The sequence below is a fragment of the Lonchura striata genome, chromosome 1 (assembly GCF_046129695.1).
Source record: "Lonchura striata isolate bLonStr1 chromosome 1, bLonStr1.mat, whole genome shotgun sequence".
NCBI classification, from domain to species: domain Eukaryota; kingdom Metazoa; phylum Chordata; class Aves; order Passeriformes; family Estrildidae; genus Lonchura; species Lonchura striata.
Genome location: NC_134603.1, coordinates 73,512,105 through 74,030,336, shown reverse-complemented (window position 1 = coordinate 74,030,336; position 518,232 = coordinate 73,512,105). Strand labels below are relative to the sequence as shown.

The 518,232-nt window shown below is 38.8% G+C and overlaps 3 protein-coding genes across 10 annotated transcripts; 1 reads left to right on the top strand and 2 right to left on the bottom strand.

The window, feature by feature from the left end:
• Nucleotides 1-9,407: 9,407 nt before the first annotated feature.
• Nucleotides 9,408-33,679, bottom strand: OTULINL (OTU deubiquitinase with linear linkage specificity like). 6 transcript variants are annotated; one of them, XM_021528946.2, is made up of 8 exons: nucleotides 33,469-33,679; nucleotides 18,696-18,852; nucleotides 18,570-18,601; nucleotides 18,374-18,465; nucleotides 16,069-16,218; nucleotides 15,165-15,293; nucleotides 12,758-13,030; nucleotides 9,408-11,130 (listed from the first exon to the last, which is right to left on the bottom strand). In XM_021528946.2, exons 1-8 carry the CDS (start codon nucleotides 33,560-33,562, stop codon nucleotides 10,951-10,953), a joined length of 1,107 nt encoding a protein of 368 aa, XP_021384621.1. In that variant the 5' UTR covers nucleotides 33,563-33,679; the 3' UTR covers nucleotides 9,408-10,950. The 6 variants fall into 6 exon arrangements, with proteins under 6 accessions (XP_021384621.1, XP_021384619.2, XP_021384620.2 ...); XM_021528944.2 differs by lacking the exon at nucleotides 33,469-33,679 and adding an exon at nucleotides 30,115-30,369; XM_021528945.2 differs by lacking the exon at nucleotides 33,469-33,679 and adding an exon at nucleotides 30,172-30,369.
• An 18,327-nt stretch (nucleotides 33,680-52,006) lies between these two features.
• Nucleotides 52,007-299,547, bottom strand: TRIO (trio Rho guanine nucleotide exchange factor). Of its 3 annotated transcripts, XM_021528950.2 has the most exons (57): nucleotides 299,025-299,547; nucleotides 228,955-229,029; nucleotides 222,350-222,464; nucleotides 218,840-219,032; nucleotides 217,696-218,208; nucleotides 214,516-214,638; nucleotides 206,302-206,493; nucleotides 202,917-203,048; nucleotides 198,308-198,538; nucleotides 190,508-190,630; nucleotides 184,289-184,480; nucleotides 174,358-174,527; nucleotides 173,284-173,458; nucleotides 165,807-166,002; nucleotides 165,043-165,209; nucleotides 158,169-158,288; nucleotides 156,569-156,760; nucleotides 155,954-156,103; nucleotides 154,343-154,457; nucleotides 149,143-149,258; nucleotides 145,743-145,865; nucleotides 142,837-143,031; nucleotides 142,614-142,729; nucleotides 142,006-142,072; nucleotides 141,120-141,229; nucleotides 139,983-140,052; nucleotides 139,452-139,541; nucleotides 137,568-137,660; nucleotides 135,304-135,415; nucleotides 133,147-133,337; nucleotides 130,061-130,162; nucleotides 127,793-127,935; nucleotides 127,094-127,193; nucleotides 118,717-118,960; nucleotides 86,606-86,898; nucleotides 84,835-85,005; nucleotides 79,782-79,877; nucleotides 77,413-77,561; nucleotides 76,681-76,747; nucleotides 75,177-75,280; nucleotides 74,498-74,567; nucleotides 72,969-73,058; nucleotides 72,272-72,364; nucleotides 71,647-71,697; nucleotides 71,349-71,426; nucleotides 70,262-70,453; nucleotides 69,172-69,349; nucleotides 67,581-68,350; nucleotides 63,199-63,446; nucleotides 62,264-62,402; nucleotides 61,885-61,912; nucleotides 61,296-61,458; nucleotides 59,278-59,399; nucleotides 57,631-57,709; nucleotides 56,844-57,044; nucleotides 56,289-56,427; nucleotides 52,007-54,757 (listed from the first exon to the last, which is right to left on the bottom strand). In XM_021528950.2, exons 1-57 carry the CDS (start codon nucleotides 299,137-299,139, stop codon nucleotides 54,215-54,217), a joined length of 9,225 nt encoding a protein of 3,074 aa, XP_021384625.2. In that variant the 5' UTR covers nucleotides 299,140-299,547; the 3' UTR covers nucleotides 52,007-54,214. The 3 variants fall into 3 exon arrangements, with proteins under 3 accessions (XP_021384625.2, XP_021384627.1, XP_021384628.1); XM_021528952.2 differs by lacking the exons at nucleotides 52,007-54,757; nucleotides 56,289-56,427; nucleotides 56,844-57,044; ... (3 more) ...; nucleotides 61,885-61,912; nucleotides 62,264-62,402 and having other exon boundaries at nucleotides 63,336-63,446; nucleotides 68,135-68,350; XM_021528953.2 differs by lacking the exons at nucleotides 52,007-54,757; nucleotides 56,289-56,427; nucleotides 56,844-57,044; ... (4 more) ...; nucleotides 62,264-62,402; nucleotides 67,581-68,350 and having other exon boundaries at nucleotides 63,336-63,446.
• A 90,482-nt stretch (nucleotides 299,548-390,029) lies between these two features.
• DNAH5 (dynein axonemal heavy chain 5) lies at nucleotides 390,030-517,840 on the top strand. Its single transcript, XM_077788575.1, is given in 87 exon segments — nucleotides 390,030-390,098; nucleotides 394,419-394,547; nucleotides 395,186-395,261; nucleotides 396,769-396,956; nucleotides 397,399-397,611; nucleotides 398,160-398,297; nucleotides 398,906-399,082; nucleotides 399,834-399,947; nucleotides 401,191-401,298; nucleotides 402,000-402,122; nucleotides 411,853-412,068; nucleotides 414,310-414,401; nucleotides 414,403-414,415; nucleotides 415,099-415,184; nucleotides 415,979-416,037; nucleotides 416,040-416,299; nucleotides 421,683-421,889; nucleotides 423,517-423,625; nucleotides 423,628-423,668; nucleotides 424,984-425,160; nucleotides 427,179-427,341; nucleotides 427,817-428,059; nucleotides 429,506-429,696; nucleotides 429,775-429,874; nucleotides 431,117-431,250; nucleotides 432,585-432,789; nucleotides 435,098-435,333; nucleotides 436,523-436,739; nucleotides 437,439-437,503; nucleotides 438,416-438,461; nucleotides 438,464-438,666; nucleotides 440,100-440,339; nucleotides 440,793-440,992; nucleotides 441,788-441,941; nucleotides 442,594-442,756; nucleotides 443,404-443,565; nucleotides 444,581-444,792; nucleotides 445,567-445,642; nucleotides 445,645-445,790; nucleotides 447,335-447,490; nucleotides 448,563-448,853; nucleotides 449,486-449,561; nucleotides 449,564-449,682; nucleotides 450,353-450,487; nucleotides 451,203-451,310; nucleotides 451,990-452,143; nucleotides 453,735-453,881; nucleotides 456,216-456,457; nucleotides 461,135-461,311; nucleotides 461,721-461,895; nucleotides 461,898-461,921; nucleotides 462,387-462,529; nucleotides 463,259-463,393; nucleotides 464,899-465,021; nucleotides 466,058-466,271; nucleotides 466,893-467,116; nucleotides 469,090-469,285; nucleotides 473,373-473,545; nucleotides 476,095-476,225; nucleotides 477,082-477,235; nucleotides 478,547-478,814; nucleotides 479,393-479,624; nucleotides 481,139-481,253; nucleotides 481,465-481,642; nucleotides 486,096-486,298; nucleotides 487,650-487,829; nucleotides 488,694-488,830; nucleotides 489,419-489,555; nucleotides 491,017-491,333; nucleotides 492,618-492,773; nucleotides 493,169-493,351; nucleotides 498,043-498,286; nucleotides 499,288-499,402; nucleotides 499,865-500,055; nucleotides 500,890-501,021; nucleotides 501,776-501,915; nucleotides 503,875-504,120; nucleotides 506,027-506,236; nucleotides 506,519-506,579; nucleotides 506,844-507,049; nucleotides 507,803-508,006; nucleotides 511,617-511,832; nucleotides 512,647-512,859; nucleotides 514,257-514,409; nucleotides 516,033-516,076; nucleotides 516,078-516,262; nucleotides 517,648-517,840. Coding segments are annotated over 87 exon segments (13,854 nt in total). The 5' UTR covers nucleotides 390,030-390,041; the 3' UTR covers nucleotides 517,800-517,840.
• Nucleotides 517,841-518,232: the final 392 nt, after the last annotated feature.

The following is a 518,232-nucleotide window of genomic DNA, read 5'->3' as shown; positions in this document are numbered from 1 at the left end:
TCATAAGGAGCTTGCCAGAGGCTGGAAGGCTCTTCTGGGAGCAAAGAGATGCATCACCACATTGCTGATACATCTTTATGAAACTCCAGGCAGAAGAGAAGCGCACACAGAGAGTAGATGAAAAGCTTTTAAAAATTCCATTATACTGAAATATGCCCCTTATTAAAAAAAAAAAAAAAAAAAACAAACACCAAAAAAAACCCCAAAAAAAACCCCACCACAACAACAACCCAAAAACCCCACCCAAAACAAACAAAAACCAAAACAACAAAACCCAAACAAGTAAAATACAACAACCCAAAACTCAGAATAGTAGAATCTGTAGTGTGATAGGAAAGTCCACTGCATTTGGGGGGGGCTTCACATTGAAATTGGGCCTGAAAATGAAGTATTTGTCTTCTTTCTAAACTTTCATAAGAATGTGTTTTCTCTGATTATGACAAGTGATGCTGAGACTGGAGGCAAATAGCTACTACAAATATACTTTTCAGCAAAGTTAAAATAGTTTCAACACGTATTTAGAGTATCAAATGTTATTTGGGAGAACATTTTAAAGCTGAAGGTCAGGTAGTAAAACGTCTAAAAGGTTAAAATGGCAATGATATGTATTTTGCAACATCATGAAACTTAATATGAAACTGACAGACGTTTTTGTAAACAAACCTTTTCCGTTTATCCTTGAGACATGTGGAAGTATGAATGTTTGAAGAAAAGCAAAAGCAAAAAAAAAACCAAAACATTATCTTAGGTCTCTCTTAATCACTGAATCACTGCTCTTCTTATGGATCAACTTCATGTTGAATTGTTCTTGACAATGACAGATTGGATACTTTGTTATTTATCTACCTTTGCTGTTCTCTCAGCAGCTTTAGGGCAGAGATGTTTCGGCTGATCTACTAGTATAAGTTCGCTTTTACTAACTGTAAGGTGCAACCAACCACTAAGCTAATCAACAAAGTTAATGAAAATACACAACAAAGACATTCAGTGCAATACAGGAGATCATATTTTGTAAGTCTGAAATATTTCTGTACTTGGTACTTTCTGGTAAAGGACACTAGATTTTGATACAAGAAGAACCCATCAAACAACATGAGATTTTTTTTTTTTACCTTATTTAATGTATCTTAGTGCTTGCCAGCAGTTGTTATTTCTTTGCTAAGTTAGTTACATTGCACTACTTGAAAATTGCTCTACATTTTTCAGGATTATGATTTGGGTGATCAGTCCTTGTGACTGTAGGGGAATACTGTTCAGAAGAAAAAAGGATGAGGAAATCCCACCAGTAGAGTCAAATGGGCAATACAATATCCATTATATACTTGTGTAATTACGTATTACCCATGAGTGTTTTCTTTCCTTCATCATCCCTAAATTTGTTAGAGGTTTTGGACATATATTCCTAATAACATACATCTCCTCCCTGGTACATAAAGACAGGTATATCGGGATGCTGCTTTCCACTTTTATAGTTTACAGTTTTATTTGTCCCTAGAGTGAGCTCTAAATTGGCGTGCTGCTGTCCATCAACCAGAAAGATGTTTCCAGAACTCTGTGTTCCTTTTTTAAATGACTGAGAAAAATATGTAGGTTGTGGCTTTGGTGCAGTGACTGGGTTTTTTTCAGTCCCTCAAACAGAAAATGGAGACTGTGTGAGTGATATCAGTATAAACTATATATCACTGCTAAAAATTACATCTGTTTGCAAGTTAAAAACCTGACATTATTTTTTCACATGCACCAGTCTAAACAATTAAAGTTAAAAGCTTTAACAAAAAGAAAAAACACATTTAAAAAGCACATTTTAAAATCTGCTTGATTTCTTCTTTTTAACAAGCTTAGTTTGCACATTTGAAAAAACATTCTTAAAATGGGCAAATTGCCTATGAACTTGATAAAAATATTTATTAAAAGAGGTTACAGTATGATGTAACTTTTTTTTTATTATTAAACTATGAATACCTCATGTGCTCTAATTGGAAAATAATTACAGAAAGTTTTTTTTTGGGTGCTCTCAGTAAACCAACATTCTCTGAAATTGTTATGTCAGAGTAAGCCAGAAGTATGTCCTGACTGTTGCCCAGACCAAGGACACTCTTAGTTGTTCAATTAACTAAACCTAAACCTAAGTACATTTTGAGTATTTTATACCTTTTTTTTCCTTTCCAGTTTCTGCATTAAAAAAAAAAAAAAGACTTTTAAAAAAGAGAGGATATATACTATTGTCTTGGTTTGACAAGACAGGAGTCTGTGAAGGAGGGCAAAAGCCTCCTGTGCAATGGAGAAGGTAAACCCCCTCCCTCCGAATTACCAGGATTTTTAAATTAAAAGGCTATCAGGCAAAGATATGGGAATGGGAGTAACAATTCTTTACTAGGAGAAAACTAGATAACAACTTAAAAAGGCAAATGCAATTGGTACAAACAAAACTAGTGATAAAGTCCACAACCTGAGGATTCGGGGTGTTGGTAGCAGTCCGGTTGAAAAGACAGCTGCTCCTCTTGCAGTGGCTGATGAACTGCAGCTGCAGTGGTGATCTTTAGAAGGGTATAGTTTTCTCTGAAGATCTGGTGGCAGTGGGGCCGGTCTTCCTCTGCACCGGGGCTGCCTCCGAGCTCCGCCGCCGCCGCCTCACCGCGCTCCAGCCGCTTCTCTGGGAATCTCGCCGAAGGAGCCGCTTCTCTCGGGAGTCCTGCCGAAGGAGCTGCTTCTCTGGAAAATCCCACAAAGAAAGAGCTGCTCTGTCTCCCAAAAGGTACCCCTTTATACAATGAAAGAGTGCTTGGCTTCCCCCTCTGGGTGGAGCATCTCACAATGGGATGATGTTACGTTACCAGCCCTGCAGTGAGTCAGTCAGTGGCCCATTAACAAACCATTACCTCTTCGGAGCAAACCATTGTTCTTGGAAGAGATAACAAACCTGCCCAACCTCCAACAGATGGCAAATAGAATACAAGCTTATCTTACAAACCAGGACAACTATGCAGAAGGCAAATAGTGATACTACATGCAAAATTCTAGCAGGCTTTATGAGAAAAAAGCTTAAGAAACATAGAAATGCAGGTTGGTTCATCTTCTCCACCCATAGTATCAAGCATGTATTTCCTTTATTGATTGATTGAATATTCATTCTTTAAGTTTAAAGATAAATTTTAGAATTAGAGTTACTGTTCCATTTTTTACATTAAGTCTGAAAAAGTTGCTTGCATTTTTATGGTCATTAATGTACCCTAATCTAATCTAGTAACTGTTATAAATTGTGACACGACAATTTGAAGTGTCTTAATTCAATAAAGCAATTTTATTTAAAATAGCAAGCGAGTAAGGCAGGCAAAGCACAGCGCTGGGCGGCCGGGGAGTCTCCTGCTCCACCAACGGCGTGCAAAAATGTTCTGTCCCAACCTTCCTTTTATCCCCCCGCTTCTCCTTGCAGGCATGACTCTCCAGATGTAGTCTGAGTCTGGTCGTTGTGATAGCTTCTAAGTCTCTTCTTTTGAGATACAGCAAGCAGACCAGATACACACACCCAGGACTTTAATCTCAACCTCCTTATCACCTTGTAAGCAAATAAGCATTTCAAAGACACACCAGTACATTCTTATGCAAACCAAGGTAAGCAAGCATACCACAGTCTTCCACTTATCTCAGTAACAAAGAAAATGAAAGATGAGTTGTAATAAGCAAACCCACCATATGGCCTGACTGGAGAAGAGATCAAGGTGAAGTCAAGTGGTGAGTGAGTTGTCACATTTTGCCCAAGGACTCTGACATGTCTGCATCCATCACATTTGCCATGTCATGTAATAAAAGCTCATCTGCACACTTACCAAGGAGCACAGAGAGACAGCTCTCATCAGTTATGCAGGTGGAAAGCCTGACTGAAAATCTAATGAGAGGTGTCCCTTGCAGTCAGATGTACTAAGTGAAGTAGTGTGCCATTAAGGTCAAGACATTGAGAGAAGCAACATTATGTTGGGTTACTGAACTAATGAAACATCTCAAAGAAATCTCAGAGCATGATAAAATTGTATTTTAGTATCAAAAATCAAGGAGTTGAGGATTTTTTATTACACTGCTTAAATTAATTTGTCCATGTCACTGTTTTCTAAAAGGGAATAGAACTGGTATTTTGCTCTAATAAGTCAACAGATCAGCCTCATGATCTTTTTCAGTTCATTAATCAAGTGAACTCAATCCACTCATTTGGAACAAATCCATCCCAGCTGATGTTCATAAGTCTACTTAATGAACAAGCCTCTGGAGTTGCTTGGATGTGGCTGCCCTTGCACATACCTGCTTGGAACAAGGAATGTATTTATTCCTGCTGTGCAGCTACTCTCCAGCTGACCAGCTCCTTAGTCTCTCACTTGTTTATGGTGGCTCCTGTAAGCTGCCTTTGGTCCTTGCTCCCTGATGAGAAGCAGATCTCCATTTCCAGCTTGATCTTGCACCAGCCTTCCTCAACAGGCAAGACCAGGCTACTGAAGCTCTCACTCATTAGTCTTCTGCTAGCTGTGGCACTTCACTTGGTTTTGGGGATGGTGTAAGCTGCTGCCTTCTCAGTGCAGCTGGCACTGGGTTCCACCAAGGAGACCTTCAGTCTCAGCCACAGCATAAACTCTTATCATGGTACTGTTCTTAAACCTTCCCAATACATACAGAAAATTTGCAGCTTAAAAAAAAAAGTATCAATAGGAAGCTGAACTGATCCATAAGATATATTGAACTAGAATAGAGCAGAGAGGTCCCTAAAGCAGAGATCCTTTGGCGGGCTGTAGCACTAAATCCTAGTGTCTGGGCAGCAGCTTACTTCCTTAAAAGAAACAAATTTGAAAATAAAGTACATATAGCTCCCATTACTAAAGTATGTGCTCCAGGGGATTCATGTAGTGCCTGAACAAAGATTTTATTTACAGACACAATTTGCTGTGGGCAGTGAAACTCACTTGTTCCGAATTTGACATTTTCTGAAGGCCTTATCATTCATCACATTAAACCAAAACATTCTACAAGCCTGTCTCAAACATTAATGCTTTTTCTGCTATTTGTTTCTCTACAGTTACAGTTTTCTGGGCTTATCATTCTCATTTAAAAGATAATGAGCATATATATTTACCTAGCAAATAGTTACTGTACCCTGTCCCATCTCTCGCTTCAGGTTTAGTAGTTGCTGTGTACTTTTATGGGTAGAAGAGAGGCAGCTACCATGCTCAAATAGTAAGGAAACATTCCCTTTGGGACAGATTTAATTTAAAAGCTGTTGGGATATTGGGATGAGCCACATCTAACACAGAAATTATGTCAAAATAAAAATTAAAAAATAATATAAGTATTACAGTTCCACAGGTACTTTTCCAAGTGGTGTTCAGTTTGGGTTTTTGTACATCATGTGAATAAATGTGTGGACAATATCTAAAGATAAAATCCTGATTGCTACATGCAGCTAATATTTCTATAACCATCTGAAACAAATGTCCAAAGCCTGTTCAGACAGGATAATTTTATGAAAGGAAGAAGTTTCAGTATGTTTCTGCCATTTTTAACTGTCATCATCTGCAAACGTTTGGAGCTGGCAGACTCAGATGCTCTTATCTGATCCTCTGTTCCTAGTTCTTAACTGCCTACTCCTTGCTGAACACCATCTCATGACAAGGAGTTCAGTCTGGTTACAGGGCTATCTTCACCTCACATCTACAGTGTTCACTACTGACAAATTGCTCTGGAATAAGGTTTGCAGAGTCTTGTAGAAAGACTTGGAAAACTTTTTGATCTTTATGCTTCCTGAGGAGCGTTTCCACTTTAAAGATTTTTATTTCTTAAATCTTCCCAGTAAGAAGTCTCTTTGTAACTTGAGAATGATTCACCAGACTGAGCCTGAAGAGTGTAGCAGTCCAGGAGCCTGCAGTATTTGAAATGTAGGGAGAGCAAAGACATAAAAAATGCTGGTAATTCTGTAACATTGGAGCAAATCCTTTTAATCCCTCGTCATTTTACTTTTTTTAGGCCTAGGATGAGTGGTACAGTTATAGTGGGCTTTTGTTTCTCTTTGCCTTTGGGAAAACTAGTCATCTGTGGTGATTCTCTATTCTGGCAATAAGTAACTGACCTGTTATTTTTTGCATTATTCTTCTGATGTTTATTGGTTTTGGGTTCTTTTGCTGCAGCTTTGGGGGTATTTTTGTGTTTGTGTGTTTAGTTTTTATGTTTTTTTCCCCCCTCTGGATTCTTCCTCTTCTTTCTCTCTCTGAATTTTCAGGTATTTCTTTTTTGATACCAGTGTCAGATAATTTTTTTATCTAACACTTATCTTTATTGGAATCAATCAATTAATCATAAAAACCCAGATCCAAACCTAATCTGTGATCTCCTTACTCAGATCATAGAATAAGCTAAACAACACTTATCATCCTGATTTGTGGTATCACATCAAGGACATGCAAATGTGGTTGTCATTAGCTGATACTAATGTACCCTTTCCAAGTTTCTGCAGGTATTTACATGGAAGGTCCTGTGGTAACACAAATCATCTGAAGATACAAAACACACCAAATACATAAGGTGACTGCGTATGTACTGCTCTCAGGCCTAAGAACAGCCACAGACCCTGATGGTTTGTAGCCAGACGTGTGTAGAGAAGTGGCCATAGGTTTGGGGCATCCCAGACCTAAAATACTGTCAGTTTTTGGTGCTCCCCTACCCATCTTACTGGCTGACAACACTGCCTGTCAAATCTGTCTTTGGCATCTCAGACCAACCTTGCACTTAGGGATAGATTTTGCCTTGGAGTGTGGAAAATGCTCATTTATATTTCATCTAAAACCCAGGAATTTTGAGAATAAACAGATAGATCTTGTTGCAGTTGTTGGGTGTAGAGACAGGAATGCTAGACAGAAATGAAGTATTTTATAATTTTCTCTTTACAAAGTGCTCTTGCAAGACTCATGCAAGTGCTAAGCCTTATGCTAATATTTGTAAACAAGGAGGAATTGATAATCACACTGTGGGAGAAATTTGAAGACTGAAGATGAACCTTAAAATGAATGAGTGCTACCTGTTCAGTTTACCCAGGGAAAAGTTGAGGGTGATTTGATCATGTTCTGTTAGGAAAATCAATACATGTTATCTAGCCTTTTAGTCAAACAGAAAAAGGTGTATCAGGATTCACTGACAGGTAGAAGTAGCCAGACAGCTGAAAAAAGGCATATGCTTTTAAAAGTATAGATATAGATAGTAACCTAAAATCTTCCCTTTCAGTTTCCCCAAAAAATGTTAAAGAAAAAAAAATTTAAAGGGTCAACGCTATAGCCTTGACTGAAATTAGAAGTGCAGGAGGAGAAGGGACTCCACTCAAAGGCTGCAGGTTTTAATGCTTGTCAAGAAACTGGGAATTTCTAATTGCTGGCAGCATTTCAGAGGAAACATTTGCTTTGTTACTAAATTACAAGCATCTAGGGCACTAAAATTATCTACAACTATAATTCCCTTTGCATTTCAGAATTATGCAAAACTGGGGTATGTCAGAAGATGAAAGCATCTGGGACCCTTTATATTTCTTTCATGCTTTTCATTTTTCCCTCTCAGCGGCACTGTTCAGCACACACAGCTTCCAGCAATGCTCCAGCCATCCTCCTCACTCATTGGCCATGGCTGACACAGAGCTGACCCAAAGCTCGGTGGTTCATCAAGAGAGATGAAAATCAGCCAAGCCCTAGGGAGAGAAGTTTTCTGCATTTGTCTCCTGTCCCTTCCAGGTACATCACCTCCTGCCTCTTAGGCATGTGGGTCTCCTTGGATATTTTCTGACAAATTTTTCAAAAGCCTCTGCAAGGCTTCCTGCTCCATCCCTGGCCAAAATCAGGGTTGGACTAACACCACAAGGGATACTGTGAACACAAATGTCACTTAGTGAGAAGAAGCAATTTCAGTGTTAGAGCTGAAGAATGAGGACTGACAGTATTTCTTTTGGAGTTAAAATGAAATACTGAATATGGTTCATACATTTTTTGAGATGCAGTTTTTTTAAAAAGATGACATTCAAACTGCAAGACTTTTTACTCCATCACAGTAAAAGATAGACTTTTCTTCAGCTGCTCTGTTGAACTCTTAACACACATTTTCAAGTTTGGGGGAAAATCCAAATCCAACTCTGAGGCTTCAGTATGGTTTCTTCTTCTTGCTAAACTAAAAGTAGTAAATAAGAAATACATCCTGACTTTAGCCGCCTACAACACTGCTTTTGAAAATATTCATAATGACTGTGTGCTTCTAAATTTGAACAGAAAATTTGTCTCTGCCACTGACTGGAAAATATCCTGCAGCACCTGTCACTTGCATAGGTAACAGTTTGTTTCAGATGCACTTTATTGAGAATCATTTTCTTTTTAATGTATTTTTCTTATATACACACATCCCCATGCACATATATATATATACACACACACACACACGTATTTATTTACATGTAAACAGATATTTATTTTTGCTTTATACATATGTAAAATATATTATCAGAGAACTGGTTAAAACTCAGTGCAGCCTCAAACCTGTCTCAGTGTTTCTTAGGAGCCTCTCTATATTTATCTCTAAGACTTGTGATTATCCTCACCTGAAGCTCCTCTGTTTTCACCTCCCATTTCTGTTCCTGGCATGACTTGGCTGGCATCTCTGACACCTGATAAGCCAGCAGATCTGTTTCTGTATGTCCTTTCCGGATTCTTGGGACAACATTAATCTCACCTAACTTCAAATATCTAGGGCAGAGAGAGTTATGCTGATCACTGCCAGCTCCCACTCCAGTCAGTGAAGAGAACCAGTCCCTTCTAGAGACCCATCCCTCTGTCTGCCTTCCACTGACAAGGCAGAAAGCCCTGGCTCAGGTGACCAGGTTCAGATGCAAATATGCAAATTGGCAAGGTAAATTCCACTGTCTGTTTTAGATTTTTCATTAAGTCCCTGCTATTACTATACTCAAGATCACAAAAATGTACATTTTCACAATTACCACTTTCTGCTGGAATGCTTTTGTATTCCTAAACACAAATAATATGCAAATCATTAAAAAGCCCACTACAAAAATACATACTTATTTATGGTATGTCTGTTTGTTCCAAAACAAGAATAAAATACAGACAAATTTATTGATAACTGTAAATGTTACTGTTGATGCAAAACAGATAACAATACTCTACACTTAAGTATTATAACTTTCTCCCATGCAGAGCAGAACCAAATCTAAAATAAGAAAATTATTTCACTCAGTGAAAAAACTTTATTTTAATAAATAAAAGTACTTGCTATGCTAGTTTTGATGAGTTGAAATTATTACAGCTATCAAGCCTTCTTAATTAAAATCTACAAATCATTCAATAGAAGTGAACTCAAACTTTCAGGAAACAAAACAGCTACAATACAGAACTAAGGTGTTTTTATTTATAAGTACATATATACATATATACACACAAATAAAAGGAGCATAAAGGGCAAAATAGCTTTTCTTTACACAAAGGAACTGAGTACACTCCACCAACCCCAAGCATTACCATGAAGATACCTCATGCAACTACTTTGGCTCCTGCAGGCCCTCTTCCCATTTGTGCTACTGGCTTGCATTTTATCCTGCAGATTTAATAAAACAAATCTGCCTGTCCCTCTATACCTATAGGATAAGGAAAGGAGAGGCTTTGTTTCTTAATAAATCTCACCCTCTTCAATACAAGCATTAGCCTGTGGCATTGTAAGCTTTTCACAAATATTTGGCGAGATCTAATACTTTGTCAAGTTAAGGTCCCTTATTTTGAAATAATCAAAACATATTGATTCTTTTGGAAAACAGAATTGAGCAAAATGTTCCATGTAGGAAGGTAAATCTCATTTTCCTTCCTGGACTGACTTCTTCAAATACAGAGGTCTAAATTAAAGACAGCAATCTTAGGCAAGGAGATTAATACATAATCAGAGGATAAAATATATATGCAACACTGCTGAATTCATATAATGCATAAAAATTTAGTATTTTCTGAAAATGCAGTGGTTTTGGCCTGTATTCCATGCACAGCTTCTCAGATGAATTGCAAAGGAAATCTTGGCAGGTAATGTTGAAATCAGCCCTTAAAGGATTTACAAGTTGACCAAAGCCATATGCAGCCACTGGGTGTGACTCTGTTATGTGTTACCTGTTAACACTGCCCTTTTTACCCTGGAGAAAGTGATGTGCTTTATTCACTTACACAGGAGAACTTCCATTCATCTGTCACAGTATTCCTGTGTTGATTTTTCCCCCTGTGTGAACAGTTCTTTCCCTTCAGGGATCACCACTGGGTACAGACAGCTCCATTTCCCATGTCTAAAGTTAACGCACAACCTGCCACTGCTTGCTCTGTCCATCCCTGGAGAGAGGTGCTCTGGCAACAAGGGAAGCCAAGTAGATTTCAAGCAACCATTGCAGAGGCCCCAGGTTATATCCTCCATTCCCCAGTCAATCCAAGTTAAATACCACAGAATAGAAACTGCAGGAGCCCAGGATTTCGTTCCTCTGTGATTCATCCTCCCTAGCTAGTGACAGACAGGAGTAGGGAAGGGCAGTCATTGCTTTAGGCACTTGAGTTTAACCCATCCATGGATGTCAGAGTAAACCCTTAGGCTAGCAACAGAAAACCCAGCACAACATTTGCCTTTGTTGTCAGGCAGTCCAATTTTTTTTGTCTGACAACCCTCAAACATCACCTTCTTTTGCCTCAGACAGTATAGCAATATATTTTATAATTTTTATGGCTGACTGATGGTGAACTGAGCTGCAATGGGAAAGCAAAATGTTTACACAATAAACCCATAAACCATTTTGTAATCATTAATGAGCATTCTTAGGAATTTACTGCTGCTGATTAGAAACCTAATTCACTGGAACTGGTCATTCACTATACTATACAAAGGGAAAAATAAGTCACTGGTCCTTCACATTCTGAAAAGGGGGATGTGATAGTAGCGGTCATCCTCAGTCAGGAGAGAAATCTCATTCCATTCCCTTCGGTATTCATCCGGATAGTTTATTTGAAATTCCTCAGTATTAAATCTATGCAGTCTGTAAACTCTTATCTTTACTTGTAGTAAGTATCCAAGAAGAAACAGTTCAACCTAAAAATGAAAGAAATCAGTTTATTTATTTATTTAGCTCTAGGCTTCGAAAACTAACTGAAGATAATCCAAGTTAAGGCAAGTCATTTAGCTTCAAAACAGTAGACAAAGAATAAAAGGGGCCCTTTTGCTAGTGGAGTAAGAACATTAAAAGTTTGAAGGCATTCCCACCAGCCCTTCTACTTACCTTTTGCGTATAGAAACATTCCTCCTCTGCCTGACACCATACATAAACCGCTCCCAAGCCAGCTCACACAGCTGATTGGAGAGCAAGAAAGGAATAGCTGTTACCAAGACTGATACATCTTGAAAAAATGGGAAGCCTGCCACCTTGTGATCACTATGGAAAACATTACAGAGAAAGGAAAAAAAATCTTGGTACGTCAGATAGATGAAACTGAAGAACTGGCATCTTCATTGATACTTCTTGAAATAGATTGCTTAATCAGGAAAAAAGAAGGTTTGGGAAAAGTTCATATCCTTAGGCATAGCCAGACATAGCAGAACTTGGTCCTGTTATAATCAAACTGCTCCTAAATCTGACTGCATCACATAACAATTGGTGTGATAACTGAAATTGATTATAAAAAATAATTTCAGCCATCAGAAAGTGAAACCATTTGCAGAGTTACAGTGTGGAGTTTTTATGTCAGCAATAAACTTCTCACTAATTATAAAACAGGAAACAAAAACCTTAAGATATAAAGGTGATTAGTAGAGTTCTCATTACCTACTCATAATAGACATTATATCTCATGAGAACCAAAGGGTGGGAAGAAAAGGGAGTGATGCTATAGGATTTGGCAATAGATAGGAAAAGCAAAACAACTGGACAAAACAGCATCATCTAAAACTATTACATATCAAAAATATTCTTGTTCTAAACTATGTCTTATTGATAACCTGTAGCATTTATTTTTGGTCCACTCTTACTACAGTTTGTTTTTTTTCCTGGAAGATAAATGGCTATCTGTTGCAGAAGATAGATAAATATGATTATCCATAAATAATACAACTAGGATGAGAACAGTTCTCCCAGCTAGCCGGACAACGCCCCTGCCTACGGATGGGTCCTGGGGTCAAGTGGACTGTTCCATCCCACCCCCCAAAAGATGTATGGTTCTCCCCACACCTCTGTCCCTCCCCTAAAACATCAAGTGCCTGTAACCCCATTGGCCCGAGCCTTGTTCCAACCCACCTTGAAGCCCCTTGAAAAGGGGCTTCGAGGGGCCACAGGTCTCTTGGAACTTCCTCTCCTCTCTTGGAACTTCCTCCCCTCTCTTGGAACTCCCTCCCCTCTCTTAGTACTTCCCCTCTCCTAGAGCATCCTTTTGTCTCTCCCCTCCCCCACCCTCTCAAGCCCTGCCACGTGCTGCGTCTGGCAGCATGAGGCAGAACCTTCATCCCCAATAAACCTCTTTCCCCAAGAGCAGCCTTGAAAGATCTCTCATCTTCATTCACCCAAACCGTCCAGGAGAGGCAGCAATCTTCTACAGCTATCCTCAGTCCACTTCCCCACATCTCAGAAAAAAATAAGTGGGCCAGCTATCATGGATGATGTATAATATAATCACCTAATCACTACAGAGATGGAGTAAGTTTGGTGATTTTTCATCTATATCCTTACCTGGTCTAAGCAAATAGAGTCACCTATGGAGTTCAGATGATTCATCATGAAACTCAAAGGGTCAGATGAAGAGTCACGAGCAAAGAGAAGGCTAAAAAGGTTGTGTACAGGTTCATCCCTGCTCTTTATCTGCTCATAGGCTTCGACAGCTTCATAGAGCATGATGAATTTTATGGCCTCATATAGTTTGTATTCCTTGCTTTCATCAGAAAACAGGGTATTACACATGCTTCCTCTTTCTTCATGATCTCTTGTAGTACTTATTTCAGCCCACTGGAATGCACACAGAAGAAGAATATTATTAAAATTATTAAGAATTCTGTTTAACACAAAAGGCTGCAAAACAGGAACAGAAGCCTGGTCAAAGTGTAAAGCAGCTATTAATTGACAGAGCCCAGCCACAACAGCATTTTCAGGCAGCAGCCCCCATTCTAATCAAGGCCAATGGTTTGAGGTACAACAAGGCCAAGGGCCAGGTCCTGCCTGGGTAACAGGCTGGGGGCAAAGTGGCTGGAAAGTGGCTCCATGGAAAAGAGTGGAGAAGTAGGAGTGCTGGTCAACAGCAGCTGAACATGATCTACCATGTGCCCAGCTGGCCAAGAAGGTCAAGGGCATTTTGGCCTGTACCAGCAGTATTGTGGCCAGCAGGAGCAAGGCAATGATTGCCCCCTGTACTCAGCACTGGTGAGATCACACCTCAGATCCTGTCTTCAGTTTCTGTCCCTCACTATGAGAAGGACATTGAAGGGCTGGAGTGTGTCCACAGAAGGGCAGTGTAGCTGGTGAAGGATCTGCAGCACAAATCTGATGAGGAGCAGCTGAGGGAGCTGGGGGTGTTTAGCCTGGAGAAAACAAGGCTGAAGGGGAAATCTTATCACACTCCACAACTACCTAAAAGGAGGGTGTAGCCAGGTGCGGAGTTGGTCTTTTCTCCCAACTATCACGTCACAGAACAAGAGGAAAAGGCCTGAAGTTTTGCAAGGGGAGATTTTGATTGGATACTAGAAGAAAATTCTTCATCAAAAGTGTTGTCAAGCATTGGAACAGGCAGTCCAGGGAAGTGGTTGGAGTCACTGTCCCTGGAGATACTTAAAAGTGTAAACTTGTGGACACAGTTTAGTGCTGGGTTAATGGTTGGACTTGATGATCTTAAAGGTCTTTCCAAACTAAATGATTCTATGATTCTATGACAATGAGCTGGGAAAGGCAGCAAAGAAGCCTGTTAGTAAAAATAGGCAAAAATCCATCTCACTGGCCAATCATCTTTATAAGAAGAAAAAAAAAAAAAAAAAAAAAAAAAAGAAGCTGGGAGCTATACCTTATGCCCAGTAATTGCATAAGACATCACAGAGTTGCTTTGAAACAATTTCTTAATTGTAAGGACTTATTCATTCTTTTAACTTGAATTTTTTTCTTAAAAATGCAGATTAAATGCTTTGTGCACTAACATCAGCTAAAAGAACTACACAAAGCTAAAATTGAAAGCCAAATAACCCAACACTGGGAAATGTAAAGAGCAACCAGAACAAAATGATAACTGCACATAACTACCAGGCTCATCTTAAGAAGACGTAACTGTCACTTTGGCACAGCAAGAGTGCAGACAAGGGACCAAATAATCTATTTTAATCCCTTATTTTTCTTTCTAAAAGGTTTTTTGATTGTTGTTTTTTGGGGTTTTTGTTTTGTTTTGTTTTTAAATTAACAATTACTATCACTGCAGATGTGCAGAAACCCCAGAGGAGCTCAAGTTGTCCTGGTCTTGACAGGCCAACTCCATCTCTCTTTCAGAAGGCTTTGGGGCTACTAAATCTCCCCAGGTTTTAAGTATGAATTATATTAAATAAGAATACTATAATATAATTCTTATATTAAACAAGAATTATAGTCCTGGGTTGGGAATTATGGCAATCTGGCAATGCTAAGCAGAGTGGGCAGTGAGGCTCACAGGTCTTTGCAATCAAGTGAAAGCTTACAGAGAGAAATTATAGGAAAAATGGATAATTAAAACATTTAATGGGGATAGAAGTATAAAAAATACTATTGTTTTAGAATGAAATGCACTGCTTGTTTGCTCCATTCCAGCCGGGGAGGAATCCAGAAGCATCTCATAGAGCATGTTTATTTTTAATCAAAATTATGAGATACTTCAGGAGCCACTTGATGGCAAGGACTAGCTGTGGGGACAGTGGCCTCCCTAACTTGCAGGGAACTCCTTGGCCTAGTAGATCACCAAAATCTGGATTGCCCTGCAGGAGAGGTGATGGCCTTCCCAGCAACTCAGCAGTCTGAACCTGGAAGGAAGGCTGGCTGCCCCACAGATACACAACCAGGAGAAATTCCTTAACTCTGTCTGAACCCATTTCTCAAGGCTTTTATTCCTCCCAACCATTTCCCAGATACTCACATTTGTCTTTAAGGCCTCCATACATTTGCGCAACTTCCCAAAGGCATTGGGACCCGTGTATCTTTCTGGCCCAAAACTGTATTGTTGAATCCAGTTACAACCTTGAGAATACAAAAGCTTTTCAGGGAGCTGGGAAAAAAACAAAAGGCAAGCTAATCATAAGCGTAACAAGAAGCAGAGTATAAAGTTATATAAACTTGTCTACATACAATTTATGATGTGGTTCTATCAGCTGTTTGTACAGTTCAAACAACAAAGTAAATGGACCTCACAATTCAAATGCTAATGAAGGAGAATCCACTTAACTGCCAAGTCCTTAAGAAACTTTTAAAACAGGGCCAGCCAAAAAAAAAATTAAAAAAATGAAGATATGCTCTCAGCAAAATATATAACCCACACTCTGGAAAAGCTGGATACTTCCAAATTCAGTGAGGTATATAGGATTACAGACACCTTCCAGTCTGTACATGCTCCTCTACAGGCAGGCGCTATAGATCCCACCTCCCTGCAACTATGTCCTGCCAAAGCTCCTGGAGTTCAGGGCAGGATACCTGCTGCTCCAGCAACACAGCAGCTCCCAAGTGAACCACTGAACTCTGCATGGATGTGGATGGGGAGGATGCAAATAACCTGTTGTGTTAAGGGAATGACATCTAGCAGGATGGCAGTAACATTCATCCATCCACTTTTTTTTTTTACATAATTTAGACTCATGTTCACATCGGTATGTGGGACAGTTTTTCAATTAAATTAAATGTAGTTCAAGGAGTTTGAAAAACTTATCTTTAAATTCCAATAATGATTCTTCACTTCAACAGTCAACATATCCCTTTTCACACCGAACAAAGATTCCTTCTGCTGTGCATGGACAGCTACAATGTGTTCATTTATGAAATGAATTTACCTTCAATATATCTCTTTCCTTCATCCACAAAGGAAAAGGAATGCCTTGGCTGAATATCTGAAAAAGCACCGCTCTTACTACACTGTAGTTGTCTCTCCTGACTTGTCTCAGGTATTTGATATGACAGCTCCTGAACAATTCTTCATATGCCTAGAAAGAGAACAAGAAAAATTAGCAATAAAAAATATTAAACTTTGGAAAAAACACCCATATTGTTTAAAGTCCAATTCCAAATTATTCATAAGAGGGAGCTAGGAGAACAAGAGAGTATATTTTTTAAGATTTATATACACAGAAATGTTAAACAGCATGGTTTTTGTAAACACCTTATACTGGTGCTGCCCATTAAGAGTGATGCTGCATTCCTTCCAAACCCAGCAACTCGTTCAAGTCTCTGCACTGTTGCTACTGTAAACATCCACATGATCAACAAAACTAGAGCAGATCAGCACAGATTTCTGTGTGTAACAGCATTAACCTCAACCGTTTTACAGTTTGCACTAATATGTGAGATGCAGCATCAAAAGGGAAGGAACCAGTATCTGGAGAAAACTCCTTTTGGCAAACACCATCTCCTTACATTGACCTGAATCTATTGTGCAACACTGACCTGAGGCAGAGCAGATCTGGCAGCACTGTGCTGAAGCGGACAGCCCTTGGTCCAGCCACACACTCTGCATTACCACTGGCTGTCATCTGAGCCCTTGTTGAGACAATTCTGAGCAATAAACTGGCAGAGAATTAGGGAGAGGACTCTACAGTCCCACAGGCTACTCCATCACTTCCAGTTTGCTTCCTGAAGGGGGCAGCAGGATGGTCTCAATTCTTCATCCTCTGTCTTGGTTACTCCCTCACCCCATCCCACCACCACTTCTCAGCTGTACTCTGCCTCCTTACCCTTATTGCATCAGCTGAGATAGCAAGCCTTAAACTCTTTCTGCTGAGGGTGTTTCCTGCTGCTTCAGCAAGCTTGAGGACCTCAGAGAAGCCTCTTTCTAGATGACCTGCTTTATCAGCTCACCATCTAAGTGCACCACATCCAAAAGAGGACAGGAGCCAGCACAGAAGAGGGAGAGGGACTGCTTAGCTAGGACAAGGTGAGAAAGAGGAATAGACATGACAAACATGGAATTGTTCCTTTTGAGGACAGCAAGCATGATATGCTGGATCTCACAAGACCTCATCCTGAAATATACTCCTTACCATGGCAACTTCTACATGATGCAACCAGACAGCCACTGACTGCTCCATATACAGGAGTCTCCTTTTCAGCTCTGGTCATCCAGAAGGCTCATAGATTTTCTGAAATGCTTTTTGCCCAGTATGGGCTTGCAAATTTTTTAGAAGTTTTGTTATCTTTTGTTACTTGTTCCTCCAAATAGTTTTTGGCCTTGTTTGTTGTTCTGTGAACTCTTCGTACTGCTGTGTTCCTGCATTTAACGTGGCAAAACTGAATCTTTTCTCTGTTCATCACTTGAATGCTTGCATTCCAGCTTTCTGAAAACTATCTTATTTTTTCTACAACCTGTTTATGCTACTGTTTATCCATACCAGCTTCTTTTTACCCTTTAAGTCCTTCTTGTTATGCATTTGCTCTAAGGATTCCGATACCGTGACCTAAAGACAATGCATGTCAAATACACCAGAGCAGCTGAACTGCCTGTCTTGCTAGCTGCGCCCTGTCCAGGAGAAGACACCAGCACCAGACAGAAGCAGCTGGGCTGGGATCCAGAGCTGGAGCAGAGGGACTGTGCCCAAAGGCATGAGATGGCCACCATCCAGCACCCCAGCTCCCTGCCTGCTGAGCAGCACCCAAGCTGCCACAGGTTAGATGCCAGCTCCTGCCCTGCCTGCTGCCAGCTGCAGTTGATGATGCTGGAGAGGGGAAGGCTGCCAAGCATGGACCTTCAGAGCTTGGAAGAAAAATAGATATGGTGCTTCCTTCCTCCCTGAAGTAAGAGTTTTTACCTTAAATCAAAGGCTGGACAAGTGACAACACCTAAGACCATATTATTTGGGCTTTAGCACTGGGGACGACTTTTCCTGTTAAGGTCACTGTGTGGGCTGCTGATGCTAGAAGAGGGAATTTAGAATATATACAAGACTAAAACCTGATCTACATTTTAACCTGCACTGCTGCACTCTATTTAGACCCCTGTTCATGTTCTCCCCTTTGCTTTTCATTTGATTAGCCAGTGCAGCGGGCTTTGATAGCTGCTGCAGCTGTTTGCACTGAAAGTGTTACTCCTTTCCTGGATGGTGGTTCTCCCCTGTCCTCATGCTGAGATTAAAATTTAACTCTTACCTCCCTCATCTGTTTGGCCTGCTGTGTTTCTCCTTTCCATTCTCTTGCACTATAACCAAGTAGATCAACTTCTGGCAGCACACTGAGATTCCCTAAATTGAGATTGATTCACAGATTAGTTACATTCTGCTGTTCTGCTACTAAAGGGAAGCTATGAGGGTCATTAATGAATGTGGAGTGACAACAAAAAGCTTACTTATGAGTTGCCTCTGAAGGTAGTTGCTCCACCTGAAACATAAATGATAGAACAGATGTTCAAGGTCAGTATTTACTGAAATAAGCAACAGTATTGAAGACTGAAGTCCGCATAATAAAAACCTACCGTTTCAGCAGCTGTGCCAAAAAGCTGTACAGCCTTCTACAATACCAAAAAAGAGCAGTGAGGAATGACATGCTTAACATTAGCTGCACTTTCACTTTTTGCCACACGAGACACAGGGATTCCTTGCTGGCTGTTTTCCAGGACACCTCATGCCTTCCTAAAAAAGGGATCAAAAGAGAGAGGGAAAAATCTTATCACTATTATAAAGTACTTGTTTCTGTTGCTTTTCTTGCAAAAAGAAAGATCATCCAAACATGATTATCACTTCATATGAAACACAAAACATTACATGCAAAAGATTAATATATTTTACTTAATGCACATAATTTATGTACTTAGTTTTTTCAAGATTCTAGGGACTTGGGCGCACACAGTTCACATTTCCACTTTATCTTGCACACAGTGAAGGCTACATATTTAATTACAATGGAGTCACAGGAAGACTAGTATCAAATGTACTGCTCAACAACACAAAAAACCCTTTTTTTTTTTTTTAATTTCAGGATGTGCTGATCTAGAGACCTGTACTGTCATTATTTTGTCTCTAAGTCATGGCTTTAAAGACCAGAGGTTCATAGGACTTACTTGTAGTCAACAAATGGGCCATATAAGGCAATATTAGCTGACTAAGCATGACTGCATGGGGAATTAAAGGAATGTTCCTGCCTCAGTCTGGGTAAGTTTAGGATCAATTTAAAACTCCAGAGAAAGATACCCCCCAGGGATTAGGTAGAAAGCTCAGGTCATCATCACACGCTTACTTCACAGACATTAACAAGGACAAGATTCTGTGCTCCCCTGGCATTACAGATAAGATTAGGGAAGGTTATTGTTGTCTGTTGATAAGAAGACCTACAAGTGAGGAGGCGGCCTGGAGACTGAACAGTTGACGAAGGCAGTATCTGCTCCCTAAGTGAGAAATTTGTCTTCTGGAAGAAATTTGAATATAGGAAATTCCCAGAGCTCATGATGAACAGCTGCTCTGTTATTAACTTATTTATTGATTTAGTACAAACCTTTAAAAGAACACAACTTTTTATAGAGGCATCCACAGAGAAGGCTGAAAAGATCCTTCTCCAGGGAGTCTGCAGAGGGGATTACACATTCCACATAATTTTATGTCAGCTGAACTTCTGCCCCTCCTGGCTTTAACAGGAAATTTAAGAGGGGCTTAAGTTTTCCAAGTAAATTAAGCCCATGCACTGTGGACAACAATCCAGTCAAAGAATTACGTATCAATTTTAACCTTAGCAACAAGATAAACAGTGATGCACTCACTTTTACGAGCACTGCTGCATGTATACAGAGCACTGGTGATACCTGGCCTTTCCCAGTGTTCTGTTGTTTGAAGAAGTTTTATTACAAGATTTTGTATGGAAGTCATCTGGTGGTGAGACCCAGACTTTGTCTCTCCTGTGAACTAAGGGCAGGTTAAGAGCTGTAAATGAAAAGGTGTCCATAAATTTTAAGTAATCAGAGGTGGGGTTGGGGTGCTAGTTCTGAAGGTGCAGAAAACATTTATTACTGATGCCAAGTAACAGACAACAAAACATCAGCTGTAAGGTTTGGAAATGGAAAACTTCATAGGAAAACCAGACATTCCCACTTACAGCTCACACACACATATAAACACACTCCCACTTCCTCCTGGGGAACACTGGTAGGCACATTCTCAATAAGCACACAAACTTCTACCTAGAGAAATCACAATCCCAGCAGAATCAAGTAACTGCAATTTTTTTTCTCTCTCTTCTTTAGGATAAAGGCATCAACATTGGAAAAAAAAAAACCTCAGTGGACTTTGAATAACTGAATCTTCTGTCCACTAGAATGGAACCTGATGTCTCACAGATGTATCAGTGGGTATTCTGGATTTACACCGTTGTATGCAAACCAATGATGATTGAAATTAACACTAATTTAAATATAAAGTATCGAAGGAAAGTTGCAGCAGACTTCAATTTCATTACTTAAAAGAACTGTATGGTCCACTCCCACATTCGATTTTGAACAAACAGGCTTTATAAAAAAATCAAGAGCTGTTCCATCTGTTAAAATGACATACTCTGCATTATGAAGAACCAGAAATACACGTGAATGTAAAATTTCTTCCCTTACCCCTTTTTACATGCAGAAAGATGAGAGCTCCACATCACTTTTAAAACTGAATCAAGCAATCTTTTGAAAAAGTTTTTGACGGTAATAACCCTGAAAAAACCTCAGGCAACTGGAGTTCAACAATCTCTCTTTCAATGCATATGGTTAAGAGGTGCTTGAGCAACTGTTCTTCAAGGAGTGCTGGGAAGCATAGGCTTACTGGTTTCCATCAGAAACACAGATCAGTGTCAGAGAACATGAGATAACCAAATAGTGTTCGCCTGTTTATATTCAATATGGGTATTTCCCTAGTAGAAAGTCTAATGGGTGATGGGAAAAACCTGCAAACAGGTGATTTTGAGTATTTTTGCTACACTTGTATTGCAGCATACTTCATGAACTTTCCCTTCTGTCAAGGGAAAGCTGCTGTTCGAACAGCACTTTGTGATTCAGTTAATACTTTCGGTGCTTATGTCACACTTAGGAATTCATTACATTTTTTATTCAAGTAAATGACATTTAAAAGTAGCAATTGGATCACAAAGTGCTGCTGGTAAAAATGCATCATGAGCATAAATTAAAGAAGGCAGCATCTTAAAATAGATCTTGCCACCCCCCTACCTGCACCTTTCAGAAGTCTTCAGAAACCAACGAGCAATTAAATTAATAACACATTAGTGGGGGGAGTAAAACAAACCCACAGATTTTTAAACCAAATCCATTCCCTGGGATATGGGCACTTTTCATCCTGCTCCTCAAGAGGCAGTGACAGGAGCAGTTGGTGCTGTGACCAGCTGCTGGGCTCCCATCTTCTTGAAGACTGACTGTGAGCATCAGCATGACAGGGAGGCCTGACTCTTTGCCATGCAGAAATTTGGAAGAACAAAGGCTGAACAGTGCTGGAGTAGATCAGGAACTGATAGCAGAGCTTACAGAGCAAGTAGTACACCATGTTTTCTTTTCATGCCACATCAGCTTCCTGCTAGTCAGCAGGAGAGACACACAGAAGAAAAAAGAAACAACAAAAAGGGCCAGAAAAAAAGATAAGTAAGGGACGTCTGCAGCATCTGTTTCATTCTCAAGTAACTCAGGAAGAATCTCTAAAGGATTTGTGTCACATTTGACTCCCTCACAATCTTTTTGGAGGCTGCCACCCTAAATATGCATAATCGATGAAATGCAAAATGTCAGAGAACAGCTTGGTAACTAGCAGACAGCACTGTATATGCATTACTGAATATTCCAGCATGCCTGATCGTGCAATCACCCTTTACTGTTTTTCTCCATACCATTAACAAAGCCATTAGAAAGATAACAGAATGTCTTCCCAAATTAAAACCTGACAGAATTATTTCTTTTTGGGACATTCCTCTTCACTATCTTTTTGGTACTGAAAGCAGGACATAGCACTTGTCACCATAAAGTGGTCAGGTTTCATACTCCCATCACACAAAATTATGTTCCTTGTTCCCAAAAAGCAGGTATACCCTCATTCAAAGAGGGAGGCAGAATGTGGGACTCCACTGTGCCAGTCCTTATGGTGTCCCACCTGAACCACTCCTTCTTCCTCCTCTGTTGGATGCAGAGCTAGGAAGGGAGACCCCTCAACTGAAACATGCAAAGCTTGGCATGGAGGTCCAAGTCTGCCTGTGTTCAAGGTGTGCATGCAGTTCTCTTCATGTTGTTGCACATTGCTATTTTTCAGATTATACACCATCAGCACAAAGGTATGTTACAGAAAAGGCAAAACCCCTCTTTTAAGGGAAAACAAACTTACCCTTAAAGAGCAGACTCAAGCATGATGCACGTGTACATAGACCTCAATTGAATGAACCAAGAGGGAGACACAGAAAAATGATTAAATATATAAATTCAATACCTACACAAGCTTGCATCCCATTAGTGTTTAGAGGAGGGAAATACGCCTTTTTAAGTGATGCCAAGAGATCACAAATTCTTTGATTTCCCAGTTTATTATCAGCACCACACAAAAAAAAATACTGAAAACAGATCAAACACATACCAAGATATGTGAAAAGCACTGCTTAATAATTAGTTCATTACAAACCCCTTCCTTTACAGAGTAAAGCAATGTCAGCTTGTTAAGCAACATTCATGTTCTAACAAATAGGAGATGAGGATCTCTCCTTGGTTTAATAAGAAAAAGAAATTAATTTCCAGACAAAGAAGGTAATGGTAAGTGACTTACCAAAAGTTCAACCATGTCTGCTGATCAGATATCCTCTACTCAAAAAACCCAAAAAACAAATGAGAATGCCAGCCCCAAACCACAAGTAGAATCACACAATTATCTAGAAAACAGAATAGTTTTGGTAATACTGAGGCCCATCAGTTGCAAGAAAGGTTTTATTTACACAACTCTTCCACACAGGGCTGTCCCAAGTGCCCTCTTAGCTCCCTCAGTCTTTTTTCAGAAAATGTGGAGACTATAGAGCTGGCAGTCTTCTTGACTCCCTGATCATCAACAGGAACTGCTGATGTTAATGTATCTATCCATTTGTGACACGAGTTATTCTTACTGTGCAGCAACAACCATAATGTATTCTTACCTACTGGGTGATTATCTAAAATATACCCTACTAGAATTACCTTTACAAAACCAATTTCAGCTATATAATCAAGATATGAATGCATTCCTTAGCCTGCACATGCCATTTTCTCTCTACAAATGCCTACAAGAACAAAAGGAAAGTTCAGTTCTTCATTTCCTGTATAATCCAGCTTCCTTTTTAAGGCACAGGGTGCTTCATCCACAATGAATAATGCTTAGCCCCACTTCCATTTAAGTAAGAAAAAACATGACAGAAACCTTCTGAGAATTTACAGTCCAGAATACTGGACAAGAAACATATGAAAAGCATTTCATGCCATTAATGAAATATGAATGTCCCTAAAACTCTTATTCCAATAAAAAAAAAAAAACAAAAAAAAAACCAAACCTTAAATTAACCTTCATTTAAAGAAGCAGCCTCTGAAATCTCTGCTGTTTTTTTCTTAATGTGGAAAAAATTCTGTTCCCATTCAGAATTGCTATTTAATGCCTGTACACTTCAAACAGAACTTATGTAAATGCACTAAATCTATTATTTGAAAGAAGCCCATTCTAAGAATTCTTATTCTGCCTGCTGCAGAGCTGCATGTTGAGTCACCCCTAATGCCACTCATGGTTATTTCACAATTGTCAAAATGCTTTTCTTTTTTTTTTTGCCATGCTGAATCCAAATGGACAGATTAAAGGAAATACTTTCCTCCTGAACATCTTAAATGTAGCTGACAAGTACAAATACCTTGGGTTTTTATGCTGATATGTGAAGATAACTGAAACCTAGTTAGGGGGGAAAAAGAAGTCTTACTTAGCAATAACAATCATTTTCCTTCTCCTGATTTTTAAATCTTGTTTACTAAACAGAACAAGACTTGCACCAAGCACCCCACCCTCCAAGGATGCACAGTCATTAGGTGGCTGGGAATATCACAAGCAGCATCCCCCCTGCTCTCTCCAGGCAGAGGTCCAGTGGCAGCTGCCTCACTCCTGGGGTTCCCCGCTTCAGGAAGTGCCCCTGGCTCTGCCTGGATGCTTTGTAAGCACGCAATGCAGGACAGTCCAATGAATTTTAAGCCATCTCTTGATAAAAAGTTACCCCAACTGATATCCAGGACAACAGCAGGATCAAATAACCCAAGACAAACAGAAAAATCAAGCAAGGAGAAAGCCAGCCCTGTCTCACCAAACTACATCCGTGTAACTTATCGTTCCCAACTCTGTATATGTCTGGCTGACACCCCACACAGATTATATTTCTATCTTCAGAGCATGGCCCTCTCCTGAGTGTACCTGATTCTGTGTGCAGATGATGCAGAGCTGTGTATTTTTCACATGGGTTATTAATTACATATAATTTATTATTAATAATCCCAAATGATTCATATCTCCTGGTGGTGCACCAGATCACAAAGCCTGTGCTTCCTCAGCAGGTATGTGCAGAGGTTAGTCCAGCAGTGTTTTACTTGCGTCTTGCCCTCTTTTCAAGATTGATTAGAAGCACAAAGCAACGCCAAAGAAAGCAAAATATCAAAGCCATCGCTCTGAATGCAAATGGCAGAAACTGGTCTTGCAACTCTTCCCTTCTGTCTCTCAGTGTCTAGTCAAAGCCAAAACTTCAGATTTACTCTGCAGAGCTCATGGTATTTGTATGGAAGTAGTTGGAGTGTTTAAACTCTGCTCTAAACTGGCATATTTTAGTTAGCTCAAGCACACAGGAGTCCTCTGCCTTTTATGAAAGTGCATTACCAGGCACTTCTGGCCTAAAATATTACACACAAAAAAAGCATACTGAAAGGTAAAATTGACTGCATCAAGATAGTAACTGAAATTTTAGTTATCGCTCAGTGTAATACCAAAGTCAGAGCTAACAGAAACATTTCAGAAAAATGTGATTCAAGAACCCAGAATATTCTGTGCAAGAGCTTTCCACTTGTAAAAGCACATTGTTATTATTAGTAGTAGAATTATGCATAATAATATCACTGTCATTATTGTCATTGCTAATGCACAGTTGGTATTTTTACAGACATTTGGATGCAAGAGAAGTTTCACATGAAGCACTCCAGACATCAGTTGCAGGGATCAAGAGACCACAGCTCCCTGACACTTCTGCATTTGCTCAAACTGCCAAAACCAGACAATTATGTGGCAAGGACTAAACAAAAATACAAACCATGCACTCCTGTAAAATGCACTTAAGTGTGACCTTGCATATTGAGCACTTTTTGAGGGGCTAGCACTTGGCAGAGGCAAGACTTACTTTCACTTGTAAAGTAAGAAAATGAAATACAGGGTCCTGGATACTTTCTGACATAGAACCCAGCACTATAATTTTTAAAGTTCTTCATTTCTATGAAAACCCGTTTTTAAGGCTTTGGCCTTTGGCATGAACGTCACAGCTGAAATTCATGAGCAGGAAATGACCCAAAATGAAACCACAATTGAAGGACGATAAACATATCTCCAAGCTGCTCACAAACAAGCCCCTGGCATGGTGCTGTGCTCAGAGCAAAACTGGGGAAAACAGGTAGGGCTTATCTTTGTCATACAAACAAACTTGAGCCAAGTATTTAAGTTTGCAAAAGACTGATTTTGCACAAACATGGCAATTAAAACCTTGCTGATCATTCGAGGGAGGCAATTCCAGTACCTAAAGGGGCCTACAGGAAAGATGGACAGGGACTTTTTACAAAGGCATTCAGTAACATTTCAAGGGGCGATGACTAAAAGAGGGCATGCTTAGGTTAGATATTAGGTAGAAATTCTTCACTGTGAGGCTGGTGAGGCACTGGAAAAGGCTGCCCAAAGAAGCTGTAGATGTCCCAGCTCGTAAAATGTTTAAGACCAGGTTGGATAGAGTTTTGAGCAACCTGGTCTAGTGAAAGGTGTATGGCAGGGGGTTGGAACCAGATGGACTGCAAGGTCCATTCCAACCCAAACCATTCTTTGGTTTCCTGGTGGCAGCTGACCTTCAGGCAGTGACAAGCACCTTGCCTTGATGTTGCTTTGCTGCACAGATTCAAAGGCAGACTTGATGTTGGCCAAAGCCTCAGGGACACCACATCAGATTAAGGCACTAGTTTAATGCTAAGGCACACATTTCTCACTTTCATAGCATCATTTACTCAACATGACTACCCTGCCCTGGAAACATAAATGATGAACACTTCAAATATGTGGAAAACCTCAGTAACATATTATGTATGGACAAGGCACCTGAGATGGGGTCCTGCTGAAGTAAAACTAGTGAAAGGACCACACACTGAACATATACAGCCACATCTTGCCATGCCTTTAACCCTGCACCATCACAGAATATGGCTCAAGTAAGACAAATCACATCTTCTGCTCACTCTACAGCAATGTTTGTTGAAAGAAAAGTGTGGGCAGTACAAGTTGCCTTGCTTGACACATCTCTCTGCACAGGTGCATAGTGGCATCTGTCCTCACTGGTGACATGGGGACAGGAGCTAGAGACACACACTTCCTCTCTCTGTTGAGAGCTTCCAGCATGTCCCTATAGGCTGCAGAGAAATCTCAAGCACTCGGGTCTGGATCTTAAGGATGACAAAAATGCATAGTATGCAGAGCAGAGAAAAAATAGGAAGAAACTACAAGCCCACCATAAGGCTGAAAAGAAACAAAGAGATGCTGACTTCAAAATTTCTCAGAAAATTAATGAAAAAAGCTGTAGAAGTTTTGAAGTATTTTACATTTGCCTTCGCTGGAGCCCTCTCAAGAAGTGGACAGTAGTCCCCTTATTTCCTTTTTGTCCTCATTTATGCTGGGACATTTACAGGTTTTTTGTTATGCTTTTATGTTATCAGGCAACAGGTAGTCCAATCATGAGTTATATTGTTTTTGGGAAAAAATCAAACTTTTCATCAAATCAAATTTTGTAATATACAAACCAAACTCTAACACCTCAGAATTAGTACAAGATCCCTAGCAACAAACTCCCCTCTTAAAACTGCCAGTGACTGCTTTTACATTGCTGCAGCTGCAGAAGTGGAACTCGTGTTTTCTATCTATGAAACTCTGACCTTTCCACTAATTAGTAGCTGTTTCTCTGTCTTTCTGAAAGGTACAGCATTGTTTTCTGATCCAGAGCACTGCAACCATGCACTGAGGAACTGGCATCTGCTATGCTGGGAATCCCAGCAATGGAGCACATGGGCACAGTTCCTTGTTGCTGCTACATGCTGGCACCAGGCCAGCTGCATCAGCCCAAAGTAAGGAAAGGATGTCCTGTGTTCACCGGGCCTTCCCAAATTCCATCTTAGCAGAAAACAGATCCTGAAGTGATTCAGGGTCAGATGTCAGACAGCAACTCAGATTAGTGTTTCACTTTAAAGAGTACTATAACTCTTTAAGTAGTCAGACTGCCATCGAAATGCCATTAGAATATGACTTAGGCAGCCCAAAGGTAATTAAAAAAAATAATTTCACAGCCTAAAACAAGAAGAGATTAAGAAGCTCCTTAAGGTAAACTTTATACCATTCTAATCACACCCAAATTTAGTTATGCAAGTGTAATTAAAGCAGTGTAATTATATTACATTTTGATTCCTGAGCACTGGTTATTCCCTATGTTTTTAGAACAAGTAAATTATAACCATAATCATCTCTCCTAGGACAGTTTGGCGCCGTGACTCCACACTTCAGCTGTGTGGGGTCAGGAGGTTCAGCAGAAGTATTTCTGAAATCTCAAACTCATTTGCCTGGGTAGTCATGCAAGATCAAACCTTTTTTCTTAAGCATTAAGCTTAAGAAAAACTGCATACATTTTTGAAAAACCCTTTCACGTTTGTTGTCTGATCCTTGGTAGATAAGATGTGAAGACTCAACTGTAAACTGTGTCTAAGAAACAAAGTGGACAGAAAGTCTTGATGCAGAGTGGGAAATGAACACCACCTAGGCAGGCAACACATTCCAAACAGTTAAAGTGTAAAAACCTTTTATATAAAAATGGCATAAAGTCTCAAATTACAAGAACTATTTTTTTTTATTCCAAATACAGATACTTATCCATAAAAGCACTTAGATTTAAATGCTGATCAGCATTTTCACACTGTTTCTCCCCTCCAAAATCAATTCTAGCACCCTTCACCTGGTAGTGTTTTATAGCAATAGGAAAATGGCATCTTTTCTTCCTACCATAACGAGACCCCTCAGTTTCTAATCAAATTATTTGTCCACTAGCAAAGAAATTAAATTCTTAAAGAAGCACACTTCAGTGACTACAAAGATGCTTTCTTAGCATGTCATTACTTCCTGATTCACATATTTTGCCTCTTTGTTTCACCACTTGCTGAAACTGGAGCAGGTCAGAGGACAGAAGTGGGAATAACGGTACTTGCACGTATTAGCAATGGAGCAGGTAGCACTGTGCTAGCTTAAACTCACTCACTAAATACCACAGAAATCTGGTTCTTTCTCTGCTGCAAAAATGAAAGTATAATCTGCATGCAATTTGCACGGCTCCTCCAAAGAGAAAACAAGCTGGTTCAGTAAGTAAGGCAGTGCAAAATGAGAACAGGATGATCAAAGCAGAAATGTACCACAGAATGTACAGCAGAAAAGCAAGTCGGTAGGGTACGGTATCCTCAGTCTAAATGACCACTTCTCAGTGACATAAGAGATCACAGGATCATTTAGGTTGAAAAAGGCCTTTAAAATCTAGCCTGTTAACCCAGCACTACCAAGCCCACCACTAACCATGTCCCCAAGTGCCACATCCACATATCTAATAAATGTCTTTAGGGATGGTGACTCAACCACTTCCCTGGGCAGCCTGTTCTGATGCCTGAACGCCATTTCAGTGAAGAATTTTTCCCTGATATCTAATCTAAATCTCTTCTGGTATGACTTGTTACTTGAGAGAACAGCCCTACCTGGCTATAGCCTCCTTTAGGCAATTGTAGAGAGCAAAAATGTCAACCCTGACCCTCCGTTTCTGCAGGCTAAACAACCCCAGTTCCCTCTGCTGCTCCTCATGGAACTTGTGCTCCAGACCCTTCACAAGCTCTGCTGCCCTTCTCTGGACACACTCCAGCCCCTCGATGTCTTTACTGTAGAGAGGGACCCAGAACTGGACACAGGACTTTAGGTGCGCCCTCAGCAGTGCCAAGTGCAGCAGGACAATCACTGCCAGGTCCTGCTGGCCACACTGTTGCTGATACAGGCCAGGATGCTCTTCGCTTTCTTGGCCACCTGGGCACAAGCTGGATGATGTTCAGCCATTCCTGACACCGAGGACCACCCTCCCTGGGTCCTCCTGAATCACACCTGCATTTATGAGCCCCTTTTTCCTAAACCTTCACCTTTCTGATGGGAATACAAGCCAGTCTGCAACACGTAAATTCATACTGCACACAGTAAGTAAAAGAGAAACCAAGAAAATTACCTCCCCCGAACCAAAGAGCCAAAGCCCGGCCGAACACCCGAGCTGAAAGCGGCGCACGCTGCTGTTCTACAGCCGCGATCTCTACGCGGGTCGGCGCTAACTCCGCACTCAGGACACAGCAGATCCCCCGGGAAGCTCAGCCCTGGCGCTCCCGGCACTGCCCGGCGCCTCTCCGCAGGCGGTGCCCGCAGCCCCCGGCCCCGCACGGGGGGCGGCACAGCCGGGCGGTCCCGCCGAGGCGGCCCCAGGAGCAACTTTCCCTACCGCCACTTCTGCCAAGCGGCTCCCAAAAAGCCAAGTGGAAAACAAAACGGGAAAAAAAAATAAAGAAACGGCAAATAAAGCCAAACCCTCGCCGTGACTTCGGGCACGCTCCGAGCCCGCCCAGCAGCCGCGCCGCGCCTCACCCGCTCCGCGCTCTCCTCCTGCGCCTCCCCGGGATCCAGCCCGGCGACAAAGGCACCGCCCGGGGCGGGGATCCGCGGGGCCGCCCCGCTCCCGATCCCGATCCCGCTCCCCATCCCGCCTGGGAGCCGGGAAGGAGGGATAACCCCTGGCACCGTCTCTCGGCCTGTCCCCAGCGGAGTTCGCCATTTCCCCAGCAACCCTTGCCGCTCCTCCGCCACTGAGACACAGCTTGTGCTTGGTGTCACACCGCGCTCTTTTTCATTTTATAGCAGCATGGAATCATGCCATGGTTTGGCCTGGAAGAAGCTTTAAAGATCATCTAGTTCCAACCCTCTGCCGTAGGCAGGGACGCTTCCCACTAGACCAGGTTGCTGAAAGATCCATCCAGCCTGGCATTGAACTCTTTCAGGGATGGGGTTGCCTGAAACACTTCTAGGCATTCCAACTCCCTGAATGGAGATCAGCACCATCATCATCTGTTTGAAATATAGTCATTAAATGTAAACACAACTTAATAACTTTGAAGTTATTGGTTGTTTTTTTTTTTGTTGTTTTTTCCCTGTCATTAAATGTTGATTTCCTCACCAATTCACTCTTTGACAAGATGGTGTGCATTCATCCAGAATGAAATTTCTCTTTGCCAAGTACCTTCCCCTCCAATAGACTTTTATGTGTCATTTCTCCCAGAGGTGTGTGGAGAATTTGCATAGGCTGGTATATTTTCTTTTCTGGTTACACATTAAAGAATAGTTTTCTTCTATCTTGTTAAGGTCTTAGGAGGAAAAACAGAAAGGAATTGTGTTGGTCCCAACAAAGACATAAATCTTTTACAGAATTACAAGCAGTTTGCTCCAGTACAGAGCCAAGACAAACTTACACAGCCTTCTGTTATTGGATTTTGTTTGGGTTTTTTTCCTAAAATATCACAAGATCAAGATTTTTCATGAAACACTGAAGAGATTTGTATTGCCTGATGAACATGAGATTATTTGTCCCTCCATATCAGCTAATCTGGGCAAGGAACAAAATAGGCAAAACCTGCTAAATATTGGTGTGCCAAGTATTCATTTAGTTGCACTTGCAGAAAGCCATAGACACATTTTTACAAGTAAAAGAAAATCTAGGTTTAAAATCCAGCTAAAAATAGCAAAAGTAAACAATTGACTTAAGAGGCCTGAAGCTGTCAGTCGTGTAAGTAGCACTGTGTGCTGCTCCATCAAAAAATCTATTTGGAAAAAAAATTTCATAAGTGCCACCTCTGTGCCTCTCCACAGCATTGGTTACCTGGCGCTTTCCATCTGGACTCCCAGATTGTGTTTAATGTGGCTGTGTCTCAGGAGCTGCAGCTGAGAGAGATGCTGCCAGGATATAGCTCACATGATATCCACCTGCAAAGGCTTGAAGGTGACTGGAACTTATTTACTTTATTTCCACATGTTGTCTGCTGTTATCACAAACTTCAGCTTCCCTTTCCAGCTTTTTTCTTGCCTTGGCCAGGCCAGTGTTGGGGGCAGAAGATGGTTTAGCATTGCAGCTAAATCCAAGTCTGCATCTTTCTGCTTTCTGTTAACCTGTGTTAAGATCTTAGGATTTAATTGGTGATTTATTTGTGCAGGCAGGCATGAAAGTGAATGTTTATTTGGCTGCTGACTCATCAGAGGAGAGGGATGAAATGTATAGTATAATGTCTACAGATCAAGCTCTGTATCGGTGAGTCCTTCCCACTTCACAGCTCTCTGCTCTCTCCTCCGTGCATTTGCAATCTGGAGCATGGCCTTGTGCCTCTATGCATGGGAATGAGCCCTGGGACAATCAATCAATCAATCAATCAATCAATCAAAGATCACTTCCTGAAACCCCTTGAGAGACTTTTTAAAATTAATACTGTCCATAGTGCCTTTTCTTTCTCCTTAAGCTCTTTCTGAATCTTTCTCTGAGCCAAGAAAAACTCTCAAGGACCTTTTTCCATTCGCAGACTTTGGCAGGAAAATGTTGTCTCTCCTCCTTGTGAGCGAGATGGGACAGCCTCTACCTGCGTCCCTCCTTGGTGCTGGATACATACATCACTGTAAGACTGAGCCAGGTAACACACAACCCTCCTGCAATGTTGGACTGGTCTGTGTGTGCTGTTTCTGTTAGATTAATGTGGGTTAAGATAATCCTGGAGACAAGCATGCAAGATCCAGATCTGAGCTGGGATCAACAGCAGAAATGGAAACAGAAGCTAACTGGAAGGCAGTTTCTTTCACAGATTCTGCAGAATTTGAAACATACTGCTACAAAGATTCAGAAAGCTTCAGAAAATGTCAACTTCTCCAAAATATTTCAGAGAATCATAGAATGTTAAGGGTTGGAAGGGGCCTTGAAAATTATCTCGTCCCACTCCCCCTGCCAGTGCTGTTATCAACTTCATGGTCCTTCTCTGGACCTGCTCCAACAGAACAATGCAGGGAGACAGAGAAGGCCTCATACAGCCCATGCATTCAGTAGGTTTCAGCAGAAATAATGCATTCTCTGCTCTGCCTCTGTGTAGACAGCAGTTCTGCAGGGACAAGGGCACAGCTCCAGAGAGCTCCAACTGGAAGCAGCATAAATTGGATTCTCTTCCTCCAGACTTCCTGGTCATGGCATTTTGCATATGTTTCTGATACTCAGACAAGGCTATATGCTGATGGCAAAGTCCAACAGCTTTGGGATATTTATAGCATTTTCTTCCTTTAGGGGAGTATTATGAATAATTTTCCCACAACATGAACCTCCAGGTTCTTCTGCAGGTCATGATATTTCCAAGCTTCAGCCATGACCGTGACTACCTCCCTCTGCTTGTACCCATGTGAGAGTTCACAGCAGTTACAGCAAAAATTTATACTGAAAGCCATTGCTAAACAAGTGTGAAGACATTTTAACTGTGTCTGTTTAAACCCACCAACCAGCAGCCAAAGAAACTGCTGTGCTCATCTGCATGTGAGCAGCAGGATTATAATCATGGCACAAAGAATGTAAGCAATTCCAAATGAGTGCTGAGACAAAGGCAACAGCATCCAACCCAGCAAAAGTAGGAAGCCTAGGTGCAGAACTGGTGTCAGCTTCCTCCTTCAGTTTTTCAAGACCATTTTTAACAGTCATGAACCATTTCCTTGTTTGTTGTAACTTATTTCTACTATCAAGGGCAGGTAGTCTGACACATAGGTAAAAAGTAGCACTCATGCAGCTGTAATCAGCAGCACAGGATTTTCTCTAGCTGATCACTAGCTTGTTGACATGCCAAAATTCATAGCACAGCAGTATGAACTTACCAACACTTCTCTCTGAGCTAATTCTGTTTCGCTTTTCATGTTCAGTGATGTGATCTCTGTTCTTGTTGGCCCTTCTGTCATGTTGCCTCTGCATGTCCTCTCCAGAGTATCACTCCCAGTTGGATTTCTTTCCCCTGGCTGCTTTTTTTCTGGGGTTAGAAAAGGAGTCTCTACAGACTCAGCTCGTCTTCACAGATCAACAAGCTGTAAAAGGATCTGGCTTCCTGTTTCATTTCCGTTAAAGTCTTCAGAGTCACACAGGCTGTCTATACTTCTCCATATCCAAGCCACAAGAAAAAAAATTGAGCATAACTCAGCTATTTATAAAGGTCACATTGCTATCTCCTCCTGCATCTCCCAAGTTGTTGGAGGGATGGAGATTGCAGGGTGCTTTTCAGACTGTGATGTAGCTGGTCTCTATCTCATTGTACATGGTCTCTATCTCAGTGGTAATCCACAGAGTCACAGCTTCTCATTTTCAGCTCCAGTGATACATTTCATTGCTAAGCTCTTAACATTACTTATCCTGCAATCAATGTGACTCCTGTAGAAACAGTTGGACTATGAAGAGGAAACAAGTGGTCCACACAAACACCCTTTCCTATGGTTATGGACGATGCTATGTAAAAGCAAAGTTTACACAGGATATGGTTAAATCACTTCACAGGTATGGGATTTTTATCTGGAGTAAGCAAAGGGTCCTTCAAGACAGCCTTTACTTTTCCCTCTTAACTCATTGTTCTAAGTTAAATGAGAAAAAAGGTTTCTTACAGTCTAAGACTATTAATTGCTTCTTAATTATGCTGTCTTGGTGGTATCATAATACCACAGCTTACAAGTTCACTAAATCTAGTCTCACAGTCTGAAAATACCCACAAGTTCTTGTTTCAGAGGGAGAAGCAGCCACTTGCCATTGCCTTCCAGAGATTCCTATTTTGTCAAGTTGCTTCACATTTCACATGCATTTAAAAAAAACAGTACAATTACTGACTCACATTTTCCCTTTCATTAGAATGTCAGCTTCCCTTTCTACCCCTTTTATTACAGTATTTTTGTCAATTTAGTTCTAAAATGCTATTTTTCTGTAATCATCTAGGATCAGGAGTGTATATTAAAAAAAAAAAAAAAAAAAAAAAAGAAAGTTTGTGTTGGGTATATAACTATTACCTATATTACATTAATCATTTTTGCTTGTTGGCACCCCAGGAGCTGAAGGTGCAATCTGCTCTTCCTGCTACAATCCAAGCCTTGGGCCCCATGACTTCAGGCCTGCTAACACTTCTTATTTCACCATTTGCTGTGGAGGAAGGAGGAGAGGAATGACAAAGAATTTTCTTTCCTAAAGTGTTCACTTGCTAACTTTGAATGCTCTTATGCTGTTCATGCTCTATGCTAGTGAGCATCCAAAGGCACCAAGTGAACTCTTAAAAACAGTATTTAAATGTGTGTATATATACACACACACGTTTATATAGGTGTAATTTTTTTTGTTTGTTTGTGTTCTGTTCCCATTAGCAGAACAAGATATTTCTGAGAGCAGAAAAACTGTGGGCTGGCTATAGGACCAGTGCATCTCCAAGGGAAGACCTGGAAAGGAAATTAGTAGGATGGAAGAAAGAAACACTGCACATGCCCTTTTCTGCCTTCCTTGCTCAGCACTGGGTATTTGGTTTATTGGGGTTTTGTTTGTAGGGGATTTTCTGTTTGTTTATTTTGGTTTTTTGGGGTTTTTTTTTTAATAAAGAAAAAAACCAGAAGCTGTTTAGTTTAAATTTTACAGTGAAAATTAACTTTCCTTTCTGCATTGAATTCCCTTTAGTCACCTAAAATTCCTCTATTGTACTTCTTAATTTTGGTTGGGTAGTTTGGTTTGCTCTGGCTATAAACACTTCCAGATATTTAGCACTTCCTACTCTTCATCTCTTCTTGCTGTTTCCACATTCTTTAACCCACGTACCATAATTCCCAACCAAGGCATAACTGGTTCACCTGGATAACTCTTTAATATCTCCTTGGGCTTTTTCCAAGTAGGAAGATTACCTCCCTTTCCTGCTGTGCTGTGATAGAAATATTTGCACAAGTTCTGAATTTCTTCCATACCCCAGTGAGCATCTTTAGGGCATGGTGAAAACGCTGGGACATCTCTGTGTGGCAGAGAACTTGAGGGAGTTTTGGAAAATTGTAATGTCTTTGCTCCAACAGGATTAGGTGGCAGGCAAATAAAGGCTCCAGAAGGGAGAAGAGGGAAAAAACAAGACTTTCTGCACCCTTTCCCTGTAGGAAAGCCCCAGCTAAGATTTGGATTTGCACTAAATTACAAGAAATACAAGACAAATTCCCCATATATACCATGAATCTTTTTTCTTAAATTAGGAACAGCTAAGAGATCTGTGCAAGGTTATGGGGAAAAGAGAAAGACAGACCTGAAGCGGAGATGATGGGTTTGGTATGCTGGAGGCACCTGGGCTGACAGAATCCACAAACTAAGAATAGCTGTTTTACTAAATAGTTGGTGTTTGTTTTCATGCCTGCCTATTTGCACACTTTATCACATTCACAAGCTGACAAGGAAATTTCCTTTGTCCACTTCTGCGGTGGGTGTTATCAGACAGCCTCTCCTACCCACGACATTCCCTTGTGTTTCTGTGAGATGCAGCAAAAGAGCTTTGCACTTGACTTCACCACAGCTCAGCGTGGTTGTTCCCTGCTCACCAGTGATAGGAGAGCTCTTGGTTTTCAGCAGTTGGGAAACCCAAACATTATGTGGCACAACATCACCCAGCTCTCTGAAAGATGTAAACACAAGATGGTCACTGCCAAGCCCTGGAGCCAACGTCCCACTTTTTTCCTGCTTTCTCTCTCTCTATGGAAGCAGATTAAGGTTACAGAGACAAATATCCCCAGTCTCCAATTGCATGGAGTTATTCACCCTGTACTGCTGTAACAGGTTGTCCTAACATCTCATCTGCTACCTGGAAGAAAAATCACCCTTTTCAGAACAACTATTATTATCCTTATTATTGACAGTATATTCTTGTTGCTGACAACTTTCTGCTGCAGCTGGATAGGTGGATAGCTGATAGTAATCAACTGAGCACCTCTCCTGCTATCCAGCTGCTGATAGCTGGATAGCAGGACAGGTGCTCAGTTGATTACTTAGTGGTTCAACAGGTACACTTCTCTTTCTGAAGACTAGTAAGGGGAACAGCATCAATACAATCTACTTTCTGAATTTTGGAAGCATGAAATACACTGTGAGTGCAGAATTGCCTCCTAGTGCCTGGGCTTGGGCATAGAAAATCAACTTCCTGGAGAAGAAGAATTCTTATTACAAAATCTGTGATGGACCTTGCTTTTTAACAATTCTTTTAAAATCAAACACTTTTTACTTGGAATAAGAGTCCATATTATGATTTACCTTTATTAGAAGTCAACATGCAAAGGCTCAGCTGTTTCTCATTCATTACTGCCAGAAGAAACAACATACAGCCTATTCGTAGGCACTTTGGCACTTTTCTTTTCTTTTCTTTTCTTTTCTTTTCTTTTCTTTTCTTTTCTTTTCTTTTCTTTTCTTTTCTTTTCTTTTCTTTTCTTTTCTTCTCTTCTCTTCTCTTCTCTTCTCTTCTCTTCTCTTCTCTTCTCTTCTCTTCTCTTCTCTTCTCTTCTCTTCTCTTTTCTTTTCTTTTCTTTTTTTTTTTTTTGTGTCAAGTGTCAATCCTTGGCTTTGCAACAGCGACTAAATATTTATGTTTCACTGCCAAAAGTACATAGCAGCAAACCAAAGCAAGCATTTTAAGACCTGTGTGCTATGAATGACTCACTGGGACTAAAAATGTGAGCACCCCTTCCCTGGGGTTCTCCTCTAAAGCACGAGGAGCAGCAGCTGCCACCCCCTAAGAACCACAGCAGCCACCAGCGATGGCTTGTTTTGTACTGGAACAGCAAAAAAGGGTCACTGAGGGGAAGAAAGGAGCTCATTCTTTTCAGAGGAAGGAGTCACTCCAATGAAAAACATCAAATGCCAACAGTGAGAAGAACAAACTTTCTTCAGATGGAGACTTAGTAACAAACAAGAAAATAAAATACACATAAAAACATGTAAAAACTAAGGCAAAGCAGTAGCTTCTATACATAGAAACAACAATGGAAAAGTCATGTAGAGAAAAGGGCTTGAACATACACATGCTTCCCTTCATAATTCAGCTTATTGACCTAAATGTCTTTTTGATTAGCAGAAACAGCAACAGAAGATGTTCCTTTCTGACACTTTGTGCAGCTGGTTGCTTATTCAGAATTGTAAAGGGAAACATCCTGGTTCTATTCACCATTTTCTTTCCCCCATCCCCCAACTATCCCCATCTATGCTGACAGCTGAAATTAATATATGTACTTCATTTATCAAAAAAACAACCTGCTGCTAAACTAATACAGGCTATACTTAACTATGTATTTCACAACACAGAAGGAAGGATGACATCAATTTCTTTTAATTAGGATACGGGACAGGAATTCAGAGGATGAACATCTATTTTTGCAGTTGCCAGAATCTTACATATCTTCAGCAAATCCTTTTAACCACCTTTTAAAAAGGGGCAAGGGAACTAAAAAGCTTTCCCCATCTGTAAAGTGAAGCTTGATGATTAAAACTGAGAGCTGCTGGAAATACCATGGTGATGGAGACTTTTCAGCTGAATATACAGCCCCCCGCTGTGATCTCCCTCTGCAGTCACTGACAATAAAGACAGAATTCTACTTGCAAGAGATGTCAGTACCTTCCTGACAAAGGATTCAACTACTTCTCTTTCTGTAATTTTTTAAGGATCTTAACCTTTTTGACATTTTGCTATTAAGACAGCAACTAGGATTTCTATTTTTCTGGCAAATAAATTACACACATATTTTTTTTTTTTTTTTAATTCCCTGTGTTGAGAATGTAAGAATGAAATTTCCTGGCTGTTCCCATATGGCTTATTCTCAAATATATATGTACATGCAAATTTCCCTGGACCCACCTTCCACCACAGAAATTTTGTCTCAGTGAAATTTGCCTTTAGATGCTTATAGGATATCTGTGGAGCTCAGGGCCCTGCACGAATTGCTCTCTCATAATATCAGGCATGCAGAGATCCCAGATGCCACCCATGGGTGTGCACTAAGCAGACAGCATGTTGGACTCCAAGTGTGATCCATACAGGTGAGAGGAGTCAGGAGCTGGTGCTTCATTTCGTCTTCTTGCATCCATTTACACAAGGCAGGTGGGGCTTTTGAGTAGTTGCAGGGGAACAAAGCAAAGGTCTTTCTACTATGATTAGGAGAACTGTGTCTTGGATTCTGCTTTTATTTCCTCAAAATTACTTCTAGATTTAATCATCTCTTATGAACAACCTGGACTTACATTACAGCAGAAAAATGCTACTTTCTGTAGCAATTCCAGAAGACAGTTTGAAGACACTTAAAGCTGCCAGTAAATTTTTGTAGGGAGTTTTACATTTTGAAGGATCATTAACTATACAATCCCATAATTGGATCCTTATGTTACAGGTTTTGTTTGAAAGCTCAAATGGTGTCTACGTATGTTAATAAACTTATTTTAGCACTGAGAGCAAAAATGTGTGACAAATTGCCTTGGATGAGAAATGAAAAGGAGACGATCTAAACTTTCATTTTTGTGAGGGAAGGAATCTGACATGTTGGGGGCACAGCAGGAAACCAATGAGGAACAGAATGTACAGCCATCGCTGATGTTAATTATAGATCCTCAGCTCTGAGGCAATGCAAGACTTGTTCTTGGGGTCTTTTCAGCTAACAGGTGTCTAATGTTCTTCAAACACCTCATATCCAGGACAAAAATTGAATCAGATGAGGGTATTCTGCCTTTTTCTTCATCTTCTGTAAGTTGTTCCAGAAGGTGTTGGAGCACTTTTCTACACGTGATAGAAGCATAATTGTTGCGGAAGATAGATAAATATGATTATCAATAGGTAATGCAGCCAGGATGAGAACAGTTCTCCCAGCTAGCCGGATGACACCCCTGCCTTTGGATGGGTCCTGGGGTGAAATGGACTGTTCCATCCCACCCCCCAAAAGATGTATGGCTCACCCCGCACCTCTGTACCCTCCCCTAAAACATTAGTGCATGTAACCCCATTGGCCTGAGCCTTGTTCCAACCCACCTTGAAGCCCCTTTATAAGGAGGCTTCGAAGGGCCACGCGGTCTCTTGGAACTCCCTCCCCTCTTGGAACCTCCTCCCCTCCTGGGGCTTCCCCTCTCCTAAACCCTCCTTTTGTCTCTCCCCTCTCCCACCCTCTCAGGCCCGGCCACGTGCTGCATCTGGGAGCACGAGGCAGAACCTTCTGCACCCCCAATAAACCTCTTTTCCCAAGAGCAAACTTCAGAGATCTCTGCCTCCATTCATCCACACCGTGCTGGAGCCTGATATTTTCTACACATAATGTTGCTGGATTTTATTTATTTATTTTTTTAATTAGGTCTAATGTTACTCTGAAATGGTTCCATTCTGCCATCAGTTGTGTATTACAAGTGAAAAACGCCCAAGCAGACGATTCTTTGTGTTTTGCTCCATTTGTTTTTTTTTCCAAGTGAGTGTAGGAACAGTCCTTCCTCCACTGACATTCACGTATTACTCTAACACAGAATGTAATAGCATAAGTCAAATAGTATGACTGCAACAGTGTCATGGTAAGGTAAATACCATATAGTTATATTTCCTTCCTCTGGCAGTATCTCCAGGAGACAGGCTTCATAAAGAGCTACACCCAGTAGTAAAATAATTTGTGCTGAATAAACAAATACAGAGAGAAGTTATAAAGTCCAACATGGAGCTCAGCCAGAGCTGAGCCACTACTTTTAAGTGGCAATATGTCAGCTGCAAATGAGCAATATGAGGGAAGCCGAGACATTTGTATAGACAAACTAGCAGGAGCCTAAAATGCCAAAGTTAAGGCTGCAGATGTTAGTAAGTTTTGCAAACTGAACACGCTGGGTCTCCATGCGTGGACCTACAGCTTCTGAGAGCTTTCTTCCCTCCTTCCCCTCCCCATGCCTAAATGTAACATTAGATTTGCCCTATTTAGGGAATAAATCAAAACATTTCAAAAAAGCAGGTTAAGTGTGGCCGAGGGAATGGCCAGTACATGCTAGACAGGTGCCATACCTTGTATTTTTTTAATCAGAACCAAAGATAGGACTTCACAGTGTAGCCCAAGCTAAGATCTCTGCTACCACCCTGCCTCCATTGCCTGACTGCTGTGATAAGTTTGCTATGCAAAGCGCCACTGCCACAAACAGCTAAAGCAGTTTTGACTTTTACATAGGATCATAGTGTCAGCTGCCTTGCTGGGAGCAGGGAGCTGAGGTGTGCCCATCACAGTGACAGGTTTAGGATGTAACTCCTCCTCCTCAAAGGGAGCCCAGGACATACAGTGTGCATCAAAACACTGCAAGGCAACAACGTTGGTACATACATATTTCTATAGCTAACTTAAGTGCTTGATCTCTCATATATATCTGTATAGATTCTTCCCAACAAAACCATTTTACACCCGAGTTCTTTGTTTCTAGGACAGGGTACTTTGGGCATAAAGCTGTGTCCCCGTGGCATGTGTTTCCATGTGTCCCTCTGGGTTATGCACGCCTCCTGTCTGCTGGATGTTCACCACCATAAAATGTAGATAACAAGTCAGCAGAAGAGCAGGAATTGCCACACAAGCTGTCATGATTTGCCATTTGTAACTCTTCATTTTCCCCCCCCGAAACAAGTATTTCTAAACCCCCTCTGCCAAGAGCAGTTCAGAAAGACATTTTTAACTTTTCCATAATCAGCAAAGAGCCCTTTCACTTTCCCTCTCACAAAGTGCTGGATTTAGCAAATCCATAAGTATGGACAGAAGGGAAGAAGCTGAAGAAATACAAGACAACTTTGGAGAGCAGCTTGAGCAGAATTCCCTAGGTACAAAGTTCTGGGAATTATGTTCTCCTGCAGAAATGTTAGAATAGCAGCTCCTGATAAAGGTAACACTTCTCTACAATGAAATAATATCATTTTCACTTCAATTGCCTGAAGAAATGCAGAAATGTACAAGCAAAAAAAAACCAAACCACCTTGTTGACAAGAAATAGCTGCAATGAGGCAGGATGGCAGATGCCTCATGACAGCACTACAGCATAGAAGTACAACAGTTGTTGATAGCTAAGACAATCCACCCTTTTACTTCTTTGTTGTAGAAGACCTCCAATATTTATACAGAGACTAATGCTCTTTTATCCAATGGGAAAGCTTTTCCCTTGCACCTCTAAAACACAACAGAGGGGGAGGCTCAAGTAACATAGTAAAAGTTGGTATTTCTCTGACTTGGGCATAAAGTCAGTGTTTGACACCAAGCAAATTTAACTGTGGAAAATAAAACCCTGCTTTACACAGGACAGTAATACCAAGGCTCTGGAAAACTTGACAACTTTGGCTGCAGCTGTATATATGTATGCAGCAGTATATACTACAGCAGTATATATGTATATACTATTAGACTCCACAGTATATACATATAGTTTCCAACTTTTTTTTTATCATAATGGTTACTTGCTAATATAGGGACTGATGTGGGATAGAAATTATAAACTAGAAAAGTGAGATTGTTAGGAAAAAAATACTCAAGTTATATTTGGGAATAGATTTCTAAAGATAAAGAACTTGTGTGAAGCACTTGAGTACTGAAACAGTTGACATCTGAACTAATGGAAAAGAACATTACTGTTGCCTCATAATTATTTTTTCAAACCAACAGATGGAGTTTAGGCCTTGTAAAATGTTACTCTTCTCAACCCTTGCAACTGACTAACAGAGAAAAGTACATTTCTTGATTATTTGTCAAACCAAACATTACCAACGCAAGGGAAGATTCAACTTTGATCAAGTACTTGTACTACTCACCTAATCACACAATCTTGTACTGTATCACATATCAAATTACTTATACTATACACAGACTTCATTAAGTAGAGAATATCATACTTACATTTTAAAAAATAATAGACTATTAAACAGGTAGAGGTCTTGGAAAGGAAATGGATGGATATTAAGTGAAAAATCAAGTCCCCTTACAAAAATCAGTACTTAATCCAAAGAGACAAATAATGAGACTCACTTTAGACTGGAGAACCATTACCCACCTGAGCTGAGGGATGAAGTACAGTAATAAGCTTTGTGTTCTTTGCAAGCAGGTCTGAAAAGCAATGTACTGAGCTGTCACTCACAATCAACAGCCAGGGTAAAGACAGTAATCACCATCAATTTACACCCTGCCTTTCGTTGGGAAAGATCCTTGGGAAAAATGAGTTTAGGCCTCCATGAAACTCCACAAGCAATGAGAAATTTTGACATTCAGGCACTTTTTGGTGGTGATCATGTTGCCTTCAGGATGCCCCATCCTAAAAGCTTCCCCTTAATATTTCATCATATATCATGACATTCTTTTTCCATGCGTGAATCAGCCAGGGCTGTCCACTAGCATCTAAAACTCCCAACAACAGCAAAAAAATCAGAACACACCAATGACTGCATTAACTGCACTAACTGGGATGAGCATGGATTCCCAGATTTGAGTTCTCCTGGCAAGCAAAGAGCCCAGAACCCTTCAAAACCCAGGAGAACACTCCAGCACCAAAGAAGGAAGCACTCTTTCACCACCAGTCTTGAGAAATAGCAAATTAAATGACATCATTCTGCAAATACTCAGTGGATCTTGGCATCACTGAAGGGAAAGTCTGAGAGCTTGAGGAACCATCCATCTCAAGGGATCACATGATCTTCGGCAACACACAGGCAAGACATATAAAAACAGAGAGAATGCATGATGTAAATTGACCAAAAGTGATTACACAGATTCCCAGTGGTACAAGGCAAGCTTTCAGCTGCTGCCAGCTCTTCCTCAGACTTGGGAATAACCCTTAGGATTGCAAGCCCTCACAGAGGCTGAGTCCAGGATGTGCCAAGTGAATTCCTGGTGCTGACTACTGCTAGTGGAGTCTTCAAGAAGCTTAATGTGAAATTTCTGCAAGTAATATTGTAGATACTCCTGATGTGTGAGTTCACTGGAGAAACAAGCCTCCTGCTTGAGACCCAAATGAATACTTCTGTTGAACTGAGGTGCAAGTGTCATTAAATCAGTGTTTGACATTTAATGTGAAAGGGGCAGAATTTCAGATTAATCAAGTCCAAGGCAGGTTACATTTCCCTCTCTCAGGACAAGAAAAAATGGCTCCAGGAGCTGGCAAGAAAAGTCCTGCAAAAAGAGTACTTGGAAAAAGTCAGGGGTGCTAGGCTGGGTATCCGAATAGTAAAAAGAAAGCCAGTAGTAGTCGGCTTCTATTTGCTTAATATAAGAGATCTCTATACTCAGTTCCATCAGAACAGCTGCTCCCAAGGCAATTGTAGCACCCCAGCTTTGTCTAGGAAATAAAGTGGCTCAACAAAAGAAAATCACTATTCATGGGGGATGTAATGCTGACGGGGTAATTCAAGATTTACAAGTATGAACATGGACTCTAAATGAAACACTGAAGCTCAACTTGGCAATATGATCTCAGAATTTATTATTCTACATAGTATCAGCTCAAAATAAGTCAAACACTTGGAATTTTTAGAAGAGGAATGGAGAACAAAATGCCATTTTCCAGCTATGTAAGTTAAGATTAAACTCTATCATAAATATTGTACAAGGTTTGCCTCCTCCCATAATGGAAAATATGCAACTTGGAACTAGGGAAGGTTCAGAGAAGGGCAATTAAGATGAGAAACAATTTCCCCATGAGGAACAAACAGACTGGTACTCTTCAGCTTGGTAAACAGATAACCAAATGAAAAGTAAGTAGCAGACATAAAAATAAAGGTAGGACACAAAAGCTGGGGGGATGAATTGTCCATTGAAAGCTTCAGAGATATCAAAGGAAGATGCCAGTGGGTTATTGGCACAATATATAGTTCAATTTCATAACCTGTTGCTACACAAAGTTGTGGCTACCACTGGTTTACTGCTATCCTAAACCAACAATTATGTGTTAAGTAAATATCAATGGACTTTTCTTCCATGAGATACAAAGTTATAATTTTGTAGGATGACCATTGCATATGATAGACAAGAACACACTAGGGTGGTGTCATGGTTTGACACTGGCACAATGCCAGTGCCCCCATGAAAATGTGATCCCTCCCTTGAATGCTGTGAAGTGGAATCTAGAACAGAGCAAAGCAGGCTCAAGCTTAATAACAGGAAAAAAAAACTTTATTAAGCTACTACTACAAAAGGAAAAAGAAAGGAAAAAAAGGAAAAAAAGACCACACAAAGATCAAATGAAAACCTTGCAAAGCATTCCTCCCCCTCACCACCCAACTCCAACAAACCACAGTGAGACACAATCTGGACCCCAATCAGGTTTCCACCCTCCAAACAATCGATACTCAGTCCATCGAGGGAACAGAGTCTCTCCTGTGCCACAGACCCCCCAAGAAACACAGCTCCACATCCTGTGTTTCCATGTCACACATGGCACTGCCCGGAGAAAAGTTTGCCATGGTGACCCTTCTCCTTTCCATGCACAGTGCTCTCACCACAAATGCATGGATGGACAGACTGCTTTTAGGATTTTTCTTTTCAAGGATGTCCTGCCAAGAGGGGAGAAAACAACAGTTCAGTTTTTCATTGTTTGGGACCACAGTCCCCCCCATTTTCCCCTGGGGCCGAGGGCTCAAGAACAGAGATCTTCTTCTCTTCTCTTTCCTTTCCAGGACAGGGGGATGCCACCACAAACCCCCTAACCTTTTCTCCGTTCACTCCACTTTTGTCTTTTTCCCAGATGAAGCAGGTCTCTTGACTCACTGGTATCCTCCCAAAACACAGTCCCTCTTGAAGGAGAAGATTGGTTCAGGTTGTGGCTAACATGGAAAAGTCCAGCCAAAAGCCACTCCTTGTCCGCCTCCCATCTAGAATTCCTCCTTCTAACATCCCAGGGTCCAAGGTGTCCCTCTTCCTCTCTTTCAAACCGAGGAGGGGAAAGGAAAATTCACAAAGCTTTCATTTCTCAAGGAAGGGTTAAAAGTCCGAACTCCCAGGATGGATCGATGCCCGGACATCCAGCAACTCCCACGCACTGGGCACCTTGCAGCTCCCCTTGCTCCTCCTTCCTCGCAGTGGAATTGCTGACAGAACTGCCGCTGTCTCTTTCTCTCTCCCTCTCGGGAGAGAAACTCTGGGGGGGGGGAATGGACATCCCAGATTTCTTCCACCCTTCCATCTGCAGGGGCCAGCCCGGTTCCAGTCCTTCCACCACCCTTGGGACCTACCTTTATCAGGCCATGGGGCTTCCCCTCCCCCACTCAGCTCGTTGCTGGGCAGGGGAGAGTTCTGCACTGCATGCTGACCAGAACCAAAAGAGAGACTTCCCCTGGGAATTATGCTTTTAACCCCTCTGTGTTCTCAGAGGCGTGTCTACTTTCAATTGGTCAATATATAATTGACCTCTTCCTTCCAGAAAAAATTCTCTTTCTGTGTCAAATCACGACAGGTGGTAATGGGCAGAATGTCTTTTGCGAGCTGAAAATTCAGCCTGGAGAGATATGTTGCCTTCATGGGAGGCAACGACGACCTGGTTGCAAGGAAGAGCACGGCAGCCCAGCCTAGTCTGGGCTACCAACGACACACGCAGACACCAGTGTGATGGACGGTCAAAAGCATTTATTATCTTATCTCATGGGTTTAAATAGTCTTGGGGGACTTTGCTACGTCAGGGGGGTTGGTAGGGTCTCTAGGGTTAGTCAGGAGTGGAAAACTACTGGGTTAGGTGTGGCTACATTCTTTGGGGTAAATGGATAACGTGCTGCAGGGGGAGAGGGGGAAGGGGGTCTTTCTTTCCATCACATCCCGAGATCTTCCGATCGCCTGTCCCTATCTACTACATCTCCCCCCTCCTTTTCATAAATAAAATTAGGTAGTCATAGATATAGGCAGTGGAGTGAGGTACAAACTTGTAACTTGGTAAGGAAAAAGGGGTTTGGTAAACCTGAGTAATTCTCGCAAGGTGAGTTTCGAAGGCTTTTGCAACTGATTGTGTTCGCTGTGGTGACCTCTTTGAACACCTTGTCACTTGAAAGATGTTGCATGACCCACCTAAATGGCTGATGAGGATAGTGGCCTGGGTTGGCTTGCCCCCCAGCCACAAGCCCCAACAGCAAAATCGCACAAAGACACTGTGCATGTCTGGGTCTCACTGGTGTGGGACTCTTGGGTTTTGTCTGGCGGCTTGGTGGTTCATCATCTCCTCTGGAACAGGGGTGTACGTGTCACGGGGACGATCCACGAGCATGTCCTGCAAACAGAAACTCACAGTTTTTCATTAGTTTCATTCTGAAGGTCAGGTTTGATTGACCTGAGCGGACACCACCTGATTCTGCCCTCTTTTTTGACTGCCGCATACCCTCGTCCCGTAAGCACCTGTCTCCAGCCCCGTTCCCATTCACCTAGCCCGTTTTTGATCATGACCTGCGGGCCCTCCTCTAGTGTCCGGGTGGCCCAGTGCTTTTGAATGGGACTGTTTGTCTCATCCCCCCTAGGGAATTGGTTCAGTGCTAGCAATGCATGCACGTTTGGTCTCCTGAGGGAATGGAATTGGCAAAGCCCTCTGCCTTTGCCAATACTTCCAACTTGGCTTTTAGGGTCTGATTTGCTCGCTCAACAATGGCCTGTCCAGAGCTGTTATATGGGATCCCCTGTACTAAGGTGATGCCCCACACCGAGCCAAATTCCTGCACTTATTTGGAGATAAAATTGGAAGCATTGTCAGTTTTAACTTGCTTGGGGATACTAAGCCATGCCATAACTGTCAGCCAGTGCTGGATTGTGGCTTTAGAGTTGGATTTACGGTGCTGTGTTGCCACGATCACTCTGCTGTAAGTGTCCACTGTCACTGCAAGCCATGCCTGGGATGGCCCTCCCACTCCGTTCACTGGGGGGACTTCTTTGCATTTCCAGTGTTGGGGCCACAGTGTTTGGGGAAAAATTGAGCAGTCTGCTCCTGTGTCTGCCCAAAACTGAAGCCCTATGATGTGGGGGTCGTGACTGCCATAAAGATGGCATGTCCCCCACACCTTCGGGGGCTCCTTCCCTATTTTCATGGCCAGGGCCACCCAGGGGTCTTGCTCTGGGGCGCCCCCTACTGGCCCTGCGGCACAGGTGCTGCTTGTGGTGGTAGTGGGTACAAAGGTACCGCAGGCTGTGTTGTGAAATTCTGCAGTTATGTCCTTGGCTGCCAGCGCCATTTTCAACGGAGTAGGGTGGCGGCGTGGATTTTCCTGAGCTGCGGTTTCTGCGTTTCTGGCTTCCTTTGCCAGTCCCTGCCAAAAGAACTCTGCGCGTTGCTACACCTCTGGCAACGGGTCACCAATCGGCGGCGGGATGGATGGGGAAGCCGCGGATTTTTGGGAAGGTTCCGCAGGGGGTTTTGGGCTCTGGCCCAGGGAGGGGGGTGATGCGCCGGGCCACCCCGGATCCCCGCTCCAGGGCGGATCGCCCTCAGGGGCGGTTTGCGTTCCCGCTCCTACCCCTAGCTTGGGTGTAACCAATAAACACGTACGCGCTACACTCTATGTCTCTTGCTCTTCTAATGCTTTGTGTAGGGCTTTTTCTACTTTGCCCCATGCCTTAAGGCTTCTGCCACTGCCTGAGGGTTTCGTGTCCTCGGCCAGCGTGGCTGTGCATTTCTCCCATATCTCCGGATGCAAAACATCCACGGGGCGTTTAACTGCCCCAAGCTCAAGCAGCCTTGCTATAGCAAGATAAAAGTCTTTGAGCCTACACTCGATACCCCACTGCTTATGCGTCGCACTTACGACCCTGGCGATGGCGTCCATGATGATCGCGGGTCCTGGGACGTCTCCCTCGCCGAGAGTATGGTTTCACCGCTCCGGCCGCTGTTCTTGTCCAGGCAACACCCACTACCCGAGCGAATCTTTCCCGGGTTTTGGCACCAGATATGTTGCCTTCAGATGGAAGGCAAGGCGACCTGGTTGCAAGGGACAGTACAGCAGCCCAGCCTAGTCCGGGCTACTCGGGCCAACGACACACGCAGACACCAGTGTGGTGGACGGTCGAAAGCGTTTATTATCTTATCTCATGGGTTTAAATAGTCTTGGGGGACCCTGCTACGTCAGGGGGGGTTGGCAGGGTCTCTAGGGTTAGTCAGGAGTGGAAAACTACTGGGTTAGGTGTGGTTACATTCTTTGGGGTAATGGATAACGTGCTGCAGGAGGAGAGGGGGAAGGGGGTCTTTCTTTCCGTCACATCCCGAAATCTTCCGATCGCCTGTCCCTATCTACTACAGAGATGGAAGTGTTGCTCTGGTGTTAAGACTTCATCCTTCCTATAACTATTTGTCCTTTTTGGATAGAAGGTATTTTCCTTCAGAAAATTTGAACCTTGAGAACCAATATATTACCACAGGAATAATGATGGAATCTGAAGCTTCAGCAGCAGCAACTAATGCAGTCTCAAGTACCTCATCTTCACATTTCCTTGAACAACAAAGACAAAAAGTCCCTCCAGCTGTCAAGATAATCCACAGGTTAAAAATGAGTTAAAAACTCATTTAAAAAGCAGCATTCAGATTAATGGTCATGGCAATTAGACAATGAAAGGAACTTTCCAGTACAGAGCTCAAAGAATCTATGTATTAAACCTCCAATGTATCTCTAGCCTGTTTCATCATTTTAACCTATCTAAACCATCATTTTAACTGCTGAAGAAAACTGGAAGTTTGTGCTCTCCTCTCATACTAGGGTTGGTTGATAATGGCTTTGTCTTTTATTGGAGGACACAGATTGGCAGGAGGGAATTTATGATTAGCAGGCCTGGTGCTTGCTCTCCTGAGGGGGAGAGCAGACTGCTCTACTCAATGTCTGCAGCTGCCCCTCCAGCCCCATTCCCCCAGACTTCTGGACAGGGCTAAGGGCAGTGACTTAGGAGATGAAAAGCATTCTTGTTTTGAGGACAACATCATGAGAGAAGTGTGTTTTCCTGCTCCTACACTTCAGGCTTCTAGTCCCTGTGGCAGGTTAGTGGAATGGGAGATGCCATTCCTGTGCTGATGTTCAGTGTTACGGCGTGGCACTGAAGACCACTGAGTGCAGTTACCTGGGAAATACTGAGGTGACCACCAGGTATGAGAAGCAGGGTGTTGGGTATCTACTTGCCAGGAAGGAGAGAGAACACAGAGATCATCCTGCATTACAACACATTCTGAAAGAGCCTTTTGTCTTTTGCCAGCATGAGGTGATTTGAATGTGCAAAAAATACTGGAACCAGAAACTCTACAGATGGAAAACCTGTCTGTTACTCTCCAATATAACCTTCATCAAGATTTAATTTTAGGAAAGGAAGAAACTCAGAAGTTGTTTGCCTGAGGGATAAAGCAGTGGTTCTGACAAAACCAACACAATACCTGGAGCTCATTTAACAAATACAGTAACTTGGTCTTCCTTGGTTCTTCCTACCTCCACATGCACCTGAATGCCTATTGCAGAGACATTAGTAACACTGCCTATTCATACATGAAAAAGGTACATAAAGTTTAACTCATTTTCTGGACTGGAGCTGACACGGTAACACTTCCTACATTAATCCCTAGCACATGGAGACACTGCTGTATGCAGCAAAGATTGCCTGAACAAATACTTCACCAAATACCAACTACTCAGAGATTTCACTACCCACAGCTGGCAGTTCAGTATATTCCTGTCTTCATTTCTCCTAATATCTTTGGGAACCATGGAGCTTAACCTCAAGTCAGCCATCCTTGCTAACATTAATTTTTACTCACCAGCCCCCTTTGAAATGACACCCTCTGTGGTGGGGTTTTAATGATTCCTGGCAATGTCAAGCAGTGTGTTACACACAAAGAACATCTCATTGTACTTTCAGGCATCTTCTACTACTACTTCTAGGTTTGCATAGTAACTGGAACATTTTCAAGAAGCCAGATACTTTTGCTATGTCATTCTTAAGAATCTCTGTTGCACCCTTGTCTGACCATAATTTTGGATTTGGAATAAGAAAAAATGAATTGCTTCTTCTATTCATCAACACATTAATAGTCCCATCTGAGAACAACTTACAGTCAACAGGAGCATAGGCAGGTATGTGTTAGGCTTTTGCTCACTAGGAAGAAAATGTAGGTTGCTTCCCTGATCATGGAAATATCATATACTCAGGCTTTATACTTAGCAGTTGCACAATGTCCTTCAAGTTAATCAGTGTTCATTACACATGCAACAAAGAACAGGGTTCCCAAACTCAACTTTTAAAGTCCCATCTCATGCACTAACTTTAAAGTCTGGCAACCTCTTCTCTTCCTAAACTATCAGTAAGACATGATTAGGGTATGTTATCAAGAAGAAACACTGAAGAGTCTTCTCTTGAATCTCCCTGGCTATTCCCCCACTTTCAGCTGTGACATTGCCATTCCCTATGCTCTACAATATTCCCACATCGGGGCCTCACACCAGCTGCTGTGACCCATGTTTTTGGTCTCCCCTATCAGCCTTCAGTGCTGCTTTGTGGTGTGCAGGACAGTCAACAACAACTGTACCAAGTCCAAGTGGCATTTGCAGCCTCAACTACACAATCTAACAAAACAAAAGGACCTTATATTATCTCTTCAAAGCATGTCAATGGATTTGCAATTAGAAGATCGGAAGTTCAAGATCATCATTCAGGTTTTGTGCAGCTGGAAGCTCTTGCATCAAACTTCAGGTTTTTGTGCAAAACACCATTCTGTTGAAATATAGTGGCTGTTCCAATTAAGGGGCTCATGGAAAAGACCAGAAAGAGTACACTTCTGTTTACATGTGAGCCAAAGAATCCATCTCTGCTACTTGAAACACCTACAAGTGCATTATCTGTCTGTAAAGCACTTGGGTAACTTATCCCTAAATTAGTACATCTTCAGGCAAGATTCCACAAAGCCATCTACTTCCCTGGCATGGGAAAAGCTTCCTGTGGCTCATCCTTGTGAACAGGTCCTTTCTGAATATCCTCTTTCTATATGTAAAACATCTCTCTTAGTTGTCTCTCCCAGTAAGTAATAAAGGGACTGTTTTATAACCTGACAGGGAATAGTGGAAAAGAGCAGGGAAAAAAATAATTCTGTATACAATGCAGCAACAAACATAAGCACTCTGTATTCTTCCCTGACCTTTCATTTAATTTTGAATTGTAAACAGTTACTGATAGCAGAAAAGGGAGGAAGATAAATATACACAATAAGAAACTTTTCTGCTTTATGAGTTTAGTTGCAAATCCCAAAGTAACTTTTCTTCATAATGAATCTGGAATGCCTAAAAGTTGTGGGAAATCTGTTCCCCAGCTTAATACTAAACTGAAATACGATCCTGTGGTCTTTAACTGGGAACATCTGGTAGAAAACTCTGCTGGTCAAAATTTACTAGCTAATAAAGACCAGAATACATTTCCACAGTTTGGGAGTTATGCATATTTTATATAAAAGCATTCATGAGACTACAAAGCACTCAACATTTAAAGCAAAGGCAAATATTATTTTGTAAGGCATGAAGGAAAGATACATTGTTGCAATTTAAATTTGGATTTTATGGCAATAAAGTAACATACTTTTTTTAAAAATACAGAGCCAAATTAAAATATAGCCAAACCTAAACTGACAAAATTCTTAAAGCAAGAGATCAGACAATTATGTCAAATATGTTTAATTTTTTTCAAAATAACTGGTGGCAAAATAAAATATATACATCATGTCATACTGTGTAAATATGTAACATCACTGTACAAAGAAATATACATGCAAAATAAAGCAAAAAATTTCACTAAAACAATAAAGGAAAATAATACACAAACATAATGATATGAGGTTGGTACGAATACACATCCAGTTTCAAAATCAGTTGTTTTCTTTAAAAAGTTTCTGTACAACTTTACAAAAAAAAAAAAACCAAACAAAAAAACCCCAAAAACCAAAACAAACATAAAAAAGAATAAATAGGATACAGTGGAAGCCACAAAGCTCAAAACTAACTCAAGCTGGGTTATGGCTTAACACCCATATATCTAACTCTTGTGGGATGTCGGCTTGGTTTTCTTAAACATGGCATTTCACACAAACATAGATGACAATACACCCACATGAACTCAGTGATGCACAGAAAACCATTTCTGTCTTTTTAAATATCTCACGCTAATATTACTTCAACCTTAAAAACAGTTACGAAGACAATTACGTTACATGTCCAATTCTCATCTGACTGCTACTTGCCAAATGTATTCTTCACCAAAGACCACAAGATTAATTTGTTCATTTCACAGAAAGAAGTAAAAAAGCAGATTTGAAAATTCTAAGAAGTAGTTAAGTGTTGAGACTGATTTGGGGAAAGTCAGACTTTGGCATTTTAAACATAATAATAACAATTTTGAAAAGTGTCACTCTACTTCTTAACCAGTTTGACATTTGGGATACTAATCTCTCTCTCTCTCTCTCTCTCTCTCTCTCCGTTTTTTTTCTTTTTAACAATCCTTAAAACTGACTAGTCTCGACTAAAATCTATGCTAATCCTCATCTTAAACTAATAATGACAGTGTGGTATAACACACCTGCCCATGCCCACCCAGAACCCCCAGTCACACAAACAAAACCATAAAGCTCGCCGTACTAAGTATGTGCTTTTTCCATATATTTATTACAGTTACAACAGAGGTCCTCATAAATAGTTGCATAAAATGTTAAAGCCACAACATTGCACGTGATATGAAAGAAAACAAAATCCCAAATGAGTGCATTTACAGTATTTCATCCTGCTGTATACTGCTTGACAAATGGGTCAGCAAGCTGGGCACCAACCCAAAGTTCTTTTCTAGGGGGACAGTGACTACTGACCCAAACTGAAGACCCGCACAGTGGTATACCACCATTTAGGAAGGAAGGGGAAAAAAGGATAGGAGGAAAGGGAAAAAAATTACAGACCAAAGGCAGGTAACAGTCTATATACAAGTAAGGCCTACATTTTATCAGAGCAAAACAATTAATTCTATTTTTATGCAAAATCTTTTGAGGTTGGATGCACTTAAAAGCAGAGTCTGATCTCAGTGCACTGCTACGTGAGATATATACAGGCGAGGCAACTGGAAAGCTCTAGGACCAAGTGAAAACCAGATGTTATAAATCAAGGCCGTACCAATGGGCAGCCTTTTGGTGAGTCTTCTCCAGGCATGATCTGATTTTTGTTTAACACCAGTGCTTTAAACATAGGCATTTCTTCCTTGAATAAATCTTGAAAACAGTAGCTAAGTTCACTTGCAAAATTCAACTCTTGTTTATTAAAAAAACTATTTTTTTTTTTGCAGAAACCTGAATAAAATACTGTTGCTGTATCGCTTGTGACTGCTTTTTGCAGAGTACAGTGCTATTGTCCTCCACCCCCGTGAAGTCTGCATCTCCAGTCCCTCGCACCACCCTGTGCGGGTCCCTGTGGAATGCATTTGCACACGAACATTCACTAGCAGCTGGTTGGCTTGGGGTTTGCTTTCCTCAAAATTCAAGTCAACCGCTGATTGGCAGGAGGAGTCTATCTCCAGTCTGATTGATTGGCAGGAGGAGTCCATCTCCAGTCTGATTGATTGGCAAGTGAAAGAGAATGAGAGACAACTTCAAGCAAGGTCAAACTCTTGGCAAGAGCCTGCTCTGTAAGAAGTTTTTAATGCTATGGATGGGTCGAACATCATTCTGGTGTTTTCGCCGCTCAATGAACGAAGTCAGTCTGGATATATCAATGCTGTCACCATTTCTGCTATTGCCCAGCTGCAGCCATTGCTCCTGGAGGGCCAGTGCAGCCGAGGGACGCTTAGCTGGGTCATCCTGAAGCAGGAAGCATACAAAATCTTTGGCCTTCTGGCTAACTCCTTTGAAGTAGTCATCTGGGAAACTAAAGTCTAAGCGGCAAATATTCAGGCAAGTTTCCTCTACACTTTCATCCAGGAAAGGAGAGACGCCACTAAGAAGGACATAAGTGAGCACTCCAATGCTCCAAACATCTGAAGTGAGTGAAACAGGATTTCCAAGAATAATTTCAGGAGCTGCAAACTCTGGGTTTCCAAGTAACTGGTGGATATAATACGTGGTACTGAGCTGGACTGCATCTCCAAAGTCAGCCAGTTTTATTGTTGGCTTAGTGGAATTCTGGTCCACCAAAATATTTTCAGGCTAGAAAACATAAAAGCAAAAATTAAAATGCCTTCTTTCAAGTCAGTCTAACACACATTTAATGCTCCAACTTAACTGCTTCGCAGCCAATGTGGTCAGTTCTAGAACATAAATAGCTGCACTCCATAATCATCACTGCAGAAGGCCAGCTCTGCAAAGCTCTGAGGCAGTCTTAACAAGGCTTCCCCAGACCAACCAGCAGGTGGGTTCTTGCCTATTGCAACGTGCAATGAATGTGCTATAGCTGCTGGCACTATATTTTTTTGCAGGAAATATAATTCGGCCAGTGAATACTTCAGTTGTTCATGACAGCAGCTTTGCAAAACTTCACAGGAACTGTGTTTCAAAACTTAAGCTAATGAACAGCAATTACGAATAGAGGGTGAATAAAGCAACTGGCTCTATTTGTTTTACCACAGAGACAACAAAACCCCTGCATTTAAAGACTGGAAGACTTTATAGATATTTGCATGATGCTTTCAACAGAATCCAGCTTTATTTGGCAACTCTTTCATTTAATGCAGCTGTACAGATGGAAGACAAGCCCTCTTAGGAGACTATGGCAGCAGAAGATCTTGTTGGATGCACATGACTTCAAGAGAACTGCCCCATTATTCGTGAACTGAAAGTGGAATTATTTCTACAGTTTTATTTATAAAGCTACTGCTGCTGTAGCTGTAATCTCTGCAAAGTAAGAGCAATTTACCTACAACTAGTTTTTAATTAGTTCATCTGTATGTAAGACCATAAAGTACTGGTGAACTCTCTATAGCACAATAGAAAAAATTTAATGGTATGAAGACCCAAAAATGGTTCTGCTTGGAAAACAGAAGTACATGGAGGGAAAAGACTCAATCTTTTTGCTTTTTCTCATCATGACCCTATCTGGCTAAAGAGACCCTGCCTACAAAGATGACTTGTCAATGCTAAAATCATTATTCATATATAAAGGTGAAAAAAAAAGTGTAAATAATAAGTCTTTAATTAGTATTTACATTAAGACCTTCTCACATAGTTTTTTTTTCTTACTAGAATCCACCAAACCCTTGTGGCTCAACTAATCCACAAAGGGAAGAATAAAGGCTCAAAGAGGCACCATTCATTTAGGTATCACAGCCCTCAAAGTGTACAGATGAGAAACGTTTTTGCAGCAAAAGAGGAAAAGCAGACTCTTTCACAATAAACTCTACATTTCTTGAGAAAGGAATGGATTTCTGCTACAAGCTATCCAGAAAGTAAATAAATAAATAAATAAATAAATATGTAATCAAGCAAAACTTCCTGTTAGCAATTATTTCCAGCACAAAGGGCCACACAGGGCAAGCAAGCTATAAGGAGAAAGCATAAGGAATTGAAAGTTTCTGCTTTGCGGGCTCTGAGGATCTAAAGCATTTGGGAACGGAGTCCCAAGACATATCCTTTATGACTCTCAAAGCATTTCACAGTTCTTCTCAGCTGCAAGTTTTCTAGAAGAGGGAAATTTTTATGCCCTGAATGATGCATACTGCCCAGAATCCCATTAACACCTCACCTTTAGGTCCAAATGTGCTATTCTGCAGTTATGAAGATACTGCACAGCTTCCAGAATCTCTCCCAGGTAGAGTCTGATCTTCCCTTCTGTGAGGTTTCCCCATCGCACGATGTAGTCCAGAAGGTGACCCTGGTCAGCCCTGTTAGAATTACAAGGGTTGTATTTTGGATTAATTCATGCATCAGAACTGAAAAAAAACTTAAGAAGCTATAGACTACAGCAGTAACTGTAGCCTACAGAACTTACAACACAGAGGACTGGGGTATGAAGAGGAGCCTTCACATCAAACCACCAAATCACAACATTCCTAATTCACTTTTGTGGCCATTTGATACAAAAATACTGTTGAACCTTCAGACTAAGATATGTCAATTTAATATCTCTACTTGTTCCCTTCTAAATATTAAACTCAACATTTTAGTCAACTGCAGTATTTTACTTAGGTACTTTCAAACTGCTATGAAATTTTTGAGTTCCTTATTCATTAACCACCATAAGTGCCCCAGAAAGTCAGCTGTAAAATTGCACTTTGCAGATAATTTAGAGTCCACACACATTTCTAACACTAGTATGTAGTTGGTGGAGGTCTCAAAGGTATCGAGAAGGCCAATGAGCTGGGGATGCTGGAGATTCTGCATGACTCCAAGTTCATGGGTAACCTGGTCTCGCTTCATCAACTTCTTATTCACAAACTTAGTGGCTACTGCTCGTTTGGTTCCCTTCTGGTCACACTTCTTAACGACAGAAAATCTGCCCCTGGAACACAACAACGAAAGGAAAGATTTAACCAAGAAATACAATAAGGACATATATTTACTTGAAACATATACTCCAAGAGACCTAATTTTAATCTCTAGTAAGTTACCCTTACAGAGAAGGTCCTGGGCATGAGGATTTTCAGTGCATGCATCTACTATAAATTGTGTCTGCAGAAACTTGACAGAGATCTGTTATATCTCACTTGCAGACAACCTGTCAGAGTAATAACCAGCTTTCAAAAGTCATAATTAAGTTGGCCAAATGTATATTCTACATGAGTTATTTTGCCCGTTTTTAGACTTCTTCTGTCTGTAGTTTTCATTCCCTAAATAAGAAGGTTGAAGAGAACTTCACTACAGAAGCAGCGTCAGTCCCTGTAAGGGATGCTTAAAAAAAATAAATCTCTTCATCCACAATACCACTTCAACCTAATTGAATTCTGTTTCTGCAGTGCCATCTAGTGCTGGTAAAAGTTTCACTTCCTGACTATTTATCAAGGTATTTATCAAGGAGAATTTAATTTTTGAAAGAGAAGTCGGTACTTTGACACAGACAGCTTTGGAGATCAGCATACAGAACGCACCTGCCAAGCTCAGCCACTTCACTATAGTGGAAATCAAAGTTGTCTTTCCAGATTACCATGATCCCATTGCTTCCAGGACCTAAACAAACAACAAAAAAGAGAAGGACAGTATGACCAAGATTTAATACACTCAGATCCTTTGGCTCTGAGGGGAATCACCCCATTTTATTAATCCCCGTATGACACAGGGTGGCAGCAGGACAAACTGGATTATACAGAAAGGCAGCCCAGCCAATGCAGTGGAACTAATTCTATAGTGGAAACAATTCAGGTTACAGTGAGAACTGTCTGAACAGGAATGAGTAACCTTAGCAAGCTGAAGGAAACAGTAAAAAGAAAAGACAACTTACATTATATCTCATAATCCATAATACACCTGCCACTGGAAAAAGAAGTGGCCATGCAGTGTAGCAGCTACCTTAGAGAGCAACTCTTATTTTTCAGGAAACACTAGTGTAAAGGCCAAAATTTCCCTTTCAGCCTCTTTTATATATTTCAACACACTCATCCAAGGGCTTAGCTAGTGTCTGTCTTGGGTCAGTGAGCAGGAAGTGCCTGAAATAATCACCACAACAATACATTGTCAGTAAGGCACTTACTGTGGCTACCAACAGGCAGAGCTCTAAGTGGCACCACTGAATATTAACACCCAAAAATTTCAGATGAGATTTGGAAGGGACACATGTTTCACAGTCTGGGTTAAAATTCCAGGAGAACAATAAAACTCTTTGAAAAAAAGGGAAGAAAGACTATATTTTGAAGAGGTTTGGGACAGGTCTCCATATCAGTTGAGACGCTTCATATCTTGGGGTTTTTTATGAGTCAGTTTGAGACAGAGCCACTGTGCTAAAATCTATTAATTGATTCTTACCAGTGGAAAAATATATGGGCCTCACAATAGATTAAAGGACAGAGATGGCATCAATTGTTATGAGCTGCTTTGTAAGAAAATCTGCGATCCTAGTGTCTATATTTTCCCTATTTCTAAAAATGAAGAATTATGAACACTTAAGAATAAGTGAATGTATGAACACACCTCAAAACTTATCACTATGTCATCAAACACATCAAGTAAAAATCTTTTTTGCCCTTTGATGTCTGCCCCCAGAACACAGGCATTTTTTATCCTTGCATGTTTCCTTTTCATTCCTCACAAACATTCAGGTTGTCTTGCTTCAGGTACTGAAATAGTTCAATTGTAGATCAATGATGCAAAGACAAGAACTAGCTGTACGTTCTAAAACTTGTGGCTTTACACTTCAAGCTAAGGAGAAAAATAAACTACAAAGTAATGCTACTCTTTTCTTATATGTACACTTAAGAAATTACGTTAGCATTGTAACATTCACTGAGACTAAACTAAGAATGGTAATGACAAAATATGATTTTATCAGTGTGTTTGAACTAGTAGCGGCAAAGCAAATGCATGTTGACATTACCGTGGATGAACTGTGCATGAATCTCTAACTCGTTACATCCTAAAACTGCATCTGTTCCTGATGAAACAGGCACTAAATTACAGCTTAAAAGGTTCATTATCAATACTCCTTTAACAGAGGGGTACCCAGGAGCTGAGCTTTTCTTTTTACTGTTCTATGAGTACCAGGCACTTTGACTGTACCTAAAGCAAGGCAGAGACAGGCCTACCTAAAACTCGTAGACTGGCGGAGGATGAAACTGAACCCATGTCGTTTGCAGCTATGCACGTGTAGATACCATCGTCTTCCGCAGTGACGCCAACGATTTTCAGCGACGCCTCTCCCAGGTCACTGCGAAACACAACAGCAACTGTTAACTTTACACTAACCTTGCAGATCTTAAGCTGTGAAAATCAGACAAAGTTAGATTGATATTCTTTATACTTCTTATTCTCCAGTTCTTATTTCTCTCTGGATGAACATAGTAAAACCCCGCCCTGCCATATCAGAAGCATTCACCAGGGCCTGAGCACTTTGTGTTCATCCATTAACTCAGAAAGTCCTACAAATAACTAGAAAAACATCCTGACACTCTGTCTCACCACATCTCAGGCTCTACTGTTGGAAAAATCAAGTGCTTCCCCTCTTTCTTCCTGCTTCCTTTACCAACATCAAGTTTTCAGAAGCCATATTGAAACAAATATCCATCCTTGCTCTTTCTGAAAGGTTCGTTTCCATCAGTGACTCCTAGGAGGTGTCAGCTGATCTGTCATTTGTGCTTTCAGAGCATTCACCCCTTGTAAGAGAGAGTTTGCCTTCAAAAGGCCCACTTCACCACAACTCTGGTGACCTCATTTACTCTCTGCTCCAGGGCAGTGACAGTATTAAGCTAGATAATACCACAGCAGAAAGACTCTGCAGGCTCTTCCTTAATCTTTCTCATTGTTCAACCACCCTTTTTGTTTGATGCTTTGTCTTGAAAAGTCTGCTTAAATTTTCCTCTGTACAATGAATTTCTAGTAGTCTTTTTACTATCTGCCATGGACATGAGCAACAGATAATTTGCATGTCTCTTACAAATGTGAATACTTGGTAAATCCTCCCTACACATTTCACCTCTAAGCTCAAAGCAATCCTAACACTGTGTTCTTCACAATATAATGCATATTTTCAAGATATTTTATCAGACTTTCCTTTGGATTCATCTTAGCTGCTACAAGTTATTTTACTGACTGACCTATTTGCAATGGTCTTCACCACAAAATTTCAGGGTAAAAAAAAAAGGTAAATTTTAGGAACATAGGAAGATGACACCCTTCCCCGACTCAAAGAACATTTCAGGATTATATCTAAAAATCTGTCAGCCAGAGACAAGATTATTCACTGGATATAATTCTATAATGAGTAACAGTGAATTAAACCTAGCAAATTTAACTCTTACCCATCTCCAACAGCCCTGGATGCAATAGTAAAGCTACCACACTGCCTTTGTCTTCTCATTAAAAAGAAACAAAAAACCCAATGAAAATAAAAAGCAGGAGCACCAGGAAGTAAAGAACAGTATAATATGCCATCAACTTTTCACAATAGCTCTTCATTCTGAATTAAGAGTATAATTCAGAAATAAGACATTTCTTCACACTGAAGTTACTCATTAAACTACATTTTCTGCATGTAAAAGATGCCTTTCAGAAAAAAAAAATTCTTTTTTTAACAGCAGCTTCCTATTCCAAAACAACAATTTCCCCTGGTGTTTTGAGTTACCAGTTATTCTACTATGTTCTATCATAGCAAAGCTAAAACCAGAGAAAAATGTTAATATCCATGCTTCAACATTGAAGAATGATGTCACATCAATAGGAAGCAGAGGCTTCTCTGCAAAACACAGTGGTGTGATCTGAAAGTCACTAATGGAAATAAGGGACTGGCAGGGCTTGTCACAGTACTGGCAATGCACTGGTCTGTTTCAAGGACCAGGTCAGTGTGACAGACCACAATGGTTTCTGCAATAGCTAATGAGAAAAAGCAGATTTATTTTGTTTTTAAAAATTAACTGATTATAACATTTTGTTACCCTAGCCACATGCAGAAGTTACACACCACTTCTGGAAAATCTCAGTGATGATATATCTCTGTCTGAGAGCAACCCTATCCTCATGCCTCAAAGCCTCAAGCTGTCCCACACCAGGGGTGCAAATTAAAAATGTAACAGTTCCAGCAGTTCCTCCTGAATGTGACACAAATTACCTGTAGGAAATGCTGTGATGACCGTCATTGCTCAGTGTATTATGATCAGGACCTTTCCAAGTAACTGAAGCCTTGGGGCGACCACAGACTTTACACCTAAGCACGATGGTCTCTCCTGTCTCACATGTTACCTCACTCAATGGAATTATAAACTCTGGGGGAACTGGAAAAAGAGAATTAATGGCATTAGGTAAACTGAAGCAAATACATTTAATTTCTACTCCTTGCATTGTTTTCCATTAGATAAAGTAGTACTTTAGATTCCCAAGGTGTATATAGGCCCTGCCCTTGGAGCAGTTCCAACTCCTGGCCTCTGCAAATTCAGCAAGGCCCCACTTCCACACAGAACACATCACATGGTCCTTGTGTTTTATTGTGGTCCTTGTGTCCAATTGTTTTGGACTTGTGAACAAAAAAGTGTTTCTTGCATCTTAAAAAAGAAATATGACATATTTCATTCTACCTTATCTAAAAAGAGCCCATCTATATTTTTGTAGAAAGTACTCAGTTCTTGACATAATTCATATCAAGCAAATAATGTTTTAATCAAATTTATTGACTGAAACTTTTAAAAATTAAAGCAACTTACCATCATAAATGTAATTGGGGTTAAGAAGCTGGAAAGGAGAAATTAAAGAATTAATGTCCTGATAATCTTATAATAACTTAAAGAATGGTAGAAAACCAAGCAAAGAGATGGATCAAAGTTAGCTATATCCACAAAATCCAAGAAACATATGAATACCGCAATTTCTACACCACTCTATTCTTTTTGCAGTATCTTTTTTTTTTTTTTTGTATGATGCTTTCAGGTTTGAAGGTTCTAACTTCCTCTTCTCAGATTTGGCAGAAACTGTCCACTAAAGCCACTGCTACCTTTGATTCCTTCTTGTGAAGTCCTGACAGAAGCTACTTTTAAAGAAATCCCAACCCAACTTCTTTTGGAAACGACATCTTGGAACACTTACTTTTACAGAAACCTTGTTGGCAAGTCCTTCTCGGGATTTGCGATAACCATTTTCTAGCTTGCCTTCCCTTTTGCCGTCTTTATCTTTTTTCTCAGATTTCTTCCTTAATCGGAGTGCTGTGTGCCAAGATGTTGACTTCCTGAACACAGAATATGAAACTCTGATCAACTATATTCAACTCCCTGTTATGGCCTATACTATCTAATTTCATGTGGCATTGGAAAAGCATGTCAAAATGTTATTTCTATGTACTATAGTATAGTAAAATGAAATACATTCTGTATTCCATAAGGGATGCCACCCTTGACTAAAACTGTGAACAAACTAGCAATGTAGTCTGAAGTTCAGTATTCCTTGAAATCATTGCTCAAATGATAAACTCTCTATATGAAAAAGCAAACTGTCAATCAAACTGAGTAACAACCAGTATGAAGCCCATACCAAATGCAGCCCTACAAAAGCTTTACACAAAATTCAAACTTTGATACAATTTCTTCCATGGCAAATATTGGAGTCATTCCTAGGATACAGTCATTTTCAATAGGTTTGTGGCTTAAAGCAGGTATCTAGGAACTCTAAAATCTTGTTTTATTTTAACAAACATTCCCTGTTTTCCTAGACAGAGGTGTCTAGACTGGCAACTCATTCTATTAAATAAACAAGTTGAAACAAATTATTTCTGGTCTTAGATAAGGCATTCTTTTCCCAGAAGATTAGGCTATTGCAACTTTTTAATAAAGAATATGTGCTTCTGGGATCTTTTTTACTAGTTTGTATTTTGACAGTTGCTAAGGGACCTCTCAAGTACTCATTCTGCTTGTCGTTCATTTATTTCTCCATGATCACATCAACTTTTGGCCTTAAAGGTTTCAAAGCCTTCTGTAAATTAGAAGATTTCTTCCTTCCTCCCCTTCTACACACATCCAGGCACTCACTTGATGGTTCCATCAGGGTTGTCAATGATGACTGCACTGGTATGCCCCAAGACATAGCCGGGAATCCAGCCCTCGGCTGCGGGGCACTGATCAGTGGCGGCTCTGAACACCAAAAACATGTTCTGTTGGTTGCTGGCTAGAATCTGCACGACCTCTCCTTGGTAGACATTTATCTCATCCTCCTTCACTGCCGTGTAATCGTGTGTCACCAGCATGGTGGAGATATTGCTACTGCTGCTACTTTCACTCTGCAAGTGTCAATCAGAAGCAGAGAGAACAGGGAAAAAAAAAAAAAGGAATAAAATTTAAAATTCATGAAGAGAACAGGCTGTTCTTGGCCTGCTAAATTACCTACCTAATCCACCTGGTTTAAACTGCAGTCAAAGCAAAAAGCAATGTTTTCTCTTTTACAGCTGCCTGTGTCTGTTTATCTTGTGCATTTGTCTGATATTTGAACATCTTTATGGACTGCTGCTGCACAAATTTATTCCAAATACAGTTAATATAATTTTTGTTAACTGGGAGTCAGTTTATTCACAAATCTCAACTTGTCTTTCTTTCAAACTCAGACACTGAACCTTGCATCTTCATCAGGCATGAAAACTACAGTACAGTAAGACAGTTTTTCATGGTCTTGTAAGTTCAGTTTCAAAATCAGTCATTAGCTCATAATCACTGGAAACTCCAGCAATGAAAAATACACGTAGTCTTTCCTAGCCTACTTGCCAGATCTCAGACACTGGCCTTCTGCACACAAAGCATGACAAGCTGTGAAAGAACAGAACAGGGTTTTGACAGCATCTCTTAAAACCACAAGACTCATCTCTGGTTGCATCTGTATGATGAGGTTATTCTTTTAAATGCAGAAGATGAATTAAATTACTGAAATAAGAAATTATTAATTTGATGGTCAAATAGACCCCCTAAACTGTAAGAATCCCTTCTAAATTATTAGTGACTAAGATAGCTGAGTGTTGTTACCTATTTATCATACACTTTCAACTACTGTTGATTGAAAAAATGATTTTGTTCATTTCCCCAGCAAGCATTTGTGGAAAGCTAATTATGGCTGAGAACGTGTACGTTCAAAATCATACTACTTTCAGAACAAAAAGCCTACTTCTGACAATGAACCTACTGGAAATTAGTATTTTTTAGAAGTATGTCTTACTTTGTCCATTTTCATCTATTCCTTATACAAGGTTTAATAAATCTAAGTGTGAAAACTATTATCAGATGACACAACCTACTCCCTCAGTAATTATTTCTTTCTTGGAACAAGTTAAAACCAAGGTGAATGGCCTATTAATGAAGTAGCATGAAGTGTGTGTGCTCCTGTCTATTGTCTCTGTTCTTACTTCAAACTGTTTCAGGTCACTCAGTGCCAGTGAGGGCTCACTATGGCTCAGCAGAAGCCAAGCTGAAGAAGGAAATGAGTACCCATGTCCTGGGTACTTCTATTGCTTATAGAGCAGAACCCCAGTAGTACCACTCATGCTAGTTGCCAGTGGAAGGCTTGGCATACAGGATTAAAACAGCATCTTTTTATTTTTTTCTCAAAACTGTCAAATATTTCTCAAATATTGAGGAGATACAGGGGGATTCAGTTAACAGCATGGTGCACTGGGAGCCCCAAACACTGTGTTCTCTTGCAATCTGCTAAAGGCCTTGAATAAGTCACTCCACCCCTCTGTGCCTGTGTTTCCCTGAGGACTCTGGCTGAGAAACCAAGACATTTGGAATGGAACAGTCTCAGAATACTAATTTCATAGCATGTTTAACACCCTGATGCTTGGAATGCCAGTGACTCTGTACATGTTATTCTAGCTGGACTGTTATATTCAAAGGAGTGACTCAAATCTTCTTTTTTTGCCATATTAAAATCATGAAGCATATGCCACCTCAGTGAGAAAGATCTCAATGTGGATTTTAACTCTACTAAAGGCTATTTGTATTAATTTCAGATGCTGTATTTCTAGTGGGAGAGCTAATTTTTTCTCATTTAGAGGACAGCCCGCATGGCCTTTTGAATTAACAAGTCCTTTCTATGATTCAGGCAAACTGGAACAGCTGAACAAAATAAATTAAGTCTCATTTTCAGTCATTATTTAAATTAGGGTGACAACTTGCTACATTCTTTTACCTAGATGAAAAACAACTCTCTTCAAGAAAGCAGCTTTTGTTGACTCCTCCTGTTGGACTTACAGGGAAAGATGAAGGAAAAGTTGCAACATCAAACTAAGCCTCAAACCTTACCCTACACACTATTCCTGAACATACTGTTTCTTAGGATACAGTAGAATTTGTGTAACTGCAAGACTGACCTTTCTATAACAACATTTCTTTCTGACATTTAAGTCTTGAAGGATCACAATAAACTCTGAATATTTCTTATGTTCAAAAGGGACAGTTAAATCTGTTAAATAAACAACTGTCTGGTAATTACTAAGTGACAAATGCTCCTGAGAATGTGTTTACACCAGAATTCATTCTCATCATGGAAAGATAGCCTTTCCTTTTGCATTTCAAGGAAGTAATTATTCTTGCACAGTAATGTTGTCTTACTGAAAGTACTTCTGGTCGTCACTGACCTCAACTATGGGATTAGAGGAGGATCTACAAAAAAAATATAAAATCCTCCCATATTTCTCAGCTACCAAAACTTACTCCTTTTTCTTCTTAGATGTAATTTTTCCTTAAGTAATTGACCACAGCCATATGTGCATGTGTATATACATACAAAAATGGTTAAATTAAAATAAATCTTCACAACCCATTTTCTCCAACTTGTTCAATGTGGTGTGGAATCCTGATGACTGGCATAGAAATGAGGTTATAAATGAGGACTTATGGCCCATCTCAATTACCAAATAAAAAAGCTATGTAGCTGTGAAGCAGAATGCATGCATTCTAACATTACATTTTACAGTGAGATAAAAACAAGCAATGGTGTCTTTGCTGAGATTGTGTCAAAATCCAAATGTTTTGAAAACTCAGTGCCATCTCATCTTTCTCCTTCTCTTTTTTTGATGCAGCAACCTGAATTAGTATTATGCAAGTACCACCATCTTGATTCACATACTATGCAGTGAATGCAAAATATTCAAATTACCACAGATTTTGCATTGCATTACATCACATCACATTTTGCTAGACTGAAGATAAACATAAGACAGAGCTAAACCACATAAAAAGCTGAAGGAAGATCAGAATAAAAATACAAAACATGCAAAGCATAACTTTTTTCTTCTGAAGCTATTATAAAAATAAGTGTAAGAACTAAGAAGTCAAGAAAGCTTTGTGTGTTAAACAGTTCTATAAAGAAACACATGCATTTAAACGAGGTCCAGCAAGTTAGGTGATTTGCAAAACTGGTATTGCATACCATTTGTGAGAGAGTAGAAAAACAAACATTCATGAACACAATGCTTAGTGAGAGAAAAATCAAATGTGAGTTTAAAAAGAAAGGCACCATAACCTGTCTACCACCTCCATGGCAAATGCCTCAACATTTTTGCTTTCTATTTGCACATGCCCCTGTGATGGCTGTGTTGCTTTCATGGTGGATGTTATTAGAGATAATGTAGATTCTGTTGACAGCCCGGATTTCTGCACAAACACACCAAGAGGCTGAATCTCCAGAAAACCGAAACCAGTTCTTCTTACAGAGGAGAAAAGACAAGTGGAGTGGGTAATTGTTTTGGTTGTAGTAGAAGTAGGATTATTGTCGCTAGGTTTTGTTGGCCTATTTTGAGTGGATTGCAGAAAGCTTCCTTGATCAAACACAGGATTTAAAAAGAGATTGATGTGTAACAACTATGCCTGAAAGGAGAGGGGCGGAAAAATAAATTAATAAAAAAATAAAACTCAAGCAGCCCAGGGAACGTAGATGTCTCCACAAAGTTAAAACTCAAGAGGACAATGGCGGCAAATTTCTGCGTGAAAGGGAAAAGAGCCCCAAGGCAATCTGCCAAAATCCTGAAGTCAGATTTAAGTGCTGGCACAATGCATATCCCAAGGTGCTCTGGCTGCCACGCTTCAGCATGTTAATTATGTGCCTTCAAATTAGAGATGAAAAAAGCAAGGACAGCAAGTTAGTAGATATCAGCCTAGTGATCTATATTTTCAGCAGAGGCAGAAATTGCATCTAATGTTAGCAGTTGCTTTTGTGTCTGTACACATAGCCATGTTCGCATGTATACACACACAGAGGTAGATGCTCTTGGCTTTTTAATGCGCAGGAGATACTGGAACGGTTGATTATTTCAGAGCAGTACAGCACCAGAGAGCCAGAAGTTAGTACGGAGAATGATGGCAACGCACAGAAAGGGAGCAAGGAAGATTTTAGAAGAGGTCGCAGGACAGAGGTGCTCCGCTCTTACCCCATTACTCTGGGTGGAGTGAACTGACTGCTCGCTGGTCGAGGAGCATGTGCTCATGCGGTCTGTGTCCTTGGTGTGTGAGGAATGGCGGTGGACCTGCCGCTGCAGGGAGTCATTGTCCCCGGGGAAAGTGAAGGAGCCAGGGCGGCTGGCAGGGGATGCTGGGATGGAGCTCCAAAAGGAGCCCTTCTGCAGGGGGCTGCTGGGTGGAAAGGTTTCCTTGCCAAAAGGAGAAGGGAAAGTCGTAGACAGAGGAGAGTTCATTGGAGAGATGGCTCCTGGCCTTGGCTTCCCAAGCGTCAGTGATCCTATGCTGTTTCTTGTTCGACTGTCCTCTGAGAGTCCACGTGAGTCTTTCTGGGCTCCATCAGCTGAGCCAGAAATGTTTCCTGCTGTCTTCCTGGGACTTTCAATAACTTTCATCTTGGGAATCTGTTCAGCTTCTCTCTGAGGACCATCCGGCTCTGCACTGGGAGGGTGCCTGTCTGGCTGGCTCAGGCCAGATTCTAAAGAGGTGTTGTAGTGTGGCAGGGAGTGATTGTGAAAGGACATACCTGACATCTTGTCTGCCTCTGCTTGGGCCGAGACTGCAGAGGAGACCAGGACTGGGGAATGGTGTCTGACAGGCTGGGGGATCCGGGATGGCCGGCTACGGCTGGAACTGGGGATGCCACTACAGCTGCTGGGGCCGCCGCTGTTACCGCTGCTGCTCCCGCCGCTGCCTCCACCACTGCTGTGGTTCCTCTGGTACTCGATCGGGGACGTCAAGGCTGCAGTGGGGGTGAGGGGAGAGGCGATCAGGGGAAAGGGGGCAGGAAAGGGAACAGGAACAGTTTAAAACAGACATGTCTACTGGCAAAAAGGGGAGTGCTGTTCAAATAAATTTCCTTAGCAGTGGAAAGATGCCACAGACTTCAAGTCACTTTTCTGTATCGAACCTTCATGACCTGCTCTATCTACCTATATTAAAGATTAAAAATCTGAAAAGAAGATGTTTTCCTCTAGGATCACACTGTCAGCCAGCAGTCAAGTTGAGAAAAAACAGGTGTCACTCCATATTCTCTGCTTGTTACTCATTACAACTGTTTAAAAAAATCTAGGTTGGGACAACAACTGATAGATATAAAAATAGAGCAAGAACCTTTTAGTGTAACAACAGACAATACAACCTTCTACTTTTCTCCTGCAGAATCTGAATGTTGCTGCCACAGTAAGATGCAACAACGGCCACCAAAATAATAGAAGCAAAACATATTCTGAATAGATGCTTAAAATTCCACTTGGGTTTAGCCTTTAAAGGCTTGCAGTTGCTTAAAAGCGGTACACAAGCTCTCAATGGACGGCACTTATCTTGATTCACTCCTACAAAACATTTGGAAAATTTCACCAAGAGAACACCATGTAAATTCAGACTACCACTCTTATAATAAATGCAAGCATCTGTTCTGAAGCAGAAATGTGGCATATATCCCCCAACTTTTCTGTATTAGCTGAGGAAAAAGGCAACTTGCAAAACATTTCAAAGCCAAGAAAAAAGGGATAAGAGAAAAGTCATCCAATTACGAACATTCAGTAAAAGAAAATAATTTACCATTTAAGAAGTTGCGCTGGTTTTCCAAAATTTGGTTAATTTCATGGATCCATAACTGGCGAACTCCCGGACTGGCAGAATGCAAAATAAAGGTCTCTGTGACATCACCTGTTCTTGATGTTAGTGCAAATTTGCATGGATCACTGTCCACATTTTCCTCCAGAGAAAGGCAACTCACCTTCATGAAAAAACCAAACAAACATGTATTTCATGGGAAACATACCTTCGAAATCTCTTCCTTAGGAGTTTAGAGTCAGATCTTTAAATGATAACCACTTGTTCCTGTAGTAAAATAATACCATGAAATGAAGTGACTTCATTCCAGTAAACTAAGAATTAGTGTACAGCTTACTGACACACTGTGCCTGAACCAACTCCATCAGGTCAGCATGGCACAATATTCTCCATCCCTCACTTTCCTTTCAGAATAGTTAAAATGCTGTGGAGCGCTCTCTACCACTGGCCCCCACTAAAGGCTTAAGCTGCAGTTACAGCAATGCCTTGGACCTGGCTGTTGAGCCAGAGTTATAAACAGGTTCAAGTGGCAGGCAGAGCACTAAGGTGAATTAGGGGAAGCAGGGTCCACCCAAGACACCTTGTGAGGGCTGCTGAGTCCTAATATTATCAGGTTTTCTAAGGAAAACCTAAAGTGGGGAAACACTTCCTTTTGTTTGAGGAAGAACTGACATATCTAAAAAAGTCGCACTACTTACATGTTATCTACATATTTGGGTATTGGAAAGGATACAAGAAGTTATTATCTCTACTTGCAATGACTTTGCAATGTGGTGTATACACAGCACAGAGCTGAAAACTAAACTTTGTGAATACCTCTCCAGCACTTTGTGCCAGAACATCTGCTTTGATATGCTTTATGCAGGAGGCATCAGAGTACTGGGATCCGAAGATCTCCACTTAACATTAAAGTGAGAACAGATTGGGTAGGAATTAATTTCAGGAAATGACTGACATATCATTGTGCTCTATGGTTGCACACCTAGATGTCACTCCTGACTGCCCACAGAATGAGAAACTGTTACCTTAGCAGAGTTTGTGCAGGAGACACAAAAGACTCACACACAACAGTTACCTTGATACTGTTTTTAAACAAGAATCCGGGCATGGAGAAACCTTTCTTTTTATCTAGCAGCTCACTGAAAATGACAATCTGCTCAAACAGGAAGACCCGTCTCTCCTTGCAGCGTGGTAGAAGTCCTGCATCCTGGTCTGTAACCAAGAATGTGTCCTGGAGCAGGAGCTTACCCTGGGCTACAATTTTACCCTAAACACAGAGGCAAAAAAACCCACATTTAGTGAAGTTCTTTGTTTCTTTTCCCAATCAACCTTTTTGAGCACATGTTCATGACAAATAGATTTGTGTATTTCCCACTTTGCAACTGTCATTGACCACTATATATTCACTTCTCCTATACACAAGATATTCTTGTGTGCTTTCTCAAAAAAAACCCCAAACATCAAAAAGAAAAAAGAACTACACACAAAAAACCCCCAAACCAAACCAAACAAAAAAACCCCAGACCAAACCCCAAAAATCCACTCTACCCTTTTCAATTCATTCTGCATTTTGAGGCTTGGAACACTAAGGCTTTCATTTCTCTATTCTGAATAACTCCATCAGTTACTCATATAATCTTCCAGGATGCTGAGTGGGGGCAGATTTCAAGTTCATGTCTGCATCACAGAATATAAAGAGCTTGGCAAGTAGAACATGTGACTATGGCCTGGCTGATGCATCTTGCTTCAGTAGCTGATTTTCATCTCTTCTAGACTTAGCAAAACAGGGAGGGCTACAGTTGCCTCAAGCACAGGATTGACCTTAGTGACTCCTCCTTTGTCTACACTACTGAAGTCAGATCTGCTCACCTGCTGATAACTGATTATTTCACTATTTTGCAAGCCTTTATCCAACAAGGAACTGTAGTAAGACTGGCCCTTTCTTGACTTTGCAGAAGGGCTTTACCTAATGTGATTGACACAGCAGGTACACTACCTGGAAAAGGTCCTTGGCAGGGCAAAAACTTGATTTTTGATTTACTGCTTTTTGCACCAGCTATCCAGACAGTGAAGAAACACTGTACACATTGCTCCCCACAATATTAGTGATTAATTTCTAGAGAACCTGATAAAATCTCTAAGCAAAACTCCAGCCAACTTACATCAAATCCTTGCAGGCGGCCAACATTCATCATGTCATTACACCGTTTTGGTACTATACACATGACCTCTACAGCTTTCTGTTCAAGACAAATAAAAAGTCTTTCCATTATTTTCCAAATGAATTAGCAGCATAAAATTTTGTTTTATTTTATATGGCTGCTTTAGAACAGAAATGCAAGAAGTAAACACTTATAATCACTTTCTCAGGAAGATCAGAAAAGGAAAGTGACTCTGCCAAAACAAGAGAAGTTCTGAGCTAAAATAACTCATATCACTAAGAGAAAATGTCTCAAGTACCTCTAGTTCTGTTGTGTCAAGATTAGCTTTTTTAGAATACTTGAGGAAGTCCTGAAAAAGAAAAAAATTTGAGTAATATTTCTTTTCTCATTAATCATCAACAAGAAATCTTAGAAAATCTGAATTGATGTTATCAGAATATAACAGACTGCAGAATACACTGAACTTGATTTAACTCATACAAAAACATATGCTAAGGCAATGACCTCTGTGGTACACAGTGTTGCTCTTCAGCAAACACTTATGTGATACCAAAGTAGTTGCAGGTATAGCTGGAAAAGCTGTGATGAGTGCCAACAACTTGTATCATGTTTACATCTAAACACATTTGAGAGTTCCTTCTCCCATTCCTATGACATTGGTACAGATTTTAAACATTTCCATGCCTAAACATTTGGTCTTTAACTGTTAAAAGAAAAAATAAATTTCTGCCAAAGCCATCTACTGCAATTTTTATAACTATCGCAATGTGCTCAGAAAATAATCATATGTCATTGCTTACAAATCTGGGTTGCTAGGCAAAGGCATAGAAAAACATCAGCATTAATTAGAAACGAAAACCTATCTGTTAACACATCTATAACATATCTATTAACACAACTCATTCATCTCAACATCACTTTACCTTTAGTAACAGCTGGTATTTCATAATTCTCTGCACAGGTTTTATTAGCAAGTCTGTGAGCTGAAGTCTGTGGCCCAGGCGTTGCTTTAGATCCTTAGAGTTGTAAAACAAACATTTTTGTTTGTTCTGTTAGAAGAACTTTTGTTTTGTTGAGTTAGAAACACAGCATATGTATCAGTATATGGAGATAAATATATATTTATAAAACAAGGATATATCAGTATTAATTGCTATCACATCAGAAATTGGCAAAAGTCAGAAAATAATCTAATCTTCAGTTAGCAAAAGCTGGACTCCTTCCCCTAATCACTGTTGCTCCCAAGGTATTCCCTTCTGCAAGCATCTTTCATGTTTTTCTTGACAAGGCTTCCCAGCGAAATGTAATTTTTGAGTCATACGCTGTATATAGCTTATTTTCAACAGTGACCTCTGCTTATCCAGAACTGCCATTCCATTAAAATGCACTGGTCGCTTAAGCCTACTAAGGATAAGACTACTGATTAATTTATTATACCTAACCCTTAGTTTTCATCTCTAGGAGTCTATATCAGATTTGAGAAATCAAAACAGAAATGGCAAAAAATTGTAATTTAAAACATTAACAACAATATCTGCTGCATTTTTTTGGGGCTTTTTTCTGGGTTGATCAACAGATTTGATAATCCTTCACCTCCGATATCCTCTCTCATGAACTTACCTCAAAAAACGTATCAATGTATTCTGAGACAATGTGCTCAGACTTTGGTTTGTTTTGGCAGTAAACTATGTACATGTGCAACCTTCTCTCCTAGAGGAACAAAGACACAAAATGATACATCACTATCAAGAAAAACACATGCCAGATTAAAATGAAGTATTACTTTAAGAAGTACAGCAGTTCATATGTATTAACTTGAAAAGATCCCTTTAAGGAAAAAAAGCAGTTACATATGCAGAACTTACAGATCTGAAAACACATTTATTTGGTAACATCATTATGATTTTACAAAGGCAAAAAAAGTGAAAAAAATTCCCACAGCTGTAAATCGTCCTGAATTGACAGGAGTTCAGAGATGATAGCTCAGCAGGTTCCACAATAAAGTTAAGCATAATAATGGTTCTATTTTTCTTTTTACCAAGAGCCATGGAAGGTTCGACAAGATGACCCCACAGTGATCCCTTCCAACCTTAACCATTCAGTGATGCTGTAATGGAGCCTTTGAAAGATAGTATTTTTTATTCCATTTTAATAATGTGATTATTATTGGAATTTATTAGAATAATTACCTCCTCCTGTTCACATGTACAGAACAGTTAGGAGAAAACTTTCATGTCTTTTATTTAGTATTGGGCGTCCTACTGGAGTTTGGATGGGGATGTAGGTGATGAAGCCTAGAAATGAAGGCACTAGCATTTTTTAACTCTGATCCTTTATCTTGTGCATGTGCTTTTAACACCAAAGCAACAGAAAAAAGAGAGAGGAAATAACCTCTGCCTTTAAGATTTATTCTTGATTACTGACATTGCTGGGTAAGAAGTACTCCAAAATCTTTCCCATCACCGTGCTATGATTTGTTTGGGGTTAAAGGCTTTGCTTCTCAGAGGCTTACAGAATACTGACCAGTGAAGATAAATGGTAAGGAAGAAATGAAAAAATAAGATGGAGATTGGAAAGGACACAGATTAAGAACAGGAACTGAATCATTGTGTTCTAGCTGACAGGGTTTTGCTAGAGGATGCTGTAATAGCATCACAGCTTGCCTTTCCATCTGAAGTGGTAAAGGTGCCTTTCAAAGACAACTCAATTACAAATACCAGGAGAAAGTAAAACAGCAATCAGCAACAGGGACAGCTACTCCCTACAGGTTTCCCACTTTGCCGGCAACAAATGCTCAGAAGGGGAAAGGATATAGAACTAGAACACGTTCAAACCGGTAGAAGAATGAGCCTCTTTCCTATTTTTATTTCTTATATTCTATGCTATTGCATGGATACCTGGGATTAGAAGGCAGGCGTCATATGAAATTATGATTCCCTTGCACTGAAGTGTAACTGAATAGAGAAATGGGGCCTAGAGAAAGACTAAAACATTTACTTCTTCTATTTGTAAGCTCTTAAAAGCTATCTCTCCACCTCTTACAGGTGAAAAACACTGTACAGCACTTTCCTAATTGTGTTGTACTTAATAGTCAATCATGTTGGCCAGTAGCAGCAATAGAGTTTGCCAAAAAAGACATTTGCACTTACATGTTTAACAAACAGGGATCCCAGCTTTTCTGGATCTTCAAGGCACTTCTCCAACTCTCCTAAAAAGAAGCTGAACATAAACAGAATAAATACTTTTTTTCTGACACTACGCATTATAGCAACAGGTAATTGCAAAGCAGACTGGCCTTACTGCAAGGCAAGACACTTTTGTGTCCCCTATTAGCAGCATTGGATATTAAACTATGTCCAAACTGACAATGGTAACAGTATAATATTTCAATATAGATTTTTAAAAGGATGTGCCAAATCCATGCCAAGATTAAAAAAAACCCTGGCATTCACTAAAAAAAAATATTAAATTTCATATATATTGATGCTTGAGATGCTAATATTGTCTTGCTAACCACCCCTAACAAATTCTTAAGGCTGTATTGTTAGAGAGAAAGCAATGTACAAAGTTCTGTCAATATTAGAGATCCTCAGTTGAAGTACTTGCTATATATATATATATATATATATATATATATATATATATATATATATATATATATGCATCCTTCTTTAGAGCAAATCATCACACCAACATACAAACATTTGTAAGCTGAAGTTACATTTTCTACAACTCAAAGCACAAAACCAACTGCATTTACCTTGTATCTGAATATCTGAGGAAATAATTCCTAAAGTCAGTCTAATATTTTTTAGGTACAATACGTACTCTCTGTGCCAATCATAAATCTGGTGAATGTTTCCAAATACAATCTTGTCTTTGCCTTTCATATCATCAGGTACACCATCTTCCTTCATAAGTGCCATATAACCCTGCAACAGCCCAAGTGAAATTGCTGTGAACATTCTTAGTTAAAAAAAAAAGCAAGTTGTCTTTTAATCCCCCTTTTCCCAGAAGATGTCCAATGGCATCAAGCACTTGAGACACAAAGCGAAATCAGAAAACGGTTCTAAAACACAGCATAACATAAAGCACAGACACAAAGTATCACAAACAGAGGTGAGGCTGTCTACACAACAGTGCTAGCAAAATTAATTCATTCTAATTTAGCCTGTGTGAACAGGCTTGGAGCATGAAGGAAACTTCCACAGCCCTTCTCCTTACAGCCTGAAATGTCAGAACCTTTTATGCTGCAGCTTCTATGCTGCTTTGCTCTGTGTCTCATATTTCACTCACACTAACCCCACACCAAAGTGCACTGAGGAGGAAACTGCCCATGGGACTGCATTACATGGACTACTGCTTGCAGTATGAGCAAGCCAAACACATAAAAATTAAAAATCAATTCTGTTAGCAATCATTCTTGCTGCAATAAAGTTCCTCTTACATTTGCCCATAGTTTCATCTTAGTTTTGGTGTCTACACAGCTGTCTCACTGAGCAGATTTGGAGTGTTTTTAAATTTTGTAATATTCATGCAATTCTATTCCTTCTTTTCTACCCCCCAATAGTTCTATGCCTATATAGCCAGGCCTAGTTTTGGTATTCCAAGTGTATGTTTTGATGTCCAGCATTTTCACCAAAAATTATATTATTATTTACAAAAACATGTCTATTCACAAACTCCTAATGCACCCTTTAAATATTGTTAAAACACTATCACAATGCTGATCTTTCTTTCCCTCCCTGCCTCCAAGATAGAGCATAAGAATTAAAATTTATTAGGCTAAAATTCACTGTCATGCTCATTCTTTCTACTGTTCCAAATACATTTTGTTGGTAGCTGAAGACTGAGGGGAGATGTGTGATGTTACCTCATTTTACAGCAGGGGAAGCTAGGCAGTCTAAGAGAAGCCTAGTGGTAGAAGAGGAAGGAGGACTTTCAAATCTTGGATAACTGCTCTGTATGCTGAGGTACAATGTTTTTTTTTTTAAATTTAGATGTGCTAAATAAACAACTATTTACTAGGATAATAATAATAACAATAACAATAACAATAACAATAATAATAATAATAGTAATATATTAGGCCAGAAGTAGTGATTAAAAAAAAAATGGCAAAGAACTACACTCCTCAAAAGAACAACAAGGTGAACACAGTAACAGGAAAAAAGGAGTAAAATGTGATGCAGCATTTTACATATTAAAAGCTTACAGGAAGGAAAACTCTTCCTGCATATCATTTTGAAAAACAGTGAGGTTCAAGCAGCATAGCTAGTTAGTAAGACATTAAAAAAAAAAGACGAAATTAAGATAATTAAAAACATCATACCTCAACTACATAGCCCAGATCACGCACATAATCTCGCTCTGTCTCCACTAATTCCTGTAAAACATAGCTACAGTGGGAGGAAAAAGGTGGACAAATATAAAAAAATTAAACAGATTTTTCAAGAGGATTAATGGCATACACCTTTTTTGATATTTGCAGTCACATATGTTTGATAGAACTGAAATGGAAGAATTAATGTACATTGGTTCTTAGCAAGATACTGCTTTGACTTTGAAACTGGACAAGGCTTGCTTCTGTTTATCTAAAGTTAAATCTTTTCTTAAACATGACATTAAAATTAAAATTTAACTGTTGTTTAAAATAAAATGCTATTATGTCTCTGGTCTGGAGACTCTTAGCTGTATGGATGGCTATTTCCACACACAAGTTTAAAAAATTTGAAACAAGGCATGTTTTTATCCTACCATGGTAACAGTTTACTACTACATAGAGAAATTAAGCATGGACTGGAATAGGAGGGGAATGACAATTTTTTTCAAGCCTAATAAACCTTTGGACATTTAAAGATCAGCATCTTCCCAAATAAATGAGAGTGACATGCAGCAGAAGTCAAACACAGTTATGACTAGAATTAAAAATCATAGATTGAATGTCACAGAGAAATGTGACCATGTTTGACATCTAATACAAGTCCTCCCATTTTCAGACTAATAGCTTCTGCTGCCATTGTAAAAAAAAAAAAAAAGGATAATTGTAAAAAATTGGTCTTACTGTCGTCTTTTTAAGGAGCTGGATTTCCTTTCCTCCATCTCATCTATGGGTGATGAGGAGGATAGAAGGGAGTTATCTGAAGGGTTGAAGGATGGACTGCTGCTGTCACCTTGATCTACCAACAAGGAACTTGGACGGTCCTCCAGAGCCTGAGAAGGTATTCAAGACAGTCAGCAACAATGATTTAGTTCTCCTTTATTCATAAAACACATTACAAACTGCTGTATATAGCAATCTATGGGAGATCAACAATGTATGTTGGCAAAGCAAGTCACAAGCCTCCAGGAAACCAGGCAACAACATGTCTTTCCATGACAACTGAGCCTTTGAAGCACATTTGAGATGACAGCATTCCCTTCACAGGAAAAAAAAGGAGCTGAACTGCTTTGAGCAGTGGTGGCTGGAAGTCGGACCCTCCTGCTCAGGAAGCAAGTACTTCTGTGGTGGGAGGGGCACAAATGTGTCCTCACAGCCAGGGATTAAATTATATTTGTCATATTTGACTTCTGGCCTATACAAGTTAGTTTCAACAATAAATTGGACATCTTTAAAAGAGATTTTTATGATGTTACATTTTTAACTCAAGAGAAGTGGCATTCTCTGTCAGACATTTTGGTTATCTTAATAAAAAGCCAAAATAGCATCTCAGTGAAGAAAATAATGACTTCTACACAGCCAGTGTTGTTTTTGTGCTTGTTCAGATCCTAGGAAAAAAGTCCCTGTATCCTCTTCCAGATACACTCTCTCCCCTGCATGGACTCCACAGGCTTCTGTTTGTATATATCTTTGTATAAGAAGATAAAGCAACAGGACAAACTAATACGAACATCTTTAATTAAGTATTCATTGTATTTCTTTAATTCAAGCCATAATCTTGGATCAAGCTACAGCTGTGTATCACATTTTCCTTGCATGTGATACAGCCTTATAGCAAGACACATTTACTTCACCAGGGTGGGGTTTAGCTATAATCTATTTTCTTTCCTCACAAAAAGTAAAAACCAATAATGATATGACCAGCCCTAAACCCACGGGAAGATGAACCTTGGCTAAAATTGTGAAATGAGAACAACTCCCACAAGGACTTTATGCATAGATCATTAACTTATATCCACTGCTAGGCAGCCTGAAAGACACGTGGACTACCAAACTTTCCATTTGCAAAAGACTGTTGAATTTTCCCACAGATTACTTTGTATTCACCCTGCTGGTGTAAAAGAAGTAAAAAACAAAGTTAATATCCAAGAGAGTACAATAATTATTTTATGCAATAATGGCATTTTCTCTGAATGAGAAAACAGAAAATAAAATTTCTAGTTCTGAAAGTTAAAGCTGCTTCAATTTAGAATAACCTGTAAAATATCAACCTCTGATAACATGGGGCTGCCATGCTGCAATTCTTTGCAGTTTGCAAAAAGGCACTTCCTATTGAGCCCAAGAGGGGGCTATCTATAAAAGCTGTATTTAAAGATTTGGAGGAAATCCAGAATTGCTGAAGGACCTCTTGAGACTATATAGTCCAATCTCAAAAAGGGTCAGCCAAAGAAGTTTTTCCCAGACTAGGTCAAGCTGGATTTTGATTACAAAGGCCTTCCTGGAATTATGCATATAATGAGAATCTTCAGAAACATGAACACTTTAAAACATGCCAATGACAATCTTCAGAAACATGGAAAATTTAAAACATAGAAAACTAAAAAAAAGCTGACACAAATTCCTCCTACTTAATTTGTTAGCAAGGATTGAGGCACTAACATGCAAAATGATCCCTTTACTCTCTTAGTTATTTCTTCATTATCATGCTGTTCAAAGAGCAACTAGGTAACATAAATATTTCTGTTATTAGGGTTACCTGCTTTACTGCTAACCTCATAAGATTTGCAATAAATTTAGTTTCAGGGATTCTTCTCATAAAGGTCTATTAGTCTAAGACCCTAGGTCTTTGCATTCATTTTACTAATAGGATATTTTCTTTTGACTAACAGGACATACTTAGTAGATTTTCCACCATCTCATCTCATCATCTCATCTCATCTCATCTCATCTCATCTCATCTCATCTCATCTCATCTCATCATCTCATCTCATCTCATCTCATCTCATCTCATCTCAACATCTCATCATCTCATCTCACTCTTCCTCTTAGTTATTGCTTTTTTCTCCTCTACATTGCCATTTACCTAAAAAAAAAATGCTCTTTTACAAGAGGATCTGTACAAAATGACCCCATACATCAATGCACAAAGTGATTTCTGTAACAGACAGTAAATTTTACAAGTCAACATAAAATGTGCAGGTTTTCTTTGAATAGCAAGCTTGGACTTGAAGACACAAGTTCTTTAGACATGTGCACTTGCTGGTCAGTCTCACCATTTTACTTTTGACGAGCTCTTCAATTGCACTGACAAGTTCTGCAGCACTGGGCGTCTCAGAGCTTGTCGGCCGCACCAACAATCGAGAAGATGTCTGTGCAAGGACACAAAGGGAGGAGAATCCCAGCGTTAGTCTGGTATTTGCTAAAGGATCAAGAGACTTCCTTCACTTCTCTGTCAGACAAAGGTACCTGACAGGTACTGTCAGTGTCATATTACACTAAGATCATCCCTTCCAACCTGAGCAGCTGGAGTTGGAAGTTTCAAGTAAACCCCATAGAAGTTAAATGCTGGGATATAAATTCCTGTTCCTACATGCAATAGAAGTTGAGGAAATATAATTGCTGATAATTCTTGGCAAATATCTATGAAAATTGCCTGAGCTGACCCAATGGACAACCTATTTGTTAACCTATTTTATTGCTGCTTAAACAAAGCAACAATGGAAGAACACTAAGAGAAATCAAGAAGACTTGAAATAAAGGAGGAAGCATTATTATGTTAAGAAAATATACACCAATAACTCAGGGGCATTTACTTTTCTAAAAGAACTGGAGTATATTGCCCAGATTCAGATGGGAAATTGAGCTCACCATTCCTTGTGCCATCCATTTTTCCCAATGGTATGTGTAGAGCACAGAAGATCTCTGGCCTCATAAGCTACAAAATGCCAGTTTATAGATACAACTGAAGGTAAAAGGTGTTCACAGTAAAGGATTCTAGGAGAAGGCCATTAAATTCAGCCTCAGTAATCTGCAAACAGAGTTGTTTGCATATTACATTTATCATTTAGTAACTGGAAAGTGGAAACAGGGTGTAATATGAACTGTACTTCATATTATGAACAGTGAGCATCATGAAGCACAGGGCAAGCTGTCCTGCAAACATTTCCAACAAACCAGACAAAGAAACAGCACAAATAATGACTCAATACAAGAGATTCTGCTCAAATCAAGCATGGGAAGCATAAGTAAACACAAAAAAAAAAAAAAAAAAAACCAAAAAACAAACAAAAAAAACCCACCAGATTTTATGTAGTTTGCCTTGTATTTGCCTTACTTAGAAAGGAAAATAAGGAAAATGGGCTGGGTAAGCAAAGGAAATACAGATAACTTTAAACAGAAAGATACAGGAACTGAGCCAAAGCAGAGACAGAACACAAGTCAACATAATGCTGCATCAGAATTTACAAAAAGAGAAAACAAAAAGCAAAAATAATTAGTTTCATATTAACACAACTGATCTTGAAACTTTCTTTTAATACTGCTTATCCAAAAATAAGATGCAAACAACTTTTAAACTGCCACCAAATGTAAATCCATGACGTGCACAATGATTTTGCTGAATGAAAGAATGCATATAATGTGCAGATAAGCTCTTAGGGGAGAAAATGGTTGTGTTATTTAGTGCTATTAAGACAAATCAGCATAGCCTAACACATGATGTTTGCATAGACACCAAAAAATGAGCAATCCTACAAGCTGGCCTGTCTTTTAGGCAATTTACATGCTCTTGACATCTGACTGTTGACCAGGTTTTCCACAGCTGTGCCTGCATGTGGGTTTCCACTTTGGATGCAGAGCTCAGCTTACTCTTAAAAAACACTGTCAGTGTTGAAATCAGGTTCTGGTTATGGCCTCTTTTATTGCTCTGTTGGGGTATGTGGGATGTGAGGTAAAACTTCAGAACTGTGATTTCCACTGCCTGGTTATATCCCATATGATCTGAAAAAGAAGGAGATGCATAGATAAAATTCCTTGCTGACTTTCCTGTTGATGTATTCTGGGAACAGAACACATCCCTTGCCTGAAAAAGAAAAGATGGAAAGAGCATCTGGGCTCATGCAGGTATGAGATGCTGCTAGGGACCCAGAGCAGGCTGGCAAGGGAAGGAGAAACCCAGCAAACTCCAAAGGGAGTTTCCAGCACTGAGCAGGAGCTCTGGAGAGGATTCTTGCAGGGCGGCAGAGAGGAATGCTAAATCTCTAAGGTCACAGAAAGGAGGAGACATTCCTTGTGATCAGGAGTAGCTGAGCAACCCAAGAAACCACCCAGCAAGGAAGGAATGTGAAGAAGGACTCCACCCAGAAAACAGACAACTGGGAACTTGTTTGCAAGCCTTTTATTAATCAGTACTCTATCAAGAGAGCCAACTACCTTCTCCTGGGTAAAACTTTGCTCTGGCTTCTCACTTCTGTGTTCCAATAAAGCATTTACTTTAGGTGCTAGAACTTGGTGTGTGAACTTCAGGGAGGCACACACAACCTCCCAGGATGCCCCATGAGAGGACCTTTTGCCTCCCACCATGAAGGATAAATATTGCATAATAACAACACATTGCAGAAGAATCACTATTTACATGCTTTGAAAAATTATGGTATAATATTAACTTTACCAAGTTTTAACTTCTCTGAAATCTTCTCCAAATGTAGTTTCAGCTACTTTGAAAACTGTCCCAACATGCATTTACTGATGTGGATGCATGTTAACCTTTTAAGAAGTTTTGCTGGTTTTGGCTAGGGTAGACTTAATTTTCTTCACAGTGGCTGTTATGGGGCAGCATTTTGGATTTGTGCTAAAAAAAGTGTTGATAATGTGGGCATTAGCAAGGTTATTGTTATTGCTGAGCAGGGCTCACACAGAGCCAAGGCCTTTTCTGCTTTTTTTGCACTGCCCTGCTGGCAAGGAAGCTGGGGCTGCTTCTGAGGAGACACCAAGGGGGTCTCACCAGAACAGGTGACCCAAACAGAGCAAAGGGATATTCCAGACTATGTGACATCATGATCAGTATATAAAGTGGGGGGGGAGAAGGAGGAAGGGGGGGACATTTGGAGTAATGGCATTTGTCTTCCCAAGTCACCATTACACACTGGGGCCTGCTCTCCTGGAGATAGCTGAACACCTGTCTGACCATGCAAAGCAGTGAATTAATTCCTTGTTTAGCTTTGCTTGTGTGCATGGCTTTTGTTTAATCTCAATCCACATGTTTTCTGTCTTTTACATGACTCATTCTCTCCCTGATCCCACTGGCAGGGGACTAAGCAAGCAGCTGGGTGGTACTTGGTAGCTGGTTGGGTTTAAATCACAACGTGAAAATAAAATTTCCTGGAGATGGAAAGCTACTTAAAGAGTCTTTCTCTACTGTGCTACAGGTCTGACTTTGCACCAGAAATATAGAAGAGACTAACTCACAAGGATATCCCTTCATGTAAGTGTTCTTGCTATGTAAAAAGTCTATAATGAAATTAATTTTTCTGTGTAGAACTTTTTAAAATATTTGTATATCAGTTGTTTTCTGTCACTGAAGGAACACACAAATATGGCAGCTCATCAGCAAGAGCTTAAACATATTTTCACCAACATTATTTTCATCTTATTTCTACATCTAAAATTGAGACTGGTCTAGCAAGAAAACATTCTCTCAGCTCTGAAGGCTGGCTTATTTTTGCTTGTTTTGTTTCAGGAATATTTCCCAATATATTAATTCTTCAACTTGTATGTTACACTTTGTCAATTCAGAAGACATGATGTAGGAATTGAATACAAACAGAGTATAAGAACCAGCCATTTGACCCTACAAACGACAGCTTTAGGAATGAGTGAGATTCCCACTGAAAGGCAGTGTTTTTAAAAGAAAAAAAAAAGAAAAAGAAAAATAAATAACATCCATTAAAGTTATGAATAACATCTGCACCATGGAGAACAGACAGCAAGCAATCACAAAATTCACTAAGAATATTCAGTGCTGTACATTACAAGGGTTAAAAATTTTAAGGAGCAAAATGGCAAGAAAACAATGTGCGTATTTGCTGCACAAGTCCAGATTATTTCCATTTTAAACGCCTCTATTTCAAGACTTGATACTTGTCCCTTAAATGTCTGATCCAGGTTCAAAATTTAAATAAACTCTCTCAATGTATGATCAACATAACATTAAAGTAAAACAGATCATATGCAAGTAAGATTTTCTTCATGCAGTTACTACCTACATCCAAAGTTTTATTACTGGTGTGAAATTTTTACCATCAATTTTAATGCGCCTTTGTTTGTGAAAAACAGATGGATTATGTGCTGGTTTTGGTTGGGATGGGGTTAAATTTCTTCACAGTAGCTGGTATGGGGCCATGTTTTGGATTTGTGCTGGAAGCAGTGTTGATATCTCAGGGTTGTTTTTGCTATTGCCGAGCAGAGCTCACACAGCACAGAGGCCTTTTTTGTTTCTCACCCCACCCCACCAGCAACAAGAATGGGAAGGCATAAAGAGGTGGAAAGGCACACAGTCAGGACCGCTGACCCTAACTGACCACAGGGATGTTCCAGACCATATGCCATCATCCTCAACATATAAAGCTGGGGGAAGAAAAAGGAAGGGGGGGACATTTAGAACAATGGCATTTATCTTCCCAAGTCACCACTACACGTGATGAAGCCCTGCTCTCCTGGGGACAGCTGAACACCTGCCTGTCTATGGGAACTGGTGAATTAACTCCTTGTTCTGCCTTGCTTTATCTATTAAACTACCTTTATTTCAACCCAAGAGTTTTTTCACTCTTTCCCTTCAGTTCCCAGGGACAGTGGAAAAGTGACTGTGTGGGGCTTAGCTGCTGGCTGGGGTTAAACCAAGACAATTATTACCCTTATTTGGTAATTCATTTCTATTAGGCATCCCTCCCTGCCCTCACCTGACCCCCTCTCCAAAAAACCCAACAAAAACCAAGAAAAACAAAAGGTATGATTATAAAACAATTAGACTCTAATCACTAAATATGGCCAAAGTGATGGAAATCATCCTGTAAGCACATAAAGCAGCTCATTTCCACATTTAAAGTCCTAGCAGAAAAATTTCTACACTTGTGCTTTTAAAATAGAGAAGGAATTAATTAATGCTCTCATCACAGAACACCCTTTTAAAGTTGTCTAGAGGGAAAAAGTGATTACTTCTGTCTACCATGAAGCTGTATTATGTACATTTTCGAGACCTTTGGAAGCAGAAGAAAAATTTGTGCAGGGGTTGTCTCATGATGTGAAGCCTCCCCCATGTCCTGCTCCTACCTTGTCATCCTGTGAATCGGGCTGGAGAAGACTGTGTTGCTGGATTGCCATAGGCGGAGGAAGCGGCACAGCATCTGCTCCCTCTTCGCCTTCCTCCTCTCCGCAGCTCTGCATGCCTGAAGAGGATGACTTGGAGAGAGTGCCACTGCTCAGCCCCTCATTCCGACCTCTCTGTAAATAACATCAAGATGTTCAATCTCTGTTGTCTCACCAACATGAATCTTGTTATCACGTGCTTGTTTTAAGTCTATTCTGTAGTTTCAGCCCTCTCCCAACAAGTGAAGATGCTCCTTAACAGAGGGTGAAAATGCAGATGACAAAGACAGTTTTCAATGTCTGGTAAAAACGAAAGAATTCAAATACTAAGACATTCAGCTGAAATTTACTACAGCAAAGTGTTATGAAAGCCATGCTTGCTTTCCAAGTTCAGTTCTGCAAAGAGAAATCTCTATCTCTCTGAAATATGTATCTTGCTCTGTATCACAGCAAAACTTCTAGAGGACATAAAAAAACCCTTTTATAACATGAAGTATTTTGTCAATTATCTTTTTTGTCCCCTCCAAGGAACTCTGATTTCATGTACCCAAAGTTTAATGTACTGATCTCACAGGATAATTTATCTACCTTTACAGGAAGACAACACAGATGGCTATTTTTTTCCTAACTTTAAGGCACTGGCCTTTAAATTTTTCCCTTCACTCACAGAACTGCAGAGTAACAGATACTGCCAAAACGATGTTACAACTGCAGCACAGAGGGCCTCTTTCTACAGCCTGACATTCAAGGTCAGAGGCCAGTATTCATTCCTAATCAACATCTCTCAATTCATCATGCTGCCTAGTCTTCAGTCTTTCCTTTTCCCTACACTTAACTGTAGAACTTCACTAGTGTTCCAAGTGTGAAGAAAAATATGTTGGGAGGAAGAAAGAAAAAAAAGCAGCAATAAATAAAAAATTGGGCAACCGAGACCACTTTTCTGTATGGCTAAGTACCAAAACCAACAGTTAGAGTCAATCTAATAAAAGGGAATAACACACACCCAGCTGTGCCCTTGGAAGGAGTAACATCACATTCATTTAAGCCTGAACCATAGGTTTGTAACAGAGAATTTGGTTCTTGTCTGCACCTAACTGGAGGCCAGCTTTGTTCATACAAGGGTCCCAGACTTTGAAGGAGAGGCATATGTTTGTGGGAAGAAGGGAAGCCCGCAGTAGACATCCTTGGTGGTAAAACTTGGAACAGTTCACAATTTCCTTCTCTCCAATGGAAACTGCCATGCATATTATTTGACTAGTGGTAACTGGCCTGCATTGAAGAGTGAATAATTTTTCTGTGCTCTGACTCTTACGCAAGGTGCAATTAGAGCTTTAAGCAGTTAAGCAGCTCTCCCTACACTTTCCCTGAATCATCAACAAAAAAAGCAAAGGAAATACAAAATGACCTGATTATTCCCAGACCTTGAAGCACCTTTATACACAAAGCCACTTTCCTAATTAGCATAAGAGAGTAAAGCCAAAGGACAACTTTTTATTCTCCCATTTCTTTTTAAATTACAGGTGCTTCACAGAGCTTCACACACACTCTCAGAGGGCATAAACTGTCCCTGGCACGGGACTGACGCAGAATACAGGGATCAAGGATGAGCACAGGGCACCTAACACTTTGCTACCGACTGCTGGACAGTCAGATGAGAAGACAACCTTCACCTGACAACGTTTAGTACTTTGAAAGACATACACACAAGTCTTGGGGAGCTGCCTTGAGCACTTACCTCTTCAACAGTTTCATCTTGTGGGGTCGCTGCACTGTCGTCTGAGTCTTTCTGAGAGCCTGCGTCAGCACTCTTACGCACCTCTCTGCTTTTCTTATGCTTGTGGGCCAGTTTTTTGACGTGCCCATCTGCTTTCCCACTGCTCAGGCGCCTCACAGGACTGGTGAGCCATTTCCTCAAGGTGTTGCCAGGGCGCTTGGGGCCTGGGGAGCTTTGAGCACCAATCATGTGGGGCTGAAGTGATGTTACGGAAGCAGGAGGACTGGCATCATTGCTGGAGACTGAAAGGGAGTCTGGAAAAAAGAACAAAGAGAGCACTTTAAAGCTGAAACCACTGAGAAACAAGACAAATGTATGTATCTAATAATGGACATGGACCTGAATTTAGGGACAAATCAATGAGATTTTTTTGAGGTAACCTGGCCTTTAATGACACCGCAGCTATGAGTGTTCATGATGCACATAGCCATTCACGCATAAGCATCATTGATATGTTCAGAACAGTCAAGCTTCATTAAGCTGTTCCCACCTCAATTATAATTTCTACTTCCCAATGCTGATACTTATTTGATAGTGAATTATACTTTCCATATATCATGTAACTTTATGGAAGGATATGCTTGTTTTATCTTTTAATGTTTATTGCTTTGAGCAAAGATGAAGGGTAACAATAATTGCCTCAATGAGATAAGCAAATAATTTTTCAAACACCAAATTTAATTACAAATGCTCCAATTACTTCCATTATTTATATATTTCTCCTACCCTTGAGATAAGAGGCAAGAAGAAACCAGAAGACAGTTAAATGTTTGTCTTTTGCTTCAATTTTCTCTGAGTTTGGCTTTATTTTGTTTGTTTCTAAAAAAGCACAAAGCAATGTTTAAAAGCCCACTTGTTGAAATCTCAGGATCAGCAGCAGTTCTCAGCATGACAAGCTTGAAGTTCCGCCATGAAACAAAGGATACACTTTTCTCAAGCCATGGTTAAATGTGCATGAGGTCAAAAACACTTTCTCACCAAGGTTCCTGTCACTTGTCCAGGACTGTATGCTTACGATGAACACCCACTGGTTAGCTATTGTGAGACTAGATTTCTTTTCTTCCCCATGCAGTACAATGTTGTTTCCGCTAGCAATTCTCTTTTCATAAAAATACACATTTTCGGGGAAGTGAAGTGGGGGCCTGGAAACATTCTTGTAATACCACTCTTATAAATATTGTCTACTACTCGTGTATTAGCAAGACTACCCTAAGTTGTTAAATATGGGGTTTTTTTCCCCCTGTGTATGTGCTTTTGCAGACAGATAGTTTACATAAGGATGACATAAATAATGTTTTGTTGACTGTTTCTACTGCTGGGAGTTTAATGCAGTGCTTGTGCTCCTTCTTGAAGCTTGACACAGATGTTCAGGTCAACTCTTCTGGCAGCTTTTCCCTAAGAGGTGTATTGCCAGTCTGACCAGCGATAGTTTGAATTTTGTGGAATAATATTGCTAATTGATGTAGCAATACACTTAATCATAAACATCCAAATGCTTGGATCCACACAAAAATATGTGAGGTTGTTCTGTTTCCAAGGAGCACTAAATGTAAATTATGGTTTTGAATGGAGAGACATAAAATGTGGATATAAAAAGATAGGACGTTTTATTTTTCCTTCATGTTCAACCTGGTTCACAAAGGTCACCCTTTCCTTGGAATCCAAAATGTGATCTTTCATGCTGTTTATGAAAATGTTTCTCTGTTCCAACAAAACCCATGGCATGTCACCATTAAGATACATAAGCTCTACCACCAAGAACATTTGTAGCTTATACTGTATGAACACACACATAAGTGCTGTTAACCACCACTTTCACCATGTTTCCACAAAGCTGATGATAAACAAACTTTATAGAACATACTTTCAGTCTGTCAAGCTAGCTGCTAATTCCTTAAACCCAGGCACACCTGCAGAATTATCTTCTAGCAACAGCTGTAGCTGTTGTGTAGATAAGGAGAGTTCACATGGTGCCAATAACCTGGCCTCAATGGCTATCAGCAAAAAAGCAGATGGAAAGCAACACTAGGTGTCTTTAAATCTTGGGAGAGCAGTGCTAAGAATTGCTATACTATTTTCTTGCTGAAGTGGAAAGCATAAGGAAGAAATTAATTATCTAAAACAATGGTTTTCAACTTTCAATCTCAGTATGCCTCAAGGCACTGGGATTACTGCTTAAGGGTTCTCAGCACATATTCAAGAAAAGCAAGCCTACTTGCCATCAGCATCCACATCATGACAAATTTTTGACTTTATTAAAAAAACCCTGATCTGCTTATTAAAAAAATTCCAAACAAAACTTGCAACCATCTGCAATCTCTCCACAGAAATCCAAACAATCTCATATAAAACCTCTGTAAGAATTTAGTTTGACTGCTCTTTCACCAAACTTATCTTTACCTTTTCTGCATCATGCATTTTAATTATCAGATGCCTTATTTCAGAAATCACAGCAAACATCAGCTGATGGGTATTTCAACCTTCTGCTACTCTGCTAGTGGACTACAGAAGATGAGAAAAGATAAAACAGTGATGGTGTTCTTGTAAGTAAGTTTCTTAATGCACAAACTAAATGCCTTGTTTCCAGAACACCAAGCTTGAAGCTGTTATAACTAATCAGCCAAATTTTCTTTAATTTATATATAGTTTTCCTCTCAATAACAGTTCATGCAAGGTTCCTTCCACACAAATAAAATAAGAGAACATTCACTCGTTTACATAAGAAGAAAAAATTGAGTCTTTGCAGAAGTCCACCATGTACTGTTTTGTGTTTTTATATTGGTTGCATTTCTTTCCTTTGCAATTACTTCTTTGTAACAAAAAGGCAGCATGGTAGTGCAGTAACTGATTGCATACAACTGACTTTTACATAAACATGCCTATTCCTAAGCATGTAATTAACATACCTGCAGTTAATAAACCCCTTCTTTTTATAAAGTGTGTTCCACGTCCTCAGATTTTCACACATCCTTTTGACAAGCTACACTTAACAACTACTGAATTTCTTGTAAAACAAAGCAGTACAGGACAGAGGCCCTGAAACTGTGGAAAGCAAGTATTTTTGTCTGACTGTATTTCCATTGGACCACTTCTAACTCTTAACCCAAGTCAGCCAAGAGTTTGTGGGCAGGAGGGAGAAGAGCACAAAGAAATAAGTAGACTGTGCTCAAGCAGAGAGGATCTAAGAGACAAAACAATGTAATCCAGACATGTTCTGAAGCCCATACTTCAGCCATATCCTCCCACACAACATTATTTTTCATTTGGCATGCAGCATGTAACTGCTTCTTATCTTCCCTTCTGCATGAATTAATATTAAATCCTTACTGAAGTATTATTAGGGCTTCAGGGAATCACAAAAGTGGACATCATGTAATTAGTACTCTGAAATGATAGCACTGATCCACTTTGATCTTTAAAGCTTGAGATCACTCAGAGAGAAGGAAAATCAAAAAGGTTGGGGACTTTTGGAGATCAGCTAGACCACACCCACTGCAGGGTTTACAGGATTGCATCCAGGCAGGTTTTAAGTATCTCCTGAGAAGGAGACTCCACTCCAGCCTCAAGCTTTTTCTCATATTCAGATGGACATTTCTATATTTCAGTTTGTGCCCATTGCCCCCTGTCCTGTCACTGGACACTAAAAAGAGCCTGGACCTACCTACATGAAACTCACCCTTAAGATACTTTGTATGCATTGATAACACCTGTTTTTTAAAAAAATAAAAATACTTCACTGCTATAAAAGCATCAGCCTAGAGATCAAATTTTATTAAATAGGGCATTAAAAAATAGAGATTTAAAATCATCAGTGTTAACCTGAAAATAATACCAGCCCACTACCTGAAAAGAATACCAGCCCACTAGGTCCCTCCAGAGATCAGATGTGACTTTTTGCTCTTCCTTAAATTTGCAGAAAATGTTTCTAAAACTTCATAGCTGAGTTAACACTCACTAGAAATATTCCATGTCAGTGTTTTCCAGTGAGACCCTATATCATCTATTTTCCCAGCCCAGCCAACAGGCATCCAGATTTTCCACTTACTCCCATCTGTTTCCTCTGGATCCCAGTAACAATACTAAAGTACAGTAATGTACAAAACCTGGGTGCCCATGTTCATGTATTTATGTAGAGGCATTGCCAGATTGAAACATTAGGGAATATCAATATCCAATACAAGCATTTTCAAGAGCACAGAAAGACCTTTCACCTTCACTGTGAGACGAGCCCCACGGGAGTCTCTCATTTCTCCCTGTCCCACCACTACATACTACTTCTATCTATATAATTAGGGATACAGACTTGGTTTGATGGATTACCATGCTTGGGATTGTTTACACTAAATCAGCTTTGTTTCCTTTATGACTGCATACAAAATTGTTTTTCTAATGTTGCTCAAGAATATTTTATCTCTAAGACATGCTAAGAGGAAAAAAAGAGTATTCAAAATTGAACTGAGAATAACATGCAATTTTAAAACCAAAACAGATGGAATAAATTTGGGGTATGCTAATCCCAAATGTGTTTCAAGTACAGTAAACTTTCTAGTGAGAATCATACTCCCTTTTAGAAAAAGATAAATGAAACAGATGGACATCTTGGAGAGAAGAAAAACCCAACACACATATAACAGTCACACACAGCAATACCAAACCAACAAGGAACCACTGAATTTAATAAAACCACTACTTGTTCAAGTAGAGAAAGTTTCACAATTCAATAAAGTTCAATAAAGTAAAGCCCTAAATGGAAGGGCTTTGTTTTATAATTCATAGCCACAATAAGAAAAGAAGACATTTAACTGCCATTTCCCTGAAAGTAAAAACCACATATGTTGCTCTGGTAGTGAGGTCAGAGAGCTCACTCAGAGTCCATAAATATATTTTTGAAGCTAAAGGGCAGGCAGCATGGGTTCTGACCCCCTCAAACTAGAAGATAAAGTTACCTCCAACAAACAGGCAAATTTTTGAAATGGGAAGGGAAATGGGAATTCTCATTCTAGTCCCAGCTTTCTTAACACTAGAAACATGCACATCTGTGATTAATAAACTGCTTTTTTCCCTAAAAAATAAATCAGCCATGTTAAACTAGTTGATGACTTGAAAGACTCTGCTTCATATTAACTATTTCCATATTGCTGTTTTTTTGAGTTTTACTGCAAGGGGCTACAGAACCCCTGGCTCCTTTACCTATGGAATCAAACTAAATATGCATAATGCTCTGCACTTCTAAACACAAAATGTTCCAAAATCAAAAAGAAGAACATTTCACATTCTCTAGACTCTGAAACGGTGATGAGCAAAGACTGAAAAATGGAGCAAAGCAAACTTAGTAACCCTGACTGGGATGTCATTCTGTCTCTGCAGATCTGCCACCCATCATGGACTTTAGGGAACAAAAATCGCAACCAACCAACCAGCTGATCAATAAGATCTGCAGCAGGTACATTACCAGTGTTTGGGGAAAAGGCTGTTTGTTGGTACAAAACACAGAGATCACAAATCTATGGTGATGCAATTTAAGATTTAATATGCAAGGTGGAGTTGACAAGCATCTAATGACAGAAGTTCATAAAAGCCTGCCTGCATACACAGTGATCACTTATTATTAGATGAGATGAAGAAGGCGTGGAAAAGAACGAGTGCAAGGATTATTTTAGTCATGAGCACACATGCAGTTTCTGCCTGAGAACTGCTTTTGAGTAAGAGGGCACCAATCTCCATGTACAAGACCATTCAGATAATTTTGTATAAGTTGGGAATTCCACTTCTCTCCTACTGGGAATTCTCTTGAAAATATCCCTGCTGCCTATTTTTCTCAAACCAGTACTGGAATGTACATCAAAAGGCATTAGATGTGTTTCAACTTTTACAAAACCCTCATAACAGCAGTTACCATTTAAAGACAATGCAGCTTAAGCATTATCAGGCTTGCAAATAGGGCATTTCCGATCCATGCCCTTTGGGAAGCATGGATTTAACTTGTGAGGTAAAGTGATATAACTTGCATAAAGCTAGTCATTAAAAAAAAAAAAAATTAAAAATCACAAAATGCAGAAAGCTGGTACTCAATACATCAAAGAAAATCCTCAATCATATTTGTGTCTGGAGTGGAACAACAAAGCCTTCATTTCTGGTCAGCAGACCTTTCTTGTCATTTATTTCAAGTTATGCATGATGCTGAAATACCAGTTAGTAATCTTTTAAGTATGTGAATAGACAAAGAGTTCAACTCCATAGCACCTTCCCTGATTAATAAATTATCTATATAAATTTTGACTAATACAGGCACTAGTCCAGAGCACTTAGATTTACATGCATGTAATAATTAAGTCTTACACATCATCAAAAGCTGATTATCTTAACATCAAATCGACTGGAATTCTAAGCTTGAGGTGAAATAGTCTTCAGTTTCTCTTAATGAGATACTAAACTGCCCAAAAGCAATTAAAAAAATGCCCAACCCTGCCCCTAAGACTATCATCTTAATGATTTCCAAAGGTCTTTCTGATATTGAGAAGTCATTCAACAGACATATTTGCAACTGCTCTAGAGAAGAGAACCAAGACAACCTCTGAGTAAGAGCAAAAAAAACCACCACTGTTAATTTGAATTTAAAAGATTAGTGGCATATCCCTCAAAGGTTTAACACACTTATATTATTGCCATGTTTTTATTTTTTTCTTAATATCTTCTCCTGCCTTCCTACCCCATGAATTTAAAACTAAGTTTTTGTAAACCAAGGTTTTCCAAGATTTTACATTCAAGGTTTTCCAAGGTTTTCCATTAATTTTAACTAGTTTCACATGCATTAGAGAGTGTACACAGAGTGCTGAAAATACAACTGCTATCTATGAGCTAAACACCATCAAAATTCAGATGGGAAAGAACCTCCTCTTTGAACTGCTGGACAACTTGGCATCCCACACTTGTTGTTTTTTGGGCTTTTAAGCAGGAAGAAGGCATGATAGTGTGCCAGAAAAAAAACCCTCCCAGGTTAACAAAAGTAGTTCTGTTTGTACTTTCTGGAATTCAGACTACAGGGAAATAAAACCTAAAATTTAAATCTTGTAGACTGCTATAAGCACAAGGCAGCACTACAGAACAGCAGAGAGGACTTTCTGTGGCATTTCATTCTTTGCAGTAAGTTGCTATTCTCTCTTATTTGTGGAGAGAAATAAATTTTGTGTCACAAGTAGGAAGTATTAAGACTTCAACTGCTGATAGTTAGTTTCACAGTTTGTGGAAACCACAAGCTTTTAACAGATTAAATCTCAGCTTCCCTCTATGCAGCTTATATTTTAATAGGCAGTTTTGGATTTCAACTCTATTTTTTTGGTCACTTGTTTGTTCATATTTAAAGACAGATATCCATGTGCCTGGCAGGACACACCAAGGACAGATTTATATAATTTAGCAATGTTTCTTAGTCAAGTTCTCACTCTATGTCTGTGTACTGAGGCATCCTCTTTACAGATCAAAGCAAGCAGCCTGATTATTTTAATATGACTGTCTCCCAAGGGAAGAGAGGGTGCATTTCCCCTAAACACTAACTGCATGGGCACTTCAATGCTTTTATATAATAACTAATGAACAGAAACATGTTCTGATTTTCAGGCAAAGGTTTCTCATTTTCATGCACAACCTCCAGTGAGTTCCTCAGGCCAGCTGGGGCCATCATCTAGTTACTTATCTCTTGCACTTCATCTTATAGGACATCATTTTACATCAATGTGAAGGAGCACAGAAGTTATTAATTGCTCTTCAGACCTACAATAGGCAAGATTTTCAGTGACAGATTTACATTACATATTAACAACTCCTTCATAGGTGCGGACACATACTATGGAATGTAAGAAAATTAAGGTGATGCTCTTCTTTCATTAAACAGTTGAGGAAGTTCTTCAGAGTAAATAGTGAAATAGAATTATAGAAATACTTATTTTCTATATTAGCAAGCATGTTTCCCCACAGTACCAATGTATTTTTCCAATTTTGCTTTAAGTACAGTAGCTTGTAAGATCAAATTTATAAGTCTCACAAAGACTCTACTACATTACTCTTTTTCCAAAGCATAGACATTTTTGAGCTTTACTACAGACACAAATATTTTAAACTGTCTGTATGTGCTATTTTACCTAGATTCCAGTATCAGGTATATATACAGCTATTACAGGAAAACTGAAGTAGAAGATCTGATGAAGGCAAGGCCCAGCCACTCCTCCCTCTAGAAGAACAGATGCAGCAGGAATGACTGTTCCAGGCCCAGGGCTGCTGCCTCCTCAGCACCCTGAGCTGAGAGGAGCAGTGTACAGCTGCTCCCCCTGCTCCCCAGCACTGCTGCTGCAGGAGAGCTGAAGATCTCAGCACAGGAAGCTGCAGAGGGCACAGGACAGTCACTAAAGCAGTGGGAGCTGGCAGCACTCACTCCCTTCAAACTGCTCCATGGCACAGCACTCCCTACCTTTGACAAAAAAAAGCAGCCACCCAGTGCGGAGAAATTACATCTGAGGCAAAGAATGGAAAAGAAGGAAGCAGAAACTTTGGACCTGGGCCTCATAGGCAACGCTGGTGCTTAAGACAATAGATAGAGTTTAGCTGACTGCTGACAATCCATTGCCCTTGTGCTTGCCACATACAATCCAAGAGCCACGCTAAGGGATGCCAGCAGCAAAGCTGCAGCTCTGCTCGTGGCAGAGAGCTGTATGTCACACACTACGAATGGGAACCACTCCTGACAGGATTCATGATGAGCAGTTTCAGATTTTAATTGGGGCAACTGCACAATTAATTCTGCTCATCTGTTACTAAGCTGTAGGGGGTTTATTGTCTGCTCTCTAATTCTTGCTGTAAAGTAAATTTTTGCTCAGAAACAGATAAAAATAAACTCCGGTCCTAGAAATACAGCTCTGAAGCAGCAGAGAAGCTCATATGATATGCCTTGTGCATCAGTCCGGAAGAGGAAGATTATGAGCAGACATGAAACAAAAATGTTCATATCAATACAGATAACAGAACAGCCAACCAAAAGGGGTGGAAAAGGATGCATTCAGGAAACCCTTGGCTCTGCTGAAAGCAGAGAAAGTTGTAGAGGAAGGGAGGGAGAGAAGCAAGTCTGTAGAAATTGTATGAGGAAGAATTATGATCTCAGATGTTATTTAAAGCAACACATGCCATGCTTCCCTGTGCAAAAGCCCAGCAATATAGGGCATCCCAATGGAAGGAACTTATCCTACGCAGATTTTAAAACAGCCCCCACTACATCAAGAAAAAGGTTGTATACTGCTAATATATTGCAAAAGCAAGTTTCAGCAAGTCTGATCTCCAAAGGAAATAGCAAGACACAATTCAGCTGTACTACTGAAATTGAGAATAAACATACAGATAGTGAGGAAATTAGTTTCCACTGCTTTATGTAGTCAATATAAACAAGTTCCACAATTACACAGGCAAAAACTAATTCCACACAAAATCTGCATAAATGCTGAGCCAAAAGTATTTTTTCCTTTTGTCCAGAAGTTTGAAAAAAAATGGAGCAAGTATAACCTCTGATATGTATTTACAGATGCATGAAGTCTAGAGAATGAAAGTAGATGCATTTTATTCTCTCTCGAAATGCCTCAAAAGATTCCAACACATGAGAAAGCCTCCAAAAATTCTCTAGTAAAATTGACAGAATATATGATGAGTAAATAAATACTGTAAAATACAAACTGTAGATACTATTAACAATTGCTAGCATAACTTCAAGTGTACTAGTAAAATAAAGAGAAGGTACAGTGTAAGCGTTAAGTTACAAAAATAAAAGAACTTAAAGAAATAATGTCTATAAAATTTCATTTGGTTTAAACCCCTTAGTTATTAGACTATTTGTACTAAAATGTACCTGTTTCCTGTTCGTCTACTACAGTCACACATTAACCTAAATACACATAATAATCCAACAGCAATTTTAACAGTCTTTTTTTTCCTTTTCCCCCCATCCTCTTGATTCAAAGCAGAAGAGCTCATTAGAACAACTAGCAATTGTTTGGAGCCACAGCTTTAGCAACAGCTGTACAAACACATCAATCTCAAGTTAGGAACTCTGCCATAAGCTCAAAAATAATAATATACTGTTTAGCTTTGGGGATATTACAGTAACTTTGGTAGTTTTCTTTTTCCAAATGTTATACTGTTGTAGCCCTCAAAAAACACATTGAGAAAGAAGTTTAGGGAATTAGGAGCCAAGATGGAATTGCTAAAATAATGAAAAAAATGGGTCCTCTAAAATTCCTATAGATAAAAAATGATGTTTTCTCCTTATCCAATTAATTGAGATTCATTTTACAATGATGTTTGCTCCTTACCCAATTAATTGATAATAGTGATCGAAATTCACTGTACAAACATTACTTTGCATCGTAAAATGTTAACTTTTTTGGTGCACACACTGGAGCCCTTGTGGCCATGCCACTGCTTTCAGCCTCCCCACTGTGTAATGAAATGACTGTAGGTGATGACAGACAACTTCCTCCCAGTGCAATCCCAACTCAATACCTACATTACCAAGAGCAGACTTAGATGACAGTGATTAGAAACTGAACTGGTTTTATACTTGTCTTCAGATGGGAATGCAACCTGAGCAATACAATGAGAGCACATGTGATTTTAATAAAGGTCAGTCACACTGGAAATACAAGGGTTTTTTTTAAGCAGACTCACCATCAAGGTTGACTAACAGAGAGCTATTGCAAGTCATAATGCCTATCTGCTGCAGAGACGCCTTTTCAGAATGAAGTATTTTAAGGGGAAGATACTGCTTGACAAATTCATCAATTTTGAATACAGACTGAGTTAAAAGGGGAAAGATAATGCCTTGGTATAGAGAATTTAAAAAATATATAGTTATAAAGTATATAAAATATATGGTATATACAGTATAAAGTGTATTATAAAATATTTTAAAACTATAAATTAATGGAAGAGGTGACATTTTATCTCAGTGCGCAATTCAAATACACTGAATACTGAAAACAGAATCACTGCCATGTTCATTAACTTGATTACAGTTTCTTCAGAAATAACATATGCACTGCTGATTTTTCTTTGGCATGACCAAGCCCGTACCATGCACATAAAAAAGTTACATTTTGTCATACAAATTTTCCATTGTTTTAGTTTCCTTGAATTTTCCCAATAAAGCCTCAGGAGGAAGGCGATGCTGTGAACTGCCTTGTCACCAAGTCATCTAAATTCCAATTCCTCACATAATTCCCCAGCTCCCATCCATCTAATATTACTTAAGTGGCTATAGGAAAATTATGTGATAAGATCATAGGAGAGCTGTCTGGTTTGGATGTAGGAAACAAAAGAAAAAAAAAATGGTTAAAAAAAAAATAAACTTCTTTAGAGAGGCAATTAAAATGCAATAATCCGTAATTCTTACTACTTTCTTTAATTACACACAAAACAGAGGAAGGGAAGGAAAGGTGTAACAACTTCTACTAAACAATAATTACTGTTTTTTTAAGCTATAGACTCAACTGTAAGCCTAAATTTAGGGGCAAATAAGTTATCTGGTGGAAACTAAGAAATTTATTTAGCTTCTATTATTTTTTCTATTGGAAAAAACATTTCTTCTTTTCATCAAGTCCCCAGCATTTCTTACAGTGTCTCTAGACAGCTGATCTCTGTGAAAGTCTTCCTATGGCAAACTACTCCACATAATCTATAAATTGGATGGTGTCTTTTTGTAACCACTCACTCAAGATTGACTGGAGGTGTCCAGTCCCACGTTCAAATGCAAGGAAACAAAAAAATAGGTTAAATGATTTAGCAACCATACTTACTTATTTCCTATGAGGAAAACCAACCTTCACAGAGGAGGATTGTTAATGTTACTGATGTTGTCTTTTCAAAGCAGGATGGATATACTTCTATCACCTAAATTCTGTTCCTCTCATTACCTTCCCTAAAGGAGAGCCAGCACAAATCCAGATGATGAAATTCAATGGATTGTTACAGCTGCTTGTAGCTCTTCAAAAGTAGATTATGAACATATTGCTCATTACTAGTCTTGCAATGAGCACCTAGAGGAAACTTTCATTATGTAAGGTGATAGACCATTCTTATGCTGCTGCTTCACTGAAGTAATTTGTTTGAAAGAGAGCTGTAACACAGCAAGAGGGCAATTAAGTTGAACTACAAATTGGAACATTTCTTCTTTGCTCAGTTTAAGCCTATCAATTCAATTCAGACTTTTCCCATGATACAAAACCATATGCATCAGATGTTTAGATACAAGTATTCTCTGAGACAGCTGGCAAGGAGGTAAAGATGCAAATGTATTTCTGATATGAAATCAAACTCCACCCTTCTTTCCGAAGTTTTAATAATATTCCTTCTGGTCTCTCTCTGGGAAATACTGAATCTCTTGGTATTGACTGCTCATATGATGTTCCATCACAGATTTGAAGAAAAATCTAGAAATTCTTTACTAAGTATTTTGATTATCCTTCAGTAGCAATACACAGGAATACAGACATCTTAGCAAAATCAAAAAATGCTTATATAAAAACATTTTTTTCTTAATACAAAAATGGAGTTACAAGTCCTTAATACATGACTACTGTATTATAACCCTAAATAATACATTTTCCTTTTATATCTTTAAAATAAAGTTAAAACTCAGAACTGAGTAGCTGTTTTGAGAATGAGCTGGGGCTAAAAGAACCATTTTAAATTACTCTATTTTCATGCAGTACTTATACAAAGTCTGAGTAGAAAGTGATGCAGTAGAGGGAGCAGACTTTTAAGGATTAGAGGCAGAAGGCTGCCTGGGGTTAACTCCATACACACCTCTGATCCACAATGCTGCTCAGTCTTGTCTTATTTCAAAGAGCAAGTAATCTACCTAAGAGCTACAAACATGGCCTTTTCAACAGACTGAAAAGTCCAGTCCAGTTGAAAAGTCCAGTCCAATATGTCCAAATTAAAGGTGAAAAAAGTCAGGAGTAGGTGAAAAGTGGATAATGTGGATAGCTGTGGATCTTACCTGCTCACTCAGAGCAAAAAACCTGAGTCTGTAATCTTTAGGTTCACAAGCAAGGATGGCAATTATGAAAGGACATCAGTATTTTTCTTGCATAAAAACCTATACCACATAACATTTTGCTGTTCTTGTTATTGTTTTTGTTGTTTATAGTTTTTTAAGGGGGATCTTGGGGTGTGGGAGGAGGGAATGGTGTAGCGTTTTCTACAGGATCTTACTCCCAGGTCTGGCTGTCTGCGTGACTGCTGGTGTAGATGCACAAGAAGCAGCTGGATCATACGTGCAAGCACAGGGTAAATAAACTAGCAGTATCTCACATGTAGCTGATTTTTAACTAACCATGAAACAGCACCTCCAGCTAACTCTCTGGCAAGTCCTGCAGCTTAATGATTTGGAAAAGCCAAGAACAAGTGAGTAAGGACACAGAGGTCAGGAAAGCAGCACCTTTGCATGTGTAACTTTATAGCTGCTACATGAGCTCAGTTTAAGGAGGATTTTTGTTGCATGCTCTATGTGGAGATAGAAAGGCACATTTGTATGTGCCTTCCATCTGTATTCTAAAAGAACAGACTTTCAAAGTGTATATGTGAATCTATGCCAAGAATTACACCAACCCATTAGTAATAACTGGACTCTCCCACTGCATCCTCTCTGAGTTCAGTCCTCAGAGATTCTTATCCTCTCTTGGACGCCATTTGCTAACAATTACTTTACAGTAAAAGCATCCTGTTTTATGGATGAATTATTTCTGAAGCTTGAAATATGATAAAATGTTATGAAAGAGGAAAAAAGAAAGATATTTTGACTCACATCCATTGTACTTACAATAAATGTATTTCTTCAAAGCTAATTCTCTATTCTTTCTCTACTCCTATAGCCACTTTTGCTCCTTTGAAAGTCAGCTCCCAGATGGTTAACAATTTCTGGCTAAATCTGGGGTTTGTAGATTTATTCCCTGGATTTTATCGATGAGATTTGCCTCTCAAATTTCCCAAGTGAAATACAGACTCACATGGTCTACTTAGGGACTAAAACACATGCATGCTATTGTTTCTTCCAGCTCATAAGGTAACTGAAAAAATATGTTATTTTCAATATTCAGTTCCAGATTGAAATGATCTCTCCAGCTAGATAACCATAAACAACTTTAGTATTTATCTTGTCTCTCTTGTCTCATATGCAAAGCATTTTTATGTTACAGAAATGGGTGGAATTACCATGAGAACTGGTTTCCTCCAACACCACTGCTTTCTCCAACTTATATCAGATAAAGGGAAAATAAAATACTTACATATTAGTTTTAGTAGTTTCTTGCCAATTTATCACTCAAAGCCCTATTTTCTTTCTCCCTACATCTGAACAAGTTTTTCTTCCTTCAGACTTGACGTGTAAGTGGGGCAAAAACTCATTTAATTAGGTAGGAATACATCATTATTAATTGTACATGTATTCTAATATTTTAATGAAAAATGTACCAAAATTTGTAATTCCTTAAAAAAATCTTTAAGCAATGTAGAAGTCTTCTACAAATAAAATCATTCACTAGAGTATATTCTAAATATTAAGCCTAAATCCCACATTACCATTTTAATTTTTCAGTGGCCAATGATACTACAGATAAAATTTTTACTTGCTCTACTTCAAGAGATGGCATAGCTACAGTTATGCTGGTATGCAAGTAAGCTTTATTCCCCTATTATGAAAGGCTACTGAGCCTCCTTACGGCATGGTCTGTGTGCATGGACATCTGTTTTTAAGACACAGAAAAGGACCAATGAAGAATGTTTGTGAAACCATGTATGTTTGCCAAGCAAGACCTCATATGTGTCTATGATCTTAATTTATGGAAAGCATCTCACTGATAGGGACAGACTACAACCAGCACTTTAAAAAATGTGTTTTGTAAAAATTATTTGGAAGTAAACTAACCACTGCAACACCAAGAGTTTAAAAGTGAAGCAAGAGAACTACAGCAAAGACAGGAGAATGTAAAGCAACATGAAGGGGAGAAGTCTGCTGCCGCGCCATAAGCAGACCTCCAGCAGACTATACACTCACAGCTCTGGGTGAGCATTTGTTCTAAAATATTTTTCTGCAGAACATTCTGCCTATCAACTACTATTTATAATTGACTCCTTTCACTCCCACCTTCCTGCAACAAGTACTGTAAACCTGTACTTGCTTACTTCTAAAAACTGGAATAATTGCTGCTAAAGGAAGCGATTGTGTAGCACTTGGGGGCTACAGAGCAGCCTTCTGAGAACACAGCTCTATTGCTGGAACAGAGATGACAGCCTGCTAACATTAACTCCCACTGGCTGGAACTCCAACATCCCGCTACCTTTTGAGGATCTGCTGAGAGGTATGACCATCCACTGACACACGACCCTATTTCAGAGGTCTCTGATATGATTAATTCCCATTACATCCTTGATTTCATGTTTGCAAGTCTTCTACCACCTTCCTTCTCCTCTCATCCATCCGTAACTGCAGTTTGGGTATTATCAAATAACAATGATTATAACTTGCCTTTTGCTGATTTTTTTTGAGTATATGCACACAGCATACAGCAAGAGGTATGTAAGAAGGCATCCCAACAGGTGCATCAGCTTCAGACACTAAAGGTTAGCACTGTTTTGTCCTGGAGACATTTCCAACGTTTTACTGTGTATCATACAAACTTGTTCAGTAGCAATAGAGCAAATGCCAAGCACAAATATTGTTTCCTGTTAAAAATTACAAAGGAGGAATGGGAGAAGATCCAACAAGATGAATTTAACATGAACATCCTTACCCTTACCTCTGTGCTTGTCCAGTCAAGACTTGAAAGAGTATGGCTTACCTCCAAGTTACATTGCAGAATCAATGCTGCCTCTAAATAAATTTCACAGACTGATTTATTTCCCAACTGCCCTTTCTTTGCACGCTCTATTTCCCCAAAAGCATTACTTCGCAACAACGATCTAACAGAAGTGACACATACTGAATAATCTATGATTTCTTTGGTCTAGCAGCAACATTCTATGAAAATTTCTGCTACCATTAATAACGTTTCACAGTGAAAGAGTAACCATTTCTCATTTCCCTAGATAAAATAAAAAAAACCCATAAAGTAGCACATGCCTCTTACAGACTTTTTCTGAAAGAGTGAACTATATAGCATCTCAGTAGTTTACAGAGAAGATAAATTCCAACACTGCTCCCTTTCCCATATAGGTCCTTCCTGTAATACTCTGCGTTTTCTCACTGAGGTCAGATCAGAAGGAGGGTAGAATACAGAGAGAAGAAGGAAAAAAAAAACATCCGACTAAACTGCTGTGATTTGAAAACATCCACAAACTGTCAACCAACCTGCCTCCCCCTTCCCCTTGTATCTGCACTGCATATATTTGTACCTAAATCCAGGATCCAATATTTACAGCTACTCGGCTGCCCGTTGCCACAGCAGGAAGGATTTACTGAGTGCAGAGATCCCAGAGTGTCAATCTGTTTAATCCTGTTCGGCATGGTGAGGAATCAGCTGCTCCAATGCCCACAGCTTCCAAAGAACCTGCTCGCCTGCAGCCCAGGATGAGTTACAGCTTCTCCTGAAGTGTTCACCCAGATAACATTACAGGCAATGCCATCAGAATCAGGAAGTTGCTCTTATCTTCTCAGGCTGGTTTAGACCCCTGCCTGCCATCAGAGCAGCTCCTCTCTCCTCAGAGCAGGGATGCTCTCCTCTGACTCACTGAACACAATTCCAGTCTTTAAATTCACATGTGGGAATAGCCAGATGCAGCAAATTACACTCTACCGTAACTACCCTAATTGAGGCTCAGGGTGATCTTAAAAAATACAGCAAACCAGCAATTTTTCCTCTCAGCCTTCAGAAAAGATACAGTCTAGTACCCCTAACAAAGCTCTATAGTAACCAAAATGCACAAAATGAACCTTTAACATCTCTTTTTATTATATACTGCATAGTTAGTTTTTAACGCTTTATTTAGTTAAAGGCATAAATAGAAAAAAGGATGTACTTTTTCCATTCAGCTAAACCATCAAGTGCTTCCCCTGGAATTTCCAATTTTTCTTGACAAACAACAGATTCTGTCCTCACCTTCACCTTCTCCTGAGCCTTGTTTGTGATAATCAATCAATCAACCAAACCCCACAATACTAGAAAATCCACGCCATTTAAAAATTTAAGATGTTGCCCTGATTCAAACTACATTGCAGATCTGTTTCACCTCTGAGCTCATACTCTGCAAGATATATTTCTAGTTCATTAAGCTGTCTTCCTATTCAGTAAACCGAGACTGCATGTATTTTAGGTTTTGTACATGCATTCTTCACCTAGAATGCCACAAAAGCATTTGTCTATAAATATTGAATTATTATTTCTTTTTAGCTATGCAAACCTAGAGAAGATGTTTGGTTTCTTCCCCTGAACACACTATCATCTAAGTTTAAAGGAGTTACATAAAGCTACATTCACTAGATAAACAGCCAAAGCAAGAATTTAAATTTTGTAAAAACAGAAATGAAATTCTTTCTAATATTATATGATCATTGGGAAAAAATGCCCAAAAGTGAGATTGAACAAACAATACTATATAGTACACAAACATGTAGAGGAGTTAAGAAGACAATAAAGCAGTGAAGGGGTTGCCAATGACACTAGAACAAATAAATGCATGTAATGCAAGGATAAATAGGAATTTTATGTGGAACTGAGAGTCTATAGGGTCCCAGAGTCAAAGCAAGCTTATCCCTAGCATGTAACACAAGTTGGGTACACACACATTATCCTGTCTGCAGTTTTGAAGAGCTGTGGTCATCCTCCATCTGAGAATAATCTTTTGCTTTTTAAGAACAGCTAATCTAAATTCTGAATCAGTTTTTCCTTCATAGCCTCCTGCACTGAAACCATTAATTCTCATTCTTGATCAATTTTCTTTTGACCCAAAGCAACTTTCAAATGACACCGAATTCCTAAGGGTGGGGATATTGCGAAGGGGGCAGGGAAGGCAGAGGGAAAACCTCTCTTTCTCCAGGGTAAGTGATCTTTTTAGTTTACCACCTACAGTGAGACTTTCAATAAGGCTAGTTCACTCATCGTGGAACTGGAGAACATCTGAAAATCATTCTAGTTTCTACTTGAGTAAGAAAAAGAAATATATTAAACAATCCATTGCTTTTACTCTGCAACTGTTCCCATGCACATTGTGCACTCACCAGCCATTCTTGTTGTGGTAAAATTCTCACACCTTTAACCAACATCTGGTTAGATAGATTATTAGTACAGCTTTGAAGCAGTGTGTGAAGCTTTCTTCCATATGTAAGAAAACGTCTGACCAAAAGAGAGAAAAATTTATACATAAAACTGTTTTTAGATTGGTTTTATTTTGCTTTTTAACTGCATGAATACTGCCCTTATAAAACTGATAATATATGCAGAAAGATATTATAACTGCTCTAGGAACTGTATCATTCACAGCCTGCTATTGCAAAAAGTTCTTCGGTTCTTACTGAAAGCAAACACTGTTATTTTCAGGTTTTGCTTTGACCCCTTTTGAGAAAAATTTGACAAGCAAATCAAGGTAGTGAAATAGAGAGAATGACCACATGGACTGTCTCAGAGTCATATTTTGCAGGTTACATGGTTAAGAAGAAAGTATCATGGATACACAGTTGTCTTGGATGACCCAGTTTTTGTAAAATGCAATTGCTTCACAGCAACACTGGAATGGAGACAACAGACCCCACATGCAGGTGGTGCAGAGCCACTGGGCGCATCAGGTAAGAATTTGGTTGAAAAACATCTCAATGCATATACTGAAACAATAGCTACAACTTCCTTGTGGTCCAAGGCAGAGAACTCAGATTTGTAAATTCTCCTGAATGTAAGCAAAAGGCAGATGGCTTCTATATCACAAACCAAACATTTCTTAATTTAACAGCAGGGACCATTATGTACCTGTACAGTGTACATGTGACAGTACCACTGTCACCTCAGATCCCTCTTAAAACACCTCAAGATGTATCACAAGTGTCAGTTTCTGAGAGAGTGACCTGTATTAATACATGTAATTTTATGCCAAAACAGACAGCCTATTAATGTCTTTCCATGGTTTACTTCAGGCTCTACCACAAAACTCTCTTTGTCCTTTATCTCCATCCGGTTTTCTGTATTCCAGTGCCATATCCAGCATTAGCTACCCCTGTCTGCTAGACAGCTCTTCCTGCAATTCCTTGCATCAGCAGTTTTTTATAGGAACCCATCCTTGCTAATAACAAACCAGTCAGGTAATCTTAATTCCACAAGCAGGAATATGTCTACATGGAAAAATCTTTAGGGAAAAAAAACACCAGCTGGGACCAGTGCACAGGTTCAGGCAGAAGAGGTTGGACTGCATGGAGTGTTGCACAGCAGCAGTAAGCTGCCTCTGCTTCACCTGCTGCTCAGTATTAGAGACCACAAGCCATCAGAAAAACAAACTCTGATGAAATGACTAATGAGAAAAGCTCATATATTGATGTGTGCCAGTACAAAAATGGAAATAGTTGTGGCTCTTTTTTTTAAGTAAAATTAACTTTTCATTTTCATTAATGTTTCATTTTTTGCCTTACCTGTATAAAGCTGAAATGAGTTTTCTTGGTTATACACTTTATAAAATATCCTTGAAAAGAAATCAGTAATCTTCATTTCTGAAAGAACAGTAGCAATTTAAGATATTTCTCAGTTACTTAGAAAAGGGACAAAACAAATGTCCAGGTGAAAATGTTGTCTATTGAAGATTTTTAAATTCCCTGCAAAAGACTCCACTTATTTTTAAGACAGCATTTTGTAAGAAAGACTAAATCCCAGTGATTAAACCAAGAAACTAAAAAGGAAAAAACCCAGCTAGCAAAGCACTCACTGTACATCCTAAGTAGACCATGTAGCACATACTTTGTATGATAGACGCAAATGAAGCATCAGATGCCTGTATCTATTACTACAGTGAAGGAACAGGATCAACTTTCTGCAGTTAATCTCAGGGATCACTGATGGACAATGTCAGCCCCCCAAAACCATTTTAAGGTATTAACATTTTGCCAGCTCACCCCACCACAGAAGTAACAGATGACCAGTCTCTGCCATTGACAGTCAACAAATTAGCTCATTGCAGCTTCAGCTTCTCACAGGTACCCCCTCTTAACTGCAGCTTCTGCACCCACCATTTGCCACTGTATTCACTGCCTTATGGAAGTGCTATTTCATGTGAGGCTTCTATTAAAAGTCTTGCATGTAAGAATGGAAACATTCATCCCTTATTTCATTTAACAGGACAACTGGAGTAAAGCTGACTGCAATTCTCATACTCCTAAGATATTTGCATGGCAATAGAAATATATAATAGAATTATATTAAAATACAGATTAACAGCATTCCATCTTAATCTTTGTAAGGCCCCATTACATTTTGCACCATCTTAATAAAAACAAGCAGAAGAAGAGAGGGAAGCTAATAAAATGCAGAAATTCCAAATTTAAATACCTATTCTGAGTAGCCTGAGAGCAAGAAGCTAAAGAGCCAACCTTTGTTCCTTAATATCTGTCTTGGCAGGGTGGGGAAGTGTCTGTGTTTGAAAGATTATAGCATGAGAAAACACAGCTTGAATTTTGTTCTCAAGCAAATCTAAATCTGTCCTCTCTGGAATCTTGCCCCTCATATGCCTGACATTCAATTTTAAAAAGTAATTAAGAGATTTTGGCATCACTACTACAAAGTGTCTTTAAAAATTCTTGTTCATCTTAGGAGGGGAGAAACCTATATGAGATTACTGCAATTAATAGAAGTGAATTCATTATTCAGTTCTGCTAGGATCTAAATGTCCCAATTTCAAAACAATTTTTGAAGTGATCTATGAGACAAATGCTTCCACTATTTAGTATTGCACAGTTCTTACAATTCTGAGTCACATTTCTGCATAGAGGAGAGAAAAGATTCAGACTTCTAAAACTGTGCTAGACCAAAGACCACCCCAACCTAGGAGCCAAAGTTAGTCATAAATCCATAACTATTAAGTTTCTTGAACTAAATAACATTGCACAAATCAATAGGAATTTATTTACAATATGCATTTTGCATTTAAAAAAAAAAAATCAGGCTGACTTTCCATACAAATCCTATCTTTGGCAGCTTAGGCACTCTGCCCCACACCAGAATACTCTAACACAGTCAAGAAATTATAGACAGCAAAACCACATCAGTAAATAAACCTGAGGTTAAAACTTCAAAGGTGAGCTCCCACACTACCATCAAAATTCCAAAAGGAGCCTAACTTTTCCTTTTCCTCAGTGTACAATGTGTGCACAGTTTAACTGCTTGGGGTACAGCTGCGCCACTAGGATCTGGTTTCTTTAGCCCCACACACAAAGATCATCCTGTTCCCAAAAAACAGCCTCACTGCTCTTCAGTTTCAGATAAATAACACTGCCAGGCTGCAAGGAGCGGAATCATTACAACAGCGGCTCTTTGGACTTAACATTCAGAGTGTTGCTTCCTGTTCTTTACTACCCCTGCTACCAGCTGCCAGAGACCCTTTAAACTCAGTTAGAAATTGCATTGTGCAATGAATTGTGTGAACATTCTTAGTTTGAGATTTCCAAGAACTCCCCCTTCAAAATACTGATATTTTTCAACAACAAAAAAAATCCCCAAAAAACTGTAACCAATAGCCACCTCCAACAAAACACCCTGGCTATCCCACCAGCTGGCAAACCTGAGAGAAGTATTTTCTGATTGAGGGTGGAGATATTTTTATCTGGGTGATTTATAGCCTTCTATTCTACATCTTGGGTAAAGCATTTGTCAAGAGCAACTGATAGCAGGACACTGAAGTACACAAGCTTTAATTAAAAATTGGGAACTGAATGATGTATCTAACTATTCAGTCATCCAGGCTAGGATCTAAACAAGGCCTTCCTGTCTCCAGCTTTGCAGAACATGTCCTAGCTGTTGCTCATGCCTAGAGTAAGAAAGAATACCAAAAAGCACATAGCACAGTAAATTCTCCCCCATCTTAATCATTTGGCTATTACTGAATTTTTAACTCTGTTCCGTGCTTGTAGCCAAGGGATTGCAGCCTATATAACACTTGCAAGAATGAAGAAGTCTTTCAAAGAAATGGTGAGATGTTCAGTGTCCTTGGTCTTCTGTTTATCTGGAAAAGCTTTGGGAAAATTCTGACTCGTCAACAGAGTCACCACTGTAGCATGCCAAAAGAGCTTGAAAAATCCCAGACACTGTCAGCAAAACCACAACAAACCAGCTTTAGATAATTCAAACAAATTCTTTTGGATAAGTGTAAGGAATTTTGTTCCATATACATTCAGTACTTAGCAAGGGGTGGGAGGGGAAAAAGGAATAGGCCATGCGTCGTCTGTACTTTGGAGAAAATACAAAAAGTGTTCCAAGCAAGAAATATTTGCCATCCTAATGAGACATATTGAAGAAACACTCAGATTTTAATATTAATTTTATAATACAAGTCACCCTTCATCATTCTTTTTTTTTTTCTTTATTTCCACAAGGGGAAACAGCCACTTGGTGTGAAAAAAAAAATCTGGTCAAAACAAGGCTTATTTTTCCCAAACCAGTTTTAGCTACACATACAGTGGGTTTGGATTCTTTTTAGCATAAATTTCTTAGGTAATTATTTTAACTAAAAATGTATGCAGTCAAAGACAAAAGAACATTTTCATCAGAAGTGCTCAGAATACTGAATTTCTCTTGAGTTAAAATTAATTTCTTTTAAGCCACTTGAAAGGAGGAGAATGAACAGTTCTACCAGGTCAAACCAGGTCATTAAAAACCCAAAACAACAAAAGCAAAGCTTTTAAAATGGGACATGTACTCCCAGTAAGAAGTTCTGATGCTGAAGTTCCATACAACTGCATCTGGACAAATTACTTCTTTCAGCTGCTTGGTATTATTGACCAAAACACTTTTTTTATTCTACTTCTCCTAAGTTCAATTTGTAAAAATGCTATTTGGCTAGTTACAAAGGTTTACTTCACTGCTATCTCTCCTCCTTTTGCCTCTGCTCAGTAGTGCTTACCATAGGTCCCTGTAACAGCTCAGGTTAAGTCACATGGCACTCCTATATGCAGCATAGGGAGCACAGCCACAACCTAACACCCTGCTGCTTCAGAAAGCAGGAAAAGCACATGGGCTCTGAAAGCACCTGAGCGGTTTTCAAAGAGAAGCATTTAACACAAAAAACCCTCACAGCTTCCTTTATTATATTAAAAGATACTTGAGCAAAATGAAGCAACCTCCTCAATTCCTCTGCGCTACATCTAACAGGAGAGCAAAACCAGAAATGGCCTTTTTACCTCTTGCTCTAAGTCTGGATGTCAGATGCCCTGCTTTTGTAAATTACAAACACAGATTTGTTACTAAGTATATTTAAGTACATTTGGAGGCTAGTTTTACCATAGGCAAAACAGAAAGGAGGAGCAAAAAATCCACAGGACTGGGGCTTATTACACTTATGATACTTTGTCTGTCAGATGATAAAACAGAAACACTTGAAATTGTATAGTGTCAATTCCACAAATGTGAGTTTCTGTATTGTAATTAACAGGTTTTTTATATCTACTCTGAATTATAAATGCAGCATAACTCAGTCCGGAAAAAGGTAAGACATTCCTGTTTGGGTTATACAGAACATGTTTTATACCCATTTGAAAGAAAATTAGCTCTGAACCAAAGAAACTAATGTGATCACACTATTGATACAATTGAAAAGTGTCAACTTCCTACAAATTACATCATCACCCCTTAGCAGAATTGTGAAAATGCAGTTATGAAATAGCCATTCTATATCTATCCTTTTGATATTTCAGTAAGTTCCTACAGTCAGTTAAGACAATAATGCTCCTTTAGGAGAGCAACTAAAATTCTGGTGCCAGAAAATTGTTTTAATTGACCCAAAATTGTTCCAGTTAGTTCCTCTTGAATAAAGAATATCATCGTGGTAGAAGTTTTAGATTGCTAATAATGTTAACAATAACAGAGTAAAGCTTTGTTATTCCACAAACAGCAAAAGACAGTCAAATGATGCTACTTTTAATTTACTCCAGTTTTGTAGACTGTAACTTCACACAGTCTTAAAAAGGTGATGTGAATGGGCACTGGAACCCACTGCCTGGGCTCTCACTCAAGCAAGCAACCAGGACACAAAGCGAACACGTCACACACAGCTCCAGGGTACCACCTGCTGTAAACACCAGCTCTTTAGATGCTACTTTGAGACTGTAAACAGAGCTCTGAGCTAGTACTTTCCAAACTGATTCTGGCATGACTATATGTAGTCCTGCCACATCTTTAGGATGAAAGGATAAACACACCTAAGCCTGTTCTACCATATCAACCAGCATTTAAAGTACATGTATTTTGTTACTCCTCAGACAATGAGAGAAGTCAGCATAAAATGCACTAGAATTTGCCAAAAACTAAGTCAGTGCATGACAAACTTTAAAATAGACTGACTACTGATATAAAAAAATTAAGATATGTGGTTAACAATTTGGTGGTTTTCACCAGTCAAGTTCTTCCTGTTTAATACCGCCTAAAGAGTACTTCAATCTATTCAACTAGTCCCCCCCGTCATGCTAGAGACCAGGGTTCAATTCACCAATGGGGAGGTGTTTCTTCCTTCAAGGGCCGTGGTTAGCGGTGTACTTGGCAGTGCTGGGATCATTAAATGTTTTTATTAACTTATCAAACAGCCTCTTTTACATATTTTGCTCTAAGAATTCCATTACTTTTTTTTTTTTTTTGCTTCCTTGTTGGACAATAATGAATTTAGGTCCACTAGTTGCTTCAGATAGAGGAAAACTTATTACTATTTGTACTCAACTCAAAACTAAAAGAAAACACAAGCATGTCCTGAATTGTAATTATACCTATGTCAGTGAATAGAAGTGAAACATTGCATAATAATGCCATCAATTTGAGAGATGTCAAGGGCATCTGTAAAAAAGTTTCTGATAGTTATATTTAAAGTGATGCAACATTTTAGTTTAGCGTGCTATTTTATTATTTGCAGGAAAAGTGAAATGAAGTCAATGCAACATGGCCAGCAGCCTCCTCACAAAAACAGAATTGGAGGAAGCCAGCGGAACCCTAAATCCTGCTTGTTCCACCTGCAGGCAGCAATGATGATAGATGATGTGATGTAATGTAATGTGAGGATGTCCCAAAAGGAGCACAAGCTCTAGCCTGCTCCTTAAAAAAAAGAAGCAGCAAGAAAAATATGGGCAACAAAAGCACCCTCATTAAGTAATTCTTGACGCTTCAGCAATTTTTTAAATTTTGTTATAACTGAAGAGGAAGGGACAAGTTAAGGCAAGCAAACAACACTTCAGGATGGTTTTCTTCAACTGAGAGATAGAAACAACATTTGCGGGATATAATTTGAGTTTGTACTCTATTCTAACCTTGGTTAGAAAAAGAAATTGCTGTCAAAGAAGGCTAATTTCAAGCAAAGTAACAACTCTCCTGGGAAACCTAAAGCTATCAGAATTGCTGGTTCATATCCACCCTCTACCTCCCAAAGACCAGCTGTGCAAATATATCTCTTCTAAGCAGATACTTTTTATGCACTAATTTCCTTTCCAACTACAATATATAAGAGAAATATATTTGGCAGCTGTCTGGGACCAAAAGTAGATTCAAGTCAGTATTATAAAAATTTATTTTTCTTAGCTGTAATACTGAGCTCCAAAACAAGGCAAAATACTTTCATTAGCTATGTATGAAAACTCCACAGACAAATTAACCATGCACTTATGCTCACAAATAGAGTCAGCATGGGAAATACTGATATATCTCACAAGTCTTCCTGGGCTGCATTACGATAAAAGAATAATGCAGGATTTAGGCAGATTTATGCAGAAATCAGTCCTATGATGTTTCAGAGTACCTGTTTCAGAGAACTAGATAGAGAGAACTCATCTAGAAATTCAAATTGTGAGATGCACCAAACCTCCTTGTCTAGTTTAGGCTTGCACAACATCAAGGAAGCAATTCATAGAGACTTTACTAATTATCAAGGCTCAATTAGAACTTGGCTATTAACTCTGACTATCTGACACAGTTTGGCTATAAAACTCAATGCAAAGATTATTATTATTATAATGGACTACAGTTAATTTATGACGTTTTACTTAATTTTACCTATGCTCAAATGATGTTTTTAACTAGAAACTCAACTAAAACCATAAGGTGGGAAAGTCAGGACAGGGAATTCTTGTTTTACTCTATACTTCATCTATTTTATTTATCTGGACTAAAGCATGAGAACATGTTTAAAAAAGTACACACATACAACCAAAATTCAAACCATCCTTGCCACTATTAGACTAGCAGTGCTTTCGGGAGAAATACTTGTGACTAAATGAAAGTTTATGATTTATTACACTTTCAAAACAAATGATAATTGTGAAGTTGAACCTCAGCTATTAAAATACACGCATCTCTGCTGAAGCTCAAGTCTGGATGATAAATAAGCTGAACTGACACTGCAGCGCAGCCTTTACAATTCTTTTCTTAATCAAAACATGTGGACTGTCAAATTCAACTGACTGCTCAACTTTGCCTCTCATGGGCTCCTTGAAAGGTTTTCTATCAGCTCGCTATCTGGATGGGCAGCCTTTTACTTGGAAGTTTTATGAGGAAGTAATTGATTCATCAAGCAACAGAATTTTTAGATTAAGGTTTGGTGTCTCGTACCACTCCAACATATTCCTCTATCTCACTTTCTGTGTGCAATCACATCCGTCTGTGCAGCTGCAGCAGAGCCCTCTGGGTTTTGCGCCCTGGAAACTACAGTCCCCACCCTCTGCCACCTGGCCTCCAGGCATCACAGCAAAGCATGTACCCCCCCAGCTCATTGTTAGAGTTACTTTCCCCTCTGGCCTGGGCTGTAACTCATTTCCTGCAGCTGCAAACGCTGTCAGGCAGTCTCACAGGCAGCGCTCTGGCTCTGAGCCATGGGTGGGGATCCTTTTTCCTTGCACATGGCCTATGCTTCACTTACTTGCAGTCTCAAAACAGCAAATCCTCCCCTTCCACAGCCTCCCTCGGCTCCTAAGCAAACAATTGCTGCTGCCCAAGTCATCCTTCTTTTCTTCCACTACAAACAAGGACTCCTTCTTCAATAATTCAAACTGGATGCCCATATTGCTGGATCCAATTCTCCTGCTGATACACAGAGCTTCCTCTTCCCAAATTGAACAGTATGTAGACTCAACACTAAACACTCCTTTTCTCAAGCATAGTTTTCAAAGCTCTCAATCACACATGAGACTTTTACTCTCTCCCTTCTCCTTTCATTGAAAACTGGTGTTCTGAATAGGATCCAGTTGTGTGACAGCAAGCTTACTTAGTGTAACAAATTTTAGTCTATTTTAGCCCATTCTGTAGCCTCAGTTATAAAATATCTCTCTCTTCTTGGGAAATATCTCTAGGTCACCCACACAATTTCTGTCTCCCTTAATTCTTGAACAGAGGGTCACTACAGCAATTCAGGAAGAGCTCTGACACCTGTCCTACATCAGTCCTTCCGCTCTTGCAGATAGAGAAAATGGCTTACTACACAGCTATTTGAACAAATTTTGTCAATCTTTGTCTTGCAAAGGCGTTTAATCTGACTTATTATGTTAAGATTCTTTGAGAGAGACTACATTTCTGTGTTTATGGCTTCAGTCTGGACAGTATCCTCAGAGTAAAATCAAAAGCCAGTATTCAGTATGTGAATCGTGTGTGGTTTGGCACCATGTTACTAAGATATCACCAATCTCTCAGATTTGAACAAACCTATACAGATTCCTGGATTATGTGATGGTGTAAAACAGGCAAACACTGTACCTTTAGGTAAACAAAAGATCTCCGTGGCCAAGTTTTGAAATTGTGAATTGGCAATTAGACATGGTTCCCCCCAAAATCTTGTAACTTAAAGGAGATATAAATGTAAGCCTCATAAGCAAATGCTTGTTGCAGCCTTTGTATCTCTCCAAACAGTAGCTCCTACAGAATGGATATGGTGGACTATCACAAATTCTTCAGAAGTAGTCACAGATTCAGAAAAGACAGTAAAATTGTGATCTAAACAGGCAAGACATTCACAATTTTAAACAGCTGCTGATTTTTCTGAGCTTGCATGTTCATTTTCATTACATTGAATCTTGTGCCCTGCCCTTCACCTAAAGCTCTGTGGCAATGTAAATGCCCTGCAAAGAAAAGAAAAAGGACTGCACTTATAAAATAGGATGTACCCTAGAATGCAAAGAAACTCATTTTAAGAAACAGAGAAACACCAAATAAAACAACAGGAACAATCTTTCTTCCCCACACCCAAAAACATGTGGGAAATCATTACAAAAAAAAAGTTGCCTTATGCATTACTTGTAAAAAACATGTTCTTCTAGAGCTAGTGATTTATTTTTGTAGAGTGCACCAACTGTTATTCAGCCTCTTCACTACTCACTTGTTTCTCTTTTCTCCTCTTATAAAAGGTATGTAGATTTTTTTTTTAAATTTATCTGTGAACTGCACATCAAATTCACTGAATGACCCAAATAACTTGCAAAAATAGATTTGATATCCAGCACAGCAAGCAAGAGGTCAGGAAACCGCATTCAGTTCTCCCCCTTAGTTACTATTCATGTAATGAACGTCTTTTCTGTGCAATGCTTTCCTCATATTCTTAACAAAATGTTTATTACCATAAAATTTTAAAGATTGAAGGTATTATAAATGTATTTTTTAATCCATTCATTAAATGATTATATGCTTTAGATAATACACATTCTTAAGAGGAAAAGCAATACCTACATTTGTAGGCAATTGACAAGGGTCATTTTTGAGGCTGTCTTTTAACATGAGAATAAAACAACATTACTTTTCATGGTTGACAGATAACATGTGGACAGACAAGGAATGACCAAGATCAACAGTTAGAACTAGGCTTCACTGAACATATTTGCTTCTTTAATAATCATGCATGTTTTCCTACTCTGGATAATAATTTGAGATTATTTAAGGCATTCAGTATCACCCATCATACTCAGTGATAAATTGCAGTTTGACACAGCATAAGAACCAGCTGTCAATTACAAGAAGTTTGCCATTTCAAAACTTTTCGCTTCTGATATGCTGCAGCTTTCCTTTTTTTTCCTTTTTTTTTTTTTTCCTGTTTTGTTGGCAAGTGGTGCTACTGATAAACATGGTTGAGATTAAAACTGTAGGGTCCATAGATACTGAAAGGAGTGCATAACTCTTCAGCAAGCCATCTTTATAAGCTAAGCACTCTACATCCAAGTAGCCAACCCCACCACTTCAGATGGTGATCACCTCCTTGCCCCTGCAATACATAAACCCTCTCTTTTCCCTCAGCCTCTCCCCAAGAGTTTGTCACGACAGACATGCAAAAATTCCAGACACATCTCTTAGTCCATGAAGTGTACAGAATTACTCAGACTTGATGTACCGTGTACAGAATTACTCAGAGCCTCACACAGGACATGTATTTTCAGACCTCAAAATTCTAATTTGTTGAATCTCTCAAAAACTCTGGAAGTTTTACTGAATTATTGTCAAAAAAAGGAAAAGAAAATTTGTATTCTAAAGACTGAAGGTACATAATTAGTACTAGAAATCTAGGAAGTACATGAAAAATTATCCACCCAAGAACATGGACTGACTTAAAATTATGTAAGTCACTCATTTGCTCTTTGTTAAAGGGTTAGTAGTGTTTTTTAGGAATTCATACCTCAATACCCACAATGAACAATTCTGAGAAGATCATGTAATTGTTTTTCCAGTCTTCTGATTAGCATATTCCCTGATGCTTTATTTAATCAAATGCATCACTTGAGAATGAATAATTGGTTTGTGGGATTGTCTGAGGTACTTTTCACTATGGAAGGAAAAATAAAATCAAAGCACTCCACTGGTTTTGCTTAACTTTTATAATGCCTCAATGAAATGAAGACTATCAACCTCTTTCAAGAAGTAGAAAGATAAGGTAAGGACAAAAGTGAACCAAATCCAGTGGTTTCAAGTGCATTGTCTCCCCTTTTTTTTCCCCTCTCCAAACTACTTAACATTATCTACCAGCTTGCATGTTCAAGGCAGTTCACACTCACTTAAGTCACGAAGAGGAAACTTTACAAATGAAATATCCATCTCCTAAAGCCTGACACCCAGCAATGTGGGAATAAACAATTAGCAGCTGCTTCTTATCAGTTGGAATTAGGATGGCATACCATAACATCCAGAAGGAAGCCTGTGGCAGGGACAGAAGGCAATTCTGAGGCTGCATTCAACCCTGCAAATCATGCTCATTCTAGCAATGGCTTTCTCTTCTTCTTCAGTGTCCATGATCAATATATTAATTAATGCTCTTTACTTCAAAGCACCATGTGAAACAAAGTAAAGTATCCTTGAAACGCTCCACCCCATTTTCCCTAAACAAATTCTAAAAAAAAAAAAAAAAAAAAAAAAAAAGGAATGCAGGTCACGTCCACTGGGTTGATTAAAGAAGTTACTATTGTAACTTCTCAAACACAAAACCAGCTCAGTCTGTCCCTCGGGATTGTGACAGGCTCAAGGTATTTCATATTATGTACACATATATATATAGTCCAGTCCTAGTCTGCCTCTCCTAATAAAATTCTCTGCATTTAAAGGCAAAGTCCTTAAGGTCCAAAGGAAATTGGATTTATCAGTTCTTGTCAGTGTTGTTAAAAAAAAAAAAACAAAACCCAGATTTCAACCTCTAGTCCAAGAAGAAATAAGTTATTCAGTATTATTATACATTTTCCAATTTTATCATCAGAACATCTGCAAGCTTTCCTTATCCAAATTATTGCAGGACACAAAATGACAAAAGACTACTACAACTATACAGCTCAATCCTTCAAACTCCCCCCCAGCCCCTAATCACTCTACATTCAGGAAGTTCCTGCTATGCCTGCCCCTAATGTAAGAAACACAGACTCACTCCTGTTTTAGTCAAGCATATTTATACAGTGTCTTAAAAAAATGGGAAAAAAATTGCAGTACCTGGAATGGACTGAATAATTTAAAAAATTGTGGTTACATTCATGAAAAACTTTCCAAAAACAAGAATTTTGTGTTTTGGAAGACAAATTATCCCAAATATCACTTGTCTGCTAACCTTATTACCTGCAATAAGAAACTCTTTGAAATAAATCTTTTCCCATGGCATGTGATGAAATGCCTTCCAACAAACTGTTTTTCTGTTTGTTTCCCCTCCTATTTTTTTGTAAGTTCACATTTTTTTCTATTCACAGCCTGCAAACTCAAGAAGCTGCAAATGAGGCAAGCAAGCATTCTCTCTGATAACAATCTACTCTTTGAACCTGGATAGTTTACAGACGCAAAAAATTAGAGTACACTAAAACCCTAAAACCTTTCAAAAAAATCATCACATTTTTCTTGCACCTTTCAGGGGAATATTCTTTAATGCATCTGAAAAAAAAAACAAAGTAAGATTTCAGAGACACTCTGGGAAAAAGTGTGCCAGCAGTACACTGAAAAGCTCAGTTAAATAAAACACAGAAGTCCAAACAAACAATTCCTGTGCCAGGGCTTATGGAGGAGTGTATTTGCCTTTTCCATTGCTGAACCTTCTTACTGCAAGGTTTCTCAGGAAACTACTTCTTACTGCAGGGTTTCTCAAGAAACATTGATAATCCATCCCTCCCCACTTTCAGCACTTCTCAGGTACAGATTTTCCTATCACTGCAGTGTGATCTAATATGATGTATAACTCTTCACTAAGATATGATTTTCTTAAACCTCTTTCCTATCTTTAGCCTTAATACTGAGAACTGCCAAGCACTTATTCTTGGAAAAGACAGCGTGGTTGCTGAAAACAAGGCAGTGCAGAACATCGAAGCTGCCATATGCAGCATATTCTCCATTGCCCAAAACTCACACTGCTAATGTCTAGACTTTGTGTCCATCATTCCTTACCTTTGTGGTTAAAAATGCCCTCCATCTCCATGCTACTGCGAGAGTGGGCGATGCACAGGGAGCCGCAGGGAACCAGGCCTTCCGCAGCTGGGGAGCGATCTGTGGTTCGCACCAGACACCAGTCGGGCTTGTCATGTGGCCTCTCCAGGACCTCCACCGTCTGCCCACGGCGGATTGTCAGCTCGTTGCTGTTGCAGGCAGTGAAGTCGTGGATCACCACTGTCAGCTCGCACCCACCAGACAACTTCGAGGGAGAAAAGAAGGAGAAGCCAGATGAATGTTCGTTATCAAACCATCCGTCACACACCGTTACCTATTTAGGACTCCTGGCAGGATTTGTATTTTGGATGAGATAGCAGGCTTCTGGGACTTTCCACACCAAGAAGAGAGCATTTCAAAATCAGGCAGTTCTGGCGTTTTAGAACAGAATTCTAACTCTGCTTGTCTCTGCCTATTGTTCAAAGCACACTGATTGTGACAGTGCTGGGCGGAGGATTTAAGCAGCTTTTCTTGCTAGACTGCTCCTTATCCTAAAAGCTGAAGTAGCAGTCACTTCTGAATATATTTTATGTGTGATAATTAGCAAAAAAAAAAGGTCAGATATTACTAAATACAGTCACCCATGAGCTTTGTTATCTTTCAAATTCAAGAGAAAAAGAGGTAGTTTTTTCAAATGAACTTACTATCTTATTCCCACTCTACTCACAGTTTACACACACAGGTCACAGAATCGTCCAGGACACATCATACACAAATGTAAAAGTCAGTGTAAAGTTCTTCAAAAAGCATTCCCAAATACTTAAGTGTTTAATAGAAAATTCACACAGGCTTACAACTTTCACGTTTTTGTTGGTTTTCCCAAATAAAACTGCACAAACTTGAATTAAAAATCATGCAAGCTTAGGTTTTCCTCCCCCTCTTCAAAACACTTCATTAGAATAACTTTGCCTAAGAATTAGTTTAATCTCTTTGATTGTTTTATCTGCTTTGATGTGAAATGAAAATTATTATCAGAACTTTGCAAAGTTCCCAAGATTGCTCAGTGCCAAAGCACCCATCCAACTTAAGCAAGCAGTTCTAGAATTCCTTCTTCCTTATGGCAACAGCATTCCAGGCTACTTCAGTTTTTCATGTGTGAGCATTTCTATAGCTCTAGCTGCTTCAGTGCAACATTCATACGAGATCGCAGCTGGCCTTCAACTTCTGTGTGTTCAGTAATTTTGAACCAAGCCAGTAAACTCCTTCAGCTCAGTGAGGTAATCTTGCAATGCTCTACACTGACAAAGGAGGATCATGCCCTGTGAGAGGTTCAGTTGCATCATGTCTAGAAACAATGCCACACCAACACACTTACACAGATCCTGCCACGTTGCGTTTGACTGTTTCATGACTGCCAGCTATATCCCATGAGCTTCAGAAATAGGAGATAAGAGACTGCATTGTTTCTTATTTATTGGTTTTCATTACAAGCCTGGAATGGAAACACTGGACAAAAACTTTTCTAGGAAAATGCTATGTGTTATTATCAAGCAAGAATTTCAGAGCAAATGACAAAACCAGCAAAATCGCAGTAAGAATCAAGGGACAATTCAAACTTTGCCTCCTCAAGTCTGCAACAAATGACAGAACCTAACTCCTAGCAGATGGGCTGCAGTAACTCCAGAGCTTTCCCATGGTATCTGCCTGCTAATCTCACTGGCTATCATTACTTGTGTGTGCTTACAAAGGAGCAGAAGTGTTCTTGAGGTAGTGCTGGGGCCAAGAAGGGCATAAAACCCTCATACATCTAGTGTTTAAGGAAGATAAATCAAGTTGTACCCGTTTAGATACAGGCCAAAAATTGCTTCTACTCTGTCTCTTTGAACAGGCCCAATACACAAATTACAAGGGGTTACACCTTCAAAACATATTACCTTCCCCCTCATTAAAATGTTTCCTGTTCCCTTACACTCCCTTTTTTAGTCCAAAGCTATGTAAAGGGAGAAAAGTAGAGCTTTCTCTTGCTTTCTGGTATTGATTTATGCGGCTGCCTTTGTCAGAGCAACTTAGAAACAATTGAAACCATCTGTATGCCTGATAAGGACTACCAAAAAAGCTGATGAAGTATGACTTCACAAGCTGTCCAGGGCAGACCAAATTTTTCTCAGGAGTCCATATCCCATCCAGTGCAAGCACAGTAACAAGCTGACACTTGCTAGAAGCTGCATCTCATCCTTATATTTCCTCCTAAATACCTACAGAAGCATATCTTTGGTGCTCTGTTTGCTTTCCTAACCCTTTACTTCCTACAAATAGAGATTAAGGTATATTTTATTGAGTGGTGCAATGGCCATGTTTTGGTAATATAGTTGTTCTTTCTTCTCTTTTTCCTAATAAAACAAAGTAGGGTCTCATATTTTATGTTTTCTAAGTATTTTATATAATATTAAGCTAAAGGAAAAAGCAAATGAAGGTTGTCAATGGCCATGTCAGGTGGCCAAAGTACACAAAATTCTTCGTTTTTCAGATAATGTGATAATCAGATATTCTAGTTGGCCAGCATTCCCCTGAAATTCAATACTCATTCACACTTCAGTACAGAATGCAAGACACTTCTTGCTCTTGGTTGTTAGGTTCACACCATCCTCAAACATGCACCTATGCTGTTACGTGCAACTTAGGGCAGAACTTTTCCACTACTGCTAAGATATTGAAACCAATTATTTCTGTACCCAGCACATACATATGGCACTTTGGAGAGCTAAGCAAGAAAAGCATTTACCAATTTTCCCTTCCTTTGGGTTAACTTCCTTTCTTTCTGCCTACTACAGTAGTGGTTAGGAAACACTTCTTTCCTCTTTGTTTCACTGCTCAATTTCTTCCCATAACACACTTTCTGAAAGCAGTTTCATTTTTCACACTGCTTAAATGCAATTGGACAGCAGGGAGTGTCTGTGATTAAGAGTGTTGCTCAATAGCTGTTGCTGGACAGCTTTGGCAAGGCTCTCCAGGCTAGCTGCAGAGAAGAGAAAGAGGAACAGAAGAAACTGGGAGACTGACTTGCACTGAAGGGAAAAGAGTTACAAACCATCAAAATCCAAATTTAGGCTGAACAAAGGCTTTACATACTTTATCCATCCGTCTCAAGAAACCTTTTATGTAAACCGAATTAATCATGCATGATAAAAATAAATGATGCTATGTCTGAAACATGGGAACTGGAGAGACGAGATGAGACACAAGAGCCAGACAGAAACAGAACTGCAGATGACAAAGAGGCGTAAGGTTTAATTAAACAGCTTATCATGGGACATAGTGCCTTGCCATTACCAAAATTAACGTCAACCATCTATGTTCACCTCTCTGGGGCCTTTTAGTCGCTGTCGCTTGTAGAGAGAAAGAAAAAACCAAACAAAGCAAACATGTGAACACTCACTGACTGAGTACATTCTTAGCATAGGTTTGCTGATGTCAGACACACACTAAGTCTATCTGCCACCACTACCTGCAAACACCATGACTGACCAGATATTCAAGAGCCTTTATATCAGGCCATATAACATCCTCTCAGGATTGCAAATTAAATTTAATTTTCTATGGTAATTTTACATTCAGAAGAAAGGAAAGCAAAGAAAAGCTAACAAGATTTCTCAATTATTTCAAGAATAAAAATCATTAATCTCTGTTTAAAATGCACTTTGGCAGAAAATAAATGGGACAGCACAGAAGTTCTGCCTCAAATAAAGAGCATTTCACTTTGACCGGGTAAGCTGTCCAGACTTGGTTTCCAACTCTGAAAAGATGTGTGTACTCAGAGCCATGTTAGTTTTTTTAATTAACATTTTTTTCTACTGATTGAAACTTTTTCTCTTCCAGAGACTCAGCTGGCAGAACTAAATACTTGGTTGTCTCCTGTTGCTTCAGTCCTTTTTCCGTCTTTCAAAGAACTACATACAAGCTTAAAAAAGCATGAAAATTAAATACAACTTCACATAGACAGTAATACAAAGTGTTAGCAGCTGAGCACAAAAGACAATTTCTTAAAATTAAAATATTGCCCTACTGACCACCCACAGCAGCTACCATGATTCCTACTATTTAGGATAGCAATCTAAGACAGCTTTTCTTCTGAAAGCCTCTCATGTTCTCAGATACCAAAATACTAGGTTGGATTATATAATGTTTCTACCAGATCACTGAATAGAAGCATGAAAAAAACCTATCAGATCTACATTGTTCCCTTCAGCCTACCTCTTTAATTTCCTATGCACTGGATCAATTCAAAAGACAATGCTAAAAATGAGAAGAGGTTGGTGAAAGGCCAGATGAGTGGTCCAAGAATCTCTTTTATCCATTAGCCACCTAAAATGCTGGCTACACATCTACAGAATGTGAATGGAAGGAATGCCATGAAAGGTGAAGGGCAAAATATTTACTGAGAAGGGTACAATAAGAGCACTCATGCAGAAAATGGAGATGCTTTGATGGACTAGAAATCTCTCTCAAAAATCCTGTATTTCATGCCGGATCCCATTATACCTTCCAATGCCTCAGGATGCGTCAGTGCTATCGGTGCTAATATTTAGCATGTCTTGCAATATGAAGATACACCCCATGATAATAAAAAAAGAAAGGGCTCTTAAATTACCTAGTCCACTTCATTCCCTTCCTCTAGAGCATGATCAACCACATCTGTGTGAATCCTTAACATTTATCCAAACTGTTCTCACAGATCTCCAGTTATGGAGATCCCCCAGCCTTCACAATTACTCTGCTCTAGGGTCTCACATGTTCATACCCATGAAAAGTATTATTGCAGTATTTTTTTAAAAATAAGTCCTTTGATTTAATCCCATCCACTTAAAATATAGGTTAAAGACTGCTGAGTAACTCTGTGCGGTAGCCTTTTTCCCCACTTGAAGACCTGAAGTTTTTCCTCCTGCCTTTTCTCTTCCCTTTAGACTTGTTAGCCCCAATTCTTTACCTTGCCCTGTAAGTTAGGTTTAGTAGACTTCTAATAAATCTTTTTCTTCTTTCCCTCAGAATTCCTCCAATGAACCACTGATTTTCCAAAATTCTGTACTCAAAACTGAATGCAGTATCTAATGGAAGCCTTATGAGTTCTGAGTAAATAACGAGGACTCAGTGTCCTCAGCATCTCATTTCTACAAGTCAATATATTAATGCTTTCCTTGCCCTCCCAGATGCGTCACACAGCTAAATAATAAACATCTTGTGAGCCTCTGTAGCTTCTCAATCATCCTCTCAAAAATGGTTTCAGATTCTCACTGTTTTCATTAGCTATTTCTACCTATTCATATAAGCTCAAATGTGTTCCTATTACATTGCACAGTATTTTGCCAGTTAATTTTTCCCATTGCCAAGATTATTCTGATTTCTAATTCTGCCTTCCAGCACTATTTTCAGATGACAAGAAGCTGGGAAGGATGTCAATGTCAGCTTTTTAAACATATGGTCTATTGCATCATCCCAGTCATTACTGAAAAGCAGCATTGCAACAGTGAAGCCAACAATCAAAGGTTAAAATTCTAGCCTAAAAAGCAAGGGTGGAGAAGAAAAATGCTAATCGTGAATTTATTCTCTGTTGTTATGGCAATTACAATTATGTCAGAAAACAAGATGCAAGCAAAGAAGTTCATCTGGACAATATTCAACCACTTACTATCAAGGTTAAGGATTTTCAGCTCTTTCAAAGTGTATCTCTGAGAAGGTGAGAAAGAATATTGACATTTGGATAAAGGACTTCAATCCTGATATACTCCCTCTATAACAGTTTAGCACTTCTAACCAAAACATTTATTTTAAAAGAATGAACTGTCTGAATACGTAATTGGAGGAACTAAAAAAATGGTATTACTTAGTTGTTGATTAATATAACATGTTTGGTATTTTTTTGTCTTTTCTCAACCTCAATAATGGATACATGTGAACAGAAGAATGTTCAGCAAGAGATTATTAAGAAATATAGCACGAAACAGTTCTACTACTCAATTATTACTGGTTTTAATTACTTGATATTTTTAATATCAAGTATTTTCTGTGATATTTAATACCAAGTAATATCAAATGAGTGGTCCAAGAATCATTTATATTTTTAATATCAATGTTTAATGTTTTTAATGTTTCTTGATTTGGAATCCCATCTCAATTAGCTCCATGCTCCAAATTTGACCAAGGAGCTCCACTGCTTCCTCTGGCTAACCACATCAACAGCACTTTAAATCTGTACAACTCTTTTATTCCATTTCTGTAAGAAATTCACACACACTTTAAGCTTCTAGGCTAAGAAAGCAGAGTAGATTTTAAATTCCAGGTCAACTGTAGCTAATGAATTTTCAACATCCAAAGTGAGAGATTACCTCAGACTCGGCAATGGTGTTAAGACACCCTGCAGATTTCACTGGCCTGTTACTGTTCCTTAATAATTTTTATTTTACATTTTTAAATAGATTAAAGATTTTCTCAATTATTTAGCAAACCAAAACATACAATAGAAACACTAAACAAAGCTACACTGCTAATTCACACCCTTTTTAGAAGTGCACAGTAGTAAATTGTTTCCTTGGACATACAACACACAGCACAAGTGATTTCCAGGGAGTCATCAGTTTGTTTTTCTTGGCAAAGAAAAGCCTAACAAAAATTTTATGCATAAATGCAAGATCTCAAAAATACTTGAAATACAACAATACAGTCAATAATCACACCTAAAAACTGTCAGGAAAATACTGAAAAGTGTTTTCCACTTCTCCTTCCTTCCATTCCTTCTCCTTTTAACTCCTGTTGAACAGGTTGTTGGTAAGACTCCTCCTCATGTCAGGCTGGAAAACAATCCTGAGGACATTCTGCTTGGCCACCTTTCTCAGCAATTCTCACACCATGCATGAAATATTCCTGAGAGCGGCATCAGGAGACAACCGTGCTATCCACCCTAGTGAACAGTGCATCACAAACAAGAGCAGAAGGGTGATGGCTCTGCAGGGCAGGGATGGACTGCATCCCCTCCAGCCTGCATGCACACAGCCTGGTGTCTCAGCCAGGGAAATTACAAAAAGCATGGCTTGCTTCTGGGTGTCACAAGTTACCTGAACTCTTCTTTGAAGAACTGTTTGCTAGCAGACAAAACTCAATGTTTTTAAATCCCTAAATAGTTAAGTTAGAATGCTAAGACAGCAAAACAAAAGTCATCAAAAGAGTTCTTCCTCCAACCAACTGTTCTTCTCACAGCTATCTTTAGAAGCCGCTACCAAAACTACAGAACAACCGCAGTACAAATGCACAAAGTCAAAACATATGCTGTTCTTGACAAATACAAGAGCAACCTAAGCATCTGATATTTCCCTCCTCCTCTCTGGTTCTCCATATGGAAAAATCAAACCACAGAGTTTGAGCAACATGTGAAGATAGAAAAAACTCACACAGAGTTTAGGTGATAATGAGAATGGTCAAAATATTATTCTGAGAACCTATTCATTTAGCTACCCTGAAGAATACTGGTCATTTATCTGCATAGTTTGAATGGCTCATCAAAACAATTTTGTGCAAGGAAGTAATAGACCAGAAGGCCCTAAGCAAACTTTAAAGTAATTTGCTAGGTGTCTTCAGTGTTTTAATTCATTCTTCTGTTTGATAAACTTTTATTATCCATCTCTACCTCCCTCCAGGGTCCTAACACTTCTCACTTGCCAAAAATCTTGTTTCAATTCCTATTAACACGAACATATTTGGAAAATTTTTATTCTTTTGACACTTATCTTTCTTCCACCCAAGGGAAACTCAGGTTGTGTATCCTTACGGTACAACCCAGCCAAAATCTACAGGAAGAGATGGAGGAAAGGAAACACCAGCGCTAGTATGAAATGAGAGTCTGGTGGGTTACTTCTGGACAATTCCATCAGTTTTCATGCAGAAAGTGAACACCTACTCCCTAACCCATAAACATTGGAGAGTATTTCCCTTTACAACAGTAACTCTGGCAATCACCAGCCTCAAGCCAACATGAAAAACAGATGGCATGCTTTCAGGAAGGCTGAAATTAACATCAAGAAAAATTCTGTGCATCACTATCAAATTTTGTGGAAAAAAACCCTTTCATTTTAAACTGGGTTAAATCTTTGAGCAAACTGCAGACCAGAGGGGACCAAAATGTTTTCAAATTGGCACAAACATAATCTCTTCATGACCTATTAGATTTAATCAATTGCTCCTGCTCCCCCATGATATCAAGGTATTTTCTCTACTGCAGACTGCTATTTTTAAGAGACCAAGTATTTCCATGCCTCTTCTCTGAAGGTACTAAGGATTAATCTTGGGTGCTAATTCACACTAAGGGACAAATCATCTGCTCTCAGCACAGAGCAATGCCCGGGAAACTTACCTTATCACTGTCTAGTGTGTTCTGGGAGGTTCGTGAGGCAATTGAAATAGTATCAGGCTGGCTGCTGCCATCTCCCTGACTGTCCAGGTCCTCGCCATCTCTGCAAAGAATTCAGTTTTCATTACAAGAGTAGTACTGTGTTTGTAACATGCTAGTTAAGGAAGTGAGACACTCCCAGTGTGGCAAGAGACACCAAATTTACTGATGCAAGAATCAAATACAGAGTACTTAGTACTCTGTTCTCTGCTGTAAGAGAAGAGATTCATTTGCAAGGTATACATCACATAAAATTAAGGCAACAACCAGTGAGCCAGAAATATGGCAACAAACTTGCACAGTCACTTAGCCAAAGCTAGCAAGGAGGATACTTGTGACACATTTCAAGCTTCATAAAAGGAAAATGAAGGACCTGAGTAACACATGCAGAATTGCAAAAAGTCTAAAATGTACAGTTATCCTGTACTGCAGCTCCAAATCCCTTCTGTAATGGCTCATTTACACAGGCCAGGGACTGTTCAGAGCAGAAATATCAACAAATTCAGCACTACAGAAAACTGTGAATTAATGATAAGATAAAAGTGGACAAAATGACTCTTGCATTTGTCCAATTCACTTAAAAGGCATTCAAAATTCAACACTACAGGGGAAAGAGCACTGTTGTATACTTAGAGATCTCTGATCATTTGAAATACTACTTACCTTCTTCCTTTCTGTTTTGTTGTTGGTGCAGTTTTGGGAATATGGATGGGCTCTTTCAATGCCCCTTTCAGATGAATAGTCCTTTCTTGTATCACTTCCCGGATGTGTTTGATCCAGTCCTGTTTATTCTCTATACTGGATGCCTTTGATATGCAAAAGAAACAAAACCCCCACAGAGGACCATTATGGCTGAGTAGATCCACACATACAGTCAGCTAATAAACACAAAGAGGAATACACAAAGAATGACTTTGTGAAAAATTTCTGGAAACCTGAACAGAGAAAAGGAAATTCTAGCTGGCTGCCTTGACTTTGAATCGCCAACACTACTTTACACCTCTCAACACTATTAATATTGGTAATTTTAAAAATATTTCAAACTTAATTCAGAGTTTACTTTTTTAACTTGATCACTAAAGCCTGGTATGTATCTAATGAGAATGAGACGAATTCTAGTAATAACTTAGAGAACTCCAGTACTAACACCTTGAATGCTGGTGTTTTAAAGTCACACTACATTTTAGGTCAATTCTAATTTGAAAGAATAATAATCTACTATTACCAGCAAAAGAAGTTAACTTTTACGGCAACACATTTCATGTATTACTCTTCCCACTTTTTGATACAAATCTTGAGGCAGAAAGCTAATTTAGGGATTGTATGCTAATTACTGCCTGCAACATATCTATTTTTTTAAATACTCCAGAAGTTACTTGATATCCACCTGCCCGACTTGTAATCTGATTGCTTAGCCCAATTTAACCCTGCACCTGAAATACTGCCAAATATAAATATTATTGCAGATCTAAAGAAATTATTACATATAGTTTCCTTAATTATATACTACTTCTCTTAATTGCTGTATCCTGAAATAATTGGCTTCAAATACATTATAAATATTTAATATATTATAAATATATAATAACCAGGAATTCTAAAGGGATTAAGAAAATTGTAGGAACAGATGGACAGGTAGGAAAAAGAATTTTGTTTTCTTTTACAAACAAAAACATTTAGGAAAATAACCTAAACATGCCCTTTAAAAAAATCTTTTATTTAGTATTTCATGGAATTTACTTCTAATATTAATGAGGTAAGGAAGTGCCTGTTTCCAGCCTTCAAAACTGAAAAATCAAACAAAGTCCACAAAATTGTGGAAGAGCTTGATGTATCATAGAAATTTTCTAAATATCCTCTGCACTAAATAAAGCACAGAACAGAAACACCTTAAAGTGATCTTATGTAGAGAAACCTTAATTAAAACTTTTTATTTGTCTCTGCCCTGGGAGCATAATTTCAGGCTGCAAAACATTGTCTGTGAATTTATGGGAACATTAAAAACTGAAAGAAAATCTAGTATGCATTAAAGTTACATTTAATTTCCTTGCATTCCTTGACTGCTGCCAGAAGCCTAATGCAAACTATTGTTAGCCTGTAATTCACAAGGAAAAGATTCAAATTTGGACATGTGAATTGAAGATGCCATTTTTAAGTGACATTATTAGTATTCACTATGAATATATGTGAAATCACAAACAAGTTAAATAGTAGGTGTATTAACCCATAAATGGGAATATGAACTTTGCTTCAGTTCAACAGAGCTCCTCAAAATATGCTAGATTACCCATTAGCTGCTTATGGTATTACAGAACAGGTTTTTCAGTTGAGGAGTTACATGCCATAATCACAGAAAACACTAATTTAGCCATTCTTCTAGTTAGGCAAAGAGCACTACTGACACCTGTAACTTGCCCAGACACAAAATTTATAGGCATTACATGAACCTTTCATCCAAAGGCAAGTAGCTTCAGGAAAACTTGTAGCCCACAGAAAGACATAAAAATCTCTTGCAGTGTTTGTTTTCTGCAGAAAAATATGGGTCATGAAAAGCAGCATTGCCAACAAGCAGCTATGACTTGAGTGTGAAAGCTAACACTGATGCCATAATTTCTTTATGACACCAGCTCCCTGACAGCTAATTGCTGAAGTCTTCAAGCTTATGGAAGTCCGTGGGATCAAACCTCTCCCTACTATGATTTGTGAAAGCAGGTCTGTTTAATTCTTCAGTAGGCTACAAAGATTCCCCTCTGCTCTCAGACCACATGAGTTACATATATATACACCAGCACCTCTGCAAATACAAATGAAATTATTTGTCAGCAGCTATCCCTCTCAAAGCAGGAAATCACTCCTTGCTTTCACAACAAGGAGATAACAAAAACATCTACAAGACTTGCTATAGACTAGAAGCACATCTGCTAAAATTACCTTGAGAACAATTTTGTTGTCTGAAGTTGGTGTCCTTCCAACCCACAGAGCAAACTTGCAGGGGTCTCCTTCTACATGTTCTGTGACACCCAGTTCAGAAGTCTAGAATTACAAAAAAATTGTTAGGACCACACAGCATTTTTTCTCAGAAGCTAACAAAAGCATGCTAATAATCTACAAAATTGAGGACTGCTATTTGAAGAGGTTTTCAGGAGCTTAAGGCTAACTCATATGCTAGAGAGAATCCTTTATTCTGGTGCAGTGTGAGGTCTCTTCAAAAAAGGAAGAACTGCAAGTTTAACAGTCTTTTCTATAAAGTGACAAGAAACAATAACACTTACAATCTCAATACCGAATTGCTTATTTTCGTTCTTGGACTTGACAGTAAAAGCCTTATAACTCTGAAGAAGATGCTTGGCAAAAAGTAGTTTTGACTTCTCTCCCTATTCTTTTCCATTGGAGAACACTCACTATTCGATTTTTATGCTCTCTCTCAGATAAGATATGCTTAAGAATTCTCTTGATAGCTTCTAAAACTGGTTTCTTTTCTGCCAAATGAGCCTTTCCTAGTGTGCTTCTTTCCCTCTGAAACAGATTAAATAATTCAGAAATGTAGCTTCCCTGGAGAATTTTGTGACACAACTACATGAACAATCAGTCTGTAGGAATGTTCTTATGTCAGACCTTAAAAGCTAATTATCATCCAAAATGTTCTCACTTTCTGACTGGATAATCTCACTCATATGAAATGGCTTCCACTTTAAACAATTCATACAGGCTCTGTTCCAAAAAAATTTACAAACTAAGAAATACAGCTCAAATTAGAAGAGCCCTCACTCCCCCAACAGCTGCTAAATATTCTCACATGATTAGAAGCTGTATTTTTCCCCTCATACACATCATCATTAGCACGTACACACTTCAACACACGAGATGCTAGGATACCCAATACCTGAGTAAAGGTACTTTTTTTCTTGTATCACTTGGATGTCAATTTGGCTTTCTTTTTTTTTTTTTTTGTGTGTGGGTGGGTGAAAGCTCTTTAGTTACTTTTTTTCTTCTAAAATAATCCCATCCCAACATCTATGCTTCCACACACAACTGTCTTTGCCCAATAGGCAGTTGATCAACACAGCTCTCAGCAAAAGATGCTAAGTCTGCATGTGGCTTTCCAGGACAGGCTCACAGAACAGAAATCATTGTGGGTTACTGGATGCATGTTACTGAGGTGAGGAAGCTCCCAAACATCCACTTACTAGTGACTGGGAGAATATTCTGTCAAAGTAACACCTGCCTGCCTTTTTTTCCACAACCCTCCTTAGGCATTTGCTCTTGGACACTTAAATCTCTTGCCAAATGAGTTCATTAACACATTCTGCCCATATACATGTGTTGTGTGTATGTGTGTGTGTGTATATATATATATATATATATATATATATAATGCCATTGAGTATGCTGTGCTAGGGAAATCCTGATGCCCAAAGCAAAAAGAAGGACCTCATTTTTGTAAAGTCATAAGATAGCATAACATACAAAAAAGATCTTCAGCTCAAATCAACATGCATGCTTTCAAAACATGCTTTTTCTAAAGATTAAACTATAAGAGCTGTTATAATAGTAAGCTACACTACAGGGTATTTTGCCAGATAGAATATGACAACAAAAAGAATCCTTGTATTTTAAAAAATGAGGTACAATGAGAGTCTTTAAGATTTCCATCAGCTTCTCTAAGACCTAAAGCTACTGCTAAATTCCTGCCAGAGGAACTGACCTGATGATTTTTAACAGAACTAATTTTTCAGTTTTGTTGACTCTCCCACATAATCCCTTTGCAGCTATTAATATTCTCCAATTTACCAGCATTTTTTTTTTTTTTTAATTTGGGGCTCTTAAGAGCACCAAAGAAAGATGTGCTCAACAAACAGCAGTAGCTGTGTTACCTGCTAGCTGACTGGCATCAGGAAGGAAAGTAAGAGTTGGAAATGAAGTGACAGAATATGCAAAGAAAGATATGGAAAAAAGAGGGTTTGTTTTTTTTTCACCAACCTGTTTTACCAGTTTAGACACAGAAGTGGGAATGAATGAAGGAAAAGAAGCACATAGAAAAGACTCAGTATTTATACCATCTAGACTTAGTTATATATTCTAATAGGGTCAATACAAGAATAATGTTTTCTAGAGTGTAGTTCTGAGAAGGAAAGTAATTTCAAGTACTTGCTCTAAACTATTTGGTATAAAAGCTAATCCTGCCTTTGATAGATGCAGAGCAAGCCACGGGAGACTGTCTTGCCACTTGGCTACTTAAATTTATGGAGTGTGAATACTACTCTCACCCAAGTCATCCAACAACATAGGAAGGTAAGGATGTGAATTCCAGAGTCATATTTTGTAATGCATGTATTCTAGAGATAAGGAAAGCAAGAGCGGAGGTTTTGGACTGGTTTTTTTTTTTTTTTTTTTTTTTTTTTTTTTTTTGTTTGTTTTGTTTTTTTCTTTAATGAGAAGAAAAACATTTCCATCTTTACATCCTTTCAGTAGACCGTTAAGTATTATAATTCTATATGCAGAACTTTATTGTAAGAACACTGGTCTCAGCAAACATTCTGGAATGAACTTTTCCAAAACAAAGTTCTTGCCTTCCCCAATCAGTAGATGTAGGATATCCACTAAAACGAATCCTTAACAGCAATAGTAATCAAGAAAAGTTGAAGGCAGCTCATCAACTCCTTCCATCCTTCTGCTTTATACAAATAAGTGTTAAAGAATGTGCAAACAACACACAATTAAGACAAAACCAGTCTAGCCCAATATTGATTTTCATTTGACCTGACATACCAAGACTGACATGTATCCTTCAGTAGTTGCTTTGAACCTATCCTTTCTCCTCAAAAGCAAGAGAAAGCACCAAAGTGAGATTCAGTCTATACATTCCAAGGCTGTTCTTTTCAGTGCTCTTTAATATTATTTCCAGTTTTTCAGGCACACTTAAATCACCTGAGCTTAGCTGAAGCCTAATCTAGACAGTTTTGTTGTCTAGAAGTATTTCTTGTTTGAAATATGATCAGTTGCTCTCCCATACTTACAAACAGTTTGCTCTTGTAAATGTACTTGCTCCTTCCACTCGAGTCCTTCACTTCTTTACTGAAAACTAAGGACATCTCAAAAAGGAAAAGGTGCCTCTCTCTTCCCTTTCGAATCAAGGTTTTTGGGTCCCACACTTGGAAGGATTCTTGAAGGATGAGTTCTCCCTGAGATTCTATATTTTCATCAAAGCCTAAAAACAGAAGGAAAGCTTTACCATGAAAAGTTGGTAATACAAGTAACATAAAAAGCACAGCTTCTGCTCTTAAAACTGTATGATTTTTTCTCTCTTACACAACTTCCAAAACATGAGATTCCAACAATACTAAAACCAAGATTTTTAACACTGCAATATACTAAATATAACTGCAACTCAAATATATTTCTAAATTCAGACATCCAACTAAGATGTTAAGATTAAGAACTTAATCAACTCTTTGAGCAATATTTTACCAACAAATGACAAATCTGTCTCTGTCAGCTTCTGGTAACCTCTTCTGTGATGAAAATGATTTCTCTTATGAGCTTTCTACCACTGTAGAAAGTAAGCAACTTACAAAGACATAGAGCACATCAGGTTCTTCTTAGAGAGGCAAGCTCCTGCATGCCACCTTTCTGGAGGTACACCTTCTCTACCATGTGGGCAATGAGCACAGAAATGTGTTCCAACTGGGGATGGAGAAACATGGCAGCTTGGAGCTGTTGGCATACAATCAGCCTGCCATTGGTCATGCCAGAATAGATCCACAGTAAAGTAATAACCAGCTGGCTCACTTGTATTGAGACATAATGAAAAAAATATGAAGATTGAGAATACCAACAATTTTACTTCCATTTTAATGGTACCATATTCACCCAGTTTAATGCACAGCTTTAGAGTTGGAGGATAACAAAAGTTGTCTACCATACTCTCCTGAGTGGTATCAGAATGTATTTCAAATAGATAACTGCTTGCCAGTTCTCATGTTCTGAAAAGGGCAACAGTATGGAGAGGATCAGAGGCAAGTTCTGCCAGGATGTTCATTCAAAATCCTCTGGAGAGATAAAGAGGAAATGTGCTCACTCACTATATTTGTCCAACATGGGATGACTCAACAATGCACATATGATTTGTTGTAAAACCAATTAATGTAAAAGATTAGGATATTCTCCAGCCACATTCCCAGTGTTAAAAGATTATTGCCAAAGTTGGTCAGCCTTTATAATACTAAGATCACCTCCTGAACAGGCATTTGGAAGTGATCCTGTAAACTGACCAATATCCTTACTGTTTAAAAAGAAGGAACAGAGGTGATTTGGAGCATTTATATGATCATGGATCACATATCAAACCTAGGCAAAAAATTCCAGTATCTAGTACAATACTGGAAATTCCACAACAAGCTGCATGCTACTACCAGAAGGCAGAGGGGAAGAAAAGGCATATTGACTAGAAGCACTTAAAAGTATTTATTCGGCAACTGTACGGTAAGAGGGCCCTGCTTTTTTCTCAAAAAATTTAAACACCCAAGAAAAACATTTTTATTACTGAATGTATGATTGCACCATTATAAATTATTACATGCCAATTGCAAAACAGATTTTGGCATGAAGTTGTTCTAAGCACATAGATGCATTACATCCAGCCTCCACTGTCTGCCATGAACATGATTATGCTGGGTCAGGCTTGGGCTACGTTGGCTTATGCTGACATTTTACTGCCAGAAGATAGATTTCAACCAAAAGTCTGTTATGGAACAGGCAGAAAACAGATGTGAAGAAGACAAACTTCTTAGAGATAATGATTTGATACATAAATGAGCAAAATCACCAATAATACACTTATCAATCTCATACAAAGAAGCTAAGGTTGGAGAATGCAGCCAAAGCCAGTATATCTGGCCAGTCACCTATTGCATTTTGGGTGAGTAGTGGACTACTTCATTAGCCTACATGTTTTTCAAATCTGCAGTGGCACAACTATAGATCAAGGTGAAAGAACACTTCAAAAATTACTAAAACTCTACCAGCTGACTGTAACAATTTATTTTCCTAAATAGTCATCTCATATAGCCCTGCCAAAATGATATGGAAAATACAAACAGAAAAAGAAGAACATGTTCACAAAACAAAGTTAATCTGCAGCACACAATGAATTGGAAAGGCAGCTTGAATCCTACCTTCCAGCATGCTGAGGTGCATGGCATCATTGGCTCGCTTTGGCACACTAAGCATCACCTCCAGGCCATCCTTAATCTCACCTTTACCTTCTTCACAGCACGTGAGCAGCTCCTGCAAAAGACAAACAGACAAAACAACTCTCTATCATTTGTTTTTACATTGATATGACAGACAACCAAAGAGTAGTTCTAACAAACCAAAAATCATTTTTGACACATAAAATCTTCCTGAACTTCTTACTCTGCCAATGACATGACCATGTGCTTTGTTTCTATCATGATCAGTTCTTCAAGGAGCAGCCCAAGCTATCAGTTAACTACTTCTAATTTAAACAGGTTTATCTGCTTAATAAGAAAATCTTTAAAAGTTATGTTAAAGGTTAAAGCAATGTTAAAGACACAGTTATCAGATGCTGTGCTACATCAAGGCCCAGAACAATGCAGCTGCTAAGTCATAAAGATGGGGGAAAGCAGGGCAGCACAAAAGTACCCTTCCCAACTCCCATGTCAGTCATTGCTCCACTGCACCAATCACCTACTCTGTACAACTGCTGAAAAAGAGAATTTACACTGTTTTATTCTAAGTTATCCATGAATGACTATTCTGTGTTCACACAGTTAAAAGCAACCTACAGACAAAATCTTTTCAGTACAAACTAGCACTAAGTAATGGACAGAAGTTAGAGAATTTAACATACTGAAGTGTTGTAGCAGAATTTAGGGAATACAGTTCTCTGCCCATTCAATATCCCACAGATTTAATGTAACAGTGCCTGAGCTGATATTCTGATTTCCTGACAGCTTTCAAGCATTTGAATAGTATCAAGATAAAATGTAGGTTACATCACCAAAAGGGCATATTATGTTCCTGCTGTTATTCAAAAAGCCCACTTAATTCATTCCCTCAGGTTAAATTCCTTTTCCTCTTTTTAAAGGGAAAGCCATGTAATGATCATTACAGTATTTTTGTTCAATTGCCAATACCACCATCACAGCAAAACACTACATGATCCCACCTAAATTTTGCATGACAACTCCACAGAACAGTGAGATTAACTAAGTATCTCTCATAGGCACAGAAGAGGAGCAGCTTCAATACCATTTGGAAAATCAAGTGAATCTTTCAGAACTGTAAAATGTTTCATCTATCATTCAAGTTTCAGGCTCTTAGTCCTACCATACTATACATCTCTCTCCTATTACAAAATCCATTTTACTATGCAGCAAAGACACCTGGCTCTGCAAACACTGGTGAAATCAATCTATCCCACCACTTCCATAAAGCAGCAGGCTAAAGCATATTCATACTAAAAATAATTGTTTGAATTAATTCCTTAATTTCTGAAACATTATAACTTCAAAACAAGAAAAAAAGAAATACAAAATTTCTGGAAATTATAACTTGACCAAGTTGCAACTCCTTGCAAGTGGAAAACAGACACTAAACTTCAGTCAAAAATGACAGATTTATTTCCACCCAATGTGACCTGAAATAGCCTCTAGTGTTTTCCAGAAATTTCAAAAACAATCACACATGGCTGTTCTGAATAAAAAGGGGAGACACAGATTAGTTACAATGCTTTTGTAGGCTGCTACAACAGAACAAGCATTGCCACCTACCAGCAACCCAGCACAGTCCAAGAACACTGCTGCTCACTTGAGAAGACATCTGTCCACTGAGTGAAAGTTTTAACTACAAGGCTCCAAAAGTTGTGCTTATTTAGCAGCTATTATTTACTTGACATTTCCAGGCAACATTACAAATAAAAACTCTTTATGCAACAGCTCTATAGGTACAGTCACAATGTATAAATATTTATTGATACACAGAGATATTTAAATATCTTATAGATATTTTGTATTACAGTTTTACATATAAATAAATATACTATTATCTATTTTACAGTATTTAATACCATCAGCATAGCTAATGGCATGCCAAAATTTGATGTACAAACCACTACGAAAATTGTTTTATAGCCATATAGTCATGAATCACCTTTTTACGCTGGAAATGCAAATTATGTTTTCTAAGTAAACATCAGTAGACATGTATCTTTTTTTGGTTTACAGAAATCTGGACAAAAAGTTGCTTGTTTATGCCTTCTTTCATTTTTTCAGTTGAAATTTTGCAGCAGTATTTGTGGCTGCCCAGGATGCTGGAGTCTTGGAGAGCAGAGTAGAACAACCCTCCTGATTTCAGCAAGAGCTTTGCCTTCTTATGACCAGCAGAATCAGATTAAGAACCCTGAATTAATACCGACCTTTAAAAGAAGCTGGTATTTTGTTATCCTTTGGACAGGTTTGATAAGGTAAGAGGAGATAGAGTTGGCCAGTCCATGTCGTTGCTGTATCTCCTACATGGAAAAAGCAAAACTTTGAGGACTGTGAGCACCAACGTTCAGATATAAACTGTTTTGAGGGATATGAAATAATACACATTAACTACAAATCCTATTTTAGCAGAAAAAAGCCCAGGATAACCAGATATTCCAGGCACAATGAATCATTCTGCTGTGCATATCACTTGGTACAAACAGGAGATGATTACTTCCAAGAGTATCTGTGAAACATTTCAACAAACCTAAATACAAAGAGCAACAATGAAGGACAAGAATGTGTGGCAACACCTTCTAAAAAACATTAAGATCTGTACTTCTTTTGCTACTTGCAAGAGAGGAAAACTCACATTCCAGGGTTCCTGGAATGAGGGAAGAGGCAGGAGTACCGGGAAGGCTGAGGTGTAGGTTTCTCAGCATTCCCTGTTATTTCGGTGCCGACAGCCACAGACGGCCTCATCCCCCACCAGAGGGAGCACGGATTAAGAGTTTCTGAGGTTACCAAGTGCTTGAAAAGAAAACAGCCACTTACAAATACAAAAAAAGTATTACCTCCATGAAGCTAAAGGTGGAAAACGGAATTAACTGATAGCTAAATGGGATGATCACAGATTTCAGGCACTGACTGGGGCTGAACTCCACTGAAGGGGTCTGCCAGTTATCACAGCATCAGATCTATTTTAACCAAGCAATTTCAAACAGCAATGCCCCACAGCTATGTGGCCATCCAACCATGGTTACAGTATCAGAAATTCCCAAAATGGGATACACACAATATTTTCACATGGACCAGTGGTGTCATCAGTGGAAGCACTCAAGTTCTCTGTACACAGAATTAAGTCTTCACACTTCTAATATAGTTTAGGTAGATTAGGGGATGGAGAGCTCTGGATATAGTGGTGAAACAGATGATCAAAGGAAGTGGTGACAAGAATTTATTTCTAATAGTTTTACCAGAGCCCTGTGTTATCTTTTTAAATGGTATTTACTAAATTTTTCTTGGAATTTTTTTCAGTCATATCTACCTGATTTTCTGTAACTCATCTACTCTTCTTCAAACATTGAAAACTTAACAGAAGCTTCACAGAATTGCCTTAGAAACCTCATTTTTTCAGAGATTAGACTTTTGAGATCAACCCCAAGGGATTCGGGGATTTCCTCTACTTCCCTCTACTTGTACAAACAACTCTAAAAAAAAAAAATTGCGGTGTCATTACACAGCTAGTGGCTCAGCTGGGGGAAAAAAATTGAAAAAGAGAGCACTCTAATTGAATAATCTGTTAATACATGTCCAACCAAAACTCATTCACCATGGCCAAAATTTTTGTAGACCATGAAACCATGGGATGGAATAAAGAGGTTCAGTCCTTCTGAAAAACAGCAGTGAACTGAATTACTACTACATGCAATTACAGTTTAAAAGTGCTCCAAAAATTCAACAAACATTTCTATCTCTATTACATATAATGCAAACTAAGCACATCAAAATGTTAAAATTTGCAGGATGTGCTTGTGTGAGCTGAAGATTCATGTCTTGATTGTTGCTTCCAGAACCTGCTTCCAGTTCTGAACTGCTCTGATATTTGACAGCGACTTTTCACATCTGATTTGACAGCTCTGTATCACCAACTGAGCAATGGAAGTAACTATGTGAGATACAGGATTGATTTTCTTGAGCTGACAGCTTAATAAATTGCAACATTATTAACAGGAAACTTGTATTTTATTAACAAATTAGGCACTCAGCAGAATCACAAATATGAGTCAAATGGCCAAGGTGTGCTTTTAAGATGGACACGATGTACTCACATCAAAGTATGCTCCTGCATGTTCTAATATCAGCTGAGTGGAATCCGGCTTATTTTTACAGTAGGTAACATACATCTGGAATTTGTCTGCCTGCAGAACAAAATGCAAATTTACAAAAGTTTAAGAGAGCATCATTCCTGGCTCAAAGTTTTTACGCCATTATCAGAGAGCTTATCTTCCCTATCAAGAAACTGAGCTGTACAGAATTATATTTCCACTCAAACTGTCAGTGTAAAAATGTACATCAGGCAAGTAAGACTGAAAACAACAGCAGTGTATATAAAAATAGGTTATTCAAAGCTAAGACAAACCAAATCTGCACACAGGTTTAGGCAACTTGCATACACTTCAAGAGCAGCTAACGACTGGCATCTGACGGGAGTGCCCTAATTATTTTTTCTCAGTTAAAGAAACACGTTTTACTTAAATTTGCAGGAAGAGGTACTTTTACAAATCAAAAAGGGATCTGAGAGCAAGAATTCCCCCTCCTATTCTCCTTTCTACTTCTAAACACAAGTCTGACTTCATTACCCAAGTAACGAAGCAATGTCCAACATCTTCTGGTAACTGTTCATATTTTTCCAACTCCTTGAGAAATATACTGTGGTAGAAAAGAAACAAATAGTAGAAGGCATATGAAACATGTTCATTACAGCAACATGTTTGGATCTATTGTCTGTGGACACAGGCCATTAGAAAAACTTCTGTAATACCAAATGTATGAGCTAAGGAAACAAAGATAACAAACAGATAAAAATGTCTTATTAGTAAAAGTACTAATATAAAATATAATTCAATAAAAGTTCTGATGAGAAGATCAGAAATTGAACTAGTGGACATGCAGTTAATACATAAGCATACACAAATATTTAGTAATTGCTGTTGTTCTCTATCAGGAAGGTTTCCTACTGTTTTCAGTTTCAAGAAAAGCCTTCATCTCAATTTTTAAAAAACACAAATCTTGCTTTTTGGATACTCAACTTCTCAAGTTAACACAAAGCATACAAAGAACCATAAAAACAGGGTCAGGAATATGCTAGGTATATTTTGTTACTTCAAAGAATCATAACCCAATACAAATGTGTACACAACCAGGAATTAACAAAGAAGGAAGATTCGGAGCAAGACTTCTATGCAGAGATCCCCCTAGGAACCACTCCATTCAGAAGAAATGGAGTTTCTTTTATGCTCTGTACTGCAGTAAATGTAATGATGCTGGATGATCTCGACAGAAGTTAAGAAGAGCCAAGGAGAGCCGGGAGCCCTAGTCTATCCCACTAAGAGCTGCACTTGGATATCAGGAATGAGGGTTCTGAAACAATGACAGAGCCCTAATGTTTGTGCTATGTTTGTATTTTATTGAATTCAATGGTTTTCATCTCTTTAGAACAACCAATAAACTTACAACAAAATTTTGGTGTATCCAAAAAATCTCTTATATGCCAAAAGATGCCTGAAAAACATTTTCTGATTTCTAATGATGTATCTACCTCTCTGCAAAAAAAAGCAACAGCTGAAATAATTTAGCAATGCAAGTGGAAAATATTTCGAATTTTTTTTAAATGGGAAAGCATTTGTTATTGAAATACACAGTATTTTCACTAGGAAATCCCTCAGGTCATCATTTGGATTTAGTAGCAGTATGGAAATGGAAGATAAGTAACTCACTTATTGTGAAACTCATAAATTTCCTGCATGTTTCCAAAGATAATGTGCTCTTTGTTTACAATACCAGGTGGGATCTCCTCGACTCCACTTGTCATTTCCCATAGATATGTCTGCCCAGAAAAAAAAAGATATGTGAAAAGTGATGATAAACTCCCAACAGATGCAGCCAGGTATCTGTAAGTATGCATTCCTGTAGAGAAGCTAGGCAAAGATCACACAGCAGCATCATCTCCAATTGTGACAGTGCCTGTTGTGTCAAATATACCTTGTGATGTTGACAGTGAAATACAAGTTCTAAAACCGACAATTTAACATAGTCCCTGAGACTTCATAATTTAAAATGCATAGTGTTCTTGACAACCTCTAATGCTTCAGGATATTCCTTATCAAGGTCATGTCTGCAGTCTAGAAGTTTATGCTTTGTGCAACAGCTACCACTGAACATTAGTTCAGTGTTATGCTTCAGCATAACAATTACTGGGCACTTTTCCATGGAATCTCACTGAATTTCTATTCAAAAAGTCAGCTAGTAGCAGACCATGTGATACAGATAATAAGAGAATTAGCAGAAGTTCTCCCCTATTGCTAGCAAAGCAAATAAAGTAAACCCCTTCTTTTTCCCTCCTCTCTCTAAAACAAAATCCCCACACACAATTATGAATTGGGAAAGGAACAAATACTGAAACTTAGTACCAACAAAAGCAAAACATATAGGGTGAATTCTGAAATGGCTGTTATCAGATGTAATTCTAAGTTTCTCCATAACAGCAGTAAGATTACTTAAGTTGATCCTATGATTCCAAACCAATCATGCTCAGCTGTTAAAACCAGAAAACAACGGATTGAATCCTGCCTTCAAAGATTAGTGAAAAAAAAGGAAACTCACATCCATGCATTCCCGGAGGTCTCTTACGTAAGCTTTTTCTGTCTGAATTAGCTCAGCCATAATGAACCTTAGATGACAACAGAGAGAATAATCAAATCTCAGTCTGTTAGATCACTGTGAATGCATAATAACCAGAATACATCGTTCTCCTCATCAGGTTTTGCTATTCCACTGCAGCAAGAAAATCTGAGAAGTGAAATGTGAAGAGACACAACAGAGGAAGGAAACCTACGAGGTAACATCCCTGCATTACTAACCAGGACAAAAACAAATGGGGAAAGAGATAGCATTTTTTCTCTAACCCTTTTCACTGCTACAATAATTTAACATTTGTCTTGCTTCCACCCCATACACATTTCACATTATTTCTAAAAAGGAAAAAAACATTTTAAAAGAAGTCTAACAGTTTTGAAAGTTTAAGATTCTGTCATGCTAGAATTATCTGCAAGAACAAGCATGTGAATAAAGGGCATAAGAGATACTGAGTACTATCACTCTCTTTTTACTATTTATGCAATTTCTAAGCTGCCAGACAAGCCATGACAATTGTTTGATTCTCAGGATTGATTTATGCATTGTCAATGATTAAAAATAAATAAATGTATTACTCTTTCCTGCGAGCAGACTTTCGTTTCTCTTCGTTAAGTTCATGAGCAGCATCGCGTAGTTTCACCTCTGACCCAGGGACACTGGCTGGGATTATATCCAGCTGCAAGCTTTTGCTCTTTATTAAAGAAAGGAAGAATTAAGAAAGAAGACAGGAGAAAATGGTAGCTAAATCAAATGCAAGTAAAGCTTGTTTGTCTATCATCACACTCAAATTTCTCTTACCGATTTATTGGAATCTGAGGAAATACCCAGAGCTTTCTCTAAAGAGGTCCTGTATTTCTCCATGCGCAGGGAAAAGTCTCTGTACCTCTTATCCACTGCTGTGACACATTTTTTAATCTCTGTTGCATGAGCATGCCCTTTTTCACAAAAGCCATCAGCCAGCTGTATCAACAACTTCACCCTCTCTTTGGTTTGCTATGAAAACAGGAAAATATCGAACAGTTACAAGCTCTACCTGTCATGCAGAGGGTCATTTTGCTTAACTGCTACTAAGTGCAATTAGAGAAGACGCTACCTTCTTCCCCTCTCTTCCCAGAGCTCCTTTAAACAGATACCTTTTACGTATTAAAAATGTCACAAGATTAATGTAGGTTTCCTTGGGCTTCATTATTACATGACTAGAAGCAGATTGTTTATTTTTCTTTGAAAAATGTGCTTCATATCTAACCCAGAGATTAAATTATACTAGGCAAGCCTTTCAGCATAGGTACTCTTGCATTATATAAAGGCATTTTGATGCCAAAGAGGGTACTTTGTTCATTACCACTGAAGCACTGGTATTAGAGCTGGCCCACAGCCTCAAGAATCTACCTCCTCTAGACACCACAGAAATGCTGAAATTGAAGTAAGTCTTGTTATATGCTTCATTCTTTAATGGATTAAAACTAAATTCTTTAAATCTTTTCTGTATTATGCTTTGTTGGCACAGAACTGTTTGAGAGAAACTAAGAGAAACAAGTACTTACCCCCAAATTTGTAAGTGCTTTTCCCAAATGACAAGTTGCCTAAGATTATGCACTTTCTTTCATGTAAATCATAAATCATCACAATGGATGATTATACATCCACCTCTTTCTCTGTCACGAGTGAAGCGTACTATCAGCGCCCTTGCTAGCAGGGAGTTAAGCAAAATAGTCAAGAAAAACTTGACTCTTACATTATTGAAAAACTCAAGTCCGTCCTCTCTTAATTCTTTTTGTTCCCTAATGGTCCCTTATCCAAGCATTTCTTTTCAGTATGGAATTAGCAAGGGCTAACATATCCTCCCCAATAGGTAGCAAAATGCCAAGGGAGTGACACAAACAACATCCCTTCAAAAGAGGCACCAATGTCATCTGCAGGCTGACAGAGGAAATAAGGAAGAGTAGTGGTGCTGTGCATACTGGAAGGGATCCAGGAAATCTGAAGCAAAGATCAAACAGAAGAAAATCCAGGTTTGAACATCAAAAGTGATCTCTGTTCTTTCTGGATTTTCTTTTCTCCCTTTCCACATATCCCTTAACCATCTCCCAAGTCTCTTCTTCATACAAATGAACACTTGCTTACTTTCCTGGGCTCAGTTATTTCTCTGTGAAGGTTGGAGAGCCAGAGGGAGAAAGAGGTGACAGTCTGAACAGGAGGCAAAACAAAACAGGGACCAACAACGCTACAAACTCAGGTAGTTCAATCATGCAATAGTTGTCTGTCTTTCACATGTGAAAACTGGAAAGCCTCAGGAATGACATCTGCATCTCTGTAAAAGCCTCCAGAGATACAGAATAACATTTTGCTGCCTGACTCAAAAAGGTTTACAGCAGAAGCACAGAATACTTTAATAAAATTAGTTACCTAACAAATAAAGCTTTAATTTTTCTAATCTCTTCTAATTAATAATCAGAATAATAATACAGCTTGTTGTATTTTATATATCCTAAATGAACATTCAGTAATCCACAATCATGAAGATATGAAAGTGGAAATCAAAGGTCATGAAACATTTGTAGGTATTGAAAACATTTTTAAGCTACCTCACTATGATTGTGCCATGAGAAATCAACTGCACATAGGGCCAGTAACAATGAATATCAGCTCGTTATTTTCTGCTTTATTCTATTCTCAGCAGAAATACAGACAGAAAGCAACTGCAAGTGAACAGATCTTGATGGATACATCCTTGGGGGATTTTTTGATGGGCAAGGGGAATTCAGTTGTTTTATTTTGTTTCAAATCTTACATAATTCAATTTGTACTCAACTTGTTTATCTACAACCTGGATAAGGAACAGAATACACCCTCAGCAAGATTGTTGATGATATGAAACTGGGGGGATCAGCTGCGCTGCCTCAGTGGGACCTTGACAGGCTGGGGAGTTGGGCAGAGGAATCTAATGAAGTTCAACAAGGGCTAAGGCAGGGTCCTGCGACCTGGAGGAAATAACCCCAGTAACAGCACAGGTTGTTGGCTGATCTACTAGGTAGTAGCTCTGTGGAGAAGGAGCTGGGAGCCTTGGTGGATGAGCATGAGCCTGCAGTGCCCTCGTGGCCAGAAGGGCCAACAGTATCCTGTGATACATCAGGAAAAGTGTGGCCATAGGCTGAGGGAGGTGATCCTGACACTCTACTTGACCCTAATGAGGCCACATCTGGAGTACTGTATTCACTTCTGGTTTCCACAGTGCAGGAAAGACAAGAAGCTAATGGAGAGGGTCCAGCAGAGCAATACAAAGATGGTTTGGGGTCTGGAGCACCTCTCTAACAAGGAGAGACTGAGGGAGCTGGGCCAGTTTAGTCTGGAGAAGAGTGAGAGGGAATCTCACCAAAATATAAAATATCACACTCTCAGAAGGATGGTGCCAGACTCTTCAGTGATGCCTAGTGACAGAACAAGGACTAATGGCCATGAACATAAGAACTTCCATCTCAACATGAGGAAGAACTTCTTTGCACTGAGGGTGGCAGGGCACTGAACAGGCTGCCCAGGGATGTCATGGAGTCTCCCTCTATGGAAACATTCAAAACCCACCTGAATACATTCCTGTGTAACCTGCTCTTGGGGACCCTGCCATGTCTGGGCAATTGGACTAACTGATCTCCAGAGGTTCCTTCTAACTCTAAGTATTTTGTGATAATTTTTAAAGTGCATTTTACCTTTGCTGTGATCTGAAACTCTTCATGTTCTTTTAACAGCTCTTGAGTGTGCTGGATACTGGAACCAGTGGAAGTATGTGTGGATAAATAAAACTCTCCATTGTCATGAATCCATTCCAGAGCCTAAATAAAGCATCAGTGAAGAAAAGTAAGAGAAAAGACAATATATTTTTGCCAACAGAAACCATCTGTAATCAGTATTACACACATTTGGCCACAGAATTTTACTCTTTGTCACTTGTGGCAATCATCTAATACCTCTACAATACCACATAGTTCATAACTCTGAAATAATTAATATAGACTATGAAACAATGTTTAGAAAATTGAAAATTATGTATGAATCCAAACACTTCAGAGAAGTCCACTACTGCAGGACTACAGCAGTCCACTATTGAAAGGTCCTAACTAACTGTGTTCACAGTTTTGATAGTATACTCCCCAGCTGAGGAAAAAGAAAAAAAATCACTTTTTTGGTGCCGCATGGAACAGCTATACTCAGAAATATACATGTTCCAACTTGTAAAAATGTACATAAGACCGCTAAGTGTGTAGGCTAAACTTTCCAAGCACATAAGATTTAACTATCACTTCACTCTTCTGCTGACATGTATTCCAGCCTCGCAAAGTGTGGTCTGTGCTCCTAGAAATAAAACCTGCAGCAGAGAAGGAACAATGAGATGTCTCAGTAAAAACAATTTATGTATGTATAAGCAGAAAAAAAACAGAACAAAGAACTGCAAACTAAGATTGCTTCCCTTCCACATCCTGACACTTTATTTGCTCACTATTATGAAAAATGCTGATCTTTGTAATTATCTATGCTTGACCCACATATCTATTCTTTACCTGCTGCCCTTTTAAGCATAACTCAGTGGTTGTGAGGAATGTCTGGCTCCCAGAAAAAGCAAGAGTTGCCTCCAACTGCTGCACAACAGTGAAAATCTAACTGACAACTGCTCTGCAGCTCTCAATACAGGCTTCCTATGGCAGCAGGCAGAGGGACAGGAGCTTAGAAACTTCTCGTTTCTGAAAAAGCCAATAGCGGATGCTCAAAGAGTTCTACACAGCTTGCTTAGAACCACCTTATTACGAAATGTGTAGCTTCTCTATCTTCAGTAAATACACAGAACATTAGACAAAAATTTAATACTCCAAGAGAAAAAGTAGTAGATTGCTGGTTGGTGCTCACTCTTCCTATGAAAGGATAAATTGGAATTATGAGCATTATCTATCCACGCTAGCAAGAACAGGAAAAAATTTATCTTGGTGGACAGTAGATATGTATGTTTCACACATATAACCTTACACTGAATCAGAAAAGGCACTGTCTGTATTATAATTTCACCAATGATTTAAGTGCATCAAAGCTATCATGAAGCAACGTTGATTCTCCTACTTCCATTTCAAATGTTTTTCCTTCTTGGTGCAAAACTTGAAATGAGCAAAAAGCCTTCAAAATCCAACACCGAATGTGAATGCCAGGATGCCATTTTCCTAGTCACATACTATTGCAGGTGAAAGCCTGATGAGAAGGGCCTATACTTTTAAAAGTTGCTGATGGAACAACTGTTGGACATCTGTAAAAAAAGCAACATTTCAACCAACAACCTCTATGACACATGTTGTCATTCTAATGTCAATCTTTGCAAGAGAAGACTGATATGGACAAGCACAGCATGCTACCACTGATATTACCAGCAACATTTAATACTTCTCTGCTTTTTTTTAGTGGGTTTATTACATAACACTGGAATGAATGATAAACAAAAAATTGCCCCATCCCAAATCACAGAATGGTTTGGATTGGAAGAGACCTTAACGATCATGTATTTCCAATCCCCCTGCCATGAGAATGAAATGTTATCTTTTCATAACTTGCTGGCAGCTCTCTAGAGGCACACTCTCTAGAGTATGACATAAAATTCAATTTGATCTTAATTCCTACAGTTTAGATCAATTTTCATTTCACCTGAAAGATCACTACAAGAATTGGAGAAATCAGCTTAGGGATCAGGTAAGCCCTTAATTCTAAAAGGATTTGAGAATCCACCACTGTTCTTGCAAACTGGTATGATATGTTTTCCATCACAAGGGCATCAAGTTCTGAAAGCACAAAGAACAGGTTCTTCCAAATACCAGAAAGCATCTAAATGAAGAGAGCAACACTTCAGTTTTGTTTTTTTTTTTGGCTAATCATTGTGGAGTCCCATATATAGTTTGGTTTGCTTTGCTTTTTGATGACTGAACTGGTGATTGCTGAAAAACGGGATTTACAATGAAAATGCTGACAGATCTTTATCTCCAGTGTTTGACTGTCAGTTAGTAATCTCTATACAAAAACAAGTAGATCATGTGCAAGTCAGAGGTTTAAATTTAAAGTTATTCAAAAGAAGGGCTGGGAGGTGAGGGCAGGGGGGCAGGGAAGAGAGGGTGGTGTTGTTTTAAAGAAGTATCACACTTCAAATTCACTCCAAGTTACATCTTGCATTAATTTCTTTGTGAAAGCATGAAAGGCAGACTTGAGAATTCTTTCAAAAGAGCAAACCAGACCAATAGTATTTAAATGTTCGTCTAAATTAGCTGTCAGAAAGAAATAAGATTATGTTTTTGAGCCCTCTAAATAGGATCTGACTATATTTACACCATGGGCATTGTGTCATTTTCCGCAGAACAGGAACTGATAGCTTCCCTTCTTTGTCTTATAACCAGTTAAAAAAAAAAAACAAAACAAAACTATAAAACTATCACAGATCAATCTGCTTACCACTTCTGCCTTGAACACCCTACTTATTTTTAAGGCATGTGTTTTGATTAGTGAAGGAGATTTTTTTTGTGTGTGTGTGGTAGTTACTTAATAGTTCTTTTCAGACTGATCAACTCAACAAAATACCAAGAGGTGGATCTATCATGCAGGAAACCATGAAACCAAATACAAAGAATTGAAAAACCGAAGTAATTCAGTTATTATTGTTTAATGAGTTATCCAACTTGTCAGATTTCTAGAACTGCCAATCAACTTAATTAGATATTTTTCCTTCAACATCTGAGAAAAATGCTGCTGCCTGTAATTTCCCCAGACAAATTAGGTGTGTGTAAAAGTTAACAAGCATAACAATTTGTCAAACACAAGCTTGCCGAAATTAGATATGCCAGTACCAGAGAAAGCTGGCAGAAGCAAAACATCACTTTTGAGTTACAACAGTTACAGACACACTGCCTCACCAAATTTAGTTATTCTGTATTAAAGAGAAGGCAAATAATTAAATTTGCTACTTCCATCCTTCAGATGTTTTAACAATTTGAAATATTGAAGTCAATGACTAATTTGTTATTGTGAGAAGACAGTGTATGTGAATCCCTGACCACACCAAAGAAGATTTTCATATGAAACCCTCACCTGTTTGGCACTTCTTTCAAACACCACATACTGTTGGCATTGATCAAGACGTCTTTTACGCATGGTCCAATAATGCAGCACACGGTTCTCCCTCTGGAAGAGTTCATTCAAGATATCTGAAGGAATTAAAACAGAGCTTATGACAACAAAATGTAAAATATCACACTAAAATCAGGGGAATAAATTACTTTACATTGTAGAATTTACTATACACTTGCTCTTTCTGTTCGTCTTTGCTTTGCTTTTTTTCCTGATATTAATGAAACACAGAGTGCACCTTCTTCATAATTTACAGAACTACAGATTAAAGAAACTAGAGATGCAATTAAACTTACTATTGACATGTTTTTTTCCTCTCAAGTATTTTTCACAAGGGGACTGCCACTGCTTATAGCAGGATTGCAAATGTAGGCTTATGAAGATGGCACTTGATGGGGTTTCCTCAGAAAGAATAAGCATGCAAAAGTAATCACAACATACTTTACATATTATACTGAAGTTAAAAAAGGGAAACTTTAATATTAAAATACCATAAAGTATTTTAATGATTTAATACAGATGAACAAATGTATAACCTGAGGTCACCACAAGGTCAAATGCAGCACAAGTAAGCTGACTTGTTAAATATGAATAAGATAAGATGACTTGTTAAATATTAATGTTCACTGAACCTTGACAGAATTTCTAGGTAATCAAAGAATTAACTCCACAGTTTATTATTCCTGAGTATCAGAAAACTCACATCCAAATCCCACACATCCAACGTTTTAAATTCTTCCTAGCAAAGACATCGTGCTTACAATATGCAGAAGACCTTACCTGAATTCTGCTTCTTTAATGCTTATGGTTTTTCCACCAAAAAAAGAAATTCTAGCAGTTTCTTGTGAAACTCACCTTACCCACTGCTGCTTCCAGAGCAGCAGCCCTACTTGACTTTGTAGCTTCTGCAAAGCTGGAGGGCAAGCTGAGCACAGGGGAACGTGGATACTAAATATCTCCACCAAGTGATTCTTTTGCAATTGCACAGAGCCAAAAGAGAGGTCCAGCAGAAGAGACCACAAAAGAGTCTTATTCTTTACACTAACACTACTGGGTTTTCTACTTATACCCAGAGCTGGCTATTTTCCATTTTCCATAATTACGAGTGGAAGCTATCAGGTGCTAGATGTCTTAAGGTCTCTGTATTCTGCTCTCCCACTGTGCAGGTCCACCATGCTTTACATCCCAAAAGCTAACAACTCCAATCAACAGTTTGACAGAGAAGCTCAAATCACAGGAAGCCTGAGGGGAACATCTTCGTCTACCTCATCAGAGATCTGGGACCAAACACAACCACTTGTCACAGCCTCTCTGAAGATTATGAAACCTGTCTGAATCACTGCCAACATCCTCCTGCTTACAAGCACTATATTCCCACTTGCCACAGAGTGCTGAGATCACCCAGAATTTGCTTTTGGTTGGAATGTGGTCACTGTGGCCAAGGTTTTATTTTTTGCTGGTCAGGCTCCCCTCAAATATGGAAAGCTATGAGCTGATATGCTGTGAGTCTCCCCTGCTTTCTCAGTTTAATTTCTGCCTTATATCACCTCCAAAACACTAGCTCAAAGTATATGCCAAATTTCAGGAGACAGGGATGTGGAGTGGGTGGGACACAATTATCATTATACAATGCAACACACCCAACTGGACACACCATATAAAGAGAGACATCTTGATAGTGAAGTAAGCAAAGTAGTTCTGACAAAGAGCAAGCGAGGTGAATTTCGCAAATTGGAACAGCATTTGTTCTGTCAGGACATGATACAGACGACAAGGCAGTGAGAGATATTTGGCTAGGCACTGTTAGTGTTAATGCCATTAATTTCTTGGACTGACAAAGAGGAGAAAAAATATTCTATAAACTACTCTAAGGAAGTTATACAACATCAATATCTAATAATAGGTTTGGAAAAGCATCTCTGTATCTCAAGCCACCTGAACTACAGTCCCTGTTGTCATTTACTTCGATGCCAACATTTGTTAGGATTGTTCCTTAATTTTTCAACTTCTCCAGGTTCAAAGAGTTCTCACCTGTCTCCATGCATCCTTCTAGCAACCTATCTAAAAATATAAGCACCATTAGACAAGTTCCTGAGCCGTGCTCAGTCACAACCTGTACAGAAAAGACAGGTAACACAGATGCACACAGACTTAGCAGCTGAAACAAAGATGAAGGTGCTCTCATTTCTGAGTTTACAGAAATTGTCACCAACTCAATCCACCTGTCATAGCATAGTTTTAGGCCACAGCTCCTTCCTAAGTGAGACAATGATTAAGTATCTTTAACTGCATATCACAGAAATTATTTACACTGGTATTTACACAGGAACATAAGGACACCTCTCAGAGTTCAGTACCACTGTAATTCCTGTTCCCCATGAAACATATGCTTAGCTAAACTTTGCCCAGATTAAGACATCACTTTTCCAGATAACTTAACCTTCATCTGGGAATAAGGATCAAGTATGCCACAGAAAGAGGTTTTTGAAAAATGTTCAGCAGTTCTGCAGGAACTCAAGTTTTTAAGGCATTAATGCATAAAGTATATATTGATTGTAGTCTGCCAGTCTCAAGCATACATCTGAGTTGTAATGCTCTATTAGACCATTACATCTGAATTTTAATGTTCTATTAGAACATATGTAACTTTTCTTTCACTAAAATAAACACTCAATTTTTTTCTCAATTTATAAAAGAAGTGAAAGATCTTTTTTTTCTTGACGTGAATATTTGAACAGGAAGAACAGAGTAAACTTTTTTTATCATTTGGTCAGCTACCACCATACCATTGAGACCCAACAGGAAGGAGACCCCACTAGTTTTATCTTAACTCATGTTTAATTTTCAGAAGCATATATTACATGGTTTATGGAGAGAAAAACCTTATTTTTTCCTACTTGGGGATTTTTGCTGGCTTTTTGTTGCTTTCTAAACATGTATCACTCATCCAGAATTTTAAATGTGTGTAAAACATGAATAACACTATGGTTCTGATATGCAATTATTACTCTTAAGGACATTAGTAGAGATCTTTCTATTCTTTCCTCATATAAGCATATTTACCTTTCTCAGAATGACTGTTCCCATAGAGATTTCAAAATGGAATTTTGAAATAATTTCTCTACTATTTAGTATGTGTGGTAGCTAAAACTTCCCTGCTTTCTTCTTCTCTCTTTGTCTCTTACTGAAAGAAGAACTAAGTGACAAATACCAGCTGTTGTGGTGTGTTTTCCTTTGATTTGATATTTGTTCAGTGTCTGTTCACGCACCCCCCCCCCCCATCTCCTCCCTTCCCCAATTGTCAATCTCCCCAAGCTCTTCCCTAACCCCCTCCTCTCCAAGTTGTCAATCCTTCCTTTCCCTGCCCCTTTCCCCAGAACATTCCCTGTCACTCCTCCTAGCCTCCTGCCTTGCTTCCAGAGCATTCCCTGTCTATTCAGTGAGGCACAACATCCTGTTGGTTACTTTGTGTTACTCCCCTCCCCTGTTTCCCCTGATAGGTTTGTGCTATGTTAGTCCCACCCGAAACTCCTCCTCTGCTCTACCCTCATTGGTTGCTGTTCCTAAACCCCTCCTCTTGAGTTCCCATATAAAACCTTTGTTCGCCCTCCCTGGAGGGTTTTGGGGTTCGATGAAGAAAACTATCCTGTTCGCCCCAAGTCCCGTGTCGCCTCCGTCTGTCCCTGCGCCGACAACTGGGACAGCAGAGCTTCGCAGGGGGAGAGGCTGCCCATTCTCTTCCCTCTCGCCACCCAGCACGCCACCGCTTGGGGTATCGCGGCAAGACGAGCTTCCCGAGTTACAACAACCAGCTTCAGTTATTGATACTGCTGGCAGTTGTGCTAAGATTTTTTGGGTTTTTGGGGGCTTTTTTGGGGCTTTTTTTTGTTTGTTTGATGGTTTTTTGGGGTTTTTTGTGTGTTTGTTTGTTTTTGTACAGTTCTATAAATGTTGGGGACAGAGGAAAAACAACAAGCTGTTCCCTTTGTATTAAAATGAAGTGGTGAAGATGTCCTTTTCAAATAGACTCATCAAGTAAATTAGAGCGGAAGTGACCTCTGCAGGCCATCTGTTTCAATCTCCTCTTCAAAGCAGCACTAACTGCAAAGTTTTCCAGGGGCTTGTTTGACTAAATTTTAAAAATTCTACTACCTCTCTGGGCTACCTGCTCTAATCCATCTTGCTGTAACACTTTCTCTCATTTGGAATTTTCTTTGCTGCAGCTTCTTCTCCAGACTTACTGCTGTGATCCTCTTGCGTCTGGCTACATCATATGCATAACTCCCCTTTGGGTAGGTGCAAACAGCATTTAATTAGAAATAAGACTTCTCTGGTTTTGAGACTTGTAGCATGGCCAGAGTGCTCAGTCACAGCTTCAAAATGCAGAGAGCAGAGTATGACTGGCAATTAAATTATTAAAATGCAATATTTAATTCTGAATCTCTCTGATCTCTGTTCTGCTACCACACCCAGCAGTTATGCATACCATATTAATTTTTGCACTTTTGTCCCTCAAAGCCCTACAGGTCTCTATCCATTCCCTAGAGTGCTTATTACCCCTTAAAGCTGTACTACATATTATTCATCTTAGCAAAAGCCAAGCCCCATGTAGTAGCTCTTTCCAGCGGCACCTCAGCTACAATCTGTCTACACATCCAGTTTAAATATGATATAAGTTACCCCATACTTCATGAAGTTCCTCAACACTGATTCAAACTATCTGAAGAGCTCAAGGGCATTGTACAAGCAATAATCTCATACCACTCTGGCACTCTCAGGGAACTTGCAGAATATCTGACACCAACACATTCAATATGCTTACACTGATCAGCTCCCATTTGGCTTCAGACCAAACATTATCACGTCGAAGTTTACCACCCCATTGTCTCAATAAAAGCAGCACATTTGGGTCTCAAATCGAAAGAAGATTAGGTGTAAGTAGCAGATAAAAGAATTCCAAAAAGCTTCATTTGAGTATAAGAGACTTTGAAGACTGTCAGCGCCTTTAAAGTGTGCAAGTAATTTGTTTCCTGTTAAGCCTGACAGAACTCTTTCCACTTGGCCAGGCTTCACTACTCCATCACTTCTCAACAAATATCACATACCACAGCACATGATGATCACATTCTTGTGAGAAGAAAGAGAATAAGCAGCCCCTTACTTTTCACTTGTTGTTCAGGTGCTTTGATGTGCGTCACCATCCCTGGCATGTTGACACTGTTCCTGTGCAGGTATTTCAAGAAGACATCAGCATTCCTCCGAGCCAGTGTGCAGGCCTAGAGAGTCAGAGGTACAACCTTATTTGAAGATGCACAAATACACACACAGAAGAGATTAGAGATCTTCCTAACTCCATTTTTGTACATTTGTCACTCTCCTCAGTTTTGGAAAGCACTGCATGTTAAATCTTTTCTACAAGTTAGCCAAGCCAAACCAACTATTAAAATAGATATTCTGCTGAATAGCACACCTTACCTGGCAGAGACAAAAAAAAGCAGATAAACAAATGCAAATAAAATAAATAAGTAAATAAAATGCTATTCATATTTTCTGAAAAACCTGAAAAGCAATGACCTGCTCTAGGGCTTTCAGATGACTCAGAGCTCACAGAGAAGTTTGTTTAGTGTATGTGCCATGTGCCACCTGAAGTTGCTTACTGTATAAACAGTGCACATGGTTATGTACCCACCTGCATATTCTGCAACATCTGTTAGTACTTTAAACAAAAGGTGAATGCTCTGCTGAAGTGAAATCAGAGGTGCTGAAATAGTAGTACCTGATCTTAAAATACTAAGGCAAGCCCTTGAGAGCTTTCAGTCCTTCCCACTATATTGAAAGCACTCAACTCAGCTGTCATCTTCATCTCAACAGATATCAAATGCTACATATGGGCTGTGTGTCTCATTTTTAACATGCAAATTATGAAATGCTACTTTAAAAGGTTAGATGAAGGTAGAATGGTTAGATAGAGTAACAAAGACACTAAGTAATTTCTCATGCCATTTTTAAAACAAAGATTAGTAATTTATGCCAGCTGCAGAAGGACTTATTAGGCTGAATACTTTGAGTTCTGTTAATATGTTTTTGAGTGTTGTAATCTGCATAATGAGAACAAGAAGGCTTCTAATAAAAAAAGTTTTATTCCCTTACTAGTCTTTCATGATGATGCTGGAAAATGCCTTTGATAACAGAGTTAGTTACATTGCTTTGCAAGCACATGCCACACATTTAATTCAGTATTATCAATAACCTTCTTCACTAGGACATTAGTTGGAACAAAAATCTTTCATTTATCTGAAGACTATTACACAAAACCCAGCTACTCCCAGATGCCTGTCTAGCAATTTCCTCCTTACATATTCCTCTGTCTTCCCAGTACATCTGAGAGCTGCTCTGATGCACAGGCAGCAACGGCAGTGTGAGACTTTCACTTCTCTTCCAAAGCAGCAGCCTTTAAGCTTTCTTTAGAGTGACAGTTGCTCAAAGCAGTGACTTCCAATTCCTGTTCAGTCACACTGGGAGAACTGACATCTACTGAAATTCAACGGGAAATGTATTTATAAAACTGGCTACAATTTTATGCACTTGGCAGTATTCTCTTAATCACTGTCAGAAGCAGTTAACACGCCATTTCCCACATCTTTGCAGTTGGGGACATACCTGTAGTTTGGAATAGGCACTGTTGCTTTCCACAGCCACGGCAGCACTGTAAGAACTGTTTGCCTGCATGCTTCCCAAGACACAGGAGACTGCAAAAAATCCCCAACCTTACCTTTAGAAACGCTTCTTTCTGTTCCAGGTGTTTGCTTATCATGGGAGTAACGTGATCTGTTTCAGAGTTGGGGCCCAGTTTGTCTGCTCCCCCACACCAATCTTCTTCTCGCTTATATTCTTGCTCCAGGCTTTCCAGCACGCTGCACACCTTTCAGAAAAAATGAGGCCAATTAAGCAAGGCAAAAAATTCAAAATTCAGGCCTCAAAAAAAGAAAACCCATCTACCCCTTGTATATACACCCTAGCTTCTGACACATTTTGACAGGGACTTAAGGCAACAAAGTGTGGCTGTAGGTTTGCAAGCACTGGCCTGCTTATATGGAATTTCTCAGAGGCTGTCCCTAAAATTGTTCATCTTTCTCTGCCTCTGTGACTGCATAGGTCTGGATGGGCTCAAGTTATGACTGCAGAGAAGGCAACCTTTCTAACCTCCCCACCAAACTTTCCTGTGAACAAGTAGATTAAGCTGATTTTTCTCTGACTCCCACACAAAAACCAGAACTAACCATCAAATGATTAAACATAACCAAACCTCATCAACCACTTTTTCAAGTAATGCTGTTTTATGCCACTCTGAGGAATTAACCAAGGCAGACCTTCTGCATTTCTGTACCTGTTCAGAAGTTTTATAGAAGGCAACAGAGGCATTCACAAGCTTGAGACGGTCCTCCATCTTCAGCATCAGCTGTTGCCAGTGTGAGGCGACCTTCTCTGCACACTCCCGGATCATATCCATATCGTAGTGATTGGCCTGCAGCATTGCCTCTGCCTTCTGCTGAACCTGCAGGGCACTTTGATGTGTTTTCTGACAAGAGGTGAAAAGTCAGGAGTTCAGTGGAGCACTACAGTTCATTTACTTGGAGACCTCAAAGGCTCACATTTCCACTGTGTCAATGACACTTCCATATGTGCACTAACACCCATCAACACAACTAAAAATGACTGTCTGGTACTAATTACTGTGTGACTTCTCTATGCAAATGCAAAGGAAATAAATCCTGTAGGGATTTATCATCAAATCCACACTAAATAGCAGTTAACAAATAGTAACTGTCTAGCATTAAGCTACATGTGATGCATCTATGCTGCATTACATGTTGTAATCATGAATTTCAGTTTCATTTTCTTTTCTTTCACAGTGAGAAAAAAGATGACAAAAATGTATCTTATTCTGGCAATCTTTACAGCTTTAAATTTAGTATTTTACACATCAATAGTGATGATCAATAGTTCAAAGAAAGATGCAGGCATGCAGACCAATAAAAAAGACAACTATCTATTGACTATAAGCAAATTTTTTAAACTGTATTTCTCCATGCAGAAAAATACTTACCTAAAGCCAAGTAATATAAATGCCTTAAATACTACTAAGTATTATTATATCTTAGTAAAGAATGGCATAGGAAACACAGATTTTTAAGCCTCCTCATAATTTATTCTTAAACTGACAAACACCATGAGTTCTTGTGATTTTTGTACTTGAGTTACCAAAGGTCTCAAACTGAGGATGCATATAGTGAAAATTCTAATTAAAAGAAAAAAAAAATCAAGAGTGTGGAAGCATAAAACTCTACCAAACCGGAAAAGAACATTAAAGAGTTAGTGCAAGAAGAGTACTTCTGCAAATAGTCTACCCAAATAACGTTCATATTGTTAATATTATCACTAAGTTACTCAGTAGTACATGCAAATAAAAAATACTGCACTTCAATCAATCTTAAGAATGCTGCCTATTTTTTGCAGCAATATGACCAATCTGATAAGTTTAGTTTGAAGCCATGGCAAGGGGACACACCACCACTTAGAAGCTTCACTAAAACCTACTCTTAAAAAAAAAATGGAAACATTAAAGGATGACCTCAGAATACACAAAATGGCTGCTTCCTGGTCCATTTATTCTTAATTTTTTTACATTTAGAATTACAGGTTATGTTCTAGAAAAGGAATAAAAAATGAAAACACTTGTTTCAGCAAAATTGCTGTGAACAGGTACCACTTCATAAAGATGCAAAAAGGCACTGAGAAGATATTCACCTGGAACAGCATCTTCAAAATAAATAAGAACAAAAACCACCTTCTCAACTAAGTGTTTTCATCTTTGCTGTGAGTTCAACAGCTTTCCCTAAACTGAAAATACTGTAGCACAAATGCAAGAGTGCTATTTACAGAGAACTGTAAATACAAGGCCATGGTCACTAAAATGGTGCTTTTACCTCTATTGCATGTTGAAACTGCTCATGCTCCCTCTGTAACTGTTCTGCCTCCTGCAAAGAGCTAGCAGTGATGAGCCCAGCATTTAACATTGACTCTCCATTTCGAATCCAGCCCAAAACCTGCAACAAAAGAGAAGACCATGAAATACACAATTCCACTGCCAACCAGCAAAAAAGCACTACTGTAGGGGCGAAACCACTTAGGGTCACATCAGCACTGCAATTGATAACTAATTTGTTAATTACATGCTACAGTCAATTTTATATTGAGTAAGCACAGTGAATGACATTTGGTACAATTTCACTGAGCTAACAGCTCACAGGTTGCAGTCTACTACTACATGCTTGTGGCTTCAGTTCATACTCTAAAATAGGTTGTATTTCTGAATACTGTTTCTGTCACCTGAAAAACTGGAACAAGTTACAAGTAATAGTTGTCTAAAAGCCACCATCAGTAATGCAAATTGAGGATATATAGCTTAGTAAAAAGTATGCACATAATTTTAAACAGTAATGTTGAGAAAAATGTAATCATTGAGTGTCCTTCTAGATTTTAATTTTTCAGAATGTGCCTTCTTGGGCATGACCAATAAAACTGGAATAATCCATGGCTGGGCAGAAGCCTCAGGAGGCCACCTTATACATTCCTTATCAACTGCAGGAACATAGAACTTCTTAGACCCCTCCCAAAGAAAGAAGGAAAAAAGAACATTTTCTCCCTCTTTGCATCAGCTTTTTTTCCCCCCTCTCCTCTCTCCATCAGGAACATATCTGATTCCCTCCTTTAGGCTCCTCTTATCTTGTTGACCACAGTCTCTTCAGTCCCTCCCATGTGAAGTCAGTCACCTTATTTTTCTAGAACATTGTTCTTTTATGAGCTCCCTCCAGTTGATAATGATGACTTGATCGTAATTTTTCAAATACTGAGTAAAATGGGACATAATTCAGGTTGTTGATTGTCATCTGTACAACTCTTCTATGGAACTGGTGTCCAGCCAGTAATTACCCCTGTATTTATTCAGCTGATTATTCTTTCCAGTACATCATACCCTGTGTTTTTCACTATTCAAACTTATACCCTTCTTAAAGCATAATTCTCCCATTCTCCCATCAAGATAATTCTGAACTGTAACCCAGCATCTTCTGATGAACTCAAACCCCTCTTCCAGCTGCTCCTGCTTTTAACTTCAAATTTAATAGCATAATTGCTAACATGTAGATTTTCTGACTGATAACATGATCCAGTAGTATCCAAATACACACAAATACTTGTTTTTTAATTTTTAAGTCTGTTTTCCAATCCACTAAGTCTCTTAATAACTTTTGTTACTGAGTATGTTTTTTCAGCAAGTTATCATTCTTCATAATTTAGTCTTATATGACATTCTCATAGTAAGTTAGGGCCAGACAGACTGAGCTACACTATTTTAAAAGCTCTGATACTGCTTTTCCACCCCTCCCAGAAGAGTTGTTACCTTGTCAGAAAAAAATAAAAAAATGGGGGATTTATCAATGGAAAGATATGATTAATTCACCTGTGTTAGCCTTTTCTCCTTTTGTCACTGTTCAAGTTTAATCATCTACTTGTTTCAATATTTTTCCCAGGAACTGTGTTAAACTAGCTGGCCTATAAATCCTCTCTTAGCTAGTCCTTTTCCACTTTTGAGAAGTAGATGTTGAGTTTCAGGCCTCCAGAATCTCATCCAATCTCCTGATGTTTGGAAACAATTTGCAGATTTCTAAGTATTCCAGAGTGAATTTCTTTAGGCCTAGTTGATTTGAACTTCACCTGTTTTTCTAACTTTTTCCTACTAATTGATTTTAGACCTTTAAACACTACTAATAAACATATTAACTAGCTAGAACAGTTAGTTCTTAACACTAAATATTCTCATCTAGTGATCCACACATGACACTACCAATTACATCAATAATGCTCTAAGTAATCAGGATGATATGACTGCACTTGCAGACTGGAAACATGGGTAGAACCCAAGAAAATGACCTATGATTCTTCAAAACCTGAAAGGCACATGTCAGTCTACATCCAAAGTACACTCTAACATATCTGACAGCTTGAAGCAACTGAGATCTAGCCATCCTGACACAACATCCATTTCCTCAAATCTGCACCACAACCTCACCCTCTGACTTACACTTATCCAGATTGTGACACTGTTGTGTTATTAATGCAGACTTTGTGGTTTTCTGGGGAGAAAGCGCTGGGTCAGGTGCAGCCTTGCAAGCAAGGCGAAGATGGCTCCAGCTTTGGAACAACCTCTCCTACTGCAAATGTGACACCTGCAGATCACAGGCTGAAGGGACACACAAAAGGGACTAAAAAAGAAATTGGGAGATCTTAAGTTGCTAAGGCACCTGGAAATTTTTAACACGCAGACAGAAAGCCTGGGTAAGCCTCAAGAGCAGGAAAAACAGCAGCTGCTGAGGGAAGCAGATGGGTCCAACAGACTGTAGATAGAAACTTATCCATATACATGAACAAATATGGACTACATTTGTCCATATACATGGACAAATAAATTGTCTGCAAGAACACAGAGGCAGATTGGGTTTTTTTAATTACTTTTTTATTTTTGTCTTAAGAAAGTTGTGCTAGGTTCCTTCTCTACCTTAAAAAGTAATTCTTCCAGGTATGGTGTTTTTTTAGGGTTCTTCTATATCTAGCCTTCTTCAGAGAATTTTAATTTTAAGCAGCACCAGTTGAAAGGTCCTCTTGACGTGGCATCCCATTATTTACAGCAGCAACAGCTAGAACAGAACATGCCATTTCAAACACAAAGACTTGTTCTCCTGCTTGGTGCAGGTCAGGGTGCAAGTACACAAGCTGGTGCAACTCACAGGAGGAAATTTGCCAGCAGTACTCTCTCTTCCTTCTGCTCTGAACTCAAGGGAAAATATAAGCATTAGGAAATAGAGCCTGTTCTCCTTCCAGGGGTGCTGCCTTCAGGGTTTGTTGGCATGTTCATGTTCCCACCACCTCCCCGAGTGGATCACAACCCCCATCTTTCCCCTTGCAGCCTTCAATAGGCTAGAAAAGCATCAGCAAAGGTGTGGAAAAGAGACAGAATTTGGGTCACTTGGGACACTTGAAAAGGTCAGATAGGTAGATCTGTAGATAAATGCTTGATTTAGGACTATTTTCTTGGACAGATTTTTGACTGTAACTAAACATGATCACAAGACAACCTACTTCAGTCTGCTATCTTAGCTATGTTTTCATATCCATATGGCACTACATGGAGTGCCAGGATACCCTTCCTGAGCAGTATTTTGGGATAGTCAGAGCTCAAGAACCAAGCTAAAAGATGTGACAGTGAAAACACAAAGCAACTTAAGGTACTTTTGAGGGCTGAAGTATTTGTACACCACTGTACATATATGAATACATAGTTATATATCCAATAACATATACCATGATAGAACAGCAGAAAACATTGCACTGAAAAGGCTTAGCGAGTATACTGAAACCAACTGGATTGTGTCTGAAGCTTGGTAGGGATTTTGACCTTAAGCACAGTAAAGCATTCATTCTACACAGTGAGTACATGGGAGTGATTGTAGCAGTAAGTAATCCAACAGCTGTATGTTAGGTGATTAATAAAGAAGGTTTGTCTGGCAAACATGCAGCTGGAGTTCTGCATGAGACAGGCATTCTCATAAATATTACTCTGCCTCCACCTACTCATATGTCCCTGCCCTGTAAAAAAGTGGTCACATTTTCCTTTCCATGTTGCTTTCCCCACATACAGCTGTCTCTTTTATTTCAGTCAGCATTCTCTTACCCTTGTATTCCATGGTTTTTCCACATTGTAATATGCTATCTGCTTTTGCCCTTTCTGCACCTATTACACATCAAGCTGACAAGCAAATTCTTTGCAGGTTTTCTTTAAACCTCTGTTTCTCTTCTGGCTCTTCTGCTTCCTCCTAGCCCTGAGGCTTGATATACAAAACTTCAATGTCACAAAGCAGAACTGGCACAATAGTTAAGGAAGAAGTAATGCTGAATGTTTTTGTCTACCCTCTGTGCTTATTTGATAAAAATTCATTAAGCACAAGGTTTCGCTACTGAGTGTGGAAGAGAATCTTTGCAAGTCTTTGTCTAAATTCCTGCAGTGTTCCAGTCTAATTTCTTCACATGACCACAAGCTACATATTTTTATGTATTTTATATAAATAAATGTCTGTGTGTGCGTGTGCATGCCTGTGTGTGAAAATATAACAGCAGTAATGTTGCTTCAGAAAGAATGCTTGCTATGGAGACAGTATCCCATTTATGTAATAAATATGCTTACCCCCAGTTATCAACAATTAATCTAACAGAAAATCACAGTAATTGAACAGGAGAACCATGTGTTCACTGCTTCAGGCAACAAAACACAAATAAAACAGACTAAGAGGAAGTTTACCACTTCATTTTCCTCTCAGGTAAAGCACCTGCTGTGACCTGCTGACCTATAAAGTTTTTCCTAGTGCAGAGGAGATAGAAAAAGATCATGCTTCCTTAATCATGTTAAATAAAAATAAAAATAAAAATAAAAATAAAAATAAAAATAAAAATAAAAATAAAAATAAAAATAAAAATAAAAATAAAAATAAAAATAAAAATAAAAATAAAAATAAAAATATGTGGTTTTATGAAAAGGCAACTGTAATCTCAAAACTAAGAGTTACTATCCTCAAAGCATTCCAAAGGGCTCAAAATAAATCCTATGAGACAATGTATTAACATTCAGATTCAGTTCCATTCAATTTTCAGGCCTCAGGCTGGGCAAGTATTGCAGGTGAATCTGTACAGTTAAATCTGGAAAAGTACTACGCGAACCTTCTGTCAGGTACATGTTCATGTATGATTGTCTGAAAGTTCACACATATCATAACATTTAATTCAAAATAAAATCCCATTTGATAGAGGTCTGTTCTAGAAATACAAAATAGAATATGCTTTTTTCTTCCAAATCCCAGTCTGTGAAGAAAAGACAGCTGGCTATGTTAATGTACTACCTATACCTTTATTATAAGATGAACTTTTCCAGTACTTTCTTAAGAACCTAAATTTTAGCTTCAGTTTCAGTCAGGGCTAGCTGTGGTTCAAAAAAGTTAGAAATTTCTTAAAGAATTATGTACAAATTAGATAAAAAGTGCACTAGGGGCATTCCCCTAAAATCCATAACCTGCCTGTTTGTGCTAAAATGACACGTGTCTTTCTTGTAATAGTTAACTTGCACACAAACAAAGCTAGTGGACCAAAGCACTCACTTTATTGTGGGAGCATGCAGTATAAGTAACTACTTAGTGTCTCTTAATATATTAAATATTACCAAACTGCTACATTCTGTTCTTTTATTGAATACTATTTCAGTATCATGAAAATTAACAATTTTTTTTCTTACTAACCCATCCCACCCAAACCCACTGACATACCATAAAGGGATGAGAGTGCCTCAGATGGCATTATTTCTTTTAATTTTTACCTTCCTTTGCAGATGTGCATTATTTTCCTTCATTTTCAAGATAAAATGCAACTGAGTACAGAAACTATCCTGGTCTGCAAAAACTTTATCTCAACCATTACTCACGTGGAAAGAAGAATTTGCAATCTGCACTTACCAAGATGAATAAGTGCTAAGGCAGATACAGCACAGTGCAGTAGAGTATGCAAAGTCTTGAAACAGAACATCAAGTTTTTGACTGATGCCTATATTGCACTAATAGCAGGCAACTAACAGTTTCTTGCATTCCTTTAATCCAATTCCACACAGAAACTTTGCATCTGCTACTGTAGAGCAACCTTCTATTCATTTCTCCTACTCCTAGCTGGATCCCTCTCATATTACTTTTCAATTTGGGAGTTGTCATTCAGTCTCATTATAGGCCACAGTAATACAACAGAATATAGAAAACTTCTGTGATGCTGCCAAATGTGAGCAAGATAAAAAAAAAACTCTTACCTTTTCTATTGTCTTGTTTATTTTTTAAACTTTCACCTACTTCAGTGGCTTTTCCCACATCTAAAATCATCAAAGGTTTACATATGTACCAGATGAAGACCTTAAAACTTGCTACTTCACTGCCAGGAAAAGCAAAACTGCCTTTCTTCTATATTATTTTATCATTATTTGTAGATGCTTCAAACAATAGACCCAGAAAGTATTAGGTCAGTGTGTAGGGCCTTTGACTGAGCATTGTTGTTCATCACCATGCAGATGTGGTAAAAGTATGAGTTTAACATTAGCTCAAATCACTCTATACTTCAAATACTTGACTTGTATCTACAGAATATCACAACTCAGGTTGGAAAAACCTCTGTGACCATCAAGTCCGTTAACCTAGCACTGCCACGTCCACCACTAAAGCCCATGTCACAGTGTCTCATCTACATGCCTATTTAAATATCTTCAGGGATGGTGCCTCCATCAATCTTGTTCCAGTGCTTAAAAACCCCTTCAGTGAGGAAATTCTTCTTAAGATCTAATCTAAACCTCCTCTGGCACAACTTGAGGACTTTCCTTCTTGTCCTATCACTTGTTACCTGGGTAAAGAATCCAACTCCTACTTTGATACACCCTCCTATCAGGTAGTTGCAGAGAGTGATAAGGTCCCCCCTGAGATTGCTTTATTCCAGGCTAACGATCCCCAGCTCTCTCAGCTGCTCCCATAGGACTTGGGCTCTAGACCCTTGCAACAAGATCAACCGTTGATGCAAGTTAAAAATAACACACTTAATATTAGCCAAAGATGAAGTTTCTCAGGTGACCAAAGTCCTCCCCTGCTCCCAAGGACAGACTTTATGCGCGTGTTTTTGGGAGCAGAGCTCTCTGGGAGGGCACGGCTGCCGGGGGCACTGGGGCCGTACCTGCTTGACCTCTGCCTGCAGGTGTCGCAGCTGCACGCACTGCTCCAAGTGCTTGCGGTGCTGCTCCGCCGCCACATCCAGCTCCTGCTGCTTCTCGTGCAGGAACTCCAGCAGGTCCTGCACGCGAGTGGCCATGTCCACGTCTCTGTCGCAAAGCAGCTCCACACCTGCAGTTGGGATGGTCGGAAAGGACTGACTCGCAAAGTTTCCCACACAAACTGGCCATCTCCACTGTTCTACACTTCATTTCTTAGTTCCTTCTCCAAATTCAACCTAATCCTTGGAGGATTTGCTTACATGAGTATAGGGGTTTGCACTCTTAAGAAGTGCAATATCGGGGTGTTTTTAAAGTCTGATACTTACCCTATGCAATCATATACAGTGAAAAATATAAAATAAAGGGGCATAAGGAACAAAAAATGAAGACATTACTTGAAAGCTGAAAATCTTTTCTTGACTGTATTGAACTGACTACCTATAAAACTAATGTTCCCTTATTTACTCTAATTTTACTGACTTCCTGAGTGAAATCCCTTTCTTTAAAAACTAAACACCTTCAGGTGTTTCCAACTCTGATGACATTACGTGCAGCAGTACCAGTTTGTTCTTATGAACACCACTGAATGATTTGAGTATAATGGAGTCCACATGTCCTCAGTCTACAGTCAACCAGCATCCCTGTTATTTTCACACACCCTACGAGGAGACAACTGGATAATTCTTAGAAAGCCACTGCCTGGAATAGCACAAAGGAGCCATCTTACCAGATGCTTGTACTTCATTGACATACTGCAGCAGATCCTGCCCTTGGTGGATGACATCAAAAGTCAAGTTATTCATGGTCAGGGCTTTGTCTGCATGATGCTGGAGCCTCTGTTCTGCTATTGTAAGATCTTCAGTGTCAAAGTCATTCATCTGCTGAGAGAGCTCATCATTCCAAGACTCTAGGTCTGAAATTATCTGGGGGGAAAAGGAAGGAGACCAGGTTCAATTACCCATTACACAACAGAAAACAGTTTATTTCCAATGTTGCACTGATGATTGAGGTAGGGAACTCAAGTTGCTCACTGTTGATTGATATCAGTGATCGTATTTGACATGGCTCAGACACAGGCTATCTTAGCATGGAATTTAGATTTTGGCAAACAATCCAAAGGAACCTCTTTGAGAACTGCTACAGTTCTTCAACCAGTGCTTGCAACACTATGGGCATTCCTGGCTTATTGAAGGTGCTCCATCAACACTTTACTTGTGAAACAGATGAAGTTAACATGTTTCTATCTCCACTTTTAAAGGAAAATGTGGATCTGGAACACCTTCTTAATTCTTCAGAGTGCATCAAGTAATAATTCACACATCAACAGCCAGCTGATTTTACAATTATTCTAATCTTGAGCCCTTTTCCAAGAAAGCCAGTTCTATCCTTCTGTGGGCATGAAGCATCAGGCCACATGCACCTTTGAGTTCTGCCAGACAACTGAGAAGCACTTACCAGCAAAACCAAAAGGCATACTTTACAATAATATTACTGCAATGTTAGAACTAAATTTGCTTGTTGATATTCTTCACCTACACTTCAGTTTTCACATTTTAATTCTGGATTTTATTATTCACTGTAGGATGTCCTAAGAAGGTAGCTAAAAAAGTTTTTGGGTTTTTTAACACATGTATCACAACAGTTCTACTTGTCTGTCCACAAAAGTGTGTTTTCCAAATCATATTGCAAAGCCTATCTGAAATATAAAATATTCCTTTTAATTAGGGTATAAAACTGGTTTTAAGGCTAACACATAGTGCTTACAATCCTCATTATTAACGTGGGTCAAATTTATATGGCACAAATGCACCAGTTACTTCAAAAGAGTCTAACAGACCTTTTTTTGACTGCCCTCAAGGCAATAATCAATTTTTTCCAGAATTTTCAGCACCGTTTTATCACCAACTACTGCAGTTCATTGGGAAAGCAAAATTATAGATATCAAGAAACAACTATGGCTTAGTTCCAGTGTTCTACGATTTCAGAAGTAGGGCAAACTCATGTGAATGGTGCTAAATGAGAAGAAAGTACCTGTTTATGCAGCAAGACACAACAAAAAGAGGACCTGACTTAATGGGCATTAGCAATCAAGTATCTAAGTGCATAAATACTTAACCAAAGTCATTTGTTGTCAGCAAAAGAAAGATGCCACTACCCCTTTTCAAGTGGCTGTAATAGCTCCAAAGTTAGTGAGACAGTTAAATGACAAGAGAAATTCCAGGAAAACAGGCCTTCTAGAAAAAAAGCAGAACTAGAGATTAGAAAAGTTAAACCACTTGTATAAAGTTTCTGTAGTTTGCTACAATCTCTCCATTCTGCTCACATGATGCCATAAAAAATGGACACATCAAGCAATTAATATTAATATTGTGGCACCAGTGAATTACTTCCTGTTTTAAAGGTGTTCTGAAAAAATTCCACTCGAATCACTAAGTATTTGAGTTTTACACCATGTCATAATGGGAGATACCAAACAAATAATGTTGCAATCCCTAATCCTGTTCAGCTACCTCTAGAGAAGTGAAAACAGGGAGAAACTCAAGTGCCGGGGTAACACTGAAAACAGAAAAACTGATGACCAAAGTATTCAGGAAGATAGATAGGACATGGCTTTTAGCACTGCTTGAAGTTCCTTTCATCTTCCATGTGCTCTGAACATCACACAGTCTCTATTTTAGGCATTGTGAGTGGTTTTCCCTCTGAACACACAAACAGGCTTCCCCTCACACAAAATCCTTAACAAGTTCCCTTCATTTCCTTTTTACTTGGTCCATGCCCAGCACGTCTTATCACCTTCCTCTGCTCTTCACTTTCTCTTAAGTGACCTGAAATTTTAAAGAAATTTCAGGTTTTCCTGACAGTCCAGCCAGAGAAATTGCTTATTTTCAGCTATCCCTGTTTCCTGCTCTTGTGCATCTCAGCTCTGCTCTTCACAGCTTCTCTCTGAAACTTTGTGTTCATTTATTATTAAAAGCAGTGGAGGTAATCTGATGTTTGTTTCTTCATCCACTGCACTAGGGAAGTTGGAAAGTTCTAAGAAAACAGATTTACCATCTTATTTTCATCCATGTCAGTTAACAACACTCAAAAGAAATATCTTGGAGTTGGAGCAGTTGGAGTTTGTCAAACAGAAATCTGAGCATTAAAAAAAGTTGCAAAACTCCACAATCAAAACATCATCTTTTTAAACACCACCAGGATTAAGATTCAACATGGCACATTTATGACACTGTTTCAAAGGAAAGCCAGTCCATCCTCCTTCAGAACAGATGCTAAACCTTATCTCTTTTACTATGAATTTAAGCGGTAATAAACACAGTAAGCTCACAATATGGCACTGGTGTGACTGTGTCAGTACTGTTATAATAATGAAATAGATTGTAGTCACTAGCTCCTAAGATTCCCTTTACTTGATAAGAAAAACAAGTAGTTTCAAGGGTTCAAAACTGTGTCACCTCAGCTAAGAAGTTTCACTCATAGTGCCTCCAAATAACAGCCACGAACAGCCAGTAAGAATTGTAGCTTTTCCCATGCTACTTGATACAACCAACCTCAGGCTTAGGATCATGGCACACACACTGTTTAAAGCAGTTTGAAACACTCTGAACAAGACCAGTAAGTTTCCTTTCCCCATTAAAAGAGCAGAATGCCCACAATTCAAATAAATAATGCTAGTATGTTTCCACACTGATTCAAAAGCTAAGTAGTCAATGACCATCACAGAGAAGTTTCCTAACAAGGGCAGTATTCCTCATATTTTATCAGCAGTAATTAGGTGGTGCAAAGTGGTCTATTTCAGCCATTGCACCCACTGTGCAAATCTGAAGGCAGAGTTAATATAGAAATAGCATTCACTTAGCCCTCTCTGCCCACACTCTTCAGTGCTTCCTCTAAAGTTTTGCTTTACAGGCAACACTTTCAAAGTAAGCAGGCTCCCATTTTGCTTTGTAAAGTTTTGTTGAGACAATCAGCATTAAACAAACAGAGCAAATGACTAACAGAATTCTAAAGTAACTGAATCACAAATTCATATTGCTCTCAGGAAATGGACAACCCAGCATAAACACAGGCTAACAATTTACCATAGCATGTGTTCAAGAAGTTTCTGGTGCAGATTCTGAGCTGCCTGACATTGCTACATTCTGTTAAATGTAAAAGAAACACGGACAGGAAACAAAGCAGGGTATAATATGGAAGGGATGCAGACTCTTTCACACTGAGTGGGAAAGAAATAAAGACCCACAGGTCTCTTCTCAGTACTGTCTACCATTCATGGTATCAAATGAGTGCTCAACAAGACCCAGTAAATATTATGTGCTTAGGAGAAAAAAAAAAGGGGGATAAATGGGAAAGAGAGAAAAGTTAGGTCTCTGTGGTACCCCCAGCATTTTACATACTTGCCTTTTCAGCAGTGTGATTAAACAGGCATCTTGTAAGTATGGTCCAAAAATAGAGCTGAGATAAAGCTGTGAGCTGAAAAGTGTGTGTTATGCTCTGTGTAGAGGCCTGGCACAGGCCTCAAGGCACATAAGTTACAGAGAGGCAAAAATGCTCAGACACAGATGAGATAAACACATTTCAGACTGTACCTTGCCACCAGCAGTGTTATCATCCCACTGGGTTCACACACACCTTCCTCATGCTTCTAATCACACTTAGCAAGGGAATCTTCACCTACATTATTTTGCTCATTCTTGCCTTTAGTTAATATGGGCATTTACACAGGAGTCCTTCAAATAGCTCACCAACAATGACATTAAAAATCATCGTGAAGATAGAGCAGGTCAAGTTTATATGCCACGAGCAAGGGGAAAAACAGAGGCAGTACTGCAGTTACACCCATTTCAGAAGAGCATGAGTATCTGAAAAGTTGTAGGACAAAAGAAATTAAGTATTTTATCAGCAGATTACAAGGGAAGAGTAAGGAGAAGAAGGGAATTAACCCTGCCTGCAAGTCTCACCACTGTCCCCAAAAGAACAGCTGCAGTGCTAGGGGAACCCTTTGTCCCATTATAGCCTCTGTAATTTTGCAATCAGTAAGAGTAGCTGGAAACACTACTTGCCTTTGAGAAAAGCTGTCCTCACAGGATGCTCCCCTGAATTAACTGCCCCTACAGCCAAGTCTTAATTGACTGGACCAGTCACACAAAATCCTGGAGGAAGGAGAAGGTCAAAACAAGGTCTGCAAATTCCAGCTGGCATCTGGCTCCTCCTCATTATCAAGTTACTTCAGCTGAGCTTTTGCTTTCAAACAACTGACCTGGAACTAGCCCCAAATTTTCTTCCTGGAAGTTTCCAAACAGATGTCTGCCTTCAGGGAGAGGGGAAAGAGAAGTGTTGTTGTGGTGTGTTTTGCTTTGAATAGATGTTTGCCCCCTGTTCTCCTCCCTAATCCCCTCCCTTTCCTAGTTGCCAATTTTCCCAAGCTGTTCCCTAACCTCCTCCCTTCGAAGTTGTCAATCCTCCCTATCCCTACCCTTTCTCCACAGAGTTCTGTGTCTGTCTTGTTGCCCTCGACACCCCATTTGTTACTTTGTATTATTGCCCCCCCCCCCCCCCCCCCCCCCCCCATTTTCCCTGATAGGCTCATAAGCTATTTGCTCCACCTTATACTTCTCTCTTACCATATCCTCACCCTCCTCCGGAGTTGTTGTATAAAAACTTCTGTTCACCCCCCCCCACCCAAGTCGTGTCTGGGAGCCCAGGAATAAACCCATCTTGTTCCACCCCAAGACCCGTGTCATCGCTGTCTGTCCCTGCGCTGGACCTGCTGATAACTGGGAATTGCAGAGCTCGCAGGGAGACGGTCGCGCCCCTGCCGCAGCCACCCAGCACCCACTGCAACAAAATGTGTTTTGCTGAGGAAGCAGAGAAGACATGGTACAGAGACAGCAAAACAATCAACATTTTGCTGAAGTCACTCTGCAGCCAGGGCCATTTTCTTCCTTGAAGGACTCTCCATCCAACAAAAATAGGCATGATTTCTATTTCTAACCGATATAGACAAACTATACCAACTCTTTCAACAAGCTAAGTGGTGCTTTGCTTTATGTTGTATGTGGCAAAATGTAAAGCACGCCAAGTGTTAGGTTTAGAAAAAGCAAGACCTGTCAAGTGTGTGCAGCTTTGGGCATTATAATATAAATAACACACTCATCTATTAGAGAGAATCCTAAGGAGGGCTACAAAGATCGTGAAGCCTTTGGAGGGGAAGCTGTATGAGGAGCAGCTGTGGTCACTTGATCTGTTCAGCCTGGAGAAGAGGAGACTGAGGGGACATCTCATTGCAGTCTTCAACAGCCAGAGGAAGTGAAAGGGCAGGTACCAACATCTTCACTCTTATGACAGTGACCAGAGTCAAAGAAACAACACAAAGCAGAGCTAGAGGAGGTTTATGTTGGATATCAGGAAAAGGTTCTTCACCCAGACGGTGGTTGGGCACTGGAACAAGCTCTCCAGGGAAGTGGTCACAGCACTAAGCCTAACAGAGTTCAAGAACTGTTTGGGCAACACTCCCAGGCACATGGTTTGACTCTTGGGATGTCCTGTGCAGGGTCAGGAGTTAGACTTGATGATCCTTGTGGATCCCTTCCAACTCAGTATATTCTATTCTATGAAGGTAGGGTTTGCAGCTTTCCGATGCAAAATCCTATGGGCATCACCAAGTAGCAGTACCAGAAGTACTCCTACCTATATAGATGCTGTCCTGAACTGAAGGATTAGAACACATCTGCAAAGCAGGGCTTCTGCAAACAGCCTTTTGCTGCTGTAGAATCCTGGCTTATGTAACCTAAAACAGAGAGCAATCAACTTAATAGTGAACTTCACTCAAACCTTTAAGCCATTAATTTTCTTGGTATGCACTGCCCCACAGAGCTGCCATTCCTTCAAAAAACAGTGCTCTGAGAACATCCGAGAGACATCAAGTGCTGTTGATCACTCCTGCAAAGATTGTAAGCATATGTGAGATAGCTATTCTCACATGATCAAAGTAAAAAAGCTACTTTCCCATAGTCAAGGTAGAAAACTCTCTGCAGACCAGTGTGAATTGCAAAATTGAAAAAAAAACCACCTTAGTTTCCTTTACAGCAGAATTGTTATTACTGTAGAGCACACACTCTCACTTCCTCTGTGCATAAGGATCAAGGAACTGTGTCTGCCTATTTCTGCACTGCCCCTAACAGTCATCACAGCTAAACCAGACTTCAACCATGACATCAAATCCTGATTTTCAGAAGGGGAAGAAACACCCAAACCAAAACACTAAAAACCCAGGATGCTACCACTAAAAACCTGAGAAGCTCCCTGCTGACTGCTTCTTTTACCTTTATATTCGTAATAAACCTACAAGCAAAGGGGCAAACTCAAAATTTTAATTCCTGGTATTCAGAATTTTGAGGTAAGTTCTTATGCATTCAAAGAAGATCATTTACCAATAATAACCCTGAACCTTATTAGGCACCAACTTGTTTCAGTCACTGTGTACAGCACTAGTAGTTTTAGGAAGTCCTATGAACTTAGCTGAAGTTTTTAAATGCAACTCTGCTAATCTAAGTTCATGTCTGTGTACATGATTCTGCACACAAACAGAAACTCTTCAACTGATCAGTTGTAACTCCCCTTCAAAGTTTAGGCAGGCTCAAAAATTCTAGAAGTCTTGCAGGGGTGAAGCACTACAACTACTATTGAATTTATTTTTGGAGGTGGAAAAGAATTATATTTTTAAAACATGACAGCCCATAGAACATTCTCAGTGATTAAGATAGAATTTCAAATACCACTTGCAGCTGCCAACTGAAAACTGCTGCTTTTGAAAAGGAAGAGGATTGTTACTACAAAGCATCAGTTTAGAGGGTTTGTACGAAACCATCTTGCAAGTTCTATTCACATTAACTGCAGGCATATTCGTTCTATCAAGGTAGTTTGATATTCAAGCTAAACTTAACGGATGAAGTAACTGATGCATTATGATTTTACCTAACATTTGCTTGAAGATGCACCAAGAGCCAATCAAAAAGCTCAGCTCTGCTGAGCATTGAGCTCTTCTGACATTTTCATACACAGGACAAAAGCCTTAGTGCAGGTAAGAATTAAGTGTATCAGCCATTTGAGCCACATGCCAATGCAACTACACAATCTCAGCATAAACAATCCTACACAAGACGAGAACTGCATGCAGTGCTAGTCTGAGAGCAAACACTCACATCTATTGCATCTCTTTCAAATATGCGGAGCTGCAGAAACAGCTCAAGTTTGATCTTGCGTTCTTGAAAAAGCTCCTCCATCTGAGACTGGGCCTCATCCAGCTGCTGCAGAACTGTCTCTATGTGGTTGATGGAGCTGTTATGGGGGGTCTTGTTACTAGAAATGGCAGAATCCCTATTCAAAGCAGAGAGAGAGGAGGGGGAAGAAAAAGAGCAATATTAAAAAAAAAACCCCAAACAATTGGACACTATACATGACCACAAGATATAAGCCTGCTTCAGATAAAGTTGTTGCAAACCATATTGCATGAAAGTTACATCTGTACATCTTTGTAAATAAAAAGTCGAACTATGTTCTAGTACTTAAAAAAAAAAATAGGAAATTAATTATCTTCATTTTTTGCCCAATTCAACATGTAAATACATTCTAGTCACAGGAAGGATAAAATTTAAAAGCAGAGACAAATGCTGCCACTGTGAAAAGGAAGTAGCGTATGATAACTATTTACTTTACTGAATCTTCCTGGCAAGAACAGGAAATCAAAATTAGTTAAAGAATACTTAATCTTTTACCTCAGTATAAAACCTGCAAATTCAGATCTGTTAATCTCCTGCAGCAAAGGAGACATATACCAGAGCAGCTGGGAACCAAAGATATGTATTCAGATCATTTTTGAATTAAATGGATCAGAAACTTGGCTTTTACTACAATGAAGTTACTTGTCAGTATGCAAGACAAAGTAAAGTGTCTCTTTATAAAAAGGCTACTGCTCAGAACTCAAAATGCAGTGGAGCCCAGCATGTCAGACTACAAAAATACATAACTGCTTCTATCAAAAAGGTAGCTTATGTCAACAAAATCTCCTTCTTGTGGCAGCAGTGTTTATAAGCTTAGCTTCCTGTAAACAGATGTTTAGAGACCATCGGTACAGCATGAGAGATCCCTGTAGTCCTAACATTTACAAGTTTTATTAATAGGAAATATCTTGTACTCATCTCTACCCTGAAAATAGAAAGAACCTCACAGAGCATCAGATAAACACCAGGAGAGATTTAAATAAAAGTATGTTTTACCTTAGTTGCTGTATGAGATCTTCTCCTTCTTTTATGACATTGACTGTAACCTGCAAAGTGGTCTGTTGTTGTTGACCAAAACGTTTAATCAGGTCTTGGACAGCCTCCACAGACTCAGCATAGACATCATCAAGCAATTCTTTCTGTAGCTCTTCAAGCCACGTCCACAGCTAAAGGAAAGGGGAAAAAGCAAGAAACATAAACCCAAGGATCAGGCAGTCAACTATTCCAAATCCATCTCCCTGGATAAGAGAAAACAGACTGAGGTGGCAGGAAGAAAGAGGATTTGTTTTTCTTCATAGAAAAATCCCATCCTCATATTAATGAACACAAGCCTTTGTTTCAAAACAGGTTTTCGCTTCTTGGAAATACCAGGAAAGCTTTATCCGTGTTGCTAAGTCACCCTTTCTTCCCCATTTTGCTTCTACAGAACTGAGCGTATCTGATTGAGCAGCTCAGAGTTCATAGTGAGAATCCCATCTGCAGCTCTGTGCGAGAGTCCCTGGGAGAGAAATGCTATGGTTATACTCTGCGAGAGAGGGGAGGCAGGAAGGGGGAAGGAGGGAGGGAGGGAGGGAGGGAGGGAGGGAGGGAGGGAGGGAGGGAGGGAGGGAGGGAGGGAGGGAGGGAGGGAGGAAGGAAGGAAGGAAGGAAGGAAGGAAGGAAGGAAGGAAGGAAGGAAGGAAGGAAGGAAGGAAGGAAGGAAGGAAGGAAGGAAGGAAGGAAGGAAGGAAGGAAGGAAGGAAGGAAGGAAGGAAGGAAGGAAGGAAGGAAGGAAGGAAGGAAGGAAGGAAGGAAGGAAGGAAGGAAGGAAGGAAGGAAGGAAGGAAGGAAGGAAGGAAGGAAGGAAGGAAGGAAGGAAGGAAGGAAGGAAGGATTGTAGCCACTATCAAATTTGCACTGCCAGGCTGACACTGCACACAGTCAACATCACACTTTTCAGTTGCCTTCAAAAAAAGGAAAGGGCATTTCAGAAAACAAAGTACAGAGACAAATCAGATGTGAGAAGTTATTGTTCTATCATGATGGTATTTGCCTTCTACATTTGAGTTTCACACTATTTCAACAAAAATCATCATAAGCAATTCTACCAGTTAATTTGACATTATTCCTTCCTGCTTCCCATGTGCACATATCCCTGCTCAAAAATGCCCATGCACCATGGCTTACACAAAAATCCCTAGGTATATGCTGGACAGGTATCACTGCTGGTAACATGAAGAACCCTACAGTGCTCTTTTACACAATTTCATGATGGAAGCTGTTGCATCCTAAGCTCTGTTGTGAAAGTCAGTCAACAGCAAACCATTAGCCATCTATTGTGGAACTGAAAAAAAGCAGCAGGAGCATGGCTGTGTCCTGCAACACTCCCATGAGCAGCACCAACATCACAGTGGAACAGCTCTCTTACAGGAAGCATTCAAACCCAGTCCCTCCTGTCTCTTTTACCATCTCATCTTGAATGCTGCTATTCCAAGAACAAGAATTTGTTTTTTATCCCAAAAGAGTAACTCTGATCCAATCAAAAGTATTAAGGTCTTCTGGCAACATTTTAATCTCTGCCTTTGAAAATTTTAGAGACATTTGAATCTAATTAAAATGTTAACACTGTTAAAATACATAACTAAGCAATCAAAACTGGCTTAAATTCAAAAGAGAGAAACTTGAATGTTTTATTTCTCTGCTAAGCATTTTCTACAGAAATAGCCACTTCATGCTGTTCTTTGTACATGTATGTTTTGATCATAAAGGTTTCCTAACTAATACAGTAAAATAGAAAACTCAGTGAACGATTTCAGGTCTTGATTAATTAGTTCCTTTGAAATTTTTTTTTTAAATCAAATGCCAGTTTTGGTATCTCATAGATGTATATGCCTCCTGTAGGTTTTGAGTAAACCAACCTATAGGCTAAGTTTTCACGAGATGAACTAATGAGATTTAGCCAGACTCTTTTCTACAAATCTACTACCCTCTCCTCCCCAAACCAGAACTATCTCTTCATACACAGTTATTCTGACTACTCAAATGCTTCAAAGACAATGCTTGTCACAAACCTGAATGCAACTCCACAGTTGTAAACACCACAGCACAGCAGTCTTTCTTATTAAAAGGATCACAAATCAATAGAACTTTACAAGTGTGTCAGAAGCATTCATCAACATTCATTCCAGCATAACCCAATGCAGCATCCAGTTTTTTGGTTTTTTTTCAAATGTGTACTTCGGAATGCAACTGAGAAATGAATGAAAATTAAGAGCAAGAAGCTGGAAAATATAACCCGAAAATTTTACTCGGTGCCCAAAGGACACGTATTTATTCCTCTCTTAGCTTGTGAAGTTTATGACTGAACCATAAAAATAGGGTATTGAGTCAGAGAACCTTCCAAATGAGCTGTACAGTACAACTTGCAACTGTGCAGATACAGACACTTGAGAGCAACACTGTTGTTTTCTGCAATGTGCTCAGTGCCAGCTGGAAGACATTGCTGGTTCTACATGCTTACATACACTCCATACTGACTGTGCTGCCTACAAAAGGCCCAATTTACACAGATATTTACTACAGAGGACCTGAGATTAATTTTGAGTCTCTCAGACGCTATCAATTTGCCCCCTGGGTCCCTCAGAAGTACCTGTACTGCAGTTCAAGATAGGTCTGAGAGCCACTTCAATTTTAAACAACATGCCTTCTGCAGCTGAGCTGTGTCAGACCCCTACAAGGAACACACCTCACCTCTTCATTTCTTCTTCTTCATATACACTTCAGCCATTTCTGTAACTGGTTGGAGATCTAGCAGAAGCAACAAAACCTACAAGTACTGGACTGGTGAGGTTCTGTGCATATGAATAATTCCCTCAGAGCTCACCTTGGATGCTGGAGACCAAGCCAATAGAGGGCATGCAGACCTTTCCCTCTGCACAGCCAGCTCAAGGTAACACCACCTGACTTGAGCAAAAGGACATGGGCACCAGCACAACCAAGTGTGACGCTGACTGGCGCAGTGCCTGGTCAGCATGGCATCGCTATAAACATGGTATCTAGCCCCCAAGGTACCGAAGAGCTCAAAAATACCTTGCGTTTGCCTAGCCCATGAGCTGAATTGTGCACTGCTTGGGAAGCAAAAACATTTTATGAAAAGTGCAGAAAGAGAAGGAGACAAATTAGTATGCATTACTTGCCTAGCTGTGATTCATACGCTGTTGAAAGTGGAACAAGTAAAGCCATTTAAGTGACTAAATAGCTCTGTGATGCTTCCATAGCAGAAGTTATTCTAATACATTACCAAATAAATGTTTTACATTTTTCCACCAAGTAAGTTTCTGACAAAAATCTTCCCCTCAAAATAATCTAGATGTTTATAAACAAAAGTTATGAGAAAGCCACCACAGATGATTAAAACTGTCAGGTTACTAAAGCTGGATAGAAATTCATGCAGTGCACTGAAAGAAACTGAATTCTTAATGGGTGGCAGTAGCCAGCTGGCTTCTCTGCAGCTTTCAAACCAGAATGAATCCTGGATATATTGGAAATTACATAAATTACCTTGTTTTCAGATACAAAATTAAGGTTGAAGACGGTACAACGTTGCACAGCAAAGCTTAAAGAAATGAAAGAGTTTAAAGGAGGGGGTGAACAGAGATTAGAGCTTACCCATACACATTCAGCAGTGCAGAATTACATATGTTACAATGCAATGACTTTCTGGAGTAACATATTATTCCATAAAAGAGAGCTTGGCAACAAAAATCCGTTGGGAAAAAAACACAAATTCATCATTAAAAAAAACTATTAACTTTCTCTCAGTGTGAACTTTTGAGCAACTTCCAGTCATGTTTTTTTCTATTTTTTTGTAAAAGAAGTAGCATGAAGATCCCTAAACAAACCATCAAATCCTCTGATCTCAGTAAGAACTTTATCCAGCGGCAAGACAGCTCTAACATACAGTGAGAAAAACTGCATACAAAATTTAATCCAGTCACAGAAGGAGGTTCTTGTCCTCTTTTCATCTGCTCTTTGCATCTTATCAGAATTAACATTAGAGAGAGAAACAAAATTCTGAATCCCTGACAGGCAAATGTTTCACTTGGCAGATTTTTTTCTTGATCTAAATATAGCACAGACTAAGAAACATCTGCTTGAATGAGCCTGCATCCTGTACTACCTCTTTCCTAAGTTCTGGGGAGCATGCCATTAGTCACTGAGATGGTATTAGTTCAATTGTCTGCAACATCCTGGAAGTTTCAGTGTTTCCATCATGGGCCTCTATCCATTTAAGTCCCATCTCTGCAATCTCCTGAACGACTGCAGTTAAATAAAACCCTACTATATATTGCTGAATATAAAGAGAGAACAATTGTTTTTGAGTAAATACTTCACCCAAGAGCACAGGGTTATTTATTAGGGTAAAATATCCATCACACTCTTTTTTACAAGTTATTTTTTCATTTTTATAATACTGGCTTTTGGATATGCAATCTGCCTTTTAAGTAGGCTCAGGCACAGAAAGGCACACGGTTTCTTTGTGTAAAACTGCAAATTCCTCTTTCTGTCCCTGTCCCCCAGCACAGTGTTGCAGTATGTGCATTACCACATACTGTCGAAGGACCTATTATTTGTACAGGGCCAAATGGTGCAATGGTGCTCCCTAACTAGGCATAGGAAGGGGCTGATGGGTGTATGTCTGCCTGTAAGCTTTGGCTTTGAGGATATGCAGTGCATAAAGAAATGCATCTTTTTAAAAACAAAAACCTTAAGATGTTAAACACCCTGGGGGGTTTGTCTTCAAGGGCCTTTCAGTGACATTTAAGATGTTAAATGCCTGCATTTTTTTTTTTAATTAGATATAATTATCTTTAAAAGCTTCAAATACCCCTATCTATCCTATGGTTATAAAGGAATTAATTTCTGATTCAATATTAATTCATCCTTGCAGCAAAACCAAGTTTCCCACATGTTCGTAAAATTACATCAACTACTACTACCCTGTTAACATTTGCCCTATTTCTTAACTGAACAAGAGAAAAATGTCTATACATAGTTTAATAGAGCATAATAAAGGCCTACTTCTGCCTCAGTTTTGTCAAGCACTCAGAGCTATTTCAGTAGCACTGGGACTTAAATTTCATCCTTTTTTCCAAGCAAAGAAGCTACCAGTATTAAAAAACTCAAGAGAGATGAAAAGCTGTGCTGGGAAACTGAATTCCAGTCCTACCAGCAGTAAGCCACTACACACTTGAGTGTGTAGCTATTGAAAGTGTTTCTCATTATCAAATTTAAAAGTGCCCTCCACAACTCTCACAAGATGAGCAGTATCAAAATACTGACCAGAATGCACTGCACTTCATATATTTTACCAGACATTGATCATTGCTGTGCTATAGTAACACAATAAAAATATTAAAGATGCATGAGCCAAATAGAGAAAGCCTTTACACTTAGATGGGAACATTCAAGAGATGTTCTGCTGCTGGAAACGGCATGCAGGGGAGAAAGCAGCCTTTTTTGTGACATCCAAATTTAAGCTGTAGACTACCAGCACAGAAAGGTAAAATACCCAGAAGGGACATGCAACCAAAAAAGCAGGTCTGTCACCTCAGGGTCTACCTTGAGACAAAATTAATGCAAGGCTGTGCTATGGACATCCTCCCATATTGTGCAGTGCAGAGCAAAATGTATTTCCAGCAGTGAGTTGTGAGACAAAGCGAGACTATTACCAACAAGCTTTTCTGAATCAAAGGCACATGCCTCCCAGGTAGATGTGAACGAATGGGCAGCACTGTGGCCAGAGCAAGGCCTCCTCTGCCCTCCCTTGCACAGGCACCCTCAAAATGATGCCACCAAAGCTTGCACAGACCACTGTTTCATTATTTTGGTAATGGTGGCTTTGTATCTGAAAATCCAGCCAACTCCACTTCCCTTCTGTTTGTTTCAACTCAATCTATTCTGGAGCAAAGTTTTGTTTAAGATGAAAAAAGTAGAGTCATGTCTTCTAGTAACACCATTAAGCATACTATGTTTACATAAAAAGCGCTCTGTGCTATTTTATAATCAACTTGTCAGAATACACACAAAAGGTTATATGCAAAAAACCAACAGGCTCTTAAGAGTTCATTCTCTTCCACATACAGCCAGCCTGATCTGCATTCCCACACTTGACTCCAGTTAGGAAAAAATATCTGTTGCTCTTCTTTGGCACGACAACAAACACCTGGCTTGGAGAGGATTTCAGTCTTCCCACTCACAGATGCTGAGAGAGCCATTTTGGAGAGAGTGTGTGCGCACATGTGTATGTCTGTGTATGGAAGAATTTGAACTCACACCAAAATGCTGTTCATCTCTAGTCTGTGATACACTTCACAGCAGATACTATTGAGACACCTGCTCCTGTGTTCTGCACACAACCTTTTATGATAACTGCTTATTTGTTACTGCTATCTTTAAGTGTTATCTTTTATCTCTGCAATTTTTTTCTCACCTTGTCCCTCACCATCTTATAAAATATCCAAAGGCACAAAAGCCGTAAGTGTTCTACCTTGCAATGGTCTGTTTCGGAAGTTCAGTTGCATCTTACCTATCCTCAGGCCAGGAATCTGTCAAGACACAGTAATTCCAATGCAAAGTTCCTGACAGGGATATTTATGATTCCAAAACTTTTAAAGCTTGTTGGTGCACAGCTTAATTTTAGTACATCATTCACTAAGGAGTCTGGCTTACAGATTGAAATTTCTCACTGTATGTGAGCCAAAAATCAATATTCACAACCTTACAATTTTAAAACTAGTAATAAGATAGCAGCATGTGATCACAATTTACAATTAGCAAGCAACTGATTTTCTCAGATCGCCACTAAGCAAAATGAGTGATACCATTACATAACGCTTTATTTCTGACACTTCTGAATAGCTCTTTTTTCTCCCCAGTGAAAAATGTTGTCTGTTGAGGTTAGTCTGTGAGGAGTCTGAGAACTTATATGTTGGTTTTTTGATATTTGTAAGCCACGGGGAGCTCTACTAGCTTGTAACTACCTCACTACAAAACTTCTGGAAAGGCTAGCAGACAGTATTTTCCATGTGCATCGTAACAGGCTGCTGCACACATAGCACACAGCTGCTCTCTGTATACGGATAGCAAAAGTCTGTTACTTTCAGATTTTTTTGTGGCAAGAACACTGTTGAAAGCAGAAACTCAGCATGAACAGGTGAGAGTACTGGGCAGTCACTGAAGGGATGCTGCTTCCTAGAGAAGGGGAGAAAAATTGCAGGCAAATTCTGCATCAGGTATAAGGGTTATGTGAATCTACAGGGGAGAAGTGGTAATGGAATACTTTCATCCAAATGAGAAGCATTCATTCAACATGAAGTATTTCTGGGGGAAAAGAATAAAACATACTGAAACATCCTACTTCAAAGAAATCAAGGGATTGGAAGGATACCGGAGCCAGATTTCCAAGTCTCAGCCAACAACTCAGACAGCTTGCCTAAACTCTGCAGCTCCCTCCAAACTGTCACATACAAACAGGAGTTTAACTCTTCATGCCTATATTTTTACCAGGAAAACACAAAAAAAAATATACTAGAAACAGAATTTGCCCTGAATACTTCAAGGGCAAAATGCATTGGTGGTGTTTTGCTTTGTTTGGGTTTTTATGTGTTTTGGGGGTTGACTGGTTGGTGGGTTGGGCTTTTTGGGGCTCTTTTTAAGGTATTTATTTATTTAAGAACTAAGGCATCTTCTTCTGGTTCAACAACTAACCTATTATCCTACTGCTAGAATTCCTCTCTTCACTAGCTAACTGTACACGTTAATTTCTTCACAATACAGCAGAAAGGTTATGTTGCTTACAGGTATGCACTAATTTATTCAGTGACTGCCCACATCCTGCAGGAGGAACACAATTCTGCCAATAAGCATGGATGGCTTTCAGGTTAGGGCATTTTTATCTTCTATCTGCTTTGTGATGCCTTCTCAGCACTCCATACACGTTTGATAACAAACAACTTGCTCTTGAAAATAGATGAGAATACAGTAAGCACAGGAGAGCTTTGAACTTGCTGTTTCTTTCCACCTGAACCAAGGTCTAGTCTACTAAATATGAGCCACCCACTTTACTCCCTTACAAGCATATAAAAATACATCCTTCACAAATAGGTAGTATTAAATTTTTTTTCTTGCATTGCTAGGTATAAAGGTCATTCATATTACAAAACAAAACAAACAACAACAAAAAAAAAACCAACCAAACAAACAAACAAAAAAAAACATCAGCCACTATAGTACTTTTCCCTCAAAGTCTGGACTGCGAAGAGGCTTCCATAGTAACAACTGTGTGTGTTTACAGACTCAAAGTAATAGCCATTTTCCCAAAGAAATAAATCAAAATACAGAACATATATATTTTTTTTTATTTTCAATAAAAGTTATTATCTAGGGGAGTAGTGGCAATGTGCCAGCACATCTGGATCAGCCTCCCAGAATTATTCAATAGTGACTCACGTATCAGTCTGCCTTTCAGGGCTTTTTCATTCTTGTAAGCAAATCCTTTTACACTCTTGGTCTTTCACCACTACAGCCAACTGTATTTTATTTAAATACCATTCCAGCTGTTGTTTTTAATGCTAAGAGAAACAGGTAATGAAAAAATATAGATGAAAAAAATGAACACACTTCAGCAGCTGACTGTTCCTGTGCTTCGTAACAGATAAGTACCAGTACTATTTACTGGAGAATATGAAACAAAAAAGCTGCCCCCTAAGAACAGTCAATGAAACAGCATTTATATTTTGTTTGAACAAGTAAGTTATGTGAGAGTATTGGAAAGGAACCATCTAGCAGAAAACTGATGGGGGAGCTATGTACCCATGTCTAAAGCTTAAAAGTAATTCAGTCCTGACCTCCTTCAAAGGCCAAGTGCCTTGTGCTTTTGCTTCAAGTGCAAAGCAAATGTTTCACTGAAAAAAACTTCCACTCTTATCCTCTAGGAGGTTTTGTTGAAAAAGCTATTTTGAATACTATACTTTGCCACTGAACAGACCATTTCGCAATGTACAGTGTAAGGAAGGAAGACACACTAGGACACACTGTGATCCAGAAGCTCTTCATATTTTCACTGAGTTTGAACAGTGAGGAGATTTACCATGAACACAAAACAGAAACCAAGTAACCTAACACTGTCAAAAACCAAAACACCTCGCTGAAGTCCTTATTCTTTCTCTAGCCTGTTCCATCTTCTCCCATGAACTTATAAATTCACATTCTGTGTTTTGAATTCGAATAAAAAGCTAATCTTACTGAAAATTAGTGTAGCTGATTTTTCTTTTTCCTGGTGACCTTGGAAGAAGACTAAAAATTGCAAACATGAGGCAAAACATTGTCCTTATCAGATAAGATCTTTAGGTTACAAAGAACTTTCAATATACCAGATAAAAATGTGATGTGCAAAACAGAGAAATAAACAGTCTCTCTGGGCAACAAGGTTGCCTTAAGTAGACTTGTACTTCTGCCATATATTTTGGTCTCCTGAACCACGTCTCTCCAACCATGGGTCTGGTAAGTCTAACAACAGGAGAGTTGGTTGGATAAAAAAAATCAAAAGTGCACAGTATCTCCCTCCACAATGGTGACTTTTAGCTGTACCAGTTCCTGATATGACCCTTCTCTCTCCCCTGAGACTGAACAAGCATGTGTAGTTGTGCAACAAAGCAGGTAAAAGCTGGCTCTGAAAGTAAAAAAATAAAAATCAAAGTAAAATCAAATTTTAAAAATCCTTAAGCAGAACCACACACTACCCCAGCCCACAGTGGGTTACAAACCAAAACATCATAGAGCAGAGGTTTTCATGGTGTCCTGTGGCAAGGTTCTAAGAACGAAAACAACACTGGATAATACCAGGTTTACAACTTGAAGTTATCACCACAATTAGTGCAAGTTTTACCTCTTTAACATGAGTGTGAAAGGCCACAGACATGTCCAGCAGGATCTTGCGCTGCTCCACACGCCTGACAAAATCCTGTATCCGGTCCTCGAGCTGATGGGCAGCTTGAAAAATTTCATCCGGCTCACACTCCCCAGTCTGAGCAAGCTGCTCTGCTGCTTCTAGGAGCTTATCTGCATTCGTATATGTGTTCTAGAGAGAAATAAGTTAGTTTCACAGGATTAAATGAAAGAAAAGTCATTACATTTTAAAGTCACTCCACTAATAAAAACAAAATTGCAAAAAGGCCCTTGGAATGTATTTGTCTTTCTTATTTTCTTAAAGGTAGCACAATATAAGTTTACTAATGATTTTGTTACATTTCTATATAATTTTTCACTTAACTGTGAATAAATTCCTTAGCTCCTTATTTATGTCTATTCAAATGTCTCCCCTACACAAAACTTGGAATTAGTATCTTATATACACATCTAGAATCAAGATCAGTCTAAATGCCTAATCCACTATATTCAAACTGGCTTACTTCAATACCTGAAAAATCATTACAATCAGGGAGGGACAGAAGACTTGTCAAATGTGTACTACTAGAGCTGAAGAAATTCTAACTGCTGGTAGAGACATTTAACATCAAATCCACACACCCAGCAGGAAGATGGAAAGTGACCAAGCACAGAAAGAGAACATTTCTCTTCATACTTACAGAAGTCAGGCATCCAAAATTCATGCATCAAGTGTATCATGATTTGTGAAAAAGGAGCAGTATAGGAAGATTAAGAAGTGAGCTATGGCTGAGTGTCCTAGTGGAATAGTGTCCCAATACATCATAGGATTAACAAATGCAGATCAGAAGGCCTCTAAGAGACTTGAGACTAAGCAGAAAACAATGGAAGAAGTCTGGTCTCTGATGTGCTAGGAGTGCCACGGTGCAGAGAAGAGATAGGTGTTTAACAGCTCTTAAAGCTCTGCATTTGCAGCCTGCCTCAGTATCTTTCTCATTAATTCAAATCAGGACCGAGTCCAAATTTTTGTTATACTTTGGGTGCTCTTTCTGAGTCAAATCTTGGGTTTTCGTGTTTTAGAATGGTTCTCAAAACTCTCAGCAAGGAAGGTTAGAAGGTTGTTAACCACTGAAGAAAAAAACTGAAGCCAAGTCTAGACTAAAGAAGCTTTGCTCATGTCACATCATCAGGTCTTCTGATAGCAACACAGACTAAAAAAATAAAGTATTCTTGACAATCTAAATTACACCTTCTTCTTCTCCTTTCTGCCTCTCACATCAGGTAAAATCAGTCCTTGCTAATATAAATTAAGCCTATGCAATGTGCTTTTCTTTACCATAAATATAGTATCACACCTATAACTAACATTATAATATCAACAATAATTAAATCCAAATCCAGCCCTAAAATTGAACTAAATGGCTGGAAATAAGAGCTCTCCCCCAGGATATCAGGTAAATTACCAGACAAGCCCAGGACAGATTACATGACTCAGTGAAGCTTTCACATATTTGGGGGGAGCTCCCCCCTAATTTATTATGATGTATTTCTGCAGGGAATTAAATCCATGCTGTTCCTTGACTTTGACTATGTAACTCTCAGCCCTTCCTTAACTTTCAGGTTTTTAGTTGCACAGAGAGATAGAGAACTCCTTCCTGGTTTCCCTAGGAAAGGCTGCAGACACACGGGCTTATCCTATTCAGTGGGGAGCGGGCTACTCCACGCCCCAGGTCACTGTCTCAGGCCACACTGGCCCTGAACACACTCTGAGCTGTGCTTGGGTGTTCTGCCTTCAGTGGCTGCAGCTCACATGTGTTCAGGGGGCAAGGCCAGAGAGCCTCAAGGCACTTCTCAAACAACAACTACTTCATCAGTCCAGAGCACCACACCCAGCTGCAGATGGCTGAAACAGAAGTTTCCCATTTTAATGAAAACTTTATCTTACATCTGAAGCATTGTTTACGAATTCCAGGAGTATCTTCCGCATTACACAGGCCCAGTCTGATTTTTCTTTCTGTGAAGGGGATGGTGAGCTGCCTGTATTTAGAAAAGATCACAGCCTGGATGCTGCTTCAAAAGGTGCTGCAATTCTCAAACCTAGCAGCAGGCACATGCCTTGTTGCTCAAATTTCACTTTCAAGTAGAGCTGCAGTATAATACAAAGAGCCCTCTGGACAGAAATCACATTAACTATGTGTTCAGTACTACCTACTGCCTCTCCTGTCTCTCTGCTGACTTCTAAACAATGCTTGGAGGGGAAAACAGCAGATTTTGAAAATGGGCATCCTGAGGGGCGGCCTCCAGTTGAAAGTTAGGCAAAAAGAGCAAGAGTTTTTCCTTAATGGTACTAATGCCAATTTCCTAAATTGAAGGAAAGGAGCCTTCAGGGTGAGAAACTTCCTCAAGATATCTTCACTAACACAGTCTCCCCAGATCCCAGGGGAAATGAAGGAGCCCTGTAAGGACTTCAAGAATACCTGTAGTCCATTATTCTGTGCCCCAAGGTACAAGTCTTTAATAGGCATTCTTCCCCAAAATGATGAAAAATTCTCCATAATGGAATTTACCACCTTTCCCCAACAACAAATTCCATAATTTTCCCCATCTTTCTGTTAAATAATATTTTCTTAATATTCTTCACAAAGAACAAACACCATATTTTTAGAAAGCATATAAAGTGACACATCACAGAAAACCCAAAGATTAAATTTCAGACACTAGTGCAGTAATGACTACTACTGAAAATAAATACAGAAACAGAAGTAAGTGGATATATGGACTGTACTTCAAACAATCTGGAGTTTACTGTGGTCTGGAAAGGAAGAGTGACACATGGATGGTTGGATACCAGCAGAGGTATACAAATCATTAAAGGTATAGAAAATAAGATAGATGACTCATTAAGTACAGTGGGCACTATCACATTTAAGCATCAGACAATACACTTAAAATGAAAAAGCAAAGTACTTTTCATCTAGGGAGCAATTAAATTGCATTGCCACAGGGTCTGGCATACATTCCAAGATCATAACAGGGTTCAAAAAATAGCCTAATTAAAGAAAGAAAAGTCCATCAGTGACTATTAAATACTGGTTCAGATGTATCCTTCATGTGAAACATCAAAGAGGCTCAGATAACTGGAAGGGTAAAGATAACTTTTTAAGCATACAGGCCCTTTTCTTTATGCATTTGGTGATAGCCACAAGCTAGCTTAAGACATGGACCTTTAATTCAATGTATTGCAACCATTTCAGAACCAGTCCAAATTCATAACCCATTTTTATAACCTTAAAGGAGGTGAAAACAGGTGTTGGTAGGGAAATAAAAGGTGTATTCAGACAAGGTCTGCAATATTTTTCTTGTGCATCTCTTGCGCCAAGAAGACTTACCTTTGGAAAAAGAACCCACTAATGAATTGTCACCATACACCTTTTTTGGTTTTTTGAGCATAGACTATGGTCAAAAAGCAGACACAGATCACATTTGAAACACGAAAAGCTGATTTAGAATTTCAGACAAAAATGTACGGAGAAGTACAGCTACAATATTGACCTGTATCCAGTGCTTGTAAGCTGAAAATTCATGCCCATAAGTGACTCAATTATGTCAAAATTTGGACACTTGACACTTTAACTAAACCGTTTCTTGGGCACACAGACGAAAATGGAGAAAAGGTCAAAAAAGAAAGAAAAAGATGAGTAAGTATAAATTGAACTGGACAGGCTTCACATGAAAAAAGCAACACAATTTTACAATAGTGGGAGCTACTCAAGGTTTGTAATGTGTAGAATTAATTTCTAATCAGAATTTAGGGAGAATTATTAGCTGAGTTTTAACTATTGAGCTTTTGTAGTGGTAATAAAAAGTGTTAAATAAAGAGAAATAATTCATTTTACATGTATTCAGAAGTGACTAATTTGTGAGACTACAGCCCATTGACTGGAATGTCTATCCTATTTGACACACAGCTTATTTTAACATCTTTTGAATGTGGTTGAGGAAATGGCACGTCATTCACGTTAAAAAAAGAATATGGGAAGAAGCAGAAAGGAAGAAAAAAATAATTTTCACTTCCCTCAAAATCAGGAGTTAGCCTTTGACCAGAAACATGTCAACATAACTGTTGGCTCCCTGGATTTGCCAGAACATTGCCATGCCAGTGACACTTCATTTAACATTACTTTCAACTTCTGACTGGAACTGACTGAAAACCTCTAGTAATGCCCAGAGTCCTATTAAAAACAAACAAAACCAAAATCACAACAGAAAGAACAACAACTACAACAACAAAAAACCCCCAAAATCAAAAACACAACGAAGACCTGGACCAACTAGAAATGTAGGCAGAAAATAAGTCAGTCAAAAGTTACTGATGCATTAACAAGGACTGCAGACTTCAGTTTTATACTTGAACATAATCTTCCTTGTAACAACAACAACAACAGGAATGTCTTTTGGGCTGCTTATATTCCGTTTTACAGCAAGTAAGAGGAACAACTCAGAGGGTGTGCCCCTCTTGGCAGTAACTCACTACACATTCAAGAGTTAGAGATGAAAAATATATTTATTAGATCATTTTGTCCATCCTTCTGTCAGTGAAAGATAGTCCCCTGTAGTATACTTAAGTTCTTTGACCAATCTAAGTTTTCTGTCCAAAAATAGAATTTACACCCATTCCCTGAAGAGATAATTCCAAACTCCAGTAACATTCAGTTTTAGGAAGTTTTTAGTAAACATTTGCTTTAAAATATTCTGCTTTAAAGTCTACTGAAATTAATAAGATGGTTTTTTTAACATACAAGTAACAGTTCTATGCACTTCATCCCCTTTTGGCTACTTAAACATTTTCTTCTTCTTTGCCCAAATAATACAGTATTAAGTATGAGATCATTTAGGCTTTGTTAAGTATCTTACAGAAATAGACTCCTGCTTGTCTGACGCAGAAAAATAAGTATTTCCACATGGAAAATATTACTTTTTACTAAAAATTAAGTAATAGACATGCATATAGAAAATCCAGCATGTATATATACAAAAGTTACAAAACCTATTATTTTTGAAAATTTTACAGGAAATCCAATATTGAGGAAATTTTCTGATGCTATTTCAAGTCCTCAGCCACTGGAGTGCTCTAAGACTGTATTTACAATAAAATTTTATCAAGAGTTAACTCTGCCACTCGACACGCAACACTTCTGATGCATCCCCTCTAGCAGGTGTCACTCCTGACCTCCTGCATACAATGTCACAATTATCTAGTAACATTGTCTTCTGTTTGACCTAAGCACCCCTGTATCAACTCACCTTTGGAGATTTTTCTTCATTAATCTTGGAAATGTTTTCTCTTACCAATCATTGAGACTTAAGAGACTGCGCATGTTTCTAATGGGAAGAATTCTAGCCTTCAGCTTCCATCACAGGGCTTTTCTTCACCTCACATTCCGCTATAGAGGCTACACATCCCCTTTTAACAGCTATATGAGCTCCTTGTTAATTCCCCTGTATTCCTTTGTATCTCTATTTGTTTTGATTTTTTTTCCCCAGAAAAATGTGTTCTGAAGTTGTATCATCACTTAAGGCTAAACTAAGGGTGATTTAGAAGAGGAAGGCATATACACACTCAATTGCATTTAAAGAAAAAAACTCAAGCCAGATTGGCCAGTTTACTGGCTCATCTGCTTTCTTAGGAGGAGTCCCCCTTCCTCTCCATGAGACTTCAGTGAGATTCTGGGAGCTCCCCAAGCTTAAAGTCAGAAAGTAGGACTTTCAATTCATCTCCATCCTCTCTTACAGGCTGCACAAAAGTTTAAATCCTAGAATTCCATGGAACTAAGCTATTTTGAAAGGAGAGCTTTCATTCTTCTGTACATCAGTATTTGAAAGCATGCATTTGAAGAAATAAATAAATAAATAAATAAATATAATAATAATAATAATAATAATAATAATAATAATAATAATAATAATAATAATGCCAGAGCAGTTCTATTTTACTTTAAGGCTTACACCCTCTAGGACTGTGAAAGTTTGTCTTTTTCATCTCAAAGCTGGAGTACAAAGGAGAAACTAAATAAAAACTTTCAACAGAAAGAAAACAGTCCCTTCCTGGAATGAAATGTTTTGTAGTGGAGATCCCTCTGCACAGCTTTTAAGTGCAAAACCAGGAATTTTTCATTTATTTCTGTGACAAGTGTACAGTCCTTCATGTGATTGCTTTTACCTGTGCAACCTCTTCAAAGTCTTCATGGCGTTTCTGCAAAGCTCTGGCCCGATGCAGGGATTTTCCCACGCCGGTGTGTTTGCTAAGAAAAGCTTCTCCATGGTTTTCAATCCAGTCCAACACCTGCGGTACAGAAGAGAGACACACAGAAACCCTGAGTGGCTGTATTGAATGTTACAACAAAAAGTCAATTATTCAAGCAATTGAGAAGCTGCAAAGGCACTGCTTAGAAAGAACTGAACTGCTCAATTAAAACACAATATTGCCATTGAAGGACATTAATTACATCTCATTTAACTTTTCTCAAGGTAGTAATTAGCTCAAACTAGCAAGATAGTATGAGTCAAGATTATATCTGTATTTTGAAGCCTACAACGGACAACCCCATTTCTCCACAGTCAGTAATCTGATCCAAGTGGCAAGACCACTTGTGAGAGTCTCTCTAATCTGTTTACTCCTTCGGCTGACATTTTTCTGCAAGGTAACACAAAGGAAGCTTGCACATTGCTGGTAATAAACACAGTGAAGTTCTACTTTAGATAAGAACTCACTTCACCTTCTACATATTATTAAGTCAAGAAGTAAGATTCAGTAGTAACTAACTTCAATTATCACAAGAAAAATTAGCTGAAATCATTATGAGATAAATGTCTGTATTCAGAGCATATGAAGGAATATGCTCCAGTTCTTAAGAAGCATCTATCACCTCAAAACATCACACATAATTGTTTATTGTAAATTTTATAGCTGAAAAAGTGGTGAACAAAAGACTACCACAATGACTGGGCTGACAGTTTTCTAAATAGTAAAAATAGTACATGTAATTAGTTGGTGTCAGTTAACACAAAAGATTCCTGCATCTAATACTAAAACTAATACTTCCTAGCCATAACTTAATCCATTAGTTCAGTATGGTATTCAGTTTTTTGGAATATACTCAAAAGGTTCAAGAATGACATTTAGAATTAAAAACAACAGCACATAAGCAATTTTCCTAAGTCAGCTAACCATATCTACAGCACTTACGTAGTGGTGCAGAATACCTTACCTAATATTCACCTTCAGTGTTCTTTTTTCTTTAAAATGTTAATATTTTAGTTGGTTTTGAAAATAACTTTCAAAAGCTTGTACTGTGCCTCTTTTTATCTATTACTGTCCTTTACTCTGATTCCTAAAGTTGGGTGAAGTTTTCTCCCAAGTGTAACTGAGTATAACTAAAGAGAGAATTTTTATTCTTTCACACAGATTTGAGAGCCATTCCTGCAGCACCACTCCTGATCACATTCAATACACATGTAATCCCACACACCATTCCCACGAAAAACGTCCATGCTTTCTTTAGCAGAAGAATGAAAACATGGTTTTCTCAATTATATTGACCATGCAAATATTTTTCCACTTGCAAGCTCTCTCCTACTGGACATTTTCAAAACAAACAATTCCCTAATAGCGCATTATTATGTGCTATTCAAATCACCAACACTTCATTAAATCTCCATACTTAACTTCTGCAATATTTGTTTTCCCAGTAAGTATTGCAAAAGAATATTATTGTGTTTTAGGTCAATTCAAGTTTTCATTTTCTTCTTTCAAGGTAGGATATTGATGAGAGAAAGGAGAGTGAGGACCTAAACATAGCCTCAGTTATTATTACCAATACTTTTGACTAGTTTCAGGAGACTACTTCTCCCATTATAAAAAGAGCTGAAAAGAGATCTGTTTGGATTAAATAATTAGACTGGACTCTGGAGACTGCTAACAGTTACAAGCTAACAAATGAAATCAACAGCAAACTCAGTCCCAGAAAGCATGGGATGAAATGCAGAAAACATCCCGGGGAGAATGATTTTTGCTCCAAATAATGCTGAATAACTTCTCAAGGGAAGAAATTGTCATAGAAATCCAGTACACAGATCTTGACATAAACCACTCAACTAGAGAAACATTACTGCCTCTAAGTGAAATCAGTATGAATGCATGTCTCATTAGTGTTCAGTCTTCATACCCTGATTCTTAACAAAACAGAGGAAGCACTCTTGGGAATTTTACAGCAGGTAGAGGCAGAATCAAGTTAGGCTCTTACCTTCAGTAAATGCTTTGCATACCACTTCAGTCAAAGGACAATAGTGTTATGAACAAAACAGCCTGGCTGGGACACTTGGCTCGAACTAAGTACTGATATTGAAATGTTAATTACCCAATTGCTCCTGGGAATCACCTACACCTCCACCCAAACTAGGACTGGGATGCAAAATAATCCAGTGGAATCATGGGAGGGGGTTTTGGGGATGAAAAACACCTCAAAATGAAAAAGAGGGGCACCGTGGAGGGGGCTAGATGGGTGTGCAGGTTGGGGAAAAGGGAACCCCATCCCTAGTCTGTGTTTGACCTGTCACCATAACCTGCAGAGGACCACACTGGACTGGGCTGTGGGAAGCAGGCACAAGGAAAAGACACATTTTCTGGTGTTACCAGGAGGGCAGGAGAGGGATAGCTGCTGCTGGACCTCAGCAGCAGGCTCTGCACATCCCATCACCCTTCGACTACCAGTGTACCAGGAGGAAAGGAGAGAGGACGGTCTGCTGGGACTTCAGGTACAGACTGGACACCTCTTCACCTCCAGCTACCAGTGTGCCATGGAGACTCCAGGGACAGACTCTGCAGCCTTCTCACCCTTCGGCTACCAGAAGAAGCTACACCATCCCCTGCCACTAATAAAGGCATAGACCTTGTTCATTTCAATTGGATTAGTTAGCACTGATATTAGCCTTTTAGCAATTTTAACTTTTTTTCCTCTTCCTGGGAGAAGTAAGAGTTACAGAAAACATCATACTGAGCCACTAAGGCCTCTTCTACCAATACTGAAAGTAAATGAAATTCAGTCTGGTACTTTAGTAATACATAGGAGTCTAAGAGGCTCAACGCTTTTCAGTGAAAGGGTGAAAATTATCATCCTCCACTGCAGCAAGTTGCTTTAATGATGCAATTAAGTTCTACTGCAGTCTCAGCAAAACCATCCTTATGTCCAACACAGGATCTAGAAAAATGCTTACTTTTCTAACTCCCAGAAGAATATAGGACAGAAGAAACTACTATGGACAGACAGCTTTTTAACAAAATCATTGCTTGTGGCTGTAAAATATGTGGTATATGCTGCTTGTAGAAGTAAATCTCATCTTTTGCAGATTCACCAGTCTTTCCCACATTATTATCCATTCCTCACCCCCCACCCCTTTACCTACTTTGCATATGTTCACTTATCTGATCTCCAATTACTTGCTGCTGACATAGCATTCAGAAGGGGAAGATAGAACTATCTGCATTTCTGATCTTCAGACAGTTAAAATGTGGAAATACTCTCTCAAAAAAAGTCCCATTTTACACCGGAACCACCTTCAAAAGCCACATGGGAATCGCACGGGGAAATCATGTCTATGTTGGCAGCAAGCATTCCATGGCCCACCCTTCATTATGTAAGGCTGAAACTAGTGACTGTAACCTGTCTTGAGGCAGGTAGATCAAGCAAGAAGCAGCACATTTATCCAAAATCGACAGAAGACATCCACTATGATCAAATATGTATTTCCAGGGAAAAAACCACAAGCCAAACTAAATCAAAACACCCCACCAAACAACAATAACAAAAGCAACTAGTCCCCCTCCTACTCCCCCTCAAAAAAACCCTTCAAAACACCTCCTACCAGCATGTTTTACTAATTTTTGGCTTGTAAGCTATCAGGAGAGTTTTTCAGGCACCAAAACTTTGATCATACAAGTGTCAGCTGTATCACTCTACCAGAAACATTATCTTTATGCTCAATTTTGACCTTTCATGGCCTAGAAGAGCAAAACATGTTGCTGTTCTCAGTTTGCTTTACTGCTTCATATCAGAATCAGTCAGTTCTGTTCCTTAGGTAAAAGGCTGACTATTGTTTACTTGGTAAGCTTATTAACTCTTAAATATAAAATCATACTTTTACTAGCATGTAGAAGGGCTACACAGACAATTGAGTGCCAGTGGCCAGACTTTTTTATTTTAATTAAAATAAAAACCCATTTTTTAGATGTTAATATACTAACTGACTGGGAACTAGATCTCCCAGCAAGTTTCTGCAACCTAAAGTCAAACTCAGAATTCCATTCAGTTTAAGACTGTCATACATTTTCACATTTCAAATTTCAGATTTTCTGTAATTCGCTTCTTATCTACTATCTTCATTATTTCATGCACTACTTTATTACTTGCATCAAAAAAACAGCAGATGATTCTCGGTCTACTCGGATAGCACTACAATGTTTATGTTGATTTGGAAAGCTCCACTAGAAACAGCTACCCAGTATACAAGAACATACAACATGCAAGACGGAAGAAAAAACCCAATGAGCTTTCTAAGGTGGAAATAACACAAAAGTAAAGTACCAGCCAATTCCCTCCTCCAACTCAGCTCTGTCACTCACTTAACACTTCCATGAACTGAGTTATTTCATTAATCCAGCAGAGGGAAGAGGAGGAAATCACAAACTTGTGCTAAAGGACAGTTACAGATTCACTTACAATGCTCTTGGTTGCTTGCCACTATGTGCAAACTAACTATAAATAGTGGAAGAGAGTCACACTTAACTTATTCTGAAATGAAAAAAAAAACCCAAAACACCACATTTAACTTTACCAACAATAATTACGTTTTCACATTAGCTTCTCAATCAATCTTAATTGAATTTTTAAACATGTGAACAAAGAGAGAATGTGCAAACAAAAACTAAAGTATTTTAGAAAGAATGTTGCTTTGAAGCTCTACATAAACCATTCCAGAACTGTCTCAGATAAAAATTTAACTAATACCTCAAACTAGAGTAATTTCATACATTGAATGGTCTTAATGATTATTCAAATGAAAGGCTACCATTTCTCAGATAAATTAGGATGATCTGATAAACTTTTTTTTTGCTTTTGTTTTGCAATAAAAAGAATCTTTTTGTTCAAGATCACTTTTTTCCCCCAGATAAATTTTCAAAGCCGAGGGAGCTACAGTATCTATGACATCTGCTGTGGGTGTTAGATTAATCTACCTGGTATGGCTGTTAAATGATTATTGTCCTACTGATTGACCTGCACTGAAATCCTACACCCAAAGTATGAAAAGTTGTACTATGAAAGGGAAAAGTGAGCAAAATTCACACTGTGATTCATAATGCAGTACCAAAATTACCCAATACCTGTAAAGTTAAGTTACAGCAACATAAGGAGCTATACTTCCACATGCAACATTTCAGTAATTAACAGTCATTACAGAGATAAACCAAAAGGACAACTCACTCTGACAGTGGTAATTACTGGATACTAATGGGAGGACTTAGGAAGACAGCAAGCAAGAGCTGCACCTCTGTACAGATCTAGCCTGAAATTTCATGTGGTTGATAAAAATGTGCATTAGCACACAAGGCTGCAGCTTCAGACTGTCAGGAGTATCTCTTGATACCTTAATTCAATATCTATCTTGCAAAGCATATAAAGAAACCACAGGCATAAACAGGATGAAAGAAATTTCTCCAACCAGTAGGTAAGACATGTGCTGAATAATAAGCCAATGTGGATCAACATTCTCAAGGCAAGTGGTTCATACTGAAGACTTCTGATGTACTCACAATCCTCATTCATGATTTGGATAGCACGTTCCTGATACTGAAGTTATAAAAATATGTAAAGCTGTCCACTTTGCTGTTTTCAAATCTGTGACTATTTCACCTTAAATGCAGCAGTTCCAATGGTTGATGAGTCTCATACAGAGAAGGAAAATCCATCATCCTGCTGAAGAACCTGGTGGTGACTGCACAATGACTTGAGTCTAATGATGGGTTATTTGCCAACTTCAAAGAACAAAGCAGTCTGAGAGCTAACCCCTCCACATTGAGAGCCATAATTTAGGATGGAACAGAAAACTAAAATTTCCTACAAGCATTTTAGGACTCCCAAGATATTAAAGGCAAAAAGTATAGTAAGACTCTCTGCAGCATTTAATGAACACCTTCCCCCAGGAAATAAACTCCCCGAAGACTGGCCTACAGGCCTGAAACTTGAATTACGCACCTGGCAAATTACCTCAGGAGACCCCTTGGCCTAGATTGCCTAAGTAGGTCCTACTTGAACAGAATTCAAAACTAGAGGAGGAAGTTCCACCATCCAATCCATACTTGTTGGCACCAGCCTACTGAGAGGACCTACATTATTCCCTGAGAATCAAACTACTGTGTTGATTTCAGTTTCTGAAGATTCCTTAAGAAACCTTTTCAATTTAAGCTGTGATTCACTGTGGGCTGTGCCTCATCACAGAATCACAGCATATTCTCAGTTAGCCCTTCACTGGCTACCTAAGCAAGTTCCAGCACTGGACCCTCCTTGCTAGCACTACTTATATTGTAATCTTCATGGAAAGCCTCAAGGATTTAGACAATGGCATAATGAATGGAGTCTTCTGTTCTCTGTGCCCTTGCTGACCATTCATAACATTCCCTCTGCTTTGTTTTACTTTTTTGTCAGCTAATACATTTCATGCCTTTCCACATCCTTTGTCACATCTTAGCATTGACAATCTGGATAACAGCCTGTCTTTCTTATGCTTCTCATGCTGTCTTTCTTATGCTTCTTTTTAGATAAAAAAATTTAAATAATAAAGTTTTGAAGATTTTACATAATTTACTGCTTAAGTATTTAAGTTATTTTCTTTAATTATATGAAGAGATAGTCACCAGATATCAAAGGAAGTTCAGTTATCAAGGTTGCTCAATCTCCCCACTATCTGCCTAAATTACCTTTTTCAATTATTGCAAATGATGAAAATCAGTTATTTCACTCCCAATTGCTCAAATCCAGTATCTTCTTGAAACAGAAATGTACAAGAAATTTAGCAACTAATTCTGACAAAAAAGATTAGTTTAACCAGAACAATGGCTATCTATTAAAAACCCCATTCAGAAGTTGTGATTTGTGGGCACTTTTACACTGAAATGAAAGAACATGATCAGGAAGTACTAGCCATCTTTACTTTTTTTAGGAAGGTGAACTTTTAAAGGATAAATTACTAATGTCTCTGTTAAATGAAGTCCACAGCCAACATTTCAGGCTTATTAAAAATCCATCAACCAAGGAATTTTATATTGTTTTACTTTCAAAATACAAATACAAATGTCAGAGATACTAATGCCTGTACATAACTACTAACTTTTACAGATATTGTCATAATAATAAAAAAAAGTAGCTAATAAAATTAACTAAAGAACAGTGTTATTATCAGAAAGTAATCTCATCTGTAATTTTTATCATTCCTTATTATACTACTCTCAGGTTTTAAAGAAACACTATTAAGTCAAATTATGTATCACTGACTATTTAAACACAAAAATTTTACAGAATAACACTATTAATTTTTTGCGTATTACAACCAGAAGTCTTTTTGACACTTCAAATCTAGAATTTTACCTAGAATGTTAATGTCAGCTTCCAGCACAAACTCAGAATAGCTATCTCTATTAAAAATCTTTCCCATCATATATGACCTAAGGTAAATAAATTAATTTAAAATTTGAAAAAAATTAAGTAGAACTAACTTTGAAATATAATCATTATCCGTAATAGCCAATAGTCAACTTCTGATAATACACAGAACGATCATTCAGTCAATCCCTTGCAACTATTCACTTGCTGTACAAATGAACACAGGAATTAGCAGCCAAAACTCACCTGTCAGTGCAATGAGGCCATCAGAATACAAAGGCATTTAGACAAAGTGAAACAAAACCTACCTGTTGAACATCCTGCTGAAAAACGCAGAGTTGAAGCCGCTGGTGTAGGCGGACTTTTCGATGCTGCCAGATGTTTTCCAGTTGGCGCTGGTGATGCAATACCTCATGGATGACATCCAGGACATGATGAACTGCTTTTGAGTAGTTGGCAGATGCAGTGAGGGAATCAGAACTCCCAGGAGTCAAAGGTCTCTGAAGTTTATCAAGGAGCGACTTCCCATCTTGGCTCACCTGACCACCAGAAAGGACAAAGAATTACATTCCTTGCCAAAAGCTTGTTGCACTACTTGTTGTACTCGCCCCTTCTCCCAGATCTAATGTCTTCAAGAACTCAGGGAGCAATGATGAAGAGTCGTTTTATTGCAGGAATGATTACCTACATGGAGCTGTTACAGGAAATAAAATAAAAAAAAAATTATATTCTCTTTCTCTTTAAAATAATTTTAACATGTAGCATTATTCTAAATAACAGCCTGTCTTTCCATTTCTTCATTACTTTAAGAATGACAATCCTTCAAAGTGTTGGGATTTTTATTTGGTTTGAGTTTTTTGTTGTTGTGGGCTTTTTTAAAAAAACTAGTCAAATCTAACTTTGCATAACTATTCTTCATCTCCTTCCCTAGTCAACAAAACACCTGAAATTAAGCATTTGTCCAGAATTATCCTTCCAAAACAACCTCTCTCTTCATTTGCTGTAAAGATGAACAGGGAATTTACTTTCTGTAGGTTAATATTTGACAAATACATTTAAACCAACAGATATAAAACTTAGTACGTGATTCGATCTGACAGGATTTACAACTTCTAAATTGTTACTGTTACTGGTAAGCCAAGGGAAAACGGCTGTTATGGCAAACTTAATTCTGATTAAATCACTTAAACCCTTTCCATGTAGCACAGAAAGATATTGTTTACCAAAATGTGTATAACTACTGATACTGACAGTAAATATTTGTCATTTCTAATTGTTGTCTTCTCTGATTTGTATCACAGCAGAAATATTCAGATTTAACTTGCATGCTAACTAAAAAGAAATAATGCTCTCTTATCTGGTCACTATCAACATTTAGTGTTAAAATCACTTTTCACTGGCGTTTACTCTGTCACTTTTAGCATGAAGTGCAGAGAGCTGTTAAAATTCAGTATCATTCAGCTACTTGCAAAGAACTTTTCTAACAGCTCATCTAGCAGGCAGGAACAAAAATCATCTGAAACCGCAAGACAAGTGTAAACAATAGCCTGAATCCATCAAATCAACACCATGCCAGAAACAATACATTTGCCAAGGCCTTCCCCCAGTGGCTCTTTTCAACAATTTTTACTAAGTCTAGGCACATTTTGAATTTGTTATTCAGTAGTCAAACAGATCCAAATGAAAATTATTTTCTGATAATTAGGTTACAAGGGAGCTTATTTCTCAGTTTCAGTTCAAGCATTTTCATTTTAGCAATGAGTATCAACATAGAGAATTATGCTTGTCGCCCTGTTCTTTTGAGAGTTTTAAAGTTCTTCTAAAAGTTTTCCATGCCTTCTGATGTTTACATATTTCTACTGAATCTTCTCACACTGTTCATGTAAATAATGATTGTTTTGCATTCTTCTTTGTGGGTGGAGAGAATTGATGGTTTGACCTTCAAACTGTTGGTTTGACCAGTGTGGTTGGAGTGGTGGCAGTTTCATCCGCCAATCCACTGTCACTTTTGCTATACATAGTGGAGTCGGAAAATAAAATCCTCTCTTCAAGTTCTTTTCTTTCCCCTTTTACATCTAGCATCCGTGTGTGTTATTTTGTGTCGTAGTATGACAGATGCTCACTTCTGAAATAAGCTCCAGTAAAGTCAGGTCAGCAGAAAAAATGCATAGTCCATAGCATAGTTAAAATGATATCTTTTTTCTTTTCTGTATCAAGAAGAATTATCTAGTAAGTCCTTCAAGTATTTCAAGATAATGGACTTCAATTATCCATTCAGAGTCTATAAAATCTAGGTGAAAAAATTAATTGTGACAGCCCCTTGCTCCAATTAGTTTATTAGCTTTATAAACAAATGGCTGCATAGATTTTCCTTTAGAGTTAATACACTAAAATTCTCTTCCTTGCTAGTGCGTGACTGCCTTAAGATTTCAGTGAGATGCATAACTTTATTTTTATATATAACTTCTTTTAAGGCACATCTGTTGGATTTTCAGGCATACCAGTTGTCTCATCTTGTAAGCTAGTAAGTTGCTTTATTAGTAATATACAGTAATTACCCTCAGTAAAATCAGACTGTCTAGTCTTATAAGCATTTACTTTCTTAAAATTACTGTCTTTTACTTTGCAACCAAGTCATGTTGTCAAGACATTACAATCTAAAATGAATGACAGTGTTGTGATTCCCATAGTGTTGCTCTCTCTCTTCACCACTGTTCATTCATCACAAAATGAAAGGAGCTCCGTACTGTAACAGAAATGAAGTCATACATCTAATAATGATAAGCAATAATGCTTTAATACCCTGACACAGAAAGACACCTCCATCAATCTTCAAAAAGGAATGCACGCTTGAAAAATGCAAAGTAAAACCTTCTGCCCAGAGGAGGAACACAACTTGTACATATACATACAGTTATTATTTCTACACCAGTTCTGGTTGCTAAAGATAAAACTGTTTTTTTTACCAGATAGCGAAAAGTAATGACCAGAAATCAGAAGAAAGGCACTTAGTGCTCTTTCTTTTCCTTTGAGCAGTACCAGTGAAGATTTTGTTAAAATATCTAGCTATCCCAAAGCCATAAGCTACAGTTTTGAAATCCTAAATAAATTTTCAAGGTATGTCCCAAAGCAATCCTATAATCTACCAGTCTAATTTACTTTTTTTATGCATCGCCAGCAAGCAAACATTATTTAACATGCTAATCCACAGTACTCACACTTTACACCCAGCTCATCCAGTCACATCCCTGACAAAAAACAATGAACCCACATAAAACCAACTCAAACCAAACAGAACCAAGTAGAAAAAATTCAACCTCAGCCCTTTATAATCATTATTCTAGAGAAATCTAGCCTTCCTCCTCCTTGCTGCACTCTCATGAAGCATGCACCCCAGACTGCCTCTCCACATAAATCTGTTACAAACATGCTATGTCTCTGTTCCCCCCAATGATTAAAGTTTACAATGAAGACAAGAAATCCTACTACAAAACATGCATTCAAGAATGACTTAAAAGAGTTATGTGTAAGTAAAATTGCAAGTACTATCAGGTGTGATATTATGTCATTAGATTAGCTGACATAGCAGAATGGCATAGAGCAAGAATAGGGATATCAATATGTATTTTACAAAGAAGAACATGAATTCCTGAACCCTGGACATCTGACTCAAGGTCACAAAGTTTATGCAGGCCCTAAGGTGGCAGGTATTCAAAAAACTCAGTTTTGATACACTAACAATAGGATGGATCATCAGCACTGATTTTACCCTGCCTTACTGCTAAACAAAATGTGACCGGACTTAGGATTCAGCTTCCTATAATAAAGCTGGTTCACCAGAAAGTAGTTTTAACTTATAATGTAATGTGTAAATCACAACCATTAATTCAAACCCACATGACCTCCTTTTAAAGAAGGGTGCAAGCTGTGGCCTAAGCTATCCTGTGTCCACTGATAATTTTTACCATGATTTAACCAAACACAGAATTTCAGTACAAAACTACTGTATTTAATCCAGAAAAACATCAGTTTGATTGAATAGTAAAAACAGTTTTACCCAACAATGAGAACAACCCTGACAGAAGAAGGAAAGGCAAGTAAAGCAAGAAATGCAGAAAATATCTTTTAGCTAATAATAGTGAATACCGATTTGACTTCCGCTAAGTAACACACAGAAAATAACAGAAGTAACGTTTGTAACAGAAAACTCAACATTTGAAAGAAAACAAAATGATAGTTAAGTCATCATTTTGTAGACCACCTTCAGAATAAGCAGAATATCTTAAGTTGTAAATATAACTACCAGAAATAGTGACAAATATTATGATCCCAGTGTGTGCTGAGTCCAATATTAGAGCACTAGCATAAGATATGCTAATCTTACAAATGGTGACTACATAGGCATCCTAGCTCATTTTACTGTCTTTGAGGTTGATGAAACCAAGTGCATTACCTTCTGGCTTCTCAAGCAACATCCTTTGATAGTTAAGTTTTTTTCTGTGAGTCAATTTCAGAGATGGATTTTCAAAATACACTTAGAGAAATCCATGCCAACAGAATACCTTCCCAAAGAATGCCAAGCTAACTTCCCTTCAAGTAAATGTCTAAACAATAGTATCCCACTGCTCTTCAAGGGCGGTAACATGCAAATGCAAATTAAAACATACTTAGTACTTTAGTGCTCTAAGGCTTGTTTGTACCACATATGGTTAAATTTCACCTTATAATTTCTTTCCAAAGGTTACAGGAAGAACTTTAACACTTCACTTTTGAACATCAGCAGCAAAATCCAGTATATAAAATTTAAAAAGAAGCTCAGCACTTGAGTTTGTAACTAACTTCCATTGCAACAAATGATACTGAATCATGATTCAAACTTGACACAATTTTATCTAAGGAAACAAACAAGACACTTACCTCAGAGTAAGCCAAAGTAATGTGCTCATATATCCCTTGATGATGATGGATAGCATCTTCTAAATCTTGCAGTTCTGAGGGGAGCTCCACCTCACCACAGGCTTTACACCACGAGTCCACATTGCTCATGTACTGCAACAGAGAAGAAACATTCAACTTTGATTTTGGGTTCTACCATTAAGTACACACATGACAGTAATATATAAAAGGACATTCATCTGTGTGACAGACACTGAAAAGACATCTTTTAAGCAAAAAGTCTTTACAGTATTTCTCTCTGAAAGAACCAGAAATTTATATCAGAATAGAAGGAAACACTCAACTCTGACTATACTTGTACTTTTAGGTATCTGAAACTCATTGAGCTGTTAGGAGACAGGCAGGCTTAGTTGTATGTTGGTAGTCTTCAGAACCGATTTAACTGTCGTCAATATTGATGCTTCAAGTGTACTCTTGCTCCATTTCTTGACTTTGCAGCTAAGAAAAATTTCCTTCATCCTGCACCTACTATTTCAGAAACACGATAACCAACTAAGGCCATGCTTACACAAGGAAATAGAACATGCTACAGCTTTCAAGTCCAGACCCTAGATCTTTACTCATCAGCACCCTGCGCAGATACTCATGGTATTATGAGGTTTACCACCTCACCTCTTTTTAATCTTCAGAGAAAACCATGCTACTTTGCACATACACACAAAGAATCACTGGTGAACCATTCACTGAAACACTCCATAGTTGTCTTTCGCTGGAAAGAGGTTATCAAGGAATCAAAGCAGTGTCAGGCACAGTGAATTCACACCTCAGTCCACAAAGAACTAACTTCTATGTGCAGAGAAGCACTAAATCCATTTGGCAAGCTACTACAGCAGCAAGCATGCAAGGGATTTACAACTTAAGCACAGGTCTCTTGGGACTAGCACTGAACTTTGAGCACACAGCTATATCAGCATAGCTGCTCGAGTCAAGCCTTTCAGGGGAAATTGAGGATACTGAAACAGAAATCTCTTCTGCAGACAATTTAAGTTATCTCTGAAGTCAAGCTGTCTTGACAGACAACAAACTGCCATCACAGCTATTACTTTTTCACAGCTAGGGGGCATGAATTTTATACCCCTGTTATGCTAGGAGGGGAAAGAGGAAAAACTAATCTGTTTTTCTAGAAGTTTTCACAGTTGTTAAACCTCGTACAGCTAAGCATATGTGAGTTCTTTAACGTAAATTTTCTCTATTCATGTCAAGTTCAAGACTCAAAAGTTATGAGACCAAGACTTTTGTTTCATCATACATATCTTAATTCTTGGAGCACAAGTAGTCTTTTGAGGAAAAACAAATTCATAGATCAGTTCTGGTACTCTTGTATTGTTTGATAGCTGGACAGAAGGGGGTTGGAGTATGTAGCTCTAAAATACCTATTTAATTCTCATTAAGGGCCGGTTTAAAAAATCTCTAAGGTTAAGCACTGAATGTGAACAGAAGCTCCATGTGCACCAGTGAGCTGGCACTGATAGCTGGTACAGTTTTCACTGTGCCTGACAGCAGGCAGTGACACTTACCTGTCACTTGCAAGAGAGCACATGGATTCAAGAAGGGTGTGTTTTTTCTTGGGCTGCTTACATTTTAATCTTTTTATGTAGGTCAAGCATCATCAGTCTCTAAAGGGGTCATTCCTCACATTCCAAACCCTCTTTCCTTGAACTCACTCTCCATTGTTAATGCAACAGCTAATATATCACAGGCAGGTATCCTACAAATCAACTGAGGCAATCCATTGCAACTAATCATAAAATTAAAACTGCAGAAGGAGCAATTAAAAGTAAATTATCCCAGCAGATGCTGCACTGTTTTTCCCATTTTTATCTTTCTTACTGTTTACACTTATATTTAGTGGTAAAGAAGGTAACACTGACCCTTGCTATAGTTGCCCAGCACATAATTGCACAAAAAATTTAGTCCCCTGACTTCTGATAAGCATAATTTAATATTTTTGTTATTAAAAATTACAGCATTTAAGTCAAGGTACATCTGCCTGTTCACATGTCATTCATCTCTCTCCCTCTCTCCTACATGTATGGTTCAAAGTGCTTAAATGCAAACCCAAATGACTCAAGTGATTAGAAAAGCATCAACACTGACAAGGTACTGAACGAACTATGTCTATCAAAAGCTTCCTATCAGAAACTTTCCTATCAGAAGACAATTCCTTCATCTCATTTTTATATAGCTTTTTTGTAAAATCTGCTGAAAGGACTTATTATAGTGGCATAATTTTATATAATTTACTTTAGTCTGTCTAAGGACATTAAAACAGTGTCACCACAAACATAATGAAAAGCAATGTGTATTTGCATCTTAATACAGTCTTATTTCTAATGTCCAGATACTTATCAAGTTAAATATCCATGCAGCAGAAATCAGGGAAAAATGTTTTAAATCAACTGCCCGCCTCTCTCCTTTCTGAAGTTTCCAGTTCCCAAATGCTTCCTTCATTCATTCCAAATTAAAGTTAACTCAGTCATGAGACTTTTCCTTGGATATCATTTAGCAGGGAAAATGAAAGAAAAGTATCTACATACAGCACATCAGCCATACCCATCCAAGAACCTCTGCTCTCCGAACACATCGGGGATGCCCAGAGCAGACAGTCTACAAGATCAGCAGGTGACTCAGTTGCGCACACACAGTAACTCCTTGAGAACTGAACTCCCTTGATGGCAAAACATGCTTCTGCCATTGAGATTATTAACTCGGGATATTTATTCCTACTTCCCCTACATATACCTCTTCTCTGGCAGCTACACATGGTTAATGACTTAGTTAAAGTAATTGGTATAGGCCTAAAGCTAAAATGTCTTTTTAGCATAGGAGAAGTCTCCTATGGAATACTAAGTAAACATCTCCCACCACAATTTCAGATTCAGAAGGCAGTTAATTAACTTCTCAACTTTCAGGCCAGTTCAACTTATGCTTTCTAGAAGCAATTATCATGAGTTAAATCTTGACACTCAAGGACTGATGAGAGTTGAGTGGTGAGGACAATAGACGAAATGTCAGCTTCTAGATGTAGGAAAGGCATTATATCAATATTTAAAAGCCTTATATAATTAAGCATTTCAGTCCACTTCATTTTGATTCATATGGCTAATTTGGTTGTTTTATCTTGCACTGATGTAGGCAAAGCATTCAGTGGAAAATTTAAGGCCAATGGGCTAAACTGAGGAGAACGAAGTTTTGTTTGAGTATTGAAACTGGCAGAAATAAATATTCTGGCTTTTTTGTCAACCTTTTCCATCACTTTTTGCACTTTTGTCCAAAGCAAATGCAAATTGCACAACTCCCCATTCCGGCACATAAACTTCTGTTGATGCTCTCCCCATTTACTAACCTGTTCGGCTTTTTGATGGAAGATGGAGGACATATCCAGTAACGTACTACGTTCTTCCAAGGCTGCAGCAAATGCCTTCCATTCCTGTTCCAACTGACTGGCAATCTGTTTGATTTGCTGTGAAGCGTAATGACCAGACTCGATCAGGCGGCTTGCTACTGACATGATGCGGCTTATGTTTACATACACATTCTGTGGAGAAGGAGGCAAAAATTAGTGCAAGTCAGCAGACCAATTAAATACAGAAGTATATTCCTAAAGATTTTTACTTTATTACAGTACTGATTAGTAGTCTGGTTTTATTCGACAAGCTTATGCATGCCAAACTTTGAAATCTAGGTGTATAATGTATCAGTCTATCCATAATTGATAAGTGAGAATGATGACTAAAACTCATCTAAACTCGGTCTAAAACTCATGTTAACAATCGGCTTAAGCAAATTTATATTACACAAAGACACATTATTACAATAAAGAGGAAGAAATAATCATATTTCACAACAACCTCAATATAAAAATGTTTACAGACATTCAAGTCAACAGGACATTCAGACACACAATATAGGAAAATTGAAGTATCATTACTAAGCCGTCAATCTATCCACAGTATGCATGTGTGTACCATCTGTGAACCTTTATATCAACTTCTGAAAATAACTTTTAAAGAAACAAAATAAAGAACTCTGAGCTACAAGAAGTTTAACATTTATACATTTTATTTTCTTGCCACTATACCGCTTCAGAGGTAGCACTCAAAATTAGACAAAGTCCAAGATCAGAAGTATTCTCTATCATACTAGCATTAGTCACTGATGGTTCTTAGTCAATCTAATTTTCAATCAAGAGTTTCTGATTCCTGTGAAGTAAAACAAGAATTACTTTGCCACCAAAAACTTTCTGAGTAACTCTTTCAGAGCTACATGTGTATAATGTGGAGTTGATGCTTCCTTCAATTGGACAGACTCCTATACAATCTAGAATGAAGTTCCTAGAATCACAGGAGTGTTGAGGTTGGAGATTAACTAGTCCAACCACTAGACACTGAGCAAATCAGGTGGAACCATGACCAGCTGACATCCAGCCATTGCCCAGAGCTTGACACTGACTGGCTGGAGCAAGTGTTGCATGCAGCTCCTCCAGGCTTCACTGTCCAGACTCATCTGAGTGGCAATTAGGACAGATCCCTATTTATTGTAAACTGTATTCATGTATGCAAGCAGGAGCACACCTGACAGCCTGTAGCTCAGCTGGTCCACTCAACAAACTGAGCACAGCAGTGTCATTTTGGCTGTCTTTCCTTTCTGCACAATACTAACTCTTACTTTTTTACGTTACTCCATACATCTATGCTTACTTTTTAAGCACAGCCAAACAACTGACAGAGTACAAATCTGCTATTTCTGATAACTTTTAAGACTGGAGAGCATTTAGGCCTATTAAAAGTGTATGTAGCATAAATTCAGGACTGCTAAATGAATACAGAAAGCTGTTAGATGGTCTTTACAGTTGTGAGAAGAAACAAGTGCCAAAAGAGAAAAGAATAAAGACTATAGTAGACTGCCATTTGCTCTCTTTCTGTAACATAATAAAACAATTTCAGAAATTCTGAAAAAGAAGTTAAAAATTAAGGACATGGCACTATAAATATGAAGAAAAACTAATTGAAACTCATTCTCCCATGGCAATCAGGCTTCACACAACTGGATGAATACAGCCTATAGCAGTATGAATATGAATTAAAATGCTAACAGTTGAACACTTTCCAAGCCGTGTACACCACATTCTTTCCTCAAAAAAAAAAAAAAAAAAAAAAAAAAAACCCACAAAAAACCCCCCAAAAAACCAACTTACTATAATCTAAAGCTTTTACCTCACAACATGATATATCTACCAAAGCTTTAAGTGTCAGTATTTTAGAATGCAATGACCCAAATGAAATAGATTTAGTTAAGGAAGAAAAGAATCTCTAATAGCAGCTCACTACAATTAGGCTGTCTTTAATTGACCCTTGAAGGTCAAAAAATTTTGTTAAATTTCCAAAAGGGACAGGCAGATCCAGTGTCATTATTATTAGACAACCGCATATTCTGCACACTGCTTAAGAGATGAGAACATTGTTACAAGTGAGCTGTTGCTTATTTACCAGAGACTGGTATCTTATTCACTGTATTTATCTACAACCTGGTTTTAGTTAAGGAAGCAACAGCTGGGACTTAATAACCGATAAAATCTTATTTAGTGACCTCATTTACACCACCTGCAGCTTCTACATGTGTATCAACTGTCTCAAAGGTGAAAGGGTAATGTGATATTGCATTTCTTTAATTGTCTTACACAGATAACTGTTGGAATAAGAGTTAAAAGGAAACAATTTAAGTCACTGCATTACAAAGTGTTTAGTAAAGATACAAATATACTTAGCATTATTGTTTTCTCTAAAATGGTCTTTAGCCAGAAGCTGAAAGGACACCTTACTATATCTGGAAAGCGCCTGATTGCAAATTTTTCTTCTTAAAAGAGTATACAAATAAAAAAAGTTATTGCTCAGCAAAGGGATACAGATTAGTAGCCTAAAATACAGGTGACAGCCTACCAGCTAGCTGAACTTCTACCACGCTCATACAAAGTAAAACTGGCAAGCGACCTGAAGGTTTCATTTTATTTCCTGATTTTCCCAGACCCATGTACAAAATGTTTGTTTAGCTCCAAGATTACCATCAGCAGTTTTCTGACACAGAGACTATTATTCATTCAGTTTTAAATTCAATCTAACTCAGTGACATGGTCCATAAGCATCATAAGTGGCAGCTCTATATAGACTGTAGTGAGCTTGAACTGTTTTACTGTGATAGAACCAAGCTAGTGATGGTATTTTCAAACCATCTGCCACCTCACACACAAATGACTACCAAAACATGGTGTAGTATTAATGTATGAATTAACACCTGCTTTAATTATTTACACATTCTCTAACATTTCTTCTAGTCACATTTCTGAAGCAAGAATAAAAATGTCAGTTTGGGAATACAAACTTCAACAATGAGAGCTGCAGAACAACTAAAGGTAAAACCTGATTTATTCCCTTGAAAAAATATAAACTTGGCAACACCCAAGCTGCAATTAAGGAAAGTATTAAACATTTTCTTCAACTACAAGGATCCTTTAAGTATTCTCAGGTAACCATTTAACCATTGCTATCAGCACTGAAACACATACAATTTAATTTCACTCCAACATTCTTCAAATATCTCATTTCTTTCCTACATATTTCACAGTGGACCAGAGGAATCTTACAACAAGACTGTATAGTGCAACACCAGCATTACTTTCCTTCCTCCTTTACTTTTCTCTCCCCTTTACTTAATCATAGTAAATGCCCATGCCTTCAAACTCTCCTTACAGGCACATCACTTTCACGTATATGTTTCTCATTAGAGCACTAAGTATGAGGCTCTAAACTGGACCTAGTTCTCTAGTAGGACCAACTGAATCAGAGCATTTTCTTTAGAAATCTGAAGTTCAGTCACCCCAATAAGTACCAAGAGTGATATAATATTTGCTTCTTTTCAGTAACACCACTGTCAGTTCCCTTAGTTTGTGATTCATAAACATGAATGTACTTGTTGCTGTATTAACACCTCAGTAACTGACTGCTTTTTAAAATCTGTTTACTTGCTTCTTCCCTCTTAAGGATTGCAGTTAGCCTGTTCTATTTAGTCTTGCTGATTTTGGAGTTCTCCTCAGAAGCTGAAAATAGCCTGAACTCCTTTCACTTTTTCAGTCTATTCTCAGGCTGGTGGCAACCAGACATTGTGTCTAAGCGTTAACTGTTCTGGCACCATAAAGATTCTCTTAGGGATGTACACCTGTGGTCTTGCTCTCATTTGCCCAAATCCTGAGAACCAAGGGCAATCTGGAATTCACATATGCTTAAGTCTATCTCAACAGACAAATCTGTATGGTTACAAAAACACATATTTAAAGTAAAAAGAGTCTCTGGGGTGAAATATGTCAGTGGTACAAAGGAGATGGAAAAAATTACACTGCCTCTAAGCTAAGATTTTATCTCACCTGACATTCTTCAGGTTTTCATTTGTACCACTCTCTATGGTTGGATTTGAGCAAGACATCTTTTTAACTGTTAACTCTGCAAACCTAAGGATATTCAATCATTGTGCTCATACTTTTATTTTAACATCCCAAAGCTCTCACTAGTGCTCATCTCTGACACTCTCTTATTGGACAGCATTCAGAATTTGATTACTACCTTGATAAAATGGTTTAGTGTATGCAAACAGCCTGTTCTGAGAACATTAATCAACTTATCAATACGCCAACAATTGAGATAGGAGTTTTTGGATTATAGTTAATAAATGTAACTTCTACTCATGGTCCTATCAACACTGAGACAAGAAGAGTCATAGCACATCCTTTAATAGTAGCATGTGTCAGCTTTCTCCAAACAAAGTTTCATTTTGCCTGCATCACTCTTCAAGCATTTTAACCCTCCCCAGTACAAAGAGAGGCACAGTTAAACTGTACTGAAAGCAAGGCCATCTGATCTAGCAAAAAGAGCAGAAAATGTTCAAACAGACAACATCCTCCTCCTTACTCATATTTCATGGGACTTCTTGTGTTCCTTGTGTCTCAGCAGATATATAAAAAATGGCAGGAAAAAGAGTGGACAGACACATAATCAGTCTTTCCCACTCTTCCATGCAAGACAGACTAATCATATAATCATGGGTACTTTATTCTTGCAGTTTAAAAACTCAATACATAATTTTTGTACTTGTAACTCCTGTGATAACTTATTTTAAAGTTTCTCCCTTAAAAGGTACTAAAAACTTGTTTTGAGAAGACAAGCATTGGTTTAGTCACCCAAATAGGAACGTCAAGCTGAAATACTGAGCAATACTGAGTATTGCTTAACTCAAATAAATCTCATGACTTGACATCAGCAATTTACTGTTGCTGAAAGCAGGCTTTAAAATTGTACTTGAAAATCCATCCTCATTTTCAGAGAGCGGAATCATTGAGATTTTGTTTTTCCCTACAGTTATGGAACATGGGATCTTGCCTCTATAAAGAGACAGCCTTGACTTGTATCAGTGCACAGCTTCTCAAATGCAGTAACAGGAAGTCACACACCTATCCTTCCTATATATGAACTATCATTCAGACAGTAACTCCTTTAGCCACATCAACCTGTGTGTTAATCCATGGTAACCATATATAAATGTCCCTCTTTAATGCACAGCACTACACCATCCAGCTTTTCTCTGGGACAGATTTATTGCAGTGAGAAACAGTCTGTGTATTCAGCTTAAGACTTGAATTAACTTATTCCTGTTACCTTGAAAAGTGCAACCACATGAATACACATGATTCCTAGATATACCATTTGCTAATGAAACTGGCGAAAGTAAAGTTAAATCTCCTCCCTGAATATATCTTTATCTTTTTGTTTCAGAGTATTTGGTTTACACTTCCAACTATTTTGTGTTCTTACTGAAAACCAATACAATAAAAATGGCACAAAGCCATTACAAGAAAAATTAAAAAAAAAAAAAAAATCAGCAAATCCTCTTTGTCCTTGATGTAAATAACTCTTGTTCATGACAGGAAATAAGTAGCTTTCACAACAGTTTACATTCAGGTGGCTTGCTTCAGACTGGAAAGCCAGATCAAAGTTTTGGCATCTCACCCAAAGATTGTTACTCTTTCTCAGCCATGTTTGGCATAAGCAGCTGCAGAAGTTGTCCTCCACCTCTTGGAAACAAACTGCTGCTTGGGAAGGAAGGGGACATAAGAGACCCAGCTATTGACAGAGGGTAGCACCTGCTGTGGAGGGGAGCATGTGCCCTTCAACAACCACAATGTGTTGGGAAAAGCAGCTGCAACATTAATTATCAGAGTTAAGCTACAAGCAAGTGCAAGAGGTTGCATTTAGCTGCTTGGGGAGCATTTATCCTTCAAACAGTTCTTCCCTACCTCAAGTGAGCCTAAGAAAATTGACTAGAAAGCAAGATCTATTAAGGTCCAATTAGGGTCAGAATGAAAAGCCTTAAAAATCTCCTGCAATAAATAAAGCTTATACATAGCTGTCTTTCTCTCTCCCTCTATTCCATCCAAATGAATAACTTTACATGGCTGTAGATAGGTTAAAAGTTAAATTTCACTTCTGGTGTTAGAGTACTCACACAAGACACCTTAAATCTACTTTGATTACTGAAGAGTTACACTGACAGAAATAGTGAACAAACAGCAACTTGAACAAACACAGAACCTAGGTGGAGAGTGGTCAGGGAGAAGCTGAACATGCTTGCAGGACTTAAGACTGCCCCACATTTTTCCAGTTGAAAGCTAATGAAAAATAAAGCCTGCCAAAATTCAATCAGTTCACAACATTTTTTATATCACATTCAGTTTAATCTTTGCCCCTAATCTATATGAAAGGCTTTTGCCATTTAACCAAATAAAACCCAGATAATCTGAGTGCTGCTTAAATCAAAACCGAGGACCAATAATACTGAATTTACATTTTCCTATTCCATGGCAGAGAACTCCTGCCCCTAGGAGGGCTACGCTACAGAAAAAAAATGCAGCTGGTTTTTACCCTTGCCGATGTTTGGATAGCTTAATTTCCCCCAAACTTAAGCTGCTCCTTGTAAGCTTTAAGAAAATATTTTGCAGGATGAGAAAAAATCCCCTGTAATGAATGCATTTGACAACTAAAGGCAACGGAGAGATTAACAGGAAAAGACTAATAGCAAACACAGAGCGGAAATGATTATGCTGCATCACTCAAGTGCTTCCTACTATTGATGGCATCTTAACAGTCTAAAAGAAGGGAAAATAACAAAAAAATCCAATTCGAGGAAAATACTACAACAGTGACTAATATGAGGACAGGCCTACAGAAGAATTTAACCTTTAGAATACAATCCCAAGAATTGTCTGGAAGGCCACTCAAAATCACTAAGTTCCAAGAGTCATCTCATGTCAATGACCTACTGTCGTCCTGTGTTTCTTTCTGCTCTACTTCATATTCAGAGCAGTGAAGAAAAACAAGGTGCTTCATAAGGCAGCAATTCCCCATGCTGTGAACCAAACCTAATGGTCAAAACCATATATGATGTTATATAACTTAATTGCCAAGTTCACCAGCATTTACTTTACTCTTTTCAGAAAGTTCATATTTATTTTAATTCTTTCAAACTTTTGGAAACAGAGCTGAGTTGCAAAAAAAGAAAATGTGCCTGCTCTCATTGTGTCTTCTACTGTCTTACCTCCAGCTACACCATACATAAAAGCTGCCTTACTAGTCCTTCTATTACTTCTGCAAGACACAATCTAGGTAAGTTTATTTTGCCCATTTTCTGTTCTACAGAAAAACCCTCTTGCAGGAGCTCGTTATTTCAACCATACTTTAATTCAATTCCCATCCTTGGACTGCCAAGAATGTTAATTTGTAACAAGAGTGGTAGTGTTCTTCCTTCATTGATCTAACAAACAGGAACTGGACTTAGGCCCAGACTCCCAAGGTTATTTAAACACCTACAATGTGTTAAGGATCTAAAATGTACTTCAGAATTTTGTTCCCATGTTGAAGCAGCAATTCATGAAACTGAAAGTAAATAGCTTTCACTCATTGCCAGTTAAAATCCAAAATTTTTTTACAGCCTACTTATCATATCTGACCAAAAAAAATTGTCTTAGTTCCATTCTGCTGTGCCGAAAATGAGAAGTATCTTCTTGAAACCATGGAGAATTATTACACCAGGCTCAGTTACTTCTCAGAACTTTTTGCCTGAGTTAAAATCTCTTCAGAAGATCCTGACAGCTATTTCTTTCAGAATGAAGAGCTAAAATCTGTATTACACATGATTCTCTGAATTTTCTATAAGACCCAAGGCAGTACTCAAAGATACATTCCAGGTTCTAGAAGCTTGGACACTTATATTTGAGAGGTGCTGAAGTCGTGTTGCACACTGCCATCTGTCAAAACAATTTTGTTGCTTTATCATAGTTCCTCTGTACCTGACCACTCTTCATTTTCCTCCATTGTGTTTTATAACCTCACTGCTCAAAACCAAATTTCCACTACTTGTAAAGAAGGAATTATGTGTTTATGCACTTAGAAATTCTACCTTAACACAGAACAAACAGGCAGCACATCTGTGCTGTCTGTGCAGGGAGGTCTGTTCTTACCATGCAGTTCATGGCAAAGTGATTGTGCTGTGTCTGAAGTTCCATCGCGTGAGGGTGACTGGTTCCAATCTCTGTGTAGCTGTTCAGAAACAGACCTTTGTTGTGTGTGATCCAGTCAAACATCTACACAAAAATATTAAGGAAATAAGAAAGTTCAATAATTTGTTATGGCAGAAATCATGGACAAGTAACTGAAGCTACCTATGAACACAGAATACACAGTCTAAGACCATGAAAATTAACACTGATGCTCTTTCCATTGTAAGTAGTTGTATACTTTAATTCAATCATTGCTGAAACCTGTAGTTTTTGGTTCAAACAGCTGAGGCTGTTACTGTTATCTCTACTATATGTGTTTATCTCAGCAAGCTACAGTAATGTTATAATCACAAACTTCATTATTACAAAGAAGTCATAGTAAACAAACAGACTTGAGTTGTCAAGCTTATACATTCTCTAGTGGCATCACTTATTGACATCAGCACCTTAGCAGTTTAGAACTAAAATGGCAACTCATGGAAATTAAATATAAATTCTTTCATGCTGATCAAGTACTTCAGCAGTGAGTTTAATATTTTTAGTTTGTAAGTTTACAGTAGATTTGAAAACAAATATTCTACTTCTAGATGAATTATTAAAAGTACATGTGAGCACAGAGTTACCTTTCTCCAGAAAAAAATAAGAATAATCTTTAAATATGCTTGTTTTTCAAAAGAAAAAAAGGAATATCTTAATATTAAAAAAAAGTTTAGGAGATATCTTGTAAGACAATGGCCATCAATGAAGGCACACAGGTATGTTAACAGTGGCACTGGAAGACAAAGTTTTCAAAGACCAAGCAACACAGCAAAGAGCTGTGTAACACCCCACCTGCTCACTATGGTTTTGAACTCTTTGCTATATCTCAGTAAAAGAGACATACCACCTGCTCCCCGGATAAGCTGAAATAGATTGCCCAGGAAAAAATAGTAGCAGTAAGCAGTAAGTGTTCATTTAAAGATCTTACCGATTATGCTAGCTAACAGAACAACATTATCAAGTCCAGTATTGGTCCCAAGTACATGACAAACTAAATTATAAGCAGACCACAGTATGGTAAGAACTGTAAACCAAACTTTTGAAGTTTTGATAACTGAGACAGTTGATCATATACTCCTAAAATTTAAAGCTTTTTATCTAGAACTCAGTGAAAATGTGCTAGAACATTACTCAAAACAGACACTGGTACTGCTTTTGACTATCCTCCTCTAGGTCACTTTTATTTGCTGCCTTCAGACACTTAAAGGGCAATTCCAACAGATTCCCTCCCACCTTGTCCCTTTTTTGTCTTCTCTTCTTCTGAACTAGTACAAATTTCTTGCACTGAATTGAGCAAGTCCTCCAAAAGGAACATATTTATTTCTTCCCATGCAATACCCTTTTTTCTTCCCAATGAAGATCCCATCCTTTCCCACATTTCATTAAAATACAGACATACACAGATAAAAAAGTCATAAGCTGTGAAATCTAATCTGACACAAGCAGTAAAAATACAGGCTGCAGGTACATTAAGGAAAGGGTCTTAATCCACAAGTGAGTTGGGATATTACACAAACCTCCTTTTCTATCTTTTTTACTGGCTAACTGTCCCAGGTATAATAGCTGCTGTCAACCTCATTTTGAGGTGCCTAATATTTCCCTTTTGAAAGAAAGATGTGTTAATTTAATATAGACTTATTCCTGGAATCAGAAACATAGAAACTGATAGGAGCTTATGCAACCACATGGCAGGACAGAGGTCAATCCTACAGGCTCAAGTATTTCACAAGAAGTTTGTTAAAGCCCAAGTCATGTAAGCAATTTGATAAAATATGAGAAAATGAACAAAATGTATTTTGATGGTACTCACATGGTACTGAAAGATATGCTATAATGCAGAAAAATTAATGCTGTAATGAAGTGGCTGCAAAGTTGATAAAATGCATTTGAGTCTGAAAGAACAACACTAGAACAACAGCTTGCATTATTTTCTAACTCATTTTAGAAATAGATAATAACTTCATCTTTTTTTCTAACTCTCTACATGTCCCTACTATTTTCAGCTATACCCATCCAGTAAACATTTGCTTTAAATGGTACTTTAAAAAATATATTTATTTTTTAAACACAGCAGAAAACTTTACAGTAGTGTAAAGAAAGTCCCTGAGATGAAATTATGAGGGTAAGGGAAATATGCAAAGAATACACATGAAGAAGCAAGAAGATGTTAAGTTTTTATATGTTTGTTCTGCTTTTACTCTTCCCCATGCATCTGTTAGTGACAGCTGCTGGAAAGCAGAATACTGGTTTAACATGGACCATTGGTCTCGTGCAGTTCAGGCAATCTTATGTAAAATACTTCAAGAAATCGGAGTACTTTAAGTTCTGACAAAAAACATACTTACTACTTGAGTGCATAGTCTAGTTACTACTACTCCCAGAGAAAAAATCCCCACCCTTCCTTAAGGCTATTCGTTCCATGGTAACAAGTCAATAATAAGTGACTGCAAAACCATTCTATATGAAAATAGACCTAATCTGAGCTCATCTAAAAGTGTTCTGCCTGCCATACTTCCTCTTCAAATTCCATGACAATCAAGGGCTTTCTCATTTGAAGGGACTGGCTAGCCCAAAACATTCTGAAATCACTGAGTTGCCTGTTAATGACATATGCACTGTCAGAAGAGATACATCAGTTTTTAGCCTGGAACTTCAAACCCTGCATCAATGAAGCAGTTCCACATGTCAGCCTCTTCAGGCTTTGTTGACTGCCTGTCACTCACTTCCCAAAGATCACTCAAAAGAAGACCGATGTAGTCCATAATCATCTGCATTTATAAAGTATACAGCATTCTCCTTTATTTGATGCATGCAAAGGCATCTGTTTGAAACAAATGCTTAACAAAATAAGCACTTTGAAGTAATTAGCAGTTAGAATTTTCTTTGGTAAGAGCTTCCTGTGTTCTTACAGCTTAGAAGTACTATCCCATGCCCCTTACTCCAGAACACCCTGAGTGCCTCTCAATCAAGAAGTCCCTTATTTCTCATTAAAAGGCTAGTGATTAACTTCAAAGACAAAAATTACTATTTTCAGTTACCCTTGGTACTTCTTTCAAGTCCGTCAAGTATCGGCCATTTATAGTCTCCTCGCTCAATCCTTACCTTTTCAGCATCCTGCTCAAACAGCCTGAGCTGAAAGCATTGGTCCAATTTCAATTTCCGCACATGCCACATCTGATGCAGATGCTGCCGTGTTGAGTGCAGCCTGTCCAGCATGGTGGACACTTTGGGTAAAAGATTCTGTAAGTCTGCATTCCCTGACCCAGAGTTCTTTTTGGGAAAGCTATCACTGCTCTGTATCCGCTGGAGCAGCTTTTGTCCTTCCACATCAAGGTCCTCGATAGGGGCCTTAATGACTTTCTTTTTTAATTGTGAATGCTCCTCTATCATATTGCGAGCACCTTCCAGGTCCTGAGGCATTTCCTTTTTTGACAATATATCTTGCAGTTCCTCCAGTCTTGACAGCATATGGGTTGCATTGCTAATGTAGTCCTCAAAGGCAACTCTGATTTCTATCCACTCCTCATGGTTGTACTCCAAACAGCCATCAAATTCTGGGGTTAGCTGAGAAGGATCAACTACTTTGGTAAGGCCTTCCAGAGACACCATATTTGTCTGAAAAAATAAAAATGGAAAGAAAAGAATGCTGTTACTGAAATAATTTGAAATTTCCTTTCAAGTTTTTGCTTTTCTTTTTGTAAGAGTTGATAATTTTGCTCATGAAGTCCACAAAACAACTTTTCCCACACATTTCAAGTATCAATTCTGATCAGCAGAAGACAGGAGGTCTTGCAGGTATTTTCTCACATTTCTTTGTTACCTCACTACATTTAAGAACAAAACAGCAACCACTTTTCAATTACTGTTTTGACTTTGTGTATTGCAAAGCTGCAGGACGGTAACAGCAAGGTTAATTCACCTGATTTCCTCTGGATTCTGGGGATATCAATATTACCATAATGCAAACTAAGATAACAAAGAGACAAAACCTAAGTTTTTATCATCTGGGGGAAAAACCTAATTCAATCTTTCTTGAGCTTACAAAAAGAATATAAACAGCAACATACACAATTACCTAGCCTAAGTACATGAAGAAAACCACATTTCTTCTAGCACCATTGGCCTAAAGTACCCCTGCTTCCAGCCAGAATATAATTTATCTGAGAGTTTTCAAGGTGGTGATCATTAATGAGAACATTTAAAACCACAAAATAAACATAAATTTGTATGCCATAGGGGAAATTACCTCAAACTCAAACTTAGAGCTGCCAAAGTTAGTCCTCTGTTTCTGCCAGAAATTGTCTGGTTTGATTATCAGTGCAACATGAATACAACATGGAAAGGATTCCTGTAAAATCTTCAGCAGAGGCTTTATGGAGTCCCATTTTGACCCACGCATATCTACAATGACGGTGAATCCTCGTTTACATACTTCCTCACTGCAGAAAACAGAAGGCAAGGTTATCAAGCAAGTGTTTCAATTTCCAACACAACACTCTACTGCACCACACTGTCTAATGAACGTGGTCTCCTCAGGGTCTCACTGTTGACTAGCTGACCATATACAGCAGATCTCAACAACTCTCTCAAGATGCTTCTTTCACCCCCATGCCAAATTCCTTGTGGGAGATAGCTTTATATCTGTTGCTGACTTGATATTTTATCATTATCTTCACTTTCATTTTCACTGTTTATATTAATGATGATTCATCGTCCAGTCTTGTTTCTCCCTCACCTAACACACACAGTAAACCATGTCCTAAAGCAGCAATATCTAATACATTTAAAAATCACTCTCCAGAACACACAGTTATTTGACTGATGATAATATTCATGTCTTTCTAATGATTGAGAGGATCCTTTAAAAAGACAGAAGATGGCAAACTGTTCTTACCTACCACTTTGCAACTTTTTTAAACTGTCTCAGATTTAGAACCATTTTATCTGAGAGTTAGAGTCTGTAGAGGAAAGACACCCATTTATTGACAATTTCTTTTGTAACAGGATTGATTTGTGAATAGTTAAAGGACAACACAGTATTTTATGGTTATGAAGATAACCACATCAATCTGTTTCTACAAAATTTGAGCTCAATTTTGCTGTCCAAAAGTTGACAGGCCTTATACTCAAATTCTTTGGCATTCCCTCTGAGAATGGAAAATTTAATTTCTTTCCATCAGTATCTTCCGTACATTTAGTTCTTGTCACTGATCAAAAGTGACAATCACCACCACCAGTAACTCTGATTTTGTTCCAGCAGAATTTGCTACATGATCTTGTAGTATGACCATAGGAAGGAAAACATTTCAAAACCAATGCATCAGAGCCAACAGACTATCAAACATGACCAAATGTCCATAGTTTGAGTATGAGTCACTTTCAGACATGTGATTAATTCAAATGTCATTCTACAGCTCATGTGGTGAGGTTTTTGGAGTGTCCAAGAGGCAGGGAAGATTCACTGGCCTATTTTACTCAGTCTTACTGGCTACATTGCAGAAAGATGGATTATGACTGATATAGGCGTTCTGGAAAAAGTGGTAACATGGGTTCCTCAGAAGGGGAAGTTTTTTTTTTACCTTTGAAAAGTTTAAAGCTAGAGAAAAGAAGACAATAAACATCCCACAACATTTCAAAAAATGAATTTATCATGATAAATGCTGCCTCTCCCACCTGCCCATAGGAATGCCAAAAATGGCAATGGCAGAAGCAAAATATATTAAAAGTAACTAGCTTGGCATACATGTAGGCAGGCATACAATATACAATTTTCTGACCATGGTGAAAATGTTTGCTAAAATCCTCACAGGATTCAAGAAAAAAAAACAACTACTGTCATAAAGATAGACCCATTACTGAAAGTCCAAATGGCAGTAGGAGTGCTGCTCAGCCCATCCCTATCCTATCAAACTGAGGATTGCACAGGGAGTGCTTGCTACTAATTCACAATGCATCCATCTACTGGGGTATCCAAAATAGTTCCTCATCATGTGATACAGTATGGCTGTGTGCTCCATCATGGAGCCACATCACCTACAAAATCTGAATTTCTTTTGGCCAAGGATCACAAGAATTGTTCTAGGGAGCCAAGGTCATGTACTGGTAAGTCTTAGTTACACTAAGATATCTGGCCCACTCTGTGGTGATGCCATAAGTTTAGTTGTTTTTTTAAATCAGGTAACTTGTAAAATCAGTAAAACTGTGAGATTGAGTCAACCTAAGCTTTTAGATCTCTTGCAAAACAACTGATACCTATGATTCTTCAGCTACATCAATTAACAGTATTGCAGCAAATAACAGAAAACCCAAAAGTTCAGGGATATTTGTACCAATTGGGACTTCTAATTTACTAGAATTGCATAATCAGACCCTTAAACATGACTTGTATGAAAACAAGTCTTGCTTTTGATAAAGCTCCATTTTATTCTCAAAAGTTTGCCATGCTTAAAGAGTATAAAACATGCACTGACTTTATTTTAATTTTAGATCTATTGATCTAAACTAACTAATGTACACCTATTGCCAGAAGACTACTGTTTCTTGCCCTGATTATCTCTAAAAATATTCTTGGACAAATTTTGATGCATATTTATCTATTAACTCCTCTAGTAACTTGATGGCTAGAATACATCTCACCATTCAAATCCGAGAGTAAATTTTCAAGCCTTCTTCCTGTTCTCCTTTCTGTAAGTCCCCCGAGTCCCTCAGTTAACTTCACAAAAACGAGGCCATGTATCCTCTCAGACAGATGCCTTGAAGTTACTTTTATGAAACCACCTTTCTCAGTCAGAAACTATTATTTGATTACATCAAGTGCAAAGACTCTCAGTAAATTAGCACATGACACAAACACGGAAGATACTGCACTCAGGGATGTTGTCCAAGGAATTTTTTCAACTCTAGTGACAACTGCTGCTTGTGGTCATAGACAAATAGAGTCAAGCACAGTCAGCATTGCTGCAGCATGCAACAAATGCTGACGGTTCCAAGACAGACCTAAAGTCAGAGTCTTAGGATCATTTTTGTTCCCAACTTGATTACTACAGAAAGCTAAGTTCTATATGAAGGAACATTTTTTTAGATACATACAAAATACACAACTTTTGTTTGAAGCATCTCATATATATATATACAACTTTATATATATATATATATATATGGACACACTAGCACTGGATTTGACTTCTGCAAATTTATTTAAACAACTCATTGCAATTCATAGGTTGAATTGCTGATAATGCAATGATATCAGTACTTTCACAGATCACTCCAAAGGTTTATCCGAGATCTTTACAAGTAGTTGTTCATACCTTTCTCCTGGTTATTTCCATGCAGTATCAAGACACTATGACTTATCTAACACAAACAAGAGTTAGGAGTCCTGTGCTGACTGCACTCCACACAAGGCATATGGTGAATAATGACCAGCATGTTTCTACTTATTGAGGTACTGAAAGCCTTTGAGTTGTACTTTCAGTCTTCAACACAGCAACACCAATGTGGCATGGCAGTGCCATTTCTGAGACACAAACTACTTTTAGCTAAAGCACATCAGCCCTTCTGCCAGCTGCCTTCCTTTTACAAAGCACAGTAATTACTTCTCTTCCAAAAAGCCATTTGAAAATAGCAAATGACAAAACTTGGTATTGATTTGCTCATGTTATTAACTCACTCAGTCGGCTAGCTTGTGGGAGTACTGCAACATAATCCATTTATTTTCTTATACAGCCTTAGAGGTTAACAGATGATCGCTTACCTAGGAATACACGCTAGATAGGAAATTAGCCTTCTAAGGTCTTCTTGCCGTATTCTGTCATGATTACTACGAGCTGGAAATGTTAGAATGGGACCTCCACGCTTATCTCTACCACCTGAAAAATTAAAAATGTTAGAAGACTCAACAGTATAACATAAAATTATTTTTTGCAGAGCTAGTATTGAGTATCTACTTTTAAAAAAGTGATTTCAACTTAAATGACAACATTGTCATTTTGAGACCAATTTAAGATTAAATTTTGGGATTATTGATCAGCATATTGCCACAATTCCTACAGTGAAAAAGCAAATGCAAAAAAAATGAAACTAAGAATAACCAGAGCATTACACTTAGACATTACAGTCACCTTCAAGTTTGACTGGTAGTGTGACATCTCCAGCAATGGCACTCTGTTATGTATTTAATTTTTGACTCAGCAATTGTACAGGTTCAATTTAAATACAGAATTATGCTACTTTATAGGCGAGTATTTAGATTATATGGCAGCAGAGAGCACAGCTGTGGGAAGTGTGCCTAGGTAGAGGAGCTCCTCTGCTTAGTGACAGAGCTCAGGGAGGAGGTGAGTAGTTTAAGACAGATGGATCATTGTCACAGGAGATTCCCTTCTGAAGGGAACAAAGGCCCAGTGTGCCAACTTCTTCTGGAAGCCTGCTGCCCCAGGTTAAAGATGTTATGAGAAAGCCTTCTACCCTGGTATGGCCCTTGAGAAAATCCATTATTATTAACCCATTCTTCAGGGAGCAAGAAATTGCAATTAGAAGCCCAAGGGCAATCAAGAGAGATGTGACTGAAGTCTCTCCCTGAAAGCCTTGGGATGACTGGTTGGAGGATCAGGAACAAAAGTAGTGCTTTCTCTGTTCTTCCTGTTGCAGGGAATGATAAGGAAAGAAATGAGAAGAGCCATCAGATCAATACCTGCCTCCAAGCCTGGTGTCAGTGGGGGAGATTTTTAGGTTTTCTGATCATGGGCTGGTTTACATGACATTGAGCCTGCTCGTGATAGACAAGGTACACCTGCCTAAAAGGAGAAAAAAGATCTTTGCAGAGGAATTATCAGGGCTCAGTGAAAGAGCTTTAGACTTGATAAAGCCATGCTTGCTAGAGATCAGCATGGAGGCAGAACACCAGTGTCTGAGGAATGGTGAACTAGCAAGGTCTTTCAGACTGCCATCTCACAGAAGGTAGGAACAGAGATCCATGCAGCAGCCAAAATATAAGAGATGTGTCAGAATGCATGCCGAAAGCATGGAAGCACCTGAGAATGGTCATGTAGGAATTACAGCTTCTGCCCCGAAAAAGATAACAGAATTAACAGCCCAGCTGAAGTGCATCTATACCAATGAACATGGCTTGCACAAGAAACAGAAGACCTGGAAGCCATTGGGCGGCAAGAAAACTGCGACATAGTTGCAACCATGGAAACATGGTGGGATGGCTTGCATAACCGGGATGCTGCAATGGATGGCTGTAAACCCTTCAGAACTGATAGGCAAGGAAGGAGAGTCAGCAAGGTAGTCCTGAACGGAGTGATTGTCTAGCATTAATGACAGTGACAAGAAAGCTGACTGTTAAAGGGGAAGTTTGCAGGTGATGCCAGGTTGGGCAGGACTGGATTGATGGGCCAAGGTCAGCAGTATGAGGTTGAACAAGGCCAGGTGCTGGGACCTGGATCACAGAAACCCAAGGCAGTGCTGGAGGCTGGGGGAAAAGAGGCTGGAAATCTGTCTAGTGGAGAAGGACCTGGAGGTGCCAATTGACAGCACCTGAACAGGACCCAGAAGTGTGCCTAGGTGGCCAAGAAGGCCAATGGCACCCTGGCCTGTATCAGCAACAGTGTGGCCAGCAAAACCAGGGCAGTGATCGTCCCCCTGTATTTGGCACTGCTTAGGGCACACCTGGAATCCTGTATCCAGTTCTGGGCCCAGTCACTACAAGGAGGACACTGAGGTGCTGGAGCGTGTCCAGGGAAGGGAGGCAGAGCTGATGAAGGGTTTGGAGAGCAAGGCTTATGAAGAGCCTCTGAGGGAGCTGGGATTGTTTAGCCTGGAGAAGAGGAGGCTCAGATGACACCTTACTGCTCTCTGCAACTCCCTGAAAGGAGGCAGCAGTGGGGTGAGTGTTCTCTTCTACATGGTAACAAGCAACAAGATGAGAGGAAATTACCTCAAGTTGCACCAGAGAATATTTAGATGAAATATTAGGAAAAATTTATTCACCAAAAGAGTTGTCATGCATTGGACAACTGGTTGACTGAGAAGTGGTTGAGTCACCACCCCAGCAACATGTAAAAGACGTGTAGATGCAGCACTTGGGGACATGGTTAGTAGTGGACTTGGCAGTGCTAGGATAAGGGCCAGAATCAAAGAGGTCTTAAAGGTCTTTTCCAACCTAAATGATCTTGGAATTCAATGATTAAATTAATTACTAGGAAAATTTAGGTATATAATATTTCACACTCGATATGTCAATTGAGCAGATAGAAACTATTTAACCACTGAATTTGTATTTTTATCCTGTTCTGCTTTGCAGATTCCCAATTGTCAGTTTATAGTTTTTAATTTTGTTAGAGACACAGGAAATTCTGAATCCACTTAATATATAAGGCAAAAAGTCCGACGTAAGTGGTTCCACTTAAATGCATTCATCTCAGCCATAAAATTGCTATAGCCACAGACTTGCTATAGTCAAATAGTAAAATATAATTTGATATCCAACCCCTTGCTACTGAAAACAAAATCTTACTATTCCTAAACACCAAATTCAAGCTCAGTAGGATGTCTTTATCAACACATCTGTAATAGCACAGACAGAGTCTTGCAAGCTCAATTTCACATATATGTTTTCAACCACAGATGTATGGACTGTCTTTTCCTGTCCCATGAAAATGCAGAAAAACAGTATCTTCAGCCCAAAATTTCTCATTTCAAATCAGCTTCTTTGTGATTCCTTGTTGCTAAACAATGTTTTCAAAAATCACTTAGAAATGAAGGTCAAGAGAAGATAAAAATAAATATAAAACAATAAATAATACCAGTAACTCAAAAATTCATCACTATCCCCCTCCAGCACAGTTAGTGTGTGTTTGCCAAAGAAACTAAGCCTGGCTGTCAAAGTTTCTAGAGATTGTCTACAATGGACACGCTGCCTGTCAGACACTAAACTAAACTCAAAAGAGGCAAAAGCATCTTTGAATCTCCATCAAGTTACAACGCCAGAAAGCAAAATTTGAAAAGAAATTCATATTCTTATCTTCCATTACCCTCTTAAGTGAGACTTAAGATGAAAAATGGAGTTGTTTCATTCTAATGGAGATAGGCAAATCCTGACCATCCTGACTCACTTGCCAAGCAGAGAGCTTTGAGGATTTTTACACAGCAAATGACAGGGAGGAAAAAAAAAAAAAAAAAAAAAGCAGCTGTAAGAGAAAGGAATGATAAATGACAAGAGAGAGTTTAACAGCCGAGAACCCTGCTGAGTCCAGAGCCATCACTGGGCTCCAAGGCTAGCAAGAGTAGTTGATAGTCTGCTACAGCCCTTAATGATTGCTCTCCCCATTGCACCATAGGCTACCTTCACATCTACCAGTTTCAACGGGTGATACTGAATCCAGACCCCCAGAAAAATTGCTTAGGGTAGATATTCTTTAAAAAGCAGCAGCTAGCAGGCGAAAGCATAAGCTGAATTGTCTTTAACATTCTCTAAGCATTTTATGCAAATATTTTGTTACATGCAGTTGTCTCAGACCAGTCCTCCAGGCCTTTCCCACACTGCAACTCCTGTATCATGCAGTGTTTCAATATGTCATCTTTATGTCATTCTGAAGGCCACTTCAGTTGGCTCCAGCTCCGCATACATTACAGAAAACGTCCATTTTTAAAAATGGTGCTTAAATTTCTGATAAATCATATCCTGAAACTTTTGTGCATCAGAGACAAACTTTGTTGTACAAACTCCAGGCCTAGATAAGTAATAAATTAATAAGCCTTGATTTTAGATGAAAAGAACTTGACTATACAGTCTTAAACCAGGTAGCACAATTGCAAATAATAATTAAAAAAAAACAAGTCCCTAAGACTTGGGGTTTTTTCATCAGCTCTAGTGACAGTTTTCTTAGGCCTTTTACAGTAATTAACTCTCATTTCCTTTGTTCCTGATGTCCCTGTGTCATATACAAATGGGAAAGTTAAAAGCAACAATGCATGAGGCATCAGTTGGAATTTCCTGTCTTGCAATAGTCTTTACCCAATTCAATCTTCTATTAATGTTTAACAGAAACATACTACGCTACTACAGCTTTCATCAGTAAGACTTCCATTTTAATCCACTATCAAGATATTCTGTTTATGACAAAGTGTGTCACACAAACATCTATCTGGTAACTCACATGAGTCATCTAACATGCATAATTTCTCTTTAGTGAACATCACTAAGACCAGTATTTTCAATGGCCTCCAAATGGCACTAAAATCCAACAGGCTGACTAGTGCAGCTTTTTTAAGAAATGTGTTTTAACCTAGTTACAAAGTACTCTAGTAAAGAAAGGTAAACAGTTGGCTTTTATGGCAAGACAAGTTACCAAGGGCTATTTCCTTATATGAAACCAAGATAACTGCACCTTGTAAGAAAATGCTCTCCTTGCTTAGGTGTGTACAGAGATATGAGACTATTTGTACTTTGACAGGTTTCAGTTTAAATTTAAAACAAAAAAATGCAAGACTCTATTTGTACTTCAAAGAAAAGCCTAGAGATGTAACTATTTCAGGTGGTAAGACATCCAGTGCTCAAGCAGTTTACTGATTCCGAGTTAGGTGAAAATCTGTTCAGTAAACCAAATTAATGAAACTAAATCAACAAATATCTTCGTGTTCCCAGGTATAAAGCTTGACAGTTCTAGTTGCACAGTGGTTAAGTCCTAGTGGTGGTGGTACTTTACTGGGGGAAGGGGAAGAACACACTGCAGAGTACTGCTGTAGGTTGTTGTAATTAAGGGTTTCTTAATTCATTTGCACTACTAATGAATCTCATTCCATTTGAGTTTCACTTGCAATGGAAATGTGAAACTATGGATTTTGGCAAATCAGTTCTAGCCAGTCTTGTTGCCTACAGCTGTTTGCTCCATTCTTCCATTAGGAGTTGCTACCTTCACACAGGCAAGTTGGCAACCATTTATCAGTATCTCCTCTTTTCTGGTTCACAGATTATCATCCCCCCTTAAATTTATCTTCATATTTCATTTGGCCCATTTCACTTTCACTGAATTAAAGCCTTTCAGAATGCCATCTGCTTACAAACTAACATTAAAAAAACTTACCATTTTTCAGGTCCCTTTTAAGGGGGTCTAAACTAAGTACTGGACAGCTTAAAAATTCAGAGGTCTTGGACTGAAAACTGACTTCATTTTCATTCAATTACATAAGACAAGGTCCAAAAAGTAATGAGGGATTTTAATACTGTGCTTAACCCCCTTTTCTCCTCTTCTTTCCCTCTAAAAATAAGAGTTCTCTGCAAGGCTTCACCAGTACTACAATTCCAAAGCTACCAGGAAAACTGGGCTTACTCATTACAGTTGCCAGGATCTTTTATGAAAAAAAACATTAAAAAAAAGAAAACAAGCAAACAAAAACCATCCCCACACATCGTTTTGCTTTGTACCTCTACTTTACTCAGCAGAGTGGACAGGATAAAGTACTACGTACTACATGCCACACTTGCAGGTGTCAGCATCCATGCACAGCAAAGAGTACATCCATGTACTCTTAAATTAAGAGTACAATTGCAGGAATAATTGTATATGTTTTAATAGTTATAGACAAGAGCTTTACTTTTGGCATTCTTGAAAAATTACCCAAAAAGCTACCTGCAAATATGAGACTGTCTTCTAAATCATTTGACACTAAGATTATGGTTGAGAGAATCGTGGTGTTCAATCCCAACAGAAAGTAACATCAAAATGCAGTTTACAAAAATAAGCACCACAGCCCATCATTTCACCAAGTAAAGTTACTTATAATGTTATAGGCTATGTTATGATACTAACTCATACAAATCTCACTTTTAAATTCTTCTGCTATTCTTTGTTCAGTAACCAACCAAATTCAATGTGCATACTGGAATTACCTAAAATTACATGCTAAGTCAGTTCACCATGAAAATACTAACTGTGCTTCAAAACACAGGCAACTGAAGTTCACTTCTATAACAGATGTATTTCTCCAGAATATGCTGCACATGGGTCAATAACAAAGGCATCTCTGTAAAATTCCCCATCAGAAGAACCAGAAAATAAGAAAAGGAATATGACATCAGTACAGAAGGTTCTAATCTGCTGTAAATAATGTGTGCCCAGGGGGAATTCAGGACTTAACATGACCAACACAAAAACTAGCAATGTTCCACATTCAAGAAAACATACCTCCTTTATTATGCCTTTCAAAATTCTTATCTTATGCTTAGGATATCCAACAGGAATCAGTGCTGCCCTAGCTTTTAATGAATTTTGTAATTATATTTAAAGTATTTTAAATACCATTTTACATGCTACTAAAAACACAGTTGGGAATTCTTCAAGAGAAAAAAAACTGTACCTGAAAGGTATGCAACTTTTTCCTTTAAAATTGGCAATACTTCCATAGCTTTCATTTCATCATTTTTGCGAAACCCTGAAAAAAAGAAGAGATGATTAGTCAAAAATTCAGACAAGACCAGCTTCTACATTTAATGAACGCACTGAAAAACATTTATCTTTGGAATACATTCTGAATGTTATGATTACAGGAATTAAGATAACCTTACAATAAGTCTGTCAAAAAATAAACTAAACTTTAAAGATATGTCATCACTTTGACCAGCTTAACACAAATAGCAAGGCCTGTTAGCAAGCCTCAGTAGAAAACAGGATTCAGAATTAGCCTTTTTCATCAGTTAACAAAAACTATCATATGGATCCCGTGGCTTTTATGCATTCCAAATCCCACTTTTTTTTTTTTTTTTTTTTTTTTTTTTTACCAGCAGACATAAAGAGTATCAAGCTATAAGAAGTAGGTTTGCTTAGAACAATTACTATTAATAAAAAAAAATCCCAAACAAAAAACCCCACCCAAAATCCCACAACAATGACAAACAAAAACACCCAAAAAAAAAAAAAAAAACCAACAACAACAACAAAAAAAATAACCACCCAACCCACCCAAAAAAAACCCACAAAAAGACCCACCAAAAATCCCCAACACTATTTACATGCAACGTTTCTTAAATCACTTCTGTAAGCAGAATTTTTTCCTGGTGCCTGACAGGAGCAGCATTTTGCAAGCGAGAGGCCTTTTTAACCATACTACCTCTGTACATACGTGGAGCATGACACAGTGCCCAAGGTGAGTGATTACAGTCAATGTTGCAAAGCAGCACATCAGCAGCTTGTTCCTCCCTCTCTGCTTCCTATTTCTACTACTTTAGTTCTGTGGCCAAATTCTAAGGTTCTTGCTTCTTTGACAAGGAAGATTTAGGAAGCATTTTTTTACATTATATTTCACCTGTACAATACAGAATTGGTCATATTTAGGCCAATATTGTTCATCTTACAAGACGAACTTGGTGACACATCTTCAACTAACTTTTGTGTACAACCCTGGTCTGTTTGAAGTCATGTGTTGTTTAAAATAATCCTATATCCAAAGAAAGTACTTCTGCTGGAATAAGTGGGAAGCTCATTGCTTCTCTATAACTACTGAAGCACAAAAGTGCTGTTAAGACTTTTCCTCATCAAAAATATCCAAATGCTTCATACCCTTTGGTCTCAGGTTCAGAGCTTGAATTAAAAAGCTGTGCATTTCTAAACTAAAACTTGAAGGTATCAAACTACTGTCATCAAGTAATATAAGACCTATATTTGAGGGCATCACATATGTAAATTATCTCAGAGGTTTTCCACTGCACAGAGCAGTACTGAGACTTCTGTGCCACTACAGTGGCACTGGTTATGGGCACTACCTTTCAAAACAGACCCAGGGTGCACCAAGCACAAGAAAGATGGTCAGGTGCTTGCATACCATCATATATGCATCTGTTTTGCCTGAAGAACTGCAGGAAGATGTGGTGGCAGTCCTCAGAACACATAAAGCCTAATGGTGACAAAAGCCTACAGAATTTAAAGGCTTAGAATTACAAAAGGTTTACTAGACAGGTTTTCTTTCCTTTTTTAAAGGAAATAACTATGAACAGCACATAGGATTGCCTATTATGGCCTATCCACGACTGGGGATTTTTAAAACATGTGTTTTAAAACAAATGTCTGTCAGCAATGCGTCCCTTAAGTTCACCATAACTGAAGTGTTCAACCAAGGCATTGTCTCAGCACTCACAGAATGCAAACAAAGGAAAACAAAACAAATCAACTTCCAACTAGATGGAAGTTCCCTGGCTAGTTCTTTGTTTTTTCCATGGACACCACAGAACAAAAACAATCCCAAAACTCAGTACATATTCTCAGAAAGGCTAAACCAGGAAAACTGGTTCCTTGGGTAACCACATAGCATGGAGGGTTCCTACATGATGGACAGTATTTTGCAAATACGCAGCAACTCCAGACTGGCAAAGTCGTGCAGGGTTTACTTTCATGTTTGCACTTAAGCTCTCAAGAGCGTAAGACACAGCGAAAGGAACCTCATGCATTATTACTCCTCCAGAGAACTGGCTATGGTTATCAGCCTTTTACTGAAACTGCCTAAAGTTTTGTTCCTACTACATTTCTGTTTGTTATGGCCTGGGCTTAAATAAATCAGCTAAAAAGACAGTAAATACCCTTTTCCACACTGAAATATTTGGGCTTCAGTTGACTGCAAAGGCATACAGGCACACTTGCAGAGTTATTTTTTTTATATATATGCTTTGAGCTACCTAGCGTAAGCTTAATGCCAATTTAGCATGCTCAGCTTTCATATCAACCATGGCAATTCTTTTTCTTTACAGTAAATTCAGAGGTAGAAAACACATTCTCCTCACCTAAAAAGCATGCAGAAACTAGTGCCGTACTTTGCTGTCTCTCTTAGCTCAAAATTACCCAAGACACTGATGTTACTGCAATTGCTTGCTCAGATTTCTAAGCCCTTAAACTACTTCACCTCGGATGATGATGCACAGTAGCTGCACGGTTTTACTTTGCCTGTGGCATGTAAGAGGCGAGAAACATTTAGCTAACATTTCTCTGACTATTAAGGGGCCGCTCAAAGTAAACACCCTAGCAAATACGTTAGTGCTTGGCTCCTGTTCTGCATCTGCATATCCTTAAGGCTGACTGCCTTGGATTATCATATTCCTGTTGCTCTAAACAGTCTATTTTTATTCAGTTCTGCAGTGTTAAAAGCTTAACTGAAAAGACTGTGGGGATTACAACAGATGAAAGAATGCTGGGGAGCAAAGAGGGTGAATACGGCAGGAAAGTATAGTTTTTATCTCCAATGAAGCAAAAATAAAACAAAAACCAGCAATATAAGCAGGTCTTAAGGGCTTGGGGTGGGTCCTCCCTCCCCCTTTCCAAAGCCTCTTCTCCACAAAACATTCGTGGATGTGAGGATTTGAGGATTTAATTAAAAACAAAAAATTAAAAGGCATTTACCACACTCAAATGAAATGCCATAAATATCTGCACCAATATCTCCCTGCACAGCTCAGCATCCTCCGCGGCAGCCGGCTGCATCACGTGTTGCTGGGGGTGATGTCATCCCTGCCGGCCGGCCGGCTGCAGCTGCCGCCGCCGCGGTGCCGCCGCAGTGCCCGCAGCTCCCGCCCCGCCAGCCACAGCCGCGCACCGGGGCCGCGGCAGCCCCGAGCCCTCCACGGCACGGCACTCCAGCGGGGAGCTTTCCCACGGCAAACGATTCTCCTGTGGAAGCACAACGTGCACCCATGGCACCTATTTATGCTCTTCCACCTAAAAAAAGGCACTCTGATTTTAAAAGTGTTACTTTCAATATTAAATCCTACCTCTTTTAAAGACCATTTCAGTCTTAAGCTGGAAAATCGTCCTTCATATTTTCAATAGCTATTTAAGGAATACTCATTTTACGGTTTTGCATTTTTAATAGGTAGCAGATGCCCTTCTGTTGGAACATACACCATACACGTGCTTTTGCCTAGCTACCAGCAAAGAGTGAAGAAGCTCAAATTATGCTAATTAATAATTAATTTCAATATATTCAGTAGAATAAATAACACGCGATTATTTAGTCCGTTTCAATATAGGAGGTTCCTCCCATCCCTCATGAAGAATTACACAATTACACAATCCCTTGAGTTATCACATACAATTTCCTACTAAACAGAACCTTATTAAAAAACAGCTATTTAAATGCTGTATCACACAACTAAAGACCTTTGCAACATGGAATCAAGAAACACACACCTAAACATTTTATACATGGGAAAATTAAGAAGTCTACCCTACAAACACACCATTTTCTCTTTGTCCCACACTTCAGAGCCTGAAGACACCATCAACTAGCCAAATTCAGCAGACTTGCCTATATTAACCCTTTTTCTCATGCTGTATGAAGTTAAGATATTCTGCTGCAATATATAATTTTATCTAAGTTAAAAGACCCATGAAAAGACAACATTTTGGGATAGAGATTTCACCCTATGAGGTTTCAGAGAGCCCCTTATTTGAACAGCCAGGACAGCCCCTTCTCATTTGGACTGCAAGTATTCCCAAACAGCCTGGTGACAACCTGGCCACAGAGCTGCCTATCCATCTGCCCTGGAGAACAGAGAGTAACCCTGTGTCACATGGCTCCCTTTTGCCTAGAAATCACAGCATTCCGGGAACTCGGCGGCACCCCAGATACCCAGCTTGCTGGAACTTCCCAGAGGTATCGGAATACATCAAGAAAGTCACTTTTTAGAGAGGTAACAGGAAATAGGTACTCAGTGCGGCAATTCACACCACCCAGACAAATGCAGGATTAGCCTAATGCTGAGGCTGAAGGAAACGAGGTAACTGCTAATCATCTTGCACTGCAAAGATCAGTAACTACTCAGCCACACAATTCAGGGAGCAGACAAAATTACCTTACACACATATTTTATTTTAATTCATTTACTTCACTTTTTTTTTTTTTTTTTACACACAACTTGATTACAGAACTGTGATACAAACCAATGTTGAAAACAGCTTCCCCAAGAAGCACTGCTCCCCGAAGAAGATTGAAGTGTTTACTTCAGAGGTAGCTTCAGTGTCGTGCATTGTTAAGTTATGGCAACAAACATAAAATATGGGAACAGAAATTAGGACAACAAAAGGACTCAGAAATTGAGGCTAAGAGCAGCATCTCTTAGCCAAAATGTTGACCAAGTACTCATCCATTGCTGTCACACACAACTGACTAGAAATTTTTCTTAAACGTGGCTGAAGAAAAACACAAGCGCCAAAAGGAAATGATCTTATCCTAAAAACTCATACTCTTAATAACACAACTGCTTTTCACCTTGCAAATAAAAACAATACTTTTGAACAGGCACAAACAAAAAAAGCCAGACTCAGCCCATATTACTTTGATGCTTTAGGCTCTCTTTGGACTTCAGAATGACTCCCTGTTGTGCCATCAGCAGAAATCAAGTGCCTTACCTGCCAGGCTGCTAACTCTAGTACCAGACTTCAACCCCCATCTTTTCTTTGACAGAAATCCCATGCTGGATTGAAGAAGCATCTTTCAGCGAGTTATTTTCCAACAGAATACTCTATTCACTTCAATGGACCTAATCCAATAGACTTTTGCTCAAAAATCCACATCAAAACCATGCCAAGATCTACAGGAAGGAAAAAAGATAACCCACATAGAAATTGCACTCAGAATTACTAATTAGCTATTACTAGGTAGCAGCTGAACTGATCTAGGTTAGTCTTAAGTGAAAACAAGTATCTGCTAAAAGATGAGACAGAACAACTTCCATGGGTGGGAAAGACACAGTTTCCCAACCAAAGCACCAATGTCCTTCACCCAGGCAATGCAGTCATAACTGCAAACCATTCTCCACAACTCCTTGCATCCACTGGCCAGTCCCTTTGTGTTAAGCCTTATCATGGAACAGAAAATCTCTAAACTGTAGCTAATCAACATTTAAGCAAAAAGAATCCAAGATGTTAATGTCTTTAGCATTTTTTCTATTTCACAGCATGACTTGCATCAATGAGATAACACTGAAATCTGAGCTATTCTCCCTTTATTTGTACAACTATTCTAACTACATTTCAAGACAAATTGCTTCTTAGTTAATCAAGCAAGAAGAGGAGGGTAAAGAAAGAGGCATAGAGAAGCTCAAATGTAATTCAATTAGTGCTTTACGGACTGATAATGGTTTCATTATTTACTCTTATTCATTCCCCATATCACAAGATGATGACGTCCCAGAAGATTTAAAATATGATCTTAAATGCCAGAATCCTACAGGTTTATTCAACTTTGTTTATCAGTTAACAACTGTGTATGCTAAACCTCAGTTGCAAGTTAACTTACATACTTACATACTACATTCCACTTTTCAAGTGTCCAGAAAGAAAGCACAAAGCAGGTTCCTATTCTCCATTTTAATATGGAGAGGCTTTAAAAATCAGTGAGTAGATTTCTACATAAGATATTAATCAGTGAGAAATAATTTTAAACGAGATATGAGGAGATTCACAAGCAGTCACTGTAAAAACTTCTATATTCTTATTCTAAAGTTACCACAGAGAAATCAGTCTAATTAAGTCAGCAGAACCATTAGATTATATTTTCAATCACATTCAGAAAAAAATGATTGCTGAACTCCCTAAGTCTTTGTGTTTATAAATGGAATCAGACTGCTAAGACAAAGACGATAAAGAAAACTGAACTTTCATAAGCAGCAAATGGCAAAAAACCATTAGTAAGCGAGAATATACCCCAAAGGGGTGGCAAAGGCAAGCCAAAGGTAACTAAAGTTACTGCATGATGCAATTACTGATAGCTTCCCTTGATTTTAACTCAAGTATTTGAAGTGCCAATTTCAGTTTTATGGTAGGCTTAGCTTCTGGATGCAAGTAAAGGATTCATAGAGCAATCAGAGCTGTCAATTCACCAACTGCACTGTTACTGCTTCCCATTATAGATATTGCCTACATTCAGTGCTGCTCAGAAATCTCACACCATCTTTCACATTGCAACAAAGCAAGAGAATTCAGGAAAATGATGGTGAATACTGCAATTCTCCTATCTTTTCTCAAGCTCAATGAGCTTGTAGATTTGCAGTTTCAAAATCATCTCAGGAACACTAACTTTTAGATACACCTGTTATGGCATCTTTAAGACTGCAGATCTTTCTTCCTAGAGCTAACAATGAACTATCAACAGGTTTTTTTCATGGCATACAGATCACTGGGCAACATTAGTAGCCTTGTGATTCATTTTTCTCAGTCCAGATTCTAAAATCACTGGGGGACTTCAACAAGGATAGTTTAGATGCATGCCATCGAAGCAGCATGATTTCAGAGTTGTGCCAACAGCCTTAGTCATGAGCTTATGCAAAGTATTCAATGTAGTTATTTAATGTTAAGACCCTAGTACTGAATTCAAAGCAACTATAGGAGTACACCTTTGACTCCTTAGAGCTCTGATCAGGCTCAAGACCCACTCATCAAAAAAACATCATACCTTCAAACTCTCACTTTAATCACAACAGCTCACAGAAATGTCCTTCCTATTCCGATTTTGTTTGCATTCTATGCACTCTCTATACATGCTTTGGGGAACTGTATCACATCTGTACTGAGCCAGTATGCAGGCAACCAGGACCTCACAGAAGCAGACAGCTGAGAAATTGCCTTGAAATAAGAAAATGAGACTCGTTAGAAGGTTACTATCTCTAAGTCACTTTCAGGTTTTGGCCTATTTGCTAAGTGTTAAGAGGTTCTCTCTCTTAACCATTTTCAACAGCTCTCTGCTTTGTCTTGACAGCAGGACACACCTCCCATCTCTGCAAATTATGGGAGAAGCACAATGTCATGAAGAGAGATGTGGGCCAAGAGAAGACTGCTAGTGTACTTGACAGCAAATACACAGACAAGATCAACTTCACTGACTGAATAACCTCACTTTTCTTAGAAGCTGGCATACGCAGCTATTCCTCAGTTAGGAGCAATTACCAGAAAATTAGCCACCTCAGGTGTATGCTGCAAAAACTGTTGAAGAGCTGTCTTAAGAACCTAAGTTAAGGAAAATTCCAAATGCTAAATCATTGCTAAAAATCTGTGATTTCCTTTTAAGTAACAAGAAGTTTACAGTTATCCATGCAGTGAGGTCCTTTCCAACCTGAAATGTGCAAGACAGAAGTACAAATGTCCATTTTCCCACTGCAACTTAAGATGAGACTATCAAAATCTGACCAGTTTTCCTCTTTTAAATGAGAAGAGCTGTGCTCCTAATTTTTTCTGTCCCTCTAGAAATGTTCAATTTGTTCTTGCTGCCCTGCCAACATTGTTGGAAGTTCATTTGTTTTGGTGGGAACTGCTCATCCATCTCTAAGTGCTGTGATACTTCAATTCACTGCCCTGCTGAGGTAGCAAACCTTTTTGTCAGGGTGTCCATCAGTAGCACACAGCTCCCACTGCAGTCAGACACTTTCCCTTTTCACTGTTGCTACAGACACTCATGGCTTAGGGGTCTACACTCAGGGCTATCAGGAGGGTACGTAGCCTCCTATAAAAGACTCGTTTGACATGCAGTTGTTTTAAAAATAAGATCTGTAAGCAATCTTACTTATTTTGCTGTTCAAAACACAGATAAGTGGAAGGCAGTAGCTTCTAAATTCTGTGCAGCAACAGCTGGAACATAACGTTTTAGATCATGTCCTTTGGCTCTTGTTCCAAACCACCATCTGGAGAAATCTCTTTCTACAGTGAAACTGATGAAGACTACAGCAAGGGCAGTAAAAATAAGCAACTTAAAACAGCTTGAAAATCATCCTGCATTGTTTCATCCTGAGCAACAATAGGAAGAACTATTTCCATCAGCCCTGAAATCAATCAAAATACCCCAAAACAGTCTGCATATTCTTCATTAAAAATACCTTTTTATACCGTAAAGTACTACTTTTGGGTTTTCTATCATTCACAGATCCCAAGAATAGGCATTTATTGGTTATGGTATTTTTCCTGTTCTCCACCCTTTTTTCTTTTTAAGTATGCACACACTTTTACAACATTTTCATCACCTTATGGAAATACATATGCAAAAATTATACTCAGTTAAATTCATATTTTGAGACATTAGTATTAAATGACCTTTATCTTTTGTTGAATATTCCTCCTCCCTCCCCCCCTTTCTTTCTTTGCAGGATATTTCATATTCCTTCTGTGGAAAAACTAGCCATTTGCAACAAGATGTATGCCAAATAACCTGATTTGTGCACAACTCTCATTCCTTTAAATTCCCATTTTATTAGTTTGCAGCTAAAAATAGCTTGAGCTCAAAATGCCTTGAGACACAGGAAATGTAGGATGAATCCCAGCTTCTCTAACACATTACAATGCACATACATTAAATCTATGTGAATAAAAAGGGGGAGAAGCTTTTTTTCATCCAGCATTGCAAGAACAATCAAGTTCCTATTCAGTCAAACGACAGAGAAAAAGCATTGTCCCCAGCTTGTTTTATACCACCCTTAAACTTCAGATGTGTGGCTGTTAGAAACATTTAGAAGGGGGCAAATAAACTTTTATATCAGAACATCTCCCCGTTCTATCTCTTTACTGAGCTGATTTTACTTAAAACACTGATTAACATACTCTACTCGTTAGAACGAACCCATTTGTAAAAAAAGAGAGTAGCAATTAGGAATCCGCAGGAGAATTAAAGCTTGGGTATTTCACTTTCAGTACGTGAGCGGTTGCTAACAGCAACCTGTCTCCCTCCCTCCCAGCCTTTAAGGGAGAGCAAGATTAGCACGGAACGCCAAAAGGGATGTCCAACACACGTCTCGTTTGTTCAAGCATTACGTTAGAAATTCTAGCTTGAATTACTCTGAGCAGGTGTGTGTTCTCACCACACATGCCGCGTTAATTAAAAAAATTAAGCGTTGAAGACAATAGAAGGCAGAGAAGGCGAAGAAGCGACGGCCGCGCCGGGAGGTGCGGGAGGGCCGCGGGGCAGCGGCGGGGGCGGGCGGCAGCGCGGCTCCCTGCCCGCCGCGCCGCACCGCAGCGGCACCGCGCAGCGCAGTACAGCACGCATTACATCACCGCCTGCCTTTGTGCAGCCTCAGCCACCGCGCGGCTGGGGGAGCGCTGCCAGAGCTGCATCCCCGCATCCATCCCCCAGACCGCACGGAGGCACAAAAAGAAGCGATTTGGAGTCACGTCAACATTCCTCTCCCCGCACTGCCGAAAATCCTCCCCTTCTGATCCCTTTGGGAAATTTCATTAGAAAGAAAAAGACCCTTAGCACGTTTAGCTTTATGAACGGATTTCGGATAAGAATAAACAGAAAGGATTTTGCAGATTGTCACGACTAAGAAAGGGAGATTTCATTTTTAATTTATCAAATTTGTTCTAGCAGATTATCTCCTTCAGATGACAAAGGCAAGCAGCCTGAATCTCATTAGAGCTACATTTAACACAGCTACTGAAGTACACAAATTTAAGCTAAATCAAGGCTGGGTTTTCTTCGTGAACTCCAATTTACTCAGCACCTACGTTACTGCAACGAGAAAAGATTAACGTCTTGCCTTCACTTTCTTCCATTTCTGCAAACAGCTACATGCTACTATAAATGCAGCATATGCACTTTCATGACTCTGGTCAGAAGCACAGTCCCAAACTCAGCACCCAAATCCAGCATTTCTCAGCAGCTCACCTATCTTCAAGTCAGGAGTAAATAAGCTTCAATCTTATTTTTAATAAGAATATGTAGAATATGTAATACCAAGACAGACAAGACAAAGCAAGCAGCTCCCAGTGCTGTTTAGGACAGAAATCTGTACATATAATGTTCCTAAGACATTCAGATAACTGTTTCTACAGCTTTAATATTCACATGCATCATGACACAATTGAAATCTATTCCAATAATGTTTCTTACAATTAATTACGTTAATATTTCTTTGGGAATAACAGTTATTTGAAAGTAGGGGCACTGCATTGTAGTTCCAAGTGCACTAATCAAATTCTCCTTCAACTTAATGAAAAGATCATGTAGGAAATATTGCTCAATTTATAGATCAAACTAGTAAAAAGCTATTTAAACTTGACTGCAATTTACTACTTCCTGCTACTTGCCAGCACAACAAATGCAGCCTAATAGTTGTGAGCATTCACTACTTCATACTCAATTTTTAACACCATAACTATGGATGCTCATCTGGTTGCTCCCATTGAAGTAACAAATACAGTTACTTTTCTGCTAGCACAGGCAAGTATTCACCTATCAGATTTACCCATCTTCTAGAGTATGGATAATACGAAGATGCTATATGCCCAAACTATCCAGCCATTCACCCCCATAACACTACCTGCTAAATATCAACACTAGCAGATGTTGTCCATATTATTTTATTTCAATAGAGGGCATTCCTCACAGGGACATGTTCAAGCTCCTCTGATCCATGCCTTTAAAGAACATGCTGAGACTTACCAGGCATTATATAGTATCCTATAGATACCATGTGATACCATCTGCAAATCAGGATAATGACAATGATTCAACCACTGGAAGTTACAGTATTTTAATTAAGTTCACAAAACTGGCCTAATTTAAGCTCAATTAGAATGGGTTTCTTGGTCTTCTACTACACTGACTCACTCTACAAAAAATTCTATATGCATATAATTTCCTGAAAAAGCTCTTTGAGACAACAATAGGAGCTAACATTTTAATTGCATTAAAAAGCAGCTAAGTACTTTGGCATGTGTATGAATCCATTACTTCAGAAGTCTACAATGTATTTTAAAAGCACTAGGTACGATTTTAACAATGCCTCTGCCTTCATGTCTTCAGTTCCTGACATCATTATATATTCACAAAGTTGTCTCTGAAGATTTTAAACTCTAAAACCAATTAGCAGTGCATAGGTGTACTTCTAAGTGACCCAGCAAAGTTAATTAGAAATATTAAGTTCTGTAACAGAACAGTAACAAAAGGGGAATTCAATTTCTTTAAAGCTGTTTTCATCTTTATTATTTACACACCCAAACCTTCTCATCCCATTAAAACACAAGTTTATGGCATCAGTACAGCAACAGTTGCTATATTGTTTAGTTTGGCAATTTTTTATTTTTTTGCACATTATTAAATAAGAAGCATTCTTTACTAAAGTGCTTTTGGTACAGAGCCACTTTTGTTGTACATAGTCATCCTTACTTGCTTTTGAGCTCCAATACCCTGACATGCAATTCAAATTGCCAACTCTCATACATACTATTATTTAAAAGAAAAATCTTGTGATATTAACTCATGTCAAAGGTTTACTGAGTCTTTTTTTGCCTGGCAGCTATTGTAAGCTTGAATAGGAAGTAGTATCACATCATTTTTCAGCACAAGCCATTTTGGTATAGACAGATAATGAATATATTCAGGACTCAACACAGGGGGAAGCATACTGAGTCCACCATTATGCACTGGAGCACAGTTATAGACTGCAAGACCTGGACTGCAACTTCTCCATGACAGACTCCCCCAGAAGTTTTCTTAACTGATACATCTAACAGCCCCTTTTTATGCTTCCCTAACTCAGCACAAGTGTGTATGACTAGCATCACATAATACATTTGATATTTAAAACGTTCTTCCCAAGTCCTTTCTACATGCAGTTCTCCTGATATACTTTATCGTCACTACCACAGCATCAACCTTGCTCATCCTGACGACAGGTCTGTTCATTGGCAATACGTGACTATAAGAGTAATAAAAGTAGATGGAGCATTTTATGTATTATCCATTTACACGTACTAGGAGAACTAATCCAGAAATTACTGAACAGAACCTGAAGTGTATGTACAGCAGTATGAGATGTCTGGAGACCCTTTCCTCCAGCAGATGCTCTGATTCAGTGTATTTCCATTCTCACAAGAATCGAAAACAAGACTTAGTCCATCATCACACACAACTCAGTTGTACATAAATTTATCCCAATTAGCTCGAATCAGTACATTTCCAGTGTCAACGGAGTTCTGAATTCAGTAACTGAGCATCAAGCTCCATGGCTTCTAACCCTTGAAAGAAGGAGCAGCAAGTAAGCTAGCACGATATGTTAGTCAGAACACTAATACTATCATCAGCAACAAAAATGCCCTAGTTTCAAAGCAGACCTAAAGTGGTACTATCATCTCAATATCTGTGGAAAGCAATTATGAAGTACTTGAGACTTGTAAGAAGCAAAACTTCAAACCAACAGGATGACTCTGTCACTTAAGCTTGAAATAATGATATGCATGATAACATTAGGAACCTAAGTTACAGCACCCCAATCCAGCATTTCTGTTTGCCCTCTTGAAAGCTTTGTTTTGTAAAGGAAGTTCTTAAGACTCAAAATCAACAGAGCTGAAGTTTATTTGGATTTACAAGAAAATACCTTGAATGAGTCCAAGAGAGTTCTGAAACAGAGCCAGTAGCAGAAGCTTAAATTGCCTCACCTAATGTGAGGGTTGCCAGCAGTTGTGAGATAATCCCATCCTTACAGAAGGTCTGCTTTTGACCTCTTTGGGTAATTGATTGCCATTAGAATCACTTTTCAAATGTCTGTTCTTACATCCAGATTTTTTTGAACTGTCATCTGTCAGGCTTTTGGCTCAATAACTTTCTACGGATATAAGCTCCCTGACCTTATCAGACCTTTTTTTACCTTTCCAATTTAGAACATACTATTCCACATTAAAAGGCATTGGTATTTAAAAATTTGTTTTCTCATAAAGGCTTCAAATTAAATGTGACCATTGTGACCATCAAGTTTATTGTGGTTTCCTGGTTTTTGTTGCTCTTGAACTGTTTGAAATGGCTTATGATTCTGGACAATAGCCCTTTATCTCCATTGAATATTTGCTTTGCTATATCCAAATAATTGAATCACTCTTAGATTAGAGTTATAGCAGGAAAGAATTACTACAGAGCCTCTAGATAGGAAGTAAAGCTTTCCAGGCTACTTCAATTTCACCAGTTCAGCCTAGTGTTGCTACCTGATAGTTTATCAGCACCTGCCAATAGATTAAAAGTGAGTTGAAGGTTTCATTATACCAACACTGTAACTTCTTCTATCAAGCATATTAATACGATACAGACAGGGCAGGCAGGAAGTAAATATTGGCAGCTAGTAGACAAAGATTTAGAGGAAAGTTACTTGTAGTTTTCTAAAAAGGAGGTAATTCATTATTAGCATTAAGACTTAACCATTAAAAGCCAATTCAGAAGTCCACTATGAAACTAAAATATTTTAATTTTTCTGGTGCAAACATCTGTGCAAACAGTTATAGATAGCTCATGAAATGGTTGTGGGGGCAAATGTGTGTACACATGCACTGGCACACACCAAAAACCAAGGAATGGGCTCCATCAAGTTCCATGCAACTGCACTGTCACGAGCATAATACAGTGAACATTCCCTTTTGGTGGCAGAGCCAGCTTAAGAGAGTCTTACGGTAATTATCAAAAGCAGGTTGGGGATTCTCAGTTTGATTAATCAGTACCATGTCAGTAGTCTACTATTATCATGTTAAGTCAAATATCTGTAACCCACTTTACATATTATATTATTTAAAAAAATGTAGGCTGAATCACACTTATCTTTGTCTTCCTTAAGGGACAGACTGACAGTTACAGGTCAACATCAGGGCACTCCATCCCCATGGGTATGTGCACCTCCAGCAGGAAGGCACGGGGATATCAACAAAGTGACTGCCCATAATTAACACATATGCACTTATTAATTATCACACATGTACTTACAGATCACACAGCAAAAGATACATATCATATGGGCTTTAAAAAAAAAGTCCCTTATGCTTAAACTGACAACCAAAAAACAAGAGGAAATATGCTCTACTTATTCAACACATGCCTGGTATCTCTGCACACTGAAAAAGTACAGAAGGACAGCAGTATATTAGTGAAGAGCTGGTTCTACTAACAGACCATTGAGCTAATCCAGTTCTGAAATTCCAGCCCATTAAACACACAGGAAATTAGCTACATAAACCAAGTGCACCTATATATTTCTATTCAAGGGTGCCACACATTAGCAGTTCAATTGAGTTTGGATTTTAACATACTGTGGCATATCCATTACTTTACCTGAAAGTTAACTGTATGTCATATGCCAGCTAGAGAAGATCTTCAGTGGCTCTCTTTGTTTCCAAGAAGATATGCTTATTTCTTTTTAAGGGGAAACATCATGGAAACCCTGCATTACAATAATATCAACCTATAGCAGACAGGACCACTTGTCAGAAAGCCACAGATCAAATTACAAAGGCCAGAATTACTGCATAACACCACTGCTATCCTCTGAATTTTTCACTTTCTAGAATAGCAGCTTTAGAGAAAGAAAACAAATGGCTCAAAGATCATCTTTAAACAAATAGTTGTCAGGTGAGCAATGCTATTTTGACACAGGCAGCCATTTGCTTATGTGTGTACATCCTTAATCTCTATAGTCTTCTTCCTTTACTTGGAAGTGGTATTTGCCCTGAACACACCACAGGCATTCCTTTCTCATAATGAGTTCAGTATCTGCTATATGCTCCCTTCAGTGGATGACTAATATTACAAACACACTATTTTGATTGACACCTAATACCATAGCTGCCATTATCACTTACATCATACTAAAACATGAAGTGTTACCCACATCTATTTGGAGAGTAAAAGAATACAGAATTGCTTTGACACATTGTCAAGCACTGTCAAGATTCACCCACCATAGCTATGTTTTCTGTTTTCTCCATCTTACAAGGTCATTAACTAAGAACTAGAGATGATTTTACCACATTGTAGCTACACATTCAATTTCATTTTTGAGTATTATACAATAATGTGCTAGTACAACACAAAGTTCAATAAATACTCAAGTGACTTACCATTCAGAAGTATCAGTACACTATTTTTTTGTTTTGTATCCCATTTATATCCAATAAGAACACATTGTTCATACCCTCAGAGACTCAATATGTCTGTGGCCAACAGACAACTAAACAGTGCTTGGGAACAGCAGCAATTTAAACCCTTATGCCTTATCAGGAAAAAATGAATCCCTATTTCAAAACACTCAGATTTGAGTTCAAGAGCCCAGTAAATTCGATGCAGTTTCCATAAATGATAGGTTTCTATCTTCTATTTCCAAGTCAAAATATTTTTCAAACTCGTTTGAGCAGTCAGATGAAAAAAGGTACAGTACATGTTCTAAATCCAAGTCATCTTTGTCAATGAGTATCTTCTGCCTGCACCCTTTGCTTGCTTGGCTGTCAGTTCGCTTAACAGTTGCTCTACCTGGATTTACTACCAAATAGGCTTTGACAATGATTGCTATTTAATCCTACGTAATACCCAGATGCAACTGTTCCCAGATCAGAGGACAGTTTAAAAACACAGTCTCCTTCCTGGCTACATACAAGTCTGGAGACATGTGCTTAGAAATCTTGTAACTGCAAAACTCAGCAATAGAAAGGACCACTTTTGTAAATAACAGCTGTTAATCTTTTGTGTATTTATCTATGGCATGAAAAATACTGTTATTATTGTTATACACTTCCTTACTCCTTATCTAAAATTTCATTTTAATAAACTGAACTTTCTAATGCTTTTACTTTAGGCAATGACACTCCAATAAAACTCAATACCAGAGTTCACCACCTGAGTGTCTGGACTAAAGCCACCCACCACTAACAGCAAAACACACCATGTAATTCAAACTCAACAGTCAACCCACTCATCTCACACAAGCCTACTATTTCAGTTGTAGAATCTGTACACTAGCTGGACGTCCACTAAAAATTCTCAGCTACTACTGCCACCTTTAGAGCTGTCAACTTCAAGGACCTGCAGGGTTTTTTTGTATTTGGATCATCTGTAAATATAATATTATTATTTGTTTTTATGCATTATATGATCTAGATTTGTTACTCAAAATACCTCCGTGTACATGAGAAACTTGCTAGCAAGGAGATCCTGTGTAAGTATATAACTAAATCTAAAATTATTTCCTTAATCATTTCTGCTTATATTTACTTGAAATAGATGCCTTCAATTATCCTTGAACATTATTACCCCAGTTTCTGAAATGCTTATCCTCCTGAAACAGATACTGCCCTTATCCAAGGTTAACATACACACTGCTTTAGAAAATGAAAACTGAAGTTAAATTTTTTAAGTTTATCCTGATCTCTAAAACACAAAAAATTCCTTTCCAAGGCAAAACTTAAAAACCCCTACCAACCCCCCCAGTATTTGGTCTAGCTACTACTCTAAGATATAAACCAATAACCTACACAATTATTAACTGGCTGAAAAATTCATCATTTCAATGTAAGACATGCCTAAGATTTAGATAACACTCTCTATCAACAATTTTATTAAGAACAAACAAAGAATTAGTAGGGTGAGTAACAACTCGTGCCTACAGCACCAGATGATAAAATATAAGATAAAGTACAGTGAATAACAAAATATTCTGACTTCAAGATAATGTTTTATTCTTTCAATGTCTCTAATCAAAATCCAATATACCTGAATAATATAACCTATGAATTTAAACTTCTTAATGCCATCTAGGAGAATGAGGGATTATTGCACTCAGATAAAAGAATTGGCTCATTTGGGTGGGTCAAAGGACAAAGGTCAAGGACAAAACATGAAAAGCAATGTAAAAATTTCAGTCATTTCCCAAGAGCGACACATGTGCTAGCACAAGAAATCCAGGCAATAACTGAAGCATTTCAGGCAAACTGACTCAGTGTCTCTACTTCTCTACTCCAGGACAGCTCTTGTGAAGTGCCACATCTTACCAGGCTACAGTTTAACCCCTATTCCCCTGTCTTAATGCTCCAGGCAAAGCAGAATTCTGATTTGGCCTCTGCATTATCTAAGTTACCCAGTTTACACCATGGAAAAAAGTAATATGCTTATTTGCTTTAAATTAGGCACTGCCACTTCAGTACTTAAAGAACTCAAAGACATTTAAGATGATGACCTCAAATTAAGACAGTCCTTTCTCACACACTGTTCTGTGGAATACTACTGCTGTCCTGTACAGAAGTATTTTGGCAGACAAAGACTCCAGCCTCCTGTCAGCACTGGTCTTCCACAGACTTGTTTAACAACTTATACAGCAAAATTAAGAACAAGCCAGATAATTCCTGCATACGTTTGCCAATACTTTGCAAACCCTGCCTTTGGTTTCCAGGACTTCCAAACAAAGCAGCATGATTTTGTTAAAGCAGTTAACAACGTATTAGTTCATAAAAAAGAAAATTGATATAACTAAGAAAATCCTTTTTTAAGCAAATCAAGACAGAATCTCCTTCTACTATTTTCCTGTGCTCATCATCTAGCAGAATGCTTCCTGATGCACATATCAGAAAGTGTGTCACTGGCAGTCAGCTACACAAAGGGGAAAGCATTCGATCTGTGTCAGTCAGCGTGTCAATCCACAGCACTAATACCTTTCCCAACTAACATTATTTCCCAACTAACCTAGGACACAGCCTGTCCTAGCCGAGGGCCACCACAATTCCATGTCAGTTTACACAAAAAGAAAATTAATAAACCCCTCATTCTTCTTCAGGAAATGAGAGTACAAAGGAAACCAACAAGGAATCTCTTTCAGCAGTTTCCAGACAACATGCCTCTAACATGACTCAGGCACTTAAAAGAGTGTTTTACCATGAAACACTGCTCCATACATCAGCAATTACTTCAGTAAGACTATGCCAACTATGCAAGCAATTCAACTTGGAACAGGGTGCCAGGGTTTAATGATGAACATGAATACAGCTCACTGTGACAGGCCAGTAAGTATCTGTGTCATACTACAGCTGGCCTTGCCAACATCATCAAAGAAAGGTTTGCCTTTGATAGGCAAACCTATCAAAGAAACTATTTTCCCCCAGAGAATTGGAAAGAAAAAAAAAAAAAGAAAAAGATAGTCTAATACACATTACCTAACTCCAAGCTAAACACAGATCACATAGCAAACTCTTTCATTTGCAATGGCAGGCACATTTGGGCCATATTAATTTCTACCTAGCAACTGCCTGGCACAGCCTGGGTGCTCGCACCATGGGGACAGGGAAGAAGGAGTCCAACTGTGCCTGCCTGAAACCCTGAGAGACCACCACCAGCCGCTCATCACCCCTCAGTACACACAGACAAGTCTCCCAGGCACAAACCCACATCCTGCTGCAACTGCCTGCATACCTAGCAAAAGCAGCAGCACATGTGGTGAAGCTATGAACTGACCACTGCCCTCATTTTCTGTATCCTTTCATAGTCTCATCCCCATGCTAGTTTTCTATTTTTTCTTGAAGCATCATTGCAGTATTAATTCATCAAGTTAATTCATTAAGTTAGAATTTATTCCATTTTTCCCAATAAAATTTCTAAATCATTCTTTTTAGTTTACACAAGCATGTAAGAGAGAATTGGATCTGGGCTAACAAGTACACTTTACTAGTCATAGAAACAATTCTCATTCTGCAAATATTTTTTTTTTTAATATTAAATCTTATTTGAATTTAATTTTTAGTATATTCCTGCTTAAAAACATTAAATGTCAGTGAATATTCAAATTCCTTCAAATTCACTCTAGAAGTGAAGGGAAGCTTGTGACTTGAAACAAGTAAGTAATCCAAAAAATCTCAGGTAAGAAGGGTACGTGGAACATTTCAGGACCCTGAAAGCAAAAGCAGCTCCCACTGGCTCTGTGTAATGTGGATCTTGACAGAATGGCTCAGATTGGAAGGAACCTTCAGAGGCTCACCGCTCAGTCTCCTGCTCAAAGCAGAATCAGCTCTGAGATCAGACTAGGTTGCTCAGGGTTTAATTCAGTTGAGTCTTGGAAATCTCCCAGGGCCATATGCCACAGCCTCTCTGGGTGACTTCTTCCAGAGCTCTACAACCCTTGTAGTGAAAACCTGCCATATTTCAGCTCATGAAGGTTTCCTGTTCCTCCCATCACATGTACAAAGAATCCGATTTCTCAGTTCCCTCTTTCTTGGTTAGAAAGTAATGATTAGGCATCCCTGAAGCTGCCTGGTCTCTAGACTGAACTTCAGCCTCTCCTCACATGGTAATGTGTCCAATCCAACAATGTTGGTGGCTCACCAGCTGGATTTAACACAATATTCCAGATAGTGAATATTGTGTGAAAATTGATAGCCTCAATCTACTAGCTAACTTCCTGTGGACACAGCCCAGGACACTGTCACCCTTCCTCACTGCTAGAGCACACTGCTGGCTCATCTTCAGCCTACTGTCCACCAGGACAGCCAACAATTTCTGTAGAAAGCTACTGTCAACCACCCAGTCCCCACACTGTAACAATCCACTATTGGTTTATCCTCTCCTCCCTGAATCCTCTTTGTAGGTACAAACACCTGGTAGATCATTGTGGTAGAAAAGAAGGCTTTGAGGAACTCAACCTCTGCATCAGTGGAAACTAAACCACCCACCCCACTCAGCAGCAGAGCTTTTCCCTTCTTTATTCTCCCTTTCTTAATGTTGCAGCAGCACTACTTGTGGCCCTCAATGTCCACCTCTTATTTCAAGTCTAGTTGGACATTTGCTTTCCTTTGCATTGCTACCTGGGATTTTTTCTGCAGATAAAATCTTAAACTTTCTTGGACATCCCATAATTCAGTGTCTCAAGAGCTTTCCCCTTTAACTGACTGCTCCTAAAGTCTATTTTATCTTTTGACCTGACAAGGAAAGCATAACATGACTGTTTCATTGTGCATGGAGACATTACTTGTTGCTGCTCAGTTTCCACAATCTGTTCCAATAGTCCAAGTCTACAGACCAGCTTTCTACAGTTACCACTAAGCACCTAGAAATACATTTCCTAAACACATTTCGCATTGTTATATTCTTATTTGCTCATCCAGAAACAAGCTTATGCTTAAAACGGGAACAATTAGAGGAAATGGTGAATCATTTCAGAAAACCACATGTATTTATCAAATTATTAAACTTCTGTTAAAAATCCAGGTGATTGCAGCAAGTTATTAAACAGGCATAGATTGGCAATATTGGCAACAGACTGGCACAGTTAAATGCCAACAGTATCACAGGCCTATAAACTGATCTCTGAAAAAAAGTGACAGAGGAAACGCTAGCATTGTAAACATATAAAGAAGATCTAAAAATTCTTTTATTGACCATTAAATCATAGCAACGCTTTCAACAATTCAATTTTGAGCTAACCAGCCATCTAGTTCAAAATTGTAAGGTTGAAGTAAAACATTATAAACTACTCTAGGATTATTTACTCCTGTCAATGGAAACCCAGCAGTTCAGCCGCTTGCATCCACTTCCCTTTAGTAATCTTCTGCCAAAGGTTAACAGAGAGAATGGGTGCCCTCTGTAATTTCAAACATTCTATCCAAGAAAACTGGCCAATCCTGGAGGTGCATGTATGAAATGTTGTTTGTGCCCTTTTTACATATTTCAGTAGAACAAGCCAAAAATCCAACAGATACAGTCATAGCCTGTTAGGGGAATTGTAGTGAATTTTCAGACAAATAAGGCATTCTACTTGGGAGGCTGAGAAATACAATAAGCATAATGGATGGTTATATGAAAAGTGCTTTGCTTGCAAACTACAGCCCACAATAAATCATCTTTCCAGGAACACATCTATCTTCCCTGACTGAAAGCGAAGTAAAACAGCTTCTAAAGGGGATTCTGCCAAATAGGTGAAACTACTTTCTTCTTTAAATAAAGACTACTGAAGTCAGGTGCTGAACTCATCATTTGCTTTGGTTTTCACCACAGTGACTTCTATTACTCCTATACGTAAAACAGCAATAGTAACCTAAGAGGAATTATTTGTGATACTGCCATTCCTAATTAATCACATGGCATTAATCAGTGCAGTATCACAGAAAACAATGTCACAAATGCTTCTGCTTATTGTAGCATTTTTGGCTATTACAACTGCAAGAGACTTAGATGCACTTGATTGTTGGCAAGTGGTTTGACTTGCCAACACAGGAGAGAAATTTCAATTCAGTGTTGGGAAAATCCTTCCATATTGCAGGTGAGCAAACACCCAAACTGATTTACATCTGGCAGGCTTGATTATCACAGAGAAAACATGGTAGCAGACTTTAGGTTGTAAAACCCTTCAAAACACCACCCATGAAAAATTACTTATATCTATTTTTGGAAGTCAGTTAAGTGATACTATTACAGTTCTGAATATTACAAAAATGTAATGTTTCATATTCTGTTTTAATGTAAAGTTTCCTTTCACTACTCAACTTTTTGCATCCTCTCCATCTTAGCATAAAACTTCTCAGTATAGCTTTTTCCATCATGGGGCAATCCCTACAAAGCAGTAACTGTAGGCTCTGGCCCAAAGCAAAGGAATGGAGCACTTGTCCCTTACTCCAGTGGCTCTGTTACAGGGGCTTTTACACTGTAAACTGCCAGTTAAACAGAGGTAGTCACTAGTCACTGGTATCTGCATTCTGCTTACCTGATTTGACCAACTGACGCATTTGAAGTTTTCAGAAATGTAATGACAAGCCAACAGATTACAATATCCTCACCTATAATGCTCAAGTGAAGGGGGACCAAGCAGTTTAGTTGCATTCCTTGAGAACTGACAGCTAACTACTGGGTCAGCTCTGCACAACAATCCTGCCTGTAAAATAGTATCTTTGTTTAATGATGAACTTTCAAATTTGGCACCTCCAACTTCTGTATACTTGAAACTTTCTATTTCAGCAGAAAAGTTTCCACTATCTAGCTTTCCTCTTCATCCACTTGCAACTAACCTCATTTCATTTCCTTTCCATTAAAATGACAATGATTCACATTAAGAAGGTCAGTCCACCAAGTCAGTCACAAACATTTATTTGATTTATTTTTTTTTAAATCAATTTCATCTGTTTTTGAAATGCACCTCTCTCTGCAGAAGTTATATAACTGGAAATATGATTTCTGTCCAGCTAAAATATTTTCAAACATCAATATCAGACCTGATTTTAAAATGTGTTGATAATAACTCATTTTCTAAAACTGGTTTGCCAACTCTAAGAATGTTATAAATGCTGACCTTGCTTCTCAATTTAAATGTTTCTAGCACCCTGAAGCCTAAGCTTTGATTAATTGCATTTAGATATTATATGATTCTGTAAATATACACATTATTTAGCCATCAGAAATATTTTAATTGGGCTGAAATAGCCATTTCATTTCTATCCCATTGAAGTGACATTTATTTAACATTGAAAATCAACATCAACCACCAGAACATGCTTTGAAGTAATGCTGTAGAATTAAAAAATGCCAAGTGACAATTGCAGCATTACTTTTTGTAATGCTGCAGTTGAATCTCCCAAGGATCTCTCTGCCTTTAAAGCTTCCTTTGTTTAATGTTTGAACTATTTTTATTGTAAATTTCAGATCAAGTTGCAATGACATTGTCTCTGAGTATATTTCAGGTAAATTAGCAAGAGTTTATTTGTTTTAAACAGATAAGGAGATAAACTAACATGAATGTCTTAAAGTTGGTTACTTGTGGCAAGAACAGAGGTGTAGTATAACAGTTTATGACTTCTCCTCTCCCCCTCTGAACTCAAAAGAAACCCTCTTGGCAAAAGGTATGCTTTGTAACAGAGATGAAGTTAAACAAAAATTTCTATTTGAAACTCCTACTCAGACAAAATGAATTTATGACTAGAGGTAAAAATTACATTAACCAAGTTCTTTAAAGCCTTGAAAAGCATACCATGCAGAACACTTAAAATGAACTTTGAGAGACTAATTTTGGAGCATGAAATACCAGCCACAACATACATTCTAACATTCAGCTCCACATGCCAGATCAGTATGTATCACTAATGCTTAACAATTCTGTGGAGATCTAGAATGTTCTATATAATTCTTTTCCAGTTTTTCAAAGAAAAGGTCTCAAACATGTAAAATTCCCTGCAAACATATCTAGAAATGTTCCACTACACTTATAAGATAAAATGTCTTTGGTATCCTCTGCCTTGTCAAATATTACCTGATGTTCAAGACAATGTTCACAGAGTAAAGATCTGATTTCATTTTGGGTTTTTGTTTGTTTGGCTTGAAGGAGGGGCAGGAGGGGGTGTGAGATTTAAGCAGAGAAAAGAATCTATAGTATTTTCCTATGTTTTTATGGCAGTAAAATACTGGACTTTCACATACTCTTTGAATAATTTCCTAACATTTACAAAGGGATCCCTATTTTTCCAGGTACGCACTCTTGTCTGAACTATCTACTTTAAAGGACTTTTAAAGTCATCCGGAATGGGGCTGACTTGACAAATGTAGACTCATTCCAAACTCACCAATTAAGCACAAAGTACAGCCTGTAATGTAAATGCAGTTCTGGTGGTATCAGGTACATCAAGAGCCAAGAGGTCAGTTCAGCCTCTATGTGCAGCTCAGTTCTCAGCTGTGCCAGTTGCACCATTTTTTAAAATTATGCATGTACTGTAAGCAAGCCTACAGAGAACAAATCTTTTTAGACAGGCTAACAGCAATGCAATCAGAAGGCCACGAGCTGAAAGATGCTGTCATTTTTTTCTGATTTGTCAGAGCACCCAACTCATGCCACTGCATCAATGGAAAAGGTTATCCAGTTAAAAACGGACTTCATAGTTCTCCAAAATAATTGTCAGTGACTGCACTGGTTGATTTTGTTCGTAATGCCCACTTACCAACTAATAAATTGGGTTTTTTTAAGCCCATATCCAAACTTTGTGGAATCCAAGACTGCTTAAGGCAAACAGAGGTTTGAAAAAAATTTTAACTCCTGGAAGAGAGATATTAATTCCATATCACAGCTTTCACCAGTCAACTGAGAGGCTAAGACCTGATCAAAAGCAATCCACAAAGCTATTTCAACATGACAAATTCTTACACAAAAAATACATCTGGGTAAAAAAAAACTCCATTTCAAAGGGTTCACATGAGAAACAGGAAACAAGGAGAAACCAGACAACTACCCTTGAGCTTCACCCAAATATAATCCACCCCCAATAGTTTCTATGTGAATTATTAGCAGTTTTTTTTCCCTTGGCTTACCAACCATTGTATTGCAACTGAAAAACTTTTGAAATTCCACCAAGGAAAAACAAATAATCATACTATACAAGACCTACAGGAATATTAATTTATAAAGGCTGGAAGATTTGTAAAACAAGTGCAATAGTGAATCTGCATTTTAATTCACCTATAACCAGAATGCACCTTTCAAGACATTGCTGTAAGTCATCAAGATAATAATCAGATAACCTACATAAACTCCCAGCTGAACTAAATAGCCAACAATTCCTTGTATGCAAAAATGAAAAGGTGCCTGGTTACAGGACACATTAAAGCATGTTTGAAACCTAAATCCACTAAGGCTGAATTTATGGATTATGAACAGGCGAAAAACACACTTATAAACTTAGGATTTTGCACCCCTTGCCCTGGATCTGTCATTCCTTCTTATACATTCTTATACTTGATTGATAAACAGTATTGGTTTACAAACTTCATTCTAAACTATTCTATTTAAACCCCACTGAGAATTCTGTTTACTAGTAACATCACATATAGAGCACAGAGGAAGAGGGTGCATAGCTTTTCTGTTTGTGTGAGAGTCCTTAGAGCCCAGAAACATAGCAGTGGGATAGTTCGGAGAACTCCAGTAAAAAACAGTAAATTTTTTTTTAAAGTAAATATAAAACACCTAGATTTCTGCCAGGAAAAGAGTTGGGGTTTGGATATTTATCTTCTCTTTGTTCAAAAGTTTGTCTGTAACACCAGCCAAAAAGCAAAGGAAAGGACTTATTTTTCCAGAACTTGACAATGTTACTACTGACTATCCAGAGTTCCAACTTCTCAACAGCAGCTTTGTCACACATGCACCTATCATCCAACAAGACCAGCAGCAAGCTTAAGGTTAATCTTGCAAACACAAACCCACTGGACACAGTGAAGTCCAATCAGAGACTTCAATCCTTTCCTCTTGTCATGGTTTCATATATCTTTTCACACTTGAATACATTCTGAACTGTTAGCATCTTCTAGGGCTTTAGATTATACAGCAACTGTAAAATAGCAGCAGCTGCTGTTTAGTTCATCCTATGTCAGTTTAAAATATTTTTGTTTAGACTGAAAAGATCATAAGAACTTCTTTTTATTGTTCCTCTCATGATACAGTCAAACAAGAGTTTGCCAAACTAAGCTATTTAGACATACAGAGATTCAATCTACTACTACTAAAGCTAGGCTGAAACAAGTAGAACAAAGCCTGCCCTACCAAACATACATACACATGGAACTGATCAAGGAAGCATCCAAACAATTACGATCTGGTTTCCTCAGAAGCCTTTCTATTTAATTGTCAACCCACTGTGACACCCACTGTGACATCTTAAGGGGATGGGAGCACCTAAGATTCATAGATATTTGCGGCTGAAAGGAAGGGAAAAGTCAGAAGGCTCACAAAAATTTTAAAATTTTATTAGTAATTACAGACATAGCATGGAAATTGGTATATTAGTCCCTGATTTCCTACATAAGCACATGGCAGTAGATTTTGAATAAAGAGATAGGATGAAAGGGAAGAGAGAAAAAATGGGAGGGAGGGAGGGAGGGAGGGTGGGAGGGAGGGAGGGAGGGAGGGAGGGAGGGAGGGAGGGAGGGAGGGAGGGAGGGAGGGAGGGAGGGAGGGAGGGAGGGAGGGAGGGAGGGAGGGGAAAAAAAGGGATCACCAGTCTTGGCTTCAGTGTTAATCTAGCCTAGAGGTCTAGGGTCCTGAGGATCACATGTGCACAGACTTCACTCTTTTTATATTTAAGTTTTCCCACCCTGGAGATAAGTTTCTTGCTTTCTATGCAAATTAGTTCTCATCACAGTACATTCCTCTAGATCTTTCTGGAAATGGGTTGAAGGGCTTTTGGGATGGTCTTGGGTAGTCTTGATCCGATGAGTCCATGCCCCCTTCTCAGCCTCATTCCTGTGCCTGTGCTGTACTGTGTCTTGTGCCTATCTCCTGAAGCTAGAACAAGGACTTTTGTCCTGAGAAAGTGCTGCCCTACCTCCATGTGGCCTCCTTCTCCAACCACACGTGTTCTTTCTCAACAATCTTTGGTTGGCTCCACAGCTACCTGGCTGTTGGTGTTGATTTATACTAATACACATTAGATACATACCCTTCTATGCTTCTACACCTGCCTAGAAGAGACACATTTCTACTATTTGTCTCTGAAGAGACAAATTTCTACTACTGCCAGACAATTTAGAGCATTCACAACATTGGTTCCTGTGGCTTTCACCAAGTTCTCACAGCACTCCTAGATCATTTAATGTGTTGAAGAAAGTTGAGTTACTCTTAACAGAATCAGTTCCCTTCCCAGTAATAGGCTCAAGCCTAATGTTGACATAAGCTTCCAAACACAATCAGAATTCTGGAAAATTTTATTTAGGCAGCTGATACACATATGCCACCTGATAAAGAGCATCTGAAATTGCCAACCCAGCATATCTTGGTGCAGAAACTAAACACCACAACCTGCACATTGGTTCAACATTTCTTCTTGCCTCCCTACCCACACATTTTGTGTACATGGAACAAATCTTGACATACAGACTACGATTTTTTCTGTTTTCCATACCACTGTGTAAGAGTTCACGAAATTCAAAGCCAAAATGTCAACAATTCCATGAAGACTATTCTCATTTTGAGGAAACTTAAAGAGGCCATGAACTGGAGGCATAACAAATGGGTAGGGAAAACAAGAAATACGAAATACTACTTAGCCCCTCCTTACCCATCCCCACACCCCAATTTCCATTGTCTTGAATAATAAATATCTAATTATCAGAAGGAATAATCTTCTAGCTAACCAATGTGATTATTATAAAAAGCTATTAACAATTTTTCTTTGATACATAGCCTAAGAAAGCTTAGTCATTTAAAGTGATGTTTAAACTGGTTTCAACATAAAATGAAATGAGGAAGACATGAAAATATCTTATCAGAGGGAATAAGGCTGTCCCAGTTCTCCTTTTTATTAATAAGAACTGGGGTACAGTTCTGGGTCACAAAGTACAGCACCAAAGTCTTCTCCTTTTCTAATTCTGAATTTAAAATAAGGCTTCACAGCCAAAAGAACTGTCTATGGATCATACACTGGATAGGCCACAAAGTCAAAACTTTGTGTATTTCTCTCCCATAGCATTTAACAACATGGGAGCTACAAACTGCATCAGCCCAGAGCACAGGAAAATGAAGAAGGCCAGTACTTGAAGAGGATGAACATCCAAAACTGCCCACAGTGGCAGTTATGCTGGTAGTAGCTGGCAATGGCAGTATTAGTTATGCTTCTGCTTTAATACAAAACATGAAAAATAAAACTGTTTTCCACTTCCACTTCAGCCTCGCAGAAATACAAAATTTGAGCTAAATTTCACAATTAAGCTTAATTGATATCACTTTACTTTTTTGTTTCATGCACTGGCTTGAGTAGTTTCCATATTAGTTTTCATCGAAACACTTTAGTCTGCTTAGACTGTTATTACAAGTGGGGTTTCTCAAGTAAAGGATAATTCTTTTTTCTTACGTTTCTATACTGTTTGAAAAACAAACAAAAAAAAATCTGAAATCTCTTTGGGGGAAAAAAAATCTTAGGCAAAACCCCTTGGTTTTCTTCTTTAAGAAGAAATAGAGCCTCAGCTTCAGACAACATGCAACTTATTTGAGATACATTTTATGGGGAAAAAAATTTCTCTGCTATTACCTGTCATTTCTAACTCATAATATTACTCGATCGTCTTCTTTGCAGATTGTTGGCAGAATTTCAAAAGTGAGTCAGACTCTTAAAATACATCTTGCATCACTGTAGGGATACCGTACAAGAGTCCACTTAAAATTTACATGGAACATTCTTTCTAAAATCTATTTCCAGAAAGTTAATGCCCTTTGAGAGCACAGCAAGTAGAAGTGTCATCAACTACTGGCTCTCAAGGAGCTCCTAAGCACGAGTTAAAGAGGTGAAACAATCCAGTCATCAACAAGGAATTAAACATGCCATTTTGAACATCACAAGTGACTTTTTGGAAACAGTTTTTTGCAAGATGCCTCCTCACTGGATACCTGACCAGCTTGTTCCTGCCAATTGCATGATACATATTCCTTCCACTCGATCTGATGATACTGAATTGTCAGATGCCCTAGTGTTACTTTCCATTTCTCAGTCTTGTCCTCTCATGTTACTTTCACCATATTCAGCCCACTGACAAACTGACGTGTTTTGGTGTTTGCTTCATCCCTTTAAATATCTCCACTCATTAGTTACTGAAAAAAGAAAGAATATGCTAACAGAGAAAGTGTAAAACCCCTAATAAAAGCCCTACCAGCCTTAAGGAACAAAATAGGAACACAGCTGGGACACCAATGGTGCAGAAAGAAATTAAAGCCAGTTGTCATTGTTCAAATTATTGGAGACATCAATTATCAAGAAATCTTACCTAAAAGCATCATTTGATAAAGTAATGGATTGCCTGTTTAGCTTAACTTATTCTGAAGGATCTCACCCTAATGAGCATGGCTTACAAAGACTTTTACAGCAAGAAGAAATTTGTCCCACTCAACAGTGCTCCAGTCTACTCTCCTCAATGCTCAGACAAGCTAAGCTTTCCACACAATTAAACAATTCCATTTTCACTACATAAGCAGAATGACAGAATGAAAGCACCCAAATGAAGCCAATGTTCTATCTTCATCTCTTCTATCTACAGAGGAACTAAGAGCATCTGTGGACATTTTGCAGATGGAATCAGAAATACCTTCTGCATGACACAGATAGTTTTATTCAAGGGCTGCAGCAATGTTTACAGAGAGCATCTCAACTATTATCAAGTCACAGTAAAATCATCAACACTATATGGCATTTTCAGATGTCCAGCCACCTCCACCTAAAATGAGATTCAACTGAAATACATCGATATTTTAGAAATTTGTGCAAGGTAAAATCCTTGGCTACTCACATAGCCCTCTAGACCTGGAAGTCAAGCCTTCACATGAGCCTCACCATGAGACTTTTCCTCTACTCAAACAGAGTGAAGACGCAGACTTCGGCTGATGGATCCCCAAGCTGAGCCAAAGGGCCCATGTTCCTAGCGGCTCATTCCTGCCCCTACACTACTCCCACTGTTGTGCCAACAGAAGTATTTGTGCAGCTGCATGATGAAAAGCAGCAGGGAACTGATCCAGCCAAAGAGTAATCTGCTGAAAAGATGGGGGTGCGGGGGAAGGTTTTATACTGACTCAGTTTTGTTCAAATCCAGCATGCATAGGAACCAGCATGAGTAGCCAGGAAGCTCAATCTGGCACTTTTTCTGAATTGCAAACTGAATTACAGCCTAAGGTAAAGATCCTTTTTATCCTCTTTCTCAGCAGGCTCTTTCTACTGAGTGCCAAATCAGATTTAAGACTTCTTGCCACCCTAGATTAGGAGAGTTGGTTTAGTTGGGGCTACATGCTTGTCTCCTATGTTAACCAAATCCTTCCAATAGCTTTCCTGCCAATGTCACAAAAGAAGGTTTTTGGAATGCTTTTCCCTGCAATTGACTTCAGCTAGGATGCTTAACAATAATCCAAAAACAATGCTTAAAATTCACTTACAGCTCTCCTTGGCAAATGACTGCAAGTATTCAACTTATGATAGTTACAGATTAATTTTTGGAACTATGTATTGCTAGTACAAAGATATAATAATTACTAATCAGCAGAAACCTTTATAAATTTTATTTAAGCTATTTATTCCTCAAGTAGCAATGAAAAATTGTAAAGATTCTTTTTATTCCTGCAAGACTTAAAAAAGTGCTACAAAAGATAAGTGTAGATAACCAGAGGCCAGGGAAACTTATCACAGAAACACTATCTAAATGCAGGCCATCAAAGAGCCAAGAAGCATACAACTTTAGAACATCACATTTAATACCAGGAAGTATTCGGAAGATTTGTGAGTAAGTTTTCAAACGCGCTGTAAGAAACTTAATACAACAATGCGTAAAGAAGAATCTTTCAAGACCTATGGTAAGAGAAGAAAAGGTATAAAATCTAGGGCTACATGCTTTCCCTATTTCTTTTCAGAATTACACCAAGGCGGCACATCATAAAGCCACACCCTGTGCATTCCCCCTGGAGCACCTCAGATGGATGCGCTCCATCATCACCAGCTTGTGTGATCACTAGCAGATCCCTACAGTCTTTTCACCTACACAGTATCCCCTGTGCCACAATGTGGGCCCCCAGTGCTGAATGCTTTGTCACGCTGAGAGGAGAGGCACAGCAGTTGTCCCCCTCAAGATGGAAAGAGAGCCAGGGTGGCAGAAAGTGACAGGAGAAGAATGCAGCACCGGATGGTGGCTCCCCTCTGTGACCAGCGCAGCCACCTCCTTTCTCCCATCCCCACTCACATTTCCCATTCCTAATCCTCAGTTCCTATTCTGAGTTCCCAGTTCCCATCCACATCCCCATTCCCAGTTGCTGCACTCCTGCGCAGCACTAGGAAGATAATCAGCAGTAGCTGGGGCAAGAGCTGCAGGTCCATCCAGGCAAGAGAAGAAAGTGCAGTGGAAGCAGTGGATGTGTGGGGCAGGGCAGGTGAAGTACCTGAGGAGAGGCAGAAGAGGTCAAGCATGAAGGGGGTACATGGAAACTGAAGGTGTTGGGGTGAGAGCAGAAGGCAAATGTTGAGCCAGGCCTTGACAGAACTCTTGCTGCTCAGCAATATCTTGTGTGATGCCAGAGAAAGCTAGGTTGTAAAGTGGTGATCATTTGGGGTATTTCTGACTGTGGCTTGTTTCTGCCACATATTTTAAGCTAGCCTTAGGCTCACAAAGTAGTATTTTCAGTATCTGACAGGCACGCCCATATTTCTCCAGTTTGCCTCTATTTACAAGTTACTGTGCAAGATAATATTTGGCCTCAGACTTGTATTCTTCTGATTCACATGTATAATTTCTTATTTCAGAAGGGCTGAGTAGAAATATTTCAGAATATCTTCTTATTTACATCAAAACTAAAATTCCTTACGCACTTTATAATAAATCTGTGAGAAGACCTCCTCACAGGTGGAAAGGACATATCTTGGTGCAACAGCAAAAAATATTTTTAAGTGCAGTAATATGAGTTGCATACCAGGTTTGTTCTACTAATACAGCATTACTTTCTTGTTCAGACTAAAATAATCCTAGTGTAGAAAAAACTGACAGTTTTTTAGAATCAACCAATTCTAAAAATACTCTTTGTATAACATATTCAGATTTCTCTTCCATTACAAAAAATTATATTTTGGTATTAATTTAATGAAGAAATTTCCATTTCATTTGTGTATTCTAGGGACATAATGTAAAGCCAGAAATTCAAGTGACAATGGTTGTTTGTTTGGAGTTTCATTTATGAGAAATACAAAACTTATCTTGTGCTTATTTCTGCTGCTGTTTCATCACTGAATGAGACAACCCTATACTACAATTCAACAATTCTCATTTTGTCCTTGCAAGTGTATCTATTTAAACAAAATCTTTCTTTGTAAGAATTTCAATGTCCTGCCCTGTACAACGAAGAAAAAAAAAAGAAAAAAAAAGAAAAAAAAAGAAAAAAGTAAAAAAATAAACCCAACCCCAAAACCACCTAACTTGTCATGGTAAAAATCACTATCGCGATTCAATGATAACACCAAGAACAGAAAATTTAAAACAAATCCAAACAGCAGGGGACAAAGAGGAAATGCTCCTACAAACATCTTCAGCTAAAACCCTGCAAGTTCCCCTGTAAGAATAGAAATATGAACAGTAATGCATTGAAATGATAAACTGAGGCAACTCATTTAAGGAAGCATTCCTTGAGGACTCTGTTTTAAGGGTACTCAGCAAGTAAACCAAGAAAATCACTCTGTTGTATGCTCCAAATAGCTAAAAGTTACCTTATACTAGCAATGAAGAACTGATACATGCCTAACTAGTTCTTACAGTTGTCTGTAATCAAGTAATTTAAGAGAGGAAGGCTTCTCAAAGCCCTAAAGTATAAAAAGTTCTCTCAATCACACTGCCAAATCTTTAGTTCCACTTAAACAAGGCTGCTAGTCAATCTAAAGCACCTCCAATTAGCCAAACTATCTACAAGAAGACAATGCACCTGCTTTCTACCCACCTTTAAAACTAAGAGATGAAACCCTTTACAATTTTCCAAGGATCTACTCCCTTTTACAAGAATAAATGCTAAAAATTTAAACCATTTTTACCCATTTGCTAGCAGTTTTTCTGCTCTGTTAAGATTTCAATTGCAAGATTAGAAAAGCTGACTTACTAATTGTCACTGAAAACTACTCCCCACACACTGGTACTACAGTAGTTTCTAAACTGATAACAGCCCAGATGCATCTTTTATTCCAAATACTCCCCTTTAGCTGTTAAAGTGCTCAGTTTGTTTCCAGGTTTAGGATACCATTCATTAGGAGGCAGGAGATGCTATCTGCAGCCACAACACCAACAGCTGTGCCTGGACTGTGCATACTGCTGACAAAAAGATCTCAGATGGAAGACTCTATTGTAGCTAAGAAATTCATAGCTTCTCCCCTGCCCCAAAACCAAAGTTACATTTCCACTGTCTAACAAAATTCAGTAAACCTGCTGCTGCTGAAGATTGCCTTCTCTTTGGATTGTAGAAAACGTTTCACTCAGTTCTAACATGTTGTTTGCCAGTAACTCAGACCTGATATATCTCTGTGTACTGTCACCAAACCCAAAGTTCAATGAGGTAACACTTCCACAACAAGCCATATGCTTCAACTCTACTCAGCCACTTAAATTTAGTATTTTTTCCAAGTGACTTCTAATTTGCACTGTATCTTCACATTACAAATCACAGTGATTTTAAGATATAAGATTAAAATTTTAATTTGCTTCCACAGACTAAGTCACTGAGCATTTTCTGGTTTTTGTATTCCAAACTACATGGAGCTTCTACCTACAAATGCTTCCCATCTTGTCACTTGGTCAGGGTTCTCTTCAGTACCCTTCTAGAAGACATTCACAGGTTTTGATAACAGCAAACAAAGGAAGACAGCTACTTTACTCATTCTCCCACTAAACACTTTCCGGGGCAACCATCAGTTTTTAAATCACAGTAATTTGCATCACTGTGTATGAGTTACTGGGGATTGCAGGTCAGCTGTGTCACAGGTGAGAGAACCAGCTCTGAACTAGCACCATCAAGTTCTGGAGAAGAATGGATTAAATAAACACATCATTACAGAGACAGTGCTCAGTTATTTCAAGGGTCAGCTTAGATCCAGAAATATCAGCCTTTTTAAGTTATGAAATGCCTATCTGATGACAGCTTACAGACCACAGCAAATTCCATTCAAAACCCAGCTTTGCTGTGAACCCTGTGGTCTCAGACTGAGTATCTTGTGTGAAGACACCACATGAATGGAAACAAACCATGCTAATTAGTACAGGATCAGCCTAACCTTTGTTGAGATCTCAATGAGTTTCAAAATGCCACAGTACCCCCTAAGTTTTTGGTTGCTGAGAAATTTTATAAACAAGAACAAATAAAATTCTCCTAGATGTAAAATAGCCACTGTGTAAGCACCTTACTACTCCCACCCAAATCTTAATTTTATAGGGGTTACTTCATCCCCTGCTAAGCCCTTCTAGAGGGTTACTCTGGCATACACTTTCATTTCATGAGCAGACTACCACAATGGAAAGATATAGGTGAAAAAAAGAAAAAATCAAGGTTAGTGTATACTGAATATCATTAATCAAAACTGGCTACCTTATATCATTTGATTCTACAAGCATTTGACTATGTAACATAGTAAAGCAATGAGCTGACCGTGTATTTCACAACACAATCCACACATTTCTCCTCCCTTCCTGTGAAGCTGCTAGCTATGACATAGCACTCAGCATATTCAGCTCCAGTGTGCTTCCATCAGGCAGAACCTGGGTGTACCATCACTACTCCCAGTAGCTTGGGCCATAATGCAATTTGCACATGCTTAAAACCGCTCCACAAGATAAGAAGCCTCCAAATCATACCAAATCCCCTTGGAAGCATTCGTAAGTGCCTAGATAATACTACTGACCACTCTTGAGTGCAGATAACCACCGATATCAGCAACTTATATTATTTCAAAAGCAGATTTGAACTATGAGCAAGCTTACTACTCAAGAGAGCTCTAGCAGCTCCCAGCAATAATTTTCAATCTTCTGCTGACACAATCAAAAGCAACAGAATTCAGAGGTGGGCAAAAGACTGTCTAACAACAAGGGATGCACGACTCATAATTTTTAAACCAAAATGCTAGCTATTTGGCTACAAATAAAAATATAGCTCCTTACCAACAATCCTTTTTTCCTGGTTCTAAAAAACTAGCTGCTTCCTTTCCACTGCTTAACACCTACATACTGATAGTCAAATTGTATTGGTATCTCCAATGACAACTTGGATCATTTGTATCCTCAACGCAAAAGGTCTGTCTCTGCATTACTTCTGTGGCTGCAATGGGTACTTCATAACAATTCCAAAAGCCACTACCATGTCCAGCTTGAATGAGTTAATGTTCAAGTCAAGAGACTAAACACTCTGTGTTATTATTATTCAAAATAATTCCAAAAAGCATCCTTACCAAAACTCACTCCCTCTATATGAAGCAACCTCATGTGTTTTGTACCAAGCACTATGAATTTCTGTATAAGGTGAGGAAGAAAGCATGGGGCTTAAATTTAGTTGCACCCACCAAGCTAAATTATGGCCTTTGCTTTTTGATTGAACAAATTGTTTAAAAAAATCATTCTAACATCCTCTTATCAGATCTACACTTTCATTAGTCAATGTGCCAAACTGACAAGTATTTGTGCTTAAATTTCCCTCTATTTTATATTTAACCAAAGAGACAAGGAAGAACTTATTAAACAAAAATAACTTGTTATTAGTTTAAGTCAGTTAAAATTTTAATAAATTATCAGAAACACCTAAAAGCCTGCAAGGTTACATTTCTTAAAACTCCTGAGAATGTGTACCTGTCTCTCCACTGCTCCAGTCAAAACACCTCTCTTCTCCACAGCCTTTGCCATGCCTGCACATGAAGAGTATTTCTTAACTGTAACATTACCATGAAGCTCTTCCTCAAGTGTCTGAGCAACCAGCAGGTCACCTGTGTATATTACTCTCTACAATCTGTACTCGGTATATTACTACAATCTCAAAATTAGATTTTAAATCCTAAGAAAGTAAGACAGGTAATTTGAACTGAGTCAACCTCATCAATATTTTCATATTGACCCTGCCACAAAACTGCACATTTAAGCTACAAATTGAAAATCCGGGCAAGAGAAGGCAGTATACCTTATACCCGTGAGCAGCAAGGAATGATTCATTTGGACGTCTAAATGTCTCTTGCAGAATTTAAGCCCCTTCCTCTCCCATTTTTCCCTTACCTACATCCTTGTTAGCTCTATTACATCTGACCTATACCTTGCTGAACAATTGAGCAGCTTCTGTGCTTCCTAGAAATTACTGGACTTTAAAGCAGAAAAAAAAGAAAAAAAAAACACTACCAAGCATGGATCCCATGCTCTTACTTTACTAGCACAAGACAATGAACAGCACCTTGGCAAGGAATGCCCGGACTTAGATGTGTACTTTCCCCAGGCGATATTGGATGGAAAAGAGCTAGCATGCTTGGAAGCAGTGTATAATTGGGGACCTACTGCTTCGACATTTCATTTTATCTGACCACAGAGTTACTACAGAGAAGTAAGAGCTACCAAAATATCCCTACAAGCACTAGTAACTATTCTCTTTGAAGTACCTCATCACCTACTTTCTGTAGCCCATAAAATAGCAGGTGACTGACTCAGCTCAACTTGAGCAGCCTGGCAACTATGATATTCCCAATACTTTCATTTCATAGATAATGCTGTGATCACAGGCCAGGACTGAGCAATTCAAAGATATTAACCAACTGCAGTAAGACACTATTTTTTTTTTTTTTTTAGTATATAGTTATTTTTCTCTGGCTATGAACCACCAAGGACTGCTACAAATTTGTACTTATTTCCTTAGCCTTCCAACAGCTACCCAAAAAGCTGCCAATGTTTAACAAGTCAATGACAAGCATTCCTCACTCTAGTACCACAAAGTCCAAATGGTTCAGTTTGAGAAAAGTTGGAGGTTTTTTAAGTAATCATTAAAATGCCCTCATTTTGCCTGTAAAATCTCATTTGACCTGTACCAATTCCTAACAAAAATCCTTCTAATATATTTCTTATTCTTTTCTCAAAGATTGACCAAAAGCTGTCACACACAAGTGTGGCTTCCCCCATGTCATCTGGAGCTGTTCAAATTGACATTTAACATACTAGAATTTTTCCTTAAATAGTAATCATCACCCTTGCTTTCAGTTACTTCAATGTTGTCACTGCACTGATCTCGATTCATATGTTTGTGAATCTATATTTAAAAAAAAAAATCCTAAAACAAAAACAAAAATCACTTCAGAATCTTACACTGTACTCATCTCCTCTAAAAGTATGGATTCAATTTTACAAAAAAATATGCACACTTGTTATTTTTTTCAGAGCTGTTAGATTCAAGCACTTGCAAACATGTTTTAAAACTTTACCAAGCAGAATGTCAGTATTGTGAACATTTAAGTCTGTCAATGAAAAAAACAGGTAAGACATTAAAAATCTGAAGAATTTTCAGTGATGTAAAGAAACCCTGATTCTGTGCTTTAAAGGAATTACTTCTTTTCAGTAAGTATTTTGATTCCTAAATAGAATTTTAAATTTTAATTTAACTAAGTCATTTACCATAGAACATCACAAACAGGTATTTCTGGTGCAGTAAATAACCCTCAATTTGTTTCAAAAATACTGATGGTTTAAGAAAAGTATCTCCTGCAGTATCTTATAAATGTATCCTGGGTTTTGCCTCAACTTTCAAGTTCCCCAAAAGAACAACAAACTCTCTAACACTGAACACTACCTGCTAACTACTTGTTAAATCATACAGTGGTTAAATACTAGTTGCTGAGGTTTCATGTTTTTCCCATTACATATGGAATCACTGAAGATTAATTAACTCAGCAATCCAATACATCTAGGTGGATGTTCAAGTAATTTTCATTTCTTCATGCTGTCCATCTTAAAACTGAATATTTGGAAAAGCAATTGAAACTCACACTTATTTATACTCAATTTATTAAAGTTCTTAGCTATGGACACTTTGTTTTTATTTATGTTACGTGTATATATATGCTTCTTAGTAGAACATATATTTTAGCTAAGTCAACAAGAGGAAATAATTAGAAAGTAAATTTTTTTTTTGACTGGGATGCAATTTCTCTCATGTGCTTCTAAGCAATTTCTGTTTTGGATCTTCATGTTTAGGACAATAATTTTATTGTTGTACTTAAGAATAAAACTATCTTAAAAGTAACAGAAACTATTTGTAACATTTTAAACATTGAAGTTATCTAATGCTTTAAAAACTTCATTACAAAACACTTTTTTTTAGGTTTGAGTTTTCAGTAAGAGCAGTTCTTGTTCCAACTACAACAGCTCTAAGAAACCAACATTTTTGCTACAAATCCAAACCCTAGGGCAAACTTGGGGGGTTAAGTCACTTCCATTAAATGAGATCTTTTACCCACTCAGCAGTGTTATTTGTGTGTCGGCTACAGCAGTGCTATTGCCAGACAGACTGCACTAAACCACTGCTACAACCACTGCTAACATCCCAGGCAGTAAGACCAAGGACAAACACTAAGGATGTTCTAATTTTTTCACATCTGGGAACACTTATAACTCCAATATACACAACACAGCTTTATTTTTGTTTGTTATTTTTGGGTTTTTTAATGTGACAATGCTACTATGAACTTGTGTCAGAAGATGCAAACTAATATAAACATGATTAAATAATATTAGTGCCTGGCTCTATTTTATATGATTAAAACAAAAAATCCATAGATCAAATTCAGGGGTCTCACCCCTGTAACATGGAACATCTAGTAACAGATCACAAAAATAACGCTACTTGATTCAGAGAATGTTCAGGCCATTACTTTTTAGTAAAAATAAAGATACATTCTTATCTAATCATAACTTTTACAAGCTTTTGGTATGCCCATGGAATATTCAAGCTAAAAGTCCTGTTACATAACTAAGCAGGACATCCAACTCCACAGTTCTGCATCTTCATGCTAGTGGGTTCTGCTCCTCTCCCTTTTGGGGATCTACATTTTCAATATGAATTTGTTTCTTCAGATCCAAATTTTAAGGCTGACAATATTTTAAAACTGAGCATTTAGTCCACTTCACTAAACAATCAAACCTCTGGACTTGTTCTGAGACTTCTACTATGTTCCCATTCTCCCCTGCCTGAGCAATTCAGAAGTGATGGTATTTCCTCCAAGGCATAGAGAAGTGTCTGTCATGACACACGGCAGAACCATGTTTAGGACACTCCCCAGTAATAGACCATGCTTTATAAACAGCAGAGACATTAATTAAATAGCAATCAAATTGGCAAAATACATTGCACTTAATCAATAACAGCCTTTTAGTCACTTGATTACTTTTCACCAATTAGAACTAGCAAATACATTATTACAACATTGCCTATTGCTCCTGGAGAAGACTCAAGCATGTCAACTAATGACTAACTTCATTTGGTATTTAAAATTTAATACTTAATTTAAACAAAACTGCTTAAATTTTTACAAAGTGCAGTTAGAGGCAACTAAGAAGTTCAAATAACAGCTAAAGCCTGACTGAGAGGATGTCAGTGTGCTGTGAGAATAAAGATTTAATCAGTTCTGATACTAAAATAACATCCAAAATAACTGTTTATGTTGAACTCCACATATACCAAGTTTTTACTCAAGGTTCTCTGAGAAGCTACATACTTGTTTCTGAATAATTTAGAAAATAAAATCACACATACACACACCCACCACCCTCCCTCAATACTGGAAACTGGGGGCTGAGGGTGGTGTATGGCTCCTCCAAACAAACCAACCTTTATATATGACTTGTATGAACAATTGCTGTACTACTTTAAAAAGCACCTTCACTCTGGAAGCTCTGGGAACAACTCACTTTGAAGGCACTTGAAAAGAACGCTTGGTACCACTGATTCTAACTGGACATTTCCTGCACATTTTGAGTTATTTGGCATATCTAATTGGCTAAACCCCTTCTTATAACAACTTCAGCAAAGGGGATTTGAAATAAAATAACACTGTGTTAACCCTTGCTAAATCCAACTCATCTACAGCTACTATTACAAGCTCCAAGTAAATATTTAAGAAAAACACCCACAACCAATTAATAAATACAACAGACTCCTTTTTAAGTGTGCTAGTTAATGACACATGTCTATTTTAAATTCAGGATTCAAGCGCTTTTTAATGAAAGTTAAAATCTTCTCTTTGGGTAGATTCACATTTCAGCACAGGTATACAGAAATTTTTTTAGGATATATTACTAGGAGGAACATAGAAATCCAACTAGTATCAGCAAAAAATGCTTCTTAAGAAAAGCAGTCTCGGGCAAATTAAGCCACAAACCTGGTAGGTGCTAATCTAAACTATGTCTTGATCTTGACAACTCTCATTTACAGAAACCAATAGCTTTCCTAACATGCACAGAAGCAAAGAGATGGCATTTTCCTTTCTGTAGTTATGTGCATTCACACTCAATCCAAAAAAGACTCTTCTGCAAACAGAACAGTAGCTTTGGTATTAAGCTTATTTTATGAGGACCACAATATGATTAAGGATAATAATGGAATTTTTTTAAGTTCTTTGTGAACAAGTATCTAAAAATAGAAACAGCTAGTTATTTGCATCTTCCTCGTAAAACATAAGTCACATTATCCTACATTCAGGACAAAAGTATGAAACAGTGTAGTAGTTCCACGCATGCATTCCGAACTATTTTACAATATTACAATCCTGATCCATATAACCTGTACACTTTGTTTACTGTGAAAAAGACCACTCCCCCTCCCAAATTAAATCCACATTACTACTAGTTTACAAGGTACTTACTGGCTTTGTATTGTATAGTTAAAGATGCAGCATTTTCTAAAGCTAGTAACATATTTGACTAAAAAAAGAGACTGAAAACTTAGCTTAGAATTTTAACTATCTGCAGCTAACTGTTAAGCACTGTCATTTTATCACTAAATGCAGGTGTTATGTATAAAAAAACTTGGATTTGGATGAGAACTTTGAAGAGATTTCTTGGCTTTTCTTCTATGTAAGAACAATAGTATAAGGATTATTAAAACTCAATTCATTGGTATTTTAAGACATCACTAGGCTTCACAAATAACTTTGAAGGACTAACCTGAATATAGGTTGCACTGCCTAGAGGCTATAGTAATTGGAGAAGTCTAGAAGATTATAGGGGCCTGCTTCTCTCTTGTAACTTGTATTTTAAGGGCATTTAGAGGACAATTTATCTTAAAATATATTTACTGATATCAGTACAATTACACTATCATAAACTACTACAAGAATTCTAAAATTATGAAATAGTGATCATTTCTATCATCATTATTTATTGTTGTAAATGCCAAGTTCCTCAAATAATAACCATTTAATTCAACTGTTGCAGAGAAAGCTTTATTTGGCTAAGATGAATAATACACATAAGCTCTAATATGATTATAGGATTGTCTCATTTTATTATCCCTTGGAAAGAACTCTATTTTCACATCTTTGCAGTACAACGCATTATCTACAAGTGGAATTTCTGTGCATCAGCTCTTGGTTCTTCCAACAAAACAAATTGTAAGCTTTCTTAGAACTGGCTCTAGCTACTAAAGAATGGCCAGCACAGCTCCAAGCCCCTGTGCTGCTCTCCTCTGCACCATCCCACATACATGAAGCATATTCCCAACCATTCACAGATATTGGCTTCATGTGCTTTACCAAAAAGGTTTGGTGTTCAAACTCCTTGCAAGGAGTTATCTCAATGGAAGAAAAATTAAATAGAATGGAAAAATCTTCCAAGTTGAAATGGACTAGACTAAACTACTACTTTATTATATGCATAATAATTCCTCAAATACATCCACATATTTACATATATTTACATGCATAAATACCAGTCAGTCTCAGCAATGAAGTGACCTATGATACCATGAGTATACACAGATTTCACAGAACATCTTTCTTGAAGCTCAGGCCATCTACAACAATTTCAACACTGTGTACTGGTATCAGATCTTAAATACAACATCCACTTCCAAGGCCAATATTAATCACACTGTCACATAAACGTGTCACCAGGCACAGGGGCTCACTCAAACACAAAGAAAAAATTATGACAGCATTGGTCAACAACAAATTAAACAACAAGAGCTGTCTTTGTATGTAAGATTTTATATTTTCTTTTTGTCATTACAATGAATGAATAAGCTTATTCTAGAATGAAACAACACCTTGTATTTCTACAGTCACTAACATCATCATCATCTTGTTAATTGACTCCACCAACAGATGTAATATCTTGTGTGGGAACTCCCGGCCTGGTTCAGGGGTCCCGTGTGGTGGTAAAGTCTCTCCTATGACCCGTGCTTCCAAAGAAAGTCTATGCAGCCTCTTGTTGTTCGGTCTCAAGGCAGTTTATTGTTAGTTATCTAAAAGATTGTCTTCACAGGCTGTGGCTGTTTGGTCAGCATCCCAGGCAGAGACACACATACCCCTGACACCCTCACTGTCTGGTGTCTTCTTCTTCTCTCTCTCCACCCAGGACTGCTGCTACCTTTTATTCTTTTATATATTATGTGTTACATGTTTACAGTTTTTCCCCAATACCTACTACCTATGTTACAAGGTGCTTTTCTACTCTAAACCAATCCATAAGTGCCAGCATCACCAAGAACATGGAGGCAAGGAAGAAGAAGGAGGAAGAACAGGATCAGCCCACTTTCCTCCATCTTAGAACTTCTGACCCCCATGTACAAAGTAAAATCCCCCTGTACAGGTGCTAAAACCCCCCTGTACAATACTAAAAATTTTTCCCCTCTACTTTGTAACTACTTTTACTATATTATCTAACCCTTTGTGACTGCTTGTTCCACCTTCAAAGTTGGTAACTCATTCCATGGATCAAACTCAAAATCACAGCTGTTTCCAGCTGCTTGCCAGGGTCTAAAATACTTCTAACCAAGACCTGGAACCTCCAAAAATGTCTGAGGGCCATTTTGAGTTCCAACAATCTTGCACCCCAGAGAAGGCACACTAAACAAGGCAATCAGTTATGTTAGAGATATTATGCAAAAGGGATGAGGACCCACACTACTCCTCTGCAAATAAAATCTCATATTCAAATCACGAAAGTTTCTCAAGGTCAATAATTTAGAACTGAAGTTAATGAGAGAGAGGATTTGTAGAGACTAGAAATAAACCATCTTGCATTTAAAGACTTAAAACCCAATTTCAAGATGGTCCTAGACCTGAGGCTGATTGCCCATTAGCAGGCAATTCAAGGTCATGAACACTTTCACTACTTTCACTACTTTCACGACAACTGTCCTATCAATATTAGACTTTCCTTACAAGGGGATGTTGTTTAACTCTGCATCTAATGCCTAAACAACATTGGCTCTGATGTGGTAGTGGCATCAGTGTGATTTACAAACCAACTAAGTATTCTGGTTACCATATCTTCAAAGATATGCTCAATATAAACAAAAACAAAAGCACCCCCATATAGGGAGAGAAGGACATTAAAGAAACAGATTAAATGCTCAGAATTAATTGCACAGTAAGAGAAAATGACACTCAAAACATTACACAACTGTGTAAAAGTTGCTATATGCTTACTTTTTCAACAGAATCTAATTCCACCTTGAACAGAAGGTATAAAAACCTAAGAAAGTTCAAAAAAGAGCAACAGGGATAAATAAAATTAATCAAAGAGATCGAGTGCACCCTCAGCAAATTTGCAGATGACACCAAGCTGAGTGGTGTGGTTGACTCACTGCCAAGGATGGGATGGGATCCAGAGGAACCCGGACAAGCTCAAGAAGTGTTCCCATGGGAATCTCATGAGGTTTATCAAGACCAAGGGCAAGGTGTTGCACATGGGTCGGGGTAAACCCTGGTACCAGCCCAGGCTGGGGGGTGAACAGATCAGAGCAGCCCTGCCCAGAAGGACTGGGGGGTGCTGGAATGGCTGGACATGACCCAGCCGTGTGCACTCACAGCCCAGAGAGCCAAACATGTCCTGGGCTGCATCCAAGGCAGCACAAGCAGCAGGGAGAGGGAGGGGATTCTGCCACTGCTCTGCTGAGACCCCACCTGGAGTGCTACATGCAGCTCTGAGACTCCAGCATAGGATGGACGTGACCAGCTGCAGCAAGTTCAGGCAAGGGCCAACCAGATGATCAGAGGGATGATTTTAATTCATCTGCATGATAAGTGGCTAACCAGATTAAGACTTCAGCATGAAAAAGCACAGGAACATGACAAAGGTTTACAAAATCATGATGGTTTGGTCAGGGCTAATTGTTTGCAAACTCTTTCAACAGAGTTTTCTCTCAAAGAAAACTAGAAGGTAGCAGGCTCAAAACTACACAAGAAGATGGTTAAAGTGATTGTGCACCACCAGATTTTCAAAATATAAAAGCATATACAAACCCAAGGGGACACTGAGCAAGTTGGTAGAAAAGTAAAATTCCACAGATCACTGAAATTACAGAAATATCATTCAGCTATGGAAGACCCAGTTGCATGCTGAGGCAAGAGAGTGAAGAAGCTTCACAGACATTTATCCCATCCTTGTGGGGTGTTTCCTGGGGATTTGATTTGGTCACTGGCAGAGGCAGGATAGTGGGACAAATAAACATTTGGTTTGGCCTGGAGGGACAATAGCTGAAGACATTTCAAAAACGTTTACAGACAGGAATTTCAGCTGCTAATAACAAGTTTCATAGTTAGCAGTGCCTGTCAGAACACTAGCCAAACACCATACCATGAAATAATTAGTATTCTGTGATAACTCATGTCCACAGTTTATAATCTAAAATGAAATCTGACCAAAATACTGCTTTAGTAATTTTACTATTACCTGGGAAACAGAACTACAGTATTCTAGTTAGAGGAACAACTGCCTGTTTTATTTGAGTGTTCATAACGAATATGAAAACAATGAAAGCATTGTTTGCCCTTTTATGCATGTGAATTTGCTAGTCAAATACACAACTGGGGATAAAAGGGGTACTTTTGAAAGAGACAACACTGAATTCTTAAAAATTTCTAACAGGAATTACACCTGGGAGATGCAGAATTAAGCCTAAGTCAGCATTCCCACAGGAGCTCTGTATATTCCAGCAAAACCTCTTCTGAGATCTCCTGCTTGATATTGACATACATATCTGCAGAATTCAGTAACTGTCAACAAGCGACTCTGCTCCCATAGTACTGACTGCAAAATGGAGTGGCAGTGTGGGAAAGAGGCTGTACTAAGAGAGAAGAAAATTACCCCACAACAATTCCAAATATAGCAATTCTGACTCTGCAGGGAGTGTTTTCAATCACGCCTGACAATTTTGATTTTATAAGTGGTCTATTATCAGAGTCACGCAAATGACTACAACTCCTTACAAGTATCCATTAGAGGAGAGGAAAATGCACCCAAGTTCAGGGCACCAGGAGCCATACAAGGAAGACAGAATATATTGCAGGCTGAGGTACCCTTTTCAGGCCACGGATTCTTTTCACTTGGAAGCACACCTTAGAAATACTATTTCACTTTCTCTGAACAACGAGGTACAATAACAGACTGGCTGAGAATGTTCTCTTCTGAAGAAGATCCAGGCTTGTTTGTCCATACAAGCCACTTGCCTGAAGAGGTCACAACCTTTTCCTCTTCCTGGGAAGGGGAGGCAAAGATGTGCCTGGATTTCTCTGTCACCTCAAATTGCTGCCAGACAACACACACAAAGTCCAGGTTGAATTCTATGAACAGCTTCATAAAAGCAGCAGGTCAACCTATAAATACAGCTAAGGAAAGGAAAGTAAAATTGAAACCCCTCCTAAAACTAGGTTTGCTTCCTTCCTTTGTACATGTTCCTTAACATCTCTGATTCTGGGATGAAGAAAGTAAGCCACTTAGTTTTTCTTCCACAAAATCATTGATAATACTGTCATCTTTATATAAACATAATAAAGATTCTTTTCATAAATGCTATTTAGTGGTACTCAAAATTCAAACTAATTTACTAACACAAGTATTTCTCAAATACCAACTAAGCCATGACATTACTTTATCCTCCTTCTCAAGAAATGAAGCTGTATAGCCAGATCTCCTTAGAGTTGGCAGGCTAGGCTTAAAGTCCAGTAGGAAACAGATGGCTGCTGGCTCTTGATGCATAATGTACAAGCACCTAAGGAGTCACTAGAGGACCAAGGTTTACACCATCCTCTAGCAAAAGATGTCACCATTAAGGCATTGCACACAAAGTAGTAAGAGATGCATTAAACACAAATTTGAAAGATGCAAATGTATTTCCAAGCAGATATTTAATTCTGAATGGATGGGCAATGTTACTGACAGTACTAGAGACATTGATAACTTTTCAAATTCAGTGTTAAGTCTTCTTACACCAGAACTAAACATGAACCCTACACCCAAGGTTTGGAGAGACTGGAAGACTTGTTTAAAGTCACCAATCCAAACTTTAGATACTACATACATTTTTTTTTTAAAGAGTTTTTCTATTTTCATGTGATAATATCAACTTACGACTCATGACAGATTTAAACATAAATTGTCTTGCTCATCTGCCAGAGCTCACCATCTCTCCAGACCAGTCTGTAAAAGCAAATGACCACTCACAGTAGGTCTTCGGAAATCCAAATTTTCACCTCAGTCTCCCATCCCTGCTCCTGGGCAATGCAAACACTCTCAGCAGCCAAAAGAGTGAAAGAATGGAGGGTTGGAAGGTTTTCTTTAAGTTGGCAGCAGCCCTTAAAGAGACGGGATCTCAACAAATCCTTACTGCTAGCAGTGACCTTCACTAAGCCCTTTAGCCCATCTTCATTAAGTACTAGGGCTGCACAGCAGCATTTTTAATAAAAGTCAGTCAATATTGCCTACAATTTCACATTACATTGTTTCCAACATTCTCTCCTGTAGTTATTCTGACGTATTTCTGCTCCAGATGCCACCCGCAGAGAAGACAAAAGCGAGTGCTAACACCTCCACCACCGCAAAACCTTTCAAACCCATAAAACACTAACATTTGGACCCCAGCTGCAAAGATGCTGCAATCAAGCAGTTGGAACCTCAGAAAATATTCTTCCATATAACTCTACTACAGCAATGAAAATTTTGGCAGATGGGCAAATAAGTAAACTCTAGCTATCACAAGGTGTCATGGTTTGACACTGGCACAATGCCAGTGTCCCCATGAAAATGTGATCCCTCCCTTGAATGCTGTGAAGTGGAATCTAGAACAGAGCAAAGCAGGCCCAAGCTTAATAACAGAAAAAAACTATTAAACTACTACTACTAAAGAAAAGAGAAAACTAAAGAAGGGAAAAAAAAAAACACACAAAGATCAAAATGAAAACCTTGCAAAACATTCCTCCCCCCCCACCACCCAACTCCAACAAACCACAGTGAGACACAATCTGGACCCCAATCAGGTTTCCACCCTCCAAGCAATCGATACTCAGTCCATCGAGGGAACAGAGTCTCTCCTGTGCCACAGACCCCCCAAGAAACACAGCTCCACATCCTGTGTTTCCATGTCACACATGGCACCACCCAGAGAAGAAGTTTGCCATGGTGACCCTTCTCCTTTCCATGCACAGTGCTCTCACCACCAAATGCATGGATGGACAGACTGCTTTTAGGATTTTTCCTTTCAAGGATGCCCTGCCAAGAGGGGAGAAAACAACAGTTCAGTTTTCATTGTTTGGGACCACAGTCCCCCCCATTTTCCCCTGGGGCCGAGGGTTCAAGAACAGAGATCTTCTTCTCTTCTCTTTCCTTTCCAGGACAAGGGGGCGCCACCACAAACCCCCCAACCTTTTCTCTGTTCACTCCACTTCTGTCTTTTTCCCAGCTGAAGCAGGTCTCTTGACTCACTGGCATCCTCCCAAAACACAGTCCCTCTTGAAGGAGAAGATTGGTTCAGGTTGTGGCTAACACGGAAAAGTCCAGCCAAAAGCCACTCCTTGTCCCCCTCCCATCCAGAATTCCTCCTTCCAACATCCCAGGGTCCAAGGTGTCTCTCTTCCTCTCTTTCAAACCGAGGAGTGGAAAGGAAAATTTACAAAGCTTTCATTTCTCAAGGAAGGGTTAAAAGTCCAAACTCCCAGGGATGGCTCGATGCCCGGACATCCAGCAACTCCCACGCAACTGGGCACCTTGCAGCTTCCCCCCCGCCGCTGACTGCCGCTGTCTCTTTTCTCTCTCCCTCTCGGGAGAGAAACTCTGGGGGGGGGAATGGAGACATCCCAGATTTCTTCCACCCTTCCATCTGCAGGGGCCAGCCCGGTTCCAGTCCTTCCACCACCCTTGGGGCCTACCGTCATCAGGCCATGGGCTCCCCCTTCCCCACCCAGCTCGTGGCTGGCAGGGGAGGTTTGCACTGCGCGCTGACCAGAACCAAAGAGAGTGAGTTCCCCTGGGAATTCTGCTTTCAACCCCTCTGTGTTCTCAGAGGCGTGTTCACCTTCAATTGATCAATATCTAAATTGACCTATTCCTTCCGGAAAAAAATTCTCTTTCCGTGTCAAACCACAACACAAGGCTATTTGAGCTCTAAGCCTTACACTGATGGATCTTACAGTAAGCCAATTAGTAGCCCTCAATAATTTATCTAAGAATTGGGAATTAACAATTTATGCTCACCAGAAGAGGGACAGTGAACATATAACATTATCCACTGGAAGTTATACTTCTCCAACCTGTTGCAAGATACTTCAACTGATGCTGAATTCTAAAATAACATCTCAAATTTTTTATTATGTATTATCAGTGGTCAATTACTGATGATTTAATTTCTGAATTCCTTTCTGAATAAATAACTTTGGAACAGCTTTTGCATGAGAAAGATTTCTCCAGCCAATCTGCATCATAGAGTCAGTTCACATGCCTGCTTTCTGATGGTCCTCTTCCTACAGCAATTTACTTGTTTCTTGGCTCTAGGCAGCTCCACATCAAAAGAACTTGTAGTTTCCAACACAGAAGCAGGACACGTATGGTTATCATCCCATTCACGCCTTAACCATGTTTTTTCTAGGACTGAATGTGTGGAAGAAAACACTGTCCATCCACTCAAATTTGGTAGAGAGAAACCTCAAATATGTGTCCCTCTCTAGAGCATTAGTGATAAACCTGTGCTTTTTAGACACACAGAATTATTCAAAAGTTGATGCACAGGTCCCAGACAAAACTGTGACCTGCATTAGGGCAGTGCTGACAGGTAATCTAAGTGCCTTGCCACAGGAGAGAACACAAATACAATAGCTGCTGTGCCACATGCAACATCAGCTCCTCATCTCATGCCTGTAACTTAAGCAGCCATCTCCTCCCTTCCTTCAGCTCTCCACATCCTTGCAGTCCCACAACTATCTGGATACTGAGAAAGGTTTCTGAAGCACAGTCCATATTTTAGAGTGATCATTCACTTCACACAGTAAATTAACTGTCACTGTTGGGTCTTTGTTATTTAATTAGAGCATTTGCTGACTTTCGGGACCTAGCTGCTGACCATCTTGGCTAAGAGGCTGTCTCCACTTGAACTTGGTGTACAGTGCAACAGAAGAGGGTCAATACAGCAAAATCCTGCTGCAGAAACTTCAATGGCCTAACCATGTATTTTGAATGAAGCTTTACTTTTGACTGGCTGTTGTCTGGTTCTGTGGACTTAATACTTATTTGTAACTGGTGTATGTAATTCCTTTCAATTTCATCTGAAAGAAATTCTATTTGTGTGCCTGAGATGCTTCACATCGGACAAAGAACTGTGAAATGGGACAATCAAGAGATGCACTCCAAAAGAACACTTTGATCTGAACTAAATTGCTAATGGGAACAGCCATTAAGAGACTCTAGATAACCAAACAGATTCTGTATAGTTTCAGGCCTACAGAATGTGGGATAGAATCCTCTTTTCCTCACACTTTTTGTCCACTGAAGAAACTTTGTTACCATTAGATCATATCACTGAAATACAAACAATCTGAACACACTTTAAGGTTTAGGCAGGTACAGGCATTGCATCTATGTGGGCTATCATCCATGTTAATTGTGGTACCAAAAAGCAGATTTTCAGCATCATAAACTATGACACTAAGAGTAGTTTTTCACTGGAGGACAAAGCCAAGCACTGGAACACAGTAAGTCACCCAGTGACAGGGAGCCCAACTGATTTGGAACAGTGCAAACAGCTCAAGTCTATCTTGCAGTCCTCCAGTGGACTAAGAAGCCACTGACCTGAATAGCAAACAAAGTAAAACAGTTTCAAAAGCTTGCCTTCCCACTATGGAATGCAAATCTAAAACAGCAAACAAATCTCATCCATGAAAACAGATCGTTTTGTCTTTTCGTTACTCTACTGAATAGACAGTTTGTGCATGTACTACTTTACTGTGGTTATTTTTGACAAAGGTCACATCAAGATGGTAATCTGAATCAGCTAGAGACTTCCTCAAACTGCAGGCACTTGGAAGTTGTTTCTATCTTCTGAAACTGGCATCTGGAATATTCTCAACTTTCTACAAATCTCATTTGCTACACAAATCAGAATTTTCATGCCACAGAAATAGAAAGGAAGCCACAATCTCTCTCATGAGAAAGCCACAATTGAAATAGTTCCCAAGGGAAAACTGTAATCATGGAAGGTTATTTTTCCTTCATTTTAATTTTAATTTTCATTTTAATTAACTGCAGAACAAAATGGACATGTTAGACAAGACCATTAAAAAGCCAGTCTCTAGTTTATGAAAACTTACCAGGTCAAGCTACATGCAGTGTTCTTCCTCATACTGAGACAAGTGTATATCTTGTTTTTAATATCCTTCTGACAGTTTACTTATTCTTTTTGTCCCACACAGAGCTGCAGGCATTTCAGCAGCATGGTAAACTAGCAAACACCTTTAACTAAAATAATCATCAAGTCATTCTCACTGCATGTAAGCTACTGCCATTTCAATTAAAGCCTTGACAAAAGGTCAAAAATGGAATAAGAGGTTTCAGAGAGGCACAGTTGTAGGATGACTTTGTAAAGGAAGGGCCCCTAAGTTATCTATCCCTGTTAATTATCATGTGGGGACAGACATTGATTATCTGTGCAAACACAGAAAAGGACAGTGAAGCTTTTGAAAAGAAGCACTGAGGCAAATAAGCAATTATTGATTCATGTGTTTGGCAAACATTTTCACCCACTCGCGAGAAGAAGAGTTTAAGAGGATTTTCACTACACAGTAATAACAGAGGCAGCCTCTCCAGCTCATAAAAGGGAAGTCAGACCATAAGCCAGATGCAAAACTCCAACAAACACTGATTCACAGCTCCAGTCACACTCAACACCATGTATGAAATGAGCAATTCAGCCGTCCAATAAGCCAAGAAGGGGAAAGAGAGGGCAATCATGCCTCTGTTCAACAGAGTGCCATTTAAAGTATTCCTTCTGATTCAGCACCAACCCTTGTGATCAGTATTCTTGGCCTACCATCAATGAATTTAATTACACAATTATTGAAAAAAACGCAGCATTCTCCCTTCCCTGCTTGCCCACAACCAGTCCAATTCAAGTCACAGGAATTAGTCAGAAAGAATGTATTAAATAGCTACCTCCACTTTTGTTTTTGAAGTTCAAGTCAGAAATATATGGATATTAGCTCAAGCACTACTGAAAATTACATGTTTCCTTTAATTGAGCAAATGGAGCTTAATCTTCTCTATTAATTGATACAATATGAGGGACTATGAAAGGTGCACCAGATTACTTAACATACATCAGTTAATTCTTTAAGACTCTGGGATGTTTAACTGACAGCTGTACCTTTGGATCCATGTCATCTAACATGGTTTTCCTCAATTGCTGGATCTTCCTCTCCTGCTGAGCATACAAAGGCAAGCTGAGTTTGAGCTCCTCCCTAATTCTGCCTTCTTTTGCCTCCACACACAGCTACAATGTTTTAGCAGCTCTGCTAACAAACACTTGCTATCCCACAGCCAGTGCCCGAGAACTTTTTTTTTCCTACTTGAACCAGCTGCAGCAACTAATTAATATACATACTGTAACAATAAGCACAAAGTTCCTACCATTCAAGGTGATATAAGTGTACTTTAAAGACAGTGTTCTTAAACAGGAAGGAATTCAACACAAAGGAAAGAACAGGGCCTTAGCCACATTAAAACAATACTACTGTGGATTGACGAATTAGTGACTGGCTTGGGAACAACATGCCCTCTTCCCTTTATTCCAGGTTTGGACTTTTTCCTCCTATTTGTGGGCTGGTGGAGGGGAAGGAGATTACTCAAAGACAGGAAGTAAGGAAGTTATGGCTCTCCTCTTTCAACTTGTGTCGTCTTCCATAGATAAAGCATTTATTTGCTTTTGTTGGTACAAAGTGAAAGTGTTAAGCAGGATTAGAGATCCAAATACCACTATCCTCCAGAGCCCAGGCTAGCTCCAAGATGGTCCTGGGGCAATGGCAAGAGTGGGGAACCGACCAGGTTAGGGTTTTGCCCGGGCTGGAACCTCTGAGCCAAATGCCCAGTACTGGAGACCACTGGAGGTGTGACAAGGATCAGATAAAGGAGGCAGGAGAGGCTCTCTTGCGATGTGAAGTCCAGTAGGCTTATTGGGTGAGGGAAGGGTGTACACGGCACAGGAGAGCTGAAGGGAACACCAGCAAGCAAAACCCCGAGCACAAGTGCGCAAGGGTTTTTAACACTTCCCAAAACAGGGGTGGATACAATGAGACAACCAATGAGTAACTCTTAGGGTGTGGTTTTCAGGGATGCCACAAAGCACGGCAAGGGAAGGAGAGAGGAGTCAATCTGGGATTGGTCCTGGAGGTGAGGGACAGGGAACTTTCTAGAACAATACGTAGGGTTTAGGTTAACAGACAGGGCAAAGAGGCCAGGTTGCCTTGACACACAGGACGAATGGTGTGGAACAAAGGGAGGAGGCAACTTGAGGGGCAGCTGGAAGGGAGGACACAACTTAGGAAGAAACCAACTTCGGGAAAACATAGGGGACAAGAAAATGTACCACTTTAACAATCAATCTAATAGAACTTAGTAAAATACAAACCACAACGGTATTCCTTAACATAATAAGGATGTGCATCATTTTCAAAGCTGACCATTTCAGAAGGCTTTTGAAAGAGACACTGTTCTTTCAGATGCCCACATGGCACTATCCATCCCCAAGACCAAGAGGCAATTAATTTTGGATCCTGACCAATGCCCTGATGTTCCAAGCGTATCAGCTATGCATTAAGCAAAGGACTTCATTAAAGGACAGGAATTTGAGTCTATATTCAGGTATATCTCTAAAAGCTAGAGGGTAAGGCAGATACGTAGTAACTAAAAGTGTTTTAAAGAACACAAGTACAAGCTCTTTCTGAGGAATTCAACTTGTATAGCCTACATTTAACTCTCCAACACACCAGTCAGACCACAGGTTCTCTGTTCTGAGCACAGTAAACTCCATCAATACATCCATTACTTTAGGAAAATCTTTTACACCAGCTGTAAAAAAATGAGGGAACAGGAAAATAACTACAGAAATCCAGAGACAGAAAAAGTGCAATATTATCAGACAGCAAGCCTCTGTCTTAACTAATCATTTCTAGCCTTAGAAACAGGTACAACTTAGAAGCCAGATCAGAACACGTTAACAGGGGAGAAGCACTGGGAACAGCAAGGGTACAAGAGTACCCTGTTGTCTAAGTGCTACAATTTGTTGTCTAAGAGCCTATCTTAAGAACTTCTTTGATCCTGTTTAGAACTTTGCCTATCTGCAACAAATTACTAACCTCATTCTTCAGTTCCTTCTGTTCCTTCATCCCAATCAGTATGGCTGTTCTATTACATCATTTTTAACTATGTAAAAATCATTTTTAACTATGTTACAACATTTTTTCGACTATGTAAACACAAGCCTCTTTTTACCTGTCCATCCATTCCACTAACCATTTTTTCCACTCCTACCTTTATCAGATGCCATCATAAAGCCTCCCTTTAGCAAGGCCAATTTTAAAGGAAAATATAAAATTACCTCATTACTACATGGCTATCTTTATAAACTTACCCTGTTATTTCAGAACCATTTTCAAGCTATCGGCCAGTTACCAGTTTCATACATTTGGAAAATGTATGAATTTCCTCCACCAAACTGAAAAGTCACAGTATCAATTTTTATTTTACCTCTAAAACGTGGGCCAAAATACTTTCAATTGATTAAGAGCTCTAACCAAACTAACCACAAAAGCAAGGCACCCAGTAATAACACCATGCTAAATTAAAGGCAATGAGTGAAGCATATAGGTTGTGGTTTGCTTATTTCTGACGGCAATATATTGTCCTAATTTTAGACACTTGAATGCTGTTAACACTAGACAAACTGCACACATAACGACTACTGAAGTAGATGTCATTTGAAAAAACACTCAAACATACTCACTTTCTATGCTAAACTCAAGGCAGCATTTTAAATATCACAGGGAATGATAATTCTAATTGTATACTGCAGAATTAAATCCAATATTGCTGTCAAAGCAACATTTCAGAATATGTTAATTTTGAAATTACTGTTAGCCCAGGGAGTAAACTCAAGTTAGCACCTTCTTAACTCTGCTTCAGTTTTTCAGCTATATAAGCTGCCCTTTTTAGAGACTCATCTTTGCGTTAATAATGTCAGCTTTTCCTTCAATATACTTTAATAAGAGGGAACAACCAAAATTTAGGTGATTTGGCTGTCTCTTTAAAGGTTTAATACAAAATCTATGCTTCGCGTCTCTAACTACTTCACTAAGAACAACCTTTGACCACAAAGAAGAAAAAGTACCTGGGAAGAAGTTAGCCTGCAATTACTCACAATTCACTTTCATTCGATAGCATACATTTGCCAATGCAGGAAGTTTTGATTGAGCCTTTTTAAGCAGATAAAACTGTCAGCAAAATAACCACCATGTCCAAATAGCTTTATTTTACTATAACTGTGACATTTCTTTAATTAAAAAGTGTGATTAGTTATCTCATCCAAACACAACAAGATGACCACCTGGAGATAAAGTTCAACAAATCTCCTGAGATCAGTACAGCCTTGTACACATATCTTCTGCAGCAGACCTGGCAGATCAGAGGCTACAGCAAGGGGACCAACCACAAACATGTTTATTTGCTGGGGTCCTTGTGGAGCTAAGACTGTTGGTGACCACCTTGCTCAACTAAGCCACTCTTTCCATAGAAATGCAAGTAATACATTTAAAATGCGAGTGGTAGGAATGTGAGGAAGAGTGTAAGAAAAAAGGTAATTTTAAGGTCAAAATAGTTAACAGTGACTTTTTCCCGAGTTGTGTCATGAAGGTTGTACTTTGCATTACAAAATTAAGGAATTCTATCCAAGCTCCTTTCCACTTTCTTGCTCTTCTCTACAGGGAATAAAAAAACATTAGACCTATCTAGAGCAGGGACTATTAACAGCTTGTCTTTCTGATTTGAGCACATTATCCCTGTAAAGCAAACATCTGAGCAGTGTGGTACATAACCCACCTTCACATTCCTTTCAAGGGTCAGTTCTCTTCATGACCTCACTGCACTTCCAATCTGAAATCTTCTGCATTATATATCTATTATCTCTCTTCCATTCTTCTGCCTAGGCTTGTCCCTCTTGTGCTGTGCTTTAAAACATGAAAGGCTTCCTTTTGGCCTTGAAATTGGTGGTTGCTTCAGGGAAACAGTACATTTTCTGTCAAATGGCCTGTGAAAATTCAGGCTCCCTTGCATCTATTAATCTGCCTGTGTACATTAGTAAAACTGTTAGTTCTGTTTCAGTATAAGACCTTAAACACAAAAGAAACAGCAATTTTTGCAGTAGTGTGATGGTAGTGTGGTGGTTTCCAGTATTTCTGTAAGCAAACTGACCCTCACCCTTAATTCTGTAAGTTACTTTCTTCCTTGATTTTCTCTTTCATCCTTCATTGTCTCAGATATACTCCTGCCTGCCCCTAGCCAGCTATTGCTGCCTTCTTAAAGATTACATCTTGTACCTGTGCCAAACTTGAATCTATGTGGGCAGAACCAAGACAAGGGCAGCAGAGCTTATTCTCCAAAACTGTACTTCAACAAGCTCAGCACACACTGATGTCCCACCTCACTGGTTAGAGACTGCTTGACTGATCTCCAGAACAAGAAATTGTTTTACTCGCTTTCCCCTCCCTTTACCCCAGTATCAACAAGGCAACATAAACAGTGCGACATGAACAGATATTTACTTAAGTCCTGGCTTTATTCTCAAATTTCGGTAAAAAAAATGGATGCCTGGATAAGAAATGCACCACTTAAATATATTTAATTCATTCTTGGTTTAAATGTGACTGGTAATAATGCTGTGTGCTGTTCAATCAACCCCTAACACAGGACTTGGAAACTAATAAAATATTGACATTTCAAATAGAACTCCAACATTTTCAGATGTTTGTCACCTTTGACTTTCAACTCCACTAGGGAGATACAGAGTTATTTTGTTTCTGATAATTAGTCTCTGCCAGTCACCTTTCAATTAAGGAATTTCATTCCATTACGATATTTTACTTGACATGGAAACAGTTATTTTATATATTCAGTCAATTTCTTTTCCACAAAGCAGGAGGAATGCAGCTTGTACACAGCAACATTACAATTCTCTCATACCATGTGAAGAGGCAACCCTTTATCTCTTTTTAGGTCCTTTCTTAGAGGCTACACAACAGTTCAGAAAGCTTCTTATTAAAGCAGCAATTTTAGTCCACATAACTGACAAAATAAAGAGTGCAATAATTTAGGTCACTTATCACTATGAACTTCCAATTTAGTCCCTCAGTGCCATATATCCTGCCATTGGCATTCTGCATGTAAATCCTAACCTATTACACTGTGGTAAGCTTTCCTCACCTGAGAACACATTTTGCCTTTTCACTGTTAATTATCTATTGCGTGTGAAAGGAAAATACATCATTTGGTTCCTGTTTCCTCCTTGGTATTTGATAATTTTTACACCTTGCTTCATTTAACTCTTATTACCACGGCAGAACTAACATGATGCTCAACTAACAAAAATCAATCCCTAAGAAACTGAACACTGGAAGAGTGTATTTGGGTCTATATAAAAAAAAGAGAAATGTTAAAAAAAGAAGGAGTAAAGTATCTAATTTGTCCTCAATATTTCTAACAAAGCAGCTTAAACATCTGCCTTTTTTAATATTACACAGTGAATTAATGCATTTCTACTCCCAAAATACCTCTGATGTAACATAGTAACCACTGCCTCCAGATAAAACCAATGCCATCTACTATCATCCACTAAGGCATTTAATGAAAACTTTACATAAACTCTAAACAATGACTCATCTCAACAATGAGATAGGACCCGGTGTGATTGAAATTGCCACAAAGAGAATTCAAAAACTAGGTAATGCAGCATTAAGGCCCCCTGTGCAACCCTTATTTTCAGCGAAGCACATGTGCTGTATTTCTCAAACTCCACAGGGTTTTTCCAGAGGACCCCCTACTTATTCATGCACACATAATGGACCTCCTGCAGAGATGAACACTGATGCCTCATGATTGAGCTTATTGTCTGCTGGACCTCTGTCTTATTTATTGAAGAAAAGGAACAAAAGAAGGGATCACAGAAGCAGAGACAACAATTAAGACAGTGAGAAGCCAGTCTGGAAAAAGATGCCTATTCCTCCTCTAACATTCATCTTTCCTGTAGTTAAACAAGTCTGATTAAACTAGCAGATCTCAAATCTGAAGATTTTGTATACCACCTCTCAAGTCAGAACAGGAGCCAGAGCTCAAAGTATTAACAAAGGAGACAAGTGGGAGTGACATTCCTACCCCAAATGGTAAAAACACAAAGAAATAAATTAAGCTTAAGATACTATTTTGACTGCTTAAGACCACAAAAAATCCCTGCTCTCATTTGCTGCTCTGTCAACACGTAACAAAGCTTCAGTATATGCATAGAGGTAATCAAGCTCTGGCTTTATTGTCTTGCTTGAGCCAAGACAATTTACAGACTGCACTTCAAGTGTTCCACCTAAGTATCAAGGTACATCCATCCTTGCTTACCACACTCAAATACAAGGCTCTGCCACTTCTTTTCACTGCCTAGAGGACATACAACAGCATTATGGAGAGCAGCACCTCCTTGCTCTTTGAAGCCACTCATGTTGCCTCAGTGGACATGAACTGCAAGTCACATCCTGCTCATGAACTTGCCTACAAGCAGAAATACCACAGGTTGCACAGCCACCCAAGCTCTTGCAAAAGGGTTTTACAGCTTTAACTTTCTAACACTGGGTTAACACAGTGGAGACAGCAACACGGACAAATCCATTCCAAAAGCACATTCTAGAAAAATATGATATTTTAAACAGAGTAGTTCTCATACTTTGCTATATAACAAGATCTTCCATAAATACAAAGTTTAAATTGCCATGTTGGTATATAACCATGACAGCATGTAGTCATGTTGTTTTGCTACAAACTGCTCATTGCTTTAACAGATAAACTGCTGCTTGGAAGAAATACTATTTTTAGTAATCAAAGACTCCAAATTTTTTCCAAAACAACCTTGCAAAAAAACAAACATTTCCAGGCTCCACTGGAAAACCAAAAAAAAAAAACATAAAGCAAATAACAGCACAACTATTTATACATCTGTCAAGCAAACATTCTACAGCAAATGATATAGTAAAAAAGGAAAGGTATTGAGTAAAAAAAACTAACCCTCAGTTCTTGTGGGAGTGATGGGTGGAGAGTTACTGCTTGAAGTTAATCTTATCAATGCTACCATTTTTACTACTAATATTCTATTATATTTATTTTATTTGTAAATGGTAACATTTGTTTTTCTGACAAAGTCAATGAATTAATATATGTATTTCATCTCTCCCAATGCAAAGCTTTACAATTAGGTGTAATATTATGAAAGAATCACTTTTCACTAGCAGTTGCTAGTGCAAATGCTAAACCACAGGGATTCAACTGCACTGTCCCTGCTTCAACACACTGGAAAAGGCCATTTTTTTAGTTAGCAGTATTGTGTTGGTTGCTATCAGGTCTCAAAAAAATGTACACTGTTACTCAAGGAAGAAGGAAAATTTGCTTATCTTCATTTTCATGGCACTACCACAGTCATCTATGAACAGTAATCTACAACACTCTCACATACTAACAGTTTTTCCTATATTTTTTCCCAAATTTTACACACTCAAACAAGCTTACTTTTCTTTACCTCAAGGGAAAGCTGATAGCTTCTAACTTTGATTTGTGTCAAGGCAGAGAGTGAACCGTTTTAGAAAGCCAAACATCCATTCTTAAATGTTCAGGTTATCATTCCTTTCTATTTACAAATAAGACAGGCAAATTTACTGCTTCTTGAAGAAGTTGGGAAAAAAATTACACCCCCTCAGAGACAATGGTTCTAATTGCTACTGGTTTAAAACTTCTGTTCGGTAGAGTCAGGAGATACTATTTCCACTCAGAAGTTCTTCAAAACAAACAAGAAAACCCCAACACAACCCACAATCCACTTTTCCAGGGAGTTAAACTACGCTGTACCAATAATCGTCAAGAGAGAATCAGACTTCTCAGTGCTGTCTATTCAAAGCACTGCAAAGTAATCCCACAAAGTCTGGCACAAGTTTTCCTCTGAAGCTGTCTACTATAAAATTGAATGCAAGAAAAAGCAGCAATATCCGAAAGGGTTTATAACACTCAGTTATGTAAGTCACAAAGGTTCAAATTTAATTTATATTTAGTTCATAAATTCCCACCCAGAGTTCAACTCAGTAAACTGATCTATTTTTAGCTTTTGACTCTTTTGGACATTTCCTTCCTTCATCTGTGTAAATGCGTCAGAGCTTCTAAAATGTTTCCCTTTGGCTAGGGTAGGATGCATCTGATTCCAAGCTTTAAAAAAAAAAGCTAACACACACTTTGAGTGGTTATTGTTGGCAGAATTACACCCTTGTTCTGAGTTAAGCATAGGCAAATTTGACTCCAACCCCACACTGTACTAGAAAAGATATTGCTCCTTCCACACTGACGGGTTAAAGCATGTCATGGCTAAACTCTACAAGGATCACAATGATACAAACTGTACTTTATCACCTTCCATTAGCAGGCTTGACTTGACTCTCCTGCCTTAGTAATTCAACAGACAAACAGTAGAATTTTCCCAAACAGGGACAGAAATGAAGTTCAATTTTTTAACTTTCTGTTCAGCTGCCAAGGCAAGAAATTCAGTCAAGTACAATTCCTTGTTTTTCTTCCGAAGACAGCCTTTCACTACCTGTGGAGAAACTGGTATCTTAGTTTTTATTTATTTATTCATTTAATATAAAGCATTAACAAGCCAGTGTGCTGGTTCTGGCCTGGAGGGGACATGATTAGGACCCAGAGTACCACTTCATGTCATTTTCTGGGAACAAGGGGAAGGGCTCACTCCCATGTCAGGGCAGCATGGCAGAGGGAGCAGTCAGAGAATTCCACAAGGACAATGTTCCACAAGGGATAAGCAATAACATTTCTTTTCTTGTACACTCTGTCATTTGTATAATTACTGTATGTTTTCTTATCTCATTAGTGTTTCCAGTAAATCGCTTTTATCTTGACACAATCTTTACCTTTTGTGCCTCCAATTCTTCTCTTCATCCTGCCACAAGGAATACAGAGTGGGAGTGAGCAAGTGGAGTGAGGGAACACCATTCCTAAACCATGACAGCCAACCAACAACTTATCATTAGATAAGTCATTATCATTTTTCCATCTGAAAAGGTGCAATTGTCCTAATAAATTTTAGTTTGGCTTGCCTCTGTTGTCCTTACAGAAGCCCAGCTCACATAATACCCTGTGAGTTAAGCAATGCACAGCATTGATTTCTTCTTTGAACTTTGCAAACTACTGCAAATGCAAGCCTAGCAACTATCTTTTAAGTGCAGAAAACAAGGACTTAAGGCACAGGAAATGTGATGTGTAAAGACCATAAGCTACTGCTGTAGCTGTTCCATTTCCATTCTTTCCTATGCACAGTATCAATCAAAATTAAGTCACTGATTAACATTAATAAAGCAAATAAATAAAGACAGGGAAAAAAGCTTTGAGAGTAACACCTTGTTAAAAAAAAATAAATAACAACAATGGCTATTCAGTTTCTTTAGCAGGGAAACCAGAACCTATTTTATTATTCTATAGTAAAAGACAGAAAGAGGACTCTAAGGATGGGGTTTGGCATTTTCTTAAGTCTGATGTTCAACGTACTATGTGCCATCAACTTTTGCGCAGAACAGGACAATCCAGGCAATTTATATTTCAATTCACCTTGATTTGCTTTCTACATTTTTTTTCTGTGCTTTCAGCTGCATATATCTGGAATTCAAGGAATAGGAGAACTACAAAGGGCAAAGACACTTCAACCTTGGCCTAAAGTTTTTAGAAGAAGGTGGAGTATTTTTATGATCTCCAAAAACTATCATCTTTGCACTTAATGATGCTTAACCCAACATACCCAAAAGTCAGTGGCATAATAAACACTTGGAAATTGAAGAACCTACTACCTTAAGGCCAGTAGAAAATTATATCCACCAACACTGTACAGCCAAGACTACATAATGGATATGGTGAAGTCTACTGTGTAGCACAGGAGGTTAGCCAAGTAATATTGTTATTTAAACACTCCATTTAGTCTAATTCACTTTTTGGGATGTCCCTGATGTATCCTCCCTTTATTACCTAGGACACACTTTAAGAAATGTCACCTGATTTCTTCCCAACATTTTACATCTGTTTCGGCTCTTAAAACAAGCAATCCCCAAGACTTCAAACATTTCTACTTACATTAAATTTCACCAATAACATTTTTCATTGTTTAGTTGCCTCAAAATTATTAACCAACTCTGTGACCATCACAAACTTTCGTGAATAGCCTTTGACCAAATGCCTTGATAAGTATGTCATAAGGCTGAAGGTTTCCACAAAATTACCCAAAAAAATGCAGAAATTCTGTATAAAGCCTAAAAGTTTTGCATTCCAAACTACTCTTTTACGCAATAAGTTAGGTACAGACTAGACAAAAGTAAGTAGGTATTTACTTGATAGGTCCCTGTGAGCCCTGGTATATTTCCCTGTTAATTTTTAGCACTTAGGAAATCTCACTTCACTATAACCCTGGATCCTCAGACTCTAATTGCTAAACAGTCACATACAAATCTAACCACAAAAATCACTACTGGTTGTTTACACAGTCTGCAGACACCTCAGGAATAACTATTACTGCTCATACACGCACTAAGACTACAAGAAAACATGAGTAATTAAGCTTTGAGTATTTTCACAGATGACTAGAACACATTGGGATTACTCACAATAGCCCTGTTCAGTGCCTGCTGCCCAGAATACTTTCTCCAACTTTTTAACAAAGAGATTTGTCATGCAAACTCAAGTTTTTGAAGCCACATGGAATATTTAGTTTGACATGCACACATGTATCCTCATGCACACTAGTAAAACAAACCTTCCTGAATCTCAGATTCATGTCAGACTATTACACATGCCAATAACATCATCCTGACTCTTGCACAGATTTGCAGGAATTATCCAAGCATACTATACTACACCTATAGTATAAAACATAAAGCAAACCCCTGACAGAGTTTTAATGCTGGAAGTCCACACTTTTCTCCCTGTACTTGCCATCTTTCTTCCTCAACATCTTGGGCCCTGAGAAACAAACAAACAAACAAAAAAAAATCTCATCTCCCTGTAAAGATTGCTTTCTCTTCACACCATCATTATAAAACACTAATACCTACTTCAGTTCTTTGGTAAGGTCCAGATTACAAAACATCATATTCAGAAGTACCAGGAAAAGACATAGCTCAGCACTGCTCAGTAGGAAAACCTATTACATATTTGCAGTTGTGTATATTAAACAGTGCTACTGCCACTTATGCAAGGAGATTAACACAGGAGATTAAACAAATTTGACTAAATTATTTCAGAAGATTCCACTCAACAGCCTTGAAAAACAACCCTATTTTTTAAACAAATGTGCTATTAGGCTATTTCAGATGACTTAGAGCAGCTACTTGGCAGAGAAACCACTGGAATGAGCTTTGTATCTTTAAAGCAGAGTCTTGTCACTCAGACTGTTTTGTGAAACTTTGTGGACACAACTCATTTATGACCCTCCTCTTTGTGTACCCATAAAACAACCTACTCTAGAGGCTGAAAATCAGATGCTTTAATGTACTGTAGTGTCTACTGCTAAAAGCACTTGAGTTGTTCCCTGTCATTTCAATTCCTCCTCCTCACTACTGGGTAAGTGATCTGTTTTCTCAAAACAGCAGTATCCTTCCTGAAGGAATATGACTCAGCTTTGCAGATCATCAGTATTACTTCACCAGTAGTCTACTTTTTGATTTTACCGCACCAAGAAAAATGTTAAGTTAAACAAAGATCCTTCTCCAAATCAGGCAAATTCTTCATAAGAATAACAAATAGACACAACCATCTTAGTCATTAAATTAAAATAGCCTGCTGTGACCTTCACGGGGTTTTTTTACCTCATAGCTTTTTTTTGTTCTAAGATTAAGTTTGATTCTTACCAATATCAAGCAGAAAAAATTGTTTCCTCTGTTCTCTTCAAACTTATCACCGACTTTCCTTCAACCACCACTGCATGTCCAAAATTTCAATGTGTCTTTATTATTTTAACACTTTTGCTGACCATTAACAGCTATTTCCATGATTTTATCTCATGATGCAGACCAAAAATCACTATGCAATTTCACCACATTAAACTGACCTACCAGTCTACATTTTTTTTGACACTAGAATTATTTAAGTTTTTATTTTCAAATGAAAAGGAGTAGAGAAACATTAATATTTTTCTCTGTGTATTTGGGTAAGGAAAGTCTTTCCAGTCTTTATTTAGATTTTATTTACTAGACAGTGATTTTACAAGCAAAAACTCTTGGAAGTCATGTGATATTTTAGGTTAAAATTCACACCTGTTTTTATTAGGTTGTTGTGGGACACATTCAACTGGAGACACATCACTTCTATAAGAAACATTTACTATCCATCTACATAGTGACTGAGCTCCACAACCGATGAAAGCCTCGGCTGTACCGAGTCTCTTCCTGCTTCTGTCAGCTCCTTTCTGAGCACATGCCAGCTCGAATGCGCTCCTTCCAAGAATGGACCTGGCTTTTCTCTAACTCCCATTTACCTTCCACTCCAAATGTGCATTTAGTTTCTCAAATGGCAGCTATGTTACCAGTAATTGCCCTCTGTCCCTTCTTAGAAATATTCCTAACTTCTGCCTCCAACTGTTTCAAACACAACCTACCCTCTAACTTGATCTATCCTTGTCTATCCACAGAGAAGCTTGGCTGTTTCACACTAAGCCAAACTGCACAACAGCTGCTGCATTTCACACTGAAGCTCCCTATCCTCATCTTCATTGTTCCAGGGAATGTCAATTCAACAATGCTATTTTTCAGCCTAACTTCTCCATTGTAACTTCATTGTTTCTGCAGTTATTTTTGCTCTATATATGCTCACCAGAAACTATCAAGTTGTGGTGTTTTTCTATGGTATTTTTCAAAATATCATTTACACACACATACACACCACCTTGCTTCAACCATCATTAAAATGGCTATTTCTGGAATTGGATCAAACCTGCACTAAAGAGCCCACTTCTTCAGCCCAGGTCAACTGGCACTAATGACACCAATACTGCTGCAACCTTCTAATTTACTAATGCAACTCAAAGCACAGAGTAACAGATTCTTGAAAAGTTTACACAACACTATGAATTTTTGTTGTGTTTATTTATTTAACACAAATGCTGTCATCACTCTAAGTCACATGAAAGAATGGACAACTTATTTCATGCTTTACATCTTCTGCATGCCCACCAATTCTTAAAACATATCTCAGCTCCTGACAGCCACAGGGCCAAGAACCAGTATATGCAGAGGACAGCAGGGAGCTGTCATGTGAGCTACCACCAGTGCTGCCTGGCAAAACTTCACTTTTGGCTTGGCTATTAGATTATTTCTGTTAGACACTCAAAACAACTCTCTAGCTGCTCCAACTGGCATGCCAAGTAAGCAACAATCACAATTCTGACCACCTTCTCTGTAAGTTGCTACTACACATCACCAGGACATAGTGCCTTCCTAAGAAGAGTCATCCATCATAACTTTATAGATGGTGTGTTCTGCTTCATTGTTTTCAGATGGAAATTTGGCTTCTTTTTCCACAATTGATGCCTACCTTGCAAGTTAGTTTGCCCATGATCTAAATGATAGTGTGTTTTTATGAGTAGTATTCTTGAAAAAAACCTGCTGCCTTTTAATATGCTTGACTTTTCTTTACCACGTAATCTTTCCCAACCCCCTCTCCTTACCTTACTATGATAGCATTTTTAATGCTGTCTACTACATGCAGTCAATTATCCCAGCCACCATCACACAGGATACTAATATAAAGCAAGCAAGGCAACAGTATATAAAGCAATATAATCAGGAAGAAATAAAACATAAGTCCTCCTTTTAAACTTGAAATAACACATTCCTAAATGCTAGCTTTTATCTTTACAGTATTAAGTTAATTTAATGAAAACTAAGCAAACAAGATCATTATTTAAAAGAAAAGAAGAAAATCAATATTTTCATGACACTTATTAGTACTTCTTCTAAGGTCTCAACTAGCAAGCGACTATCAGCGTAGATTGTTATAGGCAGACTTAGTCAAACCCAGACTGATCAAAATCTCAAGTTACTAGTACTTGCAGAAGCTTCCAAATGACCACAACCACAACACATCTCAGCATTCCTAAAATACTCCTATGTTCATTTTGGTACCTAAACACAAATATCTCAAACCAAAGTTTTAAATTCTCTTATCATTAAGCTTACATTAAGAAACACATGCACAAGCAGGATACACTAAGTGTACAACATTAGAACCAAATGATATTTAAAGCTATTCTGGCTACCAGCCTGTTCTCTATCTTCACCTTGAGAGAAGTGTAACACTGAACTCTCTACTTGGAACAACCACTTCCTCCAGACCCACCATCATCTCAGACTTACTCCTCCTGAGAAAGGACTGCTGTCACCTGTGTAGATTAGGTTTTAGATGGAAAAGCCTCCCCTTTTTTTGTTTTCCCATCTCAAGGAGTGAATTAACAATTATGTTCAGATTTGACCTGGAAAAGCCTGGACAGTTGTTCACCTTAATGACAAGACTTTTGGTGCCCCTTGTTTTTCCTTTGTTTTTCAAACACTTTTGTTTCTCCAACCGGTCCCTCCCCATTGCTCAGTATGCAAATTGTGTTCCTTCCAGGCATGTGGCAAGTGTTCACGTAAACAGGTGGTGACAATGCTAATCTCCTCAACGGCTTTGAAAGCTGTATTGTTTGTCCATATACGAATGAAGTTACTGCAGTTTGTAGGGGCCGCTCATAAAAAATGTATCTTACAGGAAGTAACTACATACATTTTCGTGTCACAAAAGAAGAATTATCAGTTGGTTGGTTTTTTTCATGAAGACTTAGCAGAGTAATTTATAAAGACCCTCCCTACACTGTCTAGCCAAGGGTTGACTGAAGTGCTTACAAGCCTTTTTCTCTGCAAACTTTTGTATTCACAGATATCTCCATCATACCAAAAGGCTAACTTTAATTACTAGAAGTTTGACCAACATCAACATTTGTCTTTTACTCGGATGAAAAAAACTTTTGTTCTTTATGCCTAAAAAACTAAATTCACAAACTTCAACTAGCAAAAATACTTTTGTTTGGAAAACACTCTTATAATAATATGATTTAAACTTAACAGACAGCCCTCATTCTTGCATCCTGAAGATGTCAGTTGAGTCCTCTTACCAAAGTATTAAGTACTCACAGCTGCAAAGATGAAGATGAAACCAACAACAACCAAACCACACCTCTGTATGTTACTGCCCTGTAAGCTATAACTTGATGGCACTCCCTCAAATTCAACTTTGCTCGTCAGCTGTTTTCACACCTTTCAGATACACAGAATTTTAGGTTGAAACTTAGAACACATTTTGAAAAGGTTTATCTTAATAACTTTTCATAAAAAATAGATCTTGTATACTTAAAACATTTACTAACACCACTCTACATTTTAGACTCTGCGCTACTGGTATTCTTTTCTTTTCAACCTCAAACAATGAGCTTTAGATACCAAATATGTAACAGAAAGTAAGCTGCCTCAATTTCTTCCAATTCCAAGAAAGGGGTTCCTCATTCACATTCAAGACACACAGTCTATGTGTTTCTACTACCACCACCTCACTTCCAGTTCAGCTGCTTTCCTCACATTTCAACTGGAAATTTATTTCCCCAACAACTCAAGAGTGAGTTTACATTTACATAACCAAAGTGAAAACTGGAAATGTGCACATGTCAAGTGATGTGAACCTAGCTGCTGTTCAATATCCTACCAAAATCTTCCAAATAATGAAACTCCATTCTTCAGGCTACTTTAATTCTACTTCAAGCTTAGTCTTACAAAAGGACAGAAGGAAAGCCAATAACCCCACTTGGCAGCTCTACTGACCAATTTAACCAACCCAAGATTAGAACTGATTGTTTAGGCAGGCTTTTTGTTGTTGTTTTTTTTTTTTTCTTTTCCCTCCTGGAAAACACTGCAATATTTTTACTCATTTTCTCTTTTAAATAACAGCTAGAGCTTTGCTAATATTCTCTGCAAGTGACAGGAAAAAAGAAACATTTGTCATTGTAAATTCTGTAAAGAGAAAAATATTTTGTCTGCTCCTAAATGCGCTAAAGTTTTTTCCTTGCTCATTGATCTCTGCGCCCTTTGTGTTCCACTGGAAAAAAAAAAAAAAAGTGCCTGTTGTTCAAACAAAGGGAAGCACCAGAGATCTCTTAATAGACCCTCTCCTTATAGAAGAGTGGATCATGCACAGAGGCAGAATTCAAAGAGCTCTTCTCAATGCCAAACACACATAGGAGATGCCAGAACATTTTCCAGTGTATGTTAGAGCCCAGGCTGGACAAGATAACCTTCACACATAAATATGGAAATGAGAATGCCAGTTGTCAAATATGATCTAAGAGTTTTTTGATAAGCATGTCCTTCTACTTTAAGATTTTCAGATGTTTCAAGACTGAGCTCAATGCAACTTCTCTGTTATCAGAAGTTATCAGCATCAGAAGTGATCACTGCACCACTTGTGAGCTTACTAGCTGTAGCATCCCTCAACCCACACATAAATGCGGAAGTTGATTATTAATACAGCTGGCAGGGTCTTCCAAAACTGCAAGATTACTACACAAGCACCCATTTGTAACTACACTAGGCAGACTACTGTGTGTAAGCCTACTGTTTTAATTTGTCATTTTGCTTTCATCGGGATTTCTTCCTGGGAACGATAAAGCTCAGTCCTTTTTCCATTATAAAACCCACCAAGGCCAGCATCCTGACAAGGAGTTTCACACTCCATGGCTTGTCGTGTTAAACAGGTTGCCTCGGGAGCATCAAGCCCTCCAGAGGGGACACAGCCCCCTGTTGGACCCTCTATCCACATAAATGCAGCTTCCAGCCCTGCTTCAAGGATGCCTGCTAGAAATCACACTTCCTCCTTCACCCTCATGAAATCAAACACACCGAACGCAAGTAGCACTGATTACGCCGCTCCCCACTTCCCTCGCGGACTTTCCTTAAAAACCCAGTGAACACAGATTTTCCTACTATTATTACTACTGCCATAATTATTTTTTATACACGAAATCGGCCAACCCCCTCATCTTTCCCGCGGTGAGTCCGCATTTCCCTTGCTCGCCGCTCCTTTTTAGGCACCCAAAAAGAGCAAATGCCCAGCCCAGCCCGGCTGCTCCGCCCGGAGCGATGGCCGGGGGCTGCCCTGGGGGCGCGGAGCCGCCGGAGGAGCGGACGGAGGGGAGGAGCCGCCGCCGCTCGGGGGGAGCAGCAGGCACGGGGGGAGGCTCCGTAGCCGCCGCCGCCCAGGCTGCCGGCAGGGCTCCGTCCCCGCCGACCGGCGGTCCGTGCGGCCCGGGCAGTGCTACCTTCCCCGCCGCTATGCCCCGGGGGACAGGGTCTCGGCGGCGGGCGCAGCCGTCCTTCCCGCCCGGTTGCGTGCCGAGAGTAAACACCGAGGGAAAAGGCAGCCTCCATTTTTTTTCATCCCGGCAGCCTGTCAACAGGCTCCCACCCTTCCCCTCCCGATCCTCCGCGCCGAGCCCGGCTTCCCAGCCCGACAGCGCCCGAGAGCCGCTGCCTCCCCGCCTCAGCCGAGGGAGCGACACCCCTTAACACGAGCTTCGCTTTTTGTCTGCCTCTTTTGGTTCTCCTTAGAACATCCACTTTCCGTGCCGCTTCTCCCATCCCTGCCCTGCGCCGCCACCCAGCAGCACACCACCGGAGGAGCGCTGCCTTTTATAGCGGTGTCATCCTTGCTTGCTCGCCGGCCTCCCCGGGGGGTCCGGCTGGCACAACCGGCTCCCCGCAGCCCTGCGGCCCCGCGCACCCTTTCCGCCCCTCCGACACCATGGACTTCCCGGATCGGAGCAGCTCCTCTACCCGCCTCCCGCCCCGCAACCCCCAGCGGGACATTTTCGGGGGACTCGGGTCCCTGGCGCTGGGTGGTGCCGCCCGGCCCCGGTGACGCGCCCGCTACCGGGCCGGCACGGGAGGCAGAATCGCACCTGTCACCGGCGACACCGCCCCGGGGCGGCAGCAGCCCCGCACCCTCCCGGCCGGGCCGCACCGCCGCCGCCTCCGTTTTCACGCCCCGGTTCCGCCGGCGAGGGTGGCATCCCGCCCGCAAGTTGCTGTACCTAAGCCCCACTGTCCTCGGCACGGGACGGGGGGTGCTCGGCTCTCTTCCCTGCGTCCTCCCCAAGGAACAGACGGGCAGTGCCGAGGCGGCCCCGGCGGCGAGAAGCAGACGAGCCTTCCCCGAGGCCACCTGACAAAGCCGGCTGCCCTGTCCTCCTTTCCCGGCTCCGGGGGAAAGACGTCGCCTCCCCAGGGCCACCTTTCGCCTCTACTTCCAGCCGCTGGCCCTACTTCCCTGTTCCCCCAGGACAGGACCGCACTCACCGGATCGGAAGAACGCCGCGATGTCCGCTGAGTCCTTGGCCGCCTCCTCGGCCCCTTCCCCCGCGCCGCTGCCGGCCGTGCTGGCGGCGGAGGTGGCGGTAGCGGCACTGCTCATGGCTGCTGCTGCTGCTGCGTGTGCCGGCGGCGGTGGTTTTACCGGGCGAGACCCGCCACCGACCCCGCCGCCCCCTCCGCAGATCCCGGCTTCACCTCCGGGCGGGAGCGGCCGTCAGGGCGGCAGCCGGATCGGGCGAGCAATGCGGGGCGGCGGCGGGCGGCCGCAGCGAGCGCAGGGACATATGAAGGTATGTGCGGAATGGCAGCTCCGGGAGCGCCCACCCCCCGCAGCCACCTAGGAGGCGGCGTGTGCATGCAGGGAGTCCGGGCGGCAGCCGGAGCGCAGACAATCGCGGGAGGAGGAGGAGGAGGAGGAGGAGAAGAAGGAGGAGGAGAGCGACGACGACGACGACGGCATGGGAAGGGCCAGCGGTCCGCGCACAGAGCAGCCAGTGGGCGGAGAAAAAAAAAAAAAAAAGGAACGTTTCCAACCTTTTTTTTTTTTTCCCTTTTCTCTTTTCTTTTCTTTTTTTTTTTTTTTTTTTTTTAAAGGAGCGAGTAGTGATCCAGAGGAGCAGCACCTGCCCTAGCCACCGCGAAGCCAGAGACCGCAGCAACCGCCGTCCTCCATTTTGACTGGGTGGAGGAAGAGGGTGGGAAGGGGGAGTCGGGAAAGGAAGCGAGTCCCCGCCCGAGGAACAAGGGCGGTGGAGCAGGGAGCGGGGGGAGCTCGGGAGTCTCCGGCTGCGTCCGGCACCGGTCGGGATGGGGCGGGGCCGGGCGGCGCAGTCCGTCACGCTCCCGCCGGGCCCGCGCCCCGCGGCTGGGCCGCAGCGCCCGGGGCTGCCCGGCGGCGCCGCGGCCCGCTCGGGTTTCTGCGTTTGTCCTTCGGGTTTGGGGTCTCTTTTTGTTTGGTTGGGGTTTTTTTTTAGGTGCTTCCGGCTAACCTTCGCCCTACTGCCAGCTCGCCGGTACGCGAAGGTCGGAGTGGAAGTCCAAAAAAAAAAAAAAAAAAAAAAATTAACCAAAAGGAACCTAAGCAAATGCATTCCGTCTGGCCCGGGGCCACGGGCGAGCGGCGGGAGCGTGGGAAGCGGCGCGTGTCCCATGCTGCTGCCTGCCCTCCCTGGGCTCCCGGGGCCTCCGAGGAGCCGTCCTCGGGGAGAGACCCCCTGCCCGCGGTCGGAAGGAGCCTGGCTTACCTCTGGAAAACACAGAGAAAAAGGGATGCGTAGATTTCTTTAAAAAGGTGCCTTTAAAAGGTTTCCGTTACATTGCTGTCTGTATTGTCGATATTTTTTACTTCTGTTACCACGGGGACACGTCAAAAGATTTTATGATGTGGACCGGTTCAATTAATAGCAAATAAGCAAACAGCTCATGATAGGGAGGTTATGATGTGCCTCACCACCATCCTGCTTTTCATGTTCAGGAAGTATAAGTTCGTGTCCAGATAAGGTTGAGGAGAGGGTGTCAGAGCAGGAATCATAGCAGTTGCACAGATTGATGAATTCGAGTTACGCGTCTCAAATGCTTATGGCAAATGGTAAATCGATAGCACACTTGAAATGCAGATGTACTGCTTCAGGAATTAAACTGCGAACCTTTGGTAAGTATTAAAAGGAAGGTAAGTTCAAGAGAAATGTGGTTCATAGAATATCCTGAGTTGGAAGTGTGTTGCAAGGATCATCCTATGATCCTGCACAGGATCACCCCCCGAGAACTCCACATGTGCCTGAGAACATTGTCCAAACACTTCTTCAACTCCAGCAGGCTGTGGGTTATGAACACCTCCCTGGGGAGCCTGTTCCAGTGCCCAAACAGCCTCTGGGAGAAAAATCATTTACGAATGCCCAACCTAAACCTCCCCTGGCACAGCTTCATGTCCTTCCCTTGGAAGGAACCTCAGTCTGGACGGGTTGTGTACTTTCCATTTCCAGTTAGTTGCTCTTCTAGCACACTGTACAAATTCTAAGTGTGCACTAAAAAGGCAAGGTTAATTTGAACACTTCTGAAGGATGTGTGACTCAAGTTTTTCCCTTCCTTTGTCCCCTCCATCTGCTGAATTGCAAGAGATGCTGGGTTTGCTTTTTTCTTAGTACATGGGTGCCCTGAGCCATGTTCCCCACTACAGGAGCCTTTCATCACTGTGAAAGTGATTGAGAAGAAGTTGTAATCAACAACGAAGGTGGCCCTCACAGAAAAATCCTTCAAGAGCCAAAAAATGCTCATAGCTCATATCCTTTGCATGATTCATAAGATTATAGTAATACATACATGCTAATGTTCAGGATGCAATATTTATTGAAGGGTAAGTTAAAGGAAAGAGACAAATATAGGAAAATGACAAAGTTACTTAACACTCTAATAAAACAAGGATTTAATTAACAGTTATGCACCTTAAGTATCAAATACCAGATTTAATATTTTGACATCAGGAAATTAAGTTTCTTAGTTTGGTTCTTCTTCGCCATTTTAGGCTTCAAACAAAAACAAACTAGATATGAATTGTCTATATGGAGAATGTCCCACATTGGAAATTTGTGTGAATTTGAAAGCCTGTCATTAGGAAATAGCCATATTCTCCTCAATTCCTGCATTGCTTATCTCAGTTTTTGTCAGCCTGCAAGTGTTTTTTCACCAATTGCAATGGTAAATGCAGGAATGGAAAAAATATTCATGGTGTAAAACATACTTTAGCGGTAATGTGACCTGTGAAATACCAATAGTGTTAAGGCACAGATTCAAGTTAGAGTTTTAGATTGTATACTAGGAGTTTTAAATATTAATGGTGTTCAAGTATTGTGCTTAATTTCTCTATTTTATGTGTGTATATAAAGCATTTAATTTTATGTAAGCATATTCAAAAAAATTTATACCCCAATACAATAAATGCCCAAAGAAAAGTGTTGTTTCATTTTAATGCCCTTTATTTTTACTTGTGTTGTGTCTAACTGTGCTTGAATGGTCACTCCGAAATCAGAATGCCAAACACAAAAACTTTATTCCCGTCAAAGAGGTGTCTTGTGACGGGAAGAGCTTGCCCAGAGCCTAGCCTTGTGTTTCCAGGCTGAGAAGTGTCACATGTCACTTCATGTTTCATCCCTAAAAGAATTTGCAGACTTGATATTTCTTGAGTTCTTTTCCTGCAGTATTTGCTGCCCATTTGATCAAGAAAACAAAGAACAGAGATTCCCCTATTTCTATAAGACATTAATGAAAGCAGGACAAGCTTGATTTAAAAATCACTTATATTTACAAGCTTCAGAGAAGTAAACTAGAAACTCACTAGTTTGGACAAGCTAGGAGACAGGAGATGGTATTGACCTGGGACTGTCAATCGTAATTGTCTTCCTGCTTAGAAAAAGATATTTCAACTGTGAAAAAAAAAATCAAAAATGCACGCCTACAAAACCCAGCCAACAACTAGATTTTTACAGTGGAGTTATCTTCTTGTAGCTGTTTTACAAGCTTCACTATTCATTTTGTAAACAAAAACAGAACATAGAGGGTAGTGTGGGGACAAGCCTTCTACATGGAAAACACTCAAAGGGAAAATGCATATGGACTTCAGCCCCGCCAGCCTCTAAGAACTGTTTCTTGCAACCTTTACTTTTCTGCAGCAGGGTTTTGGGGGATTCAAACCTATAAAACAAGTTATAAACACAACAAGTAATAGAGAAGGCCATATCCGGTGCTGCTGTGCTTTTAGGATGATAAGACTTATTTCAAATTTGCAGCAGTTAAGGAAAGCAATCGAGTTATTAATGTGCACCACCTTGGAGTTGCTGTCTGGTTTCTGATCTAAATGGTGTTTGCATTATAGCAACATTCATCAATTTCAAATTGTTCTCAGAGCACATGGTGTATCTCTTCATCTGTAGACAGGCACTGAGGCATTTTCCAACCGTTATTGTTATTATTTCCCTCTTTTCCACAGAAGCATCTAAGTCTTTTTAAAAGGTTGTCTTGAACAGTATAAAGTTTGTGTTCCACTTCCTTATCCTATAAAATTAAGTTCTCATTTCATTGTATGAGTCCTGGCAGCTTTTGGAACTTTGTTTATTCGTAATTTTTTCTATTTTTCTCCAAAAATATATTTTTTTAGCAGATGATATACCTATCACCTATGTAAAGTATTGTCAGTCTAATTTAAAATATTTTGTCCATACTCTCCCTGGTACAACCTGGCATGTACAAGTTTGAGAAGTGAGCCATGGTAATCTCATTAAGTTTAGCAAGACAAAGTACAAGGTGCTGCTGTTCAGTATCAACCCAGGCTGGGGATGAACAGATCCAGAGCAACCCTGCCCAGAAGGACCTGGGAGTGCTGGAGAGGCTGGACATGACCCATCAATGTGCTCTCACAGCCCAGAAATTCAACTGTGTCCTGGGCTGCATGCAAAGCAGCATGGGCAGCAGGGCCAGGGAGGGGATTCTGCCCCTGTGCTCTGTTCTGCTCTGCTGAGACCCACCTGGAGTGCTGTATCCAGATCTGGCGTCCCAGCATAAGAAGGACATGGCCTGTCAGAGTGAGTATAGAGGAGGGATACAATGATTATTAGAGGGGTGGAGCACCTCTCCTATGAGAAAAGGCTGAGAGAGTTGTGTTTGTTCAGCCTGGGAAAGAAAAGGCTTCACATAACCTAAATGGGGCCTTCCAACACCTGAAAGAAGCCCATAAGAAAGATGGAGAGACACTTTTTACAGGAGCAGAGTGACAGGACAAAGGGGAGTGGTTTCAAACTTCAACAAGAATAGATTTAGATTAGATATGAGGAAGGAATTCTTTACTGTAAGGATGGTGAGACACTGGAACAGGCTGGCCATGGAAGTCATTGATACTCCATCCCTGGAAGTGTTTAGGGTCAGCTTGGTGGAGCTCTGAACAACGTGGTCTAATGGAAGGTGTCCCTGCCCATGGGAGGGAATTGGAACTTTGAGGTCCCTTTAACCCAAACCAGTCCATGATTCTGTGATTCTTGTATCTCCTTATAACCTTCAAGCAGCACTGCCAGTCCTTGCCAGGACAATATTTCACAAACACTCTGAGTACCTGTAAGGAGAGGTTTAGTACACCTAAGTCAAAAAAATTTAAAAGGACAGTATTTGATGGGAACTATGAATAAAGTTTTACTACTTATGTGGTCATGACGGTCAAGTCTTAAGCAAAGAATCAAGCAGGTTTTTAATAGCCTACAGACCAAGATGTGTGTTTTTGCAGATTGCTTACCAGAAATACTAACCGTCCTGATTTTATTTATAACCAAACTGTTTTTTTAAATTCTCACAATTTCAATGATGTGCTATCTCTATAAAAATCCAGCTCCCAGTTCTGCTACGTGACATGTACCGACTTGTCAATGTCAAGGACACTTACATGTAGAAATTATACGAGACACCTGATGTTCTATAGATTATTGGTGGTCTATACACCATCTGTTCACTAACTTCCCCCTAAGGAAGTGTTGGTTTTACTGTTTATGTTTAGGCGCACATAATTCCATGATTGTGCAATTGATGGTGGCTGAACCACTCATCTGAATCTCAGACATGTCATCCTATTGCCTTTTCTACCCAGGTTTTCAGAGAACACTTGTTCTTTCCACCAGGAAGTATGGAAACATGTAAATGCACACACATGTGCACACCCTAATTTCAGATTTTCTATCGCTATCGATAACGTTGGCAATCGTAGTGGACATTCAAAGAGTACTTTCCTTTTTGTCCAAAATTTTCCAGGCAGAAATGAGTGCAGTGTTTCAGAGGCTTTCTGAAAGAATTGAACTTAGTGTGCCTGATTGAAAGCAAGGTACACATGCATTACAAGATCTCAGCCTAGAAGGAACAAATCCAGAAATCCTAACAGTAGCTAAAGCCTCTATGGGTGATTCATTCCTCTTGTTTTCAATCAGTAATTCACCAGATGGCATGACCTCTTTTTCTGCTTTTAAAAGACTTTCCTTTAGACATTCTGCAGTATGCTCCTCACTCCACAACAGATCAGATTACATATTCTTGATCATTTCACTTTGTCATCCCTGAATTTTTGAAGATTAGGTTTTGATAATGTATGGTTCCAAGTAAATAAAGAAGAGGGATGTAATTTTATTTTCCCTGGGTAAGGAGACTGGCAACAAGTTAGTTACTTCATCATAATTGATGACTCATTGAATCCATCTTCTCCATGTTTCTTTAGCTTTAAGAGCATTCCAGGAAAGAACTCAAGAGAAAAAAATCAGTATTTTCTTTTTATTACTGAATTTCACCTTCTACTGTCTCATGTGTTAATGCAGTTTGAAGTCTTTGTCAGTTTAAGTTAAATTGGGCTCCAACAATTCAGATCAACTAAAAAATTGAAAGTAATTGACTTAGCATGACTAGTTTCAAAGCAAAAGCTGTGACAAAATTTTTGCTTACTCTACAGAAAGTGTAAAGAGCTTAATGTGGTACATATTTCCTTCCTAGTCTTCCAGATTCTTTCTTCCCTGGTTTCAGCTCCTTAAACTAAGCATCTGAATGGTACAACCTCCTCAGTAGCTTGTGCCATGTCACATTATTCCCATTGTTCTGAATGTACCATACTGCCAAAGCCCTCTGCATACAAACCATGTTATGCTCCAAAAGAAAGCTTCTATATCATGCCTAGCATTGTCCATGACCTGCCTGTTTCTTGCTCCTGTTCAGGGGATGCAATAGAATAAAAGGTTGCCAACACAAGGTGGGCCCCTATCATGCTTATGTTTTAACAATTATGCTATCAACAATATGTGTGCGTGTGATTACTAATGGAGAGTATTCAAGCTTGAGGACATTTTATGCATTGAAGGCATTAGTGGTACCTTCTTTGATCATGATATACAGACAACTTGTGCCAAAACAGTCTCTGCCCTTCATGTCAAAAAAACAATAGCATGTCCACAGGAAAAAAAATATGTACAAAAAAAAAGTACCATATGTATCTTTAAAGAAAGACCACTGTTTCGTATCATCATGATGGAAACTCAGAAACATAGGTCACTAATTAAGCTAAGCTATTACAATAGTGATTGCCAATAGATCAGCAGACAGCCTTACATTATGTTGCTTATTTTTACCAAGCATTTGATTGATGAGAAAACTCTTCACTTAGTATCAAATCAGTGTTAAGTCCAGTTGACAATTACCTTTCTGCCTTAACAGTAATCATCTGTTAATTGTACTGGCTTGCCTACAATTATTTGTCACAATAGTCTTCAAGAATTGGCGTAAGGCAACAAAAAGAGCCATATGCAAATTACAATATTTTAATTTATGAGCCTGAACAAAGTGAAAAGTCAATCAAAAGTGAAGCTTAAAATAAATAGCACTCTGTTTGAAGACTTATCTCCCAGAAGAGGGCATTTAAATCAGTTCCAGTTGTTGTGTACTTTTATGCAAATAAATTCATTCATTTTCTGGTTTAGAGTTGACCAGTTTGGAAAGCAACTTGGATGCCTATGTCTGTATCACTTCTGTCTGTCAATCAATATCTTGTAACAGGGATTGAAGAAATTTGAGTAATGCAACAAATAAACCATAAATGCATAGCTTCTTTTCAATACGTAGAACTGAACTGCAGTTTGAGTCATTTAGAAATGACAGTGAAAAAAATATTTATTGTAAATTCAATAAATTTATTGTAAATACATCCAATTCTAGGGAGCTAGCTTTATAGCAATCTATGCAATTCATAAGTTTGTTGTTTTTATATTACTTAAGTCTTCATAGGTTGATGATTCCCCAAGAATGTATTCAATCCTTGCTGACTTTTTGCTTTGAAAGAAGAGTAAAAGTTTTTTAACCAGGTATTATTTACAATTGAATTTTGAGTATTCCAGATTAGCATGAGACCTCACTAAAGAGACACTTCCAAAGGATACAGAATTTTCAGCCAGGGTACTAGTAAAGGCTGTTCTGCTGCAGTGCAACACAACAGTGGATCTAGACCGCAGCAGTTTCCAAATGGATCCCCTGGGGGGTTTTTTCTCTTGAAAAGAACATATTCGGTCAGAAAAAGGCTTTCCAAATTCCCAAGGTGACTTGTTGAAACCCATGGCATGGTTCCCCCATTACCACCTCCTGCTGCAAGAGGTGATCTCAGTTATCAAAGCCACATTTTGCAAACATGTTTATTTATCTCTAGGTATACACATTCATAATGATTTCTCCTGCACCTTGGTCTTATCAAGGCAGTGTCTCCAGTTTGGTCTTTTTATCATCTCCTTCCTGCAGATATTTCACTACTGCCTGTGGTCTCTATACATAATACGTGATTTATTCTGATCAGTGAGTCAGAGGTTCTGCTTAGGGAGGTCAGATTTTAGGTGAGCATTTGTACTCCTTAGTACCAAGTGTCCAACATTGTCATCCTAGTTGATCATGCTCTTAGCTAAGCAGTAAGAGTGGATGCTATTCCTGACATTTCTCAGTTTTAGAATTAATTTTGTGATGGCACATAATCATGAATTGCCAGCCTTGCCTTCTTCCAGGAGTTGCTGCGATAGGAAAGAACTGAACAATGTGGAACAAAATTTGCTAATGTTTCCTTTGCTCATTATCAGGAAGTTAAATTCCTTGCCACACCTGGGAAGCCACTGCTTTCAGCCTCAAAAGAGCAGCAGCTGCAGCATTGCTCTTTGGATATGGGGCAGTAAATAAACTAGTTTTATTTTTTTCTATACTCTCCAATTTTTCAATTGTAAGACAAGTCCTCTCTTATTTCCCTTCATCCTACTTATTCACATCATACTGGTAAGCTAATTGTGCAAAAAGCAATTGTTGCCTGCATTTCACTCCATGTGCTTGCTTCCCCCTCTTTTCTATTTACCAGCTGATTCCACAAGCAGTCCATTTTCTATATTTAATTGAATAGACTACTTGGAGTGGAAGCTTTGGGCACAACAGTGATAAGTTTCTGATATTGACCCTGAAAGGTATCCTGCACATACTGTTATTGGCATGTTAACCCCAACTGGAGCCAGCTGCTTCCTCAGATGTTCAGCCATTGGGAAACCATTCAGGACTCACCGAGTCACTTGGTGTTCCACATTCCCTCCAGGGGCTCAGCTGCTGTTTCTAAAGACAGAAATGCAGAAGGACTTCCAGCTTCCAAGTCTTTCTAGTTTGTAGCCCCTTTGCCAATACAGTACACAAGACTGAACACATCATCTGTGCATGCTTTCATTCTGGAATAAAGGGCTGTTCAGTTTGTACAAAAAGCAAGTTTACAGATCACATGCTCAGCATGGTTTATGTTGTATCGCTGCCTCTCAATCCTCACAGAGGAGGAGAAGATAATGTGGGATAGGAGCTGTATTCAGTTGGCAGGACTCCCAGGAAATGCCTACAAACCTCTGGATAACCATAGGAAACAAGCTATTTCAGCATTTTTCTAAAATTATTTTGCCCTTTTTATTCCAATTAATAACCCAAAAAGAATACTTTTCCCAGGTAAAAAACAGTAATTCCAGCTGTCATTTTTATTAGTGTACAGACTTGAAGTTTCACCAATGGTCTCTGCTGATCTCATTCTCACCTCTCAATCAGAGGTGGGTAATGTCTTTTTGACAGTAAATCTCTCGCAATAGTGCAGTCAGATCAGAAGCATGTGGGATGCCATAGAAACCCATTTGAGACCATTTCTTAAACAAAATTTAAAAGTTTTTATTTAAGTGCTACAATTCAAATTATCAATACTTAGTGAAAGATTTCATATTAGGTCTCAGGAAATACTGACTTGAAATTTTGCTTCTCTAATGATATGCCTAATTTTCTTCCCTATTTACTGCTTTCACCTAACAGAAGTATTTCTTGCATGACACTCACCAATACTATTGTCTCAGGTGTTCTCCTAGACCTAAACTATTGACCAATAGATTTGGTGCACAACTTTTAAGAAGGTTTTGGTTTGTAATGGTTGGGGACTTCCATAGGAAATACAGCAGGTATCACAGCTCATGTGATGCCTTGTCTTTGCAGCATACAGGGAAGATTAGGACCAAATTTTGTTCTCTAGACAGATATGAAATTTTAATATCTTCATCACACTATGAAGATTGCATGACAAACAACCACTTCATTACAAAAGCGTCTTTCCCTTGCCTGGGTATATCTCAGCTACATGTTGCTTCAAGCTTTCTCTGCTCATTTGGAACATTCTTCATAAACTTTGGTGGCTGTACTGAGCCATGATTGAATACCACTGCTATCGCAACCTGCCCTTACATTTTGTGAGGAAAAAAAATCTCTTTTTGAACTTACTGAAATGCATACTGCATTTAGTCTCTTTTCCTGTATTCCATTTTTGTCTGTTGTTGAAATTTGATTACTTTGAATATTGTCTACTTCTACCGCTGTTTGCCAGGACTAACATCTAATCTTCTGTAATAATTAAATGTTAGGCCCAACAGCAAGGTGATATAAAAACTATTGTTTTGTTACAAGAGAGAAGCCAATCCAGTCAGCAGTATTGTAGGTATAATTAATTTTATTAAAGTTTTAGTTCACAGAGAACTAATAGTTTCTGAGTTAACTGCCCTTTTTAGTAGTGTGAATATCAAAAGATATTCACAGGTCTGTCAAATCTATCATACCATAAGAATAAATTCTTTCTTATTCTTTCTATCATATGAATGATATGAATTATATTAATGTTAGACTGTAATAATCTAGGATTGCAAGACCTTTACAGGAAGATCTACTGTGATAATACTTTGACCAGCAAGTGTCACTTGGGGACTAACTAGAACTCAAATGAATTTTTATGATAAAATCACAGTGCAGTGTACTTTATATACATTACTCATTATGCTTTTATTTATAAGACGTGGCTTTATCCTTTTGAGGTGAAAAAAAAGTATGTAAAATAATTTCACTCTGTACTAACATCTACTACATGGATTATGATTTCTCTCATCTGTCAATTTCTGTGCTTCACCATGCATTTTTCACTTGTGTTGTCTGCTGTATTTCATAAAAGTAACTGCTATTGGAGAACTAGTTTTTGAACATGTTTTTGAAGTTATATGTTACATTTAAAGATGGAAATACTTTTAGCAACACTTCAAAATATCTGTTGAGCTTTTTTATTGGTTTCTCCTAATTATGATATCAAGAATGATATAGCAATGAAGCATTCAAATATTTCCTATCTCTGTTAATGAAGATTTATATACAAGGGTTTTTTAAAAAGTGCATTCCTTAGTTTTTTAGTAAAGTAAGTACAATCAAGGCTTTGTTCCCTTTATATCAGTTTTTCAGTACTAGCTTTGAGCCATCAGTTCTCTCCAACTGTGATTGCTTCGGCAGGACTAAAATATAGTTTTCTCTCTTGTCATATATGATTAAATGAATTGATTCCTTAATCATCCATCCATGAGGCATATCTCTTGATTGTAGTACATTTAGAAATGTTATTTTTTTGCATTGATTCATCTGCAGGTTTTTTGTTTCTAAATGACGTTAAAAAATAGTTATATCCTGAATATTAATATTTTCATGTATCTAAGAATATTAATATTTCAGTGCATCTGAGACTAATATCTTCACTTATTATAAGCTTTTTACATTATATTAGACCACATAATAAACTGTCTGGTGATAAAAATGAATATTGCAAACATCCCAAAGAAGGAAATTTTGTCTTTATTAATACTGAGACTTGTGAGAGGCCAATCAGAGCAGAATGAATAGGCAAAGCAAAACTGCTCACAAAGGGGCTGCCAGTGGACAACTTTTGTGGCAGCTAAAACTAAGGACCATTAGCAAAGATGCAGGGCTGCCTCAGAAAGCTGTTGGAAGGCTTTTCATAACACACTTACTGAGACAATTTATTAAGTGGATGGGGAAACAAGTAGGGAGAAAGTGTAGTTTACAGTTCTAGGATTAATATGCAATGAACTGATAGCCATGTTTTCTATAGAATGAACAGTTATAAATGGTGTTATTGTCTGTGCTTTGTCCCTGACTGATGACCTTAATGTGAAATTGTGAGCAGTATATTTACAATAGAAGGTTTGTTTTCTGTCCATCAAACACAAGACACATGCGTTAAAAAGAAAATGCTGACCTGCAATGTAGTCATATCTTTTTTCAGAGTGCAGGAGAGACCAAATACTACACAGAAAAAACCCAATAGTTTTACCTATATTGGAAGTTTCATTCTGGCCTCATACTACTACCATATACCCTAAACCACAAATATTGCTATCCTTCAACATATATATGCATTGTGACTATTGTGTCTGCATGTGATAAAAGTTAATTGAAAAACTAAGTAGGAAAAAGTGGTATCTTTGATCAGATGTGCTGGTACAACTGGAAAAGCCAGGCAAGGTTTCAGACACACACATTCCTCAAAGGAGATGAAGTTGTTTTATACTAGCAACAGTAGTTGGCTTAAGAAGACTTTCTTCTCATTAGACCCTGACTTTATCTTACATATTTAGAAAATTATGGCAACAAAATATTTGCAGTCCATAAGTTCTTTCTTGTGATTGGTTTGAACATACTGCTTTTAATTAAACAGGTTATTTTCTCCCTTTTTCCTTAGAGAAAATTGTACACATATGTGTCCTTCTTACTCTCCCCATGCCATTTACCACAATAAACTTTGACCATGGTTTCAGTTATCATTCTCTGTATATTAAATAGTCTTAAATTTTTACATGCATTCCTATATGTACAGTATTAAACTGTGATTTGTGGTCAATCAATCTAAAAAGTTCTTTTAACAGAAATACACTTATTGCCAATTTATAATATCCTTATCTTACAGTTGCACAAAAAGGGGGATTTATTACATTCAGCTTGGTGCAGAACTAAGTTTTAAATTTCATATGTTCAGTTTTTGGCGATTTTTTTTTTAGTTCTGATACGATAATACCAACAAAGTAAGAAACCACATAAAAATAAAACAATAAAAATAAGTAATTTAATTAGAAGTATGGACAAAAATCTGTACTTATATAAACATAAAAAGTTTCAAAAAAAGTTGAACAATTATGCATAAGCAGTAATACAGATTTAGTTCCTTGAGAGTGTGTCCTAAATGGGATGAACTCTGAATGTACCTTCCAGGCCTGTAATCTTACAGAATGAGATGCACCATTAAAATATTTAGACCTCCCTGAATGTGCCTTAGTCTAAGTAACTTATGAATATTTACAATTAACTTCACTTTAATTTCAAATTACAGAGAAATTGAGTACCTAGCAGTGGTCTTAGTGTGGTGCCTTTCCTCCTTCAAATAAAATATGAGTGCAACAGAAGTAGAACAATAACTCCTCTTGTTCTTTCTCTTCTCTTCCTCATTTTATCTTTTCTAATTGCTCTTTACTCTGTGATGTGCTTCTTCTCTTCTTTCAAGGAATTTATCTGATAATTTTTTTTTTGCATGGAAAATTATATTGCATGTGCTAATATGTCCATTTATACAGTAATTTTACATCAGCATGATTCCTTTCACAAAAAATTTTCTTTACTTTACACTGCTTTGTAAGGAGTTTTAATTGCAGTAAAATGACTTCTTTTAATCTAGGACAATCATGGCTATGGAAAGATTGATGACATTTTAATGGCTGTTTATTGATTTACTAATATCACTATAAAATATACAATGATGTAACTATTCCTACAGAAACAGTCAGATACTTCAAAACAGACAGAACCTTTCTCTGTTATAGAAGATTTTGGATCACCTAGCTTTAGAAATCTAGTCATACCTTTGAACCAGTATATGACTGAAAGTGTTTTCATTTATGTTAAATAAATGAATATTTCAGTAGACATTTGTACTTATATTTGTCTGCAACAACAACAATAACAAAGAGTTTAAGTATTTAGATAACTTATGAGAATAATTTATATTCTTTCAGGAGATCAAAATGAAGCTCTGACACATCAAGCTTTGGCTAGTGTACATTTAGGCGCTGTTAGAGTCCATGTCTAATTTTAATGCTCTTCTAGATCAGTGTCACAGTTCGCTGTGCTGTTTATTTTTCTTTCTTAACTGTTGAGTAATTGGGGGGGAGCTGTTTTCCATCAACTGTGCGTGTGCTACCAGACCCTCTGCCTAAATCCTAGGAAAGAAGAAACCTTATAAGCTACATATAAACTTCACAGCCAAAAATCCATCTGTGTGGATTGTGTATCCATCTAGCTTATGGCTCTTTGACCTTTGTAAAGTGAAGGATAATGTTTTGTTTTGTCTTGTTTTGGTTTGTTTTTTTAATTTATGACAAGATTATGAAGAATACTGCCTTCACTTACAACCAAATTAAATTAGTTTAAATATTATATGTCACTTTAATACTCTTTTTAGCCCATTTTCTCATCTGATTGCCTGGGAATCCAGGCATAATATATTCAGATTTTTTATTATCCAACTTTTTGCTTTCCCCAGCCTACATTCTGATTATTTGTGATCCTGAAGAATCTGAAAGCCACTAATCTTCAATTACTCTTGTCATCTACAGAGAAGAGAGGCTGAAGAAGGATCTGTGGGTTCTCTGCTCTTGAGACATTGAGGGGACAGTGGGTTGGGAGCCATTATGGCTACTTCTGTCTTTTTCTAGTAAGCAGCCATATTCAAGAGCAGGCTGCAAATGGATGTCTGAAGAGGTCCAAAAATAATCTAAGTACCAATATATACAAAAGGATCTTCCTTTGCTGCCTCTTCTGTAGTACACAAGAGCACCATAAAAGAGTTGGCCTGGTTCACTGATTACTATCAATATTTGAACATTGCTGACCTAGCAGCTGTCAGAATATGCTACTTGCTTAGCTTTTAATTAATGATATCTGAATCATAATAGAGGTAGATGACATCTGACAAGGTACAGATCAAATGGGCACATAAAAATTTCAGGTAGAGGCAATTTCTACTAGGTAGCTAAAGATGCCAGAGATGGATCTTGCACTTTTAGTTACCTTTTTATTGACACCATTGAGACCTTGCTGCAGAACACATAAATCAATACTTACTTTCATGGCCAAAGGAGAGCCACTATTAACATAAGAATTCAGAATAAGGGCTTCCTTAGATTAGTCTCATGTGGGTGCAATATCACTTAGTAATTAATGGCAACAGAAAAAGCTCAGACAGTCTCACTTTGAAACGGAAACACTCTGACAAGTAGATCCTTATTCCTCTTGTAGCAAAGAACTGTTTTCTCAACACAGCTACCTAGACAGCTAACATGAGGGATCCTTCCAGAACTAAAACCTGTTTTCTTTGTTTTCTTTTCACAGGTCCTGTGAGGCACAGCACTGCCCATATGGCCATATGGAAATAAAATGGGGGGGGCGGGGTGGGAAGCGGGGGGTGGGGGGTAAAACTTGGAAGCCACTGTCAAATTCTGCAAGCATCTTAATTGCATGGACTTAATTTCCTAGCTAGATTCCCATCTTTCTGCAGCTGATATTCTTTTTTTACTTCTTTTTCTTAGGTGTTTTACAAGGCATAGGACACTTTACCTCCATGATGTGGACTAAGCTCTTGTTTTCTACAAGTTTATGGTTTGCAGGGAGGCAAAATGACAGCACTTCTGGGCAGCTGGAATTCATGGCAGAAGACGTGGCTGCATAAATGGTGCTCTGCTTGGACATGAACTTAAAAGAGACTGTAAGAATTACCTGTTCTTACCTGGTAAGGGAAAAGGAGAAAGAAAAGTGAGCTGCAGCATCCATTCTCCTTTGCAGAAAGGAATAGTCCCAGAAAGGGATAGTCTTGCCCTTTTAGAAAGTAGACTCTAGTCTTAAGAAGCTCTCAGTAACTTCCAGAGAGACAAAACAGGTAATAATGTTAAGAATTAATAGTAGCATGCTCCCAATGTTTCTTAAGTTTAATGATGGGACTAGAAGTGGTGATCTGAATTGCAGATGGTAGTGGTTCCTTCCTCTCTGATTTGCTTTGATAGTTCCTTTGATGTAGAAGAACTGTGAGCTTAATTTGCATAACATTACTCCCAGTCTTATCAGTCTGCTGATGAGATATCTTTATTAAATTTTTCACTATTTCAGGATAATTTAAATATTTTCTGATTTTATAGTGATATTCTGCTTTACTACATAGGGAGCCTACTGATGAACATCTGGTACCTTATGAATTTTGATAGCTTTAGTATGGTATTTTAAATTTTTCTCCTGTTACAAATTACTCCACTCCATCAGAAATTACTACCATTCTTAATTGGCATGCAATGTCTTTTCAGGAAATGGCAACTGGAGATGATTAAATGAGTACCAGAATAAAAAGTATGAACAAGTTCAATTGGTGAGTTTTCCTTTTATTAATATGAACATATGGGAAATTTACAAAACAAAACACAAAAATAAATATGTCTGTTCTTATAAATTCTCCTCTAAGTTATAATGTTTACTTTTATTCTAACTTTTTCTTCCTCTCTTTCTTTTATATAACAGAATATCTCAAAAAAAAAAAATCTTTTAATGCTGGGCAAAGAAGAATAAAGATGTGTTTTGAATGTAAAGAAGAACCAGGTTTTGTCCAGAAAATAAATTAAGTCTTTTGAAACTCAGTTAAACATGAAATGCACAGTTACTATTCTTATTTTCCTTAATTTATACAGTTTTACTACAATAAAACATCACTCAGTTCTCAGTTTCTGACACTTTTTTTCTCTTATCTTCTGGTATATTGTTCAACTTTGTTTTCAGGCAGCACAGTGAGATTAAAAAAAAAAATCCAGATTTGCAAACATATGAAAGATTTCCTTAAAAAAATTGTTGAATTTTTTATCCATTAGAAGCAGTTCAAGAGATGAAGTCTACTTTGTTGCTTAAAACAAACCAACCAATCAGTTCTAATCTGATTTGCTGAGTTCCCCCATGCACATCCCTAGGACAGGAGAGAGGGAAGGTACTGATGCACCCATGACCAAGGTCTAATTCTGTTTACATTTTGGAGGCTTCCACTGCAATTCAACTAGCAATGGAAGCATTACTTGTTCAATATGCAGCTTATTAAGAACACTTTCCATAAGAAAGGGCTTATTTACCTACAGATAAAAACAAGAATTAAAACAAAGTTTCTGGAAAACAGCATCAAGGAACTGCAAGGTTGCTTTTTTAGGAGGAGTGAGAAAGACTGCCAAAGACAATGTTGTGGACCACTCTGCAGCTTGCAAATGATTTTTATTCCACAAGGTAACTTTTGTAACTTTTTATTTCAGTGGTTGCAAATTTGCCTTTCCTTTAAATCAGATTTTCTTGAGGCCTGTGAAAGTCCAAGAATGCAATTTACTATTGAGGTTCTTCTTGATAGCAAGAACGTACTGGACTCACACTGAAATTTAAAAAAAATCTGAGGGTTTTTTTTTTCCTTTTTTAAATTTCATTATAAAAACCAGTACCTTAAAGTAGAATTCATTTAATAATGCAATGTAGTCTAGAAATTACATATGAGGGCTTAAATTAAACATCAAAGAATTACACCACTGTCTTGTTCCTAATGTGTGTGCTTTGTAATCTATAGAACATGTTCAAGTAAAGAGAAAAGCAATTTACATGAAACTCTAAATGATACAACCATTTCACTTGTGTGGCTGATTTTGACTGAAAATACATTCTCATTTCCTTCTCCCAAAGTAACCATTGATTTGTAATTAGTGATAATATGTAGCTAAGCATTAACACTTCAAATAATTTTTACATATCTGCAATGTCTATATTAGACAGCAGGTTCTCTAATTACCATAAGGCTGTGCACTTAATTTAATATACTTTAAAACGCAACACTTTTTAGATTGTGCTTTTCCTTCATTTAAAAGAACACTAAGAATTTGGAAGGCTACAAAAAAAGAGGATCACTTTTTTATTTGATGAATTGAGTTTATGATAAAATGGCTCCAAAGACCAAATGAAAAATATGAGATGGCAGAAGGCAGGATATTAATGTATTGATATAATCTGGATAATAATACAGTATGTTCCTGAACTTAGAGGTCTTCAGAAATTCTGAGAACTAAAATGACTATGTTCTTCAGGGATCAAAAAGTTATGAAGTACATTTAGATTTTAAAAGGTGTACTTACAAATAGGTGATATGTACACACACACACTTGTGACTGCAGTGCCCTGATGAAGCTGCGGAATACATCCATAAGGATCAACTTTCTTCTGACAGAATCTGCTCTACAAGGAATCAGTGGGTCTGGAGTGCTCCCATGGTAGCTCCATACCTCACAGTGCAGGAAGCAACAATGCAAAATATGTGTAAACATCTCAGCTGTCCACAGATGCCAGAACATCCCTTGAGGCATAGGATAGCTTGTGTTCATGGCTACATCAATACACCAAACAGGGAGGCATAAAGTTTCTCTGTGTCACCTTTGCCCTTTCTTACACCTTCAGGCTAAGCACAAGCCCAAATTTGTTGCTGCAATGTGTTTGCGTTGTGGCTAAGCTCTTTAATACTGAGTGCATTCCAAAAACACCCCTCTTTTCACTGTTCTCAAGGGTTAATTCAATAAACAAAACACAATAAAAACTACTGAAAAGTCTGGAACAGGAAGGAAGCTGATTTACTGCTCCTTGGTTTCCCATGCTTCCAGTGTAATAAAATGCCATTTTCAACACAGTGACTGCAGCTGACTTAGAATTTAAATTTCATTTGTTATTTTTAAAATTATTACTATTACTAAGTAATTAAGATTTAGCACATCAATCCTAAAAGCATGAGCCCTTGTAGTGGGAGGAGGAGGGAGCCAGAAGAGTTTAATTGATGATCCACTTATCGTGGAAGGATTCTCCTTTGAAAGTATCTTTTTGGGTGATCATTGAGGATAGAGGAAAACACTCATCCTAGGACACATGATAACAAAATTGTCTTTAATGTCTGCAAGGACAGGAATCTGACTTTGTAATTCAAAAGAAAGCCCAGTGGCTATTTTTAAAACAGCCAACAACACCTAATACAAATTTTTTTGGTGCTTCCCTGTTCCCTTGCTCTACCTGGCACTTAAGCTTGTGTATAGGAAGAACTTCTTAATATGGCTATGCTTTCCCTCTTTTTTTTTTCTATATGCAATTTTTGCTATGTACTGTCCACTTAGTTTGCTAAACAGGCAAAATGTTTTTTAGAATGTGTGTTATACTGAAGTATGTTTCTTCCATAAGCTTATTTCACTTGTCACTCCATATACTGTGAGAAATGTTTGATCATTACCTCAATTTTAATTGAAAAATAGTTCAAGACAACAGTTGAAATACTACTTAATTGCTTATAGATGGCAGATTTTATTTTAATGTAGATTTTTCTGGGTATGGATATGAATAAAATGCATGACTGTGAAGAAAATGATACTGATTGTGCTTCAAGTTTTCAGAGCACTGAATAAATACAGCCTGTACGGTGTTTCTCTTCAGGTCTGTACAAACACACAGACCTGACCTGAGGATGCAAATTCTATAAGGGGATAATTTTTAAAAGCAGTATTTTAACTTTTACTCATGCAATTGCCAAATTGTTCACAGGGCATTTAATATTTTTTTAAAAGATACCAACTAAATTCACATTCTTTGTATCAAAAGAACTCATTCCTTTATTGTGCAGATTTTTAGACCATAAGGAAGCACAGTATCTTCTTGCTACTTGGAAGTTAGGCCTTTGCTTTACCAAATATTATGTGCCTCTGGGACAGGAAGAAAGCCTGTGCAACAGGTTTCTGCACCCTAGCTGGCATGTTCAGACAAATGAACTTGTCATGACGAGTTGTGCTTGGTCTTCCCAAGGGGAGCCAGAGGGGTGTGGAGTTCCATAACACCACCTCACTTTTTTTTCAGTGAATGTCTATGATTTGTATCTATTTGAACGATTTTCTTTAAGCACGTAATGCTCCCTCTCCAATCTCTGCACTTGCATAGACCTCATGTAATGTAAACCTACACCCTTCTCCTTGCAGTAGGTAGCTGAAACAGCCGAAAGCTGTTTAAATCTCCCTGGCAAAGGCTCTCCTCAGTCTCGCCCACACTGGATGAACATACATGGTCTCCTGGCCATCAGACCCATCTGTCAGAATGGTGTGGTGCCCATCCTCAGCCTTGTGAGATAGATTCCCTGTAGCACAGACACGAAGTAAGCTTTGGGTTTAGGGCAGGCATTCTATATGGAGTAGCAAATAATGCCTATTATATGGGAAATAATACCTTTGGGCTATTAGAAGCACTATATGTTTATTTAGGCTATGCGTGTTATGTAGATGCATGTCATGGGATATGTGAATACAAAAGACATGAGACAAAAATTTGCACCTGGAAGCCTAAAATTAGACTCCTATGTATGTATGTCTGTGTGGAGACATATATATACACATATATGTGTGTGTGTGTCTTGTTTTGCAAAAAGCAGAACTCTATGCAGTCAGTCCCCTGTATGAAAACTGACACACACTCACACGTTCTAAAAATCAAACCACTTGCAAGTATGTACTTGAGAGACATCCAGAATGGTGGGGATTTTTAGCAAGATGCTCTCCTTTAGCCTCACACTTTTGTTGCTTATTTCTGGTACTGCTCAGGATAAGACTTCCGTATGGAAGTGAGATTTGAAGAAACAGGTTCAGTCTCCTGAGTGCAGTCAGGCAATGCACCAATAGGGAGGTGGCATTTACTGCTGTGGAATTGCTTCTTGAGCATCACTTCAGGAGCACACAGGCTGATTCACGCTGTCTTTTTCAAATAATGGACTGTGAGGCTCCAGCAAACTTTCTCTTCAGAGTTTTGTGTACAACTGCTCTCTGTGCACTCTCAGTGTGAGGTCTTGTGACTTCTTGCTCTGTGGGAGGGTGGGTTAGTTTTTGCTAGAAATGTGGGCACAGTGATGGCAGTGTGCTGTCGGCAGAACAGCAGGAGGTCTTGCATACATCCACTGAGCCAAACAAAGGTCCCTTTGTGGGATTGTAGCAACTTCAGAATATACAGTTTGTCATCAGCAATTATCTGGGTGTCATAACTGAAGATCTGCCACAACACCTACAACCCTGAAACACAGAGTGCTTCTGGTGAATGGTCAGTTTTTTTATTATTCATTATTACTCTAGATTCCCTTTGTAACAATCTGAGTAGGTAAAGGGGTCTCTACACCACCACATATAATGGATGTACACAGTTCCCCAAACACTATTAAATGTTGGAAAATGTAGAAGAACAACAGAATAAATGAAAACCGATCCCATATATCTTTCTTTGTATTCATGGTTAGACCTCACAGAATTGTGTGAATTCCTTATTGTTTAAAAAGTCCTTTTTGAAACACATAGAGGTCCATTTAGCCCTTCAGGATTCATTAGGGGCTGCTTCTAATAGAGGACAATGGCAGTTGGCCACTGGTACTATTTTAAGACTTTTCTCTTTTGCAACATTCATTTAAAAGAAGAGGTTTATTCATGGATTCAGTTAAATTCACCAAGGATAGGTACATAGGAGAAGGGACTGAACTGTTCTGATGGGTCTGACTTTAAACAAATGTTAAATCTTTGAATTCAGTCAGGGCTGGTGCTTGAGTGTTTTTGCTGATTCATGCCATGAGAGGGCTAGCAATCCAGGGAAACAAATACAATTAAGAAAACAGGGAAGAACAAGCATTCAGCATAAAACTTCAGCAGAGACTGCATTCAACAACATCAACTCTGCCTATAGCCAAAGGATGACAGTAACACTTAGTATGGTATTGATTTGGCAGGTTGCAAATTTGACGACAAATTCAATGCATCGTCAAAACCCAGGTAAGCTCTAAAGTCCAGTTCACACCTTTGGGCTACCACTTATACCCTAAACGATAGATAGTGATCTAGAGGATCTAGGGGTTTTGCAAGGCTGCCACAGCTGCCATATGAAACTTTTCAACTCCATCTTCATTTTAAGTAATGGATTTGCTGTGTAGTCATCCGTTTGCTACAGGTCTGGGTCAAAAATGTTAATCCTCAGCTGAGCTGATGCCAAAATGTCCTCATCCTGCCCCCCTAACCATGCAGGGCTTCTGTAGCATTCCTTTACTCCCCAGGAGTTAGGAATTAGTAAAGCCCTTACTGGTTGCATGATCAACTGGGTCCTTCTTAACCCAGGAAAAAGAGATTGCGAATTGGTCCAACCTTATATTTATTGGCCTAAATCCATGCATGAACCATCAGAATTACATCGTTTCCTCTTTCTTTTTCCCAAATACATGATCTACAAAACAATCACATCTTACCAAAGGAAGTTGAGTTTGTTCCTCTATTAGAAAGCACCTGTTTTTTGATAGCTCTCAAATGTATTTATGTAAATATCTATCTATCTATCTATTTATTTATCTGTTGTCTATCTCAATTTTAATTTTGTATTGTTTCATTTTTTGCAAGCAAAGAATTAGAGTGATGCTTGCTGTATAACAAATAAAAGTATGTGATCATAATATTTGATACATGATTCTCTGAATGATAAATATATTAAACTAATTAATTGTGACCTGATAGATAGTTACAAACTGATGTGCCTGTTAAAATAAATGAGCACCGCTGTACTTAAATTTCTATTTTATTTTCATATTATCTTTTGGCCAAGGAAATCTTTCTGAAATAAAAATGTGTATCAAATATATAACACTTTGTCCAGTTTTCTTTCTTCAAATTATGTTACATGGCATATGTTATGTGATATTTGTCAATCTAATTTAACAGCTTAAAGAAATAAGTTGTGCTTATCCCTGCTAACAATGTTCCACAGTCTGTGAAATTACTGTCCCATAGGAATTTTTCTCTGGATGTTAAAATTAAGGTCATCCTGTATATAAATGAAATATTTGTAGTTGTAGAAGGACTTAATAATTTCCTAAATATTCAAATTAAATAACCACTTTAATCTTACCTAAGGTACAGAAAAGATGGCATAAGAAGTTTCTTTGTACCTGTGTGTCCTCACTGATGTGTTAGCATCTCAGTACAGAGTGGTTCCTATTAAAAATCTTCATTTCTCTCCAGCCCTTCAAAAGACAGAGACAGAGAACTGAATCATGTCCTTCGGAAAACTTCTCACTTCCCTTTAAGAGAAATGTCTGTATTTTGAGCCCTGAATAAATTAAAGCCTTTAATTATTAAAACTTTTTTTAAAGTAAAACAATTTTTAAAATGTTTTCCCATATAAACTGAGTACTGACATGCACCACAATCAGATGTATTTACTACTGGGCTGAATGTGATATTTTGTTTAAATCTTTGCAGTGATAGTATTTGTTTTGGGAGATTTGTTCTCCTTGGTAATAGTGCCAGTTCCCATTCTAACCACTGACTTCTCTTCCCCATTGAGTTCCCTGGACTGTGCCAGCTGTCTGGAGCCACACACTGCACTGGATAGATAGATGGACAGATGCAAGAATGACTGATTGAATGAATGATAGTCTTTATGTTTCACACTGCCATGTCTACACTGGTGTGGTCCTTGGGAGTAAACAAGGAGAACAGTATAGACATAAATTGTGGGCACCACTATTGGAAGACAATCTAATAGTATGAATATCTGTGTATCATAAAGTTCAGGACTTTATTTACTGCCTTATCTCTCAAATATCAGGGTAATTCTGTGTTTATGCAAAATGGTTCTAAATGTAAAATGAGTACAAACTTCTAATTCAGGATGTTTCTGAAAGATTCCACAATTTATAACTCATAAAGTATAATTCATAACTTATCAATTCAGAACATAAGTATTCCTAGCCTTTAAATGCTATCATCTGCACTGCCTTGGTGTCAATTCAGAAGTCATTTTCTTCAAGAAAGGCCAGAAGCATAACCTGAAAATACAACATTTTCTGAGTGTGCCCTCCCAAGTCTAGCAGCATCATGAAACAACAAGAATTAGCCAGCTCAGCCATGAAGAGATTGACATACCTGCTGTGTTCTTTGCTTCAGGCAAGGCTAAATTAATTACATCCATGATAAGGTGAGCTTCTGCTGATATATGAGGGCAGAACACACATGTCTAAACTACCATTAATACAGGTGTGAAAGAGGCATTTCTTGCTGGCAGAGTCTGGCTGAGTAGATCGAACGCATTCCTTCAGAATTAGCTTTGTCACCTTCCCTACAAATTGTTGACACACTTTGAATTTTCACAAAATAAATTATTAAGAAGAATTGCTATGCAGTGCAACAGGCATGAAGCTTCCTCAAGGTCAGCAGAAAAGAGAAAAAGTTGGAGAGAAAAATCACTGTTTTATAATTTTTATCCTAGCTTGATAATTGGATAAGAAAAAAGCCTGGCAAAATATCTGTTCCTTTAGATGTTGAGACAGCCCTTGTGCTGGAAAAAGGGTGATCTAAATTATGACATTGACAGAAATGAATCAAAGAAGTCATGATTAAGTGTAAAATCTGCAGTTTATGACCACTAGTAATCTGCAGTACCATCAAAAAGGGTAATAGCAGACAGGGTTAGAAAGGGCAGGGTGAGATTATTACAGTCAGGAAGGGAGGTTGCTGCTATGTAAAAGCAGCACACCAAGGAAAAATGCAAACTGAGGTGCCTTCCTCATTTTATCATCTTTAGAGAGTCAAATTAAAGAAAAAAAAAACTAAAACATGCAGGTTTCTTTGATACAGCAAGAACTGTTTCAGGTTTGGAGAAAATATGATGGAGCTGATATATAAGATATTTTTATGTGTGGCATTCTTACGGCTTGTTGTTATTATTTTAAAAATATAGTTTCAGTAGCTGTCTCTGCAGCATGGCAGATGAGGATGCAACCCAGCTCTGAAGATCACAAAGACTCTTTTCTTCAGGAATTTGGAGTTGCTTGGGATATCCAACTGAGCTCAGGGAGGTCAACAATCTGCAGCATTCTGATTTCTTCACCTCTCCTCTCTCTTCAGTCTTCTCTACTCATTTTGAATAGAGATAAAAAGGACATATTTTAGGGAGGGCTCATCTAGAGACACTTATGAACTATTATTTTGATTGTTTTGTGTTTTTTTTTTTTTTTTTTTTGTGTTTCCGTTAATTCACTGAGCAAAGTACACTATATACATTGAACATACAATCCTGTTATAAAATGAGAAGTTATTGAGGATTTCAGCAGCTTCCAGAACTGATATGATGACATGTGAATACTGAAAAGAAAAGCAAAAGGGGAAAAAAATATGTGACTTGTTATCATCCTGCCGCTTAGTGTAAACAGGCTGTAAGTCATCTGGCTCAGCATGTAAGCTGCCAATGATTTCTTCCTTGATCCACTCCTCTCAAGTGTTTCTGCTCTGTCATAAATGCTGTTATAAATGGCCAGGCATTTTTTCTCACTGTATCACAACACTGTTTTAAAGTAGGAACTTGAAATACATGTGTGATCACCTGTTCTGTGTTCTCTGTGTTTCTCTTCAGTGATCAGTTGTGACTAATTACACATTGTCTGATAGAAAATATAATTGTTAGTATTTCAGATAATTGTCTTTTTCCTTACCTCATATTCCTAGGCTCTTTCTAAAGGAATCAGTCAACTCTCAAGACAGGCACCTGGAATCACAGTGATTAGTGAATCAATTTTTGTGGCAACTTTTGTACTTTAAAACGAGTACTTAAAGTAGTCTGGACTTTTCTCTCATTGTGAAGGAATTTCTTTCTGGTTTTGATTTCCTGCTATAAGAGATTTCATGCAGATAATTGTTTTCAAAGAATGTAATTGCTTGCGCAATTTGAGACGATAACTTACTAGTTTTTATTTCCTGTCTCAGCCAAGAGCAATAAGGAAAGCTTAACAGAAACTTAGCAAATTTTGAACTGCTTTATCCTTCTGCTGCTGCAAAACAATAATGTTAATGTAGTATAACTTCTATTGACTCAATCAAAATAATTTTATTAATCATTGACCTGCTTTCCTTGTCTTGCATGTCACATATTCTCAGAACACTTGAGATCACAGAGTGGAGCTTCATGTAGTGATAGGATTTCTAGAACAATGCTTCTGGTTAGACCAACACACAGAGGCATATGCCAGATGTCAGGTTTCAAGACAGGCTTCTGGTTTACACTATATTTCTGTCAGTCCTAAAGACTAGAATCATATTTTTAACTGTATGATCAATGCACACATTATCAGTTTTATAAATATACTATGTATTTTTTTTTTCATATGGATTAACCTAAGTGTTTTTATATCCAAACCCTGTGTTGCCCTCAGTCTGAGATATTGCTGTTCAGTGAATAGTTTCACACATCTACTCCTGGAAAATCAAAGAGAATTATGAAAAGGAATAGCTCACAGATTTCAGTTCTGCATTAGGGTTTCATGTGAATTGTTTGTCAATCCTTCAATATTTTATTAATATTCAAGAACATTTATACAATAAATTATGGCCTCTAAACATTTTATATTAAATGTTAATATAATCAAACATCTACACTTTTCACCCTGGTACTATCCTGCAAATATACTGTTATACTTAGTGGAGTGTTTCATTATGATGATAGTAATTTCCTAAAGGTATGCTGGCATTATTCATATGCATTTGTATTCCAGATATATAAAGAAGATCTTAGTTTTTTAATAATAAAGAATTAATATTAAACTCACCAAGACTCAATTTTTATTTTCAAAGCTATCTTAGTCTAGGGAATAACAAATTATTCAAGTAGAAAAAGAGAAGTGATGTTAATAGCAGCAACTATAAGACAAATTGAAGGAACAAATTAACAGACAAAATAGCAGAGAGAATCACATATTCATGTAAGCTTTGTTTTGTTATGGTTATGTACTTTGTATCAGCAATCCTGAGTACTAGAGGCTGGTGAAATATACACATTAACAGTAGGGTTTCAAACTTATCCAGCTTTCTGGTATAAATTCCCTTAGAAATACAAACTGTAAAGAGATTTATACACAATTTTAACTTTTGAGGCAGTGTTTTTATGTTCCTGTTATAGAAAAAAGGTCCTATGAGTGCTTTATTTCCAATGTGTTTACAGTTTGGTGGTATGGAGCATCTATGATATTTCCTTCTCAGTGGAAAGCATGAAAGATGTGAGGAAGGAAATATTTCCTACTCCATTTTTGTTTCTGGTTTTGTCTTTTATTTCCTTCCTCCTCTTTCTTACAAAAACATTTTCTATAAATATCCTTTCCCACTAGACCTGTGGCAGAGAATCTGCTGTCATTAGCCCATCAGCTTTTTCTTTTTGCTAGACTTCAGAGCCTCCTCTCTCCAGGTCATTCCACTGCTGTCTCTACACACTTATTAAAGGAAGAAGATGTGAGGGAAAACGGGGATTTTCCACTCCCTGTGTAGTCCTGAAGGAGGCAGAACAACACATGGAACTGCACAACAAGCCGGAAGGGATTTTTGTTTGAGCCCCAAAATTTTGTACCCAAGGGGAGAAGACAGCAAGAAACTTGAGTCATTTGTTGTGGGACAAAGCCACCTTTGGAGCTATTTCACCTAGCAGGAGAAATAGCTGCCTTTGGCTGCCTTTCCAGAGGGTATAGCAGAAACAGGGAAGGTGTCAACCAGGAGTTTGTCCAAGTCCTAAACAGATTTATTGAGGGGTCTGAAATTTCAGAATTATAAGACACTCCCAGCGGACCTGGACTAATTGTAGCCTGGGTTTATACCAATTACCATACCTGCAACAGAGGCAGGAGTGATGTGCATCCTGCATACTGGGAACTAGCAGCTGCCTACATTCTTATCAGGGTTCTTCCTTAGAGGATTATCCCATCCATCTGTTCAAAAAGACAGTAATATGTTATACTCATTATAGGTGAAAAATTTGCTGGCAAGTATAATACAGTGCATGAATCACTGAATATAAAACAAGTCTGCAAGCAATGTTTCAGAAAAATTTCTGCATTAAAACATTGTATTCTGAACCCACAGCTTCATCTTTGAGATCATCCACATCCACATTCAAAGAAAACTCTGGGGTTGGAGTCTTTTCCCTTTGTACTCACTCTGTTACACTGAGGGAATTCAGTGGCCCACATTTAAATGATCTGTATGGAGTGAAGCTTTCAGAAGTGTCTCTTCTGCTTACTGCTCTGTCTATGGCATTGTATCTGGTTTGTGTGCCAGGGTTTTGGTAGTCAGGGAGTGCTACAGGGGTGGCTTATTTGAGAAGTTGCCACAAAATTCTCCCATGTCCTGCAGAGCCTATGCCAGGATGGACCTGCCATTGGCCAAGGCTGAGCACACCAGTGGTGGTGGAAGCACCTCTGGGATAATATACCTAAAAAGGGAGAAAAACTTCTGTGCTGCAGCAGCTGGAGAGAGAAGTCAGAATATGTGAAAGAAACAGCCCTGCAGACACCCAGGTCAGTGCAGAAGGAGGGGAAGAGGTGCTCCAGGAGCAGAGAATCCCTTGTATCCTGTGGGGCAGACCATGGTGAGGCAGCTGTGCTCATGCAGCTCGTGGAGGTCCATGGGGGAGCACTGAGAAACCTGCAGCCAATTGAGAACCCCATACTAGAGTAAGTGGGTGCCCGAGGGAGGGTATGACCCCATGAGAAGTCCATGCTGGAGCTGGCTCCCAGTGGGACCTGTGGACCCCTGGAGAAAGGAGCCCACACTGGAACTGGTTTGTGGACAGGACTTGTGACCCTATGAGGGATCCACACTGGAGCAGTCTGTTCCTGAAGGACTGTACCCTGTGGAATGGACTCTATCCTGAAGCTGTTCCTGAGGAACTTCAGCTCATGGGAAGAATGCATATTGGAGAAGTTTGTGGAGAACTGTGTCCTGTGCCAGCGACCCAATCTGGAACACTGGAGGAGTGTGAAGAGTCCTAGCCCTGAGCAAAAAGGAGCAGCAGAGACAATGTGTGATGAATGACCTCAGCCCCATTCCCTGCCCCCTTGTGCCAATGATGAAAGGAGGCAAAGAAATGAGGAGCAAAGTAAAGCCTGGGAAGAAGGAGGGAAGATGCTTTTAATTCGGTTTTATTTTTTTATTATTTTATTGCTAACAAACTAATTCCCTCCAGACATCTCCATTTTGGCTGTGATGGTAATGATTGAGTGATTTCTCCCTGTCCTTATCTTGACCAAAGAGCCTTTGGTTGTCATTTTTCCTCCCTGTCCAGCTGAGGAGAGGAGTGATAGTGTGGCTTTGATGGACACTTGATGTCCAGCCAGTGCCATCTGCATGTCATGGTCTCTCTCTGTGGCTGGAACTATCCGATGGTTGCTACAGCTTCCTGAGGGACCAGTGAGGATGTGGTTTCTGAATCAGGAGGTTCAGAGAGCATTTCTTAGCAGAAAGGATTTTGTGTCATCGTGGTCAGAAAGAAGGAGCATAGTACAATTTGGCTTACATTGCACATAAAAAGCATTGCAACCACTGGTGCAGATTAGACTATTAATTTTACAATGTGTTAATCCAAAATATGTTAATCCAAACTGTAATTCCCAATCTATTGAGATAAGAGTTTAATTCCAATTCCACAGCTAGACAAGTGAAGTTGGAAATTGTTTAGGAAAAGTTTATGATCAAAAACTACACATCACTATTCAAATTTATGTTGCCTGCTTTGTAGTTTAGTGTTGCAGATGATAGATAAATATGATTGTTCATAATAATACAGCTAGGATGAGAACAGTTCTCCCAGCTAGCCGGATGACACCCCTGCCTTTGGATGAGTCCTGGGGTGAAATGGACTGTTCCATCTCACCCCCCAAAAGATGTATGGCTCATCCCACACCTCTGTACCCTCCCCTAAAACATGAAGTGCCTGTAACCCCATTTGCCCCTGCCTTATCCCAACCCACCTAGAAGCCCCTGATAAGGAGGCTTCGAGGGGCCACGCGGTCTCTTGGAACTTCCCCCCTCTTGGAATCTCCTCCCCCCTCCCAGAACTTCCTCCCCTCTTGGAGCTTCCCCTCTCCCAGACCCTCCTTTTGTCTCTCCCCTCTCCCACCCTCTCAGGCCCGGCCACGTGCTGCGTCTGGGAGCACAAGGCAGGACCTTCTGCACCCCTAATAAACCTCTTTGCCCAGGAGCAAACTTCAGAGATCTCTGCCTCCATCCATCAACACCGTGCTGGAGCGTGGAAATTTCCCACAGTTTAGTGTCCTGGTTCCCTCAATATTACAAAATCTCTCTGGGATAGGAATCTTCAGCAACAGCATCTCAGTGACCTCCATCCTGCTGCTCAAGACAGAAAGCTGATTCCTCTTGAGTATTTTGTGGATTTCTAATGTTTGTGGTGACCAAAAGTCATGCTAGCCCCTTTTCCAAAGGCTCTTGAAAGCTGTCTGGGGGAGGCAAGCTGCATACCTTCCAGGGCCGTCAGAGGCAGGGCAGCATTCCTCTGCTCCCAGCCCTCATCCATCTGTCTCCCATCAGCTGGGAGATACTAAAATAAATCAGGAGTGGGCTGATGCACAAGCTGTATTACAGAAGGTATGTCCTCCCCAGGAAATGTGTAAACAAATATTTGAAAGATCTAAAAATATGAACAAATATCTCTCTGTGGCAAACAACGAACCTTCAAAAGTCTGTGGCACATGTTCTACATACAGTTGTTGGGTAGTGAAGTTAAATTGATAAATAAAATTAGTTTTAAATAGTCAAAGCCATAGAATCTTCGGTCTCAATGTAGTATCCATAATAACAATTTTTTAGTTTAACATCTTGCTCGGTTTTGATATGGCCTAATCTGTGTAATGTATTAGATATATGAAAAATAAATATTCTTGTTAAGCATCCACTTACTCCTACATAATATTCTCCTTTGATATGACCTTTGATACTGAAAAAAAAAAAAATCAGGCTTACATCTGTAATATTGTTCAAAAAGTTGGAAGTGCTGCTGAAGATGACTGTATCTGCCATGAGTTCTGTCTAGTACTAAGCATTTGAAAACTTCCTGCTTCAGCACCAGCAGTTCTCCTCTCTCACTGTGCTTGGTCAGTAAAAAGTCAGTAAGAAGCACAGTGTCAGGACAGTGCTACAACGTTTTCATTTGTCTGGTCTCTAGTAACCGTATTTCTCCCAATTCAAGCACGCTAACTCATATCCTGTTGCTCTTGTTCTGTCCAAGACCTTCTGATGTTTATGGCTCTTTTCTTTTGTGCTGAATCTCTGCCCAGTTATGTGTCATGAGCAGCCTCTGCTCCCTTACAGCCGTATTTCCTCCCCCAGCCAGAGATCGGCATAAAAGGAATGAAGTCATTCCCAGCCATTACTGGTCTCTGTGGCACACAGCTCTTCATGTTTCTCTAGCCCAAATTCTTATTTTACACTAGTGCTCTCTGCCTTTGCTCTTCAAGATAGTCCTTTACCTGTGCAATTAATATATCCTTACAATATTTAATTACCTACTTTGTAAAGAGATCATTAACAAGCTTTTTAAAGGGGTAGTGAGGCAAAAGGCCTCTAAAAGACCAGGCAAAAAAAAAGGAGCACAGTTGCTCAGGTAGAGTTTTTAAAAGCAGTCTGATTTACCAAAGATGAACTACTTTATGTGACTTTCTGTGAATTATCTCAATTTAAAGTCTAACTTTCTGGGGGCTTCTTGAGTTTCACCCTAACTGGTACTTTGTCCTCTTCTCTTTGTTCTCATATGACTTTCCTTAGCAACAAAAACCTGAGATTTTAATGATGTTTTAGGATTTTGTTTGCATGGTCACAGCCATATAAATGCTTAAATAATACTCTGTTAAAATATTATCTGTTTCACTTTTCAAAGATTTCCTTTAGAAGCTGGAAAGCAATTGCACACAAACCTTACATAACCTTAGCCTCTCCAGCTACCAGTTAAAAGGATCTCTACCTCTCATGAACAAATACCGTTTGATTTCAGGCCTTCCTCTCATCTTTCTCAGTATGGACAATTCTAGATGAGTCCTCCTCTGCTGCTCCCACTGCTCTACTGCATCTCCTCTCCTCAGCTGTTTGTACCTTCTTTGCAGAGAAACTGTGAGGGGGGTCAGGAGAATGTGTTCTAACAGCACTGCTGCCTCTAAATTTTTCATGAATGCTTTGCACTCCTACAACATCACATTTATTCAGCATAGCCTACACCACACCAAAGGGAATGGGAAAACCAGACACTTGATCTCCTGCCTTCAGAAAATTGGGTAAAGTTTTCATTTGTTACTTTTTAAAAAGAGGTCAGATTGATAACTACAACAACAGCTTAGTTTATCTTTCTCTTCTCTGAAGTATGTTCCATGAGTTACTTATCTCCCTGTGAGACAAACTTCCTTAATGGAAAAATTCCTGTTTCTGTGGTTGACCATTACACCTTCTATTTCCAGTTACCAATTCTTGACCTTTTGATTTATATCACAATTATAACATTTCTTTTTTATTATTGTTTTGACCTCCCATCTTGGTGTGTCACTTTTCTCAGTATTGATTTTTCCTCTTTTGAGAAATGAATGCACACCCAAGGGAATATATTTTTATAATGCATATTTATAGCTATATGTTTGTGCTTAATAATATTAATCCCTCTGTAAAGTACTGATTTATAACCAGATAGAACATAGAGTAGTTTCAGCTGCTTACATCACCCAAGCAAAAGTTACAGAAAACCAATTACAATTCAGTTTGTGGTTCTGACTGACCACTCATGTGGGATACTAACAGAAATTAAACATTATTTTATTTATTCACATTGGTTATACTTGCTGTTGTGGTGGATAATCAGTCTCTGCTGATTATCCACCTGCCCCTCTGCTTCCCCTCTGTGACTGATGAGAGAAGCAAGTGAGATCAGGAATTCCTGGTGCTGTTACATGGGTGTACCAGCCTGTGCTGGGACACATCTTCCTTGGTTTAGCTTGACAGATTACCTTTTCACAACTATAACAACATACTGTCTCACATCAGCCTCACAAATTTGCCTAACAAGTCACAATAAAATACAAAGCAATTCCCCCCATAATCAAGGGTCATCGTGGCTGCCTTGGATGAAGATTTTATCATAGCTGTACTGTGTTTGATAATGTTTAACAATGTTTATTACATCATAGATGTGGATAATTACTATGTTCTTCTCCTATGGAGAACCATAGGTGCTGATTGCTTTGTGATACAACACAGTTTAAGTCTTCTTTACCTCGACTCCATGGGCTCCTAACAGCTATGGAGACACTGATCTCAGTGGAGGTGGAGCAGTCAGGATTGTCACTACGACCTTAACAAATCACTGGGGGTTTTTTATGCTCACAATTGATAGTACAGATGGATTTTCTGTTTGGTTTATAAATTGACATTTGCTGAAAGTGTCATAACCTAACTGCTTCAATATGTAACATATATTCTTATTGTCTCAATAAGGGTACTTGTGCCTGAGCACAACATGCCAGAGTTTTCTGATCTGTTAGAATTAGTGAGTTGAAGATTGCTGAAGTTAGTATGAATTTAAGGTTTCTTACAGGAAAATTGCTGAACCCTAGAGTCCCAAAATTAAAGCACCCTGACTGAGAAATTGTAATTTAAAAATAATCTGTTAGTTACTAAATAAATAGAGCCTTCTAAGAAAAGGCCTTTGCCCTGGCAAGGTACTCCTGATTCATCTGCTTGGCCTAATAAAAAATAATAACTTAACAAATAATTCAATATGATTCATTGTAGCTGAATACTTGTACTGTAAAAAAAAAAATAGATTTTGCAGTCACGGTGATAGAAAATAGATATTAGATGTACTCGAGTGTTTGGGATTATTTCCCCCTCTAGTGGATGTTTTATGCAAAAATATAAAATCTGGGATTATCTAGATATATTTTTTGGAGGGTTCATGGAAACTTCTAGGCTAGATAGAAGTGACCATAGTGGACCATTTATTTTTACTGCACTGGATTTGAGTGAAAGGGTGTTAGTATAAACCAGAATAAGATTAGAAATTCATTATTTTCTTAAAAACTTAATAGTCATTTGGATATTACGGCATCACAGAATTGATTAGGTTAAAAAGCACCTCTGAGATAATTGAACCCAACCTTCAAATTAAATATGTCACAGGCCTACCCATAAAAATATGAAATTTTGGGTTTGGATGTGTACAATAATGTATTTCTTTTGTCTCACTGTGATCTTATACTTTTTCTATTTGGTGCTGCTCAAAATTTGTCCTCAGTGCTTTACAATTTCATGGTAGGTGTTGTGGGTTTTATCTGTGTTGGGTGAACATTTATTACTGCTGGTGGTATTGCTAAGGGGAAGCCGAATGCATTTCAAAACTGCCAAGTGAGGCAGTATTGTTACTCTACTTTTTGTTGTCGTGTCAGAAGTCTTATCTGCTCTCCAAGACCAGTTCTTAAAAATGTTTAAAACTAAACTGGTCCTAAAACATTATCACTGAACCTGCAGTTATAGTAAAGAATGACACCCTGCGTTTATAGAAAAGAACTACACAAAAATCTCCCCTTAGTAATCAGCGGCAGTAAGCAAAACAAAGAACACACTACAAATTTTCAGGAAGGAAATAGAGAGCAAAATGGAAAATGTAATTACACCACTGTATAAATTGTTTGCCCACACCTTGAATATCTTGTGCAGTTACAGTTCTGCCATATCAAAAAGGATACATAAGAACTAGAAAAAGGAGTAGAGCAGCAGGGTGACCAAAGGAGTTGAATGGCTTCCATAAGGACAATGGCTGAATTGGCTGGAGAAGAGGTGCTCCTGCAGGGCAAGATATGTCAGAAGACTACAAAAATAAGAGTGGCATGGAGAAAATGGATAGAGATAGAATGTTCACCGTGTTTTTCAAATGCAAATAGGGGATGATAGTGGGAACCAGGTTCAAAACAAACAGTTGAAAGATAGTCTTCATGCAATAGGCAGAAAACCTGTGGATCCCGTTGCTGAACAATGCAGTAGATTCAACAACTTCACATGATGTTAGTGGGAGGCTAGAGAAGAATCTGGAAGAGCTTCTGTTGTGATTTCCTAAGCAGATAAAACCTGGTCTTGGCCTATCATACCCTGTGTCCACCCAGAACTGGGGCTGCCTCAGGGCTCCTTGGCTGCCAAACTCCTGGCTGAAGCAGCAGGATAGGGTCTGGCTGCCAGGAACTGCTATCACCCACCCACCACACAGGGGCCCTGGTGCCCTGGCTGATGTGTCATGGTGGCACCATGACAATAGGCTCTAAAAATTGCCTAAACTAATGATGGTTCAGAGCCTGGGAAAATATTATGCAAAAATATCATGTGAGCTTGCTCTTTCCTCTCCCAAGGTGTCTTGGGACCGCTTTTGAAACAAGAATATCAAACTCTGGAAATATTCCCAAAAGCATTCTCCTAAATTTATTTAGACACACAAATAAGAGCATGACATATGAATAATCCCTTCATTTCATGCTGAATTAGTCAAGCAACAACTGGAATGTTTTTGCTGTTAGTTGAAAACAGAAAACACTTCTCTGCTTAAACTATCATATCGCTATTACCTGTAAAAATGTACATTAAACTTCAGTTACGAAACCTGTATTTGTGACTATTTCAGTGAAATGTCTTTCTATTTTTACAAGTATCAAAGTTTTTAAAGCTTTGATACTTGTATCTTTTGAATCTGAAATTCAGAAGAAGGTTTTGTACAAATCACTTTGGGCAACTGTTCTGTCATACATTTTGCCATTAGTGGAGCTGATGGAGATGCTGGAGGCAGTAGGTGACTGCCCAGCAGGTCCACCTGAAGGAGCTGGTTAACCTGGGAGTTGTCAGGATTTAAGTGGCTGATAAAATGAGCTGAGAGGAGCTGATGGAGTGACAGGCAGGCTTGGGTGAGTGACTGAGGTGAGTACTATCAAATAAATAACTGATGTGATTGAAGTCAACATGACACAAAAGAATAGAGGGACCAAGGTGACTGTAGTGACTCACGTGTAATGCAAACTGAGGCTTTCTATGTTTGGACGCACCCATATTTCTTATGACTTTTTTTAATTTTGTCTTTTAGCTTTTGTAGCCGTGTTTGTATTGCTGTAATTTTGGCATGTGTTGGGATATGTATAGCATTTGTATATGTTTGGAGCTTTTTTGCTATATTGAGTACAGTCTCCTCACTGTCATCTCGCTTTATTATTGCTAAAGTAGAAGTGTATTCATGTGGCCCAAGTCTTCTAAGTTTTTGCTCCATTACAGATGTATACAGTATTAAGTTTGGATTTATAGTATTTATATTATTTGAGAAGAAAATTTTTGGTATTGCCATTTTTTTTAAGTGTTGATTTTTTTTGTTTTATAGTCTTTTATTGGGTTTGTTGTATATAAAGATTATCTGCACCTAGGTATTTGAAAATAAACTGCGCTTCTTCCTCCCTCCTTTTACTCTTGGAATAAGTCTTAAAGGTGTAGAACTTATTATTCAATATAAACAGGGCAGACGATTGGGGATAAAGGCATCATATAGTTAACTTAGGACAGTAGTCAACATGAGCAGGTAAGGTTTTTACACCCTTCTTTCCAGTCCCTCTTCCACGTGTTTATAACAAATATTTGTGTTGTACCAATGTAACATAGAATGATTTTCATGTAACAGATATTTCAAGGTGACTTGTTTGCTTTTTAAGCATGTTTAGTATTTCATAGCTCATCAAGGTGTTCTGATTGAATAAGGTGATACAGACACAACATGGGCCTTTGAGTTTGAGTTCATTGATGTTCCCATGACCCATGTGGGACATGTTCTAGAGAAATCCAGCACTACCTACTGAAACTACTGAAGCACTGTCTCTGCAGAAGTACATAGTCCATAAACAATACCCTATAAAACAAGAAATAAATAATAATTTTTAAATTTTCCAGGGTATAGCATCAATACCTATATGTATAGACTTGTTTTCTGCTTAATTCTTGTCCTGTGAGATGTACAGTCTCCAGTCGGACTCTCATTTCTCCTATTCATCTAAGTTATTCATTCAGCTTTTTAGTGATATTTTGATACCAGGGCAAGTTCTGTGTCACATATCATTGCAAGCTGCAATATTCAGCAGCTACTCCCTTAACCACATTTTATCAGTTTTTTCCCAAGTGTAGCTATGCACACTGCCAGCTAAGAGAAAAAGAAAATCTTTCTTTGGTGGGGTTTCCTTGGTATTTAATTGCATACTACTTCAATTTTTATGTCAGTGTCTCAGCGTCACACCATTGGGTGGATGTACAGATTAGGGAGCTTCATGTGCATGAGTGCACCTCATGATCCACCAAAATGAACCAAGCTGCATATTGTCTTTATGAAAGCATCTAACTTTGTGCAGTTAGGGAAAAAACCAAAAAAAAAGACGACACCTCAAGATTATAGAATATGATTCCATAAAGTGCAAAGAGACTGAATTGGCAGAGCTAATTATTACTCAGCTGTCAATGTCATTTTGTTAATAAATGAAGAGTCCAGTAGAATGCATACTAGCTCTATAGGCCTATATTTTTCACATCATAATTTTATAGCAGTGACACTAACAAGCCAAAAACTGGATATAAGGTTTCTCCATTTTTCTCTCTTATGACTCAGAGAGCTGTCACCTCTCCCGCATTTGCCTGGTACAGTAATTACATTGGACTTTCACCTCCAGGACATAGTAATAGTAGAAGTTTCGTACTCTACCAATATTTAAAATTCCCTCACAGTCCTTGCTAATGTACTTATTCTTTGCTGTGCTGAATCAGCACAGAACTGAAAGCAAATATCTCCTCTTTTAATCACTGACAGAAAGCCGTGCCTTCACAAGGGCAGAGTCAACAAAAAAAACAGGATTAGAGTAGACTGAGAGTAGCTGTATCAACGCCTATAGCATTATTTTAGAATTATCTAAAATTGATAACCTTTCATTTCTGGAGCATGAGGTTCAATTCTGCATTTAGCCATGCATGAAAATGAATTCAGCAATCTTGGGTTAGCCTCCACAGAATCATTCATGTGATTTCCCATGACTGGCAGATTTTACTGTAGAGAAAGAATGAAATAAAAAGGAGGTTTGGTTAGGTTGAAAAATCAAACATCAGTAAATCAGAATGTCAGAATCACAAAACAGCAAATTCAGCTCTGAAGTTTTGGACCTTCATTCAACCCTTGAATGGAGAGAATTGTTATGAATAAATTCAGTTTTATATTGAAAATGTTAATTAAAATGCTGTTAACTGTTCAATCCCCATTAAAATCCCCTTATGTGCACCCTTGTTGTTTCCCCCTTGCCCCGCTTGCCCTTCACTTTGTGACCGCCGGGTTTTCACCACCGCTGCTCCCCAAAATGGCGGCCACTCCACCTCCGGTAATATGCAAATCGCGAACTGAACGCGAAATCCCGAAAAGAGCCCCAAGGACAACGAGCCACACCAAATTTGGGGCCACGGACCGGATTGGACAATTGGCAAGAGGTCCCCGGACATCGCCAGACCCGCAGCATAGCCGCCGACATGCTGCCCTAACATAAACAGTGCGGCTGCGGAATCAGGACCCCAGACAACGAGCCAAAAATCGCCTTCCTGGGCACACCCATGAGGACGGAAGCCCTGGCTCTGCTACCTAGCGGACCCTCCTTTGCGTCGCTACGTGGGAGCAGTGGTGGTGCGCGCGACCCCTCGGGCCCCCAACCCAGAGCTGGTCACTCAATAAAGGCCTTAAAAAGGAGCAGGTCTCCTGGCCCATTTATTTCAGCGGGGGCTCGTCCGGGATCTGTGCCACACCTGAAGAGGACACCAGAATCGGTCCGGCCGCCCTTCCTGGGCCTCCAGGACTGCTGGACAGATTCGGACAGCAAGGGACCAGCTTGGGGACTGACAACGCAGAGGAGTGCCGGAGGGTGAGAACCCCGGTGGCGGGCGTGGGAGACGAGCGAGTGGGGTGTGAGTGAAACGAGGGCCGGCAGCTCGGACCCTTGAAGTGAGTGAGAACCCCTAGTACCGCGGTTCCGGCCAGGAACGGGGAGAAGCGAAAGGAGGAGGAGTGAAAGAGGTGTCTCCCGGGGTTATTGAGGGCCCCCCCCAAGCATGCAGGGGATAGCCAGTGTGAGTGGCACGCGAGGGGTTAGGTTCCCCCGAAGGAACCGGAGCAGCTTGGGTAGGTCCGGGCGTGGGGACTACCTGGACATTGTGCGAGTCCCACGCAGTCACTGAGTGCCCCCAGGCACTGCCGGCGTCGAGCGCTCACGAGGGCCCTGACTTCCTAGGGTCGAGCCAGAAGTGCCGTAGGTGGCGTGCTGCCGCGGTCCCAGGGAGGGGGGCCGTAAGCCCACGCCCGAGGGCACCGGGGTGGGGAGTCCGGTGGAGGGCGAGGATAGGTGCCACACACACCCGCACGCATCCCTATCAGCTAGGCCACTCTGCTGGGGAGGGGTGGTCAAGCCTGTTAGGATGGACGGTGATGGGGGAGCAGACCGGAGTGTTATGTTTTGACACTGGCACAATGCCAGTGCCCCCATGAAAATGTGATCTCTCCTTTGAATGCTGTGACGTGGAATCTAGAACAGAGCAAAGCAGGCTCAAGTTTAATAATAGGGGAAAAAAAATTTATTAAGCTACTACTACAAAAGGAAAAAGAAAGGAAAAAAGGAAGAAAAACTACACAAAGATCAAATGAAAACCTTGCAAAGCATTCCTCCCCCCACCACCTAACTCTAACAAACTACAGTGAGACACAATCTGGACTCCAATCAGGTTCCTACCCTTCAGACAATTGATACTCAGTTCATTGAGGGAACAGAGTCTCTCCTATGCCACAGACCCCCCAAGAAAACACAGGTCCACATCATGTGTTTCCATGTCACACATAGCACCGCCCGGAGAAAGTTTCCTATGGTGACCCTTCTCCTTTCCATGCACAGTGCTCTCACCACCAAATGCATGGATGGACAGACTGCTTTTAGGATTTTTCCTTTTAAGGATGCCCTGCCAAGAGGGAAGAAAATAACAGTTTAGTTTTTTATTGTTTGGGACAACAGTGTCCCCCATTTTCCATTTCCCCTGGGGCTGAGGGTTCAAGAACAGAGATCTTCTTTTTTCTTTCCTTTTCAGGACAGGACAAACCCCCTAACTTTTTCTCTGCTCACTCCACTTCTGTCTTTTTCCCAGCTGAAGCAGGTCTCTTGACTCACTGGCATCCTCCCAAAACACAGTCTCTTTTGGAGGAGAAGATTGGTTCAGGTTGTGGCTAACATGGAAAAGTCTAGCTAAAAGCCACTCCTTGTCCCCCTCCTATCTAGAATTCCTCCTTCCAACATCCCAGGGTCCAAGGTGTCTCTCTTCCTCTCTTTCAAACCGAGGAGGGGAAAGGAAAATTCACAAAGCTTTTATTTTTCAAGGAAGGGTTAAAAGACCGAACTCCCAGGGCTGGCTCGATGCCCGGACATCCAGCAACTCCCACGCACTGGGCACCTTGCAGCTCCCCTCGCTCCTCCTTCCTCGCGGTGGAATTGCTGACAGAACTTCTACTGTCTCTTTCTCTCTCCCTCTCGGGAGAGAAACTCTGGGGGGGGGAATGGACATCCCAGATTTCTTCCATCCTTCCATCTGCAGGGGCCAGCCCGGTTCCAGTCCCTCCACCTTTGGGTCTACCTCAGTCAGGCCATGGGCCTTCCCCTCCCCCACCCAGTTTGTCACCGGGCAGGGGAGAGGCTGCACTGCACGCTGACCAGAACCAAAGAGACCGAGTTCCCTTGGGAATTCTGCTTTTAACCTCTCTGTGTTCTCAGAGGCGTGTCTACTTTTAATTGGTCAATATCCAAATTGACCTCTTCCTTCTAGAAAAAATTCTCTTTCCGTGTCAAACCACGACACGGAGTCTCCTGGGCCCTTCCTGCCTCCGTGACCAAACCGAGGAAGGGGACGTACCAGAACAGGGCGGTCTGACCCGGGGGAGGATCTGTCCGACCCAGCGAGAGGTCAGGCCAAGGAAGGTCCTGGCGCAGGGGGCTTCTGGTATGGGGTACCCTGGCTGGTGCGGCCTAACAAGTGCCCAGGAGCAGGCAAGGCACGGGGGTACCTAGGGGGTCATACCACTAGGGTGGGCCCTGGCATCGGGCTGGCCTAGGGGGTAGGCCTAGGGAGTCAGTGCCGTAGTTCCCTCCCTCATCTTGTAAAACAAACGGGCAAATCCGTGGGGGCGCCCACCTCATAGAAGAGGACGGAGGGAAGAGGTGTGAGTGTGATCACCCGGGTGAGCGAGAGTGAGTATATTTTTGTGTGTTTGTTCCCTGGAGTGTAAGGAAGGTGTGAATATTTGAGAGGGATTAAGTTAGATTGAGGGGGGAAAAGGTTTGTGTTAGAGTTGAGCAGTTTTGTTTGAGGAGTGTGTTAAGTTGTTGGTTCCCTCCTTCGTTTTGTAAATCAAACGGGCAAATTTGTGGGAGCGCCCGCCTCACAGGAAAGGAAGGAGGGAAAAGAAAAAGGGATTTTGTGTTGCCCATCAGTAATTTTCTGTTCGGGTAGGGGCACCTTAAAGGGATTTAAGTTAGAAGTTTAAAAATGGGAAAGTGTGTAAGTAAGAGAGGAATTCCCCAAGACGAAGAGGTGAAAAATATCCCCCTGGAGAGATGTTAGACCATTGGGAGTCACGGGAGGCCACCAAGACACTAGATCAAGTAAAAATGATCTATTATTGTACTGAGGTTTGGCCCACATACAAATTGCCAGGGAAGTGGCCTTGGTGTGGAACGAATGACCAGTGGATGTGCTCCCAGCTGAATAATTATCTAAAAACACAGGAGGCTCCAGATGTGGAGCAGATGGAATATGCCACATGCTGGCTGAAAAATATCAGCCATGAGAGTGCTAAAATCCATAAGTTAAAGAAAAAGGGAGAGAATGAGGAGGAAAGCGGAGGGGAACAAACCATCCATAAGACCTGGGATCCCCTAGATCATCTACCGCCTCCTCCACCCCCACTTTACCCAAACCTGAACCTCGACCCTTTACCTCCCGTATTAGCCCCTCCAGCTGTCATCCCACTACCACCCCCATCTAATGTCCCTGTATTACCAAACCCTAGCCCTGTACCTACCCTCCCAGCACCTACCCAAGCTGCACCCCCAATCTCTCTCTCTGGGCTGACTCCTTTGGCAACATCCCCAAATTCTCCTCCTCCTCCAACACCATCCTTGATTCCACCAAAGGTCCCTGACCCAGGGTTAGAACCTTCCCCTGCCACTATAGTAACTCTCCCTATTTCCCCGAGTGAACCCCCACACCAGAACCCAGCTTCAGGCTCTAACCCACCGAGCTGGTCCTCCTCTCCGGCACCGATATCCGACCCCTTACCACCTCTGGACTGGGACTCGAACACACCTGACTCAGCAGCTCAGGATAGTGAAGGTCCTTGGTGTAACACTAGGTCCAGAACAATGAAGCCCGAAAAGATGATGCCTCTCAGGGAGGTGCCTATGGGGGGAGCGCTGGGAGGAGTGGGGTTTGTGAATGCGCCACTCACGGCCTCGGAGGTACAGAGCTTTAAGAAGGAGCTGGGGAATTTGGTAGAAGATCCTGTGGGGATCTCCAACCAGGTGGACCAGTTTTTAGGACCTAACATCTACATCCTAAACATCCTATTCTGTCCTGAGGAGGTTAGGATGATAAGAGCAGCAGGGGTACGAATCTGGGAATGAGAAAATAGGATGGGTCTTCCTGGAGATCTGAAAATGCCCTTGGTAGACCCTGGGTGGGCTTCCAACCGTGAAAAGGGTAGGAGAAATATGAAGGATTATAGGTCGCTGATAATCTGAGGAATAAAAGAATCTGTTCCCTGAAGCAGCAATACTAAGCTGGGCTTTGAGGGGACACAGGAAAAGGATGAGCCACCTGCGAATTGGCTTAACAGGCTAAGGAGGAACTTCCAGCTCTACTCAAATATAGACCCTGATAGTCCAGAGGGGCAGGTGCTTTTAAGGGTGCAGTTTGTGACAAAAGCATGGCCTGATAGCCGGAGAAAGTTGGAGAAAATTGAAGACTGGCAGGAGAAGGGGATAAATGAGTTGCTAAAGGAAGCTTTGAAGGTCTACTTAAGAAGGGAAAAGGAGAAGGCTTGGACCAAGGCTAAGATTATGGTAGCAGTGGCTTGGGAAAGTGTGGGAGCTGAGAGTCATACCTCGGCAAGGCCCATAGGGACAAACCAAGACAGATTCATACCCTCAGGAGGGCGAAATTGGGAGAAGTCAGGACCAAGGAGGGAAGGAGGGAGACTGGGAAGGATGGAAGGGGTACCGAGTGGAAGGACATGTTATTATTGTGGAGAGGCCAGACATTTTAAAAGGGACTGTAAGAAGTTTCAGAGAGATGACGAGATTTCCAGGGAACAGGAGGCCCTAGAACGGGTCTTGAGAGGGGATGATTAGGGGTGTCAGGGGCTCTATGTGATGGGGGACCCCATGAAACATCAAGGGGAGCCCCTAGTAAATTTTAATGTGGGTCCCCAGGGCGAAGATTTTGAGTTTCTGGTAGACACAGGAGCCGATCGATCTAGCATAAACAAATTACCAGCAGGAACAAGTATTGGAAATAAGACATGTGAAGTACTGGGGGCAGAGGGAAAACCATTCCAAGCCCCAATAATAGAAGATGTAAGAATTCAAGGAAATTCCAGACAGTGTGTGGTGGACATACTCTATTTGCCTAGCCTGGAAACTAATTTGTTAGGCAGAGATTTACAGGTTTTACTGGGGGTGGGAATCCTCCCGGAGAATGGGAAAATGGTTGTAAAGCTGATGAGACTAACCCAGAGAGATCTGGAGGAGATCGATCCTAAAGTGTGGGCAGAGGAAGGGAAATATGGATATCTAAATATAATACCTATAAAGGTGGAAATGAATAAAGACACCCCCCCCATAAGGGTAAAGCAATACCCTATTTCAGTAGAAGGGAAGAGAGGGCTGGCACCTGTGATAGACCATCTGTTAAGGGAAGGCATTTTAGAACCTTGCATGTCGCCACATAATACACCTATATTGGCAGTTAAAAAGGCAGAAGGGAAATACAGACTAGTACAAGGCTTAAGGGAAGTGAATAAGAGGACTATTGCCCGACATCCAGTGGTACCCAACCCATATACCTTACTGAGTCAGATTCCCAGGGAACATATTTGGTTTACAGTAATAGACCTAAAGGATGCTTTTTGGTTGTGCCCCCTGGCGGAGGAGTGTCAGGATTGGTTTGCGTTTGAATGGGAATATCCAGACAGGAATAGGAAGATGCAATTGAGGTGGACACACCTACCTCAGGGATTTACGGAATCCCCAAATTTGTTTGGGCAAGCCCTAGAGGAGTTATTGGAGCAATTTCAGTGGGAAGAAGGGACCAAGATATTGCAATATGTGGATGATCTATTAGTATCAGGAGAGCAGGAGAGGAAAGTCAGGGCTGTGAGTGTACGGCTATTGAAATTTTTAGGAGAAAAGGGGCTGAAGGTATCACAGGACAAAGTGCAATTTGGAGAGTCAGAGGTCACTTATTTGGGGCACATAATTGGAGGGGGGTATAAAAGGCTGAGCCCTGAAAGAATAGCAGGGATAGTGTCTATTCCAGCTCCCAAAACAAAGAGGGATGTGTGGAAGCTTTTGGGGCTATTTGGATATTGTAAGCTATGGCTGGATAATTATTCACAGAGTGTGAAGTTCTTATATAATAAACTAGTAGACCCAGAGCCAATCGAATGGACATCAGATGATGACCAAAAGTTGCAGGATTTAAAAAGCAAGTTGTCCTCAGCCCCAGTATTAAGTTTGCCTGACCTCAAGAAGGACTTTGATTTGTTTGTGAGTGCAGAAGAGGGAATTGCTTACAGGGTACTTGCCCAAGAATGGGGAGGGTCCAGAAAACCAGTAGCATTTCTATCAAAGCTACTGGACCCAGTGGCTAGGGGGTGGCCTAGCTGTCTCCAAGCAATAGCAGCTGCAGCAATCCTGATAGAAGAAGCCCAGAAGTTAACACTACAGGGGAAAATTAAAATGCACACACCACATGATATCAGAACAATCCTCAGCCAAAGAGCACAACAATGGCTCACAGACCCTAGAATTTTAAGATATGAGGTGATGCTAATAGACACTGAAAATCTAAGTCTTGACACCTCTAAATGTATTAATCCTGCCCAGTTCCTCTCCGGGGAGCCAGAGGACAAATTGGAACATGATTGTGTGGAATTGATAGACATGCAGACAAAAGTAAGGGAAGACCTTGGGGATGTACCTTTACTGTACGGGCAAATATTGTTTACAGACGGGTCCTTTAGAATAGTTGCTGGAAAGAGAGCCTCTGGATATGCAGTAATAGATGGGAAGAATATGGAAGTTATAGAAAAAGGGAAGCTGTCTTCAACTTGGTCAGCCCAGTGCTGCGAGGTCTATGCGCTAAAAAGAGGATTGGATTTATTGGAGGAGGATTATGGCACTATTTATACTGACTCACAGTATGCATTTGGTATAGTCCACACGTTTGGAAAAATATGGGAAGAAAGAGGGTATTTAAATTCAAAAGGTAAAGGCCTAGTGCATACTGAGCTAGTGAAATTAGTGCTGAAATCTTTGCAGAAACCATCTGAGATAACAGTGGTACATGTAAGGGGACATCAAAGGGGGAATACCCTGGAAATAAAAGGAAACAGGCTAGCAGACCAGGCAGCCAAGGAAGCAGCTTTAGAACAGGGGGAACAATTAGGATCCTAAGGTTGGAGAGAGGGACAGAACAAGGAGAGGATGAAGCTGAGCCAATATTCAGTGAAAAGGAAAGGAAAGATATAGAGGAACTAAAGTTACATCAAGGGAAGCAGGGGGAGTGGCTAACTCCAGATGGGAGGAGATTTTTAAACCAAGCACTAGCCCGGAAGATACTAACTGAGATACATGAACTGACACATTGGGGAACCCAGGGGTTATGCGACCATTTCCTCAGGGAAAACCTCTGTATAGGAATATATGATCTGGCCAAAGCAATAACTAAAGGATGTATAATTTGCCAAAAGATAAATCAAAAAGTAATGAGAAAAGTAGAACCTGGAGGAAGAGAATTGGCTCTCAGACCATTCCAAAATATCCAAGTAGACTTCACTGAAATGCCTCCAGTACAAGGATACAAACATCTATTAGTAATAATAGATCACCTCACCCATTGGGTGGAAGCTTTTCCCACAAAGAAGGAAACCGCAGAAGTGGTCGCAAAACTGATCCTGGAGGAAATCCTTCCCAGATATGGTTTGGTAAATACTATTGATTCTGATAGGGGACCTCATTTTGCTGCTCAGGCATTACAGCAGGTAATCAAGGCATTGGGGATAAAATGGAGATTACATACTCCATGGCACCCCCAGAGTTCAGGCCGAATCGAGTGAATGAATAAGACCTTGAAAAATGTATTACCCAAATTAATAGCAGAGACCAAACTGAATTGGCTCAAGTGTTTACCCCTGGCTCTACTGTGTATTCGAACAAGGCCTAGAGCAGACATAGGAGTGTCCCCTTATGAAATGATGTTCAGGCTCCCCTTTCTGCTGTCCCCATACAGTGTTGGCAATTATGATGATGGAGAAGAGGCTACCCGTAAATATCTAAGGGTTATTGGGAGGACATTAGAGGGTCTCAGGAAAAAAGGGGTATATACCCCAAACTTCCCCCCATGACACCAATGTGCACTGTATTCAACCCGGGGATTGGGTACTAATTAAGTCTTGGAATAACACTCCCTTAACCCCAAAATTTGAAGGTCCCTTTCAGGTATTGCTGACCACCCACAATGCAGTACGAACCCAGGAAAAGGGTTGGACCCATATTACCAGAGTCAAAGGGCCAGTGTCATCTCCAAGCCAGACATCTGACTCCTCTGCATCCTCTGAGAAACCAACAGACAAGACGTCTCTCACTAATCCGGGAGAGTGGATGGTAGTCTGGGACCCAGAAAACCTGAAAAGCACACTCAAAAAGGAAACAGGAAACTAGGACTGTGCCAGATGAAATATTATTAGCATTGTTGCTAAGAACTGTTACAAGTCAGAGTGGTTTTAAGGTTTTAATGTTTTATGTGTTAAGTGTTAAGAGGTTTGAACCCCCTCTATAGGGAATAATTTCTCCTACTGAGCACTTTCTAAAGAGGTGATAAGAAAAATTAACTAATAAGGAGTGAAGTAGCCAATAGTAAAAGACTCTATGGGGCTCTTAGGGAAACCTCAGACCCAAGAGGCAAGACCAGGGGATGTCAACAAAGGGAAGAGGGCCCCTACCAGACTCTTGGGGAAGTTAATGTTGCTGCTAATACTGGAGGGCTCTCTCAGTAAAGAGACCCTTGCACGAAGTGTTACCACCCCATTTACGATGGGGATGACTTGAGGTCCCTATTCAGAGTCCATACCAACATAAATCCAAGCTGCTTCAACCACTCCCAATTAATCACCTGTCAGGAAGACAGGAAAACATATTGGACCACAAAAAACACTGCCTCTTATAGGCAACGCCTTCTTGGGGAGTGCCCAGTAGGAGAGGAATGGTTCTGTTTTGAACATGTGGGACTGAAAGATCTGGTAAAAGAAAAACAAATAATGCATGAAAACAGTAATTCTGACAATTTTGCGGGAAAGAACTTATTCATTGACCTGGTTGAAAAGATAAGTAGGGAATTGAATTTAACTAACTGTTGGGTCTGTGGGAGTACCCAGATGACAGAGATCTGGCCGTGGGAAGGGAGTAGCTTGAGCCCATTGGAGGTTCTGCAATGGAGACAAATAAGACCACCAAATGAAATGCTGGCATCCAGGGGAAAAGAAAGATGGGAGCTGAAATCCAAGGTATTGGGGGAAGAGTGGATACTTAGAATGGGAAGAAGGTACAAGACCCAAGTGGGGAAGATGGCATGCAAAAGGTATCTAATAGTAAAGAACTCAGAGACAAGATGGGTCCCAAAGGAACCCCTTACATATTGGACTGTGGGAAAAACAGGAAAAGAATGTATTTATCATGAGGGGTATAAACTTCATAAGTGTACTGAAAAAGGGGCCAACCCCTTTTGGGGAATTAGAGAACTATCCAAGTTTTGGGAGGTTCCAACAGAGACAAGAGATGGGTTTTGGCAAGCCCCAGAATATTTATTTTGGATTTGTGGGGATGCGGCCTATACCAGGCTCCCAGGGGATTGGGCAGGGAGCTGCACTGTAGGGGTAATCAAACCGGCCTTTTTCCTTCTCCCTAAGAAATCAGGAGCACACCTAGGAGTCCCGGTCTATGATGATTTAAGAAAAGACCAATGAAAGAAAAGGGATACAATTGACATGGGAGGCACACAAACCTGGAAAAGCAAGGTATGGACCCCAGAAGAAATCATCCAAACATATGGGTCAGCAACATGGGCTCAAGACGGGTCCTGGGGATATCGCACCCCGATTTATATGTTAAACAGGATAATTCGACTCCAAGCAGTACTTGAGACTGTATCTAATCGAACTGCATTGGCATTTGACCATGTAAGTGACCAACTATCGCAAACAAGAGCAGTGATTTACCAGATCAGATTGGCAGTAGACTATTTACTTGCAGATGAAGGAGGAATATGTGGAAAATTTAACTCCTCAGAGTGCTGCTTGGAGATCGACGACAAAAGTGCAGTAATTAAAAACAATTCCAAGCAAATTCGCAAATTGGCATACATTGGAAATCAAAATTGGACACTTCTAGTAAATAGTGACTGGTGGGACGAGTTTTGGTCCCTAAAAGGCACATGGTGGAAAAAGGCCGCCTTCATTACCGTTTGCTCCATAGCAGGGTTATTGTTTCTACCTTGCCTCTTCCCTTGTTTAGTTCGGGCGCTAACTTCCACAGTCAGAGCTAGTATCCAGTTGTCTGAGGGATCTAACCGAGATCCAACAAAAATCATGTTAATGAAAAATAAAGAGCAAAATCATGAGAATGCCAGGGAGATCTATAATAAATTCCAAAAGCTCAGGAAAGTTTATTTCCAGGAGCTCAAGACAGCTAATTGATGCGGGCAAAAGCCTGATCAAAGAAATAGAGGGGGGAGTTGTTATGAATAAATTCAGTTTTATATTGAAAATGTTAATTAAAATGTTAACTGTTAACTGTTCAAATCCCGTTAAAATCCCCTTATGTGCACCCTTGTTGTTTCCCCCTTGCCCCGCTTGCCCTTCACTTTGTGACCGCCGGGTTTTCACCACCGCTGCTCCCCAAAATGGCGGCCACTCCACCTCCGGTAATATGCAAATCGCGAACTGAACGCGAAATCCCGAAAAGAGCCCCAAGGACAACGAGCCACACCAAATTTGGGGCCATGGACCGGATTGGACAATTGGCAAGAGGTCTCCAGACATCGCCAGACCCGCAGCATAGCCGCCGACATGCCACCCTAATGTAAACAGTGCGGCTGCGGAATCAGGACCCCAGACAACGAGCCAAAAATCGCCTTCCTGGGCACACCCGTGAGGACGGAAGCCCTGGCTCTGCTGCCTAGCGGACCCGATCTCCTCCTCCTCTGCATCGCCACGTGGGAGCAGCGGTGGTGCGCGCAACCCCTCGGGCCCCCAGCCCAGAGCTGGTCACTCAATAAAGGCCTTAAAAAGGAGCAGGTCTCCTGGCCCATTTATTTTAGAATGATGAATGGAATAGAAAGCAGGATCAACTGTAAGTACAGTGTAGCAGCCACCACGGCATCAATGGAGCAGTCAATGGAAATGGCTGTGACTGGGAAGTGTGCCTTCTGCACTAGGGCCAAAAAGTGAAAGTTTGTTTTGTCTCGTTTAGCAGCTGGCTCACCTCCCCCCACAGGCTGTGTCTAGGAGAGAGGATAGGGCTTGTTTGTTGGCTGGCTCTTTGCACTTCTCTCCTGCTTTTGATTTTGCCCTTGCTTTTTTTCCTTTCCTTTTCCTGAATACCATTCCAACCAGCTCCAGACTGGGACCCGGGAAACACCAGGAGACACCTGCCTGCACATTGTGACCTGCAGCAGCCATCCCCAGCACCAGAGACCGAGAACTGGGCAACCACGAGAGACTTTCTGGATTTGTCGTCTCTTCAGAGTGGTGAAAGGGTTTTTGTACTCTGATGTTGTTCATTTTTTGTACTGGAGACTGTTTCTGTCTGTTAAAAAACAGGGTTTTTGTTTTCCACTTCTTTCCAAGGAAAATCTTCCCGAAGCAGGTTGGGAGGAGGGGCTGTGGGGCTTTGCTGCTGGGGAGGTGGGGTGGGGGTGGGGACGGGGCTCATCCTGTGGGTTTTCTCCCAAATTTGCCCTAAACCAGGACAGAGGGTCTTTCCTCCTCAGATCCCCACAATCTGCCTTTGCAGCCCCTCCTTGTGCCGGATCCCTGTTGGCTTCCTGTGCCATGGAGCTGCTCAATACGGCCTCTTGCACGAGGTTCTGCCACATGGATCTGTCCTCTCTGCTCTCCATCCTCAGCTCCTGACTGCCTGGAGAATGAAAGACAAGGAGTGGATGGGATTTACCTCCGTGCCTGAGGGAAGGAGATCTTCCAGTTGTAGGACGGTGCGTCAGGGGAGTTGTCCTTCAGCCAGGGGCCATGCCGGGCTGGGAGATGGAGCAGGAGAGAGGGGGAAGGGACGGTGACTTCCTCCTCACCAGCCTGGGTGTCCCGGGGCATCTTCTTCTTCCTTGCAGCCTCCAAGGGCTTGGGAATGGGAAATCCTGGTTTGGGGAAAAGAAGGGATGAGCACGTTGACTTGGAAAGTCCTCTGCTCAAGGCCATCTCTGGAAGTCACTGGCCATCTGGGCTCCATTAAACCTCCCGAATACCATCATTCAGCCCTGGAAACACCTCTCCGGAGCTCTCCGTCCCTGCTTCGTCCCCTTTGGTGTTCGGGATTCTCCCTGTCCTAGCTGCTGGGGGGTTACACTTATACTCAGGGTCCCCTGCTCTCCCCAGGCTGCTGGAAGTCCCAGGAATGCCAAAAGCTCCCCCTTCTTGGGTCTCCCTGTTTAGGGATGTTGGGGGTTTTTGGGCTCCCGGCTTCCCTTCTCCCCTTCTTCTCTGCTTTGGGGCGCAGGGACTCCAAGGAGCCCCCCCTCCCCTCTCCAGGCTTTTGAGGGTCCCGCCACTGGCAGCGCTCTGCCCTCTCTGGGATCCCCATTTTTGGGCTCCTGGGGGACACTGGGCTCTGCTCCCCTAGGCTGCCTCTGTTGGCAGCTGCCACCAGGCCCCACAGAAGCAGACATGCCCACAAAGGCTGCAGTCAGGCCCGGGAGAAAGAGGGTTAATCAAGACGTCACCCACTGGTGTCGTTCACACGCGGCGCCAACAGATGTCGCTATTGGACAATAAATGAGTACACAGACGCTTGGGACGCTCCAAAGCGAAAAGGAGCCTGTTTTCTTCCAACATCTGGTAGGGTATTTCGAGAATTCCAAAGGTGACCGTGTTTCTCTCCACCCACAGAGAAAGATGTAAACGATTCTATTTACACCTGAAATGCTGTGGGAGCTCAGACTCTCAAAGATGAAAACGTTCTCAGAAGGCTCCAGAAGTTTCATGAGAGCTTTAAAACTTTCCGAAGAACTCTAAAAGAAAACTTAACACTTTAAAAAATCTGGGCAATAACTGGGCTCATACTTTGCGCTCCTTGGAGCAACTGAGAGAAACTGGGATCAAGCTTCAAGCCAGTTCCAGGACCTGGGAATAACTGGATGCAGGCTGGAGGCAACTGTGATATCCTGCCCATCACTGGGGCATCATATTAGGATAACGACACATTACAAAGGCTACTGGTAGTGCCTGGAAATGATTACGAATATTCTGGGGGCAATTGGGATCTACGGGCAGTATCAGAAAACCGTAGTAGAGGGACTGGAAACAAATCAGGAACGATCAGGACCGTGAAGGGCAGCACTGGGACCGAACTGGGGACAACTGGGAGTGAGTGGAAACAGGCTGGGATCCTTCCATTATTTCACTCTCTCCTTAAAGCATAGGTGGACCACAGATGCTGAAAATCGGCAAAGCTGAGAAGCCTGCCTCAGCTTCAGTCACGTGCAACTTACAGAAGGTGAAAAACGAAAGAGCAGAGAGCACCGGGCATCTGTGTGCAGTGAAAGCAATTACAAAGATCCTGCGCAGATCACTCCCAAGCACAGACAGGGGTTTAAGTTCCTAATTCCCGACCACTTCAGCGCAGCCCTTCTTCTCTGCATCTGCCATCGAGATATCTGCATATCGGAGTCTCAAGGGATGATCATGCACCAATTTCCCAGGAGGGGCTGAGTAAGGCCGAAGTCAAAACCCAGGAAAGTTGTCCTGGAACACCTGCCATAAAGCATGCCAGCAGTGAATTGAAGGGCCAGGCGAGCGGTCGCCAGCTCTAGCAGCCCTCTAGCAGCCCGAGCTGTGCACACAAGCCCGGTGCTCTGAGGCTTCGTTCTTCGCCCTCGTACAAGCTACCGCTCTGTCCGGCTCCCGGAGCAGGAGAAGCGGCTGCTTCGCGCACACAACAGCCGTACGCTCCGAAGCGCTGCTTCAGCCGAAAGACGCCGGCGACCGGCGCTTGGCTTCGGACAGCTCCGGAGAGCCGGAGCCGGCTTCTCTAGCGCACTGCATCCCAGCGAAAAGCTTTACCAGTGTGTCTCGCATGCAGAAAGCTTAGCAGCACAGCGCACTTATCCCGCCCTTGCCCAGAAACACGGATTTGCTGCACACTCCAAAAACACTGCTCTTTTCTGGGCACGCTGCAAGCTGCTGTCTGCTGGACGTGCTCTCTGCCTTCTGCCGCCCAGCTTGTTGCAGTAAGCGCACAGGTCATCCTTGTAGGCAACTGCACAGTGAAGGCAATTGCAAAAACCCGCAGCTGCTGACTCTGAAACACAAGGCGCTGTCTATGTTCTTGCTTCTCGACCAACTCAAAGCAGCCCTTCTTTTCTGCCACTGCCATCGAGTTGTCTGCATCTCAGAAGCTCAGGGGACGAGTAAGAACTCTCCAGGACATCTGAATTAGGACGTAGTCAACACCCGGGAAAGTTGTCCTGCAACACCTTCCATACTCATGGTAGCAGAGAATTGAAGGGGCAGGCGAGCGGCAGCCACTGTCCTCTAGCAGCCCGAAGGCTGCGCACAGAAGCCCGGTGCTCTGCGGCTTCATTCTTCGCCTCTTCCCCGCTACCAAGCTCTCCGGCTCCCGGAGGCGAAGGAGCGGCTACTTCGCGCACACTACTCATGAGCAGCAGCTGTTACCCTCTGGAGCGCGGCTGCAGCCGAAAGACGCCGGGGACCAGCACTTCCCTCCGGACAGCTCCGAGACCCGTAAATCTGCCTCTCTAGTGGACTGCATCATAGTGAAAAGCTTTGCCAATGTGTCTCGCAGGGAGCAAGCTTTTGATTCTCAGTTGTTAGGTCTCAGACTCATAATAGTGACAACAGTATATATCAGTGTTTATGATAGTTAAGAGACTTAAGAGGTTTTGCTGAAATGCCCCAATTATATTGATTTTTTTATAACGGCTTTCACAACTCAGTGCACACTATTTTTTATAAGAACCGCTCACATCAACTGCAATTGAATATGTAGGTGCTCAGCATTTCTGCCAGGCAGAACCCTGTTCTCAAATCTCAAAACCTGGAGAATGGGGAATGCAATTAATGCAGGAAGTAGAGTTGCCTTGAACTGAGTAGCATCATGTAAGAAAGCTCAAGCATTTTATCTCAAACACATACAGTTTAGTGAATTACAGGGAAAACCAGAATTAGACCTTACAGGAAAGAAAATACTAAGTGCTGGTCTTGAGTAATATTTTAAAAGAAATCTTTTGTTCCATTTTTTCTGTAGACACACCTTTCAAATAAGTTTTGCTGCAGCTAAGTCAAAACATTCTGTGTTTAGAAAGTACTTCTCAGGGAAAGTTTTCCTGCAGCCAGAAAATGCTAAAGAGATAATAGATTAGAATAACAAGAAAAATTGTAAAAGGATATAAAATAATCCCTGACCACACTCGGTCATGTTAACCAGACTAAAAAACAAGTAACTATTAGCTACATTAAAAACCAAGCCTGTGTTCGGGCTATTTCCAGATTCATGGAAGTTACTGGACAGAATTCTTCAGAAGTCTAGGACGCCTCCAACCTTAGCTCAGGCTTACAGCTAACTAAGGATTTGCAGCAAACAACAGCTGATTAGATTCCGGTTAGACAAGGAAAGAAATCCTTCTCATAGTATGAACAGTGAGATTTACATAGATTACTTTACTTATGTGGCCATTGAGTCTCCATCATTGAAAGCTTTAGCAACCGGGTAAGACAAATTTGTCACTAAGGACACCAATGGAATTGATTTTGCCTTGGAACAAAGTGGTGGATTAGGTTCTTAAAGTTCCTTCTGGTCCTAAATTCTCATAACATTACATTTCCCTGGGGAGCTTGAAAGCCATAAATATATTTAAGCTGTTACCAACTTCATTTTTTAAAATTCTGACTTTAGTGCACAATGAGGTTATAGATGAACTTACTCGTTAAGACCACAGGTCCACCTGGCACAGTGCTCCATCTCCCACAGTAACCATGGGAGTGGACACTCAGGAAAAAACAGAAGAGTGTAAGGAGTCCCAGCCTTCAATCATTTTCAAGTCAGATTATGGGATTTCTCTAGTTAGTGGACTCTACAGCATCTCTTCCAAAGTTTTTTCCAGTGTCTCCTTGCCTCTTTACAAATTGCTTGACCCAGAAAGTCATTTGAGGAGTACCACCACAGGTCCACATAGGCTGTCTGAAGAACTAGTTCCTCTGGTTTGTTTTGAATGAAGATCCTACTATCTTCCAATATCCTTCAAGGCTTGTATTAGAAGAGCCAGGGAAAAGTCAATCTCACTCTACTTTTCTCCAGACTTCTCAGTTCTGCAAACCCCTTCTAACCTTTGCACTCTGTCATGTGTTTTTTCAAATAAGATTCTTGGATATTCAATGGATGGGTTCTTTGTATGTTTTAATGGCAATCACAAGATATCTCTGACCATCCTTGGTCATCTTCAAATAATTTCAGTTCTGGAGTATCCTGTCCTAGAGAAATGGACCAGAAGCTTGGATTTTTACAGTAGCATATGGCCTTAAACAAAACAAACCTTTCTGGTCTGTTCTCTATTTACTTTGCATAACCTCCTATAACCAGCAAAGCCTTGTCACCTTGCTGATTATCTCCCTTCTTCAGGACATTTAAGAATATACAGAATAGTATGGAATTCTGCCTGTACAAGAACTGACCATTTTCTTCCATCCAGTGAGGGTCTATCTCATGTGCTCATCTTTTAAATCATATTCTCATCCATTTCATCATCTTCCTGCTTATGCCAGTGACAGTTCTGTGTTGCTTGATTTTCCTAAAATGCCTTAATTAAAATGTTCTGTCAGATAGCTTTCAAAAACCTGAGTTAACTGTATCATTCAGATGCTCCTCATTAATAGATCTCTGACCCCTTTAGAAGAACTCTGAGAGCTTTATTAACTCTCACTGTTAAGATCATATTTATTCAGGTAGATACTATTTATCTCTCTTACAATGTCTAGTTGTTCTCCTGGAAACAGATGTCAGTTTTAAGTTTCTGGATACCCTTGAACCTTTCTTAATGCTATCACGTTTGACACCTGATTTTCACATACAGAGGAATAGTGAAGAGACATATGACATGCTGCTTTTAGTAGATCTTTCATGCCTGAGTTTTCTTAGAATTCATGGGTAAATCCTTCAGATCCTGGAGATTCATCTGCATTCACCTGTCTTTTGTACCATAACCCCTCCCAGCTATTTCAGTTTTAGAGGCAGTCTCTGCCGGGTTTCTGTAGCCAGGTTTTGGTGGAAGGGGAGGGCTGGAAGGGTGGCTTCTGTGACAAGTTGCCAGAAACTTCCCCTGTGTCTGATGGAGTCAATGCCAGGCAGCTTCAAGATGGACCCAGCACTGGCCAAGACTGAGCTCATGAGTGATAATGGGAATGCCTATGGAGTAATTTATTTAGGAAGGGGAAACCACAAACCCTGCACAAGTGCAGCCACAGAGAGGAGCAAAACTATGTGAGAGAAACAACTCTGCAGACACCAAGGTCAGTGCAGAAGGACAGGGAGGAGTTTTTGCCCATGATAGTGATGGGTGAGTGATCTCCCCCTATCCTTAACTCATGAGCCTTTTGTCATATTTTTTCTCCCCTGTCCAGGTGAGCAGCCTTGGCGGGCACCTGGCATCCCTTCAGGGTCATTACACCCATCTTCCACAGTGAACAAAGGATATAAATTATTCAGCTTCTCCCCAGTGACTTTTACCTCCCTCAGAGTTCAGTTTATACTCTTGTCATTTTCAGACTCAATGACAAATTTTTTCCTTCCTGATAGATTGAAAAAAACATATTGAGCAATTTTTGATTCTCAGTAGTTAGGTCTCAGACTCATAATAGTGACAACGGCATATATATCAGTGTTTACGATACTTTTTTTTTTGCATTTGCATATGTCTTTAGCTTTTGGAAGGACACCTTCTACATTTTTCTTTGCTGTTTAGCCATGACTGCTTATTTCTACTTTGGGTGCTCTCAGTAAATAGTGTGCATTGGCATTCTGCTGCCTATGGGGTCTCCTTTGTAGTCTTCATCTTGCCATTATGGATTTAATTGTCTTGTGTGGAATTCTTTGTCTGTTCTTGGTAAACTTTCTCATTTTCACATAGTTCCACATGGTGAAGTGAGCACAACAGTAGTGAGCATTTAGACCTCTATTGTTCCCCAAAGATATGGAATCCATATGGTGTTAGGTCATTCTTAAAGAGCAATCTTAATGTTCAGCAAGATATATATGTATATATGCATATATATGCTTATGTATGTGTGCATGTATTCATTATACGTAATTGTGCAAATTATATATATAGGGCAGTAGTGGCTGGTAAACTGACAAACAACTGCAAAAGGACTTCTGATTTTCCTGGATGTAACCAGACATAATTGAGGGTTCATTTGTATCTGTTCTGATTCCTGAGTTTGCTTGACACAGATAATACTTAGCATTTATCAGCATGTGGTTCTCAGACCTTTCTGAGTGTCATCATTCATCTTTGTAGAGCATTTATGAGCCACAGAAAAAAGAAGTGGCAAAAGAGAGTACCTGTGATTCTTCATTTCACTCTGCTACCTATACTGGTATCTCCTTTATTTATCAGGATGCCAAACTTTGTAAAACTACTGGGGACATTGCTTTCTAACTGCTATTTTAATTACAGTTGATTTTATGTAGTTGTTTTGGTGTAGGGTAAATTTGGGGAAAGAAATTTTAAAAGGGTTTTTTTAGGAAAGCAGATTTAATTGGCTCTTCTTTTTAACTAGTTTGGGAAAGATATATTTTTTGGAGAAAAGTGGAAAAAACTTGTTTATTAAACAAGCAAACTTAATATTAAATAATAACATTTTTTGTTATTTTAAAAGAGAGATAAATTTAGAAAAAAATTCTGTGCTGTACTTTGGCTTATTTAGTTTTTGAATGTTTTTTTTGGTGCTGGAAATACTATGGCCCAGGCCCGGCCCACTGGGCTACAGGGGTGAGCTGTTGTTGCTCTTTTGCTCTTCTGGTGTTCAGTTTAGAGTAGGTTTAAAGAAAGGGAAAAAACTATAATTTAGGGAACTTTTTGCCTCAGCTATCTAAAACTAACTAGAAAAAGTAAAGGAGAGTTCTGTCTTGCTGTTTGCTTGTTTGTAGATAATACTATTTAGGAGTAGGAATGTGGAGGAGGGAGTGAAGTTTTTGAAAATAAATTCTGCGCTTTTTTTTTTTTAATTTTGGAATAAGTTTTAAAGGTGTAGAACTTATTTCATATAAACAGGGCAGACAATTGGGGATAAAGACATTATATAGTTAATTTAGGACATTTTATCTTTTATTTCTATATTGTTAGCTTATTATTAAAAGCAATATATATTTAAACTTTATAAATATATATATTATATATTTAATATATAGCTATATATAGATAATGGTAGTAATATTTAGTAAATAGTGATATTTATATATAGTTTTTACTTAATAATTAGATTTTTTGAGGTATATATTGTGGGTTTTTTTGCATTATTTATTACGTATAATTTGGTTTTTGAGTAAAGAATTTTTTGAATGGGTTTCTTTATACTTGAGGTAGACTTGATTTCTATTGTTTTTTCTAACAAACTTTTTACATGTACTACTGGGATTTTGTTTTTATTTATTATATGTAAAAGTTGAGATTGGGCAGGGCCCAACTGACTGGAAGAGTTTTGGGTGTTAATTAACTAGGTGGGTCTTGCTAGATTCTGTTTTTAATTTTTGAAAGATTTTTTATTTAATGTATTTAAGGTGGTTTTTAACAGTCTATTGTATTTCTTTTTTTTTTTTTTTTGCAACTGGTGCATGGTAGGGAATATGGTATGCTTATTTAATATTATGTTCCCTAACCTAGGTGTTGATAAGGTTGTTTTTGAAATGAGTTTTATTATTTGATTTAATTTTTTTAGGGGTATTATGTTTTTAAAGGATTTGCTTTTTAAGGCTTAGAATGGCGTTACAGGCCGTAGCATGAGGCAAGGGATAGGTTTTAAACTATTTTGTGGCGGCTTTTATTATTGTGAGTATGTAATGCTGGCTTTGGTGTGTCTTGGGGCAGTGTGATGTAATTAATCTGTTAGGCCTCCCCATAGCTGTATTTGGACTACTGCTTACTATATTACAGGGGCTTTACTTGCTTGGCTTGTTTTATGGTAGTATATGTTTTATAGTTATGGATTACTTGAGAAATACTGTTTATGGTTAAATTGACTTTTTGGTTTTGTGTTTATTTAAAAGTGGTATTTTTATTTTGATGGCTTGAGGTGTTATGGGTTTATTGTGTTAAGAACATTTTTTTTTTGTGTTGTTAATTTAAGTTTATTTTTGATACTCTTATTTTTGTAGCTTGATTTATTTGCTGGTTGTTTTGGTGCTCTTTATTGGCTCTGCTCTTGGGGACATGGGCATTTATATGTGTCATGGTTTGACACTGGCACAACGCCAGTGCCCCCATGAAAATGTGATCCCTCCCTTGAATGCTGTGAAGTGGAATCTAGAACAGAGCAAAGCAGGCTCAAGCTTAATAACAGGAAAAAAAAAAAACTTTATTAAGCTACTACTACAAAAGGAAAAAAAAAAGGAAAGAGGGAAAAAAACCACACAAAGATCAAAATGAAAACCTTGCAAAGCATTCCTCCTCCCACCACCCAACTCCAACAAACCACAGTGGGACACAATCGGGCCCCCAATCAGGTTTCCACCCTCCAGACAACCGATACTCAGTCTATCGAGGGAACAGAGTCTCTCCTGTGCCACAGACCCCCCAAGAAACACAGCTCCACATCCTGTGTTTCCATTTCACACGTGGCACCGCCCGGAGAAAAGTTTGCCATGGTGACCCTTCTCCTTTCCATGCACAGTGCTCTCACCACCAAATGCATGGATGGACGGACTGCTTTTAGGATTTTTCCTTTCAAGGATGCCCTGCCAAGAGGGGAGAAAATAACAGTTCAGTTTTTCATTGTTTGGGACCACAGTCCCTCCCATTTTCCATTTCCCCTGTGGCCGAGGGTCCAAGAATAGAGATCTTCTTCTCTTCTCTTCTCCTTCTTTTGAGGACAGGGGCAGCACCACAAACCCCCTAATTTTCCTCTGTTCACTCCACTTCTGTCTTTTCCCAGCTGAAGCAGGTCTCTTGACTTTGCTCTGGCATCCTCCTAAAATACAGTCTCTCTTGAACGAGAAGATTGTTTCAGTTTGTGGCCAACATGGAAAAGTCCAGCCAAAAGCCACTCCTTGTCCCCCTCCCATCTAGAATTCCTCCTTCTAACATCCCAGGGTCCAAGGTGTCCCTCTTCCTCTCTTTCAAACCGAGGAGAGGAAAGAAAAATTCACAAGGCTTTCATTTCTCAAGGAAGGGTTAAAAGTCCCAACTCCCAGGGATGGCTTGATGCCCAGACTCCGGTGGCTCCCATACACTGGGCACCTTGCAGCTCCCCCCCCTCCTCCTCCCTCGCGGTGGAATTGCTGACAGAACTGCCGCTGTCTCTTTCTCTCTCCCTCTCGGGAGAGAAACTCTGTGGGGGAGGGAATGGAGACATTCCAGATTTTCTCCACCCTTCCATCTGCAGGGGGTTCCAGTCCCTCCACCCTTGGGCCCACCTCAGTCAGGCCATGGGCCTTCCCCTCCCCTACCCAGCCACGGCCGGGCAGGGGAGAGGCTGCACTGCGCACTGACCGGAACCAAAGAGAGCGAGTTCTCCTGGGAATTCTGCTTTTAACCCCTCTGTGTTCTCAGAGGCGTGCCACCTTCAATTGGTCAATATCCAAACTGACCTCTTCCTTCCGGAAAAAATTCTTTTTCCGTGTCAAACGACGACAATATGGCAAATTTTACTTTGGTAAAATTCGTAGGTAGCTTTCTTACTTTGGTAGTAATGCTTTTTTACTTATTAGTAGCTTAAATTGTTTTCCTTATGTTGTTAATTAGTTTTTTTTTCAATTTTTAGAGTATTGGCTACTATTTATGAATTAGTGTAGAGGTAGAATTTTGGTGACTTCTTTTTTTTAGTAATGTTTAGGGCTAGTTGAATGGCTTTGAGTTTAGTGAGCTGACTTGATTTTTTTTTTTAGTAGCTTTTGTAATTTGTTGTGTGGGATTTTATATGGCTGTTTTTAACTTTTGTTTTATTTTTATAATGCCGTAAGAACTATTAGTGAAAAGAGAGTAATGTGGTTTTTTTTTGCTGGCAGTTGGTTATATGGTGGTGTTTCTTAAGCATGTGTGGTTTCTTTGTTTTTTTTTTTTTATTAGTGAGATTAAAGTTTTTACTTTTAGGCTAGTTTGTAATTATCTCCAAAATCCCAGGGCAATTTAATTTTTTAATTTGGTTGTGCTGTGTGATAAGGGCAATCTATTTGCTCTATGTGGTATTGGTGGCATGGTGGGTAGAGGGAACTTTTGCTTTGAACATCCACCCCAGCACCGGTAGTTGGGGTGCTCGGAGGAGTTGTGTTTTTCTTTTGTTTGTTTTGTTGGAGTGTAGTTGGCTTCAGAGCCTTTATAGTTCTGAATTTAAAATTTTAGTCGTTGGCTTTGAGTTTTATTAGGCACTTTTTGCTAAAGGCTTTAGGATAAACTATGGCTTTTGGTTTTAGAGTAGAGTATGTTTTTTACATTTGGTCTTGTCTTGACTGGGTTAAGGGTTACTGCATGGGCAATTCTTTGTTTGTTTTGGGTAAAGGCTTGATGCTGTTCAGGGTCTTAGTGGAAAGTGTTCTTCTTGTGGGTAATTAGATAAAGAGGGTTTATAATCTGGCTATAATTGGGAATGTATATTTTTTAAAATGTTTAAAGTGTTTAGGAAAGTTTGTGGGTTTTTTTGGTTGGTTGGTGGACACATCACTGTGATTTTGCTGATGATATTTGTAGGAATTTGATGCTGTCTATTTTGTTATTTTATTTTTAGGAATTGTATTTTTTGAGCAGGTTTTTTGATTTTGCTTTTCTTGATGGTAAAACTGTCTTTTAGGAGAATTTTGATTATTTGTTTTTTAATACTTTTGTTGCTATTTTCCCCCATACAATAATATTATTAATATACTGTAGATGTTCTGGAGCTTTACTTTTTTTTAGTGCAGTTTGGATTAGTCTATCACAGATGGTGGGGCTGTGTTTTCACCCCTGGGGCAGTCGGTTTTAGGTGTATTGCATGCTTTTTTAGGTGAAAGTAAATTGAGGCCTGTATTCTGTTGCTAGAGGAATGGAGAAAAATGTATTGGTAATATTAATAGTGGTATATAATTTTGTTGCTTTGGACTCCAGCTTGTACTAGAATACTAGCATGTCTGGTACAGCAGTGCTTAGTGGTGGTGTTACTTTAATACATGGTAGTTCACAGTTAATTTTTAATTTTTTTTTTAGATTTATGTACAGGTCAGATGGGGCTGTTGAAGGGTGAGTAGGTTTTGCTGACTATATTTTGGCTTTTTAATTTACAGATTATTTTGTGGACGGGGGTTACAGTATTTTGATTTGTTTGGTACTGCTGGTGGTGTACTGTTGAGGTGGCAATTGGTACTTGTTGTTTTTTTATTTTTAAAATTTTTATTGTAGATGGATTTTTGATAGTTTAGGTAAGCTGTTTAATTGTTTGATGTTTTTTGTTTTTTATAGCTATTATTTTAAATGTCTACTTGAGTCTTTTTGGGTTTTTGAAATACCTACTTTGGAGGAAGTTTATGTTTAAAAGATATGGTTTTTTTTGGCTAGTTATAATAGACTGTTTTTTTTACTTATTTTTAGTTAGGCTGATTTTAGTTTTTATTGAAGTAAAGTCTTGTGATTTCTTTGTTATATTAGTAATAGAAATAGGTTTTGCTTTTATATATTTTGATGGGATTAATGTGTACTGTGTACTAGTGTTGACTAAAGTTTTATGTTTTTGTGGTTTTGATGTGTTAGGCTAATGAATTTACACAGTCTAAAAAATATGGTTTTTCTTAGCCTCTACCTGGCTAGAGGTAGGGCTCTTTGAAGTTTGGTTATTTTTTTTTCTTGGGGTATATATGTCTTGGAGGTTTTTTTAAGGGGATTGAATATATCGTTATCATTATTATATATGGCAGTTTAATTATGAGTTACTGGAGCTGCTTTTTTTCTTGGTGAATTTTTTTTCTTGGAGTTTTGCTTTTTTTTCAATTTATGTACCTGTTGTGCTAGAGCAGCAGTAGGTTTCTCATTTTATTTTTTTATACTTTTTTTACAATTGTGCAGGAAGAACTACAGCTCAGCACATGAGGTGTACTTTTTTTTAGTTTGGGGAATGTTTGCGTTGGGTACTAGGACTTTTGATTTGTATTGTTGAGATTTGGAGAAGGTCTTTTTTGAGTCTTACACCAAATATAAGCGCAGATTGCATTGCTGGAAAGGTTTACTTCATGGCATGTCTATCAGTTCTGAAAATCTAAACATTTTGTGTCTTTTTCATGTTTCAACATGGATTTAAGAAGGGGAAGTTGTGCTTAACCAGATTGACAGGTTGAACATAAACTGAATCACAGGAAATTCCACTAAAGCATATGGTAAATAGAATTATCTTGAGGGTGTTTAAACCATGGAAAATTTTCAAAAATGCAGTTGGAACCATTAGTAGAAAACTTCCTTTTCTGCTCTGTGACTTCTAAGGCCACTGGAAGAGTTTTATGTCCAGTTTTGCATGTCAAATTTTGGCAACAATACCGACAAACTGAACAATCATAAAGAACAGAACCTATGAATTCCAAGGGAATGATGAAATAAATAGCTTTTATCTGAATCAATTATTTCTAGGAGAGAAAAATTGACCAAGAAAACATTTCCCACAGGGGGCAGTGAGCAAGAGGCTGTGTGGGCTTTAGCTGTCTACCAGAGTTAATCCACAACAAACACATTAAAACTATTAATCTAAGAGTCACTTTTTCTGCCTAGTCTCTGAAGGATAGCTGAGGAAAAAAGTGTTTTTTAAAGTAATAATTGATATTAGTAAAAAAAAAAGAAATGGGCAAATGACAACTTGACCCTGCCCCTTGGGAAGTTTGTATATGCTTTGCCTTCCAGAGAGTTTAAAGAATAAATGGAAAATCCTGTTAAGGGATGATGAGGAATTCTTGGGCTGAGACATGGGGTCTCTGCAGGTTTTTTGCAGCATTGTATATGTATGCTTCCATAAAAGATGAGCAGGAGACTCACTCATTCAGAGTTCAAATTACATCAAAAGAAACAGGAGAGAAACACATTCCAAAGTGAAATACCTGTCTCAAGTCGGGGCATTGGGTTTCTTACACTATTCTGTAAAGAATTTCAGGTTTTCTGCTCCTGAATTATCTGTGTTTTACTCCTAGTATTTAGTTTTCACATTCCTGAGGATGGGTTGCTGTAGGTTGTGGGTGAACAAAAGCTGCTGATGCCTCAGTGTTAGGTTGTACATATTTAGTCTGTCCTTCATGTATATTTTATCTTAGGCATCTTTCAGTACTTTCGTGATGCATTGTAACCATTGCCTATAGTGCAATTACCACCCTGATTTGTATCTATCTTTTGTCAGAAGAAGGAAGGGATTTTCTTGGGGACAGATTAATCTATGAACACCCTTAGAATTTGGTTTATGCATGAACCATCAGCATGTCTAACAGAGTGTCAGCAAGCTCTTTATTTTCACTGCTACTTTCTGGGAGTGAAGAGTGCAGGAAACCTGATAAGGACGAGTTCCTCTGGTCATTTAAGAGGGCAACCCTCACTGCGTTATCCAATTAGTAGAAAGATGTGCACCTGTAGCATCCAGCTGTATTAAATTTTATTGCTCTTTTGTCAAGCAGTTAAAATAGCGGCATTTGGAGCTTTTAACTCTCCTGCCTCCCTCAAACATGCTAGGTGAGAGGGCTGCAGAAATGCAAACATTTTGGAGATGTTAAAGGTGAGATCATCTCTCTGTGTCTGCAGTATTAATGCTGGACCCGATACAAATTTTCAGCTTTTAGGGTGGTAATAAGGTGTGACACCCTGGGCAGCTGGAGGGTGTTTTCGCTGGGGGCTCTCACTGGAGGGCGGCCGCTGGGAGCGGGGAATTCTGCGTCGCTGCAGGCTCTGGCGACGGTCCCGCTGCGCACGGATCTCCCAGGCACTGGCAGCTCGTTTCCATGGGAAGTGGGGCTGACTTGGGCTGGGCGGGGAAGTTCAAAAAGCGCCCACCGGACGGCGGGGGGCGGTGGCGGGAGCCCCTTGCCAAGGCAACCATGCCGGGCGATGGAGGCGGCAGCGGCGGGGCAGCCGCAGGTCCCGGCTACCACCCGCCTGGGGCCCCGGGCACAGCTCCTTGAGCCGGCGGAGTGCGGCGTGGACTCGCTGCAGGTGCGGGGTGCAGTGGGGCTGCCCGGAGCTGTGGGAACAGCATTCAGGGAGAGCGAGGGAGGGAGGGAGCCCCGCGGCAGATGGCCCGCGGGGTGCGGAAAGTCCCGCAGCCTGCATGGGAAAGGGAGCTATGGAGCTGCTGCGCCCCGTGAGGAGCGGCGGTCACCGCTTCTCCCCCTGCTCTGCTGAGGGCTGCGCTCAGAACTGCAGATAACCAGGCATAGTTTTGTCTCCTCCTCGGAGGCGTTTTTATCTGTGATGAAATTCAAAGTTTTACTGCTCATAAACAAACTACGTGTTGATGTATCTTGAAGAGGGCAGGTGTTTCCAATGGCAATTACTCGTCTTGTGGCAAGACTTCATGTACGAAAGCAGTAAAGCAGTGTGCTTTCGCGAGTGCCAGCGCCATAGGGTGCTTTTTAGTCCTCCAGTAAAAAGAGGTATTGTTCAAATTCCAATTTCCTACATCACTGTCGTCGTTTGACACGGAAAAAGAATTTTTCCAGAAGGAAGAACTCAATTTGGATATTGACCAATTGAAGGTGGACATGCCTCTGAGAACACAGAAGGGTTTAAAGCAGAATTCCCAGGAGAACTCACTCTCTTTGGTTCCGGTCAGCGCGCAGTGCAGCCTCTCCCCTGCCCGGCCGTGGCTGTGTGGGGGAGGGGAAGGCCCATGGCCTGACTGAGGTAGGCCCAAAGGTGGAGGGACTGGAACCGGGCTGGCCCCTGCAGATGGAAGGGTGGAAGAAATCTAGGATGTCTCCGTCCCCCCCCCCCCCCCCCCCCCCCCCCCCCCCAGAGTTTCTCTCCTGAGAGGGAAAGAGAAAGAGACAGTAACAAATTGTCAGCAGTTCACTGCTGGGAAGGAGAAGAGCGGGGGGAGCCGCAAAGTGCCCAGTCACATGGGAGTTGCCGGAGTCTGGGCATCGAGCCATCCTGGGAGTTGGGACTTTTAACTCTTCCTTGAGAAATGAAAGCTTTGTAAATTTTTTTCCCTCTTCGGTTTAAAAGAGAGGAAGGGTGACACCTTGGACCCTGGGATGTTAGAAGGAGGAATTCTAGATGGGAGGGGGACAAGGAGTGGCTTTTGGCTGGACTTTTCCGTGTTGGCCACAAACTGAACCAATCTTCTCGTTTAAGAGAGACTGTATTTCAAGAGGATGCTAGAGCTGTTGCCTTTAGGGGAGGCAATGGCGACCTGGTTGCAAGGAACAGCACGGCAGCCCAGCCTAGTCCGGGCTACTCGGGCTAACGACACATGCAGACACCAGTGTGGTGGACGGTTGAAAGCGTTTATTATTTTATCTCATGGGTTTAAATAGTCTTGGGGGACTTTGCTACGTCAGGGGGCATTTGGTAGGGTCTCTAGGGTTAGTCAGAAGTGGAAAACTACTGGGTTAGGTGTGGTTACATTCTTTGGGGTAATGGATAACATGCTGCAGGAGGAGAGGGGGAAGGGAGTCTTCCTTTCTGTCACATCCCGAAATCTTCCAATCGCTTGTCCCTATCTACTACATCTCCCTCCTCCTTTTCATAAATAAAATAAAGTAGTCGTAGATATAGGCACTGGAGTGAGGTACAAACTTGTAACTTGGTAAGGAAAAAGGGGTTTGGTAAATTTGAGTAATTCTCGTAAGGTGGGTTTCGAAGGCTTTTGCAACTGATTGTGTTTGCAGTTTTTGGTTTATAGCATTTGTTGCTGGCCTACAAACAGAATGTTCGCCTGTTCTAGATGGGCCTGAACAAACGAGACTAATTTGTTCAGCAGGCATGGTCCTATGGTAACAGCTAAAAGCAGTATTGCCAGTGGACCTACCAGAGCGGAAATTAAAGTGCTGAGCCAAGGTGATTGATTGAACCAGGATTCAAACCAGCTCTGTTGCGTTTCTTTGTTTCTTTTTCTCTGAGCCAGTCTATCTTGGAGTTTTGCCATGGAGTCTTTAACGACTCCCGTATGATCTGCATAAAAGCAGCATTCCTCTTTCAAGGCTGTACACAGTCCTCCTTGTTGCATGAACAAGAGGTCTAGTCCTTGCCTATTCTGTAAAACTACTTCTGAAAGCAAAGAGACTGATTTCTCTAGATAGGAGATGGATTTTTTGATCCTTTGCAGGTCTTCGTCGATGGTTATTTGCAGCTGAGAGAGTCCGTGCTGTTGGGTTGCGATGGCTGAGACACCTGTGGCTGTGCCAGCTGCTCCCAGGCCGAGCAGCATTGCGATAGTTATACCTGTGATTATTTCTCTTTTGTGGAGTCTGTCAGGTTCTTCGAAAAGGTGGTACACTTCTTCATCTGAGTGGTACAGGACCCTAGGAACAATCAGAACTTGGACACAGAAGTCGATAGAGTCATTAAATTTGGCAAGGAACACACAAGGACTCACTCCTGACCGTTGGCAAACCCACATCCCAGATGCGGATGGGACCACCCACTTACTGATCTTTCTGTTGGGCTTGACAACTTTAGTGCAGAAGTTGCTTTTCTGCTTTGCTAAAGTTGCATTGCCAAAACATTTGCCCTGTCCTGTGATTTGACTCAGGGTGATTCCTCTGCGGGGAGTGTCCCGTCTGCACTGGTGGGGGGCACTGGCTGTGGAGTAACTGAAGGGGGTGTCTAAAGCAATGCCTTCGTAGAAAGGGGGTTTAACATCATAGCAAAGCCAACAGGAATTAGTTAGGTTTGGTTTGGTTTCGTTTAGGGTTAGAAAGGTAGCTTCTAGCATGTGAAAGATTGGATTTGGATCTGATTCAGCTCTGCGGCCTATCTGGAAGGCATCCGCATGGCCGGTTGGGGTATTGGTGACTTTTGGGGGCAAGGTTTTGGGGTGGGTTGTGTTTTTCCCTTTTAGTACGTTCTTGATAACCTTATTGGGTCCTACTGGTCGAGGTGCTGGTGGTTGGAGCCTGATAATTCGTACATTCACCCACCTTCTCGGTCCTCTGAGGACCACTGTCCACGTTCTACCCGTGGCCCAACTAGGGTGATCTGGCTGTAGAACAGTCATGTTATAACTTACACATCCCCAATATCTAGGTTGTGCATTGTGGTCTCTACAGCCAAAGGGTGCCCAGGTGAACTGTAAGAATTTGTTGGGCTCTTGCGGTTGCTACACATCTCCCCATGGTCTGGCATCTGTAACAATGGTTTCGCAGCCCCAATATCTGCAATGTCCCCACCCCAGGTAGTCGCAGTACCTTTTCCCTGGGTTGGACGCTGGGCACTAGTAGGATAGGTATATGAGTACATATATGATACGTGGGTTAATAGGCCATAGTTTTGGTTGTTCTGGAAACAGATCGGTTATGTGGAACATGAAGGATAGGGTGTTTGCTGTGGTGACCTCTTTGAACACCTTGTCACTTGAAAGATGTTGCATGACCCACTTAAATGGCTGATGAGGGTAGTGGCCTGGGTTGGCTTGCTCTCCGGCCACAAGCCCCAACAGTAAAATTGCACAAAGACACTGTGCATGTCTGGATCTCACTGGTGTGGGACTCTGGCGGCTTGGTGGTCCGTCATCTCCCTCTGGAACAGGGGTGTACACATCATGGGGATGGTCCACGAGCATGTCCTGCAAACAGAAACTCAGTTTTTCGTTAGTTTCATTCTGAAGGTCAGGTTTGAGTGACCTGAGCGGACACCACCTGATTCTGCCCTCTTTTTTGACTGCCGCGTACCCTTGTCCTGTAAGCACCAGTCTCCAGCCCCGTTCCCATTCGCCTAGCCCGTTTTTGATCATGACCTGCGGGCCCTCCTCTAGTGTCCGGGTGGCCCAATGCTTTCAAATGGGACTGTTTGTCTCATCTCCCCTAGGGAATTGGTTCAGTGCTAGCAACGCAGTTGCCAGCATGCACGTTTGGTCTCTTGAGGGAATGGAATTGGCAAAGCCCTCTGCCTTTGTTAATACTTTTAACTTGGCTTTTAGGGTCTGATTTTATTGCTTAACAATGGCCTGTCTGGTGCTGTTATATGGGATTCCCTGTACTAAGGTGATGCTCTACACCAAGGAGAATTCTTGCACTGATTTGGAGATAAAATTGGAAGCATTGTCAGTTTTAACTTGCTTGGGGATACTAAGCCATGCCATAACTGTTAGCCAGTGCTGGACTGTGGCTTTAGAGTTGGATTTGAGGTGCTGTGTTGCCACGATCACTCTGCTGTAAGTGTCCACTGTCACTGCAAGCCATGCCTGGGACGGCCCTCCCACTCCGTTCACTGGGGGGACTTCTTTGCATTTCCAGTGTTGGGGCCACAGTGTTTGGGGAAAAATCGAGCAGTCTGCTCCTGTGTCTGCCCAAAACTGAAGCCCTATGATGTGGGGGTCCTAACTGCCATAAAGATGGCATGTCTCCCACACCTTCGGGGGCTCCTTCCCTATTTTCATGGCTAGGGCCACCCAGGGGTCCCGCTCTGGGGCGCCCCCTGCTGGCCCTGTGGCACAGGTGCTGCTTGCGGTGGTAGTGGGTACAAAGGTACCGCAGGCTGTGTTGTGAAATTCTGCAATTGTGTCGCTGGCGGGGGTATGAAGCTGGCTGCCTCCTGTGGGGGTATGGGGTATAAGGGCGCCCCGCCCCACTGGGGGTTGGCATAGATAGGCCGCCTTGCATTCGTGGCGGGAGGAGGCTGAGTGCGGCCCGCACGCCCCCTCCCTTTCCCGTTTCCCTGGGGCCAGGACCTGCATTCCTTGGCGAGATGTCCCTTCCTCCTGCAGCCCCAACAGGCTCCTCTCGGGTATGCTTGGGGTGGAGGTGCCGTGGGCTGCTGTGTCGGCTGGGGGAAGCTCGCCGCAATGTGACCTGCTTCACTACACTTGAAACATGCTATGGCACTGGTCAGGGTGTGGACGGCTGCCTGAATGGGTGTCAGGTGCTCTTCCCTTACTACATGTCTGATCATGTCAGCCAGGCTGGCTCCGGCTGGCAGGGAGCGTAAGATATCCTTGGTGACAGGGTTGCACTGCTGGCGCAAGCAGTCAGCTACCACGGGGCCCTTTGCCTCTGCCGGCAGGGTAGAGGAGTCTATCGCTGCCTGCAGGCGATCCACAAACTGTGTGAAGCTTTCGCTCTCTGCCTGCCTCACGGTGGACCATGGTGATGGCTTTGCCATGACCTGAGAGGCTGCACTAATAGCCTCCTTAGCAGCCCGAGTGGTTGCCCTGACCTCCTCAGCCTGCATCTGCATGGCTTGTTGCTGAGGCATGATCATATCATCGTGCTTTCCTATCAGCTTGGATAAACTCGATCCGCGTAGTGGTTGCCTCGCGCCAGATGCTTGGGCTCATAGCTTTGTATAATTATCCTCCCATTCCTGTCTAAACACAATCATTCTTGCACCATTAAGTATTATGCGACCTATTTGCTTGATATCAAAGGGAAGCAAGTCGTCATTACTAAAAAGACTATCGATTAAAGTGGAGACAATGGCCAAATTGATTCCTTTTTCTGCAATGGCTTTGACAATTGACTGTACATCTTTTGGGTTTACTGGGGTATATACCCTCTGCTGGTTTCCTTCCGGGCCGGTGATTTTCACTGGGAAGGTTTGTATGGCAGCCACTGGGGACCATTCAGCACAGGCTATTTTTATTTCTCCCCAGTCGGTAAACTGGGCTGGTTTGTATTGTGGTTGCTTTTTGGTGCGGCTTAAAGCTTTACTCGGTTTTGTTTCAAATCGCGTTGGCTCCGTTTCCTCAATTTCAGAGTCCCAGCTGGCTTCCGGCAGCTCGGAAGAGCTGCCGGAGCTGCTGCTGGACTCCGAGTCGGAAGTCGAATGCCAGCGCACTTCCGGGGCTCGGTGCCGTTTTGTCCGGCTCTGACCTCGCCCCTCCCTGCGGGGGTGGCATCGCTCCCGCCCCCCGGGCTCACCCTGCCTCCTGCAGTGGGGGGGTCTCTCCCTTAAATGGTAGCAGTGTCAGGCGCAGCTGCCGATTGGCTCCGAGCCCTCTGCCGCTCTCCTCCTCTTTCTCCCGCATACGCGCATTCGTAATACTCCGTGCCTCCAGGCTTTTCACACCGAGACTGCCCGCGCCCCGCCCCTCTCCTTGGCTGCCAGCACCATTTTCAACGGAGTAGGGTGGCAGCGTGGTTAGGATCTCTTCTTGAGCCGCAGTTTTTGCCTCTTTGGCTTCCTTTGCCAGTCCTTGTTAAAAGGATTCCGCGCATTGCTGCACTTCCGGCAACAGGTCACTGATCGGCAGTGGTGGGATGGATGGGGAAACCGCAGATTTTTGGGAAGGTTCCGTGGGGGGGTTTGGGTTCTGGCCCGGGGAGGGGGGTGACGTGCCAGGCCCCCCGGATCCCCGCTCCTGGGCTGATCACCCTCAGGGGCAGTTTGCGTTGCCGCTCCTACCCCTAGCTTGGGTGTAACCAATAAACACGTACGCGCTACGCTCTATGTCTCTTGCTCTTCTAATGCTTTGTGTAGGGCTTTTTCTACTTTGCCCCACACCTTAAGGCTTTTGCCACTGCTTGAGGATTTCGTGTCCTTGGCCAGCGTGGCTGTGCATTTCTCCCATATCTCCGGATGCAAAACATCCACGGGGCGTTTAACTGCCCCAAGCTCAAGCAGCCTTGCTATAGCAAGATAAAAGTCTTTGAGCCTACACTCGATACCCCACTGCTTATGCATCGCACTTACGACCCTGGCGATGGCGTCCATGATGATCACGGGTCCTGGGACGTCTCCCCCGCCGAGAACACGGTTTCACCGCTCCGGCCGCTGCCCTTGGCCAGGCGACACCCGCTGCCCGAGCGAATTTTTCCTGGGTTTCGGCACGAGATATGTTGCCTTCATGGGAGGCAACGGCGACCTGGTTGCAAGGAATAACATGGCAGCCCGGCCTAATCCGGGCTACTCGGGCTAACGACACACGCAGACACCAGTGTGGTGGACGGTTGAAAGTGTTTTTTATTTTATCTCATGGGTTTAAATAGTCTTGGGGGACTTTGCTATGTCAGGGGGCATTTGGTAGGGTCTCTAGGGTTAGTCAGGAGTGGAAAACTACTGGGTTAGGTGTGGTTACATTCTTTGGGGTAATAGATAATATGCTGCAGGAGGAGAGGGGGAAGGGAATCTTTCTTTCCATCACATCCCGAGATCTTCCAATCGCTTGTCCCTTTCTACTACGTAGAGCAAAGTCAGGAGACCTGCTTCAGCTAGGAAAAGACAGAAGTGGAGTAAACAGAGAAAAAGTTAGGGGGTTTGTGGTAGTGCCCCCTGTCCCCAAAAGAAGGAGAAGAGAAGAGGATCTCTGTTCTTAGACCCTCGGCCCCAGGGGAAAATGGGAAAATGGGGGGGACTGTGGTCCCAAAAAATGAAAAACTGAACTGTTGTTTTCTCTCCTCTTGGCAGGGCATCCTTTAAAGGAAAAATCCTAAAAGCAGTCTGTCCATCCATGCATTTGGTAGTGAGAGCACTGTGCATGGAAAGGAGAGGGTCACTATGGCAAACTTTTTTCTCCGGGCGGTGCCATGTGCGACATGGAAACACAGGATGTGGAGCTGTGTTTCTTGGGGGGGTCTGTGGCACAGGAGAGACTCTGTCTCCCTCGATGGGTTGAGTATCGATTGTCTGGAGGGTGGAAACCTGATTGGGGTCCAGATTGTGTCTCACTGTGGTTTGTTGGAGTTGGGTGGTGGGAGGAGGAATGCTTTGCAAAGTTTTCATTTTGATCTTTGTGTGATTTTTTTTTCTTTTTCCTTCCTTTCTTTCTCTTATAGTAGTAGCTTAATAAAGTTTTTTTCTGTTATTAAGCTTGAGCCTGCTTTGCTCTGTTCTCCATTCCATTTCACAACATTCAATTGAGAGATTACATTTTCATGGGGGCACTGGCATTGTGCCAGTATCAAACCATGACAATCACACTGGAAGTCTGTTCCTTTCAGCTCCACTCTGATAGTTACTTTATTACTAGCTTTGTTGAGTGGTAACATACATCAACATTATTTCAAGGATTAACACAGTTAATAAAACTGTTTCTTGTAAACTGTTTGTTTTCCCTTTGTTTTGGCTGAGTCATTGATGTATCTACAAGCAGAGAAGTTTCAAGTATGGCCTTTCACTATTGATGTGAGCTAACTTGATTGCCTTTTCCTGGTGGGGGTGTGTGGTTCATAGATGCTAGGGATGGTTGGATTCCATATAGATTCCCATAATGCTGAAGCAATACAAGTACCTCTTATTCTTAAATTTTGCAATAGTTACCAGGACATGTTCCAGATGCATTGGAACTGCTATTTCTGTACAATTCCATACTTAAAAAGTAGTTGTGCTTATCTCTTACAAGAGTAACTTTTTTACCAGGAAGGCTGTTCTACCAAAACTTAAAATTTTCCAGCAAATGCTGTGTTAATGTAATCTAGTGTACGTTAAACTTTCAGAAAAAAGATATTATTTGGTTTACAAGAGATAATTAAAATGTAATTAATTAGATATTTGATATGTGAAGCTAGGGATAAAAACAAAGCCACACTCACTTATTAACATGCATTTGAATTTTAATGTATTATTCAGTTGAGTATTTGACTCCTACTTTTTCTTTTAACTTTTGTGGCTATGATATGATGTATATAGAATTTTTTTTAATGTATAGTTGATTACATGTATCATTTTATGCCTTCATGTGCTAGAACCTTTCTTTTGTGCAGATTTTGGAATAAAATCTTTATAAGTAAGCAATCTGTATCTTGCTTTATTTTCTCTTTTATAGAATGTGGCTTGATGATGTACCTTTTCAATGACCAAAAGTGTCCAAATGCAGCCTATGTTTTGCAGGGAATGGAGGAAGACAGAGATAAGAGAACTTATTCTACACTTGAGCAATTCACAGTTCAACCACTAAGAACAAAAAAGTAGCTGTGTTACTTTTGTGTAGTGTAACTTGCCTCAATAGGAGTTTTTAATAAACACACCATTATTATTTTTAACCTTTTAAATTCTGCCTTAAGTCTTGGGATGTCCAGGTGCAGTAGCCCTTGTGGAAAAGCAAATCCCCTTTCCACTGCCTCCCCACTGGATAGATATTGGATTTTTAAAATAATAATGGGAAGTATCTAACAAACATCTCTCGGTTATTGGCAGTTTTCCAGGGAAACAAAATTAGGGCACTAATAATTGCTCAATACCAGAAGTGCAAACAGGGAAAACCATTTGATTTGTCAGTGAAAATATGTGAAAAGTTTTAAGACTGTGACAACTGTTTGGCAATAACTTTACTGAAAGAAATAAAATGCTTTCTTTGCCAATAAAAGATACAACTTCAGCCTAATTCTATATGCCATGATTTTGGGATTGTCCTGATGGAAAACAATTCTTCATTTTTATTAGAGTTTCTTTACTGAAACCATATATAGAAGAGGCCATGCTTTCAGCTTCTGCCAAAGGTAGGTTGTTACAGGTCGCTGAATTCATGTACACGCACTGCAGCAGTTATAATCCTGCAAGCCATTGCTAAGAAAAATCCTGCACTCAGCAACATATATCAAAATGAACAGGAGCTGGAAGCTACATGATGTGTATTTTTCTGAGAATGCATGCAAAGTTGTAAAGAGAGATGGTTAAGGAGTGGGAACTGGAAAGAAAAAGTGGATTAAAGGATGGAACTGCTTCTTCAATGCCCAGTGAAGAGAAATTTTCTGACTTCTGGGCTTGCAATTTTTTAAGCAATGATTTGCCATATTTAATCAGATTCAAAAGGATCCACTTACTTGCTGCTGGCAGAAACTACTGAATACTGATTCTGAATGTCGCAGCATGCGGCAAATTGCACGAAACAGACTGTTACTGTAGTGTAAGATGGCTGAAGTAAACTTAGCAAAGGCTGATGGCTAACCTGCTGGAAGATGGAAGAAGCTCTCTTATGTTTTCATCACCAGTAGGATGCTACCAGAAATTAAAGATTACACAGCAATGGAGAGAGGAATTGATGCAGTAGCATGAGAACTATGCGTAGAGTTAATGAATTGTCTAGCATGCCTTTCTAATCAAAAGAAAACAGAAGCCAAATGATGCTGTTTTGTTTGGAATACAGGGATGAATGAGCAATAAATCAATATATTTGCCAAATATATTTGGATAAAATGTGACATCATATGTTTAAAAGGGAAAGAAGGATTTTTTAGGCACAATCAGGCCATGACTGGTTAAAAGAATGTCATGGGTCCTTACTGGTTTCAGTTTTCAGTAACCAGATAATATTTCACACTGCTAAACAGACAGAAGGAACATTTCCAAGGAACTGTGACTGGTAATGAAGGAATATTTCATCATTACAATTAATAATCAGAAGATTTACAGATAAGGAAGACCTCTGTCACTTAACCTAGATCAGACAATGTGTCATACTCCAAACACATCAAGAATGATACTTCATAACAAATAACAATTATGTGCCACAGAAGCAGAAAGAGGTTTAATAGCCAGCAGCTACAGGGCGCTGTGTCCAACCCCCTCCCCTCTGAATGTGCAGGGAGAGATGGTAACCTGGGGACACAGCAATGGCACAGCTCTGGTTGCTCAGCAACAATTGCAGCTTTTTACTGTGAGTGTGTGTTAAGCAGGCACTAGCAGTCCTGCTTTTTCCAGAAATGCTTAATTTAGCATTAAGGAGCCAATTCCTCTCTGACATGGTTGGAAGACATAGGCTGCTCATGTATACCCCAAAAAGCCCAGGATAACTATAACTTTGCATTATTGCCACTTTAGAGGAATTGAATAGGTTTTGGCATTTGTTTATGTAATGTTGAATTTTGCAATCTATACTTCCTCTATTGCTAAAGTTACGCAAAGGGAAATGTTTGGTTATTGGAAAAAAACTGGTTTTGCTTGTAGGTTTCTGAGTAGATATTTAAAATACCTGAAGGGAGTGTTGAAGTGGGGATCTGGGCTTGAACCACAGTGAAAGAGATAACACTGAACACCTTCTGCCCCTGTGCAGTGGAACTGCTAATGATGAAGCTAATGCTGCAGCTGGTCCAGTTTAACTGCACAACAGAAAGGGACATATAATACCAATATTCCCAAATTCCCAGTTTCTGGAAATAATAGCATGCCTCCCATTGTTGTCGTGTTCCTGTGGTACCCAGTAGATTGCAGGGTGTCATGGTTTAACCCAGCTGGCAAATAAGGCCCATACAACAGTTCACCTACATCTCTCCTTGCACTGGGATGGGGGAAGAGTATTAGACTAAAAGTGAAGAAACTTGTGGGTTGAGATAAAAATGGTTTAGTAAGGAAAATAAAGTCCTGCATGCAAGCAAAGCAGGTTAAGGAGTGCATTCACCACTTCCTATGGGCTCCATCACATATAATGTGATTTGGGAAGGCAAACAACATTTCTCTGATTGTCCCCCCTTTCTCCTTCTCCCCCTGCTTTATATACTGAGGATGATGCCATGTAGTCTAGAATACCCCTTAGGTCAGTTGTTGTGGCTGTGCTCCCCAAGCCTTTTGTTGGTGGGGTAAGAAAGCCTTGGTGCCGGCTAAACACTGCACAACAGTGACTGAAACATCCCTGAATTATCAACATTGCTTCCTGCACAAATTCAAAACATGGCCCCGCACCAGTAGCCAGGGAGAAATTTGCCTCATCCAAACCCGGCACAGGGATTATTAGGAGAACTGGATTAAAAGTGAACAAAAAGGATAAATGCAGAGAGTGGCACTTGACATTCCTTACATTGTCTAAGATTAAGGGCAGGCTGAGTAACAGAAGACTTCTTGGACACTATTGCAGGACAAAAAACCTCAACCCTCTTCACCTACTATTTTGAATACACTCTGTCCTCAAGTATCTATTCTATTTGTACTCAAATCAGGTGTCTTTCTGCTTAGCTAAGGAAACAGAAAGGAGATGCCCTCTCTGAGGATTTTTGAAGCATACAGAACTCCTAGAAAATCTGAAGACACTGCTAAAGCATCATGACAAGAAAAAGAAATATTAGTATGTTGTATGAAAATATTAGAAACTTCAGATTCTTGGAGCAATAAATCCGTCATGTTGCTGATTTTGGAGCTCTGTCTTTCAATCTGTGCACCAAATAATATTTTCCTATTCAGTTTGTGATTCCTACATTGTTGTTGTGACTAGCACCTATAAATGTAATTGTTGTTACAGCAGGTTGAAGAATGGTCTAAATTGCAAATTTTAGACTAACTTAAATTACTTCAATTATCAGAATGTAGAAGAAGCTGGGATTTTTTTACTGAAATATGGGACTCAAGCCTTTGTAATTTAGATAATAGTTTGCAAAAGAAAATATACCAGGTTTTTCCACAGCATGGAACACATAGTGTTCCAAGCACACAAAAAATTTAAAGAAAAATCAGATTTTTACTATGGAAAAGAAGTGTTTTGTTTAGCAGATAATGGAGGGTGGAGTATTCAAGCTCCAACTGCTAAGGGATTATGAGATCATAACTTGGGTTTGCGATCAGGTGCCAGAAGTCTGAAAGTCTGAGTCAGTAGTTTCTCCTGCTTTACCATTATATTCCTAAAAAATCTATATACCAAAAGCATTTTAAATGTCTAGCATGGAGAAAATAACATGCATTCTGCCTCTCATGAACTTCATTTGGCATGTTTTAAGATGCAAAAATGTAAAATGTGGAAACTGAGATTTCTCAAATCTATTTATAATGATCTTTAGTTTAATAAAGAATTAAAACTTCCCTTCATCCTGCTCTGAGTTTTTTTCTCTTTCAAAGTTTTTGACCTCTTCAAGAAGAATGCTTATTGTATGTGGTGAACTGTTTATTAATATAAATCAGGTCAAGAAGCACAGAACTCCTTTGTATGAAATAATTTCTTTTACTCTTGGTTTTCTATGAAATGTTGTGTGTTTACAAATGATGTATAAATGAAAAGATCTTTCTGCAAGTGTGGGATTTGTAATTTTCTCTTCTTCCCCCCTGCCATCCCCCCTCCCCTCGCGGTCCCCTGTCCTGACCCTGTGTTCCCTTGTCCTTCCCCTTCGCCACACGGTCTGTCCCTGCCCCCCGCCTTTCCCATTGCTGTCCCCAGGGTTTCTCTGCCCCTGTCCCCTGCCTCCCATCCTATTGGCCTTGTCTCAGGTTCCCCCCTGCCCCCAGCACGGGGTATAACCGACCCGCAGGGTCGGTGCCCCTGTGGTCTCGGGAACACGCTTCCACAATAAACACGTGTTTTCACCCGAGCCCCTTGTCACCCTGTCGTCTGTTCCCGTGCTAGAACTGAGCCTCGCAGAGCCGAAGAGGAGAAGCGGCTGCTGCCTCTCCCCTCCTCCCACCGTGCTTCTGCAGGCGCTTGCCCGGAGCCGGTCTCACACGGCAACATGCAAGGATTTATTAGCAGGATTTTTTAGCTGATGGCATTCATTGGCTGTAAAGATGAAAGATTTATTTTTTAGGGAAATGTGAAAACCAGCAGAATGGTGGGGGAGAGAGTGACAGTGCTCTCCACCAGTGTGGCCAGGAAATGGGTGCCTGCTGAGGCCTGCCTATGCCTCCAGGGCAGCATGTGGTAGGGATAAAGATTAGGAATGACACTAGGTACTCTCTTTTCCTTGGGACTTGTCCAAACTCCCTATTATGACTTTATTGGAGTATGCCAATCAAATATAAATGTTGCTTACTAGTTTTTAAATCTCTTTCCACCCATGTTATCCAGTAATAGTCATCAAGCGTCTCTATGACCATTTCCCACTGTGTCATGTTTGTTTTTTCCTAATGTAATCTAAAATCATCAAAGACAAAAAGCAAAGAAAAGAGGAAGTGTGGAAGGGTGATCTTTTTGCCAGAGTGAATGACTTCTTATATTCATGGCAACAGCACTTTAGGGGTTTGCAGATGCAGGCCACAGGGAATAGCAACACAAGAGTATTAGCACCGGAACAGCAAAGGAGACAAAAAATCCTACCCACAGAGGCTCTGGAAAACAGCTTGGGTGCAAGACTACAGAACTATAAACCTTTCGTGTTATTGAGGTGAAAGCACCTGAAAGTACCATGCCATAAGAAGTTTTCAGGTTTGTTGGACTTTAAAAGCTGAAGTTCAAATCTACTAAAATACATGAAGGAATTGTAACAGTCTCAACAAAACAGTGAGTTTAGCCTTTACCTGTGGTGGGGTTATTTTATATCCCTCCCAGACAATATGAACAGGCCTCTGGACAATTATTTAACTGTAGTGAAGTGGGAATTCCTGCTAAAAGCTGAGAAGAAAAGTTTTCAAGAGTGTTGATTTAGCCACATGCAGACAATGCAGTAACTTTGGGGAAAAGCTTTTGGAACCTTACTTTGTTTTCTCAGGAGCACTGTTACAACAGTATTCAATTACAAGTCATTTTAAATCTCAAGAAAAATGTGAATAAAGGGGTTTGGATATTACCTTCCTCCTGCCCCAGCTTGCTATATTGCAGTCATGGGATCATGGTTGGGGAAAAAGGCACTGGAAGTACTAAATGAAAGAGAAGTATCAAGATAATGGTTTGTTAGGGGAGAGCCTCCAGAGGTCCAGTAAAGGTAGTAATCTAAATCTTAGGTTATCAATAAATAAAAAAAGCCACTTATTCTTGGAGCATAGAGAAGTGCCTTGTTTGACTGGTTTCAGAAAGAATGAAAGAATTACAGTGTGGAAAAGAAATGGAATCTATGGCTTTGTTTATTACCTTTTTATTTCTCCAGAGAAAAAGAACCAGTATGAAAGCCAACACTACTGCATTGGCTGGTGGGTAAGCATTATGTTCTTCATGCCATTGCTGCTACTATTAAAAATAGCCAAGTGGGTTTTTTTTTGTTATTAGTCAAAGAATTGGGTAGCTTGAATTAAATATACTTAGTTGCTGCAGCTCTGTTTTATTAAATTTTTATTAAACTTAAATTTTAAGGAAACGAGCAGGTAAAATTTGCATTAAATGAAATCTTGTTTGGTTGTAAATAAGCCCAATAGACTGAAAAATGAGTAAGGCATTCTTAATGACTACTTGGAAGTAAATATTAATTTAAAATGTCATCACCTTACAAAATAAAAACACTTCCCCCATCACTTTCTACATTTTGAAAGCATGTGTGGAAGAATTTAATTTCTTTTAGTTGTACGTGTATTAGTAAATTAGAGGAGAGAGAGAAAACAAAGAAGGTATTTTACTTTCAATGCTTTCAAACTGAAGACTTCTTGGATGAGCTAGTAACACAGTTGGACAAATATCTCTTTTCAAAGATGGTCCAGTAGGCAGACCTCAAACTAAGACTGGTAGGAATGGTCCAAAGGACAGCTGGAGGTTTAAATAACTTCCAAGTGATTGGAAAAAAAACAACAAGGTACTGAACTGTTTTAATGAATATATTGTGTATACCTGGGTGATACAGTACAGTGGAAATTGTACTTTTTTATTAAAATCTGTAATGGCATAGATATGTAGTGCACAAGTTATTTATATCTTATTTGCTATATGGTCAAACTTTTATGACTGGACTGTATCTTAAAGTTTTTCTCATCCTAAATAATTCTATCACTTATTACTAGTACATCATGTCTCATCTGTGGGCTGGCTTCTGTCTCTGGAGCTTAAGAAGTGCTTTTCTCGTGACCTGTAGATCAAAGGAGTTACTCTGTGAGCTCAGTGCACCTGTCAATGGAGATTTAAATAGCTGTAGAGCAGTTTAGTTCCGTTGTGTCTGAACAACTTTAAAAAACTGTAAACGAATGTGGTGAAAAAGCCTAAATTCAGCACAGCAATAGATCCTCTCAAATATTAATATTACTAAAAGGGGAAGAAAAGGTTCCATATCTGTTTGGTTGCTTCTCTGCGGATCCAGGTGTTCTTTTGGTGCTGACAACTAAGGTTACGATAGTTCTGGGACATGGATCAACTTGCAGGGCCTGAATCAAAGGCCTTGTCTGATATCCATTGATAGCCAGATTAAAATGTGAGCTTTTAATTGGCAAATTTTATATTTGGCTAGTCCATGGAAAACAAATTATCCAAATGAACATTTTGTTTATAGTGCTAAGCTACCCAGAAACATCACAGGTACAACCAAGCTTTTAGTTATTGATTTACTTATGTGATATGCATAGCAGAAAAAAAAAATCAGGCATGTGTCTTTAAGGCTTGTGCTGCTGAATCCCCTCCCAGCTCAAGTAAATAAAGGGCAGTAGAACAGAAAATACAAACAAATACAAACATCACTACCTTCACAGGTATAGGATAACAAAAGGATAACAAAACAGCTTGTAGAAAGTAGTTAATATCTGTAAAAGTATTGCTACCTTAAAAGTGATAAATGACATAAATAATGAGTTTGCCCAGCCTCCCATGCTGATCTAGAAAAAGTACAAATAAAGTTTTTGACCTTTTTAGTGATAGAAGAAGTCGCATTTTGCACAATTTTCTATTTCATCATCTAATATACCTAATATGGAAATGTTGTTAAAAACTTGTCTCCAGTAATCTTTTGTATTTTTTAGACTGTGCATTTATCTCACACTTAATGAAAAAGGGAAATTTTAACTAGTAGTGATTATGACCCCTTAAATTAGGATGATTACTAATTTCTGTATGTTAGCCAGTTGCTTACAAAGGTAGAAATAAGCTTCATGGTGGTAATGATTGGTTCAGAGACCATAATTGTGATGTGAATTTTGGTTTAGATTTGTTATTTTCCCATTTGCTTACACTGAATTTTCACTTGCCATTCTAAAACATCATAGTTGCTCAGTTTTGGAAGATTCTGTAATTCTTTGTGCTCTTCCTTATTACCTTGAATAACATACTTTTGTCTGCAGATGTCAGTCTTGTTGCTTTTCCTTTTTTCACTTGACTGCGTAGATGCCTGGAGCGCTCCACTTATACCTTAAAACTGTTGCTGTAAGATCTAACTATTCATTTTTTCCCTATCCTCTCCATTCCAACATTTAATCAAGTCTCTATCTTTGAAGGTCATTTCCCTTATGCTTTTCCTAAAAGCACTTGACAGCTGATCTTTCTGAAAGCTTTATTTGCAAATTTGTATAATTTAGCTCAATCTTCTTTTTTACTAATGGTTATTAACCTCTTTAGTGAACCTCAGCAGTTCATGATGAGTGTGTCTCTCTTTCACAAAACTCTTTTTGGGTTTTCCTTTGGAAATTAAATAATTTGAGCTGCCTCTTAATTATATGCTTTAATATATTGCCTGTTACTTTACCTGCCAAGGCTTCCTTGTCAGGTGTTTCTGATTCAGCTAACCCTGAAGGTGTGCATTTATTTTAATAGCTAGTGCCCAGTCCTCTGTTATTGATGCAGAGTACATGTCACATTAAGAAGTTTTACTCTTTTGTTTGAGTTCCTTTGCAATTTTTGGGCATCTAGCCATCTGAGGCATTAATTTTCATTCATTTAGAAAAAAATGACAAGTTTTTTTTTTATTTTTTAGCTTATAAACTCATAACCTGGCCCCAGTATATTGCCTCATTAATGGGAGATTTCTGTGAAGAAAAGACTGAATTCTGCAGCAAAAATATAGTACTCTTCTATTGATTTCTTATAGAATCATAGAATGGTTTGGATTGGAAGGGATCTTAAACAACATCTAGTTCCAACCCCCTTGCCATGGGCAGGGACACCATCCAGTAGACTAGGCTGCACAAAGCCCCATCCAGCCTGACCTTGAACACCTCCAGGGATGGGGCACCCACAGCTTCTCTGGGCAATCTGTTCTGTTATCTCACCTTCCTCACAGTAAATATTTTCTTCCTAATGTCTAATATAAATCTAACCTCTTTCAGTTTGACTCTATTTCCCCTTGTTCTGTCACTACATGACAGAAGTCAAAGCCCCTCTTTGTCTTTTTCGTTAACTCTCTTCAGGCCACAGTTAAGTCGCCCCAAAACATTTTTTCTCTTCCGGGGCGACCAAACTCAATTTTCTCAGCCTTTCACTGTAGGGCAGGTGCTCCATCCCTCTAATAATCTTGGCCCTCCTCTGAACTCACTCCAACAGGTCCATGTCTCTCCTGGGCTGGTTGCAGCAGTGCAGTTGGGATCTCACCAGAGAAGAATAGGGAGACAGAATTCCCTCCCTCCCCTGTTGCCCACACTGCTTTGGATGCAGCCTGGGACACATTTGGCTTTCTGGGCTGCAAGAGCACATTGCTGGGTCATGTCCAGCCTTTTATCCAGCAGCCCTCCCAAGTCTTGCAATGCCATGGTTTTTTTTAAGACATTGTGGGAATTTTCCTATTATTGTGGTGCACCATGGCAGGGACCTCATTATCACCACTTTGTATTTCTTAACAGATATTATTCAGTCTGCTTCATCTTGCCTAATTACATCTTTGTCTAAGTTGTCAGGTTATAATTTATCTGGATTTTTTCCATGTCTTTGTTGTTCCAGCTTTTTGGAGGATACCTGCTGGCTTTTGCTCTACTTTTTAGCTATACTGACTGGCTAATGATTTTTCTCAATTTTTTCCGTGGTAGAAGCTGTGCAATTGCGCTCTTTTTTCAGTATGATGTTCTTAAATAGTTTGCATGTTGTCTGCAAAGATTTAATTATTTCGGCGGTTATTTCTATCTTCTTACTTTTAGTGGTTCCCCAGTTTGAAGATGCATTGGCTTTTCTAAAGCATTTGTTAGTGCTGTTGTGATGACCCACCCTTAAGGGGAAGGAAGCCCCTAAGATTTGTAAATGTTCTTTGGTCAAGAGGAACAAAAAAATGTAAGTGCGTCTGCAGACAATTAGAAAATTTTATTAGTAAACTACACACTTGGATGGAAATTGGTGTGCAAGTCTCTGACCTACTACATTAACACCCAACAGGGGTTTGGATAAAAGAGTGTGGCAGAAAGGGCAGAAAAATTTAAAGAGAGAGAGATTAATTAAAGAAAAAAATGAGAAAGTAAAGGAAAAGAAAGAGGAAAAGGAAGAGAAATTAAAGAGGGAGAGAAGAATTAAAGAAAGGAAACAACAGAGAAAAAGAGAGAAAATGATCATCACTTCTGGTTCCAGCATGGATCCAACAGATAAGAATTGATCTATCTGTGTCAGTCCACCAGTGAGACATCCAGGGTCCTGGGGGGACACTGCCCAGGATTGGGAAAGTACCTTTTTTATGGACCGGTTTCTCTCTTTCTATGTCAGTTAGTTATCATGTGCAGGCCATTCTGAAAAGGCATTGGAGGGCTTTGGGGGGTCACTGGTGTCTCATTCCCATGTTATAGTTCATGCCCACTCATTGCTGCACTTGTTCTGTACTGTGTTGTGGTTCCTTCTCGGGGAAAAGTGCTGCTTTATCTCAAGTCTGGCCTTCCTTCTCCAGCAAAGGAGAAGTTCTTTCTTATGATGTGTTAACATGTAAATGGACACCACTCAGGTTGCTATAAGGCCTGGGTGGAGTGTGGGGATGAATCACCACAATGCATCTTGTCACCAGTCAGGTTCTCTGGGCCTCTACAGCTGTGAAGTTGTTAAATTTTGTATTTTGTTTGAACGCTAATATTTTGAACCTGATATTGTGCCTTTTTAGGCACTGAGGCCTCATGTGTTTTTGAATTATGAACTTTCTATTATCAATGTCTGAAAAATTAGTATCAGGATTGCAATCTGAAATGGTATTTCCTAGGTGTATATGAATACAGCTGAAGTTACTTGCTGATTCTGTTCCCTGCCATGGGCACCCCCTTTGTCACTGTCAGCATGTCACAGTCAATATTTCCAGGCAAATTAGGCAGACAGTAATATCATATGCTGTGTCTATCTTGTTTGTGACTGAAACTTTATACTGTTGGGCTCTGGTTGCCTCGCTAACTTGTTTGGACACTGAAATCTTTTAAACCAATGTTTAAAAGTGCACTTTTCAACATTTCCTATGTAATAAATACCTTGATGTATGGCACAAGGTACCAGTGGATACCCTCCTTAATGCCAGTAGTTTCTAGTGCTATTGTTACAGCCATTTCTTAGTTTGATCCCCCAGCTTTGTTCCTGGGACTTTTCCTGCTTAGGTAAAAGCAGTTATGTCCTTGTTTTAGTTTTCTGTTTTCTCCCACCTTGTTCAAAAGGACAACACTTTACTGTTCAGCCTTTTGCTATGGCTTGCAGTGTGACAGGTGGAACCCTCTGCTTTATCATGTCATTAGCTCCCTGTACTCCACACTAGTGAATATGTATTTTGAGAATAAATGGCCTTTAGGGCCTGATAATATTTTTTCAGTCTAGGTTTAAAACTTCCTCTCTAATATTTAAGAGTAAAAGCCACAAAGTTTATCCAAATTGTTTCTTCCAAAATCATTCCTTTCATTTCAGGAGTGTTCTCATCTTCCAGTGAATCTGGGTGGGCCTTGTTTCTTTCCTGGTGTTCACTTGCATGCTGAGAATTTATAATTCTCTTTAGTCTGCATTTCTAGGGATATTGAAGATCTGATTGGTTTGGCTAGGGATGTATGAAGATCCTGAGGTAGGGTATTTTTGCCTTTGATCCTTGTGCTGGCTAAGATGATGGGTACAATGTCCACATAATTTGAAACAGGAAAGAGAAGGTGTGAGGTTTTGTAGTTCCTTAAAATGGAAAATTTATAACTTCCAGGGTTACCTGAATGGCAAGTTTCTGTCCACACATCTTGTTTTTCCTGGTAAACAGAAGGCTAATTATTTATCTCTCAATTATATAATTATGTGTTTTATCTTTAAATTTTATTTTGTTAGTGGTGGATCAAATAGGGAAGCATAGCCTGTGAGAATAAATGTTTTGCCTAAAGTAAAAGAGGGAATTAGACTAGGACTTCCTACATGGTAGGCTTGTTCTTTAAGCAGTACTATCTTTCACATAAAATCCTTATTGAATAGCAATGTAACATGGTTAATGTCTTAGTCATATCTATTACTTCATCAAGCAAGTAAGAAGTGTAATTTTAAGCTATGAAAACTTTTCTTTCTCTCTTTTTTCATTTTTTTTAATATCTTTGAGATGAAGATATTAGATGGCTGACAAATTGTACACTTGTTAGATATTTTAAGACAAAAAGCATTTTTTTGGAATGACAAGTGATCTATATGCCTACTAGTGCAGGAAATCACTAAATGTATTAAAGTTTTAATTTTTCTCAGCAGAGCAGTTAAAAATCCTTGCCTTCAAGGTATTAAATCCTCAGTTTTATTTGACTTTGAAAGCAGCTCAAGGTAATGCCTACCTTTAGCTGTGGTTATTTGCATTGTAGCTGTATCAAGAGAATGCAGCAGAGTAGAATATCCTTTGCTTTAAGTTCCTCCAGGTAGATTCAGTGTAGATTTTCATCTGTGATTTGTCAGTGATCATGTCTGTAAAGAACATTTCAATTTCAAATTTTATATTGATTATTTTGTGAAAAAAAACATGAAATTCATGTACACTTTCAGCTTTTAACCACTAGATGGTAGCTAACTACTATCTCCTACTCCTATTGCCCAGTAAAAGAACCCTCGTTGCCAAAACTGTGCCATATAACACTAACAATAAACACCATAGAATCATAGAATATACTGAGTTGGAAGGGACCCATCAAGATAATAGAATACAATTCCTGGCCCTACTCAGAATTCACACCATGTGCCTGAGAACCTTGTCCAAATGCTTCTAGAACTCTGTCAGGCTGGTGCTGGGACCACTGCCCTTGGGGGTTTGTTGAAGTGTTTAATCACCCTCTGGGTGAAAAACCTTTTCCTGACATCCAACCTAATCTCCCCCTTACTGAGCTTCAAGCAATTCCCTTGGGTCCTGTCACTTGTCACCACAGAGAAGAAAGCAGTGTCTGCCACTCTTCCCATCGTGCTGTGGGGATGGAGCCCTGCAGAACCCCACTAGTGACTGATCTCCAGTCTGATGTTACCCCATTTACTAATTTTGATACTGAAACATGAACAAAGTCTTTTGGCATTGAGAAATGAACTTTCATAATTCCTAAAATAGTAGAACTCACTATTTTAGTTTGAAAAGTGTTTCTCTGACACAGTTGATTGTGTGCTTCATAGTTTTTTACTCATCTGCACAGCAGTAATTTACCCCAGATCTGACTTAATACTTTGGTGGGTGCAGAGCAGAGCCAAGGTTAGCCAGAGACATATGACAGACTAAAATTATTCTTCAAATTTTCAGTTATAATACAAGATCCCCATTAATGTATAAATTAAATTATTAAAATGAATCCAACTTCACCATGGATCTTGCACACCTGAAGCATCTGGAGAGGAAATTTGTTCTTCAAATTACAGATCTGATGGTGTATCACCAGTAAAATAAAGGTAAAAGAGGAGTTTTTTTTTTTAAAGTTGGTTAAAATCTGCGAGAAAACTCTTTTTTTCCCAAATTATAAATTTTTTTCTATAGGTCAAATCTGGTACTGGGATAGAACAAGGAGTCTTTGTGAAGCTCTGCCTCAGCAAGAACAATTCTGGTTAAAAATCTGAAAAAAAATTGACCTGGATTATTTGACCCGTTTACATAGCCATTATACGCTATCCAATCTAATGCTCTAGTGGATGTAAAGCAAATTCCTAAGGCAGTATTTTTATAACAGTTTAAGCCAAAGTCAAAGTGGCTCTGCTGGAAGTCTGGCTTTTGACCCGAGGACAGCAGTGACCTGATGATGGCAGTCAAGTACTGTCTCAAGCACTTAATTATTTTCCATTTTCTTTTATATAACTTAATGAGATGGAAGATCACAGGAAGTTAAATTCCATAAACCTCAATGATCTCTGAATAACTCTAATCAATATCAGTGTATAATCTAGTACAGTAAATGCAGGCTGCCCCAAAGGTTCTGAGGATATATTACAGCTGCAGGGAGAGTTTCTGTGTAAGGTAATGATTTGTGATTATTTGATATTAACTTCTAAAGTTCGAAGGCTATTTCTTTTTGGAAATGATAAATGAGCTGACAGATACTCTGTTAGGCTTGCCATTTACAAACAAGGAAACTAGTTGAAGATGGGGAAGTTGAGAGAAGATTTATCTTCAGGGATCATGAGATTGTGGAGCTTAAAACCCTGAAAGAGCCTTGGACTTTAGAACATCAGATTTTTGACTTCTTAAGGGAATCTTCTTGGTGGGAACCCATGAAGGACTTCCCTAGTAGGAAACAGGGCTGAAGAAAGCTTTGTGACCTGCAAGCATAACATCCTTGGAACACACAGAGAGGCCATTCAATGTGCAGAATGAAGAGGAGACCTTGTAGGAGGCCAGCATGGATGAACACAGAGGGTATGAATACAAACATGCAAGGTTCCTTAGAAGCTTGAGACGAAGTAGGATCAGGGCCACCCAGGAAGGATATATAGGCACAATGTCTGAGTTCACAGAGATAGGGTTAAGAAGCTCAGCTGGTGTTCAAACTTGTGAGGAGGGCAAAGGGAAAATACAATATAGTTTTTAAATACACTAGCAGCAGAAGAAAATGTAGGCCCACTGCTCAGGGGAACAGGAGACTAAGGAGCAAAGAACATGGGAAGGCTGAAGTTTTCAGTGACTTTTTAAATCAGTTTTCATGAGCTGGCTTTTCCCTCTGGCTCTTTTAGACCTTCAAGCCTCATTGCATAGTGAACAAAAATGAGGGATTATCTGTGGTAGCCAAAGGTAGTGTTAGGGAGCACTTAAACCAATTGGTTGTATTGATGTCCATGGGGGCAGATAAGATATACCTGAGGGTCCTGAGAGAGGAAACCAGTGTCATTTTGAGGCCCATCTCTCTTCAAAAGGCCACAATGATCTGGGGAGATTCCTGATAACTAGAAAAAGACAAATGTTATACCTATCACAGAATCAATTGGATTGGGAAAGACCTTTGAGGTCATCAAGTCCAACCTAGGACTGAACACCACCGTGCCAACTAGATCATGGCACTAAGTAACACACCCAGTCTTTCTTAAACACCTCCAGGGACAGTGACTCCATCAGCTCCCTGGGTAGCCCGTTCTAATGTCTAGTCACCCTTTCTGTGAAGAAATTCTTCCTAATGTCCAACCTAAACCTCTGCTGGTGCAGCTTAAGACTGTGTCCTGTTGTCTACGAGGCAGAGAAAAAGGAGGATCCTGGGAATGGCACACCAGTCAGCTGCTCCTGGTAAGATTGTGAAGCAAACTGTTCTGGAAGCATTTCATGGCACACGCAGCACCAAGAAGCTGATTATGAGCAGACATCACAGATTTACCAGTGTCACATTTTTCATGAGCAGCCTGATTGCCCTCTGTGGTGAGATGGTAGGCTGTATAGACAAATGGGAAGCAGCAGTGGTGGGCGCTGAGAGAACTCTGCTTGTTTAGCCACAGGAAGAAAAGGCTAAGGGGAGACCTTTTGCAGCCTATAATTGTCTAATGAGAGGGTAGAGAGACAACAGTGCTAAACTCTTGATTAATGCTTCATTAAGGTTTGCGGTAATGAGAGCCAACATACGCAAACTGGAACATGGCAGATTTCAGCTAGATGGGAACAGCCTTTATGCTGGATGATCAAGTTATGATGGGCTCAGTTATGTAGCCCCAGAGGTTGCACAATTTCCACCCTTAGAGATATTAAGTCTGCAAACATCTCTGAACAATCCACTCTAATGGGACCTGCTCTGAGCAAAGGACTGGTCTAGGTAACTTTTGGAAATTTTTAAAAATTCTCATAATTTTGTGATTCTGTAAGTTATTTGCTATGAATTAATAGCATTTGAGGAGAAAGATGCATGATTTTTAGCTAGTTTTTCAAGAGATATAAGTAAGGGTTTTTTCTCCTCATTTTTTTAAAAAAGAACTTTTATTGCTGCATGGCAAAGTTAAGCCTCTTGGGCTGAGCTTTTACTTTAGAAATCGCATACATCATGCAAATAAGTATAGAACCACAGAATGGTTTTGGTTGGAAGGAACCTCAAAGATCAGTTGGTCCCAATCTCTCTGCCATGGGCAGGGACACCTTCCACTGGACCAGATTGTTCAGAGCCCCATCCAGCCAGCCTTGAGCACATCCAGGACTGGGGCATCCACAGCTACCCTGGGCAACCTGTGCCAGTTCCTTACCACCCTCACAGTGAAGGGCCTGCTGTCCTGCATCTTAAGGCCATTCCCTCTTGTCCTGTCACTACTATGCTGTTGTGAAAAGTCCCTCCAGCCTTTTTTCAGGCCCCTGTTAGGAAATGGTAGGTGCTAGAAGGTCTCCCTAGTGTCTGCTCTTGTCCAGGCAGAACAGCTCTGGCCTTCTCAGCCTGTCTTCACAAGAGAGCTGCTACAGTCCTGTGATCAGCTTAGTGACTCTCCTCTGGACTTTTTCCAACAGAATGTAAATAATTAATTCCTCAGTGGTTTGAATATATCCATAGGAATTAACTTTATATGTAATATTTAATAGCATATTTAATTTTAAATGGTAACACTGAAAAGGGTTCAGAGAAATCTGTGGATGTTTACTTTTACCCTAAATGTAATTTTTCAGTCTTTCTCTTTGAAACATGTATGCACAGCTGGATTTGACTACAGTAGGTGCTTGTAGGTGCTCTTTTAGGAGGAAAAAACCCTAACATTTCTTGCTGAAGAAAATTTTCTGTATTAAGCACCCATTGTACAACTGAAAAATAAGTATAACTGAACATACTTGTATAAAAGCATGAATAGAAAACTTAGTAATTTACCTGTAGGTAAAACATATTTAAAAGTTGCTTGACTGTTGCTGTATATTTAAACAGTCACCTGTGACAAGGAAACAAAGTTGCCTGTTGACACAAGGATTGCTTCAGAAGGCTAAACACAAATCAGGGAAGCAGTTGTAAAATTGACTTCTGCAAATTCTTATGGTGCCCTTGAGTATGATGAATTGTATCCAACCGTGTTTGTATGTAAACCGTATCACCTTAACAACACTGTGGTTGGTAGCAGTAGCTTTCAAGGCCTAATCTATAGGCAGTAAATTCTGGTGGCTAGAGACATCTTGTTTCTGTGGTAGTGCAACTTAATTTTCTAGCAATTTGTATGCACACTAGAACTGAATTTTAAATACAGAGATAAGGTTAATAGGTGCTGGTTTTTTAATGTCATTACTATATTTTCCAGAGTTATTTTGGCATTGCTACTGAAAGGAAAGAAACAAGTGCAAACAAAATGCTGGGGGGAGTAGAAAATGATGAATGTAGAAGCTTTCCCCATGGATTAGGGCTTGTTCCTGAAAAACAGTGCTTGATGCTTATATTGAATAGTACAATGTTTGGAGCCGGAAGAAAGCAACTTTGGAAACGAAGCATTGGCAGAGTGATAAAGGTAAGGAAAACGGAATTTTTAACTATATTTAGACTAATAAATAATGATGTGTACTGAGAGGGGAGGGCACAGAAAAAAAGTGCTTTAAAATAGGCATAAGTGGATGATGTTAGTTGCACAATTTGTTTTGAAAGGCAAATTTGCACTGGGAGGTGTTTATGCATTTGGCTAGTGTGCTTGTATCTTGCCCAGATTGTTGCAATGGTCTGGTAATGTTATAATTTCACAAATGCTATATTAGTACACTAAAGAGTTTGATGTTAGATGTGGCAACAAAACATGGGTTGACTCTGCCATGAAGGAAAACAGAAATGTAACTTCACTCTCCCCATACTTCTAAGATGGGAATAGAATTTTGAAGGCAATATTTAACATTGAGAAAACACAAAAGACTATAGAAGTCATTAAGATACTTAGACTCATTTTAAAAGCTGGTTATCTAAGGAAACTGTTCCTCAGTTAATGCAATGTGATGACATGTGCAGAGCTCTTATTTTTGAGGTTTAAGAGTTAGATAAGGGAACTGCCCTAATTCTTTAGGGTTTGTATTTTTTTGGAATGAGGAAATAAAAACATTGAAACTTGAAAATTAAAAACTCGGGGTGCTTGAAAATATTTGAAATGGTGTGCAGTTTACTTTTGATGGGAAATTCATGAGCAAAGCTTATGTAACATAAAAGATCTCAGCAAGTTAAAAGAAAGACAAAGGAATTCCACGCTGGTTAAATAAATTTTGGATAAGACAGTAAATGAACGATAAAACATTGTTACTTCTTGACTCTTTCACTATTGAACTTCCCTGTAAAATCTTGCTCATCCTTAAGACTTTGATTTCAGCATGTTTGAATTCAGCGTTATGCAGTATTCTGACAACAAAATGTGTCATTTGCTGGATAAAGAATATTCAGAACAAATTTTATCTTGTGTGCATATGCCTTGCATACTAAACAACATTCTTGCTAACTCTATTCAGGGTATCTGCATCTGTAGCTACAGTCTGTAATGGAGCAGCTGGCAATAGTCAATAGCTGGTTTCTAAGCCTGCTGTTTCAAAAAATGAACCCCTTGCATCTCTGAGTTGTGCTCTTTTAGTACCTGCTGTTTAAATGTATATACTTTTTTAGCAGCTAGGAAACATTTTGAAAATTTTAATTTAATCTCAAATTATTTCTTAACACTAATGGTGAGATATTTATGGGTTTAGGTATATGAAAGACAGATTTAGGAATCTCTTCCTTTTCTTGCTTCAGGAGAAGATGCCTATTGAAATTAGTTTTCTGTGCCAAATTGTTAGTGTTTAGGATTAAGGAATTTTAAGGTTTTATGTAACATAAATCAAGCTACATGTTGTAACTGGACTAATCACCAGAAAAGGACTTTTCAGTTAACGAGTTTAGCTTTGGACCTTCATCTGCTGTGGGACTGTGTCCTATGACCTCTCACACCTTCATAACCATAAGTGGTTAAAGAAACCCAAACTAACTTGGCTGTGTTGCCTGTGTTCTTTACATGAAAAACTGAGCTGAAGCTGTACTATAAAAAACGTAGACAATCTTTACAGATATCTAACTGAGACAGTGTTTATCTCTTGTAAATACCACATCCTCCTACATCATGGGACATTAGGAAGAGGCTTTGATGTATGACCTTGATCAGAGTTGCTGGTGATACTAGTCAGGATTTGCATGTTGGTGTTATTGCATGTAACAGCAATTTCTCTTTTACCTAATAAATGATCCTGTGTGTGTTTCAGCATCCTTCCATCTTCAAATCTCAGTCTTTCAGTGTTCTATGAAATTTTGAATTACATAGAGCTGCCTATTATTGGGTAATATTTTTTGATATAGATTCTGTTTAGGCCTATGTACGTTTGTAGTGAATACTGCAGGATATAAAATTACAAAAACTCTTAGGCCACAACAACAATGCTGATTTGAAGTGAGATGTGAGGTTAGCTAAAGGGGAAAGGGAAGAATGAGCGGCAGAAAGCTCAGCATTTTCTTGTAATTAATTCTCTGAGATTCCTAATCCTAAGTGAAGAATATCTTTAAAATTCGTTCTTTTAGCAGTATGCAAATAGAAGCTCAGAAGCTAGACTGGAAGACAGTTTCCAGCATAGCCTCCTAGTGTTTTTAAGTACATAAATTAGTGGCTTGCTTTTGAAAGTACTGAAGTTAGGTTTTCTCTACTTTTTAGTGTACAACCTAAAGAATTATGTTTTACACAGACAAGTAGAGGAAACCTAACTTTTAACCTAAAAGTGAGGCAGAAGGTTCTTCTAATGACTGCAACAGCTAATGTGTGAGTTTGTGATTGAGCAACATTTCATTTGGGAAGGAAGTTTCTGAAAATGATTACTCCTCAAAATATAGAAGCATGACAGCTTGAATTGTATTGAGTGTTCTTGCATTGCATTTTAGCAACCCTTAGGAAAAAAATGTGTGAAACTTGCATTAGTAATAGAAATATCCAACATATCAAAACAAAGACCTTCCAGTAGTGACATGATAAATACAAGTTAAAGTCTTAATCTTCATAAAACTATAGCTTTACCATTTAAAAGTTTCCCATTTCTCTAGGCATGGTTCATTAAGTAATTTAAGTTAATTAGACTTTTAAAGTTTTGTGATAACTTAATGAATATTCTTGTTGCTGGATTTAGACAACAAATATTGCCCAGTGCTGTATGAATAGCTATGCACAGTAGTTTATATATGTGTCACAGGGCTTGAGTCACAGCAATTAAAACAAGTTTTAAAAACCAGAAACAAATGTTGGGGAATGATTGCTTAATTTGAGAAGAATATGCTCATGATTTCAGCCTATGCAAACAGAAACTTGTGGAAGAAATGGAGGCTATGAACCTGTAAAGAGCATCTGTATAGGTAGAGCTGATTACTTAAAAAACAGTGTAAGATGTAGTCTTGTATAGTAATATACCTGGAGCTCTATATTGGAAACACAAGCAGAGTACAAAGGTAGTCTGTAGTTTAGGTAAAACAAAAGGCTTCTTTCTGTATTAAATAGAAGCTAATTGGTAGAGTTTTTTTTTTTTTTTTTTTCTTAAAGATGCCCTATCAGTTGTGTTCAAATTACAGGAACAATAGTTTTGAGGATTCTATTGTTATCATCTAGTGTGAATGAAGCTGATTCAGAAAAAAATGGTTGCTTTTAGCATGTCTAACAAGGAGGAAAACTTATGCTTATGTTTAAAAACAGGTAGGAAAATCCAGTCCTGTGATGACACTTCACTTTCAGGAAACTGGAGACCATGTTAGGGTATGAGAGGGGTAAAATAGCACAAAGTACATGTATGAATTAATCTGCTTCTGTGTTCTTCAGACATATCTCTGTAAAGAATAGGATTTGTATGTTTGTCTTTTATACAAAGAAATATTTCAAATGTATTCAGCATTTATGAAGGCATGGTAGTAGTTACAAGTTTACCATGTATTTGAAAATTCCTTCAGAAAGTAGGAAAGATTTTTACATAAGGCTATAAAGTATATTATGCAGTTCCTTTTGGCTCTGCAAAAGCTTGTGGATAAATCACTTATGCATACTTTATAAAGTTACTAGTTTTCTCCTAATCACCAGGAAAATAAGGATTGAATTTACCACCAATGAAACATCATTCTAAATTTCTTTTGAAAGTGAAATGATATTGAATCTTGCAACCCACAAGCACAATAATACCAGTAACTATTCCAGAAGGCTATTTTGTCTATAATGTAATGAGGTGTGTTACATATGGGATTTCAATTTAATTAGAAGAGTAGGATTGTTTGTAATTTGTTTTACTTCTCATTATATTAAAGAGATAATGTATAAAACCCTAGCTTCCTGCAGCAGCATCTGTCTTTATTAGGGAGTGCTATCTTCCACTATCTTCCACTCATAACAAAGACCAGTCAGAATCCTGTCTTGACTTGATGGTCATATGTGACTAGACTTAAAAGCTGAGATGAAGGATTTAGGGTGTTGAAGGTAAATTGCAGAATAATGGACCTGTACATACTAAATACTTATTTTCCTACAAAGCCTTTCAACAAATTAGCTTTCTGTACAACATTACTTATGATAGAAATGTCGTGATAAATCTTAAAAAGGAACACCAGCAACAAACTGTAAAATTGTAACAAAGGCTGCTTTTAAAATTTTCGTTTGAGTGCAATAAAAACATAAATCACAAGTGTGGATTGAATGTAATAGCCTTTACTTTCAAAAATAAATTTTAAACATAAATTTTAAAGTTTTCTTTAATTTTGCCTTCAAATTAGATTGTGAATATTTCATTGTTCACTTTGTATTTAATAACAGCAAAAGCTCAAGGATGAGAGGGAGGCTAAACGTGCTCATCTGGATGGCAGACATGATTACTTACTGGATATCATTGCCTCTTGTGTGAATCTGGACAAAGCAGAAGATGCTATTCTTGATGGAAACCAGGTAATCTGATGAATTTGAAAGTGAAGCTCATAGTATACTTTGGAACTAATATTACCATTAAATTCATGGTGAGAGAGTTTTTAGACTTCACACCTGAGATCACTCAAGTCTCCTTGAAAAAAATATTTTTCAGCATTTTTAATTAATTTGAACAAAAGTGTCCTTAATTCCAAGACCTATTGTAATTATATTGATTTTTAAATTGATTAGAATTTCTTCTTTCCAGTGGTTATAGTTAATGTGCTAAAACTTGGGACTGTATTTCATAGTGAAACCACAGTGTGAAGTCTCCCAGTCCTTGAGTACAGAGTACAGAGAGGTTCAAGAGTCCTAGCAACAGCAAGGTTGCATGTTATTGTTTCCATAAGGCTGCCAGCAGCATTTGTGAGACTATATCGCAATCTAGTTTAGCAAATTAAAATAAGTAGAAGCTACTTGACAAAAGAGAATGGCTTATGTGATCTGGTTGTGACTGCATGAGGGCTAATACTAATTCAGATACTGAGACATTGAAAAATATCACTTTTTTAAAAAGCTGGGTAGACAGCAGTAGATATTTTACTTCCTGACACTAAAGTAAACATGGCTGTGGTTTGCGTTTTTATGCTTTGTTTTCTTTCGTATTCTCTTTCCATCAGCGTGCCTTCAATTTATGCATGCTACATTTCAGTGCTAATATTGTTGAGAAACTGAAGAAAGTCCAGTGGAAGACCAGTAAGAAAGGGTGGGACACGGGGCACATGAAGAATGAGATAAGGGAGAAGAGGTTGAATGGCACTCAAATAGTAGCCTGCAGTTGCTTGAAGAGTGCTTGCAAAGATGACAGAACTGAACTATTCTCAGTGGGTGCAGATGATAACTTCAATGATAAAGCCACATCTTGCAAAATGGCCACCAAGAGACCCTTCTTCACCAGGAGGGTAATAGGAATTACCTTCCCTCCCCCTGGCATGGGAATAGGTTACTTCAAGTCAGTTGTGGAATTTCTGTCCTTGGGGTTTTTGAGTCTCAGTCCAGGAAAAGCTCTAGATGATTTGAGCTGTTGTTGGTGACACAGGACACTGGCTTCAGGGCCTCCCAAAGGTCCCTTCCAACATTTCTGTGAGTTCATGAGATAGCAAATGAGCAGTGCAGAACACCGTCATGAACATTAAAAAGCAGAATTTGTTTCAGCCTTTGTGCATTCTATCTCTAAATGGTTTTCCTGGCAAACTATAGTGCCTGAGAATAGCTGTCAGATGAGGAAAATATAGGCAATTTCTATACTTGGAAAGAGAGAAGTGTAATAGTTGTTTTGATCTCATCTTGGAGGGCGGAGCCAAGATTTTCTGGAATAGTAGTTCATTATCTTGGTGTAACTGAGGCTTGTTATTAATGGAAGAGGGATAATTGTGTCTTTCTTCCAGCTTCTGGTGATCTTTTAGCCTTTTTTATGAAGTAGAAAGCACAAATGGAGCAACTTACTTTTTCATTTTCTTGTTGTAGTAGTGCCTCACTGAGATGTGTATGCATACAATTTTACTCTGAGGTAATACTGAAAACCTAGTAACAAGGTAGTGTGAGGTATTGTGACCAAAAACATATGAGAAATATTTTACCCCCAAAGACACTGCTTCTTCTTAGTGACCCTTTACAAGTGTTGCCAGCAGCCTGAACATGAGAGCAGTATATTCATGCTGGGGGAAGAATGGACAAGGAAGTCCCTTGTGGCTTCCTTATTGGTTTTTGTTTGTTTGCTTTTGCCCCAAAGAACCTGTTATGGCCCCTTTCTCCTTGTTTTCAGAAGCACCCTATTTTTTTTTTTCCCCTTATGATTGCATATTTTTAGAGAAGGACTGTTGATAGTAGGTCCTCTAAGGTAAAATACATCACTACATTTTCTGATTTTTAACATTTCTTTTTCAAGGATTATCTCCAATTGCATGATTGACCCTATAAAAGGACCTTGAGTTTGAACCATTATTTAGAAGGAATAGAAAAAACAAATAAATTAATAGAAATAAAAGGCTTTTGATGCAAGAATGGCAAAACTAGATGAAATATTTCTTATTGTGACATGAAGACTCTGAATGCTGCATACTTTCTGTGGGTAGTTCAGTGAGATGCCTCCAGGAGACTGGGACTCAGAGAGGCACAAATAATGACTGAACTGTTTGTGTAGAGAACTTTTCTTTGAATAAATGATCATGGGTCTTAATTGTTTATTTGTTTGAATCTGTAGAGTACTTTGGCCTTCCAGGAATAGGAATGAACTCTCATTTGACCAAGAAGAAGAAACTGAAAGTATTTGTGACAGAGGGAAAAGAAGTTGCTTTAACTGGTGTATGAATTTTCTTCATTAGATCTAGTTTTTCTAAATCAGTCACAACTGAGAATATTTATCAAATAAGGCAGTGGCTACTCCTCTCTGTACATAATGCTGTTTAAAATTTGTTTTTACCATGGGGTATTTATTTGATCTCTGCATATAATTAGACAGCTGTTGACATGGGGGAATGAGTAAAAGAACACTGATGGATTAAATGAAACAGGACAAAAAGGGACGGAAATGGAAATACAGATATTATCTTGTGGGAGCAACTTGATGCATATCATTGATATGAAAAATGATACTGAGGAAGAAAATTTAAGACAATCTGTAATGGCAGAGTAATTAATCAATACCTAAATACTAAGGTGCTAAATTAAAAAAGAAACTAGCAAATTCATTTGAAAAACAAAAAAATATTTTACTTTTGAGAGTGTATATGTAAATATATGTATATGTATATGTATATGTATATGTATATGTATATGTATATGATGAAGTTTTTACTGCTGAAAGACCCCTTCTATTGTGTCTCTTTTACAGGAAGTAAATTTTAATATGCTGGATATAGGTCAAGATGGTTTATTAAAAAGTGTTGAGCAGTTGATATCAGAAATATTCATTCCAGCCTTACAGACTATGGACAGTGGCTGGGTTGAACCTCAACAAGTTCCCAATATTAAGCATGACTTCCTTCATGCCCATGAAGCATTTGTTAGTGCCCTATCAGGAACTCAGCAAAGTCTGTTGGAAAAGGTATTATGTTCATGTAGGAAATAGAAAGTGAGCTAGCTGTAGAATGTCTCTAGCTCTGGACCTTTTGAATTAGCTGCTGTCATAGATTACTCATACAATTTGTTTTTATTAAACTGGAAAATAACCTAACATTTCTGTTTATTGTCATCAGTAACTCATTATTCTTTGATCTGTGGATTTAATAGTTCTGTAGATGCTTCTGTTCTTGTTTATTCTGGGGCCATTTCTTTAGAGCTATTAAATTCTTGTCTCCTCAATGGCTGTGGTCACTCTTAAATATTGAATGGTTAATGTAAGAGAAACTGTTGATTTATCTGGTTGGATTCTACTCAGCTTTTATGAAGGAATGAGAGCATGAGAGCATAGCTGCCTGGTTGGTGAATTCTTCAAATTCTGGACTCCACTTCTGGCTCAAACCAGTTTAATTTAGACTGCGCTGGGAATAAGAAGTGAGATACCCCAAGCAGGGCAACGAGTTAGTCTTGAAAGTTCCTAGCTTATTTGTCATGAACATTCAGCATTTCATCTTTTAAAAACTTATATTTTAGGTCAGCCTGAAGAAATGTGAAACATATGATCTGAATACTCTAAGAGGACCTTCAGATTACTTGATGGTTGCTAACAGCATAGAGGCTCTTGAAAAAATAGAAGTCTGCATGAGAGAATGGACCAAACAAATTGTGCAGGTGATACATGGGACAAATGTGAAATATGACAACGTCTGCATCTTGGCAGATGAGTTTAATCCTGTTGGTGTTATAGCTACCTTTCTATAAATTTGGATGAATTCAATCTCTTTATTTTAAAGCATTATTGGTATAGTTTTTGTGCTTTTGCTTCTCAGTGGAAATATTACTCAGAGCTTCTTCCATTGGCTTGTTAATACGGGATACATGGTTTGGGAAACTTAGTCCCCTGACTTTGATAATTACCTGTTATTAAACTACAAAACAGTTAGTAGTTCCCAGTGGATTTAATGAAAACAAAAAAAAACCCACAGTAATTGAGTGAACACCGTTCACAGTGGTCACATTTGTACTTTGAAACATGCTTTGCAGGTTATTTGCAGAAAATGTAACTGCCTGTAACAGTGGTCTTGGAACAGAAGGAACAGAATCTCTTCTTTAACTTGGAAATAAAAGGACCAAGCAAGATCAAGTTTCTTATATGAGGGGGACGTTAAGTTAGGTAATTTATCAGGCGAGATTAATACCACTTGTTAAAAGTAGAATCAATCCATGCTAGCTCTGCAGATAAAAATATGAGCATCTCTCACATTACTGTATGATAAAAGGTTCTTGCAGAAAATGACCAGTTGAGAAAAGAAGCAGATGACCTTGGACCACGAGCAGAGCTTGATTATTGGAAAAAGAAATTGTCAAAATTCCACTACCTTATGGAGCAGCTGAAGAGCCCAGATATGAAGGGAGTGTTTGGAGTACTCACTGCTGCTAAATCCAAACTGCTGAAGGTTTTTACTTTAAATTACAACAGATATAGATACTAGAAGTGCTCTTTATACCCTAGCTCATTTTGATAATGTATGTAACAATGCTGGTGGGGAAAACATTGAAACATCTTTGGCTTTTGTTTATCTTCTCTATTCTTTAGCTTGAGTAGATAAAGTTTATATCTAGTTCAATTTATTGAAAAAAAAAATGGGAATCCCCTAAGTCTAAAGGCTGATAATGTAATTCATCCACATGGCTCAACAGAAATAAATAATTAAAAATGAAAAGTTGATTATTAAATCAGAATATTGAATTAATGAACTGGATATTTAACGACAAAAAATTGAATCTCCCCATTTTTAAGCCTTGTTTTTATGTTGTTGCAGTGCCTGTCAGAATTGATTGTGGAATCATAACTTGTTACATTGACATATAACAAATTTAAAGTCCCATCACCAACAGAAAATAAGTAAATAAACCAAAAAATCTTGTCTCATCAAAATGAGATGTGGAACAAATACATAATTATATAACCATAACTCATATATTTTACAGCAGCTTGACTGCACACTGCCACTGACTATTTAGCTGAGTGGTCTAAACCAACTGTATGTTCACAGTCAAGTTGCTGAAACAGGACAAGTATAATTCTGAAGTAAAAGATCTATGATTTTGAATGTGTTTGGAAGCTAATGACAAACCAAAATGATCTCAAAACATTTTTTTCTGAAATGCATACTTCTATTTGTTTTTTTGACTTTCTATTCTTAGAAGTGGCGAGCATTGGATATTCGCATCACAGACGCAGCAAATGAAGCTAAAGATAATGTGAAATATCTGTATTCTCTGGAAAAATATTATGACCCATTATACAATAGTGATCCTGTAATTAAAACTTTTAAATTCTTAACATAAATGTCTTGAGACAAGCAACATGAATATATTTTGTAGGATGAGTTTTGAAATGAGACAAAAAATTTTACATATGCAACTCCAGTTTGAGATTTTGTGTAGTTGTGGTAAAAGTGGATTAATGGGAATTTATGGCTACAAAATAAAGTACTTGTTATTTTCATACCATAGTATCTGTAAAGCTTTAGTTCTGATGAACAGATGGGATTCCATCCTATGGGAGAAAGTGAATTCCTTACGATTAAAAAGAAAAGTATATCTAAGGTTATGCTAAAGACAGAGTTTGATCTTTTGTCTTTGTGTTGATGGCCAAATTAACATTTTTAGAGCAATTTTCAGCTTCTTGGGTTGGGAAAAAATATTTTTGCATAAGTAAGATTATGTAAATATTAAGACATAATTATAAATCACCTTCTTATACTTTAGTATGAGAATGCATAGGATGATGCAAGCATAAAATGCAATAAACAAAACCAGCCACCCTAAAGTACAAGACTGGAGGAGTCTCTCTCTCCCATTATCAACTTAAATAAGTGGCAAATAATTGATTTTAATAAAACTGGTTTTGCAACTGACTGTATGTGTCTTGCTAGTCAAAGAAATATGACTGATAGCCATGAAGACTCAAAACTTTGACCTGTCCTAGCTTCCCCTCTCTCCTCTGAAACTTTTCCCAAAACCAAATTGTTTCCAAAGAGTGCTCTGGGCAACCATGCTTGTTTCTGTTTACTGGGTGATATTAGAACAGTCTGTTCTTTCAGTGTTTCCAGTCTGCTATTTGAGTTTCTCTATTGAATGGTTATTGGGTTATGATGCCCATGAAAACAGAGCAAAAGCTTGGTGAAGGGGTCATCTTTGCATGCAAGCTTACATCAGGTTTAGCAACTGAGCATATAAACATTTTTTTTTTTTGGTGAAAAAAGTGGTTCTTTTGAAGAAAGAAGAAAGAAAGAAAGCCTTTACTTCTACCAAATTTCACTCACTGATCTGGATTTTTCCAGGCAAGACTCCAGTGGAAATTTTTTCCCAAAATTAAATTGTAGAGCTTGGGGAATGATGTAAGACAGGCAGCTCTGCAAGAGAGGCCCAGGTAGACAGGGACAGAACCATTCCAAAGACAATGTTCATGCTTCTCCTGTATTCACTAATTAGGTGTTGTGATAATGGGGGGTAATAGAGATATTGAGCAGAGTTCAATCTGTGTGTTTCTTTCCAGGTGTCCATTCTGGATGCTATTCCAGAGCTCATAAATGCAATTAAAATGATTCAGAGTCTCTCTCAGTATTATAACACTTCTGAAAAGATCTTCTCACTGTTGGTGAAGGTTGGTGCTCAGCAGGAAAATAAATATTCCCGGATTGTTTTCTGTGTTGTTGCTTGGGTGCTAGAGAAAACACAAAGGAACCAAGCAATTAGGGAAGCAGCACTTCAGTCACTTTAATGATGCTTTTTTAATATATAAAGAAGTGGAAATAGTGATAAACTACTTCAAATTTAGGATTTATTTCACTGTCTATAATTTGCAGTTATAGGAACATTCTCAGACTTAAATCTGACCTCTGATGTGCAGAGAGGAATTTTTTACAAGTTTTGTCTGTTATGAATGGAGTTTTTTTTGTACAACCAAATACATTAAATTCATATTGCCCTTAAACATCCACATGTTTGCAAAAAGAAGGAAATGGATTAGAAAGACAACATATTCTTTATCATTTATACTCTCATGGGCTCTTGAGTTCACATTTGCTTTCAGAAGAGATGAAGTCTTAGGACTTTGTACCCTTCAACACTATTTCAAGGTTGGTACAAGATGTGTAGGTTGAGGATGAGCATAGTTAACCAACAGCATTTTTGTTGTGTCATGTTCTGGAGGCCGGGTGTTGCAAGGAAGGCAGTCTGTCTGGTATTTGGTATTGCTATTTGTCAGGCTTTAGGTCAGTGGAGTCAGAGGAATGGGAGAGAGAATGGCAAGATCTGCTTTGCCTTGGAATGCTGTTGTTTTCATGAAGTTAAAACTGCTTTTAGGTGACCAATCAGATGATCACAGCGTGTAAATCTTATATAGCAAACAATAGCACAGCCACCATCTGGAATCAACTGCAGGAGAGAGTTGTGGAAAAGCTACAAGCAGCTATTAGACTTAGACAGGTAGGTGGGAATAACATATAGAAAACAGATTATAGGATGATATTTAGGAGAGCAGGAATAGGAAGATTTTATGTGAGAAAGCACTGCTATAGTGAAGAAAAATGAGTTAATTGAAAAATATCCACTGGAACTGGAATGTTTATGCTAGAGCTAACAAGGAATTTAGCCTGTTGTCTGTTGATCTTCTGGAAACAGAATTTTGATGCTTAGTCTATCTCAACTATGCTTATAAGAGAATTGCTTGGATTTTCATGCCTATGTTTCTCTATATTGTGTCTTCTCACTTGATGTGGAGAGTTATGAAATAGAAGTTGAAACAAGGAGAGTTACTGAACTGAATATATTAAAAGAAGTGTGGACAAGCTATGCATTTAGAAGACAGTTTAGTGAACTGAGAAGAATTCAGCTGTTCAGTCAACCTAGACTTGTCAGGAAGATAGCATTTGTTTTTTTCTTAATGCACTTCTGTGATAATTTAAAAGGTTTTTTTCTTTGTTCTTCTTCTCGCCTTAAAGCATAGTATTATAGGATAATTTGGCTTGGAAGGATCCTCAGCAGGTATCTAGTTCAACCTTCTACTCAAACCCAAAGCAGGCACAGTATTGCCGCGCTCCCGCCCCAAATCCCTTTTCTCTCAGCCCCGGCTAGCTCTTGTGGGGCGAGGGCGGGCGATGGAGGCACCCTCCGCTGGTCCCAGCTGGGGTTTGGAGAGTGCCTTTGTGGGTTCCGGGCAGCGCTAGCAAGCCTCGCGGTGGTAAATGAAGAGCGGATCCTGCTGGGGGCTAAGTCCGAGTTTATTGTAGCCCAACGGGGCTAAATATCCTAGAACGGTGCCAGCCAACAGGAACAAGCACAAGGTGCTTGCACTGGCTTATAAACTGTAAGGGAGGGGTATCCAACGACCAATGGGGATAGGGATAGGGGGTGGCTCCGGGATGGGGGGATATGGTGGGGTCCAATGGGGGAAGGATATGGGGGGAGCCCCAGGTTCTCGCCCAATCACCCGGTGCCCTGAGTAGAAGCTTCTGGATGGATGGGAAGGGGCACCGAGTGATAGACAAGGCACCCGGGGGGGGGTAAAATGCCTCTTTCAGGGTGATGGATAGATACTGGGAAGGCGGGAAGGGCGGACAAGGCGGGAAAACTGGGGATAAACCAAGTTGCACACGGGGGTACAAAGGAATAAACCAATACATAATACAGGGATAATAAAACATATACATAACGCAACTCCACATCTCCTCCTTTTTTTGTTTAAAAAGAAAGAAAGGTGAAGAGGATAAAGTAAGTCTTTAAACGGGGGCTTCACAGTCACTGGGCTCATTTTGAAACTAGATGTTTCCTTTTTCTGGAAATTCTTCTTCTTGAAACCCTTCTTTGTTCAAGGGTTTCAGTTCATCACTATGTTAAAGCTTGTAATAAACACAATGAGTCCCAGCAGCAGCAAAAGTCCTGTTTCTTTAGAAAGCAACTGAAATTAATAGTCGAGGTAGGGGAGGTCTAACTCAAAGGGGAACAGAGAATCCCAGGAGCCAGGGAGGGAAGAGGGGGGACCAGGTGAGTGGGACCTTTTCCGCCGTCGGAGGGCGGCGTACCCAACTTGAGGACTGTCCGGTTTTCTCTTCTGGGTCTTAGGGACATATGGTCTGACGAATTTGGAAGGGACCCATCTCAGGCCTGAGGGCGTGGATACGCAAGCGTACTCCCGTCCCCAGGTGACCAAGTCATAGGGTCCTTCCTGTCGCCAGGTCTCAGGGTTTTTAATGAGAACTGGCGGCTTTTCCCTGACCTTGCTCTGCTCGTAGGAATTAAAGTGCCTCGTGATGGGGGGGTTGAGGCACTCGAAGGAACAGTTTAAGAAATTGATGGTAAAAAGGGCCCGCGCTAACTGAACCTGGGGGGACTCATTTTTAGCTGACGACTGTTGTTGTTTAAGCATCCTTTTGATGCTTTGATGAGTCCTCTCTACCACGGCTTGACCTGATGGGGAATAGGCGATGCCAGTTTTATGTTCTATTCCCCATTGCTGCAGGAAGCCTGCGAATTCCTTGGATGTGTACCCGGGGGCATTGTCTGTTTTTATCTGTTTTGGGACGCCTAGCATGGAGAAGGCTTGTATCAGGTGTTTCTCTACTTCCTTGGCCTTCTCCCCTGTGTGGGCAGAGGCGAAAACTGCTCCAGAGAAGGTGTCTACGGAGACATGGACGTACTTCATCCTCCCGAAGGAGGGGATATGAGTAACGTCCATCTGCCACACCTCACAGGACTTTAGACCCCTAGGATTAGCCCCTGCGCTCACTGATGGTAGTGGGAGCGACTTACAGGACGGGCATGTGGCCACAATGGCCTTGGCCTGGTCCCGGGTTAGATGGAACTGCCGGACCAGACCAGGCGCATTTTGGTGGTAAAGCTGGTGGCTGATCTTTGCTTGCTGGAACTTGTCCGGGAGCGGCGCCAGCTGTGCGGGGGCGGCAGCGAGGGAATCGGCACGGCGATTGCCCTCGGCCAAGAACCCCGGCAGGTTGGTGTGTGACCTGATATGCATCACATAAAATGGTTGCTCTCGGTGGGAGATTAGCCTTATCAGCTTAGAGAGCAACCTGTTAAGGGCACCGTTGGAGACACCTTGCAGGATTGCATCTTGTGCTCTAGACACTACACCTGCTACATAGGCCGAATCAGTTACCAAATTAAAAGGTTCAGAGAACCGCTCAAAAGCTCTAACGACTGCGGCCAACTCAGCTACTTGAGGGGATCCTTCTATTTCAACAACATCTGCCTCCCACTGCTGAGTTTGAGGATCTTTCCAAGTCATTACTGACTTGTGGGACCCTCCGGACGCGTCCGTAAAAACTGTTAGAGCCTTTAAGGGTTTTTTGCTCTGAATTTGTTTTGTTGACAGAGTGAATTGGATTTCGGAATTGAAAATTTTGTGGGCCGGTCTCAAAACAGAAATTTTTCCGGTGTAGCTGTCCAGTGCAAACTGCAATGATTCATTCTCTTGCAGCAGGTGTTCTAACATTGCCTTTGTGAATTGGCCCGATTCTAATTTCAAAGGAATGTGGATGTGATCAAAGTCACACCCCGCCAGCTCCCGAATCCGCGTTCTCGCTTTGCGGATTAGCTCTGCCACCAGCTCTTGTGGCCGTGTCAACCTTTTGGATCGTGAATGACTCAGGAATACCCACTCTATGATGGAGAGTGGGTCCCTTTTGTCCTGATCCTTGCCCTTTCTTAGGGTGTCTGCCCATTGGAAGATGACACCGTGGAGGTGTGGCAGTCTGCCCAATATGATGAATCTGAAGGGCAGGCCCGGATCGTACCTGTGGGCCTGCCTGGCAGACATTGCCTCCTGAACCTTCTGCAAAGCAGCTTTGGCCTCTGGAGTGAGTTCCCTGGGAGAACTAGGCTCTTCCCCCCCTTTCAATAAATTGAAAAGAGGGGCTAGGTCTTCGTTGTTAATACCTAACCAGGGTCTCACCCAGTTTAAAGACCCACACAGCTGCTGCACGTCGGCTAGAGTCCGAATTGAATTTTTTATGGCCAATTTCTGCGGAACAATGGTCCGCTTGTTTATCTCCAAACCCAGGTACTTCCAAGGTGGCATTCTTTGAATCTTATCCTCTCGCAGCTCGAACCCTACAGCAACCAACGCACTGGTTGTCAGTTCAAGCGCGTGTGTAAGTAAATCGTTGTTGGGGGCACAAATAAGAATATCATCCATATAGTGCTGGATGATCACACCCTCGGTGGCTGCACGCACAGGGGACAGCAATGAAGAGACGTACCACTGGCAAATGCTTGGGCTGACTTTCATGCCTTGGGGAAGAACTTTCCAGTGGTATCTCTCCATTGGGGCTTCTCGGTTGATGGAAGGAACCGAGAAGGCGAACCGTGGCGCATCATCAGGGTGTAGGGGAATTTGGAAAAAACAATTTTTGATGTCAATGACAGCCAATTCCCAATTTTCTGGTAACATCGTGGGGGACGGCATCTCTGGCTGGAGAGGACCCATGTCTTCTATTACATTGTTGATGGCGCGAAGGTCATGAAGGAGGCACCACTCGTCTTTGCCAGGTTTTTTTAGGACAAAGACAGGGGAATTCCAGGGGGATGTTGTTTCCTGGATATTCCCTTTGGCGAGTTGCTCCTTCACGAGCTCCTGAAGCGCTTTTAATTTCTGTTTATTGAGCGGCCACTGCTCTACCCACACTGGTGTACCTGTGAGCCAATTAAGTTTCCGGGTAGGACGCTCCTCAGTGACTGTTGCCCGACAAACTTGAGGGGTCGGGATGTCAATTGTGACCCCCCACTGGGCCATCAGGTCTCTCCCCCATAAGGGTTCCGTGTAATTTAATACGAACGGGCGTAAATAGGCCGATTGTCCGTTCGGCCCCTCAAATTTTACGGTGTTTTTTGATTGCTTTGCCAATTGAGAACCCCCTACACCTTGAATTTTCCCCGCTACGTTTTGCAATTCCCAGCGTGACGGCCAATCCCGTGCAGGAATGACTGTCACGTCTGCCCCTGTATCCAGGAGACCGCTTAGGTGTTTGTACTCCCCATCCTTCCGCATATAGCAGGAGAGCTTTGGTCTTTCCTTCCCTATGACCTGGGCCTGGCACACCTGGTAGCTCTTCTTCGCTGACTTCTTCCATAGATCCTCAGGGTGTGCCGGAGGCCCAGATGCTGGAATGGCCTGGGCGATGATTTGGCCCTTGGGAAGGAAGACCGGAGGATGGGAGCAGTGCAGCCACATCACTAATCGCTCGGTGTTCCTGGATGTCAGGGATGGTGCAATAGTGACTTCGAGAGGCGTGAATTTTGTGTCCCCAAGAACGATGTACTTACTGTGGAGGTTCCTCCAGGTTCCTGGGTCCTCTGTGTCGACGGCGATGGAGTGCCAGTCGCTGTCCCTTAGGTGCAGAGCCTCAGTCAGGGCCAACCTATATGGGGAGAAACCAGATACGATGTTAAGTATCGGCTTGGGCTGGTTCGGGCCTCGACCCAGCCAAGCAGCGGGAATGAAATCCACATCTTCTCTCATATAGGCTGGTTTGTCAGCCATAATCTGGTGTGTCAAGTTCAGTGAAATGTCCTCAGGTGGGCATTGCAGGTAGTCATCCCTCCCCTCCTCTGATGTTATAGAACCCACTATATTTATGTCCTCGCGCAGGGAGGGACTGCGCTGATGACTCAGTTTTTTTGTTTTCCCCCCGAGTTGGGGGCACTCTTTTCTTGTCGCTGCTGTTTAAACCTAAAAAACTCGTCCCTCAGCGGGCATTGGGAAGCCCAATGTCCCTTCTGCCTACATAGATTGCAGGCCTGATGGTGCTGTTGTCCCCTCGGGGGTGCTCCTGTAGGGCGGCGATCTGGAGAAGGGGTGGCTGGCGGTGTCACGGCTTCAACGAAGGCTACTCTCTTTGTTGGTGGTTTAGGAGTCTCTGGAATGTCTTTAGCAGGAACTGTCACCTTCCTCGCACAGACTTGCAGCATGCTTTGAAGGGTAGGCTCAGGGTCCAGGGGCAGACTGAGGATTGCTTGCCGGCACGCGTCGTTAGCGTTCTGCCTCGCAACTGTGGCAAGCATCCCCTCTCGCAGCCTCTCGTCCGGGACCTGAGCCTCCATCGCGTGATGCAAGCGATCCACGAACGCGACAAAAGGTTCTAGGGATTCCTGCTTTAGGGACAAGAAGTTAATAACCGTACTGCTGGGTCTTAACTTAAAAAACGCCTTTTCTGCTGCCCTAGTGCTGACTTGCAGCGCCTCTCTGGGGATTTTTTCCGCCTGCTTGGTCCCCATTTTCCAATCCCCCTCCCCGCACAAGTGGTCTAGCGATATTACAGCCCCATCCTCATCCCTAGAGCTATCTGCATTGGCCCAGAGGTCAGGTAACACCTCTCTGATCTCCCGCTTCCACTCGGACTCCCAGATGAGGAATTCTCCGTGGGTAATTAAACAGGAGAAGAGAGTTCGCGTGTCTGCTGGGACATATTCTTTGGAGGAGAGGGTTGCTTTTAATAAGCCTCGGAAGTATTCGCTTTCCATCCCGAACCCCTTCTTGGCCTTGCAGAGCTCTTTGATGGTCTGCTGGGGGATGGGGGACCACTGTGCAAGGGGCCTACCCCCCTGCCGCGGGGTACAGGTGACAGGTGCGGCCGAGAAGGCAGGTAGGGATTGGGGTGGATCGGGGTTCCCACGCTCCCCCCCCCCGGAACCGAAAGCGTGGGAACTGGAAGTGGGGTCGTGGGAACCAGGGGACGAGGCGTGGTCTGGAGCAGGAGGAGTGGTATGGTGGGGACTCCCCTCCCCGGGGGTGGAGTTGAGGGGTGGGGTGTTGAATAATTCAAGGGAGGGGGAGTTGACGGGGGGTGGAGGAGGGAGGTGGGCGGAGAAATCCGGGGAGCAGAAGGGGTTGGTCTGCCGGAAGGGATTATGGGAGGGGGGAGGACAGGGATCATGGGAAGAAGGAGCACGAGTGGCGGGAAAACCCACGCGGTCACCTCCATCTTGTGTCATGGGGAAGGGGGAAGAAGGGGAACCATTTCGTGGGGTTTGGGGATGGAGGATGGGGGATGAGGGATCTTCGGGGGTCTGGGATAACTGAAAACGAACGGAGTCTCTACGGGACGGGGCTGTACAGCGCGGGGAAAAAGGGGAACGGGTAGAAGGAGAGACAGTGCCTGCACCGCTCTGCGGGGTGTCTAGGGTATTCTCAGAGGGGCCAGAATCTGCCTGCGGGCAATGCCGGGATGCCTGTCTGATAATACCCGACTTCGGGAGAGAGGGAGAGTTTTGCCGCAGTTTTCCCGCAGCGCCCGCCGCAGCCGCAGCCTCGGGAGCAGCGACAGCAGCTGCCCTGCGCCCGGCCGCAGCTGCAGCTTCGGGAGCAGCAACAGCAGCTGCCCTGTGCCCTGCCGCAGCGGCGGCCTCGGGAGCAGCGACAGCAGCTGCCCCGCGCCCTGCCGCAGCGGCGGCCGCCGCATCGTACTGCAGAGACCGGGCTGAGGGACAGGGAAGCGGAGTAGGGTTATTAGAACTACCCGCCGAACTGGGGATCGGTTTGTTTGCGGCTGGCTGTGGCAGACTTTCGTAGCGATATTTAATTATATCGCGAATTTGGAGAGCCAAATGGGTGAATATGGAGAGAGAGAGATCTGACTGTCGCAGGATCTTCCCCGCTACCTGTTCCCAAAAAGGGGCTTGGTATAATTTAGCTGGCGAAATGTCAGGGAAAGTTTGCGACAACCACTGAACGAACCGTTTTACTTCAGATTTTTTAACCTTAATTCCCCCCACTAAAAGGATACCCACAACTTGGGAATAAATGCTCTTCTGCGGCACGGACAGCCTTGCACCCATGGCTGTTAGATGTTAAATCGTGCTGCAGCGCCTACGATTGGGAAAACACGAACGAAAAACAAAAGACCACACTTCCGGCTTTGTCGCGGTCCTTAAGCTTCCCGCCCGGAAAGGGAAGCACTAAAAACAGGAATTTTTTCCCCGAACCCCGGGGAAAAAGAAACCCACCAAAAAGGGATCCTTCCCCTAAAACCTAGGGGAAAGGAACCAACAAAAAAAAAAAGGACCGGGAAAGCCCCAGGGGCCCCTATACTCACAAACTACAGGGGTCCGAGAGGGAAGGGTGGAAAAGAAAAACCAATCGCAGGGCTTCTCCGCGAGACAATCGACTCCGGAGGTGCTTTCCAGAGCTGCCGATCCTGTCCCCAAGAGTGCCACCCACTAAAACGTGGGTCTGCTCTCGCCGGGGTAGCTGACGGCCAGGAGGACGATTCTTCAGGTCTGCGCGACCCTAAAATCCTCAAACGAGGGTCCAACGCCGCGAAAACGGGGCCCCACGTTGGGCGCCAGCTGCCGCGCTCCCGCCCCAAATCCCTTTTCTCTCAGCCCCGGCTAGCTCTTGTGGGGCGAGGGCGGGCGATGGAGGCATCCTCCGCCGCTCCCAGCTGGGGTTTGGAGAGTGCCTTTGTGGGTTCCGGGCAGCGCTAGCAAGCCTCGCGGTGGTAAATGAAGAGCGGATCCTGCTGGGGGCTAAGTCCGAGTTTATTGTAGCCCAACGGGGCCAAATATCCTAGAACGGTGCCAGCCCACAGGAACAAGCACAAGGTGCTTGCACTGGCTTATAAACTGTAAGGGAGGGGTATCCAACGACCAATGGGGATAGGGATAGGGGGTGGCTCCGGGATGGGGGGATATGGTGGGGTCCAATGGGGGAAGGATATGGGGGGAGCCCCAGGTTCTCGCCCAATCACCCGGTGCCCTGAGTAGAAGCTTCTGGATGGATGGGAAGGGGCACCGAGTGATAGACAAGGCACCCGGGGGGGGGTAAAATGCCTCTTTCAGGGTGATGGATAGATACTGGGAAGGCGGGAAGGGCGGACAAGGCGGGAAAACTGGGGATAAACCAAGTTGCACACGGGGGTACAAAGGAATAAACCAATACATAATACAGGGATAATAAAACATATACATAACGCAACTCCACACAGTATGAGATCAAACTTGGTTTCCCAATCCTTTATCTAGTCCTGTCTTGAAGTTCTCCAAGGATAAAGAGATTACACAGCCTTTTTGGGCATCCTCTTTCACTGTTTGACTGTCTTTGGGATGAACGGTTCTCTCCTTATAGCCAGTCAGAACCTCATCCATTTCAATTTACGCCCTTTGCTTCTTGGCTTCTGTCCATGTGCTACTGTGAAGAAGAGCCTGACTCTCTCTTTGATAATCTCCCTGTACATACTGGGAGCTTCACGTAGGCTTTCTCCATTAATTTTTTTCATTCCCAATGTGTGCTTGCAGGACTAGAGCTTTATCCTAATACCTCCTGAAGCAACAAATCTTACCTAGTTCTAGAATAAATGAGTGTAAATTTGTATGACATCTTACCATCATCAATGAGCAATAAACTTGTCTTTTTCTATAAAGATATATCAAATTGTCCAGTTGATGCATGAAAATATATTGAAATTTAGGTATTAGTTTGCGTCTTATTAGTTCCAGAAACTTTCAGAAATTCAGTAGATTAAAACTTAGAATTTGAATCAGTAGCAACATAGCAAAATCTGGACCCTCTGTATTGATATCTTTGAGTGAGGTTATTCATACATAAATGTGATAAAATAATGAACATTTTATTGTAAAGAGAACCACTATTGAAAGAAACAGTTTCAAGTGAATCTGTTGACTATGTACTTTGACTTTGGGAAGAATTTAGCAAGTCTTGAATAAGGTTTGTTCCTTGTTAGAAATGCAGAATCAAAAGTGGAAGCTGCTACGGAGCAGCATTAAAAGTTCAGGAAGTGATTTGTTCTTGAAAGTGATTTTTGAACCTTGATTACTTAGTAAAACTACTCAGCATGCAAACATTTGCAGTCTCTGGAAACTGGATTGTCATCTTGGTTATTCAGTAAACACATCAAACCCTGCTATGAAATGGAGGGAACAGAATTTCATGCTAGCCAAGGATATGTACAAATACATATATGTACAGTTTGGTCATTTGATGAAATGTATAATTCTTTAGTGGCATTGATGGGTTAATTTTCAGAGGCAAATTCTGTTACTCTCTTTATAGTGTTCATGATAGATTATTGGTGAAACTTCTACTTGATGTCAGATTGGGATAATACCTATCTGTGTAAATTTTGTTCTAGCTAAAGACAGTGATTTTTGTTATATGCTTGACATTCTTTTAAATTCTTTATTTAAGGAGTATCAAAATTGCTTCCACAAGATAAAAGAGAATTTGGAACAAAATCCAGCTGAAAGACAATTTGATTTTAGTGAGATATATATATTTGGAAAATTTGAAGCCTTTCATTGTCATCTGGTAAAGATAATAGATGTTTTCAGTACTATGAGAACCTACTCAGTTCTACAGGAATCTAAGATAGAGGGATTGGCAGCAATGATCACAAAATATCAGGTACACATTAGATTTTGTATATTGGGTCAGTCTAGCTTGAACCTTTTATGAGAAAACTATGAAAATTAGGAAAGTGTTTATTGAAAAAAAATTAACTCTTTAATTGTGTTAAAAATACAGGGTAATAGCAACGTAAATATGTGATTATTGGAGAAATAAGAAGACAAGATGAAAGAAAAGGTGCCAGTGGACATGTAAAAGAAGTATGCTAAAATCAAAGCTGATTGAAAAATGCAATAAATTGGGATGACTTTGTAACAGGAGTAATGGGAGCAGAGTTTTGTGCTGTGGTCATGATAAAAAGTGAGAAGTGCTACATTTCTATCTCTATGAATGTTGAGCTAGCTGTGAGTGCCCCTTGGCTCATTAGTATTACTATGCGGTTTTCTTTATTTTTTTTTAAGAGAAGTGGGACTTGAGTAACAAGGAGCTCTTTTAAGAATATAAATATGCTAGATCTTTTCCTTCCTTCTTTCTCAGCTAGCTTTCTTTTCTAGCAAATGGAATCTTTCCTGCTTTTACTGAGCCTGAGTTAGCTTACTTTTTTGTGTAACTTTATCAGTGCAGTATCATAATTATGGTGCCTGTAAATATTAAAATAAATCAGAAGGTGGACTTTGTAAACAGCTTTTTGAGATCACATATGAATCAGTGGCTGTACAGGAAAACATGTCATTCTAGTTCACTTTACTCTGTTCTTTGCCTTTTTGTTATGATCAGGAGTCAATCACTTTGCTTTAGTGAAATAACTGTAGTGTAAAATGTGACCATTCCATGGTCCTTTCTTGTCTGGTTTACTCCATCTGTTGTCTGGGGTTTTGATTCTTTGAATACATCCTTCATAGTAACCAGTTTTCTGCTTTGTTCTGTTCTATAGTCTTCTGAGACTTAGCGAGGGCACAGCTGTAAGGATACCTTAGTCCAAGACTCTTCCATGTGGGCAGGACAGGTCTGGAAAGCTCTAAATTTTATTTCCAAGAGCTGCTCTCCAAAGTCACATAACCAGACTTCTCAGCAACCCGGGTTGTGGAGAATTTTCAGATCATGCAATGAAGTGCAATTTTTATAGGCTGGAAAACATGAATTGAATTTCTTTGGGGCATTTATGTTTGAAAAACTGCCTGTGACCATCAGCTCAAGCTATGATGCAAACTTTATAGAGATACACCTCATTATCCATTGGAGCACCCAAGTCCTTAAACAAGAACTTTGTGTGAGACCCAGCTGCTGTAAAGTCAATTGTATTTCAAGATGAAGAATGCTTAGGTAAAAAAGGCTGCATGAATGGTTCTGAATAGGTTGCATAAAGAGCAGAAAAGTGATCACACTTCTTTTTAAAGTGACAAGATTGAGCTACTGAAGTATTTGACATGGACCATAGCTACAGTTAGTATGTGACTGATTATATGTCTTAAAATTTCTTTACAATAGGAGTTAACTATTTTGCTGTTTTTTATGCTTTAATACTTAGTTCCTATCTGTTCAAGGAAAAGATGGAATTTTTTGTTTACAGCAATGCAATGAAGCTGAATTTCAGTTGACTTACCATAAATGTAGGGAAGTCAGCTGAGCTGGAAATATATTGAGTTTCATAATTATACTGTGGTAAACTACTAGGATGTTGAACAGTAGTTTATCATTAGGAATCCTTTATCTGTGTGTACATCTCAAGGGAGATGATGATTAAGATATACTTTTATGTGTATAGACAGCAGCTGTGTAAGAGAAGCCAGGAATACTAAGTTGTGGGCTGGTGATGTGCTGCATCTTATTGTGCTTTTTGTAGAGTCTATTTATATATGGAATTAGTTGTTTAAAGGACATGGAAAATAATAATGTAAAATATTTTTCTCTGTTGAACTTTAAATTTTTAATAGAAATGTACTTCTTCATGACAGAATGTTTAATTAGTAAAAAATGTCTTTGATGAAAAGCAAGTCTGAATTTTGTGTCAGTTCTAATTGACTTAGAATATTAGAAATAAATAATACAAATGAAATTTGAAATAAATTTCAAATTTATTTGAAATAAATAATAGAAATGAAATTTGAATGGACATTACACCAACTTGATTTCTGCAAATATTTATTTTAAAGGGTTTGCTTATATTGCTCAGTAAGTACTTAGCAAAGGTAAAATGTGAATATGCACAACGTGTTGTGCTAAATGTTTGGTGTGGAAAGTCTTTTTCATAAGACATTTTTTTTTGTAATGGTTATCTTTTTCTGTGAAATTGTCTAGAGAATTGTTGGCAACATGAAGAATAAGCATTATGATTTCTTGGATCAGCAGAAGACTGATTTTGACCAAGACTATGAAGAGTTTTGCAGACATAAATGATCTTCATGCATGATACAATTATACAAAATAATTTAATTTATTGAGAAATCCTTATTATTATCTCTGAGTTACCACAAAAAATGCAAATCTCAAAGTTTGCATTCTGAAATTGAAAAATTATTCCCATATATTTCCACTTTGAAGCTTCCATTCACTATCTTTCAGACTAGTTTAATGGAATGGGCCATTTAGGGCCTTCAGCAAAAGCATTTTTCATTACTGTATGCTGGCAAGAATAACAAAAATGGGTAATTTCACTGAATTAATAGGAGTGTAGTACAAATAAGTCAGATAATTAACTTTCCAATAGTTCTGAAATCACAAGATGGGGAAAGAAAAGGGTATCTGCAGAAGAAAAAAAAAAAAGCTTGTCTTGCTTTGGTTTACAGAGAGGTAAGCAAGCATTCTTTAAGGCCTCTCAACATGGTGAAACATCGGAGGCTACAGAAGCTTTTCCTGGTTGCAGAGCTACAGAGGGAACTTGGAAAGAAAATGCCTCAAAAGTTGGCTGTGTTTTGTTTAATTATTTTGGGAAGAAATAAATGGAAAAATAATACTTATTGAGATTAGTTTCACATCAACAAATTATCTTCTAATATATTGCATGTTAAACCCTGTCAAATAATACTTGGCATATTTGATGTGTGTTTTAGGGGCTTATCTGATGTAGAATTATTTACTCTCCTTCAGGATCAATTAAGGCGGTTCATGGACATCACCTTTGAAAGTATTCTGAACACTGAAAGGGCACTGAGTATGTTGCAGAAATTTGAAAGGTAATATGTCCTATTTAGATTTCTAAAATTCTGCCAGGCAATGAAAATAAAACATTGAGGATAGTGGAAAGGACTGGGGGTGGGGAGGTGGGGGTATGGGTCGGGATGGAGGGAGAGCAGAGCAGGAGGCATTTTCTTAAATACAAAAAAAATAAACTCAACCTCTCTGGTCTCAGCTGTTCAGCCCTGTTAAGAGTTGTCTTAGTAGCTTGAATGAATAAAAGCCATATTTTTTTGAATTTGAAACTGCAAAATATGAGTGGACTTTGAACTTCATCTTTCAAAACCAGCTGAAGTAAAGGAAAATTTTGTTAGCATATTTGCCTTAGCTTTATGCTTGAACAATGGCATTAATTTGTTACCACAATGCAGTTAGAAAAGAATAAAATGCTTTTATTAAGAAACAGTGAAATTTGTCTTTCTAAATTAACATTGTTGCAAAACAGCCTTACTCTTTATTCTGTCAGTTTTTTTATTATAATCTGTTTAATGGAATAGACAGCTAGTGGTGAATTGGTTGCAGTTTGCTGCATATAGTTTCAGCCCAGTGTTTGAAAACAGTGATGAAACAGAAAATGTGTAGGCTTACTTGGAAACTTTTATCATCTGGTCTAAATCTTTGTTTTTTGGAGTCAGGTTGTGACAACGTTTGTTCAAGCTGAAAACTCTGCTGCCAAAGTAGTTATTTTCTAAAGCATGCAAGGGAATCTGGAACAACTGTTTTCCAACAATGCATTAGGAGGATTTCAGAAGTGTTGAAGGAGTTTTTTCATTATTATTATTTTTCTAAGCAGATTGCAAATCCCAAATTTTGGCATTGATGAAAAGTATCAGAAAATATTTCAAAACTATGCCATGACATAGAAACCGTCTGTAAGATCTACACTAGGCACAAAAAGGACCCTCCACTGGCTCGTAATCTGCCCCCAATAGCTGGCAAGATCTTGTGGGCATGTCACCTATTCCATAGGATCAAGGAGCCCATGGTGACTTTCCAGAGACATCCAGCAGTTCTACAAACACCAGATGGCAAGAGCATAATCCGCAATTACAACAAAGTAGCAAAAGTTCTTGTGAAATTTGAGGTGATCTACCACAGGGAATGGCTTCAGCAGGTAAACCAGCTGATTTTGATTAAGATATTCCTTAAAGAAAAAAATAAAAAATGGTGTTATCCCTGGTTAGTAGCAGCATGTATGCTTAACCTAACTTATGATGACTCTCAAGTGAGGGATGAATGAAAAAAGTTGTTTTATGAGAATGTGTTCCTGTTAAAAAAATAGGGCCTGTAATATCTGTAGCTGATTTTAGGAACAACTGAAAGACCTTTCATTATAACTAAGAAGTTAAAAAAAAATATATATATAATGAATATCTAGTGGTAGGTCTAGCTGCCCCTCTGTCTCTGCCACATTCTTCCAACTGGTGCAAGATAATGTCTGGGGAGAGAAGTTTTGTCAGCTGGTTGGCCAAAAGTGAAAACAGACACTGTTGGAACTCAAAATGTCCCTCAGACATTTTTGGAGGTTCCAGGCCCTGGTCAGAAGCATTTTAGACCCTGGCAGGCAGCTGGAAACAGCTGTGATTTTGAGTTTGAACCATGGAATGGTTTACCAACTTTGCAGGAAGAACAAGAAGTCACAAAAGTTTAGATATTATAGTAGAAGTAGTTACAAAGTAGAGGGTAGAATTTTTTAGTGTTGTACAGGGGGGTTTTAACACCTGTACGGGGGGGGGGGGGGTTTACTTTGTACATGGGGCTCAGAGGTTTTAAGATGGAGGTGATTTTTGGCCGGTCCTGTCCTTCCTCCTTCCACGGGTTGGAGGAGAGACTTTTCCACCACATGGAAACCCTGAACCAGGCCTGGGTTCTGTCAAGACACAGAGGTTATCTCTGCTCTGGACAATATGAATTTTATTTTGAGTGGTAATCCATGGGTACACTCTGTAAATATACATGTAAAAAGCATCCAGTCTGAACAGATGATAGCATACTCAGTGCACAAGTGAGCTTTGAGCCCCTTGTGGGTTAACCCTAATAGGCAGCTAAGCACCACAAAAATGCTCATTTGCTTTCCCCCATGCACCCCCAGTGAGACAGGGAAGAGAAAAGGAAAAGCAAAAGCAAGAAAACTTGTGGGTTAAGATAAGTTGTTTACTTAGTGAAGTAGAAGTGGAGAAAGAAAGGGTAAAGAAATTGCCTGCAGAGGCAATTTCTCACCATCTTCCATGGATCAAACAATGTCTAACCAATTCCAGAGCAGATGGTGGCTAACCCATTCAAACCTCTGCCTTTCCCTTTTTATTGCTGAGAATGATGTCATATGGCAAGAAATATCTCTTTGCTTATTTTGTAGCATCCTTTTTTATTTCATGACATCTGCCTGGTTTTGTCCCCTCACAGCCTCCTTTGCACCCTTCATTCCCACTCCCAACCCCCAGCCTATTCCCTGTGTGGACAGAGTGAGAACAAGAGAAGGCCTTGATGCTGTGAAAGCACTGCTCAACTCAAACGTCAGTGCATTATCAGCCTTGTTTTGATAACAAATCTGATGATACCACATAAGCTGATATGAAGAAAATTAAATGCTGACAGAGAAGATTAACCCAATCAGAACCAGTACAAAGTAATTTAATTTCCTATTGAGAATTTTAGGATGCATGTGTGTGGGGGAAGGAGCAGGTGGGGGCTTGCCCTGGCGAGGCAGTGTATCTCAGCCCTAGAGCCTGTGTCTCAGCCCTGCAGTGGCTACCAATCCCTGGCACACCAGAAGCACTGGTCCATGTCTACCTCTGGAGTCCCTAACCCAGCTCCTGAGTGGCCAAATGACCGAAAATCCCAGCCAGGGGAAGGGTCTAGGAAGGCCAAAGGGTGTTTAAAGCTGAATATGAAGCTATCTGATGTCTTAACACTACCTTCTCTTGGAATTTCTATCTGAACACTGCTGGAACCCAGGAATTTATGGCTATATATGTGCTATTCTGTGTATTTTCTGTCTTTCGTGATCTTTCTTCTTCTAATTCCATCTTCTTGGAATTTTTGGAGTAACTTAAAATGAAGTGGGCTTAGAGTTTGCGAAGTTGGATGGGCCAAGTTAATGTTTTAAGAAGTGTTTTATGTTGACTGAATATTGTACTAAACCTTTTGCCAAAGTTCTATGGTCGTCTAAAGTTACCAGTAAAGTGTTTTTTGTTGTTTTGATCTCTTGAGACTATCTGGTTGGTGTTTCTCCCATGTGTGTAACTCTGAGTACATTAACAACCATAAGCCCCTTTTATGTGTCTTGCTGAATGAGTTGTTTGGGGCCTTACAGGCAGAACACTTTGTAGCCTGAATATTCTTCAGAGAACATGGTTTACTTTAAATTCTAAATCTCATTTGACTAATTTTACCCTCTTGGGTTTTGTACATAGAACCTATGACTACCTTTATATTATCAGATATAAAGGGACTTCAGGGACTACTTTAAAGGCTTGAAAACTCTGCAAGTTTCTACTATTGTTTTGGCATATTTTTCACCTCCAGTTTCTTTGTTGCCTTGTGAAAGAGCATCTTATAGAAAAAATTACCTCAGCCTTGCAAAGCTGAAAAAGAAGGATCAGAATCTCCAGATTGTGGTTTTGAAGGTAGATGGATACCTGTCAATACATTTGCCTGTTGTTTTTGGAACTCAGGCATAGCTTTTGTACACTGTGGAAATTTCTGGTGCTGATAAATACCAATATTCTCAAAGGTAGTCTTAGACCAGATCTGGGACCAGAGGTACCAGTTGCTTTTTCTCCAGTCTAAATATATTAGGTTTTCCCGATCCATCCATTTTCACTCTTGCATTTGACATGCAGTGTGAAACGTTACCAGATTTGACAGATTTGGTGAAGAGTCACCAGATTTGATTGTCTGATACTGTAAGTGGGATTCTTTTGTGTCAATTTGGTATAGTAAACCAGGAGAAATGATTGCAATATTCGAGTACATAAAATATGCTGATTGAGACCTAGTGCTGAATATATATTATTGATGATTAATCTGGAGTTGAGTGCAAGTTGGGAATCAAGGAACCTGAACAGTAGTACCTCAATTGTTGCTTCATTATACATTATGGTTCAGGTACATCATATCCAAAATCCTCACCCTTAACCTGCACATAGTTGGTTCTTCTTCCTGGCAGTAATGAAGACTGCTATTGTACTTAGAAAGGTATTTAATTTTAATGCTTAGTCTGCTAACATAGGAAGTTCATATGTTTTCGTGTGCTCTTCACAGAGAGCTGGTGCATATCCCTCATATTTTATGTAATGAATTGTAATACTTCAGGAAGCCTTCTGCATTTGTTTAGTGTTTCTCTCTTGAACTCAGTTTCTTTTTTGATTCTGGTACTGAGCTGGATACCTGCATCATTCAAAGTAAACTGATGATAGTTTTCACTGCCTCATCTCATCTGTAAAGACTAAGGAGAATGTATGATTCTTGTGGGGCTGCATCTTTGGCGAGGTGATATAGTGATCAGATTTTCTGACATGTACTGTGCCTTGATGGAGCAGTCAAGTACATTTGCCTTTCATCTTTTCTGAAATAACTATAATATCCCAGGCATCTCCCCTGAAGTGATGCATTCCTTTATGAGGTCCAAATAATGTGAGTTCTGATTCTGATTAGTAATCTGTACTGATCTGTTACCTGTCTGTTCTCTCCTATAGCAGTCAAATCACACTTGGCAGCTATATAAACTTCCTGAGCCTGTTCCAACTTCATGCTTATTAGGTAGGAACAAAGGGAGGTGGATTTGAACAGAATTTCAAGTTTGAAACATAGACACATGAATTGAAAAGACACGAAAAGTATATTAACATACACGCGTTAGTCTACCAGGTACAGCAAAAAAAATATGTGACTACTGCTCTGTAGTCTCTTCTTTCAGGCCAGAAGAGTGCACACGGGACATAAGTGTCATAGAACACAAGGTGGAGCTCCTGCTCTACTCCTGAACAAAAGAAAAAACGTGAGAGTGGCAAGTGTCCTGTGGGGAATACAAATGGAACACAAATAGGGCTCAACTCCTATTGCTTTTTATTCTTCTGTAAAATGTAAATGTTAAGCTTAGTGTCACTTTCTGAGAGTTCTGAACATTTTTGCCCCTATTTTTTGTACTTGTTACCGGGTGGTTATTCTCCAGATTATTACATATTTTTATTCCAGTTTTTTTTTTTAATAGCAAAAAGAGTTGTTTTGTTTGTTTGTTTGTTTGTTTGTTTGTTTGTTTTTTGTGCCTTCAATGCACCCCTTATTTCCATTGACATTTTCTGTTACCTTAACAATGAAAACTGCATGAGAAGAAAACATAGGCAGGGGAGGAAGACTTGAGAGTGGGAATAATGAGTATGAAGCTCAAAAATAAGTAAAGTAAGATTTGCTGTTGAACTTTACAGAAAAAAAACAGTTGTTTTTTTTTTTTTGAAGACTGATGATAGTGGATAGAGCATGACATCTTCATTGAAAAAAATTGATTAGATTATTTCTTGAAAAATGCTGTGAAAAATGTCTTGAAAGTACATGATATTGCTGAAGCAAGCAGTATCCTCCACTATATTTTAGACATTGAAAGGTGGTGCAAATTTTCTGTGTTCCATAGAAAAAGTAAAAAGTGCACTGAAAGATATCAATGAGTTTTGAAACTATGGCCTAGAAATAAGCTCCATCTCAATGTAATGTGATATATGACATTTGAGGAGCAAATAAAGAACAATAAAGTTACACCAACTAAGACAACTGGAAAATGACAATAGCAGCAAAGTTTTTAATGTAGGAAAACTTTGCCTGCCTAAGGCAGGATTGCTTTTTGGTGTCAGCCAAATTTTCAGTGTGTGGTGCTCTAAGGAATGCTGTTCTTTCTAATCACATAGAGAACAAATGGTCCTCTAATATTTAAATAAGGCAGGTAAACCAATTGTGCGATTACGCTTTGCTTTTACGATTAAAAAAATATCTATAGTAAACATTAATTTTAGTATTTTAACATATTTGCCCAAATGTTGGATATAATTGTCAGTATAATTAAGATTGGTATATTTATTAGTTACTGGAAAACAAGTGAAAGGAGAAATGGGGATAAGTATATTCAAAAGATATGTGAAGAGGTTATCCAAGAATAATCCTGCAGCCTTATATATGCATTAAGTTCTAAGGACATGAGTGTTAAGATTTTCTTGGTCGAAACAAGAAAATCTATGCCTCTGATTTGGTTTTGGAATGTGAAATGCAGCTTATAACATCCAAGACTCAACAGAAGAATATCTGTTAGATAAATAGCAGTTTGATTTATTAAGCGTTTGGGTTCATACACATTGTGTCAATAAATTTTGGTTTTGGATTCATATAATGTATCGGTCTTTGTCAGCAGTGCCTAATTTAACTATCTGCAAAAGTGATATTTATATGCAAACCAAAATATTTTATTGTAGTAGCTTGTCTGATTGGAATGATGACTTTATTTCCTGTAGATTGAGTTAACTAAAAGAGGACTTCAAGCAAATCTCTTGGTAAAAGCTCCTGAAATGGGAGAATTATTTGTGAATTTTGATCCTCAAATATTAACTTTAATCAGAGAAACAGATTGCATGGCTTATACATGCCTTGAAATTCCACCATTTGCAAGTGTTATTCAACAGCAGACAGACTGGTACAAGAACATTGTCAACAATTTGCACGTGGGTTTACATTAATTATTTTATGTATATGTACTGTACATTAAGATGCCTGGGTACTGTACATATGGAAGAGAATAAATGAAAATCAACAATTACGTACCAAGAAAACGTGCAAATCTGTTTTCTTATTTGTATGAGATTGAAACATTTTCTTGGCTTTATATTTTCTGGGAAGTTACTTTGTAGATGCATGTGTTTGGGGAAGCTCTGCAGGGTCTGGAACAGAGATGAGAATGGGGAGGAAAGGATTACACAAAATGTCCTGTGTTGTTGCTTGCTTTTTAAATGATAAGCAATTAATCTCTCATCCAATAATGAAGTCAACATTGGGCAGCATTTGTTTTGACAGGATACCTGGAAGGGAGGAACAGGTGGTCTGCTTTTAAAATGTATAAAGCATGCAGCAAGTAGCAGCTTTTTTTTTTTTCTGGCACTGGTGTTTTACATGCGTGTCTGTTGGAACAGTTTAAAAAAAGAAGTTGAAACTTCCCTTTTTCTTGTCTTTTAAGTCTTTTAGATCATTTTATCTGCCTGTGAACAGACAAGATTCCCAATGACTCAAGATGGGAATTCAAAAATAGATGTCCAGAAACCTATAGCTTTAAAGGACTACTTTGAAATGAAAAAAACCCCATAAATCATAGAGTATGACTTGAAGTCATAATGTTATTGCTGAACATGTGAAACTAGGTCAGCAAGTTAAAGGGACATTAGAAAGAAAATAGTATAATATAGTTCTGGTAAGGCTGATCTTATTAGAATTGCTGGAAAATTCACCTAGATGTATTTTTCTCCTTGAGTTTTTGTCTTCTGTAACACTCATTTACCAACTGAAATTTGCAAGATTTTTCTATTATGTGGTTTAAATCCAGCAGGCAACCAAATGTCCCACTGTTGCTCCCTTACTTCCCTCCTTGAAATGGGGGAGATAATCTGATGGTTAAAATATAAAACATGTGAGTTGAGATAAAGGCATTTTAATAGGGAAGGCAAGAGGTGCACGCACAAGGGAAAAAAAGAAGGAATTAATCTGGTAAAACTAGGCAGTATCACAGCTACTTGGGAAGACAAACACCATAACTCTGAGTGTCCCCCTCCCTCCTTCTTCTCCCAACTTTCATTTTTAAGCATGATGTCGTAGGTATGGGATCCCAATAATCAGTTGGGGTCCTGGCTACATTCCTTCCCAGTATCTTGTGTGTCCCCAGTCACCAGCAGAGTGGTGTGAGAAGCAGAAAAGGACTCAATGCTGTACGAGCACTGTTTAGCAATACCCAAAATATCAGTGTGTTAGTAACACAGTTGCGGTCACAAATCTAAAACATGGCATCATGGGAGACATTGAAAAAGAAATTAACTCCATCACAGCACCAGTGCAATCAAAGATTGATTTCTGTGTGAAGCAGTGCTTCACATAGAGCAACAAATATATATAGAGATATAAAGAGCAACAAATAGTGAACTTCTGCCAAAAATAATGAAAACCTTTCCCAAGCAATTAATTATAACTTCTTAAAAATTTCAATAATATGCATACAGATGAATTTTCTTAGTTTAGGTAATAAGTGTGTGCGCATGAAGAGGTTCAATGAGTGTTTATTAACTAATATTATTTTCATTATTTCAGGTGATGTTGGCAGAATACAAAAGAATTAAACTGAAGAAACAACACCCTTTTGAATAACTCATAGCTCCTCAATTAGTAGATGTAGATAATGCTATCCAGCTAGGTCTAATTGGACCTGGACATCCCTGAATATTGAGGAATACATTAATACAGTTTTTTTCTAAGCTAGGTAGGTTACTTGCCTCCTTCCATTAATTTATGGTTATTTGTTCTATACATATGCAAATTATAATATAAGATTAAAGTTCTTTACATGATTTGCATTTAATTGATTTACATATAAAAGATATCAGAATTTTCACCTGTCCTGTATTCTATGAAACATTTGTTTTATAACACCACCTTCTTTTTGTCTTTTATGTTCATCAAAGTTTTACTACTGTATATGTTAGGCACTTGGAATTACACCAAACAAAATATAGTGCAAAATGGCCAGTGTATTCTGAATTTAAAGAATGATAGCTACTTTTTAAAAGAGTGCCTAGGTTCCAGACTTTTCCTAGTCCTGCTTTTTTGTTTCTATAATGTACAAAACAACTTCTCAAGGAATAAACCACTGACTCAGCTGGCACTGTCATTGCTCAATAGCATTTCATATTAATATTTTTTTTAAACATCAATGTCTTTAAAACTAATGCACATATATCTTGGACAACAGCTTTAGAAAACAGATGAGCTTGTAGTGTTTTCAAAAGATTATCACAAGTTTGCACTGAGATTTTTTTTTTTTCTGAAGATACCAAATTCCTTTTTCTTCAGCTTAATTAATACAGCAAACAGATTTTGTTTCCTGAAATTGCATAGGTAGTTATAGTGGATATTTTCTTCAGTTGAAATGGCAGATTAAAGTGCATTTTGGATGCTAGCCTGACATTATACTTAATTTAATTTTGAATAATAAAAGTAATTTGCTGCTATTTCAGCTTCAGCATTGAGAACAGATTGCTATTAAACTTTTAAAGTTCTAGTGATTGTTTTTTGTTAACTATTGTTTGGTCTCTAACATTTGTTTGAAGCATTGAGTTTTTATTTGCTGAAATTTACTGTTGCTAGTAGATTCTCCAAGTTGTAACTAGTTCAAGCTATAGGAGAAGAGGAAATGTTGTTGGCCATCAATTAAATGTTAATGTCTTCATGTTTGAAATACATAGCCTTTAAGTTAATCTTATATATATTTATAATAGATGCTATTTTTTTATAAAAAGCTACACAATATTCATTTGTAGAATAGTTTATATTCTATAATATTATACTTATCTTTTAGCATGTAGATAGCATATGCTAGGTAAGTATTTGTTATGCAAAAAGATAATTTTATGATTCTTGTGGTGAAGCTTGCCATAGAAGTTTAGATGTTTGAAGTAAATTGGTTAAGGTGCAGAATTCATATACAGTTGATAATGATAATTTGTTGAGGTAAAACAACACTGGGGAGCTTTGCACAGGCTATTAATTCAAACTTTTAAGCTTGTCTTGAATCTTCTGTTTTCTTCAAAAGCTGGGCTGGAGTTATTGCTTGATCAAGTGAATGGCTTGGTTGAATTTCATATTGATGCTGTCCTTCAAGAAATTAGTAGAGTGACACTCTGTATGTTTCCAGAAGATGAACCACAGAGCTGTGAGGAATTTCTTCAAAAGACTAAGGCTAATAGATAAAAGTTTCATGAAGAAGAGATAGATTACTTTGAGTTTAGATATTTTTCTTTTCTATGAGATAAAAAATTCTGAATGCAGAATTAATGAAGCATGCATGGGATACGATGGAAATCCCCACTTGCTTGGTTAGGATTGTAAAAAGGAACAGAAATGCCAAATGCAAAGAGAGCTGAACTGAGATGTTATTTTCTATTCATTATGAATATCAAGCCAGATCGTGTATGATATTTCTTTTGTGCTTTCATGTACTCAAAAATTTTGCCTCTATGATAGTATAGTTTTTTCATTATTCCTGTTTAAATAAGGGAATTCTCCAGCAATTGCCTGAGGAAAGTATTGTGTAATGAGTATCTCAAACTCTCCTGAGTTGGTAATGGGATGTGAAAAATATATGCAGGAGTACTTGGGTAAAGGTGTTCTGAGAAAACACCCTTCCTTCACCACATCAAAAGCCTTTATGTTGAGGGTAATTAACTATAAACATGAAAACTGATTAGATCCGCTGGTTAGAAAGCTGATTAAGGTCATAATTATGTCAGGATAATTTTGTGAGGCAATAGTAAGGTTGTAATGTCTAACGTGTTTTCTCCTGAAATAAAATTTGGTCTGATAAAGACTGTAGAAAATCAAATAGATAATCCCCATTCCTTTTCTCTTGTAGGAATAACTATTACAAATTAAATTTTTGCTTATCTTAGTGTTTTTAACTCTTTGACTTTTTCTATTTTGGCCATTGTAACAACTCACTGTGTTGTTAAATACAGAGTAAAATTTAAAATAATATATGGAATGAGTAGCAGTTTGTAAGCCTCACAATCCATAGTTGTTTTTCTTGATTCTGCTGCTACCTTCCTGATAGGGCAGGTACTAAAATGTATATTCACGAAGGCAAAAATATGTGAGTGAGCACAAAAACAGCTCTGCACAGTAAGGTAACTTGAAAAGTTAAACTGCTACATAATAATTACAATGGCCATTTGAGTTGAGATAGCAAAGTAAGAGGTAAAAGAACCCCAGTTATAGGTACAATAAAAATAGTAACAGTTTGTAAGCTTATTGTAATTTTTATTTAGAGGAGACTAGAAATAACTTCTGTCACCTAACAAGTGTCTTTAAATTTCTAAAAAATTGCTGCAACAAAAATAAATACCCAGTGGGAAAATCCCAGAGTACTTTGTTTAGTGTTGCTGTGATATTGCAAGTCACATCTGCCTTTTCTCTCAACTCAACAAAACCATTAGGAAGGCCAAAGATTACCTTAAAATTTGAAAATGGCTGAATATTTCTAATTATTGATTTTTAATTAAACAAAGGTAGTCATGTTTGTTTAAGCTGAGTGAAATATAAAATACCAAAGAAATGAAAAAATAAAAGGCAATTGCAGATAAAAATTGTAGTTAGCTGAGGCATACTTGATTGATTTTATTATAAGTATTGGAGAAAAAAGATGCACAGTATTGTAATAAGTTTCTGAATTTTATTTAATCTCATTCTTTGATTTCTTCTCTCTTCAGTTTATAATTTTAGTGTTTATTTTAATAATAAATATATCTTGTATAGCTTTTATCTTCTTTTTAACTGTAAATGGGATATATGGTTGGCTAATACTCATTATGGCACAGTCAATTAATGTAAACCAGCAATGATTAAAAGAAGTGTTGACTCTCCCATCTTTACATTGGAAAGTTAAGAAAATGAAGAAGCCCTTGCTTTTGGGACTTTTTTAGTGAAACTAGGCATTATAAACATTGATTCATGGTATTAGTTAATGAATCATGTGATTTGAGAAAGAAGCCAAAACAATGCTGGAAGTAATTTATGATGTCTGGTTGATCTATTGTTCATCTTGTATTTTGGAACAAACCAATTTAAAATTAATGTTGTATATAGATCTGATTTTTCACAAATCTTAGGCTTTGACATTTGTGCTAATAAAGGCTGCTATGACTTTGAAATTGACATGAGAATTGTGACAATAAGAGCATATTGTTTTGGTTTGATAACAGGAGCTCTGCATAAAAGGATATGGGACTTTACACTTTAAAAGCTCACTGGTGGAAGCCACTGTTAATGATCTGATAAACATGTTACTTGACACCAAGGAACAATTCAGTAAAGAAGATGAGAAGTCAATTGTACCCAGTGGTGAAAAAAGGGACAAGAATACAGGTAAGAAGATTGTATTGCATTCCTTGGTGTTTCTTTCTTTTTCGTGCTGATAATTTGTGTTTGGGGACATTGTAGCTTAGGTGACTGAAGTACTGATTAGCATCTAAAGACTTTGAATTTGCCTGGATAATGAATAATGTAAAAATCATTTATTATCTACAAAATAGGTCAGTATTATTTATCTAACTTGGATGTTGAAAGGTTCATGCCATAGAAGTACTTAGTAGTCTTGGTTAATTGCTGGACTTCCCAGAGAAAGAAAATAAGAAATAATATTTAAATTTTTATGATAATCATGCCAGTTTGTACTGAATAAGAAGGCAGATAGGAATAAGCCTGTTACACTGGGGTGCAGATTACAACTGAGTAATTCTGCCCTTCCTTAAAATTATTTCAGACACCTGTGGAACTGTTGCATGATGGTATTTTCAAGTTCCTTATGTATATTTAACTAACTGGATTTATGATGTTTTAGCAAAAGAAGAAGAAAGAAGATCAAAAATCTTGACTTCCTCACAAAATTCCAGTCAAACGTGGGCTGGCCTATCTCTTACAACAAAGAGGAAGAGAATGGATTTAGAAAAATTAGAGGAAGAAGCCAATGAACTGCTTTCTTACTTCAATGATCGTAACATTGATGCCCTTTTGAAAGTCACTTGACACACTCTGGAGACTATCTGCAAGCGCATTCATGCATCTTCCACCATCAACTTCTTAGGTGGCTACATTGTAGTACATTGGTCTTTAGGCTATATAAAGAAAAATGTCAATGCAATATCTCATAACTGTATAAATAAGACTCACACATGTAAAAGAGGGGAAAACAAAGGGATTTTGATTAAGCTGTCTTGTTAAGTTGCAATCAATAGCATTGTCTATTTCCAAAGGTTTTGTTTTCTTGTGACAGTACAATGCTCTTTCTCTAAAGACTCGCTGTACTGTTCTGAAGCCAATATTATAGTTGGATCAAGACTTGATAGATAAGTTTCTACAAGACCTTGATAACTTGTTAAAAGTTTTAACAAGTTATGTTAGAAACTAACTTGTTTAGTTATCAAGTTAAGACCTTGATAACTTGGCAAGATCTCTTTGCCCTTGCCTTTTACAAAAACTGTATTAAAAAAAATAGAGGTGACTTTTTTCTCTTACTAATTGCCTTCAGACATTTCCATACATGGTGATGGAACATTGTTTTAAAGTGTTTTATTGTTGCATGCCTTTAAGAAGCAAAAATAAGGTCAGTTGTCTTTGGTCTCTGTAGTTTATAAGGCATACAATACTGTTGCTATCATGCTGGCATGGTAGTGTGGAGGAAGGGTTTTAGAAAGGCCTTGGGAATGGGAAACTGAGGAAAAGATACATTTCTGTATGCCCCATTGTTTCGGGAAAGTTTTGCTTCAGCATTTCTCTGTAAACCCCCTTCTCCCCACCCCTGAGCAGTTCCCATTGGACCCGGCCCCTGGGGTGGTTCTGATGTACCCAAGCTAGACAATGTCTATTGTTTAGACCTTATCTCTTAATTTTGCTGTATAAAACTGTATCTGGGCAGTAGCCCGGGGTCTTTGGTCCCTGCAACCGTTCAGGCAATACAATCTCTCTGCACTGCATACCATTAACCTCTCTTTGTCTCTTTATCTGGATCCCTTGCGGCGACCGAGGCACTGCCGCCGCTCGGACCGTGCTAACCCAGCCGCTGCCTGGTAAGCCCAGTGCAGCGGGACCACGGCAAACCCCGGTCCCCGGAGGGAACAGCTAGCCAGAGGGTCCCGAGGTGCCGGGGAGGGACGGGGGACAGCTGCAAGTGACTCCTGGAAGCCACACAATACTATAAGACTCTAAGGAGGTTCTGTGCCCAATTTAATATGCTGACTGGGAGTACCAGCCAGATAACAAAATTTGTGCTAAACAGAGTTTAGCTGCACAGAGAAAGTTGAAGAGAAGCTTCATGGAAAAAATAGCTTTGCACTTACTTTTCTTTTGTGCTGCTGTAGGGGTTAGCTGTACTTCAGGAATTCTTTTTCCCTTCAGAAATTACACTCAATACTCTACAATAGGAGATATGTTTGTTGGTTTATATCAAAACAATTCCTAGTTTGATGTCTTGAAAAAAATATGAACAGCCTTTTTGTTTTGTGTTTGTCTTCTGTTTTTGTCTTTTATTTAGAAAATCACAGTATATCTAAGCAGAAAAAAGGTGCCTATCCTATAATTAGGACTAATATTAACCTATCTATACCTAATATCATCATGACACCCTCTTTGGATGAGGTACAGCAGATGCTTAATAAAGCTGTAGATAGTATTGTGAAAGTAATGAAAGGAGTTCAACATTGGAGTAAGGAGAGAATATCCAAGGTTAGTGTCTTTAACAGCCTTACTTAGAACTAATGGTTCAAAACTGCAAATGAAAAATAAACGTTACTCTCTCTTCAGGAGAAAGTGTTAGAGAGAAAAGTTTTTCTGTTGCACACTTGGAGCAGAGACAATAATTCTGATGATGGAATGAAATAGACTGGAAAGAAAAACTTCCATGGTAATGATAAACTCTGACATCAGTAAATTTGAGTGTTAGGTAAATGTGATTTATACAGAAAGTATTGGAAGATATTAATTACAAAATACATCAAAAATAGTAGACTTGATATATTTTAAACAACCTCATAGATTTTAAATTGCTTCAGAGAAGAAGTCTCTGGTTAGAAACCAGGTTTTCCATTTGTTGTTCTGTGGATTTGAGTAAGGGGATTTTTTTGGGCTTCTTGAAGAGTTTTAATACTTTGGGTTATAATATATATATTGTTTACAATTATAGTTATTTTGCTACAGAATAATCTTTCATGATTATCCAGTGTGGTTTGTAATTTGGCATGTTCAAATGGCATGTTAGAACTTGTGCTTATCCTTTCAGAAGGGTAAGTTGAACTTTCACAGTACCTGGTAGTGAATAAAAAACATCTATGTAAATTGTAATATTGCTGTAGAGAAGATTGTGTAAATGATGGAATAGACTAGAATTTCTAAAAGGATTTTCATTATTCTGTTTTGTGACAAGACATTAAGTTGTTATTAGAAGAAGTCATTAGTTCAAGAAAATTTAAGATGGTATCTTTGATTGAGTTTTTATTTTCTGAAATAGTTTAAAATAAAACAAAGTTAATTGTTTTACATTGTACATGAGATACTAAAAAAATTACATTTGAGACTTTTTAGCTTAGCTCTCTCTTATGCACCTAAAAAGTAAGACAGTAATACTTGAACTGGTTAAGAAGTTAAATTAATCTTTCAAAACTAAGAATTTTGCTTGCAAGAGATGGAAAAAAAATTGATGATGTCTTTTTTGGGGACTGGTTATGGCCATCTTCTCAGAGTTAATGTTAATTTGTATTTCAAATTGTCAATTGTGGGCTATTTCAGAAAATAAAAATGCTTAGTGCTAATATATAAGTAAGCAAATGCTGATAATATAAATAAATCACTTAGGTGAAGCATAAAGAATAAACCTTGAGGGAGAAGAGAAGAAGAAATAATCTGTTTGAAAGATTGGTGTGGAACTTGTTCCAAATTTGACAGGGTACCTGGATGGAACAATTTTACTAAAATGGAGATTTCTATGAATTTGTTTGCCTTCTTAACTTCTAGTTGCCTTTAGGAACACCTAACTTTAAAGTGCATGCTTATTGATAAAATGTCATTCTGTTTTGTCTATAGGAATTTACTTCTCCTAACCGGTATGTCTGTCCTAAGCCTGCTTCTGTATTTGAATCTTATTTTATAGACAGTGTATCAGATGCAGCATCACTCAGTTCATCTGATGCAGTGCAAAGCCAGAGCTACTTCAGGAATGTTTCAGGGAACAAAGAAATTATTGAATTAGTATCTTTACTCAGCAGTGCCATTAATTCTACAAAAGGGGGAAGACAATTGAGATGGTAACTTGATATCACTATCTGAGGGATATTAATGTATTGCTTTTAATATCCTCGGGTAATAAGGGTAGGCATTTAAAGCTGTGATTAAATGTAATAGTGAAAAAAATTTGGATGGTGGAAGGAAAACATTTGGCTGAAAATTTGCAAATATGCTTTAAAAGTATAACATGCATTAAATGTACTCTGCTCCAAGACTTGGGGTTTTGAATATTGCATAAATTAAAACATCATAAAAAACTCTTTAGTGTAGCTGTGTTGTGTGTAGCTAATGAAGCCAGCATGATTTCTGCCACATTACAAAGAGGTTATGAAGGTTTTTAGAGGAAAATTTGCTATCAGATTGGCATTTGTAAAATGCTGCATAGGATTTGCTTGTGTAGGTTAGGATGTATCTTAAAAGATATGCATAACTTCTTTGCCTTGTTCTTATTCTATGCACTCTTCGTAAACTGTATTTCTTTAGGGAGCTCTGCATCAGTTTCTTCTGGGGCTGGTCCAATCTTTTATGTCTTGCTATGTGAAAATCTTTGACTCAAGGCATAGTAAATTCAGTGGTACTAAAGCATAACTACCAGGCTGTTGCTGAGTAGTTGATAATGGTGGATAGTTATCATGGTATTTTCATATATGGTATTTTGTCATATTGTAAACTTTTATAATTTGGCCAGAGTTAAATGCTTGCATGTACTATATTTATTGTAAGTCATGATGTGGATTATTTCTCATTGCACTCATCTCTCATTTACTTGTTTAATTAGATGCAGTGATGAATTAACTTTAACTTTCTCACACTTTTCTGAGCTCCTGAGAACCAAAAGAATAATTCTCTTTCACACTCATTAAATTATATTCCAATCAAAGAGACCTGTGAGTGTAGAAATTAATGTTAAAAAAATTGTCTCATAGCTTCATTATTTCAGAATGAATTTTTCTTTTTGTGGTGGGCCCTGGAGCTCAGGTTTCAGTTTATAGCCGAAGAAATGGCAGGGAAGGACAAGTGTACTGTATCCTAGTTTTAAACTTTACTTCCCAGTAATTCCAATGATTTTATTGACTGAAGATTCACTTAATTGGCAAATGTTTTAACTAGTCCGACAAATTAGATGTGATGAACATAGGGTTTCTGGCATAATGTGATCAGTAATGGAACTTACGCTTTAGCATAAATTTACCAGCAACCTTTTATTTCGTGAGGTGATTCAACCTGATCCATGATGGAGTTTGTAGTGTACTCTAATGAGCAGCTGCTAAGAAATTATATGCATGCTATATACATGATGCTGAGAATCTTCCTTTGAACTTGTAAATGTCTTTCAGGAAGTTGTTACAGCTTTGGAGAGGTTTAGTTGTTACCACCATATATGGCAGAGAGACAAGGAGGAAACCATTGATAAATTCATGTTGGGAAACCCATTACTCTATGAGTTTGAATCTGAAATTCTGCACTTCCAAGGCCTGGACCTGAAAATTAATTCTGAGCCTGAATATGTCTGCATGAGAACTATTGCACTGTACACTGGTAGAGTTCAGCTTCTCTCCAGAGACATGTACTTTCTGACTCCAGTAGGAAGGAGAGGTGGGGCAGTTTTGGATGGTAAGTGTCGTGGTTTGACACGGAAAGAGAATTTTTTCCGGAAGGAAGAGGTCAATTTGGATATTGACCAATTGAAGGTGGACACGCCTCTGAGAACACAGAGGGGTTAAAAGCAGAATTCCCAGGGGAACTCGCTCTCTTTGGTTCCGGTCAGCGAGCAGTGCGGGCTCTCCCCTGCTCAGTAACGAGTTGAGTGGGGGAGGGGAAGCCCCCATGGCCTGACGAAGGTAGGTCCCAAGGGTGGTGGAAGGACTGGAACCGGGCTGGCCCCTGCAGATGGAAGGGTGGAGAAAATCTGGAATGTCTCCATTCTCCCCCCCCCCAGAGTTTCTCTCCCAAGAGAGAGAGAGAAAGAGACAGCGGCAGTTCTGTCAGCAATTCCACTGCGAGGAAGGAGGAACAAGGGGAGCTGCAAGGTGCCCAGTGCGTGGGAGTTGGTGGATGTCCGGGCATCGAGCCATCCCTGGGAGTTCGGACTTTTAACCCTTCCTTGAGAAATGAAAGCTTGTGATTTTTCTTTCCCCTCCTCGGTTTGAAAGAGAGGAAGAGGGACACCTTGGACCCTGGGATGTTAGAAGGAGGAATTCTAGATGGGAGGGGGACAAGGAGTGGCTTTTGGCTGGACTTTTCCATGTTGGCCACAAACTGAACCAATCTTCTCGTTCAAGAGAGACTGTGTTTTGGGAGGATACTAGTGAGTCAAGAGACCTGCTTCAGCTGGGAAAAGACAAAAGTGGAGTGAACGGAGAAAAGGTTAGGGGGTTTGTGGTGGCATCCCCCTGTCCTGGAAAGGAAAGAGAAGAGAAGAAGATCTCTGTTCTTGAACCCTCGGCCCCAGGGGAAATGGAAAATGGGGGGGACTGTGGTGCCAAACAATGAAAAACTGAACTATTGTTCTCTCCCCTCTTGGCAGGGCATCCTTGAAAGGAAAAATCCTAAAAGCAGTCCGTCCATCCATGCATTTGGTGGTGAGAGCACTGTGCATGGAAAGGAGAAGGGTCACCATGGCAAACTTTTCTCCGGGTGGTGCCATGTGTGACATGGAAACACAGGATGTGGAGCTGTGTTTTCTTGGGGGGTCTGTGGCACAGGAGAGACTCTGTTCCCTCGAAGGCCTGAGTATCGATTGTTTGGAGGGTGGAAACCTGATTGGGGTCCAGATTGTGTCTCACTGTGGTTTGTTGGAGTTGGGTGGTGGGGGGAGGAATGCTTTGCAAGGTTTTCATTTGATCTTTGTGTGTTTTTTTTTCCTTTTTTTCCTTTCTTTTTTTTCTTTTGTAGTAGTAGCTTAATAAAGTTTTTTTCCCTGTTATTAAGCTTGGGCCTGCTTTGCTCTGTTCTAGATTCCACTTCACAGCATTCAATGGAGGGACCACATTTTCATGGGGGCACTGGCATTGTGCCAGTGTGAAACCATGTCAGTAAGCTAGATTAAAATGGAAAGGAGAAAGTGAGAGAGAAGGGCTGTTTGCTGTTCTGGCTGTAAATGCTGCAAAGAAAACACTAACACAAGAATATCTGTAAGGCTCATCTGGAGTTTATTGCCTCACCTGGATATGCCTGCTCGCTTATGAGTTGGATGGTAGATGTTTGCCCATCCTTCTGTCACTGATTCCCAGGGGTACATATTTCATGGGAGTAAGATGATAAGTTTGTTACTTTTCTCCTTGCCCAATTGCATGCAGTGAGACGGCTGAACCCCTTTCTATCTAACAATTCCACCAACGCTATGATCAAACTTTGTTTCTTCAGCTTTCATAATTAGACTCCTAATTTCCTCCTCATGTTATTTTTTTTTAAGATTAATTTTGGAAAATGTTTTAGATGAGAATATGAATAAATTCATTAGTGATATATAGGACAGAAGTTTGTATAATGGTAAATAAGCAAGATGACAAGTATGGAGACCAACTTCATCTTTCCAGTAGGCACATTCTAAAAAAAATATATATGATCTCTAATATTTATTAATTGTTCAATGTTTTTAGATGATCTTTCCAGTAGAAAAGATGGTAAATTCTGAGGAGAACAGGTGGAAAGCAATTGTGAATTGCAAGCAATTTTATAAACCCCTTCAAGGTGCCCATGTGATTTCATCATCTCTATATGTGAAGGGTTAGATCGAAAAACCTGAACTGCCACTGAAGAGATCAAATGTAATTAAAAAGATTGAAAGTGCATCTTAACAAATATCTGCAATGTCTAATATCTATTTGTTGTTTAATATTTTTAGTTGATCTGAAGCTAGCACTTAGATCAGAAACTAAAGCCTTGATGACTTTGCTGGGGTATCATTGCAATAAGAAGTACAGAACACAGATGGAAGCTATTTTGACTTTTATAGAGGAAACTGGCAAGAAATTAAATCTCAGCATCACAGACCAAGATGACATCAGAATAGCCATGTCAGCTTTAAAAGAGATCGGAGAACTACAGATCTCTATTGACTCCCGTATTGGCCCCATTGAGGTACCTAGTAGGAATGTTGCATGTTTCAAGAAAGAAGTTATTTTCTGGCTTAAAGGTTAACAGTGAACTTTGAAAATGTATGATTTAATATGTGTTGAATGTTGAGTGACAGACCTGTTGTGTTTCTGTAAACATTTTTGTGTGAAATTCTGATTTGGGCAAATGTAAACTTGCTGAGGTGAGGTTTAGTGAACAGTGTAGAAATTGAGTGTTGTAGGTAAGAGGAAGATGAGAATACAGGTATTTAATGCAAGAAATCTTTTCATACTTTGTGGAAGAAGTCTGTGTTCGAAAAGAAATGAGATTCCTAATTTTTTTTTTAGCTAAGCCTTAAGAGGAGTAAAAAGCTAATATTAAGCAGACTACACGAGATTGATTGCTTTTATCAGCTGTATAAATGAAAATAAACAAAAACAGATGACTTCCTAAAAAAAAGTTAATGTGATAGAATGCATTTATTGAACATATGACAAATGGCAGGCTTAAAAACAGATGGTAACTGTTTCTCTGCAGTCCCGAACAGAGTATTTATTTAAGAATGCTATAATATGGCAAAATGCACCTTTGATTTTTCAGTAGAATTCTTCTTCCTAAGACATGTTCATGATTCCTGATTGCCCATAGTTTCATTATAAATTTCCAATTCTGCAAGCAGGAGCCTTGAGTCCCGAGGTACAAGAAGTGATTCTTCAGTTCAGAAAGGGAGGTTGGCATACTTTCCACAGTGTTGCAGTAGACAGTTATGTTTCCATTTTTGCAATTTGGCTACAATTTGATCAAATTGGAAAGTATGAATGGAAATAATTCCACTTCATTAAAAAATTTTCAAATGAAATTGCCACAGGTTTATTGCTACCCTACCCTGTGCTAATTTATAGAAAGTCAATATAATTTGTGTTTTAGTGAAAAATCACTAAGGGTTTTCACTATGTAGACTGTTCATATGTTGGTGATGTAAGCTGATATCAATGCTCTGAGAAAAAAATGCAGATGTTTCTTCCAGGTTGGTATTGGTTTGCCCAATTTTGATAATGGCTATGCAAGAAGAACAGAATTTTTTTTTCTAACAAATCATTCTCTGTTCTGAAAAAATGTTAAATGTTACCATTTTAAATACATGTTTTCCATATATGTTTATAAAGTTAATTGAAGATACCCTTTTATGTATCTTGATCCAAATTTCTGGCAGGAATCTTATGCTATGTTGAGCAAATATGATCTACTTGTTGCCAAGGAAGAGACAGAGAAGGTGAACATGTTGCACTACACTTGGGAAAAATTGCTAATCCGTGCAAATGAAGTGCAGGATGAGGTTGTTGCTTTGCACCCGAACTTCAGAGGAGAGCTTATTAGTGCTGTGAAGACTTTTACTGAAGACTGTTCACAGTTCTACTCAGATTATGATCAGGCATGTGTTTCTATTTTATTCTATTAGAGAAATTCTTAAGGAGAGATGGGAACATGGGAAGGTTTTTGGATTTGACTAATTGATGGGACGGGCCCTGACTGTTGAATAGGTTTATTCTTGTTAAGATGGTGTTTGGGTTTCAGTTCAGGGCAGGTTTGTTTAATGTTTTGTATATGGCTGATGAAAGTAACGCTGGTAATCAGTTCCTAAAAATTAAGAATTGAGATGTTTAAGGTTTTTGGAAAGCATCTATTTATCAGGAACAAATGCGAAGACTAGGATTAATGATAAATTATGTTAGCATCAGAAAACTATTCTTTCTTTCTGATATATGTACAAGGGACTTAAGCTCTCACATTCTTTTTCATTCGAATGAATGAAGGTGAACTAATCTTGCATCATCTTTTAAGTAATGCTGACTTTTACTCAAAAAATGAGCTATGACTTCATAGCTTTTGCAGTGTAATTGAAAGTTTCTGCATTAAAAATACAATTAGTTGTCTTATTTGAATTTAAAAAATCCATTTAAAATAGTGTTTAGTAGATTAACTGTCATCCTTTGGTTCAGTTGATATCTGATCTGTGGAGGGGATCTGGAGGCTGCAAAATTGTTTGAGGTTAGCATTTGGAAAATGCTGATTAGAAATAAGTTGTGGTTATTCTCACCCTCTAAATTGATTTATTGATTTTTTTTTTTTTCATTTTAGAATGGTGCTTGGTTTAACACCTCAGGAAGCCAATTACATGCTTACTATATTCCAGGTGCTGTTAATTCTAACATAACTTAGTACAAGTGAGCTAACACATAAAGGCTCTGAGAAGGAATCTCAGTAGTTGAATGAACTTTCATCGATAGACAGGGTTACTGATTTGGCAAAGCCTGTTTTTTCTTAGTGAAAGCTATGTTGGAATTTTTCTATGCATTTGCAAGGAATTCTGTTAAAATCCATTTTTTTTTAGGAGTTAACAGAAAGGCTGCATAGATAATGAGTAATGATTGCTAGATACAATATTCTGATGAGAGTCTTCCCACAAGTTTAATGTATTTGGCTATAGACTATTTGTTCTTTACTGTTTTTTTTTTTTTTTTTTTTTTTTGGTTGACATCTCTCTTTGTAGCATTATTAATATCTATTTCCTACAATAACAAATTTAATGTTTCTGCTTTTCCCATACTGCTATTCATTTTACTTCCTACTATGTTCTCTGAGTTATATTGCAATTGACAATTAAATTATGTTTTTCTTTTCTGCTTTAATGGTAGTAATTCTTTCTTCAACAGTCAATAAGATTTGTACAGCATACTTGGAGAGGTAGAATTTGCTGTATCCACCTTTCTATTTCTTTGTGTGTTATACTTCACCTTTTTCAAAGGCAGTCTTAGCATTTATTGTTCTGTCACTGTGCCACATGAAGTAAATGGTTTTCCTGTCAGCTTCTAGAGATGTGCCTCCAAGCTAGCTAAAAGTTACTTTTCTCAAGAAAATTGTTGACAAAACTGTTGTCAGAGTAAGCAGTTACTTTCTCTGTAGCTTTCTATTCTTTCCTAGATTTTAGTCTAATTCAGCTTTAATAATAATTTTGGATCTTGAATATTTAGTAGTTTGTATTAACTTTTAATTTATTTATTATTATTTAGCTATTTTGTTTAATGTTTTTCTTTTTCTTTCTCAGAATCGATGTGTTAATCTCTTTCAGAAATGCATTACCTGTACAGGTGGAGACTTTTTGGTTTGCCAGTTACTTGATGTTCTCACCTGCTTGAAATAAAGAAGCAGCTGAATCTGTTGCAAAATCTCTATAATCTATATAACAGTGTCATTGATTCAATCAGTGGCTACTATGATATTCTTTGGCTGGAATTAGACATTGAAAAAATTAACAGTGAACTTATGGAATTTCAGAACAGGTAAGAAACTGATGGTGTGTTAAAGCTGCCTAAAGTACTTGATTATGATTATAATTGGTTATATATGGTGTATATATATATATGCCGCGCTCCCACCCCTCATTGTAAAACATACAAATAGCGCAACTCCACATATATATATATATATATATATATATATATATATATATATATATAACAATATATATATAAAATATTGGTGTATATATACCAATAAGCATATATGAGTATGTATTTATTTAGTGAGGCATGAAAAACATAAATTTAAATTGAAAAATGTATCCATTAGCAGTGTAATAAAAATCAAGAAAAATTTAGATTCTAAATGCTGAGCATTATTACTCCTTAGACAGATTCTTGTCTACCTTTTAAAATAATATGTTAAAATTGTAATTTACTTTGTCCATGAAGGAAAGTTTCAAGTTTTATTGTAGTATTTTTGTTCATGAGAGATTTTTTTTTTTGCTAGATGTCAAAGGCAAGTTAGTGAATTGATGAATAGTTTTTCTACAGAATGGGTTATATTGTATACATAGAAGCTGAATGTTTCATCAAACCAGGAATCAAAAAAAAAATAAAGAAGTAAACCTTGGGAAGGAGTTTTTTCCTAGAGCTCAGAGCAATGCATATCATCAGTCTCACCACAAGATGAAATTGAGATTAGAACATTTCAACTGATTTTGAAGATCTCTTGCACAGAATTATTAGAATTATGCAGCTACACTCCTTAAGGGGAAGCTGTAGGTGCCTACCTAGATATCAGTTATTGAAAGAAACTGGAAAAATATTTTCTCACAGGGAGAAGCATGTAGAGAAACTCCAAATTAAAGGTAAACTGAATTTGGAACGTATGTGCTCTGCTGTTAAAACCATATCATGTGATTTTAAAGAAGGAATATTTTAAACTCTTTGAAAAAGCTTGCTTTATCTCCATGTTGGTGCCTTTTGCAGATGATAGATAGATATGATTGCTCATAAATAATACAGCCAGGATGAGAACAGTTCTCCCAGCCAGCTGGATGACACTCCTGCCCTCGGATGAGTCTAGGGGTGAAATGGGCTATTCCATCCCACCCCCCAAAAGATGTATGGCTCATCCCACATCTTTGTACCCTCCCCCTAAAACATTAGTGCCTGTAACCCCATTGGCCCATGCCTTATCCCAACCCACCTAGGAGCCCCTGATAAAGGGGCTCCGAGGGGCCACGCGCCCTCTTGGAACCTCTTCCCCCGTCTTGGAACTTCCTCCCCTCCTGGGGCTTCCCCTCTCCTAAACCCTCCTTTTGTCTCTCCCCTCCCCCACCCTCTCAGGCCCAGCCATGTGCTACACCTGGGAGCACGAGGCAGGACCTTCCTGCACCCCCAATAAACCCCTTTCCCCAAGAGCAAACTTCAGAGATCTCTGCCTCCATCCACCCACACCGTGCTGGAGGGTGTTATTCCCACAAGTGCCATAAACTCCCTTGTGCTGTAAAGGAATGGCAGCCTTTTCTTGACCTACTGAAGACCACAGAGGACTTCAGTGAGTGTTGCCCATTGCTTGAGAACATGTCAAGTAAAGCAATGATACCTTGGCACTGGAACCAGATTATGGATCTCAGTGAACACAGATTTGATGTGGAGAGTGAAACATTCAAACTGAGGAATATAATGGAAGCTCCATTACTAAGACATAAAGAGGAAATAGAGGTATTGTGAAGGAAGAAATATAGAAATGTGAAACCAACAATCTGCTTGTATAGTATAGGAGTATCAGTAGCAAGAAGGAAATCAGAACATTCCTGTAAAAAGAACAGAGAAATGGACTATCACTTCAGATTTTTGTAAAATTATGACACAAATATATTGTGGTGTCAACTTATTTTTTTTTAAGTCATGCCATTTGTGAGGGTACCTTGCTTTGTTACATTAAACTTATGAAAAGTATTCACTATGTCATTATTTTATTCCCCCCAGGGTTGATTAAATTGTGATGTGGTATACAGATTATTAGCTATGGTGTTTGTATATCTGTAGACCTTTCCACTAAATACTTGCTCCTGAGCCTAATGTTACTTAGTGTTAAAGGAAATAAGAGCTAGATTAGTATACCAGGGATTTGAAGGATTCAAATCTTGTTTTGACAGCCTCTTTATTTAAAAGGATATCTGCATAAGTCCTGTGAAGGAGAGAGACATCAAGCGTAAGTCAAAACAAGTGATAGCTGAATGGGATAACAAGATGTTTGTCTTTGCAAACTTTAAAACTCGTGGGGAGCTTCTTTTAAGAGGTGACAGCACATCAGAAACTATTGCTGCACTGGAGGACAGCTTGATGATTTTTGGTTCTCTCATGAATAACAGGTAACAGGAAAGGGAGGGAGGGAATGGAGGGAGAGGTAAAAATATTAGCAAAAGACTTTGTTTTAGTGAACAAATCTATCACAGATAAGAAGGTAAAGAAACATCTAGATAAAACCTAAGAGCTTGCTTGTCCTTGTTCATGGGCTTGTTCTTACTGTATCTCGTTTATCCCCTCAATAAGTTATTTTGAAAGCATGTTGCTGCAGCTCTGATTTTTTGAATAAACAGCTGAAAAGTTTTCATTGATGCAAGAAAGTGGGGACATAAGAGAGAACACCGCCTGGCTATGGCAGGCATGCTATGGGCGTGACAGGCACTGCTACTCTGCCCCTGCGATACGTCATTGCCTCGTGGCAAAGGTGCTGAAAGTCCCAATTAGAGTGAACTTCAGTTTATCTGGTTTCACATGCCAAAAGACACAGATAAATAAGGAACACAGAACCTGATCATCAGGCAGATGCTCAAAAGCAGGAGTTTAGGAGAGTTCGGGAACTCTGTGAGTTTACAGCTTTCAAGATGTTGAGTAGTCCCTTTACCTTGGAGTGAAATTGAAGTCGTGCTCCCATCCCTTTTCTGTTGGATCAGAGCTGTGCTATACACCTTGTGTACACAGCAGCAAGGTGGAACTGATTGGATTTAGAGCTGCCAACAAGCTGAATTAAGTTTATATATTTTCACTTGAAAAATTTTAAACATAAAAATTGGTCCTCATCCTGTGACATATGCTGCTTTTCAAGAGTCTTGTTTTCTTCTTGAAATAAAGAAATGCCTCTTTTTTTTTTTTTTCCATTGTAGATACAATACACCATTCAAGACAGAGATTCAGAAATGGGTGCACTATCTTTCCAACACAACGTATATAATTGAGAACTGGCTGACTGTGCAGAACTTGTGGATTTAGTTAGAAGCTCTTTTTATTGGTGATGATATAGCAAGACAGCTTCCAAAAGTTTCTAGACATGCCTTTTTTCAGCTTGCTTATCAACGTTTTAAGAATAAAACTTAACTGTGATGTCATAATTGATACAGTAACATAAATTTACTTTCTTTAATATTTAACAAAACTGGTGTTGCTAGGAAATTAGATGAGCAGTGCCAGTGTGTGAGAAAGAATAATAACATCATATGATCTGTTTGATCTTTTGATTTCTAGATTGTAAAGCTGTTAGCTAATATGTATTAAAACATTGTGCCTAGTAGTAGCCTTGTGTAGTAATACTTATTACTAGCATAGTAGTATCTAAGAATCCTTATCTTAAACTTTCTGCATGGTTTTTCAAATTAAAGATGAACTTTAGTTTTAGAAAAAAAAATTCTTCAGATTGGAAGCTTCAATTCAAATATAATGAGTTTTCTGTCTTTTTCTCTAGAAATGTAAGAGAATGTACATAGTAGGCTTGACAGCCAAGTATAAAATAAGCTCTATTGTGTAAGCAGAAATAATTGTGTCTAAGCTGAAGTATTTCTAAAAGACATGATTACTAGTGAGTTGATTACTGTTGAGATTGCTGGGTGCTGGTTCTGCAAGCAGGTGCCTTTTCCCTCTTCTCTTTTCCTTCCTCCCTTTCTTTCATTCTATATTCACTGTCATGTTTCAACAGGAAGCAAAGCGTTTCTCTAACATTGATAAATCCTGGGTGAGGATCATGGCCCAAGCTCATGAAACACCCAATGTTGTTCAGTGCCGTGTTGGAGATGAGATAATGGGACAGTTATTGCCACATTTACTGGAACAGCTTGAAATCTGTCAGAAATCACTCACAGGGTAAGATTACCATGAGACCATGTTCTCAGTCAGATGGTTGTGCATTATGTAACCAGGGAAAAAGCAATTGTTCAAGTACATCCCATGAACTTTGAAACTATCATGTTCTTATTCTACTATGAATGCAGTTGAACTGAGCAAACAAGTTAGCAGGGTAATGCAACATCTCCAAAGAAACTAACTCATGGATAAGTATTCGATTTGTGGCTAAGGTGTCACTCATTGTCTCTGTTGAAACCAAACCTGGTTTCAGCCTAGTTTAAATCCAGAAGGCAGCCTAGATTTCTGTCTCCCATTCATACCTTTCATAGACCTGGGAGACCTTTGGCTTGAGAGATATAAATAGCAAGTAAAAGACTCAATGTAGAAATATTTTATTTCAATTTAGTTTATTTTCTTTTTACTGGTGTTTAGATTACAGCAAATAAAAGATTTCCATAAAATGATTTCTGATGCTAAAACAGTAGCTTTAAAGCAGATGTTTAACATGACTGTATGATGGATAAAAATTGTCATTGCTTCAGCTAAAAATTGTATAATAAATTGGGAGAAATACCACTTTTAAAGGGTAGAGGATGTATAAATTAACCCATATCACTTACCATCTTCTCCCTCCTGGTTTCTCTACCAATTTTTAAAAAATACTGGTACCTGGAGAAAAAGTGCCTGCTGTTTCCACGATTCTTCTTTGTGTCAGATCCTGCTCTCTTAGAAATTCTTGGCCAGGCATCCAGCTCTCACAATATCCAGGCACATTTGCTGAATGTGTTTGACAACATTAAAAATGTCAGGTTCCATGAAAGGGTATGTACTGCCCACACCTCAATGTTGCAGTCCTTCACATTAACAATGTCTGATACTTGCTAAATTAGAGAGCTACTCGGTTGCATAAGGCATTCAGCTGTTTTACTTTATTCAGTAACTATTTGATGCTGAGTAGGCTTTCTTCATTTAAGATTTTTTAATATCCTCATTTATGATGTAGTAAAACTTAATGTAGAATAGCAAAACAAAAATTTACACCAGTGCTTAAATTTCAGAAAAATCCATCCATGTACTGAACTTTTTTCTGTGGTTTTCTCTCAAATAAGCTTTTTAGTCTTTATGAGATTATTTGTATATTTACATTGCCTGTATTTGTATTTTTCCATTCATGTTTTGATTTTAAGAAAAAGTGTATATACTGTCTCTCCTGTTTCTGACCTACCCTTACTATACCTTCACACACAGTGTTGAAAAACACTTTTCTTATAACTTTTACAAGAACAGATAGCAACATTTTCTCCTTATGTATGCATTTTCTTAGAAAATAATTCCCTCCCCATGCTTTTGAAATTCCTCGGATATTCCATGTTTCTTAACTTTTATCCTTTCATTAGTTTTGATTCTAAGGCTGCAAATTCTGTTGGGCTGCTAACCCACCAATAATGGGGCAAGGCTTCCTTTATTGTGGCTGGAAAGTGGATGTTACAGAATCACAAAATAGGCCAGGTTCGAAGGGACCACAGTGAGTAGACTGCTCCTGCCTACCTGCTCAAACAGGGTCATTCTAGAGCACATGGGACAGGATTGCCATTGAAACTTCAGTGAGATTCAGGAATTGTCAATATATTAGGTTTTGTCTCCTTGTTCATGGCAGTGTTTTGTTTAAAGCCTTTCTGCATAGCAAAATAATGATTTAATAGTCTTTACATTTCATTGAACGAGTTGATAAAATTTATTAGTTACTTAAATCAGAGTAATGGAGTGATTGCAGGAAAATACGAGGTATTGTAAAGATAAATAATGTATCTAAAAACACAAGATATTTTTTCTTTTATTAGATAATGATCGTATATTGTCATTCAGTTCACGAGAGGGTGAGACTGTAGAGCTGACTAGACCTGTAATGGCTGAAGGTTATGTGGAAGTTTGGCTCAGCTTTCTGTTGAAGGAATCCCAGCTATCCCTGCATCAAGTTATTCGCCAAGCAGCTATGGACATCCAGGAAACAAGTTTTGAGATTATTGCATTTCTTTCTACTTATCCAGCCCAGGTAATATCATTGTTAAACAAATGAAGAATTATTCTCATATATGTATCAAGCTTTTTTCCTGTCTTTGCATTCAAAGTTGCAGCCAGTGTTAAACACAGAACTAGCATCTAATTTTATTTGAACTATCTCAGTCTTTTAAGTTTCAGCTTCACATAGCTGAAGCCAAAATAACTTACCCTTAAGTTCCTGTTTAAAAAGGATGCTGAATTCAATAAATTAATGTAATGAAATTAACACTATTTCTTTACAAGCTTAATACTTGACTACTGGAGGAAAAGCAGTAAAATTGTATGTTTGTTCATATATTCAGGATGCTATGTATTGCTAAAGACTTGAGACTGATCATAGTGTTGAGGGAAAATTATTTTTTAGTAGAAGCTTCACTTGTGATCAGGAATGTTGTTATAAATGGAATGAAGGCTTTCTGAATTACTATAAAAATATTTCAAATTGAAGCACTAATTATTCACTGCCTAGTTATTATTTATATAAAGTATATTTGTTGCATATAGTATTTTTATATATACTGTAAATTATATTGAGCAGTTGTATAAGCAATGCACTGTAGGCAGTATCTACAAGACTGAAGTACAGGTTTAACTGTGTTTATGAATGCAGTTGGGACACACAAAACATAACCTCTGTATGAATGCATAGAAAGTAATTATATACAAATAATAGGAGAAAAATTGCTTTAATTTTTCTGTGTCTGTGAATGTACATTTTAGGTGAAAGAGAAACAATTATGAAGCATATACTTCTGTGTTTCCTAAGGTTGGGTTATTGGAGATCCAAATGATTTGGACAAGAGACTCAGAAGAAGCTTTGACTCTTGCCAAGCAGGATAAAAAGTTATGCATAAGACAAACCAGATTTTCCTGGAACTTCTGAACATGTTGATAGATATGACAACAAAAGACCTTAGTCCATTTGAGTGAGTTAAATATGAGACATTAATCACTATTCATGTGGATCAGAGGGACATTTTTGATGGTCTTGTAAGTATTAAAAAACTAACAATGAATTACGAGGGGTTTTTCACATAATATAATGTGAATTGATAAGAAAATATTATGATACCTACGATCTCTGGCCTCATAAGATAAACATTTATTTTCATTACTGTAATGATTATGTGTCCTGGAATAAAAGTGCTGGTGCTGCTTCAACCAGTCTTAATTTCCTTTTAAGTAATTCAGTGGTTTTTCCTCTCCCCAAGCAATAGCAGAATTTTGTCATGTTTGATGTTGGTCCACTAAAGTTAATAATGCCTCTGTAGCATGATCAGTTAGGGACTTCTTTTTCCTCATACATTTTGTTGCAAGTAATTTTCCCTTTTCTGAACTGCATAATGAATTTCTGCAAGTAAATATAATTAATATAGAGTTATAGTACAGGAAAAAGGTTGAAGCTGGTATTCTCTCTGTTCTACTTTCAATAGCATACCTAATTACTACCCAGGGATTTCTTTATTCACTTTACACCTTCTCATGCTGACACAGGATGCTAAAATAAGGAAAATGAAAGCATTTATCTTGATAACACTAAAGCTAACATACCCTTTTACCTATAGGAAGTCCCGGACCTGATTCTGAAATTAAGCTGTCCAAGTAAAAAATTATTGACTTTTGGCCCATTATTAATAGGCAGCATTTATCTTTTAATTGTAGAATAATTTGTTTTGTCACCCTGATTCTTAAGATTTTCTAAAGCTTTCTGAGGTTACATTCTGTTAGAAAACTTTCACACACATTTTCTATAAACAACATATTGTTTTGCATTATTTCGTGGGGGTGGAGGAAGTTGATGTACTGGTGGTTTGTCCAATGTCTTTGGAGAGGTGGCCCATTCACTCTCCAATCCACTGTCACCTTTGGAAAAGTATAAAAGTTGGAGTCAGAAAATAAACCTTTTTCTTTTTTACCATGCCATTGCAGTGGCTTGTGTTGTGCTTTCTCGTGTCCTATAGTGACATTATTTCTAGTATAATAATTTTATGTAAAGTGTAATTTTTAGATACAAATTAAATGATTTTTTAAAATCCTGTTTTAATATTCAATAGAGCAACTGTGACTTATTCTCAGTTCTGTCGAATTCCTTACATAGTATCAGCACCATGACACTGCAGGAAATATCTTTTTTCCCAATATGCATGTGGTTTCATACAATTCTCATAGCAGTTACAAATATCACATTATATACTTCTGACTCATGCAAAACTAAAGTGGCAGAGAGGACTAAAAGGGATGGCAATTTTAAGGTTACACTGAAATGACTCTTGTTTGAGGCTTATGGAGTGTTAATTTGTATTTAGAATTTTGACACACTCATCTAAAACCTGAAGTTCCTCGCCTAAGTACGTGATTGAACAATAATACATTAGCAATTTTTGTGGTAAAAATCCAGATAGATTCACCACTATCCACTATATTTCACTATGTTTGCAGTGCTACCTTTGAATCTAGTACTTAGATGGTACAATATAAATTTGAAAGTAAATGTTAACAATGAATGCCACAGCTTGTCTTCCCTCTCTTCTTAGTGCTGCATGCATATCAAGACCCCTATGGACTTTGAGTGGCTGAAACAATTTAGATTTTATTTTAATGAAGATTCTGATAAAATGGTGGTTAAGGTCACTGATGTGAGCTTTACATACCAGAATGAATTCTTGGGCTGTACTGACAGGCCAAGACAGGTGAAAAAGACTAATTTTATTCCTTTAATCTTTGTTGCAAAACCTCAGCTTTTACAAGAGCAATTTTGTCATTCCTGTTGGATGCAACATTGATCTCTACAGAGTTTATTCTTCACAGCCTTGTCAAAGTCAGTACTTTGATATGGAATGCTTGAATATTTTTGTTTCTGTGCCATATAATGTGAATAATCTTCTCCCACATACTTGCACTGGTCTCTACTTTCATGATGTAAGTGACTTGCATTCTTATGTACATGAAGCCAACATACCTGAGGATCTGATATATCCAACAGATAAAATATGTAGAGATATAAGACAAAAGTAGGTGTTTACAGACAAGCTAATGAAAAGAGCTAAGAAAGAACAGACAGGTAAAGTAAAAGAAAGAACAGACAGGAAAAGCATTTTTTATTCAGCTGCAGTAGTTTGGAGATCTTTGATCTAAAAGGATGTTGAAAGAATTGCAATCCTATTATCATAGACATATACCTGTCTAACTCAAATAGCACAAAGAATGTTTTATAATCTATCATTGGCAAAATAAAGGCATTGTTTGGTTGGTTGTAGTCTATTTTTTTAACTATTCCATACAAAAAATTCTAGAGCTAGTCTTGATATATAATTATTAGCTGGTGTTTTCCTGAATTATGCATAGATGGTTCATTTATGAAAATGGGATGCACTGTGTGATCAAATTTCAAAGATGGATGAGAAAGAAAAGGTTAGACATCTTTCATTATTGTACTCCATGGAATAATGTGTTTCAAAGCTACTCCAGATAAAATAACTCGGTATTCAAGCTATTAAAACTAAGATTAGGCAGCATTTCTGTATCTGCTTTCTTCCCTTCTTGTGATCTTACAGATTGCTGATAATTGAGGATTATCTGTTCTCTCACTTTATGTATGATGAAATGAACCTTAATATTCCCTGCATCAGAGACTAAGTGAAAGGGTTTTGTCCTTACTGATCTAAATTTTAATTAGTGGAATATAATTTCAGCACTTCCCTTTTCTCCTTAAATCAGACCTTGTGCAAGTTCCTCTAGCACTGTATAGAAATCTATTGATAGTTGCCTTTTAGATGTTACATCACTTTGGCTCAAGCTTTGGGCATGAACATGGGTGGAGCACCTGTGGGACCTGCAGGAACCGGAAAAACTGAAACTGTGAAAGATACGGAAAGGTGCCTTGGAAAATATGTAGTGGTCTTCAACTGTTCAGACCAGATGAATTTCTGAGGACTTGGAAGGTTCTTCAAAGGTAAGATGTGTACCAAAGGTAAGCTGTTGGCCAGTCAATTATTTTCTGGGGTGCATAAAGCACAATATAACAAACTAGATAGAGAAAATGGTTGTTCCATGGTACTTAGCCTAGGTGGCCTCATCTTAAGTACTCTGCAGTTCTGGAATCAACAATACAACAACATATAAAAATATTGGAATATATCCAAATGACAGTGATGATTGTACAATAATCAGGTCTAACATGGTACTTGCTAACTCATATGTCATTCAGTTCTTAGAACTGATTCACTGATAGTTTGAGAACATTGAGCATTGCCACAAACACAGTTTACAGGATCTTGTTTCAATAATGTCAAGCACATGCAACTAACAAATGCAGGCAGCACCATAAATACAAGTTATCTCAATTTCAGATTGCTTCTATATGGCAAATTCTGGCTCCCAAAGTATGACTTATGCTACAATTACAGAAAAATTGCTATAGAGATATAGGTAGGAGTAGCTAGTAGAAATAGGACCTAAAAAAATTCAGATTAGAAATGCTTAGGTGGGACATTTTTCATATCTCATTGTTATAATAGAGGCAAAAATTCTGTAGAGATATGGTGGTAAGTTTGCATGGGAATTAATTTTGACATGTGACTTAAAGCCAACAAATTATTTTTACCTACCAAGATGGCATATTCCTTTGCTGATTCTTCTGTTTGTGCAAGGTACACTCAACTTCAACACCTGTTTTTCCTTTCCAGAATCCAGGATATGCTGGGTGGCAAGAACTTCCTGAAAAATTGAAGACCAATTTCCGTTCAGTGGCTATGATGGTTCAGTGGCTATGATCGTCAGATCATAAGTTAAATTGGCTAGTTGTGGTTTCATTGCTAATGTTATGTTGGCAAGGAAATTCTTTACACTGTACAAGCTGTGTGAAGAACAGCTGTCCAAGCAGGTGATTATATTCATATGATGCAACCTGATTATTTTAGGGAAAAACTATCTGTGAAGTCACAAAATATTTGTGTGAAGAATAAGGAAAGGTTCATGTTCACTAAGTAAACTAAGAGACACTTGCCCTTTAGTAATGCAGCCCTCTGCTATCCTGGAGGATTAACTCCTGCTGCAGGTTGTTGGTGAAAGGATGGGGCTTTCATGCAGAACACTGCTTATTATCAAGATTTAGTTTTAATGAATAGCGGTGGCTGAGACAAATAAAGGCTTTATTGTAGCCTTTGTTGGTCTTACAGAGTGGTTTAAGAGGCATTTGGTTTGTGCTGCCTGTGCTTGTACAGATATTTCTCAGCTTCCAAGGGCCACAGAGAATTCAAAATAATTCTGATAAAGTATTTCTCAATAGTCCTTGGGAACCCTGTCTTGATTCAATGACTTATGATTAATTTTTTTTTTTTCTGTCACACCTTAGTTTTAATAGATGGTAGCAGATTTGGACAGTGAAGTAGCCCGTAGTCATACAACCAAAAAATAGTTAACGGATGTTTGGAGGCAGTTGAAACACATGTACCACTTCTCCTACATATCCATCCATGTCTTAAATATAAATAAGAACTCTTTCATCCCTATTAACTTGGGGGAAATCTTCCCAAACTTCACATATCTTCTAGGTGCATTATGATTTTGGCTTGCAGAATATGTTGTCTGTGCTGCGTACACTGGGAGCAGCAACAAGAGCAAATCCCACAGATACTGAATCTACCATTGTCATGCATGTTCTGAGAGATATGAACCTGTCTAAACTGGTAAGTTCTGAGGACCTGATAAATAATTTAAACTGCACTTTGGAGCTATGTGATCACTAGAAGATTGTATGTGACCTTTACACTGAATCTAGCTTGGAAATGTTTCATTCTCTGAGTGGAACATTTTGGCTGGGATGGAGATGAATTTCTCATAGTACCCTGTGTGGTAGTGAGGAGGGAGTGAGCTTTCTGTTGCTTAAGTTTCTACCTGGGTTTAACCTTGAACTGTTCAGAATTATTTTTTGCATATTTTCCCTGCTATCTTTAGAAGACAGCAACAAAATAGACATCTATGAAGAAACTTCTTTAGAAACTTTGTGCTTAAGTATTTAGTAATTCTTTAAAGAATCTGTTATTTGTAGTAATGAGTACCATTTCACCTGTCTAAATAGCTAACAACCCTCTTCTGTTTCTGTGATACATCATCTTTTTTTTTACACCAAATAAAATAGACAATTTTCTAAATGCTATTGCTAAAATCTACTATAAGAAATTCAGTCTTCATGTTAGTGGTTTATTTTGACAAATAGTATCATGTCTTTCTGCTGTGTCCTTCTAATGTTTAGCACCTAGAGGATTATTATAGGTGGTTCCTTATGTTCTCAAGAATTTCTTTAGGTCTTCAGCACTTAGGGATTGTTCTTTCTAAAGTTGATAAAATAAACAGAATAGGTTTTAATCTGTGTGGATTTTTGTTTTACCTGATTTTCTCTAGATTGATGAAGACAAACCCTTATTTCTGAGTTTAATTGAAGATCTGTTTCCAGATATCCAGCTTGATAAAGCAGGCTATCCTGAACTTGAAGTAGCCATTGATAAACAGGTGATATTTCTCATGATTTATGGTGCTCTGGTATAACTGTCATGAGGTGACATCTAAGAAAATACTTCTTGTGAAGTCTGGCTGGCAATATTCTATTTTACTATTTAAGCTTTTCCATAAATCTTTACCACTGGCATAGTATTACTAAGCTTATTCTTCAGGAGGTCAATGAATTGGGATTATAGTGTCCTGTGGTTTTCTTGAGTCATAGTTACTGAATTTGAAAAATGCATGTATATGACCTTACGTTATGTGACCCAGGATTTAATATTTATCTAAAGTCCTGGCAATTAGAATATTAATTTGAGAAAAGTTTTACTTAAAATTACATCTCTTTTGTTTAATTTCCCATTCAGTAGGGCCATCTTAAGAATACAATGTGTATATATATTATAGATACATTATAGATATATCTAACAGATAGATTATAAGTACATGGATTATATGTATATAGAGGCTGATTTACTTTATTTTTCTGAATGTGTATTTGAATGCCAAATATATCTCCTTTTTCCAACAGTTTTTTTTTTAATATACAAAAAGCCTTTACAAAGAGTATAGTAATCTGTTGATGACATATCTATATCTATCTCTATTTATCTATCGATATCTAAAGGCATCAAAATACATTTTGTGCTCTAAAATAATGGTAATTTGGTTTCATGTCACTGTCTCTTAGATGAAGGAATCTGGCCTTGTTTGTCATCCTCCTTGGAAACTGAAAGTTATCCAGCTTTTTGAAACCCAGAAAGTAAGGCATTGATTGATGACACTAGGACCTAGTGGTGCAGGAGAAACTACCTGCATCCACACCTTAATGAAAGCAATGACAGGTATGTTAGTACTTTATATTGTAAACTGTTACTGAACTGTTACACTGTAAACTTTAAGCCCCATTGTTTGTTCTCAGAAAACAGTTGCTTCACTCTGAGAATATATTACTGGAAGAATGAGTTTGTATGTTCAGATACTAATTATTCCAGTAGCTTAAAAATGTCTGATGTTCAAAACTGTATGTTTCATATCCTTCTTTACATATTATCATACTTTTATAAGAAATTCTTATTCTAGATGGATTAAGAAAGAGGAATACAGTCTAGGTAGGCAGCACAGACAAGTGATTAAATAATCTCCTGGGTTTTGCTAAAGTAATGCTGGAACCTTTTGCTAATCACACAATGCATAAGACAGGGGCTTTGCAATGTAAAATAACTGGTTTTATAACCATAAATTCCTGGTTTAGACAGTGAAAAAGTCTTCAAAGTTATTAACTTTGTGTCCTTGCTGGGGGCTTGAAGACTCTATATGTTTTTTTTTTTTTTTGTCATCTGCATTTCTAAACAAAAATATTAGTTGAAGAATATCTGCTTGATCTTATTAAAATTAAAGGCCATAGCTTGGGGAGAAAAACATCTCTTTTGAGGTAAGCTTGTGTTACCCCATTTCACAAGTTGCTTATATGATTTTCCAGAAGTAAATAATTTCTGTAAAAAATAGTTCAAAAATAGTCTCATACATGCAGTAATGAGCTGTGCTTAAGAAACACTGTAAACTTTACATTGCAGTGGAAATGACTGTTCCATTTAGGAAAAAAAGCAGAAAGAACAAAGTTGCATTGAACAGTTTTCCCATATTTTTTTTCTAGCATTGAGATGTGAACTACTACCAAGATAAAGTCATCTCACTACTTTTTTCAAGGCTGATCTTCTCACACAACCTCATGGAATGTTAAACTGATCTGTCAGGCTTCCATCTTACATTTTAGTGAAATCTGATGATAACAAAGTTATTTTAAAATAAGTTTTTTTTCAGCTCTTTCTTTCAATATCTTATTATTGGCTCCTGGTTACATTTGAATATTGGGTTTTTTAAAAGATGTCCAACATAGTAATTTTTAAGCTGTTGCTAATGAGATAAAAAATAAAGGTTATATGGTCATGGTATGCCTAGATAGAATTTGTCTGTCTAAGAGAATTCACAAGGATATGCCAATATTGTATATTTTGCCTGTTCTAAGATGTGGGCAAGTGCACAGAAGGATAAAATAATCAATCATCTGTCTGGTATTATTCATTGGGTTTTAAAAATGTGCATCCAAACCAAATGTTTTAAAGTTCTACTGTTTGATAAGCCTTCAAAATATTAAACTAAACCTTGAATAAATTTCATCTTGCTGCTTTTCTTTTCCCCATAAAGCTATGAAATGTGAATTGAATATTCAAAAGTTTCAGAACTTCATTTTACTTTTTTTTTCCTGTTAATGAATTTTGTATAGCAAGAGAAGTTTTTCAAGTAAATACACAAGTTCTTATAATCATGAATGCATATTGAAGCATACATTTGGGTGTAATGAGTTTAAGTTTGTCTAAGTTCTTTTACTGCTGAAAAGAAATGTAAAAACTAACTGATGGTCTGGCTTCATAGATTGTGGACAGCTACATTGTGAAATGAGAATGAATCCTAAAGCTATAACTGCTCTCCAAATGTTTGGACACCTTGATGTGGCAACAAATGTTTGGACAGATGGAATATTTTCAGCGCGTTGGAGAAAAACTTTAAGAGCAAAGAAAGGTATTGTGGTTGACCTTGACTTGTCTCCAGGTGCCCATGAAGTTGCACTACAACTCCTTTGCCCAGATGGGCAGGGTAGAGAAGATAAATGGAAAACAACTCATAGATTGAGATAAGGCAGTTTACTAAAGGAAAAGCAAAAAATTTGCATAAGCACAAGCAAAGAGAAAAAAACCAATTGTTCTCAACTTCCTATCAGCAAGCAAAGTTCAGCCACTTCCCAGGAAGTCGAGCTTCAGCACACATAGAGTTTGCTCCAGAATGCAAACATTGTAAACAACAGAAGCTCCACTCTCCTCCTTTCCTTAGCTTTTATATCTGAATAGATGTCATATGGCATGAAACATCCTTTTGGATATTTTGGGTCAGCTGACCTGGTTGTGTTCCCTCCCAAGATCTTGCTCACCCCCAACCCCTTGATGTGGGGAATATTGAGAGGGAGCTGTTGCTGTGCCAGTGATGCTCATCAGTACCCAAAACTCTGGTGTGTTATCAACACCTTTCCAGCCACCAATGCAGAGCACAACACTATTTAGGGCTGCTATGGGGAAAGGAACTCCAGGTCAGCCAGACTGAATACATGTATAATGAAAAAGGCTTCCATTCAAAATAAAACAAGAAAAAGCCTGAGAAAAGAAAAGGCTTTGGGAAAACTTTATAAAGCACAATAACATATTTTTTTTTTCTTACATGGAAGCATTGGAAAATTGCTGGAAGAACTTCTCTCCCTTTTACAGTCTCTATTCTAAATTCTTTGTGTTCAAACAGTGTAGTCTAAGAAATACTACTTCACTGCATTTACTGAATTCTCTCTTTTGTATATTAGGCCCTCATGTGGAAGGAAAGTGGAAGATAAAAGTCAGTTGCCCCAGTAGTGGTTGCATAAATATTTTGATGCTGTCAGGATTTCTACCTGTTCTCCAGATGCCATATTAAAAGGAAATAAATCTTATCAGTTGTGTCATACATAATCCATCTCAAATGGCACTATATAATTCTGTTTAGGCAGCCAATATCTGCCTAAAATTATGCTGACATATATTCTTAGACTGCTATTTTAACTAAATGAGTGACCTTGATAGGTTGATTCTAGATGGTTTCTTCCTTTTTTTGTCTGAAAATTAGTATGCAATCTTATAATTATGCCTCAGAAGAAAAAAATAAAAGAAAATCCTAACACTAGTTGCACTAATTTCATACAAAAATTCTTAGTCTTCAGAACTAGATACTTTTAAAATAGAAAATGCCTTTCAATTTAATTTTGGTAGGTGTGTTTCAAATCTAGAAATATAACACCCTTGAGAATGTAACATGTAACTATTGATTTTTTTATCTTTTCCTTCAAGATGAAATATATATTAGCACACTCATATAACTTCCTCAGATTTATTCTGTAAGAGTTCTGTAATATCTCTTTATGAGTCAGACTCCAGACTATCTCATGCTTGAGATGCCTGAACTGTAGCTATAAAAACCCTCATATAAAAAGTTTATCATCTGTTCCATATCTCCTTGGTACAATGCTAGCAAAGCTCCAAGCCACCTAGGCCTTCATAATAAACACTGACTCTGAAGGCAGAAAGACACTCTCTGGCTAAAGAGATGTCTAGCAATGCACAGTGGGGCAATCTGCTCCCTAAGGGGTGGGCAGCCAGGAGACAAGGTGGGGTCTCTTTCCAGCCAGGGTCTGTTGTTCTGTACCCAAGCAAGGCAAGCAAAACAGACCGAGACTCTCCTAGGAAACAGAGGCAGGCTTTAAAATACGTTTCTACTAGTAAATGGAAAGCAATGGAAAAACTTAAAAGGAAGATGGGTCAAGTTTAGGGACAGAACAAATGACAAGAATCATCCCCTAATGGGCATCTTTTACTTACGACAGTGTGCATGCTCTTTGAAAGAGTGATTTTTCAAGTTTTCCTTTCATTTAATTTCTCTACATTTATAAAACTCATTGAAAACAAATGAATGGTGTTCAAATATATCTGTAGTCGTTATCTTCTTTATGTTGTTTCATGTAACTTGAAATAAACCTAATTTATTACTGTCTTGAAAACTGAATCCATAAAACATTTTCAGAGTATTAAAAACTGGTGACTTATGCTAATGGCAATTTATATACTGAAGAATGGATAATTATTATGAATAGGTGACAAAATGAAGTACCCAACTGAAACTGAGTGGTGGAAATGGTAGTTGTATTAAAAGCTGAGATGGTAGCTGTGTGCATGAATTCAGAATTAGCTAAAAATTTGTTTTCAGAAGTAAGAAATCTGGTCCTTGAAAGAAACTAACACTTCATCTATAGGTCTTTTTGTCTGTTATGTTGCATTATAGGTCACCATATCTGGATAGTTCTTGATGGTCCAGTTGATGCTATTTGGATTGAGAACCTTAATTCTGTCCTGGATGACAACAGGACTCTAACACTAGCAAACAGTGATCGGATACCTATGGCACCAAATTGCAAAATAGTCTTTGAGCCTCATAATATTGATAATGCTTCTCCAGCAACAGTTTCAAGAAATGGGATGGTGTTCATGAGCTCATAAGTTCTCACCTGGAGTCCTATCCTTGAGGTAGAACAGCTAAGTGTCTGGAAATGCATTGAAAGTTTTACTGGTTATTTCTTCAACACTTCACTCTTATTACTGTAGGACCTATTTTTGTGCCTTTTGCTATGAAATCCCTTTTTCTCTTTATGAACTTCTAGGTCAGTACTTAAAATAGCAATGTTCCTGGTAGTTTATACAAGAGTGAATAATTTTTAAAGGAACGTAGTTAATATATTACACTTTTAAGAATATGGCAATTTTACTTTGGGACAAATTTGTAATTAAAAGTGTTTTATGCAACTGAAGGACAACTCAGTTTTTGAAACACTAACTGCTTGGTAGCCCATAGTACAGCTTCAGATCAAGGAGAAAAAAAGAGTAAAGCTGATTCAGGGAACTTGAAATCCTCAAGAAAATAGACATTCTCTTGATGTTTCTTAAAATGTATTGCAGTTGGGATGTAGATCTAGAAATAAAGTCAATGCAGCATCAAAACATGTAATTTTTAAATAGATGTTGTTACTTGGTTATCTGTTAACATGCCTAGAAGCAAAGTATCTGAAGAACCAGGCAGTAGTAACTGTATCTCTGGCATGGAGTGAATAATTCAGAAAAACAGAACATGTTTCAGGCGTGTTTTGGAGTCAAAAACCACCATATAACATATTGAAATATATCAAAGTCATTTATAAAGTACTTTTTTTCCTTTTATATGTCATCTTTCATCTTCCAAAACCCAGTAAAAATAAATCCTAATTTTGACAGAATGCTTGTAACAATATAGTGAATGACAAATTCTGAGACTTGAGCACAGTGCTTTTTTTTTCATGTAGTAAAAATCTTGGTAAAGATGCAACATGAGAGTTCCCAAGAATCTACCAATGTTCCATAGTAATATATTTCAACAAAGCTTTCATCATTTTCTTCCAGTTTTCTTTTCTTCTAAGACAGCAATAGAGACAGTAGCAGTTAAAAAAAGTTGGTTTCTCAGTTGATTAAGCCCTATATTTCCTTAGAAATTTATCAATGAAGTACACTACTCAGAATTAATACTTTTTAATACTTTAATTTTTTTTTTCTCTGCATTTCTTCTTGTCTAGGCCATATTGTTGAGAACCTTTGGTTAACATTATTTTGCTTTGATGAATGTGGTCTGTCTCCTGAATAGCAATAATGAAAACTTTCTCCTGCATGGTTAATATAGTTATTGCTGTGATCATACAGATAATTACTTAATTACCTTACCCTGAAGCCCAAGTATATTTCACTATAATTCCAAATTAAATTCCTTTATATGGGATTTAAACTTTAATTTAAAGATGGGAATTATTTCCTGTTTATGAAATTGGAACACCATCCAGGAGTTTGTAGTGTGTTTGCTTCCCTGTTTTTCAGGCTCAAAAGGATAAAAATCTATAGTTACTATGAGCTAACAGACTAAATTTTACTGTCCTCCTTTCTAGAATGTATCACATGAACAAGTTTTTTTAGAGATTAATGTCTTACAGTCTCATTCAGTCATTTAGTTTTCTAAATAAAATAGGATACCAGTGGAAAATGCAACAAATCCTCACCTAGTTAATGTTTACCTAATCCTATGAAAATACAGCTGACCTGACATTAACTTTCAGGCGTCAGCCTTTTGTAGTGATTACTCTGTTATTATCAGACTTCTTATTTCTTTAACCTGCAAAGGTTCTCATGCTTGTAAGTTTTATATAGCTTGCTGTTTATAAGCAGATTCCTTGCCCCTAAATCCCTGATTTGTCTGGCAACAGAGGAAAATTGGCTTGTGGCACTGCTTAGAACCACTGTCCTTAGCAAAATAGAGGTTTCAGCCCAGAAAGAAATTGAGACAGTATGCTGTAGTCCAAGCCCCAAGTGCTAGGCAGTGCCTGGTGCCTCTCTCTGGGACTGGAGGCAGTGGAGCTCCTCTGGGAAAAGTGAAGCCAGGGGATGCGTTTTGGTGAGCATAAATTACCAAGGTGAGGAAGACTGTAAACTTGTAATTTCTAGCAACGGTCACAAGATTTCGTTGCCACCTGTGGATCTGAAATGGCCAGTCAGGTACAATGCCTGGAAAATAGGTGAGGAGCAGCAAGACCCATTAGGCAAGGCACCAGAATCCTGCTTAGCCTTAACCCATTAGGAGGAAAAGAAATGGGATTGTTGTCAGGTATTCCTTCCTGTCTTGGAAACACCTGTGTCTTGTTGACTCGTTGCACACTTGGAGGTTTGCTGCTTGAGAGGAACTGAGGGTTGCTGCAGAGGGCTGATACTATGTTTTTCTAGTAGTATCTGAAACTTTTTCCATTTAGAATGATATTAAATCACATGGAAATTTTTATTCAGTCACAGGTCTCTGCAACACTTGAGAATCATCACTAATTCATTTGATGAGTTTCTTTGCCATGCCCAAAATATTTGTAGTCCTATTATGGAAAAAGTGTTTAACAAGTTTCCTAAAAAATTGGCTGGCAAAACTTCAGTTTTACCAACGCAAATACATGCAGTAAATACAAGTATGTTACTGCCAAGTTTTATTTTTATTTTTTTTTAATTTTTTAAATTAATATGGATACTCGGGAAAGTGTAAATTTTGAATCTAGGACAGTGGCTCCCCTGAGATTTCACTTGTGTTATTCCTTTCTGTGCTTTCAACTCTGTATAGGGCCTACTGATCTTAGGTTCTCCCAGCTCTGCCTCCTTGCATTGTTTGCAGACAACCACTCCTTGGATGTTAAAGATTGTGCTAAAGATTCAGCTGCAAAAACAGCAGAAAGAAAAGCATTTTAATTTGCATTGTCACTCATGGTTTACCTCCTCACAAATGAGATGCAGGCTAAATTTAGTTGTGTTGAAGAGTTGTATGAAACTAGTTTTCCTTAATCCATAACCTTATGGTTTTAGTATATTTCAGTGGTAGAAACAGACTAAAGAAACTTTTTTTTTTCAACTTTTGGATTACATAAGCAAAATTATGTTCAATTCACCATGAAGTAACCTTTCCAACTGCCCTTCCTTTCCTCCTTATAAAATTTGCTATAAAATTGAGGGCTATTGTTATTTATAATTTGTTCCAATAGCATTTCTTTGGGTTTTTGGTTTGGTCTTGCATCATAGATAAAATGTCTTGATGGCTTTTTCAGTATACCTCCCTTGAAATCTATTTTTTAATACAATACACTTCATATTCCAACAGGTCAGGGTAGATGTTAACCTTGCTGATTCTCAGATGATGAATGAAACAGTACTCATTGATATTTCAGAGGAACTTTAAAACATGATTAATGACAAATATGGATAACTCAGGAAGTTGTTGTATATATTTTTATTTTCAATCCTTACCATTTGCAAACAAATAAATATAGCTGCCTCCTTGGATACATTATTATGACATATGCAACTTCCAAGTTCAGTGAAATAGTTCTCAAGTTCATGTTGCTGTTTTCATGTAATATGCTTCTTAAGCAGTTTATGCAAAGAGATCAAAGGTATTTGATCCATTACTCGTCAACCTTCTCTAAAGCAAACACATCTTATCAGCTTTTCTACTAACCCCTAATATTTTTTGAACAATCAGTGAATTTTGGATATCTATTTTAAACACTTCTGTATTTTAATTTTCATCACTTTGTTTTCCACCTACCCATTTTAGAAAGGTTTTTCATAAATATCCTTATTTATAATCAGTCTCAAAATTTATTTACTTTGGGAAGTCAATGTATAATTTAAAAATATTATGAATGTAGCTGAACGGATAATAGAAGCACAATATAGTTGAGTTTGGAAAGAACCTCTAGAAATAATATTGAATACAACATTAGTCAAGTCAATCTAGAGGAGTTTGCTGAAGTCTGTGTCCTGTTGAGTTCTGAGATGGAGACTTCAGGAGCTCACTGAGAAGCCTACTCCAGCTTTAACTACTTTCACAAGAGAAAAGCATTCTATGTTTAAAGCAAATGTATTTGATTTCAATTCATTCAAAATTTTGTTTTGAGTTTTGGGGGTTTTTGCTGGTGATTGTATTTTATGTAGGAAGTAAATTTATGGGATGTAAATGAGAAGTATTCTACCCTGCAGATGAGAGAAAACTTCAAGGTAACACCAAGAATCATGTTATTACTTTGAATTAAAGGCATCAAAGAATGAATCCTCTTCTATGATCTTAAGAAATGGGTAGTTTATTTAGGTTTTGTTTATCCATCATTACAAATACTGAGATACACAAAAGAATGCTAAACACACCAGCAGACCTCCCCCCGATGTCTTGATTTTTTTTTGTGTATCTGCCAGATCTTTCAGGTTATCCTCCTCCCCATTAGAAATAAGGTGTAGAATAAAACAAATTTGTGTTCAGTACATATTGTTTGGTTTCTTTGCAGAGTTTTTGGATACCTTTCACAACTGTTGTGATTAAAAAATATTTGAAAATAATTATTTTTGTGCTGTTAAACACAGTTTTTTCTTTTCCATTCTCTTCATATTTAACATCCAGTAGGAATTATGAATACTTCGGTAAAATTTGATCCTCTGTTAATTAAACCCTTAACTTAATTAAAACTTAACTCCCTCCCTTCCTCCCCCTTCTTCCATTCTGCCCCCAAAAAATCAATATTCCACACTTCCTGAGCCTTTTGAATTACTGTACTTTAATTCATTGAGACTTGCTTTGGGAACTAAATTTATGCTTTACAACAGGGATTTTTGAAAAAATGTTCTTTTCAAGAGGCTGAAATTCTACGTCAGCTGTATTCTTCATCATTCCCAGACTTGTACCGCTTCAGCATTCAGTCTCTTTATTGTGAGACTGAGATGTTGGAAGCCTTTGTGATTATGCAGAGCATTAATATGCTGCAAGGCCTTATCCCACCTAAGGTAGGTAGTGTGAATGTTTTTCCATATACTTAACATATTGTAGATAATTTTAAGTAAAAAAGTTTTATGAAGAGAGATTCTTTAATGACTTAGAATGTCAAAGGAGATGCAGGTTAATATGGAATGCCTTCTGTTTCTTTAGAAAATAATAGCTGGGATGTGATCTCTTTCACAGTTTTACATTTGGATTTGATGTTAAGCACTGGTTTATGTTAAGCACATGGAGCATGCATTGACAGTTCTTTTTTTACTTTTGGGTGATTTGTTATCAGTTTATATTGATTCTGTCTGATCATTGAAGACGTCTCTAAATTTATATGCAACTGAAGACTTCTAACCTCATGTTACTAATGATTATCAAGTAGAGTTTTCAGGCTGTTGAAAATTAAAACCTAACTCAATACTTCAGGAGCAAGGTGGGGAACTGACTCCAAAATATTTGGAAAGGCTGTATATGTTCTCTCTCATGTGGAGCATAGGAGCATTGTTAGAGCTGGAGGACAGGTGCAAAATGGAATACTGGCTTTGAAAACACACAACAGTAAAGCTTGATCTTCCTTGTATCCCAGAAGCTAGTGAAGATACAATGACTATTATGCGGCATCTGATGGTTAGTAACTCAGCAGGGTGATATGGGGTAAAATTAAAAAGTTATTTTATAATTGTGCTTTTTTAATAGAGAATTAATCCAGAAGTATTTTATAGCTTTTCTTCTTTTGTGTCCCTTAGCAAGTTTTATGGCTATACTTTACTGGTGTTGTTGTGTTTAGCGTTTTCCCTGTTTCCAGGGAAAAGTCAGAATGTGGATATATTACCACAAAAGCTGCATGGACTTTGTGGTGAACACATAATCCTTGTTGTTGTCATAATTTATGTAGAAAAGACGAGTAAGCCTCTTAGATACACTTGAGGGATTCTATGATTATATGATTCTATGAATTTTATTCTGGATACACAGAGAGGGACTTCTGTACGTGAGACAGAAGCATAGACAGATGAGTGAACTGAATGGAAAATAAACAAAGTGATGATGCCTAGTATTTCTAAAATATGAAATTAATTTCTTTCTTATTACGTACATGGATGCACTGGAATACACATGTTGAAGAATATGCATATCCCACTAGTGGTACCCCAGAGTATGACTCAATTCTTGTGCGTAATGTTGACAATGTGAGAATGGATTTCCTTATTGGAACCATAGCAAAACAGGGCAAGGTACTTTTTTTATAATTCATATCAAAGCACTGCCAACAGAACACATGAGAAAAGTTTTGATTAGCAGTGAAATATTATGTTATTGAAAAGGAAAGACTTATTTTTTTTTTTTTTTAAGATATAAGATAGTGTTTCCAGAAGCTACTTTCATGCAAATGTGCTTGAACTCTTGAATAGTCACTACTTCCAGACTTTTTTGTCTTGTTCTCACCTCTTCATTCTGTAGTGGAAATAATTGTAATTATGTTGAGATCAGGTCAGAATGGAACAAATTTTTTCATGTACTGATGAAGGGAGAAGCACATAGGTCAGGAGGCTCATATCTGACTCTGCTGATTGAACTCTGCCAGCATGGGGCAGTTACAGAATTTATGTAGCTTTAGGTTATGAAACCCTATTCTTCACCAAAACTGTGTCACATAAGCAATTGAAATTTCACAGATACTGAATCTCTAGATGATTAAGCCCTTTTTCAAATAATTAACTCATTTCCTTTTTAGTGTGACTGTACTGGATGACATGACCATTAACAGCAAATATTTTTAACTTGTCAGGCCTGCAAAAATCTATGAAACATTAACTATTTTACTTCTACATATCTCTTCTGAAGCATTCACTTTACATATTTTTTCTAGTTTATTTTCTGTTTAAAAGCTAAATGGGACTGTTGAGCCTTTGCCAAGACACACAGCTCTTGTTTCATCTTATTTCGATGTTGTCTTTGTCTAGGCTGTCCTACTAATTGGTGAGCAAGGAACTGCGAAGACTGTTATAATCAAAGGTCTTACATCAAAATATAACTCTGAAAGGCACATAACTAAGAATTTGAGTTTTTCATCTGCAACGACCCCATTCATTTTTCAGGTATAGTACTGATTAATCTTCTCATACAAGAAAAGTCTGATTTGCCAGGAGGATGCTTCTGAAAGTAATTCTAAACAATAAAAAAGCACCTGTTCAAATGCTCCCAAGTGTTCTAATGCATGATTTAAGACTTCTGTAAAAAAATAGTTCCTTTCAACTTTTTCAGTAGCTTTTGAGCTGTTCTTGGACTTTTACAATAACATGTCTATTATTGTCTTCATCATTTTATGTTTTTGTGTCAATTGTGTCTGTTCTCACTAACTGGGAAGAGCTGTTAGATTTCACTAAACACCATGGGTAAAATAAGTGGTACCCACAACAATCTGTCATTAAAAGTGTGCTGTCTACAATTTAATGTCATTACAATTACTCATTAAAAAAGTAACACATGCAGTGGAGCTGCTCTACATACAATTATGAATGCTTAAATCCCAAACTGTACTGCCTGTCCAGAATTTCTACCAAACTAATTTGAATTATTTCAAGTGTCTTTAACCTCCTGGCAATGTATTTGTGGAATATTTTTAATGCAGTCTTGTATGCCATGCCAAAGCACTGTCTGCACTGTAAGTGCGGTGTATAAGCTTGATGAATCAGCTATCATTTGCCTGTATAGCATAGTAGAAACTACTAACATGTTATATAGTATACAAACAAGTAGTTTTGGTCTAAATTTCCTTTGGATTTTTTTTCTTCTATTCACTGGGCTATAAACAAAAAGTAACATATTTTTATAAAATAAATGTAGATTTAATTTGTGATAGGTGAGATTGTGATGATCAGGACATCTGAAATAGATGTACAAGACTAAGTCAATTCTCTGTTAACAATCGAGATCAAAATATTCTGTTATGACACATGCTTTAAAATTACTCTAGCTTCTTAAAATCTTCGTCTAACTGATGCCAGTTGTGTAAGACTGGAGCCCAAGCATAGTGTAAGAATGCAGATATTTAGGTTTATACTGAAGAATAATTATGTATGGTTAAGTGAATTTTCACTTAGGATAGACTAAATAAAATCTGGACCTTAAGAAGAACATAGAAATGGAAAGATGACAAGAAGAACAGTAGAGGCAGGTCTACCATTAGGCAAAATTTTCTCATCAAGTGTATTTATATATGTGAGTTTATTAGAAATATATGCTTTTATGAAGTCCATTGATACCTCCTAGAAAGGTGTTCCAGAATTACATCTTCAATTTGATCTTTATTGCTAGCAATCATCAGTTTTGCTGATAAATTAATAAAATGAAAAGTTTGAAACCTATTCAGGTTTATGAAAGTGTTAGGCATGGTTGCCTACTGTAGACACCAGACTAGTGCTGTATACCTTGAGATTTCAGACATTCTAGTTGAACTAGTGCAATTACCTCCAGCAAATGCCTTGTCTAAACCTCACTTAGTAAAATTCTATGTAACAGAACCATCAATGTGTTTAAGTGATTGAATCATGTATGAAATGAAGTGACCTTTGTAACTATGCTGCTAATTGCTTTTTAACAGCGTACAATAGAAAGTTATGTGGATAAGTGCATGGGCACAACTTATGGTCCACCTGCAGGCAAAATGATGACAGTCTTCATTGATCATGTGAACATGCCCATAATCAATGAATGGGGAGATCAGGTTAGTTTGTGGAAGAAGAAAAAAAAAGACAAAAGGTTTTCTTTGCTTTTATGCTACACTGTAAAATTGGCTTCTCAGTCATTCAGAATAGGGTGAACTTGATATGTAGTACTTTAATTTTAAACAGTCTTTTTAAAGAACCCATCTGCATTAATTTGTCAAGAATTAATTGAAAATAAATATGCTGACAGCAAGAAGAAGTTTGAGTGCTCCCTAGAACGTGCCTGTATAATTTTAATAATGTTTTTTAACAACACTCACAATTAAAAATAAGAAGTCTTTGGCACACAAATCGTGATAGTGAACTGACCTTGTGGGCAATAATTGAAATACTGTGAAACCTGAGAGGTAAGACATGTCTTCTCTGCTTCAGACAAAATGGAAGTAATCTTTTTGTATATTGACAAAGTTATTCTGAAGCACATTGGTTTGGAAACTAATGTTAGAATTTCTATAGGTACATAGCTATAGGATGTATTCTCTGTGTGGTGTTTTCATCTTGTCAAACAGAAATGTAGGGTATCCCTTTATAGCTAGAGAAAAGGATCTTGCATGCTTTTGTATGGAAGTAGTTCTATTATTTCAAATTGAAAACCATGCTTGATATTGTTATATATCCAACTTCATACAAATATTTTGTATCATTTGCAACATGATACATTAGTTTGGGCTTGATTGAAAAAAGATGCAAAGATGCATTATTTTGGGCTTGACTAGAAAAACTGGAAATTTTGTTTTAAAAGAGAAGTATTTCCAAGAGCAATGGAAATCATGCAGCATTCAAATGAGAGCAAATTGTTGTATGAATGATTAGTTCTAAATGGGGGTACCCTTCTAGTCCCATGATTTTTATCCTTTGATTTTATCAAATGTGCTTATTTGCAGTGCAGCTTTATCCTGAAGCAAATAAGCAGAAGTTTAGGGAACAAGATAGTGTTATACTCTTTCTTAGGTATTTCAAACATAGTAAGTATGTTTTGCATTTCATTCACTTGTATGTATAATATTGTCTTATACAAAACCTGTTTTTTTACAGGTCACTAATGAGATAGTTAGGCAACTGATGGAACAGAAAGGACTGTATAACCTGGAAAAACCCGGGGAATTTACCAACATCATGGACATTCAGTTTTTGGCTGCCATGATCCACCCTGGGGGAGGTTGCAATGATATTCCACAGAGGCTGAAGAGACAATTTTCAGTGTTCAACTGTACTCTGCCTTCCAATTCTTCCATTGACAAAATTTTTGGTAAAGGGAAATTAGCTTTATATCCATCTCATTTTTTAAAATAATAGTTGATTTTCCCTTATCATTCTATTGGTACACATTATTGTTAAAATTGAGGCTTAGTTCCCCTCTGACTTGTTTATCAGCACATTTTCCTTTAGTAATCACTCCCCACCTGCAATGTCATCAGTCTGTAAATTTTTTAGGTTCAGTCATGTGTCTGAAACTCTTGGTATGCTCATATTTAATAAGAATGACATGAAGGTATTGTTTTAGTGACAATGCTGGACAGTAGCTCAGGTGCTGCTGCTGCTAAGAATAAGTTACTAAAGACTAGGCTTTCACAAAGAATGGGTCATACTGATTTCAGGAGATTAATTATTCAAGGCCTGTGGAAACTATTTTGTGAGAAAAAGAACATTTTAACATGCTGTTAATTAAAAGCTAAAATAACCACTGAGTAAGTGGCAGAATGGTGTTAAGAATGGCTGAATCAAAATTTGAATAAACACTAGAAAGCCATTTTAACAAATCTGGAAAGTTTCTTGGGATTGGAAAAAAGAAGAAACAGAAGCTTCAGATAATCATTGCTCTTGGTGTTGCACTAACGTACCTTTGATTTGGCAATCTTTCTTTCCACAGGTGTAATTGGAGAAGGACATTACTGTAGTGAGCGGGGATTTTCAGATGATGTGAAGGAAACAGTAGCCAAATTGGTTCCATTGACACGCAGACTGTGGCAGATTACCAAACTAAAAATGTTGACCACACCAGCCAAGTTTCATTATGTCTTCAACCTTCGAGACCTCTCGAGGATTTGGCAAGGAATGCTGAATGCTACATTGGAAGTGATCAATGAACCGCAGGTAAGTGTAGCACATCAGTGACCTTATTATAATTAATATAGAAAAGGGGATGAGAGTCTATCTTGGCATTTGAATTTGCTTTAAAAAAATGCAACCTTAGTGGTTTTTTTGGGGCAAAGGTGTTCCAGTCCAGCTTTTATAGCACCAACTGAAATGACAAGTTTGTTTCAAAACAATGAAAAAACTCATTTATTTTGTCATAACGGTTTGCTCCTATCTCCTTTTCCTATTACTGACAAATGCTAGTTTATTTGAAAGAAGTGAGAAAATAAGTGAGAAGCAATGAACTCACTTTAATCCAATGAAAATACTTATATATTGATTAAAAAATTGAATAGTTCCTCCTCTCCATTAGTATCTTGAGACTTTCAGTCACTGCCTAATTTCTGTCTAACAAATGGTTTCTGGCTTATGTTTTAAAAAGAAGTAGTGACAAGTATTACTAGTACTTTTTTTTCCATAATCCATGTTTCTTACAGTAAAACACAATTTCTCTTTTAATTGTTTTAAGGAAAAGCCATTTAGAATTTTAAGCTCTGAAACATTTAGGGCTGAAAAAGCAATGTTTATGGTAAATATGGAAAATTTGTTAAATATTTGGGTTATATAATAGCTTTACGTACAATGTGCATCTCTGTTGAATAAGCTCCTGAATTCTACTGCATCTAAAATTTAAAATTCAGAATGGATTTTAATTTCTGCAGCAAAAAACATGGAGCACTTATGTATTGTATATACACACTTAATGTGTTTTGAAGTGTAAAAACCCAAATACTATAATACTATTGGTCAAAATACTATAATATAAATTTACATATTAGTTCTGAGACTTGACATCGTATGTATCAATTGTACAAAGTGCTGTAGGCTGAACAAAAGGTCTTCAAGAAGTATCTGGAATTTTTTCTAGTATTGTAAGGTAATAGTATAGGATTAAAATCAGTGCTGCTGGTATTGACAGCCTGACAGGTTCTTCTTCATCCTGTGACCAAATGGAGAGACTTTAAAGGTATATTGAATTTGGAGAAGGGATAATATAAACACTTAAACATTTTTTCTTTGTTGTTTTTCTCTAACTATTTTGGCTGTAGCATAGGGAGTGATATCTGTGTTTGGCATGAAATTCTTCATGCCATAATGCTTATATTTTCACCCACCTTCTCTGTAATGGCCAGTTAGAAAAGTGTTTTATCAATACATAAACATATTAACTGGTATGGATATGGTTTCAGGGCTGAGGGAAAAAAATCTTCATACACTTCATTTTGGAATGATAGATTAAGGCTTCTTCCATAGGTAACTGAATATAATCTTAAATTGCTATTGGCCAGAATAAGAAGCTCAAGGTATCTCTTCTAAAGAACCCCCACAAATACTATTTCTTTTTTAATATTAATGTTATTTTTAAATTAAGAAATGAAAGTAAAGCTTTAAAGTTGGTTTAGTGTTTTTGCAAGCCAAATGAGGTCTTCAGTACAAGAGAGACATAGAACTCCTAGAGCATGTCCAGCAGAGAGCTACAAAGACAGTTAAGGGACTGGGGCATCTCTGGGGACTGAGGGAGCTGGGTCTGTTCAGCCTCAAAATGAGAAGACTGAGGGAAGACCTCATCAACGGCTGCCAGCATCTAAAGGAAGACCATCAGGAGGACAGAGCCAGGCTCTGCTCAGTGGTGCCAAGCAATGGGACAAGAGCCAGAAACTGATTCACACCTGAACATGAGGAAGAACTTCTTTACTGGGAGGGTGATGGAGCCTTGGAACAGGTTGCCCAGAGAGGTTGTGGAGTTTTCTTCACTGGAGATATTCAAGAACCATCTGGATGCAATTCTGTGCCATGTGCTCTAGGGTGACCCCGCTTGAGCAGGGAGGATAATCCACTGCAGTCCCTTCCAGACTGGCCCATTCTCCTTCTGTGATTCTGTGAAATGTCTCCCCTCCCCTTTTTTTTCTTTTTTTTTTTTTGTTACGTAGGTGCTGATAAAACTGTGGAAGCATGAATGCAAATGTGATATTGCTGATCGTTTCACAACCTCAGAAGATGCTAATTGGTTTCACACAGCTGTGGCAAAACTCATTGAGGAGGAATTTGAAGATCCAAAAGCTTTGCTGCATCATGAAGCAGATGCATTCTTTGTTGACTTCTTAAGGGATGCACCTGCAAGAATGGGTAAAGATTGACTTTAATAATCATGGAAATGATTGGAATAGGCAAGGAGATATGATAATCATAGATATTAAGAAAAATATGTTTTAAAATCTCATACTAAGTGTATGCATCAAAAGTGTCTGTTTTGTTCAGTGGCTTTGAAGGTAGTCTACGTTACCAACTGTGGCACATTTTTATTATAATGAGATTTCTAAGTCTGTATTGATATTCAGGTTGCCTGTGTAAGAGAGCCTTGCTTTCATTTAAATTGGTGTGGCAGAAAGAAGAGCCAAATAGTCTTCACGAATCTTTATTCCAAAATGATAATGGAAATGTGTTAGAAATACCTTGAAATGGTGGCGTTGCAGTACTAGATAAAGGATAGCAATGTAGGTAACATGTCCTAAAAATCTGATAAAAAATTACTGTCTCTGGGCTAATCCAATAGTCTTTAGGAAATAACTGTTACATGATTTTGTAACAAATGACTATTAATTCAAATTTTCCCTAATGCTAGTTACACCTCTTAAAAAACCCATTTGACTTTCAGCAATTCCTTTTTGTCTTTCAAACAAAAACAGGGTGACACTGACCTCCCTAATTGACCTGGGAATATTTATCAATTGTTGCAAAAGAATAGAAAACAGTTACTTGTGTTTAGGAGAAGGCCATTGGATGATTCTATTATCTATGTTGGTATCACTGCAACGACGGAGAGTGGAGGCAATAAGAGACTGGCATGAATGGCCAATGCTATTTGAACCTTTCCTTGAACAATTTAGAGTAGACAAAAGGCAGTGACAAAAGGGAATAAAGGATAAGATATATTTCATTAGAAGGAATCAAAGAGAAGTAAAAGTAAACTGGTGTAAGAAAGGAAATAACTTGCTAATTTTTATCAGTATAAAGATGACTGAAAAGTAAGTCAGAATGCATACTGAAAGGATGAAGAGTGATCTTTAGTACAAAAATTTAAGCCCACACTAGAAATCATCATATTGAACTGAAAAAGAAATATAAAATAATAAATGTATTTCTCAAAATTATTGGCCTTCTTGGTGACAGATTAAATGTATCTGTCCTGTAATATGCCTTTTAGCATGAAACTTCATCTAAATAGAAAGCAGGAGACTCTCATATAGAAAGGCTGTATTTGGCCCTTAATAGATTTTGGGACCTAACCTAAATCCTGAGCCTTGAGAACCCCCTTTCTGTTTTTGGCTTTAAATGAAAAGAATAACAAGTGTAATTTTGTTTTATTTGTCCCTATAATGGCATTTTGTATTTCCCATTATGATGGAAGTGTGAGAGCAGGACCTTGATTTCTGAGCTCTTAAATACATAAAGAATGATGTCTGACATTGACTTCAGAGCCCTATGCTCAAATTAGTAATATGTTTACTGGTATTACATAATCTTTTTGTCTCTGGGTTGTAAAAGTACAATGTGTTTGTCCCTGAGAGAAATACACAATGATTTAAATCTTAGTCAACTTTTAGATCTTAGCTTCAAAGGAATTGTTAGTGGTGCTAGTGATCTCAAGACCCTTCATCTATTCAAAGGTATTTTTATCAGTTGGTTTTGTCATTGTTATTTAGTATTTGTGATTATGAATCTTGAGACTGAGCAAGATTTAAAATAATACATTTTGCTAGCTGCCTCTCTAAATAGTGGAAGAGTCTGCCTTTTCTTAGGTTTTGTACTTGATTATACTGTCCTTGGACATTAATAATGAAACTGTAGGAACAGAATTAAGGTGATATGTTTATTTTTAAATGTTTCAAAACTGTAAAAATATCACTGCAGTTTAACTCCTTGATGTATTTCTTATTAGTTTCTTAGCTCCTAATTTGTTTAAATGTCTTATTCAACTTGTAAGAAATTTATTTTCACCTGGAATACTCCTTTTGTTTAACCAGTGCTTTTACAGGTTAAAATAAAAAGTGAATTGATTTAATTAAGTTTTAATCTAGAGACGTGTTCATATGCAGAAGCAATATAGAGCTAAAAATTATGAAATTAAGGTGACAAACAAAATACGCAATATAAAGGACAGCTGAAAGAGAATTAATAATATATTGAGAGAGTAGGTTCTGTGTCAAAATGTGAGTTTCTTAAACTATGTTTTTGAATATGTATTTTTGGGTTTTAGTTTCATTATTGTTTTTGTGTTGTTTTTTTCCTTTGAAACTGCATGAGCATTAGAATGGTGCAATGGAAAGGAAATAGAGAAAAAAATTGAAACAAGAAAAAAGTTACTGACACTATTCTAAATACAGTAGAGTTTATTGGGGGGTTGGAGTTTTTTCCCCATCGTTCTATTCCTAACCTTCACACTAGCTACTAGTGCTTTACTAAGCCTTAGGGAAATACTTATTTTACTGGGATGACTTATTGAATTGATTTTAATTCTACTAATTAGAGATAATGTTCTGAATTATATATTTCTTCAGCAAGTTTGGAGAGGCTTAGCAAAACCGATTGATCTAGGATAACTGGAAAAATACATACTGTAGCATATACAGATCATGAAATCCTGAAACTAACTGAGCTAAATGTATGTAAATAAGATCAAACTTGTACTAGTATTATTTTTGAGGATATCCAAACCAGCAACCAAAACCCCCCTGTTGTCTGCCTGCTGGCACTGTTTCAATGAGTTTTGTCAGTCATTTATTAATGACATATGGTCTGGATGAGAAGTGAAATGGATTGAAAATTGCTGAATAGTCAAGCCCAGAGAGTGTTGATCAGGTTCAAAGTTTAATTGGAGACCAGTAATTAATGGTGCTTCCCAGGGGTCAGCACAGAGTCCAGTTATTCTCAACATTGTCATTAGTAGTCTGGGTGATGGGGCAGAATGCACCTTCAAGCTAGTTCCCAGATGAAACAAAACTAGGAGGAGTGGTTGATATGCCAGAGGTTGTGCTGGCTCCCAGATGGACCTTAACTGGAACTCCATAAGGTTCAACAAAGGGAAGAGAAAAGGTCTGGACCTGGGGAGGAAAGGTCCCACACACCAGTATACACTGGTGGCCACACATCTGCAAGTCAGCTTTGGAGAAATGGACCTGGAGGTGCTGGTTGACACCAGTCTGAACGTGAGCCAGTAGTGTACCCTTGCAGGAAGAAAAAACTATTGACATCCTGAGCTGCGTTAGAAGAAATGTAGCCAGCAGGCCAAGGGAGGTGGTCCTTTCCCTTTTTCAGCACTTGGAGTGCTGTGTCTGAGTCTGGGCTCCCCAATACAAGAAAGACATAGATATAGTGGATGAAATCTGTCTAAGAACATGAACATCAGTAATCTTTTTTTTTTTTTTTTTTACTGTGACAGTCTGGTGCAGGTTGTCTAGAAATGTTGTGGAATCTGTCTTTGGAGGTATTTGTAAGACACGTGAGCATGGTCTTTGGAAACCAGCTCTAGGTTGTTCAAGGCCTATCTTGAGCAAGGGGTTGGACAAAATGACCTTCAGAGTTCCCTGCCGACCTCAACTTTTCTGCAATTTTATTTGCTGTAAGAATTCTTATTAATCAGGGCATGTCACCTTTCAGCATGATTAAGGCTATGAATGAGACAACAGCACTGTTACCTCCTTTCTTTGAGAGTTGACTTGTGCCTTTCATATCACCTGAGGAAACAAATGTATGCTAATTCACAGTGAATATATTTTTTGTTGTGGAAGTTAGTAATTTCAAGAGTATGTTTTTTCTAGTGCAATTATTTAATCAATTTAGACTGTTTTTCTTTTACAGAAAAATTATTTGCAATTTTTAACTGCAGTATTTATTTACCTTCATTCTCTAGTGCTACTTTTTTCCCTAGCACTTAAACAAGTATCATTTTTCATCATTCAAGTTTCAGATAAAAAGAAAGAAGGCAATTAATTTTTTTTTCTCGTTTTGTCTTTAAAAATGGTGTTGCTGAAATTGCCATATCTTACAGGTAGGGTGTACTCAGCACTCTCATATGTACATCTAACATATAATATTATGTATATTAAATCTGTTTCTGGGTGGTGAAACTTCTAGTTATCTTCACTTACCCCCTCATCGAACCTTTGTCAATTATTTAAACTGCTAAGATTTTATTGCTTGCTTTTTGTTCTAGATGAGAAACCAGAGGAATATAATTTAGATATTCCCAAAGTCTATGAACCAATCTCCTCATTTCATCAGCTACGGAATAGTTTAAATAATTTTTTATATACATACAATGAGAATGTTCACGGTACTGGAATGGACATGGTTTTATTTGAGGATGCTATGGTTCATTTAGTCAAGGTACAGTCTTGCTGGATTGTCATTTGTTGTTGTTCACTTGCCTACATCTCCTTTGAGTAGAGGTATGCATGAATCAAGGTAAATTACTTCTGAAACTGCAGCAACTAATTTATTGCTATCAAATATTTGATCTGTCATACTTTGACTAGGTATTAAAACCTATTAAAAACTTTTCAGAAAATGCACCACATGGAACTATTCTTTTATACCTATCTTTTGTGTTTGGTTGTATCATGGTGCTAGCTATTCTAATTCTATTTCAACCTTCCTTCTTCTTAATTCTTCTGGGAACCCTTCCTGTCTTTGGAATGAGTCAAATGAAATTCAGGTTAAGACATAATTGTTTGCTTCTGAAGGAGTATGCACAGCAGAGTACGAATTAATGCAGTCCAAAATTCTTCTGTAGATCCACAGTATGCTCACTCGATTTAAAGTTCTTTTGAATATGGATTGAAGCTGACCATAACATTGACCACAGCACAGCTTGATAAGATTGTTCACACAGAATAGGCCTCATACAAAGGAGAGCCTTTTTTTTTTTTTAACACTAGAAACCCTATTGTCTAAGTTGAATACCAAGGTTTTCAGTAATTTTTAAAAATTATGAAGAACTAAATATGTAATTGCATCATCCTCACAAATACAATATTGAATATCAAAACAATTTAAATGTAATTATAATTGAAAAACACATTGCATCTGCAGTTTTCAAAAATTTTGGGTGAATTCTTGTTATTTCACAAAATTAGTCTCTTTCTTTCTAAGTTCACTGCAAAATTAATGATGTTCTGCTCTGGAATTCTTTAGAAGAATTATAAATAATCATTACACTTCCCAATAAGTTTCTCATTTATTTCCAGGAAAAACTATAAGAATTTTGGATGTAATAATTTTTTTTCACTGAACAGCCACCTGTCATCAGGAATATCTTCTTTGGATAGCTAGATGGTGAATACCTGAAATATGTTATTAGTATTTGCTTGGATAAAATGATAATTTTATGCTTTATACAAAATGCTTTGCTTGGATAAAAAGTGTTTCTATGATTCTAAATTCTTGAAAACAGGAACAACTGTGTAGACCTGAGACAGCTTCAAAGAGAAAGTGAGATAGGCACAGTGGAAGTAATGCCTAATATGAACTGACGTAATATGACTTGAATGAGTTAAAGCTGAGTGATATCTTAAATAGAGGACAAAGTTTCCAATTAACAGCTTGTGAGCTTCTGCCTGGAACAGATCTAATAGCCACTATTGAAATGTTCAGTGATATTGCAAGGGTGTTGTGCAAATTAATTTTTCTTTCTCTGGTTAAATAATAAAGCTTAGAGTAAACCTTCATCATTGATTTTATCTTTCTTATGAAACATTAACCTATGGAAAATAATAAATACATTACATTCAATATGTAAAATAAATAGGTTTAAAATTAGGGGAAATTGACATGACTATTTTTAATAGCTTAGAAAGAAGTCACTTAGAGGAGGGGCAAGCAAATAAGTGTCCAGAGCTGTTTATTGACATGTTGGAATTCTGGAGTCATCAAATAACTGTTCAAGATAATAAAGAGAATGGAAGCCAATCCCATGCATCATTGCTTATATGGAGGAGACCAGCTGCTAACCAGCTGGCTGGTATTATTGTGTCTTTGAGAGAGAATTGGCTCTGTGCTGCTCTGGATATTAGTGTAGGCTCTTCTGGGTGCAGTGAAGGTCTGTCCACTTGCAACTGATGGGCTGTCATGTTTCATGGCATTGCTTTTTGGCTCTGGGCAGTAGGACAAGTGCTGTATTCAGTTCACAGTTAATGCTGATTTTTTTTTTTTTTTTTCTCTGAATTCTAAAGGGTCTGTTTATTTACATTGCACAGTCCTGAATTGAAGGGAAATGTGGAGAAGTAGGAAGCTACTGCCTTTTGATTTAAAAGATAAATAATGAAGTGGGAAAGAAATGTAGATCGAATTGGGAGATGTTTCACTATGATCAAATATTCATACTTGATACTGTGCATATTTTCAGTCAAGTAAATGAGAAGCATAACAAATTTCATCATAAAGGCAGTATTATTACCTGCTGCAGAGAATAGTGAAGACTCTGTCCCAAATTTAACATGCCTGGGACATATGTTTTGGGTCACAATGAAAAGACTTGGTGAGATGAGTCTTACCAAAGCTATCCAGAAGTCATGGTATTGGGGAAATTATTATTGCCTTCCCAATTTTGATAATCCGTCATGCTGTGATAGCACATTGCCAAGAAATCACAGTTGAGATTTGCTTGTACTTTGTGGGACATGTAATTCTACTTATAACTGAACATACACAGTGATGGAATCAAATGGTTGCTATAATATTTGACAGGTCAACAGTAAATATTGCAAAGTACAAATGTTCATTGAATATATTCATAGTAATATAGAATCCCTTAATCAAACCTTAAAATTTTCATTTGTTCTTAATTTCTAATATAACTTTATTAATGGAGTAGCATAGAATTTTTGGATGCGTGACTCTTACACGTTGTAGCAATAAATGGCTGGTATATTACACAGATTTCTCGTATGATTCACACTCCTCGTGGATATGCTCTCTTAGTTGGAGTTGGCAGCTCAGGAAAGCAGAGCTTGACAAGACTGACATCCTTCATAGCTGGGTATGACACTTTCCAGATAATGTTGACAAAGTGAGAATTACCTGAAATTTAACTAAAAAAGTACTTTGTGTTTTAAGTTTTCCTATAGATAAAACAGTCTCACATTCTCTGCTAAACATAGTCTGATCACTGTCACATAGAGTGGAAGGACATTAAAATCCTTTGAAACTTACTAGATTTGCTTGATTTTCTAAAATAATTGTGAATTTTTACTACCTTTGGACTAGGAAATTATTTTGTGTCTTTCACAGAATGAGAGAGAATATTAGTGGTGTCAAGTTATCTTTGAGTCTTTATACACAGTACATTAAATGGTACTGAAAATATATTTAGGTGGTTATCTATCCAAAAGGTCGTTATGAATTAATCTTGTAATATTTGAAATGCTGTCATCTGAGGATGTTGAATCTTTGTCCCTACCATCTAATTTGGTAGATCTTACATATATATCAGAATTTTGACAACCTTTACCAAGTACATTTTTGCCTTATTTCATATTGTTCAACCCAATGTGGTTTCTTTTGAAATCACTCACAAAAGATAAAAAATAAATTATAAATCCTTCTCTGAATGCCTCAGAATGAATACCTTTCCAACTGTCTGTAGTACAGGTCAATTTTGGCACTCAAGATGTCATTTTAGAAAAGTGAATTTATTTTAAATCTTTTGCAGGTGTGTTGGCTGCAGAAGAAATTTTAGGTTCACATGTGGCAATGTTCCTTGGTACAGGTCTCATCAGAGGATCTATCTGATATAAGCATGTTTTTGCCATAAGTTGATTATCATAAGACATTGTTTCTAACTTAAATTTGCTTTTTTTTTTACCCTTTTGGTCAGAAGACTTTTTTAAACTGAGATGAGTATTTGTTAAACTTTTTTTTTTTAGATCACACAACACTTTAAACTTGATGGAAGATCTGAAACTCTTATACAGAACAGCAGGACTGCAAGGCAAAGGCACCTGTTTTCTTTTTACAGACAATGAGTTCAAAGATGAGTCTTTCTTAGAATACTTGAACAATGTTTTGTCATCAGTGGAAGTAAGATGATCAATTTTCTGCTTTTTAAAATTCATAATTTTGAGGTAAAATAACATAATTTATTTGAATATTTTGTTATAGGTTGAAGACTACACTTCCAAAAACTAGAACTCAAGTGATTTTTGTTGTTAGAGTATTATTAAAAATGAATGCAGTCTACAAAATCTACAAAATCCTAGGTCAGACCAAGAGAAGCTATCTCAAGGGACATGGGAACAGCTTTAAAAAAAAATAAAATTGAGACTTGAGAAATATTACTGATGTTTTAAAAAGTTGTCTGTTAAATTTACTATTAGTGTGCCGCGCTCCCGCCCCAGATCCCTGTTCTCAGCCCTGGCTAGCTCTCGTCCTGGGGCGAGGGCGGGCGATGGAGGCACCCTCCGCCGCTCCCAGCTGGGGTTTGGAGAGTGCCTTTGTGGGTTCCGGGCAGCGCTAGCAAGCCTCGCGGTGGTAAATGAAGAGCGGATCCTGCTGGGGGCTAAGTCCAAGTTTATTGTAGCCCAACGGGGCCAAATATCCTAGAACGATGCCAGCCAACAGGAACAAGCACAAGGTGCTTGCACTGGCTTATAAACTGTAAGGGAGGGGTATCTAACGACCAATGGGGATAGGGATAGGGGGTGGCTCCGGGATGGGGGGATATGGTGGGGTCTAATGGGGGAAGGATATGGGGGGAGCCCCAGGTCCTCGCCCAATCACCCGGTGCCCTGAGTAGAAGCTTCTGGATGGATGGGAAGGGACACCGAGTGATAGACAAGGCACCCGGGGGGGGGTAAAGGGGAGGACTGCGTCTCTTCCAGGGTGATGGACAGCCACTGGAGAGGCGGGAAGGGAGGACAAGGCGGGAAAACTGGGGACAAACCAAGTTGTACATGGGGGTACAAAGGAATAAACCGATACATAATATAGGGATAATAAAACATACAAATAACGCAACTCCACATTAGTGTACAGTTAGTTTTTGTATGGTAAATTTATGTCCAGAATTGATGGATTTTATTGATTTTATTTACTTATTTATTATTTCAGGGTTATGTTTCAGAATAATTACTACTAGTTATTAGAATATAAATATAAGGAAGGAAAGCTATTGGAGGGTGGCATTTAAAATTTACAGCAAGTTACATTTCAGTCTATTTAATGGAATAACTTCATTAAAACTTCTTGTTAAAGAAGCTGGGGGGTACTAATAACTTCACTGCCTGAGATTTATGTCCCTTCCTACAATAATGTGTATTAAAATAACCTCATGCTGTATCCTCTATTTTGGATCATCTCAAGAAGCATGAAAAATCTTCCTTCTTCCCAAAGGTGTCAAACTTATTTACACGTGATGAGGTAGATGAGATCATTAGTGATCTCATTCCCTCCTTCAAAAAGGAGCATCCACAAAGACCTCCAACCAGTGAAGCTCTGTATGACTATTTCATGGTCAGAGTCCATCAGAACCTTCACGTAGTTCTTTGCTTCTCACCAGTAGGTGAAAAATTCTGAAATAGGGCCCTGAAGTTCCCTGCTCTCATTTCTGGATGCACTATAGATTGGTTCAGCCAATGGCCTAAGGATGCTCTGGTGGCAGGTATGTATAGGTTTTTTTATTTGCAGACACATAATTTTCTTATCAGTGGTCATGTAGCTGTAATTGTGTTGAATTTTAACAAAATAAATAATTGATTCTAATATTTGATGTAGACATTTTCTTCTTTAAAGACTGTTTTATTATGCTGTTGAAATATTTCTAACAGAGGAATGGTTTTGAACACAGTTTAAAAAAAATTCCCCGTGAAGATGCCTTAAAAGTATTTGTAAAGAAGGCAAATAAACTAAAGAAAGAGATTATTTATGAATATGTCTGTGATAGGGCATACAGAGGAATGCTGTGATTACCCAGTCCTTGGTAGGTAGCAGCTAGGTTCAGCGTGAAAAAGCATTTGCACACTTTGGAGATGAAGAATGACAGATCCTTCGTTGTACTTTTTACTGACAAGTGTGGAATAATATTCAGAATCTGACTGTGAAGAGTAAAGAAGACTGAGTTTTCAGGAGCTGGGTGAAAGCTAAGATACTTCATGTCGACTTGTTTTATAGTGACTTGTTTATAAGCTAAAATGTTTTTGTAAATATTTACTAACCTTTAGGCTTTCTTTCTTTCCTAAGTGTCTGAACACTTCCTGTCCTCATTTGATATGGACTGCACTGCTGATACAAAGATGGAAATTGTGCAGTGTATGGGCTCATTCCAGGATGGAGTGGCAGAAAAGTGTTCTGATTACTTTCCAAGTTACAGATGTTCTACACATGTGACTCCCAAATCCTACCTGACTTTTATTCAGGGATATAAAACTACATACAAAGAAAAGCATGCTGAAGTGCAAATATTATCAAACAGGTAGATTACTCAGGTTACTTCTGTTTTTCTGTAGTTTTCTTCCCCAGGTAGCATATTCTGAGATGCTTCATTTCAGTGCATGGCTTGTCTCCTCACACAGCAAAAAAAAGCTATTTTTAATTCCTAAAATTATGCGAAGGTGTAACTTATTCAAATATTGTAGTTGCTCTTGTCATATAAGATAAAGACTACATATATTTGGGGGGTCAGAGGGGAAGAGTAGTGATGCATGAAAAATAGAGGTAGAGGGAATATGGGGTGAATATAAATGATACCCATATGTTTCTAAAGAGTAAAAGAAGACATCTACATGTAATTTTATATTATATTGATAATAGCATTTAATTTGTCAGGTGGCAAATTTTGTTTCCTAACTGGACACTTGTAACCTCCTGTTATGAATATGTAAGGGATGTCCTAAGTAGTTTTGTGAGCACAGAGCCTTTCTTAGACTCCTGAGCTTTTTAATCGTGCATTATTAAGGTGGTTTTGGTATACTTATTTCTATTTCCAGATGCTTTATTAAAGTAATGATATCTATTTGCTGATATATCTCCATGTCAGGAGCACCCAGCTGTAATGTAAAATTAGCAATCAGTGCATCAGTTGGTATCACCCTTAAGAAAAACTGCCTTTTCAGTTTTGAAATATTGTCAAAAAGAACTGGAAACCTTAAAGGCTTAAACTTGTTTATTTGGCTTTGAAACATTCTTTGTCTTCAAAGTCAAATTGAGTTTGAAACCTGTAGTTATGTTAGGGGTGAAGACTTGTACAACAGAAGGGTGTTGCCCTGTTTTCTACCTTCAGATTTACCAAGTTAGCTCACTGAGTCCAATTTCTTCCACTTAAACTTATTTGCACTGTCTGAATTCATCAGCAGTTACACTTTGTCTGTTCTCCTGTATTTGTTCAGCTGTCCAAGTACTGCATAGCCTTCGCAACAGCAGTCTCTCTAGAGGCCTTTTAAGCTTTCTGAAAGGTCCCAGGTGAAGAATTTCTGATAGAAAAAAAGCACTGTTGAAGGGGCATTTTAATGCTGAATCAGAGAAGTCTTATCTCAATACTATTTATCTTTTCCTCTCTTTTGTTTGGTCTTGGTTTCTTTTGAGTTTCCATTTCAAATAAGAAATATTGATTGGTTATAATTTTCAGAATTTCAGCGATCAGAAAATGCTTTCTGCTGCATGGAACTCAGTTCTTTGATTATTGGCTCAAGAAGAACAGTGAGTGACATTTCTAGAATAACACAGGATTTTTATGCAATGATAAAGGCATACTATTTAATCAGAGGTGGGTAAAATTTCAAGCCACAAACTTTATTAATGTACTTTATTGTCCACTTTATTGATTCTGAAGATATCAGAAATGTAAAATTCCCCTCAAAGTTTTATTTTTGGTGTAAAACATAACTTGCAATTGTTCACTCTGATTGATATGATTTATTCTATAGATGGAAAGTAGAGTGTAAATTACATAGTGAATGAGATGCTTTTTATTTTGTTTTTTAACTTCAGAATAAATACTGGTCTGGAAAAATTGAAAGAGGCCTCTGAGTCAGTGGCTGCTCTAAGCAGAGAACTGGAAGTAAAAGAAAAGGAGCTTCAAATTGCCAATGAAAAAGCTGACATGGTATGTACAGCCTTCAAAGTGTATTGCTGTTTGATTTTTTTCTTCTTTTATTTATTCTATTTTGAAAAGATGAATCAATTAAAATGAAGTTAATTGTGGGAAAGAAAGGATCTTGGAGAAAATGATGTTGTTTGAGTTTTCTGAAATTGGAGAGATATGATTTTACAACAAAAACTTTTAACTATAGCATGTGGGTTTTCTTACATTCTAGGTATTGAAATAAGTTACTGTAATAACATAGGCTGTTGAGAATGTGAAGGGTGATGTTCAGAAAGTGAAAGACAAAGCCCAAACTATTGTAGACAGTATCACAGTTGACAAAGCCATTGCTGAACAGAAGCTGGAAGCTGCCAAACCTGCTTTGGAAGAGGCAGAGGCAGCCTTACAGATTAGTACTTGGACCATGTATAACATTTCCACTAAGAAGGTGGATGTCTGAAATACAAAATTGCGGGTGCATTGCATAACTCTTCACTTGATAGAAAATAAATATATGTATTTTGAGGCTTTTTAGGTTCAGTTTTGTTTTTCTTTTTCACATGAGTACCAACACCAAAATAGTCCCTTTTCAGAGAAGGGCAATTTTTAACTTTCTTTGAAACTGTAATTGAATATAGCATTTGCCACAGGTTAGACTAGTAACTGAAAATTGATACTATTATTAAACAGCATGTGCGCAATGAGTGAAGTGCTGTCCATGTAAAATCAGTTGTAATTCCATCCATATCCAAACCTTCTATTTTAAGTTTCCACAAAGAAATTGCATTTTCAATAAGTTTTCTGCTCTACTATTTTCTGTCTTTAAAAAAAAAAATATTTTCTTAGGCATTGTAGCATTATCAAGACTTCATTTCCTTCACCATACTTTTCTGGTACAGCTTTTTAAATAGAATGTCCATATATTTAAGATAAAAAAATAATATTTGTTGATCTTGCATAATATTTATCTTTGTCTGCTCAGCTGACTTTATAGGAGGATGTGCCTCAAGACATTTTACTGAGAGCAGTACTAGTGGAATCTGAAATACACCTGTTAGATGCTAGCAAGGAGCTCACATCTCAAGAAACAGAAAAGTATGAAGTAAAAACCTGAAGGATAGACAAACCTCAAAGGGTTTTATGTAGATTTGCTGGAAATTATACCTTTCCATTTGAGAGGCTTGTTGTGATGGTTAAAGAATGGCATGATTAGCTTTAAAATCTAGTGTAGAAGAATTTTTATGGCTCTTCTGAATGTAAGACTTCATTTTGAGTGAGAGATGCTTAATAGCCTCTGACTGCCATGATGCTGGAAGGGTAGAGTCCAAAATCTAAATGAAGGTGGATAATCTGACAGCTGGAGAAGGTTTGTATTATAGGACCTTGATATATAGACACAGAAAAAAGGTTAAAGAGCTAGCAACAGCAAAACAGCAAACCTGGTAGTGGGCAAGCATTCTGACAAGTGAAAAATAAGCAATGTTAATTAGTCAGCATCTGCAGTATAAAAAGGGTATCAGTATGCTGGGTCTGGACCTGTATCTTATTAAAGGTTCCTTTCTACTTTTGACTAAAATGTCTGAACCAAAACAATACTGCCCTTCTAGAAATGCAGGATGCTAATAACTGAAAACCTGATTTCAAGAAAAAGTGAAGCTGGCATTATTGTAAAACTTCTCAATGGGAAAAAGTATTTGGGCTTAATCTTAAAATTTTTGAATTTTCTATAATAAATTGCTTTGCTTATGTCTAAAGGGGAAAGGCAAACTGTCATAAAAAGCGATCTAGCAGAATGTGTCTATGTATTCTCAGCATGCATTCATTCATTCATTGTTGTTGTTTGACACGGAAAAAGAATTTTTCTCAGAAGGAAGAGATCAATTTGGATATTGACCAATTGAAGGTGGACACGCCTCTGAGAACACAGAGGGGTTAAAAGCAGAATTCCCAGGGGAACTCGCTCTCTTTGGTTCCGGTCAGCGCGCAGTGCAGCCTCTCCCCTGCCTGGCCTGTGGCTGGGTAGGGGAGGGGAAGGCCCATGGCCTGACTGAGGTGGGCCCAAGGGTGGAGGGACTGGAACCGGGCTGGCCACTGCAGATGGAAGGGTGGAGAAAATCTGGGATGTCTCCATTTCCCGCGCCCCCCCCCCCCCCCCCCCCCTCCACCCAGAGTCTTGAGAGAGAGAGGGAGAGAGAAAGAGACATCAGCAGTTTTGTCAGCAATTCCACTGTGGGGAAGGAGAAGAGCTGGGGGGGCTGCAAGGTGCCCAGCTGCCTGTGGGAACCGGAGCCTGGGCATCGAGCCATCCTCAGGAGTTGGGACTTTTAACCCTTCCTTGAGAAATGAAAGCTTCGTGAAATTTTTCTCCTCCTCGGTTTGAAAGAGAGGAAGAGAGACAGCTTGGACCCTGGGATATTGGAAGGAGAAATTCTAGGTGGGAGGAGATGATGGAGTGGCTTTTGCCTGGACTTTTTCTTGGTAGCCACACACTGAACCAATCTTCTCCTCCAAGAGAGACTGTATTTTAGGAGGATACTGGTGAGCCAAAGAAACCATGCTTCAGCTGGGAAAAAGACAGAAGTGGAGCGAACAGACAAAAGTTAGGGAGGTTTGTGGTGGTGCCCCCTGTCTTCAGAGAAGAAGAAGAGAAGAAGATCTCTGTTCTTGGACCCTTGGCCCCAGGAGAAAATGGGGGAACTGTGGTCCCAAAAATGAAAAACTGAACTGTTGTTTTTTTCCCCCTCTTGGCAGGGCATCCTTGAAAGGAAAAAATCCTAAAAGCAGTCTGTCCATCCATGCATTGATGGTGAGAGCACTGTGCATGGAAAGGAGAGGGTCACCATGGCAAACTTTCTTCTCCGGGCGGTGCCATGTGTGACATGGAAACACAGGATGTGTAAGGTGTGTTTCTTCGGGCATCTGTGGCACAGGAGAGACTCCTCTTCCCTCGATGGACTGAGTATCAATTGTCTGGAGGGTGGAAACCTGATTGGGGTCCAGGTTGTGTCTCACTGTGGTTTGTTGGAGTTGGGTGGTGGGAGGAGGAATGCATGGAAGGTTTTCATTTTGAATTTTGTGTGGTTTTTTTCCTTTTTTTTCCTTTTATAGTAGTATAGTAGTAGTAGCTTAATAAAGTTTTTTTTCCCTGTTATTAAGCTTGGGATTGCTTTGCTCTGTTCTTGATCGCATTTCATAGCATTTGGTTGAGAGATTGCATTTTCATTGGGGCACTGGCATTGTGCCAGTGTCAAACCATGACATACATACATACATACATTCATTCATTCATTCATTCATTCATTCATTCATTCATTCACTCCCTTAAGCAAGAATCTTCTCTGTATGGGTCTGCATTTTTCAAAAATGAATCTCATAATCATTATAGATTTTCAAATTTGAGCTAGGGATTCCTATAGTAGAATTCTGGTTGCAGAGTAGGTAAATGCCTATTAAAATATTTGATGAATAGAAAGGTCATTACCCAGATGAAAAGAAAAGTGATTAGCTATTTTACTTATTTTTTAGCATATTTTAAGAATGATAAATGCTACATTAAGAGAAAGGTAGGTACACAGCATCTTATAAGCATTTCTAAACATATAGTGAGATTAGTTTCTTAAAGTTTGAGTAAGAATTGTTAAAACTTTGTAGCACTTTGTCCTGTAATAAATGTAGCACATAACATACAGAACTACAGACAAATAAATAAATGAATAAAATTTAAATGTAACAATTTTGCCACAATTTGTATTTTAGCAAAAAAAAAAAAAAAAAAAAAAAAGGCTGAGCTGAATTTCCTAACAGAAAGAAACACTGGGTAAAGTTTTCACACAGATATCTCGAAAATCTCTGATGAATTATTTTGTGCACAGTGAACCGAACAAGCAGCAAAATATTGAAGGGAAACAAAGGGCTGGCAGAGGGAAAGCAATCTGGATGGTCTGCAGTGCTTTGAATTCCCTTTATTGAAGTATAGACACAAGTAATTAAAATCTGCGTCCGTGAATTCCCAGTGAGGCATGTGCTAGGCTAGAAGCAAGATGTCATGACACTGACAGTAATCTGTTGCTTACTGTTTGGGCTGTCGTGTACTTGGACTTATTAAACTGCCTGTAAATAAGCAAAACAACTGCTCAGAGTTGTGTGTGTTGCAGGAGCGGGTCTGCCCATCAGTTGTTCCCATTGTTCAGTGTTTTTATTGCTTTGTATGTGGTGCAGTAAACACTGCTGCTCAAATCGAGTCTTCTCCACAGAGACATCTTCAGCAGACTTTTCTGTGTTTTCTGATTTATGATGTAGAGTTATGAGTTAGTGTTATACTTGTACCCTAGGCTTATTTAGCCTTACTTTTTAGGGCCTAGGTTTTAAAACTTTATTATAATATATTTTTCTATGGCCTCCTTCTATGCCAGGAATATTCCTGGTAAGATGTACTAGGAGATACAAACATACATATACCAGGCCTTCTCACTGGTTTCCTTAATTTACCTTCATTTGCTGGATGTCAACAAAAAGTATTTTCTTTCTAGATACAGTTTCTGGTCAATATGTTCACATTTAAAAAACAAGTAAAATTTAAAGATATTTCTGATTTGATCTTTTTTATTGTCAAAACAGTTCATGGTAATTTTGAGCTTTAAGGTGTGGAGATGCTGTGCTGAGGTTTCCTAGGAGTTGATAGGAGTAAGTAGTGAAAATCTGACTGGGGGAGGTCCTTCTAACTTCATGCTTTTTAGAGGTAAAAATAACATATATATATTTTTTTCTCCCATTGCTTAAGTTTACTATTAAGTTGGGGAATTTATGCCCCATGTTTTATTAACTAAACAGTAACTGCTTTGCCCTTTGTTTTCAATTCCTAGGCAATAAAACCTGAAGATATTGCCACAGTGCACACACTGGGTCGACCTCCTCACCTCATCATGTGTATTATGGACTGTGTGCTGCTGCTCTTCCTGCGTAAAGTCAACCATGTGAAAATTGATCAGGAAAAACACTATACTGTCCCATCGTGGCAAGAATCGCTGAAGCTGATGACAACAGGGAACTTCTTACAGAGTCTCCAGGTGCTTGTGCAACCTTTTCCTTATTTTTTTTTTTTAGGGACAATGTTTTCCCTGGTGTTTGTAGGAGAACAAATGTGCAAGGGAAATCACACAATAGATCTGAAATGATAAGGACTTAAGAATAAATATGTCAGGATGAAATAAACTGTAATCCTTCTTGAAAAGACATGTTATAAATCAACTATAATTTTTGCTAAGTAAGGCAATAAATTTGTTTTAGGTGACAAATGACTCAAAGCTTGAAACATTTGGTTTTGATAGGCATTACTTATTTGCTTCATTAAAGCTGATAAAAACCATATTTTTTTCTGGTATTTAACTTTTCATTAATTTTCAGCATTTCAACTTGTGCACTGGTTTGGAAAAGCATAGATGGTTTTTAGGATGAACATAATCACAATCCCAGCTTTTAAAATTTGGGATTTTTTTATGTTCAGAGGATTTGTCTAGGGAAATGGAAACACTGGTAAACTGGTAAAAAAATCCTTTTTCATAACTAAAACAAATAATATTATGATTTGTCTATTTGGAATAAATGGCATATTTCCCTGCTCCACTGAGTGTTATCATCCCTGATTTCTGCATTTTGAGTTTACTTAATTTGTCACTGGTCAAGTAAGGGGCTTGAGCAGCTTTGTATGGTTGGTAGGGGCATGGATGTATGTAGTATTCACATTGCATCTACTTGTAAAGATTTTTAATTTTCTAATTCTTCAACGATTAATTTCACTCATGCTTAATTAAACCTATTTGTGCTTCAGGAAACAGCTATTTTTCAAGTTTGGGATTGGGTTTCATTATACATTGTAAACAAATTTGAAAGAGAAAATTGAGAGCTTTTCAGGAGGAAAAAGGAAAAATATGCTTTTTCAAGAAAAGAGTAAAAATAAATTCTTTAAAAATTAAACACATTCCAGTAATTAGACAAGGTAATTTAAGGGTAAGATAGATGGCTTTTGACCTTTGAAAGGATTGTCTTGCAGAATGTATGTTTTTGAACTAGAGTTTAGCGCTTCATTTGCTTTTTGAAGATTGTTAAAACTTATTCTGTATTAAGCAAAACGAAATTTCTAGCAGGACCAGTGATATTTTGAAACAATTATTAACTGTGTAACAGGAATAGTGAGTTGAGATAGCAAAGGTCATAAATGAAAGTAAACTTTTTTCCATTTCGTAAAGTGGAAGGACTTTAATAAAGGTCTCAAAGATACATGTGACAAATAATTTCATATTAGTTATTTGTAAGAAGTACTTGTGATCTTTCTAGTGTTCTATGTATTCTGAAATGCATGTATATATAATTTACACTTGTTGCACGTTTTGTATCTTGCACTTTCAAAAATTTTTTCAGCAATTTCAGAAAGACACAATTAATGATGAATTGGTAGAACTTTTGAGCCCTTATTTTGAAATGGTGTACTACAACACTGAGACAGCTAAGAGAGTATGTGTACATGTTGCTGGCCTTTGCTCATGGATGAAAGCTATGGCACTATTTTTTTCCATCAACAAAGAAATATTACCTTTGAAGGTATGTCTGTTTGTCAGTCAAAGACACCCTCTGCTCCTTCTCATCCTCACCTGTTTGCACTTGAGGATTTAATCTGTGGGAAACTTCATTTGCCTTATTTGTGGTGGTTATCTCTCTTGAAATTTATTACCTTGAAGACTGTACTTCTACAACAAAATATATTTCAAATATACTTCCTCTCGTACATTTGAGTTGTCAAATACAAAAGAGATGGTGTGGTTTTATGCCTCCGGACCACTGCTGGATGGGGTTAAAGCATCTGTCATCTAGGTAAATACACTACTGCAAATACTCTACATTAATTTTGGATTAGGTAGAAAAAAGCCTTGAGATTTGGTTCTTTTAATGTTCCAGATCTCAGTTCATAAGAAGATTTTACAGATACTCTTCATCTGTGTTATGCAGAGAAAAAAACCTGGGCTTAAGTAGTTAGAATGAAAGTCAGAAAGAAAGTGGTCAAACATGTTTAACAGAGAATAGCTTGTATTATAAAGGGAATGACTGAGAAGGGAGCAAGAATTGTATTTCAGCCTGGCATATTAGTTGGACAAATCAAATATACTTCTCTTCTGCAAGCCATGTCAGACTAACTTTTGTGTCACATGAAGAATGACTGGCATTCCCAGAAGTATTTTTAATTATTTTTTCTCTAATTGACATTAAGCCAACTGTTCAAGTACAGCTGTCTGAAACAAGAATTTAGTTTGTTGTAAAATTCAAATAAAAGGTTTTGCTGAGTTGACATCTCTATTGAAGAGTTTGATTTGGAAATGTAGTACAGGAAAAGCTTTCTGAAATATATTATAGCAAATACTTTGAAATTCTCTGTGTATTACTGCACATCTGTATTTTTATTCTCTGTAGGCTAATTTAGCAATTCAAGAGAAACGCCTAACCAGTGCTATGCTGGATCTGCAGAAAGCTCAAGAAGAACTATGAGCCAAGCAAGAAGAATTAGATATTGTGCAGGCAGAGTATGAAAATGCAATGAGAGAAAAACAGGTGAACTGACCTTCACAAAAAAGAAGTTTCTATCCTTGCTTCAAAGAACACTTATTGTGTTCTTTCACTTTTACTATTATTCCTTGTTGATGGACAGCAGATAAGAGACAGACAGTATTTGAATACTGCCTCTTTGCTTTCTACCTCTCTCCTTTGCCTCTAATCCTCTCCTCTCTTCCCTCCCACCCCTCAAAAACTATTTCATTTGTATTCTTTATTCAGTGCCTACTACTGTAACTTCAAATTCCATGTATGCTATATATGTATAATGTATTTGAAATTCTGAGTAGAATTCCCCAGAGTGAATAAGTATCAAGAATTTTATATACTATTCAGCAACTGCACCAAAATAAAAGTTAAGAAAAGGAACATTAAAAGAAATATTGAATCATGTTTCTGGGAGATGTTGAGAGTTTGTCCTGATATATTTTTCCATCTCACATTCCCTCCTCTGCATGGTGATAGAGATATTTAAGAATACATTTCTAACCTGTTGTTTATCCACTGGTTTAATGAGATGTAGAGATTTTTCTGGCCTATCAGACATACTACTGTAAACAATTTCTCTTGGTGCATGGTTTTCTCTGGACTCTGCTGGAAGATGCTGAGCATTGCTGACATAAAATGCAAACTGCCTCAAGCCTTATAAGTGGTTTAGCAGGTGAAAAAGAGAGGTGGACAGAACAGAGTAAAGAATTTGCCATGCAAACCAAGAGGTTAGTTGGTAAGTTTTTATCCAAAACTTGGAACTTGGAAGCAAATTCTTTGAATAATAGGGAGTAGTGAAACTGAAAACATTTGAAACGTCCAACTTTTCCTTTGTATGTTAGATCCCTGTCTCAAAAACAAGGGTAATTGTTTTAATTCCCTTGCTAAAGTCCTGTTAGGTGAAAAATAAATATAAGTCTAAAGTTCATATTTAAAAAGAAAAGATAAGGGATATTGTGAATGTGGAGGCATATATTTGGGGCACTAAAATTTTAACTTGACTGATATTTGTAGGTAACAGTCCAAAGAGAGTGAAAGCCAATAAAATGTGTATAACTGAGACTATATATCGAGGTGAGGAAGCCTGATACTCAAGGACTGACATTTATAGGTAGAAATCAATATTTTTAACTGCAGTTACTAATGTTCATAAGAATTTGCTTCTTAGAAGTTCATGATTAGGTTTTTAAATTTGTACTTGTAAACTAAAATACTTTGTAATAAATAATTGGTTAATTAGTTAGATCAATAAATTAAATTTATCTCATCATTTACTGTGGGCTGAACTTTCTTCTCTACTTTTTACCTGGAAAAGCTACAAAAAGCAGCCTTGTTGTATGGGTTATATTATAGTAACTAAATTGTGTTTTATTTGCTACTATAATATATATGTGTATTAACTTATTAAAAATCTGAGATAGCTTCCCTACATATTCATCCTATTTCTTTTATAGATAACTTGAAAGTGTCCAAAAAACACTAGCTCAGTATAAAAGTATGATATCTTCTCCAGTTTAAATTTTGCATTCTTATTTCAGAGGTACAAAAGCCCCTCAAACTATGGTGTCATGAAATTTAGGGGGGAAATTTTGAAACTGAACAGAAGATTAAAAGTTGTCTCACTTAACACCTCCATAATTATGTCTCTGACACTTTTTAATACCAGTACTCATCATTGTAATTGATTTACAGTAATTTCATTGAATCAGTACTTATAAGGGGTTCCACCCTGCCCCCCCCACAACTCCCCCAACACACACCCCCCCCAATTGTTTAAGCCTGTTCCTATGAATGCACAAGGAAATGATGGAACTAAAAATTCATGACTAAGTCCTCTCTGCCATATCCTGCTTGTGCAGGATCTGGTGTTTGGAACAGCATTACATGTGTGTTGAATTGACCTTAACAAGCCAACAGATGCTGATCTCTTGATTCCTACAATTGCACAGTAAGAACAAAGTAAATGTGGCCTCTATTGAAATGTACCACTGTCATGCCATGCACTGAGCCTTGGAAAAAAGATTGATTTGCCTTCTTTATGGGTCAAGGTGTGTTTTTCAGTTACCAGCCAAAACATAGCAACACTAGCAACTAGTGAAGGAAACAGCTTGTTTATTAATAGAATTGGCAAAGTTGTAATGCTTTGGTGTTTTTTTTTTTTTTTTCTTTTTTTTTTCCCCTCCTTTTTATCTTTGAGGTGATGTACTCTTGGCTACAGCTTTTCTGTCCTATTCTGGTTCTTTTAACCAAGAGTTCCGCAGTCTGCTGTTAAATGACTGGCAAAAGGAAATGAAAAACTGAAAAATTCCTTTCTGTAACAACTTGAACCTCATAGAAATGTTGACTGATGCTCCAACTATCAGTGCATGGAACCTGCAAGTATTGCCAAATGACAACTTATCCATACGGAATGGAATAATTGTCACTAAAGCATCTTGTTATCCTTTGTTAATTGATCCACAAACACAGGGTAAAATTTGGATTAAAAATAAGAAAGGCAGAAATGACCTTCAGGTAATAGAAATGCTTGTGCTTTCAAAATCCCTAAAAGCTTATAAGCATTACAATTCAGTGATTCCCCTAATGCTTAGGAAATTATACTTATACAAAAAGCTTGGCTTTATTATAAAGAATATCTCAGATATATTTTATTGGATTTGAGATTTGATTAGATGTGGAAGTGTATCTTTTAACATCAGTGACTCCATTGTTTAATGAATTTATTTTAATGGAACATAAACTTTGGAAAATAGGCTGGATGGGCATTGTCTGGTAATAAACATGTTTTCAGAATAATGTAAGTGTTAGGAAAAAACACCAACTAGTTGAATTAATACAATTTCATGTAAGGGTTTATAAATGAAGAATCATTTATAAAAGTTATAGCAAGATATTTTTTTCATCTTTTAATCAGAAATTATGTTAATTTTTGTTGTTTTAATATGGATGTCAGCTGCTAAGTGCTCTGCAAATATACAGGGAAGATGTAGTGCTACAATGTACAGTCTGAGGCAAGATACACAAATTCAATTCAAACAAGAAAATAGGAGGAAGAATGTTCTTACTTGCTGCAATTATAATTACATCAATAAACCAGCTTTAAAAAAAAACCCAAAAAACCAAAACCATAAAAAACCCAAAAAAACCAAATCCATAAAAATAGCTTGAGGTGTGATAATAGAGTGGCTCTGTGAATATAACTATCACTTTCATGGTGATTGTTATCTAGGTGTAGAAACCTTTAACGTTGCTTAGTTATTATAAAAATTATTATTAGTTTGTTTACAACTTTATTAACATCTAAACTGACTGTGCTTTTTGAACATGTTGAAAACCTCAATTATACTGGGGACTATTTAAAGAAAAGACTATTTAAGGTTCTGTTCCATGTAAACCTCTCCTTTTCAAGGGTGAAATAAACCACAGAAAAATACTTATCTTGGAATTTACCCTGGTGCACTTTGACATGGAGATGTTAACCAAAATAAAATTGAAGGTGCTAAAAGGTTTCTGTGAATTTTTCCTGTGAAATTCTTGAGTAGTTGTACTCATAGGATATCAAAATTGGAAGTGTGGCTTTGCTTCTATCTTTGCAGCTGAAAAATAGAACTTTGCATTCCATGAGATCTGGCAATAGGATATGCTGATGTTCCCTTTCCTTGAGCTCACAATGTTTGCATTAATACTAGTCTACTCACAGGATCATTGCTTTTGGCAGTATTTTAAAGAAAATGAATTAATATATAAATATGAAACTAAGAAAAAGATTGGCATAAGGTATTGCATCTATGTTTTTAGATCACTTCTTTGAATCACAAATATTTTAGAAACCACTTAGAAGACAGCCTTTCTTTGGGATGACCTTTTTTAGTAGAAGATATTGGAGAAGAGCTGGACCCAGCACTTGATAACATTTTGGAAAGAAACATCATTAAAACAGGTTCAGCCAACAAGGTAAAAATAAAACAAGTGAGCAAACTTCTCCTTAGCAAAATAACTCCTAATAAATATAGGACTATAAAAATTAAACTCATTTAAATTTGATCTGTGTTAATGAAAGAAAAAAAAAGGTAAGGTTTAAGTTCACAAATGGTTAATATATTTACTGCATAGAGTTCCTTATTCCTTTGCTTATGACAATTTTTAGAAGTTGAAATAATGTTTGAATGGGCCATTTAAGGTGGTCCTAGACTGTTCTTAACAATTTTTTTGCATCAGATGTATGATTTAAAACTGGATTTTCATGTCTTTAAGCAGAAAAATGTAACCTTTTTTCCTATATGCAGTATCTGAAAATGTGTGTATTGGCTTTTTATATTTCAAGACTTTTTTTTAACCTTTTACTTAAGGTAAAAATTGGTGATAAGGAAGTGGATGTTATGAATGGCTTCAGACTTTACATTACTACAAAACTGCCAAATCCTTGTTACTCTCCTGAAATTAGTGCTCAAACCTCTATCATTGACTTTACTGTAACCATGAAAGGTCTTGAAAATCAACTCTTAGGCAGAGTCATTCTCACAGAGAAACAGGTAAAATAATTTATTGTATCTCTTTTCCTGTCTGTAGTTCTTATATTTACCTGTAGAATATTTTACTTTAATTTATTACTCTCTATACCAATATTGCAAGGTAACTTTCTGGCTCTCTCTATTGTGATTATTCTTAATATAACCTATTTGTAATGGTTTAAAAAGTGGCACAGAAGCAATTGACTCATTCATGTGGAAGTTTCTCTGTCTCCTTATTGTTGCAACTGTGCTGTATTAACCTTATTTTTCCTGCCTCAATGAGTTATTACCTCATGAGAATGGCCTGTGAAAAGCAAAGGGGCCTGAAATCAAAACTGATGTTCTGTCTACAAGCCCTGGAGCTCATGGCAACATAACCTAATGCAAAGAATTCAGACTTAGTTACTTCCTTGCTCAACGGAAAATCGGCCACTTACTGACATACCTTTTGACATTGCAGATATATTAGTTGAGGAAATCCAGGTTCAAGATGCCAGTCCCAATTAACATGCCACATGGAGTTCTGGAGGGAGGATGGTTGGTCCCTTTTAAACTATGGAACAGCTAATCCCTGTAGCTATAAGGTCAGACAATGTTCACGCTATAAGAAACACTATGCAGCTATGACTGTGTATTTACTGGTGTATTTACTAAGATTTTGGCAATAGTTTCAGTTTACCTTCACTAGAGAGGAAGGACAGGAATATCTTTGTTTCCTTTTGTGGCATCTGTTGAGGTTCTCCCATCCTTCCAATACCTCCCTCTGCCCCGCCAGTGTAAGATTTTTATTGTTAATAGACTCAGTCATCTTGCTCACGTTGAGTAGTTGCATTTCATTCCCACACAGTGCACGGATCTCGTGAGAAAAATCACACTCAATCTGTTAAGGTCTGTTTTTTATCAGACAGCTTAATTGTACCATCAGCTCCTCTTCAACCACTGATAACTTGTCAACCCAATATGTAAAGAAATTATCACTGTCTATGTAAAACACTCTTTGATGTGTATATTCACAAAGCCTTATGCCAGACTTCACTTCTTGGGCCTTGAAATATAGTACATTCCTCCAGGAGACAGTTTATTAAATTCCTCTATTCATTGCTGTTGCTGTGTGCTTGCTTGGAGGACACAGGAAAGGGAGGAACTTGACTTTTCTCAGAGGAGCCAAGAAGTGATGGAGAACTAAAACTCATATTGGAACATGAAGAATTCTGATTAGATATGAGGGAAAATATAATTACATCAAGAGTGGTCATGCCCAGGAGTAGATTAACCAAGGATTTTGTGGGATTTCTGTTTTGAGAAGGGTTCAAGATTCACCTGGACATTGCACTGAGAAACTGAGCTGTTTAGGTCCGAGCAGGGGTTGAAGTAGTTAATTTCTGTAGGTGCCTTCCAAATTAAAATTATTCTATTGTTCAATGGCCTCTTTGTCACTAAGAAGGAATGTCTAATAAATGGACATAGGGTGCTCTCTCTACCAACTTCTCAGAGTGTTATGCTCACTACTGCTTTGTTTGAAACCCCTGGGGATATTTCCTTTAGATAAATGACAAGTGGACAACTTGACAGGCAGGGGAACTTCTACAGAATATACTTAACCATGTTGCAGTTTTCTTGGTCTCTCTTTATACACCTTGTGGTTCAAGGTTTCCTGAGGAGTCAATTTGAATGCATCACATCCAAACACTTTCCTATGACGTTTAATGAGTCATTTTTGGGAATTTGGGGGTTTCCCTCTTAGGTGTCTGGATTCTTTCTACCTTTTGTAGCCTTTGGTAGGAGTGTGGTGGAACTATTTTACTGTGAAAAAGTTTGCCAAATGATTTGAGCAGTATGATTGCTTGGTGATATCCAGTGTTACAATGTATGTGAGGAACTTCTTTCCCAGAAAGAGAAGAGATTATTTATTTGAAATCAGAGTTCTTCAAGATTTTTATGCACATTTCTATCCTTCCTATTCTACCATCTTTTATATAGTTCTGATCTTAGAATGAATTTATTTCCTTCCTTTTCCAGCAAGGAAAAGGAGCATGGTATTTAAAGTTTCTGCAAAGTCTGGCTCTCTGTTGTCTGCTGTCCATTAAAAGAATCTTTGTCACATATATCTCACAGAATTAATTGTTTACTGATAGGAACACTAGTACTGATTTCTTATTTTCCACCAGAATGTAAACCAATTGCAAGATACAAGTGAAGCATAAGAATAAGCATACAGCTGGTAGATCTGTATAAATTTGATCCTCTTTTATTTCCTGGAGTAATAGTATTTGAGAGATTTGATATATGTCTGAAGTTATTATATCTTATGATATTTAAATGATATCATTATTTTGATACATTGGCTGTTATGTAATTTGACAAAAAAGCTTGTTTTTTTAGTTTCATAGGTAAGTCAGATTAGTAGTGGAGTTATAATATGCAATAACTCTTTATAGTTTTTTGAATTTTCACATTCATATATCAAGATTTTTGCTGCAAAAAGGCTTGAGTTTTGTAAGGAATGGTTAATGCAAATTCTTTTACTTGTGAATTATTTTGTGAGAGGATGATATAAGCTATGTAGCAGCTTTCATATTTTATGAATATTAACAATAAATAGCATTCTTTGGTACAGTTGGCAAAATGTCATCTGCTTGTGAAATGAACTCCATAAAACAGGATCTGAAATAGTCTCTTTGGTGCAAGTTCCTTGAATTTATGTACTTGATAACTTGGTTTATTTTTTCTGCATTCTTGGTGTTATGACTGGAAATTTTTGAAGCTATGAAGCAAGCTTTCAAGTGTTTACACTTTTTCATCTGCAAAAAGCATTTTAAGAGCTTAATAGATGAACTTAAGAGCTTTTTAGTAAGGTTTTCATCTAGGGTTAACTTGGTGAACTGTTTCCACCTTGTTTCTCAGGCTCTTGTAAGGAGAATTTCATTCTGTTTTTATGAAGCATTGAATTCTAAAGTATGTTTAAATTTTTGAACTGAATCAGCAAAACATGAAGTTTAATTTGGTGCAGTATGTTAATTATTATATTTAATTGGATGATAACTGCCTTTTAATGCAATTTAGAAGTTCTCACTTCATCAAATTTGCATGAAAAGAATGTTTCATGAAACTGTTACTTGCTTTTCTTCAGTTCCATGAAGCAACAGTTGATTGAAATGCAGATAACTGTAGTTTTCTTGTCAATTTTAATCAGTTTTTTGTCAGATATTTTGAATAAGTAAGCACATCCTCTAAATCATGATGTATTTGCATTATTCTAAAATGATTGTCCCACTAAATATTTTCTACCTGGTGATGATTATGATGTTTCAATATGCCAAGAAAAAAACTCTAAATCTGATAATAAAAAGATAATTTTTCTGAATTTCCTTTTTAAGGTAAAGGGGCATTCTTTAAAATAAATAAATGTTTGAATTAAGAATGTAGGGGAGAGTGTAGGTTAAGAAGACCAAAAGTTTAGAATGTGGAAAAATAATTAAAAAAACCAATTTCAAGTTTGTAATAGTTTTTCAAAGCTGCATGAAGGAAGACTACTCAAATGGGGGAGTAAAACCTTTCCTTAATCCTTGCTAAGGGCTCAGGTCCATAATGTCTCTAGTGCAATATGAAAGGTCATGTGCTTCTTAGTGCTGCCCCTATTCCTTTGAAATATTAGCAGCTGGTAAACAACATGGAAATGGACATGGCAATGATGGAGTGAACACAGAACTTCCAAGTTCAGAGAGACATTGTTAAAATTATTCACCAGACCTTTGTAAATTTGGTGAAGTATTTATCTAGACAGGAAATATTTTTACCAACTGGCTCACTTACTGTTCATTCATATTAACCTTCTCCTATGAAAAGCTCTTAACCCGTCCTCTCTCTTTTCTTTCCTTTTACTTCACTGTACTGAAACATTTAGCTATATTTCAGTAGAGGATTTTTATCTCTGATGGACTAATTTATTTTAAGTTTTTAAAGGTTAATTTTAAGAATGAACTGAACAGATTGTTATAGCTGAAAAATATTTTTCTAGGGATTTCACATAGCTGTTTTTTAATGTAAAATGCTTGGTTAACAGTTATTAATCTTCTATATTTGGGCACTGGAAAAGAATCTAGGTACATAAACCACCCAGATTATATTACTAAATGTATAAAATAAATAATTCTAGTGATGTAACTCAAGTTCTACATACTTTCTTGATTAATGAAGCATTTTAGTGAGAGACTGAAATTATCCCTGTCTGATGGAGGAGTATTGGAACTTCTTGAAATATATGATGCTTGATTTGATGACTAAGCATAGCCATTGAGTCTAAGTTTTCCATATGGCAATTGTAAAGCAAGGCATAAATGAGGATAAGATTACATGTAGGGTAATAAAATCCTATGTCTGGAATGGTGTTTGCATTTGTCTTTTCTGAAACAGAAAGAGAAGACAAACCATTTTGAACTTGTTATTATTTTAGGGCATGATACAAGCATCTTCCATAATAGTTTTAGAAATTATTTGTTAATGCCTACTTATGTAGCAGGTTCAGATCCTGGCAATATATATTATGCCAGAAATACCACAGGAATTATTTCCCCAAAATAATTCAGCTAGTTTTGACCTATGCTGTTTTAGTAGGATCAGTATTTTTTAAGCTAAATATTTGGTTTTTTTTTCCTTTTCTTTTCTTTTTGATTGCTCGTCTGTTTCCCAAATATTACCATGTAATCCAATAGGAATTAGAGAAAGAAAGAACTGTTCTTATTGAAGATGTGACTATGAACAAAAGGAGAATTAAAGACCTAGAAGATAACCTTTTATTTTGACTTAAAAGTACGAAGAGTTCTCTGGAGGATGATGAGACTCTACTAATTGTATTGAGTAACACTAAGAAGACTGCTGAAGAAATAACACAGAAACTGCAAACTTCTGCTGAAACTGAAGTACAGATCAATTCAGCCCGCGAAGAGTACAGACCTGGTGAGTGAAGGTAGTCATAGAAGACAAATAGCTAGACCATATATTTAAAAGAAAATACTTAGAGTAGGAAAATGGTAGGATAGGATCAGGAAGACCAAAATAGGTGGGAGAGATCTGTGTTTTCCTGCAAGTAAAATGTATTCAGGAGATGTCATATTGAGCTGTAACAGAGAAAATAGTCAATGTTATGCCTCATGTGGAATTTATAAAATTGAGTGAATTGTTCTCTTTGTAGACTTCCCTTTGCTGTATAAACAAGCACATCATTAGGGTGTTTAGGTAAGTATATGTTTGAGTTCAACAGGTTGACATTCTTTTACAGAGCTTGTATAACATTAAGTACTCTCTATATCTGTTCTGATGAATGCTTCACCATTTATCCTTTGGTTGTTATAGTCAACAAATTTCATGAGTCTTTTGACTTTTAACTGACAGGTGAAAAAATGTGAAAAAAACCAGGGAAAACAGGGAAAAAATAGCTCTCTGTAATTGTCTGTATTCTATGAAATGTGTAAGATGATACAGTTAATGTACCAGAAACATTGCAGCTATTGTAAAACCTTTGTGTTTAAAACTGAATGACTCCTGAAAAGAAGTTAAATCAGTGCTGGGTAAGTTCAATCAATATAGCTCATTTCTTCTATATGAATCTTGTAAAAGTTTGTAAAAAGAAATTTGTTTGGATACTTAAACAATATTTTAAACAGCCATAATTTTTATGTGTTCTGCTGATGATCTGAATATTGCAGATCTCCAGATATGCTCGTATTTGAAAACTGGACTTTACATAGTTTGCATTAATTACAGAAAATAATTTTTTACCCTGATGTATACATGAGGATTAAATGAATGATTTTATTATTTTTCTGGCAGTAAAGAATAGAGAAACTGAAGGATCTTCAGTTAACATTAGTGTGAAGATCATTGTATGTGTTTTGGAGAGATAAAGTTTTCTGCTCTACATTTCTACTTGGAACAAATTTTTCTTTCCTGCTCTTTAGTTGCAACACGAGGTAGCATCTTGTACTTCCTTATCACTGAGATGAGCATGGTCAATGTCATGTATCAGACATCACTTTGATGGTTTTTGGGGCTTTTTGACTGCTCCCTAGCCAGGTAATTTAGCTGACAATAAGTATAATTTGTATTTACCCATTCCTGGAGGTGCCTGTAGTACAGTAAAGATTAATTGTAAACTAATATCAGAAAGAAGACTCTTGCTTCTTACAATCTTGATCAAGAATTGTCAGCTTAAATACCCATAAAAATTTGTAAGTTAACAAGGCAAAGACCCTTCTAATGTACTTACAGTCTCTCAAAATTTGTCATTAGATAATTAAATACCATTATACTGCATTTATTTTCAGCTGGACAAAAAGACTTTATTAGAAAGAATTTTTTATTGTTGTTTCCTCAATCTGAACGTTGTTTCCAGCTTGCTCTCTGATATTCTGTTTGTGATCTATTATTTTGCATGTTTTGAAAATACTAACTATGGCTTTTTCTTTTTTGCATAGTATTCCCTTTCTATAAAGCCTAAGAAAATCAAATTTCAACTGCAGACCTTTCTTCTAACAGGTCTACCAAGAGCCCTATAACCAGCAAGAGTGTTACCAATATTATTGAATATATGACATATGAAGTATTCAAACATATTGCCCGAGGGCTCTATGAGGAGCATAAATTTCTTTTCACATTACTTCTTACTTTGAAGATTGATATACAAAGAAACAGAGTGAAACATGAAAAATTTCTGACACATATTAAAGGTGATAACTGTGAATAAATTATAAGGAGAGCACATTATTATTTTAGAAAATTTATGTATTTGTATCTCCTAGCCAGCATGCTCCTTCCTTTTGCACATGAGAAATCAGTCAGTTGTAAGAATACATGTTTATTATTCTGATCTGGTGACAGACAACATTGTATGGCAGCTCTAATTTATAGCAGCATACTGAATATTGATGAATATATATTTATAATGAGAATTTGAAAGTAATATTGTTGTCTGCTGCTCAAATACCATCAGGTATGTGTTTAGCTTAGAAAAATTGTTATTGTACTAAACATATTATAGTAACTGCAGCAAATAGGAGCAGAAAATGATGCTAACATTTTAAAAAAACATCAGAGTCTCAGCTGCATGAGAAAAGGTCATGGCTTTGGCCTCAACTGCATACAAGCACTGAGTTAACTTGAAAGCTTGGATCCATTTTATATTACCTTTTCAAGGGACTTAGTTTTCCAGGCAGTATTTATTAATGGATTATATGTGTGAATTTTTCTATGTTGAATCTTCAGAATACCTTTTCCCAAAAAGCCTTTTTTTCCAGGCACATTGCACAAAAAGCCAGTAAAGCCTCAAAATGTAAATTGGCTAATACTTCTGACTAAGTTACATAATATTAAAAAAAATACTATAAATTAATCATTTTGCAAACTCAGCTTAATCAAATATGGCATGGTTTTGTAAGGTAGAAAACTTCTGTAACATCATGATTTAAAAAATGGATTATTGTATTTGTGTTTTTTCCTTCTTATTTTGTTTATTTTTCTTTGTCTCTCCAACAGTGCTAATAGCTAATTTCAATTTCTTGCAGGTGGTGCTTCCCTAGACCTTAAAGCTTGTCCTCCTAAGCCAGCTAAATGGATTCTAGATATGACTTGGTTGAACTTGGTGGAGCTCAGTAAGCTTGAACAGTTTTCAGATATTCTTGATCAAGTACTTAAGAGCTTTTGAAAGTTGATCTCTTGTCTAACAAGTAATTGTCTGGTAGCAATCCAGCATAAGGTGGAAATCGGTTTATTTAATGGAAGAGAAACAAAACTGACAGCAGATGACCACAGTTATAGCCCTGACTGCTTAGCAACATATGTTGCTATAAAATCTCAACCATGCCCAAGAAAATAAGAAGAGTAGAGTGTTCATACTTTCTAAAATTGTAATATTTTCAGATTGGGATTATCCCAATACAATTATCCAATTAATATATTGCAAATTTATTTTTATTCTGGTTATTACATTATCTTGCATCCCTGTTGTGCTTTCTTACACTATGTTTTATGACGCTTGTTCCAATATTACTCTGGTTACATGGAGTAAAAGTTAGGGAGAAGGTACACTCATGTGGAGAGCAATTATGTACTTGCTGTTCTCAAAGCTGTATCTGTGCCTAGCTGTCCATATTCTGACATAGCTATGCTATATTATATCAGAATATAACATACTGATGAATAGCTCCTGTTTTCAGAATATGAATACTCCAGGGTTGTGTATTCTACAATAGCATGCTTACAATCTGAAATTTTATCCTATAAGTTTTAATAGCCTTTTTAAATCTGTGGAAGAATGACTCTAAACAAATGCCTGGGTGTGAAATTCACATCTCTGACTCTCATTAAAAGTTTGCAACTTAGTGGCAGTGCAAATATGACTTGTCTGTTTAGTAATATTTGCTTTGATGGTATAATTGCATAATGCCAGAGAAGAGAAACAGTGGAAAATCTGGTTTGATAGTAAGAATCCTGAAGAATAATTGGTTCCTAGTGGCTATGGTCAATCTGTGGACTGCTTCAGACATCTTCTTCTTATCAGATCTTAGTGTTCTGACAGGACCATAGCTCAGGTATATTTTTATAGCCTACATGGTCCTTTTAAGTATCACTACAGTAATAGTTTTCAGATTGCAGATGTGTACTATCTTATATAATGCTAAAGGTCCATTTTGTAATGGATCTTTGTGTTGTATTTTCTGAAATTATTTTCAGACTATGTATTTGTTACAAGGGCAGTGATAAAAAATTATTCCAATATATTGAACAAATATTATCCACTGTGGTGATTTCTGCTAGAATCATATGTGTTTATCCAGATCTGCTTTATTAGTTCAGAAGATACTTTTGACTATCCTTGCTTACTCACTAGAACTCTAGAAGTTTCACTGTGTTAAACTGAAGTAAAATATTTTAATGAACTTGACTGGATGAGGTAAAATTGAAAACAATTTAATTGAGAAACTATTTCTTGCATGGAAGAATTAGAATCACTTTGGAAAAATCTTTAATAAAGTCTGCTCAAAGTTCTCAATTTAAAGACATCTATTTAAAAATTTCAGAACTGAAGTTTATTAAATAGACCTTTTTTAAAGAAAAATAATTTTCTAGGAACTTATTTTTAAACTTTATGTTCTTCTCCAGTACAAAAGAACAAAAATTTATAACATTACTGAGAATTCAGGACAATTAATGATGATTTACTGAAATTAGAATGCATCACTTGAAGTGTGGTGTTAATTTTATTGATGCATATCTTTAGATATTGGGATTGGATTCAGAGAAAATCTCACCAGTTACTGGTGTAACTGCAGTCAATAGATTAAGCAGTACTGTATAATGAATATCTCTATGATGTCTGCTATGTGTCTGAAACAGATCACACAAGATTAGTTCCTCCTTACTGTTAATGGGGCAAGGTAAACTTTCATCTTTCCATGGTTTTATGAAAACTGATAGTTCATCAAATATTATATGCTGAATGTCTTTTGTCTCTGAGAGGTAACCCAGAGGTGTTAAGGGGAAGATTTATCTAAGACAAGAGCTGTGTTGGGGGAAAGTGTGTAAGAAAAATCATCTCAGATTGTTTGAAAGAGCCTTTTCTATTTCTTTGAGAAAAAGAACAATAATCTAGAATTTTTAAAGATAAATAAAGAGGGGAGAAGAGTTGGTTTTCACCTATTCCTCTGGATTGTCTGCTTAGTGATAGTTATTTTAATAATTACTACTGTTAATTCTTTGCTTATTTTACTGCAGAGTGAGAAAGGCCTACAAGCTTTGAAGTCCATCTTTAGTATTTTTCTCTTATTTTTGTAGATTCTGAGGCTGAGTTACACTATCTAATGGAGATATCCTTAAATCATTAACATGTTTCTAAAGCTTTAGAGAAGTTGTTATTTTTTATTATACTCTACTTATGATTATATATATAAATACATACAGATATATGTTGACGTTCCCCCCCTAACACAGCCCCCTGAATATCAGGCTAGCCCAGAGATCTAAGGCTGTGAGGGGAGGAATATCAGGAGATGGCAAAGATTCCCAAAAGAGGCTCTTACCTGAGATATGTTGGTTCAGCTCTCTTTATTCTGTGGTGTCCAAGGGGAGAGCGGGGCAAAAGAGGACGAACAGGAATTGTCAGGGGTCTATATAGACTTTGGACAGGGTGGGCTTCCCTGGCTCTCCGCCAACCCCGTTGGTGCAGGAAGGAGGGGTCCAGGGTTATCTTGATCAGAGTTACAGGGTCCCGGGGAAGGGGGAATAGTGTGCCCATGAGCTCACTGTAACAATATGTAATCTAATAATTATTTTTTAAAAATTCACTGGTTGTATAAGGCTATAAAAAATAATACCTTCAAAGACAGTATGCTATGTTGACATGTAAAAATAAACTTGTTGTATATTTATATTTTTGATATAAATTTTTAAATTTCTTTGGTCTACAGTTGACCTTTTGGTAATATTTACACTGGGAAGAAAACAGTATAAAATGGTTGGGCCACAAGTTAAATTTACCCTTTTTAATATAGGCAAGAAAATATATCACTGACACTATGGGGGAGAAATACGCAGAGGGAGTCATCTTGGACTTGGAGAAAACATGGGAAGAGTCAGATCCACGTACTCCCCTCATATGCTTTCTTTCCATGGGCTCTGATCCTACGGACTCAATTATTGCTTTGGGAAAAAGACTGAAGACAGAAACATATTGTGTTTCCATGGGCCAGGGGCAAGGAATCCATGCTCGTAAACTTCTACAGCAGACAATGGCTCATGTAAGTAACAAAAACCGGAATGTTTTTCTCTCTGTATTAAGCACTTAGAAATAAAAATCCTGCCATGAGATAATGTTGTTTGGTGGGTAGTTAGTGCTGATGCAAATGCTGACGTTTATTTATATGTGTCCTAAGCAAGAGAACTGTATTTTCACACTCCTTCAATTTGCCACAGCAAATTTCTTGATACTGTGCAGATGCTTTTCCTTGAAAATTGAGTGTTTTTCATATAAAATGGGGATTTTATAGTGATTGCAGACTGATGAACAGAGCTGAATTGATTTTTTGTTTTTTTGATTATATCACCAGCAAATATTCTTCTGTAGGCATTTCAGATTATATTTTCAGTTTTTTATTTTAATAATATGGATGTATTTTGTTAAATAAAAAAAAAGATATGCTATTTATAGTTACATAAACTTGAGAAAAACAAGGTAAGTATAGCAAGTTATTTTGTATTGCTGTAGTCTGAATTTGGACTTAGGAGGGACAATCTGGTAACAGGCATTTTACAGGACGAGGAATTAAAGAGAAAAACTATCCGTATGAGAAAGGTGAGTTGTTCCAATCTGGCATGCTTTGCACATCAAGTGGTACTACTGCTATGCCCGCTGATGTGAAAATACTGATCTTACTCTCCTTTGCTATGAGCTTCTTTTTATGACCTGTTTTACTTTTGCTTCAGATACTTGTTTGATAACTTCTCATAAGGAACTAATTGACAGATAAAATGAGAAGAAACCCATTCAAAAACAGGGGAAAGGAGCATCTTTAGTTTAGTCAAGAGAAACACAGTTACCTTCCCTCACTGTCTAACAAGGTGTCTTTGGGAAGAGGTGTGGAGTTGCGTTATTTGTATGTTTTATTATCCCTGTATTATGTATTGGTTTATTCCTTTGTACCCCCGTGTGCAACTTGGTTTATCCCCAGTTTTCCCGCCTTGTCCTCCCTTCCCGCCTTCCCAGTATCTATCCATCACCCTGAAAGAGGCATTTTACCCCCCGCGGGTGCCTTGTCTATCACTCGGTGCCCCTTCCCATCCATCCAGAAGCTTCTACTCAGGGCACCGGGTGATTGGGCGAGGACCTGGGGCTCCCCCCATATCCTTCCCCCATTAGACCCCACCATATCCCCCCATCCCGGAGCCACCCCCTATCCCTATCCCCATTGGTCGTTGGATACCCCTCCCTTACAGTTTATAAGCCAGTGCAAGCACCTTGTGCTTGTTCCTGTTGGCTGGCATTGTTCTAGGATATTTGGCCCCGTTGGGCTACAATAAACTCGGACTTAGCCCCCAGCAGGATCCGCTCTTCATTTACCACCGCGAGGCTTGCTAGCGCTGCCCGGAACCCACAAAGGCACTCTCCAAACCCCAGCTGGGAGCGGCGGAGGGTGCCTCCATCGCCCACTCTCGCCCCAGAGAAGAGCTAGCCGGGGCTGAGACAAAGGGAACCGGGGCGGGAGCGCGGCAAAGAGGTATATGAGATGCCTATAATGAAATATGGTAATTCATATAAAGAAGTTTGACATCTGTTGATTGATAGAAATAGGTTAATAATGTATGCTTATTTGATTATTTTCCAAGCCTGGAACCCCTGTGAGGACCAAGGTTTTGCAGGTTGCTCTGTGGAGCTACTCCTGAGCTCCCTTATGTAAGTCAAAATTTATCAGTTTCTATCAGCGCTGTAGTCATGACAAGGTATGTTTTAAATGTATTGAAATGGAAAAGGTAGAGAATATTTAAATAAACCAGATGAGACAATTAGGGACCACTTGTTCAGGTGAAAAAAACCAAATAAGCTAACACCATCTTCAGAAGAAACAGCCCAGATCTTAGCTCCCATCAAGGAGATTTCAGATGTTGAACAATGTTGATAACTTTTTAAAATCCATTGTTTTTAACTAGGGAGGTTGGGCACTTCTGCAAAACTGCCACCTTGGACTTGACTTTCTGGATGAGTTAATGGACACAGCAATAGAGACAGAGAATGTTCGTGAAATCTTTAGATTTTGGATTACAACTGACATTCACAAACAATTCCCCATCACCCTTCAAATGTCCATTAAGTTCACCAATGAACCACCACAAGGGCTCAGAGCTGGACTAAAGAGAACAGTGATAGAATGAGTGATAGAATGCTAATGATTTTGGACTGTGATGCTATTGTGTAGTCAGGTTAAACTGGTAGTGGGTGTAAGCTGGTATGAGGAACTGCTTGCAATGATGCCAGGGCACATCTTAGTTTTTGTTTTGAAAATTAAAAAGAAGATTTGCTGATGCTCTGTTGCCACAACTAATTTGATATCAAAACAATTAATGCCTTTTCTTTTCTCACAATTTGGCTTGTAGTATCTCAGTTCAAAGTGTTTGAATTTTTAATATTCTGTCTTTTGGCAGAAAAATGGCATGGTTAGCCATCAAGTGCTCTTTACACTACATAAAATAAAGGACAAAGTCTGTGCAGAAAGCCACTTGATGTGAATTCAGCTATCAGTAAATTGTGGGGTTTTTTCCCCCTGAAGTTTACTCTTTTAATTTGAGCAATTTAATAACATGCTATAAACTGTCTCCAGCACAGAACATTTTGTGGGACAATTATTTACCCTTGGGAGAAGCAGAGAGCAAAGTGAATATCTCTAGAGTGATATTTTAGCACTGATTTGAAGTAGTTTTGAAAAAGACAATTACAGTGATTCTCATAAAGCCCATTTGCCATCAATAGGTATCAACCAGGATTTATTAGATGCCAGTAAAATGGTGCAATGGAAACCACTGTTGTATGCTGTAGCCTTTCTGCACTCCACCATTCAAGAAAGATGCAAAGTTGGGTCTCTGGGTTGGACTATTCCCTATGAGTTTAATCAAGCTGATTTCAATGCTGCTGTGCAGTTCATTCAAAACCACTTGAATCGCATGGATACCAAGAAGGTAATTAATGATTCTGTGGGAAAGGTGGATTAAGATGATGGATCTTTCTAGTAGTAGAATGTATGCAAATACTTCCTAGTAACTTAACTACAAAAATGATTTTAACTTATTGTTTTTTCCACAAATATTCAATATTTCAAGTATATCTGTCTCTACAGCAGCAGACTTATACTTCTAATCCAGTGCATATTTAATTTCTATATTAACCTCTACATTAAAAAAAAAGCCTTTCCAGCCATCTCAGAAATATAAACCTTAGAAGTATAGACCTTCTTTTCAATCTAAGTCAATTTGTTTAAAAGAGATATTTCAAATACTCTTGTGTTTCAATCCATTTTGAGTAAAAGTAAGATTTCCCCCCTCTGCCACCTATCTTTGCAGCATGAAGAAGTCAAAAGTGGTTTTAAATGACTATACAAGAATGTCTCCTGTTTCTCACTTTCATATGGTCAGTTGTCATACAGAGAGGACTGTGTCAGAGCAGTTTGCAGTTGGCATTTTAAGTGAAAGGAGAATTCAAATATATCTGTAACCTTCTTGCTATCTTTAAGATGCTCTTCAATTTCAGCAAATTCTATTTTGAGAAATCCTTGCAGGTGTTCAGGGAATGCCAGACTATAATGAAAAAAGAGTAACAAGAAAGTAACTTTCTTTCAAATGGGACAGACATGGTACATCAGCTGTTTTTTCTAAGGGAGGTCTAAGCAAATAAGAGGGGATTAGCTGAAGTCAGTGGTTTCTGCTTGGTTTTAGGGGATCTGCTGGAGTACTGTTTGTTACATGACAGGTGAGATCCATTATGGTGGTCATGTGACAGATGACTTTGACAAAAGACTCATGAAAACCTTTGTAAAGATTTGGTTAAGTGAAAACACATTCAGTCAGGAATTCAGTTTCTACAAAGGATACAGCATACCCAAATGTACTATGGTGGATCAATACCTTCAGTACATACAGGCTGGTAAATGAAAACCGTTTCTCATAAGTTGTTTCTCATAAAATATTTCTCATAAGTTCCTGATTCCCTATAATTTTTGTCTTTTTTCTGAGTACCTGTATGTAGTAGATAGGGACAGGCGAACGGAAGATTTCGGGATGTGACGGAAAGAAAGACCCCCCATCCCCCTCTCACCCTGCAACATGTTATCCATTACCCCAAAGAATGTAACCACACCTAACCCAGTAGTTTTCCACTCCTGACTAACCCTAGAGACCCTGCCAACCCCCCCTGATGTAGCAGAGTCCCCCAAGACTATTTAAACCCATGAGATAAGATAATAAAGGCTTTTCGACCGTCCACCACATTGGTGTCCTGCGTGTGTCGTTAGCCCGAGTGGCCCAGGGGAGACTGGGCTGCTGTGCTGTTCCTTGCAACCAGGTCGCCGTTGCCTCCCATGAAGGCAACATATCTGGTGCCGAAGCCTGGGAAAAATTCGCTCGGGTAGCAGGTGTCGCCTGGACAAGAGCAGCGGCCAGACCGGTGAGACCGTGTTCTCGGCGAGGGAGACGTCCCCGGACCCGCGATTGTCATGGACGCCATCGCCAGGGTCGTAAGTGAGGTTCATAAGCAATGGGGAATTGAGTGTAAGCTCAAAGACTTTTATCTTCCTATAGCAAGGCTGCTTGAGCTTGGGGCAATTGAATGCCCTGTGGATGTTTTGCATCCGGAGATATGGAAAAAATGCACAGCCATGCTGGCCGAGGACACAAAATCCTCAGGCAGCGGCAAATGCCTTAAGGTATGGAGCAAAGTAGAGAAAGCCCTACACAAAGCATTAGAAGAGCAGGAGACATGGAGCGCAGCGCGTACGTGTTTATTGGTTACACCCAAGCTAGGCGTAGGAGCGGCAACGCAAACTGCCCCTGAGGGTGATCCGCCCAGGAGCGGGGATCCGGGGGGGCCTGGCGCGTCACCCCCCTCCCCGGGCCAGAGCCCAAAACCCCCCGCGGAACCTTCCCAAAAATCCGCGGCTTCCCCATGCGCCCCACCACCGCCGGTCAGTGACCCACTGCCGGAGGTACAGCAGCGCACAGAGTTCTATTAGCAGGGGCTGGTGAGGGAAGCCAGAAATGCAGAAACTGTGGCTCGGGAGGAGATCCTACCCATGCTACCCCCATACCCCTTTGAAAATGGCGCCGGCAGCCAAGGGGAGGGGCGGGGTGCGGGCAGTCTCGGTGCGAAGAGCCCAGAGGCGCGGAGTTTTGCCAATGCACGTGTGCGGGAGAAAGAGGAGGAGAGCGGCAGAGGGCACGGAGCCAATCGGCAGCCGCGCCTGACGCCGCCACCATGTAAGGGAGAAACCCACCCCTGCAGGAGGCAGGGTGAGCCCAGGGGGCAGCAGCGATGCCATCCCCGGGGGGAGGAGCGGGGTTGGAGCTGCACAAAACGGCACCGAGCCCCGGAAGTGCGCTGGCATTCGACTTCCGATTCTGAGTCCAGCAGCAGCTCCGGCAGCTCGGAAGAGCTGCCGGAAGCCGGCTGGGACTCTGAGACAGAGGGAACGGAGCCAACGCAATTAAAATAAAACTGAGTAAAGCTTTAAGCTGCACAGCCGAGTCCGATCCAAACCCAATCTTTCGTATGCTAGAAGCTACCTTTCTAACCCTAAACGAAACCAAACCGAACCTGACTAACTCCTGTTGGCTTTGTTATGATGTTAAACCCCCTTTCTACGAAGGCATTGCTTTAGACACCCCCTTCAGTTACTCCACAGCCAGTGCCCCCCACCAGTGCAGATGGGACACTCCCCGCAGAGGAATCACCCTGAGTCAAATTACAGGACAGGGCAAATGTTTTGGCAATGCAACTTTAGCAAAGCAGAAAGGCAACTTCTGCACTAAAGTTGTCAAGCCCAACAGAAAGACCAATAAGTGGGTGGTCCCATCCGTATGTGGGATGTGGGTTTGCCACCGATCCGGAGTGAGTCCTTGTGTGTTCCTTGCCAAATTTAATGACTCTATCGACTTCTGTGTCCAAGTTCTGATTGTTCCTAGGGTCCTGTACCACTCAGATGAAGAAGTGTACCACCTTTTTGAAGAACCTGACAGACTCCACAAAAGAGAAATAATCACAGGTATAACTATCGTAATGCTGCTTGGCCTGGGAGTAGCTGGCACAGCCACGGGTGTCTCAGCCATCGCAACCCAACAGCACAGACTCTCTCAGCTGCAAATGACCATCAACAAAGACCTGCAGAGGACTGTGTGCAGCTTTGAAAGAGGAATGCTGCTTTTATGCAGATCATACGGGAGTCGTTAAAGACTCCATGGCAGAACTCCGAGATAGACTGCCTCAGAGAAAGAGAGACAGGGAAACCCAGCAGAGCTGGTTCGAATCCTGGTTCAATCAATCACCTTGGCTCACCGCTTTAATTTCTGCCCTGGTAGGTCCACTGGCAATACTGCTTTTAGCTGTTACCATAGGACCATGCCTGCTGAACAAGCTAGTCTCGTTTGTTCAGGCCCGTCTAGAACGGGCGAACATTCTGTTCATGGGCCAGCAACAAATGCTGTAAACCAAAAACTGCGAACACAGTCAGTTGCAAAAGCCTTCGAAACTCACCTTGCGAGAATTACTCAGGTTTACCAAACTCCTTTTTTCCTTACCAAGTTACAAGTTTGTACCTCACTCCAGTGCCTATATCTACGACTACCTCATTTTATTTATGAAAAGGAGGGGGGAGATGTAGTAGATAGGGACAGGCGAACGGAAGATTTCGGGATGTGAGGGAAAGAAAGACCCCCATCCCCCTCTCACCCTGCAACATGTTATCCATTACCCCAAAGAATGTAACCACACCTAACCCAGTAGTTTTCCACTCCTGACTAACCCTAGAGACCCTGCCAACCCTCCCTGACGTAGCAGAGTCCCCCAAGACTATTTAAACCCATGAGATAAGATAATAAAGGCTTTTCGACCGTCCACCACATTGGTGTCCTGCGTGTGTCGTTAGCCCGAGTGGCCCAGGGGAGACTGGGCTGCCGTGCTGTTCCTTGCAACCAGGTCGCCGTTGCCTCCCATGAAGGCAACACCTGTATTTTGTCTTTCATTCATAGATTTTTAAACTGATTTCTAGCACTTTGCATATCTATTAGTGATAACTAATTTTGGTTATCAATGTTAAAATTTTCATGACCGTAATATATATTTTCTTTTTCAAGCGTGTTGCTTGTGGGACATACCTAAAGGCACAAAGTTATTAAAGGGGGCAAAGAATGGAGTCCAGACATTGGGTACAACCTCTTTGAAATAAAAGGTCCAGGTATATGAGAGTAAAGATTTATTATTAAAATAGTGTATAGTTGTTAAAACACAATTTGTTTGGTGTGGTTTGGGCTGTGACATGACAAATAGACCATAGCAAGTTATTTGGCTTAAGATTATTTGAAGAAATCTAGCTTGTTATTTAACAGTAATCTATGGGTTTTTTTTCCTTTTTTTATTTGGTTCTGTTGTGTGTTGAGTTTGATTTTTGTTTTTGTTGTTGTTTTTGTTTTTGTTTGGGGATTTTTTAAAAATAATTTGCTTCTAAATCCAGTTGTACTCTTCTTATATTTTATTATGTAGAGCTTTCCTGCTTATGACACACCAGAGGTGTTTGGTTTGCACCCCAATGCGGATATCACCTACCAAAGTAAAGTTTCCAGAGGTATATTGGACACCATCCTCAGTATTTGTCCTAAAGATAGCTCTGGTGGAGGAGGTGAAACTCAAGAGGCAGTTGTAGCCACACTGGCTGATGATATGCTGGAAAGACTTCCTGCTGATTATGTACCATTTGAAGTGAGTTAATGAAATTCTGGCAAAAACATTTGGTCCATCTTGCCTTTTATGGATTGAAAATAAAAAAACACCAACAAATTCCCAAAAACTTTTCTAAGAGCATGTTTGAATTAATTAATACAGGCAATACTTTGTATTTTAAAGAAGTGTGGTCAAACTATTGATGTTTACAATGAAGTCATTAAATATGTGCTGAAGTGCTTTTGTAAGGACTTTTTCAGAAATATTAAACCTGTTAATGTTTAAGTTGTCATTTGCATTATGAGGGAGGTAGGATCATCAGCTTTTAATTGAGGTTGTTGACACTATAAAATTTCTAGTTATGTTAATACAGCTGTTTATTTGTTTGTTTTACACTTTTGATTAAAAATGTATCAGTGAGTTTGATTAGAATACAGGACTGCCTACTATTGTGATAGTTCCCAGGCACTGCTGCTATGCTGAAGCAAAGTGGCTAAGGCAATTACTCTTTATTAGTTTGTTCAAAAAGAACCTTGGAATTGCTTGTTGGAACTAAAGCTGAATTCTCTGAACTAAGGTAAACAGCCTACAAGCTCTTTAAATGGCATTAGCTCAAAGACTAAATCATGACTTGGACTAAAAATATAGTCAGTCTCAGCATCAAAGATTTCTCTTGGAAAAAAATCCTGTGTTTCTCTCTTGGAGATGATTCAAGGGAGGTGCCAAACTGACCATTTAAGCTCATAAATAAATTATGTTATGTCTCAAAGATCATACTGGGGCCTAACACTGACATAAAGCCAATTTTATTTTTTTCACTTCTATTGAAAGATCTTTGGTTTTCTACGAACAGGTAAAAGAAAAACTAAAGAATATGGGACCTTTTCAACCTATGCACATATTTTTGTGACAGGAGATTGAACAAATGCAGAGAGTTATTTCTTTAGTGAGAAGCACTCTGACTGATCTGAAACTTGCCATTGATAGGACAATAGTTATGAGTGAAAATCTGAGGGATGCTTTAGACTGCATGTATAATGGAAGGATTCCTGCTAGCTGGAAAAAGGTAGGTGTACGTCACTTGTTCTGGAAAGAAATAAAAAAATCTATTTCTGAAGACTAGATTAAACTGCTAGACTTATAGTAAACATTTTTCTCAAACTATGTTTCAGAAGTGTTAACCAGAGCTGTGCAACTGCTGGAATAGATTTTGTGCTAAAATAAACATACTCAAAACAAGCCTTCTTTCATTTATGAAAATTGAAATGAATATGAAGGATGCAGCTTTGTTCCATTTTAACAGTCTGTTACATATTGGCAGTATAAAAACACAGAGAGAGGAGAGAAATTTAAAATATGATGATGGATTTTAAAAATTAGCACCCACATTAGTGGACTAAGATGGTGTTATTTATTGGACATATATAATTATTGGACATCCTTTTCTGGGTTAAGTAGAAGTGGCCTGTCCATTTTGGTCAAAATCAGTGTGCTTTGAGTTTGAGAAATAGCCACATAATTACAGAATAGTAGATGCTGGAAAGGACCCATGGAGACAGTGTAGTTTAATCACACTTCCTAAAGAAGGGTCAGTAAAATTAGGTTTCCCAGGAGTCTCCAGAATCAGAGAGGTGCAACCCATTCCACTCTTTGATCATCTTCACAGTAAAAACCAACCAATCAACCAACCACCAGCCAAACAAACAAAAAACTCCTTAAGTTGAAACAGAATTTCTGACATTTTGTCTTGTTCCCATTGTCTTCTGTCCAATTGCTGAAAAGGATCAGGCTTCATCTTCTTCAGTCCTCCACATGAGATATAAACCTATTTAATCTCTTCTCCAAGCGAAACAATCCCAGATCTCAGCCTCTCCCCATATAAATTGTTTTCAGGGATAATTAGACCTCTTAATGGCAACTGATGGAAAGATTTTTTTTTTTAAGAAAAAAGGGTTTTTTTTTGGTTGATTGCTTGTTTTGTTTCTACTGGAAAAGTGTTTTCATGGTAGAAAACCTAGATGTGAACAGATGCTTCACAACACAGCGATATCTCCACATAGTCCAAGTTCAGTTTTCCGTAGGTTTTATCCAGAAGAATAAAAATGCAGAACAGTCCTACAGAAATCACGTTGTCTTGCTATATTGACCTTGGAATTATAAAGACATGTATACAACTTTTCTTTTTCTCTTATACAGCTGTTTAACCTTGCAAAAATGTCATAAAATGGACAATTCCACAGAGAGCATTAAACATGTAAATGGAATAGTAGACATGATTTTAAGCAGAAGAAGAATTTCCTTCAGGTTTCAGTGGGATGCAAAGTTTAAACATCAGATTAAAGTTAAGATATGATAGATGATCTTCAAGTATGCTTTGCTAATATTATATTGTTTATTACCATGGGAAGATGTAGCTTTGCTTGACAGCAATGTGCTATTTTAAAACATGTTTACGGTTTTTAGGCATCTTGGCTTTCCAGTACTCTTGGTTTCTGGTTTACTGAGCTTCTAGAAATAAACCACCAGTTTTACAAGTGTATTTTTGAAAGTCGACCAAACTGTTTCTGGACGACAGGGTTTTTTAATCCCCAAGGATTTTTAACTGCAGTGAGACAGGTAAATTGTGTTTGAAGTCTTATTTTGCTTATTTTTTTGCATGCTTTTTTTAACAGAAAGTATTGTCTGATGAAGGATGAGTTTATACACGTGAGAAGATTGTGACTGTAACATTTCCTGAGTTAACTGCTCTTCCTTCACATATACTTTTTCAGTATAGCAACCACAAATGTGTTAAATTATCTTTCCTGTGTTGACCAAGGCCCAAATGAGTAGAGGCTACCAAACACCATTATTAAGGTAGACTAGAAAAATATTTAGTCTCATGTTTCCATTGAGATATCTTTGAGAATGGCCATTAAGCCCATGAATTTGCCTTTCCCCCCCTTTTTTTTTGTTCTGTGTTCAGTACATACCTGACTGGAGAATGGGCTGATAAGCTATTCAGAATTAGTCTTACATTTCACTGCTGCTGTTCAGTAGCTGATTAAGTCTTTCTTCAGGAAGTGGGAAAGATTTTCCTTTATTGATGCATAGAAATATGATATTTGATGTGTTTGCTAATGCATGTATGTTAATTTGGTGATTGTGTTGGCTACTCAGCAACTTTTTTGCTTTAAAATGAAGCAATAAATGCCTGTGTTGGTCAGCATAAAGGGATATATGGGAAACAGTAAGCATCTGGAGTGTGTAAAATTAAAAAAGAATACTCAGGTGAAAATACAATGGGACATCAGGAAAAGAAAGCCCAAACTTTGTAACGAAATATTTCTTTGAGTGAACAATCCTAAAATAGAACTATCTTTTGCATCCAAGCTTGTGGAAAAGGTTTACTAGCAGGATTGAAACCAGTTGGAAATGACAGAATTTTATGGTTCTGTAAAAAGGAACTGTGAATATGTGACAACTTAATATCCCAAGTAAATACCAAAGTGAGTTTCCGGACTTTGCTGTGTTGTAAAACAAATAGAAATGAGAAGGAGGAATGATCATTGAGCTATAAATCTTGAGTTCTTTTAGATCATCCATGTAACTGCAGTACAGGGCAAGTATTCATTCCAATTACTTCAAAGAAAGATTTTTGAAGCCATTGGAAGACTAAGATAAAACTTGGGTTTGCCATAACTTATTTGCGTGGCATAGTAAAGAACTGGGCTACAGAGAGTTGAGTATTGTCCAGTGCATTAACTAACAGTTTTTTTTGCAGTTTCTTTACATAGCTTTATAGCTGAGTGAGTTCTTACTCATTAGAAATACAGTTACTGAAGAGGTGCAGGAAAAGGAAGATAACCCTATAAAATATGTTTCACTTACCACATGCAGGTAATGTTTTCTCATCTCATCAAATATGTGAAATTTTTGTGTTCACAAAAGCTGGCTACCATTGACATCCAGAGGCTGTATTACTTGGTATATTCTTTAGATACTTTATATAATAGAAAGAAATTAAAATCAAATATAGTGGAAAAAATACTGAATGCTTTCTTGCAGTGCCATGCCATTACTCCCTTAGAGAAAAGTAAGACTTCTCTGAACATGAATATTGTAAAGGATTGGTGGGATTTCTTTGTACTAAAGAGGATATTTTATGACCATACAAATATATTTCTAATAACAGCTGGGAAAAAGGATTCTGTGCTCATGTGAAAATGTAACCACCTAACTTTTGTCTGGTTTGGGCAGGAAATAATGAGAGCCAACAAAGAATGGGCTCTTGACAGTGTAGTGCTGCAATGAAGTCACAAAATGGATGAAGGATGATATCACAAGCCCTCCTTCAGAAGGTGTCTATGTGTATGGGCTGTATTTAGAAGGAGCTGGTTGGGACAGAAGAAACATGAGACTGGCAGAATCTAAGCCCAAGGTGCTCTTTGAGCTGATGCCAGTTATAAGGATATATGCAGAGAATAACAGTAAGTAACAGTATTGTAAAGGATGTTATTTCCATTGAATTCAAGGTAACATTTTATTTAACTGCATTGAAATCTTTTGGGCTGCAGGGATTTCATGAGGCTGCTGCTAATCATTGTATACATAGCAAATCTCTTTCAATGGGGAAGACTTCCCAGTCTTCCATTGAAAATGTGTTTTCAGACTTGCTTCATAATTGATAGTAGTCAATTTTCCTAATATTTAGATAGGTCTCTATACGTGGTGTTAATGGTGTTAAGAGCTTTGTAACAAGTAAGCTGTACATATTGACAATATATGTTCCAGACCTAAAATGCCATTTTTCTTATACATAAACTCTGTGATCTCTGTAGCCTTCATAACCTAAATCTAAATAATCTCTTTCACTCCTATCAAAAATGAATGTAATTTTTATATATATATATATATATGTATATATATATATATATATGTATGTATGTATATACAACATACAAGATACTCATAGATTATATACACACACACACACATATATATATATATATATATATACAGGTATATATTGTATTTATAGATAACATATTTTTTATATATACATATATATATAATATGTATATTTATAAAAACTTTTTTTTCTGGACAAGTCTGATTTTGAGCTCATGGAAGCAAGCAAGAGGTGGAGTGAGGTGGTGGGAGATGTTTTGTCTTTGAGGCAGTAAAGAAATGTAGGAATGGAAAGGAAACTTATGGGGCTTAAGGACAGCTCTGTGAAAATATGTAATTTATCTTAATGTGATGAGTTTTTGCATACAGAATAGTAAATGCTATTGAATAGGCATGTAAAACAGAATAATCAACTGCAAAACATAAAATTGGAAAACTCTATTGAAAAGCATTCCACCTCTAAAAGCAAATCTTGCTAACATGCTATTTTGCATAGATAATGTTTTACAAAAGGCATGATCAGCAGCCAAGATACTAAATAATGAATACTGAAGTACTGAGCATGACTAGACTATTGTTCTAATTCTGCAGTGAAGTAGCTGATGACTTGTACTATATAGTACAAATACTAAATACATTTCAAACCAGGTTGTTAAAAGTAGGGAAATTTTATTTTGGTATACTACATTGATAAGAAGTAATGTTCAGTGGGCAGATTGAAGCAATAAGAATGCTAATTACTCTAGAGTGTCGATTTACATATATTGGTTTGCATCAGTTCCTAGGTGCTCACTTTAAACCCACAGAAATTTCAAACCATGTTATGTCCTTCAACTGGCAATAGCAAATAGAGAGCAGAGTACTACTGAACTTGGATTCACTTCTCCATTTGCCTTATGATCATGCCCTTAGGGCCCCATTTTTTCAGCTTTAATTGTTCTTTATATCTCTTTTGTCTTTTCAGCTGCAAAAGATCCACGTCTGTATTCATGTCCGGTCTACAAAAAGAGCAGTCGAACAGATCTTAATTACATTGCTGTTATGGATCTTAAAACCCGTCAGCCTACAGAGCACTGGGTACTCCATGGAGTAGCACTTCTGTGTGATGTCAAGTAATGTTAAAAAAAAAAAAAAAGGTTTATTTTCTGATTTTAAATGCAAACATTTTTATGTAGTTAGATACAGAGTGAAACACTTCTAAAAATATTATTTCTAAATCATAGACTCCATTATGATGTTTTTATAAAATTATTCTCAATAAAATTATACAATAGGCTTATAAATGGCACATCTTACAGTGACATTAACTTTTGTGTCTGTGAAAAATCATGACAAATATTTAGTGCTCCTATCACTTATGTGTGTATAAGCCCTCCTCCTGTGTGCCTAATTTTACCTTGGATAAAGATTAATTGATTTGAATATTGTTACTTTTTGGTAGTAATATTCTTGTATCAGGACTTACCTTCAAGAGGCTAAAGGGAAAGCTGGTTTTTTTTTATTATTTTAGTTTGTTTGGTTTTTTGTTTTTGTTTTTTTTTTTTTTTTT

What these genes read in the sequence shown, in the direction of transcription:
- OTULINL (XM_021528944.2), bottom strand. Translation starts at nt 30,358, where the DNA reads ATGGCGAACTCCGCTGGGGACAGGCCGAGAGACGGTGCCAGGGGTTAT. An exon ending in TGCCCGAAGTCACGGCGAGG is followed by an intron (nt 18,853 to 30,114) that starts GTTTGGCTTTAT and finishes TCCCTTTTTTAG; the next exon opens with GAAGGCATGAGGTGTCCTGG. An exon ending in TTGGCACAGCTGCTGAAACG is followed by an intron (nt 18,602 to 18,695) that starts GTAGGTTTTTAT and finishes TTTATGTTTCAG; the next exon opens with GTGGAGCAACTACCTTCAGA.
- TRIO (XM_021528950.2), bottom strand. Translation starts at nt 299,139, where the DNA reads ATGAGCAGTGCCGCTACCGCCACCTCCGCCGCCAGCACGGCCGGCAGC. An exon ending in TTGAGCAGGATGCTGAAAAG is followed by an intron (nt 214,639 to 217,695) that starts GTAAGGATTGAG and finishes ATTTTTGTGTAG; the next exon opens with ATGTTTGACTGGATCACACA. An exon ending in ATTTATGAGTTTCACAATAA is followed by an intron (nt 140,053 to 141,119) that starts GTGAGTTACTTA and finishes TTTCTACCACAG; the next exon opens with TATATTTCTCAAGGAGTTGG.